The sequence below is a fragment of the Pelodiscus sinensis genome, chromosome 2, assembly GCF_049634645.1.
Source record: "Pelodiscus sinensis isolate JC-2024 chromosome 2, ASM4963464v1, whole genome shotgun sequence".
NCBI classification, from domain to species: Eukaryota; Metazoa; Chordata; order Testudines; family Trionychidae; genus Pelodiscus; species Pelodiscus sinensis.
This window is the reverse complement of record NC_134712.1, coordinates 42,561,637-43,138,352: the sequence shown is the minus strand read 5'-3', so window position 1 is coordinate 43,138,352 and position 576,716 is coordinate 42,561,637. Positions and strand designations below refer to the sequence as shown.

The following is a 576,716-nucleotide window of genomic DNA, read 5'->3' as shown; positions in this document are numbered from 1 at the left end:
TAAGCAGGCCCATCTTACCCTGACAAGCCCTGCTCCCTTAAACCTGGACTTATCAACAAGCTCCCCATGCACCTGGACCCCTATGAAGTCCCACTTCCCCAGCACCTGGACCTCACACTAAGTCCTACCTTCCCCCAACTCCCCCACTGAGCTCAACCAGAGTCCCATTGCCCCTACACCAGAACCCCTGTGCATCCAGATCTCCCCACAATAGCCCTCTGCACAACTTAGCTCATGCTGGGCTGAGCCTGTCCAGCCACACCTGGTACACCTGGCACAGAGGAACAGGGCCTGCCCTTACGCTGTGTTGGGGTCAGGTGCAGCCTCACTACCGAGTTCCTGTACTGGGGGAAGCTAGGGTTTTCAGGTGATCTCCCCAACTCAATGCAGCCAGTGGCCTGTGCTCCCCTCTGCTAAAAATATGGAGATCAGGGGTTTTCTTAATGGCCGTTCTGTCACAGATTTCCAGTATGACATTGGACCTTTCATTTAAGGCTTGGTCTCAAGGGGAGATTTTCGACTGATTTAAAAAAAAAGAAACAGTGGATAAGAAACTTAATTATCCCATGCCTCAGTTTCTCCATCTGAAAAAAAAAGGATAAATAATACCTACCTGCCTCACAGGAGTTTGTGTAAAATTATTGGTTTTAGTTAGGTGTTTTGATATCAGATGGAAAGTGCTGAGAAGTGAAGTTTTGCAAAGCATTTTTTACAATTTCAATTATTTATGCAATAACCACTGCTCCTGGATTACAGGAGAATTTCAGTTTGGCACTTTATGGGATAACTCCTCCTCCTCATTGCATGATGCTGGAGCAATTTGCCAAAAGAGGCAGGGGTAGTGAGAAGAGGGCTCCACCCGGTCTCCCCCATCATCACTTTTCAAAGGGCTAGTCAAAGATGCAGATAGGCCCACCAGCCTTAGGTTGTGTGAGGGCTGGATCATTTGTGGCAGCAGGTACCCTGTGCTGGCCTGCTAAATAGAATTGGACAGAACAATAAATGGCCAGTAGGAATGGATCTCCCTCCACTTGGGCCAGAAGGGCCCTTCAGAGCTTTTCCACAGGTAAGCAATGTCCTGAGCTGAGGCAATTTATTTTACTTGTTCAAATTCTGTGATGATCAGCACAGGGAGATTACTTGGTTGGGGGAGGGCAGTGATCTTGAGTGGTGGAAGCCTGAAGAAAAAGGGATGTGGAAGGAAGAAAGGGGATTGCAGAGGGAGCAAGGACATGGTGGCAAGGAAGTGGGAAGTTATTGGTAGGATAGGTCTCAGCACTTTTCAGTCTCAACTTTTTTAGTGGTTGGGAGATTACCTTGGCCTCATGAGAACAGGGCTGGAGATTTGGTTCCTTCATCCCTGGGGATATTGGGTCTACCAGTCTGATACATAAAGCTGTCACCATCATGCTGCCTCAGTGGGACATTTTACCTTGTTGGTTCTGTGAGTTGAATGGGTGCTGTTGTTCTTAAAGCAGCAGCCAGCCTGTCTTTTACTGGCATGTCCTTTGGCAATTCTTATTCATTGTCTGAGGTGCTTACTGCTGTTGAAACAATCAACATAGGAAGCCTTCAACTTGTTTGTGTGAAGAAGTGAAAATTAGGTGGCAACTTTTCAGTCTGATTCTAGTCATTTTATTCCTATCAGGGGCAAATGTCAGCTAAGGATGAGGCCTGACACCTTGTTTGAGTGTGTGAAGAAAAAACAAAGATGTCTCAATTAGCTTTAAATGGTGCTTGCCATTCTGTGTTCCCCAGGATCAATGAGAGGAGTTTGGTGCATTTGCAAGCTGCCTGCATGTCAGCTATGAGGGTTTATAGTAAACCTGTTACTGACATTTCTTATTCCCAAATTTAGTGCTGTTAATTAGGTACCTTCTACATGTCTAATACATGGTATAAAACCTTCTCCAATTTGTTGAGAAAGAAATTGCAGACAAGTGGAGGGTTTTTTCAAAAATAATTTGCTTGGGTTCAGGGATTTGACTGGATGGGGACAAGCACACAGTGAGCAGAGACACAGGATGCAAAGGGAAGAGAGGAGGGAAGACAGTGGGAAGGGGGTGGGACCTGGGCTGGGAAGGGGGCAGGGCCTAGACTGGGAAGCTACTGCCTCCCCAAATGGAAGCTTTACCAAGGAAAAGCACCCATGCCCCATTTCAGAAATCTCTAATGGCTAATGATGGAAGTGAAAGGGGAACTTTTGCTTAGAGTAGGAAAGATATGGGTGGATTAAAAGGTCTGCCATAGCAGATAGTTCCTTTTTATCTCTAGGCATTCTGCCTATCTAAGCTTCCCTATGTTTGAAGCTGACAGTGATAGTTTGTATTTGATGACCTGTGCTATTAAATAATTACTGCATTTTACATAAGGCAGAGACAGTGATTCCCTGTTCATAGTTTGCAATGAAAGGCTTTGAACTACTGTACATTATTAGTTATATTATACTATTTCCTTCCCCCATGCAGTATTATTCAGATTATTTTAGGGTAAATATTATAAGATGCTTAAATAATAAAATATTTAAGAATACCAAAGTTTAAATAATATACTTAAAGTGATTGTCGGAAATGTCATGCTATTTAAACATCTTAAGCCACAATCTGCAAACATTTATGTGAATGCTTACTTTTACATACAGGACTCTATGTAAATCTTTGCAGGACTGAGACCTTAATTTTTACTGTCTGAACTTTGATGTTATTCAGCCACATCTAAGGAAAATCATTCATGCAGCCATACTTCAGTGGTTATTTTTATAAGCTATAATATCTCTGGAATAATATGTCTATATTATAAATCTATTTATGGATTGTTAGGTGCATAAACTGTTGAACTTGTTTTCTTTAAGTGGGACCACAAAGGGATTTTTCTTTTTAATCGAGTTTCTGTGGTTTGTTGTTGTTGGGTGTATCTGATGATGAATAGGGGTAGGCTGGTTTATCACAATGATGATGTAATGTGAAGCGATATTATCTCTACTGAAAAAGTTCAAAGTCCTTCTATTGCTCTGAATATCTGAGAGAGAATTGGCATAAATGCTAGAGACAGATGAAAGCAAGGAATCCAGGAGTGATGTAGAAATTATGTCAGAATGGGACTAGACTTTTTCCCCAAGGTGATCTTTGCCTCTCTCTGCCACCAGGAGAGCAAAACTACCTCACAACACAGAGAGACGTGTGGGATTTCTCTGGTGTGACTACAGGCCTTGTATGGCTTACAGAATTTTTATCCTGGTGCTTGTCGCAACCCCCCTCTGCTTTATACAATTGGCATAACTGGATGACATTTTATGCAAAACAGGTCAAGCAACGTGTCATTAACTGTATCGCCTATTTTTGTGCATGTTTTCCTTGTATGTGAAGTCAAAAATATCAAGTGGAAACCTGTTTTCTTAGTGTATTCTAGTCAAAGCCATTAGCAATACTTTAGGAACTTGATGGCTCAGTGATCAACTCAATGGCCTGTCAATGGTTTTGTTTTTCCTGTAAGCTCAAATTGTGATTGGTCCTACAAGACATATGGCCAGGCGACCTAATTTTAGAACCCAGTTTTGATCTGGTACTTTTCCACTCAAGGGCTACGTCTACACTGGCATGATTTTCCGGAAAAGCGGCTGATTTTCCGGAATAAGTGGCCAGTGTAGACACAGCCAAGGTGAGAAAAATGTAACCAGAGCACAATTTCAATTTGGGCAAAAGGAATACAAAGGGGGAAGCCAAACAATAGGGCAGTTTCCAGATACCCGGAGACCCTCACTGACCATTTAAGATGCCTTCTGGAAACATCTAAGACTGAACAGGGGGAAGGATTAGACCCAAAAGGAAACTACCTCCTAGCTTGTGAAAGAAAAGATTAGAACTGTTAGGGTAAGAATTTACATGTAACACATTTCTAAATGTATTCAGATTAGTTGGCATCTTTTGTTTATTTTGGCCTAGTAACTCACTTTGATCTATTTTCACTTGCAGTCACTTGAAACCTACCTTTTATACTTAATAAAATATTTTTATCAAGTCCAGTATAAATAATTGTTAGCTGGGGGGGAGCAACCACTGTGCAAATCTCTTCCATTGATAACCTTATGAGCTTTCTCTGTGTAAAACATTTACACTGAGATGGATTTATTTGGAGGTTTGGTCCCTTTTGGGGATTGTGTACCTAGATGCTGCCAATGGCCCTATAGCTAAGCCCCTACTGAGCTGGTTCAGTGTCTGTCGCTCTGCTGAGGGGTGGTAACCCTAATTCTTGCCTTGGCAGGGGGAGACCAGAATTTCTGGCCCAGCAGGCTGGGGGATGGGGAGTCACACAGGGCAGGAATTCGGGTTCAGTGGCTTGATCAGCTGACTGGCTGACAATCCCAAGGGGAACCCTGTGATCCAACTCATCACAATACTAAATCATAAAAAAAGAACAAGAGGAGAGTATAAGAGACGGTGTGTGTGTGTGTGTGTGTGTGTGTGTGTGTGTGTGTGTGTGTGTGTGTGTGTGTGTGTGTGTGTGTGTGTGTGTAAAAAAGTGTTCAGCACCTAATGCTCCAAGACCATGTCTACACTGCAGGCTTCTTGCGCAAGAACTTTTTACACAAGAGTTCTTGCGCAAAAAGCCCTCTCTTCTGACGATGTACTGTAAACTTTCTTGCGTAAGAACAGGCTTGTAGTGTGGACTCTCTGCAAGTTTTTGTGCAAGAACAGCCGTTCTTGTGCAAGAATCCTGCAGTGTTAGCCCAACTGTTAACAGTGGGGGCTGAAAAATCTGAAAATCCAAGCATTTTTGTGTAGTCCCTAAATGGTAGCGCAGCTCTTCTGAAAAATTGGCCCCAATTGTAGGTGCTGAGACCTTCTTACAATCTGCCCCTTAGGATGTATGTTAAACTTTCAAGGTGGCTTTCTGAAATCTTTTAGTTGCAAACAGATTGCACAAAGTCTCACTTTGCAGAGCAGAACAACATCTTGATCATTAGACAGCCCATAAGAAAATGCGTTTATAATTTCCATGTGCCTGTGGGAAGACCATAACAGTCTGGCGTTATGTACACAAACTGGCTTTTTATCTCTGCAGATTCAAATCCTCCCTTTCACACAGGTCATGAATAGGCCTGAGATCCCTACAAATTAGCTAAGTGTGTCAACATCACCTCCCTCCTTTAAGGCGGACTCATAGCCATGCTGAGAGATACCTCTGAAACTAAAGGGCTTGCCTGCATGAGCAAGTTTTTTGCCGATCTCCCCCTTTCCCCCCATTTTTGGTGACAAAACCCAGAAAGTATTCTCATTGCAATGCAACAGAAGTTGTGAAGCACCCAGGTTTAGCGACAAAATCTTCCACCTCCACCAGGGACTTCTCGCTTCCCCTCTGTTTACTGTTGACGGTCATGTAAGATTACTACAGTAGGCTTTCTTTTGAGTTTATTGAAATCTGGGATGTTTCCCACAATGCCAGATTAATCACTTCAGCCAGTGCCACTCTGCAGCCATATAAACAGGTATACAGAAATGCACCCCTCCCACCTGCAAGCCTCAGGAGCTTTAAAATCCATTTCCTGGTGTCTGGCTCATTGTTTTGTGCTCCTCGTAGCATCTTCTCAGGGAAACAGATGGCTATCACTGAAGAGGTTCTCTTATTTGGAACACCCTTCAGCTTTTGGGTTGTATCAATGTGTGGTGTGAATCACAGTTGTGAGGGACCTGTAGGAATTGGGATATGTACAGTCACATTTCTTGAGTCTTTTGTGCAAAGGGTATGAGCAAGATAACCTGCAATGCAGAGCCAAGAGATAAAGGAACTCAGGCATGCCAGAAGGTAACAGCAAATAGAGGGCCTGGTGCTACACCCGAAATACACTGTTTTTATAAAGAACTGGACGTGATCCTGGGTGGGGAGCCCACATCCACAGCCAAGGAGACTGTGGTTACTTCTGAAGACACAGTCAGCAGAAACAGGCCTTAACTCAGAGGCAGAAGTTCTTGCTGAAGAGGTGGAAGCGGCCAAGGAGGAAGGGCTCACTACAGGGTCTACCAGCGTGGCAGACAGCCATAACTTGTTCTCAAGTCCTAAGGCTCATGAGGAGTCTCAGCAGCTGGACATGGAGCATGAAGCAAGGGAAGAGATGCAGGAGGAGTTGCTCTATTGTAGGCAGAAGACAGTGACAGAAGCATGAGGCAGTAAATTGCTGTGTATTGCAGTAGGATGGAGTGGGAGGTAGTGTGGGGAATTGCTCTATTGGGGGTGGGAGAGGGAGTGCTGTGGGGTGACTGGAGGCTGTATGTCTATGAGCTCATTAAGCCCTGCTTGGGTCTGCATTATGTCCAAACAGGGCATTGATGTATGCAGAGATATCAATAGACTCTTGCTGCCATTTTCCCACTGCTGTGGTATGACACGCTTTCAAATCGTTCTTCATACTATGCTTCTGGAACCAAAATGGCACACATTTGAGCTGCATAAGGAGCAGGGTGCCCCACACTTGCATGCAAAGGCAGAGCTCAGGTTTACCTGTTAACCTTCAGCAGGGATATATCAGCCAGAGTAATGGCAGCCTGTGGACAAGTGTAGGATTATTAAAAATTGTTTCATGTACACCTGCTGCACGGGTGCCGCTGATACTTCCTTGTGGTACCATGCCCAAGCATCCATTCCCCCTTGCCCCTCCTTTTAAAACTCACCATGATCAGAGTGTCTGGAGAGTGCTGTGTCTGCTTCTAGCGTAACAAGACAAGTGGCCAGTTTTGTTCAGACACACGTTAGTGTAATGTTTCCATCTTTATCAGGAACTGTACAGTTCCTCTATTGTTAATGGTTGGGGCTGCGGAGATCTATGAAGTCGCAGTTGCAATTTTGAACACTATAAAATCTGTCTTGAGTACAGGTGGCTGGAGATTTCCATAAATTGGTAGAAGATTCTGCCCTTAGTAACCACCAAAAAAACCTTGATTTTTTTTCCCCAAATAGTGCAAATAAACAAACACACTGGCACATTCCTTGCAAAAAAAATTATATCTCCCCCCCCCCCCAAAAAAAAAAAGATTCATGTATTCTCTAGTGTAACTTATTCCAATGTAAGCCATGATCTGCCACAAAATCCAAAAGTTCAAAATCTCTAACCTGGCAGAGATGCATCATCAGTGTCAGAAGGGGAAGAAGAGCTATGTTTCTTTGTGATGTCACATGGACTTATTTCATTTCTTTCTTTGTCTAGTGCTAGTTCCACAGATAAATCATCTAAGAATTGTTTTCCCCATCCAAGCATTGTTTTCCTGGAGACTCCAGAATAATCCTGGAAGGTTGGCAACCCTACTCTGGACTGGAGGAAAGACATAGATTACTCTGACAAACCTAATCACCAACAGGCACGGAACTGGAAAATGGGCTGATATTAATTCTATCAGGGTACAGCTGGAAGCAGTAAGTAGTCCAGAGTTCTTCAGCAGTAATTCAGGTGATCCATGCCTATGCTGTTTAGCAGAGCAGTGTTTTGTCCTTATCCCTATTCAGAAATACCCGAGGCTGCCTTAAGGGAAAGAATAGCAGCATCAGGGAAGGTCTTTCTAGTAAAACATGCCCAAGAGCTAACAGAAGAGGTGGAGCATGTGGAGAACCTTTATAGGACACCTAACTACTCATATCCAAGGCAGATTACTCAATCTGTCATACAAGAAAAGTTTCAGGTGAGCTCCCCTTATCTTCTGTGTTCATTTTGAAAGCAAGCTGCAACATGAGAATTCTTCAGTGATACTCCCTCACCTAAACAAATAAACCTTTGGAATTCCCATCACTAGGAGCCATGGCTGTCTCACATGAAAGGCAATATTAAAACTGAAGGATTTTTGTTAAACCTGGGCTTGTATTTTTTTTTAAAAGGAGGGGGAAGGGTGGGGAATGGGAGAGAAATACCTAAACAGAAACCCAGATTAAAAAGTACAGCTAGTGAACCCTGGAACTGCTATGTAATGTACAGGAAGATAAGAGCTATTCACAAACATAACTAGCCAAGTACAAGAGAGAAGACTACAGTACTGTTTCACAGTCCACAGCAGTAAGAAGGAAGAGCTGGCCTTGACTCCTTCAAGCATGGTGCTCTCAAAGTACTAGCCAAAAGATTCTGATCTCAAGGACATGGGGTCTATTGCACATTGGAAGTAGAATATCTATGGACAAGCCCTTGACACAGAAAAGCTAACTGTCTGGCTGTTTTTTTATACAAGTCATTTAGGGCAAAGCTAGGAGTAACACTCCCATGATCTGAACCGCAGGCATATGCTACATGACTCCCTTCCTCTCGCTATTTATCATATGGCAGATACCATAGGGTATGTCTACACTACCCCGCTAGTTCGAACTAGCGGGGGTAATGTAGTGATCCGCAGTTGCAAATGAAGCCCGGGATTTGAATTTCCCGGGTTTCATTTGCATGAAGCCGGCCGGCACCATTTTTAAATGCCGGCTAGTTCGGACCCCGTGCCGCGCGGCTACACGCGGCACGGACTAGCTAGTTCGGATTAGGCTTCTAATCCGAACTAGCTGTATGCCTCGTTCCACGAGGCGTACCAGCTAGTTCGGATTAGAAGCCTAATCCGAACTAGCTAGTCCGTGCCGCGTGTAGCCGCGCGGCACGGGGTCCGAACTAGCCGGCATTTAAAAATGGCGCCGGCCGGCTTCATGCAAATGAAGTCTGGGCTTCATTTGCAACTGCGGATGACTACATTACCCCTGCTAGTTCAAACTAGCGGGGTAGTGTAGACATACCCCTAGTTACTGCAAACCTCCTACCTTCTGTTACCAAATTCCTTGCTATGTGCTATTCTATAATCTTCACCTGTGTACATTTTCAACTGTAATTCCAAATAATCTCTGAGCAAACTATTAACACTCTTTAATATCTCCCTATATACCCCCAAACCGCACTTTCTCTGAAGAACTACAAATAGATGGATCTAAAAAAAGAACCCCATTTAATCCATTATCTGAGGAATGACTCACTTTAAAGTGAAGAGTGACACTGTCTAATTATAGTGAGCAGGTACAACTCTGGCAACTAAGCTTCATTAGTGCTCTTTAAGGATGTTAAGTATAAACTAATTGACGAATTGAATAGTCAATGCATTTTGCATCGACTATTCCATTAGTTGATAGGGTGCCTCTGCCTTTGAAGTGTAGCAACAACCCTAGGGTGCATGTGGCATTTCAAAGCAGCAGTGCTGCATGGAGCCCAGGGTCAGCAGAGTCCCCTGTTGATCCAAGGCTCCATGCGGTACTGCTGCTTTGAAACGCCACATGCAGTCTAGGGACACCCCAGCTGGCCTCGGGCCACATGCAGCATTTCAAAGCAGCAGCGCCACATGGAGCCCGGGGTCTGGCCCCAGGCTTCAAGCAATACTGATGCTTTTAAGTATCCCCTCTTTTTCTCCCTCCCCCCTTCCTGCCTCTATGTGGAGGAATGACTAGTCAGCTAGTGCTTCACATCCCTAGTGCTCCTGGGATAATTGCAGCCTGTCTTTCTGTACCCTTTAAGTTTTTGTTTCTAGCCTCAAAATGCAAGTTAATGGAATCACTATTCGAATTCATTACCTCAAGGCCCTTCCCCAGTGTACACTTTGGAAACTTAGAGAGCTCACAGAATTCTTCCTTTAGTCCCAATTGTTTCCCCTCCACTAAGCCTGGTTAAAAAAAAGACAGTTGTAAAGAACTGATCAATGCCATACATCAAGTAGTAGGTCTCTGCTCTGAATGCAAATTAGACTCTGGCTCCTAGAAGTATTGTATGCCTTCCTTTTTGGGGGTGGGGGCTTTTTTCCTGAGCTCTGCAAAAAACACTGAAATGCTGAGGACATGATTCAGCTTATCTTACCAAGCAACCCAGAATTAATTGTATTACAGGTAGAGCCAATGCAATAGTTTTGTTATCCTTCACAAAAAGCTCTGGCTTAAGTTCTGGCCTCAACTACCGCTCCATTAACTTCAACAGGCACTGCACGGGAGCAATGAGAGTTGATTTGTTCTTAAATACTCAGTTATAGGCACTGTATGCACGCATCCCAAAGCAATAATTTTCCTAACAGTTGTGCATGGAGTCCATTCATTTATTTTTAAACAAGAACTTAATATCAGTGAATAGAATTCCCTATGCAAAAGTAACACTCTCTCCCTTTAAGGCTATTACAACCTAAGAGACCTATAGTCGTGGACAGTAGTCTGGTGAATGAACAGTTGGGGCACAGAACAGCTTTCTACAGCTCTGCAATAAAGAACATTAATTCTGTACCTCAATTTAAATCCCCAGGAGAAGACACAAACTTATTTTCACTGCAGAGTAGGTGGAATTTCAGGGTTCCTGGATTGTATAAAAGGCAGGGAAATGAAAGGGTTTTTTTGGAATGGAGAATGACCTTCCTGGCATCTACTCAGCCATTCTCTGTCTGGAAGAACAGTTCACAGCTGTTCCACAATCTACCACCACCTGAGCTATGCAAAATAGATCAATGAAGCTAGAAAGCCTCAGGAATTCAGACAACCCAGACATCATCTATATGCATCTGAGTTATCATAGGAACAAGCAAAAACATACATCCTACCTTATCCCATACACTCTTCTGATAAAAACAATCCATCATGCATCACCTAGCTCTTGCCACTGTCTAAGGTATAATCTGTCACGAGGCCATTTGAGTTAAAAATGGTGTAAAAATCTAAATAGTTTAGGTCTCCATTTCATAGGCTCTCTTATTGTAGAAGATAAATCCCAGCAGCTGTAGAATACTACCTCTAATGAGGCAGACAGTAACAGAAACCGCTGTATGCTTGTATCATTTATATTTCACTACTGCACTGTTCCTGTGACATCCAAAAAATTTAATAACCAGCCAGGTGCTTCATTTCATGCTGAGCAAGCATCTATCCTCCCTCTCACAAATTTCAGTCCTAACATTCTTTATACTGTATCACCCTTTCCCTCAATACTTGTGAGAATAATACATTGGGTAAACTTAGAAAGTATCTCAAGAAGAGAGCAATTTATTAAGTAAACTCCCCTGTCCCCAACCTTTTTCCTTTTTAGAAGAAATATTCCTATCTTACAGGAGTCATAATGTAATTAAATTTAGCATCAGTGAAGGGGGAAATATCAGAAAAAAACACAGTAACAATTAACTTTAAAATGGAGAAACCACATAAGAATGAGGATGCTGGTTAAATGGAAATTAGAAAGAGCAATCACAAAGGTAAAATGCCTGCAAGCAGCAAGACTACTTAAAAATAACATACCAGCAGTTCAGACTAAATGTACACCCCGAGTCAAAGTACTACAGTAGGAGAACCAAAAGCATGTCACCATAGCTCATGATAGTAATAAGGGTTGTTTAAGTGGGAAAAAGGGTACTTAAAATAAGTACTAGAACTTCCTGGTATTCCCTGAAAAGATCTGAAAGAATTTACATATCAAATGTACTCCTGAGGAAAGTCCCCAAAATGTAAATTGTCGATAGACTATTTTAAAATTCTGCAAAATTTGTCAAATAAATTTGTCACTTCCCCAGGCCATATACTCAGTGGTAAGGCTGAAACTGACCTTGTCATAGTGCAAGGATTGGGCCTGCCCAAAGATGTGTGTCCCAGGAGAGGGCTACAGGGTGAAGAAATCTGCATGGAACATGAACTCTGCATATGTGCAGTAATGCAAAATTTCCCCATTATTATAGCATGCAACTAAAACCAAAATAGCCTCTATACGAGAGAACTGGAAGATAGCTAATATAATGCTGATTTTTTTTTTAAACAGGCTTCCAAAGAAATCCTGGCAATTAGAGGCCAGTGAACCTAACTTCAACACTGGTCAAAATGGTAGAAACTATAATGAAGAAAAGATTTATCTGACACAAGCATGATTTGTTGGGGAATTCTCAGCATGGCTTTTGTAAAAGGAAACCATTCCTTACCAAGCTGTTAGGATTATCTGAACGTGTTAATGAGCATGAGGTCAAGGCTATGCCAGTTGATACAGTGTATCTGGATTTTCAGGAAGTAGTTGATATGGTCCTTCACCAAGGGCTACTTAGTCTCTTTAAGAGCCAGGGAATAAGAGGAAAGGCTTTTTTTTTTTTTTTTTTTTTTTTTTTAAAGAGAGAGAACTATTTAGCATAGGCAAAAAGACAAGAAAGGGATACTATGATACAAGTCTATAAAATTATGAATGGTGTGAAAAAGTGAATTTGTGTGTTATTTACCTTTTCCCATTACTAAAAATAAAATGAGGGGTCACCCAGTGAAATTAACAGGCAACTGGCTTACTAGACACCAGCATAAGTATTTTTTCACACAACACGCTGCTAACTCATTGCCATGGAATGTTGTGATGGTAAAAAATATAACTGGGTTCTAAAAAGGAACTGGCTAATTTCATGAAGGATAGATCTGTCAGTAGGCATAAGCCACGGTGGTTATGGATGTAAACCCATGCTCAGAGAGACCATCAACTTACAACTATCAATCTTCAAAGGTAAGGCTGCGTGCAATACATATGTGTAAGGGCATTCTTTTCTGCCTCACTTGAACTGGCTGAAATAATTACGTGAAGACTGTATAAAAAGGTTACCATAGTGAAGCTCTTAAATGAAGAAGCCATTGCTAGTAAGCACTTCTTGTAAAGTTACTTATTTTGCTACAGTCTCATTTGCTATTATCCTAGTGCTATTAAACTCAAAGAAAGACTTACATTTCTATTTTTTCAGTTACAATGTAGGTTAATTAATTTCAAAACAAATTAAACTGAGCATTGTAGTCAAACAAATTTATGAAGGTGACAAAATATTTTCAATTGTATTTGTGGTCTTTCATTATCTGAAAGCAACCTAAAATAATTCTTCAAAAAGAAGTTTCTCAAGCTAGATTTTATTTCTGCTCTTGAAATCTCTCTATCAAGTCTCATGGTCTTCCCTATAATTAGCAGATTTCTCAGCTAGATATTTGTGAACTATCATATTTCACAGCTTCACCTTCTGTTAACAAGCATACTCCCAGACAGTGATGTTAAGCAGGGTTTAATTTAAAAAATTAAGTTGACTAAATATCCCTTCCCATTAACTACACATATCTTATATAATAATAAATGCATTGTTTGTTGTTACTACAGACTTTCCAGCAAAAAGAGAACCAAATAGTTTTCCTTTATAGTCACCTCCCAAACTACCCTTTCACAGCAACTTGGGAAATGTAATACATGACAATATTTGTTTAAAGAATTTATTGTATAAAATTATGATTGGCATGAAATAGAAATTGTTCTTTTTAATGCATATTTCCCATTAATCTGTACACAAGTATTACAAGCATTAAGCAAAATGCAATAATTCTAAGAACTAATTTCATACTACAAAAAGTATTCACATAGTGAAGCTATTCTGGTTACAAAATATTAAATAAAAGCACTTCAAAATATGTATTTGGGAAATGTTATTATATGATCAATGCTTGCTTAAATTAAACAAATTAAGACACCTCACACACAAATATACCATTGTCAGTTCAATTCACATGGAGCAAAGTTCAGATCCATTTACTGAGCATTATCCCAGAAGAAAAAACGGTTACTACAGGAATCAATCATTATTTAATGACAAATAACACCATCAAGAAATAATCAAGTTCTCTCATGGTTTTCATACAGAACAGGAATGCAGCTGTTGGGAGGCCAACACATGCGCACACACCCCTCAAGGCATGTACCGACTGTTTTAAAAAAAAAAAAAAAAGAGACATTCCAAACTTCACTGTTTAATTTAGTTAATTCAGCTTCTAAGGGGGTTTACAAAGAATACTTACATATTTAGCATAATTTCACTTGCACTACTGCAAAGTCTGTAGATGTCAAATTATTTAAATATGATACATCCTCACCATAAGGCTGTTAAAAGGTTATCAAATCTCTGCTTCCCAGGTATGGTTAAGGCCCTTGTCTTCTACAGCAAGTGATCTATTTAATCACTTCTAAATCCTGTGCTTGCACATCCTAAGAACAGCCTTACACAAAGGAGGCACTATCATAAGCAATTACATTCTAACTTAAAGATGAGAAATTATTTTTACAGCTCAGAACAAAATAACTACAAAGGTCATTTCTCAAAAGAAAGGTAATAAATCTTGATTTTTATGATGGTTACTTGGCCTCTGAGGCAGCTGAAGAGTGTTTGCGTGTATATCTACAGAACTTAACTCACACAAACATATGTATAAGCACAAAGATACTGTATCTACATACACAAGCACTAACATACTGAGAAACAATCCACTGCTCGCACAAAAGGAGCACTATCCCATAATTCTTCTAGTAAAATTTTGTCTCTTTCAAAATGGATTCTGAGTTCCTGAGTCTCAAAAACATTGCTGTCCTTTTCTGTTAATTGCTCTGAAGGAAAGCCCGTAGTCTGTGTTTCTCCTAAGGATACAATATTTTAAATCTTTTAAAAATTTAAAGAAGTGGGGTGAGGGGGAGTATAACTGGAATTAGCTTGATTTTTAAACATTTTTAAAGGAATAAAGAATCTTCACCATTATATAAAACAAAGGCCACCTTAGTCTAAGATTTCTAATGCTAGTATCCTAACTTTTTTATGGCAGAGAGAAATTGAAGTCCCTATTCTTACTGTATGTATTGTGTGCAATGAAAACAAATCTATCCTTTAAATAAATCTTTAAAAAGTTTTTATAAATAGAATTGCAATGGAACAGCCCTTTTGTTGCCAATGGAGCAAATAACTAGTGAGTTTTCCCTCAGATAGTGCTATATTCACCGTAATCTATTACATCCTCTATAGTTTCCCTTTTACTTTGCATATTACACAGTGTAACTTAAAACGTTATTTAAGAGCACTTCAGTCCCACAACGTAGGGTTTAAGCTTGTCTGAATAAGTACAAGTGGCTCTGCAACATTTCAATGAATTACAAAAATACATTCAACCAAAAGTTTATATAGGGTTCTCTTTTTTAAAAAGTAAGAAATGAAGGGAAAGTCAAATGGTCCCATAATTAACAGAGTAATACACTGTAATTTCTGGAAATATTTTGAAAGCAAAGCACATTCAAAAGTATTGTACATTGAATTGCATACTTTAACTCATCTTTCAGTAATAAAGATCTACCATATATAAATTCAACCTTATAAATAATGCTAAGCAGAAAAATATTTACTTCTGGGCTATCTTTCTCAGTTTTTAAGAGCAAACACAAAACAAAACCTAAAGTGCAGGCTACAGATTATGATGACAAACATAAAGGACAAAAGGTGCAGTAATTTGCATCTACATTTTAAAGTTACTTAGCCATCTATTGTTCCTTGCTAAATATCACCCTCCTTGTGCAAGTTAGGAATTGCTGAGTTGGTTTGTGTCAAAGTACAACCAGCAACTGGTTTTTTAATTTTTTTACACCGGTTATAGTTGTCCATAGACATTTCTAAGTAATAGCGTACATTTACAAAACCTTACATTTTAATACTCATATCACACAATATTGATCCCACCACCGGAAAATGCTATTGTCCTCTTGTTGCAGAATGTTGTTGAAGAAGTGGTGCTTGGCTGGTTGCCTGAAGCAAGGGAAGTTTTCATTTCCATTTCACATGCTACGATAGCTGCATTCAATTCCACTTGCGCTCGGTGAACGACATAAAACATGAGGCCAATGCTTATAACAATCTATGAATAAAACAAACACACTGCAATTGAAAAATATAGCACAAAAAAGCAGGAATTCAAAGCAAATACTTCAGGTGAGCATTAAGATGAATTCTCAGTACACACACTTGTTAATGTTTGGAGGTAAATGCATTCAGAGGAAGATGATCCTAACCGGAGATGGGCAAAGGGCCCTCAACGGGACAGATCAGGCCCACCAACCAAGTAGATCCAGCCTGCGGATGCCCTGCCGCTCCCCCATCCCCAGACCAATTGGGGCGAAGTCTCCTCGCCCTTGCAAGAGCACACGGCAGCTAGAGAAACTTCACACACTCCCCCGCCCACAGACACTGACTAGCCTGGGGACGAGGGAGCTCATGAGGTCTCCTTCCGCTAGGCGCCTACAGCAGAGGTTCCCAAACTTTCTGACACAGGGACCAGTAAATCCATTCATGAGCTTTTGGAGAACAGGTAACATTCATTTGTATATTCATTAAGCAAATGATGAATATTCAAATAAGTTGTTTTTGGTCCTCCCAAAGCCCCCAGTGCCAGCTTTAGCAAAGTTTTTACTATGGCTACCCACAATATTCTTGCCAGCAACTTAAGGGAATATGGATTGGATAAATGGACTGTAAGATGGATAGAAAGCTGGCTAGATCAGGGTTTCCCAAACTTTTTACTTTAGTTGGAACCTGGTTTTTTTCAGTACTGTTTTTTGCAGCCCAAAAATATAAATGCATATAAAAAAATAATTAAAAATGAATAAATTTTCAGTGTTTCACCCGGCTGCATCCTCCACCCAGCCTGGGCCAGGGCTTGGGGGACCTGGCACCGCATGGGCACTCCAGGAGGCAGGAGCAGATTGGGGGTAAGGTATCTGGCTAGGAGGGAGGGTGCAAGGAGGGGTAGGGTTGCCTGGTGTCCAGTTTTGTACTGGAAAGTCCAGTATTAGAGGGTTCTGTCTGGGAAACAAATTGAGAAAATACCAGACATATAAAATGTCTGGTATTTTCTAATTATGTAAGTTTTATCATTATCAGGTGTGTCAGTCCGTAGCTGCGAACTGCCTGGCTGGTAGATGTGCTCACGCTGCGTGAGTGTGTCTACCACCCAGGCAGTTTGCAACTACTCGAGGGAGGGTATGGGGGGTGGAGGCGGCATGGCACAAAATGGAATCCCCAGGGTCGGACTCACTCATGTGCCCGGGTTTGCATGTGCCCAGGTCCGTCCCACTTCCCGCCAGCTGATTCGCCCCTAGCAAACCCCGCTGCCCCTGTCCAGCCCTACTTCCGGCAGCTGGTTCTCCCGTCCTCCTCCTCACAATCTCCCCGTCCAACCCACCCCACCCCACCCCGTCCCGTCCCCTGGCCAGCCCACTGCCCCATCCAGCCCTGCTTCCGGAGGCTGGTTCTCCATTCCTCCTCCTGATCTCCCTCATCCAGCCCACCCCGCCCCGTCCCCTGGCCAGCCCGCTGCCCCCATCCAGCCCTGCTCCTCCTCCCACCCGATCTCCCCCGGGCAGCCCCCTCGCCCCCCCCCCCAGATCTCTGCTGGACAGCCCTGCTGCCCGCCCCACACACACCTCCTCCCAGACCGCCCCACTCCCCTCCCCTCCCAGCAGCCACACTGAGGCCCAGTATCTTTTTCCTGCAGCCTGATACCGGGCTGCGGCCCATATTTTGGGAAACGCTGGCCTAGAGGGAACAACCTGCTGTTTTAAAACAGCTGGTGTTTCTCTATAGGGAGTGGGGGAATAAGAAGGAAAACTTCTCGCACTCCCCCACCCCAGGCCAACTGGGGGGGGGGGGGGGGGGGGGGGGAAGAGTACAAGAAGTCTCATTTCTCCCCCCCCCCCCCCCACTTCCGCCTGAGGTCCTGCCCCTTCCAGGGTGGCCCGGGAAATGTCCAGGGTGGCCCGGGAAGTGGTCCCCTTTTAAAAATTATTGCCCACCCCTGGCCTAACCATTAAGACTTTCCACTTCTAATGTATCAATGGCAGATTAGATGTGACTTCAGGATTGGCAGGTGTTTTAAGTCTAGGTGCATTCTTCTGTATGTTATCACTAACAAAGTTGTGAAGGTGAGTTTTTGTTGTGCATCTCCTGGTAAAGAAATCCCTCTTCCCACCCCCAAAGAAAAGGTACATGTGCAGGTGTGAACCACAGCACTTTCCTTGTAGATATCAACATTAATTACAAATTATTCATTACGTTCTCATGAATGTGAGATTCACAGAACTGTAGAGATAATACTCTACTCATACTGGAGCCAAAAGTAAACAAGCTATTTTCTCTCTTGGCCCTCCACTACACAACACATCCAAAAGCAGCAGAGCATCAAGATGAAACATACCAGGGTTAAGGAAGCCTATATCACCCTAAGCACAAAAAAAATTTACAGCTGCACATGTGTGCGGGGGGAGGGGGGGGGAGAAGAGTCCTCCCCTGAAGAGTCCCCCTCCTCTGAAGTCTCAAAGGAAGATGTGAATCCAAAGATTTAATGGTGAGCATAAAGATCCTAAATAGTGTATCATTTAAAACAACAACGTAAAGGAAAATTACAAGCCCATTACTGCAGTCCAACAGTCTGAATGCTCACACAGGAAGGGTACATCTAACCTACACCCCTTTTTCGATAAAAGGATGTAAATTAGACATACAGAAATTGTAAATGAAGCTAAGATTTGAATTTCCGCGCTTCATTTACATAATGGTGGCTGCAGCTTTTTTCGAAAAGCCGCTTTTCGAAAAAAAAGTGGTCAACATAGGGATCTTTCGACAGAAATGACCGTTTTGAAAGATCCTATAACCCTCAAAAAATGGACCAACACATAGATTTGGAATCTGAGTGCTCCAGGGCTGGAGCAACCACAGGGGAAAAAGTAGTAGGTGTGGCGCACCCACCGGTGTTCATCTATGCTCCTCTGCCCCTCCTCTCACCCCTCTCAAGTACCGGCAGCACTGTACTTACCAATTCCTCCTCATCCCTCCCAGAAACTGCAGAGAGCTATGCACATCCCCTTACTCTTATCTGCACTCCTCACTGCCCCGGGTTTGGACCACAACTGGGGCCAGCTTTGGAACCCCCAGGCTGGCATCGGGAGGCAAGGAGCCAAAACTGCAAGTGGCAGCAGGGCCCCTGGGCACGAGGCCATGCTGGGACACAACCTGGAGGTGCTGAAGCATTCCCCGCACTTCTACTTACCACTCCTACGAAGACCCATTCTTACTCTGTATTCACCTTCCATGATTCAGAAAATTCTCTGCTTCGGCATCAGTCCCAAAGGTGCCAGATTAGAGAGGTTCAACTTGTATATAAAACATGGGAGGTAGTTGTCCCCCTCTATTTGGCATAGATAAGACCTCATCTAGAGTGCTGGGTGATTGTCTGGGCACTATGCTTTAGGGAAGATATGGTCTCTCTCCAATTTCTCCAGAGGAGAGCAACAGAAATGTTTAGAAGGTTTGGAAAACATGATCCATGAGGAAAAAATAACTGGGCATGTTTCATCTTGAGAGAAGATAACCAAAGAGGGGCCTGGTAGCAGTTTTCAGGTATGTTAAGGGCTGTTATAAAGAAAATTGATCAATAGTTCTCAAATGTTCACTGAACGTGGGACAAGAAGCAATGGAGTTAATCTGCAGCAAGGGAGATTTAGGTTAACTATTAGGAAAAGCTTTTAACTATAAGGGTAGTTAAGCTCCAGAACAGCTTTCTTTCCGAGGAAGGCTGTAGAATCCCTATCTTTGTAGTTTTTTAAAAACAATTTGGACAGGCATCTGTCAAGGATGGTCTGGGTTTACTTGATACTGCCTCAGCAAAGGGAAGTAGACTTCTCAAGGTTCGTTTCAGCTCTATATTTCTAGGATTCTATACTTTGTGAGCTCAACCAGAAGTATAGATAGGATGGAGGTCTCTTGTGTATAGGTGGAGATTAGGCAGCGTTAGAAAAGTAAGGTTGGCTTTAAAATCCTCTGATTGTACACCATGAGGAGGGTTAGAATTTTTTAATGTTGATTAAGGGCATTACAATTCTCAATCTTGATTGAATTTGTGTCTGGGAATTTTTTTTCCAACTGAGACTTTAAGTTTATGTTATTCAAAAAACAGCTGTATAGGTTTTGCTTCTTAAAGCCTATATATCTTCAGTGATGTCTTAAGTCAGTGGTGCTCAATCTTTTTTTAATTTGCAACCCCAGGGCCAGGAATTCCCCCCCCCCCCCCCCCCCAACAAAAAGCACCGGGTACATTTTGTTACGGCCCCTTTAATTTAAAGTGCTGGTCTGCTCCCCTGCCACTTCCTCCACCCCGGTGCTGCAACCCCCCAGGAAGACAGCCGACCCATGGGTTGCGCACCGCTGTGTTAAGTTAACAGTAATTCTACCTGCACATAATATTGTATCAGGGAAGCCTCCACTTTGGTTGTCAGGGAAATAAGTCACAAAAACAAAACTACTTTCCAACTGTCAAAACACAGGTTTTCCCCTAACAGGAACCACTTGAAGAGGTTTAGATAAGTCTAGTAGAACTAAATAATCCTAAATAAGCACACTTTAGCTTAGGTGAAACGTCCTCTAAACTAAAAAATGTACCCCCACAGAACCTAAAATGCCCAAATCTAAGGACTTTGAGATTGCATTAAGGACTATCATATATAAAATACTTTTATATCAAGTAGCGGTGGACAAAAAATATAGTAACACTTCACTGCAGAATATGAAAAAGTAATCGGTTTCACATCTCCCAACATTTAGAACTTGTCCAATTAACTTCAAATGTTCCATACAGACAAAACTTCTCTGAGCAAAGGCTACACTTGGAAGTTTTCAGTCAAAAGGCAGCTTTAGTCAGAAACTTAAAAAGGAGATGAGGATTTCAAAATAGAACTTTGAATGTAAGCTGTTTTGCAATCTGAAAAAAGGATTCTGGAAGAAGAAAAGTAATTTCAAAAATATTGCTTCCTACATTCAACATACTACAATCACAGACAAATAGAAACACCAAAAAACAAAACTTATTAAATCTGAGCTGAATATGCTCACTACTTCTGCAGTTCACTTTTTTCATTTAATCTCATCTAAGGCAACAGTAAATTTCACTTTCAGGTTCTGCTGCAGCGGCACAATTTGGGATGTTTTGTTGTGAACACTGCAGGGAAATATTAATTGGCTTGAAAATTGTTTCAAGCTGAGATTTAAACAAACAAAAAGCCCATAATATCATAGAGACTTTGCTTCTCTATTTTAAAAATGTATATGGGTATATAGAGCCTAAAATTGGGGTCACAGCTGATCTAACATAGTCCCTCTATGCAGTCACTTCAGACGCTGGCTTCCTCTAGGTATTAGAGGCAGGGCCTGAGAGAAGAAAGGGGGATGAGCACCCCCATCTGACCCCTTCCTCCCAATACCACACCCCTCCTGCACATCACTCCTTTTCCCAAACCTCTTTTACCCAGTTCCATCCCATCCCTGCTTCTCCCCCTCCAGCTGTTCTGTAACAAGCAGGAGGTGCTGGATAGAGCGGAAAGAGTTGATCAGCAGAATCACTGGAAGATGGAAAACAATGGAGTGGGAGAGCTGACTGCTGATGGGTGCTAAGCTCCCACTATTGTTTTTCCCCATAGCTGCTGCAATCCTGGTACACCCATGGAGTTAGTCCCTATAGCAGTCACTATTTGATATGGGAAGCACTCACCACTGGAACAGAGCTACTTCCAGGATGAAATGTGGCAAATCTTTCTGCCCCAAAGATAAACAATTTGTTCTTAGAAAGCAAATGAATAAGAACTTCCCAAATGGAATTACAAAAGGAATTCCAGGTAGGCAAAAGTAACCACTAATGTTTAAACCGGGTGTGGGCAGCAAAATAAATGTCCATTCAGAAAGTGCTGCAGAATCTTTAACAAAATGATCATCCTCATCTGACAGACAGCACTTCCAGCATAGCACAAAGCTGAGGATGGTTCATTCCCAGCTCAGAAAGCTGCTATTTTCAAACACCACAGAAATGAATCTAGGTCTGGGTCTGAAAAAAAGACCTCACAATGACAAATTTATAGAGCTCAATCTGTTTAGTTTAACAAAAAGATAGACAGCCTAATCATGTCCCTTCTCCAAGTACCATCACAAGAAAAGATACCAAGTTCTACAGGGCTCCTTAATCCAGCGGAGAAAGACAAAGCAAGAACCAATAGCTGGAAGCTAAAGACAAATTCAAATTAGAAAAAAGGCACATATTTAAACACTGAGGATTATTAACTATTGTACAACCACAAAAGTAGCTAAAGCAAATCACATTTAGTATTTCAGAAATGTTCAGAGGTGTTTTTAAGCTATTTACTCAGCTCAAAGTTACTCAGAGCCCAAGTCGCCAAGCAAAGTGCATGACATGAATGAGAGGTGGGTGGTGAACTGAAGCACTCCACTAGTAACCCGTTCCTCCCCCACCCCTTTAGCCACCTCCTCTTCTGATCCCGTACTGCATCCATCCAATTACAGCTGAACCATACCAGCTCCACTATATAGGCAGCCCTGTGAAAGAGGTTGTTGAATGCAGCCCTTAGCAATTTTTATACCACCACCACAGTGTGGAAGAAAAAAGCATTAGCCTATTAACAGAGCTTCATAGGTAAAATGAAAGATGTTCAAATAAAAGTTACTTTTCTCTCATTATTTTTCTAGTTTATTTAACCTATCCTCTTAGACAGATGCCAATACTCTCAAGCTAGCTTCATCAGCAAACCCAAATGGAGCTTGGTGTTCATTCTGTATCTTATTCTTTTTATAGAGAAGTATAATAAAAATTGAACAAGGTATCTGTGGTATGATACGCAAATCTAAAAGCAAAATGCAAACTGCTATTCAACCCCAAATCAATTGACAATATCAGGTGACACGTCAATGCCTATTCTGCTACTAGTATCTGGTATGATCACGGTCAGAAATAAGATACTGAGCTAGATGGACCCTGGTCTGACATGGTGACCATTGTTATGTTCTTACTTCACACTTCTTTTTAAGTAAGAATTACTTCCTAAATGGGGATGTTTCAATAGGCCACCACTACAGCCACATATTTCTATGGCAACATTCAAAAAGAACTGTACACGCTGGAATCGTGCTATACTCTCCTAATATCGAAACGCAGCTCATTCTGGAATGGAGAAGGGCAGATATTCTGGGCTTAAGGGAGGCTCCAAAGCAGAGTGAATGGCTGCTGCCCTAATGGATCACTATGGCAGCAGAGCTCATTAGCACTCCCAACACACTCTCTCACATGTTCCTATATTCCCCTTATATTGAAGGGTGGAGAAGTTGGTGAGGGAGGAAAATCCAACTATGCTGATTGTATGTCAAATACACAAGCAGGAAGGGAAATCCCCACTTGGGAAATCCACTGGCTTTGGGACCCTTTGCACCACCAGAAGCACAAAAGGATTAAATCACAGGAAAGACTCTTGTCCCTTATCACCAACAACATAGCAGTACCTATGATCACATTAGGACACTGGTTCAGTAACAACTCAAAGAAAATTGCCCCACTCACTGAACCAGCTGGATTTTCATAGAATGTCTCCCAGTAGCTGGAGAATGAACAAGATCACAACCCCCCCGCCCCCAAGCAAAAATACAGTAGACTTCCAATAATCTGGAACCTTTGGAACCTAGGTGGTGCCAGATTATCGGATATGACGGACTATAAGGAGGTACTATAAACTGGTTTTTTACACACACACACACACACACACACACACACACACACACACACACACTATAGAGTATATACTGTATATAAAATGTTTTAACCCTTTTTATTGTACATACTGTATACAGTATACTGTAATGTTTTAGTTCTTTTTACCCTTTTTACTCAGTTCAGCTGCTGCCTTGGGACTCGTTTTTTTGCCAAAGCTCACTCACTAGGCTCTTGCCATTTTGATACCAGACTATCGGGAGTGCCGTACAATTGGATGCCGGACTATTGGAGTTTTACTGTATATACAAAAGTTTCCAAATTTAACTACTTTGTCCCCAGAGTCACCCAAACTACAATAAATATAGTGGCTTTACAATTAATGACTGAAAATAATAAATTAAGAATCATTATATAAAACCACTCACCTGTAAAGTAAATACAAAATAGCCACTAACACTTTGTTCAGCAATGACATCTTCCATGGTTCGCAAAGTGGTGCCTAAGTAGGAGTTTAGGAGCTGAGTAGGAAGCAGTCCAACTGAAGAAGCCATTAGATAGTTGGGCAATGATAGATCTGTAATCTAAATAAAATCTAGTGTGAAAAGCAATGTCCCATTTTGATACAATTTTCTCACAACCTGACTGTCTCCCCCAAAATTTAGAATTCATTACATCACAATACTCCGAAAAATGTCTGAGTACAAAAGCTTAAGTAAAAATCAATTCAATAAGGCAACACTTTTAAACTTGCCATTTTAAAATTCTGAATACACTATCCCTTTGTTTTGTATGGTCCACAGAGGTTAGAAGAAAGATCACTGCAATTTATAAGAAACTTATCCTCAGAAAGAAACTTGGATATCAGATAACAAAGCCTTAGAAAACATTAAATGAAATGTAGTGCCGGTCAACCTTCATTTTCATATCATATCAAGTGCAGAACAAATGAAAAAAAGTATAATGTGTTCAACATTTTAATTTAGGAAATAAAATTCAGTTAGAAAGCATGAAGTATAGCTACAATAGTTCTGTAAAGAAAAAAATATGAATAATTGAAAACATCTCTCAGGTTTTTTATATAACATTTTAATTGGCCAAGGCACAAAATATGAATTACTAGAGCTAGCCAAATATTTTTGAAAGTGTTAATAAAAAAACAGGAAAAAGAAAATAGTGTAAATATTCTTTTGAGTTTCCCACTCTTGTTCTCACCTCCAACTTTCTTTTACCGTTTTGGAATAGCTCTTAACTTTTATGGAGACTATTTGTACAGGGGCTAGGTACACAGTACCTGCTAAAAATAATCAAATGGGATAAGGAGAGGCTGACACATACAGAGAAATGTAAAGGATCAGAGTCCAAGAGGGCATGAAATGCATTCATGGAGGCAATGAAAACAGAAAGTAAGAGAAAGTGAGAAAATAAAGTGAATACAGCATCCATTAAACTAAGGGACAAACTAAATCTACAAGCAGATCTGTAGATTATTTTCTTTGGTGATTATGAAAGGCGTAGCTCTGACAGCAATTTTCATTCTCCCCTGACTCCAGAATAAGCACTGACAACAGCACATTCCTAGCCAATGTGATTCTATTCTGACCTGCAGGGACCACTTTTAGGGCTGAGAGAAGAATTCAGCTGCTAAACTCTTTCAGTCATGACCGCTCTGTGGAAGCTGTCAACAGTGATGCCAACGGCAAGTTTGATGCAACACTCTAAGAACTAAAATAAGACCACCAACTCATTTCAAATAAAATCCCTGAAAAGGGTTACCAGAAACTGGGTGCAGGAAAAGTTTTCTTTACACAGACTTCTAATAACTTATGTTCTAAGTACATATACTGCAAAATTTCTGATAAAGTGTTAGGCCTCTCATTACGGTGGTTTAAACTGTTTAGCTAAAAGCGGAGTATACATCATGACTAACAAAAATAGTTCACAAGACCCATTGGGATCTTCAGTTTGTGGAATGGAGATATGTTAAAAGTAGTAAGAAACAAATATTGTAAAAATAGGTCTTAAATATATTGACCAGTCACAATAAATGATACGGTATTGAGATGTTAATAAAAATCAGATTCTAGTAATGATAACATTGACAAATACTAGTCTTGGCAAAAAATCATTGTCAAACATACCTATTGACTTTGGAATGGATCTAGCAATGTGTGCTTAAAGACTGGATTGCTGTGACTATTTGATTCACACACCTGTTGGAAATTTGAAGCAAGCTGTCAGTTGTTTCTAAAGAATTTCTGCAGGCTATCCAACAGAATGCATTACATAAGGGAAAAAAAAACCCAACAACTTCTAAAGTTCCAATTAAGCAGAGTCAGTGCCACTGCATTTCTACAAGAAAATAACTAACAAAGGTCCAAATCTGTAAAAAATCAAAGACAAGGACAAAGACAGAAGCAGAATTAAATTATTTTAAGGGCTGTGCAGTGAAATAAGTGACTATTGTTATGTGAGTGCACCATGAAGAACCAAGTAATTAATTTACCATTTTAGACTAACAGGTTAATTTAATATTGTAGTAACATTATTTTGAAAAGTAAGTCATTTTGCCAAAATGCCAAAGAGCTTTCAGCATTAAATGACTTTTTGGGGGAAGGAAGAGGGAAGATGGAAAATAAAGAAGATTAGGGGTCGATTTTGTTATTCCACTGGAGGAAGATAATTTCTCACTCTTCTCAAATAATTTAGGAAGGCATTTGCAAAATACATACTTGTAAGCTTTGCTTGCTATAAATATGAACATATGCTAGTAGCATGACTAATATCTTTTCTTGTTATGGAAGCTTAATAATGGATGTATGACAAGTACATGAATGATTACGCTAGACCTAATTATTTGACAGATGTTCTCAGAAGTCTACTTAAAAAAATTGTAGAAATCTGGGCCATGGTAGAAGTATGCACAGACCTCCTTAATAATCAAGAGCATGCAATCAGTGCTATTACTGTCTTTGCTGTTTTAAAGCAGATACAAGATTTCCCAAATAGAGCATTGTCAGTAAATCTAATGGAATTGCGAAACAAATCGCCAAGACTCCTGGAGGACTTCTTTCCTTTGTGAATACATAGTAAAGCATTTTACTTGCAGATAAAGTTTGTGTTTCTGATTTGGTCCAGCAATACATTAAGGCGGTGTCTATATTGGCACAATCTTGCGCAAAAGCAGCCGCTTTTGTGCCAAAACTTGCTGCCTGTCTACACTGGCCGCGAGTTCTTGCGCAAGAACACTGACGTTCTAATGTATGAAATCAGTGCTTCTTGCACAAGAACTATGATGCTCCCACTCAGGAATAAGCCCTCTTGTGCAAGAGCTCTTCCAGAAGAGTCCAATGTAGACAGCCAACATGAATTTCTTGCGCAAGAAAGCCCTATGGTTAAAATAGCCATCAGAGCTTTCTTGCGCAAGAGAGCATCTACACTGGCATGGATGCTCTTGCGCAAAAGCACATCTCTTGCACAAAAGCACATGCCAGTGTAGACGTAGCCTAAGAACACAGGAAACAGGAAAGATCATTTATAAGTGAAGACGAAGCAACTAGTAAGGCCAGGTGATATGGGCTGGGCCACCATTTCTTGCAACTTCCATTGACCAGGAATGGTGAAGCACAGCCACTGAGAACTGCAAGCGGCTATGCCTGAAGATGCTCAGTTAAAGTGTCTCGTGGTCTGTCAGCAGCTCACCCTTACAAGCTGTAACCCAAAGTTCGAAAATCCCTGCTCTAAGGTATCGCCAAAGGAAGTTGGTCTTCTCCCTGGTATTACTCTGAATTAAAAAAAAGCTTTAAGAAAGTCAGCAAGAAGGGCGCCTTCTTTGAAAAGTATTCAGGGGAATATTTTTCACTGGGCCTGTTGCTTTCACTGGTACCAATTGAACAGTCTCCTTTTCTTGTCCCAGACTCACTGACTAAAGAAGAACTAAAGGGCCCGTTGAAACACTATTGATACAAATCTGGATGGTTAAACTTCACCAGATCACAAAGAGGGTGCATCATCTCCCTCCCCTCTAGAAGGTATGCTCCAATTTCACTGTGCATAGAAAGGATGGCAACTACCTTTCAGCAACCTTAGAGTAAACTATACGCCTGTTTCTCGAGATCCTTGGCTCACCCTCTGGGAGGAAGATTGCCTTGTCAGTCTTAGATGGTTTATTACAGATGCTAAAATTACCTGGTTAAATTCAGCATCTGGACAGGCAGCTTCTAAAAAAGAAAAGTTATACCAGCTGCCTTCTGAGGGCTGATTGTTCTTCTGGGACTCATCCAGCTCCCCATATTTTTGTGTTGGCAACTGCCATTCAGAGATCCAAAGGGGATCATGCCCACTCTAACTTGTTTACCCATTCTGAAGGAGAGGATAGATTTGCTGGATACAAATATGAGCTCATCTCCTACTCTTGGTATTAGTGTGACAATTTGTCTGGACACTACTGCTTGATGGAGAAAATTGCATTGTTTCTCCAGTCACTGATAGAAAACCAGTTGGCCGGTTCAACCAGTTGAAGTTCAGCTTGTTGCGAAGTACACCTTGAGAGCATCCTCTGCTTCCATATGTCATCTAGAACTGTAACCCATATGTTTACTTTTAAGTGCCTTGCCCAGGTGGTGTCAAAAGAACAGACAAAGTTTTAGAGAAACTGAACTGAAACCAAGTCTGCTGTAAAGTCTTTGCGGGACTTTTCATCCCACTATAGAAAAGGCTTTGGGAACATAAATTTTATCAGAAATAAGCATGATCAGCTTCTACTTCTTATTCTTTAAAGAGGAAACAGTACCAGCAGCAGCCCCTTATTTAGTACCCGCATACACCCAAATCCTGCAGACTGTGAGCAAAAGGCACATCTGCTGCATTGTTTTCTCTGGCAAGAACCTCTTGGCCTCAGGGTTGACAGGATGCGCAAGAACCCCAGACCAGTTTTAAACTTAGACCAGGTCTATACTAGACCCAGAAGGTCAATTTAAGGTAATCAACACCAGCTACATAAATAACGTAGCTGGAGTCAAAATACCTTAAGCCGAGCTTGGCGCTGTCTCCAGAGCGGGAGATCAATGGGAGCAAATGGAAGTCAATGAGAGCCTTATCCTTGTGAATTGAGGAGAACCCTCAGTGTTCAACTTAGCAGGTCCCTACTAGACTCTCTAAATCAAACACCAGAAGATCGATTTCTTGTGTCCCACAGCTTCCATTGGCTTGGAACGGTGTACCGCAGCCACATTTGTTTACCTGAGTGTCTACAAAGTGTCTTGCTGCCAGCCAGCAGCTTTACCCTTACAAGCTGTAATCCAAAGTTTGAAAACCCCTACCTTAGAGTATCCAGTAAGACATTTTCTAGAGTAATCCTCTGGTAAGGGAGGATGAGCTTGATGTTTGAAAGGGTGGGACAGTCAGTCTCCATAATGCTCTTCAAATTATCTGACCCTCTTCCTTGGAGGAGAAGAGCAAGGAAATGCACCAGGCTGGTCATGGTCCAAGTGAAAAGCCAGAAGGGGTAAGACCAGAATCTGAAGGATTCCTGGGGTAGGGAGAAGAGATAAGTGTATCTCCAGCAAGACTACATAGTTAGGGAAACAGACTTAGCCTTGTACAATTTTTTCTTTTACAGAAGACAAGGAGCAACCACCTCCTAAAGACAAAAACTTCAGACCTTCTGTTGCAGGCCCCTAGCTTTCTCAAAGAGTAGCAGAGTGACATTAACAAGACTGCAGGACAATATAGCACTTTAAAGACTAACAAGATGGTTTATTAGATGATGAGCTTTCGTGGGCCAGACCCACTTCCTCAGATCAAATAGTGGAAGAAAGTAGTCACAACCATATATACCAAAGGATAGAATTTAAAAAAATGAACAAATATGAAAAGGACAAATCACATTGCAGAACAGAAGGGGGATGCGGGGGGGTGGGAAGGGGGAGGAAGGAAGGTAAGTGTCTGTGAATTGCTGATATTAAAGGTAGGGAGAGTGGGATGTTTGTGAGTTAATGGTATTACAGGTGATAATTGGGGAAACTGTCTTGGTAATGGGTGAGAAAGTTCAAAGACTTGTTAAGTCCCTGTTGGTAAGAAGTCTTTGAACTTTCTCACCCATTACCAAGACAGTTTCCCCAATTATCACCTGTAATACCATTAACTCACAAACATCCCACTCTCCCTACCTTTAATATCAGCAATTCACAGACACTTACCTTCCTTCCTCCCCCTTCCCACCCCCCCGCATCCCCCTTCTGTTCTGCAATGTGATTTGTCCTTTTCATATTTGTTCATTTTTTTAAATTCTATCCTTTGGTATATATGGTTGTGACTACTTTCTTCCACTATTTGATCTGAGGAAGTGGGTCTGGCCCACGAAAGCTCATCATCTAATAAACCATCTTGTTAGTCTTTAAAGTGCTATATTGTCCTGCATTTTGCTTCAACTACCCCAGACTAACACGGCTACATTTCTATCACTATTAACAAGACTGTGGGTCAGTAGCAGTCATCAATTAAACTAATAGTAATCATGTCAATTTCATGCAGGGACTGCTTAGGAAAGCTATGAATAGCAATACCTGCATGCATTGGCATCGGTCTTGAGGGAAGGGAAAAGAAGGTAGAACAAGTAGCAGTAGAGATGCAACAATTCCCTTCCTCATAAGATATTTTTGAAATGTGCACGAATAGAAGGCAAAAGAGAGTAATCTTTTTCCTTTCCAAAAGGAGATGTGACACAAATTTCAAAAATCAGATTCACAGAACTTCTGCATAATAGGTAGGATATACAAAATTGCTACAAAACAGAAGGAGTATCAGCACCCTACCCTCTGCAGCAGGAAAAAGGTGGCACAGGTTCTCACTTGGACATTACCCCTTATAGAGATGTGAAAGGTTTACCAGTAAGCATCACCCTTAATGGGTGATGCTTACCAATTCCGGTAACTAGAAGAGGCTGGAGCAGCTCCCTGCCTATTGTGTGCAGGGGGGCTGCTCCAGTCCCACAGGGCCTGCCATGGTGCTAGACTGCAGTGGCCCATCTGCCTGTGCCCCATTTAACCAGTTAACCAATTCAACAGGATTTTACATCCCTACCCTTGACTTTGCTTGTGAGATGTCATACCCTCTATCTATTATACCAACTGGTTGGTTAATGTATGGCAACGTTTTCTAAACTGTGAGCATTTAAAAGCTAGGTTATAAAGCATGTGAATACAAATTTGAATATATACCCTATGTTCAGTTTTTATATAAAAGGATCTTCTATGTTATATGGGCCACATTTCTTTCCAAATCCAATTGCTCAACTGGTCCTTGCTCATCTCATACTAAAGTTCCTTTTGAAAAATATCCCCTAAGATAAACAGAAAGCTTTCAGTACACATTCCAAACATATTATGGAGTATTCTAATGAGAAAACTATACTGCAGGTTGAACCTCTAAAATTCGGGATTCTCTGTCCAGTAACATCCATGGTCCGACAGGACCACAAATATTGTTGGACTAGAGAGCCCCAGCTGACCAGGTTCAGAAGCACTGGCTGGGCTGGCGGTGGGGAGCCTAGCCCCAGCGGGGTGGCATGATGGGGAGCAATGGCCAGAGCTGGCAGCAAGGAACACATCCCCAGCTGGGGGCTAGCGCGGTGGGATGCACCGCCTCAGTCGGGGCTGGCTATGGGGAGTTCAGCCCCGCCGTCAGCTGGGCATGCAGCCTGGACCAGCCGTGGAGAGGCGCAGCCCCTGCCGAGGCCGGAGGCAATGGGGCTGGCGCTATGGAAGACGCAACCCTGGCCAGGCCTGCCATGGTAGGCAGCGGAAGGCAGCAGGAAGCACAGCCCCACTCAGAAACAAAGCCTACACCTGGGTAGGGAGCCTTGACCTCCCCATATCTGGCAAACTGCGTTGTTCAGGACCACTCAGGGCCCGAGGGTGCCAGACAAGGGAGGTCCAACCTGTACCAAAGCTTTAAAGAGTGCTTGAAAACAATGCTAGCAATACAATACTTTGCCTAACTCTAAATTTTTTCATACAGTTTCCATTGAAATCCTAGATTGGATCCCATACAAAGAACTTTTGTTTCATGTTGACTTATATATACTATAGCTGCACAAGAGCACTACTATTGTTAAGGCCGCATCATGATATCTGTTTATCAAAGTGCTGTAAAACTGACGTTCTTAATCAGATTTATTTAAAATTTATTGTACATCAGGAGAGCAGGGTTAGTGACTCTAATTTGGAGTCATTCGAGTTAGACATTGTGGCAATGTAAGTCCAGGGGGAAAGGAGTAATTTTTCAAAAGTTTCTAGATATTGGGGAAGGGGATACCCATCAAACTATTGATATGATGCAAGTCAAGATTGTCTCAATCTGTGGAAGATTATTAAAGGTAGTCCATGATATACCTTGTATCTTTGGGGACTCAGACTGAAGAGTATCTAAGAAAATGTTTACACTGCTCATTTGTTAGCACAGAAAAATGATTAGAGGGTTTACATTCAACTACTGTTAAGCACTGTAAAATCTGAACAGTTACTCAGATTGCTTTGAAATACAATGTGCCTCTTGGGAGCACATGGTGGGGTTAGTGATCCAAATCTGGGGTCACGTGACAGAGGAGTTCCCAAGTTACAGCCTCCTCCCCTAGTTTCCATCCACTATGGCTGGAGATTGCTACAATGTAAGAGTTATGGGTGGCAATTTTATTTTGGGAAGGAATATAAACCAAAGTATATAATTAATGGAATTTCATATCCACCATTTTCAGGTTTTTATACGCAGACTCCAGCTCTGCCAGTGCACCTCAACCCTCTCAACTCTGAATACACACAACATGTTGTATATATAAAACTAAACTAAACAAACACCATAATTGTTCTCTCATCTTTCAGTTATAATAATGATTATGTTTAAAAAAAATCAGAAAGAAATGCATTTTTAAAGTGCCCAATTAGTTAAAATGTGATTGACAGCCAGATTTCCTCTATACCCAGCAAACTTTATTCTGAATTACTTTTAAAAGGCAGTACTTTTAAAACTCTACCCTCTGTAAAGAGATTTTTATGTACACTACATTTGTTTGGTATAGCATATAAAACTGAAAATATTCTATGACAACCAACATGTAAAATGAATTTACCAAAATTTCATCAAATGTCTTGAGAATATTTCTTCCTCAAGCAATCTTAGGGGAGGCATGTAAAAGCAGAGGGTTTAAAAGAACAGAATACCAAATCTATGGCTGGAAGAAAGAGATATTCATTGGAGGATTAGTTTTAAAAGAATATTCAACTAATGGTCATATCCCTGTCCAGTTTCCCTCTATTACTGCTTCAATCAACACCTAGTACTGAGAAAAAAAATGTAGTTTCAGTTTGCTTACTATGTGCCAGTCACAGACAAAATATATGTATGGTCAGTTTCATTGTTTTACAGTACCACCTGTGAGACCCAGAGCTATGCCATCCTACTGAAGACGCACTAACACGTCACCTCTAATATCATTAGCTCACAGACATTTACCTCCCCCCCATCCCCCTTCTGTTCTGAAATTTGATTTGTCCTTTTCATACACGTTCATTTTTTTTAATTGTATCCTTTGGTATATATGGCTGTGACAATTTTCTTCCACTATTTGATCTGAGGAAGTGGGTCTGGCGCAGGAAAGCTCATCTCCTAATAAACCATCTTGTTAGTCTTTAAAGTGCTACATAGTCCTGTATTTTGTTTCAGCTACACCAGACTAACACGGCTACATTTCTATCACTATTTAACATGTGAAAGAGCCATCCTGGCAGATCAGTCTGCAGAATTAAGCCCTGATCTTGCAACTCCAATGCATCATCGAGGGCAGACTCTCGCCAAGTGCTTGGATCCATTTGCCTAAGGTAATTCTGTTTGTGAAGGTCTGTCCCACAGCAACAGGTAAAGAGAAGAAACGATGACTGTGAAACTTAAAAAAAGCGGGGAACTCAGGCAACAACCGTGATTTGCGGTGTTCGAGGAGGGGGGGGGGGAAATCAGTGAAACGACTTTGGGTCAGGGCTCACCATTTCCTACACCAGCCCTGATGTGGAACCTCTCCGGGGTGAAACGATCATGGCCCAACTGCAATCGGTGGGAGGCTCACACTGATTTCAGTAGAGACTCCCCACCCACCCACCCACTCTCCCGCCACGGGCCACTCACCGAGAACACAGCGTTTTGGAGCCCGAAGGGGACGGGGGTGAGCCTGGCCAGGGCCACCACTTTGAGGCCGCTTCCTCCCTCCACGACGCGGATAACGGCGCTGAGTTTCTCGCTGCCCTGGATCCGCGCGAGCACCCAGCGGGCCAGCAGCTTCTTGCAGGCCACGTGGGCGATGAAGGTGCCGATGAGGACGCCGAGCACCATCAGCCCCATGCCCAGCACGAAGCCGTACAGGTAGCCAGCGGCCACGTTCAGCAGGATGTAGCCCCAGCCGCAGGGGAAGGAGACCACGATGAAGCCCACGGTGAAGAGCAGCACCCCGGCCACGCTGTCCAGGCTCTCGGCCCAGAGCAGCAGGTCCCGCACGTACTGGCGCGCCAGGGCCAGCGCGGCGAAGCACAGCGCGGCCAGCACACACACGCCCAGGCAGCTCTTGCACCAGCAGGCGCCCAGCAGGCAGCACGAGCAGCGCCACGTCCTGGCCTCGGGCAGCCCGGGCCCCGCGCCGCCCGCCTCGGGCAGCGGGCACAGCAGCAGCTCCGAGTGCGGCAGCTCGTCCGCCTCGCCGCCCGCCCGCGCCAGCCAGCGGCTCAGCTCCGGCCGGGCGCCCTGGGCAGCCGCGCACTTGGCGGCCCGGGCGAGCAGCTGGAGCAGGGCGGCCCCCGAGCTCCACATGCCGCAGGCCCCGGCCGCGCTAGCCCCGCCGCGGGATCGAGCCGCCGCGCTGGGCCGGTCGCCGCTCCCCGAGGCCGCTGGGCAGGGGCGGCCGCGCGCTCATCGCCCCGCCAGGGCCTGGCTCCCGCGGCGGCTGCCGAGGGCGGCGCGTCGGGCTCAGGGGGCGGCTCTGGGCCGGCGGTCCCGGCAGGCGGCGAGTCCTGGGGGGCGGCAGCGGGGCCCCATCGCCCGCCCGGCGCGGCTCCGGAGCGCGCGCAGCCCCCGGCAGTGCAGATGTGGCAACTCCGGCGGCGCCGGGCTGGGCGGGGCGATGCTGCGCGGGGCGGGGGGGGGGGGGGGAGAAGGCGGCGCGGGGCGGCGCCTCCTCCCCAGCGCGGCGGCTCCCTCCTTGCCGCGCGCCCCACCTCACGTGCGGGGTCCGGGTCCCTCCCCGCTGCCGCCTTCGCTGCGTCCCGGCCTGGCCGCCCCTGGCGCTTGCTGGGAGCGCGCCCCACCCTACATTCCGTGGCGTCCACCTTTGGGCTGTGCCACTGGGCCCCGCAGCTGCCGCCCAGCCTTGCCTTTGCTGCCGGGATGGGGGATCTAAAGCCCGATCCTCATGCAGCCCAGGCTTGGGGCTCCCTCCAGCATTGGGGAGCCCCTGTTGTTGCTCCAGCTTCCCACTGTTCCCCCCCCCCCCCCCATACACAAAAATCTCATAGCCTGGGCTACCCTAGGCTCTGGTCTGCGAGGGGGATGTGGGGAGTGGCTGTCTCCTTCGCAGGAAAGGGCCAGGTTAGTGAGGGTTTTTATTTTTTTGCTTCTCATTTTTGTGTGGTCCCCAACTGATTTTTCTGTGGGTCAGCGGCCCCAACCCAAAAAAGGCGCCTCACCCCTGGTTTACAGGACAGACTTTGGACAGGAGGTTGCTGCTACCTAGGGAAAATCAGTAGCCACCAGGCCCTTTCTCTGGCTGTTGGACTGGTTCTTCCTGGATGCAGCTTTGGGTGTAGAGCATTGGAAAACAGGGCTTCTTCCAGGAGAGTTATTCCTCTCCCCACAAGGAATAAGCCCTCTTGCACAAGAGCTCTTCCACAAGAAGGCAGTGTAGACAGGCAACATGAATTTCTTGCGCAAGAAAGCCCTTTGGCTAAAATGGCCATCAGAGCTTTCTTGCGCAAGAGAGGATCCACACTGCCATGGACACTCTTGCGCAAAAGCACCTCTCTTGTGCAAAAGCACATGGCACTGTGGATGCACTCTTGTAGAAGACCTTTTGCCCAAGAACTCTTGTGCAAAACAGTTCTTGCGCAAGAAGCCTGCAGTGTAGACATAGCCCAGGTGTTTCAGATGTGTAACAGTTTGGGCCTTTTAGAAGAAACAGTCACATAGCTTCACCTTACTGGAATCAACAAAACCAAGGTGGTTTTTTTTATAAAACTCCTGGGACAATGTTTAAATAATTTCTGTACTTTGAAACAATGGTGAAAGTAAATCAGTGTGACCCATAAGAGACTGGCTAGCTTGGGCAGAGCTCTGGATGCCACTGGTGTAGTGATAAAAATGGCTTGTGTCACTACACTCTGGGTGGCCTGGCCACAGTGCACCCAGGCTCCAGCTTTTAGGATCCAGTGGCTGTGCAGCATGGTCCCCACCATCTTTGCCAGCCCCAGGGATCCAGTGGCTGGACACCATGGTCCACACTTCCCAGACCAGCCCCAGTCATGGGGAATCCGGTGCCTGGGCAAGGTAGTTATGGCACCGCAGCCTGACCCAGGAATCTGGCAGCTGTTAGTACAATGGTCACACTCCCAGCACTAAGCTCCACCCAGACACATTCACTCCAACCATTCCCCTAAGCCCCCTTCACAACTTCCAACCCCCTGACCTGAGTCAAGAATCCCTCAAAACCCAACCCCTTGCCCTGACTCCTGCACCCTCCCCCCACATCCCCAACCCATATCCTGAGCTCCCCGCATCCACACACACTCTACCCCCTGTCTTGAGCCTCCTGCATTCTATCCCATAGGTACATTTTTATAGGTACCTATCACAATCCTCACAACTCTTTGCCCTGAGGATCCCCCTCACAAGAGGGGGTCAGAACACAGAGTACTTATGCAAAACTGAAGTTACTTTCACCCTTGTTTTGAAACTGACATATTAGAAATGGAATACTCAGTTTATTTGACAAAAACATATTTTAAAACTGAAGTATTGTACTAGATTTGATATATTTAAATACATATTATTAATCATCTAAAAAGAACCTATGAGTAAATTAGGAAAATAATTCAGGCCTTGATCCTCCAAAGACTTAATAGCATGCTTAACGCCACCTATCTGAATAATCACTCATGCACTGATGTGCTGGCAGTAGCACACTTTGATAAATTCAAAAGCAATTACAGTTAACACAGCCAAAAACTTCTAAGGGGTACAGTAGATAATTGAATATTACCTTGCCAAGCATACTTAAACAACTTGTTCCAGGCATTGACATGCTCAGGCAAACAGGCCCATAAACATCCTGGTATTTTCATTGCTATATTTGACTGTTCTTATTTTCTTCTGTTCAGATATTTCTACTTAGTCTGGTTTGAGGAGGTTGGGTTGTTTTTAAAACATTGTCAGTGCCCTTGATGCTCAATTCCATGTATCAACTTCAAGCTTCTCCAGATTCCTTAGAGTTACAGTAAATCTCTCACATACTTCTCTCCAAATGTATTAATATTTATACTTTGAATCTCCAAAATGTTATACAAGCACTATAAATTTGGATTTGTTGTACCTATCAGTCATTTCTAGAAATGTGTATTTTTTTAAATATATAAAATACATTTGAAAGGCTCTTCCCCAGCCATAAAAACAAAAACAGGCACTTCACAAGCCCAATTAGCCTCCACATACTATAAACATACCTGATACATATAAAAATATCCTGGGAAGATTTTCTCAGCTATAAAATACACTCCTTTCCCACTAAGATTTCATAATAATGCCCATTAAAATCAATGAACATACAACTCTTGCAGCGTGCATGTGGAGAACTGAGAAGTAAAGTGAGTTTCAGAGCCAAAGTTTTTCAAATAGACAGGACTTCCATCTATGAGAGTTAGGTGCCTAAATACTTTTGAGGATCTGGGCCATACATCATTTGGAGTGAAATTCACCTTAAACTTTACTCACAAATCGACTGGTAGCTAGAGCAGGGGTAAGTAGTCTGCATGCTACCCTAAGGTGAGTTGCATGTTGTTATCCCTATTTGACTGAAGCATCAAGTAATTTGTCCAAGGCCAGAGAGGGAATCAGTATCAAGGCTGATATTTGAAATCATTTTTTCAGTCAAAGAAACGTTACTGCTTTTAATGAAACTATGATTCTAAAGAATATTTGAGGGAAATGAACAAACTGTTAAAGAAAGATATTTGGGAGCCTCTTAGTTTTTTTAAGAGAAATGTGGATCTCAAGAAAGAGGTGCAGGCTGAGGGATGGCAGGAAATGGTGTGTATTATTAATATACTAATACCCACTGGCTGTGCATCTTTATGAAGATATCAGCCTTCAGTATTATGTATTATGCTTCTGGTATATTTTAGTAGGATCATTAATTTCTACTCTTCAATATCTAAATTAGCAGAATGGGGAAAGGTTTCTATATTTTTTCCTTTCTCTCATTTTGCCTTCCTAGCACTCTTCCTGTAGAGTGGAATGCGTACAGCTCACTTCTGTTCTGTGCTTTGAGCACTTACATCAGTTCCTCCCGTTACAGTCTTTGAACTAACTGATCTATCTCTCTCTCTCTCTCTCTCTCTCTCTCACTCACTCAACAGCTGCTCCTGCTTTATCACTTTGCCATCAGCTAGAAAAACAGGCAAAAATATTTCTCAAGGACCAGTGCAGCTGCAGTTCTAGTCCTGAAACAGTGGATTTGTTAGGTATCTCCCTGGAAAACCAGTGTTTGAATTCAGTGGGGCATCAGATCTCACTTGTCCTTTTATCCTGACCAAGCTCTAAAATTGAAAATAATCAATTTTTGCACAAGATCTGCTTAAGACTAACTTATACCCTGGTACTGATGGCTCAGCTGGTGATTTAATTAATCATCACATGATAGAAAATCATGCGTTAGGAGCTAACATACAATTCTCTCTCAATCTCCCAAAGGAGGTTTAGCATAAACATTATTAGTGACAAATCCTAGGGCGAGGGCTGTTCTGTGAACTCAGCTAAGCTGGAAGTAAGGAAGAAGGAATACAGATTGAAATTGGGAGGAGGGGAATAGCTTCTGCCTACAGCATGAAGGAAAATTGCAGCATGCAATTTCTTGTGGCTTCACTTATTTGAGGATGTCTACACTATAAAATTAGGTCAATTTACTTTTAGCCACTGATTTTACAGAGTTGGAGGTGCATGTCCTGATTAGGCACACAAGGGCAATGGACTGCATCCCCACTACACTGGCTACCTTCAATTCTAATACCAATGCACTGTGGGTAGCCATCCTGCCCATCTGAATGTTGGGTTAGGCTCCCAATACCTGATGGGACAAAAACACCATCACAGGTGGTTTTGGGTACAGGTCTGCAGCCCCTCATGATGCACTTATCTCTTCCCTCCCTCCCTGCTTGAAAACAATAGCAAACAGTTGTTTCACACTCTTTCCCTCCCTTCCCCCTCCCCCCCCCCCCCAGTTATCTGTGCAGATACCATAGTATGGCAAGCATGGACCCCACTCAACTGCACACTCCTATGGCAAGAATTGCAAACACCTTGTGCATTATGCTGCAGTTTGTCCAGAGCCTAGCCAGGAGCCACTAGTGCAAGAAAGAATGTGAGACCACACAAACCGATGTGCAGTAACCCACTGAATGGAGCAACTGGCAGATGCCAGCAACAGATGGGCATGTTGACACACTAGAACACCGATTCTGGTCCAGGGAAACAAACACAGACTGGTGGGACTGCATAGTTATACAGCTATGGGACAATCAGCAGTAGCTGCAAAACTTTTGCATGCACAAGGCTACTTTCATGGAACTTTACAAATTGCTTTCCTCCACCCTGAAATACATACAGCAATACCAAAACAAGACCTGCTCTGACAGCTGAGAAGCGAGTGGTGTTAGCTCTGTGGATGCTTGCAATGCCATACTGCTACCAGTCAGTTGGGAATCAAATCAGAATGGGTAAATCTACAGTGAGGGTTGCTGTGTCCAAGTAGCCAGGGCCATCAATACCCTTCTGCTAGGAAGGATAGTTGCTCTGGGGAACATGCATGACATAGTGGATGGCTTTACCCTGGTGGGGTTCCCTAACTGTCGTGGGGTGATAGATTGAACACTTATCCCTATCTTGGCACCAGACCATTTTGCCAAAGAGTACAGAAACCACAAAGAATACTTCTTAATGGTATTGCAAGCGCTGGGGCGGATCACAGGACCGTTTTACCGACATCAACATGGGATGGTTGGGAAAGATGCACGAGGCATACATCTTTAGAAACTCCTGCCTCTTCTGAAAGCTGCAATATGGAACTTTCTTCCCAGACTAGAAAATTATCACTGGAGACATTGAGAAGCCAATAGTTAGTCTTGAAGACCTAGGCTGTCCCTTGCTCCCATGGTTCATGAAGGCAGCTTGGACAGCAGTAAGAAACAGTTAAGTCATAGACTGAGCAAGTGTAAAATGGTGGTAAAATGTGCCTTTGGCCATTTAAAGAGATGTTGATGCAGTTATTTGACTAGGTTGGACCTCAGTGAAAGCAATATTCCCATTGGTGTTCCTGCTTGCTGTGTGCTGCATCATATCTTTGAAAGTAAGGAGGAAAAGTTCCTGGTGTGGTGGAGAGGATTGAAACAGATTGTGTGCAGAGTAATTATGAGCAGCCAGACAACAGGGCAATAAGAACAGCACATGGACATTGCCCACCAGAGCGGTTTTGAAAACCAGTTTCATGAATAACCAGACAATGATGTAACAGTTATATATCTTGCTCTTACCAAGCTGCTTCCTATTGACTGATCCTCCACCCACAAACACAGCTGGCACAATGAATAAAGATCCTGTTGTCCTGAAATCACACATTTTTATTTAGGAAATACAGAGAGCAGACAGAACTGGTGTTTCAGGTGGTAAGTCTGATAATGGGGGGGGGGGGGGCGAGGGTGTAGGAGCACATGGCTTATTGCAAACCCCCTGTGTAACAATCAAAGTGTGGGAATGACAGACTTATGCAGCTGGAACCATCCCTGGGAGCTGAGTGAAGGGATTTGTCAGGTTACTGGATTTTAAGGGGAGCAGGCAAGATCACTGCTGCACCCATGGGGGGAGGGGAGTGTTTGTCCCACAAGTGTATACAAAGGGGGCCATGTGAGGTGTCAAACAAAAGCTTACTTTCTACTGATTCTGTATATGCTATTTGTGTAATTGTATAATGTCGGTGTGTGGAGTTATATACATGTACTCTGTATGGTTGCTGGAAACTTCTCTGTCTGTGGTTGAGCAATAGGCTAGGAATGCTCAGCCAATGGATATGCTAATGAGCAAGGCTCAAAGGACAATAGATCTCTAAATGCCAGACACACACTTGAAGGAATGCCTGGCCACTGACCATGTGACTCTCCAGCTTGGAAGAGACCAGGGATGGGTATAAAATGACATGTGGCAGCCTCCATTTTGGTCTTCAGCTCAGCTCTTGATCCCAGAGGCAACCTTGAAGGGAATCATGAGCCGGAAAGAACTGTGGACCCATCCTGACATAGGACTTCCTCCTGATTTACACTGATGTCAATGAGTTCAGAATCAGATTGATGATGCTACAAAGTTATTTTTAGCATTTTTATTTGTTCCATAATTGTCTACAAAAATATGTTACTTTAAAATGTATTGAATGTCAGTGTTCCACAGTGGGGAGATGGGACCATGCCGGACGGTCCTAAGCCTTTTGCTTTTCTTAATGTAGCTTTTGTATATTTATGCTACATACAATGTCTAAGTGCTCTCCTTCATGTAAAAAGTTAATGAATTTGGGATATTTTGTGTGTAAGCCCCTTTTGAGGGTGACAGATGAAGCAGTATCAATGTTTCTTTGTACTATCCAGAATTTTCTTATTGCTTCTGTCAACTCATTGGTCTGGCTTCCAGATAATGCAACAGTATTAATATTTCAGGCCTTGAACTGCCATTATAAGTATCACCCTTAATCTTTGTAATGAACTTTCTGTGCTAGGCCTGGGAAACTGCAGCTGTTTGTCTTTTTTTCTACTAGGCCAACAAATGTTTGCCGCCAACTGGTAACATACAAGGAAGTCTCATTATTAGAAATGTTCTCCAGTTTTGCAGGGGCAATTTTGAGCCTGCAAAATTTAAAGTGTTTCTGAAAATGGGGCCTAAAGTGGCTGTGCCTTATAAGAGCTTAACCAAAATATTTTCCTTAGTAGAACATACACTGATTTTTTCAAAGGTCTAATAATTGATTTCTGATAAGGCTTGTGTGTTCCAGATTTGAATTTCTGTGTTCTCTTTAAGTTAATTGTTAGACCCATATAGATATGGAGACAGTGTAAAAAAATAGCGTGAATGTAATGGAGTAATAATAATCACTCAGTAACTCAGACTGAAGATAACTTTTCATTATTAGGCTGATTTTCAGTAACTGAATTCTAAATCAGTGTAATCAGAAGTTTTTTTAAAAGATGTTTTATTTATGTACATAAGTATTTGTATGTTGATCTCTGACTTGGTTATTGATAATGTTTATTGATAAAGTACACGGTGAGTGTATGTTTGCATTCAATTTGTATAATGTGTTATATTCCTATCTATGGTAAGTAGACGGTTTAATTTGGTCAAATATAAACATAATTAAATAAATGTGGATAATCTATTGGTGTAGTCCCCAAGTATAAGAAACTGGTTTCCACTTTGGAACCAAGAAAATTTATTTTTTATATTTGAGTTTTCCCTTATAAGTATGGGATTTTCTCTTTGTTTCTCTGCTCTTTAATTTAATATAGCAATTTCACTGATAGTAATTATCAGCCCTAAGTATTTGTAAACTTACAATTTATTCAGTATGGTCTATAATTTTACATATTAATAGGGCTGTCAAGCGATTAAAATTGCAATTGAATTTTAATTGCATGATTAATTGTGCTTTAAACAATGATAGGATACCATTTATTTAAATATTTTTGATGTTTTCTAAATTTTCAAATATACTCATTTTTATTAGAACACAGAATACAAAATACACTGGACTCACCTGATATTTCTTTATTACAAATACTCGCACTGTAAAAAACAAAATAAACAGTATTTGTCAAATCACCTAATTTAAGTACCATAGTACAATCTCTTTCATGAAAGTTGAACAAAAGTAGAATTGTGTACAAAAATAACTTCATTTAAAGCCTCACACACTGCTTCTGCCCCTAGCACAATCCCATTAGCCGGTTTCTGGCCAATGGGAACTGCCTGTTTGAAGAAGAGGCAATGCATAAAGCACCACTCCCCCCTGCCCTCAGGCTCTTATTCAAATAGCACATGGCTCCTGTAGCCTGGGCAGGGGCAGGGCAGGCTCCTGCCTGAGAAACGTGCTGGGCTGTTGGCCCAAAGTCTCACAGGTAAGTCTCCCAGCCAGAGCCTGCCCTGCCTCTGGCATCTCATCCCCTCTCTCTCTCCTGGCCTCCGTCCACTCCACTCCTACCCCCCTACCACACATAACCCAAACCCTCTACCCCGCTCTTGAACACATACCCCCTCCCAGACCCTGCACTCTCTTCTGCACCCCAGTCCCCTGCCCTAGGTCACAACCCAAATGCCTACACCCCAATCCTGTGCCCTAGGTCACAACTTCCTCCTTCACCCAAGTATCCTGCCAGACCTCACAGGCCCTCCTGCACCTGAATCCCTTTTAGAGCCTACAAGTCTACTCAGTCCTACTTTTTGTTCAGCCAATTGCTGACAAACAGGTTAGGAGATAATGCTGCTTGCTTCTTGTTTACAATGTCTTCTAAAAGTGAGACCTGGCATTCACATGGTACTGTTGTAACCAGTGCTGCAAGATATTTGTGCCAGATGCACTATAGATGTATATGACCCTTCATGCTTCAAACACCACTCCACAGGATAAGTCCATGCTGATGACAGGTTCTGCTCAATAATGATCCAAAGCAGTGAAACTGATGAAAGTTCATTTTCTTCATCTAACTTCATCTAACTCAGATGCCACCAACAGAAGTTTGATTTTTTTTTATTATTTTGGTGATTCAGTTCGGTAGTGTCTACATCAGAGTATTGCTTTTTTAAGAACTCTGAAAGCATGTTCCAAACCTTGTCCTGTTCAGATTTTGTATATCACTTCAGATTCTCAAGCCTTTTGGCAAGTGCTGTGGCTATTTTAGAAACCTCAGATTGGTACCTTCTTTATGTTTTGTCAAATCTGCTGTGAAAGTGTTCTTAAAACTAACATATGCTGGTAATCTTTCAACCCTGCTAATCTCATGAAATATATGGGAGATTTCAGGTACCGCAGAACAGAAAACATAATTCTCCCTCATGGAGTTTAGTCACATACTTAAATTAACACTTTTTTAAAAGAACATTATCAGCATGGAAGTATGTCCTCTGAAATGGTGGCTGGAAGCATTAAGGGGTATATGAATGCTTAACATATCGGCTACAAAAGTGACATGAACACCTGTTCTCACTTTCAGATGACATTGTAAGTAAGAAGCAGGCAGCATTATCTCCCATAAATGTAAACACACTTGTTTGTCTTTGGGATAGGCCTAACAAGACGTAGGACCGAGTGACCTTATAGGCTCTAAAGTTTTACATATTGCATTCAAAAACAAAAACAAAAATCTACATTCGTAAGTTGCACTTTCTTGCTGAGTTTGTACTACAGTACTTACATGAGGTGAACTGAAAGATACTATTTCTTTATCTTTTACATTGCAGATATTTGTAATAAAAACATTAAGCCATCACTGCACATTTTGTATTCTTTGTTGTAACACAAATACATTTGAAAATGTAGAAAAACATCCAAAAATGTAATGACTTTCAATTGATATTTAATTACTTTGTGCAATTAATCATGTCTAATTTTAAAATCATGTTTTGAGTTAATTGCATGAGGTGACTGTGATTAATTGACAATCCTACAGGTGCTCAGAACTGAGAACTTACTTGACCATCTCTTATGTCATGTACATCTTGTACATGATAGGTTGCAGGGCTGATATTAGCAGGTCAAGCTTCTGTACCAGGAATGCAGAGAGATACATACCAGATGTGTGCCCTGTAAAATCCTTTAATGCACTGTCAGGTATGGTCAAGGTTAGCTTAAATAAGAATTGTTACACACAATGCCACCTAGTCACTGAACAATCTAATACAGGGTTAGCATTCCTCACACCCTTCTGTAGCTTATGCAGTCATTTACACTAATGTGAAGTTAATGTAAAATGCTACTGCTGTTGTGAAGTGATCCCCTAGAGGCCCCCTTCATTCTACCCACCAATTCTTTCTCCTGCACAGCTTATGTTTAATAGTCATATAATAGTCTATAACAATCATTGCATCAGAGTGGTTTGGAACTAACTCTGGAGAGGAATACTATTATCTTCAAGTAGTAAAATATGCCGTGCCTATTGAGGCTACAGATATTTTGTTGGATTGCATGTGTGTGCTGTGTCTGCTTCTTTCCAAATTCCAAGCCAGAAAAGACTGTTGTGATCATCTAATCTCATGGTGTCTAACATGCTAGCCACTGGCCACATGTGGCTATTTGATTGGTTGAGTGTGGCTATTTGGCTTGAACAATGTGGCTATTTGGCCGGTTGAGTGTAGCTAGTTTGCTATAGCAGTAGCCACTATAGTGGCTACTACTTGAGAACTAGATACCACAGATTAATCTGTCCTGCCATGGGCAGTGAGCGAAGCTACTGCTTGGGGAGGCAAAGTCCCCAGCCTCTGGTCTAATCCAAGCCCTGCCTTCACTTTGTCCAGGCGCTGCCCCTACCCACTATCTCCCTCTTCTCTTTCCTCCCCCTTCCTGCTCACCCCTTCTAGCCAAATCTCTGTACTCAAATATAGCAAATGACATTTGAAAAACCCCAACTCTTCTACAATTTCTTTCTAAAGAAAATGGAGCATTTTTTCCACTGCGTGCCAGATTGTGAAGACTGGACATGTAGAAGGTACAGTACTTAATTAAAAGCACTAAATTGGAAATAAAAATGTCAGTCACGGGTTTTTTGATATCCCTTAAAGTTTGTCAGAGATGTATTTGCAAAAACTGTAGGAGTAAGGGAAAGTCAGCTGTTTTTCTGATACAACATTAAATATTATGGAATACAGCTCCTCTCTGTTTTATGTTTTCTTAATCAGTATTTCTAACTTGATTTTATATGTTAAAAGTACTCTTAAGCCTTCATAAAGTAATCATTCCAGATTATTACATATTTAATACACAGAAATAAAGACATTATTTTAAATTAATCAGTCAGGAGCAGTGTAGTGTGTTCATAACAATATTTATTGCTTTTTAAAAAGGAACACTAGTTGTGTGATCTCCATAACAATAGACATGCTTATGGAATTTCACTATAAGTTTATGTTAAAAATGCTTTCAAAGATTTTAAGCATAACAAAGGATTTTATATCTTACTAATGTACTGATTTTGGTGGAGGATCCTCTTAAAATTAGTTCATTAAATAATCAGAAGAAGGGTTGAAAGTAACTTAAGTTTCTTGCTGATACAGTCATGTTGTAACCCCCCCCCCCCCCCCCCCAGGGATAGAGGCTAAAGGCAGAGGTTTGGAGTGGAATATGACAATACCTGTAAGAAATTTAAGTGTGGGATGGAGTGTGGGGGGCTCAGGGCAGGGAGCAATGTGCGAGAGAAACAGGAGTCAGGCAGGAGCTTGGGGGTGAGGAGGAGCTTACAACAGGGGCCTCAGAATGGGGGGGACTCAAGGTTGGGAGTATGGGGGGGCTTATGGTGGGGAGAGGCTGGAGCCATGGGGGTGCATGAGTCAAGATTGGAGGATGTTAGGGTTGGGGGCTAGGAGTATGTGGGGGGCTCAGAGCAGAGGGCATGTGGGAGTTGTAGGATTCAGGGCAGAGCGCTCAGGGTTGGGGGCTCAGGCATATGTAGGGGTGAGTGTGGATAGGGGCAAGGGAGCCATTTCAGGAGGCGGAGGACTGTAGTCTCACATACCAGGTCCCTGACGCTTTTCTTTTCCTTTCCTTCCTCTGACTCCCAGGGAGTGAGGCGAAAGTATACAGCCTGCTGCATTCCTCTTGCTCCTGGCTGCTCTGGGGAAAAGTAGAGGAGGAACATAGCATGCTCTGCACTTTCCTCTTGCTCCTTGATAGTCAAAGAAAGAAGAAAAGCAACTAGGACTTAGTATGTATGGCGGCAGCCCCCCTGCCCACCCTCCCAAAATGGCGGCAGCAGGGCCTAAAGTCTGGGAGGTGGTGCAGCAGCTGGCAGGAAGCCCTGGGAGCACACTGCCATCCCATGGAAGCTGAGTGCCCCAGCCAACCATCTTCTTGCTGGAGCACTGCACCAGAATGCACTGGCTTACTTTCACCTCTTGTCACCTCTTGTCAGAAAAAAGGGAAACTCATTTTTCCAGCTATCTGGAAAAAAAGGGTTCTCTTCAACAGGGGGATGAAGAGATAAAGATTACCGCAGGGTGTCAGCCGACGGTCAGGGCAGTGAGTGGTGTGTGTGTGTGTGTGTGTGTGTGTGTGTGTGTGTGTGTGTGTGTGTGTGTTATACACCCGAGACTTCAACTGCTGAGACCAGGGTCCCTTGCAGTGGGCAACCTGGAGGAGGTTGACAGGCACCCCAATAAGTTTACAGGGAGAGCTTATTACACCTCAGATTTTAGCTGCTAGAATCCGTGATTCCTTCGCAGTGGGCAGCCTGGGGGAGGCTGAGAGGTGCCCCAACGGACCTGTCACCTGGGAATGACACAAATCCAAATGCCCAAGCTCTCCCTATACCTGTCCCTTATGACCGGCTGAAGTTCTTTTAAATTGTGCTTGGTTCTGTTACAGCAACTGAAGGAGTCAGGTTAAAACTTAAACAGTTAGGCTATGTCTACACTGGCCCCATAAAAGGGAATAGTCATGCAAAGCAGGTAAGTCAGAATAGGGAAATCCGCGGGGGATTTAAATATCCCCCGCGGATTTAAATAAACATGTCCGCCGCTTTTTTCCGGCTTGGGGAAAAGCCGGAAAAAAGCATCTAGACTGGCGCGATCCTCCGGAATAAAGCCCTTTTCCGGAGGATCTCTTATTTCTACTTTTCCCCAAGCCGGAAAAAAAGCGGCGGACATGTTTATTTAAATCCGCGGGGGATATTTAAATCCCCCGCGGATTTCCCTATTCTGACTTACCTGCTTTGCATGACTATTCCGTTTTATGGGGCCAGTGTCGACGTAGCCTTACAGGTTTATTAAAGAAGCTTATAAATCATATGGTTACAATGGCTATTGCTCTATTTCTTAACTGCTAGAAAAATATAGATCTTAAAAGTGGTTACAAAGAAGATAAAGATAGAAAAATAGAAATAATGGTACCAAGTAACAGCTTAATCTTTTTATGTGTACACTTAAGACAGAGGACCACATCCAGGTACAATTTTTTACCCCCTTCTGTGCCTCTCGACTCCAGCGTGTCAGGCCAGCGCCGGTCCCTCAATTCCTAGGAAAGATGAAAATACGAGGTGGGCGTCCCCATAGAACCTCGGGAGGTCAAACACCTAACCTGACCAGCAGGTAGAGGGTAGATTGACACTCAAAGTGAGTGTGTGCTGGACCCATCTTTATACCCATGGGGTCACGTATTTCTCTTTCTTATCTGTGATGCCAAATAGTGTTGGTCTGCCTTTTGCGAGACCAGTTCTTACAAGGGAGTTGTGAACTTAATTTACACTTGTAAAAGAGATAACTAAATTGGAAGTACTGCGCATTCTTTTCTCAGTGGGAAATTCCTCTCCCAGGGACTGTATGTTCCTATCAACATGGGTGCCAGCCGGGTACTTCTCGCAGCCTTAATTGCTTATTGCCAGCTTATTGCCTTAATCACTCTCTCCTCATATCTATGTTTTCAGCTTCTCAGGATCAGACGAGCCAGCATAGACTATGCTGATTTTATTGCTCCTTCTCTGTCCTGTATGCTTCAGGAACCTCAGAGAGGCAAATAAGATGGATGATATGGGGAGGGGAGGAGGGTCTGTCTGGCTACACAGGGATGGACAGAAAAGACAGGAAAACTTTGGAAGCAAGTTGTTTTAGACAAGGGCAGTCTCTTGAAGAATTTATTTTAAAACTGTGTAACTGAAGATCCCAGCATTTAAGAAGATAAGAATTGGTAAGTTTGGTTAATTATAATTGTTTTCACAAAACACAATAAGCTTTAAACTAGAATACTCTATCTTGTAATAGATGGACTCAGAAGTTTGGCTCAGAGGGTTTGGCTGGAGTCTGCAGAACATGAGTGGAAGTCTCACAATAGAGGAATTTGGTTCTGGTTTAGCTCTAGAAACAGGCAACTGTTTTGTACGGATGATTGAGGACTTATTGTGATACATCTCATTATAGCTTCACACTTTTCAATGTGAGTAGGTGTGAAGCATGGATTTAAGAGAATAAAAGTTATGATGTGCCACATCATCAGAATAAGGCATCAGTTAAGTAACCTTACTGAATGAAAGGGGTAATTATTATCTTGTATCTGATGGTAAAAGAAAGTCCTACAAATTCAAATTTAAACTTACTCCCGCAGATAGATTTTTTTTAATGATTCAACAAGAATTTTAAAAGATCCGTCTTCAAGAGATTGAAACTTCACATAACTCTCAGAAATGTTTCTCTTCAGCTTTCGGTAGGAATTCTTCATAAACATCAAAAGTCTTTTCACCTCAGGATGCCTTGTATTATTTTAGTAAAGAAAAACAAATCAATTATAGTCTTTGTGCCACACAATTTTATCCTAGTCTAATTTAGAACAAGAGCATGCTAATCAGATTTTCTGAGAGGATACCTTAACTCTTGCCCTCAACAAACATTAGCTTTCAACAGCATCTGACAGGCATTTAATATGGATTCAGAATTCTGAAAAGGACTATTTGATCTCCATGAATCTCCCACAGCATTGCACCAGATATTCAGTATGGTCTTTGGAAACAATGACAATACAGCCTTTGAAAGTGATTCTCTTTTCCTAGTATGTGGGAGGGAGGATAGGAAGAGTGCACAGAAAGGAGAATGGCTCATAGATTTTATACATCACTCTTACAAACATTGATTGTAACCAGGTCCTTAGAATGGACTACAATGAGAATGCCACACTCCAGGAGACTAGGGTTGTGAGAGGTTAACCAGTAAGCATCGCCCTTAACCGGATAACAATTGGGAGCCAGCAAAACCACCCCCAACCCCAGCGCAGGGGCTGAGAACTAGCAGCCAACCCAAGTGAGGAGCTGGAAGCAGGAACACCTGGGATCCTGCCTTATCTCTTAACTAAGGATGTTATGTATTGAGTAAATGACTAATAGTGTACTTGGCACTGCATCTCTGCCTCCCCTCCCCTAACTCTGACACTAACCCTGCCCTTCCCCTCTTCCCCATGCAGAGATGGTGCTGGGGGGAACTGGCTTTTAAGCGGGCTTGCCACCAGCTCCTGCTCACCATCCCTTGGTGCCTCTGATATAGATGATAGCAAGAGGAGGGAAATGCAAATCATCAAATTGCAAGTAGCTTAGGCTCATCGGGTTGTTGACCCTTTTACATCGCTACTCTGGGCAGACTTCAAGAAACAGATCAGACAAGACCCAAAACTGGTGATTATTCTATCATTAGATTCATCAAACAAGTCAAAAAGGAACTTGTGTAGCACCACACTGTTTAACAAAAAGCCAATCTCAGTTCCTCTTTAGGCATTCAAGTCTTAGACTCCCATCCAAACAAACAGATCTAATATACGGAAAACCAATTAACTATTTATAGGGGGAGGAGTCTACTAATCCCAAAAGATCAGACACTTACTCCCAGGTCAATATATATCACAGATCTTACCCAAACACCACACTATCAGCCAATCCCTAGTAAACTAACTAAAGAGTAGATTAAGAACAAAAGAATCACATTATAAATTATTAATAGATCAGGTACTGACTGAACATACAAATGATTGCAAAATCCTAATATCAGATTGGTACTGGAATGGAATACATGGCTGGCTTCCAAAAGTCTCTCTGGCAATTCCAAAAAGATTGGAAGATCCTATGTCCAATGTTCAAAAATACTCCTTTTAGTTGTAAATCTACAGTCCAGCGAATTAGAACAGAAATGAGGCAAACTGAAGAGGTCTTCAGTGTCTTTTCTATCCTCTGCGCCATGTGCATAGAAATGTATTGTGCATAAAAAGTTACTGACAGAAATAGAGCCCGAGGTCACAAGTCCACATCACATGCCCTCAAGTATTTTGCTGAATCATAGGGGCAGCCAGTTGTTTCCTTGCTGCCTGAAAGCTCTGCAAGAAGACTCATTGAAGGACTGCTCTCCCTTAATGGCCCATCACCCAAATCATCCATCCACAAATGAATGGTTCAACACCCGGCTGGCTAGACAGGATGTAAAATACCTGCTGGGAATCACCCAAGAATAAAACACCTTTGAGATACAAATCCATAACAAATATTAATCACTTCAGACCCAAAGTTAATACATGCTTATAAAAGGGATGTTCATACCTAGCATATTACAACACTGGCCCAAAACTCAGACTCCGGTGTGAAGAGATTAATTTATTTCTGGAAATACAATAAGCAGTACAATGACTGAGGGGAAGTCACATAAGCATAAATGAGCTGTGAATCTGTGACTTGAGCTACACAATCGTGAAATATGCAACAAACATTGTGTCAACTTCCTGAGTGTTCTATGTATTTATGTGGGCTCAGTGAGGCAGTTACCAGCATTTCCTGCAGGAATTAAAGCCACCGGTGGCAATTAATGTAAGTCCCTTCATTGGTAAACAAGTGTGGAGAAGCCTCACACAACCAGGGCTGGTCCACAACATTTTGGCACCGGAGGCGGGGAGCTCAAATGACCCCTCCCCCCCCCATGTCCCTTCGCTTGGGCCAAAACTTTGAAAGGTCTCAATTCTCTGGGTCCTAGTGGCATCCTCCCCACAGTCTGGCACCTGAGGCGGCCGCCTCAGTTCGCCTCATGGTAAGGCCAGCCCTGCACACAACCACCTCTTGAGGGAAACAGAGTATCCTAGTCCAAATGGTTGAAGGCAGCTACTAGTCCAAGAACTGAGAAGAGGCCAGCTTGTTATAGGGGAGAGATCACTTTCACCCAATGCAAGAACTGACATGAGACTGCAGTGAGAGACCCAGCTGAGCAGCTTTAAGGACTCTGAAACCTCCACAGTCCTGTGTAGAAGGCAGGTATTACCTGGTAAGCATGTGAGTGAGGTGTTGCTTGTTTTAGCTCTTTTCTCATCAATGCTTTTGTTCTGAATAAATATTATGCTTTAACTAATCTGGCTAGTCACTAGTTAACCCCATCATAGCCCCTGAGAGAACACAGCAGGTGCTGAACTAAAGTCATAATTTCTAAGGTAATTGCAGTGAACTGCAGGAACAATTGCAACCTAAATCTACAGCCTGCAGAGACTGGAACATTGCTTCCTGTCCCAAGAAAAGGTGCCGATTAGATTCTTGTGATCTAAATGGGATCACATGAAGGTGTCAGAGGCACAATTCCCTTGGGAGTTGTAAAGGGCAAGAAAGGATCTGTGGAAATGAGTCTAGTACAGAGGCAGAACAGTGCAAATACATAACACTGTGACTCCTTTAAAGACACATATTTTTACTCATTTCTTCTGCAGCCATTGTGTAAAGAGCATTTTTGTTCCAATTTTTCCAACAAATAGCCAGATCTGTTTATCGATGTCCTTGCCATGTGGAAGACTATTTTCTGTAGAAAATGATATGCTAATTGTGATCAGGGAGATACAAAAGGGAGATGAAGCAAATGAGAAAAATATGTTGGGGAGTGGTTTTAGTCTTTTGTAGGAAAATAAATTATAGGATGGGTTAGCCCACTTGACACAAAAATACATAATACATTATCCTCTTCAAATGTATTTACTCTGACCGCCTAAATCTAAATTCTTTCTTGGTTTTTCTCAGGTAAAAAAACCATTCATTTTCAGCCAGAGAGAGTCTACCCAAGTAACAAGTGATACAAGTGTCATGTCTTTCCCCCCACCTCTCAACCCCCCACATTGCTTTACAGCATTGGCTTATGAATATGCATAATTTGAAGTCACTTTAGGCCAAATGCATCATTTGATGTATCATTTTTAAAGTTACAGTCTGCTGAATGTGTATATTCTATTTATAATGCATGTACCATTCTTATATGTGAAGTGTAAATCTGTTGATAATTCTTATTATGCTAATGAAGGCCATTAGTGATATTCTAGAAACATGATGGCTTGGTAATCAAACCAACGATCTGTGAATGGCTTTGTTTTTCCTATGAACTCAAACTGTGATTGGTCCTACAAAGACATTTGACCAGGCCACCTGATGCTGGAACTCATTTTGGATCTGGCACTTTTCCACTCAAAAGTGGCTATGTCTAGACTGCATCCCTCTGCCGACAGAGGGATACAAATCAAGCACTTTGGAAGTGCAAATGAGCCCGGTATTTAAATATCCTGGGCTTCATTTGCATACTCACGTTCCAACACTGTGCTGATCAGGCTCAGTGTCGAAAGTGAAAGTAAAGTGTAGCCGCGGCTCTGCTGACAGCGGGGAACTTTTTCAGCAGCTCCTGTACTCCTCAAAAAATGAGGGGTATAGTCTAGGCACAGCTATAGTGAGAAAAGTTTGAACTGAACACAAAGAATTCCCGCCTTCGGCAAAGGGGATATAAAGATGGGAAACCAAACAATAGGGCATTCGCCAGATACCAGGAGACTCTCACTGACAACCTAAGATGCCTTCTGAAAAAAATCTAAGACTGAACAGAGGAAAGATTGGGTCCAAGCTAGGAGGCTGCCTAACTTGTGAAAAAAGATGATTGGAACAACTATTGGGATAAGAATGCTCATATAACAAATTTCTTAAGTGTATTGGGATTAGTTGGTGTGTTTTGTTTATTTTGATTTAGTAACTCAAACTTTTGGTTTGATCTGTCAATTTTCACTTGCATTTACTTAAATCCTACTTAATAAAACACTTTTGTTTATTATCAAACCCAGTGTAAAGAATTGTTATGGGGAGAGGGAAGTCATAGCGGTGCATGTTTCTCTTTCATCGATAGAGAGAGCAAACATTTTATGAGCTTTCTCCATGTAAAACTTTTATATGGAGTAAGATGGATTTATTTGGAGTTTTGGTCCTTTTTGAAAGTTGTGTTCCTGGATGCTCTTGAGGTCCTAAATCTGAATCCTCCCAGAGCTGAGCTGGTTCAGTGTCTGTATTGCTTTGTTGTGGACTGTTACCCCAACTCTGAGCATTGGTTGTGGAAGACCAGAGCTTCTGGGCCAGCAGGACAAGGTGGTGGGGTGCCCCAGAGAGCAAGTAGGTGGGCTCAGTGGCTTGATCAGCATACTGGGTGACAGTCTCAAGGGGACTTCAGTGATCTAATCCATCACAAAAAGACCTCATGATTTGACGCATCATGCATTTACAGTAGTTAATACAAAACAAGAGCAAAACTTCATGGTCAGGCACAGTTGTTACAAGTCTGTCTAATTTTTTTTTCCATCCACATCATGTCCTCTGGTTACAATTAATAGTACAATAAAAAGAAATCAGGGAATCTTGAGAAACATTTAAGAAAGGGAGGTGTGGATCAACCTGCATGGATCTGGTAAAATACAATTAGACATCAGCAATAACCAGTCCATTCGTAGGTCAGATAAGCAGGCCACCCCAGGTGAAGTCTATGGAACTAGTCACATAAAAAAGGCCTACAGAATTGGTCCTTAAGAGTTCTGTCACAGTAAGTACTGACTGGTCAGGAAAATCAGATGCAGGCTTTCAGTGCTTAAAAAATTTACTGATAATTATTTTCCCCAGAAAGTGAGGAAGTAAAGGCTACTTCTCAGATTTTGTTACCAACTAAATGTGATGGCGCGTTGGGGGTCCCCCGTCTCCTGCACCCCGAAATGGCACAAGCAGACTCCACCAGCCAGTAGAATTGAGGGTGGTTTATTGCTCCTCCAGGATACAGCACAGCACAGCTGTGGTTACAGGAACTGGGGCCTAAGAGGCCTCAGTGTCCCCTTTGAGATAGGGGAATCCCAGCCCCCTCCCCAGTTCCTTCTCCCCTGCTTTCCAGCCAGGAACTCACCCACCCTCCTCCAGCCCTGCCCCCCAGCCAGGGCAGCATTCCACCTTCCTTTGTTCCTCTTCATGGGGGTCAGCTGGCCAAACCAGTTGGGAAACCCTCTTTGCATAGTGACTCATCACTTGTCTGCTGGGTGGTGCTACAGACAGCAGCCAGAGAGTTAGCAGGTTACCCCCCACTACGTCACACTAAACATTCTTTTATATACGTGAAAAGTAATTCTGCCTTCCTTGTTAGTGTTTCCTCACGTCCAATAGGGGTTGAAAAATACACACACACACGCATACACTTTTGCTTATATTTTACTATTGTGCCAATAAATGTGAGCCAAACATTTTTCCACAGCTGCTATTGCAACTGTTTTCTCATAGTCTTCCAAAATTATATTGATTTTTTGCAGTGTTTGTAGACAGTTATAGACTCTTAAAAGATTAATTTCCTGGAATGCAAAAACTATCTGACATGGAAGTGGAGAGTAATGACTTGTGGAGAGCTTTGAATGCAAGAGCAGTTTTACAGTGTAGAAATTTGGATTAAAAAAAAAACCCCTTAAAGCTTCCAGTTCTGACAAGCTCATATTCTGCTTAAATCCAGTACTTCAAACATTGTGTAATGTCAGGTCTTTTGCCAACATGACTACTGGGATGCCTCTAATTTTCAGATTATCTTTCCCAATCCAGCTTGCCCAGTAGCTCTCTGCTTTTGTCAAAATCAAGGCCTGGTAAAAAATAGCAAATAGCTGAACATGCACATATCGCTCACATGGAACCGTTCGGTGGTTTCTTGTATTTTATATAATGTCAGAGCCCCTCTTCCAACTGCAAGAATCCCTAGCCACATGTTTCCTTACTTGAACCATCCTTATGACCCTGTGTCATGATAAGAATCCATCAGGCTAAGAATGGAGACATTAATATCACACAAACTTGCTAGAGGTAAGTTATATAAATTACCTCCTGTCATAAGCAACAAGGGCATTTCTTCCACTGTAAGACATCAAAGTCAATTGCTGAATTTGAAACCTCTTGCCTGGCTGAAAGTTGTGCTACTGCCAAACAGTTCGGTCATCTTGGGAAGCCCTTTTGTTAAGTAGCACTCACTGTATGTAATGATTTTCTATTAACAGTCACTGAGTAAATGTGACAGAAGGAAGCTTTCATTGACTGCAGAGTAGATAAGACTGTCCAATAACAGGGGCTACGTCTAGACTACAACCTTCTGTCGGCAGAGGGATGTAAATGAAGCACTTTGAAAGTGCAAATGAAGCCAGGATTTAAATATCCTGCGCTTCATTTGCATAATCACATACTGGCACTCTTTCGAAAAAGCACTATTTCAAAATTGAAACCGCAGTCTAGACAGAAATCCTCATGGGTTTTACAGCATCTTTTGAAAAAGTGCCCTGTTTTCAAAAGAACTGTGTCTAGACTGTGGTTTCAATTTCGAAATAACACTTTTTCGAAAGAGCACCATTACATAATTATGCAAATGAAGTGCAGGAAATCTAAATCTCTGCTTTATTTGCACTTTCAAAGTGCTTCATTTACATCCCTCTGCCGACAGAGAGATGTAGTCTAGACGTAGCCACGGAAAAGCAGAAAAATAATCTTTTTTACATGCTCTCCAGACTCAAAAATCCTGTTGTTCAAAACAATACCATACTATGTTTCTCATTACCATTTCTTTTTAAAATGTTATATTGATCTAGGTAGAGGTTGAATGAAATAATGACAGTGATATTGGGAGTGATGGAGCTGTGCAGACCCTTGAAAGCTCAGAGAAGGAGCTTAAAATGTATGCCTTAGGAAAGGGGAAGCCAATGATTGGTTAGGTCTAAATGAGGATGACAAGGTGACAGCATCAGAAACTTTTTCTTCTAATGCTAGCTTAACGATGTGATCCCCACTGACACTAATAAGTGCAATGTCATAAAATCCCCAGACGCCACTTGGAAAGCATAATTGTTCACACTAATTATCAGAGTAATCTAATTAGTGATGCCCAGCTGAATTTAAACGCTGTGGTTGTAATCAGAAAGTACTGAAAAAACAGTATCTTCATATTCCACATACACTTGAAGGCAAAGGGTGGGAAGGTATCTCTGGTGCAGATTTGTTTTTTTGCAGACAAAAAGAAGGTTTTATTTGTATTATTAAAGTTCCAGAGATAATAGAAACTGGCCAGTATATGAAAGAATGAGGTGAATTCTATTTTGACACGTGTACTATTAACAAAATGGTCAGCTAAACTGTAAATGGAGATCCTTTAACTGGTGATGATGCAAGAGACTAAAGGCTCACAGCTTGATTTTCAGACCCCAGACAGAGAAGCTGATTCTGATGGCACTTGCAGGGTGCTTTAGTGGAGATTCTCCAAATTTACATCAGCCTAAATGAAGGAGGTCAGGTCCTGAATTTGCAGCATTGGCATTTATGTAGAACCAGCTTCACCTTTGAATTATAACAGCATAAATCTGGAGTAACTTCACTGTAACACTCATATAAAAGTGAGAAGATAAAACTGGCAAAACAACCAATGTGAAAATCACTGTCATTTAGATTCCCATGATGTCAGATTTTTCAAAATAGAACTGCTTTTTCATAAGCTTGGTTAATTAGTACTGAATTTCCTTAGAGAGCTAACTTTACAGGTCAGGTTATACAGGTCAGGTTATTCTGGTCATTTGTCCATGTTTCTGTTGAGCAATGTATGTCAGGAAACATTCTGCAAATAGATTTCAACAGCAGTGGTCTCCTCATTGTAGATACCAGTGTTTTAATTAACTCATTCAATGAAAAAAATCAATGCTAGACATATCTCCGACGCCTGTCACAATACTTTACCTTTTGTTTTGGGGCCATAACTATATGATATAGTTGCTATTCTCCAGTCTCCACAAAAAAACCTCTGGGCCAATTTCTGATCTCCTATTCGCTAGTCGAAACAATATACATTTATTTAGTCTGGGTTTACATCTGTATAAATACAAAAAAAATGTGACCCCTATTTGCCAATCAGGACTCTGATCTAAACTTAAAATTTAAATTGACCACACTATATCACTCAGGAGTGTGAAAAAAAATCACATCCCTGAATGCCATAGTTAAGCCAACCTAACCTTCAGTGTAGACACTCTTGGTCAGAAGGAAGAATTCTCTGCTGAGCTAGCTACCGCCACTCAAGGAAACTGACTACATCAACAAATAAGCCCCCCTCTTCCGTCGCTATAGAAAACATCTTCACTATGCTGCTACAGAAGCATGGTTGCTGTGCTGTAATTATGCCTAGGTCCGCTGAGAGTAAAGGGACAATTGCCCTGGGGCCCAGGATACATCAAGGGCCCAGAACATCCAGCCACTGTCACCACTACTGGGACAGCAGCCAGAGCCCCGGACCCTTTAAATCGCTGCCAGAGCGCTGTCCTGCACACTGTGGGCAGTTCTGAGGGCTGCCTGGGGGAGGCACGGCACTCTCCAGCAGCACTGAGGGCTGCCTGGTCTCAGTCCCACCCCTTCTGTGGTGCAGTACAAGGCTCCCTTCTTGCGCAGGGGCCTGGTGAGACTGGCAGCCCCACTGACTATGTCATTGTAGCACCCATGGGCTGCGTCTAGATTGACATAATTTTCCGGAAATGCTTTTAACGGAAAAGTTTTCCGTTAAAAGCATTTTCGGAACAGAGTGTCTAGATTGGCACAGACACTTTTCCGCAAAAGCACTTTTTGCAGAAAAGTGTCTGTGCCAATCTAGACGCGCTTTTGCACAAAAAAGCCCCGATCGCCATTTTCGCAATCGGTGCTTTTTTGAGGAAAACAAATCTTAGCTGTCTACACTGGCCCTTTTGCGCAAAAGCTTTGCGCAAAAGGGACTTCTGCCTGAACAGGAGCAGAATAGCATTTCCGCAAGAAGCAGTGATTTCTTACAGTAGGAAGTCAGTGCTTTTGCAGAAATTCAAGCGGCCCGTGTAGACAGCTGGCAAGTTTTTCCGGAAAAGCGGCTGATTTTCCGGAAAAACTGGCCAGTCTAGACACAGCCATAGTGTAGACTTGCCCTTAGAATTCATTCTAAAAGTTAAAAGCACGATCATCTACTACTTTCTAACTAGCTGCTAAATTAATTTCCTGTGTCATGATTAAGTATTTAGAGTTGATCAAAACTTGGAATTTACATTCCACAGGAAATTCCAACATTTCAACATTTGTTTATTTCCCAAATTGAAATGAAATCCAAAAAATATTGACATGACCTACAAAACAAAATTCTGAAACAAAATTGTGTTGGGTTGATCCAAATGTTTTGGCTCAACCCAGTGGAACCATTTTGTTCAGATTTTGACTTTTAATTTTATATTTTTTACACATCACATAAAATTAAAAAATGGAAGTGACAAGTTGTTTTGAAACAGAAAACTGAAACATCTCTTTCAGAAAAAATTGAAATGGAGCATTTCAGCCTTATAATTTGTTTTAAATTTTCATTGAAATCAATGCATACAGATTTAGATTTTGACAAAATGCTATTTTTCCAATAAAAAGCATTTTGAATGCACAAAATTTTCCCCTTCCTCTGTATTTTTTTTTAAATTTGCTTTCTTTTGGGTATTATTATTGAGCATTCATCCACTAGAGATATTGTGGCAACAGAACTGCCAATTCTATAATGTAAGGGTTTCCTTACAATTTCCATATGCAATTACAAAATTCCAAGTATATTGTTACCCCTTTCTGACCTGAGTTGTTAGTCGAAGTTTGATGCTGTGTAGGTTGTCCCAGACAGTGTGAGAAGTTGCTAATGAAGTCTAGTTTTTTCTCTGCTTCAATCTTATTTGTTTACAAAGGAATGTAAAAGTCATGCTTCTCTGAAAACAAGAATAAAAACAAAACCACCATCAATAAAAACAAGATAGCGTCTTTACTTACTGCACAGTCCTTTCTAGCCAGCACCAGACATGGGGTACGTCTACACTCCCAGCCAGACCAACAGAGCAGCAATCAATCCAGTGGGGACCAATTTACTGAGTCTAGTACAGATGCAATAGATCGACCACTGATCACATTCATGTCGACTCCCGGCGCTTCTTGTTTCAGTGAAGCACTGAGGAGTTGATAAGAGAGCGTCTCCCATGGACACGTTGCAATGAAGACACTGTGGTAAGTAGATATAAGTACTTTATCTTCAGCTATGTTATTCCTATAGCTGAAGTTTTGTCATTTAAATCGATCTCCCCCTGTAGTGCAGACCACCCACAGAAGCCTCACTCTATGGTAATGCACAACACTTGTCCCAACCCTGTATCTCCCTGGCATGTATGCGTGCACACATACACAAAACAGTTCTATCAGAGTTTTAGTCCCCTGCATTTTAAAGCTTTTGTGTTACATGATTCAGCATCTACTAAACCTTTCCACACGAATGTGATTTTGGATGCTGCTGCCATTGTTGTAGCCTCCTGCATAAAAAGCCTTTTTACATTTTACCTGGCTGAGAGGAGGCAACCACACCTCATCCATAACAATGTTTAGCCCAAACCATGATGATATTATAAGGCTCACCAAACAAGAAACATTATTTAACCAATCAGATCAGTAAGAGCATCATAGTGATAGGGCTCCTCAGTACCAGTTCTAGTTTTCTATCCTTTTGAACACTTCTGGAGAACAGAAGGGTCTGACTTACTTAGTACTCAACTCAGAGATAGGGATGGATTCAGAAAAGAAACCGAATGAAAACTTGGAGTAGGAGCAATGGGTTAGAAAGCAAAGAACACGAGTATCTCAGTTAATAGGAAAAGCTTTTCAAAGTAATGATATTGTAGGGAGCTGTTGAAAAAAATAATTGGTTCCCTTTCAAGTACCGTGGAAATAGATAGAGAGGATGAAGAAGTACTAGTGAAATTCCACAATAGATTTATATCATTCTTTACTAGTGGATTGAGATTTCCTTCAAAGCGAGATCATATTTTTAGAAGACATTAAAAAGCAATAACGAATATAGTCTTGAGCCACATGTGAGGCTGAAACAAAGGGCAGAAGCTAAAGCAAAAGACTTGGGAAACATAAGCTGCCAAAGATATCCAGTGGCAAAAGTATGGCAAGCAACTATGGACAAGTATTGACTCAGATCAAAAGGAGAAGGAAAGCCATCCTAAGAAGTGTCAAGGCAAGAAGCTGGGGGATTGTTTTTCAGTATTTGGAGGCATGTGTTTATCAAACATGAAGGTAGAAATCTAAGGTACAGTTGTATGTTTATATGGCTAGATAGAACAAACATACTCTTTGCAAATAGTACTGTCACATAGGGTATGTCTACACTTGCCCCCTAGTTCGGACTAGGGAGGCAAATGAAGCATACCGAAGTTGCTAATGAAGCGCGGGATTTAAATATCCTGCACTTGATGAGCATATTCGTGGCCGGTTGCCATTTTAAAATGCCCATCGCCCAATTTAACTTGCCGCGTTGCAATGCATGAGGAGTAACAGTTAATTCAAGGGAAGGATTTTGGATCAGACTACCACATCTATACGCGGCAAGTTAAATCAGGTGACAGGCATTTTAAAAATGGTGACCGGCCACGAATATGCTCATCAAGCACAGGATATTTAAATCCCGCGCTTCATTAGCAACTTTGGTATGCTTCATTTGCCTCCCAAGTCCGAACTAGGGGGCAAGTGTAGACATACCCATACATAAAATTCACGCATGTGATGATGAAAGCTTGCTGAATAATAGTGTGACATAAAATGGAGGCCAGAGTATTTAATCCCTGCATGTGGCAGACATGAAATAATTTTTTTGTAACTGAGGGAGAGCACAGTTGTCCCCTGGTATCCTCTATAGCCCTGCTACTTAGGCAATTAAATAAACCAGATAAACCACAGTCTCTCTCATTAAATTTACACTCAGACACAAATACTATGAAGCCTTCTTAGATGGCCAGAACAATTGGGATTTTATCTTTTTCATCTCACATTCATGAAAATGGAAAGAAATTTGCAAATTTTGGGTCCACACACAGACATATTTAATGTTTCTTCTCAAGAGAGGTCAGGAAAAAAATTAAATACATCTTAAAATTGTCTAGGCCACATGCCTCCTGTGATCTCTCTTTCCCTAAAATGCTTCCCCTCCCCCACTCTCTGTGGTTTCTTTAGGTCAGGGGGTCTCAAACTCCCAGCCCACAGGCCAGCCCCCGCTGGAGCTATTGCACAATCTGTCCCAGGACTCCTGGTGGGCCGAGAGGGAAGCAGGCTGTCCATTACTGGCACCAACCCCACCACTTCCTGCCATAATGCCATCCTCTCTTCCCCATGGCATCCTGTCCTCTGAGGTCACTAGAGTTGCCAGATGGTTTCAACAAAAAATACCAGACACACTTGATATTACATCACAATCTACATTACATCTTATGTAGAAAATACTGGACATTTTCTCAATTTATTTCCCAAACAGAAAGCTCAAAACCGGACACCTGGCAACCCCAGAGGTCATGGTTTTGGGGATCACTGCATGGGTGGGCAGTGAACCCAGGCATCAATAAAGTATGGGGAACAACAAATGAGGGGGAGCCCCTTTGAGGGGGAGAGCCTTCAGCTCTTGCCACACATGCACCCACCCATCCCCAGCACTTCAAACAGTACTGGCCAGTTCCACAGAACATAGGCCACACCTTTCTAAGGCATGAAGCAACATTGGCTTTAACAGCAGCCCCAGAGGCCAGGCATGACTCCAGCCTCCAACAAGCCAGTCAGACATGGACCAGTAACAATCTACTATTTCCTTGAGTCACCACTCCTCCCCCTGAAGGAGAGCACCCCTAAGTAGGTGCCATAATATGCCACTCTTGACAAATAGCCATAGGCACAATCTCGCCCTCTGTTCGCAGATAGTGGGAGAGAACAGGGACACAGAATTGTTTGGGAGTCTCACCAAAATAGTGGTAATGCTCTTATTATTTTATTAGGATGACCTAATGGTGTAAGCTGCCTTGGATATGTGGTATCACATTCTCACCTCTGATCCTTGCGGTTATTCTCAGCTTTAGTATGATACTCTCAATGCACCCTTTCACCCTGTCAAGGGCACGGAGCATGGAAGACTGGAAGGGTAAATCTAACTTGTAATTTAGCATGAGCCACTTTCCAGACAGTGTCTTGCTTTTCACCTGTCCTTAGTCAGCCATGAAGGGAGGTTGAGTGGCTCTAGGGGAGAGATGGGGTTCTGGGGGAGTGGAGTGAACAGTGGGGCACGAGGACATCAAAGGGGCTGTAGGAAGATGGGAAGGAGTTGTAGGAATATATGTAATCACAGGCAAGCGAGGACTGTCTTGTTAGAGGGAAGATGGACTGGAGGGAACTGTATCCAGGCTGTCTCAGCACCAGGATACAGGGTTCTGTTCAGGCAACTGCAAAACAAGAACATCAACCATGGGCAGATAAAGGTTAAAGTGAGATGTTTTTTGCCACTGTCACCAGCCAGATTTTAGATAAGATGAAGCCCCTGCTACAGAAGTTCAGATGGCTATGCTTTCAAAATTTTAGGCACACCTGCATGCATACCCTACATGATCACAATGATAGTGGTACAAAATATGCCCTGTGAGTTAGCATATAAAAACTAATGACACACTGGTTATTAATATAATTGTAAAATGTGTGTGTTCACCTTATATGGGAAGTTATGGATTCCCTCTGTATAATATTTAAGACATGTGCAACATGTTTAAGACAAGCAAAATACAGGACTATGTAGCACTTTAAAGACTAACAAGATGGTTTATTAGATGATGAGCTTTTGTGGGCCAGACCCACTTCCTCAGATCAAATAGTGCTACATAGTCCTGTATTTTGCTTCAGCTACACCAGACTAACACGGCTACATTTCTATCACTATGTTTAAGACAAGACAGCCTAGCTTTGGCACATCTACCTAACACATCTGTCCTAGACAAAGGAATGGGGTTTACCTTAATTTATATGCTGGCAGTAAAAAAAAAAAAAAAAAAAAAGCTATTGCACTAAACCAATGTGGGGGGAAGGAGGAGGAAGAGAAGGAAGAAGAGGAGTTCTGCTTCTGCACTGACACACAGAATCAGCATGGCTCCTGAACCCCAGAGAACCCAGGATACTGAGTGCCCAGGAAGCCATCCTGGCTTGTAAGACAAAACTAAAGCAGAAAAAGAAACCATGTGATTTGAGCTCTGCAGTTGATCCTTGACAGGCCAGCCCAGCTGATAAAAAATTGGAGACGGGGAATGAGAGAAACCATCTTGAACAAAGACTGCATCTTGCTAGATTGTTTTAGCCTCTTAGATGCATGTTTTCACTTTTATTTGCATGTAATCGTCTCTACCTTTGTCTTGTTTACTTGGTATTACCAAATCTATGCTCTCATGTTGTTAAACTTGTTTTACTTTTACTGTAAACCAATTCAATGTGCATTTATCCCAGCTCAGTTGATAAAGAGTCAGTACCTCACTGCTTAACAGAGCTGCAAACTTGGGATCTTCTGTGAATGCACTCCCAGAAACATGTCTGAGGAGTTCTAGGGCTAGAGATCACTGACTGTTATCTGCTAGGCAAGGTTGGGGCTGGGAGAGCCTTGAGGAGGTTGCTGAGGAGATAGACTGGTGTGGTAAAGAGCTGACACACAGCTGAATCGCCAGCAAAACTCATTCTTGCTGCAGCAGAGCTTTTACAGTGACAGTGTGCTGCAGCTGTCTATTCAGATGGCTAGTCTAATAAAAACAGGTTAAATCAAAGACTTCTTTACTGCATTATAATGATTACAGATTTTCTTATTCCATGTGTTCTCATTAACGCTTCCTTAGCTTAGCATTACTGGCAATTCATAGCTTGAGGGCCCCAACTAGGCATCACAGTTTGTCATTTATTAAGGATGCCTATGTTAAACACAACATTATCCTCACTGTAGTGAACAAGAACTGCTGCTGTCGTTTCAGGCACACTTTACTGGATAAAGATTAAAAATACTTTAAGTAATTTAAGGTTAAAATATTACAAATGTCAAATGAGTTATTCACACATTTGTTGGTTTATTAGCTTAGTTTTAAAGATGGACTAATAATTTCATAGGAAAATATTTTAAGATTAGTTAAATAAGTTATTCAAATAATAATAGTCAACCAACTCTAGCTAAGAGCCAGAAGAGGGCATATTTGCTGAATAAGTGGCATTTGATCAGAAAAGAGATAGCAAACAATTGCCTAATGCTTTTGTCTAGCCCATTTGCACAGCAGAAATAAAATATAAATTTGAGGTGGAATACTGGTTCTATAGAAGCTATGAATTCAGCTGGAATACTAAAATATGAGTGCACAGCCTGGGGGACACATTATTCGCCAGCACAATACAGCTTGATTTCTGTATCATTTTAGAAGTGATGTTGTACTAGAAAATTTTCAGGATGGGAGAAACAATAGAGCTCCAAGATTAAAGAGAAGAGCAGGGTAAATTTATTCTCCTTGTGAAAGCCCAAACTCAGGGAATCATCTAACATGTTGGGTTTTTTTTTTTGTAATGTTAGAGAATGAATCCCACTGAGTTGCATTAATGATTTGTGAACATGGATCCTAAATGCCACAAAGTATGAATATTTACTCTCCTACAGGAGACCTTTTCTAAAACAGTGTGAGGCAAACTGGTGAGGCCTCTTTGGAAAGCTTGTACCACTTCCCCTGTACCTAGTCTGGAGATTAAGGGAGAGCTTCGGTCCCCAGGCTATCAATGTGATACTTTCCAGGAGTTCTAAATTCAATTATCAGTGTAAAAGTAAATTTAAAGAAGACTGACAAGCCTAGAGGCAAAACATTACAATAGTAAGAGAGATAAAATGGGCAGGCACTCTGATCTAATAGACATCAAACACCTTCAGTTCTCATTGTAGCTCAGGTTTTACTTCCATAACAACGCCTCATTCTGGAACAAAGCTCAGTATCCATGGGCCAGATTCTGATCTCATTTATTCAGGAAGTCAGAGCTTTGGTTCTAATATTGTCCCTTTGAGCCACTCCAATGGTGAGTAGCTCTGCTCTATAATACATGGCCCGCAGCCCGTTTGTTTATGGCCCACGATGCAGTTTGGGTTTATGCGGGGCTCAACACGTGGCCTGCGGGTGGGAGCCAAAACAAAAAGTGTCAATATAATGGGCTTCTGTTGATACACGTTTTAGTAGTTAAATTCCTGGACGGTCATTGCTTATTTAAAGTGGGTGGAAATCAGGTAAATATTGCATTTTATTAATAGCAGTAGAACGGTCTTAATGGGGCCTGTGTGTTGTGAAGTCTTGTCTTAATCATTGTATTCATGCCCATCAGTATATACGCAACCACACTTAAGTTACTGCCCTCAGCATATGTTGTGAGTATCGTTGTGGCCTTCAGGGCTTCCAAAGTTGAGTAGCCCTGGTATAGAGGAACTATAAACAAGCCTTATCCAGGTGACTATGGCTTCTTTAGAGTGAAGCACTAAGGGTATGTCTACAATACATTCCTCTTTTGAAAGAGGAATGCAAATGCAGCCGAGCTAAATTGCAAATGAACTGTGGAAAATTCAAATCTGTGCTTCATTTGCATAATGGCATCCGGGCACTTTTTCGAAATACAGGCAGTCCCCGGGTTACATGGATCCAACTTACATTGGATCCCTACTTACAAACGAGGTGAGGCAACCCTGCACTAGCTGCAGCGCCCCCCCAGCAGACCGCCGAGATGCGCCGCGGTCCCGCCGCCCGTGTCCTCCGCGGCTTTTCTCAGCAGACACCTCAGCTTGAGAATAAAGGACTGAGGGAAGTGAGGTGTGGGAGAATAAAACTGAGCTCTGGAGAAATGTTTGGCTAGAGTTTCCCCTACAACATGTACCAGTTCCGACTTACATACAGATTCAACTTAAGAACAAACCTACAGTCCCTATCTTGTACGTAACCTGGGGACTTCCTGAACCCTATTTCGAAAGAACCCCATCTAGACTGTGGTTGTTATTTTGAGAAAAAACCCTTCTTTCAAAATAACCCTTACTCCTTTAAAAAAAAAAGAGGTTTAAGGGTTCTTTCAAAATAAGGGTTTTTTCCTCAAAATACCCTGTTTCGAAAGAACAAATGTGGTCTAGACGGGGTTCTCTCGAAAAAGCGCCCAGATGCCATTATGGAAATGAAGCATGGGAAGTTCAAATCCGTACTTTATTTGCAGTTTCGCTCAGCTGTATTTGCATTCCTCTATCAAAAGAGGAATGCACTGTAGACATACAAGTGCTTCAGGTCACTCAGGGTACCTCTGCACCTAGCTGTGTCACAGATATGTCTACAGCCGGTCCCCGAGTTGTGAATGGTCAAGTTACGACCATTCGCATTTACCACCAAAGCTCCCATGGAGTGGTCATAAAGGTTGTCCCCGAGTTACGAATGCGACCCGTGCTTATGAACAGCATGGTTGCTAAGTAACTCAATGGGGTCCGAGTTACCAACAGATTGAGTTACGGCCAAGTGTTTGGTCCATAACTCGTTCGTAACTGCACTCTGGCTATCCTTGCTGGGGTATGAGTTTTTTGAAGGATGTCAGCATCAATAAAAGGTGTTTTTGACTCACAAAAGGGCCTACACTGGCCCCAGAAGCTCCAAGGATCACAGGAGTACAAAGGTGTGACATTATTCAGGGTACAGTCAGGATTGTTGAAGAGCTGTGTCCCCATAAATCTCTAGCGTGGGGAGCCTTTCTTTCAGAACTTTTGGTCTGCTCATGCATCTTTCAACATGCAAAATCACTCCTGGTTACAATCGGAGCAGTCATTCATGATTTACATACAGGGAGCCACCTGCAAATTTTTAGTCCAAGACTGTGCTAAAGAAATGTGCATTTAGTAGTGTCAAACAATGCAAGCTCATGTCAAGTCCATCATTTCAAACTGCCAAATGGTGTTTCCCGCACACTTTCATCCAAATACCTTATTGTTTTATTGTGACCAATGTAAATTAAAATCTATTCTTCAATAGTTAATAAAGTGATGGTACATAAAGTCAGGACAGTTTACAAAACAAAATTAGTAAAACACAAACTAATACCTAATTTAACAAGCTAAATGAAGTTAAAAGCACAAGGTTGTGTCTCATCATATGCTCTATAGTAAATTTTGCAAGCTGGGTCTCCTTTGAACCTGGGATCCCTCCCACTTAGTTCAGTTCTTTGAGAGTCATTATCATGAGCAGAGATGAAGGAGAAAAGTGAGGTGAAACATTTTCCTTCTCTTTTCTAACTAAATATATTGGGCTAGAAACATTATTTCTAAGTCATAGTGACAAGCAGTCCATTATGCATGTGAGGCTTGAATCATCCCTATGATGAAAAGTAAGTTTCTTGTTGTAGCCAGACAGAATCCCGCCCCCCCCTTGCCGCTTCCTTCTGACATCCTTGAGAGAGAAAATCCTTGAGAGCGAAACTCTGTCTTCAAAGGCTCCAGGGCCTCCAGAGGTGTTGGAATAATAATAGCCCTGGATGCTAGACAGGAACCAGATAACAGCGGCAATTGGGCCAGCAGGCGGTCGGGGGCCTTGGGGCTACCTTTGGCTGGTACCAGTATTGATACGCCTACACACAACGTCCCAGAAGAGGAATCTGCCGCCCCATCAGAAAAAGGATGTCCGGCCCTAATGATTTAGTTACCTCCACCTCACAGATGCAAATTAAGCTTTGGACCCCCTGTGGGAATGGTCGTCACAAAGACGTTCCAGCTTAATTGGCATTTTACGTGACCACAGGGGTATAAAGTAGGGCCCTGTGCCCCACTAATTGGAGATCCGCCCATATACCTGCTGGTCAGGCGGTCTTGGACCCCCAAGACTTTAGGGATGTCTTAGTCTCGTACTGACTGCTTCCCACTGGGATTGATAGAAAGGCTGGCTTTGCCGGAGTAAAGATCACAGGGGTGAGAATATACCTGCTAGGTGTCTGTTTTTGCACGCATTTAATAAGAGCTCAGAGAACCAAAAGGGTTTCATGGTACCTGTAAGTGACTTTTTATTGTAATTTCTGTCTTGTCCTTTTGTAGTGGCTGTGTCATCTGTAACACAGCAGTAACATTTGACAGCTAAGCTTGCCTTGTAACAATAAAATAGTAACTGTTTAAGCTTTCAACCTGACTCCTCCTGTTGCTGTAACAGAACCAGACACAATTAAAAGAATCATAGCTGATCAGGGGTAAACGCAGTAAGAGCTGAGCATTGAGCCATGCCGCCTCCATGGGGCAGACTCTTGGGGCACCCATCAGCCTCCCTGGCTGCCCACTGCGAAGAGACTTTTTGTCCTAGCAGTCAAAGACTCGGGTGTAACAAGCTCTCTCTGCACCACCTTGGGGGCACCCGTCAGCCTTTCTGGCTGCCCACTGTGAAGGGACCCTGTTCTAGCAGTCAAAGTCTTGGGTGTATCTTTGAGGCGCCCATCAGCCTCCCTGGCTGCCTGCTGCAAAGGGACTCTGTCCTAGCAGTTGAAGACTTGGGTGTGTGATAGGGCTCACAGACCACTCACTATCCCGGCCACCGACTAACACTTGTTTAGACCTTCCCACCGCTGGAGGATAGCTGCTTAGATTTAAACTCTTGCCATTTGTGCTTGTATGTCTGTTTCTGAAAAAAAAAAAACAGGTTTGTGGGTATTACAACATATTTCAGTATCAAACAGTAGAATGTTATAACATATATAGTTTTGCTACACATTTTAAAAGAATGATATTCAGAAGATTGAGTTTTCAAATGACACAAATGAGGCATATTTTGTACAATTTTATCATAACCTTCTAAAAGCGGTAATTATAATAGTGGTGACTGTCACAGAAGTTATTGCATCAGCCACCTTTTCTCTGTGGAAACTGAGGCTACATCTACACTGGCAGCTTCTTGCACAAGAACTATTTTGTGGAAGAGTTTTTGCGCAAAAAAGTCTTCCACAAGAGCACATCTACACGGGCTTGTGCTTTTGCACAAGAGATGTGTTTTTGCACAAGAGCGTTTATGGCAGTGTCGATGCTGTCTTGCGCAAGAAAGCTCTGATGGCCATTTTAGCCATAGGGATTTCTTGCGCAAGAAAATCATGTTGCCTGTCTACACTGTCTTCTTATGGAGGAGCTCTTGTGCAAGAGGGTTTATTCCTCATGGGGAGAGGAATAAGTCTTCCAGAAGAAGCCCTGTTTTCCAACGCTCTACTGTAAATTTACTTGCACAAGAACACATGTGCAGTGTAGACACCCAGCAAGTTTTTTGCACAAGAACAGCTGTTCTTCCACAAGAAGCCACCAGTGTAGAGGTAGCCTGAGCGTTTAAGACATGTGAAGGTTGAGTGAGACTTAAAACTACAGTCTCACAATGAAAGGCTCCCTCCAATTCACTGATCTGCGAAATGGGTACTTGATCAATTCAGTGGAGCAGGCAAGAGTGGCTGGACATGATACCAGGCACATTACTTCCTTGTATGCCATTGGCTGTGAAACTGACGTATCTTGACTGCCTCAGCCCAGTGAACTCATGAGAGTTTTGACTCTCAATTGCTCCAGGTCATGCACTGAGCACAATTCATCAAGGTACAAGAATGAGACCCAGTTCTACACAAGGGTAAATAAGTATACTATACAGAAATTGTTCCTGGTTTACATTGACATAAGCAAGGGATTCAAGTCCTGGGAGTAGCATATGTACTTTCCTCTGCCTACTGACCAGTAAACAAGAGACCAGATGTGGAATATTCGGGCTAAACTTCCAGGCTCAAAGCACTGTTCTCAGAGAAGACTGATTTACAAAATGTATGGCATCCCCTGGGAAAGCTTTGTCAGTTACTCATGCTTTTAAAAGAAAAATGCTTAGCACCAGATGCTGGCTGTCCCTTCTACGCATGTGCAAGGGGAGTAGGAGTCCTTTGGGATTTGACATAAATGTAGCCCTCATGCTGCCCTGAAATCAAAGTTACAGAAACATGTTGATCTAGGGTTTTGATCTAAGCCTGTGTCTAGCTGCAAGGGGTACTCCATTTATGGATTGCTTGAATAATTGCTTTGAGTTGCCATCCAAGTCTGATCTTGTTTGTGGCAGATGGAAATTGAGGGATTGCTCTTTGATGCCCTTAGTTGTTGACAGCATGTTGTTAAACACTGATTAACTCTGAAGCTATAGAACCTTATCAATCTGGCAGACCACAAGAGGGCAGAGTCGTAACAACAATGTACAATTTGTTACACCTCACAGCAAACCAGCACAAAGTTGAATTTACTGTTAAGAAAATACATTGTTGCATGGATGAAGGACAACAAACCATCTACTGTGTTAAGCTCAAGTTCCAGTTAAATAAAAAAGGCCCATTTGGTGTAAGTGCTTTTGTATTAGCCTTAAATTAAGATTTTCTTCTGTTTTGTTTCAAGTGTCTCCAAAGGGACAACAGATAAAATTTTTATCAAGTAATTGAAGCACAAAATTAAGACTTGGGAATTCTGACTCGCTCATTGTGTTCTCTCTGTTACTGGACAATCACTTAGTAAGACCAAATTTGATCTCTGACCACCCAAATATCAGCTGAAGTCAGTCAGGTACTTTAAGGATCTTCAGTAGTTTAGCCTGCAAAGCTGATAAAGGCATTAGCCCCTTACTAAAGAATGGAGGCCTTTGCAAAGAGAGATGATACCATCCTAAATACAAATCTTAATATGATCAACAACACAACCTTCCTGCAACAAAATATTTTTTTCCACTTGTTTTTCTTTGAGTAGGAAAACAATGGGAAGGAGGCAGCTGAAGACTTGCATATATGCAAGTCTTCTTCAAAAGGTCAAATCCTGTCCATTTAAGTAGTAGGTATGCAAGGGTATGTCTACACTACCACCCTAGTTCGAACTAGGGTGGTAATGTAGGCAACCGGAGTTGCAAATGAAGCCCGGGATTTGAATTTCCTGGGCTTCATTTGCATCTCGCCTGGCACCGCCATTTTTAAATGTCCGCTAGTGCGGACTCCGTGCCACACGGCTACACGTGGCACGGAGTCCGCACTAGCGGACATTTAAAAATGGCGGCGCCCGGCGAGATGCAAATGAAGCCCGGGAAATTCAAATCCCGGGCTTCATTTGCAACTCCGGTTGCCTACATTACCACCCTAGTTCGAACTAGGGTGGTAGTGTAGACATACCCCCAGTAAACTGAGCACAGCGACATCCAAAACAAGGGACCCTATACTGCTGTTAGTCATGTACTAGCTTCAACGAGAATTGCATATGAATAGTGGAAGGCATGGTTTGGCCAATACCCAGTGTGCTCCTAAAAGCTAGCCAGCTCCTTCTCTTGTGTTTTTCTGGTAACATACATCATTTTCCCTCCCAAAGGTTCCAGTGTCATTTCATCTTGCAAAATTTCAGTGACCTGCTTTATTGGGAAGATCTTTGAGGTTAATTAATATGTTTCTGCAGAAAGACCTAGAAATGCAACTCCATAAGATCATTTCCAGCCAAAAACATGTCAAAATAAGACCAAAGAGGACCAACTCCAACCATCAGTTGCCAGCTGGCAGAGTAGCTTGCCTCTTTCACAACTAGGCTATGTCTAGACTGGCAAGACCTTGCGCCAGAGATATGCAAATGAAGCTAAGGGTGGAATATCGCCAAGCCTCATTTTCATATCTAATGAGCCGCCATTTTTGCAGAAGAGGCTCTTGCACTAGAAGGAGCTGTCTACACTGCCCCTTCTTGCGCAAGAAAAACCCTCTTGCGCAATGCTGTTATTCCTGAAAATAATCAGCGTAGAGGCATTGTGCAAGAGGGTTTTCTTGTGCAAGAAGGGGCAGTGTAGACAGCTCCTTCTAACGCAAGAGCCTCTTCTGCAAAATGGCGGCTCATTAGATATGCAAATGAGGCTCAGCGATATTCCACGCTTAGCCTTATTTGCATGTTTCTGGTGCAACAACCCGCCAGTGTAGACATAGTCCTAGTGTCTTGCCAGTGCTACAGATCTGTCCTTACCTCAGCCATCAGTGGTCAACAATTCATATAGTTGGTCAGTTTCAGCACGGTAAGTCTCACTGGTACAAATAGGGACGTGCATGTCTCCACTACAGAGTGTGATGGACCCCTCCATGTTTTATGAAATGGACTTATAGACACAAATACGCATAACTTGAAGATACTTGGGACAAATTGCCTCATGTAACCAATCAGTCTTAATGTTTTAATCTGCTGGGTTGATATATCTTATTTTGGTGTGTGTCTTATTCTTGTGTGTAAAGTTAGATATATAGGCTGTGTCTAGACTGGCCAGTTTTTCCGGAAAAGCAGTCGCTTTTCCGGAAAAACTTGCCAGCTGTCTACAGTGGCCACTTGAATTTCTGCAAAAGCACTGACTTCCTACTGTAAGAAATCAGTGCTTCTTGCAGAAATACTATTCTGCTCCCGTTCAGGCAAAAGTCCCTTTTGCGCAAAGCTTTTGCGCAAAAGGGCCAGTGTAGACAGCTCAGATTTGTTTTGCGCAAAAAAGCCCTGATCGCGAAAATGGCCATCCGGGCTTTTTTGCGGAAAAGCGTCCGTGCCAATCTAGACGTTCTGTTCCAAAAATGCTTTTAATGGAAAACTTTTCCATTAAAAGCATTTCTGGAAAAATCATGCCAGTCTAGACGCAACCATAGTGTATGGAATGTTTTTAAATGTGCAAATGAAAGCCATCAAGGGTGTTTACAATGATGGGATGCCTCACTGTCTGGGCAGTCATAGGGTATGTCTACACTACCACCCTAGTTCGAACTAGGGTGGTAATGTAGGCAACCAGAGTTGCAAATGAAGCCCGGGATTTGAATTTCCCAGGCTTCATTTGCATCTCGCTGGGCGTCGCCATTTTTAAATGTCCGCTAGGTAGTCCGGAAGCCTAGTCCGAACTACCTAGTCCGTGCCGCGTGTAGTCGCGTGGCACGGAGTCCGCACTAGTGGACATTTAAAAATGGTGGCACCCGGCGAGATGCAAATGAAGCCCGGGAAATTCAAATCCCGGGCTTCATTTGCAACTCTGGTTGCCTACATTACCACCCTAGTTTGAACTAGGGTGGTAGTGTAGACATACCCATATGTACACAACCCCTTTTGTCCTTTAAGTTTTAGCAGTGGTTGGTCCTAGGAAGTCATGTGACCTTCCTAAGTGGAAGGGTTGCCAGGTGTCCGGTATTGGCTAGGATAGTCTGGTATTTGCAACTTCTGTCCGATTTAAAAAAAAACAACCACACCACAGAAGATACCAGACATGTAAAATGTCCATTATTTTGTGGTTCTCGGATGGAAGGCTGGTTGGGACATTCTTTCTCTGTCCCCTCTGGTGTGGGTGGGAGGAGCGTGAGGATTACCCCCCCCAAGCCAATTTTCCCCCCGCACCATGTTCGGGTTTTTTGTGAAACTATCTGGCAACTCTACTAACTGGTAGGGACTAGCCAGGTAACTTCCCATGTAAACATAGAAATCTATAAAATAATGGGCAGCTTAACAGGGTCTGTGTCTTTGGCTATCGTGACATGCCCAAGGGAAGGAACCAAAGACCCCAGGGAGAGGGAACTTCCTGGTTTGGAGGCTTGGATGAAATAAGAACAGTTTTAGGGTAAGTTTGTACTGAGGTTTTAGTGTTAGAAAATGCTTAGCTAATTCTGTTATCTTAAATCTGTAATCTACTGTGCTCTGCTTGTTCTCACTTTTAACCACTGAAATCCTACTGCTTGTACTTAATACAATCACTTTTATTTACTATCAAGCCCAGCATAAATAATTATTATTTGGAGGAGCAATCACTGTGCACATCCTCTTTTCAGTGTTAAAGGGGGCTTTCCTAAACAATTAATTTGGGGAAGCTGGTCCCCAAACTGCATTTTCCTTGAACTTGAAGAGTTTCAGTGTCCGTACTGCTCCTCAGGTGGGCAGTGATCTCAGCTCTGTGCCTTGGCTGGGGGAGACCAAGGAGTTGGTCTTTGGGGCTTCTCACCACAGAGAGCAGGAAGCCCTCTGTGAGAAGCCCCAAAGAGCAGAAAGGCAAGTAGTAGTGGCTTTGTCAGCACCCTGAGGGGTCAGACCAAGGGGGCTTCTGTGACCTCACCTGGTTACAGGGAGTTATACCAGTTCACTTTAATTTGTGGCTGGCCTCTAAAAACTGAAATCAGGACAGATCTTCAGTCTAGGCAGGAACCAGAAAAAAGGGTACAGTTAATCTGGGTCTGAATTTGCATCAATCAGGACCACTATATGTTCCACTTTTAGTTATAAATATGAGAAGATACAGAGAATGTTTCTCTGGAACAGTGTAAATCCTTTTTTCCAGCGTGTCTGGAATTGCAAAATAGCTCTGAGGATAAATGGCATGCTGTTTGCTCTTCGAGCAAATGAGAACACTTCACTTGTGCAGCCCCTCGCACCTGAGCTTCCATACAAACAAGGCCATTTCTAGTGCCATCTTCAGCCACAGTAAAAACAAAGGGAGGATTTTACTCAGCTGCTTGCTATTTTTATTGAAATTGTATCTGTAACAGCCACATCTTTGTGAAGATGAAGTAAAAATAAAAAGAGCAGTGAAACAAGTTGTACCTGCCTTATCCAGCACCCTTGGGACCTGACCAGTCCCAAACTAGGAAATCTGCCAGACAAGGGAGGACAATGTCGGCCCCTCTGCTGCAGTTAGCTGCAGGGCTCTACTCTTATAGCAGCAGAGAGGCTGGCATTGATCAAGTGTGTATTGATGGAGGAGCTTAGGGGAAGAGGCAGGATGGTGGTGAAACCATGGCCAGAGGCCAGATGTGCGGCCCTGTGGGATCACACTGAGCCTTGCAACAGCTGGGCTGTACTCCTGGTGCCAGCCACAAGGCTCCAGCACTATCCTGACTCTTTCCCCCTCCCCCACCTCTCTCCCTTCCTCCCTGAGCTTGAGCACTGCTGAAAATAGCTCATTTGCAGTCTGAGAGGGTGGGGAGGAGTTGCTGAGTGCAGGGCCTGGCATTTCCCCATGAGTGCACCAATCTGGGAGTAGCCATGGGGATGCTGGACCACAAATGTTATCAGACTATAGAGATTGAACCTGTATTAGGTCAGGCACTAGACACTGTCCTTTACTTTTTCAATCTTACTAGATTGGCTGCATATATTGTTTATAATAAATATAGATTCACAAATCTTCAGCAGATAAAACTGCTTGCTTAGGCATGGTCCACACACAAATAAAGTAATCAGTATAACTCGAAGGGGGTGGTTTTATTTAATTAATTAGTATTCCACCATGGGTGCATTTTGCACTAGTATTTTGTTGTACTTCCTGAACAAAAGTAAGGTTGTCACAGATTTTTAAGCCTGGAAGGGATCATTAGATTATCCAGTCTGACCTGTATAACACAAGCCATTATATTTCACTCACTTACCCTTGTATTCAGCCCAATAGCTTGTGTCTGACCAAAGCACAGCTTCTGGAAAGGTATCCAGAACCACTCTGAAGACTTCAAAAGATAGGGAATCCACTGTTGCCTTGAGTAGATTCCCACGGTTAAGCACTATCACAGTTAAAAAGGTGTGCCTTATATCTAGCTTAAATTTGTCTGCACATTTTTAATGTTGTAACTCCATCAGCACTGGATGGAGAGATTGTAAAGTATGAGCATGGTTAAAGTACTAACATCTTCTAATGTAGACAAGGTCTTTAAATAAAAAACAAAAAAACCACACACACACACACACCACAGCATCTATATTTTCCTCCGTCTGTGCCTAAATCTGTATGGGAAGTCTATATATACCAATGAGAGAATTTACAAATAAAACTTTACAATTACAAGGACATTATCTTAACTATTTTTGACTTTTCTAGATCTTGCTCAATTTAATACAAGCAAACTCCATGTGTGTCTTGTCTTATATTAAGAGAACATGTTATGTACATCTAGCAAATTCTCAGTCCAAAGTAACTTAAAGCACTTTACAAATTATAAATCAAATTCTGCTCTGTGACACTAATGTTAATCTATAGTGGATTGGAGGTCTGTTTTCAAACAATGAAATTGTCATGATCAGAAGGAGTATTGATCACCAGGTGACTAAGGGGTTAACTCAAGTACCTAGCAGAGGCATGGCAGGTGGGTTCAGGCAATCATCCAATAAAAATGCAGGTAGGAATTTCAAACTGGAAAAGAGGGGGCTCTCTCTCTTCCTTGTTTGAGATCAAAGCAGTTTCTCCCAGGTATTGTGGGAGATGCTTTCTCTCTCCAAGAATTAGGGAAAAGTTTAGATAATAAACCCTGATGTGCTGTTTTCCTTGTTTGGGGGGGGGGGGGGTGGAAATGATGGCTGAGCTGGCTAATTGTTTTTCTTTTTCATAACCAAGGATTACAGCCAAGGGACTTTCCCTGAGTGTCAATTGCAATAGTGGTTTTGTCTTGATAATAGAGTTTTATTTTAAATTAACCAGTATTGGTTGATTGTTGTGTCCTTAGGGTTACATGCCTAGTTACCCCCATAGAGTACATTGTCCTCTGAAGATTCCCTCTGTCTGTTTTCCCAACTCTCAGCAAAATAGAGGTTGGGGCGGGGGAGGGAGGGAGAGAGAGAACTTTACCTTAAAGGGGAGATTCCCCAAGTCATCTTTCCCTGGGAAAAGGTTTATTTTTATATTTTCTTGTAATCACTTGGGTGATAGCAGCACAGAACCAGTCTTGTCTTTTCTGGATCTCAGGGGGACTAAGACTAAGTTTATTTCTGGGAATCACAGAGAGAGGTTTTCCAGTGTTTATTCTGCTAGCAGGGCCCCCCCCCCTACACACACACACACACACACCCCTCTTTATTGCAATGGCATTTGGTAAACATCAGTAATTAATACAACAAACTTACTTTGTTTGCACAGTGCTTGGCAAAATAGGGTCCTGGCCATGATGATGAATAATGTAACTTCATATGTACAGTAATATAAATTATAATGACATGGAGTATGTATAAGGTTACATCTTGACAGTGGTAGTAATCTCATTAATTCCAGGAGGGTCATGATTAGTCAATTTTAAAATCAAACAATGCCAGGGTTGTACAACAATCAAGCCTGTGTTGTTCAGCTGTGTTATTGCTTTAGAAGAGCAAAGAGACCCTGTTTTCAGGCCCTCTAAAAAAAATTACCCTCTACATGAAAGTGCCAGTGCTTCTCAGTCTAAAAGGGTTTTGGTTTGCTTTTAGGTAAGCTGGATGACACTTTTTGTTTGTGAGACATTTAGAGAAGCCTGCAAAGGGATGACTCATCCTACCACCCCCTCCGTCACTGAGCAGTGCTATGGAAACACCCAGTGCAAGCAGGGCAGAGGAGGAAGGAATTGTCACTTTCTTGGAAGTGAGAGACCAGGAATGAATACTGAAAGCCCAAACACCAGGTTTGGGGACAGGGGCTTTGCATTTTCTCTGCCATGAATCCAACATGACAGAGCAGATAATGTCAGTTTCTCCCTGAAAGATAAGAATTCTTGGATGAAGCTGTGGAGGTGTAACTTGTCAGGCTGCACCTGAGACCATGCAAAAGAGTACATTTATTTTAACCCCTTTGGGCCTGAATTACTGTAAAAAAACAAACAGACAAACAAACAAAAAAACAACACAAAGGAGGAGAAATCTAGTCGCAACTGATGAAAGGTTCAGAAAAGGCAGGTGAAAGCAGGGGGGTTGTCCCAGGTCCATCACCCAGCTAAGGATGACTCTGTATATGTAAAACATTGGAAGTAATTGTGCCCCTCTATTTGGAATTGGTGAGGCCTCAGCTGGTGGTCTGTATCCAGTGTCACACTGTAAGAAAGATAGGGCAAAATTGGAGAATCCACAGAAAAGCAATAAAAATGATTAAAAAAACCTGCGAGGAAGGGTGAAAAAATTGAGTAAGTTTAGTCTTGAGAAAAGACCAGAACAGTCTTCCAGTATGTTAAGTGCCATGAGCAATTGCTCTTTGTGTCCACTGAAGATAGGTCAAAAAGTAAAGTGCTTAATTTGCAGCAAAGGAACTGATGTTATAAATCCTCCCATTCCCCACTCTTAAGTTGCACAAAAAAAACCCTGATTTGTGCAAATGGAAGTCAACTGCAGGAAAAAAACCCCACTATAAGTTGTTTTGCTATAAGTCAAAGTTTTTTGGACTATAACTTGGACTTATAGCAAGGACAGCCTGTACACAGAGATTGGACTACATAACATCTCAAGGGCCCGCCCACACTACATACCTATTGTAGCAGGGTCAGTCCCACTCCTGGGTCCCAGACCCCTGTTCTGCCCACTATCCCAGTTTAGGGGCTACAGTACAAGTCTCACTAAAGACCTCAGAGGGGGATCAGCATGCCCTGAAGGGACAACAGTTGGCCCCTCCTTCCCCTTCTAGCCTGCCACTCTCCCTTTTCCCTGCCTCCAGGTTGCCCCAGGGTGTAACCAACTGCCCAGCCATCAGCAGCGCTTTGGCCACGGAACCCCTGGGGGATCCTAGCGGGCAGGAGTTCCCATCATTCCCCATCACCCCTGGCAATGGGCCCTCTGGCACTACACTCTTGGCAGTGACAGAGCCTGGCACTGGGGAGATACTAACTTCCCCCACCACAGTCACTGATCCCCCACCCCGTGAGGAGACACCGCATCCTGGTGCCTCTTCCACTGAGGCTTCTGACCCTGCTCCTGCTCCTAACCCCTGCCCGACTCCTGTTCCCTGTTCAACCCCTCTCCCAACCGAATTTCCCACTCCTCTTCCTGCTCCCCCTTCTCCTTGTCTTTTTCGTAATCCCCCATCTCGTCCTCCCCCTACTCCCCTTCCTCCTTTCCCTGATCCCTTCCTGACATCTTTTCCTCCCCTTACACTGTTACTACATTGGCCCCCGGGAGGCGGTTTTTGTTTCTCCCGCTCCCAGCACTTTGATGCTGTTCTCCCTCCACCACTACTCCTGCCGTCATTCCAGTAGGGACTTCAGAGTCCCTGCTTTCCCGCATCAATAAGTTGTGGGGCACGTGGAAGGGTCTGACCCAGGGCCCTGACACCTGATGCGCTGAGGGGCAAGATGCATAACTTCTTGGAGGACATTCGTGCTCCAAGAACAAAGTGGCTCTCACCCTTAAGTGCTGGGGGGATTTCCATCTCATCCCCCAGACCGTAAGGGCTATTTTTGGGGAGGGTAAAGGGACTGGGCGGTAGGGGGCTGCAGCCTATCAGTGGTCCCACAGCTTCCGTGATGCCCTTTTTACATATGGGTATGGTTACGGTTTGCTTTGGGCCCAATGGGGACTTCCAGCACTCCTGCCAGTGAGGACCTCTTGATGCCACTGTTCGTCGTTGCCACTCTGAACATCTGGGGCTGCAGGCTGGGTCTCTGCAGGTGTCAGGTATTCTCCTTCCTTTGGGAGGGGAGGTACTCTGTCATCTTCCTGCAGGATACCCACACTGCTCCGGCTGCCGAAGATAGCTGGCGGCTGGAGTGGGGGGACAAGGTGTACTTCAGCCACCTGTCGGCCAATCAAGCCAGGATGGTGAACCTGTTCTCCCTGAACCTGCAGCCTGAGATGCTGGGGACTGCCGAGGTTGTGCAGGGCCGCCTGATGCACCTCCCGGTCCAGGTGGAGGGGCTTACATTAAACCTCATTAACATCTACGCCCCAACATCTAGCCTGGAGAGGCTTCGCTTCTACCAGTGGGCATCTGCCTCCCTTGGCTCTTTGGATCCTCGTGAGTGCCTGGTCCTGGGTGGGGATTTCAACTGTACCATCAAGGAATGGGACCGCATGGGGACTGAGTGGTGCCCGGCTGCCTCAGACGTCCTCAGGGCGATAACAGACCAGCAGTCCTTGGTGGACATCTGGCATGACCTCCACCCGGGAGAGGATGCAGCATTTACCTTCATCCGGGTGGAGGTCAATGGTCATTTCACTCCTAGTTGGACCGCATGATCTCTCACATCATCCTCTCTTTCGAGCCTATTGCTCCAGCATTCGACCAGCCCCATTCTTGGACAACCACTTGGTGGCTGTGATGGCCTCTCTCTCCTCAGAGGCTGGGGCTGGCGTACTGGCATTTCAACAACAACCTGGTGGAGGATGTGGGCTTTGTAGCATCCTTCCAGGAGTTCTGGCTGGCCTGGAACAGGCGGCAGTGTGCCTTTCCCTTGGCGCAGTGGTGGTGGGATGTGGGGAAGGTGCGCTCGTGGCTCTTCTGCCACAACTAAACCTGGGGGGCCAGCTGGAGGAGAGATGCGGCAACAGAGCAGTTGGAATGGGAGGTTTTAGAGCTAATGATCCACTGGCTCCAGAGATCATGCGTGGGAGGGCACTGGTGCTTAACCAACTAGTCCTGTCCGTGCACTGGCACAGTCTCAGCACCCTGGTCCCAATCCCGGGTTTCCTGGATCAGATCCAGCAACTGATGCTGTGGTTCTTCTGGCCAGGACTGCATTGTGTCTCTGCAGGGGTTCTCCATCTTCCCCTGGAGGAGGGAGGGCTGGGTCTGATGTGTTTGCACACATGGGTCCATGTCCTCCACCTCCAGGCCCTGCAGAGGCTCCTATATGATGCAGGTAGTCCGGCATGGAGCATGCTGGCGCACATTTTCCTTTGCTGCTTCCGAGGGCTCCGATATAACCGGCAGCTCCTTTATTTGAGACGTCTTCTGTGAGACCTCTCCGAGCTGCTGGCCTTCTACCAGGAGCTCCTCCGGGCCTGGAAGCTGCTTGCGGCGACCAGGTCCTTGGGAGCCACCGTGGGGGAGGACCTCCTCGAAGAGCCCCCGCTAAACAATCCTCATCTACGTGTGCAGGCAGCAGAGTCCCCCTTGGTGCATCAGAGGCTGGTCCTGGCAGAAGTCACAAGGAGTGAAGACCTCCTGGACTACGACCAGGGAGACTGGGTGGATCCTTGGGTGCTCGCCCAGCACATGGGGCTTTCCACCCTACACACGCCCCGACGTGTAGTTTAGGAGGTGAAGGATGCTTTGCCGCCCATTGCTCGGGTTATTTCAACAAGGTCCTGCGAGAGGGTGCACCCTGCCCTCCCCTTACCCCTGGCCCTAAGCCCTGCCTACCTCCCTGCTGCCTCCCCCTCATCACCCGAGACGGTTGACACGTTGCAGCCAGTCCCCTTCTGAACTGCACCAAAGAGTCACCTGTACGTGCTCATGCTTCACACGCTCCACTTCCCCACCCTCATGTCCTGCCCATACACCAAGTGGTGGGACCTCCTATCACCAATAGAGGGTGGAGAGCCCCAGTGGGCCAGTCTCTATTCCACCTTGATTCCATGGCCCACCAGGGACATCAGCTGAAGAATCCTGCATGGAGCTGTGAGCATGGGTGTATATTTGGTGCAGTTCACCAACTCTCAACACTTGCCACTTCTGTGGAGAGAGGGAGAACTTGGTGCACGTCTGCCTCGAGTGCGCCAGGTTACAGCCCCTCTTTTGGCTCCTCCAGAACCTCTTGTTGAGGTTCTAGCTGCACTTTTCCCCTCACCTGCTAATCTACGCACACCTCATCCATAGCCCCACAAAGTTGTGGGACCTCCTGGTCAACCTCCTTCTGGCTATCACCAATATGGTAATTTATAAGACCAGGGAGAAGAGATTGGCTGAGGAAGGGGCCTGAGACTGTGGGGCCTATTTCCGTTCCCGCATCCACTCACGTATCCGGGCAGAGTTCCACTGGGCGGCATCTGCTGGCTCTCTCGAGACCTTCAAGGGGCAGTGGGCACTGTCCAGGGTGCTCTGCTCAGTGTCCCCATCCGGTTCCCTTGTTTCAGCCCTTTCACCCTCATACTTGTCCCTGTTTTCTCTTTATTTGTCCCAAGTAATTGGTTTTCTGGGCTCAGTGGACCCTCCTCCATAGGCTGTGGGGAGGTCCTTTAGATGTGGATGGGCTAACACCCGCCCACTTTTCTGACTCCAATAGGCACACTATATTTAATAAAGTATTTGTAATATGGCAGGGTTTTCGGGGGGCACCAATAAGAGGGTCAAATCAGGGGCTATGTCTACACTGCAGAGCTTTCCCAGGATACCTCTGGTATCCTGGGAAAGTTCTGCCATATCCAAGAAACAAATCTGCTTTTTTGGAACAATGTCTGAAAAATCAGATGTGTTCTTTCAGCATCCCTGTATTCCTCTCGGTGAGATGGGCCAAATTTCTGAAAAGCCTCTTTTTAAAAAAAAGTAATTAAAAAAAAATCTTTTTCTGCCTTTATGCTGTAGTGTAGACATAGCCAGGCTGAATTGCTTCAAGACAGGACTACTTATAGTTCAAGTCTGGGAGTCCTCCATTATTAGGCACACCAAACCAGTCAGTCAGAGCAATTCTGTTTGCCATACTGGCCAGCAAGAAGTCACAGAAGCAACCTGCATAGATACTCGAACTTTTCCTGTGCCATAGCTGGTCCCGCTCCTTAAACAGACGAGAGGTTATACAAACTACTCTCACCAAATCTGAGCAGGTTCTCCTTATCCTAAAGGACCAGCCACATGCCCAAGTCAACTTATACTTCAGAGCATACCCAAAAGAGCATGATGTACCAATCCTCTAGAATATAACATTTAAAGGTTTATTAATAAAAGAAAGAATAGGTTGAGAATAACATGTTAGAGGAATCGAATTGCATACACCAATGCAAAGTCCCTGGTGCAGGCTTGTAGCAGTGATGGAATAATTGCTATCTTAAAAGTCTCTGGAATACTCCTATGTTAAAATGAGTCATCAGTCCTTTCAGGCTGAGTTCGTAGCTAAGATGCTCCTGAAGTGTTCAGATGGAATGAAGACAGGACTGAAAACAAACTGAGGGATCTCTAGGGCCCTTGTAATAAGCTCTCTCATAGGCTATGTCTACACTCGCGGCTTCTTGCGCAAGTACAGCCGTTCTTGCGCAAGAATCTGCAGAGCGTCCACACTGCCCACCTGTTCTTGTGCAAGGAAATTTACAGTACAGTGTGGTAAGAGAGGGCTTCTTGTGCAAGCGCTGTGCTCTTTTTTTTATCAGGTGTAAGCCCTCTTGCACAGGAGCTCTTATGCAAGAGGGCAGTGTGGACGCTCGGCAGGGATTTCTTGCACAAGAAAGCCCTATGGCTAAAATGGCAATCAGAGCTTTCTTGCGCAAGAGAATGTCCACACGGCTATGGGTGCTCTTATGCAAAAGCACAGCTTGCACATGGCAGTGTGGACGTTTTCTTGCGCAAGGCTTCTTGCATAAGAACCCTTGCGCATGATGTTCTTGTGCAAGAAGCCGCCAGTGTAGACATAGCCATATAGTGGGACTTCCATTGTTCTCACTGCGTGAAAGTACCTCCCAAAATGGAGTTTGTCATATGAGCAATTCACCTGTCTATGCATTACTCAGTACTTGTTAGATAAGCAGTCATGACTTTCCTGCTGGTCTGAATGTTCACAGCAAAGTTGCTCAAATGTGGACTGGTACCACTAAATGTCCATTGTCAGTCAAATACTCTGATTCAGTGGATTAGGAACCCTTTCGCAATAGGCTGGTGAAGCCTGTTGCTATCTCCCAAGAACACATATTTGAAATGCAAATACAGAGCCAATTCTCATGACTTCAGATGCAAAGATCATACAGGCATATGAGCAGCATAAATAGAATCAGCGAATCATAAGCTTTCGATAAATACCTCACTTGGCCCATTTTGTACAATATTTGGTACAAACACTTAACAGTGATGGCAACAATGTTTTGTATGTTCACATCAGAATCTAATAAGTCCTAAAATCTACTAGCCTGGGCCCTCCTAAGTTTTGGTGTGCAAGGGGAATGTGGTCCATGTCAGTGAGGGTTTTTTTGTTTTGTTTTGTTTTGTCTTTGCTTTTCCCTTCTGCCCCTGATGATTTTTTTCTCTGTGGTTCAGAGGCCCTCCAACCCAAAAAAAGGTTCCCTCCCCCTGCTTTATGTGCTCATCTTGAGCTTCTTTCCACCCTGATATGTGAATTACCACTAAGCAGATTTGCCTTCCCATTTCTGCAGGCAGAACTAGAAAATGAAATTCTAGTCATGAAGGCCTGCTATGGTTGTTCTGACAGTAGAGGTGTCTAGCATATAAAAGCCAAATAGAGTGCAAAATATGAAAAGGTATTCTTTCCAAACACAAACAAACAGAGAAACCAGAGAAAACAACTTCAGACAATTTATAAGCCTCTCTAGAATGTTCAGACGATTTCATGTGTTGTATAAGCTACAATTCCACACAGCTGTACATAATGAAGGTTCACATTCTCTTGATGGGTTGCTGTGACAGTGGCAAACAATTAGGACTTTGTTCCTGTGATTGCATCTCATTTTGTCAATGTTCTGTTCCCAACCTGCATGTAATACTGAGGCAGCTGCTATGGTACTCAGTGAAGTGAACTAAATCAACAGGGAGAAAAAGCAATGAGAGCCCGTTTGCTTTCTGATCTCTGCATCTAACTGTTTTCCTCAAAATTATATTTGCTGTCCTCCTGAATACAGTGAAATGGTAGCCTTCAACAGTGTAATGATTATTTTGACTGCCTGGCTAAAACCATTTAAAAGGTTCAAATCAAAATGAAAGATGAATGAGAAAATATTTTTTAACCAGCTTACAAGAATAAATTGTACCAGAATAAGCCAAGGTCTGTTTATGAGGATGGAATTTCCACAGCTGTTTGAGCTGCTAAATGGGAAACAAGAATAGTATCTGATGCAACTAGTAAGAGGGTAGTTTGCTCCTAAGGTCTAGAAGACTTGGGCCCAGCCAACCCTGATGATTCAGAAGCCACACTTGGGAGTGGGCTGCCACTTTCCCTATAAAAGTCAGCAAGAAGAAGGGACAGGTGAATTCAGCAGGCTAGTCTGTGCTATGCTACAGCAGGCTAGCATTAGCAATGCTACCATACTACTGCAGCAGGGGAAAGTGCTCTGCTAGAAGCATAATGAAACCACCTTTGTGAGAGACAGGCGCTTTGCTGCTGGGAGATGCTCTGCTACTGACATATCACTGTCCACATCACTGCTTAGGTTGGTGTAACATATGTGGCTTATTCACGCCCCTGAGTGGCTATAAATTATACCAAAATAAGTAGTTGAGTATACAAACCTTTCAGAGATCAGTAAGCTGAGTTCTAGAAATTAGGATGGAGGGTGCATCTACACAGCAGGGCTAAACTCGAAATAAGCTAATAAATTGAGCTACGTCAGTTGTGTAGCTTATTTTAAAATAGCTGATTTCGCAATTGGAAGCATCTACACAGCACTTATTTCAAAATAGAGCACTCTTCTTCTGACTTCCCTTACTCATACAATGAGGCTACGTCTATACTGTGCTCTCTTGCGCAAGAGAATATGCAAATGAGGTGAAGTGGTGAATATTGCTGCACCTCATTTGCATACTTAATGAGCCACCATTTTGCGCATGGATCTTTTGTGCAAGAAGGAGCCGTCTACATGGCTCTTTTTTGCGCAAAACCCCCAACTTGCGCAAGAGCCATTCTGCCACTTTTTTTCCAGGAAGAATGGCTCTTGCACAAGAGGGGAGTTTTGTGCAAAAAGGAGCTGTGTAGATGGCTCCTTTTTGCTCAAAACCCTTGCGCAAAAATGGCAGCTCATTAAGTAGGCAAATGAGGTGCAGTGATATTCACTGCTTTGCCTCATTTGCATATTATCTTGCACAAGACAGTGCAGTATAGATGTAGCCTGAGGGTTACAGGAGTCGGAGTAAGAAGTCCTCCAGCTTGACAGCATTTCGACATTATTTCAAAATAACTGCCTGCTGTGTAGATGTGGACTAAGTTGTTTTGAAATAATGTTGCTGTGGAGATATACCCTGAGATTCCAGCCTGGTAAGGAGTGAGAATGGCTTGCCAAAGCAGAAAATTTCCCAGCTGTGAAGGCCATATCATGTTGTGTGCACTTTTGGGTGGGCTTGGTTCTGGAATTTTGATTTTATGTGGAGTTTATTTTGTATTAATAAGACAAGTCCTCAAGGTGAGTTTTTTTGACCAAAGTTTTTTTGCATGTTAACTTGGTCTAAAAACTAGTTTAGTATCCAGACAGAAAACCTGAATTTTCAGGCTTTGAGGTTTAATTGTAAAATAGTGATACTTTCCCAGTGTTGTCAACTTTTGTGATTTTTATCATGAGTTTTGTGATAGTTGGAGTTCTCCTTAAAGCTCCAGCTCTGGGAATCCAGAGATGTCCTAGGATTCTCAGCTTTCATTTTTAAAATACAGCCAGTTCAAAACTCTGGAGTTCATAACTCTGAGGTTCTAGTCTATGTAAATTTCTCATACTAATGACTGGCAAGAAATGCTTGATAATGTGACTCCAGTACAACCTAAAGGCTCATAAACAAGTAGACAAATAAAAAGGAGAAAAGGGCCTAGGTGAAGTTTTATTTGAACAGTCCAAGAGATAAACAGGTTGCCTGTAGTGTGAGCTGAGGTCATGGCATGGTGCACAGGAGACAACTGACTTGTATATGAGTTATTTCATGGAACATATTACAAAGACTGGCTGAGACAATCTGCTAAAAGATGAAGAAATAAATTACATTTCATTAAACTACTGAAATAGCATTGATTTTTTTAAAAAAAATCATTATAAAATGTCTCCAATTTAGATAAAAAAATAAATCAAACTCTTTTCAGAATCACAAACTCAATACTGGATGCATGAAATTGACAGTCCCTTGTCATCATATAGATATTAGATTCTTGAAAGAGTACAGTTTACTCCCATTTCTGAATGTGAAAACTTCTCTCAGATTTACAAAAGTATGTCTTTTATCAGACTCATGGTTTCAATTACCATATGCCTATCATATTCATTAATGTGGGAGAAGATGACTGTAAATGGTTCACACTCCTGTGAGTGCCCCTTTGTGGCTGAGGTCACATCTGCAATTATTGGCCCGGCTATTCTCTGGGAGTGGAGATGTCCCCAAAGGGTGTCAGGTCTGTTGCCTGGGACCAGGCATCTTCTTACACCCTTGCTGCTACTCCTGGAGGTTGGGGGGACCCAATCCTGCCCACTCCTCTTGGTCCTGGCCCAGGGACCCCGTAAGTAGCAGATGTCTGTTAAGCATTTCTAGTGTCTGTTGCTACCTTGCTCTGTGGGCCACTTCCCCAAGATGCTATTGCATTCAGCGCTTTGAGGCCCGGCTCTCCACACACCCTGTCCCAGGTCCTGCAAAGATTGGTAGCCAGTTGTGGCTAGTCTTCAGACTCTGGACCTGTGTCTGAACTAGGGATGTTAAATATTAGTTAACTGAATACTCGATTAAGCTCGTTAATTCTTATTGGTTACTCCACTATTCTATAGTACCTGGGGGTGGGGCCAGCAGCCAGTGCGCTCTAGCCCGACTCCTGAGAAGCTCCCTGCCACTTAGTGCTGCTGGCTCTGTATCAGAGGCAGCAGCGGGGGTGCCAGCCGGGAGCTGGTGCACAAGGGGAGCCAGTTTAAAAAACAGCTCCCTTCATGGACTTTCACCCTGCAGGGAGGCAGCAGCCCCTGTCCAGGGGAGGTCTGAGCTCCCAGATCTGGTGAGAGCCAGGACTGAGCTTCGCTGACTGCCTGCCTAGCTCCTAATATACTTTAAAAGGAGAGCCACAGCAGGGGTAGGTCCTGGACTCATTGCAAACCAGGACTGAGCCGGGCTGCTGGCCAGCCTGCTAAACATTTAATGATGGGGCGGGGGGGGGGGAGAATGTGTGTAGTCTATAGCATTAACCTATAAGCTTTTGCTTATCAGTTAATCGACTATACTACTACATTCCTAGTCTGAACCAGATTTAAAGTTCAGCTCGCACTCAGAGCTGTCTGAAGTGCTACTGTACTCCCAGTCAGAGCCTAGACCTGGCTGGGTCAAGCACCAGTGAGGAACTGACAGGCCCTGGCCTAGAAGCTTCTTTTGTATCAGCTTGCTCAACCCTAATTGGCTGCAGCAGAAGCAGCCAGTCTATCCTGCTTGGAGCACCTTTCTTCTGCTCTTCTCCCTGTCAAAGTGTGGCAAGGCCTTCAGTCCCCAGTACAGGGCATTGGGCCTAGTCCACCCCATCACTGTGACCAACCAGTTCATAAAACTAGACTATTCTGATATGAAATGTTATGTTTATTGCAAATATTAATGGTTTTCTGAATAGGATTATAAAACAACTAGAAGATCTGTGGGTCCTTAACACAATTCATTTTTGATTTTTGGAAAATAAAATGAAAATGTACATGCTTCGTTTAAATCATTGCTCTGGGGTGGTGCTAGAGATCAAGGGTTCAGTATGCAGGCTGCCTTAGAGAAAGAGGAGTACCTCTGCCCGCTTTTACCACAGCAGCATAGGGTCAGGTGAGAAAAACCTCTCCATGGCCACTGCAACTCCATCATACACAGTTGGGGGAGGGACACATGTGTTCCACCTTGGGCAGGTCCAAGTTCATCTGTCCCCATGCTCCCCAACCAGAGGAAGGAATGTAGCAAACTATACACTTTTCCCTTGCTCCCTGATGCTGGGGAACAACCAGCACTGTTCCTGTATGAATTGGGGGGAGGGAGGGAGGAGAGAGGGGGAGCTTCAGCTCCAGTGCCCTCCTTAAGGGAAACCTGTGGGGTGGAAGGCTCAGGGCAGATGCAGTCCTGATCAGGAAAGGGGCCCCTTTCACCTGCCTGGTGATTCTGTCTCTTTTCTGTATGGTTTTATGAGAAGCAATCCTTATTCCAGACACATTCCAGTTTCATGGTGCATCCAAATCCTCACCCTGCTTTCAATTATGATAAGAGGAAGTTCCATACAGAATTTGGTGGTCCTAGCTCTTATTGTTTAGGAGGAGTTATTGAACAAACATTGTGGAGACAAACACTCAGGCTACGTCTGTACTGCTTCCTTCTTGCGCAAAAGCCTATGCAAATGAAGCATGGATTAACATATTGCCATGCTTCATTTGGATAATTAATTAGGGACCATTTTTGTGCAAGAGGCTTTTGCACAAAAAGGGGCTGCGTAGACGTCTCCTTTTTGCGCAAAACCTCCGTCTTGTGCAAGAGCTGTTCTTCCTGAAAAAATGAGGAAGAACGGCTCTTGCACAAGAGGGAGGTTTTGCGCAAAAACGGCCCCTAAGTAATTATGCAAATGAAGTGCAGCAATATGCTAATCCTGACCTCCTGAGGTCTCTTCCAGCCTTATGTTTCTAAGACAAGTTTATTTAATTCCAACAAGACAGTGTTTAAGTGGGTGCAAGTATAAGCATTGAAGTCAGAAATAGTTACAAGCAAAATATGTTCATGGAGGATAGGTCCATCAATGGCTAGAAGCTAAGATGGTGAGAAGTGACTGGTAAAGATGGTTGTCAGGATGCTATGGATTGATCTGCTGCTAGGAGTTCTTTCAGGTCTTAAATACAGCCCATACCACTTCAGGTCTTCACCACCCTGTATTTTTTTATTCCTAAGGAGTTGCTATTTGCATATATTTACAAGCCCAAGCAGCTTTCCCATTTGCTTTCAGAGAAAGGATCAGAATTAGTGGCAGCAGTTGCTTCTCTCAACCTTTTTTTAGGCACTCAGCTTCCCCCCTTTCCAGAGCTTTCTTCCTTCCAACTGCTGGGGTTGCTTCCTCTCCTTTAATTAGCCCCTCAGTTGTAGATCTACTCAGTTGATTGACCTTCCAATTGGGTCTCTATTTACCTGTATTGGTCTGGGGTTGTGTGGCAGGATGCTGAGCCATTCCTCACCCTGTTTGTGCTGTCACAAAGGTTCTTATTACTGTCCCTTATGTCTCGTGAAACGAGGTTTACAGGATCGGTCGACAACAGCTTTCCCTGTCGACCAATCTGCATCTTGACTGCTGGTTCGCGCCGACAATCAGCTGAGCCAGCACAATGTGGCGGCCATTTTTATTTTAATGAAGAGAGGGATATTTAAATCCTTGTTTCATTGACCATGTCGGTATGTCTAATTTATATGCCTGTCGGCAGAGGCATATAGTCTAGACATATCCTTAGGGTGCATCTACAGAGCACCATTACCTCAAAATAAGCTATGCAATTTGCGCTACACAATTTGCTTTAGACAAATTGCATAGCTTATTTTGAGGTAATTTCAAAATAAAACTCTATTTTGACAAGTCCCTTAACCCTAGTGAAATGAAGGTTACAGGGACACCAGAATAGTGCACCTGTTATTTTGAAATCTATTTCAAAATAACGGGCGTGATTAAAGATGAAGAATTACTATTTCGGGATACTTCCAGTATCCCAAAATAGCGCTGCAGTGTAGACGTAGCATTAGAGATTGATATATCTGTTAATCTCATAGTCTATGTCTACACAACTGACATTATTCCGAAATAACATAGTCCGCATCTACACAGCAAGCAGTTATTTTGACATAATGTCAAAATAATGTCAAGCTGAAGGACTTCTTACTGACTCCTGTAACAATCATTGTACAAAGAGTAAAGGAAGTCGGAGAAAGAGTGCTGTACCTCAGACTTCCTGCTGTGTAGACAGTGCCAAAAGTTGAAATAAGCTATTTCTACCTAAGCTACGCAATTGACGTAGCTCAAGTTGCATAGCTTATTTCAGCTTTAGCCCTGCTGTGTAGACGTGCCCTAAGATGCCACAGGACTCCTCATTGTTTTTATGTATTAACAAATTGAATTACACCAAAATGAAGATCTAGATCCTAAAATGACCTTCCAAGTTCAAGTCCCTCTCTCCAAGGAATGATTCATAGTATCATACCATTGTATAAGTTACATATGCACACTGTTGGTGTGGTGGGCCTAAATGTGGCTGGATGTTGTTTGGGTGTCAAAGAAGACGCTAGGATTTCTCACAACTGCTCTGAAAACAAAATATGCTGATTCAGAGTTTTGATTTAACCCCTTCTCTGGGTGTGAAAACTGATGTGTTTAATGGGTTGATCAGGTAATTGATTAAGAATGTTGTGTATGACCAGTGTTATTGCAGTTGCAAATTCAGGGATTGTTTTTTGACATAGATGGTTTTTGGTAGCATGTTATTTAACTTTGCTTAACTATGAACTACTGAAACTTCTGTTATCTAAACATGAGAATATATAATTAAAAACACAACAAAGATTCTAAATAATATGATAAATGAGAATAATATTTGTGAATAAATATTTGAGAATAATAAATAATATTTCTGCCACCCTTCTGCAGGCAAAACTCATGAGACAGGAGCTTTTGATGAAAATTAAAAACATCAGACTATATCTGGTCAAGCAGTAAAAAGAAGATTTCTGAATAATCTTGCTAATCAAATACCTAAATGAAATTTGCTGTAATTTGAGGGGCTGTATTTCGTAAAGCATTGTCATGAATTCTAGCATGAATAAACATACATATAAATTTTGTGCCAGGTATGCATTATTCATTATTTGCCATTCATTATTTGTTAAGCTCAATTCCATATATTATCATCAGAAACTATTCCATGTCACTAAAGTCATGAACTATGCAACACAAATAATGAGTAACAAATAGTGAGACTAAGAAGCATGCAAATAACCTCTATACAAACAATTTGTTCACATTATTCAATGTATACTTACGAAAAATAAATATACATGAGGAATAACAGCATTAGATTGTGTATGATTTACAAGAGGGGAAATTTGTGACATTCTTATAGAATAATTGGATTAATCTCCTTTAGATTAGATATACATACGGCAGTTCATCACACAAATGTGGCACAGGACTGAAAATGTGGCTAGAAATGTTATCAGCCACACATGAACCTTAATCACTTTTCTGCAGATAAAAGTGTGAGGATGAAGAATTAATGTGTTTATCATTCACCGTTATGTAGTACTGTTGGACTTCTGACTCCTCTTTTCATCTACCTTTTTGTTCCTTGTCTCAGACCCTCTAAGTAAATATCTGACTCAGCCTCCAAACACAAAGTAAGAGCACTTTCTCAATCTCCACAGGAAGGCCCATTACAGTCACTTTTACTCTACTGCTTTCAAGATGTTCTTATGGAGATGCTCACAAACAGAATGTACAGTTTGGAGGCAAAGCTGCAAATAAAGAAGATGATGCGAGTTATATAATTTACAAATATGTCACTAAAGCATTATCAAGGCTTCCTGAGCTGTCTGAAATTAGAATTAATATGCATGTAAATTATTATCTAAATATTTAATAGTGACAGCATAAAAAACTTATGTATTACACAATTCAGGAAATACTAAAGACATCCTATGTGAAGCAGTGGCCCCCTCACTGTAGTAGCAAGGCACCTCCGCATTTTTATCCTTTCAGCTCTGCTATGAGGTAGGTAAGTACTGTTATCCTCATTTTACAGCTGAGAACCTGAGCACAGAAGCTAAGTCCAAGACTTTTAAAGATATATTAGTATTACTGCACTCAGTGCTGCAACACCTAACTCATTTAGGAGACCAAGGCTCCTGTTCAAAAGGGATTTAAACAGTCTGGAGCCTAAATCCTTTTGACTGCCAAGGGCATTTTAGATCAGAAGCACCTAAATCTTTTTTTGGAAATGAGACTTAGACATTGCAGTGCTGAGTACAGGAACACATAACGTAATGTGACATGATATGACATTTCCTGGGAAAGAAGAACAGGGTCAAGGGATGGAAACATGACTGGAAATATAATGAATCTTTCCATCCTCCTAATATCACCAGTTAAAGCTCCAAAAAATAAATAGGTTCCATTCCTCATTCCCATTATGCTTGTTGTTCCTATGCATTTCCATAAGGCGATGGAGGATAAAGGTTCCATCCAGTACCTTGTTTTAACTCTTGTGTACCACTCGGGGCCACCCACTTACTAGCCCTCCAGTATTAGTTCTGAAAACCCCAGCCCATATTGCAATAGCTTATGTATCAGGAAAACTCTAGAAGAAACTGATGGGATGCAAAGCTTCATTAATCAAAGAGAAGACTGTTTTTAATGAGGCCTAGAGGATGCTGCACCAGATGTGTAAATCAAGAGATAACCGCTATTGGAAATGTGGTGAGGATAAGTAGGACTCCATACCTCACCTTTGGCTCTGCTGAATAACTGAAGTATTTTGTTATCTTCTGAATGCCAATCCATTCTGCTCCACAGTAGGCTCCCAACCTATTGACTCTATCTGGGTTCTGAAAACAGGATTTGGCCCTCAGTGAATTCCAGGCTGTGCTTTTATACAGTCATTCTAGAGTGTGTTTTTGAGGTCTAAAAAGAAAATGCATAGCTAATCATTGTGGAATGATTTGGATTCATCATTACACTTGAAGCTGTTTAAGTTTCCTTAGCCAAAAGGAAGTCTGTCACCTAAATAACTGCCAATGTTATTTACTGCATTCATAGCACAATCAGTGTCCTATGAAAAGCAATACTAATGGGTTTTCAGTTGGAAGCACAAAATCATTAATTACTACTTGGCCACTTTTCTTTTCCCATCAGTGTGTAGTATGAATGCTTTCACAAAATAGTCTTGTTTCTAGATGGAAGTTTAATGATACAACAAGCAGTAAAGGGAAGAAGAAGTGATTTTAAAATTTTGTTCCCACATAAAAATGCTGATATATTTCATATAGCAGATTACTAATAGCAATTGCATGGCTGAAGTGTGATTCTTATTATAATAAAATAATAAAACTAATTCCTAGCTCTTCTACAACATATTTCATCCATATATCTAACCTTTGTTCCTTGTTTCCTGCCCCCCCCCCCACACACACACTTTTTTCCCCTTCCCTCCTCTCCTTTCTCCTCTATTTATTTTGGGTTTGCACATCCAAAATTCAAAACTCCAGTCATCTGAAGAAGTGGGCTGTGCCCACGAAAGCTCATGATACCAGCTATATGTTTTGTTAGTCTATAAAGTGCTACCGGACCAGTTTTTTTTTTGAAGTTTATCCTATACAAATAGGTTAGAGTCATTGTTCCTCCTGCATAGCTGGGGAAACTAGGGCACAGCAGGAATGTGTTACTAAATGTTTATTTCAATTAACCTATTACAGCATACAATTATTAAAGTTTAAGGGAATCTTCAGTAACAATCTAACCCATTCCATATTATTGGACTGCAAATTTAATTAATTAGTAGAACTGGTTGAAAATCTGAATTTCCATTCTGCCCAAAATGTTGACATTTAGAAATTTGTTTAGTCTGAAATTGGAATGAAAATGTAAAAAAATCATATCCTACAGTTTTGCTAAAGGCCCTGTAGGAGGTCTCCTGGCATTTAATACCTCTTATTAAAGGAGTCAGGGACTGGGTACTTTGATAAAGGCTTCAGTTCTCTAAAATAGTCAATTATCATTGAAGTTAAATGTGTTAAAAACAAACCCAAAGAATCCATCCCTTCTCAATTGCTCAGCTTTCACTCTCTTGGCTCTTGCGCTGTCCCCTTTGTATTGTAATTCTTCAGTCACATGTTCCCCAGTCTCTTAAAATCAAGATTATCAATTAAACAAAAAGCAAAACTTCCAGTATTTCTGTGCACATCATTAAGAAGCAAAAACTAACCAGGTGTTTCCCCCTATTTTCAAATCCTGCCTTCAGTTAGGATAATAGAGCCCTTTCCTCTTTTTAATACCACTCTGTTTACTACTGGGGAGTTATCTCCCCTAAATCACATTTTCTCTTGAAACCAGAAGAGAGAAGAAGAGGAGGAGACACAGGAAGTGTTTTCTGAATGGCCAAAACAAGAACCAAGATGAAGGAGGTTTAAATCAAGGACATCAATATAGTTCTCATGAAACTTTGGACAGGTAATTGCAGCAGAGATAGATAGATGACTCACCTCCTGCTCCTTGCCCCAGAGAAAAAAAAAGTGACAGCAGCTCCCCAGAGAAAATGTGCAGATCTGTGCTCTATTCAGTATGACATGGTGCATGATAATGGTGTTCCGATTCTGCCTGGGACTGACAGAAGTGATGGAAAATTAAGGTACAGCTTTTATTGCACCTTACTTCTTCATTATGTAGGGTCAGAGGAATAGCTCTGTAGCACTGACTCAGTGCAGGCTGAACACTAGATGGAACACTTTTCACCTAGTGTGTGAATATTTACACAACACTTACTCTGCAGAGTTGTGCTCCCTTTGGGTTGGACCAGCCCCTTCCAATCATATTAACATAGGCCTGGTAGATGTCTCTGCATTACTGGGTTGCCTACATTAGCAGGGGACTGGACTCAGTCATAATCCTGTGCAAGTCATAATCCTGGGCTAAAGAGCAGGATGAGGCACCCAGCATGGCATCTTGGCCCAGGCTTTCTAATTGTCCCCTAGGGGAAGGAAGTTGTCAGTCCTATGCATGGTGTAGCTTACTTCCCCCTCCTCAGTGGCTCAATTGCCCTGGACCCTGTGTTGGAGGGGAGAGAACAGAGCCAGGGCCACAACTACCCCTGCTCCTTCCCTAGCCACCTACCTCTTCCTCATTGCCCTGCTCTCTACACAAGGATGCATCAGGCATGACTCAGTCCTTTGCTGTTTCCCCCTGACTTCCACACTCCACTCCCCATTGTTTGCAGCCATATTGTGGCCATGTTGGTTCCAGGATAGGAGAGACAAGGTGGGGGTTGCACCTTGTACTGGGCCAGCTTCTACTGGTGAAAGAGCTTTGGAGCTGAACAAAAGCAGAGCTCTGCTAAGGTCCTGGAAAGCATCTCTTTCACCCACAGATGCTGGTAAATATTAGATAGATATAATAGATATTTCCTCCCCCATCCTGTCCTTCTATCACCCTTATTTGTCCATTTTGCCCACTTACCGAGAATTTTCATGACAAACCTCAATTTTGAGCTAGCAGGGAGCTTTTTAAACGTATTTGTACTGTTCTGTATGGTCCCTCCACTATGACTGGGAGCCCTGGGAGACATTGTGATACACTAGTAAATAATAATCCAACTACGGGGCACCTTTGTAAACTCCCACCCCTAGTCCGATGCTAGAACTTGCATGTCAAGTTTCAGCCTTGTTTCAATTTGTAGAATAAAGGTGGGTAATACTCTAATTCTGCTATGAAGCGTTACCTGCATGACTCCCAATAGCAAAAGTACTCTAGTCACTTGCAAATGTCTTCCAAAGAGCTGGTATTTTAAAATGGAAAGACATGGGATTGTTAACTCTGATATCCCTCTCCTAGAAATCAGCCGGGAATTACTTTTTTATTATCCTAGCTGTTCGAGTTTATTACCTGTTAGTATAAAATAAGATGCCATATTTGTGCAATTTTCATGACACTCCAGGCGAGCTTTCCAAGAAACATTGAACTATCTAGTTAATTCACAAAGCCTCTCAAAAACATACTGAAGAAAATTGAATAAGACTGAGCATAATGATCTTTTAAAACACTCTACACCAGGTAATTTTGTAAAGTAAGTGAATTTGCTAATGGGCTTTGCCAATTGTGCTTGGATGTCGGGGTTAGACAGAGATATGGGGGGTGGGGGAGCTGTCTCCGGCTGTAAAGAAAGAAAATGACGACAGGCATAGAGGTAGCCTGTCCTTGCCCTAAGTGGAAACCCATCAAGGGGACTTGGCAAGATGATTTCCATTCAATTCTCTGGCTTTATATTCGGAGCAACTGGGGACCAGTTTCCATGCTGGTTTTGCCCATGTACGGCACCAGGACGCTTCGCTTTGCACTGGTGATCAATCTCGCCCCAGCTGGTTTCCTTGCCGCCTCAGCCCAGCGCCTTAAGCACAGCAGCTGTGCAAAAGGGACCCTTTGATGCGCTCCCCGCCCATGCAGCGCGCCCGCGGGAGGAGAGGGGGGTTTCAAGGTGTCCATCAGCCGGCGCGGGACCGGGCAGTTCGGCGGCCCCGGCTCGGGCCGGGGAGAAGCTGAGACACCCCTCGCGCCCGGGCGGCTGCGGGAGGATTACCGGGGCGGGCGGGTCCCTGGGAGCCTGCAGGAGCAGCGAACGCGCGGCGCTGTGTGACTCTCTGACCCAGACCCCGGCTCCAGCGCCTGCAGCAAAGGGAGGAGCGCGGGGAGGGGGGCTCTGCCGGAGCCCAGCGCCAGCAGCTTCCAGCGGCGGCTGCAGCATCCTCCAGCCAGCAGCCCAGCACGGCGGCCGCTCCGGCAGCAGGCAGCGGCCATGGAGGGCAGTCAGGGGAGCTCGCCCTCCTCAGCCAACTCCTCCGAGGAGCTCAGCGCCGCGCTGCCGCTGACCAAGGGGATGTCCATCTTCCTCGATGTGAGTAGGGGCAGCGCGGCTCGGCCGGGCACACGCGCTGCTGCCTTGCTTGCCTTCGCGGGCTCGGGCCGGGCCAGCCTGGGTGCGGGCAGAGCTCCGCGCTCTGAGGCGCTGAGTCGCGGGGTGGGGGGTAGTTCTGGGATCCCATTTCTAGCGCATCCTTGTAGCCGGTGTCTGGTCCCCAAAGCCAGCACCAACCTGCTGGGGGAGAGAGACTCTGAACGCCTCCCCCCCTCCCCCGCCTCGCGAAATCAAACCCCGCAGTGGCACCAGACACACACTCCCTCGCACCTTTGGGGTGCCCCGGGATTTGCATGGCTCCAGGCGAGTGGAAAGTTTTGGCGGCGCATGGAAAGGTGTTTTCAGCGAAGAAGGATCTCGGGCAGCTGTTTGGATCCTGCCGAACGCTTGCTCTGGCTTTGGTTGGAAATGCCTCCTAGAGCGATGCGGCATTGAAAGCTCTCCCATCTAGGCACCGCTGAAACTGTCTTTTTAAAGGGGGGAGATGCTCAAAGCCGAAATCCAAAACGTAGCACGATGTTGCTTTGCCTCTAGCGCAGCAAACTCCTTGTATTCTTACAAAATAATAATTTAGAGCATATGCTTCGAGGCTAGGGGCTGGGACCTAGTCTGCTTTTATTTATAGGACCTTCTGTGAAATGTTGAATATCAAAAGTTGTGTTAAAAATTTCTGACGTTTCATATAATATGTATAGATAGCAGCAGTAGATTGTAAACCTGATCTGAATATGAAGAAGCTGCCAGAGTAGAGGCACAGGCATGTTAACTGAATTTACATCTGAACCAAAAATAATGTAACTTTCAGGCATTTACTATCTGCTACTTGTACTTCTTATCTGATCATCAAGAGTGACTGATCCAGCAGTATGAGCAGTATCTCCTGGTAGGTACAGGGTCTTCTCAATTCCCAATAGACTCTGAAGGAAATGAGGGCATCATTTCCATGAGGAGTAACGGTAGTTCGAATTAGGATCTTTAATACGAACTACCTACTCTGTGCCGCGTGTAGCCACAGGCACGGAGTTCGGACTAAGGGGGATTTTAAAATGGCTGTGCCCAGGAACATGCAAATGAAGCCCGGGATATTTAAATCCCGGGCTTCATTTGCAACTCCACTTGCCCTAATTACCCTACCTAGCTCGAACTAACAAGCTAGTGTAGATGTACTCTAGGGGACTATCCTCTTAAGCAATCTCAAATATCCACCAACACATAAGCAGCAGAAGGTTTGGTCCAAAAAGAGCTCCAAAGTGCCTTCTGGCCTCCTCTAGAGCAGTGATTTCCAATCTTTTTGATATTGGAGTCCAGTAAACCCATTCACAAGTTTTTGGAGGACCAGTAACATTTATTTGCATATTAGCATATTCATTAAGCAAATGATAAATATGCAAATAAATTGTTTCTGGTCCTCCTAAAGACCTCCTGATCAGCTGTTTGTCAGCTCAGCACGGCAGCCATGTAAATTTAAATTAAGCGGCGATTATTTAAATTGCCGCTTCATTTTCCTATGCCTGGTAGCCTAATCTACATGCCTCTGACGACAGAGGCATGTAGTCTAGATGTACCCTTTGTCTACGCTGCAGGGTTTTTGTACAAGAAGATTTCTGCGGAAGAGATCTTCTGCAAAAACTCCTTGCGCAAAAGCACATCCACACCTCAAAAGCACATGGCAAAAATTATGTGCTTTTGCACAAGAGAGTGTCCACACTGCATGGACGCTCTTGCAAAGAAAGCTCTGATGGTCATTCACAGAATGGCCATCAGAGCATCTGTGCTTTTTCTGATAGGCTCTTTTTGCACAAGAAACTCCTGTGGAGCATCCACACATGCCTTTTTGCACAAAAGCTGTAGCACAAAAAGGAGTTATTCCTCGTGGGGAGAGAAATAACTCTACCACAAAAGCCCTCTGTCCTGTCAATTTACTGTAATTCTTTTGTGCAAAAACAATCTTGAGGTGTGGACTTTGCCGGGTTTTGTGCAAAAATGGCTTTTTTGTGTGCAAAAATGGCCGTTTTTGTGCAAAAACTTTGTAGTATAGACCTAGTCTAAGCGTCTGCCTTCTAGGGCTTCCAATAATTCAATGCAGTGCTGTTTGAAGTATAATCACTTTCACGTGGTCTGAGACTGGTGCACCAACTGCTGGTCACTTGGATGTCTCTGATACCTGTGTAACCACTACCCAGCGATTTTGAACCTGGGACCTCTGAAGCCTCTACCCTTTGAGCTAAAAGTCAGCTTGCTCTGAGTCCATGCTGGAGAGGTCACTTGTTCTTAACTGTTGCTGTGGTCTCGGTGCCACTGCATGGGACAGTGAACTACACTAGGGTTGTGTCTAGACTACAGGGTTTTTTCGAAAAAAGTGGTCTTTTTTTAAAAAAAAACTTCCCCTGCATCTAGACTGCTGCCACGTTCTTTTGAAAGTAAATCGAAAGAATGTGGCAGTTTTTTTTGATCGCTGAAAACCTCATTTGACAAGGAATAACGCCTTTTTTTGAAAGTGCTCTTTCGAAAAAAGGTATTATTGAACGCGAACTGTGCTTTTTCCAAAGACAGCATTCAGACTGCCTAGGTGTTCTTTTTCAAAAAAGCAGCTCGCTTTTTTGAAAGTACTGGTTGTAGTCTAGATGCTGTCTTTCGAAAGAGGCTTGTATTCTAGACATACCGTAGGCATGTGGGTTACACCTGTGCTAGCTGTACCACCCATACCATACCCATACCATATGGGTGGTACAGCTAGCATAGGTGTATTGTGCATTGGTGGCATTGTGCATTATTGCTCAGGGCACAAATACATTGTGCAGCTTGTTTATCTTGGCTTGTGCCACTTGCTCTGTGCAGGATACATCCCACTTATTTTTCACATTATCCAGTTCCAGTACATTAGCCATGCTTCCCCAGCTCACAGTAGGCAATTTAACGCAGGCACCTTTGCTTAAAGGAGCAGCGTTTCTGCACTTGCCACCAAGGTTTTGTTCCGCTTTGAGGACTACCCGCTATCCTAATCTAATCTACTAGAATCTAACATAGCTAGCCCTAGCAATTAGATCTTAACACTTCTATTTTTTAAACCCACAACTCACTTTCTCTCTCTCTTTCTCTCTCCCCTTCCCACCTTTGGCATTAAAAAAGGAATCAAACCAACCACAAGCGCTCTTGCTGTCTATATAATGGATATTAATTAATAGCTACTCATTCCAATACAATGCACATTCTTACAGACATCACTGTTGCTGGAGTACAAAATAGGAAGCAGGCAAAAGGGAGAAACATTTTCATGTTTGCTCCATGTGAGAACACAGAAGAAAAATGACTACTGATTGCCAAATGAAAAAAAACAACCCACCATGATGGTTAGGACCCAGTGTTGTATTTTAGCCTTTAAAAGAATATTGCAGAATGTAAAACTGTTCTGACAAGGCTCTAGATGGTCTTTTGTCCATCTGCAATTTTGCTTTTCAATATATCTTCTCAAAGTCAAGATCCAAAGACTTTTGCAATTGGGTGTTAGTATTGATTGAGTGAAGTGTTAAAAAAGAAATCAAAGAAGGAGTAGCCCAACTGTGATAGAGATGTAGCCGTGTTAGTCTGGTGTAGCTGAAACAAAATAGAGGACTATGTAGCACTTTAAAGACTAATCATCATCTAATAAACCATCTTGTTAGTCTTTAAAGTGCTACATAGTCCTGTATTTTGTTTTAGCCCAACGGTGTTACTAAAAGTTGAATAGCAAAACCCCCGTTGTTCAGAGTTATTAGAGAATAATTAAAGCCATTAAATTTGGTTCAGAATGAACCTGAATATAGACTTTGAACATCCCAAAGTTCAGATCTGAGTTTATGATCTGAGTTTACGAAGGGAATCTTGTATCTGGATTAGTGTCTATTATTTAAATTATATTCCCCTTGTCAAACAAAATATAGCCAGGCAAAGCAATTATGAGAGAGTTAGAGTGCTTACATTTCAGGGTGCTTGGAGCTTGGGTTTTCAGTTAGTCCAATCTCTAATAAAAACTATAAAGTAATGTTGCTATAAGTGATTTATTTTAACTAATCCTAGCTAGTTTCTTAGCTGCACCATTTTCTGAGACCAATTCTGGCACCAGGGCAGAACAGTCAATGGGTCCCCAGGCATGCACAAACTGTGCCCTCGTGGAACAGTCCACCTGACATTTGTGTGATGCAGCATCTGCATTGGCTGGTGCCCAGCAAACTGCCAGCTGCGCTATTAGTGCCCATTGAGCTGCCAATTATGCCCCTGGGCGCATTCTTCTGGCACAGACAGGGCTTCCACATGGGCCCCAGGAGGGTTGCCAACTGTCTAACTGTACAGACTCAAAGACACTGCATTGCCCTGCCCCTTCCCTGAGGACACATCCCATCCCACTCCTTCTTCAAGGCTCCAGCCCCCCACTCATTCCATCCCTCCTCTCTCTGTCATTCGCGCTCCCTCACCCTCACTCACTTGAGGGTTGAAGTGCAGAGGGTTGGAGTGCAGGGTGCAGGCTCTGGGGGGGGAGTTTGGGTGTAAGTGGGGATGTGGCGTGTGGGCTCTGGGAAGGAGCCTTACTAATCTACTAGAGTTCTTTGAGGGGGTCAACAAGCGTGTGGACAAGGGGGATCCAGTGGATATAGTGTACTTAGATTTCCAAATAGCCTTTGACAAGGTCCCTCACCAAAGGTTCTTAAGTAAAGTTAGTTGTCATGGGATGAGAGGGAAGGGCCTCTCATGGACTGATAACTGGGTAAAGGACAGGAAACAAAGGGAAGGAATAAATGGTCAGAATGGAGAGAGGTGGTGTCCCCCAAGGGTTTGACCTGGGTCCAATCCTATTTAACATATTTATAAATGATCTAGAGAAAGGGGCAAAATTTGCTGATGATTCCAAACTTCTCAAGATCGTTAAGACCAAAGCAGTCTGTGAAGAGCTTCAAATGGATCTCACAAAACTAGGTGATTAGGCAACAAAATGGCAAATGAATTTTAATATTGATAAATGCAAAGTAATGCACATTGGAAAAATAATCCTAACTAAACATACAAAATGATGGGGACTAATTTAGCTATAGCCACTCGAGAGAAATCTTGAAGTCATTGTAGATTGTCCTCTGAAAACATCCACTGAATGTCCAGCAACAATCAAAAAAGCAAACAAAATGTTAGGAATCATTAAAAAAGGGATAGTGAATATCTTATTGCCTCTGTATAAGTCCAGGGTACATGCTACATCTTGAATACTGCATACAGCTGTGGTTGCCTCCTATCAAAAAAGATATATTGGCATTGGGAAAAGGTTCAGAAAAGGCTAACAAAAATGATTAGGGGTTTGAAACAGATGACAGACATATAAAGAGAAATTAAAAAGACTGGGACTATTCAGATTAGAAAAGAGGAAAGGGGGGATATGATGGAGGTCTATAAAATCATGACAGTATGGAGAAAATTAATAAGGAAGGGTAAGTCTGCACTTGCACCCTCTTTCGAGAGAGGGATGCAATGAAGACATTTGAAATTGAAAATGAAGCCAGGATTTAAATATCCCATGCTTCTTTTGCATATTTGCTTTATGGCACTATTTCAAAATAACAGACACTGTTAAGACGTGGTTATTTCAAGAGAAAACCCTTCTCTCGAAATAACCCTTACTTCTCATACAATGAGGTTTACCAGTTATTTTGATAGAAGGGTTTTCTCTCGAAATAACCGCATCTTAACAGCATCTGTTATTTCAAAACAGCGCTATTTTGAAATAGCACCATAACGCAAATATGCAAATGAAGCATGGGATATTTAAATCCTGGCTTCATTTGCAATTTCAAATTTCATTTGCATCCCTCTCTCAAAAGACGGTGCAAGTGTAGACATACTAGAAGTTATTTACTTGTTCCCATAAGAACTAGGGTCACCAAATGAAATTAATAGGTAGCAGATTTAAAACAAACAAAAGGACATTTTTCTTCATGCAGCGCAGTCATCCTGTTACCCAGAGGAGACTGTGAACACCAGGACTTTAACAGGGGTCAAGAAACAACTAGATAAATTCATGGAGGTTAGGTCCATCAATAGTTTTTAGCCAGAATGGGTAGGAATGGTGTCCCTAGGCTCTGTTTGTCAGGGGCTGGAAAGGGGTAACAGGAGAGGGATCATTTGATGATTACCTGTTTCTGTTCGCTCCTGTGGGGCATCTGCCATTGGCCACTGTCGGCAGACAGGATACTGGGCTAGATGGACCTTTGGTCTGATCCAGTATGGCTGTTCTTATGGTCTTATGGATATGTTGGCTGCTTTCAGTAACTGCACAGAGTAAAGGGAGGAAAGAAGCCTGCCTTAGCCCTTCTGTGCTGCCAGTGGCTGTGGCAGCAGCTAGGGAGCTTCATCCCTTTTAAATCACTCTGTCCCTAGGCAGTTGCCCCTTCTCCACTGCTCACTGGCAGGCCTCATTCTAACTGGCTTAAAAACAAACCCCTCGACTTATCCTAAATACTCAGGCTCATTTGGAAAACACTGCCCATTCCATGTGCCTACATATTTCTGTAGGATGTCACAGAAATGGATTCTGATAAATTGAATCTTTCTGCTGCCATGTTGTGGCCCAAGCAATTCAGAGGTACCTCCAGGGGTACTCAGAGCTGTGTCATGTGACTTTGTCTCTGAAGGGGATGAAGGTGATTGTAACCCTCTCTGAGATGAGTGTAATATCAGCTCCTGAGTCAGTCAGTAGTCCTGCCACATTCAATTTTACTCTTCAAACAGGCTCTGTGTCATCACAAGTAATATATCCCTGAAACAATGGTTCTTGCTTGTCTGTGTGTAATGAGTTAACTCCCTGATTGCTTTGGTGCAGCAAAGATCTGCAAACTGTTCATATGTCCAAGTATTACACAGCACACCTCTGGCTGAAGGTCCATATGATCTTGCTATATGACTTTTTTCCACTTCTTGTGAAGAAGTAAGCTGAAATTTGCCCCTCTATGCCTGGGAGTTCTCTTTCCTTGCCTCAGGGTTTTTATAATTATTAAATACTCAGGCTATGTCTACATTGCCCAATCTTGCACAAGAACGTATGCAAATGAGGCGCGGTGATGAATATCATGGTGCCTCATTTGCATACCTAACGAGCCACCATTTTGCGCAGGGGGCTTTTGCACAAGAAGGAGTAGTCTACACTGCTCCTTCTTGTGCAAAAACTCCATCTTGCACAAGAGCTGTTCTGCCTGAAAATAAATGGCAGAACGGCTCTTGCACAAAAGCCCCTTGTGCAAATGGTGGCTCATTATGTATGCAAATAAGACATGGCGATATTCATCTCTGCGCCTCATTTGAATATGTTCTTGTGCAAGACTGGGCAGTGTAAACGTAGTTTCATGTTTCCCATTACCCGAAATCACAATCTAATGCATGCAGAATTCTTATAAAACATTCAACATTTTCCCCTGATTCTTGAATTATTTGGTGAAAACATGCTCTTTCCTAAAACGTGATTCTCTGAGGTATAAAGTATTTATCAGACATAGCCAGAATCTTTTCATAGTCACCTTCATGATTGTATTCACTGAAGTCAAATGATTTAAGGATATGCTCTGCCTGCTTCCCCATAGCATAAATTAAAGATAATATCGATGTATCTCTAGTTTCTCTGGGCAACTTGGTTGCAATGCAAAATCTTGCAAACATGGTTTTCAGTCTGTTCATTCCCAAGTTTTGTCAAAACAGAAGTTCCCTTGGGTACTGACAAGTGGCATGTTGAAGAGATCCTGCAACCTTTGTTGCTGTTTTCCTTCTGTTTATGTTCTTACTTTACTCCTGACACCTTGTCATGTTTTTCTATACCAAATACAGACTGGCTACAGAGTTTGCTTTTACATACCAGATATGTTCACATTTGATCCTTTCATGTTCTGCCAGGTATGCCTGAGCTCTGTTTGTGATAAACTTAAAAAACAACAAATAGTCTGGTAGCACTTTAAAAACTAACAAAACATTTAGATGGTATCATGAGCTTTCGTGGGCACAGCCCACTTCTTCAGATGACCGTAGTGTTCACAGACTAACTCAGCTACCCCTCTGAATCCTCTGTTTGTGAAGTATTTTACACAGTGCCACCTAATGGCTGAAAATATAACACAATTGAACATTCCATTACACCAGTGGTCTCCAATCTTTTAAAGCAGAACACTTTTTGAATTTAAGTGCTATCCAAGACCTACCTCAAATATAAATACCCTTGCCCCACCTCCTGTCCACCACTTCTCTGAGGCTCTGCCCCTGCTCACTCCATCCTTCCTCTTTTGCCCATCCTCACTCACTTTCATCAGGCTGGGGCAGTGCATTGGGGTGCAGGCTCTGGTCTTGGATTAAGGAATCTGGAGTGTGAGAGGGGCTCTGAGCTGCTCTTGGGGCAGGCAGTTGGGATGTAGGAGTAGTTCTAGGTGCAGGTTCTGGGACAGCATTTGGATGAAGGAGTGATCGGGGTTTGGGATGCAAGAGGGGGGTTCATGACTAGGGTAGGGTTTCGGGATGTGGGCTCCAGCTGGGCACAACTGGGGGCTCCTGGTTGGTGGAACAGTGGGGCTAAGGCAGGGCTCACTCCTGCCCTGACTCTGAAGCACTCCCTAAAGCAGGTAGCAAATTCCATCCCAAGTCCTGTTGTACCCCCTCTCTGCTCTGTGGAGAAAGGATAGAGTGGGAGGGGGCACCTTGACATCAGCACCCCTCCTTTCCTTCCCTCCCCTGCCCAGAAAACAGGAGGCTCCACAGGGGGAGAGGCAGCTCCAAGGCAAAGGGCAAGAGATGAGCAGCAGTGGGGGTAGGGGCAGCTGAAATATCAGCACTTCATACCTCTTGGCCAAACCAGTCAGGATCACCTGTCAGAGGCTCTAAGATCTACCCATTGCATTACACAGTCACAGACTGTGTTAGTCTGTGAGGTTATGTCTACATACAGTTTTTATTTCAGGAGAAGGATGCAAATACCATGGCACATTTGCATACTTCCTCCACTTTTTTTTCAGAAAATACTCTTCCAGTATTTACCTATATCTACACGTGGATGAATTTAGAAATAAACCCCTATTTCGAAAGACCCCTATGAACCTCAAGGAATAAGGGGTCTTTCAAAATAGGGATTTATTTCAAAATTCAGCCATGTATAGACACGGGTAAATACCGCAAGAGCGTCTTCCGAAAAAAAAAGCAGAGGAAGTATGCAAATGTGCTGCGGTATTTGCATCCTTCTCCTGAAATAAAAATTGTGTCTAGACATACCGTAAGGGTGTGTCTACACAGCAGGATTTAACTCGAAATAAGCTACGCAAATTGAGCTACATCAATTGCGTAGCTTATTTTGAAATTGGGAGAGTCCACACAGCACTTACTTCGAAATAGAGCACTCTTCCTCCGACTTCCCTTATTCCTCATACAATAAGTGTTACAGGAGTCCGAGTAAGAAGTCCTCCAGCTTGACAGTATTTCAACATTATTTTAAAATAACTGCCTGCTGTGTAGATGTGGACTGAGTTATTTTGAAATAACACTAGTTATTTCGAAATAATGTTTCTGTGTAGATATACCTCAGAACAAAAGGTAGTCCTGTAGCACATTAGAGACTTATATGAGTATAATGAGCTTTTGTGGGCAAAATCCCCTTCTTTAGATGAGATGATCTTGAGCAATATGGTTCCTACACTGATTGCACTGTAACATTCATACCCTGTCCAACTTACACCAAAATGATTAAATTGCTTTTTAATTCATAGCTCTAGTAATTTTGGTGCAAGTCTGCATTCTTTTTAGCTTACCGGTACCAAATCAAGATAAATTGACGTAGAATACTTGTGTTCTGAAATGAGTGTTCACATATAGACTTGAACTGAAATCACAAATTAAAACTGAGTTATTTCAGTGTAAGTTCGCTTGTTCATGAGATTATAACCACTTCAGAGCAAAGATTTTATTTTCCTGTTTCAGGTTTAGATATTTTAATTGCTGTCAAGTGCATTGTATAACTCCAGTGATATATATGTCCAACCTTGTAGATGTGCCCAGCATTTGTCAGTAAAGCTCAGCGTGAGAGAGGAACAAAAACAAACTGGGGGCCCCTCTTGCTACTGCACTGCAAAAATATGATGGCAGAATAAAAAAAAGTAAATGCTCATTAGTTAAAATCTGCAATTTCATACAGTATATACAGAAAATGATTCCTTTCTCTTTTTATTTAGATATTAAGAAGAGCAGACAAAAATGGTAAGACCCGTCATTATGACTTTTTTTCCTCTTCAAAAAAATCTATCAAACCCATGTGTTTTAATGCTTAATAAATCATGGTGCACTGAACATAATCATATGAAAATTGATTTTCATTTGTGCAATAGATGTTACACTGGAAGTCATACACATGGGCTACGTCTACACTGGCATGAATTTCCGAAAATGCTTTTAACGGAAACGTTTTTTCGGAAAAGTGCGTCTAGATTGGCAGGATGCTTTTCCGCAAAAGCACTTTTTGCGGAAAAGCATCCATGGCCAATCTAGACGCGCTTTTCCGCAAAAAAGCCCCGATCGCTATTTTCGCGATCGGGGCTTTTTTGCGGAAAACAGTACTATGCTGTCTACACTGGCCCTTTTGGGCAAAAGTCTTTCGGAAAAAGACTTTTGCCCGAACGGGAGCAGCATAGTTTTTCCGGAAAAGAACTGATGATTTTACATAAGATCGTCAGTGCTTTTCCGGAAATTCAAGTGGCCAATGTAGACAGCTGGCAAGTTTTTCCGGAAAAGCTGCTGATTTTCCGGAAAAACTTTCCAGTCTAGACACAGCCATGATGTTTGATGCATGTGATTTTCTGTTCTGATCTTGTAATTGGATCTGTGTGGGCTAACGCTTGTGCTTAAATGGAATCTCACTGCAGTTGATGAAACTATGGCGCAGGTACAAGGGTCTGTCTTTGTGGATTTTATTGCAGGCCTTGGAATGTAGCAAGTAAAACTGATTGCCTGTTTGAATGCCAACTAATGTTAAAAGGTAATTTACCAATTGTTTGTTTAAATATGCATCCAAAAGCAAAATTTGGCTGAGGCATTTGAGACTAGCATCTTTGTTGATTGGATACATATGCATTACTAACTGTGTTTTACAAATTCCATTTCAATATTACTAATAGCTCCATTGCCACTATTTTAAAATTTATTTTAATATACAATAAATATATTTCCTTGAGTCAAATTTGCTTTCCTCCCACGTTTTTAAGATATTTGTTTGTCTGTTATGTGTCAGAAGGCAGGATAAATGCCCTGAATGCAATTTGTGTGTGTAAATATAATACAAAATCCTCTTGGTACATTAGCATGGACTGATGATTTTCCATTATGTAGAATGAAATACTAGAAGCCCTGACACACACATGCTGTTCCACTGCATTATGAGGAAACCATCACAAGGGAAATTAGATGGTTTGTAAATACAAGTGTAAGTATGTGCAGGCTCAGGCTCTAGTTTTAACCCAAGTTCAACTCCTTGTTCCATCACAGAATTCCTGCATGGTGGGGGGGAGGAATCATAGAATCCTAGGAATGGAAGGGACCCCAAGAGGACATCTAATCAAGTCCCCTGCTTTCAGTAACTTTTAGTATCTCTGCACCTCAGTTTCATATCTGTAAAATGAGGCCAATAGCACTTCCCTACCTCACAGGGGTGTTGTGAGGATACATACATGTGGCAACGGGGACCATATAAGTATCTAAAATAAACAGAAATAAACTGCTGATCCTTTGGAACCCTACCTCACCCAACCCCAATCCACAGTGGAACCAGCTGGTTCTGTGATAGAAACCTCCCCCCTACACACTAGCATCAGAGTAGTATTACCCCCAAACTCATTGTCTGTACTCTGTAAATTGAAACAGGAGGGATGTAATTCCCAGTCAATAACAAACCTGATTAATCCACCATAGTACAACGGTATGTCAGCCTAAAGGCAATTTGTTTCAGAAATTTACAAACATGGACATATCATAGAACAGCCTTAATCTCCCAAGATCAAGGGGAAACTCCTGGGAAACAACATCCTGATTCTAAAGAAATAATTCAACCACTTTAGTTATATTAACTTGAGTACACAAATCTGAAGCTCAAACCATACTTGTGTCAATGTTTGCTCAACCCCTGAATGCCAACATGTGTAATATACTTCAGTTCTTTAGCTGAATAAATGTTTGTCCTGTTTTCATGCCATGTCTACATTTGATCTGGATGGTGTTACTTCCAGCTTGCATACACTTTCTGGAGCTGATGCCATTTCAGCTATTATGCTAAAAACAGCAGTGTAACCATCTGCCTGGACAGCGACTTGCACTAGCTGCCAAACTATGTATTTTCCTGGACTCCTGGCTTTGTATTCAGCCAGCTAGTCTAACATGCTACCCATGGTACCCCAGCTATACAGATATGTTTAGTGTGCCAACTCAGGCAGAGCTAGTGCTGGTACAGCTACATGAGCTGGGACTCACATCTCTAGCTCAAATGTAGTACTATTCTGCAAGTCAGGCCTGGGCAAAATAGAAGCCATTTGATCTGGCCCGTGGATGCTGTGGAGAGCCGAGCTTGCCTCTCCCCATCCACACGCCACTTAGAAACGCGGCTGAAGGGTAGTTTTTCTTTAAAAACTGTGAGTCCAGAGGGGAGGGAGAAAAGCTTTAGGAGCTGCTCCCACCCCCCGCACAATTCCATTGGCTGGAGCTGCCTGTTTCAATAACAGGCAAACATGAAGCACAAGGGGCTCCAGAGCACAAGGCTGTTGCCTATCTGGGGGAAGGGTAAGCAGCAGTGTTCCCTCTAAGCTGCGGGACAGCACAGCTTCACAGGTGATTAATCAGCCCCTCCCAGTCACAGGCTCAGGGTTTGGTGCACAGAGCTGACTCACTGGCGGGGCTGATTAATCACCTGTGAAGCTGTGCTGTGCAGCTTAGAGGGAACACTGGCAGGCAGGTAGGCTGATTCAGGAAGGCTACTGGTTGGTAAGTCTCCTGGCCAGAGCCTGTCTCTGGCACCAGAGTCTCTCCCTTCCCCATCCCTCTGCCCCCACTCCTGCCCCATACTCCACATACCCAAATCCTGTGCCTCCCTCCTGTACCCATATCCCTTCCCAGATCCAGCATCCCAATCTGCTGCCCCAGATCACAGTACCCTTATGCCCTAGCACACAACCCAAATCCCTGCCCTAGGTTACAATCCAACTCCCTCCACCCCAGTCCAGTGCCCCAGGTCACAACTGCCTCCCTTATGCAAACTCCCTCCCTTACCCCAAGCTCCCTTCTGCACCCAACCTCCATCTCAGCCCACACACCTCCTCTTGATATCAGCACTGGGAGATTCATCCTTGAATTGCAGGAGAGCTGCTTCACCATTAAATTAAGTCACAAAGTGCCACACAATTAGCACAGGGCAGTGCCCTGATGCTGCACAGCACTTGCAACCTGATGTGTTTCTACTCTCGCTTCATCTGTCTGCAGCTAAGTATGAAAGGGGCCTCCTTCTCCATGCTGCCCTTTTCCCCTTTAGAATCCTCATATCTTTCACAGAGCAAGGGAAAACTTGCTGGCTTCTGTTTTCTTCTCTTTGGGTGTGAGAGGGTATGGGCCCCACATCAACCGTACAGTGATGTAACTCTCTGGGGGCTGCCTTCTATATAAGGAGAAGAGCACTTCTTTGGCCTGCACCCAGTCTCTTCCTATTTGGGCGATCTCTACAAGCAAAACATACTTTTATCCAGGGGCACTGACAGCCTTGACAGGTGCCTAGGCAAGTTGGGGAGGGGCAGCTCCGTGCTCCAGGAAGGGGTGGGGCCTCAGGCGGAAGGGACAGGGAGAGCCAACCCTCCATGCCACCCAGAGTGCACCATGCCAGCCCCCACCAAATCCTCAGAGCCACCTGGAGCACTCCACATGGCTCTCCAGTGATGATTTAAAGGGCCCAGGGCTCCGGATGTTCCTGCAGTAGCAGCTTCAGCTGCAAAGAGCCATGTGCCCATTTGAATTGTTGGGTTCTGAGGCAATTGGTCCCCTTCCTTCTCCCCAGCAGCAAGCCTGCTTTCAGCCTTTTTAAAAGCCCCCAATCTTTGTCTGTGTACAAACAGTTATGAAAACACAATGCGTAAGATTGAAATTCTCACTAATCTAGTCCACTCCTAAACACAAGGGCTTTGGAGGACCTGAATAATCAGTTATTTGACTCCAGACAAGTTCAGAGCAGAGTGGCACTATAGCTGAACTGTCACAGATGGCACTGAATACCCTGCAAGCTTCCTTCCAGATGGCTATCTTCATTTAACTCCTGTCCTCTCCCATTGTGACCTCTGGCCACAACTGAGAGCAGCTCAGAGGCATAAGGGGTTATCTAGTCTAGTGGACTACATGCATAGCTCTGTACCAAGACACTTTAATTCCCAGTTTTGACACGGACTCTGAGGCCTCAGTAAAGTCACTGACCTCTTGGGCATTAGTTTTCCAATATGTAAAATATCAACCTCCTTGTGTGGTCATCATGATAATAAGTAGTTGTAAATCCCGAATAATATGCTAAAGTTCCCCAGCCATCACACTGAAATCCACAGTGGTTTGCAACCTAGTAGTTCCTCCACTTGCCCCCAGTTTCTTTAGACAATTGACTCTTATTAAACTTGTAGATGTTGGGAATTGTGTATGATCTCCACTATTCTAATGTTGGTATTAGTCTGAAGTAGTAAGATGTTGGTATTAGTCTGAAGATTCTCCTATCTGCTTTTATATGAAATTAATCAGTTATGCCCAAAACCACTTTGCTGCACTCACAATAATGGCCAGGATCTGGTTACATTTCAAGGCTGGGGTCCCAAATTTATATTCACAATCCTACCCCCAAAATTAAGGCAATCTAATAAAAATAAATAGCTGCAATAAAAAGTCTTACAAGAGACCAGTTAAATGTAGATGCGTCTATTTGTTTACAGAGGAACATGACTCTGCATGTGATGAAGAATGACTGCAACTAAATAATTAAAAAACAATAAAAACCAACTGCACAGACCAAAACAAAGGATCAAGAGAACACAGTCTGAATGCCAAATGCCTAGTGGAAAAAGCCTGCAGACACAATATAAAATATTATAATGCCAAGAAAACATACACAGAGACACACAAATACCCCTCACTCTAATCGAACTTACTGTCTGATTTTTAAAAAAAAATGCTGTAAGATCTGGTTTGGTTTTGTTTTTCAAAATATTATCTTTTAGCCAGTAACTTAATTGGAATTTGCTAAAACTTACATTCCGATGGGATTATTTCCACATTGGTATATTTCCATTCCATGGATGATGCATTCCAATTTCAGGAACTCAGTTGTCAGTCAACTTTTTAAATATGCATTAGAAAGACTGTTAAATAATCTTAAAATAAAATCACTATCATCATAACAAAAAATGATTAAAGACTTGGAATGGCTACCATATGAAGAGAGATTAAAAAGACTGGGACTTTTCAGCTTATAAAAGAGAAGACTAAGGGGATATGATAGAGGTCTAATAAAGTCATGATATGACTGGTGTGCACAAACTGAATAAGGAAATTTGATGTACTTGTTCACATAAGAACTAGGGGGTCACCAAATGAAATTAATAGGTAGCAGGTTTAAAACAAAAAAAAGGAAGTATTTCTTCATGCAACACTTGTCCACCTGTGGAACTCCTTGCCAGAAGACATTGTGAAGACCAGGACTTTCACAGGATACAAAAAAGAACTTGATGAATTCATGGAAGACAGATCCATCAATGCTTATTAGCCAGGATGGGTAGAAATAATGTTCCTAGACTCTTTCTGTCAAAGGCTGGGAATGAGTGACAGGAGAGGGATCACTTAATGATCACCTGTTTTGTTTATTCCTTCTTAGGCTACATCTAGAGTGCAAGCTTCTTTCGGAATAAGCTTTTCCAGAAGAGATCTTTCAGAAAAGCTTATTTCAAAATAGCGCGCCCACACACAAAAAGCACAACGAAATAGCGATTTGCTATTTCAAAGGATTGGACGCTATCTCACATTTAACGCTATCCGGAACCAGTTCAGCCAGGGCATTAGATCAGCAGTTGCTTCTGGTTGCTGTTGCCTAAGGCTATCTGAGACATGTGCTTAAAGGGACCCCATTGGACAGCCATTTCTCAGCTTCTTCTGCTTGCTTGCCTACTTCTCTGAAGGACAGCAAAGCATTTGGAGTTCGTGCTCTGGTCACCCTGCCTTTGGACACCACAGCACACTCCTGGCCATGGAGCCGATGCTGCCTCTCAGCATGCGATGGCCCCACACTGCCATGCTGCAGTTTCTGCAGCAGTTTCTGCAGGCTGCCTTCATGGTCCTGCAAGAACTCAACTCTGAGCTCATCATCGAGACCCTCTGCCTGTGTGCGGGAGCAAGGCCCTTGGAGAGAAGGTTCTGGCTGGAAGCTGGACACCAGTCCCAAATGGTGGGACCAGCTGGTTATGGAGCAGTGGGACGACCAGCAGTGGCTCCATAACTTCCATATGAGGAAGGCCACTTTCATGGAGCTGTGTGCCTGCCTCGTCCATGCCCTCTGTCGATGGATCACCTACATGCAACCCGCCATCCCCCCTGGAGAAGCGGTTTGCCATTGCTGTCTGGAAGCTTGCCACCCCAGGCAGTTACCGGTCTGTGGGCAACCAGTTCGGTGTGGGAAAGTCCACCATTGGGGCCCTCCTCATGGAGGTAAGGCACTCTTGAGCTGCAGTCCATGGCAGGGAGGGAGTACTGGAAAGGGGGACCCTAGGGAAAATGGAGGGTTGCGGGTGTGGGGGATGCCCCATCCTCAGGGGGTTCTGCAGTCCCACAGCCTTGCAGGGGGCAGCGGCCTCATAAGGAGTAGCTCCTGGGGTGTGTGTTGGGGGGAGGATTGGGAGATGAGGGACCTCCCAAGGGCTCAGGCACCCCCTTTGATTCTGTTTTGTGTGTCTCCTTCTGCAGGTTGTAAGGGCCATCAACTCCATCCTGCTGTGCAGGGTCATCCGCCTGGGAGACCTAGACCCCATCATGGCTGGATTTGCTGCCCTAGGCTTCCCCACCTGCAGGGGGAAGGGGCATAGATGGAACCCATATCCCCATCCAGGCCCCAGAACATCGAGCCGCCCAGTACACTAATAGGAAGGGCTATTTTTCTATGGTCCTGCAGGCCCTGGTCAACCACCATGGACAGTTTACAGACATTTTTGTCGGGTGGTCGGGGAGGGTGCACAATAGCCACGTGTTTAGAAACTCCAGATTCTACCAGAAGCTGCAGGCTGGCACATTCTTCCCCCCAGTGTGACTTCAGGGTCAGGGACATGCAGATGCCACTGTCGGGGCCAGATTAAAGCAGGGGGCTCGCTGGGCAGCTGCCTGGGGCACCAATCTATGGGGGCACCTGATAGCAGCTGTAAGGGGTGTTGCACACCCAGGGTTGGGGGCCACATGGCACCCCACCCCTTAAAGCTGCCATCAGGTGCCATGCACCCAGGCTTGGGCCACGCACCCGATTGCAGCTGTGCCGCACACAGGGGGGCGGGGCCACGCATGCTCCATGCGCCTGGGGGTGGAGCCACCTATGAATCGTGCGCCTGCTGCCCGAGGCACAGGAATGGCTCGAGCCAGCCCTGGCCACTGTGCATTGTGGGGTACACAGCCTACCCCCTCATGCCATGGCTGATGAAGCCCTACAGCAGCCATGTGGACTTGAGCAGGGACCATTTCAATGCCTACGTGGGCAGGGGCCGCATCCAGGCCAAATGCACCTTCAGCCACTTGAAAGTGAGGTTCAGGTGCCTTCTGACCCGCCTCGATGTGAGGGAGCACAACATTCCCTAGGTGATCTCGGCCTGTTGTGTTCTCCACGACTTTGTGGAGAGCAAGGGAGAGGCCTTCCTACCATGATGAGGAGCAGAGGACAGCCGTGAGGGACAGGCCTTTCAGCAGCTGTGCAGAACTGCCATCCACCAGGCCCATCAGGTGGAGGTGCACATCCGAGAGGCCCTGAGGGAGTTTCTCTGAAGGACCCCAGTAACTTTCCCCAGTATAGGGGCCTCTGCCTTGCCCCTTTCCCACAACATCCTCGCCCTTCCCCTCTTCCCTCCACATTCAATAGAAACAACACTTTGTGTTAAAAAAAAGTTGTATTTTTTATAATAAAAGTAACTGGGAAGAGGGGGGCTGAGAACCTAGATATGGGGAGGCAGGAGAGAGGTGAGAACCTTGGAAGGGGGAGGTGAGGCTCAGAGCTGGGGCTGAGAGTGGTGTGTGGTGCAGCTGGAAGTTCCACCTTGAGTCTGGGGACCTCGGGAGTGGGAGGGGTCCAGGGAGAACAGGGGGATAGGCAGGAGGGCAGCTGGAGCGGGGTCAGGAATGGCAGGGGAACAGGGACAGGAGCAGGAGCTGAGTATACCATAATCTCCCAGAGGCTGGCACACATGTGGCCCTGCAGCACCAGCTTGGTCCACATTTAGGCCTGCCATAGTCTGGGATGATAGACATTCTGGGCCAGGGTCTGCTGCATGTCCTGGAGGATGGTCGTGTGCTCCTGGTCCCTCCAGATCCCTGGGGTCAGGTGTCTGGTTCGCCTGTTGGTGATCACCCCTCAGTCATGGCTAGTCTGGCTGTGGAGGATAGAGAGAGGTACTCAGTCAACCATTCACACAGTGTCCTTGAGGCCTTCCCCTCCACTGTGAGCTTGCCCTCCTCTGTGAGCAACAGTTCTCAGGGCAGAGGATGGTGATGTTCCAGGAGCGAGGCCATGTGTGGTCTGAACAGCGGGCCTTGCCTCACAGGGACCCAGAGGTGCCCAGGGGACCATGCTTTCCGCCTCCCCCATCCAATGGATGGGCAGGCAAGAGAAGTGTCCAGCTACACTGGGATCCCATGGGCAGAAGAGGGGCCTTGAGCAGCCTGGGCTTCCATCGGGGCCGCACACACACCTGCACCTGGCAACGCTGTCTCCGGGAGCGGGTGATGCCTCGAGCATGCAGGTATGCCCATGTGCTATGTGCAGCACTCCTCAGTCTGTGTGAGGGCACGCATGTGCTCTTGCCCCTAGCCTCCTTCCAGCGGTGGCTGGTGGTGGGAAGGCTTCCCCCCCCCCGGGGTTCAGAAATGTATGTGGCCTCCCCAGAGACTGTGAGCAGGAGCCTGAGGCTGCTCTGGGGCTGCCTCCTGGGGCTGTGTGGCACGGATTGGTGCTGCATGTACATGGACTGCAGCGCGAGGGCCAAGCCAAGAAAGCCAAGCAACGATTGCACTCCAGCCTCTCAGCACCCACCACCCTCACCCTATGTGTGTGAAAAACTAAGAGCACTCACCTGATGATCCCTCCCTGGCCTTGGAGTATGCCTGGAAGACATCCAGGCCCTGGGGTACTGGCTCCAGGCTGATGGTGACAGTGCTGGCTGTCTCTTCCTCCTCCTCCAGCTGGTCATCCTCCTCCTCGTGGGCTGAGACCCCTGGGCAGGCAACGACAGGTATCTCTATCCCCGAGTCCACCACCAGGAGTGGGGAACGGGCTGCATTGCCCCTCAGGATGTGGTGGAGCTCATTGAAGCAGGGGCAAGAGTGGTGTTCTGCCCCAGAGCAAAAGCTGCATTCCTTGGCCCTGGCATATCCCTGCCAGAGCTCTTTGACCTAGCTCTGCACCTGCTACAGAGTCCTGGGGTGGTAGCCCCTTGTGGCCAGGGCCTTGGCCATCCGGCCGTAGATGTCAGCGTTCCTGTGTCTGGAGCGGATAGCCTGGAGGTTTACTCTTCACCCCATACCTCTAGGTGGGCCAGGATCTCTGCTCCAGACCAGGATGGTGCACATCTTTTTCTGCCCTTGGCAGGCTTCTGGGAACCCTATGTATGCTCCCTGGGATGGGCAGGAGGGTCTTGGGGGACTTGAGACTGGGCCATGGGTGCCCAGAAGTGTGGAAGTGTCACCTGCGCGAGGTGAGGTGCAGTTCCCAGGGCCAGCTTCCTGCCACAAGCCTTGTCCCAGGTGCCTGCAGCTTTAAGAGCTACCAGGAGACAGGAACTAAAGAGTTGGGATGAGTATGGATGAAGTGGCCAGCAGGGAACCTGCATTATTTCCCGAAGGCCTCTTTTTTCGATAGAATGCCCTCTTCCATGTCCACACATACCTTTTCCAAAACAGCTTTTTTTGGAAAAGGCACTGTACCTTGTAGAGTGAGGTATACTGCCATGTTGTGGGGGCTCCCCCACCCCGCACTGCTCGGCCCTGGTGTCGGGCAGTACGCTCCCAGGCCCGGAGGCCTAGTTCCGCCCAACCGCAGGCCCTGAGGCCTAGTTCAAGTTCAAAGCAGGCCCTGCGTCCTAGTCCAGCACAAACGCAGGCCCTGAGGCCTAGTCCACGCTCTGGGTGGATGGGGTAGGGGGGTCCGGGCCCTCCCTCTCCACCAGGCCCCAACCTAGGGCCCTATTAGGGGTGGGTGGTTCCCACCACTGGCTCAGTGGGGAGTCCTCCCCGAAATGCACCAAGCCCACCGGGGGGTGGGGGGGGTTCCCTGCCCCTTGCCCTGGGTTGCTTCCTATCCCAGCCCCATAGCTGACGGAGACCCCACCTGCAGACACTGGGCTGGCAGCGGCCGTGATGTTGGCAGGTCTGGCATCTGGGGCAGCAGCGAAGGGGTTGTCCACCTCGGCGGGGCAGGTGGCCCTCCGGGGTCGGCGTTGCGAGCAGGCTCAGCTTGGGGCTGGTAGCGGCAACGGCGGCAGTCCCAGCGGCTCTTGCTCCGGTGGCAGGTCTGGCTGTGGCTCTGGAGGTTGGGCAGGAGTTCCTCCCTCCCCGGCGGCCAGCCCTAACTGAGCTGTTTCTCTGGCCTTTATACCCGGCCTGAAGTTGGAGCATGCCCAGCACTGCTGCGGGGGAGGGGCTAGCACAGCCCAGCCGGCCAGCTGGCTTCCTCGTTGGCCAGTGCGGGGCTGGACCGCCCCGTCAAATGCCATCAGAAAAAGCCCTCCATTATTTTGACTTTTTGTCAAAGTAACGCAATTGCAGTGTGTGGATGCAAGTATTGTTTTTCCAGAGTAACGGCTGTTATTCTGTAAAAATACTGCAGTATAGACATACTCTTAGGCACCTGCCATTGGCCACTGTTGGAAGACAGGCTACTGGGCTAAATGGACCTTTGGTCTGACCCAGTATGGCCATTCTTATGTTCTCATATCTTGTTTGATAATTTCATATACTCTCCTGCATTCAGAATTACCTTAAACTTTAGTAGAGTGGGTGAAATCCTGGCTCCAATGAAGTCAGTCACATGGACTGCAAGGACATCTGATTTTACCCTAATTCCAACATAGTGCAAACAATGGTTTATCAAAAGTATACTGCCAAAGGACTCAGATAATTTTAATATAAGGAAAAAATCCAGAGTGATTGATAACTTGCAGCTCCCCCAGGCTCTGATGCTCCCCCAGCTGCTGTTCAACACTATTTCATGATTGACTCATAATGCATACACTAAGTTTTCATTCATAATTCATGTCATGCAATTTACATAGAGTAAATGAGCTTAACAATGGTACAATTCTATCACTGTTATGATCAAATATCTTGTAATAAGTTCCCCTAGATTTCATTCTCCAGAGAGCTGAATTCCATTTCCATGTTTAAAGGGTTTTTTTTTTATTTACAGATCAATTGCATGCAAAACATTGATTTTTACATGAGAAACTTCTGTGGGGCTGTGGCTTGTGCTAAATCATAGTTGTGATGATAGTGATTTACAAGTAAAATGTGTCTGAAGCACTCAGACAAATTCCTAACTTTAACAGTGGGCACTAGATGCACGAATCACTCGGTGACTTCCTATGGCCGATGGAATGCAGGAGGTCAGATCTCGTGATTATAGTGGTCCCATAGGACCTAGATTCTGTTTATATACTGTAAGGCTATGTCTACATTGGCACCCTTTTCCGGAAAAGGGATGCTAATGAGACACTTCGGAATTGCAAATGCCGCGGGGGATTTAAATATCCCCTGCGGCATTTGCATGAACATGGCTGCCGCTTTTTTCCGGCTCGGGGTTTTGCCGGAGAAAAGCGCCAGTCTAGACGGGATCTTGTGGAAAATAAACCCTTTCCCGGAAGATCCCTTATTCCTACTTTCAAGTAGGATCAAGGGATCTTCCGGAAAAGGGTTTATTTTCCGCAAGATCCCGTCTAGACTGGCGCTTTTCTCCGGCAAAACCCCGAGCCGGAAAAAAGCGGCAGCCATGTTCATGCAAATGCCGCAGGGGATATTTAAATCCCCCGCGGCATTTGCAATTCCGAAGTGTCTCATTAGCATCCCTTTTCCGGAAAAGGGTGCCAATGTAGACAGCCTAAAGGCTTGAGGACAGAATAAACCTTATTGTCACACCCTGCCCAGTGAGAAGCCACTCACTGCCCTTGTTGGTCACGTATATTGTGAGGCTAACCCTGGAAGGTTTTGGCAAAGTGGAAGTTGCTGGGATTTCCACTGATGGACATCTTTTAACTGACCTCAGACATCCAGAGGCCAAGATGCAATTCAAGAAATGTACTTTGTAAGAACAGCTAGTGAGGAATATGGCTTATCTCTGAATGAGGGGAAATGAAATATGTATATGTTGACACACTGAACAAAAATAAATTGCAAGCAGACATCATAATTAATGGTCAAGCCCAAGAGGCAGTAGATTCATTGAATTACATATCCAGTAAACAAGGGGGTTTCTTAGAAACAGGAAGAATAGGAATGGATTTTTCAGCTATAGTCTTGCTGGGACTCTTTCTGAAACCTTTTACGCTTGGTTTATCCGGAGCCTCTCATCCCTTCAAGAGTAACACTTCATCCCATTCTTTGAGCTCCAAATTCAATTTGACACCAGCTCATCTTTCAGGTTCCTTTTATTAGTCATGAACCAGCTCTCAGCCTATGCTGGCCAGGCCCAGGATGTTTAGATACAAGGTGATAGTGTAATTCCAAATCACATCACATGCTACTAGCATCCATGCCACTTGAATTTATTTGGTTTAAACATTGTATGGATCACGTAAGGACCAACTGCTTTGCAGACTGTGTGAGGAATTCATCACTTATGTTTTCACCTCATCTATATTTCAAGTTCATCAGTTCAGCTTATTCCCACTTATCTCAAATAGCCTGAAAACACTATCTCCAGTGCACAGTCTGTCACACTTTGTTATTTACAGGTTAACCTTGCACTCAAATCAAGCTATAGGCAATTTTATTCACTTCCTACAAGATGTATGTCTACAAATCTATTCTACAGAAATTTGGAAAAACCACATCATCTCAAAAACATATGAACGTTTCATTGGTGAAAAGCTTAATTTTGTCCATAGCAATTTTTGGATGTAAAACATAGGAAAATTGTGTTGCTATCAGGAAGAAAATTGAAGCTTTTGAGATGTGGTGCTGGCGAAGATTGTTGAGTATCTGCTGGGCAGAAAAGTCGAAGGAATGCTTATAGTAGAAATATTTGTGAAGAGAAACAGATCCTGATATCAGAAAGCAATAGGCACAAACTTACATGCTTTGTTCACATCAGATATAGAGATAGAAATAATCTCAAAGTTATAAAGGAAGGAATAGCAGCTGGACATCATAGTAGAGGACAGTCATTAAAGAGAGGGATATATGATACACAGCAGATGACTGGGAGGTCAGCCGCAGAGCGCTCATGGCTAGGAAAGAAACACAAAGGATTCCAAAAATTCTGCTACAATGAATACATGGATTTTACTTACTTAAAGCCTGAAAATCTATAAATCATTCTACAAGAAAACTATTATTCTAGTAGGGGAGTAGGAGCCAGAGCTTTTGAGTTCTCTTTCCAGCTAAGTCTCTGACATATTGTGTGATCTTGGGTCTGCTTATGCTTGTGAAATGAGCATACTAGTTCTTGATATATCCAGAACTCCACTCTACTAAATAACAGTGCATTTGCCAGGCTGGTTAAGGATCTGTATCTTTTTTATTTCTAGTGCCTTTAATGTAAGACCAAAAATTATTATTCTGTAGCACATTCAGATTCATTACTTGACATCTCCTCTGCATTCTTCATCAATGTATTTTCAGTTGATGTGCTGTCTGCAATTCTTCACACTTCACATTTTTTCTTTCATATCTTTGCATCCCAGCCAGCTTCCCATTGAGTAAAATCAAGAAAAAATAAAAGAGACAAAGAAAATAATTTCAAATCACTGAAGCTGTCCATGCCACATTTGAATCCATGATAATTCTATGCCCAGAATGCCTCTCCAACAAATGAATGAAAAGAGGCAGGCCAATTTAGTACAAACCTCATGCCGAGCTGGGATATGGAAGTGTGTTTTAGCACACACAGTCCCTAATCTGGATGGCCAAGAAGTCATGTTGATTGCCTCTGCAAGGGCAAATTGCATAGCAGACTCAAAGGATGGGTCAGGTCTAATTATGGGCCTGTATTTAAGCTGGATTTCAAGTTACATTCAGTTCCGCCATAAAAGTGAACGTGGTCTGAACTTGACATGGCCAGATTTTCAAAGGTATTTAGATGCCTAAAGATACAGATAAGCATCTAATGGGATTTTCAATAGCACTTAAGCAAATCTCACTGAAATTAGCAGGAGCCTAAATAACTTTGGTTATAAAGCAGAAAGACGTGTTTAGTTAGGATTTTTAAAATTTCATACGCTGTACCATATAGATTAATGCTCTTCAGGGCTACAGACACGTGTCAGTAGTTTCATTCTCTTCCATCTTGTTCTTTAGCCCAATTAACTCATTTAACATTAATTTAGGAACCCCAGCTTTTCAATGAAAGCTTTTAAGATCATTGTGGCAGCTGGCTCACTTTTCTGCATTCATAAGCTGCTGGCTTCCACCCAAGCAAGGCTCCCTATCTTTAGATACCCTGTATGACAGTGAATGCTGCCTCCTTATCCCAGGGGGGGCCTAAAACTGAGAAAGGTTAAGAGCTGCAGCTTAAAGGCTGAGGTGGGTAATTGTTGCTTTGTGCTTTATCCTTTTTCAGTGCTTCATAATCCTCCTTTTTACATTTTTTGAAGTGCTGAGAAACAAAATTTAAAGATGTAAGCCTACATCTACAGCCCCACCCCCATGGAGAGGGGAGAAGACAGGGCTGCGTGCTGAGCACTCCCCAGCCTTCCCAGAGCACCAGGGAGGGAAAGAGAGGCGAGGGGGCACAGCACACCTCCCAGAGCACCACGGAAGGGGAGGAGGTCTCATGGTTCCAGCCTCCCTGGCCAGGAGCATGGAAAGGATGGGTGCTGGGGACAGCAACACTATGCCCCCAGAACACCTACAGTGGGCATTCTGGGGGTAGAGTATGGGCGTGGCTGTGCCTGGTGGTTTGAGAAGGCAAAGCCTTCCCCTGCCTAAGCCACCAGACACCTATGGATGGCGCTTTTCAAAAACTATTTCCCCAATATGCAAATTGAAATGGAATTGCACTGTTCAGATAAGTTTTACTACATTAGGACCATAGAAATATAGTAGTTCTTATATCCTTCACAACACAATTAGTCAGAAATGGTAATGCTAGCCTTACTTACTAGCTACTTCATACTGTATATGTGGGAGCTAACTAGGAGGAGCTCTTACTTTAGGTCAGGGGCTTTCATATATTTTTCTCCATGGTGTGCTGGATAGCAGCCATTATCATAACAAGTTTTCCATCGCCTAGCTTCACATGAGGAAGTTTCAACCCACTACTGAAAATCTGCCTGTAATCAGGTGTACTCATCACGCATTCATGCTCATGTGACCAGGTGCAAAATTGCAGGGGTTTTCCATTTTCTATGACCTCTGGCTGAGAAGCGTATCGTCCAAACCCCTCCTTGGTAAGGTGCAGTCCAAAGTCCTACAGAATCCACATAGCCTCTAGGCCCCACCATTTCCTGACTTCTCCCATTTCTTGTGGCTTCAGTGCCCAGGCTTCAGCCTGAGCCCACACAAGTAAACTACAATTTTATAGCCCGCCAGACCAAGCCTCACCAGCTTGGGCTAGATGGCCAGGGTCTGCTGACCATGGGTGTTTTATTGCAGTGTATAGGTACCTTTTGTCTGACAGGTAACTAACTAATTACCACTCAGATAGAATGAATAGTTCAACTAGCCTTTAACCCTCTCTCAACCCTGAGGGGGTTTCCCATTTCCTTTGTGGAAACTATAGGGATACGTCTACACTAGTAGCTTCTTGCACAAGAACTCTTTTGCAGAAGAGTTCTTGTGCAAAAACTCTTCCACAAGAGAGCGTCTACACTGGCATGTGTTTTTGTGCAAGAGATGTGTTTTTGCGCAAGAGCATCCATGCCACTGTAGACTCTCTCTTCCACAAGAAAGCTTTGATGGCCATTTTCACCATAGGGACTTCTTGCGCAAGAAATTCACGTTGCCTGTCTACACTGCTCTCTTGTGGAAGAGCTCTTGTGCAAGAGGGCTTATTCCTCATGGGGAGAGGAATAACTCTTCTGGAAGAAGCCTTGTTTTACAATGCGCTATTGTAAATTTACTTCTGGAAGAACGCTCATGCAGTGTAGACAGCCAGCAAGTTTTTGTGGAAGAACGGCTGTTCTTCCGCAAGAAGCTGCCAGTGTAGACATACCTTAGTTGTATGAAGTTGTCCCTTGTAGAGAACAGAAATGAGATTGGACTCCCTTGGGATAAGTATTGTTTGAGTATAGTTAGATAGTTTCTGAGCTAAAGTGCTTACTTTCCAAGTGGAGAAGACAAACACAGAGAAGGGGAACTGTTTTGGTTGCTCCCTTCTGCCATGTGATCTTGTGGCAATTCCATACCTTTCTGTGACTTTTGCACATCTCGAGTTCACCATAGCTCCCTTTTACTGAGTACGTACACCTGTCAATATCTCAATTGGAGAAAAACATTTGGATGCACCATAGGCCCCACGCTTAGGTGCATATATTTATGTACTTTAACCACAGGGATTGTCTTGGAGCTCCAGAGAACAATATAGCTCCCCTGCATATGTATATTTATATCCCATATTGGAGCCTCTAACTGATGAAGTAACTTACTGGCAACAGGTCTCCTAGGCTCTAATTTTGGTAGGAACAGTACTTCAAAGGGGCTTTGCAGCATGGAGCAGGGGATCAGCTGGAGCTCCAGATGATCCCGGACTCCATTGCAGCACAAACCCACTGAAATACCACCATAGCATTTCAAAGGGGAGGTGCTGTTCCGACACTTCAAAGGGGCTTTGCAACTGTGGAATTGGGGATCAGCTGGATTCACTGTTAAGTGATTATGCTACAGTCAAAGATGATATTTATAAAGAAAAGCTTGTTCATAGAGCACCTCATTTGATAGTTACACTGGGTATTTAGTGCCAAATGTATTTAGATTTCTCAAGCAGCTGTTTATGGCAGTTGTGTTACAGAAGATTGCATGTCCAAAGCAAAATAGTATGTCACCTTGGTTTCTTCGCTTGTCACTTTTGACATTTTATTTAGACTTTAAGGGTGGTTATCTGCAGCTGTGATCTGTCTCTTCATGTCAGACACACTGAAGAACAAGCCTCCAAATGCTTAGCTGAGACAGAAATTCAATTTGCCCAGTTTTTAATCTGTGCAGAACTTGTGGGGTTGTGAGTTCCATTTAGAAGATGCCGCTGAAGCCCAACTCCCAACACAGGGAAGGGAAGAGTGTGTGCACCCCAGCATCCCTGGAGCAGCAGGGAGGGAAGAAGATGCACAGCCCCAAACCTCACGCCCCCAGGAGTGGTGGGGAGGGAAGAGGCCATATTGCCCGAGCCGACCTAAGCCTCCCTGGAAGCAGAAGGGAGGGATGAGGACCCACAGCCCAAGCTGGTCCAGGCCTCCTCAGCCCCAAGAGCAATGGGGAGGAAGGAGGCCACATGCACGCCCTCCCCCGCCACCAAGGGGAAGGGAAAAGTGCGCATGCTCCAGCATCCCCAGAGCAGTGGGAAGGGAAGAGGATGCACAGCCCCAATCCTCCCACCCCAGGAGCAGTGGGGAGGGAGGAGGCCATGTGGCTCCAGACTTCCCAACCCCAGAACAGTGGAAAGGGAAGCGGCCATGTGGCCTGAGCCAGCCTAAGCCTTCCTGCCCCCAGAAACAGCAGGGAGGGAGGAGGCTACGTGTACGTCTACTGTCGCAGCAGGACTGGTAATGTTAGAAGTGAAAAAAACAAGTTGAGGAGTGCAAAAAAATCCTTTAATACTATTAATGCTACTCCCTGGGAACATGCATTTAAATATGTATTTAACTGCATATTCCTGTACTATTTTTCCAGAAGACCTCTGCCTCATTATAGGAAGTCCCCAAATTATAAACAGGTTGTGTTCCAAAAGTTAATTTGTAAGTTGGTTGTTTGGAACTCAGAATACATTTTCACGTGCACACAATGTTATAAATGCTAGTTAGGTTCCCAGGCAAACCCACAAAAACCTATTTAACCTTAATGTAGCTAAAATACTGTTATATTTCAATGAAAAATAGTATAATTTTTTTAACCTTGAATGCTGGTACTTGAGGAAAGACAGGTTTAATTAGAGGAGGGTGAGAAGGTAGGTGGAGATTCTGAAGGGGATTTCTGAGCATTCCCCAGACACCATCTCCCACCTCCCACAGCCTCACACAGGGTCTGTGTCATCTCCTGCTGCCAGTCCCATACCAAGCTACCCCAGCCCACGTGGGCTGCACCCTCCAGTAAGTGGTGCAAGTGCAGGACAGAGGACTCCAAAGGAGCAGCGAGCAGCTGTCAGTTGGCAACTGAAGAGAAGTGACATTTTCCTCTCACAGCACCACTTCTCTCCAGCTGCTGGCTGTGTTACTGCCCTCTGCTCCTCTCAAATCCTCCGATCAGCTCTTGTGCTGCTCACCACCGCCTGCTCCGCTGAGGCTCCAGATGAGCTTTTGTTTGTATGTGTGGATGTTTGTAAGGCAGATGTTTGTAATTCCAAGTATGCCTGGATTCAGGCCACCCCCACTTCCTTTTCTGCACTTGAGGTGTCATAGGTGAATCAAAACATTGCTAGAAAACAAATAGACAAGTGAACTCAAACTTTCATAAGCACCTCAAAATTTGTGTGACGCTACGTCTACACTGCAGGCTTATTGCGCAAGAACTTTTTGTGGAAGAGATCTTCCGCAAAAAATTCTTGAGCAAGAGCGTGTCCTCTGCCATGTGCTTTTGCGCAAGAGAGCATCCACACTGCACGGATGCTCTTGCACAAGAAAGCTCTGATGGGCCTTCTATGAAAGGGCATCAGAGCACCTGTGCTTTTTTCCAAAAGGGGTTTCCTGCACAAGAAACCCCTGTTGTTTGTCCGCACATGCCTTTTTGTGCTAGAGCTCTTGCACAAAAAGGCGAATTCCTTGTAGAAAGAAGAACAACTCTTGCACAAAAAGCCCTGTCTTCTGATGAACTACTGTACTTTTTCTTGTGCAAAAACACACTTGTAGTGTGGACGCGCCACGAGTTTTTGCGCAAAAACTCTTCAGTGTAGATGTAGCCGGAATGATTTATACAATCTCAGCTTCAAGAATTTTGTTATTACAGCCAATTGGTTCAGGTTGCATAAATTCACAGTGATGTCAATTTTTTCAGCCTACTGAGTCAACCTCACAGTTTCCCCCATAAGAATTCAGAGTATCATAGGTTTCCTTCCTACAAATACCCAGCATGTTCTCTCCCTTCTTTGTTCTCCACAGCATTCACAAGTGCCTCTTGTAAGAGAATGCTATGGCTTACCTATTTATTTCCTTGGCTTTTGTTTATGCCTTGTTAGTGCTCTGATACACAAGGCCAAATTGAGCTTTGATCTGCCAGCAAAAACCTGGAGTAGCTCTATTGATTTGCATGGAGTTGTTATAGAGTTACACTGGTATAATTAATTAGAATATGACCCATTCACTTCTGCTGAAGCATGGCAGGGGAACAGCAGATTTGTTCTTCAATGTCCATAGCTCCCAGCAGAATTCCCATTGACTTCACTTGAGTCAGGATTTTGTCCATAACCATCTCTTTGGGGGAGAGGGTTACATCTACACTTAAGCCAAGACCATATTTGCCCTTCACATCATCTTCTTTGTCTACAGAAACTTATCTAAAGCACTATCCAAGGTTCTAATCTATTCAAGTCACTTAACAGTCTATTGCTCTACTGTACTCCTTTCCAAGTATTCCTTCTCTCAAAGCTTGGACCATTGCCCAAATGACTATTTCTTCACTCAATTAGTTTGATACAGATTAATAGGAAATTTTTTGCCATACTTACTGATACTTGTATCACTTCTATCCTGAGCAGCCCAACACACTAGGCTCTCGCATTTTAAATTTAAGTTTGTAGCTCAGTTGCTGCATCCACTGAGCAATTTCTACATTGATTTACATGTTATATATACAAACCGTCTAAGAAAAGTCAGGTTTATGGTGTTCACTGCTTTTGTACTCTCTACAAGAAAAATTGAGTCAGGTTTGTAAGGCAAGATACTCGCTTTGTCGATATTGAAATTAATCCTGCACATGTGTTTTTCCTAGTCTGTCTCTAACAAGCATTTTTGATTGTACAGCCAACGTTGTGGTATTTCACAGTCTTCAATATTTGAAGGTTTCACTAGGACAGTGTATTACAAATTCCTTTTTTTGAAACTGCCCTTTTTCAAAGAGCATAGAGAAAATAACAGATTGCTATTGTCTCCGGAGAGAGCGACACATCATAAGCTGGATCTATTCTTTAACACAATAGCTTACAATGATTACATATGCAAAACTCATTGAAAAAACTGTAACTTAAATAAAAGCCTAAATGAAATGGGTCTGTAAAAGAAGGTACAATATCCAACTTGCTCCTAAAGCAGTTCATAGGATTTAGTCAAAATCTACCATCTTCCTGGGCTTCTTTCATTAACTTAAATGACAAAACAAACTGAACAGCTTAAATATTCTCCTGAGTTTGTCTATTCCTAGAGATTTTCCTTGAAGGACCCTGTCTTCCCCTCCCATTAATTTTGTCATCTCAGTGAGGCTCAAATAAAAAAGCCTTTGATGCTCATGGGCTTGAGCTGAGTGGACTGTAATGGGTGTGTGTATGCTGCCAATATGACAGAAAGGAATAAATAAGCATCTTTAAAAAAAGTGAGGGAAAAATACCTGTCACAACAGAAACTGTCAGTGCGGCTGAGCACCATTAAGGAAGTAGGCCTTTAGAAAAAAGGCTTGGGCCATGGTAGAGGGCTTTATTCCCAGGGAGATGCACACACTTTTGACTTGGGCCCCAGGTTGAAGAGCATGGCTGGTGAATATTCTAGAATTATTAGGCCAGTTGCTGTTGTGTTCTTTAGAGAAGCAGGGAAATGCTGCTGGGGATAAGACTCTGCAAAGATTAGATATTTTATTTGTATTACAGTAGAACCTAGAATCCCTAAGTGGGATTAATAGATTCAAAAGCCAGAAGAGACACTGTGATTATCTAATCTGACCGCCTGTACAACACATAGGGTTGCCAGGTGTCCGGTTTTGAACTGTACAGTCCAATATTTGAGCTTTCTTTTCGGGAAACAAATTGAGAAAATATAAATGTCCGGTATTTTCTAAATAAGATGTAATGTATATTGTGATGTAACGTCAAGTGTGTCCGGTATTTTTGTTGGAACTATCTGGCAATCCTGACAACATGGGCCATAGAACGTCCCCAAAATAATTCCCAGAGCATCTCTTTTAGAAAAACATCTCAATCTTGATCTAAATATTGTCAGAGATGGTGACTCTGTAAGTTGTTCCAATGGTTAATTATCTAAAAGTTCACATCTGCCCCTTCTTTCTCATCTCTCTCCAGCCACTGGTGATGTACATAGATCAGCACTCAGCCACTGATGAAGTGGTTATAAGCAGGAGGGAATACACAAATCAGTTTATATGCTAATTACATTTTTGTTCTATTGAAGAGTCCACTCAAATCAATTCCATCATTTTTTACTGCAAAAATGTCAGCTACAGAGAACTGAGATTTTTGCATTAACTGGACTAAATCACAAGAAATGAATGTATCTAAAAGACCAGATCCTTCTCGGTTTCAGCATTTTTATTTCAAATATCCAAGGAAATAATTTGCTTACATATTAAGATTTGATCTAATCATCCCACAGTTATTTGTATAAATATGGACTACTAGCGGGAGTTAACCGGCATTGATCAGGAAAGTAGAGGAAAATTTTTTAGAAAAACAGTAGTCTAATATCATTTTTTGAATGGTAGAAAAGTTGCACTGAGTTCTATCGGGATTAAAATATATATAAAAACAGTATAAAACCACCAATTTTACATGTTATCATCAAAAACTTTATTGTAAACTATATTTTTTGTTTAATTATTCTTAACAAATATGTAAAAAAATTTTCCACTTCCAACTCTGGAATGCACAAAGAGAAGTTACTCACCCTGTGAAGTAACGATTGTTCTTCGAGATGTGCCCCGTGGGTGCTCCACTCTAGGTGTCGGGTCCCGTCCCGGCGCCGCAGCTCGGAGACTTTTCATAGCCGTGCTCCCGCCGGCTCGCGCATGCGTGATTCACCAGGATAGCGTTCGCGCCTTTGATCAGCCGCGCGCGAGCCGGCAACCGTCCGTTCCTCTCATCCGCTCATCTGAAAGAGACAACAAGAAGAGAAATTTTCCCGGAGCGGGGAGGAAGGGCGGGTCGTGGAGCACCCACGGGGCACATCTCGAAGAACAATCGTTACTTCACAGGGTGAGTAACTTCTCTTTCTTCTTCGAGTGGCCCCGTGGGTGCTCCACTCTAGGTGACTTCAGAGCAGTACATAGAGCAGAATCACAGCGCTCCGGAACCAAGGCTATTAGCACGGTTTAGTACTGCTGTAGCCACGGAGAAATCTGAAGCAAAGTGTTCTACTATAGCGTAATGTTTTATAAAAGTTTCATATGAAGACCATGTTGCTGCTCTACAAATGTCGCGAAGTGACACTCCACTGAGGAAGGCCGTAGTGGCAGCCACTGCCCTAGTTGAATGAGCTTTAGGGCGAGAGGGGAGAGGCTTCCCTCGCAGCGAATGGCACCTCGATATACATAAGACTATGAGCTTAGAAATGCGCTGAGACGTTAGAGGCTGTCCTTTCGAGTGGCCCGCTATCGCAACCAACAGACGGTCTGTTTTCCTAAAGTCCCGTGTTCTGTCGATGTAGAATGCCAATGCCCTTCTCACGTCTAGAGTATGTAAGAGCGCTGCTTGGGGTGAGGTATGAGGTTTCGGAAAGAAGCACGGTAAGACCACCGGTTCATTTATGTGGAATTCAGAAGACACCTTCGGAATAAAAGCTGGGTGGGTCCTCAAGGTTACTGCTTCTTTCGAGAAAACTGTGTATGGCGGAGAGGCCATGAAGGCTGCTATCTCACTCACTCTGCGAGCCGAGGTGAGGGCTAGGAGAAAAACCAGTTTGAGCGTAAGTAAGTGTAGTGTTACTGTTGCTAAGGGCTCGAAAGGGGGACGAGTCAAAGTCTGTAGGACCAGGTCCAGATTCCATGCGGGGGGGGGAGGTCTCCGCGGGGGATGGAGATTCGAGAGCCCCTTCAGAAATCTCTTCGTAGTGGGGTGAGCAAACAACGAACTATCACCAACCCTATGATGGAATGCATTAATTGCTGCCAGATGCACCCGTAGCGATGCAATTGTCAAACCGTTGTCATGAAGTTGCAAGAGATAGTCCAGTACGCAAGGTAAAGGGGCAGAACGCGAGTCCACTTTATTGTCTGCACACCAGGTTTGGAACTTCGCCCACTTAGCTGTGTAAGCAATACGAGTAGATTGTTTCCGGCTATGCATCAACACTTGCTTGACTCGTTGAGAGCAGGATTGCTCGGAGTCGGTAAACCAGTCAGCATCCACGCAGTGAGGTGTAGGATCTCCGGTCGTGGGTGACTGAGGAATCCGTTGTCCTGGGTCAACAGATTCGGAAGGGACGGTAGAGGATATGGGACTCTCACTGACATCTGGTGAAGCGTTGAGAACCAAGGCTGGCGAGCCCATGCTGGCGCGAGAAGAATTACCCGAGCTTTGTCTACGTTGATCTTTTCGAGAACTCTGGGAATTAACACTACTGGTGGGAAAGCATACAGTAACGACGTCCCCCAATGGAGCAGGAAGGCGTCCCCCAGCGAATGACGTCCTATCCCAGCTCTTGAACAATAATTGGGACATTTCGAATTGAGTTCTGTCGCAAACAGGTCTATCGCTGGAAATCCCCACCGACCGAAGATGTGATTCAGTATGTCCGAGCGAATCTCCCACTCGTGGTCGTGTGGAAAGCGCCTGCTGAGAGAATCCGCTACTACATTGTCGGTACCCGGCAGGTAGGAAGCTGTTAGAACAGTGTTGTTGGTAATACACCAATTCCATAAACGGATGCTCTCCGTGCAAAGAGAACGGGATCGCGCCCCTCCTTGCTTGTTTATATAAAACATAGTCGCCATGTTGTCTGTTAAAATCCTTGTGGTTGTATTTCGAATGCGTGACTGAAAATGCCTGCACGCGTGTCGCACCGCTCTCAATTCTAGCACATTGATGTGCAAAAGCATTTCTCTTGTCGACCACCGTCCCTGGACCGTGAGATTGCCCATGTGGGCTCCCCAGCCTATGAGGGAGGCATCTGTTGTTATTTGTACAGTAGGTTGGGGACGATGAAATGGAACGCCCACGAGGAGATTGGTCGGGTTGACCCACCACTGGAGGGATTCCCGGACATACTGCGGCACCACTAAAGGTCTGTGGATACCGTGTTTCAACGGGATGTAGACCGTGGCTAACCAGTGTTGGAGGCAACGAAAACGTAACCTTGCGTTGGGCACGACGATGGTGGCAGCCGCCATATGCCCCAACAGTTGCAAACAGACACGTGTGGGAATCGTTGGAGCGTGGACCACCGTGTGCACCAATTCCTTGATGATTGTAAAACGTTCCATCGGTAAATACGCGCGAGCCGTGGTTGAATCGAGGCGTGCACCTATGAACATGAGATTCTGGGATGGAACTAGTGTTGACTTCTTTAAATTTACGAGAAGACCCAGGGTAGCAAACTCGTCGGACACTGTCCGAACCATATGACACGTTTCCGTGTAGGTCGTGCCTTTTAGAAGGCAATCGTCCAGGTAGGGAAATATCGTCACCCCTAACCTGCGTAGGTGGGCCGCGACCACTGCTAGCATCTTGGTGAAGACCCTGGGGGCACATGCCAGGCCGAATGGAAGAACCCTGTACTGGTAATGATCGCTCCCCAGTTGGAACCGAAGGAAGCGTCTGTGTGCCACGTGAATCTCTACGTGGAAATAAGCGTCTTGCAAGTCGAGGACTGCAAACCAATCTTTTTCGTTCAACGACGGCAGAATGGTCGATAAAGCTACCATCTTGAAGCGCTGCTTTCGAAGGTGCCGGTTTAGTCTTCGAAGGTCCAGGATGGGCCTCCATCCTCCCGACTTCTTTGGTATGAGGAAATAACGGGAGTAAAAGCCTTTCCCCCAAAACTGCTTGGGAACTCTCTCTATCGCCCCGATGTTGAGCAAACGTTGCACTTCTTGCTCCAATAGATTCTCGTGAGAGGGGTCCCTGAAGAGGGACGGGGAGGGGGGAGTGGTAGGGGGAATAGAGAGAAAAGGAATGGGGAGGCCGGATTGAACTACCTCTAGCACCCATCTGTCTGTGGTGATCGTAGACCAATGGTGGTAAAAAGAGCGTAAACGATGGTGAAAAAGATGGTGCGATTCCGCATTGACTATGGAAGATTGGTTTGTATCCTCGACAAGCAAGTCAAATCTGTTGCTTGGTAGACTGTTGATTGCCCGAACGGTTCTGTTGTGGACGCTTGCGCTGGGGGCGCTGTCTAGGACGCTGGTTGTCAAAGGGCCGTGATTGTTGTCTAGGGAAATTGAAGTCATACCTCCGTTGGTATGGGAAATAACGCCTCCGTTTGAAGGAAGGTGTATACATCCCCAGTGTACGTAAAGTGGTGCGTGAGTCCTTTCCCGAATGGAGGACCTCATCAGTGTTTGCCGCAAAAAGTTTAAGTTTGTCGAAGGGCAAATCCTCAACCTTGCTCTGCCACTCCTTCGGTGCCCCTGCAGACAAAAGCCAAGATGATCTCCTCATGGCTATACCAGTGGCAGCGGCCCGAGCTGCTGTGTCAGCCACATCCATAGCGATCTGGAGCGCAGCGCTACACGATGTGTACCCTTCCTGCACTATCGCTTTCAGGAGTGGCTTCTTGGTGTCTGGGAGATGGTGCAATAAATCCGCTAGTTTGGAGTAATTATCAAAATTATGGTTTGATAGGTGGGCTGAGTAATTCGCAATGCGGAGTAAGAGTGTAGCTGACGAGTACACTTTCCTCCCAAATATATCCAATTTTTTATTGTCCTTGTCTGAAAGGGGATTTCTGTACTGTGGCGCCTTACTCCTACGTTGCGCTGCGTCCACTACTAGTGAATTGGGTTGGGGGTGATTAAATAAAAAGTCCAACCCCTTTGCTGGAACAAAATATTTTCTATCAGCCTTTTTACTTGTAGGTGCAATTGATGTTGGGGTTTGCCATATGTCGTCCGCTACTTCCATAATCGCCTCATCGATTGGTAGGGCTACTTTCGCACGTTGTTGAGGGCGTATATTCTTGAGAAGGCGATGTCTCTTAACAGGCACATCTGCTAATTGGATGTCTTGTGTGTCTGCCACTCGCTTGAAGAGGTCCTGGAAATGTTTCAGATCGTCCGGTGGGGAGATTTCAGCTGGGCAAATTGCTTCATCCGGGGAAGACGATGGGCAGTCCGCGGGGGAAGTTTCCGGTTTAGGGTCCTCCGTTTCTGATAGTTGACCCTCCTCTGGTTCGGATTGGTCTAATTGAATTGTTGAACTTTTAGCTGGAGAAGGTGAGTGTAGTGATTGTGATTTGTGGTGTGAGTAATCCGTTAACGGTGATTGGCAGATGTGAGAAGACCCTCTATGCGATAAAGGTGAACGATGACGGTAGAGGCGTTCGTCATACGATCTATGATATCGGTCACAGCCACGTTCAGAGCGTGACGGAGAGGGGTATCGAGAAGAACGTGCGCTATCATGCTGGATATAATAGACGCGGCAGGGGGAGCGCCTCCCCGATCCGTATCTCGAGAAACGGTAGGGCGATCGGGATCGTGAACGGGATCGATGTGCATCCAAATACACCGCATCCCTATAACCATGTCGACTGTACATCATCCGAGTGGGGGAAAAATAGTCGTGATCGCGACTCCGCCCTCTTGGTGAAGCAGGTGGGGAAAAAGACCCGTGTCTGTGATGGGTCTTTGATAATGATTTGCTATGTGCTGGAGTCTGATCTCTACCCCGAGGTATAGGGGAACCAGTCGCAGATTGAGGTCGGGACGGTGCCGGAGAGGCCAGCTGCTGCTGATCTAACGCCGGTGCCAGCAGGACGCCCGGTGCCGGAGTTGACATAGGTGCCGAGCCTGAGACATTAGCATGTTCTGCCTCAGGTCTCGGTGCCGGGGAAGACGGTGCCGACGTCACCGCTGGAACAGGGGAGACAGGCGCCGATCCTCCGGGCGCCGTTGAAGCCGCTGAAGCCGGTGCCGGGACGCTGGTCAGTTGCGGTGCCGGCGCGCTTGTCAGTTTCAAGGCGCGGGAAACTGAAGCCGCTGCCGGCTTGCTCTTCAATTGCGGCTCCGCTCCCGGTGTTGGTGCTGAAGCCGCTCTGGCTCTAGATGATGAGGGCTCCTTTGTGCCGTTCCCCGGGAGTCGTGTGGACCTCCCGGGGGTCAATTTAGATGCCGCTGCCGGGGTTGAAGCTGTCACAGGGAGGGATCGCGCCCGGGGCGGCTTTGCCGCTTGGGAGTCAGTCGGTCCCGGAGAAGCCACTCTCCGCTTGTGCTGGGAGATTTTTGTGGCTGCTGGAGGGGTAGGATCAGGCTGCAATGCCTTGCCGAACATGAACATGCGGAGCTTCATCTCCCGCTCCCTCCGGGCTCTCGAAGTCAGTTTGCGGCAATGGGTGCACTTGTCGGGGACATGAGTGTCTCCCAGGCACCTAATACAACTATCATGGCCGTCAGCCGTTGGCATGGCTTCTCGGCAGGTCGAACATTTCTTGAACCCAGTTGATCCTGGCATTTTGAGTCAAGTTATGGAAAGATTGACGCTGTAGTTAGTCAATTTCACAGCTGCGCTTAGCCGCAGCGCTTTAGAGTGAAAAACAGTTTTAAGAACCACTTTCTCTTTCTTTTTTTTTTTTTTTTTTTTAAACAAGGGAACAGGTAAAGCAAACAGGAACACAGCTAACCCGAAGAACTCTAACTATTTACAGGTAGACAACTATCTAACAGGAGTAGATAAGAGATCAGGGAGCTCCGACCGCGACCTGAGGCGGTTGAGAGGAACTGACGGTTGCCGGCTCGCGCGCGGCTGATCAAAGGCGCGAACGCTATCCTGGTGAATCACGCATGCGCGAGCCGGCGGGAGCACGGCTATGAAAAGTCTCCGAGCTGCGGCGCCGGGACGGGACCCGACACCTAGAGTGGAGCACCCACGGGGCCACTCGAAGAAGAACATAGAGTTGCCAATGTGAAAAGCAAGATGTCTCCAAATCAATTCCAACTACTTTAAGTGACTGTCCTTGCACTTTGTCAGTATACATTGTTGAAATATAAGTTGACAGTTGATATAACTGAAATGAGGAGGGGGAAGGGAGCCGCGTGCCTACCACCGGAGCCCAAGCCCACCCTCTGCTTCCTTGTCCCTCTGCTGGCCTAAGTGAGTGACTGGCCCCGCTGCTTCTCCCGGGAAGCCGTTTCTCCCCACACTGCGAAGCTCTGTGCAGCCCCAGGGAGAGGCGTCAGCCTCTCCTCTCTTCCCTCCCACAGTACCGTAAAACCTTCTTCTGGATGAAAGGTTATCCCATGCAAAGTTTGGTTGCGGTAGCTCTTATAGTGCCCAAGTTATTAGCGCACAAACTTACAAACATTCTCCTTTATATATTAGATATGCAAAGAAAAATTTCCAAGGGTGTAAAGAAGTGGCACAGCCCCCACTACCTTTATTAGGGAGAAGCAGCATAGTCAAAGTCTGTGTCTAGACTGGCAAGTTCTTCCACAAAAGCTATTGCTTTTGCACAAAAACTTGCCAGCTGTCTACACTGGCCGCTTGATTTTGTGCAAAAGCACTGACGTTCTACTGTCCGAAATCAGTGCTTCTTGCGCAAATGCTTTGACGTTCCCGTTCAGGCAAAAGCCCTTTTCTGGAAATGTTTTTGCACAAGAGGGCCAGTGTAGGCAGCTAAAAACTGTTTTGCGCAAAAAAGCCTCGAAGGCGAAAAAGGCAATCGGGGCTTTCTTGTGCAAAACCGTGACTAGATTGGCACGGATGCTTTTCCGCAAAAAGTGCTTTTGTGGAAAAGCATCTGTGCCAATCTAGACGCTCTTTTCCGCAAATGCTTTTAACGGAAAAACTTTTCCGTTAAAAGCATTTGCAGAAAATCATGCTAGTCTAGACGTAGCCAAAATGTATCTCTGCCTAAGAGTGATTTATGTCATTAGCCTATTGCCTTTCTAGGTCTCTCCCTCACTTTCTGCATGAATAAACAGGCTATCTGTGCAATTTACATGGGATACAAAACAACCTAATTTATTATAAAGTCTCTTAAAACTCCTCAGCAGCAGGAGGTATAGGGCTGCCATATTTGTATCTAGCATTCCAAATGCATTCTGTCGCAAGGTTGGTTCCCTCCTGTGGCTCTGTGTCCATATTGTCCCAGTCTGAGATTTAAAAGAACGTAGCTGTACCATCTAGGGATGTTAAAGTGCAGGGTTTTTGCATTTTTCAACAGTTAAACATTTATATTGGGCGGGGGGAGGGAGAGAGAGAAAGAGGTGGCTCCATGGGAGCCAGTGCCTGGCTCCACCTCCCACCTCCCCACTGCTGCCTTTGACACAGAGAAAAGAATGCATGAAGAGGGGGGCATGCAGCTCCAGCCTGCTCCCCCCCCACACACACACACTGCTGCCTCTGATGCTGTATCAGAGGCAGCAGCACAAGGGAGGGGTGCTTGCATGTAACTGTGAAGGTTAATCTATGAGTCCAGGCTTATTCATTAACTGTTTAAATATGTACACCAGCATTCCCACTAAGGTTTTCCATCCTTAGGTGGTGTCATGGGGATAACCCACCTCCTGGAACCTCCAGGAATTAGCTTGCTTGCCTCCCTCTAGGTCAGTGGTCCCCAACCTTTTTAGGTTGTCCGGCGTCAGGGGGCGTGGCCGTTTGCCTGCCGGGCGCCAAGGGGCGGGGACCGGGGGCGCCCCCCCATCCACATGCCCGGGGGCGGGGCCCCACCTACCGCGCGCCCGGGGGCGGGGTCCCCCCATAGCTGCATGCCCGGGGGCAGGGCCCCCTCTAAGGGCCGCGCGCCCGGGGCCGGCACTCCCCGCCACCCCCTCCCTCCCGCCGAGTCCCGCGCGCCCGAGGCCGGCGCTCCTGCTCCTCCCCCCCCCCCGCCGAGTGCCACGCGCCCGAGGCCGGCGCTCCTGCTCCTCCCCCCCCGCCGAGTGCCGCGCGCCCGGGACCAGCACTCCCCCCGCCGCGCGCCCGGGGCCGGCGCTCCCCCCGCCGCCTCCCGCCGAGCGCCCGGCGTTCCCCCCGCAAGCGCCCATGCGCCATGTGCCCGGGGCCAGGCCAGCCCCGAGCACCTGGCGGGCGCATTGAAATGCGCCCGCGGGCACCGTGTTGGGGACCACTGCTCTAGGTAGTATCTGCCCATGTTCGTCTTGTCACTGCATCCTCTTCAGGACACTGCCTTCTGGCAGTGTCCACTCCAGTCTCTCTGCACCCCCTTCCAGGGGAGGGTGTTGTTTACTCCACTGCACTTTCCAGGGTCCTCCCCTCCCCAGGGGCCCCCAGTTCTTCTCCCAGGAAACACCCAGTTACTCTGCAACCACCTCACCTCAGTGACCCACTGTCAGTCTTTATCTAGCCCCTGCCTCAGGGACAAGCTGCAGTCCATAATGGCCACTCATCACTGGCAAAAGGGTGTGGGCCTGCTGCTCCTGCCTACCGTAACTGCCCCACACAGCCCCAGGCCTTGCTTCAAGCCCTGCAGCCTGGGAACTTGCCTGGCCAGAACCTCTTGTGCTCTGCCTTCCTTCCCCAGCACTGCTTTCGCTCCAACAAGCCTCTGCTTCCCTGACTGTCCAGAGCCACAGTCTATTCTCCCCTCTTCTGCCTTCCTGGAGTCTATTATATAGCCCCCAGCTGGGTCCTCATTAGTGAGGAATGCCTCAGCTGGGGCTTCACTGCAGCCCTTGCTCAGGGCAGGGGTTTTGCCCTTAAAGGGCCAGTGCAGGGCAAACGTCCTGTCACTGGTGGGTTGAATTTTCTTTTGCGTGGGTTGAAATTTCTTATGTGCAACATCAAAATTGAAGTAGTGTGTGGATGTGCACCCACCAGTACATACAAAAACCATAGATACAAATATATATTTTAAATAGTCTATAGGCATGGAAGAAAATATATTAAAAATAGGGATAATTAACAATGAGCAATGCTTATGATTATTTAATATGAAATCAAATAAAAAGAAAATTAACACTACCCTTGGCTGAAGTGGGTTGTGCCCACAAAAGCTCATGATACTATTTATATGTTTTTGTTAGTCTAAGGTGCTACAGGACCATTGTAGGTTTTTTTTAGTTACAGACTAAAATGGCTACCCCACCGAGATCTTAGAGTACATGTATCATCATGTTTCTAACAGACAGATGAATGTTTCAAAGATCTTGAAAATAAGGTTTCATCCTACTAAACAGCTAGCATGACACCTAGTACTTGCTGCTTCTGACTCAGAAGAGACAGAACTCTACCAGATAGCAAAATTCTGGCTTTAATGCTATACAGTTTACCATGTATTAATTAGTAACAGAGAATTTTAAAAAAATCTTTAAGATCAGAGTTTTACATATCTGCAACACTCAAAAAATCTGTTAAAAGGATTTTCTTTCTTACCTTAAGCCATTAATACAGGGGAGACACTCCAAGAATTTAGTAAGTGGTTGATGGCCACATTCTTCCATTATATTAGTGGAAGAGGTGTGGGGTTCTGGGATGGAGGTTGGGTGCAGAAGGGAGCTTGGGGTAAGGGTTTGGGGTGTGGGATCTGGGACGGAGTTTAGTGAAGTAGGGGATTCTGACCTGGAGCAATGGGCTGGGACAAGGAGGGGGGTACAGAGCTTGGGAGGGGGTTGTGACCTGGGGCAGGGCTACAGGAGGGGGTGCATGGATTTGGGCTGTGACAGGTATAGAAGATTGGGGTGCAAGGTCTGAGAAGGGTGTGTGACATGAGGAGAGGTGTAGGAGGGGATGCAGTGTCTGGGAAGCTATATGGGGGCTGGAGCAGGGGTGAAGAAGGTTTGGGTTACATGAGGTAGGAGAACAAAAGGGAGGACAGAGGGTTGGGGGAGGGAGGGAGAAGCTGGGGCGCCAGAAATAGGCTCTGGCTGGGAGACTTTATCTGGCTCCAAGCCAGCAGTCCAGCAGGTTTCTTAGCCAGGGTCCCTGCCTTCCAGCCCCTGTACGTGCTCAGGGGAGCTGCAAGAGCCATGTCTATTGCTCTAAACTGAATGCTGTGAGCCCGGGGGATGAGGGAGTGGGCACTTCACATGCTACCTGTCCTATAAACAGGCAGCTGCTATTGGTCGAAACCAGCAATGGGAGCTACTGGGGGTGGGTGAAGCGTGAGGAGCCTGCCTCCCCTTCCTCCAGGCTCTCAGTGTTCACAAACACACATGTTGCCCTGCACCCGGCTTTCAGGAGTGCCAAATGGGTGCGGGGAAGGCAGGGAGCCGACAGATGCCCTCGTGGCCAGATCTGGCCTGTAGATCAACTTTTGCCCATCCCTGGAGTAGAAGCTGGAGCAAGTTTCTCCATTTATAGCAGGCAGCAGCAGCAGTTGCTGCTGCTTCTGTTCCCACAAGAGGGTGAGTGCCCCACCCTCCCCTTCCCCAGGCAATCAAAGAGGTCTGTCTGTGTGTATCTGCATGCCTTTGACTAAGGGGTCAGCTGCCAGAGACTGCAGCTTGTTTTTCTCTTCTTTTTCAAGCAATTTTGCGGCAAAAGTCTTGGCTTGACAAAGCCCTGGCTGAGTTGATTTAGTTGGGATTGGTCCTGCCTTGGGCATGGGGCTGGACTTGATGACCTCCTGAGGTCTCTTCCAGCTCTATGATTCTATGAAAAGAGCATGGGGTACCCCAGGTGTGAGTTCAAGTGTTCACTACTCTTTTTTTACAGATAAAAAAAACACTTGATGGTGGCAGCAAATTTCCCAAAATCTGTGTATTAAGATTCTAAGGGGAAGTTTTTGTAACAAGTGCCTGTAAAGGCAAGGTTTGGAAGCTGTCTTGTGGACCCCCACCTTCTGCATTTGGAGTGTCAGAGTGGGGAACAGCCTTGACAGAGCCATTGTGGGCAAACTACAGACCATGGGCTGTATGCAGCCCATTGGGTTTCTGTGTGTGGCCCACGAGACATTTTGTTTACTGTTGCTCATATGCAGGGTTGCCTGATTTCACTTGTTTCTGTCCATGCAGTTATTTTCCTATCAGTATTGCTAAAGTGACACACATGTAAGGCAAGAGCACGTGAAGCGAGGTGCGTGCTGACTGCACACAGCATTGACTGAGAACTGTGCACTCCCTGGCTACGTCTAGGCTGGCCCCTTCTTCGGAACAGGCATGCTAATTTCGAACTTTGGAATAGGGAAATCCGCGGGGGATTTAAATATCCCCCGTGGGATTTAAATAAACATGGCCGCTGCTTTTTTTCCGGCTTGGGGAAAAGCCGGAAAAGAGCGTCCAGACTGGCGCGATCCTCCGGAATAAAGCCCTATTCCGGAGGATCTCTTATTCCTACTTGAAAGAGATCCTTGAAAGAGATCCTTGAAAGTAGGAATAAGAGATCCTCCAGAAAAGGGCTTTATTCTGGAGGATCGCGCCAGTCTGGACGCTCTTTTCCGGCTTTTCCCCAAGCCGGAAAAAAAGTGGCGGCCATGTTTATTTAAATCCCGCGGGGGATATTTAAATCCCGCGTGGATTTCCCTATTCCAAAGTTCGAAATTAGCATGCCCCTTCCGAAGAAGGGGCCAGTCTAGATGTAGCCCCTCTGCATTCAACCCAAGCACTGCTATGGTTCAATCAGCACAACCTGCACATTTTTGCTATGTAAGCACAGTTAGCAAAACTACCATCATCTGGGAGATTGTCTTGGTTAAAGCAATCTTGAGGCCCACTGAGATGGAGGATCACTCATGGCCCACTCATTAGCCTAGGTTGCCTATCAGTGCTTTAGAGGCCACCCCTCCTTTGAGAAATCATCCAATGTTCGCAGCTACATAAGATATCCTGAAATATCTTAAGACACTTACAGCAACTTCTCTTACTACTTCTCTTCTTCCCTTATGGACCAACCTGTGCTTCAGGATACAGGCCAACTCCATGCTTCAGATATTTTGGATGAAAAAAGGGTTAACAAAAATTAAAGATACAATACAAGATGGCAGACTGGCATCCTTCAATTACATATATAATAAATATCAGCCACTGCTGTCCCACAGTTCCTTCTTTCAGTGGCTATGTCACCGGTGCACAGGCTCGGTGCTCTGGAACAGCTCTGAATGAAATGCAGAGACCACCCTCTTCAGTGTAATAGCCCCTCAGGGCACTCGGGGCCTGGCTTCAGTGCTTCCTGGACTGAGATCGGAGCTTTCAGCACCCTTCTTCATGCTGTGAGCTCCCCACAGTGAGTGCACCACCTGAGCAGGACACCTGGGAAAATTTTCTTCCCCGCCCCAAAAGACCATGCACCACAACTTCCAGTCAGCAGTGACTCTCAGCCAGCATTGTGAAACAAAAGAGTTTATTTGATATGTTCCCTCCAAGCTGTGCAGCCACACAGCAGCCTATTAAAACACCATGTAGATGCTCCAGGGCTATAATGGGAGAGAGAGGCCTCTGCTAGCAAGCTCCAACCCCAGCCCTGGCACGGACCTGCCAGGCCCAGGAGAGAGGCGCCCTTTCCCCAGCCCCAACCCAGCCCTGGAGCCTCCTGTGGCAGGGAGAAGCCCTCTCCTCACCCAGACTAGGTGCTGCTGATGAGAGAGAGAACTGGGGGGGGAGCCGACTCTCCCCACGATAGCCCTGGAGCAGCCTGCACTCCAAACCTCTATCCCCGGCAGAGCACACATCCAAACCAGAGCCCTCATCCCCACACCCCACAATCCTCTGCCCTAGCCCTGAGCCTCTCATCCCAGCCCTACCCCAGAGCCTGAATCCCTCCCCCCACCAGAATTCTGACTTCCCCATATCCCAACCCTTTGCCCCAGCCCTGACCCCCTTCTCACACTCTGAACTCCTCAGCCCTTCCCCACCACATAAATTTTGTTATGTGCATCAATATAGAGGTTGTGTGTCACACATTACTTCCATATTGGTGCACATAACAAAATTTGTTCCGCACATGTAGCATTTGTAACTAGATATTTGCATGCTCTGGGCAAAAACTTAATTATGCACCCTCTCTCCTTAGGTTAGCATGAGCTTCACTCTACTTTTGCATCTTATTATTTTTTACTTATTGCATCTTTGTGCCTCTGATTATGATGTGTCTGAGGGAAACACCCCACTTGCTCTGCCCTTGTTACGGCCCTCTGCATATGTGTGGGAAAAATTAGAGGGAACAGTGTTTATTAGTCATCTGGAACACAGTGTAGAACAGTTCCAATTAGCATAGAAAGCATGAAGTTACAGCAAAAAAAAAAAACCTTAAAAAAATGATCTTGTAGCATCTTAAAGACTAACAAAAATATATAGCTATATAGTATCATGAGCTTTCGTGGGCACAACCCACTTCCTGGCTCTCCTCCCAACTCCCAAACCAGGAGAAAGACCCACTTACAACAGACCAGTCAGGCAGTTGCTACTCATCCATCCTTCATGTGTTCCCCAGGCAAACCAGCCACCCTGGCTCACACTTCATCACTTTGTTCTCATTGTTAGCTGGCTCCGGCAGGGTGTGTGTGTGTATGTCAGTTGCTAAGTTACTAAATGTCTGCCCATTGTGTAGGTCTGTGGTGTCCATCTGAAACAGTAGTGACTACTGCTATAATGAACTAGCCACACTCAACTGGTCAAATAGCTACATTGTTCAAGACAACTAGCCACACTCAACTGGCCAAACAGCCACATGTGGCTAGTGTGTTGGACACCACGGGCTAGGTCTAGGAAAATGGATGGCAGTCACAACTGCCCCCTTTTCTCACATATATACTCTGTCCCTCTACCTAGGTAAACATGCAGCACATAGGGGAAACTAGGCATGCCCCTACAAAGCATTAAGAAACTTCCCAGTTCATCACAAGCTACACTCAAGAATTCATACAAGGGTAGGGGACAATTGGTCTGTTTCAACTCTCACCTCTAAAGAAAGATGCTAAGAAATATGGAATCAAAAGCTGCTTTGTGGGAATTGCTTTTAGGTCGCTTAATGCTTTGCATTATCCATTTAGTCACAGACAAAAATGGGAAAAGGAACTTATCCTCTGAAATCTCTTTTGAGGTAGGAAGGCTATCTGGCTCAATGGGAAGGATACTGAAAGTTCTTTAGTCTTGTGATTATTCCAGAACAAGCTATAAAAAGGTACTATAGGATCCAGAATACTTGCTCAAGGCTAGACTGACAACACACAGCAAACATAGGAGATGCAAAGAGCTACGTGGCAGCCTTTTATCTTTCTGGAAGGATGTATCACATCACACTGAAGTGACACCAGCTAGTCTAAAAAGTATGCACGCTACAAATTATGCATATCTGAGGTTTTCATCCACAAAATAAATTAGGGTGGAATCCAGATTTGATGGTTGGAAAATATTAGATAGGATGGGTTGACCAGAGATTGAGTCAAGGATGTTGTGTCATGTTAGTTCATGGAATGCTACAATTAAGTCCAAAGTAAAAAGCAGAGGAAACAGACTGCCAAATAATGCAGTAACAGTAGTATAACCAGAGAATTTGTTTCCCCTCGGGATTAATGCAATTCCTAATACCGTTCTTCTAACTATTCTCATGATATGGTAATTTTTCAAATTTCATAAAACACCTCCGACACCTATAATTGACCATCAGTCATCAAAAGGTCAAGGTGCTAGTGGCGGTTTAGTCTTGTCTCAGAGAAGATAGATAATTATGAATGGACATGAGCTGGAAAAACATTTATTACTGTGTATTTTAGTTTGGAAAATGGAATTAACTCATATCCCAGCTGAGATTTTGTTCTAGTCCACACTAGTAAATTAGGTTGATTTAATTACATTGGTTGGGGTGTAAAAATCATCATTAGTTAAGCCGACCTAAATCCCCATACAGCTAGCACTAGGTTGCAGGAAGAATGATGAATTTGCAGTCCTAAATCAGCTGGACATTGCAATGCTGAGTGCAGCAATGTCTAATACCTTTAAAAATGCTGAAAAGAGCTAAATAATAGACTGGTGGGTAACCTTCTCTGGATGGCTTGAAACACTTGTGTTAAATTTTGCAGGGAATATTTAGTAAATACTATGTTACATTATTTGATCAATTCCTTTTCCATGTCTGCAAAGGTTGATCAGCAGATATACTACTGCTATTTATGCATTTAATTTAATACTCATTATGTGGTTTGAACATAATCTGTTACCAAGTTTCCAAATAAATTGAATCTAAATATCTAATCCTGTGGTTCTATTTTTTTTAAATTTCCTGTTCAGCTTAATTAAATTAAAGGAGACAGAAAACTGTATCTCTAGCTAATGATGATTTGATTTCTTGGCTTCAGATGATGGCAAACTGTCTTTTGAGGAATTCAAAGCATACTTTGCTGATGGAGTCCTGAGTGGAGAAGAATTGCACGAGCTTTTTCACACCATTGACACACACAATACTGAGTAAGTATCTGCAGCTTACAAGAAAGAGCTATGTTCTGTATTTGGGAAGAAGTTTAATTCTGGCAAAAAAAAGTTTAATTCTGTTTTTATACAAGAGTTATTTCAGGTAAATTATACTGTGAGGAGCAAAACTTCTCATGAGCTGATCAGTGACACATATTTAAGTGTACACATGTTTAGCCACCTTGAATATTTTAAATAGAAAGGCAGGGTAAAAATATTTAAATAAATAATAATAATAATAATAATAATAATAAAAGTGTCCAAACATGCAGAAATATAGTCTTGCAGAATGGGGTGTTGGCATCAAACACTGTGTATATCCTCCCACAAAGGCACAAACTCTATGGATCAATCCAGGATGACCCCAAAATTGGGCAGCTGTCTATTCCTGTTGTACACAAAAGCACAATTCAGCCAACTCTTAGGATTAGGGCCACTATATATAATAAGGTATGCATTTTTATATTCCATCTTCACCATGGCAAATCACACAGGACCATGGCCTCCTTGCCAACCAGATTAATTTCCAGCTCAGTGGCTTGGTTGTCTATTCAGTTTATGCCCATCACTGGCAATTTTATCATGTCATTTGTGTTTTTATCATGCTCACATGATTACTGGCTCTGTAACAGCATTCCTTGGTACACACACTTTGGAATTCATTGATCTTTCGTTCTAACTCCACTCTTTTTGAGTTATCACAGAGATGGTCTCAAATTTCTTTATAAGGCGAAGAAAAAAGTATATTTACTTTTCCCTGCTCTGAGCTCTCAAAAATGGCTAACAGGATTTTCAGTTTTCAAAAATCTTATTTTTGCACTGAAATAAACACAGAAAGTTTAAGACCAAAACAAGAAAGTTACAGATAAGAAAAATGGGATTACAAATCACCTTGCAACCTTAACGACTATACTTCTGGTACATTCTCCTATGCATCCATGTGGATGGCAGACAGGAAAATGCCAATGTTGTAAAGGTTAAGAAAAAAGAATAATCATACATGACTTACTTTTTGGCTTTCTGACTTAAAATTTCAACCTTTACAATATGTAAACTGTTATTTTAAAATGTAATTGATTCTTGGCCCTTGAACTATGACTCACTGAATCAAAGCATATGTCAGATCCAAATAATCTGTGAACCTCCTTCCTCCCACAATTGCTAAATTTACATTTGATAAGGAAGAAAGGCAACATTTTTTATTGTGATTATGTGAACCTAAGCACTGGAACAATGAATCCATTATCTCTATTAGCATTGTTATATCTTAGTACAGTAAAAATTCTGTTTTCCAGCATATTGGGGGAATAGGGAGTGCCGGCTAATTGAATATTCTGGTTAACTGAGAGTTATACTTTAGCAGTGGAATACCTGTTTTCAGGAATTAAGAATACAATAAAATGAATAAAGTATAAAATAGTATAAGTACTCTCCAATCCAATAATACTGCTACACTGCAGAGAGGGTGATTTCTTGAACACTTGTGTATATACAGGTATTTTTTGTATAGTACGTTACTTTATGACACTACATATCACTATGGGCACTTCATGGTGTTCACCCAGATCATTAAAAATACACTTAGCACCAAATCTATACAGAATATAATGTATTCTTTCTTTAATTATTTAGACAGCACTTCAGGATCTTTCAGTGCCTCAAAGTCATCATTATCAACATCAAATATTATTGTAGATATGGAAAATGTAGGAGACTGGGCTGAATCTGTAATCACCCAATGATACACCTTGGAAGCTGCTATTTTTTAATAAATCCCTGAAATAAGTTTGCTTACTTGTCTTCTGCCTCTTTTCCACAAAAACAGAGTGCAGAATATGCAATTGCATGATATACTGCCCAGCACTTTAGTCCCAGATTTCAGACTGAATATTTGTACTATGATATCAGAAATGCTGGTTAGCTGAGTTTTCTGGTTAACTGAGTGCCGGCTAACAGAGCTTTTACTGTATTTTAAATAAGCTCTCGTCTGTTTTGTAAATCAGTTTTTGTTCCAGTAAAGCCCTTTCCCTCCCAAAGTGTGTTGGGTTGTAATACTTTTAAAAAACATCACTACAGCCCCAATTTCCCTATATATGCTAGCATTAATTTAATTTTATGCACATGCTCAAAATATCCTTGTTTAGGAAAGCACTTTCAGCAAGGGCTTAAGCATTTGGCTGCATTGATGTCGAAGGTATTACATTGTGTTTCTTGCATCTCTCTTTACCAAGTTAATTGAAGATAATGATATTAAAGTAAAATTATTTTATACCCCATCATAACTTTACAGTAGATTATTAGGTTGTATGACTCAAAAATGGTTTTCTTATTATCTGCCTGAATAGTGTAGTCAGAGGGGAGGAAAGGAGAGAATATACTGCACAAACATCAATAATTTGGGAACCCACTTTTAAACATAACATTGATTGTAGGGGAAGAATATAAACATCTGTGAATGTTATACGCCAAATCTTGGTCCAGCTAGTGCAGCAGTACACGGGAGTATGGGACTGCAAGGTGACCCACAAACAAGTACAGGAGGGAAAGCTCTTCAGAGTGACTATGTCTCTACTCTATGCAGGGGGCAGGAGGAAATGGGGAAGGGGTGAAAAGAGAACAGACATTTAGCTCTGTCTCCACAGTGTACGTGGTAACATAGCTGTGTTGGTATCTCAATGAATGTAGGCTACAACAGAAAGAGACCTAGTGCAGGCTACTTCTCCCTGTAACAATGGTGACACCCAGGTTAAAGCACAGCAGCCACTACCCCTAACCTATGACTGGTAGCAATATGTCACAATGTAGCCCTATGATTGGGTTGGCCAATCAATCATGTTATCCTGAAGTACAGTGTGCTGCATTTTTTCTTTACAGTGGCATACATATCACCCATCAGATCTTCTCACACACCATTGCCTGCACTAAACCAACGTGCAAGGCCTCTTTCATGGACACTCATTAGAATCACGCTATCAGCAGTTCCTCAGATATTAATTTCATTTTGTTGGAATTGTAAAAGTTAACGCATTTACTCTAGGCCACCCAAGCACTTCCTTGTCCCAGGCTTCAAACACACTTTTCTGAAAGCATGCTTTTTTGCCATAATAATAGCTCTATGCACCACTGATTCATTAGGCCAGGTTATGCTAGGTTTTCTGGGACCATCTCTATTTCCAGGCTGTTACTAATTCTGAGCTCTCAAATGCAGTCTTAATTTTAATGTAAATGACAAGGAGCCCATGCTTCTATCCACTGGGAGTCTCTGAAATAGTTCTTGGTTACAGTGAGTAACTGCTGGCGCTCATTACAAATGCAAATATTCCTGCTACTGCCTTCTACCATTGCACAGTAATTGTTCTAATAATGGCATCCTTGAGAAATGCTGTCAAAAGATGACAAGAATATCTGTCAGGGTTACAAAATAAGAACTGCCATCAGACGGTAACCGGGCTTCTACACTCATGACTGTCAAGAAGGATGCAGTATGATAACTGCATCACTCACCGTTGACTGAAATGGGCCAGTGGGTAATAATTCTTGAAGATTTATGTTCACATTTTTAGCTGCAATCTGCTGCACAAAAGGAACAAAAACTGTCTGCAAAACCCCAGTGGTGGAGAGCTGGCATAGCTAGCACCTCACTATGTGAGGGATACAGCAGAGCTGGGCAGAGAATCAAGGTAACCAGCTTCCAGCTGCTCCTTTTTGCATTGAGCAGATCATGGATATGGTAGATAATTTGTCCCCCTTTTAATACTCATGAAAGATACCAGATTAACATGCCTGATTATCCAATTCCTGTGTGTGATCACAAGAAGGACCTGGCAAACTTTTCCTCGCTGCCTTTCTAATGTGCCCAAAACTTGCTCCATACTGACAACATATAGGGCCAACCTCTAGGACTACATCAGGCCTCTAACACTGGGCAGGTATTAAAGTGCCCAGATCTAGCCCTCTGATCTTGTGGTCCAATCAATCTGCATTATTCTGGAGTTTAAGTGTACTACACTTATTCAATTCAGTGGCATACAAAAACAACAAGATAATAGGGATGCCGCAAAGACCACAACAAATGTGCAAGTTAATGCTAGTTGTAAGCTTTACTGCATGTAAACTCCAAAACCTCAATAGTTCAACAAAACTTTAAGAAAGGTCTTACTTGGTTTTCCATCAAAATCAGAGAATCCGTCTTGAGTCCCATGCAGCTGCAGATGTCCTGATTTCATATACCAGAGGATTTACAATCACCCAGTAAAGCTAAAAGGAGAAAATACTGAACCCCAGCATCTCTTTTCCTCTCAATGCAATAAGAAATGAGACAGGCTTTATGAAAGCAGAAGCATGGATCATAAACAGTCACTTCAATTTGCTGAATTGGAATTGATGGACAAATACAAAGTTTTCCTTAAAGTTTTGTGGAACTGTTGAAAAGTTGTATGAATATTTAACATTCAACAGCAAATAGACTGGAAAAAAATATAATAAATGAGGTGATGTCACCTTTTAAAAATCAGGTCATTTTGCTTAAACTTTGGTTCAAGCATGAATTTTGCAGCAATATTTTCATCAACTCCCGGAACAGAAATTTATATTTATAATGGTTGTCAATAGGGATTATAAGCATTCAGATGATAAATACCATAAATTTTAGCTCTAACGCGAAGGCTATGTCTGCACTGGCGCAATCTTATGCCAGAAATATGCAAATGAGGCTGTCAGCTGACAGTCAGGGCAGTGTGTGTGTGTGTGTGTTACCGAGAAAAAGGTTTAACGTCCGTGCCTTTACCACTAAGACCGGGGTCCCGTCGTGGAGGGCAGCCAATAGGCTGACAGATGCCCCAGAATTTTATAGGAAGAGCTTATTACATCTCAGATTTCAGCTGCTAGGATACAGGATCCCTTCGCAGCGGGCAGTCTAGGGAAGACCGAGAGGTGCCCCAACGGACCTGTCACCTGGGAGTGACACGATCCAAAACGCCCAAGCTCTTCCTATACCTGTCCCTTATGGCCGGCTGAAGTTCTTTTAAAATTGTGCTTGGTTCTGTTACAGCAATTGAAGGAGTCAGGTTAAAGCTTAAACAGTTACAGGTTTATTAAAGAAGCTTATAAATCATATGGTTACAATGGCTATTGCTCTATTTCTTAACTGCTAGCAAATACAGATCTTATGGTTACATAGGAAAAAGGAAGATAGAAAGTAATGGTACCAAGTGACAGCTTAATCTTTAAAGAGCTCTATTCTATGCATGCACTAAAACAAAAGGACACATACGGGTACAATTTTTACCCCCTTCTGCGTCGCTCGGTTCCAGCGTTTCAGGCCAGGATCGGTCCCTCAATTCCTCAGAAAGACGAAAATACAAGGTGGGCGTCCCCGTGGACCTCAGGAGGTCAAATCACCTAACCCGACCAGCAGGTAGATGGTAGATTGACACACAGAGTGAGTGTGCTACTGGACCCATCTTTATACCCAGGGGGTCACGTATTTCTCTTTCTTATCTGTGATGGCAAATGATGCTGGTCTGTCTTTTGTGACACCAGTTCTTACAAGGGAGTTGTGAACTTAATTTACACTTGTAAGGGAGATAACTAAATTGGAAGTACTGGAGATTCTTTTCTCAGTGAGAGATTCCTCTCCCAGGGACGACTGTGTGTGATCGTATCAACTTAGGTGCCAGCCAGGGCAGTTCTCGTGGCCTCGAGGTCAGCTTATTGCCTTAATCGTTCTTTTTCATAGCTACGTTTTCAGCTTACTCAGGGTCAGAGGAGCCCGCATATCCTGGTCTCGCATCGAAGCTTTCAAGGCTATGCTGATTTTTATTGCTCCTTCTCTGCCCTGTATACAGGCACCTCAGAGGGGCAAGCAAGATTGATGTGACGGGGGGGCCTGTCTGGCTACAGAGGCTAAGCGTGGAATATCGCCAAGCCTCATTTGCATATCTAATGAGCCGCCATTTTGTGGAAGAGGCTCTTGTGCCAGAAGGAGCGTCTATACTGCCCCTTGTTGCTCAAGAAAAACCCTCTTGCGCAATGCCCTTATTCCTGAAAATAATCAGCGTAGCGGCATTGCACAAGAGGGTTTTTCTTGCACAAGAAGGGGCAGTGTAGACAGCTTCTTCTGGCGCAAGAACCTTTTCTGCAAAATGGCGGCTCATTAGATATGCAAATGAGGCGTGGCGATATTCCACGCTTAGCCTCATTTGCATATTACTGGCACAAGATCGTGCCAGTGTAGACATAACCCAAGTGTGGAGGAAAAGACAATTATTCAGAATGATCTGATTTTAAAGTTCAATATTTCATGAGGATAATAAAATACTGTTATATACTATTTTGTGGAAATAGAAGATTTGAAAGCTCATGATATTTTTCACAGTTCTGATACTGTTATAACTTCTTTGAACGGGGTGCAAATAAAACTGACTGGAAAATTTCCTGTTGGAATGATTTTCCAAAGGAAAATGCAATTTCTGCAAAACTGAAATTCTGAAAAAGAAAATTTCAATTGCAGAAAAATTTCAAGTTTCCTCTGGGAAAAATCTAAACAAAATACTTTGCTTTGAGGCAGTTTGAACCAAACTGGAATATTTCATTTTGTTGCCCTGACCCAAATGTTTTGAATCAGTTCAACAAAAAATTAAAATTTTTTTTCTATCAGCACATTGGCCTGTGGGAGTTGTAGTTCAGAACCTAATTCTTTACATTTGGCCAGATCCCAGGAAGACTGTATCTCCCATAATACAACATGGCTTTCCCTCCAAACATGCTGCATGGTGCATTATGAGAATCATGTAACTAAGGGTATGTCTACACTACAATGTTAGTTCGAACTAACGGACGTTAGTTCGAACTAACATTCATAGGCGCTACACTAGCGCTCCGCTAGTTCGAATTTGAATTGAACTAGCGGAGCGCTTAGTTCGAACTAGGAAAACCTCATTTTACGAGGATTAAGCCTAGTTCGAACTTACTAGTTCGAATTAAGGGGTGTGTAGCCTCTTAATTCGAACTAGTGGGAGGCTAGCCCTCCCCAGGTTTCCCTGGTGGCCACTCTGGCCAACACCAGGGAAACTCTATTGCCCACCTCCCGGCCCCGGACCCCTTAAAGGGGCACGGGCTGGCTATGGTGCCCGTGCCAGGTGCAAGCCTGCCAGCACCCAGCCAGCAGACCCTGCACCTGGCACGGCACAGAGCCACCCACCCGATGTCCCCCAGCCCACCTCCTCTTCCCGGGACCAGGCTGGCGGCTCCCGGGAGCTTGCCCGGGACCGCAAGAGGCGGGCACCTTCCTGGGCTAGTGCGGACATCGTGGACCTCGTCCACGATCTCCGCACTAGGCACAGGAAAGTGGCCGGCTAGGGCAGGAGAGCTGCCAGCCTGGCCACCCAGGAGCAGGTGTGCATGATAATCAAGGGGGTCCACTGAGACGCCCGACCCTGAGCCCTGAGCTTACAATGGCCGTACTGGGTCAGACCAAAGGTCCATCTAGCCCAGTAGCCTGTCTGCCAACAGCGGCCAACCCTAGGGACCCTGGAGGGGATGGACCGGAGACAGTGACCAAGCCATTTGTCTCGTGCCATCCCTCTCCAGTCTTCCACAAACTTTGGGCAGGGACACCACTCCTACCCCCTGGCTAAGACTACTCCATGGACCCAACCTCCATGACTTGATCTCACTTCCCTTTCAACTCTGTTCTAGTTCTAGCCTTCACAGCCTCCTGCAGCAAGGAGTTCCACAGGTTAACTATTTGCTTTGTCAAGAACAACTTTCTCTTACTAGTTTCAAGCCTGCTTCCCATTCCTTTCCTTTGGTGTCCTCTAGTCCTTCTTTATGGGAACTCATGAAGAACTTTTATGAATGCACCCTCTCCACCCAACCCCTGCTTTTAGAGACCTCTATCCTGTCCCCGCTCCATCTCCTCTTTTCTAAGCTGAACAGTCCCAGTCTCGGTAGCCTCTCTTCATCTGGGACCTGTTCCCAACCCCTGATCATGTTAGTTGCCCTCCCCTCTCCCAGCCTTTCTCTTCCCCTCTCCCACCTCCTTTTCCCAGTCTCCCCCAGTTTTGTTCAATAAAGACAGAGTCAATGTTGGAAGAAACGTTATCTTTATTTTGTACATCAATAAGAAGGGGGGCTAGGGAAGGGTAAGTGGAAGGAGGTGAGGGAGGAATGGGGTACGAGCCCCCGATGGGGAGGACTGGGCTGGCTCTGCGGGCTTCTGGGGGTGGAAGCTCTCCTGCAGCCCCCCGATTGCCCCCTGTTCCCAGATGGCAGCCTGCGGGAAGTGCAGCCGGGCTGATGGCCGAGTGGTGTGATGTGCCCAGTGTGGGTACTCCGGGCAATCTAAGCCAGGACTGCTTTGCAAGCGGGGCACCCCTTAGAACTGTCTGTCCGGGGTGGGGGTCGGGGCCCTTTAAGCGCAGCCCTCGGCTAGCCTGAGACAGCATCTCCACGCTCTAAGTCCTCCTCTGATGCCCTGCCGGCGCTGCTTCCGGCCATCCTTAAGCCCTGTTCAGGGTCCACTCAATGTGGACTTGGTAGTTCGAATTAGCAAAACGCTAATTCAAACTAGTTTTTAGTTCTAGACGCGTTAGTTCGAATTAACTTTGTAATGTAGACATACCCTAAGAGCATCAGGGAAGATATAGTCATACCAGGCAGTATGTACGGCCCAAAAAGGGTAATGAAACATCAGGGTCCCAAACTACAACTTCCATGGGGCATTGTACTACTATGAGACAGTGCTGTTTAATGTCAGACTGACAAAGTGAAGCATTTCAGGTCAGTTCCATAAACCAAACCAAAATAACATTTCAACTTAAGGACCAGTGAAATGTTTTATTTTGATAACAAAAATGCTGAAACAAAACATTTTGCTGCTTCCAGTTTTAAAAAAGTCTTGAATTTCTGCAAAAATTGTGAAATTTGAATTTCTTGTCCCCATTTGGGGTAACACTGCTGGAACAGGCCAAAATTCCAAATTCTGTTCAGTTTTAGTTTCAGAAAAGATATATATGCTCCTTGTTTTCCTTTTTGTGTTGGCATACTTCGAACGATATAAGCCCAAACATTGGCTCTGTAGGTATTGTTGAGGACTCCACTTTTTACATATACACAGCGACTTTTTATAGGTTTCTTAAGGCTGTTACTAGCAATGTAAATATATTTGGAGCTTTGATGACTAGATTGATGAAGTACTGATTTAGATAACCAGCTGCATAGTCACTGCAATCTTCTAAATCACCCTCTGGTGCAAGAGAGCATTTTGTGTTGTATATTTATAGGTGTATTTGGTTGTCTGAGATTCATTATTCAGAACAATATAATTCTCTGCTGTAACCACATCACACAGAGTGTAATAAATAATTATTCCACTAATACCTCTGCATAAGGGATAACAGTTCCAGAGCTTCTGCCACTATTACAATGAACATAGGCTGTGTCTAGACTGCAGGGTTTTTTTGAAAAAAGTAGTTCGAATTAGGGTTGTAGTGTAGACATACCCAGAGTCAGTTGACCTGGGGTTTGAGACTCTCTGCCACAAGTCTTTTTTATTGCATAAATGTACTCAGAAAACAACCCCACCCATTGTGGCCTACCTGGCTTTTATTTCTCACTCTACTTAGCTGTGCCAATTGTGCTTCTTGGCCCAGTTTATATGGCTCAGACCTCAGGGCCTCCTAGATCATTTGCAGGCTATAGCAATCAGTCTGTCCCTGAAAGGAGTACTATGCTGTTCCCTATACACTTTCACAAGGGATAATGCTTACCTACTTCACATATTATATAACTTAATTGTTTGTAAAATTCTTTGTAATTCATAGAGGAGCCATGGCTCTATCAGGTCCAAACACAACTGTAAGCTCCACAATGCATTTTACATCATAAAGTATCAGTCACAATTACATTGAGGTTCAGATACAAAGTGTACTAAAAAGGAACATAGAAATTGCCTTGTTGGGTCAGACCAACAACCTTATTAGTCTCCAACAGCAGCCCATACTAGATACCTGTTGATTGATCTGGTCCTGATAAAGGTCTCAATCTAGTCTCTAATAAAAACATGAGATGTTTATCCTTTCAACATTATATATATATATATACACACATTTTTATAACTCTGGATATTTGTGTAACCCATATAATGACTCTTTGCATCTTACTACTTACTAATAAAGTGTGAAAACAGTGACTAATTAATTTATATTTTCTTACTTTTTCAGCAACCTTGATACAGAAGAACTCTGTGGTAAGTTCCCTTTTCAAAGACGAGCGTGCAACAAGGTTGCAATAAGTTTATTGCAAATGAACACGTGAATTTAGCTCATTTTTCTCTTTGATAACCCTGAATAAGTATATATGTGAGCCTATTGCCCTTAAAATCTGAAGTAACCACATGCTCACTTCAGATATTTTTACAGCTTTGCCTTATTTTTATTTCTCTTTCCTCAAAATAAAATGTATCTTCACCTTCAGGATATTAAATCACACTACATTTCACTTATTTCTGTGAACAATGAGGCAAATAATTGAATTCAGGCTCTAAGCAATATCAATCTGTTAGTAACTTTTCCTTAGTCTTATGCACTAGTGACTTCACTGACTTGTTTCCTTCTAATCTAAAAAGTTTCACAGAGTATGCCTACACTGCAAGCAGAGATGTGTTTGCAACATGGACATACTAAAGCTATATTTCATCTAGCTAGTTCAGGTACTATGCCAACAGCAGCAAAGTTGTGGCAGCACCAGCTGTACCAACCCACCCAAGACCTTAGATACTTACCTGACAACTAGGCCACACTTAAATCCATGGTGCTATGGCTTCACTGCTATTGATACCAGAGTGAGCTATCTTAAAGCTGATTCAGGTGTGTCTACATGTGCTGCAGTGGAGACATAACCACACCATAATATTTATTATTTCTTATACTTCATGAGGCTCTTGTGTAATCTTGCTTGGACATTTGTTGTGGTCCTTTTACATTTTTTCATTCTTATCCTAAAGATTCTAGATTCTTAATCACTGCCTAAATATTCAGTGAAGATGGTAGATATCTAGGCTTACATTCAAACCACACTTTTGTTTTCAAGTCTCAAACCTCATGGGTACACACTTATTGGGTTGTTTGGGTTTTTTTAATCTTCCTCCTCTGTCACATGTATCAGCGAGATAATAGAGTGTATATTGACTGACTTAAGTGGATTTATTACAGTACAAGTGGGGTCAGAATCAAGCTCTTCATAACCTCTGTTTTACAATACTCTCTCTTTGTAACAGTATTCTTGGGAGCAAAGTATTCTGGCTGATATGCCAAGATATAAAGTGGGTAGCAATCATAAAATATCATATAGCTGACAAATTGTAAAAGAAAGACTGAACAAGGGTGAAAAATCGTACCCCCATACTGTCAGTTGAGGTCTACTATATAGTATACTGAGAGTCAAAGATATTGCTATCATTATTCATCTAATTTATCCATCTCTGCTTATTCTCTGAGGGCACAACTATATTGCAGGGCAAACGTCAAATTAAGATACGTAACTTCAATTGTGTAGCTGAAGTCAAAATAGCGTAATTCACCTTTTGGCGCTGTCTACACAGCAGGAAATGGAAGGACAAATACTCTTCCTTCGACTTCCCTTAATCCTCCTGGAGTCGGAGAAAGAAGTCCTCCATCTCCAAATTATTATGAAATAATGCTTGCTGTGTAGATGCTGCACTTTATTTCAAAATAACATCAGTTATTCCGAAATAAAGCTGTGTAGACATACCCCAAATGACCCCACTCCCTGAATTCATACTGACCATATACTGTACCATTCCTTTCCACCATCCCCAGAATGTTATTTAATATCTACTGAATACCACATCTTTGTTTACAGATTTATGCTTACAATTGTGTGTCTTCTAACACAGGGGTTCTCAAACTGGGGGCTGACACTTCTCAGGAGTCTTGAGATTATTGTGTAGAGGTTGGAGGCTGTCAGAGTAGACACCCAAATCCTATTTTGTCTCCAACAGTTATGACAGTGTTACATATTAAAAAGTATTTGTAATTTATAAAGGAGGGGATGCTGCAATCAGAGGCTTGCTGTGTGTCAGGGATCAGCAATACAAACATTTGAGAACCACTGTTCTAACAGATTCTCTGTATTAGTCTAATCTTTTTATATTGTCTTTCTAATTCTACCCACAGCATGATTTTCTATAACCATGTATCCCTAATACTCTGTATTTATTTCTTTTTATGAGCTTTTTACATTTATGTATAAGCAGCTTTGAAAATCTGCTGACATTTTGTCAGCTATATTTTCCTTCATAACTCCAATAACCCCCGTGTAAAAATCTGCTATTGATAAAATAAAATTCCATTAAAAGTGCATACTTTCCTTTTATCCTTCAACCTATTTACACAGAAAATATGTCAAAGCAAAAAGCATAGCTCTTTTTACTTAAATTTTCTTGTTAATTTAAATAGCAGGTTCATCAACAGATGTATGCTCTGCAGCCATATTGTGTCTTTGTTCATACGAAGCTCTATATGAATCACTATTATCTCAAAAATTACAACAGTTGAAGAATAAAGGCTTAACTGATCAACTCATTTAGGAATGTCTCTCTCTCCAAAAGCTATACATTGTTGAGATACAGGTGGACTCATTCTGATTTCATGCTGATGTCATTATAATTACTTTAATGGAATGGCGCCTGATTTATAATAGTACTGTATAAGTAACACCAGATTCAGGGACAATATATTTAACTTGAGATGCCCAGCCATTTTGTACTTTTGTGAAAATATACCTTCTTCAAGGACTGCATAGGAGAGCTTGTTGATAAATGAAAAAAAAACTAGATTAGCAAAAAATATTATATATATATATATATATATAAATTCTTCAAAATTAACACTTTTACCAAAAAAAAGGTGCCATGATATTTTACTTCTTCCAAAAATTATTATTAAAATGGTTACTAAGTTTTTCCTCTTCACCTCTTGCTCCTCACCACCTGCCCAGATCCTGCACTCCCATCCCTGTCCCACTTGCTGGCAGCCCTGTCCCACACACTGAATCCCTCATATTTGTCCCCACCCCAGAGCCCAGGGGGGTCCACAAAATCCACTAATTCTGGAACTCCAGAAGAATAAATCTGGCCTATGGGAAGCCCTGAACCTCAGGGCTCTTGTCCCTCCCCATCACCACAAGGGGCTGGAGCACCAGAGGAGTGAGGTGTCTCAGTTGGGGGCCACATCTGAGAGGGTTGGGAGGGGTGTTGGAGGTTGTTGTTTTTTGCTTCTGACTTGTGTGGTCCAACTGATTTTTCTGTGGGTCAGTGGCCCCTGACCCAAAAAAGGTTGCCTGCCCGTCTTAAAGACAACATTGAAACCTTTTGGGTTGGACATAAATGAATATTTTACTTTATTTAAAATGAAGTTTGATAAATTAACACGAGAAAGATAAGCGCTTAATCTGTTTAATCATTTAAATTCATATTTCCTTTCTTACTGGTTAAATTAAACTGTTCTCCCTAGCTGCAGCACTAGCAAAATGGCATGGGCATAATTATGTAATTAACGGTAAATTTCCATTAGTAACTGGTGGTATGCGGAAAGGTTTGCATTGAGCCAGGTGGGCCAAAGGCCAAAAACTTTGAGAACCACTGGTCTACACTAAAGTGCAGAGATATTAATTCAACTTTTCAAATTCACACTGCAAGTAACAAAAGATGCTGCAGTTGTCCTAATGGTCTCTCAATTCATAATCCTATTCCCTATTCACTATACAAACGTTAGTTCCTTCAAATGAACATATAGTGTAGCTAAAAGAAAAATACAGTTATGTCAATTACTTTCCTTGGTAAAACAGAACTTTGTGGAAGAATTCTTCAGTTTCATTCAGCACTGAAAGTTGTCTGAGGAAGTACATATTTCCATTATACTCAGAATATGGTCAGCTGTTTGTTACATTTATTTTACTAACTAGGTCTAATATGTAAAAATCAAAGGTCATTACAGTCATGATTTCTTCTTCTAGAGTATTTTTCCCAGCACTTGGGAGAGTATGAAAATATGCTGTCTGCCTTAGAAGATCTAAATGTTTCTATACTTAAGGCCATGGACAAAACAAAGAAAGTAAGTGGAGTGATATTTATCTTCTACACGGTATTTTGAGGTTTTTTTCTTCTGTGATTTGATGTGCTGGGTTTTCATTACATTATGCAAAAAGTATTTGATAACTCTTATTTAATTATTTTCACATTTTCTTGTTTTATTACCAGAGGAGAAACAAGCTTCTTAAAATGGCCAAAATACGAAGCCATTAAAAACAACAAATAGTCATGTGGCACCTTAAAGACTAGTATGAGAAAAGCACTGATAATACAACTTTCAAGAAATAGTTTTTAATATTTCAGGAGCACTATTTACAATATGTCCAGTTGCAGCTCCATAGATTTTTAAAGTCAGAAGAGGTCACACTGATAATCTCATTTGACCTTCTGTGTAACACAGATTAGAGTATTTCCCCCAGTAATTCCTGCAAAGGGCGATAACAGCATCATCTATGCAAGACGAACATGAGGATTTTCATCAGTACCATAAAAACAGAAGATGCCATATTTTGCATCAGGGTTGTCAGAACAACAGCTAGAAAGTTTATATCTTATTGTGCAGAGGTTGACTCTCATCATCTCCTCATGACTGGGCATGGCATCTCTCTCTCCATTAAGATTTGCTGGCCTGCCTCTTCCTGTGACTTGGCTCTTCATCCAGGACACTTCAAAGGCTTTCCATCTCCAGGATAGTCCATAAACAGAAAGCAAGGGGAGTTAACACAAATAAACTGACTTAGTAAGAGAGAAAAACTTAACCAAAAAATAGTCTGGTAGCACTTTAAAAACTAACAAAACATGTAGATGGTATCATGCGTTTTCATAGGCACAGCCCACTTCTTCAGATGAATGGAGTGTTGGATGTCCAGAACCAAGAATAAACAGGGGAGAGGAGAAAAAGAGGCAGGGGGTAGATGAGTTTCAAAGGGAATGCCAAGCCACTCTGTAACAGGAAAGACAACAGATAGGGCTATCTATGTCTAAACTACATCCCTCTTTCGAAGGAGGGATGTAAATTGGGCAGATCGAAAGTGCAAATGAAGTGGGGATTTAAATATCCCACGCTTCATTTGCATAATTGCATCAGTCGTCTATCAGAAAAAGGGTATTTCAAAAGTGAAACTGCCATCTAGATGCGGTTCTTCCAAACCTCTCCCCCTCTTTTTTGAAAGATCCTGTACAGGATCCTGTAAAGGAGTACAAGATCTTTCGAAAAAGGTTTTTCCCCCCAAAAGAACCGTGTCTAGATGGCAGTTTCACTTTCAAAATACCCTTTTTCGAAAGACCACTGTGATGTAATTATGCAAATGTATTGTGGGATATTTAAATCCCTGCTTCATTTGCACATTTGATCTGCCTAATTTACATCCCTCTTTTGAAAGAGGGATGTACTTTAGACATAGCCTGTCTGTTGTTTTTCCTGTTACAGACTGGCTCTACTTTCCCTCTGAAACTTTTCTACCGACTGCCTCTTTCTCCGTTCCCCCTCCCCTACATCCTTCCCCCATTTATTTTTGGTTCTGGACATCTAACACTTCAGTCATCTGAAGAAGTGGACTGTGCCTAAGAAAGCTCATGATACCATCTACATGTTTTGTTAGTCTGGTAGCACTTTAAAGACTATTTGTTGTTGTTTTTTAAAGTTTTTCCCGATAAAGACTAACTTGGCTACCCCTCTGAAGCTTAGTAAGAGAGAGTAAGGAATGTTTCGATCTCTAGGACCTGGCTGTGCCTTACCTCAGGGAGGGACCTTCAAGCAATGGTGGTTGGGGAAGTTTCAGCTTTCCTGAAGGTTTGAAAGTCTATTTTCTTCCCTGGTCTGCTAAGAACTGAGCAAGATTGTTCCCTTGTAAGTCTTCCTCCAGACTATTTGTGTGGCTTGGCGGAGTAGGGCGGGTTAAGCCCCAAGCAGCATTTTAAACACTTGTTGTCCAGAGTGGTGTTTACATACCCCATCACACTTTTATTTGGAGCTTGATCCAGTGAGATGCTGTGAACCTTCAATTCCCAGTGAAGTCAATAGGCACTGGGGGTATGTCTACACTACCACCCTAGTTCAAACTAGGATGGTAATGTAGGCAACTGGAGTTGCAAATGAAGCCCGGGATTTGAATTTCCCAGGCTTCATTTGCATCTCGCCGGGCGCCGCCATTTTTAAATGTCCACTAGTGCGGACTCGGTGCCGCACGGCTACACGCGGCACGGACTAGGTAGTTCGGACTAGGCTTCCTATTCCGAACTACCGTTACTCCTCGTGAAACGAGGATATTGTTAATATATACTCCTCGAGGAGTAACGGTAGTTCGGAATAGGAAGCCTAGTCCGAACTACCTAGCCCGTGCCACGTGTAGCCGTGCGGCACCGAGTCCGTACTAGCGGATATTTAAAAATGGCGGCGCCTGGCGAGATGCAAATGAAGCCCGGGAAATTGAAATCCCGGGCTTCATTTGCAACTCCGGTTGCCTACATTACCACCCTAGTTCGAACTAGGGTGGTAGTGTAGACATACCCTGAGTGTGTTCATATCTTTGTCCTATTGGGTATTAACAATATCTGCCTGAATATAAGACTGCTCGATCAACCACATGTATAGGATAGTACTTTGGGGCAGAACGTGTCTTCTGGTAAATATTGGATGTAAACACAATGCACATTTAGAATTACTTTGGAAGTTAATTACATAGGCGGAGTCTGAGTAGTAGGAATGTTGGGAAGTAAAACCATTACTGACTAGATACAAAATATCCCAGATTTTCCTATTTGTATTACATTTGGCTGCCACAGCAACTCATTTAAAAACATTACAGCTCGCCTAGACATTATCTTGACTTAGATTCATGGTTAATGGTTTTGCTTTCCTCTGGAGATACACTGAACAGCACACTCTGCACAGTACTATATAGTGACAATAGGGCTGTTAAGTGATTTTAAAATCACAATATTTCAATGCTAAAAATGCTATTAAAATAGTGCAATCAGAACTGATTAATGTCATTTACATATTTGTGGATATTTTGTACATTTTCAAAAATATTGATTTCAATTACAACACAGAGTACAAAGTGTACAGTGCTCACTTTATTATTTTTATTAAAAATATTTACATTGTAAAAAATAGATAGTATTTTCAAATCACCTTATACAAGTACAGTACTGGAATGCAATCTCTTTATCCTGAAAGTGTAGCTTACAACTATAGGGTTTTTTTACATTTATTTCCGCTCAAAAAACAAAAACAATGTAAACCTTTTGGAACAAAGTCCATTAGCATTAAGCTAAAAATTTGAAATTCAGTGTTATTTTTTGTTTACTGTTCTTACATTTTTTCTAACTGAAATTGGTAGCATCAGAATAAGCAATATTGGTTGATTCATATTCAGAAATACAATATTCATGATTTTAATGTGCATCAAGCAATCACCATAAAGCTGCTTTGATTTTTTTTTTTTTTGCATTACATTTATTTTCTGACATTTAATAACACTTGACAGGCATCTGCATTAACTAAGTCCATTAAGCCAAATCTTCTCAGCATGTAAAATCCTGTAGACCTCAGTCTAGCAGAACTTCAATATGGAAAGTTTTGTTAACCTCATATCAACAGAGAATATTTCCAATTATACATGTTTTCCTGCACCACTGGGCATCACAGGGTTAGAGCCAGGACCAGATTTTGACCCCTATAATGTAATATCAGTGCAGTTTAATATACAGTAGTACTTTAAATGCACAGAGAGACTTTTGGATTCAAAATATAGCTTGATATCCTCTTAAAACCCGATCCAAAATGAATATAAATCAATCAGATAAAACAAACGTAAGCGTTATAGAGGGCAAAAACACTGTAAAAGCAGTTAAGAGGTTTACAATGATTTAAGACAAGAAATAGCATAAGAGATTATGAATTAGAATATGTTTGAATAGACCATGACTAAGTAGTCAGTGAGGGTATGTCTACACTACAGCGCTAATTCGAACTAACTTAGTTAATTCGAACTAAGCTAATTCGAACTAACACGTCTAGAACTAAAAACTAGTTCGAATTAGCATTTTGCTAATTCGAACTAGCATGTCCACATTAAGTGGACCCTGAACAGGGCTTAAGGATGGCCGGAAGCAGCGCCGGCAGGGCATCAGAGGAGGACTTAGAGCGTGGAGATGCTCTCTCAGGCTAGCCGAGGGCTATGCTTAAAGGGTCCCGACCCCGACCCCGGACAGACAGTTCTCAGGGGTGCCCCGCTTGAAAACCAGTCCTGGCTTGGAGTGCCCGGAGTGCCCATACTGGGCACATCACACCACTCAGCCATCAGCCCGGCTGCACTTGCCGCAGGCTGCCATCTGGGAACAGGGGGCAATTGGGAGGCTGCAGGAGAGCTTCCACCCCCAGAAGCCCACAGAGCCAGCCCAGTCCTCCCCATCGGGGGCTCGTGCCCCATTCCTCCCTCACCTCCTTCCACTTACCCTTCCCTAGCCCCTTTTCTTGATGTACAAAATAAAGGACAATTGTGTTCAAAAATGGAATCTGTCTTTATTGAACAAAACTGGGGGAGACTGGGAAAAGGAGGTGGGAGAGGGGAAGAGAGAGGCTGGGAGAGGGGAGGGCAACTAAAATGATCAGGGGCTGGGAACAGGTCCCATATGAAGAGAGGCTAAAGAGACTGGGACTTCTCAGCTTAGAAAAGAGGAGACGGAGGGGGGACAGGATAGAGGTCTCTAAAAGCAGGAGTTGGGTGGAGAGGGTGCATACAGAAAAGTTCTTCATTAGTTCCCATAAAGAAGGACTAGAGGACACCAAAGGAAAGGACTGGGTAGCAGGCTTCAAACTAGTAACAGAGAGTTCTTCTTCACAAAGCAAAGAGTCAACCTGTGGAACTCCTTGCTGCAGGAGGCTGTGAAGGCTAGAACTAGAACAGAGTTTAAAGGGAAGCGAGATCAAGTCATGGAGGTTGGGTCCATGGAGTGGTATTAGCCAGGGGGTAGGAGTGGTGTCCCTGCCCAAAATTTGTGGAAGGCTGGAGAGGGATGGCACGAGACAAATGGCTTGGTCACTGTCTCCGGTCCATCCCCTCCAGGGTCCCTAGGGTTGGCCGCTGTCGGCAGACAGGCTACTGGGCTAGATGGACCTTTGGTCTGACCCAGTACGGCCATTGTAAGCTCAGGGCTCAGGGTCGGGAGTCTCAGTGGACCACCTTGATTTTCATGCACTCCTGCTCCTGGGTGGCCAGGCTGGCAGCTCTCCTGCCCTAGACGGCCACCTTCCTGTGCCTAGTGCAGAGCTCGTGGACGAGGTCCACGATGTCCGCAGTAGCCCAGGTGGGTGCCCGCCTCTTGCGGTCCCGGGCAAGCTCCCGGGAGCCGCCAGCCTGGTCCCGGGAAGAGGGGGAGGGCTGGGGGGCATCGGGTGGCTGGCTCGAGCCATGCGAGGTGCAGGGTCTGCTGGCTGGGTGCTGGCAGGCTTGCACCTGGCACGGGCACCGTAGCCAGCCCGTGCCCCTTTAAGGGGTCCGGGGCCGGGAGGGGGGCATAGAGTTTCCCTGGTGTTGGCCAGAGTGGCCACCAGGGAAACCTGGGAAGCCTTAGCCTCACACTAGTTCGAATTAAGGGTCTACACAGCCCTTAATTCGAACTAGCTAGTTCGAACTAGGCTTAATCCTCGTAAAATGAGGTTTACCTAGTTCGAACTAAGCGCTCCGCTAGTTCGAATTAAATTCGAACTAGCGGAGCGCTAGTATAGCGCCTATTAAAGTTAGTTCGAACTAACGTCCGTTAGTTCGAACTAACTCTGTAGTGTAGACATACCCTGAAGGACTAAGATGGCCTGTATATGACAAATGTCAAATCACACGCAAGGACACTACTCAAGTACTTAGCCTCTGCACCAAGAAAGAAGTGAGAGATGGCAAAGAAGAGTATGGCATTTACTTGGGAAAATGCAGAAATGTTGGAGACAGGATCACATCCAACTCTCAGCTAAAATATTCAGGTAGCTAAAGTCTAACAAAGGACAAGAACCTGAAAGGCTCTGTCTGATTACTTCTAGAGGGAACACCAAAGAACATTTTTAAAAGCAAGCAAATTTAAAATGGTTTTAGAAGTAGGAAAGTTACTACTGGATAAGGAAGGATTCAATTTCAAGTTGCTTTTGTGAATTTAAATGAATTGTTCTTTCAGTTTGGTCACTTGATTAAGAATGCAAATTTATTAAAACACATGGCAGCATGCTACCTTGCCTACAGACCACTATCTGAATGAACAAAACCCTGTGAAAAAGGACTTGAATATTAATTAGGTGGGTTGAAAAGGTAGCAATCATTGCTCTCAGGTATACAGCTCTTGTCTGTTCCTTCACCCTTGCATTTATTTTAAATATAAATGGCTCACCATTCAAGAAAGATTGCTGTATTTTACCATATTCTGACACAAATGCTAGAATGCATTTAAAATCTGAATAAGGATCAGCAGTTCTCAATTATTAATATCATGCACAGAATGCCACGAACACATGTAACCAAGACCATCACACGTTTCTGATAAATATAAAAAGACAAACTCAGTACTGAAAAATATTCTCTAGTTTTTAAGAGCTTTGGTGGAGACTCAGGAGACCTGGGTTCTATTTCTGGCTCTCCTGATGACTGATCTTGGGCTAGCCACTGTCCATCTCTGCCATTCTTACTGAAAATGAATAGTAGCTTATAATGTGTAGTCCCATTGAAGTACGTGGCACTATTCATGGTGCAAGATACTGTGCAGTTTGTGTGAAGGAGGAGAATCTTACTCTATGCTTTCTTTTCTGAAATAGCCAGCTTCTGTAAAAGTTCATCTGGGGGGAACATAGTGCTCATTTACTGTGTGAATACTAGGTGCTCTATCATTATTCATATCTGAAGGAGAATCACTGAGAAAGAACAAAAAAAAGCACTAGACAATAAAAGGCATGCATATGCAATCAAAGAAAAATTTAATTTTGTTCTCAGAGAATGTGCTTTAAATGCTATAGTCATCTTACTTAAAGCATGCTGGGCCAAAGCCTTATTGTTGCAGCTCTGATCCAGGAGAGAGATACACAGTTGGACAAGGAATAGAAGGAAAGCTTTGAGAATTTATAGGTGGGGTGGATTTGATGTTTGCGACACTTGATATTTGATCATTCCTCTCCTCTGCAAGCATTGATTTAGCTGTGCAACACCACACCGCTTCTCCAAATTTCTGTTTTATTTTTTTTTCTGAAAGGTTTATTGAGAAACAGTCCTATTCCATGTTCATCCTATTTTCTGGAAAGTTACTTGTCAACTGTCTACATATTTGGCAGAAGCAAGAGGGGCCATATAAGGAGTGCCACTTAGATTGTCTGCAGATGAAATCCAAAAAAATTACAGGCAACAATAAAGTATTTTTTTGTTAAATGGGTACTAGCAGGAGAGAGGGAGAAAGACAGCCACTTATGACCTTACACATAATACTTAAAACTGAGACACTTCCAGATAGGATCCAAATGGGTATCAATCTTTCTGGGTTAAGACAAATATTAACGAACACCTCCTCCTCCCACTCCCTGAGAGGTGCTATGATTGTCACAGAGTAGGGCATATAACAGCCATTTGTAAGGGAACAATGAATGAGGTACAATAAAATGTTGAAGAAATCACTCACATGAGAAAAGTGTAAAAGGGACAGAACATAAATGCAGCAATTATAGAGGAAACCACAGTACAACATAAAAGGATGTGCAACAGCAGAATGGGATAAAGAAATAAAAAAAATTAAAAAGATCACATGCTGAGGCTTCCAAAAAGGAACCCAATGCCCAAAATAAGAAAAGTATCCAAATTGAGCGGGTCAGACCCAAGAAAGAGAAAAGACGTTAGGGGCAATAGAACACATGTGTGGTTCAGGGAACAGAATACTACAAGAATAAGAGAGGATGTATTGTTTGCAGGTAAAGAGAAGTTTATAGCATTATTATAGAAATAGTTAGCTGCACTTTGCAGATGGAGGTAACAAAGGATTAAAATAAACAGCAAAAATATCTAAAGACAGACAATCTCTCAGTCTACATTCATGCAATTTTAAATGAAGGCAACAATACACGATCTTCATGATCTTTAGCTGGAATGTGCATATTTTAATAAAGCATGCACAGAAATTTAAGGAATCCATCTCTGAAATGGGAGAAAACCCTAATGTATTGTGTGTGCAAGAAACATGGCTAATAAGTAAACCTGTGTTAAATCTACCAGGACATGATGTACACCTATGAAATCAAGATGCAAGTGAGGGAGTGGCTGTATAGTTACAAAAAAGGGACTCATTTATGTCAAAATGGATGTGCAGAAACTAAATGTTGAATGCTATTGAGATTCTTATTTTAATCCATGTAAAGTAGTTATTTTAAAATTAGAACTAGTTAATATTAAAAATCTACTTATAATTTGCAGAGACTTTAATAGTCATAATGACATACGAGACATAATATAACACAGCTAAATGGTAAATGCATATCACAATTTATTGATATGCATAATCCGGTAATGTTGAATACATAAGTACCTACTATATTTAATGCTGTAGATGGATCCTTTTCTGGTTTGGATTTGGGAAATTCATAGAGAAGAAGGAGACAGAATACAAAAGCTAAAGAAATGTTGAAGACACAGTTCCTACCTGGATTTTTTGAAAAGCTGATTGGAAGCTTTTCAAGATTACATGGGATGAACATTTGTGCAATAATTGTACAAGTGACAAAAGGAGATGTCTAGAACAATGCAATAAAAGGAATTACAGCAATAGCACACTGGCTATCTATAAAACATCACATTTTTCCCAATCTAGAAATCTGGTTTCTCGGTAGACTGAAGATTGCAACTGAGCATTCAAGAAAAGAAATAAGGCACATAAAAAAGAAAAAGAATTTTCATATTGATAAATGCAAAGTAGCGCACATTGAAAAAATAATCCTAAATACACATACAAAATGGGGACCAATTTAGCTATAACCACTCGAAAGAGAGATCTTGGAGTCATTGCGGATATTTCTCTGAAAACATCCACTCAATGTACAGCATCAGTCAAAAAAGTAAATAGAAAGTTAGGAATCATTAAAAAAAAGGGATAGAGAATAAAACAGAGAATATATTTTTGCCTCTATATAAAACAATGGTACACCCACATATTGAATACTGCATACAGATGTGGTTGCCTCATCTCAAAAGAGATATATTGGCACTGGAAAAGGTTCAGAAAAGGGTAACAAAAATGATTAGGGGTTTGCAATGGGTCCTATATGAAGACTGAGACTTCTCAGCTGAGAAAAGAGCAGACTATGGTTTCAAATATGTAAATCTGAAATTTCACAGCGTTGTAACAGTGAGGCTCCCAGATCAAGCAGAAGTCATGGCAAGCGAGGGGGAGAGGGGGAGTTTGCAAAACTACTGTAGTAGGATCACAGAATTGTCATCTTTACTTCTGTACTGCTGCTGATGGTGGTGCTGTCTTCAGAGCTGGACTATCAGCCAACTGCCATGGAGCTTACTGCAGCCAGTGGAGGTTTCTAAAAGTGGGTCTATCCTGGCCCCAGGAGTAGCCCATGCAGGGGAAAAAGAAGGCCCTTCTCTCCTTAGCCAGGCCAGAATAAGCAGCTAGAACCCAGTGCATAGTAGGAGCCGCCAGCTGGGGCTCTTCAGCCCAGTCCATCCCTGGTTCTATGCCCAAACCTCAAGGGCTAAATGGGCCCTGGGCTGGGTATGCGGGATGGAGAGTTGTGACCACAATGCCCCCGACCATGTTGCCTGGGGTGGTCACCCACTCCTAACACCCCCACAAAGTGACATTCCCATCCATACTATGCCACTCGTGTTTCTGTGCTGTTGCTGTTGGCAGCACTGCCTTCAGAGCCGGACACCTGTCCAGAAATTACTGATCTCCAGCCACTCAACTCTGAAGGCAGCATAGAACTAAGGGGGCAATACAACAACCCTCTTATAGCCACATTTAATGGGGGAGACCGGATTTCACAGTCCATGATATGTTTTTCACAGCCAAGAAAGTGATAAGGCTGTACAAATGGCTCAGATAACTACAGTACATTTTTTCAAAGCTGAGTTGGGAGGCAGAGACATCCAATTCTCTGGATGTTTACATATCCTGTAAACACAAATGTTCCATAGCTATTTTGGATTAAAAACCTTGCAGACTTGTACAAAAGGGTATTCTGAACCAAGATAGAAAATGAGTAAAAGGAAACCTATCAATATTTTTTCTCCTTCAAATGGTTTTCAGCAGTTTCTTTTTGCATTTATTTTCTTTCATGTAAATTGTGGAGATTTTCTGCTTCAAAACAAAAAAAAATTGAGGAAACATCTTGAATATTTTAAAGATAGGAGCCAAACAAACACAGGAGGGATTATAAAAGCCAGACATGTATCAGAGGGGTAGCCGTGTTAGTCTGAATCTGCAAAAGCGACGAGGAGTCCTGTGGCACCTTATAGACTAACTGAAGTGTAGGAGCATAAGCTTTCGTGGGCAAAGACCCACTTTGTCAGATGCAGGTAGTGGAAATTTCCAGAGGCAGGAATAAATATGCAGGCCAGGATCAGGCTGGAGATGACGAGGTGGATCCAATCAAGGAGAATGAGGCCCACCTCGTCATCTCCAGCCTGATCCTGGCCTGCATATTTATTCCTGCCTCTGGAAATTTCCACTACCTGCATCTGACGAAGTGGGTCTTTGCCCACGAAAGCTTATGCTCCTACACTTCAGTTAGTCTCTAAGGGTGTGTCTAGACTACATGCCTCCTTCGACGGAGGCATGTAGATTAGCCAGATCGGAAGAGGGAAATGAAGCCGCGATTAAAATAATCGCGGCTTCATTTAAATTTAAATGGCTGCCCCGATCTGCCGATCAGCTGTTTGTCGGCAGATCGGGGCAGTCTGGACGCGACGCGCCGACAAAGAAGCCTTTCTTCATCGGCACAGGTAAACCTGGTTTCACGAGGCTTACCTGTGCCGATGAAGAAAGGCTTCTTTGTCGGCGCATCGCGTCCAGACTGCCCCGATCTGCCGACAAACAGCTGATCGGCAGATCGGGGCAGCCATTTAAATTTAAATGAAGCCGCGATTATTTTAATCACGGCTTCATTTCCCTCTTCCAATCTGGCTAATCTAAATGCCTCCGTCGAAGGAGGCATGTAGTCTAGACACACCCTAAGGTGCCAAAAGCCAGACAGCATCAAAAGATTTGCATATAGACAGTGGTTATTAAGAATAACCTAATTATGTATTTCCCTACACACTGATGGGCTGATAGTCATTATCAACCAGAGTATCTGGATTTGCAAACTGTGTTTCAGTAATAAAAATTTTAGTGATTATATAAATTATGCACCAGCAAATAGAGTGCAGAGAACTTCCTGCATAAGAAATAGTTATACAGTTATATAACTATGCAGTATTCCAGAGCACCAAACTGGTACAGACATTTACATATCAGTAGGAGTTTTTAATTTGGTCAAGTAATTAATTTGCACTTATTGATGTTAGTCTCAACAAATTCCCAAATCCTTTGATTTTCTTTTCAGAGTAATGGCATTCTAAAATTCCATGGTCATCCATTCAGGTTTCTTGTTTTGAAGTGGCTACTATAAAAGCCCAAATGCCCAAACTCATTTGGAAATCAAAAAGGTAGCAATATAAAATAGTTATCACTTGTAAAGGATTAAAATCCTGCTTGGCCTAAAGAATGTGTAAAACGTTGATGGCAAATACATGAAATGCAAGGTAACACACGCAATGGTTAAGATTAATCTAGTGCATGCAGAGAGCAGCAGCTACAGAACACCTTGTCAGCATCTGATTATTATTTTTCATATAGTAAGTCAGTTGATAATAAATATATCACTGAAGCCCAATATGTTCCTTAGGTTAAGTCTACACTGCAGGCTTTTTGTGCAATAACTTTTTGAGGAAGAGATCTGCCATGTGCTTTTACATGAGATGTGTTTTTGCGCAAGAGAGCATCCACACTGGCATGGACACTCTTGCGCAAGAAAGCACTGATGGCCATTCGCGGAACAAGAGCACGTCCACACTTCCATGTGCTTTTTCCGAGAGCTCTTGCGCAAAAAGGCTTATTCCCATAGAAAGAGGAATAACTCTTGCGCCAAAACGATCTACTGTACTTTTTCTTGCGCAAAAATGTGCTTTGTGCTAAAACTGCAGAGCAGACGTAGCCTTAGTTGAATGATATTAATTCTTTCTGTTCACTTCTCTGCTAGAGGATATCCTTTAACAACAGATGAATTGGCTACATTGGAAAAATACGGTAGCTCTATTTAGTATATTCACAAAGATGTAGCAACTCTATAATTTAGTGAGGTATAAAATATTGATTAAAAGTAAAGCTGTTTTTGGATCATGGATGCAAAATACAGTTCCATTAAAGGTTTTTTTAAGGCAACCTTAAAAACCATCATAGAATTCAACATCAGACTTCCCCCTCCCAATATTTATCAGTCTGTCAACCACAAAACATATTTAGACTTTTGTCTTTACTGCAAAAAATTAAAAACGCGTTCTTACATGGAGTGAGCTATCCACTAGGTTAGAGTGCCACCCAGGCAAAACAATTAGAAAAACTCACACAAAGTCTAATTCTGAAAAAGAGCTAATGAGTTTTATCCTAGATAAAAGGAAGTATGATCCTGTGATTAGCAAACTAACTTAAAACAACACTACAGAATTTCTATATGACTTTGGGCAAGTCACAACCTCCTTTTGCTGCAAGGCCCTTCTCCAAAATGGGAATAATAGCGTTCCCCTGCCATAAAGGAGTGATGTGAGAAGAAATACATCAAAGATTGAGAGGCACTGAGATACCAGGATGATTATGGTCACAATCATGTTTAGATATATAAACAGGAAAACATATCAGATGTAAGGTATCTACAACTATATGTACTAACAGAAGTTGTTTATATATAATTTTGATGGATAATATAATTATATTTAAGCATTTTTTAGATTTGTATTAAAGTTTCACAGTTTTGCAAAATCGTGGGAAAACAAGACAGATTAAAAAAGCTAACACTTTTTAAAACACAAACTATCAACATCAAATATCAATATATATAAAGCAAATATCCTTAAAAAAACCTAAGTTCTCAAGTGCCTTTTCTTACTTTGTCAATAATTGAATTTTACAAATTGGCAATGAAAATATTTTTTCATTGGTTTGTGTGTATGGTAAAAGGGACATTTAACAACACTAATAAAAATCAAAGTCTCCCAAGCCTATATATACACAGTCAGTAGGTGTGGTAATGCTATCCTTATTTTATAGCCATTTTCCTTCTCTCCATTCTTTTTTAACACTTCTTGAAAATTCATCCTAATCCTCTTAGTCAAAATTTTTTCAATTTTTTTTATTCTAAGCAAAATCTCCTACAGTTGTTCCATGATTTCATGAATTTTTAATTAAAAAACAGACACATTTCTTCAGCTGCTGCCTACTTTTCATACCAAGCATTTAATATAAATTTTATTGCCAGACTCACACATACCCACGTTACCACGTTCATAGTACTGTAGTCCTGTTGGGGTAGAGGAAGAACCCCGAAGAAAACATTGATATTTCATTTTAAAAGCCCTAATAATTATTTCATTGTTTGGCCAAAACAAAATTAATAATCAGTTTTGGCCTGAAACTTTCAGTGTTCAGGTTTTCCAATTTTTTTAAAAAAGTAAGTTTTCAAGGAAAACAGACAATTTCCATACAAATTTGTTTTTCAAGGGAAGATTCTGAAGGAAAATTTTTGACTTGCTCGAGCTGATAGAGCTAATATATACACTGAGATCAAGAAAAATCAAAATATCATATTAGTGACTTTACATGTCCCTGAGTCCCAATCGAACAGCTGTTACTTTGAGTAAGGTTTCCACCTCCACATGCATATGGTTGGCCATACCCAACTTTCTCCAACTAAAGTAATGTAATCATAAAACAGATTAAGTAAAGAGGGACAGTAAATTCAAGAGAGCCTAATTAAAAGCCTTTTCTTTAGGGCACAGACACCTTGATCCGAACACCTGTAGTCTTTAATCAAACAAATCTCTCATTGATTTAAATAGGAATCTGTAACTATATACAGTAAACTTCCGATAATCCGTCACCTTTAGGTCCCAGGGGGTGCCGGATTATCAGATCTGCCGGACTATCGGAAGGGGGGGGCTATGAGAGGTCTGGGATGGGAGGAGGGATGCCACCCCAGACGCCTCATAGCCCCCCCTTCCGATAGTCCGGCTCTGCCCCAGGCGTCCCTGATTCAGCCGCTGCTGGTCAGTTTCAACAGCGGCTGAATCGGGGACGCCTGCAGCAGAGCAGCTGGAGTGCTGTCGGGTTGGTCTGGTAGCGCGGAGAAACCAACCCGGCAGCGCCCCAGCTGCTCTTGTGGACGCCTGGGGCAGAGCAGCTGGGATGCTGCTGGGTTGGTCCAGTAGCGCCGCTCCTCGGTGCTGTGGGACCAACCTGTCAGCACCCCAGCTGCTCTGCCCCAGGTGTCCCCAAGTCTGCCGCTGCTGATACTGACCAGCAGCTGACTCCAGGAAGCCCGAGGAAGAGTTGCTCTGCCCCGGGCTTCCTGGAGTCAGCCACTGGTCACTTTCAGCAGCGGCTGAATCAGGCCTCCTGGGGCAGAGCAGCTGGGGCGCTGCCGGGTTGGTCCCACAGCGCCGAGGAGCGGCGCTACCGGACCAACCCAGCAACAACCCAGCTGCTCTGCCCCAGGCGTCCACAAGAGCAGCTAGGGCACTGCCGGGTTGGTCCCACAGTGCCGAGGAACAGCGCTACTGGACCAACCCAGCAGCACCCCAGCTGCTCTACCCCAGACGTCCCCAAGCCAGCCACTGCTGATACTGATCAGCAGCTGACTCCAGGAAGCCCAAGGCAGAGCTGCTCTGCTCCGGGCTTCCTGGAGTCAGGCGCTGGTCAGTTTCAACAGCGGCTGAATCCAGATGCCTAGGGCAGAGCAGCTGGGGCGCTGCCGGGTTGGTCTGGTAGCGCCAACCCTTGGCACTGCGAGACAACCCGGCAGCACCCCAGCTGCTCTGTCCCAGGTGTCCCCAAGTCAGCCGCTGCTGAAACTGATCAGGGGCTGATTCCAGGAAGCCCAGGGCAGAGCAGCTCTGCCTCGGGCTTCCTGGAGTCAGCCGCTGGTCAGTTTCAACAGCGGCTGAATCAGGGACAGCTGGGGGGCTGCCGGGTTGGTTCCCGCAGGCCCGAGGGGTAGCGCTATGGAACCAACCCGGCAGCACCCCAGCTGCTCTGCACTAGGCGTCCCGATTCAGCCACTGGTCAGTTTTAGCAGCGGCTGAATCGGGGAACCTGGGGGCAGAGCAGCTCCAATGGTCTGGCTGCCCGGAGCACTTCCGGGTTCCTGATGGTGCCGGACTATCAGGAATACCGGACCATCAGATGCCGGACCATCGGAGTTTTACTGTACTGATTTACTTATCAGCTGTTTGTGGCAAATCCATCTGAAGCTAACAAATGCTGGTGACATTACTAAATGTGTCACCAATTATTCCTCATACAAAGCAAAGATAGCTCTATGACTAAATATCTCATGCATTAGCAATGCAATAACTATTTTTATCTAATAGCATTAGAGCTGGGTCAAATTATGGCACTTTACTGCACAGAGTTTTCTGCTTGTTTTGTATATAATTTAGTTATGATTATGATGACTGTCGCTGAAAGTCAAGTCAGAACACTAAAGAAGAATCTCGAGGGGTGAGATAGTGAACAGAGCAATATGAGCAGGAAAGCACATCTTGTATATATTTGATAGATTTCTCCCGTCATGATGAATAATGAAAACTCATGGGAACTGTTTTGCTCTTTTTGCCTACGTTTTAAAAATGTAGGGTCAAGAGAAGCCAATGCTCAAATTCTGCTGGTGGCAAAAGATTTTTTAACAATCAGAAATTTCAAAACCATATCCCAAATTAAATCAACGATAATGCCTTTTAATATAAAATTGCAAGGAAACAGCTTTCTAGCAGAAAATGAGCTACATAATCCACTCAATCTTCTGTCAATATCTATCTAAAGATATCGTCTCTACAGCTTTGATGTTTTACCTATACGCCTACAAATGCCTCCTAAGAACAATGAATTATAGATACTCCTACTTCTTTGCTGCTTTTTATAACTGCAGGAACAGTTATGTGTCTCTAACCTACCTGGAGAGAAAAAATGATCAGAGCTTTTTATCCCGTATTAATTTTGTAGATACTATTGCAGCAGTCACTTCAGAATTACTAATAAGAATGAGGATATGTCTACACTACAGAGTTTTGACAGAAAAATAGCCATTTTTCTGACAAAACTTGAGGAACGACCACATTGCAATTGCATTCTTCTGCAAGAAAATCAAAAGAACAGAAGGGCTTTTCTGGCACTGGTAATCCTCATTCTACGAGGAAGAGGCCTTTTTGGGAAAGAGCTCTTTTACAAAAAGGCATGTGTGGACAGGGAAGAGAGAGTTCTTTCGGAAGAAGAGGAAAAAGGAAAAGCACAGGTGTCCTGGTGGCCATTCCATCCATAGCAATCATATCTTACATGCGAAAGAGCATCCATTCAGTCTGGACGCTCTCTTTCAAAAAAGCCGATCGCTTTTTTGATGCACTTTTGCAGTGTGGATGCTCTCTTTCAGAAGAAGTTTTTTCAGAAGATCTCTTCCAAAACAAGCTTCTTCCAAAACAAGCCTGTAGTCTAGACGTAGCCTGAAAGAGATAGTGATAGACTCATGGGTTGGGGAGTGCGGGGGGGGGGGGGGGGGGGAAGGGGGGGAGAGTGAAACTTCTTAAGGAGGTTAGCCCCTTCTGGCTGAAGTTCTACCCCTCTGGCCAAGGCCCCACCCCTACTCACTGCTCTCAGGCCTCCATATGGCCCCAACCAAGGCAAGAGAGGTGTGGCTGAGAGCTCAGCCACAGACAGATTCAAATTCTCAGCCTTAGCTGAAATCATAGCAGAGCTCTTGGCTATGGCTGAAGCTCTGATCCCAGAGCTCATCCTCTATTTCCCCCATTCTGCCCCCACTTTGCCTCTTCTCCCCTCCCCAAGGCCTGCTCCTCGCTTATTCCCTTTCTCCCCTCAAATGCAGCTCAGAGTGGAAAAGCTCTGTTCCTCCCCTGCAGCTCTAGGACAACTACGGGGGGAGGATTTTTCTAAGGACCCCAATCCACCACTGCTTCCTCCTTATCCCCAGAAGCTTAGCCTCACCCAGCCTCCATTATATACTGTCCATAGAGACTATATTTGTTCTAAAGGATATTAAAAGAAAGTATGTGAGAATCTTTCAGTCATGGCCCAGGGCAGCATAGCTTACATCGTGTGCTGCTACTGTCAAATGCTGCTGGTCCAGTTGTCTCTGAGCCAAAACTAAACTTGCAGTTGCATTTTGTTAGAAAATGGAATAAATTAGAGTTGAAGAATTTAATTAAAATTTTATGTGGCAGTTAGATCCAATTAGGTACACACTGTGATGTTTTGGAAAATTATGCATCTATTAACACTTTAATTCATAATTGTAACTTATAAATATGATGCTGGTGATACTATATTTCAGACAGACCACAAGACTGAGGGAAGTGAGGTGTGGGAGAATAAAACTGAGCTCTGGAGAAATGTTTGGCTAAAGTTTCCCCTACAATATGTACCTGTTCCGACTTACATACAAATTCAACTTAAGAACAAACCTACAGTCCCTATCTTGTAGGTAGCCCGTAGTGGTGTTTGGTATAAAACCTAGTTCTCGTTCCCCAGCCCATTGCCCTACAATGCTGGGGCCACACTTCCTCTCAAAGAATGGAAAAGAATGGATTCATTTTTTGTCATTCTTGTCTTGTCCTCAGAATGTTAATTCCAACTTTTTAGTGCATGGATGCAAATGGCACAACAAGAGGCCATGATAAAGTACTAGGACAATCTTTGTAACCAGGTTGGAAATGAAGCAAATTTGAAGATTGCAATTCCTCAGATATAAAGGACATCCCCACATCTTGCCTTAAACATTCATTGCTCAAAATCCTTTAAATAGACTGGTACCTTAAAACCCAGGATCTCTAGGCTAGAGAAACTGGAATTCCTCCACTGAATTGAATGAAACTACAATTATTTATAAGCAGAGATGCACATTCATATTATATATATAAATAGCCCAGAGTCTGTGCGTCTGAATTGCTGATGTACATGGCCACACCCCCCTTCCCCTCCCTCCGTGGAGGCTGGGCTGAATGTTGCGTGCTCAGCCGGGCCGCCACAAGGGAGGAGGGGCGGGGAAGTGATGTACATGGCCAGGGGGCGGGGCGGTGTACGTCACCGCCCCCCTTCCCCTCCTGCTGTGGTGTTCAACTGAGCGTTGCGTCCCTCCGCTGGGCCATCGGAGAAGCCAGGAGCGCAAGGGGACATTTGGGCTCCCCCGCGGCAGGAGGGGAAAGGGGGGCAGGGCGGTGACATACATGGCCCCGCCCCCAGCCGTGTCCATCACCGCCCCACCCCACTGCCTCGCCGCAGCCCAGCTGAGCAGGCAGCGCACAGCCGAACGCCACGGAGGAGGGAAGGCGAGGTGGAAGCGGGGCAGAGAGAGACAGAGGGGAGAAAGAGGCAGGAGGAGGAGGAGAAGAGAAAGGGAGAATGAGAGGCAGGAGGTGGAGAAGAGAAAGTAAGACGGAAAGAGAGGCAGGAGGCGGAGGAAAGCTGAGAGTGGGGGGGGCGGAGGCAGTAGGAGGAGAGAGAGAGACGGAGCGAGCGCGCTCAGGAGAGAAGACCTGAAAATCCTGTCTTATGACGGGCTAATTGGCTAGTTTTGTGTGTGTGTACATTCATATATTAATCACACACATAGCATTTTAATCAGTTATTAGCATATCATAAGTATTCAGATGAATATAAAAAGTTCTGAATAAAAATTACTTAGGAATAATATATACAATGTGAACAGAAGCAGAATAATAATCAGGTATTTAGGTCCTGAATGGTAACATTGCAAATATGCTGCTTCTGCCAGCAAATCATAGATTTTTAATTCCTGCTGCCAGAAGCGAAGCTGTTACTGAAAAAATAGGGACAGAAATTGATACAGTAATCCTTGAACAAGATCAAGAGATTTCTATGAAATAATGACAACACAAAGGCCACTTGAGTTCATTTAAAAGAAAATCAAACATTATATCACTACAATATAATTTTTCTGTGGAAAATTCATAGCAGAATCTTGTCACTCTCTACTGGGCTTTCCATGTCTTCAAAGTTCCCTTGCCAACATGCATTATATATAGTCACAGTTCTCTTTTTGGAGAAACAATGATAATTATAAACTTAGTTTTGTTTCAGCCTTTTTTGGTCTTCTTAAGATAACAGTATCCTTCTATAGTAATTTTGTTAGTCTTTAAGGTGCTACTAGACAGTCTGTAACAGGAAAAACTTAAAAACAAACAAACAAAAAAAACCACTCAGCTACCCTTCTGAAGCTATAGTAATTAAGTTATGCAAAATACAGGCCTTCACAAAAATCTACTTCTTTTCCTTGATAATTAAGACTATTAGCTAGGGTGAACAGTACCTGCACTCCCATGTACCCCCTAAGGGTATGTCTACACTGCAAAGTTCATTCAAAATAACAGTCACTATTCTGAATGAACTTCAATAGCATCTATACATGCAAACCGCTATTTCGAATTAAATTCGAAATAGCGGAGCACTTATTTCAAATTTGGTAAACCTCATTCTACGAGGAGTAACGCAAAATTCAAAATAGCTATTTTGAATTAAGTGCTGTGTGGACACTTAATTCAAAATAGGGGGCCTCCAGACCTTCCCTGAGAGCCCTGGTGGCCACTCTGGGCACAACCAGGAAAACTTACTCTCCTCTCCCCCAGCCCCAGAGCCATTAAAGGGGTAGACCCTGGCCACAGTGCCTGTGCCAGCTCCAAGCCTACCAGCCCAGAGCCAGCAATGGCCACTGGGGCCCCTAACCCAGTGGCCCCAAAACATGAGCCAGCAAGCCACTGGCAGCCAGCCCTCCACCGCTTCCCAGGAGCAGTCTGCCAGCCCCCAGGAGTCTGCCAGGGGCTGGAAAAGGCGGGCGCCTTTCTAGTCCAGGGCAGAGATCATGGACCTTATTCAGGTTTGGGGGGGATGCCCCCAATGTCCATGATCTCCACACTAGATGGAGGAATGCAGCCGTCTATGGCAGGATAGCTGCCAGCCTGGCCACCAAAGGTCACATGTGAACCCAGGAGCAGGTTTGCATGAAAATCAAGTTGGTCCGGCGAGACCCCCAACCCTGGGCCCTAAGCTTCCCCTCCCCCTTCTTCCCCTTGCTTCCCCCTTCCAGCTCCCTCCTCCCAGGTTTCCCTCTCCCCCCTCTCCCACCTCCTTTTCCCAGTCTCCCCAGAGGTTGATTCCCCCCCCCCCCGTTTTGTTCAATAAACCCAGTTCCTATTTTTGAATATATGTGTCTTTTGTTTGACATCAGGAAGGGGGGCTAGGGGAGGAGTAAGTGGAAGGACATGAGGGAGGAATGGGGCATAAGCCCCTGGTGGGGAGGACCGGGGTGGCTCTGAGGGCTCCTCAGGGTAGACGCTCTCTCGCAGGGCTTCCTGTATCCTCACAACCCCCCAATGGACCCCCCGGATGGCAGCCTGCAGCAAGCACAGCCGGGGTGATGGCAACGACCCCATGAGATGCACTGATGTGCCCAGGGGCAGCTCCGGCTCCATGTGGCCGAGTGCTGTGGTGTCCCGAGTGTGGGCACTCAGGGCACTCCAAGACAGGACTGCTTTGCTGTCCTTCATCGAGGTAGACAAGCAAACGGGGAATCCTTAGAATTGTCTGTCCGGGGTGGGGGTAGAGTCCCTTTAAGCACAGACTTCAGATAGCCTCAGGCAGCAGCCCCACACACTAAGTCCTAACCTGATGCCCTGCTGGCACCGGTTCCGGCCAGCCTTAACTTCGGTTCAGGGTCCACTCAGCATGGACGTGCTATTTCAAAATAGCAAAACACTATTTTGAAATAGTTTTTGTGTATAGATGAATTATTTTAAATTAGCTTAATTCAAATTAAATATTTTTAATTAAGTTAACTCGAATTAACACTGTAGTGTAGACATACCCTAAGTTATATGTATATCATGTTGACTGACAGCCTTGCATTTTCCATGTATCCCTTTGTCTGTCTGAAGCAATACCTCTGTATTCTTCTACTTATTGTAAGGTTTTTTTGGGTCAGGGACTGTTTTTGTTCTGTTGTTGTATGGTACCTAACACACTGGGGCTCCGGTCCATGACAATGCAAATAAGAAATGTATATAAATGACATTGCAACTATAGCATCACTCCCTCACCAATAAATCCACTCCATCTCTAACTCTGCTGCCTGACCTCTCCAAATTCTGTCCATTCCAACATCTCCAAATTTTGGTACATCTTCCCCAGTTAGTACATTCTTGACTCTCCTGTGAAGGAACTTTCTGTATCACTGGAGGGAACTGAGTCCTAAATTACTGAGATTTAAAGATCAGGAGCAGCCATTCCATAGTGAAAGATATAAACACAACTTTTTTTCTGGTTGCATTGACGGCAGTTGATAAATCTCAGCACCTCACAAGATCAGGTCTGTTTCTTGGATCAGGAAGAAATGGGGAATTAGCCACATTTACTTAAGATCCACTTATTCAACAAAAGCAAACACTGATCTTGTATGTTAACACAGGCATATTTTATTTGTACCAAAATGAACTATTGTACAGTTCACTGTTAACATATTTAAGAAACAGGGCATCTTTCTTGTTCTCTCAAAAAAGCCATCACTGAATCTCATCATTAATTCATGGATGCAATAGACTAATAGTATGTAATGCTTTTCATGCCAACTGATATTGCTTTACTTTATGCATGTTTAATAAAAGGATACAAACCTTCTTTTATTCAGAATGAATATTTTCTATTGAAACCTGGCACAATTGTTTATAATGGAAATATAAGCAATTTTCCGTAGAAAATAACTAATGATGAAACATTATCAATAATTCATTCATTAGTTGATTTAAAATTCCCATGAATGTTTCTTCCTGAATTCTTCGATAATAATACGGATTACTTCTGCAGCACCTTTCCTCCACAGCTCTCTAAAATCCTTTGAAAGGCCTTTTACAGAGAGGACTCCTGAGGCTCAAAGACATCATGAAACTTTCCCATATGCCTATGTGAAGCCAACAGCAGAGCTGGGATTAGAAGACTCTAAATCTAGTCACTGAACCACATTTACTCCCTTCATAAAAGGAGTGGAACATTTAATTCTTTAGATTTTGAGGTATAGAGACCTACTTGAAAGCACACTGAAGTCAAGGGAAAGATTCCTACCAACTTCAGTGAACTTTGGATCAGGTCTTGGAAAAACAAGAATGCTTTTAGATGTTCAGAGTCTGCTAAATGCCAACAGTACAAAATACCGTCTGGTAGCTAGGATTTTAAAAAACCCCAAAGATTCACTGACAAATCATTTCTAAAGGAGTCAAAGAGGAAATAGCAACCAGAAGCAGGAACTGACAAGAATTCTTATTAAGGTTCTTTTGCAGTAGCACCTCAATTGCAATAGCTCGAGTCTACAGAATAGGTTAGAAAATATGGACATATTTTTGAGGATTTAATTCAGCTCAGTGATTAATCAGATTCACTATGCAGAAACAGGAGGCTCTATAGATAGTAAAAATTATAGATCTCTCTGGTGGTTCAGAATTTGGTCGGTTATGAAATAGCTCAAGCATCTAAACCCAAGTAAGGGCTATTCTCTATTAGGTCCACCCACATTTTGTTCAGAGCTTTCAAAGTATATTGATCAAAGATAAATTAAAACAGACTTTAGATTTCTGCTGTAGGCTATAATTTAGTTGTCTATTCTGAATACATTTGCACATGTTGTTCTAATAGGTCAGTGGTCCCCAACGCGGTGCCCGCGGGCGCCATGGTGCCCGCCGGGGCATTTATGTGCGCCCGCTGAAACATCTGGGCTGGCCCCGCCCCCGGCGCACGGCACATGCATAGTACCAGCTCCAGGCACAGGACACATGGGGCGGCCCCTCCCCTGGGCGCGCAGCACATGCTCAGGGCTGGCCCGGGGCGTGTAGGCGCTCCCAACCCCGGCCTCGGGGTACATGTGCGGTGCCGGCCTGGGGCACGTGGCTCATGGGCGGCCCCGGGCGCGCGGCCCATGCGTGGTGCCGGCCCAGGGTGCGTTGCCGGCACGTGCCCCGGGCACGCGGCACATGCGCAGTGCTGACCCCGGGCACATAGCTCATGGGTGGCCCCGCCCCCGGAATCACAGTGTGTGAGCAGCCCTGCCCCCGGATGCCCGGCACGTGAGTGGCTCCACCCCTGGGCGCCCGGCAGCCACGCAACGTTGGGGACCACTGTAATAGGTCATACAATCAAAGTTCATGGAAAGTAAATCACTGTCAGATACAACATCTTTAAACCAACTAGTGTGGTGAATTCAGATAACTTAGGGGGAAGAAGAAATCAGCCTCACTATTACAAAAATAAATTCTGTCACTTTTAAAAGGCTGCCACAGATGTTTCATAAAGGGCTGGTGTCAGCTCTACATACATGCTCCAAAGACACTGCAGGATAACATATCCCATTAACATTTCTCTTATATAATCTTAAAAATAAGAAGATACTTTGACTGGAGAGAGATCTCAGACTTAACAGATAGTAAATATATATAGGAGAATTTGATGATACCAGCCACATAATTAACTGTGATGATTCATAGGTGGTTTAATATCTGAGATTTTAACAATTTACATGTTCCAATAGTGCAAGAACTAGCTGAACTGCCTATCCTGGTGGTGAAGAAAATATTAGACATGCAGTACACTGTATGAGGCATCTTTGTTCACACAGATGTTATATTTGAGAACACAGTGCTTCCAAAGCTACTATCCAACATATGAAATGAATCACCCCTTTCTCATTTTAAAGGTCAGAAAACTATAAAAGATGTTTACAGGCTGATTGCAAACACACATTCATAAAATAAATACATAAAATATCCAGGCAATCCAAAGACAATGCTTAATAGCCAGAGAACACCCCATCCATAATTCACATAAAGACACAGTGTTCAATCCTTGTGGAGGCCATTTAGGGATTTGGGGCAAAAATTCATCAGGGATGTTACTTGGTCCTGCTGCGAAGGCAGGGGACTGGACTTGATGACCTTTCAAGGTCCCTTCCAGTTCTAGGAGATAGGCAATCTCCATTATAAAAAAAAAAAAAAAAAATCTACATAGAGACAATTCATATTAATGGTCAGGATTACAACTACTGGGACAAGGCAGAGGATCTGGTACAGAACTCAATGTAATATTTTACAGGAGTATGCTTTATTGTTACATTACATAACATTACTTTGTTACATTCAAAGATCTCATGTTGGGGAAAAAGTGCACATGTGCTCTCTCTCTTTATATACAGGCAGTCCCCGACTTACGCGGATCCGACTTACATCGGATCCGCACTTACGAACAGGGCTTTCTCGCCCCGGAGCTCACAGGCAGCGGTCAGCCACCTCGAGCTCCAGGGCGAGAAAAGCTGCTCCCAGTGCCCCTGGTCTGCTGGGGACCGTCTCCAGCAAACCAGGGGCACCGGGAGCAAAGCGGTCCGGCGCCAGAGCAAAGCCTCAGAGGCGAGGCACCCCCCCGCTGCCGCTTTGCTCCCTGTGTCCCTAGTCTGCTGGGGGGGGCGCAGCTAGTGTGCCCCCCCCCCCAGCAGACCAGGCTTTTGTTGTGGACGCTGGGGCAGAGCAGCTGGGGTGCTGCCGGTTGGTCCCGCAGCGCCGCTCTGGGCACTACTGGACCAACCCGGCAGCACCCCAACTGCTCTGCCCCAGGCGTCCTGATTCAGCCGCTGCTGGTCAGTTTCAGCAGCGGCTGAATCAGGACTCCTGGGGCAGAGCAGCTGGGGTGCTGCTGGGTTGGTCCAGTAGTGCCGAGGAGCGGTGATATTGGAGCAACCCAGCAGCACCCCAGCTGCTCTGCCCCAGACGTCCCCAAGTCAGCCGTTGCTGAAACTGACCAGCGCTGACTACAGGAAGCCCGAGGCACAGTTGCTCTGCCCCTGGCTTCCTGGAATCAGCTGCTGATCAGTTTCAGCAGCAGCTGACTTGGGGTTCTTAAGTTGAATCTGTATGTAAGTCAGAACTGGCGGTCAGTTTCAGCAGCAGCTGAATCTGGACGCCAGTTCCGACTTACACACAGATTCAACTTAAGAACAAACCTACAGTCCCTATCTTGTACATAACCCAGGGACTGCCTGTATATATAATCCATATTTATGATGTTTTTAACTTTGATAACTTTACTGAAATTCAAGTCTAATGTTATTTTGAGAACATACAAATTATTCTTATGAGTCAAGAGGTTTTATAATGTGTCCTAATGGGACAACTTAAATGCATGAATGGTGATAGAAGGGCCCAGTATGTGAATTATTGCAAATTTTGCTTTGTTTAAAAGGAAGCTTTCTGTTTTAAACACACAGGTATAGTTGATTTCACTAAGATGCTTTTGCTATTAAAATAAACCTCAATACCTGGTGGTGGCATCTTCAAAGTGGAGCAAGAGGCATTACAGCATACTTGCACAGACCTAGCATTATTAACAACCAGCTGAAAGACCAATATACAAGAACATCTTATGATGTGATATTCTGTCAATAATAAATGCATAGGAAGGGAAATATTCATGAGGAGGACAAAGATAAGGGACCCTCTGGATATGAAAGAAATAGAGGACAGCTGAGGGAAGGGGTGGAATGTGAGGGCTATTCAGGCATGCCAGCACCCAGCATCACCATCCCCTAACCTACAGACATGTAGAAAATCACTGGGATTCCCAAAGTCTGAGTTAGACACCTTGGTTCCTTATATAATGATTGGGGAAAGAAAAGTTCCTTGGACTGCAATTCAAAAGGCCAGCATTCTAGGCAGAGAGCTGCCTAAACTAGCCAATGAGAGATGCTAAAGCGATTTCTTTCTTATACCACTGATCTCTGGGAGACAGGAGTATGTACAAAAAGACAGCTCCCTCAGCCTGTTTCTCTCAGCAACAAAGGCTCTATTGGAGTTAGGCACTGACATGGTATTTGCAAGGAGAATGTGCTGCATCCCCCCCCCCCCCTCCCGCCTCATAACTTTAATCCCAATGACTAAGGCACTCACCTGGGATATGGGCAGCCCCTGATTTAAGGCCCCACTAACCAATGAGGATTTGGACAGTTGCCCCCTCTCAAGATAACAGCCCACTGACTAAGCTACTGCAGAGACTGACATGAGACTTCATCAGTCTTTCCAAGGCTATGTCTACACTGTAGAGTTTTTGTGCAAAAATGGTCGGAGTGTCCACACTAAAAGTGCATTTTTGCGCAAGAAAAAGTACAGTAGATTGTCAGAAGACAGGGCTTTTACTCAAGAGTTAGTCCTCTTTCTATGAGCAATAAGCCTTTTTGCGCAAGAGCTCTTGTGTAAAAAGGCATGTGTGGACAGACAACAGAGGTTTCTTGCGTAAAGAAACCCCTATCAGAAAAAGCACAGGTGCTCAGACTGCCTGTCACAGAATGGCAATCAGAGCTTTCTTGTACAACAGCATCCACATCAGTGTGGATGCTCTCTTGTGCAAAAGCACATGGCAGTGTGGATGCGCTCTTGAGCAATAACTTTTTGCGGAAGATCTCTTCCGCAAAAAGGTTCTTGTGCAAGAAGCCTGCAGTGTAGATGTAGCCCCATGAAGCTGTTCCATTGTGGCTAAATATTGAAATTATTGGATGGGATGGAGGAGAGCCAGTGGCTCTGTATCCTGGTTAGTGCATTCAGGGGGGAGACCCAGGATCCAGTTCCCCCTGCTCTAATTATATTTTAAAAAATTATTTAGCCACAGTGTAAAAGCTAAAATAGGAGAGGCAGACAGAATCCTACATCAAAATGCCCTCCCTAGTCTAGGGGTTAGTTTAAATCCCCTCCACTAAGGGACTGCAAAAGAGGCTTGCCCACATCTCAGGTGAGTACTCTAACCACAGAGCTAACAGTTATCAGGCTGTTTGCTCTCACCAGCCATTCTGAGCAAGCTCACTTGTAAGGACCCGATTTGGTAGGTGACCTGAGACCAGACTTATCAGATCAGGCTGCATAGGTGAGTTACGTGGAGGAATGCCTGTCTTCTGGCAGTTCATATATAATGCTAGGGCTTGGCTGTCTGGCACAGGGCTGTAGTGAACATAGACTCATAGACTCCAAGGTCAGAAGGGACCATTATGATCATCTAGTCTGACCCCCTGCACAGTGCAGGCCACAAAATCTCACCCACCCCTCTTAGAATAATCCTCTCACCTATATCTCAGATATTGAAGCCTTCAAATACTTTGAAGACCCCAAGATGCAGAGAATCCTCTAGCTGTGATCTGTACCCCATGCTACAGAGGAAGGCGAAAAACCTCCAGGGCCTCTGCCAAATCTACCCTGGAGGAAAATTCCTTCCCGACCCCAAATATGGCGATCAGCTAAACCCTGAGCATGTGGGCATGCTCCGAAGCAGAAACATAGGCACCTAAGACAGTGGTTTTCAAACTTTTTTTCACCTAACACAGTTGAAGGAAATTGTTGATGTGCCAGTGATCCAACATTATAATATCTTTTTATTAGAGTGCAGGCTCCACTGTGGGGCTGGGGATGAGAGTTTTGGGATGCAGAAGGGGCTCTGGATTGGGTGGGGGGGAGCTGGGACATGGGAGTGGGTTGTAGGCTTACCTCCAGCAGCTCAGCAGCATAGCGGGGTTGTTAAAGCAAGCTTGCTGCTCATCTTGGTACCAGAGACTGTGCTGTGCTCTGGAAGTGGCCAGCAGTAGATCTAGCTCCTCGGCGGAAGCACACAAGCAGCTTTGCATACTACTCTGACCAGCAGGCACCACCCCTCCCAGGCCAATGTGAATGCACAGCCAGTGCTTGGGGTGTCTCCCCTGACTAGGAGTTGGACCTGCTGCTTGCAGTCTGCAGTTGCCAGGACACGCATGAAGCCTGGTTTAGCACCTTCCCATGTCACCCTACGGAAAAGCAATCAGGTGCCTCACATTCCATGACCCAGTATTTTGAAAACCATTAGCCTGAGGAAATTCTAGCCATTTCAGAAGCAGTTTGTGGCCCTGTCAGGTCTCTAAATCAATTTTCAATGAAAAGGTAGAACGACAGTTGTTCAATGTTGCATATACAGGCTCCAGTCCTACAATGAGCTCCACAACGTGGAGACCTCTGGAAGTTAATGAAGTTCCCAAGAGGGGCCCATGAGATACAGCAGAATTGGGGCCATTGGTTTTTAATAAAGTGTGTTTAAATTGGCTGTATGTATTGTTTAACTATTCTTTCTGCTACACCACTAAAGGTTTTGCAAACATAACCAGCCCCTTTGTTTCACCACATGCCTTCTACTTAATGTATTAGGCTAATTCCCAACAATACTATGCATAATTTTTAGGACTATCAGAAAGCCTCTAAATTGGAACAGTTTGTGACTCGTTTCTTACTGAAAGAAACACTGAATCAGCTACAGTCTCTCCAGAACTCCCTAGAGTGTGCCATGGAAACCACAGAGGAACAAACTCGTCAGGAAAGGTAAGCTAAATATTTTCCCCAATTGGGTGTATATCAGGATCCAATATAGTTCTCACAGTATTGTTGTTAGAGGGTATCTTTTTGATGCACTCCTTTAACTAGTGGGCACCGTATTTTTGTACTAGCTCAACCTTCTAAATTGATCTATTCTAAAGGTCCATTATTATCATTACATACTGCCTGTGGTGGGTTTATGCAAATATAGATAGTTGTCTATTCCTGGCATGCATCAAGCTCAGCTGTACTTAGATCTACAACTGTAAAACAATCTAATCTGGCAGGGGAAGGTTGGCTTTTTAACATATACTACAAATGTATACTTTCCCACCAAACACAGATTTTGTTTTCTCTTAGGCCCAATGTACATCAAGGCATATATGTGTGTTTGCAGAATCAGGGTCTCAAGTTTAAGGCACAATCCTATAAATGTTTAGTGGCACAAGCAGTGTTTATTCATGTGAGTAGTTCCACTGAATTCAATGTCACACCACCCATATGCACAAAATTTGCAGGATCAGGTATTTAAAAAAAAAAAAAAGAGTTCAATGTATTTGAAAATAGATTTGGGGGCTGTCTAGCTTTTCCTTTGTTCCACAATCACAGTTCCTGTCTGTGAATCCATTCCTAAGCTGGTCATAAAGTGTTATCTAAAATATTCTTGGTGACCTTTCAACTTGAATAGCAAAGCAAAAAAAAAGTTGCTGGCTTTGCCCCTTAATGCCGCTTTGATGGATAAACACTGTTTCTAATTATTTTTAAATTAGAAATGCCAGGTAGGTCCTTGCTTGCTCTGCTGTTGGACACTGGCATTGCTGATACCTGAATAATAATGTGACAGAGGGGAATTACCTGAACTACAGATCTTCTTCCCAGAGTAATTAAGGGGTCTAGGAATGCTGATTTTCACATAGTCTAACACTAAGAGAAAGGGGGGTAGAGTGCTTTGATATTTCAAATGTAAAAATAAAAGTTTTCTCCTGTTTAAGACCATCTTTATACATAATAAAGGAAAAGTCGAGAGAGCTGGATATTTCCTTTCGCTTCCATATCTTTACATCAAAATATAAGCAATGTGATTTTTATTAACTATTTTCAGTTTGAACTTAGGGCACTCTTTTCTACGGGGGCGAAGGAAAACCACCTGTGCTATTGGTTTGCCCAGTCATTAATGGCACCAAATAAGTTTCCAGTGGGTCTAAGGGGGAGTATTTGGTTACCAACTCCCTTCTTTGTTGATAGTCTGGTGGAGCAATATGGAGCTTTTTGTCTAAGGGTGCATGGCTATTTCAGGATACCAGAGATATCCCAAAATAGCTACCCCATGTCTATGCAAGTCACCTGTTATTTCGAAATATGTTTCCAATAACGGGTGAGCTATTTCACCATCTCAGTAAACCTCATTGCACAAGGGATAAAGGATGGCTCAAAATAGCGTGTTATTTTGAAATGTGCATAGCGCAAATAGCTTATCTTATTTTGAGTTTAGGGTGCTACGTAGACACACCCTAAGACTTGAGCTACAGCTGTTTCTAAATGCCCTATATAAAACCATTGTGCCACTATATATCATAATAAACAACGAGAAGTCCTATGGCACATTATAGACTAACAGATTGCCCACGAAAGCTTATGCTCCAATAAATCTGTTAGTCTATAAGGTGCCACAGGACTTCTCATTGTTTATTCCGATTCAGACTAACATGGCTACCCCTCTAATACTTACTTATATATCATAATGTCACTATATAAATCCATAGTGCACCCACACCTTGAATTGAATGCAATTCTGGTCACCACATCTTCAAAATAATAATAATAAATAATAATAATAATAAAATATTAAAATTGGGAAAGGTACAGAGAAGGGCAACAAACATTATTAACAATATGGAACAACTTCCATCGGTGGAAAGGTTAAAAAGACTGGGACTTTTCAGATTGGAAAAGAGATGACTAAGGGGAATATTATAGAGGGCTATACAATCATAAATGGTATGTAAAAAGTTAGTTTCATTTTGTCCTTTATTTAACTCAAGAAACATTACAACTACTTAACGGTGATTAACTGATAACAGGCAACAAAGAACTACTTAAGCAGTATGTAGCTACACCAGACTAACACGGCTACATTTCTATCACTACTTAAGCAGTGATTGCTTTAGAAGGAGCTGAGGGTTGTTCCAACGACCGTCATGACAGTAAGGAGGAACTGAATGTGGGGAGGACCAGCAGGGGTATGTATCGCCAGTATACTAGCGCCACTCCAGGGGGCTTCCTGCTGGCCTAACAGGTACTGCCGAGGGAAAAATCTCTGACGACGCACGCATGCTGCGCACGCACACCTGTGGAATGCACATGAGCAATCACTCGAAGAAGAAATTTAAATTACTTTGACCCCTGGCTCCAGGTTCCACATTTGGGGTCATATTGCCCTTCTGCTGTCCATGTGCAGAGCCCTGGGCCTCCTAGTGAATAAGAAAAAGTCCACATTAGTTTTTGTTTAGAAAATATAGTTTATAGGGGTGGTACTGGATGCTAAGAACACCAGGACCTCCCTCCCATGAGACAGATTCCAGAATACGGGGGCTTTTATCAGGGATGTCTCTCAGTTCCTGATAGTGATGGCCAAAGCAGGTCTACACCTCTTGGGGGTACATGGCAGTATGTACTTACTTTGTTCAACACACCAGGCTCTACATGAGCTTCCTGAAGATGTGGAAAACATACTGCTTGGGATCCCACTCCAGACTGCCCTCCCATGGTCAAGCTCATATCAGATCTTAGCTGGGGGAGGGGTCCATCTGGGGGGACACCAAGATCTAAGATATGAGATTCCACAGACAAGATGAGCCTGAACATCAATGGCAAAGAGCTCAGAGCAGTACATCTCATCTGTAAGGCAAGTCTTCATGGACAGCATGGCTCTGCGTGTTATGGCAAGGTGAAACCACTGCTCTCTTTTGGGAAGCCTTCACGCTATGGGACTTCTGCATCAAACACAACGTTGATTTAGAGGCTCATTGTCTTCCAGGCATGCTGAACTTCACTGCAGATTGATTGAGAAAGGACTTCTCTTCTCACCATGGGTTGATGCTCCACTCAGAAGTGGCCTACTTCCAGGGTGGACTAGTTTGCTATCAGGCAGAATCACCTCTGCCCCAGATGGGGCCTGGGTACAAGCTCATTCTTGGACACTTTCCTCCTGCCCTGAACAGAGGGCCTGCTTTATGTGTTTCCCCCATTCCCACTCATCAGCAAGGTCCTGCAGAAAATCAAGGATAGGGCCCATATCATCATGATAGATCTGGCATAGGTCCAACAGCATTAGTTTAGGATGCTGTCCAGTCTAGCAGTGATCCCCTTCCCCTCCCCCCCACATTAGCACTGCCATCTGACTAGGCTTCCTGTTGCAGAACCACAGCTGTCTCCTCCATCCCAACCTTGAATCCCTGCACCTCATCATATGGTGCTGTGTGATTGAACCCACAGGAAAAGTCCTGTTTGCAGGGTGTCAAGTATAGGAAGAATGGGAAACCCTTGACCCAGCACAACTACATGGCAAAATGGGCAAGATTTGCATAGAAGGCAGTGGATTGTGGCATCTCTCCAATGGAGGCCCTGATCCAATCAATCCTGGAATACCTGCTTCATCTGAAGGACAAAGGGTTGGCATTTCCTTCACTCAAGATGCATCTAGCCACCATTGCCATATTTCATCCCCCAGTGCAAAGGCACATGGTATTCTCTCAAGAGATGATGGGCAGGTTCCTCAAGGGGCTGGAATCTATTTTTCCATAGGTCAGATCTCTGGTTCTGCTGTGGGTTAACCTAGTCCTATCTAGACTCACAGGCCCCCTGTTTGAACTGCTGGCCACATGCTCCTGGTCACACTTATCCTGGAAGGTTGCCTTCCTCATGGCAATAAAGTGCATTTCAGAGCTTCAAGCCCAGATCTCGAAGCCACTATATATGGTCTTCCAGAACCAGCTCTACCCTCATCCAGCTTTCCTTCTGAAGATTGTGATAGGTTTCCATTTGAACCAGGACATTTTCCTGCCAGTTCTCTGTCCCAAGCCCCACTCCTCTAACCACTCCTCTAATGAGAGGCATTTTCACTCACTGTATGTGCAATGGCCCTGGCTTTCTATCTGGACAGAATTAGACTGTTCCAAAAGTCTGCTCAGCTGTTCACTGCCATGGCCGAATGCATAAGGGGCCAGCCAGTTTCTGTCCAGCAGATCTCTAACTGGATCACTTTGTGTATCCGTGCTTGCTATGACCTGGCTGGCGTTTCCCCACCACAAATTGTGCACACTCACTCGATGAGGGTGCAAGCCTTGTCAGCAGCATTCCTGGCCCAAGTTCCAATCTGTAGGGCGGCTACAAGATCAACCCGGTACATATTCATAGGTCACTTAACCATCATGTCTCAGACTAGAGACAATGCTGGGTTTGGCAGAGCAATCCTGAATCCTTCCCGTTCTGGACTCCTACCCTCCTCCATATGGATACTACTGGACTGGCCATGAGAAAGCAAATGAAGACTAAAAGAACACCTGTTATGCAAGACATGTAGCTCAGGTCCATTTTACAACCTGCCCTTCTTCCCCACTGTTGGGAGTTTCCAGCAAGAATGAACCAGTGTGGGATGGGTGCATTGCCCCTTATACCATGCCAGACTGGTACCTATTTGGGAATGGACACAAGCGATATGTCTCAAAGAATATCTTTTACGGAACATGTAACTCTCTTTTCCCAATAAAGCACCTGTAATTTTTCACCGTCAGAAAACAGGATGCTGGGCTATATGGACCATTGGTGTGACCCAGTATGGTCATTCGTTTGTTCCCTTCTCACAGGTCACTGTGACATGAGATGAAAAGAAATGGAAAATGGCTAAAGAGTTGGTGACAGAAGTCCCAGTCCACATGCATCTTAGAATCATAGAATACTAGGACTGAAAGGGACCTCGAGAGGTCCTCATGGCAGGACCAAATACTGTCTATAGACTATCCCGGATAGAAATTTATCTAACATACTCTTAAATATCTCCACAGATGGAGATTCCACAACTTCCCTGGGCAATTTATTCCAGTGTTTGACTACCCTGACAGTTAGGAACTTTTCCCTAATGTTCAACCTAAGCCTCCCTTGCTGCAGTTTAAGCCCATTGCTTCTTGTTCTATCCCCAGATGCCAAGATGAACAAGTTTTCTCCCTCCTCCTTATGACTCTCTTTTAGATACTTGAAAACAGCTATCATGTCCCCCCTCAACCTTCTCTTTTCTAAACTAAAGAAACCTAATTCTTTCAGCCTTCCCTCATAGGTCAAGTTCTCAAGACCTTTAATCATTCTCGTTGCTCTTCTCTAAACCCTCTCCAATTTCTCCACATCTTTCTTGAAATGCGGTGCCCAGATCTGAACACAGATCAAACTCCAATTGAGGCCTAACCAGCACAGAGTAGAGCAGAAGAATGACTTCTCATGTCTTGCCCACAACGCACGTGTTAATGCAGCCCAGAATCATGTTTGCTTTCTTTGCAACAGCATCATACTGCTACTCATAATCAAGTTGTAGTCCACTGTAGCCCCTAGATCCCTTTCTGCCGTACTCCTTCCTAGAGTACGCTTCCCATTCTGTATGTATGAAACTGATTGTTCCTTCCTAAGTGGAGTACTTTGCATTTGTCTTTATTAAACTTCATCCTATTTACCTCAGACCATTTTTCCAATTTGTCCACGTCATTTTGAATTATGACCCTATCCTCCAGATTAGTCGCAACCCCTCCCAGCTTGGTATCATCTGCAAACTTAATAAGCGTACTTTCTATACCAATATCTAAATCGTTGATGAAGATATTTAACAGAGCCAGTCCCAAAACAGACCCCCTGCGGAATCCCACTTGTTATGTCTTTCCAGCAGGATTGTGAACCATTAATAACTACCCTCCGAGTACGGTTTTCCAGCCAGTTAAGCACCCACCTTATAGTAGCCCCATCTAAGTTGTATTTACCTAGTTTATTGATAAGAATATCATGCGAGACCGTATCAAACGCCTTACTAAAGTCTAGGTATACCACATCCACCACTTCTCCCTTATCCACAAGACTCGTTATCCTATTAAAGAAAGCTATCAGATTGGTTTGACATGATTTGTTCTTTACAAATCCATGCTGGCTGTTCCTTATCACCTTGCCACTTTTCAAGTGTTTACAGATGATTTCCTTAATTACTTGCTCCATCTTTAAAGACTTATGATGTAGCTGTGCAAGAGACAAAGCTTTGGCCTATACACAGCTTTTGAAACAATTCAACTAAAGCGAATTCAGACAAATAGGTATAACCTTCTAGTGTGAACTCTTTACAGTAGTGAACGTTTCATAAATTGGTTTAGCTTAAATTGATTACAGTGACTCCAATATAAAACTCTCCTAAACTGATTTAAGAGCGTTTAATCAGGAGATTGAACTGATTTGATTATCTCTCTCAGGGATGGGGAGGGTTATACTGCTGCCGATAGTGGATAGGAATTGAGTAGTATCCCTTTAGATAGGCTGCAAATCCTCTACTAGTCCTCATTGTCTTCTGTTTTGTAGAAGCCACCAGAGTGCTTCCAGAGCAACACTGTGAGGGCCAGCCTTAAGAGTGGGTGATGTGTGTGACCACTTAGGGCACCATGGCCAGGAGGTGCTACAGTCAGGCATACACAGAAGGGCCGTGGCCACAAGGAGATAAGGGAAGATGATAAAGGAGACGGTGTCCCTTCTCTGCTCTCTTAACAGCATGACACCTGCAGCATTGTTCCCGCTCCACCTGCTGCTGCTCTGCTAGCTGAGTGGCTGCCCATTGTTGGGAAGCAATATATAAAGGGAGCATTTTCCCCTAGCATGAGCAGTATGAATACATAGGCTTTGCATGTAATATATAGTTAGTAAACATACTTACTTGGTCCCCATTGTGCCCATGTGGTTCCTTCCTATTATGTTTGTTGAGTAAAGAGCAAAAGAGACACCACCACCTATTACCATAGTACCTGAGTGCCTTCCATGTAATATCAATAGCAGTAGTGAAGTCCAAGTAGTGAATTTTTTTTTTTTTTTTTTTTATTGCTTGAAAAAGTTGTGACCAGGTCCTTGCTTAGGCCCTTTCCCTGGGATGCCTTCTGGTCCACAAATCACCAGGAGACCCTCTTCTTGGTGCAGTTACCCATGCCTTTATTGTCAGTTTCCCACCACCTTCTATATACAGAGTCTTTACAGGTCAGCAAACCTTTCCTTCACCTTCTGCCTGGGAGCACACACAGCCATACCCTGACCCTTTTCTCCCCTTCTGACCTCCTTCCTCTGCCTTATGTAGCACTCTGGCTAACGAGGCCCACAGCTGTTTCCATTAGCCCATCAGGCCTGGGCTTATTCATCTGTCTACAATCAGCCAGGCTACAGTGGCAGAGCTCTAGCTTAGCCAGCAGTCTGTCACAGAGTGTAGATAAGCCTAAAGTGTCTTTGCCTCTACTATTGCATCTGCCAAGTCACAAACAGTGGAGAGAGATATAGCTCAGTTGAAATGTATTCAGCAAGTGGTTTGGAGAATACTTACAAATAATGAATGTAAATCAGAATTGGTCTGAGAGTAATTCACTAATCTATATGAGATGGCTACATTCCTATCTTACATTATTTGAAACAAACAATTTGACCACCCATCCTCACTACAACCATGGCATTAAATATTTTATTTAAATGAAATACTTCAATACAGCTCTTCTCACTAATGTACCAACTAGGGATATAATAGTGTAGTCGATTAACCGATAAGCAAAAGCTTATCAGTTAATGCTATAAGACTACACACATTTTCCCTCCTCTCCCTACCAGTAAAATTTTTAGCAGGCTGGCCAGCAGCCCAGCTCAGTCCTGGCTTGGAATGGGTCTAGGACAGTGTTTCTCATCCAGTGGTACGAGTACCCTTAGAGGTACTTGAGAGAAGTCTGGTATGTTAACACAACTGAAATTTAGAGAAAAAACTGAATTTGTGTTTTTTTACAGCACTTTATAATTTTTATACTTTTTACACCCAAAAATTTCATCGCCCGCCCAGCTACAATTACGTTATTTAAAAAAATGTGTTGCAACCGTAGAAAAAAATGTTGTATGTCTGAAAATTGCAGGTACGGGGGTACTTAACTTTTTTTTTAAGGGTATTTTATAAAAAAGGTTGAGAAACACTGGTCTAGGTCCTAATCCTGCTGCAGCTCTGCATTTAAAGTGTATTAGGAGTTAGGCAGGCAGGATGGCTCAGTCCCGGCTCGCACCAGGTCTGGGAGCTCAGACCTTGCCTGGACAGGGGCTGCTGCCACGCAGAAGCAGCAGTGCAGGCTGAAAGGCAGCCCGTCCACGAAGGGAGCTGGTTTTTAAACTGGATCACCTTGTGGACCAGCTCCTGTCTGGCACCCCAGCAGCGCTGAGTGGCAGAGGGCTTCTCGGGAGTGGGGCCAGAGCACACTGACTGCTGGCTCCACCCCCAGGTACTATAGAATAGTCAAGTAACTGATAAGAATTCATGAGGTTAATCGACTATTCAATTAATGGATATTTAACATCCCTAGTACCAACCCTCACTCTGTGTTAGTCATTCCTGGTCCTTTCTGCATCCTAAATCCCAGATTAAAATTCTTTCACAATGTTACTTATGTTTTTTAAAAATAAATTTTACCTTCTCAAGTGAACACATTAAAGTTGGATACCTCTTTTGTAACGGACTGCATGACACCAGTGCCTTTATGGGGATCAATTGAAATCACTGGGGCTCAGCTCAAATGCAAGGGTCTGTGTTAGTGGTTCCCAAAGCAAGATCATGACAACAGTACAGACATGCCACAAGTTTTTATATCCCTATGTGATATTTATGAGGTACTACATGTCCATTGTTTCCTTCTTAGTGAATATTGATATGGACACAGCTAACTTCAGCAGTAAAAGCCTAGAAAAATCACTCACTCTCAACAGCATCCTCCCCTCCCCCCCACTTTTAGTCAGCATTCTGACTGCAGAAGGAAGACAGAGGCTTTAGCACATGGATTTACTATTATCTGTTTCTATTTAGACAAGGACCAGCAAAGCCAGAAGTGCTCTCAATTCAATGGCCAGGAAAACGTTCAACTCGAAGATTTCAGAGGAACAACAGCTTATCACCAAACAGTCCTCATTTTAATACAGGTATTGACATTTCAGCTTTTAAACGTGTTTAACACACACACATAAGTAAGGCAGCCATATACTAGTCCTCAAAATATTAAACTGCAAGTACAAATCAACGTAAGTACTTTTATAGAAGAAAGCACTCTTCAATTTAATACAGCAGCCATTAGCTCTAATTGTAGAAGCAGAACAAATAAATAGTCCTGAATTACGCCTGTTTTACCAACATGAAGGGTCATTGTCTTTGTGCTATGGACAGAGAACAGTCTATATTTTGTAGCTAGATTTATAGGTAGTGGTGATGCAAAAGATGGAATAATAATGCAGAGGGAAAAGAAACACCAAGAAACAAGTTTATGTTGCCTGCATTACTCAGAGGGTGATCATATATCATTATTGAGGGCAGCTGGCATGTTTATAAGAGAGAAAGAGGGAGGGGGGAAAATAAGGATATTAGCTTGAGGCAGAGCAGGCGTTTCTTAGGTTGATATGAAGAATTAAAAATGACAATTTTGCCTTAGGAAAAAGAAGCCTTGAAAGCTAAAGAGAAATTTTGGAATGGTCACTAACCCAGAAGGGTGCAAGATAGAAATCCGCAGCCTCAATATAGATCTCAGGGCCATGATATCCATGCAATAGAGACACTGCAAAGCATAACGGCAAGGGATTGACAGAGCCCATTTCTCCCCTCCTGGGTTCTTGGCCTTGCAATTCAACCCATTTGCGTGCAAGTGATGTATCTACCTCCCCCTATGCATTCTCTTGTGGAGCACCTTTTACGGTTCACAAAATTAGTGTAGAGTCCCTAATGTAAAGGCTTTCTGCTGTGTCCTCTATCCAATAAAATTAAATGTTCACATTGTTAGCCCATCTGCCCTGCCATGATTCAATGGATTTTAGGCTTAGATCACTTTTTCAGAATAAGGTGGCATGTAATGATGTTACATTTCCAAATCACAGCATTCAGTTGGAAAATTGTAGTACACCACTTTTAATTGCTGTGCAATTTTAAAGAACGAATAAAGCATTTTCTGCAGACAGCAAGTCTAATGCAATTTGCTAGACAAGCCTCTTCTGTTTCCAGAATTCCTGTTTGGTTAGCACTTTTTCATGGGTTCTTCTTTCTAAGGCAAAATGGACTTTTTCACTATCTTCATAATGACCTAGGAGATTTTGGCACTGCCTCCAGCTATAATTCCTGCTTTTTTCTCCTCCTCCCTTTTACTTCTAACATCAGATATGATATTTAATCTTAGTAGATAATGCATGCATCACAAAACAGTTTCTTAGATTCTCTCTCAATATGCTATAATCCCATTTTTCCTTCTTTGCTGCCCCATAAATATAACTAACTAGAAGATTTACCTAGCATTGCTCAGGTTTTTAACTCATTAATTTTTGTTTTTTGAAAAATAAAATGAAAATGTACATGCTTCTTTTAAATCATTGCCCTTGGGTGGGGCTGGAGATGAGAGGTTCAGTATGCAAGGCTGCATGGGGGGGAGAGAGGATTACCCCAGCGCCCTCTCACTGCAACTGGTTGGGACCAAGTGAAAAGCGCTTCTCCATGGCTGCTGCAGCGGGCACAGTTGGGGGAAGGATGCATGTCCCCTAACTAGGGAACAGAGACAAACAAACAGACATACAGAAAGATAAAGTTAAAAAGACACAGGGAAGTTATATGATCATATGGGAGGAGAGATTGTCCATGTGACAGCAAACGGGAACAAAGATGATCCATAAGACATCATTTTTGTTAAGAATTGGCAACTATTGTGTTACTGAAGAGCTAAACAAAATGAAAGGGCCAAGTCTCCACCTCTCTATGTATGCAAACTTGTGTGTGTTTTATGCTCTTCTTCTTGTCTTCTTTTTTCCCTGTCATTGATTCACTATGGCTGTGTCTAGACTGGCAAGTTTTTCCAGAAAATCAACAGCTTTTCCGGAAAAACTTGCCAGCTGTCTACGCTAGCCGCTTGAATTTCCGCAAAAGCACTGACGATCTCATGTAAGATCGTCAGTGCTTTTCCGGAAATACTATGTTGCTCCCATTTGGGCAAAACTCTTTTTCCGAAAGACTTTTGCGCAAAAGGGCCAGTGTAGACAGCACAGTACTGTTTTCTGCAAAAAAAAAAAAGCCCCGATCACGAAAATGGCGATCGGGGCTTTTTTGCAGAAAAGCGCGTCTAGATTGGCCATGGACGCTTTTCCGCAAAAAGTGCTTTTGCGGAAAAGCATTCTGCCAATCTGGACGCGCTTTTCCGAAAATGCTTTTAACGGAAAAGTTTTCCGTTAAAAGCATTTTCGGAAAATCGTGCCAGTGTAGACGTAGTCCAGAAGTAATGGAAACACTATTGTGGGAAGACTTCAACAAGAAAAAAGGTGCAGCTTGCACTCTGATGTAAACGTAGATTAGTGTTTGGACTCATTTCTCAAGACAAGCAATTCCATACAACGCCCAACAGAGTTTCAAACTACTGGAGTAAACATAGAATTCAGTTTAAAAATAAAAAAAAGTTCTGTAATTTCTATTGTATCCTTTGAAAAATCATGTGTTTTAGGAAATCAAACAATTTTTCCTGTAATTGTCAGTTACACAAAGAAATGTTGACAATCAAATACATACCAGCCTTTTTTTCAAGATGCAAAATAAGTCACAGACTAACAAAACATTCTTAAATATATAACATAAAAATAAATATGTTATAACCCAGCTTTCAGTAACAAGTTATCCTTATTTATGTTTCTCAAAGGTTGGTTAGAGGAAGACAACCAGTGGATGACCCAGATAAACAGACTCCAGAAGCTGATTGACAGGTTGGAAAAGAAGGTGTGTGTTTTGGTTCATCTGCATATTCTCTCTCTCTCTCTCTCTCTCATATATATATCATTTTCAGTAAAGGTTTCTGAAGCAATCCTGAAACCATAAATGCTCTTCCTGCCATGTCACAGTCACACTGCTGTTCTAACAACTAGCTCAATAACTACATGAACTAATGTACATTAAATGCTCCTGTTTTCCTTTCATCTTACTTATTCCTATCAGATGAGTTCATTAAAAAACCCACACATTTCACTGAATATTCACAGATCTTTTTTCCTGCATTGGTATCTGTATCTGCTCTATATGCACATGCTGTATATGTGTAACACATGATGCTTGCATCTGTAAACATGCAAAACCAACTACTCTCTGTTAGTTAAGTTTGGTCTATACATGACATACCTCACCCGAAACCATAAGTGCATGAGAAGTTAAGGCACCTGTGCTTACATTTTCTCCTCCAGCCAAAGTCATACACACACCACACCACTAGAACAATTATGCATCAAAAAGAACACACCACAATCTCACCTAGGATACTTAATAAGGTGCTTTAACTAAGGAAACATGTTGGAGAACACTTTAACCCGCCCGGGCACTCATTAGTGGATCTCAAAGTCAGAGTGTTGTTTCAGGCCAATTCCACAAGCCAAATACAAAGGGAAGGGTTGGAACTTAACTTCATTTATAAGTTTGTTTCTTACCAGAGAGAAATGAATGAAGATATCGGCTGCCTCGCACATTACCTCCAAATCCTAATGACTTTACCAACCAACCAACCAACCAAAGGGCATTTATAGAGGTGCAAATTGTTCTTATCAGTCTCTTGTACCTTAAACAATCCAATTCACTATTTTTTCCTCTTTTTTCCTTTTCCTCCTTCCTCCTCCCTCCCCCATAATCTTGGATCTTGACTTTTGATACTCCAGTCATCTGAAGAAGTGGGTGGTACCCACAAAATCTCATACCACCATCTACATGTTTTGTTAACCTTTAAGGTGCTGCTAGACTATTCGTTGTTTTTTAAGATTTTACTAAGGATGCCAGCTGTCCAGCACTTTCTGGCCCAAAGTCCCCAGCTCCATCTTAAACAGATGAGACTTCACACTGCTTTTGGGCAAAGATATGGAAAATCACACTCACTCTTGCATGGGGAATAACTTTTTATTAATCTTATTTGCATTTATTTTCCATTCTACCAGAATGGGGTCCCAGTGTCCGTTTTCTGTAGTATCCAGGCATGTTCTTCACCTCTTCCTGTTTGAATCTTTCCACTACAGCTGGTCACAGATTCTCTGATGGCAGGGTTTTCTGTCAGAGAATGCCAGTTGGTCAAAATCAAAACATTTTTGTGGAGATAGTTCTATTTTGACAAAGTTTCAGTAGAACCCTGTTTGTCTTTTTGTCAACTTGTCCACCCGGCTCCTGGGCCGTGTACCAGATGAGCTAGTAATGAGTCAGGAACCGGAAACTTTGACTGCTGACTCAGCTAGGGCTCCCAGGGCCCCTTCAGTATATCAGCTGGGCTGATAGGTACCCATTCACCTGGCAGCCCTGAGAGATGACTTCCCAGGCTTGTTGTTCCTTGGCAATTTGTAGTCCAAGCCAGGGACACCAAAACTTCCAGGGCCCATAATTTAAGACTGCTCTGGAGCCAGAGCTGCACTTCTTTTTGCAATACATTTTGAAATATCAAAATCCTCAGCAAAACAAAATCTCCTCTCTCTTTACAGTTGTTCCCATTTCCATCTTGAGTTGTCATATAGTACCACATCATTATCAACCAATACAGAGGGATGAAAGTCACCTATGTGAGAGGGCCAGCACAAATTCTGTGTGTCAGTTCAGTCTATTTTGGAGGCTTTAAGTAGTTCATAGCCCTTATGTTGGCTCTCAGCATGAGTGAATTTCACCTTAGACCAGTCCTGTACTTTCAGATTTATAGAAGGAATCTGCGATTCAAAATTTTAAATTAGCGATTCAAAATTTTCGGGACAAATTTTGTGAGAGCATAGAATTTGGCCTATTTCATTCTACAGCAGGGTGAAGTCTGCAGTAGTACTTTATACTGTGACTTCTTCACTTCATCTCTTTTGCATTGTTCTGGTCTGTGGAGTTTAGTATGAGAAGTATACGGAGGCCACAGGAAGCATAATGAGATGAAGTTTCCTTCATGGTTCTCTATCTAATGTCTCTGTGCTGACAGATGAGCCATTACAAATAATTTTGTCACAAATTTTATGATTTCCTATCCAAATTCTGCATGAGATGCACAATTACACAGCAGTTGATGAGTGAATGTCATTTCACTACTGACTTATTCTGCCACCTGCTGTTGATGGTGCTTCAATGGATATAATGTTTACTTAAACTACACTAGCAGCATTACATCTGCTGTTTGCTTTCAATCGTCAATTATGTTTGCGCTGACAAAACAACTGTTTTCCAAGATTATTCAGTCATTGCCTAATTGTATTCATGTTTGAGAACAGAAAAAAGCAACTTTAACTTTCTGACACACAGACGCATATACAGTGTGTTGCTATTTGACATAATACAGCCTGTCACAATTTGCCAAATTTTGCTTCATATCTTTATTACAAATATTTCTTATTAGTTCTGATGCGTGAATGTAACCCACACACCTATAAGATGTGGTTCACTGTCCCTGGTAGTGGCACTTAGACTACTTAGATTGGGAAATAAGAAAGAGTGAGCTCTAAAGCTTTAGCTGTAGAGGCTCCTATGCTAATCTCCGGAGGTTCCAGGTTTGGTTCAACCTACAGGCAATTATATGAAGAAACTGTCTCTAGTGCTAAAATATCCATATGTCACTGAGTAGGTCTACCCTTCAAACTGGAGATGTAAATTTCGAAGTCATACCCATATTAGCTCTTAGACAAGTAGATATTCAGGGTAGCTAGACCCTGTGCAGCTCACTATCATAATACTACCCTATTTTTAGTGCAGTGATTATATCACAGAGAGCCCAATTATGTTTCTTCAAGCTGAAATTTATACCTCCAGTATGACATGTAGATAAACCCACTGGATTACAAGTATTTCTGATTAATAAAGCATTAGAGGGCCTGGTTATCAATGGGCTAACTTTGTACATGCACAATCAGATGCACAATTGAGGATTTGCATGTCCACATCTAGTAGTATGCATCTGAAGTGCATATGTACATTTGCAACCTCACAAATGCCCCTTATTGAAAAGTCTAATTGCAAGTAAGTAGTCCAATAAATATATAGTTCTGCTTTGTACCTGTTCCTTCTCCAGAAGATGTGTTTAGAAGCTAATTTACAAGCCCTAGAATATATACTGTTCACTACTGCAATCTGGATCCTTGCAACTGCACTGCTGGCTGTTTGGAATATTTCCCAGCTACGAATGTGGGTGGCTGTGAAAGACACTTCAAGGCCTAATTGAGCTTCCTTGCTCCCTTGGGCACATTTAGCAGCTACCCATTAATAGAGAGATTTGCTCCTAATTCTGAATGTGAATAAAATCTACACAGGTTTCTGCTGTGCGATAACAATTTGTTTCTATTAATAGGATTTGAAAGCACACACTCTTTTGGTAGAGAGAGAGAGAGAGAGAGAGAGAGAGAGAGAGAGAGAAAGCACACTAAATTTGATCCAGTCTGTAGCTCTTGCACAGTCATACAATTGGATGAAGATCTGTAAACAACCTATTTGTCAAACTAACAACTAATAAGTAAGCAGAAAGACCTTAGTTCAAACTTCATGCTAAAATCAGCCTATAGTAGAATCTGATTTGGAATGGCCAAGTCTACGACACTCCTCCCTCTCCCTCCCCCTCTCCCTCCCCCCCCCCCCCCGGCCCAAAAAAAAGGCAAATCTAAAGCACTGCTCACAGCTAATCTTTTGTGTTTATATCTGCATTTCCACCATCAACCCTCCTTGATCACAAGGATCTGAAGCTGGAGCCACGGGAAGAGGCGGTTTTGGAAGGAAACACAAAATCTGTAAGTGTTTTTCAAGGCAGTGAATGTATTAAGGTATTTATGGATGAATTTTATATGGTGCATACTGTATCCATCTGCAGCTTGGTTGAAAAGCCTAACTCACTTTTCAGATAGTAAGGATCTATTTTATTGCAGCAGAGCCCAAATGCATAAGAAATAATTCCAAAATCTTTTAGAGGTTTTTCTGGGAGAAAAGGAAGTATCAACAAAAGGGGAGGACATGAGAAAATACCCATTATTTGGAAATACTGAACAAAGATAGCAAACAGTAAAAGCAAAGAAGCTAAGAACATATTCAGAAATGAATTACATGTAGGTTTGCATGCTAACAGAAAATCTTCAAAACAAATCAGTGTTGATACCAAGGTTAAAAATTAAAATCAAATACATATGAAAAGAGACAGGTCATGATGGTACTTAATAGAAGCAAACAAGAAAAACAGTTAGCTTTTGAAATAGTATAAATGCAAGTTGAGCAATGAGACTTTCATACCAATAATAAAGCCAGAAAGGAATCAAAGCCTGGACTAAAGATTCCATTGTGTTGGTTGTTAAGCAAACATCGTTTCTTGAAATACTGAATAAACAAAATAATATATTCAATGACTAAACCAAAATCCAAGTCCCTTAAAATATTAGAATTATCATCATCAAGAATTCAGGAGAAAGTCTGTTGTATTCTCAATTACTCTTCTAGGGTGTATCTAGACTACACGGTTTTTTCGAAAAAAGTAGTCTTTTCGAAAAAAACTTCAACTGCGTTTAGACTGCAGCTGCATTCTTTCGAAAGTAAATCGAAAGAACGTGTCAGTTTTTCCAATCACGGTAAACCTCATTTTACGAGGAATAAAACCTTTTTTCTAAAGTACTTTTTTTTTAAAAAAGGCGCTATTGAATGCAAACTGTGCTTTTTCGAAAGAGAGAGTCTAGACTTTCGAAAAAGCTGCTCGCTTTTTCAAAAAAAATGTGCTTGTAGTCTAGACTCTCTTTTTCAAAAGAATCTCTTTTGAAAGTATCTTTCAAAAAAGTATCTTTCAAAAAAGACTTTTGAAAGAGGCTTGTAGTCTAGACATAGCCCTAGAGTTTTACCTTTCATGAACTTTATTCATTCTGTAAAGGGGACAAACTTTGTGAGTCTGTGTATGTTTTCAATTATTTTCAACAGGTAACTTCAAAAAATTACTATAATACTATGACCACATTATAAATTTTTTGTTTTTCATTTAAGTTCACAAGGACTAAATCAAAAGTGAATCAGAAGCATATATGTTCTTTTTTGTCACCTCTATTTCCTGATTATATGTCTGAGAAAACCAGTACTAGAATATATAAAAAATAGAGTTGTACTCCATAACTTGAATAATTTTTGGTGCAGTTTGCATCTCCCAAAACTGGAATTCTCTAGTCCAGCAACATCCATGGTCCTGGAGCAGAGAACCCCGGTAGCTTATTGGCAGGCGGGCAATCTAAGAGAGGCCACGCTGAAGCAGTAGGATGGGGAAGGGAGCTGGAGCCAACGGCAGCCCCCAGAAGCCCCTCTGGCACCGGGACTGGGTCAGAACAGCCCAGATAGTGCAGGGGCCAGGGCCAGAGCCTTGGGCAGCGCACGGAAGCTGGGCCAGAGCCTGTAGGCTGCCATGGGGTAGAAGCCTGAGCCCTCAGTAGCCCGGGGCAGTAAGACCAGAGCCGGGGCTGGCAGTAGCCCCAGTTACACACGGCAGCATGGGGCCAGAGCCCCAGACAGCCCACAGAAGCAGGGCCAGAGCCCATGGGCTGCTGTGGGCCTGGGACCAGAGCCTGAGCCCCTGACAGTTTGGGGCTGGAGCCTGTGGCAGCCTGTGGCCGTGCGGGCTGCTGGAGCACTGCACGCTGTCTGGCTGGGGCAGCAGCAGAAGGGCCAGCAACCCAGCAGACAGCCCGGCAGGGGCTTGAGGTAGTACCCCGCTTCTCCTCCCCCCACCCAGAGAAGCAGAGTCTGGGGTGGGGGCTGTGACAGGGAACCTTCTCTAGTCTGGCAAGTTCGCTGGTTTGGAACTGGTCAGGTCCCAAGGGTGCTAGATAAGAGATGTCTAACCTGTAATCTTTTGTTTTGGACTTGTGAGCAACTGGAGTCAAAGGGATGTACTAGAGAGCCCATGAACCAAACTGTATCTGAAGACTTAGGTTCAACTTGAACACCTACTTGTGTATTGATTTATCCATAGAAATGTGCTGACTTTTCTTATGAAATAAGCAATTACTGTTTCTTGACATAATCAACAAAACAAACTCATCCAAGCTTTGGACAAGTCACACAAGTTTTCAAAAGTGGCCACCGATTTTGGATGCCTAACTTGAACAATAACCTAGGTGGTGTAAGAATAACACCTATATAATATGTAGATTCAATTACCCTAAGGTTCCAGAGCACTCAAACAGTGGATTGCAAAGCCTGCAGAGGAGTATCGGGGAAGGTTTTTTTGTTTGCTTTGTTTTGAATGATGGAATAATTGATGTTAGTCTTACATTTTATAAAAACTTATATTTACAAAAGCTAAATGTAGGGGCAATTGGAAGTGAGAGTATCCCCTTAAGATTTCCATATACAGTAATCAGTGTTTTCTTAAATTCTGTGCTCTACCTGATTGCTCAGTCTGAATGATGCATTACTTTTTTTTTTCCATGTAATGTAATAAAGTTGGATATACAAGATATTAGGGATGTATAAGGTAAACTAGTTACCTGGTAAACATTAGGCTTACTAGAATGCTTGTGGGGTAATAGGTTAACCAGACTATCAGCCACATTGGGCCATGTGGTGGGAACCCCTTAGTCAGAGCAGCAGTTGCAGCAACCCTGGGCAAGGGCAGGCAAGACCCTGGGCCCAGCCATGCCACAGCAGCCCCAAACCCTGGCAAGAACCCTCCTCCCCCTTCACTGCCCTGCACCCACCAACTTAAACAATATAATTTGAGTTGTTTAACTGGTTAACTATTTTGATTTATATCCCTACTTAATATCATGGATTTCAGGACACTCAACTTGAGAAACCTAAGGCTTGATTTTTAAAGGGGCTAAGCACTTGTCACCCTAATTGAAGCTGATGAGAGCTAAGATGTTCAGCACTTCTGGAACTCAGGCCAAAGAGTTCTCAAACTAGGAACCTGAGTATTTTCTAAGTTTAAAATATTTGGAATTGATAGGAGGTACATGACACTGAATACTGTAATATCTTTATCAGCACATAATGATTGTTCAGCGTCAAATGTCTGTGCTAGAGGAAGAACTAGAAGAATTCCGACTCGCTCTGAAACAATATGTGGAGTCTGCTTCTACTCGGACTGGATGTTTGCAGTAAGTATGATGTTGTTACTAGGATCCTACCAATTCCACAGTCATAGGATTTTAAAAATTGTAAATTACACTACCTCATCTATTTAAATCTGAAATTTCACAATATTGTAGGGATTCTGACCCAAAAAGAAGTTGTGTGGGAGGTGGGGTGGAAGTAGGGGACGTTGAGGTGCTGTGATCTTTACTTCTGCAGTGCTGTTAACAATGGCTCTGCTGCCGAAGTTGAGAAGCTGGAGAGCAGCAAGTGATGTTGGGAGCTCGGCTCTGAAGGCAGAGATGCCACCAACAGCAAAGCGAAAGTAAGTGATCATGGTACGATACTGCCACTCTTATTTCTGAGGTACTGCTGCTGGTACACTGCCGTCCAGGTAACCACCTGTGAAAGCATCCATTGCTCTCCATCCACCCAACTCTGAATTCAGTGCAGAAGTAAGGGTAGCAATGTTGTGACCCCTCCTGAAACTCCTTTTTGGGTTAGGAACCCCAAATGGAGAGAAACTGGTTTCCTCCATGCAATCTGTATAGTATGGGGGTACTTATGAACAGATAGACCATCTTTTCCTCTATTGGGGAACACATGAGGGTAGAGTTGAGACAGGACTATTGGAATAAGAGGGAAAGTTCAAAGCATATCAAATATTCCCAATTTTTAATATGGGGAACACAGCTCAGGCCTCCCTTGGGAAGCCTTCCTCACAGTTTGAGAATTGCTAATTAAAAGGGATGAGATTCCCTCCCTGTGCTCCACTAAAAAGGTAGTAAACAAAGGTTTTCTAAAAACATTTAAGTAGGCTTCAAAGGATTAGATTTTCATTAATAAATGTCAATTCTACTGTATGTACACAAACCAACAAAAAAATTCATTTACAGATAGGAAAAGAAAGAAAAAATACTTATGAGAACTTAAGGTTTGATTTTAAGGATATTTGCTTTGCATCTTTTGAGAGATGATTTTGATTATTTGTTGTTTAAGATAAAGCTTTAACATTTGAACCTCAACTTCTAGTAATCAAATAATTATTCTCTGACCTCCAAATCTCCCACCATTTCTCCACAATTGTGAAAATGTAAATTGAAAAAAAAAGTTAGCACACTGATATTCATTGAAATTTTTAAAAAAATATCGAATTCTACTCTATATCCAATACTTAAAAGATAAAATCATCATTAGCTGAGCAATGCCAGGGATGTTTGCCTCATTTTGTGCAAGCCTGTGAGCTAGTGTTTGAATCATTACCCTCTAGCCTAACAAAATGTAATGGGATACAGGTTGAACCTCTGTAATCCGAGATTCCCTGGTCTGGCAACATCCATGGTCCAGTAGGACCATAGATGTTCCAGGGCCAAAGAGTCCTGGTGGAAGGCTGGTGTCCCTGCAGCTGGGCTGCATGGCACAACCCAGCAGGGCTGCTGGGAGGGGCCAGGAGCATAGCTACCTTTATGATTCACCAATTTTGGAACTGGTCAGCCCCTAGAATATGTAGAAGCAAACTAAGAGCTACTTTCACTTACACTTGGTTGCCTATGGCTGGACCTGTTGTTCTAGTAACAGTGAATAACTACATCTCCTTATTCTTCCATTTTCCCACTCTACCAGGAGCTGTACTATCCCAGCATTGCTCTTCAGAAAGGGGTGTTTCACTGAATTGAACCAACAGGACTTTATTTCCCTTTCCATTAACAAAGCAGTGCAAAGGGCCTGTCGAGTGATTGAAAAAAAATCAGGTCCACTTAGTTTGTTTTGGCATGGGAAATCAAAGAGGAAACTATATCTAGTAAAGTAATAAAATAGGCCAACTTACACTAAAAACATACAGGTCAGATCTCATGTCAAAACAAAGTTTGGAAAAGCAATCTATTTTTTGGAACAGCTTTTTTCAAACCTAGTGAATATGGGCAAAGGGCAATCTCAATTGAGGATTAAAGTTAGTGAAATATTTTCACATTTTCCAACAGAACATTTTTGTGTCAAGTGCCAATTCTATAGAAGGGATATAACTCACCATAACAGACATTGTAAGGAAATTAACTTGAAGGGGAAAAAAAGTGAATTTTTTGTAGTATTTAGGAATAGTTAACTATGACTATCACACAAGGGCCAAGAGATGGAAAACAAACAAAAATGGTGCTTACCACAAACAGAGTCTACAACATACCAAAACATTCTTTAATAACACTGAACTGCACACTGGTCATAAGAAAAATCCTAAGCTGAAAATTTAACTTAAAGAGCACATATAAAAAAAATAAGATTTGTTGTCCCAAGTTAGCAGATATTTGATATGCCAGTGATGCCACCTGCTGGTCACCTGCTGATTCAGTCTAGATGTTTTATTCAACTGTATATAGTTCCTGATCACATCTTCATATTGCATAGTGTTCTATTTTTCCATGAAGCTTTTTGTAAATGCAGCATTACAAATCAAATCAAGACATATATTTGAAGACTAGGTCCTGAGTATGAGCTTTATAGGGTGCACTGAAGCAGATGACACAATGGGAAGGATTGGAGATATGTTCCATGGGACACTTTAGGCCACCATGGATTGATAGATTGGTAGAAGAAATCCTTGGCAGGAATAAGGCAACTGGATGAATAAACCCATGAGTAGATAATGGCATAAGAGGACATGCGGGGTCCCTTGGTGCTATCACAATAGAAATAATGATTAAAAGATATTGTTTTAAAAATACATATGAGCAGAAGACACTGACCATACGTGACACATATGACTTCACGCTTCCAAAGCTCCTCAGGGGTGGGAAATAATTTTTGATGTGGAGGGGGAGGGGGCGCAACACCAAAGTTTTGGAAAATGGTCAAGAGCCACACTTTTCTATGGCATGACTATGTGATCTGGGATGGAGGTTGGGTGCAGAAGTAGGCGTAAGGTCTGAGAGAGGGTATGGGTGAAAGAGGGGGTTGTGACCTCAGACTGGAAATTGGTGTGCAGGGTCCAGGAGAGGATATGAGTGAAGGAGAAGATTCTGGCCTGGGGGAGGGATATAGGATTGAGTGCAGAGTCTGGGAGAGAGTTGTGAGCTGGGGGTAAGGAGGGTGAAGAGGGTCTGGGTGGTGACCTAGGGCAGAAAATTGGGGTGAACGATCCATGAGGGGGTATGGGCCACAGCAGAGTATTCTGGCCTGGGGAGGGGCACAGGAGGAGGTGCAGGGTCTGGGAGGGAGTCGGGTGCAGGAGAGAGTGGGTACCAGAGGCAGGCTGCAGCTGGGAGGTACTTACCTAAGCAGTTCCCGGCCAGCAGCTCTCTCAAGGTTTCTCTGCCTGTCCCCCGCAGGCTGTTCCATACAGCCCTCTGCACTGGGTGGGGGGAGGCTTTGCATGCTACACAGACCCCCAGCAAAAATCAGTAAGCGCCTCTTGGCCCATTTCTAGTCAATAGAAGCTGAGAGATTTTGCCAGGGGCAAGGTGCAACATGCAAAGCCTCCTCTTCCCCCTCCCCCCGCAGCACAGAGAGCCAAAGGGAACAGGCTAGCCATTTTGAGTGGGTGCTGCTCTGTGCCACATGTGAACGCCAGTCAGATTTAAAGGCTAGGTGGGCCATTCAAAGGCTAGGTGCCCACCCCTCATCTATGGCCCAGCCTGCTTTGATGTACTTCTCACCTATGAAAAATGAACCTTTACAATGCGATTCTGCAGTAAAGCAGCATAATTTGAGTGATGATTTTCAGAAGGGACTGATTATTTAGATGCCTTACTTCTTGAGTATCCCACTCTGAGCTATCGTACCCAATAAGCTTGATTTTCTGAGGGTGGATAATCTGCCCTTTCTGATAATAGGACCCTTTTAACCAGTCTCAAATTGGGAACAAAAGTACTGACACATTTAAGTCACTACAAACTGTTGAAAATCTTGCCCTTATTTCACAACTTATTTCACTTGCTCTGTGGTAATTCACCTATGCTGATTTGCTATGCAGTGAAGTTGGACCACGTCTACAATACCGGTAAGATCGAAGCAGCTGGAGTTGATCTTCCAGGGTTCAAATTAGTGGGTCTAGTGAAACCACACTAAATCAAACTGAAAGGCTCTCCTGTCAATGCCAGTAGTCCTGCTTCTGAAGTGTAAAGAAAGGTGATTTTCCACAGTGTGGACAGCACCAACATTTGAGTTAAGATAATTGTTTAGCTTAGCTTAAATCAAAGTAACATAGCTCAAGTCATTTGCAACACAGATGTTTCTAGTGCCCGATATTTGACCCTCAGACTATCCAAGTATACACTTTTTACAGAAATACCTGAGTTTTGTTCAATAACTGTACAGCAGCTTGGAAAAAAATGTTGCTGATTAAAATAATTCTATCCTACAACTTTCAGTGTTTCCATACAGAAGCTTTCAAGTGAATCCCGCTTCATTGTTTATGAGTTCTGGGAGAACACCAGTGCCTGGAATAGGCAAGTAGTGAGATTACCTTTTGTATTTCAGGCTGATGTGAAGGTTAAAAAGGTAACTCCATAAAAGTAGCGGATATAAATATTTTTAATTATTTTATTTACTTTACAATTAAATGTCATTAAGAATGCTTCATAACAGTTTTCCCTACACTATTTGAATATCTATGTAAAAATACTGGAAAGACATCCACTATCTTAATCAGTAAGAGCCTGAGAGTGGTGAGATACAGAGTAAGGAGTCATCAAATAGGGACAGTAGTTGAGTATAGAAGGAAAGTAGTACTGGGCTCATAGGATGATGGCAGAGAACTAGTACACAATGGATTAGAAGTCAAAAGGAGACACACAGACAGTTTGGAGTCCTGATACATAGGTAAGGGCATGAGTAATGTTAAGCATGTGAGTGGCACATGCTTCCCTCCAAAGTATCGTGCCCCTGCCACAGAAGTCTAGTAGGCTTCCAGTCTATTCAGGAGTTTAGAAGATACCATACCTAGGGGATTTTCCACCAGCTGGTTCCAGCCTTCAGGAGACTAAGGATATAGGGAAGTGGGAAGAGGTAGAAATTTCTCTCTGAACTATTCTATAAAATAGATCAGGCCAACCAATCTGAAGGTGGAATCCATTATTTTGGGGGTTTCGGAAGCCTAAAATCTTGTTTATAGACTCCAGCCCAATCAGTTCAGAAAGTTTTTTTTTTTTTAATCTTGTTAACTTCTCATCACACATGTATACAGCCATCTCCAGATGAACTACTGCAAGACATTCCAAAGGAGTAACGTGGACTTCTTGGAAACTCCAGAACTCATGACAACTATGCTAGTACCTGGTAATTATCCAAATTTTTAAAAATTTTACTTGCTTTATTTTGAATACTTCCCATTGACAAGAACATTTCATATGTAGAACTGCAGATTTTGCCCTTATTCAGCCTTCTTTTGTAGTTTTGCCTCTGTTTTGCTTTTTTCTTTAAGCACCAAGTGTTTGTACAGTCATAGAATTGTTAAACACATCAATAATAGGAATACATAGAATACTTTCTCCTATTGGAGAAGTAAGATTATTACAAATTAAGTATTAAGATAACAAATATGGTACAGAAAATATCCAGAATAAAGAGGTTCTCTGTAAATAGTAAAACTGTGTTACTTGGAACTTTAAAAACAAAACAATTGTTTAAAAATACTGAGTAGAAAATGTCTGTTCTCTCAAACAGCTAGATTTCAATTTAATTGCAGCTGCTTATATTACATTGACAAAAAGAGGTCTTAATTTATCACCCAATTGTGCATATTTACTGCAACTTTACTCCAAACTCCATTCTGAAAATTTGAGATGCAGCCTATTCTCATATTACAATTCATTTTATTGGTATTATAGTAACACCTAGTACTAAGTGGTATACATGCACCTTATAAGAGAGACACTTCCTAGGCCAAAGGCTTATAGTATTAGTAGACAAGAACAGAGACAAATGGAGGAAGCATCATCTCCATTTTACAGATAGAGAACTGAGGCCCAGAGAGAATAAGTATGTTGTCCAAGGTCATACAAGAAATCTCTCTGAGCTCAGAACTGACCCCAGACCTCCTACTGTACGATCTAAGTCTACAAGTCCTTATCCAGTGCCTAACCTCTAGACCATTTTTTCTCTCCAGCCGAATAATTGGACCAAATACTGAGGTTCTTACATCAAGCAAACTCCCATAACACAAACTCCTCTGACTTCAACGAGAGTTTGCTTGAGCAAGGAAGGAGTAAACCCTAATGAAGGAACGCAGAATTTCTCAGTAATTTAGTAAAATAATCAACCATTTCCCTCTGCATCATAGTATCACCCTACACGGTGCCAATGGCTGGGGTGTAATTCAGTAAGGGTTGGAGAAAGAAGAAATAGTAGTGTTCCAATCATGGCTGGAAAAAGTATGTTTAGCATCAAACCAAATAAAACGTGTATATCATTTATAAATATCTAAATATAAAGATCAATCTGAAATCGAATTTAAAAATGTGTTTAAAACATGAACTCTGCCTTTTAAGTGGTATTTCAGTCTACAACATTCCTCCTGGTAGATTACTACCATGGCAACTACAGTATTGCTCAATATGAATTCCTTATTCAAAAAATAATAGAGAAAAGTAATATTTAGGATATGCGTAGTTTAATTCTCACAATGTATAAGCTACATTTTCTTTTAGAAATGTTATTTTTCAATAAGTGCAGTAATTGAATCATAAGGATCTCTGTACAAATTTGTATTCAAAGGAATGAAAAGGTTTAAGAGATATCAAAAGTGATGGATGTGAGGCAATCAATATATTTTATGCAACAGTAACATACAATGGAGACTGAGACCAGTTTAAAACTCAGCAAAGACAGAAAAGAACTGCTACTAATAGCTGTAATTTTGTAATTGATGTAACCCAGGAAAGCCCAGCTTAGACACTGTTACTGCTTTTCAGTATGATCCTTTGTAACCCAATTTTCCAGCTGAACTCACCAACAAAGAAATGAATTGATTTCTCCAAGGTCACACACTGAATCTGAGACTCAGACTACAAACCAGGAATTAAATCCTGGAAACCCTCTCTTATGTGAATAATTCAATTTATTTTAAAATGAGTATATGCACCCAAACAAAGATCAAATCACAAAAGTAACAGGTTTGCTTGAGTGAGGTCTAGGATCCTCTTTGCAATAGTAACCAGTGAAGACAGTGATCAGAATCTACTGTCATTTGACAGAGGCATCTTTTGTAGCCTAGACCCATGTCATATGACTGGGTATTAATAGAAGACCAGTGACCAGGTCTGCTTGCTCCACTCTGTATGAGGCTGCCATGAATCGGTACTAGATTTGATGTGTTCTTTCCCTTCACTGGAAAGGGTTGAACTCCCAGTGCAGTTGGAGCACTTTTTCAACAAGATTGACCTGACTTCAGTGCTCATAAAGCAGGAGTCTGGCCTTAGCACTAGCTTAGGAAAGATCAATGCTTAATGATGCCTTCACAATCTTCCACCTCATTGCCCTTACAATTTCAGCTGCCTAAGTGAGGGGATGGATATACAGGCTCATATTTGGACTCAGATGGCCCAAAGGAATCAGCTGATCCCAAATACTTTTTCACTATATAGAAGTGTAGGCAGTGCATCTATAAGGTAAGATCCAATTCTTAGGCTCTTCAGTGGTCCAAGACCACTGATTTTGATTTAAAACAGGGAAAGGAATCTGCAGGAATCACAACTGAGTGTTATCTGAGCAAGGTATTTGTCAAATGAGGCTGCTGTACCTTGCATCCTATTTTAGATCAGAGGAGGAGAAAGGTGGACAGATACCTCAGTCAACTACCCTTGCTTTAAAGGCTGTTGTGAAAAAGTACATCTTTCCCAAGGTCAATCACCAGTTATGGTTACCATCCTTCTTGCAAAAGCCTAACAGTAGAAATGACCACAGCTAGAGGAAAGAGCTGCTATGTTAATGGCATCATACCTTCAGATTGAGCTATGGGACTGGAATTTATTTGGACATGTGTACCAAACCACTGTTGTAGCCCAAAGCATTACAGACAACTAGACTTTCCTGGCCAAAGTTGGGTGAATCTAAGGAAAAGAAGCTCCATTCTCGTCAATAGCCTTCCTTATGACAAATACTGAGAATTTAAAAATCTAGTCTATGAAAGTACAAACAGGCCTGCAGATCAAGGGGGGCAAAGGAGGCGGATGCCCTGGAGCTCAGCAATTCAAAAAGAGGCCCAGGGCTTCACCTCCCGCCTCTCCCGCAGCCCTTGGTCCTTTTAAATCACTGATAGAGTGCTGCACTCAGCCCCACCCATTCCACCCTCAGCCACACTCCTTCTGCAAGTGCAGAGCCAGGGCCCCCCCACTACACTTGCCCACAGAAGCAGTCAGCTCCACTGAGTGAAAACTCTCTCCCCCTTCCTCCACTATTCTATTCAGCTCTTCAGCCAACTTCTCCTGGACTACCACTCTCCTCTGATTAAGCAAGTTTTGTCTTTAAAATGCATGTCTCCAATTATTTTTGGTGAGAACTGAACACAATAAGAACTGTTTAATGCTTTTTTTAGGCTAGGAGAGGAATAGATTATAGATAGTCTATTTAGGGTTCAAAAACAGTTTGGGGGAGAAGGGAGGAAAGAGAGGAATATTGTAAAAAATAGAGTAAGAATTGTTCAAACATTTATTTTTTCCTTTCCAGCTTCCTGGTGGGTCCTGAACAACAACTAGAAGCTATTATTGTGGCTCCAAGTAATGGTAAATGTTATATTTTGTATTCAAACCACATCCATACAGCAGTCGACAGGTGCTACAGCTAATGGAACAGGATGTAACAGTATTTACCATAAGCACGATCTTTTCCATTTTAAAACATGTGAAAACTATGTATGCATTACATTCTCTCCTTGTGACTCTTTTGGTGAAATCTTTTTACAAGCTTATGTATGGGCATCTGTGCCCCTGCTAAACTGCTAGAGATGTGTGTTTGCACGTGCTCAAACCAGACAAATTATTGTACAGAAATGTGTCTTATAGAAATGGTCAGTGCATGTAAGCTTTAAGTACTTTGACGGATTTTATCTTTATGCTAATAAATAGTTACTCCAAGCTTCCATATTGTCCTCTTTTCAAGAAATGGTATGACTAACATTCTTATTTTCATGAGTTTCTAATTTTCTGTTTTAAGTAAAAGGCACCAGCCTATGTGGTGAATTCTGTGCTGGCAGCTCTCCCAGCTAGCACAGCACCTCATACATGTATACATCAAATCATTCAGAAGAGTGAAGGGCTGCTGCCTCCCCCAAACAAGTGACAGAATCATAGAAACAGAGCTACAAGGGATATCAAGAAATCATCACGTCCCAGGTGCTGCTGAGGATGGACAAAGAAAACCTAGACCATTCTTGATGGAGCATTTATCCAATCTTTTCTTAAAAATCTCTAATGTTGGGGGTGGCTGTGAAATCCTTCGAAGACTATTACAGAGGATAATCTTTATATTTGAAAAAAATTCTTAAAATCTAACCTACATGATCCTTGCTGCAGATTAAACCTATTACAGTAAAACTCCGGTGGTCCAGCATCCACTGGTCCGGTACGTCTGATGGTCCAGCACCAACTGCAACCCGGAAGTGCTCCGGCAGCTGCTTCAAGTTGTTAGTCAATTACACTAACTGCAGCTGGATCTGCAGGCGACAGGCTTGCAATTTATCTTTGCTCTATCTATTGCCTCTGGGGGGCGGGACAGGAAGGAGAGAGGGAGGAGAAGGGGACCGAGGTCGGCGGCAGGGGCAGGGGCGCCAAACTCTCCGTCATGTTGCAGGGTGGTGGAGAGGGGGCAAGAGGCAGGCAGCTGCTTCAGGAATTTCTAGTCAATTACACTGCCCCGGGCTGGATTCACAGCCGACAGGCTCTCAGTCTACCTTTCCTCCCTATTGCCTGGGGTAGGGGGTCGGCGGGCAGGGGTGTGCTGAACCCTCCCTCCTCTTGCAGGGAGGCAAAGCCTGCAAGGGACAGAACCAGAGAGTGGGCAAGAGGTAGGCAGCCACGTTCGGGAAGTTCTTGTCAATTTCACTGCCCCAGGCTAGATCCACAGCCGACAGGCTCTCGATCTACCTTTCCTCTCTACTACCTGGAGGAGGGGGGGCAGAGGAAGGTAGGGGTTGATGGGGGAGGGAGCAGGGGTGTGCCAAACCCTCCCTCCTGCTGCAGGGAGGCAAAGCCTGCAAGCGGCAGAACCAGAGAGAGAGGGGAAAGGCAGGCAGCTGTTTCAAGAAGTTCTAATCAATTACACTCCCCCAGAAACAGGCTCACAATCTACTTTCCTCTCTACTGCCTAAGAGGAGGGGGACGGTGGGAACGGGTGGAACGGGTAGATCCGTAGGTGACAGACTGCTGCTGAAACTCACAAGGGAGGGGTTTGGCACATCCCCGCCCCCTCCCCCGCCGACCCCTACCTTCCTCTGCCCCCCCCCTCCTCCAGGCAGTAGAGAGGAAAGGTAGATCAAGAGCCTGTCGGCTGTGGATCTAGCCTGGGGCAGTGAAATTGACTAGAACTTCCCGAACGTGCCTCCCTGCAACAGGAGGGAGGGTTCAACACCCGCCCCCCCCCCCCCCCGCCTACCCACTACCCCCCGCCCCAGGCAGTAGAGGGGAAAGGTAGATTGAGAGTCTGTTGATCCAGCAGCGGCAGTGTAATTGACTAGAACTTCTTGAAGCGGCTGCCTGCCTCTCTCCTCCTCTCTGTTTCCGCAGCTCGCAGGCTTTGCCTTCTTCTAAAATGGTGGAGGGTTCGGCCCTTGCAGCACTGTTCCCCTCCGACGAGACCTGCCCCTGCCAGAGTACCTCCTGATAGTCCGGCATTTTTGATAATCCGGCACCACCTGGGTCCCAAAGGTGCCAGATTATTGGAAGTCTACTGTAATTCTTATCCTATCTTCAGTGGACATGAAAAGCAAATGATCACCACCCTGTATATAACCCTTAATATATGTGAACACTTACCAGGCTCCTTTCCCTCCTGCATCTTTTTTCAAAACTAAATGTCCCATTTTTTTAAACTTTTCTTCATGAGTCAGTTTTTCCAAGACATGTTACCATTTTCCTTTCTTTCTTCTACACTCAGTCTAATTTGTCCACATCTCTCCTAAAGTGAGCCTTCACACCTAGACCCAGTACTAGAGTGGAGGCCCCATCAGTGCTGAGTAGAGCATGACTTTCCCTTGTGTTATATATTCTCTCCTGTAAATATACCCCAGAATGTTATTAGGATTTTTTCCACAACTGCATCACATTGATGACTAGTATTCAATTTGTTATTCACTACAACCTCCAGATCATTTCCAGTAGCACTACCACCTAAGCCAGTTATTCCCCTCCCCATCATGTAGCTGAGCATTTGATTTTTCCTTACTAACTGAATGTGCTACAAAAATCTTTGCTGAAAGGAGCTGATTGCAGGGCTTGCCAGCAGGCACAAGTGCGGGAGGAGCAGGAATTGATCCATGGGGCAGACAGTGGGTGTGAGCACCCACCATTTTTTCCCCTGGGTGCTTTAGCACCATCCAAGGAGTTGGTACCTATGGTACAACCAACAGATCTATTTTGGTCAAAAAATAACTGTTACCATTAAACAGTTCTCATCAAGGACAGTATGCTAAAATAAATCTTGAGAATGAAAGTGCTACTAGCAAAGTTCCAGAAATACAAGACTAAAACCTGCTACCAATACAGACAGCATTAACAGAGATAGTAGTAATATCATTTATACACATAAAAAACAGCACAACAACTTAGAGTACAGTGGGTGGTCTTGGAAATGAATGGCAAAGAAAAGGAACATGAGAATTGGGTTAAGTACAGAGACTGGCTAATACTAAAACCGAACTAGGATCTTGACAATGGCACAGCAACCCAATACTGAAAATAACACGACTGCCCACTTAGAATAACCATTGAGAACTTGTGGGCCTAGCTAATTCTGCCAACAGATGTGTAACTAACCTTGACAGTTAAAGTTGGATATTGAAATACAGTGACTCATTTGAAAATATTTCTTGCTGTATCTAGGGAACAAAAAAAGCAAGTTATATTTAGAAAGTTCAGTCCAATTCAGATAATAGCCAGATTTTACAAGTCAGCTTGGGAAATACAGTCTTATTGAAATGGATTTTGCACCTGCAGTGGGCATAGCCAAGGGAAGGGTGCATGCATATCCCCTAGCTGGGGGACAGAGATAGACACACAGACAAGCGCTCTTAAATATAAAGTAGATAACTGTCCCAGTCCCCATCTCTGGCCCCTTGCTGCTCCTCTGTGGTTATTATATAGAATAACTGTCCCTGCTAGCAGAACCCTGACTTTCCATTTTATGAGAAACTATTGCATTCCAAGCACATCCAAACCTTCATCTTGCTGTAAGTTATGATAAGAGGAAGCTGCATACAAATTTGGTGGTCCTAGCTCTTACCATTTATGAGGAGTCATAGAACAGAATCCTAGGGCTGGAAGAGAGCTCAGGAGGTCATCGAGTCCAGCCCCCTGCCTGAAGCAGGACCAACCTTAACTAAATCATCCCAGGCAGGGCTTTGTCCAGCTAAGCCCTTGAGCAGGAAGGCTGACTCAGATAGTAGAATGAATTTCAAATATCTGTACCATCAAAAACTACAAATTATATTTTTCTATGTCTCATACAAGTACTGTAGTACAATCTCTATCTTGAAAGTTGAATTCACAAATATAGAATTCTGTAAAAAAAACTGACTTCCTAAGGAAACTACAAAACATCGATAACCTCCCCAATAACACCATCCTTGCCACCATGGATGTAGAAGCTCTATATACCAACATCCCACATGAAGACGGATTACAAGCAATTAGAAACACTATCCCAGAGGACACTACTGCCAACCTGATAGCAGACCTATGTAACTTTGTTCTCACCCACAATTATTTCCAGTTTGAGAACAACTTATACCTCCAGATCAGCGGCACAGCCATGGGTACACGCATGGCCCCACAGTATGCTAACATCTTTATGGCTGACCGATAACAACGTTTCCTCAACTCCCGTCCCCTTTCACCCCTTCTCTACCTACGGTACATCGATGACATCTTTATGATCTGGACGCATGGCCAAGAAACACTGGAGATATTCCACAGAGATTTCAACAACCTACACCCCACCATCAACCTCAGCCTGGACCATTCTACACGAGAGATCCACTTCCTGGACACCAGTACAAATCAACAATGGAAAATTACACACCACTCTCTACAGAAAACCCACCGACTCATACAGTTACCTACATGCTTCCAGCTCCCATCCAGAACACACCACACGATCCATCGTCTATAGCCAAGCCCTTCGATACAACCGCATCTGCTCTAATCCCACTAACAGAGACCAGAAGCTTCAGGATCTCTACCAAGCATTTATAAACCTCAACAACCCACCCGGAGAAATAAAAAAGCAAACTGAAAGAGCCAGACGAATACCTAGAAACCATCTACTTCAAGACAGACCCAAGAAAACCAACAATAGAACACCACTTGTCATCACCTACAACCCCCAACTTAAACCTGTCCAACACATTATCAATAAACTACAGCCTATACTGGAACAGGATACCATACTCCAAGAGGCTCCGGGAGACAGACCCATAGTCTCCTATAGACAACCACCTAACCTCAAGATGATTCTTACCAACAACCACAGGACATACCACACTAATACCAACCCTGGTACCTTCCCTTGCAACAAACCCCGTTGCCAGCTTTGTCCACATATTCATTCTGTTGATACCATTATTGGACCTAACCAAGTGAGCTATAAGATCAAGAACACATATTCCTGCGCATCCAGAAATATAATCTATGCTATCATGTGCCGAAAGTGTCCGTCTGCTATGTACATTGGACAAACATCTCAGACACTTCGCCAAAGGATCAATGCCCACAAAACAGATATCAGATAAGATCACAAAGAAAAAACAGTTTCTTGCCATTTTAACCAGAAAGGACACTCTCTCAATGACTTAACCACCTGCATTCTGCTACAAAGACCTTTTACATCTGAACTTGAAAGGGAATCCTCTGAACTGTCATTCATGTTAAAATTCGACACTCGCCAAAAAGGAATGAACAAACACTCAAGCTATCTTACCCATTACCAAGATAGCTTCCCCAATTACCACCTCTAATACCATTAACTCACAAACCATCCCACTCTCCCCACCTCTATCATCAATTCACAGACACTTACCTTCCTTCCTCCCCCCCCCCCCCCCCGCATCCCCCTCCTGTTCTGAAATGTGATTTGTCCTTTTCATATGTGTTCATTTTTTTTAATTGTATCCTTTGGTATATATGGTTGTGACTATTTTCTTCCACTATTTGATCTGAGGAAGTGGGTCTGGCCCACGAAAGCTCATCATCTAATAAACCATCTTGTTAGTCTTTAAAGTGCTACATTGTCCTGCATTTTGTAAAAAAAACTGCATTCAAAAATAAAGACAAACAATGTAAAACTTGAGTTTTTAGGTACACTCAATCCTATTTTTTGTTCAGCCACTCACTCAGACAAACAAGTTTGGTTACAATTTGTAGGAGATAATGCTGCCTGCTTCCTGTTTACAATATCACCTGACAGCTTGAACAGGCATTCACATGGCAATGTTGTAGCTGGAACTGCAAGATATTTATGTGCCACAGGCACTACATATTCATGTCCCTTCATGCTTTAAATACCATTCTAGAGGACACGTGTCTATGCTGACAATGAGTTCTCCTGATAATCCAATGCAGTATGACTGATGCATTTTCATTCTCATTACCTGAGTGAGATGCCACCAGCAGAAGGCTGATTTTCTTTTTTGGTGGTTCAGTTTCTAGAGTTTCTGCATCAGAGTGTTGCTCTTTTAAGACGCCTAAAGGCATGCCCTACATCTCATCCCTGTTAGATTTTGGATGGAACTTCAGATTAAGCGCTGAAGCTATTTTAGAAATCTCACACTGGTACCTTCATTGTCTTTTGACTAATCTGCTGTGAAAGCCTTCTTAAACAAATATATGTGTTGGGCCATCATCCAAGACTGCTATAACATGAAATAAACGGCAGACTCTGGATAAAACAGAGCAGGAGACATAGTTTTCTTACAAAGAATTCAGTCTAAAATGTAATACTTTTTAAAAAAAAAAAGCAGAATAGAAGCACATCCTCTGGAATGGTGGCCAAAGCACAATGAGAGTTTAGCGTATCTGGTAGTAAATATCTTGCAACACTGGCTACAAATGTGTCATGGTCTCACTTTCTCGTCACACTGTAAATAAGAAGCAGGCATCAGTATCTCCTGTCAATGTAAACAAATTTGTTTGTCTTCGTGATTAGCAGAACAAGAAGTAGGACCGTGTAGACTTGTAAGCTCTAAAGTTTTACATTGTTTGTATTTGAGTGCAGTTATACAACAACAAAAATCTACATTTGTATGTTACATGGAAAGATTGAACTTTATTTCTATGAGATGAACTGAAAATACTATTTTATATTTTTACAGTGCACGTATTTTAATAAAAATATAAAATAAGCTCTGTACACTTTGTATTGTATGTAACCGAAATCAATATTAAAATGTAAAACAAAATCCAAAAAACCCAAATTTCAGTTGATATTTTATTGTTTAACAAATGTGATTAATCACAATTCTTGGATTAACTGATTTAATCACATGAATTACTGTGAACTCAATCACCACCACTGGAAATCTTGCATCGCTTACTCTTGCAAGGTTTCATAAAATCTCCCGTTGGAGTAGAGGAAAAACATTTAGACACGTGCTATAATAATTTACATTTGAGAAAGGTGATGTCATTGATGGACAATATCAGAGGGGTAGCCGTGTTAGTCTGAATCTGCAAAAGCGACGAGGAGTCCTGTGGCACCTTATAGACTAACTGAAGTGTAGGAGCATAAGCTTTCGTGGGCAAAGACCCACTTCGTCAGATGCATGTAGTGGAAATTTCCAGAAGCAGGAATAAATATGCAGGCCAGGATCAGGCTGGAGATAACGAGGTGGATCCAATCAAGGAGGATGAGGCCCACTTCTAGCAGCTGATCTAGAGGTGTGAATTCCAAGAGAGCAGAAGCTGCTTTTGTAGTTAGCAAGCCATTCACATTGTAGTTAGCAAGCCATTGATGGACAATGCTTTTGAGTTTAGCCTAGACTGTCTAACACCCGCACTAACAGGGATCTGTAATAAATATATCTCTATCCATTATTGAAGAGAAACAGAATTAGAAGACCTTCATAGTAGGTTAAAACTGGTAATTGCCCATAAAGGGATTATAGTGGACCTATACATTAACATACCTGAGAAAGCAGTAGTAATTCTCACTTTGGAATCTCTTAAGACTTAAATCTTCATTTTCATTAGAAATAAGAGAAACTATGCTACTTTAGGGTATGTCTAGACTACCGCGTTTTGTCGACGGAAGTTTTGTCGACAGATACTGTCGACAAAACTTCCGTCGACAATTTGCGTCCAGACACATGGAGTTCTGTCGACAAAGCAAGCCGCTTTGTCGACAGAACTCCGTAGTCTGGACGCAACGTTACAGGCAATAACACCTTCTGTCGACAGAAGGTGTTATGCCTCGTAAAATGAGGTATACCAGCGTCGACAAAACCGCGGAGTTCTGTCGACGTTATGTCGACAGAACTCCGCGGTAATGTAGACGCTGGTATTGTTTTGTCGACAAAAGTCCACTTTTGTCGACAAAACTAGGTAGTCGACACACACCTTTAGATTACAAACAATACTAAGGACCTTCAAGATGTATTCTGCACAAGCAAACCTAAATAAATTAGATCTGTAAGCAATCTCTTCTTTCCATTTTTTATGTCCATTGTTTGCACTATTGCTCATTGATCCACATAGGCCGATGTTTCTCAAAGTGGTCCACAAAACAACGTTGAAAAACCTGCTAATTGGCTGCTCAGGTGAATTTACTTACCAGCTCTGTGGCCACAGAGCCTTGTGGCTCCCATTGGCAAAGTTTGCCATTTAGGGTAGCCACGGGAAGCCGCAGCCTTCCCCACGTCACAACTGAAAGAATGTTAGTCAGTGATGTGCCACAGCTAAATATATGTTGACCAAAAATGGCTCTATGAAAATAGTCTCCTCTTGAAAGAAAATTCCAGGCATCAGTCTACAGTTAAGTAGCAGGGGGAAAAACTGCAGTAGAAAGGGATCAATGTTTACTTTTTCCAATCCTTTTATTTTAAAAAGATAGATGAATAACAAAAATGTAAATATAAAAAGTATAGGAACTGACTCCTTTTCCAAGGGGTGAGTCACCCGCATTCCACAACAAGGTCCCACACCCCCACTCCAGCCTTTCCCCTGACAGCCTGCTCTCACTCTTCCTCTGTACCAGCCTCTGATTCTCACCCCTTTCCCCCCCCCCTTTTCCACACACCTGCTGCTCTCCACCTTCTTCCAAGTGACTCCCCAAAAGCTGACAAATAGCTGCCTGGTGGCCAGCCCCAGAGCCTGCCAAAGCTGTGGCTTGTGGGTGCTGAATACCATCTACTTTTTTCCCCATGGGTGCTTGAGCCATGGAACACCCATTAGGTCAGTGCCTATGACAGAAACTTGAGAGATCATTTAGAAAAACTAGAGCAGGGAGTCTCAACCTTCATTGTACCATGACTCCTTTCTGAGAACAAAAATTTCTTCTGGCCCCAATAGTGGGGGACTGAAGCCCAAGCCCCACTGTCCCATGTGTTGGGGCCACGCCCAAGCCTCACTGCTTTGGGCAGGGGGACCAAAGCTGAAGTTCAGCTCCAAGCAGGGTCCTGCAATCTGAGTCCCATTGCCCAGAGCTGAAGCCTGCAAAAGCTTTGGCTTTGGCCCTCGCCCTGTGAAATGGGGCTCCAGCTTTAGCTCTAGTGATCCCATTCAGAGAGCATTATGACCCACTTGGGGTCCCAACCCACAATTTGAGAATCGCTGAACTGAGGGACTGGAGTGTTAGATTCCCCTATCCTGGGTAGAAGTCTCCAACACCAACAAATGAAGCCATAAACTTGGCTTAAAGACAAAAAGTACATACATGAAAGTGTAATGGAACTCACTGCTGCTCTACAAGTCTCCTGAACAGAAGCAGACCAGAAACTGGCTGCAGAAGCAGACATTCCATCTGATTAGATAAGCAGTGAAGTTTGAACTCCATTTTCTAGGATACAAAGCCAGCACATTGGGCATTGATTTCAGAAGAAAAATTCCAAGTGGATCTTACAGAGATAGGCATATGAAGCAAGTAAAATAAGGAGAGAGAGAGTTCTGTAAACCTTGAAAAATTAAAAAAACCTCCATATCCCCAGGGACATTCATTATAGTGATAATTTAAAGAAACCGCTACAGTCACCACAGGAAAGTATCCATGTGAAAGCTTTGAGTTCACAAAAAGAGGTGGAACCTCCGATCAGTCTGTCTAGACTACAATACTCATAAGATTAAGCATATTGCTTCAAATCTTGGGGGGGGGGGGGGGGGGGGAGGAGAGGGGAAATCTAGGCATTGATAAGAATCTGGTCTATCTTACATATGTCAAAACCCCAAACAACCACCAACTATACTTTTAGGGAGGGTCTTATGTATTCAATTGTAAAAGAAAGACAAGCAGTTTGTTTGTAAACTGATGGAGACTATTCTTACAGAACACATACTGCTGTACAGTTCTGAGAAACTCAAAGTCACTTAATAGAAGTTCACACCTCTTTACAAGCAAGCTTTACAAACTTTATTCTGTACCGACATTAGCAGGAAATGGATAGGTTTGTTGAAGCGACATGACTCTGAAGTGATATGGGCAAAACTCAGTTCACTAACACAACATCCCACAGAGCCATAAGATTCTAATGCACCTCAGGCAAGGGCTCACAGACAAACATGTCTGGTTGTAGCTTCTCTCACTGTACATTAATAAAGGCAGTACTATCTTGATGACAGGCTGTCTCTATATAGAAAACATCCCTAAAAGTAACCAAATCTCTTCAAGGATAGAAGAGGTATATACAGGTCTTCTTCTACAACTTGAAATTATGATTTCACAAAAACAAAAGCTCTCTGTATAGTACTGCAGGTGGATTTCCCTCTAAGAAAATCTAGATCTATACAATTAAGTGATGTCGAACCATGTCCACAGAAGTCCTGCCCTACTATAGAAGCTCCACTACCAAATGTCACAAAAATCCTCCAAAAAGTCAGTATTAAGAGCTTGGGCTCTGGAATTGATCAGTCTTGTACACAATTACTGTATGTTCTTTGCTGATTGGAAGATGATTGGTACTTGCATCTGTACCACAAATGAAATAATTTCTGGGGACGTTAGCGAGTAGTCTACTATGTATAAGCTTGTCAGGTAGTCGAGTGGAGTACTTGATTACTTACTTCCCCCACCACCATTCTGCCTCTCTAAGAGGCAGTAAGAGGTGGGGGGAAAGGAGCCAGTGCTGGGGGGAGCCTGCTTAAAAGCTGGTTCCCCCTAGCACCATCTCTGCAGTGTCGCCTGCCTCCAGCAGTTCTTACTACATTTAAAATTCAGAGCTGCAACACGGGTGGCTCCCAGAGCCAGGGCTGCTCAGTCCCAGCTCCAGCCCGCTCTGGGAGCTACCCCGGCTGCCACTCTGCAGAGCGGCTCCTTACCGACTGTGTAGTTGATACAATTTGTATTGACTACACAATTAGCGAGAACTTCAATTTAACATCTTAGTCATGTCTAGGTTCTTCAGAAATACCCCACTATACTATTGGATGGTTTCTCAACTATAGTGGCCACAACATTCTCTAGGGAGGATGTGAAAAACTCATTCCTCCTCTGTTGTAGAACAAATTCATTTGGCATCCAGGGAGTTTTCCCAACGCGTGCTCTCAAGGCGGCATGCCCTGATGTCCCAATCACCATTCACTTCTTCCCCAACAGGCACAGAATAGGCTGAATTTATGCAGGAATACTGTATATCAGAGGAGAGCAGGTGTTAATTCATGTATTTAATGCAAATAGAATGCATACTTGCTCTACACTGCAATTAAATAGCATATTAAGGCTCTTAAGGCTATCAGAGCGAAGTATTAAGTTATTATTATTTAAAGATTTTGGATACCTTAACAAAGATGATCTATCCTTATTTGTGCAAGATTTTCTACTTGAATGCCATTCATCAGTTTGAGGTGGCTTTTGGACAAAGTATCTGAGAATACCAAGACAAAGTTTGGTTTCTTAAGCCTTGGACTTAAACGGCTATTGATATGTGCATGCAGATGCAACAGCCATAACAGTCATGGACTTTCCACACAAACATGACCAGTTTGTTGTTTGTAAAATGTTCCTTGCCAAAAAAATGGAAAGAGAAATAACAGTATGAGTAAATAATGACTACAGAAAATATTTGAGATTTTGGGAGCTGATTAATCCCCAAACCACAGCAGTTCATTACATCAAACACTGACTTTTATAAAATGCTGCCAACAGCAAGTAGAGATCAGGTAAAGTATGCCACACCAAACTGAAGATATATTCTGTAGCTATTAAGAAGGAAAGTTAAAGTAATATAGCTAAGAAGCCAGGCACAGTAAAATTTTGACAAGGTTAAGATCTCATCCACTGTTAAGAGGCAACAAAGAAAGTCACAGCTGCAAGCACCATGGAGCACTGTAGTTATTCTGCCATAACAAGATGATAATCCAACTACAGCAGTAATGTTATAACTTCATCACATACCTCTACAAAAAGGTTTTTAAAAGGTTAAACTTTGCTCAATCAACACTGATAGGAGACTACCTGCAATTTACACCAGGGAATGAAAGGCAGTCTTGCAAGTATACACTTACTGATTTTTCAAGTACAATAGGATGATCAGGAAGAAATTCTGGCTTCTTTTGAGAGAGTGAAACACGTGAAAGCTTTAAGAGGAAATCTCTGCTGTATTTAATTCTTTCTGCAAATATAGGATTATGCACAATTACTATAAAGTTATTTGTTAAACAGTAATGTTTGCAAAGCAGCTTAAATTCTGGCATTTCCCAATTTTTCAGTGCTTGACTTTTCTAAGAGTTTTTATATGAAAATGATGCACTTTTTGTGCATGTGCAATATAATCCTATTGTTAAAAAGCAGTTTGGTAAGGACTAGCTGTTTTCAGGTCATTGCTAATGAACTATAAAATATTTCATGCAGAGATCACCAGTTCAAATCCAACATAGCTCAGGAGAGATTGTAATTACTGCTAAAAATGGACGTTTCTGAGTTTCTATAAAAAATGAATGTGGTGGGTCTCTGGAACTGAGTTTACATTACAAACTTCCCTCTTATAATTTGTACTAGCAAACATACTGTATAGAGAAGCCATGGAGACTAATTTCCCTACTAAGGAAAGATAAGATTTCAGGGCAGTATTTGTAGTAAGCTTGCAGATAAACGGAGGATACATTCACCAGGGCAATCAAGCAGATGCCTTAAACAGGCATGAATTTAAGAGATTAATTTATACACAACCTTGCAAACAGGTAAGTGTAATGATTTATCTTACATGGGTATAATACATGCAGATGTAAACACTTGATAGTTATGGTTAAAGCTTGTCTACACTGAGATTTTGTTTTATACTGTTATGGCTACATTTATGTAGCTTCATTGGTACAAACCTTCCACTTATTGGCTAGTCAGCTATTGTACCAATGCAGCTATAGCAATATAGCCATATCGTACAAGCCCTTAAACCCAAAATATGCCTCCCAATGAGAATTTTCCAGCAGTTATGGAAATGTCTACTGACCTTGCCAGTTTTAAGCTTTCCGTACTACTTCTACATCAAAATAGCAAAGTTCCAAAGCCCTGGCTCCTTCAGCTAGCCCAATCCACATACGAGAGGAAAGCATCAGCTTTAAGCAATTACTGATATCTGGAACAAGTATATTTCCATTCTTACCTTGGAAGCAGGTAATTCAAACGATCTACATACATCATTCTGTACCAAAATGTTAAAAATAGTGTACACAGTATTTTAGAAGTCTGCAAAATTTAATTTGTCAAATGTACGTGGAGGCTCCAGCATGACACTGGGGAGCACAGGACACTGGCTGTATGGAGCTGGGAGATCACTGTGCAACTCTCCCCCGGACATGGACTCAAGGGTGAGGCTGAACCTAACCCTGACAAAGCACAAAGCACAGGCCTGCCCAGTAATATCCCAGGGCCCTGTGTCTCAGTGCCAAGTGAAGTAGGTGTGGGCAAGTGAGCTAAGCAAGGCAGGATCCAAGTGTGGAGAGATGTGTGTGTGGGTTGAGTGTGTTCTCTTTGGGCTAATCTGGACATGGGCAGCTCACAGGGGAATCCAGGAATTGGGGGGGGGGGGAGAATTGGAGGGAATCTGGATGTACTGAGGCTTTTGGGGGGGGTTCCAGGGTGCAACAGTAACTGGACTTTGTGGGGAGCAGGGGTCCAGGTGATGGGGGTTGAAGCTCAGCAGGTGGGTCTAGGTGTGTGGGGTCCAGATGCTAAGGAAGTAGGACTCAGTGGAGATGAACATCCAGTTGCAGCTGGTTGGGGCTCGGTGGAGTGGGGAGCTAGGTGTGGGTGGCTCACTGGGAGTAAGACTTAATGGGTGACTCTGCTACAAGGGTGGTCTGCAGGGGAGAAGCTCAGTACAGGGATCCATATCCCTGAAGCTGAAGAGCAACTGGTGCAGAAAGGAGGGAAGAAGGAGTTTGCAGAGTTTCCTGAAGGAGGGTAAGAAATCTGGAGGTGATGCCATCCATAAGAAGAGGAAGTCCCATCGTTCCCATCCCAGTCAGGAGTAACAGCTGACCATGACACAGCATAGGAGCCACCAGCTAGGTTGTCTCAAGCCCCACTTGCAGCCCACAATGATTTATCTCTTCGCCGGCTGCCATGGGCACCCAAAACACACTGATGGAGAGGGTCACATGATTGCTCTTGAGGGTGGGGTTCCCTTTGCTTTCACAGCAAGATATTATTTTTCTGCAGGAAAGCAAGGAAATCTGAGACACACACTTTGTATATTCACAGTACTGCAAAATTCCCCCAAGAGTAAAACAAAGTTTACCTTTCTTGGTTTCAGACTCCTGCCACTCTGGTTGACTAGGGAGCACCGTTTGATTTAAGACCTGCATTCCAGTAGCCTTATACCACTAAAACAAGAAGAGGAAAATATGCAATTTTTTCTGACGTTTCATAAGCATTCCTAAAAATGTATCAAATCCTGGCATTTCCTTCTGACAAACTGAAACGATCAGCTAGAACAGCAAAGTTACACTGGGTAAAAACTGCAGTGATCATCTTCAATAGAGTCAAGTTTGCTTTCATTGTTATGAAGGTCATGGTCAATCCACAGCATTGTATAATTCTGGAAAAGAGATGTTAAGAGGCAGGTATTTGAGTACTCGATAGAATTTGTCAACTACTTGATTAGTCAATAGGCAGCCCAGCTTGTGATGGGTCCGGGACCAATCCCTGCTGCGGCTCTACAATTTGAAACACAGTAAGAGCCTGGGGGCAGGCTTCCCCACTCCTGCTGTGTTTTAAATTGCAGAGCCACAGTGAGGTTTGGTCCTACACCAGGCATGATCCGGGACTGAGCCAGGCTGCCTGCCCTGCCACAAATCAGCCCCTGTGAGCAGGGGGTGTCTGTCTCCCCAGCAGCCAATTTGTGGACAGGGGCTGCTTCACAGCAGCAGATCCCTACCCCATGCCTCCAGAGGCAGCAGCAAGGAGGGGGGGGGGTTGGTGCTGGAGCCGGGGAAAGGGGGGCAAGGGAGGGGGGCAGCAGCAAGCAGGGGGCATGCAAGTAATCAATTTGACTACCCAACAAGCATAGGCTTACCACATAGTCAACTGCTCCCTTACTTCCCTATTCAGGAATTTGTTCCCTTGTCAGTAAGGTAGGATTGTTTTTTCTTTTCCTTTTTTTGGGGGGGGGGGGGGGAGGGAAAGGTTCTTCCCTCTTGAGTATACTCCTGCTAGTTCTTCACAGCAAAACAAAATAATCTTAAAAAAAAAGTGGCTTCTTGTAACCATTGTCCATTTTTTAAACTCAGTCTATCAGTGAAACCTATGTAGACCTCACAAGGATCCAATAAGCACTGTTTGAAGACAGGATTGCACAAGTGAACCTGAGGCAGTGTCAGCTCAGCCAACTTTACCACTATAATTCACAACTCGAACAGCTTCATCATTGCTGCCTAGGGATGTTAAAGACTAGTCGGCTATCCAATAAGCATTTGCTTATCAGATAGTCTTTAGACTAGTCGATTCCCTCCCCCCTTGCTGCCTCTATGAGATAAAGGCAGCAAAGAGGGAGGGGGGGAGAGAAGGGGTACTTAAAAGTAGCAGCACCGCACAGCAAGTATGTGCCACAGAGATCAGTAGAAAGTAGGTATCTCTATATAAATAAGGTCTGCTTGTGAAGCCTTTTCCTACAGTTGATTAACAGATGGCAGTAGATAGGTCATTCAGACCACTGGCTGATAATAGTCAGTCACCCTGACCAGTCATTAACCAGAGTCATGGACTCACCCTACTCTCCATTGTCTCTATGATTCTCTGACGACCAGTGACAAAAAAGGAGAGTGGAAAGGGAAACTGAAGGGAGAGACCTCTCTAAATTCAAAAAAGAGCAGTATTGCCAACCCAAAAAAAATCAAAGTTACGAGAATGGTCTACAAATCCTAAGATATTTTAAAAATAATACATGCTGGATTTTTATTGGCCTTTTTGTTTGAGTATTTAGGGTTCAAGTTTTAAAGCTTTCTGCCTTCACTGTAAGGCCCAGAAGTATAGAGAACTTTTTTAAAATTAAAGCTGAGATTCCTACATAATCAATTGACTCCAGGCCTTTAGAAAAACATCAAATGTTTTGAGACTCATGGTAAAACAATGGAGGAATTCTTGTGAGCCCATGCGTTGCCCACAGTATTTAAAAAAACCACACAACACCACACACCCCCACACACAATATCTTCTCCACTAAACATCCTAATGAGATACTGCAAATGGTAAACTGAATTCAACAGCTCCTGATATGAACAGGTATCAATCTAGTTTTTCATATTTGAGATGAGTTACCAGGAATCATACATGACAATATGAAATCTTTCCACTCTCAAGTCAGCATATTCACAAAGCACCTATAACAGTGGTCCCCAACCTTTATGGGCGCCCGGGGGCGGGGCCACACGCGCCGGGGGTGGGGCCACACTCACGCCGGGCGCCCGGGGGCGGGGCCGCGCGTCCTGGGGCACGCCAGGGCCGGGGCCGCCCGAGCCCCTTGTGCCGTGGGCCCGGGGCTGGCGCCGCCGCCCGAGCTGCGTGCCTGGGGCCGGCACCGGTGCCACGCGCCTGCATGTGCCCCGGGGCTGGGGCCGCCCGAGCGCCGCGCACCAGGCGCCGGTGAGTGTCGCGTGCCTGGGGCCAGCGCCTCCAGTGCGCCGGGGGCGGGGCCAGCCCGGGTTGTCTGCGGGCGCCTACAAATGCCCCGGCGGGCGCCATGGCGCCCATGGGCACCGCGTTGGGGACCATGGACCTATAATTTTCACTATCCAATAAATGCATGGATCAAAGAGAAAGGAGGGAAATTAGTGTAGATAAATGTTCAAATTAAAAAAAATAACCCTGAAGGAATTAGGACTGGGCTCCTACATCTCACATTCTTATAGGACACTTATGACCAGATTTTCAAAGGTGTGTAAAGATCAGATAGATATCTTTGAAGATCTGAGTTGGCAACTGTCTCTTTAAGAGCTTAGATTGCCAGGTCTAATTATGAAACATGACTTTAGTCACTCAAGTGCTTTTGAAAATTTTAACTGGGGGCCTAAAGACACAAAAGGCAGGAGATATGGTATTCCTTTTAAAAATGTATGACATCTATTTTTAATTAAATTTTATATTATTTTTTTCCCCATGGGCAATTGACCCCTCTGGCCACCTCACTACGCCACTGCCCCCCCTCCTGCAGATCTATCATCTTATGCATGTGCAAGATCTGAGAGACCCATCCCATGAATCTGCAGGTTAGCGTCTGTGGCGTCTGCTTCTGGGTGGTGTCTCAATGCTGCTACATTCACCTCCAAAGAGGGGGCTTCCCAAAGCAGGCCCTTGTTGCTGACCCCCAAGGCATCCGCAGGTCCAATCTCCTTTCAATGGGCCTACTTCCCAGGGCTCACTGATCTTGGATCTGGCTTCCATCCCCTCTCCAACCCCCATCAGAACTACTGTGCCCTCCTGGCTTAGGAAAAGAACAAACAGGAGGATTGGAAATTAACCTGTCCAGTCTCACATCCCCTAGGCAAGGAATGAGCCATCTACATTAGGCCCCAGCTGGAGTATCATGTCCAGTTCTGGACGCCACATTTCAAGAAACGTGGAGAAACTGGAGAAAGTCCAGAGAAGATCAAACACAAATGATGAAAGGTCTAGAGAACATGAGATATGAGGCAGGGCTGAAGAAATTGGCCTCGTTTACCTTGTAAAAGAGAAGACCGAAAAGGGACATGAGAGCAGCTTTCAAGTATCTAAAAGAGTATCATAAGGAAGAGGAAGAAAAATTGTTCTGCTTGGCCTCTGAGATTAGGATGAGAAGCAATGGGCTTAAATTGCAGATATTTAAGACCAGGTTAGACAGACACCTGTCAGGGATGAGCTAGGGCAACTCAACTTTGGAAGCCACACTGATACTTACAGAACATGCTGAGGGCCTCAACTTAAGTGTGGTTGCATATTCAAGCAAATATATACAAATAGCTTCTCTCACACTGACAGGCATGAATACAAAGATCAAGGCAAGACTACACAACACACAGGCCCCATTTAAGTCAGTTTTGCTGATATTAATAAAATGCAATATTTACCCGATTTCTATCCAGGTGACAGCACTTTTCATGAGCAATGGACAGTCCAAGAATTTAACTACTAAACATATCAACAGAAGATCGTTACTCTGACTACTTTTTTGTTTCGGCTCCAACTCGCCGGACACGTGTTGATTCCCACATAAACCCAAACTGCACTGCGGGGCACAAACAAACTGGCCGTGGGCAGCATACCAAGTTATTAATAAATATTTTATAAACCTTGACTTTTTCTCTCTGCTGCCATGTCTCCTCTCCTTGCTCCATCATCTCCCCTAGTGCCTGCTGCCCCTCAACTCCTCACCCTCCTCTGCTGTCCTGACTCCTGCCCTTCTCACTGCCCTCAGCCCACCTGCGACCTGTCCCCCTCCACCAGCCCTTCTCTCCCCCCTGTGCCCACTCCTCCAGTAGCCCCACTCTGATCATGTGAGCTATCCCTCTTCTAACACCCCCCTCTATACACCTGCCTTGTCTCTCTCCTCTGGTGCTGGTCCCTCCCCTGCAAGTGTCTGCAGTTCTGCTTCGCCCCCAGAATTCCCTGGCACCCGCACCTTCCCTTAGCCCTGCACCCTACTGGTGCCTCCCCCTTCCCTTACTGTTCTGCCCCCTTTTTCCCCTGATGCCCATCCCCTCACCACTCTGCCCCCATTCCCTCACACCCCTGTGCCCTCACACATGCCTTGCTCCATCCCAGCCTTCCTCATGCCCACCCCTTCTTTCAAGCCTTCTCCCAGCACCTCCCCCTCCAGCCCCCAATGCCCTTCCCTTCTCCACTCCCAGCATAACCCTGTCCCCGCTCCCACTGACACCTCCTTTCCTGCCCTTTTCCTCATTGTCAGTATTTGTCTCATCTCCACCCTGTCTCTTAGTACCTTCCCCTTTCTTTCCCCCCAATCCGCACAAGCCTCTTCCTCTCCCCCCCCCCCCATTTCCCCGCCGTACAAGCCCCTTTCTCTCTCAGGCCTTCCCCCTAGTTTCCCCCTCCCCTACCTTCTGCTGGGCCAGACTCAGAACCGCGTGCGCCGCTGCCTTTTCAGTTTTAAAATCCTGGGCATCACGTGACGTCACGCCCAGGCGTCTCCCAGCTCACCTGCAAACGGCGTGCACAGCATGCGGAGGTAAAGGGGGAGCTGAGCCAAGCCAAGGGAGCCAACTACTGAGTGCAAGGGCACGGGCCCCCTTAGGCACGGGGCCCGATTTGGCTTAAGGCCGGCCTTGCCTAAGAGGATGAGGAGAGAAGGAAAGTGGGGGGTTTTTTCCCCCCTAAAGGGGAGCATAGGAAGTCTTATGTTTAGATCTGAAACCACGATACATGGATTTAAGTTTCTCCTCCTAGCAAGGATCTCTGTAACCAGAATACCAACCACAGAACTTAACCTAAATCTGGGCAACTCCAGCAGCAACATCCTTGGAAGGTATGTGGGATGGATTGCGTCACAGATCTCCCTGAAATGTCACTTGATGGCCTGACTATGCCACTGAGCCTACTTGCCCTCTGGGGCACCCCGCCATCTTGCACAGTATGTCGGAGAAGAAGGAACCTGTGGGATCCCAGAAAGCTCCCCTATATCCCTTACCAGTCATGTAGGAGGCCTTTCTGAGCGTGGCAATGAACAATGTAGGTCCAATGCTGCACCCCCACTTGGACAAATATATCTTAGGGTGCCTGCGGAATGGGAGGCTTGGGGCTGGCCCAATCCTGGATGGAGGGGTGCCCCCAGACAGCTCCTTTCACTTGCCTGGTGATGGTTTCTTTTCTGTACAGTTTTAGGAGATGCAATCCCCACTCCAGGAACATCCCATTTTCCTGGAACAGCCAAACTCTTACCTTGCTTTGAGTTATAAGACGAAACTGCATACCAAATTTGGTGTTCTGGCTCTTACTGTTTCGGACAGGCCTAGGCAAAATATAGCCCATGGGCTGGATGCATCCTGCCCAGCCACTGGGTCTGGCTTGTGGATACTGCAGTGAGCCCTAGGCAGGCTCCCCCACTTGCCTCGCCTCACCCACACACCGCTCAGAAATGCAGCTGTGGGGTGGGGTTTTGTTTTGTTTTTTAAATTAAAAGTCCAGAGAGGAGGGGAAAAATCTTTAGGAGCTGCTCCCACTCCCAGCACAATCCCATTGGCTGGTTTCTGGCCAGAAACCAGCCAATGGGAGCTGTCTGTTTCAATAACCGGCACAAAGCACAAGGGGTTTGCTGCCTGTGCAAGAGCAAAGCTTGACGCAATCTGAGATCCAGTGGGAGAGTGTCTGATGATCATCTCCATCGTATATGATCTTCACTAAGAACTCAGCGTTGAAGACTGCCGTGGTGGAGGAGAGAAAGATGGTTCCAGGGAGAAAGTTGGGGAAGGAGACTGAAGGCTGGGACATGAGTGTATCTTTCGGCAGCCTCTCTTGGTGCTGCAGCGGTGTTGTCTCCCATCGGTGCTGGGGAGTGCGGTGCTGATTCCAATTCTACCGGTGCCGGAAAACGCGTGGTTGCTAGTTTCATGGATGGTGCCAGTGTCAGCACCGCTATTGGTGCCAGTAGTGTCAGCGCCAGCAGGGATGTTGTTGAGGACGGTGCCAAGAGTGTCAGTGCCACTGGCACAGTTGTTTTTGTTGGCGGCTTTCCCAGTGCCAATGGCGCCGGCACTGATCACGCCTTCGGTGCTCAGAGAGATGATTTCCTGGGCTTTACGCCCGGAGGACCCAGAGGTGGCTGTCCCAGACATGCCAGGTGTATCCCACAAGCTCACTCTGCTGATTGGAGCAGCTGGTAGGGACTGAGTTGGGGATGCCCTTATCTTCTTTGAAATGGCAGTCCTGGGAGAAGATGCCCTGAGTTTTTGGATAGAATGTTATGCAGTAGCAGAAGCAGGGACGTCAGAAGGTTGAAGTGCCTTGTCAAACAATCATTTTAAGGCACATTTCTCAATCTCTTTGAGCTCTGGAAGTCAGTTTACAACAGTGGGTGCATTTTTTGTGGCACACGTGCCTCACCCAAGCACCTGATACATGCCGCATGTCCATCTGAAGTCAGCATGGCTTTGCGGCAGATGCTACAAAACCTGACATTCTAGCATAGGTGATTAAATCCTTTGCTCGTCTTCTTATTTATATATATTATATTATCTACATATTTTTTGAGGCAGCTAGGCCACAACAACTAGTTTAAAAAAAAAAACAAGCTTAGAACACGAACCATAACAAGAATAGACTAAAAATCATAATTATTTACAGATACTTTTGAGGAACGCTGTTGAAGAGAAGAGGGAGCTCCCTCCATGACCGAGAGCGGTTGAGAGGAACTGGGCGGGGGCCGGACCTTGCACTGACGAAAGGCACGAGATACTGACTGTGCATGCATGGCCCGGCTGAGCACGGGTATGGCAAGTCTCCGATCTGCGGTGCCAGGACGAGTCCGACACCAGTAGTGGAGCACCCACAGGGAGCACATGAAGAAGAACACATGATGTTGCAAATCTTTTCCATTTCTGAAGGTAAGTCTTGCAGGTGCTCTGCGCCCTACTGTGTAAAGGGACAGTTTGTACTTCCTGTGAGCAGGTCAACTCTAGGTCAAGGACCATCCAGGAGCCACACCTCCAGGTGTAGTCAGTGGAGGTTCAGGTGGCCGCAGTGAGAGCCTGGGTGAAGGAGGAGATCCCCTGATACAAGGTGAGTGGATCGGTGGGGCATGGGACATCGCCACGAGGAAGGGAAACCATGGCTGGCCAGGCCATGCTGCTGCTGTATGTATGAGATGAGCCCTGTCCCTCCTTATCTTGTGAGCTACTCTGTTCAACAGGGATACAGAATAAGTGAGACATCCATGTGATGAGGAAGGCATCTCCCACTGATCTCTTGCCTACTCCCACCCTGGAACAGAATAGGGGGAATCAGCTGTTGGACTGTGTGGCAAACAGGTCCGTGGCAGGGTGACTCCACATGTGGAAGATGTCTGCCAATATGTGCGGGTTCATTTGCCACTCATGTTTGACTGGGAGGGCTCTGCTGAGTGCACCTGCTGTTATATTCAGGGTGCCTGGACGATGCACTGCCATGATAATTGTGTTGTATTTTAGGCACCAGTTCCAAAGTGCTCTGGCTTCTGTGCAAAGTGCTCGAGATCAGGCTTCGCCCTGATGATTTATGTAAAACATTGCTGCGACACTGTCTATGTACAGTCAGACGTGGCTGTTGGCGATGAATGGGAGGAATTTGATGAATGCATTCCTGACTGCACGCAGTTCTAGACGTTTATGTGCAAGTTCTTGTCGGTGCCAGACCACAGGCCCTGGCAGGTATGACGTTGTAAATGGGCATCCCATCCTGTAGGAGATGCATCTGTCATCATGGAGATGGATGGTTCTGGTGGGTGGAAGAGACTCTGGAACAAAGGTTCCATGGGGCCAGGCACCAGCATAAGGATTCCTTTACTATCCATGGAAGGGCTAGGGATTTAAACAGCAGGTGGACATTGGGTTTGTACACCTGTCCCAGACAGCTCTGCAAACATCTCATATGGAGACGGGCATTGCTGACTATGAAGTTGTATGCTACCATGTGTTTTACATCTATTCAAGCATAAATTTTGTGATATGGTGTTCACAGTCATTGCATGAGTGGGAAGTCAGCAGGAATTAGTATTGAAATAGCAGATGCACAGTCAAAACAAAACAAAAAAAAAACCACCAGACACTAAGAGGACAAAGAACATGCACATTTTGCGGATCTCTCTAATCTGGCCCTCAGAATGAACTGAGAACACAATTACACAATAAATACCAGTTTGTCCTAAACAAAGGAGATGTAGCAAAGTTCTTCTAACAAACATTTAGGGTACATGTTTGGAGGAAAGTTTTAATTCATATTCTGTGAGATTTGCTGTGTCAAATGTGTTGAATATATTTCCACATAAAAGGGAACATAAGTGATTGCAGGAATTTTTAGTATGTGTAACGAACATAGTAAAATGGATAGAAAAAAAAATGAGCAAGTGACTGGTTACCTACACATCTAGTCTTTAACAAAACAAGCTCCAAAAGGAAAGTTTCTAATCCAAAACAACTTACAGAGAAGCCAGATCTGCAAGTCCACATTGTCATTTATAGAGATACAAGCACACTAAGACATGGAAGGAGCATATCAGTGAAGAATTTTTCTAGCTCAAACTAAACAAACATTTCCAGGACTGCACTGCTTAGTGTGCAATTCTAGAACAGCTCGAGTGCAAAAAAGTATCTATTTCATTAAAGGATGGATTGACTGATAATTTATGGTATTTCATGATATTCAGTTACAGATTTAGCCATCCAATATATTTTACTGGTGACTTGATTCTAATAATTTAAATGCTTACCCAGCTAACTTCGCTATGTAAACACACTTGAGTGCTGCATGGAAATTCAGTTTGGAAGTTGAAAGTAACTGTTGAGGCTGTTGGAACAAGAGTAAGAATAAGCAAAACCAAAGAACCCATTCAGAAACATATCCTGAGACGTTTGTCACCAGGACTTTACATACCATCTAAGAACAATGATGAAGAAAAATAAATAATTTATGCCATAGTCCAGCATACTCAAAACATACAAGCAGTAATGGGTACTGTACCATTTCTTGCAGGATATTAACAACAATACTTAAGGCTTCTAAAATATGCTGTTACACACTGCTCTTCACAACAGCACTGCTGCATTTACTTCCCAACCCCTATAACAGCTGTAATACTTCTCAATTTCAGCAGTCGCTCACTTTAGCCTTTACAAATGCTTAGTGATAACACTGTGTTTTCATTCTCACATCACAAAATGTGAAGTTTCCCACTAAAATGCAATTTAAAATGGCTATTAAAAATGTTAGATATTGTTTAATTGAATAATCATGTAACCACACCAAATCTTATCAGTTACACAATTGTTCGTTGGTCCTCAGGGGTGGGGCCAGCAGCACTCTGCACTGCTGCCTCTGATACAGAGGCAGAAGCATAGGGTGCAGCAGCTTCTGTCCACGGGGCTGCGCCAGCATCATGCCTGCTCCCCCCCCACTCACTGCTGCCTCTAATACAGAGGCAGCAGCAAGGGGAGAAGGGGCAGCTCTGCAAAGCCAGTGCTCATGGGTAGCCGGCTTTTAAGTTGGTTCCCACCTCCTCCCCACCCCACCCCCCCCGCCTCTGTGGAAGGCCGCTGGGGGAGGGAGAGGGCAGGTGGCTTTGCAGAGCCGGCATGTGCAGAGAGACAGCTTAAGAAAGCCAGCTCCCTACGTGTATTGGTTCCTGCCTCTGACCAAAAAAAAGGAAGAATCTCAGAAGGGGCAGGCAGCACTGTGAGAGCCAATACATACGGGAAGCTCTCTTAAAAGTAGGCTCCCCGCATATACCAACTACCACCTGCCCACTTCACCCTCTGTAATGCTGCCTCTATCAGTACGACACCCTTTTAGACACCTGAAAACTTCTAGCATGTCCCCTCTCAGTCTTTTCCTTTCCAAATTAAACAAGCCCAGTTCTTTCTTCCTTCCCAGGTCATGTTCTCTAGACCTTTAATTATTTTTGTTGCTCTTCTCTGGACCTTCTCCAATTTATCCAAATCTTTTTTGAAATGTGGTGCTCAGAACTGGACACAATACTCCAACTGAGGCCTAATGAGCACAGAAGGATGACTTCTCATTTCTTGCTCACAAAACTTCCATTAATGCATCCCAGAAGCATGTTTGTTTTTTTTTGCAACAGCATCACATTGATGACTCATTTTGCTTGTGGTCCACTATGACCCCTAGATACTTTTCTGCAGTACTCCTTCATAGACAGTCGCTTCCCATTCTGTATGCATGGCATGAATTGTTCCTTCCTGAGTACTTTGCAATTGTCCTTATTAAACTTCATCCTATTTACTTATCTCAAACCATTTCTCTAGTTTGTCCAGATCATTTTGAATTATGACCCTATCCTCCAAAGCACTTGCAACCCCTCTCAGCTTGGTATTATCTGCAAACTTAGTAAGCATTCTCTCTATGCCAATATCTAAATCATTGATGAAGATATCGAACAGAACCGGTCCCAAAACAGACCTCTGCGGAACCCTGCTTGTTATGCCCTTCCAGCAGGGACTGTGAACCATTAATAACTACTCTCTGAGAATGGTTATCCAGCCAGTTATGCACCCACTTTATAGTAGCCCCATCTAAGTTGTATTTGCCTAGTTTATTGATAAGAAGATCGTGTGAAACCGTATCAAATGTCTTACTAAAGTCTAGGTATACCATGTCCACCGCTTCTCCCTTATCTACAAGACTCATTAACCTGTCAAAGAAAGCTATCAGATTGGTTTGACATGATTTGTTCTTTACAACTCCATGCTGGCTGTTACCTATCACCTTATCTTCCAGATGTTTGCAGATTAATTCCTTAATTACTTTTGCTGCATTATCTTTCCTGGTGCAAAAGTTAGACTAACTGGTCTGTTGTTTCCTGGGTTGTTCTTATTTCCCTTTTTATAGATGGGCACTATATTTGCCCTTTTCCAGTTTTCTGGAATCTCTCTGGTCTTCCATGATTTTTCAAAGATCATAGCTAAAGGCTCAGATACCTTCTCTATCAACTCCTTTCTGTAACTGGGAGCAAAAGGGAAAAAATACACAGCTCCTCTGCCCTCCCCAACCAGAGTGAAACTTCACTTTCCTCTCCCTCCTTGACAGTGAGAGGAAGGAGAACAGCAAGCAGAATCCTAGTAGGAATTTTGGTGGGGTAGGGGTTCAGCCATCTCTAAATATTTCTGGGGGTATTGGGGCAGTCTCAGACAAGGGCACGGATGCACCCCCTGCCAGCCTCACACCTGCCTGGCTGCCAGGAGCTGGGCTGGAAGCATGTTGCACTGCCTCCTGCAGCCCAGCCAACTGGATCCTTCTTGCCAGAGAGGCACACCGTAGCTTTTCAGCTTACTTTTACCTATGGCGGGTCTCCTACTTAATTGGCTACGAATGGCCAGTACTTCTCTCTAGCAGCCCCAACAGGCACTACTACTCTGTAGAAAGTTCAAGAACTCTCTCATATGCAGAGGACTAGAACTCTCTCATATCCAGAGGAGCATCCCATAAATACATATGGAAGACACATCCAAGAAAAATTCTTCTAGTTTGGGGTTTTATTACAAACTGAGTTCAGGCCAAGTTCACAAAACTTTGCATGTCTTTCAACAAGACTAGTCCAAACTATAGTTTTCATCTGCATTTACTATGTGTTTTAGGGTCTCATTTGAGAATGTTTTTACAGAACTACAAGTAAAGGCCAAAGGTTTCCAGAAGCTGTAACTGGATGACAGGGGACACATCTCTCAAATCATCCTGTTCTGTTCATTCCCTCTGAAGCATATAGCACCAACTACTATTGAAGACAAGATACTGAGCTACATAGACTACTGGACAACTGAGATGCTAAGTGGTCACTTAAGTATGATAAGGTCATTGCAGAGGACAAAAATTCTTTGCATCAGTCTTCACAGCTGAGGTGGACAAAGATTCCCAACCCTGAAAATTCTGAATCAACTCAAATGTGAAGTCACAGAGTTTACAAACCAGTGTTAGTAATTATCATTTAAATTGGTTTTTGTACCAAATGACTGCAGGACAGATAATCTAACACCAATTTTTTTCTAGAAGAGCTACAGAGGTGATCCCAGCAACTTTCTTAGGGACCGGTGAAAGTGACATCAGTACCAGCCTATCCGGTTAAAACTGTAGTGAAGAACAGAACTGGCAGATACATGAACACCGTACGCGAGGGAAAGTTAACATGTTTTCCTAAAGGAAAATCATGCCTCACCAATCTTCTGACCTCCCCAAAAATTCTAGTAGAATGTGGTCAAGGGAAATCCAGTGTATACTGTATACTTTGATGTCCAGGAAGCTTTGGCAAGGTCTATCACTAAAGGCTCTTAAGCAAAATAAGGTGTCATGGGATAAGAGGGAAGAGCCTCTCATAGGTCAATAACTGATTAAAAGATAGAAAACAAAAATATAGGAATAATCTGTCAGTTTCCAGAATGGAAACAGGTAAATAGTGGCTTCCCCCAGAGGTCTCTAGTATGGCTAGTACTATTCAACTTATTCATAAATGATCTGGACGAAGGAATAAACTATGAGATAGCAAAGTTTTCAAAGGATACAAAACTACTCAATATAGTCAAGTCCAAAGCAGATTATGAAGCGTTACAAAGGGATCTCACAACATTGGATGACTGGGCAACAAATGGAAGATGAAATTCAACCCTGATAAACACAAAGTAATGAATATATTGAAAATATAATCCCAATTATACATATAAGTAGCTGTAATCTTCCTTGAATGATATCTGTGACTCACTTTGACCAGCTCTCTGAAAACATCGACTCATGTGCAGCTACATTTAAAAAAAAAAAAAAAAAGCAGCAAAGAGGATATTGAGCATCCTTTGGAAAGGGGGAAATACAGAAGGCACAATATACTATAATGCCTCTCTATAAATCCACTGTATGCACACATCTAATTCTGCATGGAAATGTACTCAAGATATACTGAAATAAGGTTCAGAAAAGAGCAACAAGAATGATTAGGAACAGCTTCTGTGTGAGGAAAGAGTAATATGACTAGGACTTCTCAGCTTGGAAAAGAGATGAGTAACCGGTGGTCATACAGAAATATGACTGGTGTGGAAAGTGTTATTTACTCCTCATAACACAAGAACTAGGGGCCACCAAATAACATGAGGCAACAGGTTTAAAATTCTGAAAAAGTAAGTATTTCGTCACACAACGTAGTCAACATGTGAGAGACTTTGCCAGATGTAGTGAAGGCCAAAACTATAACTACTGGGCTAGATGCACCTTTGGTCTACAGGCAGTCCCCGGGTTACGTACAAGATAGGGACTGTAGGTTTGTTCTTAAGTTGAATTTGTACGCAAGTCGGAACTGGCGTCCAGATTCAGCCGCTGCTGAAACTGACCAGCAGCTGACTACAGGAAGCCAGAGGCAGAGTTTCTCTGCCCCAGGCTTCCTGGAATCAGCTGCTAATCGGTTTCAACAGTGGCTGAATCTGGATGCCTGGAACAGAGCAGCTGGGGCGCTGCCGGGTAGGTCACCGCAGCGCCACACCTCGGCGCTGCGGGGACCAACCCGGCAGCACCCCAGCTGCTCTGTTCCAGGTGTCCCCAAGTCGATGAGTTTCAGCAGCGGCTGACTTGGGGACACCTGTGGCAGAGCAGCTGGGGTGCTGCCAGGTTGGTCCAGTAGCACCGAGGAGCGGCGCTACGGGACCAACCTGGCAGCGCCCCAGCTGCTCTACCACAGGCGTCCGTGAGAAAAGCCTGGTCTGCTGGGGAGGGGGCGCACTAGCTGCCCCCCCCCAGCAGACCAGGGAGCCGCAGAGCCGCTTTTCTCGCCCCAGAGGACACGGGTGGCAGTACCGTGGCACGTCTGGGCGGCCCTGCCACCCGCGTCCTCGGGGGCAAGAAAAGCCCGGTTCATAAGTACGGATCCAACTTGAGTCGGATCCGCGTAACTCGGGGACTGCCTGTACTCTTTGGACTGACCCAGTTTGGCCATTCTTACATCTGACTCAATATGGCTCTACATTCCTCAGAGCTAGTTTTGAAAACAGGTACCTATTCAAGACATTTAGCCTGTAACCTCAAATGTCCTTTAAAGTGATCTGTAAATCTCTGTTATATGAACCCATTTTAACCATGCTACTCACCATGCTGTGAAGACAGGTGGCGTGCAGGTCTTGCTGGCTGAAGGGATTTACCAATCAGTTTTTTAGTGTCCATTATCTTTAACATTTTGAGGTGCCACACTTAAAAAAAAAAAGAAATCACAAGCATGTAAAACATTCATTTACAGACAGGAGTGCAACATTGCATTTTCAAGGAAATCTTCCTTGGCTTCTTGACTGTACCAACCTGCACTGTAATACAAAAAATGAAGGGCATAGTATACAGTTTAGTAAAAAACGACAGACATCTAGTCAGTTTCAGAATGAATATTCCATAAAGTAATTCTAGGCATAAATCTCAAACTGCCTTTTTAACTACTTCAAACCACAGTTATCTTCAGGCATAAGTAGGTTGTAGCTCATGTCTTATCTATTCACCAAGCTGCATCGTTTTATTGCCCTGGTTTAGCTAAAAGTGCAATATTAACGTATTGAGATTTGTGTCTTTGCCACCACGACAGTTGAATTGGATATCACTGACACACAAACTGCATGGCAGACACGGGAAACTGCCAGAGCCTTGGGTAGGGGCAAGGGTTACCAAGCTCCACTAATGCATTTGAATTCATGGATACACCAGAGGTAACTTCTAAAATTCCCTTCTTTAGCCCAGGGAATCTCATAGCTTGGTAAGATCTTGTGTCCCTTTCTTTTGAAGACACAGAACTATGAAAGTAGTCTTGATGCGGTGTTCACAACTGTACAAAAAACCCTCAGGGGGTAACCATGTTAGTCTGTAACTTTAAAAACAACATGTAGTTCTATGGCACCTTAGAGACAAACAAAAACATATAGAATCACGAGTTTGTGGATAAAACCCACTTCAGATTAATTAGAGTGGAAATAGCAAAAACTAAGATGTGTGTCTTCAGGGGAAATGGGTAAAAGTTCTCACCAAACTATGAGATTCCTTGGGCTAAAGAAGGGAATTTTAGAAATTACCACTGGTGTATCCATGAATTCAAGTGCACTAGAGGAGCTTAGTAAGCCTTGCTCCTACCCAATACTCTGGCAGCTTCCAGCATCTGCCATGCAGTCGTGTGCCAATGCTATCCAGTTCAATCGCCATGGTAGCTATACATTCATCTGATGTGGGTTTTACCTACACAAAATTCATGATTCTAGAGACAAAAATATATAAGGTGCCACAGGACTACTAATTTAAATAAAAACAACAAACCAAAACCTGGATTCCTCAAGGGACTATGGAACCTGAAGAAAGACTGTTCGAGGACAATGGCAAAGGAAAGCAATCGGGTGATTGAAACAGTGTGGGAGAAGGGTGGGACTAAAGCTAGATAGGGAATGGAGGAGGGACTGGAATCACAGAGTCCAAAAGTGTGATCCAAGCCAGACTAGACCATTTACTAAGGACTTGCTCTTATGTGGTAAAATAATCTTTCGGGGGGCAAGGACTATACACACCTTCACCTTTTGCTTCTTGGTTTGAGTTGATAGAAGAACTAGGACCAGAAGACGACCGGCACAGGAGGACAAGGCAGAACAGTAATACTATTTATTTTATTTGACCACGCATAAGTTGTAAGTTACACAGACCAGTTCTCACACACACACACACACACACACACACACACACACACACACACACACAAAAGCACAATCATCCTCTTTGCAGATAACCTTCACAGTCCTTTTTGAAACACACATGTACTGAAGTTCATCTTGAAAGGGTCACTCAACTTGATTTTTCTGAAATCAGTTACTATTTTAAAGTTTGTTTTAGCAATGCAACACCTCAAAACTGTGACCCTGATACACTGTATATTTTAATTCACATCTATTCTTTTAATTCACATCTATTCTGTATTGTTTACAGAACTCCAAGGGACCATCTCAACTTCTCTGGGTTCTGTCCAGTGAAAAACTCCTCTCTACTTCTATCTACTTCAGAGGTGTTCTGGCTAGATAGATTTCTGCATAAGAACTCCTCTGCCAGTCACAGTAATCCTGGTACCCATAAAAGGAGCCTGTTTGTGGGTATGGGTTCATATAACGCATGTGCTCCTCCCAGCCCAGTCCAGGCTCCCAAAAAATGAAACAAGCCAAAGGTTTTCAATGCCCTACCAGTCTGAAGACTTTTCTTTCTTCCCTTCCTCTCCCCACCCCCCCATCCAAATTGTAGTCTTTCAGGCAATTAGTAATATTACTATAGCACTCCTGCCAGTTGCCAATTTGTGAGTGGGAGAGCAGAACCATTTTCAGCTACAATAAGAACCAGGGAATCACACCTTCTAAGATGCCCCCTCTCTCTGTTCAGGTAGTACAGCAAAGGATGCCACCGCCCTCTTTTGGTCAAGGAGATTCCCTTCCTACCCCTTGTGAACCTGTCCAGTTTACCAGTATCTATCACTCTCCTAGTTCCGGTAAAAAGTGTGTGCTACCTCCCACTCCAAGTAAGTATGCCTCGATGATTACTGCATCTTATTTTCAGGGGCAGAATTTCTAGAAAAGGATAAAAGAAAGGGCACCTGCTCCTGCCAGATGCTGCCCCGAACCCAGCCTTTGTATGGACATTGAGGGAAATAGGCACACCTTCAGCCTCAGTATCAAAACAGTACCTCAGCTGTCGCTGAATAAAACATGCATGCAAAATAAGAATGACATCATATTCATGCATGCAAAACACACACCAAAACAGACAGCACTAGAACTGATTAGCTCCCAAATGCTGTCAGGTGTGCAGAGTTAAACTACAGAAAGTATGATTCTTTCGCAGTTTAGTGATCTTAAAACAGTAAGTGAGCTTCAAGATGACTGTGCCCTTTAAATGAAGTCATCAACCACTGCTGAAAATAGTTTAAAATTAACATTTTCCCCTAAATGATTAAATTATTTTCTCCGGTCTGCTTTAACAGGTAGCGAGTAGCATTGGTGACAAAGGTCTTAAAGCAACAAAGCCATTTCCTATTGTAATAAGAGCTGAAGAAGAGCTCTACAGAGCTTAAAAGCTTGTCTCTTTCACCATCAGAAGCTAATGCAATAAAAGATTACCTCACCAAAATTGTCTCTATAGTAAAATCAGCTCTCTCCAGCTAGAAACCAAGTATATGTCTACACTCTTGTTATTCTGAGCATTAGTATTTCACTGATAGTTAAAAGTCTATTACTTCATATAATCAGCAGAGGATTTTTAATGTTGGTTTTATGACTTTTCCATGCCTACTGATATTTAAGGAAGCCCTGAAAAGTTCTACTTGTTTAACTGCCGCAGTTATGAAGACTATATCAACCTATGTGGAGACTCTTATTCCAAAAGAAGGATGACTATTTATAAACTATTTAAGATTAATCTAAACTAAAGAGTCTGAACCAGAAAAGGGCACCATCATTCCAGAAGAGAAGTGTCAACACAAGGAGTTACATCATTATAACCACAGAGCTTTAAATTCACCTCCTACTATATACTGGTCTGACTTGCCATACAGACAAACCTTTTAATCCATCTAGAACCATGGTATTCAACCAGTTCTTAAGAGAAATAACCATATTATTCTAAAATGTAAATAATGTAACATACAAAATAAAGCCAACTAGTCACACTCATGCAGCCAAATAGCCAGATGTGGCTACAGTGCTGGACACCATGGATTCTCGCACATAAAACTAGAGCTTTGTAGGGGAATCTGTGAGAAGACTCAAGCATATTTCCTGAGCTCTAATTGGAAAAATGAAGACGTCAATATCCTTGATTCAATATATAAAATGTAACTGGAGCTGGAATAAACAAAGAACTGAAGCTTCCCAATTTCCCTTCCCTGGCTCTTGTACAGTTCATCACATTTCCTTCATCTACAGGGCATTGAGTCTTCTCGCCTACAGGACCCGTTTCTCAATGTGTTGGTTTGAAAAGCCTTAGACTACAGCTGCCGCCTGTCCGATTTTCCCAGACTGGGCTGGTTTTGTCCCCCTGCCCTTGAGGTCACAACCTCTCCTCCCCCCAAGAGACCGTCTGTGTCTCGGGGGGGGGGGGGAGCCCGCCAAGTCTCCTCGCCCCCTCTACCGATCACGTCCAACCGCCCTGTTTTGCCACAAACTTTCGGCGTCTCTGGCGAGGTCCAGTTCAACCCAGGGGCAAGGCCCGACTACTCCCCTCGGCCCCCTCCGCCTCCCATGGGCGCACCGCCCTCTCACCTCAGCCCGCCCAGCCGCCCCGAGCCGGAGCCGCCGCTGCCCACGCAGCTCCTGGGGAAGCGGACAGCAGCAGCCTGCTGACTTCGCACTGTGTTTGCCTGCGGCCCCGCGTGCGAGGCGAGGGCGACGCCTCCTCGTTAACCGTTCAACTGCTGCGCAGCGAGAACGCCAGGGATCACTGAACGGAAGGGACGTGGGCACCAGGCACCGCCCTCTCCACCAGCCTGCTGCCCCCTTCCCCCGGGCCTCAGGATGGTAGCCCCCGTTTTGCCTCTCCCCTCAGCCTAGCGCCGCCTCTTGCTTTGCCCCTCCCCCCACTGTCAGCCTACTGCCCTCCCCACCCCCCATAGGGTACCAGCGGGTAATATTTAAAAAGCCCCTGCCCTGCCCCCTTTCCCCGAGGCTGCGCCTTGCACCACCTCTCCACCTGAGGTCCTGCTCTTGCCCCCTCTCGGCCCTGCTGCCCCGCCCCTGCACACTGCTCTTCCCCTCTGTCAGGGTGGGGAGCTGCAGCCACCTGATGCAGGTAGGAGGTGGCCCTGGCTAAAAAGGGGCAGGCACAGGTGATGAGTTGCCCCCCCCTTCCCACAGTAACTGGACGGTGGGGGGTCCAGTCATAAGATCAGACCAGGTCCCCTTTTCAACCTGACTTTCCAGTCGAATAGCAGGCACCTGGCCACCCTGTCCCTCTATCAGCTTAGTGTTGTTCCATCTCCCTCATGCCACCCTCCCACTCTGGCCCGGGTCCCACCATCAGCCTACCACCCTCTTTTCTCCCCCTATCAGACTAGTACTATCCCCCACTATCAACTCAGAACTGCTCCTGCTGTCTCCTATAAGCCTGCTGCTCTCCCCCTATCCCCCCTCCCCCCATCCCCACACCTTGGCTACATCTAGACTGGCATGATTTTCTGGAAATGCTTTTAACGGAAAAGTTTTCCGTTAAAAGCATTTTCAGAATAGAGCGGCTAGATTGGCACAGATGCTTTTCCGCAAAAGCACTTTTTGCGGAAAAACGTCCGTGCCAATCTAGACATGCTTTTCCGCAAAAAAGCCCCGATCGCCATTTTTGCGATCGGGGCTTTTTTGCAGAAAACAAATCTGGGCTGTCTACACTGGCCCTTTTGTGCAAAAGTTTTGCGCAAAAGGACTTTTGCCCGAACGGGAGCAGCATAGTATTTCCGCAAGAACACTGACAATCTTACATGAGATCGTCAGTGCTTTTGCGGAAATTCAAGCGGCCAGTGTAGACAGCTGGCAAGTTTTTCCGGAAAAGTGGCTGATTTTCCAGAAAAACTGGCCCGTCTAGACACAACCCTTGTGTTGAATATTGTCTCTCCTGCTCCTGAATTGGAAAACTGTGTGGGAGATTAATGTGCTATGCAATTTAAGGATTAGGCTACCTGGGTTGTGTGCCCCTATCTAGGGGATGCTGTGTCCCAAGCAGCTGCTGAGCCTTCTGCTTGGGGTGGGAGAAGATCAGTGTGTACATTGAGGAAACAGATCCTTCCTCCCAAGCGCTAAGTAGGAGATGCACAATGCAACATCTTCCCTTCTCAGAGTTGGGAAGCCTCTACATATGAAATCATGACATAGACCTAACATAAGATTTGTGTTATAAAATAAAATAAAAAAGGAGTGCAGGGAGCATTTTCATTTCACTACTTACTCTCTGCTCCCTGGGACTCCTAATAGGGCTCCCATAAGGGAATCCCTCTACCCTTCTTGCATCCTGAAGTGAGGAAACTTGGAGATGATCTGTCCTTTCCTTCCCAATTATCACTATCCAAGGCATCAAAGTATGGTTTTATTTGAGAGAGTCCTGTCAGTGCCTGAAGAGTTTAGTGACAGGTTTTGAACAGAAAATAACACATCCAATTCATAAGTACAATAATATAAAACCTAAAAAAGGGAAAACAAATTCAGTGATAATGTGAGCTGAAAACAACATTCACCAGAGGGCATCTATCCACTCATTAAGTGACTGACTATAAATAGTATGGCATTAAAATGTGATGTGTGTTTTTATTTTCTCACATAGGTCACTTCACATAGGCTGTACACTTCAATTCCTCAGGATTGGAGTCAAACAGGAGCAGGTAATTTTCCAATACAAATCAGCTTTGTGAACGGGGGCAGCTAACGGAGTTTTGAGAGGGACTTCTCTAGGTGAAGGAGGAGCAAATACTGGATCCTTGAGATAAGTGGCTGTCGGTAGTGTGTGTTTGTGTTTGGGGGTTACTTGCTAGTTGCCTGAAAGAAACTGTGTGATGAGCTTATGTTTGTTTGTCTGTCTGTCTGGTTGGTTGGGTGGTTGGAGAGTCAAGTGCTGAGCTGTTTGTTTGAATGACCATGTGCTCTGAGCTTCTTAACAAGGATTTGAATTGTAGACCCCTCTGTTCATTGGTCAAGCCTTAGCCAGGGCTAGCAGGAAGGCTAGGGCTTTATTTCAAGGGGGAGTTGGAAGGGGGTGAGGTGCACTTGCCATTTTTTTAAACTTTTCATCTAAACTAACAACAAAACTTCCTGATTTAAATAACAACCCTATCAATAACCTAAGTAGCTGCAGGGAAGAATGCAGGCAGCAGCCGAGTGGGGGCTATCCTGTTTATTGCACTCAATGTAGCATGTATGATTACCTGCCCTGTGGGTAGGTGGCATATGTGTGCATTTTTACAATACATAACAAAAGCCTAATAATCTCCATAATTTCTGGTGTATGCAGTCATCAATTTGCAGAACTGATGGCAGTTCTATCCAAGGAACAGTGTAAAATACTTTCTATAGTACAACATTATTCCTGTTCAATCTTCAGTTTTTTCTAATACACAGACACTTGGAGATAAACTATATTTCTGTTCAAATATTACCCTTTTTTATTGGGCAAACTTATCAAACAGGTATGATTGCTTTGTCATTGTAGTATACATTATTACCATAAACTAACATGAGTGAAGGTATTAATTTGCATGTTCAGGAGCTATGGAGCATTAACCTACAGTGGTACACATGAAAAACAAAACCCTTTACTTTTTAAGATTGAACCATTTTCAGTGTGGACATCTCTCACAATTTTATTAAGAGTATTGTGATATTTGGTATTTTTTGAAGCCGTAGTTCCAATCATTTGATTTGTTGAGATTCTCATGGAATGTTTTTCCTTCTCAAGTAAGTTTATGTTCCTTGTTGTTGTGAAGAAAAACCTGAAAATATGACTCAGGCAATGTTCCCTCTAAGCTGTGCAATAGCATGGCACCACAATTGCTTAATGAGCTCCAGCCAGGGGTTCAGGGCTCTGTGCAGGGGGAAGGGCATTTCTCCCTCAGCTACAGCAGCAGCTCCCTGCTGAGGTCCTCCTCCAGCCAGGCAACTCTGTGCATGGAGTCCTAAGCCCCTGACTGGGCAGGGCTTATTAAGTAGCTACAGGCCATGCTTCTGCACCTCTTACAGCAAACTTTGGATCCAAGTGAGCTGTAAGGGCTCAAAAACCAGATGGTGTATAGAACCCAATTTATATGGCTTTAAAATCATTGGAATTTTAAAATAAATCATATTTGAGTGCTTGAGACATAATTTTTCAAGACTTGAGGTTGACATTGATGAATTGCAAAACCTAAACTGAAAAGTAAATTAAAATCCCAGATTTGTGGACTAGTGACTAATAGACCTCTGCATATCCACAGATATCCACTTCATGTCTGTGGATGCGGATATCTGAAGATAGTGGAACAGATACCTGCACAGAGCTTTCCGCCCATCAGCCCTCCAACAGCTGCCAGGTGGGGGGACGGGAGGTGCCAGGGCAGGCTGCTATACTGCTGGCAGGGAAAGGGCACAAGTTCCATCCTAAATCACCCTGCAGGAGGAGCCAAGTGCTGGCTCTGCCTGACCTTTCTCCTCACACTGCCTGGTGAGCAATGACCCTGTGGAGCTCTGACCCTGGGTACCTGCTGTCCCATACCCCTAGTCCTTACTGTTTCTTACTCCGTCTCCACTTTCATACTGCCTGCCTCTTCTCCCATTCTTGCTCATCTGTGCTCCCTCCCCGCTTCCCTGTCACTCCAGATGGTTTGCTGTGCAGATGCAAGTAAAATCCAGATTTCGGATTAAATTATGAGTTAAGCCTGGCGAATGCGGATCAGATATGGATCCACATTTTTGTATCTGAACAGGGTTCTAGTGACTAGACTCTGGATGGGAATTAAGCAGCAAAATTGTAACTAACCTTTATTTTAAAACTTTTTTGGGGCCTCTCAAATTCATTAGCATTTCCTGCTTCACTGAAGATATCCCAGAACACTTTACAGTAGCATAAGACACCAGAAATTCCACTGCAATCTGTGGTATTTGTGATGTCACTGAGATTGCATCTACAGTGGAATATTGCACCAATGTCACTTAGCAGGTATAAACTACAGAGTAGCAGATCATCCACAGTAGCCATATTGTTTCTCGTAAGTATATGGATGTGTTTATCTTGCAGAACTGAATTCCATCATCCAGTATATCTCCTGTGACTTTCTATCTCCTCCATTTAACAGTTTGAGACCTATTTACCTTACAAACACGGAGTTTTTAAGTCTGGCCCCCATGAGATAAATGGGGGCATTGCCATTGACTTAGTCTGAGGAGGACAGGAATTTACCTCTGATCTGTATTGCTCTTCCTTCTCTGAATTCCTAAGACATTTATAGCCACCAATATTTCATAGCTAAGTGATAGGGTGTAAAAAATTTTTGTTCTACATGAGTTATGTAGTCAGTCTGGTGAGACAGACTGACCTGTCTGTGCTGTAAAGGAAAACAGAGGCTTATTTTTACCTGTCATGTTTATCCCACGATGTTTAACAGGAATCACTTAGTGCTACCAAAATGTGTATCTGGATAGTAGCAGAAGAGGAGCAGAAAAGAGAAGGTATGATAGGCAGTAGCAAGAGAAGTAGTCAGAGAAGACTGGAAAGAGGCTTGAGGGGATAGCATAGAAGCTGGAATGAAAAAGTAACGCATTATAAACATTATATATATCTGAATTCAAGATACAAGTGGCACTGGCAGAAAGTGGTGACATTAATAATCCACTTACTTTCACATATGGACTACGTCTAGACTGGCATGATTTTCCGGAAATGCTTTTAACGGAAAACTTTTCCGTTAAAAACATTTTCGGAAAAGAGCGTCTAGATTGGCACGGACGCTTTTCCACAAAAGCACTTTTTGCGGAAAAGCATCCATGGCCAATCTAGACATGCTTTTCCACAAAAAAGCCCCGATCGCCATTTTCGCAGAAAACAAATCTCAGCTGTCTACACTGGCCCTTTTGCGCAAAAGTTTTGCGAAAAAGGGACTTTTGCCCGAATGGGAGCAGAATAGTATTTCCGCAAGAAGTACTGATTTCTTACAGTAGAAAGTCAGTGCTTTTGTGGAAATTCAAGCGGCCAGTGTAGACAGCTGGCAAGTTTTTCTGGAAAAGCGGCTGATTTTCCGGAAAAACTGGCCAGTCTAGACACAGCCCTCTAGTTTATTTTGTTACCAGAATTCTTTAAATGAATTATTTCTTTATCTATACTGCATAGTTTTATTCAGAATCTACAGCATGTCATTCCTTGCAATGATCAGAAAATAGAACACTTTTCAAGAGTGGTTATTTTTCCTCTATTTAAAGATATCAAAGCCTCAAGAAATGGTTACATTTCATTAAAAATATACACAGGAGATCTTTGCAATTCATAGTCTTGTGTATTCACAAGTGTCCCCCATCCTGGCCTGGGGGCCCATGGCTGGAAGCAATAGGGAACCCACTGCCAGGAGCCGCTGTGAATTCAGGAACCACTTGCAGTTCCCTGTGGCTGCCGGGAGCCATGGTGAGTTCTCTGCAGCTTCTGGGAGCTATGGTGAGTTCCCTATGGCTCCAGGCCCCAGCAGTGAGTTCCCCTTGACTCCTGGCAGCTGTGGTGAGTTTGGGAGCCATGGGGAGCTCACTGCAGGAGGATGTTGACTGCCATGCACTGTATTTAGGAATGGCAATGACCTCTTATAAAATGGTGGCAAAAAGGGAACAGTCACAAGAACTGCAAAATTTATAGTAGTGATTGATGTAGATACCTGTACTGGGAAACATCATTTCCATAAAACCTTTTAGTTGTCTCTCATCATGCATTTTCCTTTTGTTTGAAACATTTCTTAATAAAATATAACCCTTTATTTTTAAACAATTATTAGAAAAACACTCTATGAAACCATTGACTGACAGGCCAGTGGTCATTAGCACATTAACAAGAGTAAAATGTTTTACAAAACAAAAACTAAGTATATGAACTGTGCAAACAATGAAACCAACTCCAAGTCAGAGCCTCTTTCCTGTTGTGTCCCCTGACCCCCTTGCCATTGTTTCCATGTTTATGGAGATCGTGGGGGAAGCGGGGTGGAGGCATCCACAGAGGAGGGGTTCAGCATCAAGAGTTGCATGGGATACATTTCCTCTATCCAGCCACTGCTAAGGCCCAGCTGCATAGGCTACCCAGCAATGGAATTGTGCAAAAAGTTCCTGGTCTGCAGCACATGGTACTGTACTTGGATGGGGAGCCAGGTTCAGGAAAAGCCATTAGCCAAAACATCCACTCCCGGACTTTCTGCTGTGCTTTTTTCCCCTCCCTTTGCAGTATCTCCTATTCCAGTTCCAAGCATTTGCTCTCTTACAGCAACACCAGCCTCAAGTTCTACAGCCTGTGCCTCTCTGCTTGTGTCACCTTTTGACTTGAATAATACCTTCTCTTTTTGGCCCTATCCACAGTGTCAGCCATAAATTCAACGTGAAAGGCTTCCTCTTGCACCATAATGGTACATTGACCAAAGCTTCTACTGTACTTACACATGGGTAAGGTACCTGTAGAGAAGGTTATTGTTTCTAGTAGCTCAATGCACAAGCAGAGAAAAAATCCTTTTAGAATGTCCAGAACCTAAAATGTTACTCAGTAACGCTTAACTTCAATATGTTAAAGGGACACTTCTAGAACACAGGCACTCCCTAGATACAGTCAATTTAACTGCAGTGAAAAGGTAAAAATCACAACTGCTTTTTTTTTTCAAGTTGCACCCCAGTTTGCCTTTGGGAGAGGGTGGTGACTACAGCATGCTACACGAGCCTTCTCTACCATTTTAGGCATTCCAGATTTTGGAGAACTTTGCAGTTCTTGTGGTGCCCAGAGGGCAAAGCGAATCTTATTCCAAGCTGCTGGTGGCAAGACAGGTGTGTAGGTAACCGAAGTATTCAAACTCAGGATGACTGAACGGCACATCTGAGTGGAGTAAGTTGGTCAGCCACTAAAGATGGCCCGGAAAAATATTTCCTCCCCAGATTGTGGTTACCCCTCCAGAGTTCACACAATAGGAAAAAGTTCACAACTTTCAACACCTGATATTAGGTGAAAACTCAAAAGGGAATCAATAGGATGCTATGCCTTGATACCTCCCCACAGCTTGCTAGGACTACATACAACACAGAGAACACCCTTCTGTTCCGGCACATTTCTGGACTACATTCATCACCTCTCCCCCATCTCTATTTTGGACAAATGACTTATCCATGGAGGATATGGACTATATTTCAGTCCTCTTCCCCCTCCCCCCCACACAGAGTTCTTTGTTTTCAGGTGGGTCATTGCACCATTGGCCTGGTTTGGAGCAGCATGTTTACTGGGCAGACAATATAAGTTTTTAATTCTTAAACTGGCATATCCTACCAAAAGTATGAGCTTTTTTGGTAAAATTTCTCATCGAAATGCAGTTTCATTCTTTGTTGTTCCTGGTTTCCATTTTGAATTTTATGTGGCAGGGTGTGGGGATGCCAAGGCTCTGACATGCAATCCACCATAAGCAGATACACATTGTACCAAGAGCTTGTAATAATTTTTGCATTGGTTCATAAATTGGAAATCTCTCCCAGAGTTATATTAATATTACACAAAAATGACTCTAGAAACTTACTAGGCCCTGGAACAATTTTTGCCTGTTCTATTTCTGCTGCTGGCTAATCCTCCAAGAAGGCATCAAATATCTCCTGAGTACAGTCCCAGGATGTGCTACTGCAGTTCCTGTTGCTAAGCCTTCTTGCAAACTAGTTTCAGCACCAGATTACTTCAGAGGCTTCATATGCTGCCTGCTGCTGGTTCCTATCTGTTCCCGTGCTAGATTCTAGGTCAGCCCCTCATCATGCACCACCATTATAAGATGGGTGAACTAGAGTGCCTTGTATTAAAGGAGGATATTGATACAATAGGCATTGTGGAAACTTGGTAGAATGATGACTGTGTCCCGTTGATTGTCCTAGGGTACAAAATATATCAGAAGAACAGAACAGGTCGTGCTGGTGGGGGAGTGGCATTACATGTGAGAGAAAATGTAGAATAAAATGATGTAAAAAATCTTAAATGAGCCAAAATGTTCCATAGACTCTCTATGGATAGTAATTCCATGCTCCAATAATAAGAATATAGCAGTAGGGATATATTATTGACCACCTGATCAGGACAACAATAGTGACTCTGAAATACTAAGAGAGATTAGAGAGGTCATCAAAAATAATAGTGGGGGATTTCAACTTCTTCTTGGACTGAACCGTCAATCAACGGATCTCATCTTCTATGACGCCTTTGATGAGCAACTAAACTAATCCTTGATCGGCACAGCCAATTACAGATGTCACATAAAAAGCCGCCAACTACAGGTGCTGTATGTTCTTTTTGGATCCTCCGCTTTTCCTGCAATGCCTGGATACACTGACTCTCAGAGTAATTAAGAGCCTGTTCAATGGTTTGTTGCCAGGACAGTCTGTCCTGAACTAGAGTTTCCAGGTCATTAGGAGATATGCCGCATGACTTCATATTGGCCTTTAAGATGTCTTTATAGCGCTTATATTGATCACCGATAGAGCGCTTTCCAAGAGCAAGCTGGCTATAGAAGACCATCTTTAGTATCCGTGTATCATCCATCCTCAAACATGACCAATCCAGCAAAACTGTTTGTTCATAACATAGAACTGTTTGTTCTATGACACCATACATAGAACCTCCGTATTAGGAATTTTGTCCCACCGGTTCACATGGGCAATCTTCCTTAGACAACGCATATGGAACTGATCGAGCTTCAAAATATGACGATGATATATTGTCCATGACTCCGAGCCATACAGCAGGACATTCAGGACAACTGCCTGATAAACTGATATCTTGGTATGGAATTTAATACCATGGTCATTCCATAGTTGTTTGGTCAGTTTTCCAAAGGCAGCACTGGCTTTGGCTAGTTGAACATATACATCATGATCCACATTTATGCTAGAGGACAGTACACTTCCCAGGTAGCAGAACTTGTCAACAGCCTCAAGGACTGTACCAGCAGCAGTAATCACTGGTGTGCTGGGCTCTTTCCAGACAGGCTGTCATAACTTCTGTCTTCTTGAGGCTCACTGTGAGTCCAAAATGGTGAGCAGAAGTAGCAAAGTGATCAAAAAGCTCCTGTGCATCCTTCACTGAATGAGCCAGCAATGCACACTCGTCGGCAAACAGAAGGTCATGAATAGTTGTAGTAACCACTTTAGTTCGAGCCTGGAGTCTCCGGAGATTGAAAATACTGCCATCTGTTCGAAACTGAATAGGCATGCCCAACGTGCAGTTCTTAAAAGCAACTAACAGCATCATTGAAAAGTAGACGTTGAACAGGAGAGGAGCAAGGACACATCCTTGCTTTGTACCGTTTGATATTTCAAAAGGTGCTGATGTGTCTCCATTGTCAAGGACGTGACCAAGCATGTCATCATGGAGAGATCGAACAATGTTGATACATTTTTCAGGACAACCAATTCGTCCAAGTATTTTCCAGAGCCCATTTCTGTTGACCATGTCGAATGCCTTGGTAAAATCAATGAAAAATCACATAGCGGTCCTGATGTTGCTCTCTACATTTTTCTTGTATCCGTCTGGCTGTAAATATCATATCGGCAGTGCCTCGACCAGCACAAAATCCGCATTTAATTTTAGAAAGAGGAACTACATGAAAATGAGGTTAGTTAAACAGAAATTAAAAGGTACAATGACAGAAGTAAAATCTTTGCAAGCTGCATGGATACTTTTCGAAGACACCATAATAGAGGCCCAACTTCAATTTATACCCCAAATTAAAAGACACAGTAAGAGAATTTTATAAAGTGCCACCATAAAAGAAGCAGAGACAGATAAAAAAGACATCTTTTAAAAAGTAGAAGTCAAATCCTAGTGAGGAAAATATAAAAGAGCATAAACATTGTCAAATTTTAAATTTGTATATATATTTGTATTTTTTGTTTTGTTTTTGTAAGCCGCGTTGAATATTTTAAATAGAAAGGCAGGGTAAAAATATTTAAATTAAATTAAATAAATAAATAAATAAATTAAAGTGTACAAATATAAGAAAAGCCAAAAATGAGTTTGAAGAACAGCTAGCCAAAAACTCAAAAAGTAATAGCAAATTGCTTTTTAAGAACATCAGAAGCAGGAAGCCTACTAAACAACCAGTTGTGCCCTTGGATGATGGAGATGCTAAAGGAGCACGCAAAGATGATTAAGTCATTGTGGAGAAGCTAAATTAAGTCTTTGCTTCAGTCTTCATGGCTGAGGATATCAAGGGGATTCCCAAACCTGAGCCATTCTTTTTAGGTGACAAATCTGAGGAATTGTTCCAGATTGAGGTGTCATTAGAAGAGGTTTTGGAACAAATTGATAAACTTAACAGTATCAAGTCACTGGGACAAAATGGCATTCACCCAAGAGTTCTGAAAGAAGTTAAATGTGAAATTGTGGAACTATTAATTGTGGTTTGTAACCTATCCTTTAAATAATCTTCTGTACTTAGTGACTGGAATGTGACGCCAATATTTCAAAAGGGCTCTAGAGGTGATTCTGGCAATTACAGACTAGTAAGTCTAATGTCAGTACTGGGCAAATAAATTGAAACTATCGTAAAGAATACAATTGTCGAACACACAGATGAACATAGTTTGTTGAGGAAAAGTCAACATGGTTTCTGTAAAGGGAAAATGGTAAGTTTTCAGATTAGAGACAGGTAACTAGTGGGGTTCCCCAAGGATCTGTCCTGGGACCAATCCTATTCAGCTTATTTATAAATGATCCAGAGAAAGGGATAAACAGTGAGATGGCAAAATTTGCATATGATACCAAACTGCTAAAGATAGTTAAAGTAGACTGTGAAGAGCTTCAAAAAGATTTCACCAAACTAAGTGATTGGACAACTAAATGGTAAATGAAATGTAATGTGAATAAATGTAAAGTAATGCACATTGGAAAATATAATCCCAACTATACATGTAATATGATGGGAACTCATTTAGCTACAACTACTCAAGAGAGAGATCTTGCAGTCATTATGAATAGTTCTCTGAAAACATCCACTCAGTGTACAGCGGCAGTCAAAAAAACAAATAGAATGTTGGGAATCATTGAAAAAGGGATGAACAATGGTCTCCAACCTTCTAAGCTCAATATCACTTTTCCATTTTAAATCAAGCCAGGATCTACTTCAAATCCAAATACCCTTGTCTTACCTCCTTCCCTACCCATTATGCACGGCCCCCACCCTGCTCATTCTGTGGAGATGGGGGTACAGAGGTGGGGAGAAGGGAACACCCTGACATCAGTGGCCCCTCTTTTCTGCCTCCCTGACCCTCAACAGCAAACAGAAGTCCTTGGGGACCAGCTCCAAGGCAGAGGTCAGGAGCAGCAGAGCAGTGGGGAAGGGCAGGTGAAGTACTATAGCTTCAAGCCAAACCAGTCAGGATCACCTGTCACAGGCTCCAAGATCTACCAGTAAATCCTGATCTACTGGTTGGTGACCAGTGCTCTGGGGTATCTGGTATTGGCCACTATCGGCAGACAGGATACTGGGCTAGATGGACCTTCTGTCTGATCCAGTATGGCCATTATGTTATGTTCATTGGCTCCTTGCTCAGCACATTAACCAGTACCAAGTCAAACTCCTCATTAAATGGGCATGATAATGATGATGAGTCTGCAGAGGTGCAGCTCTGGTTCTAGGCTTACTGATAATCATGTAATTTACACCCTGAACATTTCACCTACTCTGCCAGCTTTTTTGCTATTGCTGGTACCCATAGTCACTCTTGGTGCTTTTGCTAAGATTGACTTCTTAGCTGGCCTCACACCAAAGATTCACTAAAATCTGTCTTTGCTCCTGCAGCTATTGTTGGTGGCCATTATAAATGTAGATGAGGGTTCAGTGTAGTGTGCTGTGCTGTGCTGCTGACAGAACAGAATGGAAAGATTAAATGCCAGACAGCAGTGCTTCAACAAGGGATTCTCTCTTTTTCTAGGAATTCTGTAGATGATTCATGCAATAGAGCGGACAAAGAAATAGCCCATGGGATTATGGGATAGTGATGGTGTACTTTCAGAGTCCAAGTCCAAGGAGGGGATGTGTCCACTCTGTAAAAGGATAGAGCTTGAACTCTGGGTCCTGGCAAAAGGTGGGCCCTCAGTTGGATCCTGGGACCCAAATCCATCAGAGCTGTGTGTAAACAAAAGGGGGTTTCTGCTTCAGCCTGAGTCTGACCTCAGTCTTACATTTCAATGAAGACATACCCTAAGGCTGCGTCTAGACTGGCATGATTTTGCACACATACTTTTAACGAATGCTTTTGCACAAAAGCATCCAGTATTGACAGGTGGCAAGTTTTTGCACAAAAGCGGCTGCTTTTGTGCAAAAACTTGCCAGTCTAGACACACCCTAAATGCTTGTGAAAAAACTCCACTAAGCACCTAAATACCTTTGAAAATCTGGCCTTGGTGAATTGCAAGAAATGGGCCATGCTTTGCAGGGTCACATGGCAATAGCTGAAAATAAAGTAAGGACCCAAACCTACAAACTTCCACGCGGTGTGCAGCGGCAGTCAAAAAGGCAAATAGGATGCTAGGAATTATTAGGAAAGTGATAGAAAATAAGACCCAGAATATCTTACTGCCCCTGTATAAAACTATGGTACGCCCACATCTTGATTACTATGTACAGATGTGGTCTCCTCACCTCAAAAAAGATATTTTGGCCTTGGAAAGGGTTCAGAAAAGGGCAACTAAAATGATTAGGGGTTTGGAATGGGTCCCATATGAGGAGAGGTTAAAGCGACTGGGACTTTTCAGTTTAGAAAAGAGGAGACTGAGGGGGGATATGATAGAGGTCTATAAAATTACAAGTGGTGTGGAGAGGGCCGATAAAGAAAAGTTATTTATTAGTTCCCTAAATAGAAGAACTAGAGGACACCAAATGAAATTAATGGTAGCAGGTTTAAAACTAATAAAAGAAAGTTCTTCTTTACACAGCGTGTAGTCAACCTGTGGAACTGCTGGACACACTCTAAACTAGCTGCATCCCATTTGCACCATTTGAATTGGTTTTGGTGATGTCTTTCATATGTTTCATATGTTTGCCAGAGGAGGCTGTGAAGGCTAGGACTATAATAGAGTTTAAAGAGAAGCTAGATAATTTCATGGAGGTTAGGTCCATAAAAGGCTATTAGCCAGGGGATAAAATGGTGTCCTTGGCCTCTGTTTGTCAGAGGCTGGAGAGAGATGGCAGGAGACAAATCGCTTGATCATTGTCTTCGGTCCACCCTCTCTAGGGCACCTGGCGCTAGCCACTGTCGGCAGACAAGATACTGGGCTAGGAGGACCTTTGGTCTGACCCAGTACGGCCGTTCTTATGTACAAGATTCTACACACTTTCTAATCCTACTGTAGTCACAAGAAGCTGAAAACACTCAACACATCACAAATCAGCCCCTTCATGAATAAGATTTCTTTCCAAAGTGTCTCAGCATGCTTTTGTCAGTTTGGCTATTTTTATTGATTTTCTCTTAAAAGACAGAAAAGCCCACTGTTCAAACTGGAAAAAGCATGCCAATAGCATTACATAAGAACAAAATCTGCCTTGGAGAAAAGTTACGTAGTTACCAAATTCTTCCCTCATTTCTATCTGTGAAACTATCTTATTTTTCTTTTTAAAAAAGCTTTAAAATACAGCATGAAAAATATAAACATATGAAAGACATCACCAAAACCAATTCAAATGGTGCAAATGGGATGCAGCTAGTTTAGAGAGTGTCCAGCAGTTCATAGTTAAGGTTAGAGCTGTAAGCTTATTTTCAACAAATCTCTGATTTCTGCTCAATTAATAACCAAACCACCTGAAATGTCACAAAACACACTACCCCAAAAGGGAAAATGTTTCAGAAAAAAAATAGGATTAATCATATAAGTTTCAGAGAATGAAACTTCTCCCCATACCCTTCAACCTTTTATTAATTTGTCCCCTCCCATCCCAAATGTCACATCTAAATCTAAGGTGGAACTATGTAACGTCAGATAGGTACTCAGCCATACAAAAGAGGAAATCAATTATACATGTTTCAAAATAGTCCAAATCCCTCTGTTATTTTCTTCATTCTGAGGTTTATTCTATTGAAGATGAGTTACACAATTGTTTGCTGTCTCCCCCTTCCCCCAGATTTATGCATACTATCAGAATTAGGGTTCTTTTTTGATTGTGGTTCTTTTTTGTTTCTTTAAGAAAGCTTTCATAGTCATTTGATGCAATGTTTTCAGGTCAGTAATGCCAATTATATGCAATTGTACTGTAGAAACAGTAGTTTCCAACATGCACCTAATTGTATTACTTTTGCTCAAAAGATTACGTGACCATAGTCTAGTGAACTTCACAGCATGATGCAACCCTATTATTTTATTTAGCTTATGATGAAGTATTTTGTTTTTAATTCTTTGTTGGTATTTTAATCCATAATTAAAATATCCAGATATTCAAGAAATCAGTAGTATCAGGGGCTTGTTAAACATCTTTTTCCAAAGTATCAGCCCTTTAGCTGAGACATACAACCTCTTCATAGTGTAACCATATGTGGTTTCCTTTTATCCACCAATAACAGCATGTCTAGAGAGTAAGGATGTTAAGTAACAGTTAATTGGCTAGTCGAGTAGTCGATGGAATTTCCATTGACTAGTCAATAGGTACTTCTGCATTCCTCCTTTGAAAAGTACAAGAGCCACTACTGGGGCTCTTGTACATTTCAAAAGAGGAATGTGGAACACCACGTGCAGCCCAGGGTCAGCAGCGGGAAGTCCCACTGACTCTGGGCTGCACATGGCGTGCCAGCTTTGAAATGCACAGGAGTCCCCCACTGACCCCAGGCTCCATGCTGCGCTACCGAGGTGGCAATATTAAGTGACTTGTTATCCAGTCAGCACTGACCAAAATCAGCTTCTTGAACCTATTAAAAGTGGCCTCCTAGGCAAAACAAGGACATCCCCCTTAGGGTACATTTTTATACATAGGTACAAACAAGATACACAGTACTCCTGACGTATCAGGTTCCCACCCTCCAATATTAACATGGATACCACCCATTACCTTGAACATGGGGGTTTGATCAAAATATTGCTATCCATCCTGCTGTTATTTTAGACTCTGTCCTAAACTAGGATCGGTATGTCCATGTTGATACCAACATGTTTCTTAATGAGGCATTCTGTTACCTCTCTGGAATGGCCTATGCCTAGTACCTGTTAAGTTTGTTTCTGTAAAATCAGCCCTGTTCTTGCCAAGTTCTGAGAGCATGGCTTGCCTCTGGCTCACAGCTCAACTTTGCTTTATATTAGCAGAGTCTTGACCACTGTTGTAGGCATCTGGCCTCATACCAGGACTGTGGCTTATGTTTTAGGCTCTCTTTTTACTACAAGGATATATGCAACTTCCATTCATTAAGCAAAGATAATCCACACATTACAGTTGTTTTGAGTTCTGGGTATTTATCTTTCCCCCTTTGAGAAGAGTTGTTAGGGCAGGGGTAGGCAATTTTTAATGGAGGGGGGCACTCCAAGATTTTGGTAAGTGGTCAAGAGCCACAGGAAGGTGGTGCAGGTCTGGGATGGCAGGTGGGGTGTAGAAGGGAACTTGGGATACAGGACTGGAATATAGGAGGGAGCGTGTGGTTTGAAAGGGAATTTGGGTGAAGGAGGAGGTTATGATTTGGAGCAAGAGCTTGGGGAGCATGATCCAGAAGGGGGTATGGGTGCAGGAGAGGATTCTTGCTTGGGGAAGGGATGTAGGAGAGGGTGCAGGGCCTGGGACGGAGTTGTGACCTGGAGGAGATGGAGAGAGGGGATACAGAGGGTTTAGATAGTGATCTGGGGCAGAGAGTTGAGGGGAAAGTGGGAGAGGTGCCAGAGGCAGGCTTTGGCTGAGTGGCGCTATCTAGGCAGCTCCCAGCCAGCAGCTCTGCAGGAAGCTGAGACAGGCTTCCTACCTGTTTGCTGCAGGGGCTGCTCCGTGTGGCTCTGCTCCAGCCGAAGAAGGAGGGGAGTGAGGCTTCATTTGCTGACTCTGCCTTCAGCAAAATTTCTCACGTCCTATTGTCCAGAAGCTGGCCAATGGGCCAAGATATTTTGGAAGGGGGTGGGGAAGCTTTCTCCTTCCTGTACAGTCAGCATAGCAATTAGCAGTCTGCTGTTTAAACTGGCTGCAGCTGCTCTGTAATAAGTGTGCCAGTGAGGCACCCATTCTGGCACATTAGCTGCCTCTTGCCCACCCACGTTAAAGAATGTTCTGAAAGGATACTCTATGGTTTGGGCACCTAGCAGCAGCTGGAGAGCAAAGGGCCTGGTTCATACATTCCTAAATGTCAAGGCCAAAAGGGACTATTATGATAATCTAGTCAGACTTCCTGTATACCACAGAGAACTTATCAAAATTTTCCCTAGAGCAGATATTTTAGAAAAAAATCCAATATTGATTTTAAAATTGCCAGTGATGGTCATCCACCATGACCCTTGTTCCACAGGATCAATCATCCTGTTAACCCTACCTTGTCTGTGAAATTTTAGAGGGATATAAACTTTCATCATTCTTACAAATGGCCAAATAACTATCATAAAAATTGTACAAATGTCTCTGCTCAGAGAAAAGATAAAGCAAGAAGCATATAACTGTATTAAAATGGAGTTAATCTGGTGATAGTGTCTATGAGGAATGGGAGGGATTCTGCTGTTAACTGAATGGCTGGGATGTCCAGAAAACTAAACTGCAGAAGGTGGGAGCCTGTAAAAGTAACAGTGTACAGGGGGAGGAGGATAGTAGTACATGGGCTTAGCATAGGAAAACCCAACAAATCCAAAATTAAAGAAAATAAATAATCTGATTGTGTCTGATTAAACATTCACTATTCTACTCTTTCCGCTCTCCTCTGGTTACACAAAGGATGCAGCAGGAAGATCACTGCTTCCCGTTTAAAAAAAAAAACTTTGTTTTCACTGCTTTCCTGGCTTCTTGCCAATACTTCTTGCTTCTCTTGCACTCTTGAAGACTCTCTGGGACCCCACTGTCTGTAGGTTTAACCCTTATAGGCAATTTAGTTAAATGAATGGCTGGAATGTCCAGAAAACTGTATTACCCTCCCATTCCTGACAGTGTGCAACACTAAAAAACTGTTAAAACATATATTAGGCTTTGGTATTAGCTTTTTTATTCATTCTATCTTTGCATAATCAGATTACCGCTAAATTTCAAATATTAATTCCTTTGGCAGAGGTATAGCTATTGCTAACAATTTTTTTTTACCTGAAAACTTCTCTCACATTGAGAGTCCAAATTATGCCTAAAAACCAGTGTTTCCTCTAAGATTTTCCATTCCTGAGCAGAGTGAGTTTTGTCTTGTGTGCCAACAATAAGGTCATGTGTGCTTGTCCGGATGTGTGCCACTGTGGCACCCACCAGTGGCGCTGCTTCCCAAGAGACTCTCCAAGTTAGCGCCCCCCTGCCGCGCGACACTAAACAAACATACTACTAATTTATTTACTATTTCCCTAAACAAAATGAAAACTAAAACAATGCAGTGATCAGAACTAGATTACAGTTGAGGTTGAATTGATAAATCAATGAATTAACAATAACATGACATCTCCTGGTTAGCAAATGTCTCTAAAGTGGCCCTTTGTTACCCATTTTAACAAAATATGCCCATTGAGTGACAGATATCTGAGTCAGGACATGCCTTGACAAAATATTACTAACACTAAGATGTCGCATACTAAAATACAGATTTAAGTGTATAAGTTAATGTTTATCTTCATTTTAAACTAGAAATGTGTTTCAGTCAGTGGACTGAGCTATCTAATCAAGCACAGGTAAACTGACTTTATAATTTATTGAACTGACTCTACTCTTCTAGGTACATTGGCTAGTCCATAATTAAAATTAGCATCTGAAATGATATATATAAATGCCTGTTCCACCTTTTCCACACTGTTGAATACTCAGCTGTAGTGAGGTAACTGGTTCTGCTGACTCATGTTCCATTTTCCATACAATCTAATGTCACAAAATGATACTAAGAATTTGTTTTGTATGTAACATACGAGTATACTGACGTAATAAATATGCTATCAACTTTTCCCTGATATAAAAATTACATATTTTCTCTCTGGTAGCTACAATAAGCTTTACTCTGGTATAATGCCAATGGCTTCAGTAAAATTACTCCAGATTTAAACTTGTAAAATGAAAATCAGACTTCTTACGATAAAATGGATGTATGTTTTAAAAAAAACATTTGTGTTTTAGGTCTCTGATAAAGTAATGGATCTTTGTAATGCTATTTCTAATGAGATGCAGATAGATGAGATATGGTCTAATGATTTTCTTTCTTTGAAGAAAATCTTTCCCAACATTTTATCCACCAAACAGAGTTTGACTATCATCACTGTTTTTACTAGGAAAACAATGAGGACATGTATAAAAAAGTAAACTTTGGAAAATACGGCACCTTTAGGATCCAGGGGGTACCAGATTATCAGATATGCTGGAGTACCGGAAAGGGGGCTATGAGGAGTCTAGGGTGGGGTAAGGGGTTGGCGGGGAACTGTGCAGCATGCGAGAGGGCGGCGCTGCAGGACCAACCTGGCAGCACCCCAGTTGCTCTGCCCCCGGCTTCCCCAAGTTTCAGCAGCGACTGACTTGGGGAAGCCAGGGGCAGAGCAGCTGGTGTGCTGCCGGGTTGGTCCCGTAGTGCCGCCCCTCACCTGAGCGGTGCTGCAGGAACAAACCTGACAGCGCCTCAGCTGCTCTTCCCCAAGCTTCCCCAAGTCCGCTGCTGCTGAAACTGACCAGAGGCTTACCTTGCTCAATCATCTATAAAGGTTCAAGCTTGTGAGATATTGAGGCTCTCCGCTCACGTTGATTACAGCCAGTCAGGAGAGCCCCAAAGCCATTTTTTCTTACTGCATCTTTTGGTGTAATGCTAATTATTCAAGATCCCACAAAAATTAGAGCACTTTGAACACCCTTTTTATCTGAATGGCTTTAATCAGAAAAGGATAATGCACTGTGATTATAGAGTTTGAAGATAATGGTCATATGCAATGACTTCAAAATAATTACAGAAATAATTTTAAAAGGCGCTTCTCTAGCTTTCCTTTACTTTCTTGTCAGTACTTTAGTTTCTAATTCTGAGTGCATTTTTTTGAAGAAAAAACATTATTACAAAATTTACATTATATTCCAATGTACAGTCTCACCCCCAAACAATACAAAATAAAAACCAAACAAATGCCTTCTAGACCTTGGCTGTGAAGTAAATATATTTAATACAATGTTAGCTAAACCACAAACTCACAAAATGCTAATTGAGGGTTTTCCAGCAGACAGCTAAAGATTATACCTTATATTCAGTTTCACACATCTATTAGGACATGAATCTCCCCATCTCTGGCCCACCAGAGCTTTCCCCAACACCTTGGGAACTCTGGGCTAAATTGAGCCTTAGTATAAAAAGAATATTTCTTATTGAGCAGATTCTCCTATTAGAATGGCCCTATACATTTGTGGGACTTGTGGATTAGTTTGTCTAAGACATTAAAATTACATTTTAAAACAAGAGATGACATCTTTGCCCCATTTAAGTCAATAGCAAAATGCCCAAGATTTTACCCAGAGTGCATAACAATTCTCAAAGTACCTGAAAGAACCATGTAGAAAATTCCTCCCTCCAATCCTTGACATGTGAGGTTCTCAAAGCAGCTTGGAGCAGTAAGCACCCACATCTCAACTAGACGCTTTTGAAAATTTCAATCTATGATCATTACAAAGCTCTGCTAAGAATCTTGTGTTTTACAATGATTTTGCATTAAAATAAATTAATGTATATTATGTCAGTTTCTGAAGCTTCCAGCTATCAACAATCTTAAGTCAGTGACTATGTTTGAATGTTTTTTGTCTAATTGATCATCTTAGTATAAATCTACTATTCACAATACTCTTTATTGTAGTCTTCCCCTGGGCATCCTTTAATGGGCCTTGTTTCAAAGCTCTCAGAGAAGAATGAAAAGATTTCTTGATCCAGTATGCATTTTTTTTCTTACATAGTATTTTATGGAACTAAAATTTAATTTCAGGTGTTTTATATATCACTGTCTCCAGGTTTGAAGCATGAGCATCTAGCAAAGGGAAGTCTCTTTGTTTTATATTCTGTCCCTGACTCTCTTCTTTCCTTTTCTATGGTTTCATTTTTAAATTTAAGTTTCTTCCCTTCTCTTTTCAACCTCTCCTCCCCTTTTCCTCTCTTTCTGTATGTTCCCCATTCTCCAGACCCTCTCTGCCTCTTATTTTCACAACCTTGCCCTGCCCTGCCCCTGCTCACCACAGGGCCTTGGCCCCACCATGCAGCCCCAGTCGGGGCCGCTAGCGGAGCAGCTGCCCATGACACAGCTCCGACCCTGGGGAAGGGATGAAACAAGGGCCATTCCCACATGGTGGCTGCCCTGCTGCTCCTGACATGATGCAGGCGCTCGCCATTCAGCCCCACTCTGGAACAGCCACTGCACAGCTCTTCTGAGGTGATGGGCAGGCCTCAAAATCTTGGTGCATGCAGAAGGAACACTGCTAAGAACTCTAAAATGTGGTTTTCCTCATTTAAGAAAATAAGTGGACACCACTGTAGTGATTAAAACTATAAAGAGAACTGGTGAAAGAGACCCAAACAGATTATACACAGCAATGAAGAACAGTGAAAGAACTTCCAAGACCTGGGGCTCTCACAAAATCCACGTGTAGAATCGGTTTACTTTGCCCTCAAATTATTGTAAGTACATACGTTTAAAAGCAATGAGCAGGCAGAGTATAATATGGTAAATGGAAACTTTCTTACAGGCTCTCTCCAGTCCTAGAGTTTTTACCTACCTGCTTACACTTTCCATATAATATCACTAGCAATAGTGACATCCCTAGCAGCCTTAATAGAATCTCTGGCAATTTTTGCTTTCTGAGGGGAAAACCTCTCCTAAGGGTAGGGTTTTTAAGATTTTATTCATTTACTTTTTTCAGTAGGGTCATAAGATAGAAGTGGGTATCAGTGCTATGCCATTTTCAAGGTAGGAAGACCTTTTAAAGAGGAAAGCTTTGCAACATTCCTAACGGTGGTCAGACTCCAGATTTACCTCGTCTCCTCTGGAAATTTGGTCCATTGTTGGATCTCCTTAACTAGCAATGCTTTATCTCCCACTCTTTTTCCTAACCTTCATGCTCTGTACCTGCCCAGCCGAGCACAGCTATTATGATAAGTCATGTATCAAAATTCAGTCTTTAATATATCTGGGACATGATGTATTAGTTGTTTTAGATACTAGGACCAAGTGCTTAAATTGGCATTAGAAACTACAATAACCAGAGGAAGGGCTAATACTGGCCTGAGGTACTCATAACATCCCATGCTATGGAGAAGGCAAGCAATCATGTTCTATAGCAGGTAGAACCTGTGCATATTTCCTATGAGTTAAAATCCATCCATCATGAGCAACAGTGTACAGGCAGTCCCCGGGTTACGTACAAGATAGGGACTGTAGGTTTGTTCTTAAGTTGAATCTGTATGTAAGTCATGTGGAGACAGGAAAAGGGAATAAGGGAATTTGTGTGCAGCCATCTTGGTCTTGTTAACAAGAGAGCAAGTCAGGCTAAGTCTGTGGCCTGACAACGCGAGATCTGTAATTAGACGCTGCCTTTGCCTCTCGCCTCCATACGGAGATAAGGATAGAATGCTGACTCTGGCAGGGACCTTGAGATAAGGAGCATCTGGGTGGAACTAAATAACTGTTAGCCATTGGTGTTTGTAATGGGAAGGAGACTAATTGTTATTGTTATTATATCTAATAGACAGTATATAAACTGCTTCATAATTGCTTGTATTCGAAGATCTGCCTCGGGGAGGGGGGGGCTTCCCCCCTGTCCGAACCAGTTTTTCCCTTGCTGCAGCTCGTAATAAAACTGCCTCCGGCTACTTGTTGCTTACAAACTCAGAGTGAGGACAATGTTTTCTTCCACAGTCAGAACTGGCATCCAGATTCAGCCGCTGCTGAAACTGACCAGCGGCTGACTACAGGAAGCCCGAGGCAGAGTTGCTCTGCCCCGGGCTTCCTGGAATTAGCCGCTGATCAGTTTCAACAGGCTGAATCTGGACACCAGTTCTTACATACAGATTCAACTTAAGAACCTCAGGCATCCCCAAGTCAGCTGCTGCTGAAACTGATCAGCGGCTGATTCCAGGAAGCTCGGGGCAGAGCAACTCTGCCTCGGGCTTCCTGTAGTCAGCGCTGGTCAGTTTCAGCAGCGGCTGACTTGGGGATGCCTGGGGCAGAGCAGCTGGGTTGCTCCAGTAGCGCCGCTCCTTGCGCTACTGGACCAACCCAGCAGCACCCCAGCTGCTCTGCCCCAGGCATCCTGATTCAGCCGCTGCTGAAACTGACCAGCAGCGGCTGAATCAGGATGCCTGGGGCAGAGCAGCTGGGGTGCTGCCAGGTTGGTCCAGTAGTGCCCAGAGCGGCGCTACGGGACCAACCGGCAGCGCCCCAGCTGCTCTACCACAGGCGTCTGGAGAAAAGCCTGGTCTGCTGGGGGGGGGGGGGGGGGGGGAGACGCACCGCGGTCCCGCCGCCCGGGTCCTCCACGGCTTTGCTCCGCATTTCCCTGGTCTGCCGGTCTCCAGCAGACCAGAGAGACGCGGAGCAGCTTTTCTCGCCCCGGAGGACGCGGGCGGCGGGACTGCGGCGCATCTGGGCGTCCCGCCGCTCCCATCCTTGGGGGCGAGAAAAACCCCACTCGTAACTGCGGATCCGACATAAGTCGGATCCGCGTAACTTGGGGACTGCCTGTAATGGACATAGACTAGCTGTAAACAATTGCTTTTTATAAAAAGGAAGGAAATGGAAAGTCAACGTTCTCTCTGATCTTGTGGCAACATAGATACTTTCCTACAACCAAGTGTCCAGGTTTCCAGAAATATGCCCTTTTTGTCTTAAATACAGACAAATTCAGGACAACATGAAAGGGGAAAAACACCAAATATCCAATTTGGGATAAATATCACAATTAAATACTTTATAACAGTTTTCAATCACTGTAAGGGCTCATCTAGACTACGCTGAGGTTTCGAAAGAGGATCTCACATCTGATCTCACTTTCGATAGAGTAGTCGGGATGTGTTTTTTTCGGCAAGCCCCCTCCTTTTCCAAAAAGCCACGTAAACCTCATTTTTTGAGGAAAGCTGCACTTTCGAAAGTGAGATCAGAAGAAGATATGCAAATTCCCGCAGAATTTGCATATCCTCTTTCGAAATTCAGCATAGTCTAGACATAGCTTAAGAATGTTTAAAAAGCTGAAAGTTGGAAATTTCATGATATCCTGTTCAGAGAAACAGTTCAATCCATTACTAGCAGGGGAAGTGTCACATTTTTCATTTGTGGCCAAAACATATGTGCTCTGTTCATAGAGAGCATTTTCCTGTGAATTGTAAAGATCTTTATCAATACAAGGTAAGGGAGCAATCACATGCTTCCTGTAAAAGGCAACTCCACTGCTCCCATGCTATCAGGTCAGAGTCTTCTAATTAGGAGCCTATGAATCCTTTATATTAAAGGAAAGGACATTAACTTTGAATAATAATCTTTATTAGTTTATTTTAAAAGGTACATTGTAATCCTGAGCTACTGCTTTTATACATTTATCATCAAATACATGTCATTTACAATTTAAATAATACATTTATTGTGCTCCAAATCCTCATCTGAATGTCACTTTGTCCTAATAAGAACATAGATCATTTAAAATAATATACTCATCCCTGGAACATCCACATTAATTTACCCCAACCCCGTTATCTACATACTACTGTCTTCTAAAGAGCTCAGGACATTCCTTCTGAATTTACCAAAAAGCTAGTTTAAAACTGTAGACGGGCAGTGCAAGAACTGGCCCCTCAATCCTTTGTTTATACATCATTAGAAAATGAAATTGGTTTCAGTTTCTGAATTGTCTTGAATGAATCGCCAATGTCAAATTGACCAGTTGTATTTTGACAGAATGATCAGAGTAACAGTTTACTCATTTTCATATTACAGCAGTACCTCCTTTTGCAGTGGCCAGTGCAAAATTCTCCAAATAGGAAAAGTTTACGATGGTCAGAGGAAAGTAAGAGGTAACCCATCATCACCCTATCTTCAGCTAACTGACACCTAAGTATTATAAAACAAGTCATATGAAACACTTCCCTTTGACCCTGTAAAGGAATTCATACAAACAACCAGAGTAAGTTCCATAAATCCAAACATGGCTTTTAGGATTTGCCTGTAAAAAAAGAAACCATTAGTAAATTCCAGGATCTTTGAAAAAAACATTTATCCACGCAGAATTCCAACACTGGATAAACTGAAGTTTCTGTTTCCAACTGGATTACCAAAATATTGCATCTCTCTACCTGAAAATCTGAAAGCATACAGTGTTTACCAATGTTGTCTCTCTAGCAACAGCGTCAGTCTTCAAAAGTACACTCAAATTTCACTTCCTGAATAAGGTCACTATGATCTTAGGTAAAAGTTACAGTAAGCAGTTAAAGCAAAGTGCTTATTGCTTAGATTTTAAAGCAAGCCACTTTAACGCAGTTTTAATGAAAATGTAAGTACAAATGTGATGCTATTGTAGAAACACTTAGAAAACACCTGTTGCTTTTGAGTCCTTACTGACCACCCAAAGAATGGCACAGACTTATCTTAACATAAAAAAAGGAAATGTAAAACTTAATACTGTTTATTGGAATTAAATGCAACAACACTTTTAAGACAGGTGCATGAACATGTAAACAAAGCTTTAGTTTTCAGAGCTTGGGAATCTAGCAGCAAAACAAACTATTTGCATAAAATGTAGTGCAATGAATATTTGTTATTAAAAGATCCCCAGTCTTAAAATTACTTGTAACCGAATGGAATCCTTAAAGGAAAACATTAAAAAATGTCCAACATGTAGCATCCAGAACCACTAGACTTTTTTACGTGCTATAATCTACGCAAAACTGTGCTCTGGATAACTAACTTTTATGGCTCCCCAGTAACAGGCTCGAATAAGGCAGATCAAGCCTAAGAGATAAGCAATAGCCCAAGAAACATATGTTGCATGGAAACGCCTGGCAAAATCTTGCGTACCAACCTAAAAAAAAACAAAAACAAAATATCAGTAATACAACAGTCTGATCAATTTGAGGAGGGGAAAAAGGGTATCTCTAAAAACATATTAAACTTAATAAGCACTGTCAAGGGTCACAATACCATTTTTTAAAATCCCATGAAGATTTTTTTTAAGTGAATAATGCCAATGTTTAAAATCATATCAAAACTCAAAGAAACTGCCTTTAAACTCTATATAGTTTCTTACTTTCAGTCCCTTCACTACAGGCCAGTCCTCTACTACTCATTTAAACATGCAAAAGGCCTGTCACAGAATCTGGCAATTCCACTGTGCATATTAATAGCTTGAGTAATCTCATAAAGACAAAATTCAACTCCTATGCAGGGACTCCTTGTACCCCAGTATGCAGCTGTGGGGAAATCATCACTGTGTGGATGTAATAGTGACTACTACAGAGGTTCCATCACTGGTCTGCAGGTTGGTAACATGGGTACAATGATATGTAGACCCTTTTATATTTCCATCCCCATTCAGAAATGTCTCCCCCACCCCCAACGCATACCATGAAAATGCAGGCGTTTGATTGCTAAGGGGTTCTCCTCAGCCTTAGAAGAAACAGGTTGCATTTGCCCCTAAGTAACTGGAAGATATTTACAGTGAAACTATATAGAAGCATCAACCTATATTAGCAAAACATGGGAGAGTCTTTCCCATTTCATCGGTGACATTAAGAATAGTAGTGTGTCAGCTGTTTGTGTTCACCTCTTGAGAATGGACATTAAATAGGTGGCCAGAGAGAGGAAAAAGATGTTTTTCTTCCCAGGTTTAAGGTTGTTAGGTTAAACCCAGGTAAATATGCAGGAAGGGGTGAGATGCCACAGGAACTGGACACTAGAAATAGAACCCATGTTCATGAGAGGATGCTTTCTAAATGGGAGACAACAAGTTCCTCCTGTGTTGGGGTTGAAATGCAAACGGAAACTCCTTATGGCCCTGGATCTCAGGTGGAAAGGGGAGTTTGGATTATGATTTCTGGCTTAGTTTATAAAATGAACGTTTCCATTTGTGGAGCCAAAATTTGGGCCAAAACGTAATGGGAGATTTTCTGTCCGAAAAGTAATGATGGCTGGTGTCAGAGCTATTCCCCATTCTGGCACTCGGAGTGCAGATGGTGGGGGCTCACAAAGACCTTAAATTTATCTTTGCCTCTAGGCTTACATCACAGATATACTGGCTGTGAGAAATAAACAAAAAAGCTGCCACCACCAAGTGAAATAAAAGGAAAAAAACCCCCTGTCTCCTTGAACCCAGGAAGAAGCACTTGAACTTCCTCTAGAGGGGTTACCCCAAGCTCCTTTACCACAAGAGAGCTTGAAAAAGCAAAGAGAAAACTAACTGCAGTCTCTTGGTATCTGACCACTCGTCTTAGACAGAGACAGAGAGCCCTTGTTCTTTTCCAGGACACAAGAATCAAATTATCACTGTAAAATGATGTTTATTACAAAACAGAAGATATACTTGATACAGCATACTTGATTTCTGGGTGTTTCAGAGCAACTAAGTAAAGCAAATTAAAACACAAAGAAAATCTCTGGGAACATCTCTTAGACTGTGAATGGGAGAGGGGAGGCATGGATTCACACAGAACAGTTCAAATCAAACCACAAAAAGAAAGAAAAATACCGTGATCAAGACTAGATACACGTTTTCCCTTTATTTAGTTACAATCCCTTTCTGGTTCAGTACACTTCCATGCCCTGAATTCTTTGGAGACATGGTAGTCCTGTCTGGGTTTAAATCATCCTGTCTCAACTCCTGACTTAACTTTCTCTCACAAAGAAAACAGGCGATGTAACATATACAATTAAAATTTCAGCACTCTATCTCCATTGGTTCTTCTGGCTCCCTGCCAACAACCTTGCTAGCTACCTGAATTTAACCCCTTAGTCAGTGGGTGCTGGCCCGCACTCCTCCTATCCATCACAGCTGGCAACACTCAGTAAGTGGTGGGGCTATAGTATCAATCTATATCCCTTTATCCCAGTAGATGTGTCAGATTTTCAAGGAGAGAAACTGGAACACTATAACTGGTGTCACAGGAAAGCATTTGAGTGAGAAAAAAGGGAAGTTGGTATGGAAATGGGAACAAAAATGCACCATCTGTATACCAGGAAGAAAACTTGGAAACTTTGTAGAAAACAGCAGCATGAGGGGAAACAGTATTTCTGTGACCATACTACTAATTCTCCCAACACTTCACTATTACCTTTCCAACCTACCCATTCACACACCAGCCAGCCTTATTTTCCCTTACTCTCCAACTCCCTGGTTAAAATTATTCCTTACAATACGAATTACTTTGTAATTGTCTACACTATACTTGTCAATCATCATGTTGCTCAATGACAAAGCTCTCAAATTATATAGGCCCTTTTGTAAATTATACCTTCTTACTAAATGAGTACACCTTCTCTTCACATCCTACATATTACTTTAATAATGTCTGTAGAAAGCACCTCTTGTAAATTGCCATTTGAAAACTCAATTTGCTGGCCAGTATGATCCTGATGTGTGACAACATTGTATGTAAAAGTTGTAATATTTGCCTGTATGATATTATTAACATATCTTTCAAACCTCACAGCCCTGCCCAAACAGAGGGTGACAAACAAGTCCGTCAATGGCTATTAGCCAGGATGGGTAGGAATTGTATCCCTAGCCTCGGTTTCTCTGGAGGAGGGTGACTGAAGAGGGATCACATGAGGATAACCTGTTGTGATTCCTCCCTCTGGGGCATCTGATATTGGCCACTGTCAGCAGACAGAATACTGGCTAGATGGACCTTTGGTCTGACACAGTATGCCCGTTCTTACGTTCTATCCTAAACACAGTAAAGTATGCTCTGCTTACTTTGCATTTAAGCAGTAAACAGAGTAATCAAGCAGGAAGGGAAAGAAAGCAAGTTCAAAAAAGTGATAAAGCCAGTGGGAAACTTCCTTTCACAGAGACTCTGATTCCTAGTGTCCAGCAGGAAATGTTTTTCAAGAGAGGGATTGAAACTATAAAAAGAAGGAACAAATGCACTAAGACCCTCTTTTCCCTGAGCATTTACTTTCAATGCACCTAAAGCAACAAAGGAAGCATCTGTTGGGACAAAACCTGGCCTTCAGGGATTTGGTCAGTAAGAATGCTAAAAGCATGTGGTGAGGAACTTTGTTTAAATCTGATATAGTTAGGTTAGGTATTAGTAAACATCTTATCTTTATTTTTCTTCTTACCATTTCTGATTGGAATGCCCCATTACTTATATTCACTTAAAACCTCTTGCATTTACTACTTTATTGTTTTACCTAATCCAAAGTGTTCAAAGAAAAGTGTCTCGGTTACTATCTGGGGTGGCATATTGCTGTGTGCATACTGATCTCTAAAAAGAAATATCATTTGTACTGTCCAGGAAAAATCTGATATAGTTAGGTTAGGTATTAGTAAACATCTTATCTTTATTTTTCTTCTTACCATTTCTGATTGGAATGCCCCATTACTTATATTCACTTAAAACCTCTTGCATTTACTACTTTATTGTTTTACCTAATCCAAAGTGTTCAAAGAAAAGTGTCTCGGTTACTATCTGGGGTGGCATATTGCTGTGTGCATACTGATCTCTAAAAAGAAATATCATTTGTACTGTCCAGGAAGGGAATGGGCACCACAGGACATACATTTCATGGAGAAAATCTAAGACTGGGAGTGTGACAGAGGTTAGCCTGCAGAATAGTTAAGGCTGAGGAGAACCAGACTGTAATCCAAACATGAGCGGCAAGCTGTAGGTACGTACACTTACTCAGGTTGTGGCTTGCACATTTGTGAAAAGCTCTGGTGAAAGCTACTTCAAGAAGGCATTGTAAGGTACCCAGTGTTGTGGGCAGAACTGCTTATTATTCTGGCTTGTATGCTAGTATGTCCCACTTATTTAGTGACCTGATAGTGGTGTCATGCATAGTGCACCATCATGTATGTTTTATTCTCATCCCTCAGGGACAGGAAGGTTTAGCCTACATGGCTTCCTGGCAGTCTCTTGAAGCAAGATTAATATCATAACTGGAGCTAGTCACAAATTTTCTATTGGAAAATGCTAATCTATAAAACTAAAAAACTTTCTGTTGGTCAATTCGATGAAACAGCTGATGCAAACTAGACCCAAGAAACCTAATTTCCTACCTATGTGGCAAGCTGCTGGGGAGCACAAGGTTCCAAGTTCCTCACCTGGCAGGAAGCCAGGGCAAGACACATTTCTTGTTTCAGACACTAAAATGTCCCCACTGAGGGAATGCCTCCGAGTTTCTGAAACTAAGCATTGTGGCATTTCAGTTCTGCAAAAAATGTTGAGGTTTTTGGCTTTTCATCCCAAATCAACAATATTTTTTTTCCTCTAAATCTCAAAATTTGTCATGGAAATTAAATACTATTTTCCAGCCAGCTCAAATCACTACCTTCAAAAAGCCTACCAGTCTTTTCCAGGATGCATACCAGAGCATAAGTAGGTGATTAGTGAGATGGTGACAGGCAATGCTGAAAGCAGAAATTGAAGAGCTTTTACTTAAACACTGGTAAAAGGAAGAGACCGACAGCAAATTAATATTAAGTACATTACTCACAGTTAGTCCAACTCCAATGAAGATGCATATCATTCCAATGGTAATGTACGCACAGCAGCGTCTTCGAGGGAGTGCACTTCCTACTGAGGAACTATAAATGAAAGATTTGTTAGATTAGATCCAGAAAAAAAAATAACAAGGGGTAGCTGTACAGTATAGATACAGAACCCTACTGGATGATGATTTTGTTTACAGTTAGTCTTTGTGATTTATCAGTTATCCAGTTTTTAAACCATTTCATGTATTCCAGGTTAATTTTATCACTTTAGATTTTTAATTAAAATGTTGCATGGTACCAAGTCACACATCTTACAAAAATGTATTACGTCAACACTATCATCTTTAGCAACCAAACATGTAATCTCACAAAAAAAATCAAGTTAAGTTAGTTTGACAGGATCTACTTTCCATAAACTCATGGTAATTTGAATTAGTTACATCAACCTCTTGTAGTTCACCATTAAGCAAGTCCCATATCAGCTGCTCCATTATCTTGCCTGGAATTGATGACAGACTGACAGGCCTATAATTACCCAGTCACTCCTTTTCCTTTTAAAAAATTGGCACAAAATCAGTATTTTTATAGTCATCTGGAATTTCAAGTGTCCAAAAGACTTTTTTTTTTTTTCCTAAATCAACATTAGTAGTCCAGTCAGTGAGCTCCTCAGCCAGCATTTTTTTAAATCTCGTGGATGCAAACTTATCTGGCCCCGCTGATTTAAAAGTGTCTGACTTTAGTAGCTTCTGTTTAACATCCTCCTAAGATAATAGTGGAACAGAAAAAATGTTACCATATAATTAGACTGCATTATTCATTTTTTCAGAAATAAAGAACAGAAATATTCACTTCTGCCTTTTCTGCATCATTATTGATCATTTTACCACTTCTATTTACTGATGGACCAATACCATTGTCAGAATTCATTTTGTTCTTAATGTACTTGAAAAAAAATGTATCAAACTCACCTCCCCACTTTTGTTCCTTCACTTCCTTTGTCTATTTTCTACAATTCTTAATTTCTGATTTATATTCTTTACTATCATCTTCCCCTTTCTTTTTTTTGTGTGCGCACACCTGCATTTGCCTTCACTTCCCCTCTAAACCAACTTTCTTCTTCAGTTGTGGGATTGTGGCTTTTTGGGCATCTAATAAGGTGTTCTGAAATTATTCCTGATTATAATTCACATTTTTTGTGACTCAAGTCTCTCTCCCAGCTGAATTAGTTTTCAGCTTTGTGAAACTAGCCCAACTAAAGCACCAAGTGAATATATTACTCGTCTGTACATTTTTCTGCTTGCATGTTATATATGTGATCAATTCTTCACACGCATATTCAACAAAAATACAGGTCTTCATTGAGCCTTCTGACTAAATGCCAGCTGTTGGAAAGAAGCACCAAATTTTGAAAACAGAGTTGAGCCTACTTCAGTGTTCATGATGTGGAAAAGGCAGTTTTGCTTTAACCAAACAGTTTACTGGACAATACACTTAAAATAGCGAGTGCACTAACATGGGCATGTGGATTTTCTCCTTTCCTGATTAGGTGACAGTGGATTTGGGGAGCAGAGTGGAGAATTTTATTATTTGCTTTCCTTTAAGACATGAACAGAAAGGCTTCTCTATAAGCACAGGGATTCACCTGGATGAATCAAACAACAGAATCAGCACTTTATTTTGACATGCGTCTGACAAAGTGGGTCTTTGCCCACGAAAGCTTATGCTCCAATACATCTGTTAGTCTATAAGATGCCACAGGACTCCTTGTCAACTTTATTTTGCAGGTTCAATTTCCATTGGTAACTATCAGCGCTTACTACAATAAAAAAATGGGTACATTCAAGTCTTTATTGGAGGTACACTAAGATAAGTGTTTCAAGCTTTCTTTTTGAATTCATGAAGAAACCCAATCTTTAAAGACTTCGGTGTGACTTGGGAGACTAACTTTTTTTACATTTGTTTAGTAAAAGAATCTAGAAATGGCAAAACTAAAATTCATATTCTATTTTCACAGAAATGACAGTCTCTAAACGATCAAAATCCTAAATTTGATATTACCTATAGAAACAATTTCCTGGAATAACTTGTTCAGAGGTTTTCACTGACAGAAGAACTATACAGCTACGTCTAGACTGGCCCCTAATTCCGGAAAAGTCATGCAAAGCAGGTAAGTCAGAATAGGGAAATCTGCGGGGGATTTAAATATCCCCGGCGGGATTTAAATAAACATGGCCGCCGCTTTTTTTCCGGCTTGGAGAAAAGCCGGAAAAAAGCGTCTAGACTGGCGCGATCATCCGGTATAAAGCCCTTTTCCGCAGGATCTCTTATTCCTACTTCAAAGTAGGAATAAGAGATCCTCCGGAAAAGGGGTATTTAAATCCCCCGCGGATTTCCCTATTCCCAAGTTCAAAATTAGCATGACCCTCCCGAAGAAGGGGCCAGTGTAGACGTAGCCTACTTGTATTCTTCCTAAAAGCATAAATCTGTTTTTCTCCCAGTTATGAAACATGGTAATATTTGTCTATGTAAGAGAAGCATTATAATTCTAAAGACCAAAATCACATGTGAATCATGTGAGTTTACACACCCATTTCAATCAGTTTCAACACAATATCTCCAAGGTCATGGGACAAATCATGTTTTTAAATTTACAAATTATTTTTAACAAGCAAAGCAAACAAATCCTGGGGCTATCAGTCATCATCTGGTTTGAAATTTCTGGGGCAGGAACCATGTCTTCAGACCTATAAAATTAAACAAGTTTGACTGAACTCTACTTAGCAAACCACCTTTAATTTGCAATATTACAAGCTGGGGAAAAAGCTAGGCAAGAGTAGACAGACAGAAGCAAGATAGCACTACAGTTTTAAGGCAGAAGCCCTCTTTGTATCAGTGTAAGATGGAGACCTCAGAAGTTTGGATAGCACTTGAACTTTTTGGTGCATTATCCAACATCACCTTATGAGGTCTGCTCTTATTACCTGGCGTTGCTTATAGGGACATTAAATTTCGAGTAATTGACTAATCAAATAATCGATACAATTTCAATTAATCTCTGCCTTTGAAGTGTAGGCTGCTGCTACACCCTAGGGCTGTTGCTATACTAACGTGCTGTGGGGGAGCACGAGGCCAGAGGGGCAGTCCCCTGCTGGCCCTGTGCTCCCCATGGTGTTTCAAAGTGGCACTGCCCTGTGGAGCTCGGGATCATATGAGAACTTCCCCACTGACCTGAGGCTCCATGTGGTGCTGTCACTTTGAAATGCCGCAGGGAGCTCAGTGTCAGGCTCCACGTGGCATTTCAAAGCGGCAGGGCCGCACGCAACCTGGGGTCAGCAGGGGAGTCCCCAGCTGATATTGGGCTCCACATGGTGCTGCCACTTTGAAATGCTGCATGCAGCCTGGGGACACCCCAGCTGGCCCCGGGCTGCATGCAGTTTTTCAAAGAGGCAGCACCATGTGGAGCCCGGGGTCTGGCCCCAGGCTCCATGCAGCACTGCCGCTTTGAAGTACCCCATCCTTCACCCCCCGCTGCCTTTTTCTGATACAGGAAGCGGGCGGGTGGGGAGTGACTAGTCGACTTGACTATCCGATAAGCATTTGCTTATTGGATAGTTGACTGGTCGTTCACATTCCTAGTTGCTTGGGTCCTTGGGGGTGCAGGAGTCAGGGCAGGGGTTGGGAATGAAGGAGGCTCAGGGCAAGGGGCTGGTGGTATGGGGGCGCAGGAGTCACAGTTTGGGGGTGAAAAGGGGCTTAGGACAGCAGGCCTTGCAGGAGCAAAAAAAGACCCTGATTTCAGTTGGAAGACAATCTGTGAAAACAAAATTCTTAACATCCTACCATTCCAATCCCATCACACAGCTCAAAAAGCATAAGTAGGCCAATGATGAGAGCTGAGACAGAGACCATATGGCATTTCCCATGGTTGTCATGGAGGTAATGCACTCCAAATAAAACACTTGGACATGTATCAGTGCAGGAGAACCCAAGGACCATTCCATACTACACAACTTTGCACTGCTTTACCCAAACCAAACTGCTAGCGTGGACAGAGTACACACATAATACTCCTGCCAACAATTTTTGTGTCTGCACATTATGGTATCTCTCTCAGAACTGCAAATACAACTTCCTGGAAAAGATGACAAAGCATGACAGTGAAGGCAAGGTTGGTGACACATATATCATGTTAAAGGCATACAATGTATGTCTATAGATATACACTGGTGATGTTAGGAGTACAAGAGGGAAAGATACAGTGTTCTTTCAGGCAGCTAGTAGCCATGGGAGAGCCAAGAGGGAGAAATGCCCATATCCTTCTGCCACACTCCAGCTTGGTTCCACACAAGTCTTATTGCTCTGTATAATGAAACTGAACTATGAATTAATGTTGGGAGATAAATTCATCAGGGAAATGTTCAAGAGATTTTATTTGTCAGTGGTGGGCAACCTGTGGGCCATCAGGATTTTGTGTGTGGCCCATGAGACATTTTTTTTTACCACTGCCCAAGTTCAAGGATGTCAGAGTCTGCTGGTTTCCATCCGCATCCAATGGAAAAGCTTATTGGATAGTCAACACACTAGTCAACTGCTTACATCCCCCCTGCCACTTGCTGCCTCCATCAGTAATGGGGGGAGAAGTGGGAGTGCTGGGGGAAGCCAGCTTAAAAAACAGTTCCCCAGGAGCCATGGGAGGGGGCAAGAGCGGCATTCCATCTTTGAAATGAACAAGAGTCCCTGTTGGGCTCTTCTACATTTCAAAGTGGAAGCACCACACGGTGGAGTTCCCCACTCGCCCTGGGCTCCATATGGCATTTCAATCTTAAAACCTATTGGGGCTCTTGTACATTTCAAAGGCAGAACACTGCACGGCACTTTCACCTTTGAAAGGAGCAACAGCAAGGTGGGCTCTTGCTACATTTCAAAGCGGAAGCGCCCTTATCGACTAATTGAATAGTCGATGGAAATTCCATCAACTATTCGATTAGTTGATGAATCTAATTTTAACACCCCTAGTTCCTACTGGCATTACTGAAGTGACATGAATGTAAAGCAAGGGCATACAAAGTGAGGTGCATGCTAATTTGCACACCACATTGAGGTTATGTCTACACTGCGAAGCTTTTCCAGGATACCGGACGCATTCTTTCGCCATCCCAGTAATCCTACTTGTATGAGGAAGAAGGAGTGTGCTAAAAGAGGAGATTTTTCTGAAATTTGGCCCTGTGTAGACAGATCAAATTTTGGAAAAGCCTCTCCCCCTTTTTCCCCCCCAAAAAGCAGAAAAGATATGCAAATTGCAGTTTGCAATTTGTGTATCTTTTTTCTGACTTTTCTTTGCAGTCTAGACACAGCCTGATTTAGAGCCATGCACTCCCTTTGCATCCAATCAGAGTGCTGCTATGGTTCGGTTGGCACACTCCACAAATTTTAGGTATGCAAGTGCAGTTAGCAAAACTACCCTATCCTGGGATACTGTCTTGGTTACAGCAATCTTGAGGCCCACTGAGATGAATGCAGCCCATTCACTAGTCTAGGCTCTCCATCGCTGATATTTGTCAATACTGAAAGCTATACAAAGGAATATCCATTAAGAAAAAAAGAAGGGCATGCTTCTTTATTCCTTTAAAATTCAGTGAATATGGAGAATAACTTGGAGGAACAGAAACTAGGGATGTCAATATGTAATTGACTACACAATTAACTGATAAGCCTGGGCTTATTAGTTAATCCTATCAACTACACCAGTGTTTCTTAAACTTTTTAAGACCGAGGAACACCAAACAATATTTTTTTAATGAGGAACACCAAGGATATTTTGTTGAGGAAAAAAAAATTATGTGGAAGGGGGAGTTATTGATCCCCCCGCCCTGCAAAAAAAGGGTTGAGGGAAGTTATTGAGCCAAAAAAGGTTGCCTGCCCCTTTAAGGGTGGCCATTTTGAACTCTGTTGTTCTCTGTGGCACACCAGTATGCTGCAGAACAGAGTTTAAGAAACACTGGACTACACTCACTCCCCCCACCCGTTGCTGCCTCAGCCAGGGGGAAAGAGGATGTGGGAGCTGATATGCACGGGGAGCCAGCTTTTAAGCTGGCCATCCATGTATGCCAACTCCGCCGAGCTGCCTCCCACAGAGACAGCAAGGAGTGGCAGGTGGGAGCTGGCTTAAAAGCTGGTTACCTGCAAGCACCAACTCCCATGGAACTGCCTGCCCCTCCCTGTGCTGCTGCCGCTGGTAGAGAGGCAGTGGTGCGGGGGCAGGTGGGAGTTGGTACACATGGGAAGTGGTTTTCAAGCTGGCTCCCTACACATATCAGCTCCCACGGAGCTGCTTGCACCCCCCACCCCACACACACCACCACCACTGGTGCCTGTTTATCAGCGGCATATGCTCATCAAGTAGTCGAGTAGTGACTCAACTAGTCATTCCCCTCCTTTTCTGTCTCTATCAGAGAGAGGCAGTAAGGGAGGGGGAGCAGGAGCCAGTGTTGGGGGGAGCTAGCTTAAAAGTCGGCTTCCCCCAGCACTTTGCATGAAGCAAAGCACAGCAGGGAAACGGCATGAGCAGGGACTGCAGCAGTCCCCATTCGCACCAGGTCCCAACTGCTGCACCTCTGCCTTTGAAACGTAGCAAGAGCCCCGCAGGTGGCTCTTACTACATTTAAAAGGTAGAGGCACAGCCAGGATAACAAGTGCCTCACCTCCCCCTTATCGACTAATCAAAATTTAACATCCCCAATGTAAACATTTTAATAAAAGATATGGTCTGTCTCTCCTACCTAGGGGTGATCTGCATATATGATAGCATTTTCAATTAAGCACCTGCTAAACCTGGTAGGGTTTAGAAGCCTTTTTTGAAAGATCCTGTAAACCTCAGGCTTCTATTTTCGAAAGAACCGCATCTAGACTGCGGTTTCAATTTCAAAATAGCACTTTTTCGAAAGAGCACCATGATGTGATTATGCAAAGGAAGCGCGGGAAATTAAAATCCTAGCTTCATTTGCACTTTCAAAGTGCCTAATTTACATCCCTCTGCCAAAAGAAGAATGTAGTCTAGATGTACCCGTAGTGTTCCCCACTAGAGGAACAAGAGTTAAACATAAGTATCTGAAGCTGAAAAATGAAGTTCCCACATCTGACGAAGTGGGTCTTTGCTCACGAAAGCTTATGCTCCTACACTTCAGTTATCCTATAAGGTGCAACAGGACTCCTCACCGCTTTTGCAGATTCAGACTAACACGGCTACCCCTCTGATACCTTTGGGTAATGTTATACCCAACAGAAATATACAAGACAACAACAAAGCTAAACCAGTTATTAGACAGCATCATAGGACAAACCAGCAGCTTTCCAGTTAATTAAAAAGTTAATTAAAAATCCAACAAGGCCTCACATGTTTAGCATGTGACTAGAATTCTTTAAACAGGATTCTTGGAAAGCTTTCAAACGGATTGGTTTAAGCTGCTTTACTGCACTTGTATTTATCTGCAAGGAATTTCCAAATGTTCTGAATACAAGAAAAAGTTTCCTCAAGCTGATATCCTGCCATGTGATACAAGCAATTTTAACCTTATATCAAGGTGCCAGGACTGTAGATACATGTTTGACCACTAGCAAGCCATCTACTAATGCAGGGTCAGCAACCTTTTCAAACCACAGAGTCAGGGGCAGATGACTATTTTGCGGAGCCCCAGGCAGCGTAACTCCGCGGGGCCCCCCCTTTGCCACGGTGCATGCGCGGTGGCGCCACGGCGCATGCGCAGGGCTTTTTTAAGTGTGGGGCCCAGGGCGGCCGCCCCGTTCGCCCTGCCCTATATCCACCCCTGCACAGAGTCAAACTACAAAATTGAGAACAAGTGATCAACAAAAAGCCATATAAGGACGCCTGTTTGCATGATTGAAAATATACAACTTAATAGTATTGGTAACTGACATGATGATTAATAATAGTATAAATAAAACACTGTATTAACAGACTTTATTTTATGGGACTTCTGCTGCTATGGATGCAGTTTGTGGGGATGCGGCGTGGGATGTCCAGAAGGTAGGACAGGGCACTGGGGGTGGGAAATAGAGTATGTGGGGGGAGTCTGGGGGCCGGATTACCTTACGTGCACCTAGGCATCAGTGGCTTGACAAGGGGACAGGCCAAAATCGCCACAGTTAGATAGTGGCCTCCTCTCCCACCCATACTGCAGCAGGTGGGGGACTGCCACCAGTCCTTTCTGCAGCCAGATAGGAGCTGAACCATAGGGCCAGGGACGGGATGCTGTGGTCAGATGGGGGCCAGGCCCCAATTGGGGCCACGTTGGCTAGGCTTCATTTTAAATAAAGTAAAATATTATGTCCAACACAAAAGGTTTCAACATTGTCTTTATTTAAGGCAGGGGAGCCACTGACTGACCCGCAGAAAAATCAGTCAGGGAAAAACAAAACAAAAAACCCCACAACCACTCATGTGGCCCCCAACTGAAACACCTCACTCGCCTGGTGCTCCAGCTCCATGGCGGGGGTGGGAGGGGGAACAGGGAGGATTGAGGTTCGAGGCCTCAGGCTAGATTAACTCTTCTGGGGTTCCAGGGTTAGTGAATTCTGTGGGGTCCCCTGGGCTCTGGGATGGGGCCAAAAATGAGGGGGTTAGTGTGCGGGACAGGACTGCCAGTAAGTGGAATAGGGGTGCAAGATCTGGGCGGGAGGTGGAGTGCAGAAGGTGTCTGGACAGGGTGTGGACAGGAGCAAGGGAGGGTGCAGGAGCGTGTTGGGGGTAGGGTATCTAGCCAGGAGGAGGGGGCAGGAGCAAGGGAGGGTGCAGAGTCTGGCCAGGAGGGAGGGTGCAGGAATTGGCAGCGGGTAGGATGTGGGGCCAAGAGGGAGAGTGCAGGAGTGTGCTGGGGGTAGGGTGTCTGGCCAGGGAGAGGTACAGGATCAGGGCGGGGATAGGTGCCTAGCCAGGGAGGGAGGATGCAGGAGCTGCTGGGGTTGGTGTCTGGCATGGGGTTGTGCAGGAGCAAGGGAGAGTGCAGGAGCAGAGTGGGGGTAAGTATCTGGCCAGGAGGAAGGGGTGCAGGAGTGTACTGGGGGTGCAGAGTCTTGGCAGGGCAGTGATTGAGCAGGCTGGAGGTGCAGAGTCTCGGCAGGGTGGTGAGTGAGGGACCTGGGAGTGTGGGGTCTTAGCTTGGTGGGTGGGCTGGGGCACTTACTTGCTCTCTCACTGCTGGCATCCCTGGCAGGCCTTCTGCTGCTCCCACTGGCTAGTTTCAGGAAGTGTGTCCATGCTCTGCTGTTCCCCCAGCCCGGTGAAGGGAAGCAGCAGGGCGTGAAGCCATTTGTGGCTCTGGTTCTTCCCTGCCAGCCATATCCAGCGAGGAGTCTTGGGGCTTTCTCTCCCCCTGCCCTTCCCCCAACAAGAAGCTGGTGCTGGCGTTCCAATTTTGCAGGGGGCCACGAGGCTGGAGCACCAGCACAGGCTCCCTCCTGCAGGGAGATCTAGGTGGGGGCTGAGCTTGAACAGCAAAAGAGCCATATCTGGCTCCCTACTGAGCCGTATCTGGCTCCTGAGCCATAGGTTGCTGACCTGTTTTAATGATTTTTTCACATTCAAACAGACCTGCTCTTTGACACATTACCTGTTCTTGAAAGGAGTGTTTCATCTGGAAGACTCGCCTGACGAATTTTTGAAAAAATAATATTGTGCTAAGAATAAAAGTTAAGGTAAGGTTAACACTAAACCTCAAGGTAAAATGTAGAGAGTTTGGTTTGGTGGTTTTGGAAGACATAGGCTACAGTCTCAAAAAATCTGTGGGACAGCAGGAAATTGAAGCTGGGTCACCCAAGTCCCAGATTAGTACCTTAAATGCCTAGATCATGCTTTTTCTTAGTGTGAAAGTAGTAATGATATGCAGGCTTCTTCCACATGAAAGATAGTGCTGCACTTTACTCAAAACAAACAAAACAAAACTTCTTATAGACAGGCACAAAGAGAGATAATGAAATGTTATATTAACAACATCAAGTATTCAAGAGTCAGGAAATCCTAAAAAGAATTAAACTTTTTTTTTTAAATTAGCTTGACCACATTGTTGATTCTATATACACCCATTAATGACTGCTTACAACAGATGAAAGTTCTTATCAGAAAGGTGAGAATAGAAGTTACTACTTGCATGCGTGCATAATAGGTACTTATATTGTACATTTAGACTGTGGCAGAAACCAACACTTTTAACATTTCCTGAGTTCGATGTTTGATTTTACAAACTTTACACTAAAACAGCCATAGGTGTTTTACCTTTACTTTGCATAACTGTTGGGCTTTTGCTGTTTCTTTTTACTCCCTACCCAATATAACAAGAAGTGGGGGAGAAGAGATGACACTGTAAGTACCTTATGCAACATTATTGGGGAGAAAATACAAAACATTTTTTTTATCCAACTGAAGGGTAACCATCATTCTCATGTTTATAGTATAATATGACTCTCAGAGAAGTGAAGCAACTTGTCTATGGCCACACACGTCTATATCAGCAACAGCAATAAAAATATTGGTTATACAGAGTCACTATACACGGTCCTATCCACTCAGTTAAATTAGACGACTATACTGTAATATTTCAAATTACAGAATCAAGTGAACAGTGGCAACTTTATAACACTTTTTAAAAAGTAATTTTAAAATGTTGACTTCATCACTCATATGTTAGTCTCTATTTGCACTCTATGCACAATTTTGGAAGAAATCAGTTCCATTACAATTGTCCCACTACTAAGGATGTTAAATTGCATTTAATCAGCTAATCAGTAACTCGACTAGTTACTTTCATCCCTACTCATTGCTGGTTACAACAGTTCCATGCTGTTGTTTGCCTACAGGTAACTAATTTTATGTCCAAATGTTAACTAGAAAAGATGATGGAAATATCATGGATGTGTCAATGAATGAATCCAGACCATCTGCCATAGGAGCCATGCCTTCAGGTGGCTGGAGAACATGCAAAAAGGCTGACAGAGACCCACCTCCATTGAATGGTATTTAGAGAGGGAAAATGTATGATATTTTACTACAGAGGACATGCAAAGAACAGCCGAGGATAGACAGAGAAGGTGAAGATTTATTCGTGTTCTGTTGTCTAACAGTGCTGGAATGGTTGAGATTCTGTATAGACAAAACCTTAGCAGTGGTTTCATTTTTAGTCTGATCTTCACCTTCAGAATAGTGGAAGAGTCAAAACTGTCTTCCCTAATTTTGCTGGAGTTCTCTATGGAGGTCCAGAAGAAGCAAATTCTCAGTCCTAAAGGGCTCATCCAGACTACACTGAAGTTTCAAAAGAGGATATGCAAATTCCATGGGAATTTGCATATCTTCTTCCGATCTCACTTTCGCAAGTGGAGCTTCGAAAGTGAAAGTAGTCAGGACGCGGTTTTTTCGGCAACCTCCCCCCTGCTTTTTTTCCCCCCCGAAAAGCTGCGTAAACCTCATTTTTTTGGTTTCAAAAGTGAGATCAGAAGAAGAGATTCAAATTCCCACAGAATTTGCATATCCTCTTTTGAAACTTCAGCGTAGTCTAGATGAGCCCTAAGTGAAGGGGCAAGAGTGTTGAATATTTAATCAAAGACCTATTCTTCAGGAGTATAACAAACAGGTTTTATAAGGGGCAAAAACCCACCACTAGGAGTTCTAAGCAGTCAGAATAAAAAGACTTCTTTCTAATCGCATTTCTTCCTTGGTAACGGAGTTCATAATCCTATCAATTCTCAAGGTGTCCAGAAAGAGTTTTCTCAAAAAAAAGAGGGTAGACAAGTACTAGTTTTTTACATTATACAAATCAACACATTTTATTTCCTCAAATATACACACTTCTTCCCCAGACTGAAGCTAAAAAACCAAAACAAAACAAACAGCTTTCAGTCCTTTTTTTTTTTTTAAAAAAAAACACACACTACATTGAAATAAAAAGAAAAAGGCAAAACCCATTTACAACTGTTTGCAGGGTATTTTGAAGGTCCCATTTCTACCACAAAACAGAATAGTGTTGTAACTGCGTCTTCTAACACTGGTGTTTTAAGTTCAGAAAGAATCATAGAATGTTTAAACAAACTTTTACAACACTGTGTTCCCAATATCTTGACATAAAAAGCCAGAACCAACTGTGTTGTGAAGACATTGAATATAAATCCAATGTGACTGCTTGTTCTGTTTCTTTCCATTTATCAAACCTAAATTTGTTTTCATTCTGTTACTGCATGCACTCTCTTAAAAATAATAAAAAGTGTTTACCTTTTATGGGGTGCAATTTATCTTATTAAAATTTATTTTTCCAGGTGCCAACCTGGTCTCCACTGGTATATGCAAGTCACTTGCACAGAGCAAGAAACAAACACCTTCAAAAGTAAGTTTGTGACTTTTAATTTCACCATCCTTTCTGCTTCCGCTATTGGAAGCTATGCTTTTCACCCAAGTCAGATTTTCATATTAGCTCAAGTGACTCAGCAGACAGTCTCACTTATATAATAACTCAGGCAGTTAGGAACTTTTGTCTCTTTAATTTATACCCTAAAATCCCTGTTTTAGGAACTGATCTGTTTTTTTCAGACCTACAAACTCCCTCTCCCTTCTCTGCACCCACCCTCTACCCCAAGTACACAAAGAGGTCCATTAGCCAAACACCACAAAGATACAAAGTTCAAGTTTGTGTCCCCTCAACCCAACAGTAGGAGCTTGCACTTGATTTAAAAAAAAAAAAAAAAAAGTTATGCCACAGTGTTCCATGCTCTGGAATACTTCTCAGTCAAGTCATTTGCAGCTTGCACATTAAAACAGATTCAGTAAAGATCTAGTTATTATTTATTCTGCACTGTAAGTGTGATTGTCCCTTCAAGGGCAAATCACATAAGAGGTCCTTGCTCCAAAAAGATTATACAACAACAAAGAAGAGGGAAGAGAAGCGGAGAATTGAAGCTATAATATTGGGTGGTATATTTGTAAACATCCTGCTGGTTCATTTTTAATAGAAATATTTAAATACAGTAAAACTCCAATAGTCCAGCATCCAATTGTATGGCACTCCTGATAGTCCGGCATCAAAATGGCAATAGCCTAGTGAGTGAGCTTTGGCAAAAAACGAGTCACAAGGCAACAGAGGCAGCAGCTGAACTGAGCGAAAAGGGTAAAAAAGGGTTAAAAAAACTAAAACATCACAGTATACTGTATACAGTATGTACAATAAAAAGGGTTAAGAACACTTTATATACAGTATATAATGTATACAGTATATATATATATATATATATATATATATATATATATATATATATATATATAACGAGCTTATAGTACCTCCTGATAGTCCGGCATATCCGATAATCCGGCACCGGCTAGGTCCCAAAGGTTCCGGATTATCGGAAGTATACTGTATATTGTTCTTGGGGATAATATCAGGAGAGAGAGGACTTGGAGGTCAGCCATGGAATGCTACATGTCAAGTTTTAAAACTATAACCATTAACCATGATTAATGTAGTACAGGTCGCACCTCTGAAAACTGGCACTCTCTGGTCTGGCAACATCTGGACTACAGATGCTTTTGGACGCCTAATGACAGGAGGGCTAGCTGGGGCCAGGAACAACAAGGTTGGCAGCCTAGCTTGGGGCCCCCCAGAGACCGTGGGGCCAGGGCCAAAACCCCACAGCAACCCCCCAGGAGCATGGGGCCTGGGCCACCCGGCAGCCCATGACAAGCAGGGCTGCAGCCTCATGGCAGGAGCCAGAATCTGGGCCACCCAGGGACACATCAGCAACTGGGCAAGCAGTCCAGCCAGTTGATGGGGGAAGGTCAAGGCCTGCGATAGCCATAGCCTGCTGGAAGCAGGTGGTGGGCTTGAGGGTCAGTGGCTGAGGACCTCCCCTGGTCTGGCTAATTCTCTCATTCAGGACCGCTAAGGTCCCAGTGGTGCTGAACCAGGGAGGTCCAATTTGTAGTCAGTTCTGAAAAGAAAGGCTGCATGTAGTTACTGCCAATACACTACAGCAGAGATGGCCAATGGAGGACAATTAATGCAGACTCCAGGGTTCACTGGATTAGACAAATGGGAGAAATACCTGCCACCCATATAGTCATTCACATGCACTGAGACCATGATTTCCAGAAGTGCGTCCCCAAAGTGCGTCATAATGACTTCAATGATTAAGTGTAGGGTGCCAAGCACTTTTGAAACCAGGCTACTTACTTAGTACCTAACTGTGAAAGTCTTAACCTAAATTCTCCACTGCTCTAGGCATCTGCCTATTCTTTCATATGATCTGTACCCAGTGACAGTGGTAATTCCCCTTCCCAATGCAACATATATTACTCCCATTATGGAAATAATATAAATATACCAGGAGAAGACATGATATGACACTAATTAAGATTTACATTCTGGAACTAGGGGTATGTCTACACTTGCACCCTATTTCAAAATAGAGATGCAAATGTAGGCATTTGAAATAGTAAGTGAAGCCAGGATTTAAATATCCCACGCTTCATTAGCATAATCATGTCCGGGCGCCATTTTGAAATCACGCTATTTCAAAATAAAACACCCAGTGTAACTGCTTTATTTCTAGAGAAAACCTCTCTCTCGAAATAACTGTTATTTCTCATACAATGAGGTTTACCAGTTATTTCGAGAGAGGGGTTTTCTCTCGAAATAACGCCGTTAAACAGGCGTTTTATTTTGAAATAGCGTGATTTCAAAATAGCGCCAGGACACAATTATACTAATGAAGCATGGGATATTTAAATTATGGCTTCATTTACTATTTTGAATGCCTACATTTACATCCCTATTTCAAAATAGGGTGCAAGTGTAGACATAAATTAAATACTTTCCAAATCAATAAATATTTTCCTTTCTTCTCCCACCGCTTTTAACTGATAGCAAGGTGGGTTGTGGATTTAAGCAACATCCTAATTAACTGCATGAAATTATAAACTAAAGACATGAAATAAAAATTTGAGCTGTCTTTAATTGTATTAACATCTCTTTCTATCACTAGCAGTCTAATTTCTTCCTCAGACAACGACAATCAAATTAATACAATTGCCATTCAACCTTGTAATAGTTACTAACTTGTAGGGAAAATGGAAGGAAGGTTTTACTGGCACACATCATGCTGTTTAGTCTTGGTATTCTCAGGTGCAGAAAGTAAAATATCTGTATGTCAGTCTGTTCTCCATCAATAATATTTAACATAAGTTTAACTACTTTAAATTAATTTCCAACGTCTCTCCAACAATCTTAGTATTTTTAAGAAACTTACATTTTTTTGCAGTGTGGGCATTTTGCCAAAGTGTTAAATCTCAGTTCCATCCACTGTAAGAGAGAAAAGGAAAAAGTTTTAAAAAAAAACCTCTAGCCTGAGAATATGTTTATTTTACTTCATGTTAAATGTCACTGGGGATCACTGTGAAAACATTTTGCTTCTCATGCTTTAATTGGACTTATTTCTTGCTTTATTCCGTAAATGGGATGCCCTTTTGCCAGCAACAATGTTGCACTCCTTGGATAGGGATATCCATGTTAGATAATTTCCCATGACTTGCCTAACCGCTACGAGCTTGTTTGACGTAGCATGGGCTCTTTTTACAACAGCAGCAAATGCAACGCAATAAAATTAAACAGGTCATTTCTCTCAATTCAGCACCCTCTGATCCAGAACAAGTGTATTTTCCTTTGGAACATCCCTCTGTCCAATACATTATTTACATTGGTTCTAATGAAGCTTTCCCACCCGCATCCCTCATTTTTACCTTTAACTAATTCTTGCTGATCAGCTTTCATATTTTTTCATGCAGTGATCCAGTAAAGGGAAAGAAACAGAACTGATTCATTTTGAGAAGAGAGAAAATGTACTACTCCAGCACTTGACCTAACAGAGACCATTTTTAAAAAAGTTTTATTCTACCAAGGGAAACATACAGTACAGTCAGAATGCTCCACAGAAAAAATAAAAGCTCATTTGTTATGCAGCCCTTACAAAGGTAACAATCTTGATATAGCTGTATCTACAGGCTGGACCTCCCTGGTCTAGCACTCTCATGGCCTGAGCTGTCCCGGACGAGGGGAGGTCAGTGCTTCCCTGCTGGCTGTCCCCACTGCCAGGCTCTTTTCCCAGGCTCCTCTGGCATCCCTGACCCTGGCACTGGTTCCCCTAACACTGGCCCAGCACAACTCCCCACCCTGCCTGCCCACTGCCGCAGGGTCTCCCAGGGTTCCAGTGGGGACTGCTTGGCCACTGCTGGCTCCACTGCTGCAGGGTACTCCCTGTGGGTCCCAGCTGGGGCTACCTGGCACTGCCAGCCCTGCTTCTGCCAGGGGTTCCCCAATCATGAGGTCCAGCTGCCCAGCCACTAAGGCTGGCGTCACTGCTACTGGGGATTCTGGCTGCTCACCTCCACCAGCCCTGCTCCAGCTGTGGGGTTCCCTGGCAGAGTCTCCCCAATTACCCTGTTGCAGCCAGGGGTTCCCCTGCTGGAGCTGAGACTCCCTAGTCACCTGGCCCTGCTAATGCCAGGGGCCTCCCCAGCTGCTGCCTGGCCCTGATAATGCCAGGGATTCCCTGGGTAAGGCGGGGGCTACCCAACTGATGCCCACCCCTTTCTCCCACCTCCTCCAGGGCTCTTTGGTCTTGCAACATCTATTGCCCTGCCGGCTTTTTTTATTTTTCTTGCCAGCCACAAACAGGGGAACAGGGTGGGGAAAGAGATTGGAGGGGCGTCCGGTTGCTGAGTGTGTCGTAGGGTTGCCAGGTGTCCGGTATTTACCAGACAGGAGGTGAAAATACCAGACTGTCCCGGTCAATACTGGACACCTGGCAACCTTATGTAGAACCTGAGTCCCAACAGGCTGGATTCAGTCCTGGTCTCACAAGATCCCTTCCAGTTCTAATATTCTATTATTCTATTCTATGATTCTATGAACATTAATTAATAATCTTATAAAATATTACCTAGAAAGCATATAAATATGTTCTTTCACTAAGAGATTAGAGTGACTGAACATAAATATGGTCAATTTTTGTCCTTTAAAATGTTTAAATTAATCTAATCTACTCCATTTTAAACTGGGGAAAACAAATTTTCAACACAGGTCAGATAAGCACAGGTTGAGCAAATTTTTACTGTAAACCCCCCCAATCACTGCAGTTCTTAGAATAATTTGTTAAGAGCTGAGAATACATACACTATATGAGCCAAAAATAAGGATGGTATCCTACACATATTTATACAAGTGAGTAGTTCCATCAAGCTCAATGGAACCACTCCTGTTTAACCATTTCCTCTATCAGATCCCAAAAGACACAACGGAAAAAACAGAAAACACTGGAAAGCTATAGACAAGAGAAATTATTAACTTTGAAAATTTCAATTATTAATATTTGCACATAAAAGATAGGAATGAGTACTATCCCCTGTTGGTATGTAGGCAATTTCTTAGAAGTTAAAGATACATGGCAAAAAATGTCTCAGCTAATTTTACCAATTTGTAATTAACTACCAAAAGACCCTCCCATTACCAAGTGAAGCAATTTCCAATTACTGCAGACAATCTTTGTGAGAGAATGTATTTGGTATTATCTCACATGAGAAAATACTGACAAACTAGATAAGGAGTTCTACAGCACTTCTTAACTCAGCAATATTGTAGTATCTGTGGCATTAATTATTTTCATCTTAGCTGGCTATAGCTATTTAGGTGGACCTGATTAATTTGCTCCTTGGATTGTCAGAAATTGGCAGTGACAAGGAAGGAGAAACAGATTTGTTTAAGGCTGTGTCTACACTGGGAATTGAACAACAAAAATGTGTTATTCAGACGTGCTAAAAAAAAAACCCTGAAAGACAAAAGTTTTGTTGTGTGAAGTGTCAGTGTGAACTTCACACTGTCAAGCAGGAGTACTCTCCTACTAACAATGAGAACACTGCTCACAGGTGTGGAAATATTTTGTTGGCAAAACAGCCAAAAAATGGCAGCTACACTACCCGGCTTTTAGTGACACAGCTGTATTGCTAAAAGATGTGCAGTTTAGACAGTGCCTAACATCATTAAACAACAGTCTTTGTGATAGATCAAGCCAAAGTACAAACAGACCACTGATGGAATTCCATCAATTAGGCCTTAACAGCATCTGGCATTGGGGCAGAAATCAGGAAAAGAATAGGTTGTAAAGAAGAGCTTCTCAGAGCTCCTACAGGACTGTAGAGGACTCATGGCAGGGTGAAGAATACAACAGACCCGATGATCATTGTGGATAAAATAAGAACACTTGGTACCCCATTTCAATCTTTATCTATTGTGGAAGAGGGGGTTTAAAACAAAAACCTGCACTTTCAATTTATTCAAATACTTGCCTTCCCATCCCCAGTTTCCTTCAGAGACCAGAAATATAAGGGCCAAATATGACCCAGGAAATGCTGTTTCAAGGAGTTTTTCTATGTGAAATCCAAAGTGGAAATGCAAAGATTCTCATAAGGTTTCTAGCTTAATTTTACAGATTGGAAGGCCTGAGGCTTGTTGTCATTAGGGCACACTGTGAAACTTGTCCATTTGCCAAACACTTTCTTCAAAAATGACAACTATGAATGGCCAGTACAATCTTCCCTTAGGAAATACTCTAATGAGAACAACCCTGTTCAGGAAATGGTAAAATTAATGAAGAATGATGCTTCCTTTGCATGAAATAATGTTTTCCTTGACTTTGTATGTATAGCCTACAAGCTACCGTGACGGTGTAAAAATGTTAACAACATTGCCTTTGTGTTTAAAAAAAGTTCTTGCTACTTCATTTTTCATTTTCTCCCCCACATTATCTTTTTCATTTAGCAACTAAAGTGTCATAAAGCCACCTCCTAGTAAACAGGATTAAAGTTTTACATCAGACTGAAAACAAAACCTTAATATCCTAAGCATATGATGAGAACAAAGATCTGTCTGATAGTTCAGCTACTCCATTTCAGCTAGAAATAAGAGAAGAAAACAATATACATTTCTGAATCTTAGTCGAGGTTGTATGAAGTGAAAAACTGCAGAAAAATCATGACTTTTTCAGTCAATGGTGCTCAGAAAAGTACTTCACCTATTGCAAACAGGGTGGATAACAGATTTTTTTTTAAATAAAAAGTAATCAGATTTAATTTGATTTTTTATTTTTTTAAAGTCAGTAAAATACTAAATTTCTCATTTTAAAATAACGATTACAATCAAATCTTATCGTAAACATACTATACCTAAACTTAGTCTCATAAAAATGAATTAATGCCTTTAGTCTGTCCAGCCTAACAACCAGCTCTTGCTTCTTGAAAGTTCTGGACTTTCCATTTCTGTTAGTCTGCTGAGACCCATGCAAAGAGAAACACAGGCTATATAGGATTGTTTTTGTTCTGTGCTTACATAGTGGTGAACCTTGGCCAAACATGGCAGAGTTAGTTAAGAACTGTCTAAAGACAGAAGGATGGCGGCAGCACAGAAAGGAACATTTGAGTGGATTGGAAAGGAAAAAAAGGGAAGACATTATTCAACACACAAACAGCTTCCTATATTCCCCTACACTTTTGCCACTGAAAAACTGTCATGGCTTCTGGGTGTAAGAGACCCTGTTTGGGAATATTTTGTGCAAGAGAGCGTCCAGACTACATGGACGCTCTCTCACAAGAAAACTATGATAGCCATTAACAGAATGGCCATCAGGGCACCTGTGCTTCTTTCAATAGGCTGTTTTTGCGCAAAAAACCCGTTTCCTGTCCACAAACACCTGTGCTCTTGCACAAAAAGGAGCTCTTGCACAAAGAGGAATACCTATACTGCAAAAACCTCTCTGTTCTGTTTATTTACAGTAAATTTTCTTGTACAAAAACACGCTTGAAGTGTGGACGCTCCATGAGTTTTTGCGCAAAAACTCTGCAGTGTAAACATAGTCCATGACAGGAAGTTATTCCTAATGCTAACCTAAACCTCCCTTGCTGCAATTTAAGCCCATTGCTTCTTGTACTAGCATAAGAGGCTAAGGAGAACAATTTTTCGTCCTCTACCTTTTAGATACTTGAAAACAACTATCATGTCCCCTCTCAGTCTTCTCTTTTCTAAATTAAAAACGGCCAATTCTTTCAGTCTTCTCATATAGCTCAAGTTTTCTAGGCCTTTAATCATTTTTGTTTCTCTTCTCTAGACCTTCTCCAATTTTTCACATCTATTTTGAAATATGGTGCCCAGAACTAGACAATACTCCAACTGCGGCCTAATCAGCGTTGAATAGAGTGGAAAAATTACTTCTTGTATCTTGCACACCACACTCCTGTTAATGCATCCCAGAAGCATGTTAGGTTTTTTTTACAAAACTGTCACACTGTTGAATCATATTTAGCTTGTGGTCCACTATGACCTCTGCATCCCTTTCAGAAGTACTCCTTCCTAAACAATCACTTCCCATTCGGTATGTGTGAAACTGACAGTTCCTCCCTAAGTGGAAAACTTTGCATTTGTCCTTATTAAACTTCATCCTATTCACCTTAGACCAGTTTGTCCAGATCATTTTGAATTATGATCCTATCTTTCAAAGCACTTGCAACCCCTCCCAGTTTGGTATCATCTGCAAATTTAATAATCGTACTCTCTGTGCCATCATCTATATCATTGATGAAGATATTGAATAGAACTGGTCCCAAAACAAACCCTTGCGGAACCCCACTTGTTATGCCCTTCAAGCATGATTGTGAACCGTTAATAACTAATCTCTGAGAATGGTTATCCAGCCATTATCCAGCCATGGTTATGTTTATGTAGGACTGTGAAGATATTGTCTAAGGATTATAACAATAACAATACTGTGATTATTTTATAACTGCATAGTTTTGCTTATATAGAAATGGATCCAAAAAGCATTATCTGTGTTACAGAATCAAGTTATGATCATTTACTAGGCTGTACTTTTTTGTATCCTGCCAGTGCTCTTCAAGGATTCCATAAGAGTCACAGAGTTAAAACTATCTATGTAGGCAAAACAACGCATGTTATGAGGTGATCTTGCTAAAATGTGTACCGTAGATGGGCCCTTTACAAGAATTTGATTGTGAAGTTTGGAGATTTTTTTAAAAGCAATATCCTATTATTTAAGAAATACTGTTGTTTCTGTAATAACAAGGAAGCAGTTAGAGTTCAGGTTGTGCATACAAACTGATATATACTAATTTCTAAATGCTTAACCAAGAAACCTTAACACTGGAATTTTTTTTTTTTTTTTTTTGAGGGGGAAAGTGAAGTTGGCATGATTTTTATTTATTTATTAAAAAAATGCAAAAAAACAAGAGTCAATAGGAGGAATGTCTGACAACTTTAACACTGCAAAAAATCCTGCAAATAGCATATGTAAATTCATGGCCTGGCTCCCGGCTCCCCTTAAAGCCTAGAGAACACCTCACAAACTCACATTTAAATTACAACCCTATTTAAGATGTTTAGAGTATACTTCAATTAATCTGTAAAGGTACCCCACAAAAATATAGCAAGGAAGCCCCTTTCTTGCACCCATTACAAGGCAAGATACAGCCCTTATTTCAACCCCTTTACATTTAACTAAAGATATCAATAAGTTTATCTTGATAAGTTGCTCTTACAGACCTTACAAGGCTGAATAAAACCCTTGCTTGAGTAAGTGACATTCGTCAGTTGATTATGAAAATAGTTCAAGTTCACATGCCTGTGTGGGCCATTTTTATGGGGGCATAACTAATGCACTTTGCAACAAATGTCTACAATGCATATTCAAACAATAAGATGCTGAAGAAATCAGAGCTAATTTCCTTCAGAGTAAGTCTATGCATTACATCTTTACAAGGACAATTTCTATAGTAAATTTTCAACATTCAAACCTCAACCATTATGAAAACAGAACTAGTCCTCAAATGGTTGCAAAATGTTTTTACAGTAGGAAACAAATACTTTTCCAAATCCTCCTATTCTAAAACAACCCAAACTTTTTGCTCTAATATTCAAACGAATATATACCTTTGGCCTCAAACTAGAGCTCCAATCATAATAGATTTATATGAGTCTATAGCTTAGAAAGGACTACCAAACTGATAATTATGGAAGTGCTTATGTTTTGCAAAACTGGAGCCCAATCATGGAGAAGGTTATCCAGAAGTGAAAGTTTCAGAAAGTTATGAGCATCTGAAAAGTGAACTATAATAGAAACAATTGTTTAAATTTACCTATTGAAGACTATAACTGCACTGGATTGTACAACAGCTCCTTTAACAATAGTTTTCCCATCAATAATATACTGAATATGGACCTGACCCTTTCCTAGATGGTAAAGACACGGGGGGAGGCAGGAGAAAGGGAGATAATTCTTGAAGAAGCTTAAGAAAATACCCAGATACAAACTACATATCCAAGGGATACCTGTCTTAACAATCAACTCACAAAGTCTTGTGGTTCCATATCAATGCAGTACCAGGATAGGCTTGCCAAAGGAATTCCTTTGATTTGAGTGGTATTGCACTGATGTAACAGATTAGCATTTAGCCCTTCAACTACATCTACATTCGGAACTAGGGTGCTACTGCCATCTAACAAACATAACATGCTGCATAGCCGGGATTGCACAGGCAGCAGTGAAGGCTATATGTCTGAGTACAGGCCCTGGGGGTCAGGATGCATACCTAGGCAACTAGCCCTCAGCTGCTACCCATGCTGCATTGCTATTTTTAGGACATTTGCTTGAGCTAGTGCAGACATCTATCTGTGCTGGGAATCACAATCTAAGTGTACACCAAATTGGACACCATCAGCACTTACCAGGAATGTATTTCCACAGTGTCCACACACCACCCGAGTACCTTCTGGCTGAACTGGCAAGGCAGGCTGAGCTGGCTGCTCTTCTGGAATCAACATCACTGGACCAAGGTTAATGATGCGTCTACTGTGGTAGGAACATCAAACATATATGGCATATCATTAAATTAACAAGGGGAAGGGATAATGGATTTAGGTTGTAAGCTCTGCAAGACCTTACCAGATATTTTGACTCTAAAGTGGAATCTACTTTTTATTATGTGTGTATCAAATTCAGACTTCTCTTATTAATGTTTTACAAACATGTAACAAAGACACCATTTTCTTTAATGAAAGTTTATTATATAAGGATCCATGTAAATTGGAACAGTTTCAAGAATAGAGGCCTAGCCAGCAAATAGTAGCTTGGGGCACTGCCCCTCATGAATAGGTATGTATTGACAGTGCAGAAAACTGGATGAGACGAACAGATGTACAGGCTTATGAACAGAGAGGCTAGAGAAACCCACAGAAGGAATGGGACTCACTCTCTCGGCCTTCCAGCCAACATCCTTCTCCCATTCAAACTCTCCTTACTCTTCAAAATCAGACATCCTTCTCACCCCTTCTCCAAGCAGATTTCATCTTCTCATACAACTCTCTTCCTTTTCCCCACATCCTCCTAGCCAAGACAAGCCAGGCAGCCTCCTTGCCTCTACTGTGTCCACAGTCTCTGCCCCCAAGCCTGCCTTCCTCAGCATCTGAAACCTCTGACTAGATTCCCCACATCCAGACCCTCACTGCCAAGCTTGATCCCCCCCCGCCACACACACATAGTCCCTTCTCCACTGAGTCCCAAGCCCCACCTAGACCTCCTGCACAGTCCCATTACCATTGCACCCAAAACACTGCATCAAGCCCCTATGCATCAAGATCACCTTTCACACCCAGACTGCACCACACAGAACCCTCTCAGCCTATACCTGCATCCTCTCCACACTAAACCGCTGCCGACTGAACCTGCCTGCCCACACCTGATGCACTTAACATGAAGGGGTAGGGCTCTGGAGCAAAGCTTAGTCCCGGGTCATTGTTGGGCTTGGGTGCAGCCTCACTTCTATGCCATGTCCTACAAACAAGCTGCACCTACCTCTGAGCAGTCAGTGGCCTGTACTTCCCCCATAACATGGCTGGAGCAGTCACATTTATTTTACAAATAAAATTAGCAGAATTTTAAAATATTGTGTGCAGAATTTTAAATTTTTTGGCACACAATGCCCTCGGAAGTAGTATATGAAGAAAAAATGCAGTCACAAAGCATCACCTATTCCACATGTCATCTCTCCTCATGCCATACGGCCACAACTCAGGTTGAGCTAGATCCCCTCCATGGGAAAGGTCGGGAACGCTGGCAGGGCATTCTCTGTGAATGGCCCTTTTCTACAGAAGTCACTCCCCCAATCTTGCTCTCCTTCCAGGAGAGCTGCTAAAGAAGTGTATACTATTGAGACTGTTATTTTAACAAAATTAGGAAAACTGGTTTATTTTTTGTCTTTCCTGATTATCTAGTACATTATAATATGTTATGGATTCCCGCTTAGGTTTTATTGGATAAAATCTTCGACTTCACTGGGGCCAGGATTTCACTTATTGCACTAAAGTATATAATGGCATTTGGTGTGTCCAGGCACATCCCTGTTATTTATTTTAGAATTCCAAAGATTAGCATTAACTAGGGATGTAATAGTATAGTCGATTAACCGATAAGCAAAAGCTTATAGGTTAATGCTATAGACTACACACATTCCTCTCCCACCTCACCCCCAATTGCCAGTAAATCTTTTAGCAGGCTGGCCAGCAACCTGGCTTAGTCCTGTCTTGAAACGGGTCCGTGACCTACCCCTGCTGCAGCTCTGCATTTAAGTGTATTAGAGCCAGGCAGGCAGGCAGCCTGGCTCGATTCTGGCTTGCGATAGGTCCAGGAGCTCAGACCCACCCTAGACAGGGGCAGCTGCCATCCCGTGCTGCTGCCTCGGTATCAGAGGCAACAATACAGGATGACAGGCAGCTGGTCCGTGAGGGGAGCTGGTTTTTAAACTGGCTCCTCTTACAGACCAGCTCCCACCTGGCACCCTGCACTGCTGCCTCTGATTCAAAGGCAGCAGTGCAGAGTGGCAGGGGGCTCCTCGGGAGTGAGGCGAGAGTGCACTGGTTGCCAGCCCCGTACCGAGGGACTACAGAATAGTTGACTAACCGATACAAATACTTGAGGTTACTCGACTATTCAATTAACCGATATTTAACATCCCTAGCATAAACCTCAGGTCAGCTTACGTTAACTACTTTCTCTAAACAAAGAGCAGATACAGGCAGTCCCCGGGTTACGTACAAGATAGGGACTGTAGGTTTGTTCTTAAGTTGAATCTGTATGTAAGTCGGAACTGGCATCCAGATTCAGCCGCTGCTGAAACTGACCAGCACTGACTACAGGAAGCCTGAGGCAGAGTTGCTCTGCCCAGGGCTTCCTGGAATCAGCCGCTGATCAGTTTCAACAGGCTGAATCTGGACGCCAGTTCTTACATACAGATTCAACTTAAGAACCCCAGGCATCCCCAAGTCAGCTGCTGCTGAAACTGATCAGCGGCTGATTCCAGGAACCCCTGGGCAGAGCAACTCTGCCTCGGGCTCCCTGTAGTCAGCGCTGGTCAGTTTCAGCAGTGGCTGACTTGGGGACGCCTGGGGCAGAGCAGCTTGGGTACTGCTGGGTTGGTCCAGTAGCGCCGCTCCTTGGCGCTACTGGACCAACCCAGCAGCACCCAAGCTGCTCTGCCCCAGGCGTCCCCAAGTCAGCCGCTGCTGAAACTGACCAGCAGTGGCTGAATCAGGACACCTGGGGCAGAGCAGCTGGGGTGCTGCCGGGTTGGTCCAGTAGCGCCCAGAGCGGCGCTACGGAACCAACCGGCAGTGCCCCAGCTGCTGTACCACAGGCGTCGGAGCAAAGCCGCGGAGCATGGGGGCAGCGGGAAAGCCCAGACGCGCCAGGAGACCAGGGAGACGGGGAGCAAAGCGGAGCAAAGCCCTGGAGCACACCAGCAGCGGGACAGCCGCAGCGCATCTGGGCTGTCCGCTGCCCGCGTGCTCTGCGGCTTTGCTCCGCTTTGCTCCCCGTCTCCCTGGTCTGTTGGTCTCCAGCAGACAAGGGAGACGGGGAGCAAAGCCGCGGAACACGCCAGCAGCGGGACAGCCGCGTCACGTCTGGGCTGTCCCGCTGCCCCCGTGCTCCGCGGCTTTGCTCCCCATCTCCCTGGTCTGGGGAGACATGGAGCAAAGCAGCAGAGCACGCGGGCAGCCCAGACGCGTCGCGGCTGTCCCGCTGCCGGCGTCCTCAGAGACTTTGCTTCCCGTCTCCTTGGTCTGCTGGTCTCCAGCAGACCAGGGAGATGGGCAGCGAACCCCGTTTGTAACTGCGGATCCGACGTAAGTCGGATCTGCGTAACTCGGGGACTGCCTGTATGTTCATTGGCTAAATTATTTTTGAGAAAGGAGGAGGAGGAATTTCTGCAATGAAAGGTTGCAAGAATGTCAAGTTATTCACTGTTACTAAGCAACAGAGTTGCTATAACACAAGTTGTGCTTTTACCACTTTCCCATAGAATTACCATAGAACTGAGCTTGCAAGAAATCATGCACAATACTTCCCAGAACTTTTGTTTCTCCACGGTATTGTATGCTATTCACTTTATGCAGCCCTTATACAACTTACACAATATATTATTTCATATTCAATAGATTAAAAACATTCTTTAAACTTATATCAATAATGTTGGAAAAATAATTATTCTGGCACAAGCAATATAGTTTTCTTTTTTTAATATGTTAACCTAATGAAGCCAATAAATTTAGGTCTACACAGAGTCACGGACAAATAAATATCTGTGTAATGCCAATGAAAGTGGACACATTTTATAAATGACTAAAAATAACATTACAATATTTGTAACATTCACAGCACCTTGGTATCTGTCACTAGGATTCTTTAGGTCTTACCAATTAGGCCTTGGACATCCTATTCGCCGAGATGTATCCTTACAGATAAGCAGACAATTACAGGGACATCTAACATACTTCTTTCCTGAAGGAGGGTTTTTGATTGGCTAGACAAAAATAATAATAATAATAATAATAATAATGATAATAATTTCCATCAGAAACTTGACATAATAGTGAACCATTTTTGGTTTCCTCTCCCACCCCAGGTATACATACAGATTAACTGATGTAATAGGGATCCAAGCTGAGGAAAAGGAAGTATAGTTTATCCCCTTTCTCTCCAGGACAGAACTTGACAGGAAACAGGGCTAAACTTAACAACAAAAAACAATGAAAAACTTAAAAAACAACAAATAGTCTGGTAGCACTTTAAAGATTAACAAAATATGTAGATGGTATCATGAGTTTTCGTGGACACAGCCCACTTCTTCAGATTTTGTTTTTTGTTGTTTTTTAAGTTTTTCCTGTTACAGACTAACTCGGCCACCTCACTGAAGCAAAAAAATCAACAAATAGTCTTGCAGCACCTTAGAGACAAACAAAACATGCAGATGGTATCATGAGCTTTCGTGGGCACAACCCACTTCGTTAGTTATCGGCATCCTAATTTTAGCTTAAAGAGTAGAAAAATGCTTCTGCTTCATGTTTTAGCTGAAGCATAACATTAAATTAAGTCCCAGTTCCACACATATATGTTTGTATGTTTGCATGAATAGGGTTGCCAGGTGTCTGGTATTCACCCAGACAGTCCAGTATTTTTTTTACTCCTGTCCGGTAAAAAAATTCAGAGAATACTGGACACCTGAGATGTCTGGTATTCTCTGAATTTTTCCCCATCCAGGAGGCGAAAATCCCGGGCACCTGGCAACACTCAGAGCTCGGCCTCTTCCCCCCCAAACCTCCTCTGGCCTCGAACACCCTCAGCCCCCCAACCTCAGCCCCCATGCTTACCTGGTTCCCCAAAGCTGCCGGCACAAAATGGCTGCCAGCCAAAAGACCTAGGGGAAACAATGCTTCCCCTGCATCTTAGTGCTCAACTGCTCCCCTGTTCCTATCCCTGCACTCACTCTTAAAGGGGACATGCTGTTTTATTTTATTTTATTAATTAATTTTTTTGGCTTACTTGGAGTCTCTTTTTTTTCTCCTTTTTGCTCAACAACTTTGGTCCCCCCCCCCCTTTTTCCCCTTCAAGAGAATTGTTTCCTTTTTGGCGGGGGGAGGGGGGAAAGTTTAGTATTTTTGTTTCAACCATCTGGCAATCCTATGCATGAATCAGTAAATGTATATTGTTTCAAATTTGTGGCCCTTATATTTGATTTTATAAATAAGGAGGTGGGGGGAGGGGAAGCGACCAGTCTACTATCCTATCCGATAAAAAAAATACAGGTCTTAGCTAGGGATGTTATCTTGGAAGTTCCTGCAATCAGTGGTGATACATGAAGCACATTTTTACTCCTAGAACAACTCCACTCCCTCTTTCTTTTTCAACAAATTAAAAATGTGTTAACACTATATTTCAAGTTCTCTTAATTTTTTCTGTGTAATCCAAAAGATGAAACTAAATGATCACAAAAGCGTGATGCCATCCACAGCCTCCGGAACAACTCCGACATTATAATCAAAGAGGCTGACAAAGGAGGTGCTGTTGTCATCATGAACAGGCCTGACTACCTAAAGGAGGCTGCCAGACAACTCTCCAATACCAAATTCTACAGGCCTCTTTCCTCAGATCCCACTAAGGAATACACTAAGAAACTGCACCATCTGCTCAGGACACTCCCTACACAAGCACAGGAACAAATCGACACACCCTTACAGCCCCGACCAGGGTTGTTCTATCTATTACCCAAGATCCCCAAACCTGGAAATCCCGGACACCCCATCATCTTGGGCATTGGCACTCTCACTGAAGGACTGTCTGGCTATGTGAACTCTCTGCTCAGACCCTACGCCACCAGCACTTCCAGTTACCTCCGTGACACTACGGATTTCCTGAGAAAACTACAATGCATAGGTGATCTTCCAGAAAACACCATCCTAGCCACCATGGATGTAGAGGCTCTCTACACAAACGTCCCACATGCAGATGGAGTACAAGCTGTCAGGAACAGTATCCCTGATGATGCCACAGCACAACTGGTGGCTGAACTCTGTGAATTTATCCTCACACACAACTATTTCAGATTTGGTGACAACATATACCTTCAGACCAGTGGCACTGCTATGGGCACCCGCATGGCCCCACAATACGCCAACATTTTTATGGCTGACCTGGAACAACGCTTCCTCATCTCCTGTCCACTTACACCCCTTCTCTACCTACGCTACATCGATGACATCTTCATCATCTGGACCCATGGGAAGGAGACTCTGGAAGAATTTCACCATGATTTCAACAGCTTCCACCCCACCATCAACCTCAGCATGGACCAATCTACACGGGAGGTCCATTTCCTGGACACCACGATACAAATAAGTGACGATCACATCAATACCACCGTATACCGAAAACCTACCGACCGCTACACTTACCTGCATGCCTCCAGCTTCCATCCTGGGCACACCACACGATCCATTGTTTACAGCCAAGCACTGAGGTACAACCGCATATGCTCCAAACCCTCAGACAGAGACCTACACCTACAAGATCTTCAACAAGCATTCTGTAAACTGCGATACCCACATGAGGAAGTGAGGAGACAGATTGACAGATCCAGACGTGTACCCAGAAGCCTCCTGCTACGGGACAAGCCCAAGAAAGAAACCAACAGAACACCACTGGCCATCACCTATAGTCCCCAGCTAAAACCTCTCCAATGCATCATTAGTGATCTACAACCCATCCTGGACAATGATCCCTCGCTTTCACAGGCCTTGGGAGGTAGGCCGGTCCTTGTCCACAGACAACCCGCCAACCTGAAGCATATTCTCACCAGCAACTACACACCGCACCATAATAACTCGAACTCAGGAACTAATCCTTGCAACAAACCTCGGTGCCAACTCTGCCCACATATAGACACCAGCAACACCATCACAGGACCTAACCAGATCAGCCATACTGTCACTGGTACGTTCTCCTGCACATCTACCAACGTAATATATGCCATCATGTGCCAACAATGCCCCACTGCTATATACATCGGCCAGACTGGACAGTCCCTACGTAAAAGAATCAATGGACACAAATCTGATATTAGGAATGGCAACATACAAAAACCTGTAGGGGAACACTTCAATCTTCCTGGACACACAATTGCAGATCTAAAGGTAGCCATCCTGCAGCAAAAAAACGTCAGGACCAGACTTCAAAAAGAAACTGCTGAGCTACAGTTCATCTTCAAGTTTGACACAATCAACTCTGGATTAAACAAAGACTGTGAATGGCTTGCTAACTACAAAAGCAGCTTCTGCTCTCTTGGAATTCACACCTCCGGATCAGCTGCTAGAAGTGGGCCTCATCCTTCTTGATTGGATCCACCTCGTCATCTCAAGCCTGATCCTGGCCTGCATATTTATACCTGCCTCTGGAAATTTCCACTACATGCATCTGACGAAGTGGGTCTTTGCCCACGAAAGCTTATGCTCCTACACTTCAGTTAGTCTATAAGGTGCCACAGGACTCCTCGCCGCTTTTGCAGATTCAGACTAACACGGCTACCCCTCTGATAAATGATCACAGTTGTTCCTTCCTGATCTATGAAGCTATGAAATATCACTTTCTACCAATGTGTTCACACACTGACATATTTCTAATGGAAAAGTTTTAGTATATGCAGACGCTGGTAATTCACTCTTACAGTTAAGGTTGCTCAACACTTCCCATTACGAGACATTGTTTTCAATTACTCTGCCAAACTTTATTTATTGGAGCTGACATTTTCCATGTCAGGAGACAATCTCAGGCTAAATATTTTTTTAAAAATATGGTTCAGCAAAAATGGTTCAACCATTTCTCAAAACGAGGTTAGGGAAATTTGCAAAGTTAACAACTGCTGAAATAAATTCTTGCAAACATTTTGGCAAGCAGCTGTAGCATCTCCTTTGCTATAGCTTTAGCAAATGGGTTAGGAATTGATAGGAAGATAAGCTTTATGTCAGGGACATGTCTTTTGTTGTTCCCAAGATAAATCAGCCAGTGTTAGCAACACTTAAGCCTTTGACAATCACGGCCAGTGTTCCCCATAAGCTGTGCACTTGTGTGACCACTCAGGAGAGATTCATATGCCGCAGAGCTGATTAGTGGAGGGAGCACAGAGATTTTTTTAATGTCTACTGCTGGTGCACATTTGCACATGCCTTGTTCAAATAAAACACTTATTCTGCACATGGATGAAAAAGGATTAGAGGGAACATTGGTTACAGTTCAAACATGCCTATAGACTTGGTAAGAGTTCAGTAGCTAAATTTTCCAAAGAGTCTATCTGTACTAGGTATGTTCCTGTGCTACTGTGGAATTTCCTTGACATTGTTCCTCCCAGACACTAGGAGCTGCTGTGGCATCAGGCACAATTGCAGACAAGCAGGGTAGGGTAAGAACTGATAGAATGAGACTGGTATTGGATTGGTGAGGAGACAGGGATTGAGACAAGGCAGAGAAAAGGCTGGGACAAAGCAGTGTCGGCAGGTTTGTAACCACTAGAGAATGTGGAATCCGTCTAGGATTCCAGAGTCTCAGCAGTCCTGTGCTGTCATTTAGCTACAGTCTCCATGTGTGGATGAATGGGTTAAATTAAGTATATGGACATGCACCCCCTAAAACGATTATTAATCTGACCTACGGAGGTGGGAGAAAGGATGCCATTTGGAGTAGATCTCCACTGCCCTTCCACTCTTCTCTGCCCTGACGAACCTTTCTAAAGTGTATGGAAGGGATTTCTGTTGAGTTGGGGAATTCCATTTGGCACCAAAAATATCTTGGTTCCTCAATGTAACAGCACATTTGTTCCTTACTGTATAACACTGCTGTCCTGGATATGGGTAACGTAATGAAAGGGATACTTACCATTAATTGCTTTTGCTTTTACAAGTATGCCAAGGGGGCACTATAAATTTCAGGTCCTGAGAAAATGTCTTTTATTTAAAAAAAAAAATAGGGGATGGGGTGGAGTATATGGCACAAAACTTTCTAAGCAATACTTAAAACTGGTCTTTAGGGCATTATTTAACACAACAGCGCATATATTTAGCAAAGCACACATATGTAGTGTAGTGAGTAGATTAGACATCTAAAATAACGGCACCTCAATTTTTTTTCTGCCAGATCTGAAAATCCTGCCATCCATTCCCTGAAAAATATAATCTTCTGAGCCTATCATCTAATGCGATATCATCTCTCCCTAAAACATCAAGGAGATAGCTTCTGCTTTAACTGACTCTCTCTTAACCCCTTGAATTCCCACTTGTGAAAAATAAAACAAAATAAGCTTAGGAACCTGATGACTTTATGGCTTTTGTACATTTTCACTGATAACAGATAACCATGCCCCCTCTGTGTCAATAATCCTTTAATAAATACGCTAGGTGATCAGTAATACCAATGTACTCATGCTACATAACAAGGAGTTGAGACAACATATCAACAACAATAAAAAATATAAAACCCATTTACCGTAGCTTCATTGCAAACTGTGCATTTAACAACATGCTGGTGAAGCTTGCCATCCAAATTGATTAGCGACTGGCATACACGGCAGTTTATTACAGGAACACCACTGGCATCAGGACTGGCAATGGCGGTATATGGAGGGGGGAGTTCTGCTGCAAAGAACAGATGAAACAGTTCAACAACCAAACCATGAGAAGGCTCAGGATCACTCTATAACAGAAAATATTTTCTGTGATCAGAATAACTTAATATTACACAATCAAAGTCATTGGTTAGCATTATTGTTTATCTAGAGTAATCACAATACTGATTACATTTAAAATGTTTCCCCAATATTCTGTATTAATACATTAGTCCTAGCTCTATAAACATACTATAGAACACTGACAATACAGAAGCACCTCTGGAATGCTATATGGCTACGTCTACACTGGCCAGTCTTGCGCAAGAACATATGCAAATGAGGCATGGCAATGAATATCACTACGCCTCATTTGTATACTTATGAATCACCATTTTTGCGCAAGGGGCTTTTTTCAGGCAGAACAGTTCTTGCACAAGAGGGGGGTTTTGTGCAAGAAGGAGCAGTGCAGACTGCTCCCTCTTGCACAAAAGTCCCTTGCGCAAGAGAGCACAATGTAGACATAGCCTATGTGTGTCCAAGCACTTCAGTACCAAAGATATGTGGCCAAATTCCAAAGTGCTTAGAGAGACAAAAACAATGAAAGAGATGGGTGAGAAAAAGACTAACTTATGAAGGGAAATAAGAAAGAAAGAAAGAAAGAAAGAAAGAAAGAAAGAAAGAAAGAAAGAAAGAAAGAAAGAAAGAAAGAAAGAAAGAAAGAAAGAAAGAAAGAAAGAAAGAAAGAAAGAAAGAAAGAAAGAAAGAAAGAAAGAAAGAAAGAAAGAAAGAAAGAAAGAAAGAAAGAAAGAAAACATTAATCATTTGGGTAAGTAGAAAGTAGGCATGTTAAAATGTAGGTAACTGCATGAACGTGTAACCACTGAAAAACTCAATGGTTACAGACATCCACAGCTGGCTCATTGGGAGTGGGGTGCATGCCTGGAGAAAGCTTTTAAGCTGGCTCGTGACTCACACTGGCTGCCTGCCCCCAGGAGGAAGGCTGCAGGAGCTGCTGTGCTCCAGCTCCCACCTGCAGCCTTGCTCTCAGGGTGCTGCCCGCTGCCCGGCACTGCTGCAGCATGATACAGAGGCAGCAGCATGGAGTGGCAGCTGACTCCGTGGGACTGGGGCGAAAGTCTCTATGTAACCATGAACGTTAACTGATAAGCCCAGGCTTATCGGTTAACTGTCTGCACGGTTATGCATTCACATCCCTAGTAGGAAGTCCTGGAAGGAGTTATATTATCTGAAGAGGATGCAATATTGGGGCAGATATATTTAGTGTGGCATACAAAAGAGTAATGCTAGAAGAAATCAGGTGAAATTAAGAAAGGAAATTTTAGCTTACTCCCAAGAATAGCTGCCCTAGAATGAGTGCTAGAGGAGCAGTCCTGCAAGGGCCGGAAGGTTCTGAGAGCCTTCAACTTCTACTAAAGGGAGCGGAGAATACTTGGCACCTTACAGGACTGGACCTTTAAGAATGTGGTTTAGTCCCTTGATGTAAATGTGTGGGAAACAATTCTGCTTTTGGCCTTAGCAGAGGTGGAATAGTTGGCTTCATACATCTTCTTGAAGTAGCAGGTTAGACTGACCAATCTTGGGAATCTCCAGCTTTCGTAAGTCACACACAATTTTTGGGTTTTACAGGAAGGTATTCTGTTGCCTGAGAAAGTTTATTACATAAGCTGCATGTACATTTACAAACAAGAAAAGTTAGTCGTTTAAAAACAACAGCTCAGTATAATGAGGAGACAAAAAAAATCTTCTGCCCTTTCGAATTACCAGATTTCTCTCTCTCTACTTGGGTCTGTAAAAAGCCAGGAAGGAAATAAGGTAGTAGGTCCAAACTGCAGTTTATACCTGTGTTCTTAAATAGGGAACTGCAGTAGACAATAGAAAACACAGTCTAACACATTATAGTTGAGTAAATGACAGTCCAAAATGAAGCAAGATAAAAGCTTGAGTACATTTTAGTCATTTTTATTTCCAGATACCAATTTACACAAAGAGCACTAAATATGTGCATGTGGGAAGAGGTAAAAAATTTGAAGCCCAAAGCCTGAAAATAGCACAAATTAGGAAGCCTGTACAGAAGAGCTCCCCTTTAAGCATGGAGCAAGAGACACTGAATGAACTACATAGTAGCTCAGAGCCCAACTATCATCACGTTTCAAAGACACCAAAGGAGTGGCATCATACTCCTTTAAAAAAAAGCAGAACTGGGAAGAATTAAAGGGCTACTATTAAAGCTGACAGGCCTAACTTTAGTCCTATCAGGTTTGTTTAAGATTGTGGAGACACTCTTAGGGTAGCCAGTACAAAAGTGAGAACCACTAGGCTACAGAGATCCTCTGGGTCTGACATTTACATTTTAATTCACCAAAGAGAGTTGTGATGTTGTATCCCATATTCTTTATGGAAATGTGCTTATGAATATGAATTTGCATAACTGAACAAAGATGACATGAACAAACTACATCTTGTAATATATAATTAGAAAAGTGATAATCTGCTGAATGTGTATATTCTAAGGGGGATCCAGTAGATATAGTATACTTAGATTTTCAGAAAGCCTTTGACAAGGTCCCTCACCAAAGGCTCTTATGTAAATTACATTGCCATGGGATAAGAGGGAAAGTCCTTTCTTGGACTGAGAACTGGTTAAAAGACAGGAAACAAAGGGTAGGAATAAATGGTAAATTTTCAGAATGGAGAGGGGTAACTAGTGGTGTCTCCCAAGGGTCAGTCCTGGGACCAGTCCTTTTCAACTTATTCATAAATGATCTGGAGAAAGGGGTAAACAGCGAGGTGGTAAAGATTGCGGATGATACCAAACTGTTTAGGATAGTCAAGACAGAAGTAGACTGTGAGGGACTCCAAGAAGATCTCACCAAACTGAAGCAAAATGCAGGACAATGTAGCACTTTAAAGACTAACAAGATGGTTTATTAGATGATGAGCTTTCGTGGGCCAGACCCACTTCCTCAGATCAAATAGTGGAAGAAAGTAGTCACAACCATATATACCAAAGGATACAATTAAAAAAATGAACAAATATGAATATGAACATGATTAAAATTAAACCATCTTGTTAGTCTTTAAAGTGCTACATTGTCCTGCATTTTGCTTCAACTACCCCAGACTAACACGGCTACATTTCTATCACTATTCACCAAACTGAGTGATTGGGCAACAAAATGGCAAATGAAATTTAATGTCAATAAGTGTAAAGTAATGCACATCGGGAAAAATAACCCCAACTATATGTACAGTATGATGGGGGCTAATTTGGCTATGACAAATCACGAAAGAGATCTTGGAGTTATCGTGGATAGTTCTCTGAAAACTTCCACGCAGTGTGCAGCGGCGGTCAAAAAGGCAAATATGATGCTAGGAATTATTAAAAAGGGATAGAAAATAAGAAAGAATATCTTACTGCCCCTGTATAAAACTATGGTACGCCCACATCTTGAATACTGTGTACAGATGTGGTCTCCTCACCTCAAAAAAGATATCTTGGCCTTGGAAAGGGTTTAGAAAAGGGCAACTAAAATGATTAGGGGTTTGGAATGGGTTCCCTATGAGGAGAGGTTAAAGCGACTGGGACTTTTCAGTTTAGAAAAGAGGAGACTGAGGGGGGATATGATAGAGGTATATAAAATCATGAGTGGTGTGGAAAGGGCAGATAAAGAAAAGTTATTTATTAGTTCCCATAATAGAAGAACTAGAGGACACCAAATGAAATTAATGGGTAGCAGGTTTAGAACTAATAAAAGAAAGTTCATCTTCACACAACGTGTAGTCAGCCTGTGGAACTCCTTGCCAGAGGAGGCTGTGAAGGCTAGGACTATAATAGAGTTTAAAGAGAAGCTAGATAATTTCATAGAGGTTAGGTTTTTCTTACGTTCTATTTGTGTGCATGTATCATTCCTGTATTTGAAGTTAGACAAGGGAAACCTAGACCTGTTTACTAATCTTGACGTACTAGGTGAGGGCCATTAGCAGTATTCAAGGAACTTAATGGCCTAGTCTTCAGGACCAAGATCTGTGAACAGTCTTGTTTTTCTTGAAAGTCTTCATTATGGGTGGTCTTGTCAAAACATGTGTCCAGGTCATCTGATGCTGGAACCCATTTTACTTAACACAAAGGATTCCTGCCTTTGGCAAAAGGGATACAAAGGGACTACTGCCAGACATTAGGACACCCCTGCTTACCACACAAAATGACTCCTGGAAACATCAAAGACTGAAAAGGGGGAAGAATCAGTCACAAGTTAGGAGGCTTTCCAGCTTGTGAGAAAAAATTATTAGAACTACTGTTAGGGTAAGAAAATGCATGTAACAAGTATTAGGCTTAGCTGGCATGTTTTATTTTGCTCAGTAACTTACTTTGGTCTGTCTGCTACCACTTAAATCCTCCTTTCTATGCTTAATAAAAATCACTTTTGTTTATTAATAAACCCAGTGTAAATAACTTACTAGGGAAGGAGGAGTGAAGAACAGCTGTGCATAGCTCTTTCATTGATAAAGACGACAAACAATTTATAAGCATGCTCTGTATAAAATTTTATGTTGAATAAGACGGATTTATCTGGAGTTCGGGATCCACTAGGGCTGTGCACTTGGGTGCTGTGTCAAGTCCCTTTGCCTGAGCCTTCCCGGAGCTGAGCTGATCTCAGTGTCTATACCTCTCTGTTGTGGCGTGTAACCCTAACTCTGTGCCACCGCTGGAGGAAACCGGAGAGTCTAGGTCAGCAGGACAGGATGATGGGACAGCTAGGTAGGCTCCATGGTATTTAAGCACATCAAATGACAAGTCTCAAGGGGATCTCTGTGACCCAGTCCGTCACAAGGATTATGTAAGATTTCTATTGCAGTCATTATCTTTATGAAATATACATATAGATAATATATAAGGAGATGTCCATTGCAAATTATGTTCTTAGACCATTGTAATTAAAGGCACATCATTCACAGGTAGTGTGCCTTAAGGCAGGTTCCACAAGACAGAAGATGGGAGACATTCATCTCCCTAGTTAGCCATTGTGTATTTGATGTCTTACAAATGGGATTCTATTTGCATACTGAGTAAAATGCTAATGAGGAGAGCATGTGGCCTTCAGAAGCAGAAATTCACAAGAAGAGACGAACATCTGAGGGGCAGGAACTGTAGATAGGTGAGGAGCAAAGAACAAATTCTAGGGGTGCAGAAAAAAGAAAGGGCATCCATCATCAGGAAAGCTGCCTACGTGCTTGGTCCCATGGTAGGAGGATCCCACCTATCCAGGTGGGAAAATGCTGTGCAAGTGTGAGCAGTAACTTATTAGACAAAAGAGCACCCTGTTAGCTAAGTTTCTACAACCCACATTCTGATTTTACATGTTATTCTTTGTTTCTAATATTTCTATTTGCTACCACTTGCACCTCTGTTCTTTGTTGTATCAGCTCCTCTCTAAGCAAATCTGAATGCTGTGTTTTAGGCAAAAGGGTGTAACCAGTAAGCTGCAGTGTAAAGTTCCTTTGGGAAGAGTGTCCCTGCTAATACTCATTGTCCAGTGGTTAGGGGGCCGCACACCATAGCTAAAAGCATGAATGACTCAGGGGTTGGAGAGTGCCTATTAGTCTGCATGAGGGAGAGCAGAGCCCACAGGGGCTGAGAAAGGAGTGTGGATGTTACTTGTGACTGGGAGCAGGCCCCTGGCTCATACAGAAAAGGATTCCTCATGCTAAGGATAGGTGGTAGCAGGATGCCTCACAATCTAAGTCAGTGGTGGCCAACCCACGGCTTGTGAGCCACATGCGGCTCCCGAAGAAAAAAATTGCGGCTCCTGATGGAACCAGGACAGAACCCAGAACTGCTCAGGTCAGCCGCTCTCACGGCTGGGCCACTTTTGAGTTGCATGCGTGCTCAAGGCCCCCCAGCGCATTATGTCATATCCTGCATATGCAGGCCAGGTCGCACTCAGCGTCCCAGCCTGCACGTGCTAGTAGCCGGTCGCTGAGTACAGGCGGCGGCTCCGGAACCTGGGCATACGGTTAGAGAGGGGAGGGGGATTAGTTTAGAGTGGGGGAGGGGGTGGCAGGATGCTTGGCTCTGGAGAAGAGGAGGGAAGGTGAGTGGGGTGTGCATAGCATCCCAGCCAGCACATGCTTAAAGCCAGCCACTCAGCTTACGCGCCCAGTGCCGGTAGAAAGATGGCATGGCGGTAGCAGCAGCTCTGGGTCCCAAGCATAAGGTTGGGGAGAGGGGCAGGGAGGCAAGGTGTCTGGCTCTGGGGAAGGTGAGGGGAGGAGGATTGGGTTAAAGTGGAGGGCGGGGAGGAGGAAATAGAAATCCTAGTACTGCATGCCAGCTCCAACTTCTCAGGAAGCATGCAGCTGTCATGGGGAGCAAAGAAAGAGCATGCGCTTCCTGAGAAGTTGGAGCTGGCATGCAGTCCTGGGATTCCTACACACACACACACACACACATCCTGCACAGGCAGGCAGGCAGGAGGAAGGAAGTCCCCGGCTGAGTGAAAGACCCAGTGTTTCAGGAAGCATGCCAGCTGTTTATGGAGGGGAGGGGAGGGGAGGGGAGGGGAGGAGAAGAGCAGCCCGTGCACTTCCTGAGACCCGGGATCCCCAGGTACCAGCCGAGCTGTGTCTGTCCCCTTGCCCTGGCCATACCTCCCCCCCCCCCACCAGCACCATGTCCCCTGCCCCCACCAGCACCTTGCCACCTGCCCCAGCATCCAGCATCACCCTGCCCCAGCATACACCAGCACCTTGCCTCAGCACTCTGTCCTCTGCCTTCACCAGCACAGTTGGGGCCACATTAGTGAGGCTTGGGGGTTTTTTGGAGGGATTGTTTTTTGCATCTCACTTGTGTGGCACTGACGGACTTTTCTGTGGGTCAGTGACCCCTGACTCAAAACAGGTTCCCCACCCCTCTCATTAATAAAGACAATGCTGAAATATGTTGTGTTTGACATAGTATTTTATTTAAAAATGAAGCCTGGCCAACAAGCCCCCATCCGGGACCAAGCCCCCATCTGGTCGCAGCATCATAACACTCCTGCACCCCCCGGACTCCAAATCTGAGCCTATCATACACTGGAACCTTCTGTCCAGAGCTTCACACACCCCCAAACTCCTGCACCCCCACATCCTCAGTCTTCTGCCACTACACTCCTACACCATCCACACACTGCAAATCTGTCCTGAGCCCATCATACTCCCAGCCTCCCTACCCTGAGCCCCTCATGCACCTCAGCCCAAACTCCTGCACCCTCACAGCCACAAGCTTGCAGCTTGCTCAGTGCCCCAACCCTCCACCTGGACTTGAACACTGTCCAGCCTGGAGCCCCCTCCCTGGAACAGTGTACTGGCACCTACTTTCCCCCGACACGGCTGGGTTTTTTTGCTCATCTTCCTCCCCTCTCCCCCAGTATGTGGCTCTTCGCCACCTGTCAATCGCTATTTTGGCTCTTCATTCCTAATGGGTTGGCCATCCCTGATCTAAGTGCTCTCTAAGCTGTGCAGCCACAGAGCTTCCCTGCACAGGGCTGCAACAGGGAGAGATCACTCTCACCAAGGCCTGATGTTGCCCTTTGCAGGGCAGGTGGGGGAGGGGGAGGAGCCCCTCCTCACTGGCCCCAGTAGGAAGCCACCCAGGTAAGCCCAAGCCCCAACCCCCTACTCCACTTTAAGCTACCCCCTTCCCCCCGCAATCCTAGGCACCCTCCTGTACTCCAAAGCAAAGAGTATAAAGAAAGCCCTTTGTCATTCCTGGGGGATGTGTTCTTAAGATCACTGAGAATGCCAAAATCCGTGAATATTGAGGGCAGGGGTATTCATAACACAATACAACACATTGTCCAAAACATAATGCTAACTAGTGTTTTATTACCTGCTGATTCACAGTCAAACAACTTCAAAACAACAGATTTCCAACCAAACTGAACACACAAAGGTAATGCAGTTAAACAACTTCAACACTAATCACCCAAAACAGTTCATTGAACTCACACTCTGTGAATCTTATTGTTCCTCTGAGATTAGGCGGTTAGCGGTGGTGGATTCACAAAGGGACATTGTGATGGGAAGCAGTATAGAGTTTTTCTTTAAGTCCTTAAAAATATTTTGGTACGGCATCATTGCAGCTTGATTGCAAGTGGCTCTTAATACATTTAAAAAGTAGATGCACAATGGCGAGGACCAGGAGTGAGCCAGGATAATGGATTCCTGACTCGCGCCAGTTCCCCCGCTATGCCTCTACCTCTTTTGCACCCACTGGAGATGGTGCTGGGGGGAACTGGCTTTTAAGTCGGCTCACACCAGTACCTGCTCCTGCTCCCCACTTGCTACCTCTCTCTGCTAGAGGTAGTGAGAGGGGAGGAGGGACTAGTCAAGTTATTACTCGACTACCCGATATGCATATGTTGTTTGCATCCCTCGTTTGTTCCTGTACCTTCAATAAGGTTTCTTTAAAATACTCTCTCCTGGATTCCTTTCCCCTTCATGTTTGCATTACAGAGGATCTTGCTCATCAGTTCCCTAAAGGAGTCAAAGTCTGCTTTTCTGAAGTCCAGGGTCTGTATTTTGAAGCTCTCCTTTCTTCCTTTGGTCAGGATCCTGAAATTGACTCTCTCGTGATCATTGCTTCCTAGCTTGCTACCCACATCTACTTCCCCTACTAATTCCTCCCTGCTTTTGAGCAGCAAGTCAAGCTGCACATGGTTCTTAGTTGGTTCCTTCAGCACTTTGTACCAGGAAGTTGTCCCCAATATTCTCCAAAAACTTCCTGGATTGTCTGTGTACTGCTGTATTGGTCTCCTAACAGACACCTGGGTGATTAAAGTTCCCCATGAGAACCAGGGCCTGTGAGTTGGAAGATTCTGTTAGTTGTCTGAAGAAAGCCTTGTCTACCTCTTCCACCTGATGTGGTGGTCGACAGCAGACACCCACCACAAAATCGCTCCTGTTGCTCCAACCTCTAAACTTAACCCAAAGACTCTCAAATAGGCTTTTCTCTCGCTTTATACTGAGAAATCATACTGCTCTCTTACATACAGGCAGTCCCCGGGTTACATACAAGATAGGGACTATAGGTTTGTTCTTAAGTTGAATTTGTGTGAAGTCGGAACTGGCTCCAGATTCAGCTGCTGCCACTGAAACTGACCAGGGGCTGACTACAGGAAGCCGGAGGCAGAGTTGCTCTGCCCCCAGCTTCCTGGAATCAGCCTGATCAGTTTCAACAGCTGCTGAATCTGGAGCCTGGGACAGAACAGCTGGGGCACTGCCCGGTAGGTTCCCACAGGACCAACCCGGCAGCACCCCAGCTGCTCTACCCGAGGCATCCCGCAACAAAAGCCTGGTCTGCTGGGGGGGGGGGGGGGCGCACTAGCTGCGCCCCCCCCCCCCCCCCAGCAGACCAGGGAGACCCGAGCAAAGCCGCACAGGCAGAGGAACCCCGCTGCCCGTGCGGCTTTGCTCCTATCCCCCTGGTCTGCTGGGGGGGGGGGTTCAGCAAAGCCGCTGGACCCCCCCCAGCAGACCAGGGACACCTGAGCCAAGCTGCCGCCTGGGTGGCTTTGCTCGTAAAGCTGCCCAGGCGGCGGCTTTGCTCGGGTGTCCCTGGTCTGCTGGGGGGGTCCAGCAGCTTTGCTGGACCCCCCCAGCAGACCAGGGAGACCGGGAGAAGCTTTTCTCGCCCCGGAGGACACAGGTGGCGACCCGCCGCCCATGAGCTCCGGGGCGAGAAATGCCCCGTTCGTAAGTGCGGATCCGACATAAGTCGGATCCGCATAAGTCAGGGACTGCCTGTACAGTGCAACTCCTCCACCGTTTCTGAAGGGTTAGCCTGTCTTTTGCTACCTTTCTGAAGCTCGAAGGTGTCCTTTCTGCCTTTTCATCTGCACTGAAAACTTGCTGGGGCACATAATTCTTTTCCGCCATAATTTTAAGAAGATGTGGGGGTAAGCCTGTGCTGCTTCAGGACCAATTCCCACATTAACTTCACATGTAAATTGTATCACTTTTTAAATTTCCCCAATCACCCATTGTGTGTGGTGAATGACACTACACTGTCATAATTTCCCCCTTCACTGCTTGATGCTTGCGCAAATTGCTTCCACATACTCAAAGTCTTTATTTGAATTATAGCACCAATCACAGGTGCTTGTTTCTGTGCTATGTCTTGAATGCAAATTCTTAATGCCTTTTCCATTTTCTCAATCAGGGGATCACTACTCACATGACACCTTTGCACAAGCTGGTGCACTTGTAGCAACACCATCCCTTATGCTTTCCTCCTTTTTGATATAATACATGGTAGACTTGCTAAATGTGAGACATTCCAGCTACGGAGGCCACACTACCACCACTTGCGAGTTTATCCAACAATTCAACTTACTCACTTTAAGTATTCATCTTTTTTCTCTTTTTAACCTCTTGACCACTGTCTCATTCACTTGCTTTCCCCCTCTCCCTCCGCCCCGGTGCCTTAATTAAGGGTGCGTCTTAAGTTTAGCTATTGCAATTTTCTTTCTAGAAGGCACTGAAAAAACATCAGCACACTGCATCATATGCTTGGGCTGGTGCGATGCAATATGCGAAACACAAACAGCAAAACTGCAGATGGTGAGGGCTTCCTGTATAGTGAAAAAACAGATTCCCTACCTGAGTTCGGAATCTGCCAACCATTAATCCTTAATAGAAATGCAGACAGCTTTCAAAGTATATTAATGTAGTACTTCCAGATGGCTTTTTAACAGTCTGAATTTCAGACTAAATATTGGTGGCATTTGTAAGATACAATATTCTGACAGCAGTAAAACAGTTCACATGCATAAGCCTATTAAGCCCAATATCCAGTCATTTCCAGCAAGTCTTGTTTTTACAAGCCATAGATCTTTTTCAGAGCATGTTATGAAATCTGATTTCTGCTCCTGACATTATGGTTTATAGCTACATTATCACTGTTACTTACAACAAAAGAAACAACAGCTACATCAGTTCAGTGATGACAGCAGATTGCTCTGCTATGCAAAGTATTCTAGTACAAGTTAGGAAATAGGTCCCTTTCTCCGCAGGATAGGAATACTGTGGATGGAATAATGTACTGGCTTCCTAAGAAGTGATCTCACAGTACTCTTGAAATTCTTCCTCTGCTCAACATGGATAAAGGCACAACTCATCTATAAAGGGATCTCCAGGTTTCCTCACAGACAGGTGATGTGATTTGAAGCTAACAAAGGGGCATGAATTGGGAGGTCAGGGTAAATGGAGGTAATGAAAAATATGTTGAGAAAAAGAAGTGAATGCTCTATTTTAGTGCCTCTCAAACTACAGTCCACAGCCATCCAGTGGTCCAGAGCCACTGATGAAGATCCACAAAATAAGACAGACAGGTGGTTAGTGACAGGGCAGGGAGATAGTCCAGAAGAAGATTCCCTTCAATGTGTCCTGCAGAATGACAAAGTTAGATTTATTTATTATTTATTGAAAATATTTTTACCCCGCCTCTCTATTTAAATATTCAAGGTGGCTTACAAAATTTTTAAACTATAATATATATAAAAAATTAAAATATGAGACCCAGAAGAATATAAAACCTGCTAAGACATCTTGAGAGGAGGGACAAACACACACTCAACACCAATAATAGCACAAGTAAAACGGGTGGCTTTAGCCTTGCACGGAAACAATGCTAGCATTGGTGCCAGGCAAATATCCCAGGGGAGAGAATTCCACAGCCTGGGAGCAAATGCTGAGATGGCCCTGCTCCACATAGATGTTAATCTTATCTCCCCAAGTGAAGGAACACAGAACAGAGCCTCCCCAGCTGACCTCAATCCGCAGGCAGGCTCATATGGGAGAAGATGGTCCTTCAGATGCCATGGACCCAACCTGTTAAGGTCATAACCAAGACCTTAAATTGGGCCCAGAAACATACTGGAAACCAATGCAGCTTCTGGAGCACTGGCATAATGCGCTCCGTATAACGAGTATTAGTTAAAACTAGACACATTCTGGACCAGCTGAAATTTCCAAAGGCTCTTCAAAGGCAGCCCCACATAAAGCGCATTACAATAATCCAACTGGGATGTAACAAGAGCATGGATCACTGTGGCCAAGTCATGCTTGTTCAGGGAGGGTCACAGCTGGCAGATCAGGCGAATCTGCCCAAAAGCATGCCTGGCCACTGAAGAAATTTGGTTCTCAAATGTTAAAAAAGGGTCCAAGAGGATTCCTAGGCTGTGCACCTGTTTTTTAAGGGGGAGCGTAACCCCATCTAGAACAGGTACCACACTACATTCCTGAACAGATGGCCTCCTGATCCACAAGACCTCATTCTTATCTGGATTCAACTTCAGCTTGTTTGACTTCATCCAGTCCATCACCGCCTCCAGACACCGGTTTAGATCAATCACCGCCACACCTGGTTCTGATGTCACAGGGAAATAGAGTTAGGTGTCATTTGCATATTGATGGCACTGTCCTCCAGAACTCCTTGTGACCTCTCCCAGTGGCTTCATGTAGATCATAGAATCATAGAATACTAAGACGAGAAAGGACCTCGAGAGGTCATCGAGTCCAGTCCCCTGCCCTCATGGCAGGACCAAATACTGTCTACACCATCCCTGATAGACATTTATCTAACCTACTCTTAAATATCTCCAGAGATAGAGATTCCACAACCTCCCTGGGCAATTTAGTCCAGTGTTTAACCACCCTAACAGTTAGAAACTTTTTCCTCATGTCCAACCTAAACCTCCCTTGATGCAGTTTAAGATCCGTGGTCACCAACCCACTGATCGTGATTGACTGGTCGATCGGGAGGGCTCAACCAGTCGATTATGAGGCATTTGGGCCCCCCCATTACCTCCCACCCCCAAGAAGCCCCACTAATGCGACAATGGAGGTAGCACCAGCTCCCTCTGGGGTGGATGGAAGTCCCATAGCCGTGTGCCACTTGCGGGGTTTCAGAAAGTGCGCTGGCTGCTCCCCGTCCCCCAAACAATTGGTGCAGTACCAGAACCCAGGTCTGTGGCATGCTGGGGACTTCCTGTGTGGCGGGGGGGGGGGGGGAGGAGTCATCAGAGGAGGCACGTACCGGGACTTCCTTCCCCTGTAGGGGGGGAAGGGGTAGGAGTTCCAGGAGGAGGCATGCACCAGGGGCTTCCTTCTTCTGTGCAGGGGGCAGAGAGGGGAAATAAGAGTCCTGGGAGGAGGCACACACTGGAGACTTCCTTCCCCTGTGGAGTGGAGAGGCGGTAGTGGAGGGCACCATGTCCCCCACCCCAGCACTCAACAGCACCATGTCCCCTGCCCCCACCAGCACAGAAGAAGGAAGCCCCTGGTGCATGCATCCTCCTGGGACGCCTACCTTTTCCCCCCACATTAGTGAGGCTTGGGGGGTTTTGGAAAAGTTATTTTTTTGCATCTTACTTGTGTAGCCTCAACTGACTTTTCTGTGAGTCAGTGACCACTGACTCAAAACAGGTTCCCCGTCCCTCTCATAAATAAAGGCAGTGCTGAAAATTTTTGTTTGACATAATATTTTATTTAAAAATGAAGCCCGACCAACAAACCCCCAATTGGGGCCAAGCCCTCATCTTGCCGCAGCATTATAACACTCCTTTACTGCCCCCAGATCTCAAATCTTAGTCTATCATACAATGGAACCCCCTCTCCTGAGCCTCTCACATCCCCCAACTCCTGCACCCCCACATCCTCAGTCTTCTGCCACAACACTCCTGCACCAGCCACACACCACAAATCTGTGTCCTGAGCCAATCATCCTCTCAACCTCTCTTCCCTGGGCCCCTCACATACCGCAATCCAAACTCCTGCACCCTCACATCCACAAGCCTGTGGCTTGCTCAGCACCCTGACCTTCCACCTGAGCCCAATACTCCCCAGCCTGGATCCCCATCTCCGAGCCAGCATCCCCTTCTCCACATCCTTCTGCATCCAAATTCCCTCCCAGAGCTTGCACCTCTCACCCCTTCACACACCCAAATCCTTCATTCCAACCCCAGAGCCCACACATCCTGTCTCAACCCAGTGAGGGTACAGCTAGACTACAAGAGTTTTTCCAGGATACCAGAGGTATTCCAGAAAAAAATCTTCCATGTCCAGGGACGCGTTTGTTCTTCTGCTTTTTTTAATGGAAGAGCAAACATGCTCTTTCGGAAACCCCTGTATTCCTTGTTCTACGAAGAATAAGGGGGCTTCCAAAAGAAGGGGATTTTCTGACATTTGGCCAAATATCGGAAAAACCTCTTCCTACAGGAGAACTGGAAAAAAGCGACAGTGTAGCCATATCCTGAGAGTGTATAAGGGCTGGGGATAGCAAGTGATGGAGAGGAGGAGAACAGAGAGGGTGTGGCTTCTAGGAAGGGGTGGGGTCTTGGGAGAAGGATGGGGTAGTTCTTGGCTTGTTCTGACATTTAAAAAGTGATCTTGGGCATAAAAAGGTTGGAGACCATTGATGTAAATGTTAAACAGCATAGAGGACAAGATGTGCTACAGGGTCCTGCAAGTTTCCAACTACCATGGGGTCGAACAGCAGTCCCCTAGCTGCACCTTCTGAAGGCATCCCGACAGGTAAGACAGGAACCACCGCAAAACAGTGCCTCTGATAACCAACTCCACTAGGCTTTCAGAAGGATACCTTGGTCGATGGTATCAAAAGCTGCTGAAAGGTCCAAGAGAATCAACAGGGATGCACTCCCCCTTTCTATCTCCCAGCATAGGTCATCTACCAGGGCGACCAAGGCTGTTTCAGTTCCAAAATCCAGCCTAAAGCCAGACTGAAATGGATCTAAATAATCTGCTGCACAACATCAAACAAACTTACTCCTGCCAGTAAGACATTATAATCTAAATCCTGCCCTGGCCAAAAGAACCACAATGAATCCTCCATCATAAACATGCTGCTGGACTATTTCACTACGGTGCATATTCTGCTGCTCCTCTCAGTAGGAATATGCATGCCTACTATGTGCTCACTGTAGCAGATACACTTGTGGGTTAGCCATTTCCAACTCTCCAACTCAACAAACCAAGTCCTTCCAGGATATGACAATCCCTACCACACTCCTGCATGCTTTTGAGAGATCCCGCCCTGCTGCTTGTGTGAAGAGAAGATACTCCTTACACACTGGTGTTTCCAATGCATCATACTGAGCCCTGAAGATGTGTTATCAGCCACACACTCCTTAATATTTAAAAGGTGATTCTTCCTCTTAGAAAACATAATCAAATATGACATTTAAAGCACTTGAAAAGTGTATCCAGTATCTACTAGCCTGAAAACTAAGCCTCGGTGAAAAATATATGGGCTTCCAGGATTTAACAGAAGCAAAGATTACTCGTGGGGGAATTCTGTGACTTGACTTTCCTCAGAGTAACTGAGGTAGACACACAACTAACTAGGAATCTACAACAACTTAGCCTGTTATATATTTTGAAGAGTTTGTTTGTGGATTTGTTTGTGCAAAATAAAGTCATACTTCCTGATTACCTACAGACACCAAATTTTGCATAAACAATCCTGCCACTTAAATTAGCTGAATGCACTACTGTTTATACCAGAATATGCTTGGTGAAAGGTTTAAATAATTTTTTTTAATTGGAAAAAAGTCATGACTATTCTGATTAGAGTTAATAAAATATGTGCAAACAAAATTAAAATCAAGTAACCTATTCCACTGTCATTTTAGTGCAAAACATTTTTACTGTTACAAATCACAAAATAATTCAAATTAGTTACAGAAAGAGTAATGGAAGCTTAGCGAGTTCCTGATTCAAATTTACAATGTATGGTAATTATTCAATAAAATGAATAATGTTTGAAATTGAAATCCTACAAATTTAAAACTGTTCTTTTACTTCCCTTTTGCAAGCACATTAATAAAAAATTCTATTCTATTGAATTTCTTGAACTTTCCTATAAGTGTAATCTATGCAAAATGACTCTGCCTGGTCAAGGACGGGTCTCATCTGCTAGTATACTGTAAACAAGCACATTTTCACTAATCCTTTATTTTATTTTGCTAGTATGGCTTATGTGCTCTAATGTGTAGGTGACTTTTACAGACCATCTGTCATACATATTTAGCCCAATAAAATGCTTAAGGACCCTATTAACACATGGATTCTGCATCTTTTCTGTGGGATGAGTATTTACAAATTTTCACTATGGCACGCCGGGCTCCTTGCCCCACCGGGCAGCCCTGCTACGCTCCTGGCCCCTTGCCCACCCCGCTATGCTCCTGGTCCTGCCAGGGACCCCTGCTGTGGTGTGCTAGTCTGGCCCCACCAGGCAGCCCCACTGGGTTGTTGCCTGGCTGCTCAGATGCAGCACACTGGGCAGCCCAGCTGCAGGGAGCCCAGCCACCAGCCCTCCACCAGGACTTGTTGGTCCTACATCCATGGTCCTGCCAGATGATGGATGTTACTGGAACAGGGAATCCCCGATTACACATGTTCAACCTGTACATATGAGAATTCAAAATGTCTGAAAACCAATATACTCTAAAGCTAAGGAGGCTATAAATATAAGAAGTGAAGGAAACCCTGCATAATTAGATCCCACAGAAAAAATATCCAATCTTCATAACCTCTGTTTTGAGGCCTGTGTTACTAAATTGTGTAATTAAAAATGCCAGATCATGGTTAATGTTAACCAAGAGCATAGCAGTGCTACATTTTCATACCCAGCTCAGATTCTGTGACAATGTAAAGATTATACAAATGTATATATCTGCTCACCTGTAACATTTGTCCACCTTCTTTAGTACTCCTATCTACAGTGTATTCACACATAAATCACTTTCTGGTTTAGATGTATAAATTGTTTAATCTGTACATGAAAACTGGAGATCTTAATTTGTAACAAAACCAGTAAAATCAGAGACCCATATGCTCCTATTAAAACCAGCCAGAGCAGGATTGGAACTTCATATTTTAAAAGCTTCTAATAAAGCTGAACTAATCTTATTTAGTTTAGACAGTCTGAGCTTTTTCTGACATTTAAGAGGTTAAACTACTTTAAAAAAAATCGATACCAATATGTTTTGTAGATCATAGACTCAAATTATTTTTAATTTTAGCCCTAACTTAATGCCATTCCGATCATCACATCTAAATTACTTTCTTCAGTAAAAATTAACCTCCTTTTACTGAACAGACAACCTTTACAACAGGCCAATTTTCACTGAGTTTAATGCCACAGCATTAATCTGGATCCCACATTCACAAGTCAATGATTTATTGTATCAAACTTGCCTTTTTTGCATGTCTTGCAAAGACATGTGTTAGTCGCTTTATTCAATATAGATGCTAGTGTAGAGAGCGCTGCTCTCTATTAGGGATGTAAAATCCTGTGTAATTAGTTAAATAGTTAAACATTAAAAACTGTCATTTATTCCTTTCCTCCTTCAGCCTATTGTTCACTAAACTATATACATTCCTGCTAGTCTCAAGGCCCAACAACGACCCTTCCCCCTCCTCAAGGCAAGCCACTGCAATCAAGAGCGGCTACCAACAATCAGGCACACACAATCAGACGTGATTTCCTCAGAGCCTAAAAATGCCAGCGCTCTTCCCTCTTAACGCAAATCAAGCAAAAGATAAAGGTGCTGTCAGCTCCAAAAGAAGTTTGTTGTGCACACGTTAGTGAAAAGTAACAGTAACCAGCACCAAAAGGCTAATTAAATATGCACTATCCCACCCAGATACTTTACTCAAAGATCAGTATAATTACTGAGAGCTGACCGGGGGGGTACAAGAATGTCTTGCTCGTGGGTTGTACGAACAGGGAACCCCCAATTCGAGGGGGCGGCTTTCCACGCCGGACTAGACAGCCTGCGTGGTTTGCATTGCTTGTTTTTTTGAGCAACAGCTTCTCAAGGACATGGGAACAATGTGTGCACCAAACACATCCTGCCTCTGCCTAGGCCAAGCAGCAGTTTCGGAGCGAGGCGCGTTAGGGTCTGCACGTTGGACTCGCCGCCGCCGCCGGTAACAATGCACCGAAGGCTACTGCTGCTGCGACAAACGCATCGGGCTGCCCTTGCCACGCTGCCCCCCGCCAGGAAAATACCCCGGTCTCCCCGGCACGCCGAGAAAGCCCTGCAGGGCCAGGCCAAGCTGCGGGACCCACCAGCTCTGCAAGATGCGCCTGCCCAGCCAGCCACCTTCTCGCTCTCCCGGCGCAGGTTGGGAAGGGAGGCTGCGGGCCGGGCAGTGGGCACTTACCTTTGGGGCTGCTCTCTGGCAAATAGGGCGGCGCGGTAGGGGTGACATTGCCGGAGCTGGGCGCGGACAGCAGAGGGGAGCGCTCGTCCACCCCGTCAGCAGCCATGACTATGCGGCAGCAGGGCCGGCTGAACCCGGGGAAGAGCCTTTCCTCGCGCGCCCGGCGTGTGAGCGTGTCACAAGGCACTGGAGCGAGGGGGAGGAGGGGAGCGCGGCCAGCAGCGCGAGAAGCGGGGGGAGGGACTGGGACCTGGAAAGTGGGGGGGGGAGCACAAACTGGCCCTCCCTATGTCACAAGCAATAGGGCGGGGATGGGGAAGGACAGAGCTTCCTCTCTCTGCAGCCCCTGCCGGAGTTGGGGGGGGGGGGATAACTCGTGTTGCAGCTGTTTTTGTTTTCCGGGGCAGTTAATGCGGAGAGGTTCGTGTCCAGGCTTTCCTCACGCAAGGAAATGGGATATGAGCAGGAGAGAGAGCACCACCTGTAGTTGCCTGGGGCACAAATGCAGTAGGGAGGGAAGCCCTGGCACGGTGGGGGTATGTACACCCCCATCCACCCTTGCTTACTACATCTGTCCTCTCAGTATAGTGTCAAGAGTCACTGTCTCTTGCATTGGTCCAGTAAAATATAGCACTTTACCCACATTGTTCCTGCAATATTATAAGTCAGATTTTCATTCCAGAATTGTTTGTGGGCACCATTAGCAGGGAGAGATAAAGAGAGGGGATCATTTTGCTTTTTCATCTGCAAGCTATTAATAAAAGGAGGAAATATAACATTTTCTCTCTTTACTTTCTGCTTTTTTTGCTAGTGGTTTGACCTGGTGTGCCTCCCTCTAGCTCAGACACTCTCAAAGTTTTTATATGATACTTTTCATTGGGGTATCTGTACAAAATTACAGACCAGGAAGACCATGGAAAAATCACTTTATTAAAAATAAAATAGATTAAGACATGTCAGATGTGGTAAACAACAAAAAGCAACGGGTGTTTACCCAAGTTGTAGATGGCCTTACTGTTGCAATTTTTTCAATTGCCTCTTTCAAAACCCTGAGGAGGAGGCAGATGTTTCTCCCCTGCAATTGTAAATACTGCTGTGTTTATAAAGATGACAAATCAGTGACTTTTATTGCCGCTTTATTTATGCATAAGGAAATTCATGCACTTTTTGTCATTTGAGTCTACTGCTCATGTGAGGAGGGTTCTCCTAGTGTCAGTGAACTCTCTGAGGACACAAGGCACCACTTAAAACTCTCTTTGCCTGAAATTCCATTAAGGCACCAGCTGGAAATCCCAGCAGAAGAACTTTCCCTATTGTATTTTCACCCTAAATTGCAAAGAGACATATGCTTGTCACACTGTAATCTAGATACATTACCTATAAATTAGAGATTCCCATGCCCTCCTAATGTATGGCATGCAAGTGATAACATAAGTTATCTAGTTATTCTGGATAATGACATGCTGCAGAGCATTAGGCCAATTGCCAAGTGTCATCAACCATCCCAGAAGTGTGGTTATCTAGGACAACTGCACTTCCTGAAATTGTGTTATTGGGAGAACGTTCCTACATTTATGTAAGAACAGGATAATAAGTCCTGATCCTGAACTGTGAAGTTGGATGCAAATACTATGATTTCATTAGTCAGACTCCTTCCCTCTTACTTTTATTTTATAAGATATATTACTTAGAGCTGGGCAAAAACAACAACAACAAACCACAAACCAAACCCGACAGCAAAAAAACAAGCTGAAAGTTTTCCACTAGAAAATGCTGACTCAAGGAAATAGAAACATTTCACAGGATTTTGTCAAAATTGTAGATGGGGAAGTTATCCAAACATTTTCAGTTAGCTAAGGGTGAAATATTTAGTTTCAATAAGGATGACGTGTTTTGAATCGATCATTTTGATTTGTTAATATGATATGATAGCCAACTCTAAAATGTAATTAAACAATCCAGATATAACAAGATATTTCAACCTTATTATTTCAATAAGATCATTTTGACATTTCCGAAATTAATACTTCAGGATGGAAATTTCAACTAATCATTTTGATTCAGGGTGAAAAATAATTTTGAAATACTGACATTTCCTGCAGAATAGAAATTCTAACTTTTGACCATCTGTAAAGGTGCCTTGTGAGGAATAATACATGATAGGGCACCTGGTTGTTTATTGCATATTGGCCAGGAACCAGTCTGAAGGCCAAGTACTTCCCTCATCCAGCAAGTGCTGTCTTGTCATCTCAAGCCCCTGTGCTCTCTGGAAATGCTATAACTGACTTCGCAGGAGGGAAACTTTAAAGCTAAATAATTCTTGCCAGGACTGTTAAAACTCAAAGGCCCAGATCCTGAAAGGCATTTAGATGCCTAATTCCCATTGGTTGGATGCCTAAATACCTTTGAGGATCTGTGCTAATGTGCTGCTTAACCACAACTCTGGTTGGGGTTGTAAGATGTAATAGGTTTTTAGTATTTGTAGTTGAAATGTACCTCCAGCGCAGTTTCCTACCATGGCCTTGTTGGCAAGTACAGAGTTTTTCAACAAATATGCAGGTATATTCTCTGTTGGATTTTTAGTAAAGGACCCAACATTTCCAGCCACACCCCTATTTTTGCTGTACTGTGAAAGATACAATAGCTAGTAGAAAGATGAATAAAAAGAGAAAAAGATAGGCATGATTAAGTTCACCAGTACCCACTGCTCTGCAGTGACAAGAAATTGATTGTGTGAGACCCATCTACTGCATTGTCCCATGCCTCAGAGGAAGACTTACAAACATGAATATCACTGCCAGTTGCCCAAAGGGAAAAGCTATACCACAATTCAGATGTTAATCTGTTGAACCCTGAGCATATGACCAAGAATTATTGTAGTTAAGCATCTCATTAAACTGACCCATACCTGAGAATGATCGGTGTCTAAATAATTATTAGTTAAGTAAATATAAAAGTAACACACAATCACAGCTCCTTTCAATCATAAAGGATTTGCTATGCAAGAACATCCAGAAAAAAAAATGCAGATTAACTGAGAGATGTAAATTTGACATGGTGTAGTTAATCCACATTAAATTTTTGTGTGGACTCTGTAATTCGGAATTAAAATAGCCTTAATTTGGTTTAGGTGACCCCTGATCTATACTACAGAATTAAGTTGAGAAGCATAGAGCTTAAGTCAATGTAGTTAGGTCGACACAGTTCAAGTGCAGACAATGCATTGCATACATTAAATATTACTGCCTTTCAAAGTCTGTCCCATAATGATCCACACTGAGTCTACACTACCATGGGCTGTCGAATTAATTTACGCAACTTCAGCTACATGAATATTGTAGCTGAAGTTGATGTATTTAGACCCACTATGGAATCATCACCATAGTAAATCAACAGCTGACAATCTCTTGTCAACTCCAGCTATGCTTCTCATTCTGATGGAGTACCAGAGTCAACATGATAGCACTCAGCGGTCCATTAGACACGATAAATTGACCCCCCCCCCTCCAATGGATCAATTGCTGCCCATCAATCCAGGAGGTAGTGAAGACGTGCTCCTAGTAAGGATGAACACCACCAACACAGGTGTGGACATATAAAAGCAGTTTAATTACTACATTAGCTGAAAATCAATGTAACATAGATTGACTTAATTTTGTAGTGTAGACTTGTCCTTCATACACTCCGGAAATGAATTAAACTACAGTCAAAATTAAGACTACTTTAATTTTGAATGAGGGTGACAATTACTAGAATTTCTGTACTCTTAAACAACAAATTGGAGTACTAAGCTAATAATTCCCAGCAAATAATTTGTTTGTTGAATTTTTCCTATTTTTCATTATTTTAAATTAATTTTATGGAAGTAACCACAGGTTTACCACAAGTCCATGCGGATTTACACATTTAGATCTCATTCAGGCAATGGGATCTACTGCAATGCACCCCTATGCCCTTATGGTGTTTTCATTGACTCAGGTAATACATAGTTCCAAATGGTGTCCAGCAAGTTGATCCTATACATTATGAAGTATTGAGAGATTATACAGAAACTACATTCTTTTGAATTAACTAAGTTGCAAGGTCAAGCCTCTCAAGAGATAGAGAGTGCCGTATTTAAGGTTCCTACAAATAGATAATTCAGCTCCCTTATGCACATATATTACAGAACACCCTTTAATTATATTACTGTGCTGGGTTTAGTCACAAAGATCCCATTGAGACTGTCACCTTATGCGCTGATTATACCACTAAGTCTGCCTACCTGCCCTCTGGAGCATCCCATCACTCCAACCTGCTGGGCCAGAAATTCTGGTTTCCCCCAGAGTCGGTAATGAGTTGAGATCACAACCCAGAGCAGAGCGACACAGACACTGAAATCACCTCAGCTCTGGGAAGGGTCAAGCAAAGGGACTTGACACAGCAGCCAGGTGCACAGCCTGCGTTGGACCAAAACCCCAGATAAATCCATCTCATCCATTAACTGGTTAACTTTACACATCTCTATGCGTCATATTTCTAACTTCAAATACAGGAATGATACATGCACACAAATAGAATATGCACATTCTGCAGATTATAATGTTAAAATATTTTACATTAATTATTTTACCTAAAGAATATTTGAGTTAGGCATATTCATATTCAAAAGCATCTTTCCATATAGATTATGGGGGTGCGACATAACAATGATCAAATGCTATTTTTTCCACAAGACCCTTACCTCATTCAGTGCACAGGAAGACCTACCCTAGCATCTGAGCTCACAAGTGAGCCCAAGAAAGCAAGAAACAACTTGATGAGGCTACTAGTGAAGGCTGAAACTCCTCCCTGTAAAACTACCAGCTCTGGAAGCTGAGGAAATAGAATGTGGGTCCAGTGGATTCTTAGCATTTGCTATTCCTGAGGTTTCTCTTTTATATATATTGGGTACTGTTTAGGGTTGCCAGGTGTCCGGTATTCTACCAGACAGTCCAGTTTTTGCACCCTCTGTCAGGTAAAAAAAACTGTGCAATGTCCGGTATTTTCTGTTTTTCTGGCTGGGTGCCAGACAGAAACCTGGCGGGGGCAGGAGGAGTGGCTGGGAGGCGGGCCCACAAGCGGCGCTGGGAGCCTGTGGTAGCATGCAAAAGCCTGGCAGGGGCGGGGGGAGTGGCTGGGAATCCCAGCCACTGCCCTCGCCCGCCTTCTGCACACAACCACAGGCTCCCAGCACCGATTGCAGCCCCACTCCCTGTGGTTGTGTGCAGAAGCCAGGCAGGGGGAGTGGCTGGAGTTCCAGCCACTCCTCCCACCCCCACCCGGCTTCTGCACACAACCAGAGGGAGTCCCAGGCTGGGAGGCAGAGCCTCTGGTTGCGTGCAGAAGTCGGGCGGGGAGAGTGACTGGGAGGTGAGGCACAGTTGGCGCTGGGAGCCCAAAGCTGATTGCGTCTGAGGAGGAGTGACGCCTTGGGGAGGAGAAGCCCTGTCCCTGCTCCTGAGCGCTGTTCAAGCACGTTGTGGCACTGTAGTCTAGGAGAGAAGGCCGCAGGTGCTTTGTAGTTGCATTTAGGTGCCTTTTATGGGCTCTCAGCCAAAACTGACTGGGGTGGAATTTCTGCTTCTTCCCACTGGGACAGTCAAAGACTTGGCTATGGGGGAGTCACCTTCCTACCCATGGTCCCCCCCCCCCCCCCACCCTGCCATTGTGTTGCCCTGGGGTCTGCCTCTCTCTGCTTTGGGTAGCAGGTGGCTGCTTTGCAGAGCAGGTTCTGCTGCCTACCCCTTTGTTCCCAGCTTGGTGGCTCTTGGTAGTAGCCACACAGGATGTGTGTTCAGTGTGGGTGGGTTGTTTTTTTTTTTTTTTTGACAAATTTTTAGCCTGTGTGTTTGGTATTTTTTGGGAGACCATCTGGCAACCCTAGTACTGTTGGGATTCGTTTCCATTGTTAGCTGCAAAGGGAAGTGCATCATGTATTAGAAAGTGATGCATATGTTCAGCTCTCATCAGAGCAAAGGAAAATATACGTGTAAGACTTGTGGTGGAAATGACTGCTATGTGCAGGTAAACTGAAAATCATCCTACTGCACCTTTGAAAATCACACAAGAAAATGGACCAGTTATGTCTTCTGAGAAATTACGTTTGCAAAAGATTGTCCCATGTAACTCCAGGTTTCCACTGCAGGGTAAATATATCTCAAGTAGCAGCTGTATCTCCCCTTTCTGCATCAGAGTCTTTCTGGGTTTTACTGCATGAGCTTTTGCATTGTACAGCTAGGGGTGCAGGCAGGGATTCCTTCAGAAGTATTGACATGGGGCAACGTGAAATATGGTGCATAAAGTTAAAAGGATATTATTAAGTAATTCTTCAATAGTTCTTTATTGATTTTACTTCCCATTTTTTGTGATACCTTTGAGAAGTTGGAAATACAATTACTCAGTGAATTCTCTGCAAATCCATACAGGAATAACTAGTTTTCAGGGGAAGGAGATTCCATAATGGATTTGGGGGGACCTTGAAATTAGCTCAGTTGCTTAATATAATAATATGTCAAAATTCTCTAGCCCCTTATCAATCAAAAACATATTTTGTGCATTGGCATCATGAACAGTTTAACCACTGATGGAATTATAGTTACTTTGTTAATTACAGCTAAAGGACTATCAAAGGAAAGCAAAACATTTGTTTCTGGGACCCGTATTTTTGTTTTATTGGGTTTTCTAGATATTATTGTGGATTTATTAGCTGAATTTAAGGTTCTGATTTTTGACCTGTAAAAGCACACCGTGCACATACCCTGCAGGAAACACACCATCAATATTTTTCACTGACTTTATTATTTTTTATATTACACACAAAGAGGATCTAGCCCATCTTCCCTGATCCTCAACATGCAAAATACTGTACAAACAAATAGTGTGATATACTTCCCCTGAGAGCCTGCAACATAAACAAGACAATCAACGGCTGGATATGGAAACAGATAACTGACTTATTCAAAGTCAGATAAGATCTCACTGGAAGAACCAGGAAGAGAACATAGCCTGACTTGTAGTCTAGTTTCCTGACTACTAGACCAGCTTCCTTCCCAAGACAGTAGAATGAAGACAGAATCTGAGATTACTTCTGTTTAATTTAAATTGTGCAAAGATTTCAAATACTGTCAGAACAGTACTAGAATCTAAGTCGATAGACATTAAAGGGATACTACACATTTTTGCCCTTAACCCAGAAGGAAAGCTAAGGGTTGGATCCTGCATCATTGAAATCCTTGGGAGACTTGCTATCACTTCAGTGGGCATTGGATCAGACCAGTAGTCCCCAACGCGGTGCCCACGGGTGCCATGGCGCCCGCTGGGGCATTTATGTGCGCCCACCTAGTGACCAGGGCCAGCCCGTGCCATTTTTGCACTCTGGGCTCCCTGCGCATGCACGGTGCCACCCTGGGCGTGCAGTGCATGCGCATCCCCGCCCCTGGGCACCTGGCAGCCCCAAAAGGTTGGGGACCACTGGAACAGACAGAAAAGGAAGAAATTAGTAATCTGTGTATCTAAAAATTCTTGAATAATCCCAGTCACAGGAACATATTTTATAGAAGAGCTGATCTGAAGGTCAGTTGACTGCGCAAAAGCTGAACAGTCCTTGGTTTCCAGGGCAGCTGGAAGTGCTGGTGGAGGGAGAATGCAACTCTCCTGTAATTAGTGTGGATTAGGGTAACATGTAGATTTATTTTTTATTCTGAGATTACATTCTGTTTTTCTTGTATGCATGTTTTCTGTTCCTTAGTTATTGACATATATTAATCTCTCCTTTGTTACCTACTTGGAATGCTGCTTATAAATACAGGGGATAAGAGAGGATAAGCCTAATCTAGTTTGTCTTAAGACATGCTATGTTCAAAACAAAGGCACAGCAGAGACGTCAGGGCCCCCCATGTTTTGTTGAAAAACTGTAATACAAATTGAGTAGTGAAAGCGGCACATGTGGTGCAAACAACCTTTCCCAAAATCATAAACTATCGACAGACCTTGTGTGACAGAGTACTCTGAGTTTTATATATAATATTTGAGAAATATATTTTAGTAGGTCATTAGGTCTTTTTAGGTCTTTCTCCTCATGGTATAAGACCTTTATTTTATACAATTAATAGCTATCTAAACCAGGATTCTGACTCTGTTACCAGATTTGCCCATTACTTTGGGGTATGCTTATTTATTAGCATTACTCTTCTGGGGTGGGAGGGTTGATAATTCTATCAATATGCTGCTTATATTACTTGTATTCTCCCTTCTTCCAGTTCCCTCCCAATGGAGCTATCCTGTAGGATCTAGATTCCTCAGTGCTGGGTTCTCTCCACGCTAGAATGAGATGAACAAACACACTGTCACCCACTAACAGAGCATGTCTGAGAGGACTAGTTAATCAACACTCACAAGTTGACTCCTTATAGGTCCCTGAATGTAATAGGCTGAGTTTCACAGCATTGCCAAGCTGTGACTCTCATGTGCCTTTGGACTCAGTGAGCTGTGTTTAAATAGCACTTTAAGCTGCCAACCTCATACGTTCCCAGGTTCAACATTTTTCTATCATAATTTTCACACCACAGCCATTCTGCTATTAATCACTTGATGAACAAACCCCACAGGATTTTTGGGCACCACAAAATCTTTAGCTTAGGTTCAAGGAGAATTGTTGCAAATGAATGGGGAAGCCAAAAACAACACTCCATATAGAGGAAGGAGAGAGACAGAGAAGCAACCAGCTTAACTATGAAAGTTATTTCAAGGTAGTAACCATACAAAGGGAGCCAAAGAAACAAAAGAGTTGCAATATTAAATCTAATTTAAATCTGATTACAAAATTAGGACTAGCAAACCATAACTGATCACGTAAGACAGTCAGGAGACTATACTGAGAGAGAGAGACAGATCTCACCACTCTGTGAAGCTTGAATCAATCGGGGTTCTCAGGTGGAGGTGGTAGTTCGGGGTCCAGAGTGTTGGAGACAGTCAGAGCAGAGCCCCTAGCATGATACGTCAGTAGAAGATGAAGTCCTGATGGAACTGATACAGAAATTTAGATCCAGGCATCAGAAGACTTTACTTGAGCATGGGCAAGGAATTTTGTAGGGAAACAACAATGGTTCAAGAAGGGATATTAGATTTGTTTATGGTAAACAGATGGTTCAAGGGAGCATTCCAAAATTGTTTTGTTTAGGCTAGACAATAGGAACTGCTAGTTCCTGGCTATGGGTCCTGTTACTTCCAGGGAGCTCATAATGCAATTAGGCAGCTTAAGTATTTTGGATACAAATAGAGGTTTTTTTTCTAAAATTGGCCTGATAATTACTGGCCTGGGTGTGTGCAGGTGTGGGTTCATTAGCTTCTGAAGCAGAAATTTTCCCATCAGGCAATGTTTTCCTGCTTTCTATGTACCAGAGTTCAGTGCCTTGTAATCTCTGACCTCCATTCTGTATGCTAATGGCCAGGGCTCGACAAATCACTGAATCTACTCACCCGTGGTGAGTAGATTTCAGCCAGTCACTCCATTCACTGGTGGTGTGCGCATGAGCAATGCGGGTCTTGCACATGCACAGTGTGGGGCAGGCGAGTAGGTTTCACCGCCTTTTGTCAAGCCCTGCTAATGGCGATACCTCCCTGTCCCATCTTTAATGCAAATAAGGCTGGAGTCTTTCCTTAATTCTGTCACCCTTGTCCTGAGGGGCTTAGGCGTGTCTTCCCCTGCCTTTTCATTGCTTTTTGTAAGTCTTCGTTCTGATCAGCTTTGGTTCAAGCAGAGGCTGAAGGAGGGAGGTCTTTCATGAGTCAGACAGACTGGATATTATGCCTGGTTCTCAGCTGGCTCTGTAACGTTGCCCTGGTGTGTATTACAGAATTACTTCAGTTCCATACCCCTGAGTGACATAGTTGTACTGACCTACGTGCCGGAATAGACAGTGCTATGTAGGTGGAAGAGCTTCACTTGCTGACATAGCTGCTGCCTCTTGTGAAGGTGGATTAACTAAACTGACAGGAAAAGCTCTCTCCCATCCACTTAAAGCATCTTCATTAAGAACTAGAACAGTGTAGCTGCATCAGTGCCACATCAGAGGTTGCATCTGAGGCACCAGTGCGGGATGGGGAGGGGCATGGATATAACCATGTAGGTTAACCAATGAACCCAGGCTCATCAGTTAACCATTTACACATTTACATTACCACATCACTAGTAGCATTTGGCCAATGCTTCTATACATCTGTGTTTGGCAATTTATGTAATATATTTTATGCTCTCTAATACTATAGAACTTTTTGTGCTGGTGTTTATATGAAGTGTGCTGTTATAAATTTGAAATGCATTGGATGGTATTCATTTTACTACAGTAATTTATGATGACGGGAATAATCATGAAGAAGACATCTTCATTAACACAAGAATAATCCTTTCCCTACTATTTCAAGCGGAAATATGATTATTGTAAATCTCATTCTTTTCATTATCTTTGCCTTATGGCACATCTGGAATTTATTTTTTAATCTCTCTGCTATTTTAGTTCACTTTATTTTTAGAATAATGAAAGAATTTTCAGTCCCAATCTGAAATTATTCTAATTGGAAATTGTAATCTTGATTGACAAGATATAATGTACAGTTTTTTTCTAGCCTAGCTTAATTTCAGTCAGTGTATTACAAGAACTGCTAAATCCTTCCCTGTTCCCCTACATTCAGAAAGTACTAGTTCCTTTCATAAACATCTCCACCTAATCACATTTCAGGTTCTCAAGACTCCTCTTTTTCTTTGTATTTGAGTTCACAACCTAATGAATATGCATGCTTAGATTCTCTCCTGCTGTAAAAACATTCAATTCATTTAGTAACTTCAATCAAATGTTATACTAGCTGCTTCTGAGAAATCTTTTGCTTTTTCCTTTTCTGTTGTTAGCTAGATGGTTTTTGTTTTTAATCTTTGGACTTTAGACACAGCTTCTACTTTTTGGCATGATAGTTTTCATTTGATCCTTGACTTCCAGTTACATCTTCAGGGTTTTTTTCAACATTACATTGTTATTTTCAGTCCAGCAGTTTGGATGTAAGTTACCCATTTATCATTTAAGCCAGTGTTGGGCCACTGGTGGCCTGTGGGCTGTATGCGGACCATTAGGGTTCTATGTGTGGCCCACAAGATATTTTATTTACTGTTGCCCATGTGCAAGATTGCCATATTTTGCTAGCTTTCATCGGTGTAGGTTTTTTCTTACTTGTATTACTAAAGTGACATCCACAGAAAGCAAGGACGTGAAGTGGGATGCGTGTTGCTTGCCCACAACATTGACTGTGAGAGCCGCGCGCTCCCTCTGCATTCAATCAAAATGCTGCTATGGTTCAATTGGCACAACCCCACAAATTCTAGGTATTCAGGCACAGTTAGCAAAACTACCTTATCCCAGGAGACCATCTTTGTTACAACAATCTTGCAGCCCTCTGAAATGTAGGACCACACATGCAGCTCACTCACTAGTCTAGATTGCCCATCACGGATTTAAACCCACTTGGTCTTTGATCTCAAAAATGTTAGTTCTTAGATTAGAGATTTTCAATAAAATTTCAGGGTGGCTCCTAACTCTTATGAGTAAGGAATGCACCAAAACGGTACTATGAGGGGACTATGAAAAGGAGTGAGTTGCTATCATTTTAATGAGAATTAATACAGAGGTCCCGATAGTTATTTATCATTAAAGATCCCATGATGCTTATCACAAGAATAGCAACATCTTGGTCAAATTCCAGTTTGGATAATTATTCTGCCTACTTACATTTCCCTTGCCATTTCAATCTGAATGTGCATCCTTCACTTTCTGGTTGAAACTGCTGTTTAGTGCAGTGTCTTCATTAAACCATTGTTACGGTTCAAATGAAACAATTCCTTTACAAATAGAGTTGCCAGATGGTTTCAACAAAAATACCGGATACATTTGACATTACATCACAATCTACATTACATCTTATCTAGAAAATACCAGACATTTATATTTTCTCAATTTGTTTCCAGAACAAAAAGCTCAAATACTGGACTGTCTGGTTCAAAACCGGACACCTGGCAACCCTATGTACAAATCTTCGTAAAGTTCTCTGGTTTCTTACGGTGAGAGGCATTACATTAATATGCTGCTTTTTCAATGTAGAGCAAACACTTTATCTGCTGCATGGGGATTTAGAGGTGACCTAGGAAATGACCTAGGAAAACTTATAGTTCAAAAAAAGCATCCAGTTCTACAACTGGGTTTCTGTAGGCTAACCTTTATTCCTACACAAAGCCCCATCCAAGTAAGTGACTGCACAGAACCAATTGAAGGACCAGGCCCTAGGGGACACTAACATCCACAGGGATTAGTGTTGTAAAATTAAATGAAAATCAGACTTAACTTACTGTGTGCTTTGATTTCATGCTAAAATGCAATGATAGAAAAAAACAAATTCCCTACAATTTAGCTTAATGTTTGTCCATAACTAGAGAGACTATAAAAGTGATTTTTTGCCTTTGATATTGTGATTAAACCTAATCAACAGCACAAAAATAATAGGGCCTATTATTCTATCTCTCTCTGTACATAACTCCCCCAGAATATCTCATGCAATACTCCAGATCGGCAATCGGCTACCTAGGCTAGAATATGGACTACATGAGTGACCTTCCTTCATCTCAGTGGGCCAAAAGTTTGTCATAACCAGAATGGTCCCCCAGGATTGGGTAGTTTTGCTAACTGTGTTTGAGTACCTAGAATTTGCCGAGTGTGCCAACTAAACTCTAGGGTTATGTCTACACTGGAGCGAAAATGGCTGCTCTTGCGCAAAACATGCCATCTGTCTACACTGGCTGCACGTTCTTGCGCAAGTAAACTGACGTTGTACTGTAGTAAATCAGGGCTTCTTGCATGAAAACTCTGACGCTCCCTCTCAGGAAGAAGCCCTCTTGTGCAAGAGCTCTTCCAGAAGAAGCCAGTGTAGACAGGCAACATGAATTTCTTGCACAAGAAGCCCCTATGGTGAAAATGGCCATCAGAACTTTCTTGCGCAAGACAGCGTCTACACTGCCATGGATGCTCTTGCACAAAAGCACATGCCAGTGTAGACGCGCTCTTGTGGAAGACTTTTTGCGGAAGAACTCTTCCGCAAAGGAGTTCTTGCGCAAGGAGCTGCCAGTGTAGACATAGCCTAGCAGCACTGGATGCAGAGGGAGCACATAGCTCTTAAAGTCAATGTTGTGTGCAATCAGCACACATCTCACTTCATGAGCCCTGGCTTTACATTCGTGTCACTTTAATAACACAATTAGGAAAAACCTTATGTGGATGGAAACCAGCAGAGTCTGGCAACCCTGCACATGAGCAACAGTAAACAAAATTGTGCTTATCATGTAATAACGTATTGCCTTCTCCCATCTCATCACTGGTAATCTTCTCTACAATTCTGTTATAATCATTCCTTTTACATCATTTTTATTCTAATAGACTTTTGAGAATACTTGAGGTCTATATCCAAATTCACCACATATTTAATCCACTGATTGTAAATGTTGGAGACATGGTGCTTAAATGTGATATTTTTTACTTTGGAGTGCAAGTAATAATCTTCAGACATTTTGTACAGAATATCTGCTCGATCCACTTCCTCACTTTATATGTGATTGTAATGCTAAGCTAATGACCCTATCCTGCAGCAGAATGGAGCCCTGAGTTTTTTGTCCATGTAATTCATATATTTGATCCACTCCACTCCAGTTTCCAACCTCTCCACTGCATGGAAAGCATTCTTATTATATTCCCTAACAATCTTTTCCTGATTATATCTCAGGTCCTCTACTCCTTCCTTAGCTTCCTTGATATTTTTGACACTATTCCGTGATTACATGCTGCATTGCCAGTTCCAAGCATTAAAAAATCATTATCCCAAAAGCATAAAACTAGCTAAAAATAATAGGATTTAGAAAAAATAATTTGGGGGAGGGAAGTTCTTTGACTTCTGGTTTCAAAGCCCTGAACATAGCCTTAAAAATGTAAATAAATGTTCACTGATCATTAGGGTAGAAAGCTTGTCATGCTTTTTTCTAAAGATCACAAGCTGTTCACAGCTTCCTTAGACTTACCCTCAACCACTGACTGGGGTCTGTGGCAGGGGAAAATGGGGAGAAGGTGGGGGGAAAAGGGTAGCTGTGCTGGGTCCCTCCAATTTAAAAGGGTTTGGAGCTCCCAAATGCTGCTACTGCATCCGGAGCCCTAGGCCTTTTAAGTCACCACTAGAATCCTTGTCAGCATGGGATGGGTAAGGTTGCCAGATGGCTTAACAAAAAATACCGAACACTGCCCCTCCCCCCCCCAAAAAAAACACCGGAAAAAAATTCTGTAGAGGAAAAAAAAGGGGGTGAGACCAAAGTTGTTAAGCAAAAGTTGCACCACTCCCTCCAGTTTGGGGCCACACACTAACCCCCAATGCACCTACCCCCTCCCCCTGAGCCAGGCCCCCCTAGCACCCCGCCATCCCAATGCACTCACTTCTGCCTCAGACCCAAACCCCCCAGCAGTATCCCCCATCCCAATGCACTCACCCCTTCCTCAGAGCCAGGCCCCCTGCAACATTCCCCATCCCAGTGCACTCACCCCCCCCCCTCCCGCCCCAGGTCAGGCATCCCCAGCACCAGGAGCTCCCTGCCCCAATCAAATCACCTCCTGCCCCCTGCAGAGCCAGGCTCCAGAGGAACGGGACGGCCGGGTATGTTAATCTTACTTTTAAAGTTGCTGCTCCTGCTGCCTGGCCCGGCTGCCTCGGCTCACAGTGTGTGGGAGGCATCATGTGGCCAGCTCCTGGGTCTCTGCTGGTCACATGGGCCAGAGCAGCGTGCACTCCGCTTCCATCCCAGTCCGGCACCCCCCTAGCGTGGCACCCGACAAGTGCCCCCTCCTGCTCCCCTTCACTACGACTCTGCCACGCTCCTCACTACCCCGCCCCAGCCAGACACGGCAGGGAAAAATTGCCCCCACCAGGCTTCCGTCTGAGGGAAACAGGAAATACCAGCCATTTCACATGTCCGGTATTTCCTGTTTTTTTACCAGACAGAGCCTTCAAATACCGGACTGTCCGGGTGAATACCAGACACCTGGCAATCCTAGGGATGGGCAGCACCGAAGGTCTAGCTGGGAAAATAGCCAGGCCTGGGTTGCCCAAGGGCCTGGCACTCTGTCATCAGCCCTGCCCACAATTAGGCTTTGTGTGCTGTGGTAATACCATATGCATTGATTTGAGGAGACTGATTTCTGAGATCACCCCAGAACTACTGTACTGGTATAGGGGACTATAATTACTACTAGCCAATTAGCCCGTCATAAGACGGGATTTTCAGGTCTCTCCTCCATGTCGGCCTTCTCTCCTGAGCCTCCGGTCTCTCGCTCCAACTCTCTCTCTCTTTCCTCCTCCTCCTACTGCCTCCCTCCCTCTCTTTCTCTTCTCCTCCCCCTCCTGCCTCTCACTCGGGGGACCGCGGAGTCCAAATGGCCATTTGGGTGCCACACTCTCCGTGCTGCATGACGGGTGTGGAGCTCAAATGGTCACTTGCGCCACTTGCTCCCACGCGGCGGCCTGGCTGAGTAGTGCAGTCAGCCGAACGCCACGGCAGGAGGCGAAGGGGGCAGGGGCAGTGACATTCACAGCCAGGGGGCGGAGCCTGGAGCCGCTGTCACGCCGCAAGTCACCGCCCTACCCCCCTTCTCCTCCCACTGTGGCATTCGGCTGACCTCTGTGCTGCTCGGCCGGGCCACCACGGGGGAGCAAGCAGCGCAAGCGACCGTTTAGGCCCCGCACTCCCCATGCAGCACAGGCTGCCCAGAGGAAACAGCCAGCATTTCAGGCAACAGCGCCCCCCAGAAGGAACAGCCAGTATTTCAGCGTTACAGACTCCCAGACATTGGGCTACTATATATATGATGGGATGGGACTAGTCCAGATGTAGAATATGCCATGTGTACCCATTCAAAGTGTTGCTAACTCTCACAGATTTAACAGGGCTTTCACAATAACTGGGGCTCTTAAACCTCCAGTTTCTGAAATCAAGTGGTTATGTGAGAATTTTTTAAAGTACATTTCTAGCTTTTACAGTTGAGAAATGTCACCCAAACGCATAGTCGGCCTTAGGGCAGGGCAAATTGGGCCCATGCCCAGGGCACCACTGCCAAAGGGCGAGGGGCAATGGGGTATGGGTGTTGCTGGGCAAAGGGGGTGGAGGGTACTGGGAAGAGGGGCAGAGTGGCAGGACATGCCGGAAGTGCAGGGTTGGGGACAGAGGTGGCAGAAAAGTGCAGGGGTTGGGATGAAGGGGGTCACTGGGCAGCAGTTAGGGGCAAAGTGGGCACAATGCAGGGGTTAGTAGTAAAAGGAGCACAGGATGGGGGTGCAAGAGTTGGGAAACCCATGGATGCCAGGGGAAATGAGTGATACTATGCCCACAGAGGTCAGGAACACCAAAACCCAAGTTTGCCCAGCAAGGGCATCATATTCCCCAAGACTGGCCCTGCCCAAACATGACAGAATGTAAACTCAGGTGTTCTCTCAAGGCTCAGAAACTAAAAGTCAAAGAAAAAATATTATTATTCTTTCTAAATCCTTGATTTTGTCCAGGAACAATGTCAGTCTAACTTGATCCTTATTACTACCCTTTTAAAATATTGAAACATCATTAGCTTTCTTTCTAGTCCTCATTCAGTGTTTCACATTTGTTAAATATCAATATCAAAGGGCCCAATAGTTCTAAGTTGGACACTACAATATTGAGACACTTTTGAAAATACAATTATGGATCAGAGATAATAGCTGTGTCAGGGAAGAAGCAAGCTAAATCTTTTTATTGGTGTGTTCTCATAACTACAAGCTATGACAAAGTGGGGATTGTGGAGATTTTATTCCCCTGGTTATGTTACATGAGATTTCTACTGTGCTATAGTAACCCTGTGGGTGTGCCTCAGTTTTTCTGGGCACTGCACCAATACCTAGATGATGATGGGAATTTTGGTGTAATAGCCTCCTGCACGTACACAATGGCTGATACTTTCTGTAACCTGAGCCTGGAAGGGGTGTGTGACCTGATGACACCTTTTGCTGGAGAAGCAGAATACAGGCTAGGAAGCGGGGCAGCTGGCAGGACTGGGACAGGCTGCTAAATGTGGGTTAGTCTCGCGGACCTGGGGTACAGGGAGAGGAGTCGGGGGTCTTGGCTCTGGGCCTCCCTCCCCAAGATGGACTGTGCTAACTGCTTCTGGTTACTGTGCTAACAAGTCTATTCCATACTGTATCCTTATCAACTAATAAACCTTCTGTTCTGCTTGCTGGCTGAGTCACATCTGACTATAGATGGGGATGCAAGGCTTGGGAACTCCCCACACCTCGGTGACACAGGCTTTTTACATAGACTTACATATTGACATTGTGCCTTCTTCTATATCACAGGTAAAGCTGCGAGTTTGTCATGGAGATCACAGAAGTCATGGATTCTGTGACTTTGTGGGACCTCAAGGACTTCTTCAGCAGCCAGGTGGCTGGCCTAGGTGCTTCCTGAGCAGCACGGGTAGGCTCTAGGCCAGTGGCACCAGTTGCTGCTGGGGCAGTCTTGGGCTACCGTTCCACCTCCACCCCCTCCCTGCAGTAGCAGGAGTTTGAGTGTGGGAAGGGATTGAGGGCTGGGGGTTGAAGTGAGGACTCTGAGTGGTGCTTACCTTGTGGGGGTTCCCCAGAAGTGGCGACATGTCTCTTCCTCAGCTCCTACTGCCTCACGCTGTTCCCATCTCAGGGGGCCAATGGGACTATGGAGCGGGCACTTGAGGGGAGGGCAGCACACGAAGCTATAAGCAGAAGGAAGGACATGTCACTCTTATGGGGAGCTGAATGGAGGCAGGTAGGGAGCCTGCCAGCTCCACCAACCACCCCCTCAACTCTCCGAGCACCATCTGGGGTCCTAATCTGCTCCCCCTGATCACCTGTGGTACCCCAGGCTTCCCCTCCCCCCAAGATTCAGTCAGAGGTATATAGTACAAGTCATGGACAGGTCACAGGCTGTGAATTTTTGTTTATTGTCCATGGCCACTTCTCCATGACTTTTACTAAAAATACTTAAACGTGACCTTAGTCATGGGTCATTTAGTCTAGATCTTAGTTATCAAGTGGTGGAGGGTATAACCTCAGGAGTTTGTACTTTAATCAAGAGAGCTGACAGCCTCACCAGGCCTGTGGGCAAGATGTTGAGAGGTAGGCTTTGTGCTGTCAGGGTAGGGCAAGGCCTTAGGCAGAAGCGTCGGGGCCAAGGGCAGCCAGCTCTCAGCCCTACCCAGACTGTAGTGTGCCCCCCGCCCCCCAGTTCTCAGAGCTTCCTAGCCCTAGATCATGCTATGTGACACTCTGGGAGTCATTTAAAGGGCCCAGGGCTCTGGCCATTACTGCTGCCACAGTAGCGGCAGCTGGAAACCCCAGGCCCTTTTGAATCACTGGGCCCTGGGACAGTCACCCTCTTTGCCACCCTCCCTGTTGGCGGGTCTGACTTTAAGAGACACTGCTCTAGCTTAGCTGTTATATATGAGCATAGCACCATTGAACTAATATATTTAGCAGAGCTGGATTTACGCCTTATGTGCCCCCAGTGCTTTTTTTGTGACGGTACCACCTGGAACGGCGTACCATCACCTATTTTCCCAGCACACAGAAAAGGAATTGCATTTCCCCCGTGTGTACCAGCACCTGTTTTCCTGTGGCGGCTTGTTTCCTGACAGAAGCCTGCTCGGGACACGAGGCTTTTTTTTTTCCGGCTCCCAGCGTAGCATTTTGGCTCTTACAGGGGCCACGACCACATTTCAGCCCCCAGCGTGGCACTGCTTCTTTTATTTATTTATTTTATGAACAAGCCACCCACACCTTTTTTCTTACAAAAAAGCACTGTGTGCCCCTAAACACAGCATCTTTAATACCACCGCTCCCCGTTCCATGTGGTGCTGCTTGGAGCCCCTTTCTGCCCATCCCATATGGTCCTGTGTCCCTTCAGCATCACTGGACTCCTAACTTGACTCCAAGAAGGCGCTGTGACTACACTCACCACAGGTCCGCTAGATGTTTGCCTCTGTCCGCAGACCAGTCAGCTCAGACTGTTCTTGCACCACAAGACCTCTGGTGGTCAAAAGGGAGAACTGCAGCACATTTTCTGCAGAAAAATAATTCTACCTCCCTCAGCCAAGAATTCTGTACTTGCTGCAAATGCCACCTAAGGAGAGGTAGCATAGCGTGAACAAGCAGTGTGTGGAGCAGATAAGGCCCCCCGCCTTCACGAAAACTCCTCAGCAGGGTGGCTTGCAACTGCCTGGCAGCAAAATAGTCCAAAATATTGCAACACACAACTTCTAAAAAATATGGCAACTAGAAGCTAAAAGTAGCTCAACTGGACTACACAATTGCAAACTTGTCAACCCGTGCCTTTATAACACTGGCGTTCTTAGATATGTGTTTACCAAAATTCCCTCTAGGGTCCACGGCTGCACCTACCTCCTTAGCAGAGTCATGCAACAGCACTCACCTTCTTTGGACATGTAAGGTGTGGTGGGCTTGGTGGGAGAGTGGGGGGGCAGGGCTGGAGGTGCAGCCAGAGCTCTGTGGTGGCTGCCAAGCTGTTCTCAGGGCAGGCCTTGTGGTGGGCAACTGCTGGAGCTGGAGCTGGAGCTGGATCTGGAGCTGGGCTATGGTGCAGCTCCTCCTGGGGCCAGGGCCAGGGCTGGAGCCAGGGCTCCCTGAATCCCTGTTTCCCCCTCACACACTCCTCTTCCCCTTTTACTGCCCTCTACCTCTCAGAGCAGTCCTCTTCATCCCCCTGCTGGTTCCCTCCCACCGCTTCCCCACATGTCACTGCCCCACCCCCAGCACCCTACTTTCTGCAAACCCTGGGCGCTGGGTTCAACAAGGACAAGTGCAAAGTCCTGCACTTGGGACGGGAGAATCCCAAGCATTGTTACAGGCTGGGGACCAACCAGCTAAGTAGTAGTTCTGCAGAAAAGGACCTGGGGATTATAGTGGATGAGAAGCTGGATATGAGTCAACCGTGTGCCCTTGTAGCCAAGAAGGCTAATGGCATATTAGGTTGTATTAAGAGGAGTATTGCCAGCAGATCCAGAGATGTCATTATTCCCCTTTATTCGGCTCTGGTGAGGCCACATCTGGAGTAGTGTGTCCAGTTCTGGGCCCCCCACTACAAAAAGGATGTGGGGTCCAGTGGAGAGGGTCCAGTGGAGGGAAACAAAAATGATTAGGGGGCTGGAGCATATGACCTGTGAGGAGAGACTGAGGGATTTGGGTTTGTTTAGTCTGCAGAAGAGAAAGCGAAGGGGGATTTGATAGCAGCCCTCAAATTCCTGAACGGAGGTTCCAAAGAGGATGGAGAAAGGCCATTCACAGTAGTGACAGATGGCAGAAGAAGGAGCAGTGCTCTCAAGTTACAGTGGGAAAGGTCTAGGTTGGATATTAGGAAAAACTATTTCATTAGGAGGGTGGTTTGACAAAGTCCTGGCTGGATTGATTTTGTTGGGATTGCTCTTGACTTGGGCAAGGGGCTGATCTGGATGACCTCCTGAGGTTTTTTCCAGCTCAGTATTCTATGATTCTAAAATACCATATCACCTGGATCTAAGTCCATGGAACACCCACAAGTTGAATACAGCATGCAGATGTGGATGTCTCCTCTCAATAAATAAATAAATAAAAAGATGGAAAGATTAATAAAAGACTGGGACTCTTTAGCTAAGAAAAGAGATGACTAAACGGGATGTGATAGAAGGCCTATAAAATCATGACTGGTGTGGAGAAAGTAAACAAGGAGCTGCTATTTATGCCTTCTCATAACATAAGAACTAAGGGTCACCAAATTAAATGAATAGGCAATACGTTTAAAAGGAACAAAAGGCAGTATTTCTCCTCATAACACATAGTCAGCCTACATAACTCTTTGCCAGAGGATGCTGTGAAGGCCAAGACTCTAACAGGGCTCAAAAAATAACTAAATAAATTCATGGAGGATAGGTCCAGTAATGACTGATAGACAGAATATCATCCATCAGGGATGATCTAGATGGTGCTTGGTCCTGCACCATGGTGAGGGCAGGGGACTGGACTTGATGATCTCTCAAGGTCCCTTCCAATTCTAGTATTCTATGATCTCAGTATTTGTGCACAAGACAAAACTTACTCCGCTCATGGATAGAAAATCTTAGCGGTAACACTGGTGCTTACTGTGCCTAATTGGAAATCTGGCTCTGATAAATGGGCTCGTTTTACCATGTGAGGATCAGATGCTTTGGCCTAATATTTTTAAAGGTTTCAGTCATTTTGTTTGCATTAAATATTGTAGCTTACCCCGTAAGATTTGTTGATTTAGTATTGCCATGATACTTAAATAAGAAATAACCTTTTCCATTGTACAATCTTTGCCAAAATTGAAAACATTTAAAAAATAACAGTATTATCATAATTCACTGATTGTATTCTGCCCTATGGTGTTATTTCAAATAAGCGTTTTGGTGACAGTACACATTTGAGAAAAAAGCAGCACCAAGGAATTTGTTGCCAAAGTGCACTTATATTCAAATAAATGTTTATAAATAGGGGGCTCCATTCTCTTCAGGACAGAGACAGAGCAATGTGCATGTTAGGGCCTTTATTCCTAAGGACTTTGATCACACAATCACAAAATTGCTCTGGGGTGACACAAAGTGCCATATCCCACCATCTGATTACTGAAGACAGTTGGGCTTTGCCTTCACTAGGAAAAAAGGTACATTCATAAACTGAGTTATCAAACTTGAGTTAATAAACTTGAAAAAAAATCCTAGCAAAGATAAGGCAGTGTGTAACTTTTCACATACATTAGCAGTTTGCCTGCTGATATGTGTGAAAACCGCAAGTTACCCTGACTCCATCGGCTTTTACCTCCAGTCAGTTAACTCAAGTGAAAGATCCATTTGTTTTCCTTAGCGAAGACACCTCCACGGACATGAGTGGACTGAACAAGATTAAAGAATGATGCTGTGGATTGGCCCCTCTCCCATCCCAACACGCTATAAACCTTCACGACGCACCTGTATTTGTTTTTCTGAATAGGCAGAAGATTAAAAGCCAGGGTCCATGCTAGGGGGGTAGCAAATGGGTCAGTCGACTGGGGCTTCACACCAAAAGGGACCCTGTAAAGCTAAGTTGCTTGGGCTTTGGCTTCAGCCCCGAGTAGCAGGGCTCAGGCATTCGGCCCTGGCCCCCAAGGCGCCCTGGGCACAATGCGCTCTGGTTTATTTAGGCAGGCCCCCTGCAGCGTGCTCCAAGGGGCTGGTTTTTTCCTGGCAAACGGACCGGGGGGATTCCCGGCTAGGACACTTCGCAGGGCTGCTAGGGGCGCGGCGGCCAGTGTGTTCTCCCCGCCCGCTGTCAGCAGCCATGCGGGGAGGCTGGGACCTAGCAGACCCGAACAGTCCCACCGCGCTGTCAGTCACACGCAGGCGGCTCGGCGCAGCCTGGAGCCCTGCCCGGCGGCAGGCCCGTAGAGCAGCCCCAAGGCGCCACCGCCCGGCATTCGGCGGCGCTAAGACCGCCCGGGAGCGATGCCTGCCCGTGGCTCTCCCCGGCGCGTGGAGGGAGGACCGGGCGTGCGCGCGCTCCCGGCAGCGTGCGCGCGGCGCGTCTCCCTCTCACGTGAGGTGCCGCCCGGCTCAGGGTCATGGAGGGGCCTGGGCAGGAGGAAGAGGAGGAGGCGGGGGCGGCGGACGCCTTGGAGCTGCTCGTGAGGCGGCAGCGCAGGGAGAAGCGGGAGCTGCAGGGTGAGGCCCGGGGCGGGGCGGGCAGTGGGGAGCGCGTGCTGTGGCCTGGGGAGGGTGGAACCAGGCGCCAGGTCTGTGCGACCCTGCCACAGCGCGGCTGCTAGAGCCAGCGGTGTGTGGAAGCGCCCTCCTCTGGAAAGAGGAGATGGTCCCTCTTTGGTGAATCGTTTTCACAGGCAGGATGAGGGCCCAGGAATTTGTCCCCCAGTCCATATTTCTGTGTGGCCTTTTACTGCATTATGGCCAGCACTGGAGTAGAAGGTACAAAACCTGCCATTGGTGCAGTTATGAGCAATGACATCCAGAAGGCGAGAAGGCCAGAAGCAGAGGTTTCTAATGAGTGGTATGCTGTAACGCTACACAGTATTGCAAGTCAATAGTTACTAGTTTGCATTTAACCATAGAAAACTTCAGAGGTAGGAAATACTAAAAATGTAACAGTTTCAAATTAACATTGTGTTCTAAGCCTTAGTCTCTGTCTTGCAATCAGACCAGTGAACGCGTGTTGACATACGTCTGAGACTTTAAACCAGTGGTGGGCAACCTGCAGCCCATAGGGGTTGTTTGTGCGCCCCGTGACACATTTTATTTGCTGTTCGCATGTGCAGGGTTCCCAGACAACACTGGTTTCCATCCATGTGGTTCAGGGCTACTCAACTAGGGTTGCCAAGTGTCCAGTTTTGAGGCAGACAGTCAAGTATTTGAACTTTCTGTTCGGGCAACAAATTGAGAAAATATAAATGAGAACATAAATGTCCGGTATTTTCTAAATAAGACGTAATGTAGATTGTGATGTAATGTCAAGTGTATCCAGTATTTTTGTTGAAACCATCTGGCAACCCTATACTCAACTTTGGAAGTTCTGGGGGCCACAATGAAACTCACAGCACATGCCGAAGGTGCAATATAAGTGTGGTTGCATATACATGCACATGTGAATACAAATATATGCAAATAGCTTTGTTCACCGTGACGAGCATAAATATAAAAATTAAGGCAAGACTACACAACATGCAGATCCCATTTAAGTCAGTTCTGCTGATATTAATAAAATGCAGTATTTACCCCACTTCCACCCATATGACAGTACTTTAAATGAGCAATGACTGTCCAGGAATTTAACTATTAAAACACATATGAACAGAAAACCAGCATATTGACTGTTTTTTTTGTTTCAGCTCCCAGCCGCATGTTGAGCTCCACGTTAAACCCAAGCTGCACTGCGGGCCGCAAACAAATGGGCTGTGGGCCTCATGTGGCCCATGTGTTGAATAGCTCTGATGTAGTTGTTTTCTCTACTGGTATTACTAAAGTAACATGCACGTAAAGCAAGGGCATATGAAGTGAAGTGCATGCTGATTGCACATGTTAACTGTGAGAACTGTGCACTCCCTCTGTATCCAATCAAAATGTTGCTATGGTTCAATCAGCACATCCCACAATTCCTAGGTACATGAGCACAGTTAGCAAAACTACCGTATCCTGGGAGACCATCTTGGTTATGACAATCTTGTCCAATGAGATGGAGGGCCACACTTGGTCCACTAACTTGTCTACGTTGCCCATAGCTCCTATTAACTGTCTTTGTCCTGATTTCTCATGCATCTGTAACCTTTGCAGCTTATCATGTTGCACTGTGATTCTTTTGCACTTAATTTCTGTTAATGCTTGAAGTAGTGGGTATTGGAATGCAGGGTTTTGATTTAAGCCCATCTGTAGACACCAGTCCTACAAACAAGCACGATTTAAATTCTAATTGCATTCAGTGCGGCTTCTTAGATGTTTAACGTTAAATGATCTGCAGTTTCAGAATTATTGCCAGAATTATCTTAAAAATACTGAGCTAATTTTCATAAGTCTTTGAGTATTACCTTCTTCAATAAAGATTATAAAACAATCCAAATTTTGGTGTGTCCAATTCCAGACATTATGCAAACACTAATTTCAACAGAAATTTTGCTAGCTTTTCAAAATGAACAGTTTGTTGAAGTAAAGTATGGAACACTTAAGTCCCAAATAATTTTTAAAAAGATATGGTTAAGTCCTGTAGTATTTATAAAGTTTACAGGTAGCAAATACTTCAATAGTGATGTATCTAGAATGTTTTCTTGTTTCCCCCATGGTTGATAATCATGTTTCAGAACGTATAGCTGTTTTAAAATGTAGTAATCATACTAGCGTGTCTCATAACCTGTTTAATTGTTATTCTAGTATGTCAAAATCTTTCTTATTTATATGACCCAATTTTAATCATATTTAAACTAATAAATTTAGCATATTCCCTTTATTAGAGATGACCATTTATTATTCTACTTGGTGTTCTACAGCCAAAATTCAAAGTATGAAAAATGCTGTTCCTAAGAATGACAAAAAGAGAAGAAAACAGTTGACTGATGATGTTGCTAAACTGGAGGCAGAAATGGAACAGAAGCACAGGGAAGAACTGAAGCAGCTAAAGGAAACTTTACCTGAGCAGGATAAGGTACCAGTTATGTTTAGCCTTATTTGTAAGATCTTCTGGGCAAATGTAATTTTCACTGAATTGTTAACTGTACATATTTGTAAGGGAGGACAGAATTATTAAAGGGTTTATGCACAGAATAATAGATTTCTGGTCTGAAACCAGCTTTCCCAACCTTTTTAGGATTATGGTAACCATAAAACTTGTGTGGTGCTCAGACACTGAGGGTAATTAATGCTATAGAAAAAAGCATATCCACAAGTTATTTTGAGAGAGTTTTAAGAGTAAAATAATATCAAATTAAGAGTGTTAGCAGTTCATTCTTGTCTGTCTTAGCTTAAAAAAATAGTTTAGCTTAGTGTCGTCACACTAACTATCTAATCTAGTAGTGTCCAGTAGGTTTATTGATGATGCTTTTGTGAGAGGTTCTTCAGTGATTCTTCTGTTGTGTGTCCTGTCAAGAATTTGTTCCTGAACCGAGTACTTCTCTTATGTTTCTTTTTTAAGCACACCTTATTGCTCTACATTTATGATTTACTCCTGGGAGAATTCTGCACCAAAAATTTGAAAATTCTGCACACAAGAAGGTGGCTTCATGCCGCTGGTTTGAATTCCAAAGGAGGGAAATAAAAGCAGTGGGCATGTTTGAATTATCACAGGTCCAGAGATATTAACATAAGCCATTTGGGTTCACTCCTAGAACTGCCCTAAAAGACCTTTTGAATGGAAGGGTCATTGTAATCCAGGTGTGGGCAAGATATACCTGTGGGCCAGATGTGGCCCTCCCACCTCTGCAGCACAGAGCAGCACCATTCAAAGTGCTTATCTGCTCGCTGTAGGGGGGAAGGGTGACTTCGTGCACTGCCCCTGCTGCCAGCAAATTTTCTCAGCTCTTATTGTTTGGAAACCGGCCAGTGGGAGCTCAAAGACATTGATGGGGTCGGGGCAGTGCAGCACAATATCTCAGCTCCCATTGGCTGATTTCCTGCCAATAGGAGCTAAGAGATTTTGCTGGGGGTAGGGAAAGCATGAGATACCTCCCCCTCCCACAGTACAGAACCATATGGAATAGCCAACTGGAGGTTGCTGGCAGGTAGGGAAGCCTGCTTGAGAGTACTGCTGGCTGCATCCCTCATGCCCATGGATATAAAGCAGACATCTGTGGATTTGCAGACCTCTATCAATGTAGTACTGCAAACCCAGTGACTGAACAGGAACTGCTTCTGAATGTAAAGGTCATATATGTATGAGTAAGCTTGTTTGTAATCTTTCTTTCCTTAAATTAAGGAATACAACTAGGGATGTAAGCGATTAGTCAGTTGAGAGGCAGTATCGGAGGCAGCAGTGAGGGATGGAAGCAGGAGCCGGTGCTGGGGGAAGCCTGCATAAAAGCCGGTTCCTTCCAGCACCGTCTCCATGGTGCCATCTCCCTGCAGTGCCACCTCTTCCCACCCACTCTCTCCAGCACTGCTGCCTCTATGAGTCAGGGCCCAGGCTCACTACAGGCAGAGGCTGCTGCCATGAAGCAGCCCCTGGCCATGGCGGCCCTGGGCTGGCCGTGGTCAGAGGCTTCTTTGGCAGCAGTCTCTGTACCCAGGGGATCCCAGTTTCCTGCTGGGACCCCCTATGGACAGGGTCTGCTGGTCCTCATGTGAGCCAGGTGCAGGAGCTGTCCCTGCTGTAGGTCTGCAGTCTAAATGTAGTCAGAGCTGGGCATGTAGGCAGCCCAGTTCCTACTAAATTTAAACTACAGAGGTGCAGCGGGGGTAGGTCCTGGATTCAGTGCAAGTTGGGACTGAGGAAGCCTTTTCTTATTGACTAATCATGTAGTCAATAAACATTTTTATGGATTAGGGGATTACCTGCCTCTTACCATCCTTAAATACAACTAGTAGGTAATTTTTTAGGTTTTATACTAGTTAACTATGCATACTGCTGTAGTAAATTTTCCTTACCATTTCTACCTACCTCTTTCAGTTTCTTATAATTTTCTAAAACTTGAAATATTTGGCTGAAATTTTCTAGGTGAAGTATTTTCTGATTGCAGATTTGAAAAGCTGGAACAAAAACTTGTTCAGCTACTTGTGAGTGTGAGTAGAGTGAAAAAGTCTTGTGATCATTTGTTAGAGAATAGTCCTCATTGACAAGTGACTGTCTTTGAGAATCCCAGTGAAATTGGTTTTGAGTTGCCGAAGTTATGACCCGATGAAAATATTGATGTATGTCAGGTGTATCATTTGTCATCTATGCAATAAAACCAGTAATATACCTCAGATACATTTATATTTTCATCCTCTGAAGAGACAATTTGAACTCTTTCATAGATTTATATCACCCTCCATTAAATATATTAGCATGAACTTTCTGGATACCACAATCAGCTTTAATGATAGAATCCTACAGACAACTGTATACAAGAAACCCATGTATCACCACACCCACTTCTATAGGTCCAGTACCCCCCTCCTAAACACACCAAGAAATTTGTTACCTACAGTCGAGGCACTCAGATATCACAGAATATGCTCTGAAGAGAGTGCTGAATATATTCCTTTGTGTGCTCAAAACTGTCTTTACGAAATAAGGACACTCTACAAAAGAAATTGATTGCATCATGGAATGGGTCACCTTTCAAATACCCTGAAAGAACCTGCTTCAATAGAGAAATAAAATCCCCCTGAGTGCACGCTCTTTCTTGTCACTTACCACACCTCACTGGCACCCATACGGGGTAATCAGACAACTTTAACCCATATTGTTGGGCACTCCTCCTGAAAGAAATGTTTTCTGAGCCCCTTCCTCTGTTCTTCAAAGCTCATCATCAAAAGCAAGCTCCCCACAGAGCAGGACATCCCAACTTAAAGTGTCACCAGACCCTGCCAGAACAGATGCAAAACTCGCCAATGTAGCACCAACAGGTGGAATAGATCTTGGGACCTCTGGAACTTAGTGTATGAGCCTCTGCTGCATGATCTAAAAGCTAGTTGGCTCCAAGCTAAAGCTGTAAAGCAGACTCATTATTCCCTTTGTAAGTGGTCTCAGTGCCACTAAGTAGGACAGAACACTAGAAGGTGTGTGGGTTATACCAGCTTATCTCCATTGCTACAATGGTCAGCAAACTCCCACACCCTCACAACATACCTTTGATGATTCATGCATACTTGCCTATCACATGTAGGCTACGTCTACATTGGCCCCTTTTCCGAAAGGGGCATGCTAATTTTACAGGTCGTAATAGGGAAATCCGCGGGGGATTTAAATATCCCCCGCGGCATTTAAATAAAATTGTCCGCCGCTTTTTTCCGGCTTTTAGAAAAGCCGGAAAAGAGCGTCTACACTGGCCCCGATCCTCCGGAAAAAAGCCCTTTTCCAGAGGATCTCTTATTCCTACTTTCAAATTAGGAATAAGAGATCCTCCAGAAAAGGGCTTTTTTCCGGAGGATCTGGGCCAGTGTAGACGCTCTTTTCCGGCTTTTCTAAAAGCCGGAAAAAAGCGGCGGACATTTTTATTTAAATGCCGCGGGGGATATTTAAATCCCCCGCGGATTTCCCTTTTACGACCTGTAAAATTAGCATGCCCCTTTCGGAAAAGGGGCCAATATAGACGTAGCCGTAGTGTATCTCAGTCTTCAGTAACTACTATGTGGACAGTTGTGCTCTCTGGTGAACTCTTACAGGAAAATGAAAGACAAAAAAAACCCTATCACCTGTGAATGAATACTTTTTTTTCAGAAAGTGATCACTCGATATTTATCAATCTTCATCCTCAAAGCAAACCTGCACAACACTTTAAAAACACAAGCCTGGGAGCTTAAATTTATAACTTTGCTAGACAATAAAAAGCATTATCTCAACGAAGACACTGAATTTATGGCTAATGACAACAATCTATAATCCACTAACCCTCTTTTAGTCCTGTAAATAAATAAATTTACCAGCCATTTCACCTTGGATGGTGCCTTAGAACATATGCTAACTGCTTATGTCAAACTATCTGTTCCAGCTTGTATTTAGCTGTGACACTCTTTATTTTTCCCAGACCTGAGAGAGTGCTCTATGTAGCTTGAAAGCTTGTCTCTTCAACAGAAGTTAGTCCAATAATGTCTCACCTTGTGTCTCTAATATCTTGGGACTAACTGGCCACAATAACACTGCGTGAGTTAATGATAAATTTAGCAATTGTGCAGTAAATGAGAGAGAACCATAGAGATAAGGTAAAGCCTGCCCCTTTTAATATGTACAAGGAATTAGTTCAGTTCAGAGGACCTTTCAAAGTTTGGCAAAAACATTGCAGTTCTATCTAGCCTAATAAGTTCTATTGATGAGATTTTATTTAAGAGTCTTTAGAGATGGTTGGATTGCATAGTTAATAGTCAGAATAGTTGGATGCATAACTTGTAACCCTATCTCCTTGTGACATTTGACAGATTTAATTATGTTGGCTAATTGTCACAAATTCTAAGGATTTGTGATGTTGGCTTTTAAGGTATGCAGTAGGGATGTGAGCGACTAGTTGACTATCCAATAAGCAGAAGCTTATCGTATAGTTGAGTAGTGACTCGACTAGTCACTTCCCACTCTTCTTGCTGCATTTATCAGAGAAAGGCAGCAAGGGGATGGGGAGCAGGAGTCAGTGCTGGGAGGGAGCCAGCTTAAAAGCCAGTTCCCCCCAGCACCGTTTCTGCAGGGGAGACAGAGGCACAGTGGGGAAATGGTGTGAGCGGAGACTGAAGCAGTCTCCATTCACGCTGGTTCCGATTGTTGTACTTCTGCTTTTGAAATGTAGCAAGAGCCTTATGGGCCTCCCATAGCTCTTACTACATTTAAAAGGTAGAAGAGCAGTGGGCAACTGTGGTGCTTCAGTCTTTGAAATGTAGGAAAATCCTGCGGGGCTCTTGCCACATTTCCAGGGCTGAAGTGCTGCAGTGGGAACATGGGGCGAGCAGAAACTGCTTGAGTCCCATCTTGCCCCTTGCTCCCTGCGGTGCTTCAGTTTTTGAAATGTAGCAAGAGCCCCTTATTGATTGAGTAGTCGATAGAAATTCCATTGACTACTCAATTAGCTGATTGATCAAAATTTAACATCCCTAATATGCAGATCAGATAAAAGTCCATGTATGGTTTAAGACAGTCTATTGTTGGAGGTTGTCTTTAATGTAATATTCACTGTACGCATTATACTATTTGGTTCTCAATCAAAATATTCTGTCTTATCATTCCTGGGCAGGGGACTGCCTGAGCCTGCCCTAGTTAACTGTAAGGTTGATGCTTACTGGTTAACTATTCACATCCCTAATTCCAAGGAGCTATCATAATTCCCCATTCTCACTCCATATTAACTAAAATATTTAGATATTTGTTTCTCTTTAGGTTGATTCTGTGGCTGATAATCTTGCAAGTTTTCACCTTGAGGAAAAAGAGCAACAGATTCAGCAGCCTCGAATATCGAAAGCACAGAAAAGGCGGGTAAGACACCAGTTTCAATGTTTTCTTCAGAGAAATGTTTTCATTTTCACACCAGAGAATGCATTTACTAACACTTGGATGGACTCAGCATGTGCTACTTCCATTAAATTTACTTAAATCTCTAAAGAAATGCAGGCAGCTTCCCGGTGGAATCAACTAAGCCTACATACAGCTGAGTAGGAATTATCTGAAAAGAGTTTTTCACCAGAAAACACTAATTCAACAAACATATTGGATTTGACAAACTTTAATTAAACTACAAGTTGGCTTCCTGACAGCTGCTGGGGCCTTCAGTATTCCATGGTTTGTGATGTAAGGGTAGCTCTGTCAAGGACTCCAGCATGTCAGAAGTTCCAGGGCAACTATGCCATGTTAGAGCTGCCAGGGTCCTTGCCTGGGAGTCTGGAAACCCGAAGAGCCATCTGGGCTCCTAGTCTTCATACCATGGAGTAGAAGCCTAGAAACCCTGGCTATAGCCAGGTCATGATTCTGGTCTCTTGTAGGGAACACTGGTCTGTTGCAGGGAACAAAGAGGCCCTGATTGCTCCTATTTGAGCCAGGCTCTCTGGCCTTCTCAGCATTTGGTTCTGAAGTCTGGAAATCCTGGAAAATCCATCTGATTAGGCCTCATTTGGAGTATTGTGTCCAGTTCTGGGCACCACATTTCAAGAAAGATGTGGAGAAATTGGAGAAGGTCCAGAGAAGAGCAGCAAGAATGATGAAAGATCTAGAGAACATGACCTGTGAAAGAAGACCTGAAAGAATTGGGCTTGCTTAGTTTAGAAGAGAGAAGGGGACATGATAGTGGTTTTCAGGTCTCTAAAAGGGTGTCACAAGGAGGAAGGAGAAAAATTGTTTTTCTTGGCCCCCGAGGATAGGACAAGAAGCAATGGGCTTAAACTGTAGCAAGGGAGGTTTAGGTTGGACATTAGGAAAATCTTCCTAACTGTCAGGGTGGTCAAACGCTGGAACAAGTTGCTTAGGAAGGTTGTGGAATCTCCATCTCTGGAGATATTTAAGAGCAGGTTAGACAGACATCTATCAGGTATGGTCTAGATGGTATTGGGTCCTGCAGTGAGGGCAAGGGACTGGATTTGATGACCTCTTGAGGTCCCTTTCAGTTCTAGTGTTCTATGATTCTATGAGTCACAGGAGCCAGTTGGCATGGGAATCTAGAAGCCCAGGGTCCCTGACCCTATGGAGGTCTGCATGGTGGGGCTGATACACCTGCCAGATTAACATAATTCTTGTCAGTTTCAACCTGCTAGAGTTGCAGGGTACATATTCAGTTTCAGAAACACCATGTTTTGATGTTTCTAAAATGAAATTTTTCCCAGGAACCAAAATTCTTCTGTTTTGGTCAACTCTAATTGGTGACATACCTGCATGATTTCACAGCTTTGGGTTGTGTCTCATAAAAGTAAGCCATTGGTGGGTTGCAAGGTGCTTTGTTTACTTGCATGTCTGTAGGCAGGGCCTCTTGCAGTTCCCAGTGGCTGTGGTTCACTGTTACTGGCCAGTGCAAACTGTGGGAAGTGGTATGGACCGAGACACTGCTTCCTGCAGCTTCCATTGGCTGAGAATAGTGAACTGTGGCCACTGGGAGCTGCAAGCTGTCCTGCCTGGGGACGGTCCGGTAGATAAAATGTCTCATGGTCCACCAGTGACTTATCCTGATGAATTGCAGCCCAAAGTTTGAAAACCCCTGCTTTAGGCACTTTTAAATATCACTATTCTTGTGTTGTCGTCTGGGTCTCTTTGGGTGGGCATTACTCTACTTGCTTAATTAGCACTCCTGAGCCCATCTGCATGAGTGGGGAAAATGTAGTGACTTTGTTAAAGAAAGCAATACTGCTTATTGTTGTAACTGTAGTTCTTTGGGGGTGTCACCTCAATGCATTCTCCCTACCTGGAATTCTTCTGTTTTAGGATTCTGGGGAGGAACGTGAGCCACTTGGGATTTTGAGCCTCTTATAATCTCCTGACTTCCTGTGCCGTAAGAGGGTAGTTGCTTGGCAATAGCAGGTATTACTTTCCAGAAGATTGTCAAAGCTCTGTAGCTGTAGGTGAAGGAAGCACCACACTAGTATGAATATGCAGAGCCAACAGTTGGGTAGCTAATATATTATCTCAGCTAGATTTGGCCTGGACACTGAAGTTTATCCATCTTTCTTGTCAAACAAAAAATATTGTGAGATTTTTAAGGACTACAGATAGTCAGCACCTCAGTTTTATAGCTCCTCCAAAAGATAACTGACTTTAGAGTGGTATCTACACTAGCCAAAAATTGCCAGTGCCTCTTTCTGTACTTTTTCTGAAGGTCTTCCATCAAAGTACTAACTTCTGAGCCCATTTAACTTGATCAGATGGTAAAATAAAATAAAAAATCCTGGAAATATCACAAAATTTAAACAAGTCTTGTGGTAAAACAGGCAACATGTCTCCTAGCACAGCTCTGCAAAATTCTTACCTCACTGCAATTTGACTTCATGAACTGGTGTTTCACTATCTCATGGCTTGACAATAAACTTGTAGGCCATAATTTTCAAAATTAGGCACCCAAATAAACAAGTGATTTAGCTGTCTTTGAACTTAGATACAGGCAGACCCCAGGTTACGTCAATCCGACTTAAGTCGGACCCCTAGTTACGAACGGTGGGTGGGGGCACAGCTAGTGCCCCCCGCCCCCGCAGACCAGGGAGACGCGGAGCGGCTTTTCTTGCCGGGAGGACGTGGGCGGTGGGCCCGCCGAGACGCGCCGCGGTCCTGCCGCCCGCGTCCGCCGCGGCTAGAAAAGCCGCTCCGCGTCTCCCTGGTCTGCTGGGGGGGGGGGGGGGGAGGGCGCAGCTAGTGCACCCCCTTCTCCCCCAGCATACCAGGCTTTTCTCGCCGACACCTGGGGTAGAGCATCTGGGGTGCTGCCGGGTTGGTCCCACAGTGCCGAGGTGCGACGCTACTGGATCAACCCAGCAGCACCCCAGTTGCTCTGCCCCAGGTGTCCCCAAGTCAGCCGCTGCTGAAACTGACCAGCGGCTGACTACAGGAAGCCTGAGGCAGAGCTGCTCTGCCCCGGGCTTCCTGGAATCAGCCGCTGATCAGTTTCAGCAGCGGCTGACTTGGGGACACCTGGGACAGAGCAGCTGGGGTGCTGCCGGGTTGGTCCTGCCGCGCCAAGGGTCGGCGCTACCAGACCCACCCAGGAGCACTCCAGCTGCTCTGCCCCAGGCCTGTCTGATTCAGCCGCTGCTGGTCAGTTTCAACAGCGGCTGAATCTGGACGCCTGGGACAGAGCAGCTGGGGCGCTGCCGGATTGGTCCCCGCAGTGCCGCACCTCGGTGCTGCGGGGACCAACCTGGCAGCACCCCAGCTGCTCTACCCCAGGTGTCCCCAAGTCAGCTGCTGCTGAAACTGATCAGCAGCTGATTCCAGGAAGCCCGGGGCAAAGCAGCTCTGCCTCGGGCTTCCTGTAGTAAGCCACTGGTCAGTTTCAGCAGCAGCTGAATTGGGGACACCTGGGGTACAGTATGTATCAGTTCCGACTTACGTACAGATTCAACTTAAGAACAAACCTACAATCCCTATCTTGTATGTAACCCGGGGACTGCCTGTACTTATCTCATGCACCATCCTGGAAAATGTTAGTTTAACTTGCTAATTCTACCGTACAAAAGTTATTCTTTCCTGAAGGATGGATTTCAGTGTACTTATTACCTGAAAAGATACTGACCTTCCTTCGGTGGCACAATGCACAGACATTAATCTGAGCAACAAAACTCTGAATTTCATAGAACTGAACAGGAAACCAATAATTGCACAGACACTTGGGAGCACTTGTAAGCTTGAGCTTTATTTTTCATATAATTTTCATATGAAATCCATTCTTTTTTGTGCTTTCCATCCAAGGAAAAGAAAGCTGCATTGGAGAAAGAAAGAGAAGAAAGAATAGCTGAAGCAGAGATAGAAAATTTAACAGGAGCCAGACATCTTGAAAGTCAGAGGCTTGCCCAGATATTGGCCGTAAGGCAATTGGAGATTAAACAGATCCCATCAGATGGCCACTGCATGTATCGAGCTATTGAAGACCAGCTCAAGAATCAGCAACACTCCTGGACTGTTCCAACCCTCAGAAGTCAAACTGCAGAGTACATGCAAAGTCACATTGATGATTTCCTCCCGTTTCTAACGAACCCCAACACAGGAGACCTGTATAGTCGAGGTAAGAATGAGCTTAATAAATAGTTCTTAAGTGGTTCTTAAAAGTGTCTTTTTACAAATGTTACCACTAGGGTTGTTAAGGACTAGTCGACTATCAGACAAAGGCAGTGAGGACGGGGGGAATAGGAAATACTTTAAAGCGGCAGCACTGCCCAGCTGAGCCAGGGATCAGCTGTGCAGTGCTGCTGTGCATGGAGGCCGGGGTCAGCTGGGGACTCCCCAGCTGATCCTGGGCTCTGCGCATTTCAAATTAGCAGTGCAGCATGGAGCCCGGGGTCAGTGGGGAACGCTGAGTCCTCCACTGATCCTGGCTCCATGCTGTGCTGCTGCTTTGAAATGCACAACAGCCCCCACTGGGGACTTTTGTGCATTTCAAAACTAGCATGCCAGGTGCAGCCCAGAGTCAGTGGGAGTTCCCGCTGGCCCTGGGCTGCACCTGGAGTTCCACATTCCTCCTTTGAAATGTGCAAGAGCCCCAGTGTTGCTCTTCTGCATTCCTCCTTTGAAATGTACAAGTGCCTATGGACTACTCAATTAGCCGCAATTTAACATCCTTAGTTACCAGTAGTTTTGAAGCTTATCAGTATTACAGTTATTGCTGTGTTGTGAACAGTTACCGCACGGTTGTACCTGATCTGTACGCCATGCTTTTGTTTGGTAGCGTGTCTACACATAGGAAGTGTATACTTCGTTCTGGTTATATAACATAATTTATCTCATCTATGATATAAAACAACCCTCTTATACTTTGACCTTGTAGCAACAGTGTGATAAGCCTGTTCTCTGAGTAGGCTGAAACTGTAATGAAGATGGTTTAAATCCTAGAATCATAGAATAATAGGACTGGAAGGGACCTCAACAGGTCATCGAGTCCAGCCCCCTGCCCTCAAGGCAGGACCAAGCTCCACCTACACCATCCCTGACAGATGCCTATCTAACCTGTTCTTAAATATCTCCAGAGAGGGAGATTCCACCACCTCCCTTGGCAATTTATTCCAATATTTGACCACCCTGACAGTTAGGAATTTTTTCCTAATGTCCAATCTAAACCTCCCCTGCTGCACTTTAAGCCCATTACTCCTTGTCCTGTCCTCAGAAACCAAGAGGAACAAATTTTCTCCTTCCTCCTTGTGACACCCTTTTAGATATTTGAAAACCGCTATCATGTCCCCCCCTTAATCTTCTTTTTTCCAAACTAAACAAGCCCAGTTCATGAAGCCTGGCTTCATAGGTCATGTTCTCTAGACCTTTAATCATTCTTGTCGCTCTTCTCTGTACCCTTTCCAATTTCTCCACATCTTTCTTGAAATGTGGCGCCCAGAACTGGACACAGTACTCCAGCTGAGGCCTAACTAGTGCAGAGTAGAGCGGCAGAATGACTTCACGAGTTTTGCTTACAACACACCTGTTGATACAACCTAGAATCATATTTGCTTTTTTTGCAACAGCATCACACTGTTGACTCATATTCAACTTGTGGTCCACTATGACCCCTAGATTCCTTTCTGCCATGCTCCTTCCTAGACAGTCGCTTCCCATCTTGTATGTATGGAACTGATTGTTCCTTCCTAAGTGGAGCTTCCTGCAAGGATCAATGTTGCTAAATCTTGTTTTGGAAAAAAATATACCTTTGATTAAGCCATTTAGGAAACACACATTGTAAACTTGACTTTGACATGAAATGATTTAGCTGGACAATGACTTTCAAGTTATCTATGCCTAAATAGCAAAATAGCTCCCCCTTTAAAGATTTTCAGAGATACTGTTCGTATCCTGTATCTAAAATAGGCATTTCATGGAAGGAAGCCTTTAAGCATGTTTTAATAGCTCAAAAATAACTCTTCAAAAATTAATAAAAGCTTAAACTTCCATGGAACAATGATATAGAAAAGTGTGGTATATGTTGCTGTTCCTGTTAATATGGCAACTAGTGAGTCGAGACAAGTGTTGTTCACATGGTTACCACATGTGCTGTAAAGCTGAATATTAGTACAGTATTGTGGAAGTTACGTAGTCTGCATGCTTGCTTCTTATGATGTGTGCTGCCTAAAAGAGACATTATAGGTACTCCTGTAGTGTTGGTGCCAGATATTAGCAGCACTGTAGCATTTTAGCTAACTCTCTTTTGTCTGAGGCTAGACTTCCTTTCTTAGATTTTAAATTACCTTTTTATTTATTGGTAGGTTTATTTCCTCTGTATCAAAATAGATAAATCTTCAGTTTGCCTTATAAATCTTTACCCATCATAGTCTCTTTGAAATGCACACTGATTTTCTTTAAGTGATGTGAGAGGTAGTTAATCCAAGAAAATGCTTTTTGGTCTTAACAGTGTGTAATTGTCCAGTTTATTATTCATCAAGAATGTATTAAATAGTGATTTTTATGAAGAGGTTTACCAATTTTGTTCTTTTAATATATAAGTGTACAGATCTTACTTGCAACCCCCAATCGTTCTTGCCATTTTACTGAGAGAAAAACAACCCAATAAATTTGGAGGAAAACATAGTAGAACTGCAGATAGTTACAGGACCTGAAAAATATATTTGACATCTATCTTGTATGTGAGCCAAGCCTACAAATTAGATAGAAAAATACTTCCACTGCATGTTGTCTCTGAGCTATAACTCCTGCAGTTAAAAGCTATTGTGTGCCACTTATTAGGTACAATATTTAGTTTGATAAAATTTATTCAAGAAGTGCTTTAAAATATAATTTGCTGTTTCCTGGATTTTATTACTCTACTAAAAGATTTACTTGGTGTCCTTAACTCAGTTTTTGTTTTTCTTCATTGAAATCGTTGCTCTGGGATGGGATTGGGGTTGAGGGTTTCAGTATGCAGTCTCTCCTGGGGAGAGGACTGCTCCAGCCCCCTCTTGCCACAGAAGCTTGGAGTCAGATGAGAAGTGCCTGTCCATGGCCACTGCAGCTCCAGCTGGGGGAAGGATGCATATCCCCTGCCTGAGACAGGTCCAGGTTTTTCTGCTCCCCAACCAGATAGAGGAATGAAGCAAACTGTGCATTTTCCCCTCACTTCCTAGCAAAGGGGAACGGCACCCCTCCCTGCCCTAAAGAGTGCCTGGGAGGTTGGAGGCTCAGGGCTGGGGCAGTCTTGGACATGCAGGGAAGCCCCCTTACCTCTGCCAACCCCTTTCACCTGCCTGCTGATTGTCTCTGTTTTGTATGGTTTTATGCATTGGAGGAGGGAAGCTTCAGAAACCTTTGCCCCTCCTCCCTGCACAACCAAACCCTTACCTTGCCTTAAGTTATGATAAGAGGACGATGCATACCAAATTTGATGGTCCTAGCTTTTACAGTTTATGAGGAATTCTTGAACAGATGGACATGCAGACAGACACACAAACTCTCTGAAATACAGGCAGTCCCCGGGTTACGTACAAGATAGGGACTGTAGGTTTGTTCTTCAGTTGAATTTGTATGTAAGTCGGAACTGGCATCCAGATTCAGCCGCTGCTGAAACTGATCAGCAGCTGATTCCAGGAAGCCCGGGGCAGAGCAACTCTGCCTTGGGCTTCCTGTAGTCAGCCGCTGGTCAGTTTCAGCAGCGGCTGACTTGGGGACGCCTGGGGCAGAGCAGCTCGGGTGCTGCTGGGTTGGTCCAGTAGCGCAGCCGCTCCTCGGCGCTACTGGACCAACCCAGCAGCACCCCAGCTGCTCTGCCCCAGGCATCCTGATTCAGCTGCTGCTGAAACTGATCAGCAGCGGCTGAATCAGGACTCCTGGGGCAGAGCAGCTGGGGTGCTGCTGGGTTGGTCCAGTAGCGCCAAGGAGCGGTGCTGCGGGACCAACTGGCAGCGCCCCAGCTGCTCCGCCCCACCTGCTCTACCACAGGCCCCAGGCTTTGCTCCACATCTCCCTGATCTGCTGGGAGGGGGGCACTAGCTGCGTCCCCCCCCCCCCCACCGCCCAGCAGACAAGGGAGACGCGGAGCAAAGCGGCAGAGGACCTGGGTCCGGACCCGCGGCGCTTCCAGATCAGCGCCGCGGGTCCGGCCTGGGTCCTCTGCCGCTTTGCTCCCCGTCTTCCTGGTCTGCTGGCTCCCCCAGCAGACCAGGGAGACTGGGAGCAGCTTTTCTCGCCCCAGAGGAGGCGGGCGGCGGGACCAGGCGTCCCGCCGCTCCAGTCTTCCGGGGCGAGAAAATCCCTGTTCGTAACTGCGGATCCGACATAAGTCGGATCCGCGTAACTCGGGGACTGCCTGTATATAGTAGAGTTCCTTACACTGTGTTCTACTTTTCCAGCCCCAAATTTTTTTCTCTTATCAATATTTTCAGCCAACTCACATTCAAGAAAGACATTTACTGAGAAGTTTACGCTTTCCTTTTTCTTTTATTCTCCCTGCAGAGGAGTTTGAAAAATACTGCGATGATATAGTCAACACAGCTGCATGGGGTGGTCAGCTGGAAGTAAGTATGGGATTGTTTGTTTTTCATGATGAAACTCTGAAGTGATTTGAAAATTAATGGATTTTTAGAAACAAATTCTTAGGAATGCCATTTTTTCACTTCAAAGAAAGGGCTTTTCTGTAAGAGAAATTTCTGGAGACCTAATTGAGCATAGTTGTAAAGACATATAATACCTACTTTGTAGAGTGTGTTTCATTAGTAGATCTTGAAGCACTTTACAAAGGAAGTGTCATTATTCTCTTTTTTTACCTTTACCTCATACTTTACAATGTGGATTAGTATTTTCTCATAGCATTACCTGTTTGTCTGTATTGCTTACAGCAGCTTACGTCTTTACAACTTGTTTCCAGTCTGATCATTGACAACATGGAGGGAAAGAGTAAAAAATAAGACGGAAAGTTGGTTTTTCTATGTTTAAAGAGGGTCAACATACTTCAGCTTGTTGACTTGTACTGTAGTACAGCAAGCTATTATACCACTAAGTAATTAGAGTGAGATTTATAATTAAAACTGAAATAAACTTTTTAGCACTTAAGCTCTATTTTTGTATATCATTCTGCGTTAGTGTGGAAAATAGACTCGTTGCTGTCTTGAATTCTGCTAGCACAGTGCTACATTACTTTTATCGACAAAGCAAGAGATAATTAATATAAATCTTTCATTTGAATTTAAAAAATAACCACTGGAATTTTGCATAGGTTTTATAAAATCTTGCGTCTATAAAAGTCCCTCAATTTTAAGGCCTAAACTGACCTAATGATCTGTGTGGTACAATGAAAAATACTTAATTTTATTTAATTATACTTCTCAGTATATTGTTTTCTTCTCTTAAAGCTACGGGCTCTGTCACACATTTTGCAAAAACCAATTGAAGTTGTGCAAATGGATTCTCCTCCCATTACTGTTGGTGAAGAATATTCAAGCAAACCATTAATACTTGTGTAAGTAGATATTTTACTCCTATTTTTTTTATTCATTTTTTTTTCATCACGGGAGAATATTCAAGAACTGATGGTGACTGAAATATTTCATCTACTCTTTCTGACTGTTACAGAATAACTGTTACAGTATGTTACAGAATCAGTTGTCTTAAAAATACATGCAAAATAGCCATCAGTAAATCAGGTTAGGAAACAAAAGAAGCTCAGTCACACATCTATCACTGTTTTGTCAGCTGACTACTATTTAACAGCCTTCAGCTGTTCAACAAAAGGTATTTTATTCACAATTATAAAGATAAATGTATTTAATTTATTACTCTATATAAAAGCTCCATTAATGATGTGTGTAGGATTTTGTCATTACCATCAAAACTAAAAAAACCACTCCTTCCCCCATGAAAACATGCAGCCAAACTTCTGACATAGTTTCCATGATAATACATTTTTCTATGCTGTCTTTAACTTTTAATCGAATGTCTTCAAACTATCTGAAAATAGAAAGTAGACATGTTAATGTATGGGTCAATTTTCTAATATTGTTTTTTTTTTTTAAAGGTATATGAGATACGCATATGGATTAGGAGAGCATTATAATTCTGTAAAACCACTAACAGACACTACTACAGAAAATGGTAGCTAGTATAAAAGTCATGGTATGCATGGATAATGGATGCTGCTTGATGTTCTGGGCTCTTCATCTCTGGATCGTTCCCAAGCAGACTAGAAAACAAAAGTAACACAAAGGAACTTTTAAGAGGCACACAATATTTGACTACATATCAAAAGTCACAGTTTAAAACAGTACCTAGATTTTGCTGATTTAGATAATGTTTTAAGATATTATTCTCTAAAATGTTGACTGTGCAAGCTGGAGTAATTTGCATAGTCTGAGTATTTTGGGTTACATAGCATACTGTGCCACCATGAAAAGATTGATAGCATATGCTTCAGGTAGCTTGTGTTTTTTTTCCTGCTTTTGTGCATTTCTACTGAAGAACTGACATGATTTCCAGACTCTTATTAGGTAATTTGAAGTAGACTGTGGTGATGATGGAGATATTATTAAGGCATTTAAATGACAAATAATATTCTAGACTGGAGTGATCATCAATATACTACTTTAATAGTCCCATATTAAATATTTAAACAATAGTAAGGCCCCCTCCTAATACTGTACTTACATCAGAGCTAGATGCAAATCCAGCTGAAAATCTTATCTGACTCAAAAGGTCACACATCTAACTTCTGTTTTTTTATGGATTCTCATTTTAGTTTTTTAAATCAGGTTTTGAAAACTGTCTTGTCTTAGGCATTTCTGCTTATGGCTGTAGATGACAGCAAATGAGTGAGAATTGATAACAGCACTGCTGGTGCACATAGTCCTACCTGTAGAACACAGGGCGTTCAACTTTTTGTTCTTTTGCAGTTTGTTTTTCTTTACAATAGTTGTTTCAAATAAAGACTTAGTAAACTAGTTCATTTATGCTGTTTAAAGTGCTGCCATTCCATCAGATCTGCAGTTTGAAAATCAGTTTACAACATTCAGGTGTGGTCCGTACTTAAAGTTTAGGTCAGTGTACCTATGATATGTAGCAGCGTCAGCACCTGAGCACCCTAGCATTCCCTACCTGATCTTTGGTGAGGATATAACTAGATTGCTAGAAGAATGTTTCCATCAACCGTACTTTCTATCACTTGGAGAGATGGTGTTTCTGCAGTAGTGGAAAAACCCTTTCTCATGTTGTAGGCTATGTCTATGTTATGGAGGTATGTTGGCAAAACTGTGGTGCTGTAGTTATGCCCCATAGACCTTGTAATGTAGACACTGCCTTATACAGCCAGTTGTAAAAACTGTGATGGCTTACCAAAATTAAGTAACTTTAAAGATGACCTGCAAAGAAAATTGGATTGGTGTTGTCTTATTTGTTTCTTTGTGATGTACAAAGAAGACTTAAAACATATAAGGAAAGCCTGCTAATACCAATAAATTATTTTTATATAGACACTTTCAAACTTTTTACAACTGATATTTTTAACTGCTTGAATAAACAAGTTGGGAGAAAAGCAGTTATTAAAGATGCAACAGTGCTGCCCCTGAGCTGAGAGCTTAGAGAGTTTATAGTTCTTATCTAAGACATCTGAGTCCTACTGGAATACCAGAAAACTGGTTGACATTCCTGGTGCTTCTAACATTAAAAAGGAAACCTAATTATGTCTTCTTTATATATCATAAAACAGTAAGACACAAAACCAACTATTTTTCTTCTGTGGGTCACTAAATGAAAGCACTTTGTGATCTTGCTGAAAGAGATATAAATGAGTACTTTACAAATACCATCTTTACTTGAATAGGTAGTCTTCTCCCTGTAAAGAATGTTTGATTATGAATTTCACGGCATGGAGCTTGCCAGGTAAATCAAATGTTAACCTAATTGTTTGGCAGTCTTTATTTGTTTGGTATTTATTGTAACAACTAGTTGAACCCAACTGATGTCTTGATTTCTTTTTTGCTATGCCTGTTACTAGAAATTGATTCATTAGTAAAAGAATTTATATAGAAATAATCTTTAATGCCATAAAGAATTATCATAACACTAAAAACAGTATATAACTGTATTATCTAAAATGGATGTAATAGGCAATGCACATGCTGATTTATGTACCTGAATAATGAACAATTATCAATTAATTGACAGTTTGTCCAGTTTAATATGTTTATAACATTTATGAAGCAAAAGAATATTGAATTCTAGTGAGTAAATGACTTTGCTGGATGGGCCTTGAAAAAAACAGACAAAAAATATGGAAATTTCCACTGCTTTAACCCAGTAGTTTTCAAACTTTTTTTTTTTTCTCGTGACCCTGTTGAAAAAAAATTGTTGATGTCCATGACCTAACATAATTTGACTAAAGGCTCTAGGGTGGGGCTGAGGATGAGAGCTTTGGGGTGTGGGAGGAGGGTCAGGGTTGGGGCAGGAAGAGCTTACCTTGAGTGGCTCCTGATCAGCGGTGCAGCAGGAGTGCAGAGTCATGCTTTCCTGGCACCACAGACCATGCTGCACCCCAGAAGCAGCCAGTAACAGATTCCCAGACAATGGGAGTGTGGAACTAACTCTTGGGGCAGTGTGAAGAGCCTGCCTCCCACTAGGAGCCAGTCCGATTGCTGGCCACTTCTGGGGCACAGCGCAGTCTGCGGTGCCAGGACAGGCAGGCACTGATTACTCTGCAGCAATGAGACCCAGTGCCTGACATTGCGACCCAGTACTGAGTCAGATAGTTTGAAAACCACTGCTTTAAACTGATTGAATTAGATGTTAGAAACTTATTTGTATTTATTGAATTGAATAAGATTTAATTTACCGTTCCACTTAACTTATTTTAGGACAAACTGGTATCATACAATTTCCCTGCAGTACTTCCTGTTCCCCCTCAAACTGGTGAACTTACTGATTTTCATGTTTGTCATGATCTTACAACAAGTGCATCATGTCTTAGTCAACCACCAATTCCATTCAAGAAGACAACTCTCTATTAAAGGATTAGAGATCCCAAAGCTCATATTTTTCTCCAGTTTTTAAATGAATATTATCTCCTAGTGACACTAGTTGCACTTGTCATGACCTTTATCAGTAGCATCCACTCCATCATACTATAGAATTTTCCCATCTTAAGGGAGATATGGCTAGCTAGATCCTACAAAAGCTCCATGTTTCACTTTGTATTTTAACATTTTACTGCAAATTGAAGCATGGCTTACATGATTTCCATTGATGCTTCTAAAATTATAGATCTTCTTTGAAGGTTGTCTTGCTATTCAGTTCACATTTTTAATTTCTCAATTTTATCTAATTATTCTGGTTATGTCACTTGAGGGCCACAAAATATTCCACCACTTTCTGATTGGTGTCTCACCCCTCAAAAAGTAGGAAGTAATCATGTCTAGAACCCTGCGTGTATTTGCAATTTGTATCCATATTAAATCTGTGATCCCCAAAAATGGTCTGCAGATAAAAAGTGGATATCTGTGTATTTGCAGAGCTCTAATCAAGTCCCTTCCTTTCCATGTTTAGCTCAAGTTCATCTGAAGAAATAGCTTTTGTCCATGAAAGCTCATGATACTCGCTCTATATATTTGTGTCTTAAATGCCACAGGATTACTTGTTGTTTATAACTTAGAGAGATAGTTATGCAAGGTGTATTTGTTGATGCCAAAGATTTTTAGATATCATAGTTGCCTTATGTTTTGCTTATGCCAGTGGGAGTGGCAGGGTCGACCAGGCCCAGTGACTAATGGCAGGAGTTGGAGTAGTGCAGAGATGAGGTGGCATAGAGCCTTGCTTGTATGAGGTGGAGACAGTGGGTATAGGTGACTGATAGGTAATATATCAAGGTCATGCCCCATTCTCTCCGGGCTGTGGCTGCAGCAGGGATAAGGGACAATACCATTCATCACAGGACTCTTCAGCAGGGAGGGTTTGGGGATCAGGCAGTGGCTTTGTACCCCATTTCCCCCCAGTCTATGGGTAAAAATTAATGGAGATAGGCAATCTCCTGCAACTGGAAGAGACCTTGAAAGGTCATGGAGTCCAGTCCCCTGCCTTCACAGCAGGACCAAGTACCCTCCCTGACAAATTTTTGCACCAAATCTCTAAATGGCTTCTGCAAGGCTTCTGGGTTTAGCAGGCCAATGCTCAAACCACTGAGCTATCCCTTCCGTGATACATAGTATTGTGGAGGGAGTAATGTGCTTGCTCCTTTCCTGGGATAAGGTGCAGAAGATAGGTGGTGTGACCGGGGACCCACACTGAATTATTCAATTAGGGCAAACTATAAAGAATGGGGCGGGGGATAATCCCCAAATCTAGTGAACATTCCAATAATTAGATTTACCAAACTAGTACAAAACAGCTTCTTGGTTACCCAGAAGCAAAAACGCACTTTTCTTAAAGCAACCTAGATTTGGACTTCCACTCAGACCCCCAAATCAAATAATGATTATTGAAAATCTTATTTATCTACCAATCCCCAAAGATCAAACACATTACCTCCCATGTTAATGAATATCTCACATCTTACTCAAAAATAGGCTTGCTGTCAATTCTTACTAACTAAACTAAAAAAGAAGAGAGCATTGGTTAAAAGGTCAGTATACCTACCAACATGAATCCAATTTTGAGATTACTTTCATAGTAGAGAGGGTGAGCTTTGTAGCTGCATAGAATTCTTTCAAAATTAATCCATAGGTTATGATCCAAGATGATCTAGATGGGACTGGAAATCTCAGTTTTAGGACTCAAAGCTTCTACAGCATGGAGCATCAAGCAGATCTGATAAGAAAAAGGATTAGGATTCAAGACACATTTATATAGTTTCAGGCCTTCTGTTGATAGCAGGGACTCATTAGGTGAACAATAGGCAACCAAGACATTGAAGTAGACCTATTTCCTAAACATCAGTGGTAATTAACTACATTAATATAAGGCAAATGCCTGTTTCCCACCATTCATGTGAGATTTGCTATATGCTTGAGAGACCAATGCAGTGGTATCACTCTACTTAAATGTTAAGATCTCTTTTGGATCTCTGAAATAATAGAATACAGCATGGATGGGAACTGTTTGAATCTTCTTTGAGTGATATTCCCATGGGAGCTCCACTGTTGGTGTTGGGTTGTCTCGGCATCACAGATTGGAGTTTTTCCTAGCAGTAGCTGGTAGGGCTGCGCATGTGCAACAGGTGCCTTGTGCCATTCGTGCCTTTGCACATTGTGCAGTTGCCTGACTCCCCTCAGTTCCTTCGTTACTGCCCTTGGTCACAGATGGAGCTCAAACTCTCTCCCTCTCCTCAGCTGCTTAGAGGTAGAAAACATAGTTATAGTTGGTTAATTTTCCCTGTTCATTACTTAGTTTGTTCTTTAGTTACTCTAAAAAACACATGTTTTTTTCTTCATGTACATAGTTTTAAATGAAACTGAGCGGACAAACAGCATGCAATGGGAATAGGCCTGAACTGCAGCCGCCTTGGATGTTTCATCTCCCCTTTATTTAAAAAAAAAAAAAAAAAAAGAGCCAGCGAAGAGAAAGAAGGAAGATGAACAAAGCTGGCATAGAACAACTCCAGTAGTTAGTCTTTTTGCTACGATGCCAGGTTCCCCAGATTTAAGAAGTGCAACACTTGTTGGGAGCTTATGCTGGCCTCAGATGACCATTCCTTATTCATCCATTGCCTGGGAGAGACCCATGTTCCCCAGAAGTATGTTCTCTGCTGCAGCCTCACAGCCAGAGCGTGCAGAGAAAGGGAGCTGCATCTCTGTAAGCTCTTCTTGGATAAGGCTCTACAGCCTGCAGAATTATTGTTGAATGGACAAGTGGGTGTTGAGTGCCCCCCCCCATTAAAAATTATTGCCTAGCCCTGACTTAAGGCATATGCTCTAAGAAGAAAGCACAGAATATACACCTTAATACCAACAAAACCACCTTCCCCAAACAAGGACACTCCACCAGTGGAGTAGATCACATCATGGAACAGGCCATCCACATGACCCACAAGAACTTATTTCAATACACGTATCCATGGCTGTCACCTACCACCCCACACGGAAGTCATATAGAGTATTATTGACATACAACCTATATCCATGGAGAACCCCATTCTGAAATAAATATTTCCTGCACTCTCCTCTTCTGGCCTTCAGACAATCTCCCAGACTGTCCAGACTCATCATCATCCCACAGACTAGCTGGTCCTTATTATTCAAGAATAATCTTCCAAGCAACAAATTTGAGAGTTTGGTCGAGGGCCTTCACAACCTCTCGTATCCACCAGTGCCTCACAACTATGAGGCAATCTTCCACACTGTGTGCGCCCTTTTTACAAACAATGGGAAGTGACTACTATGGACTGATGGGTCCTCAAGATTGTAAGATGTGGATACACCATCCCCCTCCTCTCTTCCTCCAACCTCCCCACCTCTCTTCAGGAACCCCTCTCATGAAAAACTCCTAAAGCAAGAGGTAGATCATCTGCTGCACATCAGAGCCATAGATGGGGTGCCTGAACAATATCAGGGCAAGGGATTTTATTCCAATTACTTTCTCAAAGAGAAGAGAACAGTTGATTGGAGGTCTTTCTTTTATATTGATTGAACCCGTACCTTCCGCAATTCACAAATTGTTTGTCTCAATTGCTGAATGCTCTCCAGGAATCCCTTGTCTCAACACATTTCCAGAACTATAGTGTCATTCATCACCCACTGCTACTCCTTACAAAGCAGAGTACTTCCTGCTTCCCTGAGGGCTTTCGCCACACTAGCTGTTTCCATATCCACAGCCTTCCTTAGGTGTGTCACTTCATGACATTTGTTGTGCAGCCACATGGTTGTCCAACCCCACTTTTGAGACACTACGCAGTTTTGACACAGATGGATATGGGCTCTTCATATGCTAATGCAGTGCTCTCCACTGCTAAGTGTCAACTCCAAAGCCCATCTACCAGCTAATTGATTACCACTATGTAGTGGACCCAGGGGAACAGCAGTTGAAGAAAAGTAAGTTACCTTGTGCAGTAATGACGGTTCTTTGAGATGTGTGTCATGTGGGTGCTCTATCATCCATCCTTCCTCCCCTCCTCTTCTTCAGTTTAGATCCTGGCCAATCGGCGTGTACTCTGACGGGAGTTGGGCCTCGTGTCTGAAGTGCAAAGGCGCTTATGTGGCCCGACCAGCTATTGCTAGGAAAAACTACGATCAGTGTCAGGACAACCTGACACCAACAGTGGAGCACCCACGGGGGGAAACATCTTGAAGAATTGTCATTACTGCATGAGGTGAGTAACTTCCTTTTTCATTGTTAACCTGTAACAATATTTCTGTAACACACAAAAACACAAACATTACCAATATGTCATTAGTTTAAAGGATGAATTTGGGTCATTTATCCTGCAGGCTGCTTAACCCTTTGTGGCCATCTGTCACAGTAGACCTGTATGATTCTATTCAGAAAACAACGGATAGAGAGCAAACAACTTGTCTCTGCTTCTGCAGGTGTAGTTTCAGCCCTATTCCTATGAAAGCAAGCATATCCTAATGCTGCTGGATGGGGCCTCACCTCTCTCTACTTGCTAGGTGTTCTGTGAAGTACAAGGCATGGGGTGGGGAATAGGGAGACTGAACTGGGGTATTAGTGAAAGAAGGAATGGCATTGGAGGGCAGTGAGGATGTTGGGAACTGAAGAGGGTGAGGTGTGTATTTGGAAATACTGGAGAGGCAGGGTGCTCCCTCAAATTAACTTGAAAACATGGGTCAGTATGGCTTTAAATAACTAGGGTGCCATCTCCACTTCACTCACTGGCTCGCTATATTTCTCCTGTTCACTTGTCATTAAGGTAACTCCATTCAGCCGCAGACCACACAGTCTTACCACTGTAACTCAGCACACCTTCTTTAGCAGCCAGTGGGGCTAGTCCTGCATGCTCACAGCCCATGCCAGCCAGGGTGCAGTGCGCTTGCCGTGGCAGAGCAGCGGCCACTGCCTACTAGCACCAGGCTCTGCTGCTGCTGCCCGAGCTGTACCTTATCTTTGGGGTGGGGGGAGGTTGGGGCTCCCCGCGTGCACCCCAGGCCATGGCATTGTGCTGTGTGTGTTGCTATGGCCACGGGAAGGGTTTCCAGCCCGCAGCGGGTGGGTCAAACAGCTGGAGCAGGACGGCTCGGGACTCCCCGCGCATCCCTCCGCCTCGAGTGCGGCGAGCGGCGGCGGAGCATGCGCAGTAGCGCGCCAGGTAACGGCCAAGCCGCCGCGTAACGTCAGGGCTATGGCAGAGCGGCTGCTGCTGCGGGTGCGGCGGGGCGGCGATGGGACCCGCTCGGTGTCGCTCCGCGGGATGCGGCTGCAGCGCGTCCCCCGGGGCCTGGCGAGCCTCCCGGGGCTGCAGGCCCTGAGCCTGCGCGACAACGAGCTGCGCTGCCTGCCCGAGGAGCTGGGCAGCCTGAGCCGGGTGAGGCCCCGCAGGCAGGCGGCTGCCACCGCCCTGGGACCCGGCGTGCGTGGCCGCTGGGGGCGCGCGTAGCCTCACGTGCGGAGGCGCCGGGCAGCTCCTCGTCGCCCACACAGAGCCTGCCCCGCCGGCTGCGGGCCCCGCCACCTACCGGCCCCTGGGCGCCCTAGACCTAGAGTTTACCGGCCCCGCCTTGGGGATTTAGGGCGGTTTGTGTGATCTGTGTAAGGGATCGGATTTCTCTTCTGGGGAGTCTTGAGAGTGCGAATGTGTCTGTATTCTAAATAAACGGCACTAAGTCCGAGATGGGATTGACGTTCTCTTACCCCCACCCTTCCACACAGCACTGAATTCACCTTAACACTGTTCAGTTAGTTACATCAGTAACTTGATTTCAGCCGTTACTCTCAATTTATATTTGCATAAATAAAAACAGAATCTAGCCCCTGTATCTTGGTGTTATTGGGTTGTGACATATTTTGTTGGCAGTTGAATTCAGTTATTTTATATTAACTGGCTAGAAGAGTAAAATAGAAGTTCTGCACTGATAATTGTCTACTATATGACATTGTTTTATTATATGTATTTTGAATATAGGCATTGATTTTTCTGTAATATACGGAGAATAGAAGGAAAATTTAATAAAGGTATTAATTTGCTGGACATCTATGTTTAAAATAGGATGAGTTTATTTTTTCAGTCTGTCTTTACTAAGGAGGATACAGTGTGTAAGAACATTTATGAACATCTCTTTATAGTTGATGGAATTTAATTTGGGAAACAATGTCTTTGAGGAAATTCCAGAACAGCTGAAACATCTCAGTTCACTGCAAAAGCTTCATTTGTTTGGAAATAAGATTGCTACAATATCATCCACGGTATTTGGTAAGTCAGTGTAAATCAAAACAGACAAGTAATTACAGTGTTTTTAGACTTTAGCTATAATAATGCATTAGCTATTCCATATATTCATACCAAACAGGATTTTTTTGGTAAAGAGTCAATTTTTTCATATGTTTTATAAACTTTTATAAGCATGATGAAACAAATAGAATATGTCAGCGGTTTCCCAACTGCTGGTCCGTGGATCGGTGCCGGGTCACGAACCTCTGGCTGTTGGGCCACGGCAGTTCTGGGAGCTAGGGCTGGGATACACCACCCAGCGCCTCCCCTACTGCTGTGGCTGTTGGGAGAGGCATGTCCTGTCCGCCTCTCAGCTAGTTAGTTCTGGGAAAGGGTAGAGTCTCCTGGATGTGGAAGAGCAGCTCACTGTGCAGTGGGAAGGCCATGCAGAACCTAGCATGACAACCTTGGAGCAGCCCTAACATGGACAACAGTGCTCAGCTGGTGGCTGAGAGGCAGTGCAGGACTAAGTGAGGGGGTGGGGCTAGTGCTTGGGGCTCTGGGGGTGGGAGGCTGTCACTGGGGGCCTCTGGGGGTGGGGCTAGTAATGGGAGGCCTATGGGGGCAGGGCTGGAACTGGAGAGTCCTGGGATGGGGCTAATATTGGGAACTGGGGTTGGGGATTGGGTGGAGTGGGGCTCTGGAAACAGGAGGGTGGCTCTGGGGGGGGGGTCTGGTAGTGGTGAGGTCTAAGGGGCAGAAAGCTGGCCCTGAGGTGTTTGGGTGGGGGGCTGCAACTGGGGGGGGGGACTCGGGTCAGTGGCTTACACTGGGGGGTAGTGGAGAGTGGGGGGCTCTAGGGCTTAGGGTTGGCAGTGGAGGGCCGAGGGGGCTGGGGTGTATCCCAATCCTGGCCTCCAGAGCTGCTGTGAACAGCCAGATTTAGTTGTAGTAGTCGCCTGCCATGTGGCGACTGCTGGAGTTGAAGCCAGCTGTTCATGGCGGCTCTGTGGGCTGGGAATTTTGGTGAACCAGTAACACTTTATTTATGTATTTTCATATTAATTCATTGCATAATGAATATATAAATATGCAAATAGGATGTTACTGGTCCACCCAAAAGTTTGTGAAAATGGTTTGCTGGTCCATCCTATAAAAATGGTTGTGAACCACTGGAATATGTGATAACTAGCAGATGTACCTGGAGTTGCTTGGGTCTTTAACTGAAGGTGGGTTTTGTTCTGTTTTGTCTTTTTTGGAAAATAAATGAAAAATGTACATGCTTCGTTTTGAAAAAATAGTCATTGAAATAAAGAAAAATGAAGGCTGGAGTGAGAGTTCAGGGGTAAGGAGAGGCAGGGGGTAGGTGGCTTAGGGCAGAGGTTTGGGCAGTGTGGGGGGACTCAAATCATAGGATGGTGGCCTCAGGGTAGGGAGAAGGAGGTGAGGGGCTCACAGGAAAGGAGGTGGGGGTGCGGAAGTCAAGGCATTTGGGAGGCGGAGGACTTTGGGCAGGGAGTTCAAGACATGGGGCTGGGCAGTGTGTGCCTGTGTTGGTGAGGGTGATGTTGCATTGGTGGCAGCTTTTCCCAGGGAACCATGGCAGTGTTCCCAGCCACCATTTCTCCCAAGGTGTTGGGGCTGTGCTCCCCAGAGGGTAGCTCCTCTTGGGGAGAAATCCAGGTCTGCACGTTTGTCAGGTGGGGGTTGGGGCTCTGTAGGTTGTCCCCAGCCTCCAGCTGTGTCCCCCTGGCCTGCAGCCTGTCGGGGGGGGGGGGGGGGGGCAACCCCCAACCTGCTGCTTTCTCTCCAGCTTGCAGCTGCTCCAGGGTGGGACCCTCCTTGGGGTGGTGGCCATTCCATTCTGCAGCATGTTGGGAGGCTGGCCCCAGCTTCCAGTTGCCCCCCCCCTGTCCTGCAGCTGGTCTGAGGGGGGTAGTGCTTTGGCTGCAAACCCCATCCTGTAGGTTGTTTGGGAGGGACAATCCGGAGGTGGGGGGGGGGGCAGCTGGCGGCTGGCCAGGCTTGATGGGCTGCCCCTGGCCTTCAGAGCCTCCCTATGGCCTGCAGACTGTCTGGGTGGGGTCCAGGCTCCAGGGGCTGCCTCTAGCCTCCAGCATCCTGCCCCCTGCAAGCTGTCAGGGGAGGGACCAGGATCTGAGGGCTTAACTTCCCTTAAGCTGCCTCTCTCCAGCAGCTCCCTGGGGTCTAGAGGGTGAGTCGTTGAAGCTGGGGAACTGTCCCTGGCCTCCAGTGCTGCCCCCTCCCCTTGCTGCAGGTTGTCTGGGGTGGGGTTGAAGCTCTGGAGGCCACCTCCAGCAGGCCCTCTGTGGCCTGCAGGCTGTCTGAGGACTGCCTCCTCCTCCAGCACCCCCTCAATATCCTGCAGGCTGTCTGGGAATGGGCCAGGCTCTAGGGGCTGCTTTCCACTCCAGTGGCTGCCCTACAGCCTGCATGCTGTCAGGGGGCAGGGTGAGGGGACTCCCAGCTGCTCCCCTTTTTAATGCCGCCCATGGCCTACAGTCTGTTGGGTGTGTGAGACTCTGAGACTTACCCCCCTTCCAACGGCTTCCCTGCACCATGCATGCCGTCCGGAGAGGGGTCAAGCTGTGGGGGCTGCCCCTCCTCCAGTGGGTCCTTTACCCTATGTCCTGTAGGCCTTCTGTGGGGGCCGAGGCTCCTGGGGGCCCAGCTCTGCTTCAGCAGCCTGCAGGTCCTCCATGGTGGGGGCAAGCTCCGGGTTTGGGTTGTGAGGGGATTCTTTACCTCACCTGGTGGCAGGCATGATGGCAGAGCCCCAGCCCTGCTGGCCATTCTCTTTGTGCTGCTGCGGCCCCCAGTGGCCACTCTTAGTATCATGTCCCTCCTCTCTGTGCCCCTCCCTTTTGTGTCCTTCCGCGCTCTGTCCTCTCTCTTTCCATGTTATTGACAACAGTTCCATTCCCGGCACTTCCCATTTTCCAGGCACAGCCAAACCTTGACCTTGGTTAAATTAGGATAAGAGAAAGCTGCATACCAAATTTGATGGTCCTAGCTGTTATGGTTTAGGAGGAGTCCTTGAACAAATGGACTCTCAGATGCACAGTGAGATGAACACTGAAATATAGCTAGCATGATTTTTTGAAAGGGGGGGGCACTTCATGAATTTTGGAAGTGGTTGTGGGCCACCCCGGAAGGGGTGAGGCCTCATGCAGAAGGGGGCTGTTTCCTCTAGGTGCAGCCCACCTCTAGCAAGGAGAGGAGACTTTGCATGCTCCCCCGCCCATAGACCCTGATTGGTCTGGGAGTGGGGGGAGTGCATTAAGTCTCTGCCTCCCTGCCCTTCCCTACCAGGGGTGTGGGGCACCTAGAGAGAACCACCAGCTGTTTTGAACAGCTGGTTGTTCCCTCTAGGTCAGTGGTCACCACCAGTAGATCAGGATCTACTGGTAGATCTTGGAGCCTTTGACAGGTGATCTTAACTGGTTTGGCCAAGAGGCTACAAAGTACAGCACTTCAGCTGCCCTTCCCCGCACTGCTGCACATCTCCTGTCCCCACCTCCCCGGGAGCCTCCTGCTTGTGGTACAGAGAAGGGAAGGGAGAGGAGGGGTGCTGATGTCAGGGTGCCCCCTCTTCCACCCTGTATTCTATCTCCACAGAATAAGGGAGCGGGAGGGCGGCACAACAGGGCTTGGGATGGAAGGAGTTTGCTGGCAGCTTTTGAGAGTGGTGTAGGGCCAGGGCAGACGAGACCCTGCCTTAGCCCCACTGCACCACCACCCAGGAACCATCTGAGGTAAGCAGTGTCCAGCTGGAGCCAGCTCTGAACCCCTGTTCCAGTCATGAACCCCCTCCTGGACCCCAAGAGCCTGTCCTAGCCTTGAGCCTCCTGGACCCAAACTCCTTTGGAGAGCCTGTACTCTAAACCCCCTCCTGCACCCCAACTTCCTGCCCCAGGCTCAGCTTGGAGCCTCTGTACACTCCAAATCCCATAGCCCAAGACCAGAGCCTGTGGCCCAACCCTCTGCCCCTGTCTAGTGAAAGGGAAGGAGAATGGGGGAAGGAGGAAGGGAGGACAGAGTGAGCAGGGGCAAGGCCTCGGGGAAGGAAGTAAGGCAAGGGTATTTGGGTTTGAGATAGATCTTGGATTGCACTTAAATTCAAAAAGTGATCTTGTGCATAGAAAGGTTGGAGACCACTGCTCTAGGTGCTGCTTGCCTCCAGCTGTGGGAGGAGACTTAATGCACTCCCCTGCCCCCAGGTCAATCAGGGCCTGGGGTAGGGGCATGCAAAGTTTCTCACCCCTTCCCCCGCCTCCTCATCCCACCCTGCCAGGGCCATGCGATGGATCTCCAGCCGTTTTGAACAGCTGGTGGTTTCTTCTGATGCCGCACGCCACTGGTGGGGGGTGGAGACTTCGTACACTTCCCCCGTCCCCACGTCTCAATTGACCTGGAGGCAAGGGAGCGGCAGAGAGGCCATGATCTGGATCAAATGCCTTGGTGGGCCAGATTCAGCCCATGGACACTGTCTTGCCCACCCTTGCTATGGATTACTTGACCATTCAGAGTGAAGTGGCCCATTAATAGTTATATAGACCTAAAAGGGGAGTTGCTGGGTTACAGACTGTTGTAGTAAGCAATAAATCCAGTGTCTTTATTAAGATCTTTATTTAGTGTCTAGCAAAGCTTATTTTTTAAAATGTGCAGGTTTCCTTTGAAGACAAGGACTAGCCGGTTAGACAAAATGATGGCTTTGTGAAAGTATTCATGCACAGGTGATAGGGTATTTTTGCCTTTAATAATTTTCCTGCATGAATTCATTTGAGAGCATAATTGCTGTCTGATTTCACCCATGTATTTGTTATCACATGTTGAGATAGATATATGTAGGATGCATGGATCTCAAAATGTATATTGTGGAGGTGTTGATCATTATAGCAGTGAAGATACATTTGTAGGTTTCACATTTGTTTTTCTGACAGGGTCTGATGCAGCTTGGAGTTGATGTGTCCTGGTCTGTGGGATGATGATAGGTCTGGATAGGCTGGGAGGTTGTTTAAAGGCCAGAAGAGGAGAATGCAGGAAAGATTTATTGCCGAATGGGGTTCTCCATTGATATAGGTTGTATGTCAATAAGACTCTATATGACTTCCATGTGGGGTGAAAGGTGACAGCCATGGATACGTGACCAGAGCTTTTATTTCTGTATTGAAATAAGTTCTTGTGGGTCTTGTGGATGGCCTGTTCCATGATGTGATCTACTCCACTGGTGGAGTGTCCTTGTTTGGGGAAGGTGGTTTTGTTGGTGTTAAGGTGTATATTCTGTGCTTTCTTCTTAGAGCATATGCCTTAAGTCAGGGCTACGCAATAATTTTGAATGGGGGGGCACTCCAAAGTGGTCAAGGGCCACACTTCTGTGGAGGGGCAATGGGTCTGGGACGGCGAGTGGGGTATAAAAGGGAGCTTGGGATAGTGCACTCAGGTTCAGGAAGGGTCTGAGAGGGAGTTTGGGTGAAGGAGAAGGTTATGATCTGGGGCAGGGACTTGGGATGCAGGGTCAGGAGGGGTTATGGGTGCAGGAGAGGATTCTGGCCTGGGGGAGGGATGTAGAAGGGGGTGCAGGGTCTGGAAGGGAGTTGTGACCTGGAAGGGGTGGGGAGAGAGGTTACAGAAGGCCTGGGTGGTGGTCTGGGGCAGGTAGTTGGGGTGGAGAGAGGGGCTGGGGTGCCAGAGACAGGTTCTAGGCAGCTCCCAGCCAGCGGCTCTTCAGGAACCTGAGGCAGGCTCCCTGCCTGTCTGCTGAGCGGGCTGCTCCATGTGGCTCTGCTGCAGCATGGGAAGGGAGAAAGTGAGGAGGCTTCATTTGCGGCTGCTGCCTTCAGCAAAATTTCTCAGCTCCTATTGGCCAGAAACTGACCAATGGGGGCTAAAGGTCTTTTCTAGGGGGCGGGGACAGTGTGTGATGCTTTCTCCTCCCTGCCCAGACTGCATAGCAATTAGTAGTCTGCTGTTTAAAGTGGCTGCAGCTGCTGTATAGTGAGGGTGCTAGCATAGAGACTGTGGTCCGGATCAGGAGGCTTGGCATGCCAATGTGGCCCGCTAGCCGCCTCTTGCCAACCCCTGCTGTAGATAATGGATTTTTTGAGTGTGTTTGTCATGGTTCCTGGAATCTGTGAAGGTGCATGAGGTAATCAGTGGGTTTCATGAACATGGTTGTATATGGAGTTCCATTGTTGAAGCTAAGAGACTTTATTGATGGGTGATGTTTGTTGAAATTGTGGTGGAAATCTAAGAGAATTTAAGTTTTGTCCTGAGGATAAAAATACTATCAGTGTATTTTAGGTATATCATTGGTTTCGTGGTGCATTTGTCTAGAAATTGTTCAAGATGGCCAATGAGTCACCAACTTGACTGTGACCCCTATGCATCATTGTACCTATATTGCACCAACAGTCACCCCAGACAAACTAAGAAAACGAATATTTACGGGCAAGCATTGCGATACTTCAGAATATGCGACAAGAATCTTGTGCTTAGCTTGGACATTGTGCATTCCTTTCCAAGACCTGAAGAAGAGCGCTGAGTAACTTGAAAGCTTGTCTCTTTCACCAGTGGAAGCTGATCAAATAAAAAATATTACCTCACCCATTGTCTTAGTAATATTTTTTGTTTTTCACAAACGGTACCAAAATCCCAATAATTTATAGTCCTTCCACATACAAAGCTCCCTTTTTTTCTGCAGCATCTGCACTTTAATTAGGGAAGTCAAACTTTACCTGTCAGCCAATATAGTAATTTGACAGGATATTCACCCATTATAAATGCCTCTATAAGGTACAGAGGGAAAGGTAAACAGAGTAATTGTTAACCTGCCAGCTAGGGTTCTTTACAGTCACTCTCCCTTGGTCTTTAGACTCATAAAGATGAATAGAGAATGTACAGTTTATATTCATTTGGTTAAGGATATATTTCTTAACAGATGGATTAGAAAACCTGATACTTCTCAATCTGAACAACAACAAGCTTAAATATCTTCCTCCAGAAATATACAGGTAAATTGTATTATATAGCCTTGTCTGTGTTGCTTTTATACTGTACCTGTTCTACTCATGTATAGTCCTTGTGGACATTAGATGCAGTATTTGCCTTTGGCTATCATTTTGATAAGCCACTAATTTCAACTCCTGGGAAAGCTTTTACTATGTTTTGTTTATAGATGAGCTTCAAGTATTAAAATCTAGAGTTTCTTTTTGTTTTTTGAGTGCTCATTTCACTTATATGCTCTCATACAGACAGGTTACCTTTTTTATTTTTTTCTTGGAGGGGATGCAATCCCTCATTCTTAGGAATACAATATAAATGTCTCAAAATACTTTTTGGTAAATTTTCTGCGGGTTAGGGTTCTAACTTTGTTCCCAGTCCCACACCCAAATCTTTCAGGTAGTAACTCTACCAGAAACAATTTTGTTAATATTCTCTCTGAACAGTTTGGCTTTTATGTTTTATCTGAACTACAAAATCAGAGCTTTGTACTGTTTCCTGTTACCATATGTATGTCTCATTTCTTGTGCTTTAGCAAATGAAATGAAGTAGTTATATATTGTTTCTAATTTTTATTAATCTTATTTTATACCAAGAACTTTTCAAGAAAGCCTTTAGCATGTAAAATTGTGAATATTTTTGCAAAAATTTAGCTTGAAATTAAAAAGCATAACCTGGATTATGCTATTATTATGATAGTGCCACTCAGGCAAGGTACTGCATAGGAAGACACTGTGGTTTCTTCCCTGGAGGAGATTAAAACAAAAGCCCCCAAGCCCAGACTAAGGGTGGGAGTTTGGGAGGACTGAATTCCAGGCGAAGAGTGGCTACAGGAGAAGAGATGCGCAGGGGACTAGAAGCTTGAACTGGATGTGATGGGGAAGGACAAATGAATGCTTTACTAAAGCAAGATATACTCTAGGAATTATTTTGGGAAGGTTTTCTGGCCTGTGACATAGAAGAGGTACTAGATGAACACAGTGGTCCTTTCTGGCCTGAGAATCTATGACTTTTGGAAGTTGAGGGATTCAAGGAGAGGGGATCATGTAGTCAGATGGGGTAAAGATGATGGTCTAACTACAGGTTGAACTTCTCTAGTTCAACATCCTTGGGACCTGACCAGTACCAAATCAGAGACTTTGTCAAGCCACAGGAGATCGGTATTGTCTTGGAAGCGTTACCAACCCTTCCACTGCTTACTGGACTCTTACAAGTCATTTAGGGTAAATTAGAGCTAAATAACAGCACAGAACACTTAGCACCAGGACTGGTTGCAAACAAACTTTGTGGAACGGTGGGAAACTTGGACACACCCAGGTTAAGTGGACATCCAGCTTACTAAAATCATTCTGGATCATGGATGTTGCCTGACCAGTGTGTGCAGAGAGGCAGGAAAAGATGAAATACAGGCAGTCCCCGACTTACGCGGATCCGACTTATGTCGGATCCGCACTTACGAACAGGGCTTTCTCGCCCCGGAGGTCGAGGTAGCGGATTGCTACCTGCGAGCTCCGGGGCGAGAGAGCTCCATTCGTAAGCTGTTCCGGTGCCCCTGGTCTGCTGGAGACCGTCTCCAGCAGACCAGGGGCACCGGGCGGGTTCCCGCGCTTCTGAGGCTTTGCCAGAGCAAAGCCTCAGAAGCGCAGGAACCCGCCGCTGCTGCGGCTTCAGTCCTGGTGCCTGTGGTCTGCTGGGGATGGTCCCCAGCAGACCACAGGCACCGGGACTGAAGCTGCAGCCACGGCAGGGTCCCGCGCCTCTGAGACTTTGCCAGAGCAAAGCCTCAGAGGCGCGACACCCCGCTGCCGCTGCGGCTCTGCTCCCCGTGTCCCTGGTCTGCTGGGGGGGGGGGGAGGCGCAGCTAGTGTGCCCCCCCCCAGCAGACCAGGCTTTTGTTTTGGACCCTGGGGCAGAGCAGCTGGGGCGCTGCCGATTGGTCCTGCAGTGCCGCTCTGGGCACTACTGGACCAACCCGGCAGCACCCCAGCTGCTCTGCCCCAGGTCCTGATTCAGCCGCTGCTGGTCAGTTTCAGCAGTGGCTGAATCAGGACACCTGGGGCAGAGCAGCTGGGGTGCTGCTGGGTTGGTCCAGTAGCGCCGAGGAGCGGTGCTACTGGAGCAACTCAGCAGCACCCCAGCTGCTCTGCCCCAGGCGTCCCCAAGTCAGACGCTGCTGAAACTGACCAGCGCTGACTACAGGAAGCCCGAGGCAGAGTTGCTCTGCCCCAGGCTTCCTGGAATCAGCCGCTGATCAGTTTCAGCAGCAGCTGACTTGGGGACGCTTGGGGTTCTTAAGTTGAATCTGTATGCAAGTCAGAACTGGTGGTCAGTTTCAGCAGCGGCTGAATCTGGACGCCAGTTCCGACTTACATACAGATTCAACTTAAGAACAAACCTACAGTCCCTATCTTGTACGTAACCCGGGGACTGCCTGTATGTCTTTTGGAGGCAAAAGGTTAATCTTGTAACTAATGGGGAGGATGAATTCTAATGTCAAGTTTTTCTGACCAAGAAGTTCACCTTGTCTATGTTGTAGTTGGGTGAATATATTGTGATTGGAATAACTTCTATTCCAAATTCATTGGAAAAAATTTATCCCACCATAATGAGACAAATTTTTTCCAATGAATTTGGAATAGAAGTTATTCCAATTTTGATGCTATTATTCAATTGTGAAAAAGAAAATGTTCAATATTTTCAACAAGAATGATAGTAAGTTGGAATGAAGAGTACACATTTTACTAACATTTCAGCTACCCAAATATTCTTGTCCTATTAAAACACACCAGGTTTTAGACATACAGGGCCATATTCATTCCTGTAATGCCATTGATTTCAGTGTTGAATTTGTAGAACCTTGCAAATCCACAGATATGTGCTGTATATCTGTGGAGATAGATGTGGATATTGTTCTCTCATTTTTTGCATATACAGATGTGGGATACCAATTTTATTTCTACAACCCTGTAAATTTGTGGATATCTGCTTTATATCCGCATTCGCAGATGTGGATGCAGCTATTCACAGCTCATTTTTGTGATATGGATGTGGATATGGATACAGATTTTGTATCTTTGCAGAGCTCTATGAATTTGACTCAATGTTTTCACATTGAAAAATATTAAGAACCATTTCAGCAGAAAAGCAGCAAATAAATTTAAAACAATTATGATTTCATTCTGATATTCATATCTGATTTTCCTATCCCCAGTTTCTTTGTTTGCTTTTTCTAACCCACACATGTAGTTTGTAATTCATTATTTTTGTTCCTTCAGAAGTCATATGCTCCATGTTATATACTTTAAATGGGAAGAATCTAGTGGCAGACTGTTTTTAAAAAAATAATTGGAAAGAGGGTAAGAGGAAGAAAAATAAGTTCAGGTTATGTGAAGTTCTACACACAAATGACTTAACTAGATATCTTACTCAGCATACTTGAATATAATTGTCATTGATTATGTCTTAATATTTTTTTAATTCTTTCATTGTAATTGCTTGTAAATGACTTTCTCTGCAGCACTTGTGTATACTATTCCATTGAACTTGTTTTGTACTGCAGTTCTAATAGTGCCAAAGTCAACACAACAGTTGAGTGTTTCAGCATCCCATTCAATGTAGAGCTGAGAAAATGTGTTTTATTCCTTTAAAAAAGTTTATTTTGAGTGTGATGCCAGATTGACAGTACCCGAAACTGAAATTCTTTACTTATGGGATAGATTAGTGGTGGGCAACCTGCCGCCTCTTGGTGACATGCGGCTTATCAGAGTAACATGATTGCAGGCTGCGAGACATTTTGCTGACATTGACCATCTGCAGGCACTGCCCCCTGCAGCATCTCTGTTCTCAGCCCATGAGAGCTATGGGAAGCAATGGCCAGCACATCTCTGTCGCCCCTTTGTCTGCAGGTGCCATTTCCTACTGCTTCCATCGGCTGGGAACAGAGAACTGGGAGCCATGGGAGTGATGCCTGTAGATCAGTGGTTCTCAAAGTGCAGTCTCTGGACAACTAGCAGTCTGCAGCCATCTCTCATGTGGTCAGTGGTGGGAACTCACCACCCATCCCTCTTCACCCATGCAATAGGGAGCCTGTGCCACCACTGCATCCTCACGGTTGGTGCGCAGCTGCAAGGCTGCAGTACCAGCACTGGCTGGTAAAAGCAAACTCCCTCTCTCCCCACTCAATGCAAGCTGCTGAGCTACACATGGAGGAGCCACGCCCCCATGGTAAGAGTGTCACATCCCTTAGTTGGTCTCACGGGGCAGGCAGCAGGTTGGGCTGCATGGGGCTTGGCAGAGTGGGCTCTTGTGGTGTGCAAGCGGCTGGCACCTTCCGCCCCCTTCCCTAGAAGCAGGGTGGGTTGTGCAGGGCCTGGTGGGATGGGAGGAGGTGATGCTGGTGATTCTGTGATTGTATAAAAACCCTTATCAGTTATCCACTAGAGTTAGTCCTTAAGTTATCCAGCATAGAGTTCCATTTATATAAAAGTTCAGTATAAAAGTATATAATTAAAAAAATAGAAGTAGCTCGTGTACAGCAGGGTCCCCTCTAAGCTGGGAGGTGGAACAGCTTCACTGGTGATTAATCAGCCCTGTCCAGTTAGAGGCTCAGGGCTCCATGCATAGAGCTGACTGTCTGGGTGGAGCTGATTGATCACCTGTGAAACTGAGAGGGAACACTTATGTACTGAAAATTCCCAGTAAAAGTTTAAATAAATTGCTATTTATTGTGGACAACATACCCTGGCTGATCATTACAATTCTTTATTAATTTTACAGGTTAGAAAATCTTGAAAACATAAATTTAAATAATAATCAGCTAGAAAGTATTCCCAAAGAGCTATGTTCCTTGCAAAAGCTTTCTGAACTCCATCTGTCCCACAATTGTCTCATCACAGTACCTGAAGAGATTAGATACATGACGAATCTCAGAATTCTATGCTTGTCAAGAAACCAAATAGGAGTTCTCCCTGATGTGAGTAATGTTGTATGGATATCTTAAGACAACATGTGAATAACGTCTTTATATAATGGAATTCTACCCTTACATTGAGATATAATGTACTTAATGTGCTTAGTTTTCATTTGTCATGAAGCTTGACAAAAAGATAAAGGATATCTGTCAGTTTAAAATAATCAAAATAAATATGTATTTTTTTGCCTGGCCTTTAATTACAAATTGCTGTATTATGTATGTCAGTAAGTGAGTGATCTTCATCTTAAGTTCCACAGGAATATTGTATACTAGAAGATTTACTCAGCGTTGCCCAGGATTGGGGAAGGGGAGGCAGAGGGCTTCTAACGATGCTCCCTGGACCCAATGCCGGGGGTATGGGCTGGCCAGGCATGGCCACGGTGGGTAGCCCAGTGGTTCTTGGGTGGAGGGGGAGGGCGGGATGTCAGTCCTGCATGAGAAGGCAGCTGTGCTGCTCGGCCCCAGCAGTACTCCTGGGCAGGTGGAGTGCAGCAGTGTGGTATGTGCATCAAGGAGGAGGAAATAAGGTTTTGAACATTTAAAGCTGGTTATCTGATGGAATTTGCTTTGTCTTGTTACAGAGAACACGAGAATTGTATGTGCATTGCTCAGTGTTTGTCTTGCGTTTCTGTATTCACTTTTATCTGTACAAGACAATCAATAAAATGAATTGAAGATGGCTGCCACAAAAGAAAATGTTAAAAGATAGTTGTTAATACCATTGTTTCTTGGCAGCTATTTTCAGCTACTGCTTAAGTTGATACTGAAAATACTTAAAAATAACAACGTAAACAAAAATCATGTGTATTTGTTCCCATCCTATGTTTCAACAGATTCAAGCAATTATCTTAAGAAATGACAATTTAGTTAGATGTTGAGGGCTGGGAACTAACAGTGATTTTGAAAGTCAAGGAGCTCTATTTAATTTTTTTTAATTGGAGAAAGGAGCCTGAGAAATGAGGATTTGAAGGCTGTTCAGGCTCCCTGTGTGGTAAACAGGAAAAGCCTTTATGTGGCGATGATATTGGCATTGTAAATAATTCAGAATGAGGTTTGAGGGAGGACGTGGGTGGAGTGGGGATAAAAGATCCATGGGAATTTTGAATGATAAAGACAGGCATTTTTATAATACCGAAAGAATGGACATATTCTTCCCTGAAATAAATCATTTTAAATTTTCCTCCCATTTCCGTTTTTACCAGGCAACTCAATCTTTCTTTGCCAGTCCTATTGCTTCCTGATGTCTGACACTGCTTTCTCCTCTTATGGGAATTTTAGGTTCACATTCATTGTTGTTCTATTTTTGTTTTTATTATGCTTTTCTCCTCCTTCATCAAGGGGCTTTGCAGATTGAGAAAATTAAGAATTCTAGATGTTGCAGGGAACAAAATTCAGATTTTTCCAATAGCAGTAAGTATTATTTTCTGTATCTTATTCTTTAATATAACATTTCTGCGTCAGATCTGTTGAATGAATTATATGGAAAGTCTGGGTAACTTGAAGGGATTGATACTGTGAGTTTCACCACAAACTGAGTGAAAAGAAAAAAATATGTAGTTGCATATAAACTGAATAAAGTCCAATTGGATCTAATAAAGATAAGTAAAACATAGTAGCTGTTTTAAAGATTCCATGGAGTAACATTAATTTAATTTTAATATTGCTTAATCAAGGAGACAGGAGTTTCAAATAATAGAAATGTGCTTGGGACCTTCCAGTTGCTAAAAAGTTTTAGTTGTCAAAATATGATTAAATATTTCATCACAGTTTGTAATAGTCTGCACAGTATTATGTCAGGAGAAATTTTACATATGATCATGACTATGGTGTTTTGATTTGAATTGTTGGGTGTATTTAGTTTCACACTTGGAAAGGGATATAAAGATTAATCTGTTACTAAAAAGATGCAGGAAAGTCCAAATCTCTCATGGTAGGATTTGTAGCCTGGAATTTGTATTTTTTGTGTATGTCCTTTGTACTCTGAGAATGAAATAATTTCATATACCACTAAACAGTACATATGCTCCTTTTGCTACATTGCAATAGTTTTGGTGTAAGAATCTGTATATGTGTGGTTTTTGTGGCCTTTTTGAGTCATGCTCTTCAGTAGTTTGGCTTCTGATTCTTCTGGCACTAATGAGATTGTGGGGGCTTTGGTTTCAGCTACTCAATTTTTCTAAGTTGCTTTATATTGTTATTGCTGTGTCTGTAAGGGTATGTCCACACTTGCACCCTCTTTCAAGAGAGGGATGCAAATGAGGGATTCGAGAGAGGGATTCCTTATACAATGAGGTTTACCAGTTATTTTGAGAGAAGGGTTTTCTCTCGAAATAACCATTTCTTAACAGCGTCTATTATTTCGAAATAGCACTATTTTGAAAAAGCGCCATAAAGCGAATATGCAAATGAAGCACAGGATATTTAAGTCCTGGCTTCATTTGCTATTTCGAATGCCTTCATTTGCATCCCTCTATCAAAAGAGGGTGCAAGTGTAGACATACTCTAACATACATTATTTGTAATTGGTGATCTGTTTTACAGAGGGTATTGGAGAACATTACCTTCCCACTAGTTGTAAAATTTTCTGCATTGTCTACTGAGCGTTTCTATGTTATATTGAAGTTAATGGAAATAAGGAACTTTTGCAAAAAATAAAACCAAAAAAACTCCCAACCCCATACATTTGATAGTGTTTTTTAAATTGTGTGTAGATGCATTAATAGCAGTAACACCCGACGGCACTACTAAATTACTTTATTCTGCTCAGAGACCCCAAGGTAATTTAGTAGTGCCCTTAGATGATTATCAGAGGACTCATTTACAGCCAGGTATAGTTGCAAAACATCAGGAATGGTCAGTATTTTATATAGGATAAACAAGATAATTTGAATTGATTAATTTTGGGTCTGCAGTATTAATGCTGCAAACTCTTAACATAAATTACTCTGTATTCATGAAGGAAGACCTCCTCATATATTGAATAAGCACTACTAGTTTTGCAACCGAGGTAAAAAATAATTTCACATTTTTCCAAAAATCCAATGCAAAGGTGAAGGAGAAAAAAAGAATGGGAGACTATAATAAATATGGGCCCTACTGTGATTGTAGAATAATTTTGTTTGAGAGTGTAGTAGATTTATTTAGTAGTTCACATTTTGTAACTAGGTGGTGCTTTATGTAAGCATATACATGTTCACTCTGGATGCTTTCCTCAGACTGTACAAAACTCTAATTTGCATCACTATAATGTATAGGGTACAGGGGTACAGGCTATGATATGGGACCAGAGATGAAGGGTGCAAGAGGAGTTTGGGGTTTGGAGGGGTTTTGGGTTTTGAGGGGCTCAAGGCTGGGACACGGGATTGTTGGGTCACAGGCCTAGCTCCAGCAGCTCATGGTCAGTGATGCAGTGGGATGGTAAGGCAGAATTCCTGCCTGTCCTGGCACAGTGGACTGCACTGAATCCTGGAAGTAGCTAGCAGCATCTCCAGCTCCACAGGCTGCCTCTGCCCCAAGCTCTGGCTCCACACACCCATTGGCCAGCTCCTGGTTTGTCACCAGGCATTGCCAAACAAAAATGGGTGGAGCTCGTTTTGGGCTTGTTTTGAAATGGGATTGACTTCATTTTTTGGCTTGTTTTGCCTTTTTATCTTGTGAGAGTTAGCTACTTGCCTCCACCTATGAGCCGGACCTGCTGCTGGCCACTCCAGGACATAGTGTGGTCTGCAGTGCCAGGACAGGTAGGAAGCTGGCCTTAGAATGCCATCATTGGTTACTTGGTCACCACAGGAAGGTGACCCAGTGCCTGACTTTCCAGGAACTAGTGCTGGGTACTAGGTTGTGATCTGTACTTTGAAAAATCACTGCTCTATCTGATTCCGCTGCTGCAAGAATCATTCAGCTACTACAGTATATTTACCCACAACTCTCAGGTAATTTTCAGGACTGCTGTACATTTTGCTGTTTCTGGAGTCTTGAGTCACCAGAGTTGAAGTTTGGCTAAGAACTTCTGAGAAAACAAGGATGGAGCAAATGGAGGGAGAGAATGGAGTAAAATAAGGGTTCAGAGGGTTGTTGATTCAAAATGTAAATGTGATCCTCTTCAATGGAAAATTATTTTAAGGTAAAACGTTTACTGAAAATTAAGTTTAATTAGTAAGAGTCTGAACAGATTTAGTTTTGGTGAGTAGATGCAAAGACTTTTTTAATAGGAGAGAACTAGGTGTGGAAGGTTAGGAGGTGGGAGGTTCAGACTAAAGTATTTAAAGACTAAATTACTTCTGCAACAATGTTAGGCCTCCTAGCCATAACAAGAATGGCTCTCCCTCCCTTACATGGACACAATCTATGTAACTGAACAAGGAATTCTGATAGAGCTTTAGTGTAAACATTGTCAGCAAAATTAATCTTATTACTCTGGAATATATCAAGGCCTTTTTGTTTTCTTTTAACGAAAGTAGTATATATAGGCAGAAATCTTTAGTGTATAAACATTATTTTGTTTAATAATATCCATTTCATAATTTTATGACAAGGTTTTAGAACTCTTTTACAAAGTTCTTTAACCACTGTGGCTATATTTTCAAAAAGAATTGAGAAGAGCTGTGTCCAAGGAAACAATAAGACCATAGTAGGAACCATTGAAGATGTGAGGCTTTATATAACTCGAGTCATGAAGGTTTGCTAGGCACTTTGGGAGCATATATGGTCAGTGTGTGATGGGTTGGCTCACAGATGGGGTTGTCCCCTGGTGTGCTGATCAAGCCATTGATGCTTGCCTTTCTGTCCTCCTGGGCCATAAGCTCTGGTCTGCTCCTGTCAAGGCACAGAGTTGAGGGTAACCACCCACCAGCAGAGCAATTCAGTGAATTGCTGAAGGGCTCAACAATTCACACTGAACCAATTCAGCTTTGGGAGGGCTCAGCTAAAGGGCTCAGCATCCAAGAACACAGAACCCAAAGAGGACCAAAACTCGATATAAATCCATCTTACATGAGAAAATTCCTAAGGTCAGCCCTCTTTAACAATGAAAGAGATATGCACAGTGGTTGCTCCCCCCAGGGAAGAATTATTTAAGTTACTTCTGCAACAGATATAGCCCTCCTAGCCATAACAAGTATTGCTCTTGTATAAAATATAGGACTTACGTGGTCGCAAGTGAAAACAGTCAGTTCAGAGTAACTGATTAAGTTAAAATAAACCAAAAAAAACGCACCAGCTAATTCTAATATACTAAGAAATTTGTTACATGCCAATTCTTACCCTAAATAGTTGATCTTACCTCAGGTAATATATTTTAAGTCAGAGTTGATCTTAACTCTGGCCTGTGTCTACAGCTTTTTCAGATTTTTGTTGTTGTCAGCTTTTTCCATGTGTATCCTCTGAGGGTGGGTGAGGTAGTTTCAAAGACCAGCTGAAGACAAAAACTGATTGCTTTCCATTCTTTAAGTTTAAATAGACATCCCTCCCAGAGCTAGAACCCTTTGTTTAGCATTCCTCATCCCCATGATAAAATATCACCTGCAAGATGGATTCTAGTACCAGGTAGCATGGTCACTAATCGTTCTAGGACTAGTCACAATTTGGGCTTACAGGACAAACAAGATTATTCGCAGGTTGTTGGTTTGAGTACTGAGCCATTATGATCCTAAGTATCCTTAACGGCCGTCGTCAACACATTTGGAATTAAAACCAGAGTCACACTTCATATGTTTTCTAACTTCACATATAAGAATAAAACATGCACAAAAATAGAATATACATATCCATTTTTCAGAAAGCATGGGGGCATGATACAGAGTATCTAGGTTTATTTTAATAGCTGTACAGATGCACAGGTATATAGTTTGTAAAAGAAGTCCTATGGCATCATATATATGAACAGATTTATTGGAGCATAAGCTTTCGTGGGCAGAGACCCACTTTGTCACATGCATCTGATGAAGTGCGTCTTTGCCCTCAAAAGCTTATGCTCCAAATAAATCTGTTAGTCTATGAGGTGCCACAGGACTTCTCGTTGTTTTTGCCCAGACAGACTAACATGACTATCCCTCAGATACTTTGTAGGACAAAGGGAAACTCTGCCTACCCAATGCTCAACCTGTATTGGGCCTGTCCTCCCCTCCTCTCCTCGTCCATGGGATTTCTGTGAAATGTTAATATGGTTCAGGCAGGGTCCAGGGTGGCTGAGGGCGAGACCTGACACCTTGCTTGATGGTGTGAAGAAAGGACAGAGATTTCCCAGTTATTTTTAATTGGTGCTTGCCATTCTGTGTTCCCCAGGATCAATGAGAGGGGTTCTGGGTGTTTGCAAGCCTCCTGCATGTCATCTATGAGGGTATATATAATAAACCCATGACTGACGTTTCTTATTCCCAAATTTAGTGATTTTAATTAGGTACCGTCTGCATGTCTGATATATGGTACAAAGCACACGCTGTATTTTGTTGAGAGAGAAATTGCAGAAAAGTGGAGGGTTTTTTTAAAATAATTTGCTTGGGTTCAGGGATTTGACTGGAAGGGGCCAAGCATGCATTGAGCAGGGACACAGGATGCACAGAGAAGAGAAGAGGGAGACAGTGAAAAGGGGGTGGGGTCGGGGCTTGGGCTGGGAAAGGGGTGGGTTCACCAACCACCCAGGTATGTATGAACTGTTCTTTTTTTCCTCATGCCAAATTTAAATTTGAATGGCTTTAAAATTGCCAAGAAAGACAGAGCTATTTTAGTGTGCTTGTCAGAGTTCTATCCTTGTAATTCAAGAGGGATTCTTATTAAGTCACCTGATGTGAGATCAGTCTTGATGACATCTGGGTTCTGGCATTTTAATTCCAATTCCTCAAAATAAGGTAGTAGAAAAGCTTTGCTTTGCTTTAGTTATAAATATTAACGGAGCAAATGGAAAATTTGTAAAATAGTGTCCAGTGAATGAAATGTTGATGAATACAGCACATTTGGGGAAAATCTTCCCCTTTTCTTGTTACCCATGTTCAGTCCATCTCTATATCATAATACAATGCAAGAGACAAGTCTGTTTTCTGTGAAGTCCCATGGGGCTGCCACACCTTTTGATCTGGCCCACAGTCCACCCCCTTAAGACCCTGAGGCAGGCTCTTTGCTGGCTTGCAGCCCAACAATGTTCAAAAGGGCTGGTGGCTCCTTCTAGGCTCATGGTGTCCAACTAGTTCTGAAGCAGTAGCCACTATAGTAGCTATTGCTGTAGCAAACTAGCCACACTCAACCAACCAAATAGCCACATTGCTCAAGCCAACTAGCCACACTCAACCAGCCAGATAGCCATATGTGGCTAGTGTGTTGGACACCATGGCTCTAGGCACTACGCTGCTCCCGTCCCCAGCCCTATCATCACCTTTACCATTAGCCAGCCAGCATGCAGGGAGCCTGTCTCAAATCCCTGTTGGGCTGCTGACCGGGAGCTGCCTAAGGAAAACCACTCTCAGCCAGAGCCTGCCTCTGGTACCCCAACCCCTTCTATACTCCCAACTCCCTGCCCCAGGTCACAATCCTCTCAGACCCCACTCCCTCTCATGCATCCCAAACTCCTACCCCAAGCTCCCTTCTGCACCTAACCTCTGCTCCAGGCCCCACACCCTCGCCATAGAAAAGTGCAGTCCTTGACCACTTACCATAATCTTGGAGAGGCCCCCCGTCAACAATTATTGCTCACTGCTGCTATAGCTGAAGAGAAACCAGACGGCCTCCTATGTAAGAAAACAAAATTGTAGAAAGTGTCTCTCCCTTCCCCTCCAGTATATGAAATGTTGACCCTTTTCTCGCCTATACATTTATTTGGCTACAAAAGCCCACTAAAATAATTTTTGCCAAGAAGAAAGATTGTTTAACTTTCCTCTGTAGTTGAGGTTTACTTAGTGAGTCATAATTCTCATGCCAGTGTATGTAGTGTTTATAATATAGAATGTTTGTAACATTCCGTACTTCAACTTTTCTAATTCTTTTCTTTATAGAAAGATAAACCCAAAAGGGTATATTGTTCAAAATCTAGTATTTTCATAATATTTTCATGTTTTCATAATTACTCTTCTCTGGTTTTTTGTTTAATAGTCACTGGAATAGAACTCAGTTCTTCTGGTTTATAGGAAATTTCTTCCAAAGTTTCCCTGGCAATGATTATTGATTTTCATGAAATACCTAAACCATTTGTGTACCACTTTAGGTGGCTGAATTTTTAGTATGCCTCCTTTGTTCTGGGATATATACAGATTGTCCCAAACAATTGAGGAAAACTTCTTAAATGCCTATACTTTATATTATTACTCCTGGGGAGGATTCTGAGCACCTGAGAGGGCACATAATTCACATGGCCTCCCTGCCATGCAGAAAAAATATAAAAAAAACTTGCCAGGGGATACAAGTATCTTCCTGGAAAGCCCAGGCAACGTGTCTGTTCCAGCGTGCAATTTGCTTGAGGCACAAGTTGTTAAAGTTACTGTTGATATTTACTTGATCTCTTCCTGGGAGGCAGAAATGTAGCAGCATGACTGTTGTTTCTATTAATATAAGGAGACCCATGGCACCTGAGAGACAGATTTATTAGGGCATAAGTTTTTGTGGGTAAGATATCTAGTTAGGTCATTGGTGTGTAGAATTTTATATAATCTTATTTTTCTTCCTCTTAGTCCTCTTTCCATTTTTTTAAAATGAGAAGAATCTAGTGATAGAATCTTTAAATATTGGGTGATGCTTACTGGTTAAGGTTAACTGACGGGAACTGGAGCAGACCTCCTCCCACCCAGGACGTCTAATAAGTTAACTAATAAAACTTAATGTCTAACCTGTTAATTAATTTAATGGGATTTTACATCCCTACCACTGATTTTATAATTCTTTCAGATAATGCTGTGAAATTGTCCTCGAAGCTATTAACTGAGGGAACAGATTGTTATGTACATTATTCAAGTGTACTTAGTACGTTCCAGCTATGATTCCAGAAAAGTATTTGTTTACCTGTTTTTCTGTTTTATTGGGCAAAATGAATTAGAGACAAGAGCAAATATATAATATTAATAATATTTAATGCTTTTGTTATCTTCTATGCATTTTTCCAGAGCATGGTATATTTCAGAACCAAGAATTAGTTAGGCATAATGTAAAACAAGTGAACATTGAACTTAGGCTACGTCTAGACTACAAGTCTCTTTCGAAAGAGAGCGTCTAGACTGCAACCACTTCTTTCAAAAAAGCAAGCCACTTTTTCAAAAGAGAGCATCCAGGTAGTTTGAATGCTCTCTTTCGAAAAAACCTGTTTGCATTCAAGAATGCCTTTTTTCGAAAGAGCACTTTTGAAAAAAAGACGTTATTTCTTGTAAAATTAGGTTTACCATGGTTAACAAAACATCCACATTTTTTTGATTTAATTTCAAAAGAATGTGGCGGCAGACTAGACCCAGGGGAAGTTTTTTCAAAAAGAGGCCACTTTTTTCGGAAAAACCCTGTAGTCTAGACAAACTCTTAGGGTTTCCATGTTGGTTTAAGCCTATTATTCCACTTAGGCTTTCTTAGACTCCTAGATCACTTCAGCATAATATATATGGGAGTGACTTGTCCAGGCTTATTTCATTTTTAAACTTAACAGCTGTATAAATCATTGCCTTATAAAGATCAGAGACCAAACAATTATCATTACAACAGCAAACTTTTGCTTAGAGAAATTTTATACAGCTCTTTCTATTTAACAGGGAGTAATTTTGTTACAGAGTGAGCATATTTTCACTATTCGTGATATGTCAGTTACATTCAAAGCTAAGGACCTCTCACTACTTCCCTCTTTACCATGAGAGGATATTCCATTTGGGTACTTAAGTTGAATACAGGAGTGTCAGGATTACATGTATATGGATAAAATTATTCCTATTTAACAACAGAGGACAGTTTTTTAAATAATTATTTTAATAATTTTCTCTGTGTTAGATGTTAATGCAGAGATTTTGTAACTATAATGTGACTTAAATAATACTCTAGTCATAAGCTGTCTCTTGTAGAACAAACAGGTCTTTGATTCACATGGTTATACTATTTATTAGCAATAATAATAGAATATGTACTGTACTTAAATCTTGTATGTTTTCCCACCAGTGTTATTTTGCACACAGTCAGATGAGTATATCTCCTGCTTTCATATTTGTTACATTTGTTTTCCTTGTTTAAATAAAAATGGCATTTGAGATGTTTATCTTTTCTGATGTAATTACATTATTTTATTCAAATAGATGGAGGAGCTGATGCTAATGGAACTTTACTGTGAAGATAATCCATTGCTTAAGAAACAGCCTGTTTCTGCCATACAAGAGGAAGAAGTTTGGTCTCTTAAGGTGAGCAAGGAGAGAATTCAAGTAATGCTTTCAAGATTTAAAATAAAAATAAATATTAAATAGTGTTCTTGTTAACCCAACAATGCTCAACAGTTTTTGAATTTCTGTTCAGGTTATTCCTTCATGAGCTGCATAGTTTGGACATATTTTCCTTTGCCTATAGCAGTGGTCCCCAAGTTTCTGGGGCTGCCGGGCGTCTGGGGGCAGGGCCGCTCATGCGCCGTGTCTGGGGCAGGAGCCGCACGTGCGCTGCACGCCCGGGGCATATGAATGGCTTCGGCCGGGCCTGATCACTCGGCAGGTTCACATAAATGTCCCGGCGGGCGCCATGGCGCCCGTGGGCACCACGTTGGGGACCACTGGCTTATAAGATTGTTTGATCATAGCTGATCATGGCCATTATGCTTAAGAATGTAGGAGAGATGGTGGTGGAAACATTGAAGGGAGACCAGAAGAAAGTGGGTATTTATTAATCAATATTCCATTTACATTTTTGTATTGCTATAAAACAAAATTCTGCCCTGCCAAGGGTTACTTCAGTGTTTCTTAGCTTTTTAAGACTGAGGAACACTAAACAATAATTTATTTTTATGGGGAACACCAAAGATTTTTTTTGTTGAGGGGGGGGGAAAAAAAGGTGGTGGTAAAGTTATGGAGAAAGAAAGCGCTGGGGGAAAATTATTGAGCCAAAAGAGAGTCACCTGCCCATTTAAGGGCGGCCATTTTGAATTCTATTGTTCTCCGTGGCACACCTCTGACTGCCTCGCAGCAAACCGGTGTGCCATGGAACACCGTTTAAGAAACGCTGGGTTACGTGATAGCAGCCTGGGAATGCAGTTTAAGGGTTCAGGCTAAATGATTGTAAAGGTTCCTTCTGGCCTTAAAATCTATGACTCTATAAAGGATCAGCTTCCCAGGTTGCCATTATATGATTCTTGGTTACTTACATGCAGGCTACGTACTGAGCTTTAACTTCTACCACAGTGGTGGACAACCTGCAGCCCATTGGACTTCTATGTGTGGCCTGTGAGATGTTTTGTAGCCCATGCAGGGTTGCCAGATTCTGTGGGTTTCCATCTGCTTAGTTTTTTTCCATACCAGTATTACTAAAATGACAAGCATGTAAAACAAGGGCATGTGAAATGAAGTACGTGTTCATTCTACACAACATTGACTGTGAGAACCATGTGTTCCCTCTGCATCCAATCAAAGTGCTGCATTGGTTCAGTCAGCAAACCCTGAAAATTCTAGGTTCACAAGTGCAAAACTACCCTATCACAGGAGACCAAACTACCCTATCAAAACTACCCTATCACAGGAGACCATCTTGATTACAACAATCTTGCAGTCCGCTGAGATGGAGGGCCACTCATGCAGCCCATTCTCTAGCCTAGGTTGCCTATTTCTGCTCTTCCAGGTCTAACTCACTCTGTGATAGTATCAACTTAAAAACAACAAATGGTCTGGTAGCACTTTATAGACTAACAAAACATCTAGATGGTATCATGAGCTTTCGTGGCCACATCCCACTTCTGGTCATCTGAAGAAATGGGCCATGCCCACAAAAGCTTGTGATACCATCTATATGTTTTGTTAGTCTATAAAGTGCTACCAGACCATTTGTTGTTTTTTAAGTTTATCTTGTACAGACTAACTTGGCTGCTCCCTAAAGCCTGTGATAGTATCGTTTATCTTTTTTGTGAGCCTTTTTTTTTTTTTTTTTTTTTTTTTTTAACTATATACTGCTCAAGGATGTTAAATGATAATATTGCACCTGTTAATTCCATCTATTAATCAGTTTCTATCACTCATCTCAGAATATGATTTATGTTAATCATCTCAGGTAAACGTAAGATAAGTACCTAAATTTTATTTCCAAAAGTGACTTGAGCACCATTAATTTTTATTGAAAATGGGAATTAGGTTCCTTAGTTACTTAGGCACTTACGAACATTTTACTGAACCTGGTGAAAGTACTGTAACTCTCAACCTGCACATGAGAGTGACAAAACCTGCAATATGGGAGCCTCTTGTGCTTCCTGGAACCACTATTCATGGTTCCACATATTCATGAATCTCCTGTCCCGGCCAGGAGGGGGAGTAGAAAGGGGCCAGGAGCGGTTTATGGCCCTTACGGTGAGGTACCTGTGACTTCTGGCCTCCCTGCCCTGTGGGAGGTGCAAGTAGCTTGCCGTGGGAGCATGCAGCTACCGCAAATGGCAAGGCTTTCGTGTACACAATTTGGTGGTTCATTTCTGAAGTAGGATGAAACACAATTTTATGTTAATAACATTTTTCAGGAAATCATCCTCCATTTTACTATTACTATTGCAGTTTCACCCATACTAATTGGTATAGATAATCTGTAGGCATTTTTGCCATTGTCATTTCCCCTTCCCACAGCCTTCCCCAGCTGCCATGTGCCAGCAGAAAGATTATAATAGCATTGTAATGATGGCCTTTGCTCAATATGTAATATTTGCATGTATTTTTTGTACATGAGGGTCTTTTGATCTTAATAAGCAAATTTAGGAATATATTTACCAATACAAATATTATTATATAAAGAGAACATTGTAGTGCATTAGTCAAAAGAGGAATTATTCACCTCTTGGAAACTTATGTGAAAATGTTATCTTAAAAGAAACAACTAATGGCAGATATATCAAGAAAAAGCTGGGTTTCTGAGGGGCAGAAGACGGATGACAGCTGTTTTTTGTGGCTTAATGAGCTCTCCTCTGAAACTTGTGATGGGCTGGGAGTTGGGGGAGATTTCAGGAGCAGATTATATTGGCATAAACATATTACTCTGCTTAGGTGTTCAACAGAGAGAATTGCTCTGCCAAAATGATCATTTGGGTTGGTGTTAAAAATTATATTACTCAATAAAGAAATAATTTGTATGTGCACCTGCCAAGTAATCTGGGCCGGCCCAAGCCTTTCTTACAAATTATTTCTTTATTGAGTAATATAATGTTGTTATCTTGATTGTATTAGTAAAGGACAGCAGAACTGTACTTAGAATACCTTGAGTGTTTGTGTGTAACTGCAACCCGCCAGCCACATCTAAATTATACTCTAGCTCTCATGAATTTTGATTATACAATAGGATGACCCCAACACATTCCCAGCCTTTGATTTTCCTCCAGAATTATATGACCTGTGCTGCCCAGCCTTCTTCTTTGTTTCCCTTCCTGCTTGATGACTGTTTATTGCTTAAATCCAAATTAAGCAGAACACACATTCCTTTAAGACAGACCTGTGTGTTAACCTCAGTTTAGAATGTATGTTAATCTTATAATTTCACATACAATATTTCCACATACATTTTATCAGGATGTGATTGGTCAGCAAATTGCAGCATGGTTATTTACAGTCATCAGGTCTTGGAGAAACAATAAATCAACCTAGGTATAATCACGTTTCATTTAAGTACTAAAAAAGTAATTCATTAAGTAAATAAAAGTTCTACTAGCTATTAACAATATAAAATACAGATAATTACATCATAATGGTAGTACTTCAAGACTCAGAATGCCAAGTACCTCAGTGAGTAAACTTTTATATTCCAAATGTAGTAAATGAAGGATCTATTCCCCCATTTGACACTTAGACAATGCTCTCTGTTCAACACAATCATCCTATGAGGTCACAGGAGAAAGGGTTGGAAGGAAGGTGGGACTGCAGGCAGAAGGGAGGCAGAGAGGACCCCTCTTGATCAAGCCTGGGACCCCACAAAATCTTAATACACCATTGCATGTATTAGAAACCCAGCAGATATTACTCTACTGTGTCAAGGAGCTGCACCTATTTGGGCATCCACGAAAGCACTTAAGCATTTGGGACAATAATTGCATCTGGGGCGGGGGGGGGGGAAGGGAGGATCTAGCAATTCAGTGCTTCCTAGAAGTGACATTATGGCACAATAAAGCCCATGTAGTTCCATATCTGCATCTGGGGGGACAAGCTAATTCAATGCATCCTTAAAATCAAATCAGGACACAAGAAAAACTTGCTAAAATGTGGTTTTATACATTTTTTTCAGTACTCCTTAAGTTTGTAGTCCTTGTTGAGGCTAGTTTTATGTCCTGCATGCTGCAACCCCATAGTGTTTCTCAGACCCCAAACTTGGAATCTTTACACTATAGCCAAATGAAAGAATGGTCACTGGTTATCCTGATAGGCTGCTGAATTCATCTTTTCACTTCATGTTAAAATTGTGATGATAATACTCCCTAGGTAAATTATTTTTAAGATATGTAAACTTTTCAGTAGAAACCCATGCTATTTGGGTTAGTGTAATCAGCTACTGTTATTTTTATCAGTAAAGTCAAGGGCCATCTTGTAAGAAGAGGTTACATGGTGATATGTGGAAATAGTGAACTTCTCCTCAATAAATGTTGTAAAAATTATTTTTCTGGACTATTTTGTAGCCCCCATAATTTGTTTTCCTCAAACTTCTGTATTAAAGATTTGTATGTTGAAAATATATAGAAAATCAAAATGTCATGAAAATTGATCTCTGAACAAAATATCCATTTCTTATCTTGAAAAGAGAAACTTTTAGAAGTCTAGCAAGGCCCTTCTTTTGAATGAATTTTAGAATCTTATTTAAACACACAAAATGTAAATGTTCACGTTTTGATGCCAGACTGCAGGTAGTGTGCTCTGGGCCGCGTTAGTTCTAAGTAAACCCCTTGATTCGACCTGGAGCACACTTCCTGGTTCGAATAAGATGGTGATCAGAATAGCATGCGGGTGAGATTATGCTAATGAAGTGTGGGATATTTAAATCCCCGCTTCGTTCGCAATTTCGGTTGGCTACATTTGCATCCTTATCTCGAGATAGGGAGCAAATGTAGACGTACCCTACTACTTTTGTCCCTAAATACAAGCTTGATCGATTTGAAATAAAAAAAATGAACATTCATCTCCTGTTGATGGTTATGTTTTAATTAGAATCATAGAAGCATAGAGCTGGAAGAGACCTCAGAAGGTCATCAAGTCCAGCCCCCTGCTCTAGGCAGGACCAATCCCAACTAAATCAACCCACCCAGGGCTTTGTCAAGCCAAGACTTAAACACCTCTAGGGTATGTCTACACTACCACCCTAGTTCGAACTAGGGTGGTTAATGTAGTCAATCGAAGTTGCAAATGAAGCCCGGGATTTAAATATCCCGGGCTTCATTTGCATCTTGCCGGGCGCCGCCATTTTTAAATCCCCAGTAGTTCGGACTCCGTGCCCGCAGCTACACGAGGCACGGAGTAGGTAGTTCAAATTAGGCTTTCTAATTCGAACTACCGTTACTCCTCGTGGTATAATGGTAGTTTGAATTAGCCTAATTCGAACTACCTACTCCGTGCTGCGTGTAGCCGTGGGCACGGAGTCCGAACTACTGTGGATTTAAAAATGGCGGTGCCCGGCAAGATGCAAATGAAGCCTGGGATATTTAAATCCCGGGCTTCATTTGCAACTTCGATTGACTACATTAACCACCCTAGTTTGAACTAGGGTGGTAGTGTAGACATACCCCTAGGGATGGAGACTCCACTACTTCCCTAAGTAACCCATTCCAGTGCTTCACTACCCTCCTAGTGAAATAGTTTTTCCTAATATGCAACCTGGACCTCTCCCACCTCAACTTGAGACCATTGCTCCTTGTTCTGCCATCCATCATTACTGAGAACAGCCTCTCTCCATCCTCTTTCGAACCTCGCTTCAGGGAGTTGAAGGCTGCTATCAAATCCCCCCTCACTCATCGCTTCTGCAGACTAAACAGACCCAACTCCCTCAGCCTCTCCTCATAGGTCATATGCTCCAACCCCCTAATCATTTTGGTTGCCCTCCGTTGGACCCTCTCCAATGCGTCCACATCCTTTTTGTAGTGGTGGGCCCATAACTGGACACACTACTCCAGATGTGGCCTCACCAGAGCCGAATAAAGGGGAATAATGACATCTCTGGGCCTTCTGGCAATGCTCCTCTTAATACAGCCTAATATGCCATTAGCCTTCTTGGCAACAAGGGCACACTGTTGACTCATATCCAGCTTTTCATCCACTGTAACCCCCAGGTCCTTTTCTGCAGAACTACTACTTAGCTGGTTGGTCCCCAGCCTTTAACAATGCTTGGGATTCTCCCGTCCCAAGTGCAGGACTTTGCACTTGTCCTTGTTGAACCTCATCAGATTTCTTGTGGCCCAATCCTCCAATTTCTCTAAGTCACTCTGGACCCTTTCTCTGCCTTCAAGCGTATCTACCTCTCCCCCTAGCTTAGTGTCATCCACAAACTTGCCGAGGGTGCAATCCATCCCCTCATCTAGGTCGTTAATAAAGATATTGAACAAAACCGGTCCTAGAACCGAACTTTGGGGCTCTCTGCTAGAAACCGACTGCCATCCTGACATCGCGCCCTTGATCACTACACGCTGGGCCCGACCTTCTATCCATCTTTCTATCCATCTTACTGTCCATTTATCCAATCCACATTCCCTTAACTTGCTGGCAAGAATATTGTGGGAGACCATATCAAAAGCCTTGCTAAAGTCAAGGTATATCACATCCACTGACTTTCCCACGTCCACAGAGCCAGTTACCTCATCATAGAAGCTAATCAGATTGGTCAGGCACGACTTTCCCTTTGTGAATCTATGCTGAGTATTCCTAATCACTTTCCTTTCTTCCAAGTGCCTCAAAATGGATTCCTTAAGGATCCCTTCCATGATTTTTCCAGGAACTGAAGTAAGACTGACTGGCCTATAGTTCCCTGGATCGTCCTCCTTCCCTTTTTGAAGATGGGCACTACATTTGCCTTTTCCCAATCATCCGGAATTTCTCCTGATCTTCACAACTTTTCAAAGATAATGGCCAAAGGCTCCTCAATGACATTTGCCAACTCCCTCAGTACCCTCGGATACATTAAGTCCGGACCCATGGATTTGTGTATGTTTAGTTTTTCTAAATAGTTCCTAACCTGTTCTTTACCCACCAAGGGCTGTCCATCTTCATCCCATCTTGCGTCACTTAGCGCATTAGTCCAGGAGCCCACCTTGTCTGTGAATACAGAGGCAAAGAAAGCATTGAGTACTTCAGCTTTCCCCACATCATCTGTCACTAGGTTATCTCCTTCATCCAGTAGGGGCCGCACACCCTCTCTGATCACCTTCTTCTTGTTAACATACCTGTAGAAACCTTTCTTATTATCCTTCACATCCTTAGCCAGTCGCAATTCCATTTGCGCTTTCGCCTTCCTGATAACCCCCCGGCATTCTCGAGCTATACATTTAAACCCCTCCCTGGTCATTTGTCCAAGTTTCCACTTTTTGTAAGCTTCCTTTTTGTGCTTAAGTTCACCAAGGATTTCCCCTGTAAGCCTTCTACCATGTTTGCCTCTCTTGCTACACATTGGGATGGTTTCTTTCTGTGCCTTCAATAAGGCTTTTTTAAAATACTGCCAGCTGTCCTGGACTCCTTTCCCCTTCATGTTAGCATCCCAGGGGATTCTGCCCATCAGATCTCTGAGGGAGTCAAAATCTGTTTTTTTGAAGTCCAGGGTGTGTATTTTACTACTCTTTTCTTCCTTTGGTCAGGATCCTAAAATCTACCATCTCATGATCACTGCTTCCCAGGTTGTCACCCACCTCTACTTCCCCTATTAGTTCCTCCCTGTTTGTGAGCAGAAGGTCAAGCTGCGCATGGCCCCTAGTCAGATCCTTCAGCACTTGTGTCAAGAAGTTATCCCCAACGTTCTCCAAAAACTTCCTCGATTGCTTGTGTACTGCCGTATTGGTTTCCCAACAGATGTCAGGGTGATTAAAGACCCCTACGGGAACCAGGGCCTATGATCTGGAAGCTTCTCTCAGTTGTCCGAAGAAAGCCTAGTCTACCTCATCCACCTGATTCGCTTGCCTATATCAGACACCAACCACAACATCACTGCTGTTGTTTGCTCCTTTAAACTTAACCCATAGACTCTCAACGGGTTTTTCTCCCTCTTTATACTGGAGTTCAGAGCAACATAGTGCTCTCTTACATACAGTGCAACTCCTCCTCCTTTTCTCCCCTGCCTGTTCTTCCTGAACAGTCTATACCCTCCCATGGCAGCGATCAAGTCATGCGAGTCATCCCACCAAGTCTCTGTTATCCCAATTAAATCATATTTCTTGGACTAGGCCAGGGCCTCCAGTTCTTCCTATTTGTTGCCCAGGCTTCTCACATTAGTGTACAAACACCTCAGATAACCAGTTGATTGCCCTATCTTCTCCATTCGAATCAGGGGTCCTCCTTTGTTGCTTGTTCCTCTTTGCATTTCTTCCCGGTATCCGACTTTCCTACTCCCCTCAGGGTTTTGGTCACCGTCCCCTGATGAACCTAGTTTAAAGCCCTCCTCACTAGGTTTGCAAGCCTGCCTGCGAAGATGCTCCTTCCTCTCTTGGTTAGGTGGATCCCATCTCTTCCTAACAATTTTTGAGCCCGGAACAGAGTCCCATGGTTGAAGAAACCAAAGCCCTCTCTGCGACATCACCTGCGCAACCACTCATTTACTTCCTCAGTTCGACGATCCCTGCCTAGTCCTTTCCCTTCAACAGGGAGGATGGACGAGAACACCACTTGCGCTCCGAATTCTTGGATCCTTCTTCCTAGCGCTACATAATCTGCAGTAACCTCTCAAGGTCATTCTTGGCCATATCGTTAGTTCCCACATGGAGAAGCAGGAAGGGGTAGCGATCCGAAGGTTTGGTAAACCTCTCAGTCACATCCAGAATGCGAGCTCCCGGTAAGCAGCACACCTCTTGAGATTCCAGGTCCGGACAGCAGATGGATGGCTCAGTCCCTCTTAGGAGGGAGTCCCTGACCACCACCACCCATCGTTTTCTTTTAGGGGTGGTGGCCGTGGAACCCCCATCCCTAGGCCTACACATCCCATGCCTTCCAGTAGATGGTGTTCCCTTCCAAAGCATTCAGCACTGCAGAGCCTGTGGAGAGAGCCTGAAAGCGATTACTTACCTCTATAGCATTGGGAGATTCCCGTGCTGGCCTTTTTCCCCTTCTAGAAGTTACATGCTGCCAGTTCTCTTCCTGGTCCTGTACTGCCCTCTCCGGCTCCTCCGCCTGCTGTGCTTGAAGGATCAAACGCTGCCTTCTATCAAGGAAGTCTTCATCCTCTCTGATCGAGCATAGGGTCGACACTTGGGCCTCCAGTCCTCCAATTTTTTCTTCCAAAATAGCGACCAGCTTGCACTTAGTGCAGATGAAATCCGTTCTTTCTTCTGGGAGGAAGACAAACATGGCACACTCCGTGCAGGTAACAGCAGACCTATCAACATCCATCGCTGCTGTCTTAGAGAAGGGATTTAAAAAGAAAGGCAAGAGAACCTCACGCCCTTCTCTCTCCCCTTCCCAACTCCCTCTCTAAACTCCCTGTTAGCACTCACCTCCTTCGCAAGCTCCTTGGTCGCTTGCCCACTGCCTTATAAAGCCCTGGAGTGCCTGAAAGTCCCTTTCCCTACCAAGGCTCAGCCAATCAGCAGAGGCTTCTAGAATTCAAACTTTAATTAGAAGCCAACAGTTTCCACCTGCCAATCACAGCATACACTCCATGAAGGAGAGAGGGAGGGGATGTGGAGAGAAAAAAAAAGCCTCACTCACAAACATAGGGGGAAAAAACAAAAGAAAAGAACACACACCAACCCTCATTCACAAACACAAGCTCAGCACGCAGTAAGAAAGCCACAATAACACCACACACTTCCCTCAAGAGTCCTGTATCTGCTTCTCCTTTACCTAGAGAACTCTCTCTCTAAACTCCCTGTTACCCCAGAGTCTCAGTAACAAGCATAATCTTTTGAATTAATTTAGAATTTAGGATAAGGGATCTGATTGATGATGTTAAATGCTCTGGTTACCAGAAGGGAGGCCCTTGACACCGTATCTGATCACCGGTGATTTCTCCCCCCCCACCCCAAAAAAAACACGCTTGGAGTCCAGATTAGAGTTCACTAATATATTGTAGAATTTAATTTGACAAGTGCATGAACAAGAACAAAAAACAACAACCAACAAATCCAACCCCTACCCCAAAACAGAAGAGAAGGAAGACAGAAAGACCCCAATACAGGTAAGGTATTTATACGTTACAACAGACTCTGTATTGCCAATGGTGGTACTGCTGCTTGCAACCTTCTACCTTTGGGCTCAGGCTAGTCCTTAGGGAGGAACCGCAAGTGATCCCTCTCAGTTCTGGGATGATTCTTGTTGGGCCTTCACCACAACGGAGTGTTTCAGGGATGGTGACGATGTTATGGTCCGAGGCGGGTAGAGATCAAACACCTCTGCTTGGTGTATCCCAGATCACCAGTGCTGAGCCTTCACCACAGCATGGTGTGGGAACCCACTGCAGTTGTGAATGATCCCTATGCCCTTTCCCTCTGTGGTGCTGTGCTGCCCTCGCAGACACAGACTGGAACACTGACCACCCACGCCTGGGTGCAGTGCTTTTTTTTTTCCCTTTTAGAACCTTTGGCAGGTAAACTGTAAACTAAACTTGTGTAGGGTGGTGTGCACAATTCCGGGCTGGGTGCAAAGGATCTTGTGTGCCTAGTGCAATTTTGGTACTGGGTGCAGACACTCAAGGTGGGAAAAGTTTAACTGACTTTCCAGAAACTCCATTTTGTTTTCCAAAACTCCATTTTGTTTTTACTTACTGATGGCATCAACCGCTCCTTTAAGTGTGCACGTTACCTACATCCTATTTACAACAATTACATTACATTATAAACAAATCAACATTATAACACCACTCTAACATCCCTGTTAGCACTCACCTGTTCGCTGGTGAGGAGTAACGTGTATGTCAGTGATAGTGGTATGATAAATAAATAAATTAACGTTTATGTTTCTGCAGGTAATTAAAATGTTTCTGATTTTTAAAAGAGCATAATATTTGCCAATTTAGCCAAATAATCTCCTGAAGATAGGCTTCTGCAGTTGTTTATGTAAGGACCAGTATACTTTCAATGCTTAATAAATAATTCTAGAAAGCATCAAGTCGTCAATATATGAAATGTGTGAAAAGAGATGCACTAGGAAATAATTAGGTATTTAAATATGAAGTTAAACCAGACATTTCATCCTGATTTAAATTATACACACACAGCAGCTTTTGCAAGAAACAGAGCAATGTAGTCCAAACTAGAATATCTTTCTAAAACTGGCTTATTTTTGTCCACATGACACTCTTCCTTTCAGAGGGCTATTTTTGACCAAAAAGCCTGTAAGCAACATAAAGTTTCATATAATTGTATTCAGTGAGTAAGCAAAAAAGAATGTCTGACTTAAACAGCAGCTGAGCGTACTTCAGGAATACACATCAGCAAAGCAGAACAGATTTTTTTTTTAACTATGTGCCATCTGGAAAGCAGACCTTAATGTGCACACAGCAGTAGATAGGCTGACTCTTGAAAACCAACAGAGCAGAGCTATGGCACTTTCTAATTCTGTTACAAATGCACATTGTTTAAAAATTCTGTTTTTAGAGAATGGGTTGTTAAGGGAAATCAGGAACAAAGCCAGCAGTTGGGTAAGTATTCTGAAAAGCTAATCTTTTCCCTGTGGGTTCGTTCTCCTTTTTAATATATTAATAATTTTAATGCTAGGTATTTTGCACAGAATAAGATGGCAATCTCTTTGGAAATTTGGGAAAAAATGCCCATATCTGAGAGCAGGACATGAGGATGCTTTAGGGAGGTGTGAATGGAGAGAATGTCTGCAGATATTTCTTGTAATCTACCGAAAGAAATACAGTACCTTCAGTCAGAGTCACAGGCTGAGAAATAATCTTTCTAGATATTTTCTGATATAGAAGAGGCAGAACAAAAGGACAGTTTGTAAAATATAGGACTAATTTTAGATAAGCCTCATTCTCTCTAGAAGTAGAAGCTTGGCTAGAGAATAAAATGTCTGTCTGCATAGTTACTCCTAAGCAGGAAAATGTAAGGCTTAAAAGTCATACCCCAGGGTTATCCCTAAATGGATTTGATTGTGAATTCTCCCCCTTTTCGCATAGGAAAAGGAAATGCTGCCAATTAAGAACCATTTCTGCCCAGCTCCGTACAGCTAGCTTCATATAGGGATCTATGCACATCTATCTTGGTACACATATGGCTTCCTTTATGGTAGTCCCTAGGTACAAATTGATTGTGGTTGGAGTGGGTTTGTTTTTCTGATACAGCAGTTATTTGTGCAAACATCTGTGCAGCCCAGAGTTACCTTTCTTTTGTCCTCATCTGCCATTGGTAGAGCAGAAGCCAATCCTAAAAAGCATTTCCTGGTTTCAGACAGAACGAGGTGATCCTGAGATCTGTGTGTGAGAGGAACAATTCAGGGAAAAATCTTTAAGGTTTTCTTTTTCCCCTCCCTCTAGCCTTAGCCTGTTTGTTTTCTACCTAAAGAGGCAGACTAGTCATTAGAATTAAGAACTTTATAAAGCAGACTACAATTGTTGCCTTCTCATTTCTGAGCTATATTAATGAACCAGAAATTAATTATGAATAGTTGGTCAGTGAACATATCAGTGTCTAAAGATGTATACACAAGCATGAAGGAGTGAAGTCCACATGTCAATGATTGCTTTTTGTCAAGTTGTTTCTGTACCTATCTGTAAAACAATAGCGATTACTACAGAGAGGAAAAAATTCAGTCATGGGGGCAGACTTTCCTTAAAATTGCTATACAGATGGGAGATTAGTAGCAGGTTAAAATGTTGTAGGTGATCCCTGATTGAGAACCTGCGTGCTCCTTTGATCTTCTTTTGGAATAAGTTTTTGCGGAAGAGATCTTCCGGAAAAGCTTATTTCGAAATAGAACATCCACACACACCTTTTTCAGAAAAAGCTTGTTTGGAAAAAGGCTTATTCTTCGTGGAATGAGGTTTTTACTGCCATCAGAAAAAGCTCTCCGTTATTTTGACTTTCTGTTGAAATAATGCAATTGCAGTGTGGATGCCAGTATTGTTTTTCTGGAATAATGGACATCATTCTGGAAAAACAGTGCAGTATAGATGCACCCTAAGAGTATTCACTATTGAAAACTTTGGCAATAATACTGTAATCCCAGATAGGGAGAGGCCTCACATCTGTTTCAAAATGTTAAAATCCTCATTCTGGTCCAGCACTGCTTCTCTTGAGATTGTTTTTGAAACTCTATTGATTTTAATGCTCCATGATCAGACCCTAAATTTCTAGTTTGTTTACCTTAATTTCCTATTATTTTTGTTTAGGGAAGTCTTAAGATAGTTTTAGTCCATTAAGTCCATTTATAAAATAACTATACTTATCCAAAATCCAACTTCCTTAAATGCTAAATCTGAAACAGAGGAAGTGAGGCCATGTATTGTCAGTACAGGCAGTCCCCGGGTTACGTACAAGATAGGGACTGTAGGTTTGTTCTTAAATTGAATCTGTATGTAAGTCGGAACTGGCGTCCAGATTCAGACACTGCTGAAACTGACCGCCAGTTCTGACTTACATACAGAATCAACTTAAGAACCCCAGGCATCCCCAAGTCAGCTGCTGCTGAAACTGATCAGCAGCTGATTCCAGGAAGCCCGGGGCAGAGCAACTCTGCCTGGGGCTTCCTGTAGTCAGCGCTGGTCAGTTTCAGCAGCGTCTGACTTGGGGACGCCTGGGGCAGAGCAGCTGGGGTGCTGCTGGGTTGCTCCAGTAGCGCCGCTCCTCGGTGCTACTGGACCAACCCAGCAGCACCCCATCTGCTCTGCCCCAGGCGTCCTGATTCAGCCGCTGCTGAAACTGACCAGCAGCGGCTGAATCAGGACCTGGGGCAGAGCAGCTGGGGTGCTGCCGGGTTGGTCCAGTAGTGCCCAGAGCGGCGCTGCAGGACCAATCGGCAGCGCCCCAGCTGCTCTGCCCCAGAGTCCAAAACAAAAGCCTGGTCTGCTGGGGGGGGGGGGAGGAGCACACTAGCTGCACCCCCCCCCCAGCAGACCAGGGACACGGGGAGCAAAGCGGCAGCGGGGGGGCGCGGGACCCCCCCGCGGCTGCGGCTTCAGTCCGGGTGCCTGTGGTCTGCTCGGGACCGTCCCCAGCAGACCACAGGCACCCAGACTGAAGCGGCAGCAGCGGCGGTTCCCCGCGCTTCTGAGGCTTTGCTCTGGCAAAGTCTCAGAAGCGCGGGAACCCGCCCGGTGCCCCTGGTCTGCTGGAGACGGTCTCCAGCAGACCAGGGGCACCGGAGCAGCTTACGAACGGGGCTTTCTCGCCCCGACCTCCGGGGCGAGAAAGCCCCGTTCGTAAGTGCGGATCCGACACAAGTCGGATCCGCGTAAGTCGGGGACTGCCTGTATACATTCTCTCTTGATAAGTCTGTTTGCTTGTCAATTATTAGGATTCTAATCCTTGAATTGTACTTCCTCAGCTTAATGGTGGGCGGAACTGATCTTGTATTCCTAAAAGTCATGCTTTTATGAGATGGGGCCCTGAAAGTCATGTATAAATTTCATTCAGTGGCACCAAGAATATTAATAATGAATTAGTAGTTGGAGAATTAACAGTTCTGTAAATTTCTCACATAACTTGATTTTAATGTCTGTCAGTCTTAGAAAAGAAACAAGTATTCTTTATCTTAAAGACACAGCTCTAAAGAGAATGATTTTACAACTGAGGACTAGCCATTTAGATTTTTTTAAGTCCCCATTAATAGCCTCAGAAAACAAATATGCTGTAGTTTAGTCAGACTTCTCTGATATGCTTGTATATGAGTATCTGGAAAGTGCTTTTAGACCAAGCATTATATGAGCAAAGTAACGATTCACAGCCTGCTGTAGTACTACTTGCTGCGCCAGAATCCCCATTGAAATTCATTGAGGCTACGTCTAGACTGGCATGATTTTCTGCAAATGCTTTTAACGGAAAAGTTTTTCCGTTAAAAGCATTTGTGGAAAAGAGTGTCTAGATTGGCACGGACGCTTTTGCGCAAAAGCACTTTTTGCGGAAAAGCGTCTGTGCCAGTCTAGACGTGGTTTTGTGCAAGAAAGCCCCGATCACCATTTTCGCAATTGGGGCTTTTTTGCGCAAAACGGTTCTCAGCTGTCTACACTGGCCCTCTTGCTCAATAGCATTTGCATTAGAGGGCTTTTTCCTGAATGGGAGAGTCACTGTATTTGCGGAAGAACTCTGACAATCTTACATTAGATCATCAGTGTTCTTGCGCAAATTCAAAGCGGCTAGTGTAGACAGCTGGCAAGTTTTTCACAAAAGCAGCCGCTTTTGCGGAAAAACTTGCCAGTCTAGACACAGCCAGAGTGTTCTGCCATCTCGGGGTTGCTGCACTATTTGAACAAAATTTTGGAAGTGTTTTAATCATAAAATCATAGCGCTGGAAGAGATCTCAATAGGTCATCGAGTCCAACTCCTGCCCCACGCAGGACCAACTCCAGCTAAATCATCCCAGCCAGATCTTTGTTAAGCCGGGACTTAAAAACCTCTCAGGATAGAGATTCTACCACCTCCCTAGGTAATCCCTCCACCACCCTCCTAGTAAAATAGGTTTTCCTAATATCCAATCTAGACCTCCCCAACTGCAACTTGAGACCATTGCTCCTTGTTCTGTCATCCGTCACTACTGAGAACAACCTCTCTCCATCCTCTTTGGAACCTCCCTTCAGGTAGCAGAAGGCTACTCTCAAATGCCCCCTCACTCTTCTCTTCTGTAGACTAAATAAACCCAAATCCCCGAGCCTCTCCTCATAAGTCAGCTGCTCCAGCCCTCTAATCATTTTTAAGCATCATGGGTGTCTGGTAGCCTAGGCAGGGGAAGGCTTTGTTTTCCCAAACTGCCAGGCATGGCCCTACCCACACTGCACCCCCAGAATGCCTGCTGAAGATGTTCTGGAGGTGGAGTGTTGCTGCCCCGAGCGCCTGCCCTCCCAGTGCTCTGTGGCTGGGGCTGCGTTGCATGCCCTTCTCCCTCACTCTGGTGCTCTGGGGCTGGAGAGGCTGGGCCAACGGGCACGCCCTCCTTCCTTCCCTGGTGCTCCTGAGTTGTGGAGGCTGGGGCCACAGTGTACCCTCCTTCTTCCGCAGTGCCCCAGGGCTGGTGAGGCTGAGGCAAGCACGTGTCTGCCTGCTGCCCTCCCTTCCCCATCGTAGGAGGGGGGCCGTGTGAATGGCATGCTACTCCACCTCCCCGGGGCTGATGGGGCAGAGGAAGGGGCAGAGCCTCAGCAAAGGGGGTGGGACTGGAAGCTTGCCTCCCCCAGCCCTACCTTCACAACCATCCATGTTAAGCATATAATATAGTCATTACATTGGAATTGAATATTCAGTGATGGATGTAGACAATGGAAAAATATAATAAGTTTAGTGGTGGTGATTCATCCAGGGCAATAGATGTGCATGACAATGTATGGAACAATAAGACTGTCCTTCCTCAGAAAAAAATGTACAATTTAAACTGAAATAAATACGATGCCAAAGGAATTTGGAAGAAGGGGGGAAGGTAGGAAAAGAGAGGACAAAGTTATTGTAAATAAGAGTCAATTTCTTGATGGCTCTGGTGTTTGGTTTTTGTAAATTTTCATTGATGTTTAATATTTTAAAATAGTTTATATAACAATTTTTAAAAAATGTCTTTCATTCTTTCAATGCAAAACTAAGCTGACTGTGCTAATAGAGGTCAAAGGTCATGCATATCAGAACCCAGCATGATGGAGGGTTGAATAGAAAGGACAAGATGAAAAAGGATGGGAGAGAAATGTGAAGACAAGTGCAGGTGGCAGCAAACTGACTTAGCAGCATAGAGTTAATGAACCAAATAGAAATGGCAATGCTGCAGTGCAAATAATTAGAGACTTTCTGGACTGTGAAGTTAATGGGCGTGGCAGTACAGGTAGTTCACCATTGTTCTAACTTGCTGTTTGGTCTTTAAGTATTCATAAATCTTTACAGGGCTAGAATTAGTCATTCAGTTTTAGGTGGTAAAATAGTTTTTATTTTGATGTAATACCACACATTGTGAAAATATTTAAAGAGTTGTATTCTCTCTCTGTTAAATAATTCAGGAAATAGCAGCAAGATTTATTTTCAGTCAGCTAACCAAAGAGGACTCCATTCTGCATATTACTGTAAAACGGAACTCGGAAGCATGCAATATACTTTCCAAAAAACAAGAATGTGCTCAGTGTGGGCAAGGTTTTCTAAACATATGGCTGGAATGTGTACGTTTTGTGAATGTCAGACAGGTAAATAACCCTTTTTTGAATTTCTCCTAAAATTATAGGCCATGTTCTGGCCTGAAGATATGTAATAGCATAAAATCAAGTCAGAACTCCCCCAACAACTATGGACCATCACAAACATTGCTATTTTCTGCTTCAAATGCTAGCAGCATTTCTTTGACCATGCACTTTCTTTAATATAAATACAGACCAACAGGTATACTTATATTTTAAAAACCCTAAACCGAAGAGAGGGAAGAGGTCAAATAAATTGGACCTAGTAACGTTGACCAATACTCTGTCTTTTTTAAACTCTTTGTCTCAGCCAGTTTTCAGTCTGCATCACAGAATTCCCATCCCAACAAATTGGATTATGTTCTTGTAACACATTTTGTGATACAGATACTTTACTGAAATTCTTTAAAACAACCCCCTTGTAGCTAAACTACAGTCACCATAAACCTCTGTGTTTAATGTGCTTCCAACCTTCTCGTAAAGAACTCAGAAAGAAGAGGCGGTAATGTATTCTTTGTCTATTTGGTCCTCGCCTCTCTGTTTAGACTACTTGCAAGAATTCCAACCATGTGATTTCTTTATAAAATATAGATATTTTCTACCGGGACCTGAAGTTAGGCCAACAAACTAATTTCGCTTAGGCCAACACCTTGGCTGTAGTAACAGCTTTTCGTTATTACTCTCTTTGGCTGTAATGAAGTCAGTGACTGAGAAGTAAAAGGCTCTGGATTCCATTAGCAATTCCCTGAGGCAGCTAGCCCTCAGGATATGTATGTGTTCATTCATATCTATATACCTATATCTATATGCACACACACATTTCATTCTTTGTTTTGTTGTTGTTTATCTTACCTTTTCCCTACATCCTCCTAAAGTCACGGGGCTTAGGGAATAAACTACGTTTGTGCTGGGTATTGAACTTTCAACTCTGCATTAAACCATGCGATATAATTAAAAACTGCACTCAAAATACATTGGAATAAATACATCTTCCTCCAAATTAATGTGACTAGGATGATCAGTATTATAAAAAAAAATGCAATTTTGTAACCACAGTTACTTTCAGTAACACAGATAGTTGAGCAGCAGGAAAGCAAACATCACCTTAATTTATATTGTTAATTTTACTGATGATTTACAGCATAACTTGCTTAAGAGCTAAAGTTACTCGTTTGAGTTAGACATAATACACCCAGCAGTTGAAGTTGACAGCTACAATAGATGAAGTCGCAAAACTGTTGTAACGTTTTTGTTTTTTACAGATATGTATTTGTTTATTGCTCTATATCAGTGGTTCCCAACCTTTTCCAGATGGGGACACATTTTGACAATTCAGGAGGACTTGGTGACCCAGGGCAATTCAAAAAAATGTGTGAATGGCTCCTTAAGAGCCACCTGGGGAGACACCTGGCAACCCTTTTGAAATGTAATGGCGACCCATATTTGGGTCCCAACCCATAGGTTGGGAAACCCTGCTCTATATAATTGAGCAAAAAAAAAAAGTCAAATTATATGGAATTACTAATTAATTGTGATCTTGTCATGAATCTGCACATACTAAGAAGTATAACTAAAGTTATTAAAACTAAATATACAGCATTTTATATCATCTGCGTAATTACATTAGGACTTGCTCTTCCTGGTTCAGAAACATTCATAACTAGGCCTTGAAAGTCTTTGGTAACTTCTCTCATACTTGACATCTATTTCTCTTTTTAACTCCATTACCATTTTATTTTTCTAGTTTTCCTGGTCAGATGGTAGTACTCATGGGTCAAGCCCTGTGCAGATACAAAATTTGTATCCACATCTGCATCTGTGTCTGCAAAAATGAGCCGCGGATATCCGTATTGACATCCATGGATGCAGATGTAAGGCAGATAGCTGGAAATTTGCAGGGTTCTAGATATAAAATTTGTATCTGCAGCTGCATCCATATCCACATAAATAAACTGTGGATATAAAGCAGATAGCCACAGATTTGCAAGGCTCTATTCGTAGGTGTGCAAGAGATGGGATTCTGTATTATAACATGAAAATCAGCTTCTGTCACACTGTATATCTTTCTCATGAGAAGTAATTATTCTAAATTGTCTGTTTACAAGATATTTGTTTTTTAATAGGACACTGTCATGTCATTTAGGCCAAAATGAAACCATTTTGTTACATTAACAAATAGGAAGAAAGTGATTTGTGCATTGCCTCGTGCAGAAATGATGTGCAGCTTGTTGATAGATTAAACTCTCTAAGGCAGACTATAGTGAATGAACAGCTCCATATAAGATGGTGATAGAAACTCAGATCTAAACCTTGAAAAAAAATCCACTTGACCTTTTAAAGGGATGTTGGTTGGTATGAATAGCATCTAAATACAAATTTTGAAATGGAACTCTGTGTCTTAATTACATTATATGTATGTAACCATTTGTGAATGCTCTAGGATTTGTACTTAGACCCGATAGTGAAGATATCATTGTTTATGTAAGTATAAATCCTATATAGAAGCAAGCCTGCTAAGTATCATATGTCATCATCTATTTATTCTTTATTTCTGAGTGAGGAATTTCTAAGTGTATGCTCACATTCAAGCTTGCTTGTCATAGCATGCTGTAAAAAATACTCGAGGCTTGACCACATTAACAGTTTTGAAATATTAATTTTGTTAGAGGAGATAAGGCTGGAAGGGTTAAATGACTAGTTTGTAATTTTATGTATTGCACGGGAGAAAGAGAGTTGGTTTCAGAAGGAACTAAATGCTGGGATGAGAGTGTCTGTCTATGGATTGTTCCTGCATGTGATATAGATGGAAACAACAAATCCTGATCATATTATTGTGGAAACAGCTTTGTTAAACATACTGCTTTTATGATTACTTTGCCTGTTTATTGCATTATATATTGCTAGTGAGCCATTGTCTAAAATGTCACATAGCAAGTCACTGGCAGAGTGAAGTATATAGCTAGGTCACCAGATTCAGGTCACCAGATCCAGTCCCTTGCTCAAAACCACTAGAGCATGCTGTCTCTGAACTTGTTGATGGAGTTCAGACCTGGGATTACATGAATGCAGTATTAATTATTTTTATGTAAATGTAATTAAACTATTGAGTTCTATTTGGGTTTTTTAATTCCATTAAGTTTCCAAACAAATTGTTTTACAGTAAAATTACAAGGACCAATTTTTTTTCAATTTATTTGTGATACAGTATCTGAACCTGCAGATTCCTGCATTTGTTTTGAGGAGCTGGCTTACTTTCACACTGTATAGTGTCTGGTTTGAAAATTTGGCCCTACAGATGAATTCAGATAGCACATGTATATAACTCTTAAAAAAAAAACGAATTAAAATTCTGGAGTAAAGAAATAAAACTAATTTAACTCGAGTGTTCATTATGAAAGGAGACTTCAGATTGGTTGGCTTCTTGTACTACTATCCAGATCAGTGTTCACACTATTTCAGGTAATCATTTATTTAAATAATGGCTGCAGGAATGAAAATGACTTGAAAATCTACAAAAAAATTATTAGAATTTTATTCAGCAGCCAATTCAGAGCTGTCAAGTCCATTTTATAAATAACTACACATTTTACCTCGGTTTTTGTGAGATGATAAGTTCAAATTAAGATGCACAATTTCAGCTACATTAATTGCGTAGCTTAAGTTGAAGTATCTTAATTTGAGTTTTGGTGCTGTCCACATTGTGGGAAGTCGAAGGGAGCACACACTCTCTCTTTGACTTCCCTTACTCCTTATAGAAGCAGGACTACTGGCATCAATGGGCATGCCCTCTCTGTTCAAATTAGTGTGTCTTCACTAGACCTGCTAATTCAAACCCGGGAAGATCAGCTGCTACTGCTTCGATCTTCTCTATAGTGTAGACATGGCCTTGGGGTCCCATAAGCTATTGAAGTCTATGAATGTGTTAGCTATGGTCAAGGGCAGTGGGGGGAAAGGTTTAAAATTAAAATGAATATTGCAAATGAAATAACAATGCAAAATTATTTTGAATGTATAAAAGTGAAACTCTTGGACCCTCAATGGTGGTCTAATGGATGGGAAGTATGGCTGGGATTCAGGAAGTTTTGCAACTGACCTGTTGTGTGACTTGGATAAGTTCCTGTGTCTCAGTTTCAAGTCCTGCTTTTGTCTGCCTTGTCTGAGTATGCTTTTCCAAGTGGGCTTTTACTGTGTGGCACAGTGGGGGCACAGTCTCAGGTGGGACATTTATGCAATACCACAATATCAAGAAATAGTACTAGTGCTGTATTTTGCAAGTCATTGAGCTTCAAGAGGTCTGTGGATAACCAGTATAGCTCCATTTCTTAAATACTTGCTTAATTTAGACAAAGTAGAAGAGTCAAAGCTCTCAGTGTCTTAATACCTCATTTTCTTGAGTGTAATGTCTTAATTTTAAGGTGTATTTCAAAAACAAAATGGAAAAAAAAATTAAATTTCCACATCTTCTTCTTCTTGTCTCATTTTCATACTAGATTAAATAAAAAACTGCATCAGCACTTAGTCTTGCTGTCTTTACGCTTACAAAATTCCATTAATGTGCTCAGTGCAGCAGAAGGCACAAAAGATGGCCCTAAGGATATAAGTTTTAATATTCCTCTTCAAACTAAAACTTTAATGTGAGTTTTGCCTGAGAAGGCTTGCAGGATCATGCCCCGTAGGAGAATTATTTTTTCATTACCAAGGTGTTTGGAGAATTGGGAGTTGTTAGTTTAGCATAAGGCAATTTTATTGAGAGTTTAATCAACCACCAGTGTTCTGGTCTGTCTTAATTGTGTAGGTAGTGTAAAATATTTTCTGTTTTTGCAATTTGTACATTGAATTTTATTTTATTTTTTTAAAAGAAAATGAAGATAAGCAGAAATGTGCATCTCTTGCCTATAAGGACATTGCTGTGCTCTTACAAATGTTTTAACCGTCCCGGCCATGGATTCTTTGGAATTTCTGTACCATAAAGCAGGCAAGGAATTCACTCTATACATCAGTCAATTTGGCCTCTTTAGCATTGTATATCCTAACCGGAGAGCTTGCTCTTAGAATTCAGTATTGTGTCTGCACTAAATGTAAAATATAATGAGTCACAAATAAATGATCTCCATATACATAACTATTCTGCACCACTGTGTGATGCTGATGTTTTTTGGCAGACTTAACAACGCTTCTTAAAGTGGATTAATCAAACCAATGACAGTGTTTAAATATGACACAGAGTTTTACATTATAAATTGTAAGCAGCCATTGTACTGCGATTTCTTTGACAGATGTATTATTATGTTCTAATGTGAAATGATTATGAAAATGTGCTTTTCTGAGTATTTATGGCAGATTTTAAGGCTTCAAAGAAATATATGGATGCATGTCAACATTCTATCATTGGCATTTTAAATCCAGTTTTTCAGAAGTTTATAACTTGGCTTTATAACTTGCACACAAGTCTTTGTACAGGAGCAAATATGTATGAGTGCTTTAAAAATTAAAAAGAAAGATGACAGGGTTTTTTTTTTTTTTTTGCATAAAACAATTTTGATTTTAAAGAGGCACTTATGCCTCATGGAAAAATTTCAGAAGACAATTCTGTATAGAAACAATTCTTAGATATTTTAATTTTTAAAAGTTCTTTTCTTCCCTGCTTTTTGATCTCTGGATGTTTTTAGATGGAAATATCTGGATGGAAATCTTCCTCCTCTAAATTTATAATCCTCTGTTAATGTCAGACACGTGTCCCTTGCAACTAATTATAATGTTACATTCAGAGTCCCTTGTTCTGGAATGTGCTTCTGCATGTGCTTAAATGTAAGTGTGAGTAGTTCTATTGATTTCAGTGGGATTGTTCATGTGTTGAAAGTTAAGGATGTGTTTACATACCTTTCTGTATTGGATCCAGAGTTATTTTAGGTGGTAATAATAAGCAGGAATAGCAATGTGTTTAAAGACCAAAGACTTTTTTATACAGCCAGTTTCTAAGAAGTAAAGAACAAATTAACAAATAACAAAAAACATAAACAGAATTTTCTCTAAATAGAGTATTACTGTGATTTTTTTTCCATTTCCATGAGGCATCAGTGGCGCATCAAAAAACATTTGTCAAGAACTTTATCTAAAAGTATAGTGTGCTTGCATTAAATATAATTCATTGCAGACAAACGGTATGTTATGGAGCAAGTATGGTACTGCTGTGTAGATAGTAGTGGGCACAGGATAAATGAAGGAAGATTCACCATGCCCCTCTGAAAGGATGAACAAGGAGAGAGCATTTAGAGTAGACTAGGGAACAAACAGATCTATGCTTATGCAAATTCAATGACAAGGAACCACATATAGGAGGCTTGGAACAGAATCTGCAAAAGGACTCCATCTCCACCATTAATAAGGAGGACACTCTGATAGAATGTGATCAAGTAAGCCGTGAGAGAAAATGAGGAAAGAGACACAAATGGAATACTGAGTGCTGAAATTCTGCTCTTTCACATAGACAGAAGCATCTGCTTTACATTTTTCATACTTGATATGCATACTAAATATGTTCTAAATACACATTTACGCCATAAGTCTTGATTGGCCAATTAAATAACAAATTCCATGAATTAATAACTCTCTGATTAATCTTCCTATTGTGTGTTAATTTCTTTGTGCATCTCTATCTGTGAAATATATTATAAGATGAACAGAACGCTTTCTCAACCTAGAATTTCCTTCCAAGTTATCAGCGAAATGGCAGCTTCAGGAAGCTAAAAATGTGTGTGTGGAAGTTGTATTTATGGCCCTGTGAGACACCAGTGACCTTTATGAAGATCTTGTTTGGCTCAGGGAGGGAATGGCATGGGCATAGTCATGAGGGAACACCGTTTCCCTTTAGAGAGTGTAGGAGTCCATTAGTGGTGTTCATTTGGTGCATTGTGTAATGATGGTGACTGCTCCTGAAGTACATGTTCTGTTTAAATCAGCATGACTAAGACATGCTGTGCTTCTGCTGATGTCCATGATGTGTGGATGTCACGTTCCATGCCACCAGATGAAACAGGAAAATACTTTTGTGCATTTTTGTAAAGATTCATCTGACTATAATAATAGCGGTCATGACAAAGAATATTCCATGGGGATTAATTGAATTTGGAGCTATCTACAACTCTCAATCAGTCCTTGACTCCCGAATACCATTTGCTATTACAATGTCAGTCTCCCCACCATATTTTTCTCTGGAATGTCTGTAGATGTCACAAATCACAAACATCTTGCACAGTAGTGAACTATTGGATCCTTCTCCTATTTACATCCAGTCAAAACTACCTTCTGTTCAGTAGGAGCAAGTTCTTTTTACCCCAAGTCATGAGCCTTCTGGTTCTACCTTAATTTGGGATCTTAAACTGCTATATGGAAGTGAAAACCAGCATGTCTGATATAAACTTATGGGGAGTGTGAGAAATGAAAGTGTATTTCTGATATTTAAGTTCCAAAGAGCATTTTATTTTCTTTGATGTTTTTTCCAGGTGTGTTTCTGCCATGCAGGTCTGATATAGCACAGGAGTTTCAATGACTTTGCTGCCCCTACTATCAGGAATTAATAAAAATGAATGAACCAATATGGGTTACCATTGTTCTTTTCATTGTGCAGTTTATATGGCTAACTAAGGGCATGTCTAGACTATATCCCTCTTTCAAAAGAGGGCTGTAAATTAGATCAAAATTGCAAATGAAGCTGGGATTAGAATTTCCTGTGCTCCATTTTCATAATGTGTGTGTGGAAGTTGTACTTATGTATTTATGAGCGTTCTTTCGAAAAAAGGTATTTCGAAAGTGAAACCTCTATCTAGATGCTGTTCTTTAAAAACAAAACAAAACCAAAAAAAAACCCTTTTTTTGAAAGATCCTGTACTCATTTAGTTTTTAAAGACAGCGGTTTCACTTTCGAAATACCCTTTTTTGATAGAATGTGCGGCCGCCATTATGCAAATGAAGCGCGGGAAATTCAAATCCTGGCTTTATTTGCAATTTCAATCTGTCTAATTTACATCCCTCTTTTGAAAGAGGGATATAGTCTAGACATGCCCTGAGGGTGCCTGTGTGGTGCTACAGTGTGGACCTCAAAAAACCAGGGCTCCTTCATCCAGCAATGGACCACAGATGTTCCTGGACCAGGAAGTCCTGGCTAGGAACCTCAGGGGTAAGAGGGCTGGTGGCTCTGGTAGCATAGCTGGGGCCGCGGCAGCCCCAGTAGCGGGGCTGGGGACACGGCAGGCGCGGCAGCCCAGGTAGCGGCAGCGGGGCGGGGGATGCAGTAGCCCTGATAGTGGGCCAAGGGCCGGGGATGCACAGCTGCAGCTGCAGCTGCTCTGGTAGTAACATCAGGGATGCAGCAGTCCAGGCTGCCAGGGCCATAGCAGCCTGGTTGGGGGGCATCAAAGGCCGGCAGCAGGGAGGGGAAGTGAGCTGTGGGGCCAGTAGCAGGATACCTTTCCTGGTCCAGCAAATTTCCTCATTTGCGACTAGTTAGGTCCTGAGGGTGCCGGACCATAGACGTCCAACTTGTAACCAAGGAAAAAATTGTAAATGCCAAAGTATACTGAATGTCGCCATTTTTATGTCATGTGGCCTCCAGACAAAGGTCATAGGGCCTTTATAGGACTGTTAATAAGACATACTTTCACATGATAAGGAAAGAGACTGAAAAATTTTCAAAGTTAATCTTACAACATTAACCTATAATTCTGAACACAATGTTTATGCATAAATAAAATATTTGATGAGTGGATTTGTACTATATTAGCCAAAGTTGCAGCTTGAACACCCTGAAAACAGCTACTCTGCTTCTGAAAAACTCTTCACATACAATATACAGTCCTTGAAAGCATCAGTGAAGAGAAGCTACAACTATGACAGGCAGGGGCCTGGACACTTGGAAAGATGAACACAGCCTGACAAGGAAGGTGTGGGTGTGAGTGTGAGAAAACTGGGTCTATGGGATGGAGGGAACAGGGGAAGATCCATCCAAAACAGGTAATTGGTTGGAAGGTACAGGGTCTGAAGAAGCAGGAAACACCCAAGTCGATGAGGAAGAATGCCACGCAAATAGGAAGAGGCTCCAGAATAGAAATTTGCTTCTATCAATCAATCAATAAATTGAAGCTGTCATGCTGGTAGGCTCCCTAATTCAAGTTGTTGTATCTGGGATAGGTGGAAAAAGGACTCTGTGCAAGAGGTATATGAAGATATCAGGCATAGAAGGCTCTACTGCCCATGCTCTGACCACGCATGCAGTGTTACTGGTGATATTTTAAAAATACTTGATCTTGTCTGATGTAGAGTTGGTCACTTCAGAATGTCTTTAATACATTTGAAGATAGGTTCCAATTCTAAGAGAATAGAAATATGTTGATCTAGGGTAGATGGTTACATGTCTTGCAGCCATACACGGTATCTTTGGGAACCAGATGCTATTCAGTTCATGTATCACTGTGGGCCAGGGCTTGTTTGTAGCTGTAGTGGAGTGGGTTCTCTCAGTGCCACAAAAAAAAAAAAGAAAAAAAAAAGTGTGGGTTGATTAAAGTGAATCACTTAAGTTGTAAGTGCCTACGGCCTATCCACCCCCCAAGCAGAATTGCATATACTCCAAACTGGGGTTTCCAGAAACCAACAAAGAAAAGGGCTTTTATTATAAAGCAAAAGCTGGATTTAAAGTGACTCAGGGCCTTCTTTCTGATCCAGCAACTGGACTGGACATTCTGTGTTGAGAAGGGGAGGGACAACCCTTGCTCTAGAGTAGGAAAGACATTGACTTTCTAGGGCCCCATTAGATTAATAGGTGGCCCGTGATAAATATTTAGCATGAGTGGACCTCAGTCAGACCCACTGAAATAGCTGTAAAGTGCAAAGGGCCAGCAAACCTAAACCTTTCTTCTTAAAGAAGAGAGATGTGGGTCTCTGCCCCATGAGACAGCTGAGAAATCCAAATCCTCAAAGAACAGGAGAGGGTCAGTTATTGTGACACATATAAGCATTTTTAAAATGACTATTAAAACCATATAATATGTATGTGAGATAATGATGAATTAACCATTTCATTTGCACTGGGCCAAGACTGAGAATCTTGGTTCCTAGCCTGTGTGAGTCTTCTTAACATAATTTCAAACTGCATATTTCAATGTAAGTACATTGAAGTGTACTGTGTACTCTGCCATGGAGGGCAGTGGATTCTAGTGCTCATCTCCTCTAGCCTCCTGGTATGTCCCTTTTAGGCCTTGAAAGGGTCCAAAAGGTATACAGGCAGTCCCCAGGTTACGTACAAGATAGGGACTGTAGGTTTGTTCTTAAGTTGAATTTTTATGTAAGTCGGAACTGGTACATATTGTAGGGAAACTCTAGCCAAACATTTCTCCAGAACTCAGTTTTATTCTCCCACATCTCACTTCCCTCAGTCCTTTATTCTCAAGCTGAGGTGTCTGCTGAGAAAAGCCGCTCTGCGTCTCCCTGGTCTGCTGGGGGGGGGGCACTAGCTTCGTGTCTCCCTGGTCTGCTGGGGGGAAGCAGCTAGTGCGGGGTTGCCTCACCCCGTTTGTAAGTAGGGATCCGATGTAAGTCAGATCCATGTAATCCGGGGACTGCCTGTATAGGGAGATAATAGAGTCCTAGAAATGGATGGGGCTTGAGGAAGGAATCCTGAGACTGTATCTTTAAGGACTCAGCTTTGCAGAGTGGGCAGGGCAAGGCTTCTCTCTCACAGCATCATTTGGGAGGAGTTGGGAGAAGGGGACCAATAGGGCTGCCTGCTTCCTCACAGCAGACCCATACTATCAAGAGACGGCTGGGGCTGGTTGACTGACCCCTCCAGCCTGGAAGACTAATTGGAGAGCTCTGAAGGGAGCTGGCAAAAGTCTGGCAGCTGACGATTTCAAGCAAGAGGCCTAAGACACAAACCTCAACTCGAAGAGGGCTGGGGGGTGGTATTTCTGTCTGGAGCAGGGAGATATCAACTGCTTTAAAGGTGCGAGATAGGGATTACTCGCGCATAGCTCAGCTGCTTCAAAGAAAGACTGGGGATGGCCTTAGAGAAAGTACCTTTATGGTTCATGAAGGAGACGCTGTGAGGAATCACAGTTCCAGGTGTGGATAGCAGTATCCAAAGACCTGGAAGACATCATCAAGCAGGGTGATAATAGGGGTAGCTCAGGGAAGGGGTGCATGGGTGTTAAAAGGCCAAGAACAGTAAGTTGCAGATAGATGCTGGGAGATAGACTTGAAGGCCATTGTTTTCAAATTTTCTCCTTGGAGGCTTTTTGGTTTATTCCTGGAAGGAAATGGACTGAGCAGTGACCTAGCAGGAGGGTTAGGCCAAGTACATTAACAGACTGTTGCAGCACAAGAACAACTAAAAAATGGTGCTAGAGTGAGAGAACTTCTGCAGCTGTGTGCCTGGATGCTAGGAGACCCTCAGAAGGTGAGAGCATAATTATATATAGCTATGTCATTTAATATACTCCTAACTGGAAAATGTGGAGCACCCAAAGTTAAAACCAACCTCCTACACCAACAATTTCCCACCCTTATGAGTCTTCATTTTCAAATGTGTGGAGGAAAAAATACACTTTTCAGTATGTCATGAAGATTGTCTGAATTGAGGTATTTTGAACACGGAAATGCGTGAATTGCAAACTCCAGATCGGATGTTTCTGCTCATCTCATTTGTGGCAGTGAGGCACAGGAGAGAGAGGGTCTTTTAGGCAGAAAGATCCTAAGTTATGCTAAGTACCTACAATGAAAATGTATAAATGTAAAGCTAATATATTGGGCCAATTTAGACACAAAATTGTTGGCAGCAAGCAAGAAACTGATTAGGTTTGTAAAGCATGGTGGATATTTGTATAAACTGTTCTTCCCAAAAGAACAAGCAAGAGGTGAAAGAACATCTCTAAATAGATTTGCTAGGGCTGAAAGCAATGGGAAACAAATGACAGAAATCAGATTTATTTGCAATAAATAGAGAGCAGTACAAGTGTTCAGTGAAAAGCATTCTTTCATAGAGTTTTTCTTTTAGATTACAATTGTACAAAATGCACACACAATTCTGTTCCTAATTAGCATATATAACTATAATAATTAAATGCACAAATAGCCCCTTTCAGATAATTTGTATGTGCTGTCAGCCTGGTTGGCAATAATTTTCTGTACAATAAGGTACGTATTTTACCTGTGCAATTGTACAGCTATTTTGTGTGTAATAAGGTCTTTAATATTTAATAAAAGGGGCATACTTTTGTGTTGAATTATTATACATGAAACATCCTAGGTGTATGTAAATCTTTCCTGATCAGTTACAAAGAAAAATTTCAGTCAAACATATAGGCTGAAATATAAATTATTTTTCCTTTGAAAATATTTAAGATCTAGTGGGACACTGCTACAGAACTCATCAATCTTGTGGTAAATGAAAGGAATGTGAAATAAAGGCTAGTGGCAAAACTTAGACGTGCAAAAGACAGAAGGTTTTTTCAAGGGTGTTTCTGTTAAAAAATGCAGTCTTTTTCAAATTTAGTCCTTTAATAAGCCATCTATATTTTTATTTCAAGATTAAGGATCTAGCGTGCAGACTGTGTGTTCAGAGTTGCAGTACACACATTGGATTGTTTTAATTCCTGTTGCTGAGAAACAACTGGTACAGTAAAAGCAAGATTCCTGATTTCAAAGCACTAGGCAAGTACGCTGTAGGTTTCAATTTGGTTTGGCTTCTTTCTGTAGCAAGGACAGACTTGGAGAAAATAATTTACAAGCAGCGAACTGGTATGGCCTAGTCTAAAATATTTTAAAACTAACAGTTATTTCATATGAGTCTATTTGATAAATCGAGGCTTCATCCGCTTTCTGTAAGTCATAATTTGAGGTTTATGTGGTAAACAAGGGAGGCACTGTCTAGTTGTATTAGATGCATACATTTCATAAGATGCTTTTCTTTTTCCGTAATACAGTTATTTAGAAAGTAGCTTATTCCAATCTGTTTCTGCCCTTCTAGATTTGTTTTTGAGAACCAGTAAATACTGTTGTAGTTCAGGATACATGCAAGGCTTTTTATGTTTTATTATTACTGATTTCTTAATGTCAGCAGTAGCATAGCCTTGTGTACAGTATCTTTGATTTGCATTTTTATGTGCTACTAATTAATTACTGTACCAATTTAGTCTGACAGCAAAAAATATATTCAGGAACAATAATAACATGCAAGACTCGCTGAGCTCATGATGCAAAGTTAGCCTTGGATGCTTTATTTAGTGCATACTGTGCATTCTTCCTTTTGAAAGGCTGATATACTTCTGAAGTGTTCACTTTGCTCTACAAAGTAGATGTCTCAGAAATACAGTTTCAGATACTTGTAATTTATAATGGAAACAAAAGTAAATTAAATGATAATCTACACTGTTTAAATAACACATTCAGTTTAGACATTTTCAGTGACGCTTTTAACAGTTTACAGGTCTGTAGACTATATCTAGGCCTTCTTCTTTGAATACATTTGGCTGGCAGATTGGAACTCTATTGGCTGCAGAAAGTAATCAGGAATCAATGGTACTGTCTGCATTATTACCAACTTAGACTTGTGGCCTCTCTGTCTCCCTTCTCTCCCCCCCCCCTTCGAGTGGCTATGTTAACAGTCATAATTATAAAAATAAGTATCATTATTGTTTATATTACAATAGCTTCCAAGGGCTCAATTTCAGATTAGGGACCCATTATGGAAGCCACTGTCCTGCTGTACAGAAGCAACAGTCTAAATAGACAAGACAATGGGTGGGAGGGAAAAATAGAAAGATAAGTGAAGTTCTTTATCTGCATATGACACAACAGTACAGTGGAAAGGCTGGGAAATAGAACCAAGGTCCTCTGAGGCCCCGTCTACTGCCTTATTCACTAGACCACACTGGTTTTCAATATGGCTAAACTATAGAATGACCTTTCAGCCCTTTCTCTAGAGCAGGAGTTCCCAACGTGGGGTACGTGTTCCCCCAGGGAGTACGAGAAGCTTGTCAAGAGGGTACAGGGAATATTTGGTAAATAACTAGATAATCCTAATTGAAATATTCCAAAAGTAGTAGTAGTCAGTGAAAAAAGTTGTGGATTCTAGAGTCTAGAATTTATTTCCTTTCATATTGAATAGGGGGTACGGGAAGGTTAACTAAAAGCCATGGGCGTATGGTAACCGAAAAATGTTGGGAACTCCTGCTCTAGAGAAACTGCAGTAGTACATAGAAATGAATTGGTTTATAACAATACTGTCCACTGATGTGTTGGAGAGCCAAAATGTGCATGTGAATGGCCACGAGAATTTAGTTACTCCTGAGGGAATTCTGTGCCGCCCCTCCCCCCCAAAAATGTGCACACAATATTTTGAAATTCTGAAAATTGTATTTGTTAGTAAATAAAAGTGGAGGTTCCAACATGGCAGAAGGGAGGACTGGTCATTGGCTACATGGAGGTGGGAGATCACCCTGCAGCACCCCCACATCCAGGACAGGGACTTGGTGGTGAGATTGCATCTGACCGTGACACAGCACAGACCCTTCTGTACTTGATGCACAAACAGTAGGCAGGCAGGCTCAGCTCGGCAGAAGCCAAGAGGTTTTTTTTGAGGGGGTGGAGGGGTGTTAGTGTGAAGGCCTCCAGATATGGGGTAGGAGGGTTCTGTGTAGCACAATCTGAGAGTGGATGGTTTAGAAGGGGATGTATGTGCAGAGGAGCTAGCTGGGGAGGGGGTCTCCGGGTGAATGGGCAATGAGACTCTGCAGGAGGGTCTTGTTGAAGGTGGTTGGGGCTCAGCAGGGTCTGGTTTAGGGGACTTAGTGAGGGGTGGGGGTCCAGATGCTAGGAGAGTGGGGCTTAGTGGGGTGAGGGTTGGACTGGGGTCAGCTGTGAGTGGGAGTTTAATGGGAACTTAATGTAGAAGCCACAGGTGCAGGTGCTGTCGAGGGAACACCGCGTGCCAGGCTCCCGCAGGAGATGCCACATTTAACAAGCAGATGCAAGAAGAAATGATTTTGCCATCACAGTTCAGCACACATTTCGTTTTATACAGAATTAATTTGATTGGTTTCATTTAGTTTTAACTGTCTCTTAAAGTGAATTATCCTCCGTTCACCTCCACCCTGTTTTTAGCATCTCCCCCACCTCCATTAATGTTATGGACAGTGATTAGCTTGGTAGGTCTCCCTCTGCAGCTCATCAGCACTGCTCCAAGAACTAATGTAAGCATTACCTTATTGTTAATATTTTGTCCACTGTTGCCTGGTTGAGCACCAGAGTATCTAAGCAGTGAGCAGAATTATGCTGGAGAATGAGAACAATGGTGTTTTTCTCTTGGGACCACTTCTTTAGCTTGTTTCTCTGTTTTGTTTTTAATTTGTTTTGTAAGCCTCATTCCTAAGAAAGAGGTGTTTCTTACACATTGAACAGTGTTAGATTTTGTCTTTTTGTCTGATATTTATCTAGGTGGTTGGCTGCCATCACCATAATCATGAATTTCCAGACTCCCAAGGCATACTCCCATGTGGCCTGTGACCCCTATCCATTAAGCTGCACTGGAATGTTTAACTGTATTACACAGTTCAGCCTCTGGGAGGCACTGTGTGTAATGCTGGTGATAAACACCTTTGGTGTATATAAGCAAGCTCTGCAGTCAGTCCTTATCTCATACAGGAGCATGGCATGGTGTCAGGAGTAAACTAAGAACCAAAGCAGAAAGAAAACAGCAACACGGGTTCCAAAATCTCATCAACATGCCACTCTTCAATGCCCCAGAGAACTTCAACTTTGATAGACCTTCCAATGGGCAGGCTGGAAACAAGATTTTGCAAGATTTCGCGTTGCAAACAAGTTCCCCACAGAAAATGGAGAGATTCAGGTATCTTCTCTAATTTGTATTCTGCTCTCTTTCCCATAGCATATATTTAAATCCTTTTACTAAAGCCAATCACAAAGGGACTATGAAAGAGTTCTGGCTATAAGAAATGGATTTGTGGATGAGTATTGTTCACCAGAGAATTCAAGAACCGGAGAGGGAGTGGGAATGTTGAGTATTTCATAAAAGCTCTGTAAACCTTGGCTGAAAACTGCTTGTAGGAATGCAAAACATGAAAATATCAGAAGAGGCTGGCTATTGGGTTCACAAATACAAACCTGTCACAGCAGCTACAACTGAAGACAGGTGTATCCTTAGTCACAGCTCTATGGACAGCACAACAATCAGGATCAATTAGTCAAACAACAGAATAAAAGTCAGGAGCAACTTGAAAAACTTGGAAGTAGCTTAGAAGTTTGAAACGGAGTTTTAAAAGTCCTTGTGATAAAACCCCCAAGGCAAGGAGAGAGAGCTCCCAGACTGAGAGGGACAAATTCCAACTGACATGAAGAAGGCTTGAAAAAAGTCACATCCCAAGCGATGATGTGCATCCAAACAGAAGTGCATGGTGTGATACATGCACAAAATATGGACACCCTGCAGTTACTTGCTGCACCAAAGCAGCCAAGGAGTTGATTCAAATTGAGTCAAGTACTTCTTCACACAGTGCATAGTCAACCTGTGGAACTCCTTGCCAGAGGATGTTGTGAAGACCAGGACTTTAACAGGGTTCCAAAAAGAACTAGATAAATTAATGAAGGTTAGGTCCATCAATACTTTAGCCACGATGGGTAGGAATGGTGTCCCTGTTTGTCAGAGGCTGGGAATGGGCGACAGGAGGGATCACTGGATCTGTTCACTCCCTCTGGGGCACCTGGCATTGGCCACTGTAGGAAGACATGATACTGGGCTAGATGGACTTTTGGTCTGACCTAGTGTGGCCGTTCATATGTTCTTATGAGTGCCAGGAAGAGCAGGATTCTTCAAGCAAGAATGCTTTGAGTCTGGGAGTTTAAATTTGGGTCTCTCTATTTTGGTATCTGAATACCTGACATATCACTATTGGGATAAGTAAATGCTGTTATCCATATTTGACAGATGGGAAGCTCAGACTCTCTCCTCCACATCCCTGTGCACTACATAGCTACGTCTACACTGGCATGATTTTCCGGAAATGCTTTTAACGGAAAAGTTTTCCATTAAAAGCATTTTCGGAAAAGCGCGTCTAGATTGGCAGGACACTTTTCCGCAAAAGCACTTTTGAAATAGATTCAAAATAAGATATGCTTAGTGCAAATTGCATATTTTATTTTGATTTTAGAGTGCTGTGTAGATGTACTCTGAGATAACCATGTCCCAGTTTGCTATAAATGTTTTGTATTTTAAGACTGGGTTTGGAATTGCAGTTAAGTGAATAGAAATTCAATGGAGTTTGCAAACCGTATCTGCAATATGTCTTTGTCTATCTTTCTGTGCTGTTGCACTCTGTTCCAACTGCAGCCTTTGTGTATGGGTTGCTTTCAGTGCAAGGTAAATTGTACTACAACACTAATCTGGATATTCCACAAGATCAAATGTTCTCCATCAGCTAGTATCTCACCGGAAGAAGAGGGGTGTGGTTTTCTAGTTACATGAAAATAGAAGGCATTTCTGGATACCATGACAGTATGCATATCCTATAGAATCCATGAGGCATAGTACAACCATAACAATCAACTCTCTGATTACCTCTGTCACTGTGGTTAATGTATCACCTAGCTACATAACATAAGATTCCTGGGCATGTTGCAGTCTGACACCTTGCAGTAAGAGCCGTGGACTGGCTCTGCAGCTGGGATTGTAGGAGAGTTCCTTTACTCCTACAACTTTTTCTCTATGGCAACACCCAGGGCACAGGACAAAACTTAGATGGAGAGCATTTGAATCTTAAGAATAAATTAATCAAAATTGCAAGTCCGAGGCAAAACAGGCAATGGACAGGAATTCAAGATCTCTCATTGGGTATAACAGTCTCTATAAAGAACATAAGAATGGCCGTACTGGGTCAGACCAAAGGTCCATCTAGCCCAGTATCCTGTCTGCCGACAGTGGCTAGCACCAGGTGCCCCAGAGAGGGTGGACTGAAGACAATGACCAAGCGATTTGTCTCCTGCCATCCCTCTCCAGCCTCTGACAAACAGAGGCCAAGGACACCATTTTATCCCCTGGCTAATAGCCTTTTATGGACCTTACCTCTGTGAAATTATCTAGCTTCTCTTTAAACTCTATTATAGTCCTAGCCTTCACAGCCTCCTCTGGCAAGGAGTTCCTCAGGTTGACTACATGCTGTGTGAAGAATAACTTTCTTTTATTAGTTTTAAACCTGCTACCCATTAATTTCATTTGGTGTCCTCTAGTTCTTCTATTTAGGGAACTAATAAATAACTTTTCTTTACTGACCCTCTCCACACCACTCATGATTTTATAGACCTCTATCATATCCCCCCTCAGTCTCCTCTTTTCTAAACTGAAAAGTCCCAGTCGCTTTAACCTCTCCTCATATGGGACCCGTTCCAAACCCCTAATCATTTTAGTTGCCCTTTTCTGAACCCTTTCCAAGGCCAAAATATCTTTTTTGAGGTGAGGAGACCACATCTGTACACAAAATTCAAGATGTGGGTGTACCATAGTTTTATACAGGGGCAGTAAGATATTCTGTGTCTTATTTTCTATCCCTTTCTTAATAATTCCTAGCATCCTATTTGCCTTTTTGACCGCCGCTGCACACTGTGTGGAAGTTTTCAGAGAACTGTCCACGATAACTCCAAGATCTCTTTCCTGATTTGTCGTAGCCAAATTAGCCCCCATCATACTGTACGTATACTTGGGGTTATTTTTCCCGATGTGCATTACTTTACACTTATCCACATTATATTTCATTTGCCATTTTGTTGCCCAATCACTCAGTTTGGTGAGATCTTCTTGGAGTCCCTCACAGTCTGCTTGTGTCTTGACTACCCTAAGCAGTTTGGTATCATCTGCAAATTTTACCACCTCACTGCTTACCCCTTTCTCCAGATCATTTATGAATAAGTTGAACTGGATTGGTCCTAGGACTGACCCTTGGGGACACCACTAGTTACTCCTCTCCATTCTGAAAATTTACCATTTATTCCTACCCTTTGTTTCCTGTCTTTTAACCAGTTCTCAATCCAAGAAAGGACCTTCCCTCTTATCCCATGGCAATGTAATTTACACAAGAGCCTTTAGTGAGGGACCTTGTCAAAGGCTTTCTGAAAATCTAAGTATACTATATCTACTGGATCCCCCTTGTCCTCATGTTTGTTAACCCCTTCAAAGAACTCTAATAGATTAGTAAGACAGGATTTCCCTTTACAGGAACCATGTTGACTTTTGTCCAACAAATTATGTTCTTCTACATGCTTCACAATTTTATTCTTTACTATTGTTTCGACTAATTTGCCCGGTACTGAAGTTAGACTTACCGGTCTGTAGTTGCCCGGATCGCCTCTAGAGCCCTTTTTAAATATTGGTGTCATGTTGGCTACCTTCCAGTCATTAGCTACGGTAGCCGATTTAAAGGATAGGTTACAAACCACAGATAATAGCTCAGCAATTTCCCATTTGAGTTCTTTTAGAACCCTTGGATGAATGCCATCCGGTCCCGGAGATTTGTTAACATTAAGTTTTTCTATTTGTTCCAAAACCTCCTCTAATGACACTTCAATCTGGGACAGTTCCTCAGATTCATCACCCACAAAGGACGGTGCAGATTTGGGAATCTCCCCAACGTCCTCAGCCATGAAGACTGAAGCAAAGAAATCATTTAGTTTCTCCGCAATGGATTTATCATCCTTGATTGCTCCTTTTATAGCTCGATCATCTAGGGGAACCACAGGTTTTTTAGCAGGCTTCCTGCTTCTAATGTACTTAAAAACATTTTGTTATTTCTTTTTGAGTTTTTGGCTAGCTGTTCCTCAAAATCTTTTTTTGCTTTTCTTATTACATTTTTACACATTACATTGATTTGACAGTGTTTATGTTCCTTTCTATTTATCCCACTAGGATTGGACTTCCAATTCTTAAAACATACCTTTTTGTCCCTCACTGCTTCTTTTACATGATGATTAAGCCACGGTGACTCTTTTTTAGGTTTCTTGCTATGTTTTTTAATTTGGGGTATACATTTAAGTTGGGCCTCTATAATGGTGCCTTTAAAAAGTTTCCATGCAGCTTGTAGGGATTTGGCTCTAGTTACTGTGCCTTTTAATTTCTTTTTAACTAACCTCCTCATTTTTGTGTAATTCCCCTTTTTGAAATTAAATGCCAGGGTGCTGAACTGCTTAGGTGTTCTTCCCACCAAAGGAATGTTGAATGTTATTATATTATGGTCACTATTCCCAAGCGGTCCTGTAACAGTTATTTCCTGGACCTGATCCTGCGCTCCACTCAGGACTAAATCGAGAATTGCCTCTCCACTTGTGGGTTCCTGCACCAGCTGCTCCAAGAAGCAGTCATTTAAGCCATTGAGAAATTTTATCTCCGCTTCTCTTCCTGAGGTGACATGTAACCAGTCAATATGGGGGTAATTAAAATCCCCCATTAAAATCCGCAAATCAAAGTGAAGATTCTTCCAGAAAGGTTCGTTTCAGGTCTAACCTCACCAGTAAGAATCCATGGTCACAGAACAGAAAGGGTTTATTTGAAAAATGTGGGAAGTCTTATCACGCCCCCTATGGGAAATGTAGCCTCTCTGATAAACAGAATTATTCCTGGGTCCCAGCAGCTTCACTTCACAGTAATGAAAATCAGTTGTAGGGACTACAAAATATAGAGGGTGGAAAATATAGAGTTGCTGTTAAAATATGTGTTCTGGCTTGCTAAGAGGAGACATACAAATGGAGTTTTCTACTCACACCCATTTTAGGCCTTACTAAATAAGTATTTGGTGAATAGTTGCCAAGAAGTTAACAATGTTTACATTCCTCCTCTTCTATTAGGAGAAACCTAGGACTCTGACCAAATGTGAGCCCATAGCATTTGAGAAGTGTGGGTCTTTGAGACACTCTACACTAAAGGCTGGATAATTTGTTTCTCCTCTTTCCTTGTAGGACCTAGGAGACATGGACTGGGACCCCATTGTACTTAGGCACCATTCAAACACAAAGTCAAAAGATGGTTAGTCCCTGCTCTGAACAGTTTTCAAGCAGAATAAACCAGACAGGGTGGGAAAGAGAGCGAACACACAAGCAAAGTGAATGATACGATGGTGGCAAATGCCCATCATGCTAGTTCCAAGATTTTTTTTTTGTGGGCTCAGGCAAAAGGGAAGGGAGAAGGAACATTGAATGGAAGGCGGACAAGGAGGTCAAGAAAAGGGAGAAAAAGGTGAGGTGTAGGGAAAGAGACTGTGAGAGAAGGAGAAGGCGGGGGCAAACAGCCAATCAGAACAGGGCAGAGAAATTATAGACAAGTCTGTATACATTTCTCCTAATGTCCAGAGGTGCCTGCTTTGGCTGCTTCTGCTCTTTCAGGCCAGCTAGAGTCTCTGGCTGGATCCTCTTTGCAGCTTTCTTCCAAGCCAGCATAGCAGCATGGGAGGAGGACACCCACCAAGGCTTTTAAGGCAGTTCTGTAACTGAAGGTCCAAACGGCACTGCTTTGTTGTATTTTTTTAAAGTAATGGCTATTTTATGGGCCAAATGTAGCCATAGGGAGCTCTAAAAGCTAATCCCCCAGAGTGCACTCTGCAACAGTGAAACTGGATTAGTCAGAGGGCAGGTCCACCTTTGGGCTGCTAGCATTTTCACCTCTGCCTTGCTTCTGATTAATGCTGTATGGGAGAGGGGTGGGTGCAGCTTTACACCAGGGACTGTGTATAGCAGGCACAAGAGGGAATTGCTGCATGATTAGATTTTTCTGACTTTCCTGGTGTTTCAGCACCATCTACTTTTGACTCTACTGCCTTCTCAAAGGCATAAATTAGAGTTTTGGACCAGTGGCAGAGTTCCTGTTACTGTATATGAGATGCTTAGCAATGAATGTGACTGTGATGTTGTTAGTCTCACAGCAGGTCTGCTCTGTGTAGCTGTTTTTAATTCTTCTTGCCTTGCTTAGCAATGAATGCATTTGCGAAATATCAAGTAAGCTTCTTGAACAAGTATCAAATTGAGTTTTTACATACCATGTCACTTAATTTTACAGCTATTACTGCACAGTTTAGAGAACTCTTTTCTGTAGTTTACCAGAGTAGACACTATCCATGTGATCCTATTCACAGAGAGCAATCAACTGTAATGTACCTAACAAAACCACTGGATGTCACTGTTGGTTCATGGACTGTTGTAGCTTTGTGGGTCCCAGGATATTTAGAGACAAGATGGGTTAGGTAATATTCCTTACTGGACCAACTTCTATTGGTGAGAGAGATAGGCTTCCAAGCTTACACAGCACTCTTCTTTGGGGCATGAAGGAGACAACCCAATAAAGAGCTCTTTTTCAGTTTGATAGTGTGTCTCTCTTGCCAGCAGAAGTTGTCCTAATGAAAGAGACTACCTCACCCTCCCTTGTTTAAACAAAAGACAGGACTACCCAACCTTGTCACTGTTGCTTCACACAATTATTTAAAAAATACAACATAATTCACTGAGGAATGTAGAAATCTTGTTTAGAGGTGAACTTAAGCCATATAATCACATCAAGACCTGAACTTTTCCATAGTCTGGATGGTTGGATCTAGGGTTTTGGTGTGGACCCCTCTACAGGTTTCATAAGGTTTTCTCTTGTGATAATACTGACTGACGGATAGCAAATGTACTATCAGCGTCAGATATGTCAGATACTGAAGTATTGTATGGTGAAGGGACTCATATTTTTCAGTGTAACCTTTGCTTTTGGTGGCTTGGGATATAATTAATTTTAGATTATGCTGGGGTCAAATTTAACAATGTATAATATTTTGATCCAGAGGGTTTTTTTCAAGATACATGTTATTAAAAATAGGTTTAATTTATTTTCTTAGATTTGAACAAATAAACAAATATGCTCATTTTGAAACTAGTGGGTTATATATGCTTTCAGAAGATAGATGTACATACAAGAAAGAGAAGACCATGTACTATTTTTGATAGCAGCTATGAACATGTGTAAATAGTTGGAACTTGTTTGTTTAGTTCAATGTTTAGTTCAATATAGTACATGTGATCTATAACATTTTTTCCTGAATTAATTTAAGTTCATTCGGTAAATGTTTAATAATTTTAAAAGACCTCATGTTGTCAGAGCTTTTTGCTGTTCTGCTTTTGAGCATTCTGTTGTAAGCATGCCATTAGGTTGTGTAGTATTCTGTCATATGCTTCATACTGTAATACTGGGCCTGTGCAAACTATTTGGCTTGATCTGGAAAAGTCTCAGAGGATTAGCCATGTTAGTCTGGATCTGCAAAAACAATGAGGAATCCTGTGGCACCTTAGGGCATGCCTATACTAGGAAATTATTTTGAAATAATAACTTCTGAAATATCTATTTCAAAATAAGTTTATTCCCCAAGGAAAGCAGGAGTTATTTCAAAATAACCAGCCCCTTATTTCGGAATAACGGGCTTGGTAGTGTGAATGCTCCACATATTATTTAAAAAAAAGGAGCGTTATTTCACAGTAACTCCTTACTATAGACCAGGGCTTAGAGACTAATAGAATACTCTTTGATCTAGAAGAGTATTTGATCAGCCTTGGCTTGATTTGTCGTCTATTCTCTTAACTGCCTGTGGTTGTTTAAACTTATTTTGTGTCTGCAAACTAGCCTTCAAAGTTTTTTTTTTTTGAATTCTTTACCTTCATTCGTGAATATTGGTGCCACTGTTTGGTGAATGTGGAGCGCAAAATTTCTTCCTGGGAAAAGTTACAATGGGCAAGTCATGTTACTTTCTAGCATGTGACTCTTCATGCCTCTGGTACTAATAAATCTATAATCTCCATACACAGCTGTGTGACTAACCATCAACATATGCCAAACTGTTGACCTTGAATTTTCCTATGAGTTTGCACCCACATTCTACCATGGGTGAATCAAGTGGATTCAAACCCAAATTGTTTCAAAGGACTGCAAAACTGTTTTGAAAAACAAGAGCTTTTTACACAGGCTGATCACTTGAAAGAGGGGCCGTCCAGTGCATAAAATGACCAAAAATGCTTTTTTGTATGGAACACTATGTTACAATAGTATCAGCAGCTTGATTTAAGTCTACAAAAGCAAAGGCACTCAAATAAAAGCCTGCCATTTTGTCCTTCAGTGACCCTAAGAAGTGCATCTCATATACCTATGGACTGTCTTGGGAAAGGCAGAAACCTCACAACTCTGGTTCTTATACTTTAGAAGGTACAGTATGAAAGAAATGTGTGACTTGAGACTGAATAACTAATGGTAGCCTTTTAACATAATTTTGTTTTTGTTTTCTGGTATGTATTTAAGTTAGAACATTATTATATATGATATTATGGTTTTGGAGGAGTTTCAAAAGGCTCCTTATTTATTTGTGATCCAAATATTTCTGCAGTGATTTTTGCTAAATGGCATCTCTAAGTTTTAAATATAGATTTATTTAATCTAAATATCCAGATTCCAGCTCTATAATAGGGCTGACCAGAAAACTTTTTTTTTTTTGGCTGATTTTTATTTTATATGTCAATGACACTGAGGATATGTCTACGCTACAGAGTTTTTTCGGAAAAACTACCATTTTTCCAGAAAAACTTCAGTTACATCCACACTGCAATCACGTTCTTCCGAAAGGAACTCAAAAGAACAGAGGGTTTTTTACGACATTGGTAATCCTCATTCTATGAGGAAGAAGCCTTTTTCCAAAAGAGCTCTTTCGGAAAAGGGCATGTGTAGATGGGGAAGAGGGAGTTCTTTCAAAAGAAGAGGAAAGAGGAAAAAGCACAGGTGCCCTGGTGGCCACTCCATCCATAGTAATCACAGCTGAAATGTGAGATAATGTCCATTCAGCGTGGATGCTATCTTTCGAAAAAGCAGATCGCTTTTTCGATGTGCTTTTGCAGTGTGGATGCTCTCTTTCGGCGGAAGTTTTTCTGGGAGATTTCTTCTGGAAAAGCTTCTTCTGAAAGAAGTCTGTGGTGTAGACATAGCCTGAGATTTTTCCAAATGCAAGGGAGATCTACATTGTCCCTATGATATGTGATAGATCTAGGTTTGAGTCCATACTACAAAACAGACATATGGGGGATTTGAACTTAGGTGTCTCGCCTTTCAGTCTAATTACCAGACTACTGGATATTCTTGGAGGGGAAAAAGGGTGTCAGTTTCTTCTCAGAAATTGAAACCTTTGTGACAGAATTTTCATTATTCTTATTGCCTCTAATAAATACTTTCATGTACCTAGGGTAACTAACAGGGACAGCATGGTTAGGATCAATCCTTATGTAATTCTTTCTCTACTTCTGAAATACAAATCCCTGCAATAAAATCCAGTTTCTGTTAAAATTCTACATTTGCACTGGAACTCAGAATTCTTGTCATACTAATCTATTTTCCCTCTCCTTGACCGTGGGCGTTCTGTCATCCTTGAGCCATCTTTGTTTATTTTCCGGAATTCATTTAAATGTGTGTCTATTGCTGACTAGACACACACATAAACCCTGTTCCATGTTATTGATGATGGACAAAAGTCTCTTCTATGGATAATCATCCAAAAGATCAGACACACACCCAAACTAGCCAAATCTACTGGGTCTGAAAACATGAGACTGGAAAATCTTTAAAAAAAAAAAAAAAAAAAAAGGATTTTTCAAAATGTTTCAGCACTTTGATGTCAAATGGTTAAGGAGCGAGAAGTGTGATCTTGATTTAAATTGGTTCTTCCACTAGAGAGAGTTTATGTGACTGTTTCAAAAAACCCTTGGGCACTGATGTGTTGCAATTATTTCTACATTTAGATATGCATTCAGATTTCAATGTGTGTGCATAGATATATTTCTCACGCACAAATAGTAGGGATTTTTTTGTTTTTTGTGGGGTTTTTTTGCTCAGCTATTGTTAAACTTAGACATACATGTTGAATCTGACATCAAGAATAAGCGAACCACTGAACAACTGGGAATAGGAGGATTTCTGTCTACTTTTTACCTTGTGTAAATAGGGCTAGGTTGTGAATCTCTGATCTGATATTTTAGATGAGTTAGTGAATGTGAAGACCTCAATCCCACCAGTCTTTGGCTATGTCTAGACTGCCCCCTCTTGTGCAAAAAAATTGCAAATGAGGCATAGCATGGAATATCACCATAATGTGCATAATTAATGAGGCTTTTGTGCAAGAGAGGCTCTTCCTGAAAAAAAGAGGAAGAATGGCTCTTGCACAAGACGGATGTTTTGCGCACAAAGTAGCCATGTGGACTGCTACTTTTTTACGCAAAAGCCTCTTGCGCAAAAACAGAGCCTAATTATGCAAATGAGGCATGGTAATATTCCATGCCTCATTTGCATAATTTTTTGTGCAAGAGGGGCAGTCTAGACATAGCCTTTGAGTGTTGCGAGCAGGAAGCACAAAGTGGTTGTGCTCCAGTGCAACTGTGAGTAGATGCTATGTGTGTGTCCAAGAAAGGTTAATCAGAAAATGTCCACTGCGCTGAGCAGAAATAACATTCATTTCCCTTTGCTCACTAATTCCTGTCCTCAGAAAATATACAAAATAAAAAAGGGTCAGGGCAGAGAATAGGCATGTCTGGATGAGTTTTAACAATGATTTTTGCATACAAATGAAGAATTAATTAAACTCTGTCTTTCCTGATCTCACCCTTCCTACTGGCAATAACGTTGAGGCTGTCCAGCATTTTAAGCTCATTAGTACAGAGTTCTTGCTGTCTGCTGTGCCCATTATATTCCCCATATGCTTTTAAATGAAAAATACTCATGTGGACCATTGTAAGATAAAGTCCAAAGTTTGAAAATCTTTTATTTTTTTTAATTTTTTTTATGTGAAGCAGCAGAGGTTTGAGCTTTTGTATATGTATAATTTTACAGCTGACCCTTAAGTGCCCTAGGCTTGTAATTGCTGGTAATATTTTGGTCATGGTACATATCAACACTGTGATAAAAAGCATATCATATAACAACAAATGACATTAAATTAGGCTGCAATTCAAATAAAAACATCCTGTAATACAAAATCTGAACTTCTGTACCCTCTGGTGGTGTAACACAGTCCTTAACAGTGGCAAAAATTAAACACATGACCAACAGAAACAGTGTGAATGTGTGGAATAAATAAGCAAGTATTGTAGTTTTATTTAGAAGATGAATGTGGCAACATTTGGACCTAGTCATGCAAACACTTAAGTATATGCTTAATTTTATGCATGGGAATAATACAGTCTCATCAAGATCATGCTTAAATATTTTTAAGACCTGGGTTTTGGATTCCGGTCTGTAGTTCAGTATTGCCAAGAATATCAAGTGTTCAAAAAGCCCCACAGTAACATGAGACTGATTTAAAAGTAAGGAGGTTTTACAAGATTATAAAATCTGAGTTCCTTTTTTTGCCTTTTGCTTGTTTAAATCTTTAATGATCACTTATTAAAGATTTTCTCCATAGCTATGAGTCCTATTTTTGTTTTAAATTAAGATGGAAATCTTCCCATTATAACATGACTCAAGTAGCTAGTGATTTAAGAAAACACCAAATGCTGCAAGACTTGCAATGAAATCACAAGAGTTGGCAATATTGAATTTTGTACACCTTTGTGTGAGAGCACTGTCTAAATGAAAACTGAAACAGTGGGCCTCATTGTGTATACTCAGAGCTGACTGTTGCTTAATATAGTGCATCTCTGGTTTGCACTACTTTAATACAGACTGTATTTTTTAAGTGGAAATGCCATTATTTTCCTGCTCCAGTGGAGCCGCTGTAATGCACCATGAAACTTATATCACCCCCTTGCTCATCACTGTGGTACCTGTACAGTTGTAATAAGGGATATGAATTTATTGAAAGATAAGAAGGTATTTTATGTACTGTCTCTGTAGAAAGTATATTTGTCAAATAAACTGCCAAGAGCAGCAACAGAAGATAACAGAATGAATAGTTGTAAAAGGGAGCTGTAGACACAAATATGATTGTCATTGTGCAGCTGGAGCTGATTGTTTGCAAGTCTTCCACAGTGCAGCCTATCACCAGTTTAATCTGACCCTTCCGTTTATTTGTAAGAATTGTGTATTTCTTTTCAGCATTAGTTTACAGTGACCAGTAGCTTAATGCTTAACCTTCTCTCTCTGAACGATTGCTTTGATTAAGGTATGGTATCATGTAGCAGCAAACGTAAGACATGAATCCTGAAAAACTCACATAACTTGTTTGGTAACTTAAAGAGTAGTTAGTGCTTAATACATGGTGAATACATGCCTCTGAAATCAGAGAGAAGAGTTTTGTGTTCAGTTCCCTCATGAGAGAGCATAAAGCTTGTTTTTTGTGGTTGTCACGGAGAGACTTGCCTGGCTGGATGCTTCCTGGTTGTATTAGCATAATCCAACCCACACTGAACATACGCCCAGCACTACCTCATTTTACCACTGGCCTGAAGCCAAAAACACAAGCACTACAGTGAATATAAGGGAGAAAATTACAGAGAAGAAAATAAACTAACCTAAGAGTAGACCAAATTTCTAAACAGAAAAGAAAATGTATTACTTAATATGACTAGTTTTCCCCTTTCAGATAGCTATTTACATGGTTAAAAGCAAACATACTTATCAAGTATATAGAATATAATAAGAGAACAGCTGCAGAATCTAAGTGCTTCTGTTCATCTCTTTCTCTAGCTTTGAAACTGAAAACTCTCAGAAGACGATCTGGAGACTGGAATTGAACAGGGTAATTCTGCATTGGTAATTTGTTAAGGAGAAACTTTGGAGGAGGTAAAGCATGGCAGGGGCAAAAAGCAAAAAGAAAAGTGCAGTGTGGAGGAAGATCCATGCTCTTCGCTGTGAAGATATCAAATTGTGGTGTTTAAGAAGGCTGCCTATTTTGAAGTGGGCACCTAGCTACAATTTGAAGGAAAACTTGATTCCTGATACAATCTCTGGTATGATGCTGGCAATTCAACAGGTGCCTCAAGGTATAGTAATATATCTGATTTTTCACATTTTAAATAACTTACGTGAGACAACTGTCATATTTCAGTAGAGTTTTTATTTCTTGCTTCCCAATGTTAGGATGAATGGTGGGGTTAAAAGAAACTAGAAAAAATTGTATATTTTAATTAGACCTAATATAATGGGATGTGTAGGAGAGAGGTTTTTAGACCCCCTCACTTTTTATACAGTGAACATCTTCCCTTGTTTCTCACTAAGGTCTGTGAATAAAGGTTTAATGTTATTATGTACCTGTCACTTTAGACAGTAACACAAAACATATTGCAGTGTATGAGAGAGCAATGACACAGGGATGAATGCTGTTGTAACTTGCCATCACTTCCCACTTTCAAATCAGAAACACAGAGCTACAAAATAAACTTTGTTTCTTAAGAGATGTTGTTTTGTTTTCGAAATAAGCATCAGTATTACACAATTACCTGCAGGAGCCTGGAGAACTTCAGTAAACAAGTAACAAAATATTCTATACATAAAAAAGGCTCTCTGCCATAGCTGTTATCTACTGACAGGATCCTGTGTGCATGGAGAGCTTATTCATTTCAGCGTACATGTTGGTTTAATGAGATGTACTGTATCACATTACCTATTGCATCTCCCTTTCTAGCACTAATATAAACTAGGGGTGGAGCTGGTGTCTATTTTGGCAGCCCTAGGTAAGTAACAGCACTCTGGATGTATCTAGTGATTGTTTCAGGTGAAAAATACAAATTAATGAATGATTCCAGAGAAATGAAGTCTTCTATCTGTTTAACATCATTGTTAAAAGCCATGTTAGTTTCTTTCCTGCCCAAAATGGACTCTGAATCTACTTCTGTGATGCAAATTATAGATGTTTCTATTTCTTTACGGTTTCTCAGAATGACTAGCCTTAACTATCATTCATGCTATTCAATTATAAGCACTTCTTTAATTGAATTATTCTGTAGCTGGAAGCAACTGGTTTGTGTAAGTATTTGTGCTTTTAGGGTAATTAGGAACATCTGCATTGGCATGATTTAACTTTGAGAACCTTAATACTGTAATGTACTGTAAGTTATCTAATTTCACTGGTATAGGCTTATACAATTGTAAATAAAATGCTGCTAATAACAATATGTTACATTACAATACAAATTAGGGAAAATTATACATTGCTCTTAGTTTTATCCACCAATATCTTAAGTACTGTAAAGCTGGTTCCCAAAGGTTATTTGTTTTACAAAAAAAAAACTTTAAAAAGCTCAGGTGGTACTGGAAAAAATGGCGCATTCCAGATTATTCTGTCTCGTGTGTTATGTAATCTAGAAAGAATGTGATACAACTTTAAATTAAGTCTGTTGTTGCTTAAAACCAACAAACAAAAAACCTTCAAACTCTATCCTCCCCAAACCAAACAACCCACAGAATCTGAGAATGAATTATCTTTCTGTTTTGAAATGGTCCATTTTGCTTGAAGCTTGTTTAGAAGTGTAAGAGTGCGTGTGTGCAATATGTTTTCAGATTGTTTGCATGCACTGTTTCCACATTGCATCTCTCATCTGGTACTGAAGCCATATTTTAATGTTAATCAGAGATTAGGAATACAGAAAAAAATAAGAACCAATCCGGTTTGTTGCATAGCATGAATAAGAGAATATAAATCTTGTAAACTTTCTATGTCTGGGGTTCTTTCTCTATAATACAAGAACAAAGAGTTATTTGGTGAAAATGAAAGCAGTAAATTTAAAATGGTTAAAAGCAATTAAATTAATAAACAACTGATTAGTGACCGGTGGAACTCACTGCCACAGGATATTAAGGCTAAAAGCCCAGTGTGATTAAAAAAAAGAGCTATTTATACAGATATTGTGGTCATCCTGCAGTTTTTAAGGACTAGAAGCCATCAAGTTACAGGGCATAACTCAACCACTAGCTTGGTGATGGTTAAGAAAGAACTTCCTCTACCAATTGTATTTTCCATAATTGTTTACAATGGGAATTCTTGCACCTTCCTTGGAATCATCGGGTATGGCCATGTTCAGAGACAGGATACCAGACTAGAAGGAGGACTATTCTCGTCCGGTTTGACTGTTCCTGACTTCCTATGTCTGAACAAAATGTTGAGCCACATGGTCATTCTTTGGGTCACTCTTTGTTGGAGTAGAAGCATAAGAAAGGAAATCATTGCCCTTGCATCATGTATTACAGCTCAAACCACAAAAATAATGCTCTTAGTTATTCTTCCTGAAGTATTTTGAAACCATTTGGACAGAGCTGTAATTCAGTAGCAATTTTTGCTATTGCTGTTGTCTGCTTTATATAACTTAAAGCAAGTAGAGAGATGGAACAACAATAAACAGCTGCAGATAATGTATTTTGTGTGCTCTGGAGGCCATTGTGAAGACAGTAAAATTCCCATCTCCAAGAAGTCTAGAAGCAAAAAGACATTCCTCCTCAAAACAACAATGACAACGAAAAATCCAGCTAATCTTCTGCAGAGCAGTCGTCTTTTGTGTCCTCGGTATATTTGTCGCTTTTTACTTAAGTAGGATTTTAAAAGCTCACAACCAAAATTTTAAATTAACCAATGATTTTTGAGTTTCTCATTTTCTCATTTTTTGGGTGCCCAACTGAACCTCCTTATTAGATGGCTGATATTTAGAGGTCAAGTACCCTGTGCACTTTCCAAAGATCAGGCTTCAATAAAATGTGTAGAGTTGAGCATTTGAAATATGAGGCACAGGACTTATAAGTCACTTCAGAAAACTGTAGATCTAAAATTTTCTTGTAGACAATATTCTACACATTGTGTGTATTTGTATAGGGAATTGGAGGGGTGACATCCAGAACTTAGAAAGAAATTACGCAGAGAAAGTGTTTTCCATCTTAATATTTGGTTTTGTTCACTTTTTCATACTTTGGGGAAGAGATGAGTTTTAGGAGCAACGTTAATTCAGTGGGAACTAGATTGGCAAACTGGGATAGGGAGAGTGTTCCGTGTGTAGAGGTGACATTGAAAAAGGCACTAATAATGTACTGAGGGCTTGTTTCAATGGCTTCATGTCACCTGTTCTCTTGTTCCCTCTGGTAGATGGGGTTCATAAAAGGCAGAGCAAGATCATATGTTCTGGCAGTTCTGGCCCTGTGGAATAGTTCCTAGGATACTGTTACAGCTAGTGTAGGTTCATGCAGCACTGAGGTGATTTACAGCCACCTTTGCCTCCTTGCTGCATCTCAGCCCAGATGAGGATTGAGCTCAAAGTGTCTTAAAATTAACCCTCCCTCCCCGAAACTCAAGCTTTTGTGTGCCCTTCCATACAGCTGTAGAAGTGAATCCAGCAATAAGTCACTAGAAATCTCCCTGCTTGACCCTCACTGTAACAGAGAGAGCAGCAACATCCTGGGCTAGTTGTGGCCTTTTTGTAAAGTAGAGAATGTAGCAGTATTCTGTCCTCAGCATCTCAAGAATGGGGCATGAGATCAGCGTGTGAAAGATGTGGGTGGAGTCCTGTGATGATTCTGACGATGACATTTTGATGCTTGGTTTTCTGAAATCAGGTACTGATTGAAAAATGTACCCAGAATGTAGGCCACACCAGCAAGAAGAAACTTCTTATCGGAGATTTGGAGGCCTAGAGAAAGGCTTCTCTTCTTCTATATCCTGTCTGGGCAAATCAATGTGTTCTTGGCCTTGCTTAGGTTCAGATTCATTCTCAGATTTTCCTGATACAAGTGCAACAACAACAAATATCACCTTTATTGTCAAAGGAAATAAAGATGTGATTGGCTGTCTCATGGTGTTACCCCATCTGCACTCTCTTTCAAAGGTCTCCAGTACGCACCATATAGAACTGGAGATCATCATAATCAACACCTATCCTTAAGGGAATGTATAATTTCTGCAAAGAATTCATCATCTAAGCTTGTTTCTTCAAGTTCTGTTGAAATTAGTTCAATATTCCCAGTCATGCTCAACCAGCCTTCTAGCCAACATAGGCAGTGAGTTATATGGGCCCGTGATGCTCATGTTCCACCAGAATTCAGGAACATAGGCTCAGCTCCACCAATGTTTGGGCTTATATTTTGAGAGTCATGCCATCCATACGATGGACCAGCGCAACTGCCCAATGCGTCAGGAGGACATAAGGTCCAGGGCAGCCTTAAGAGTGTCCAGGGGGCCTGACACTGGCAGCTGTGAGTGACATGCCCCATCCTGCCCTGCTCCACCCCACAGAGCCAGCTGCCAGTGTCACTTGGGGGAGGAGCTGGAAGCCAGAAAGAGGTGTAGGGGTAAGGGTTTGGGGGAAGGGATGGAATGGGGGCAGGGCAGGGATAGAGGAGAGTTGGGGAAAATAGGGGTGAAGCAGGGTTGGAAAGCAGCAGGGAAGAGATGGGGGTTTGAGGGAAGAGGTGAAGTTGGGGTGGGGCCAAGCAAAGTGGGGAAGGAAGGGGCCAGATTGCTCGCTGCTGAAGGATGAGGGATCTGTATAGGACGGAGGGTGTGGGAGCATGCTGGAGGTTGGGAGTCTTGAAGAGGAGTGCCAGGGATGGAGCACCACAGCCAGAGCTGCGCAACCAACGCAGAGCTCCATAGCCACCTGGCTGCACAGCTGGGACCGGAGCTATGTGGCCGGGTTGGAGGGACAGGACTGGAGCTCCACGGCCTGGGCCAGAGCTCCCTGGCTGCCACTGAGGCTGGGGCTGAAGTTCCTTGTCTTCAGGAGCCAGAACACAACCAGGGACAGGGCCAGAGCTCCCTGGCTGGGGCCTGAGGTCCATGGCCACAGCCAGGCTAGAGCTCCCCAGCCGATGGGACCAGGGAGTTCCGCTGGGGCCAGAACTCCCCCACCATGTTGTCTGACCTTCCCCCCCCCCCCCCCCCCCGGGCTCCTGACAGAGTCGCCGGTGCCATTTATACTCTGCTGCCACACCTCCCTCTTCCTGGGCTCTGTAGTCCAGAAACATCTGTGGTCCATGGTGGACCATGGATGTGGCCGGACCAGGGAGTCCTGGTTATGGGAGATACAACCTATACACTTATTTTATTTAAACCATTGTGTGTTTGGATTGAACTGCTTGGAAACCTCCATTTGAGATAACTGTGCTTACCATTTTCTATTAGTGAAATAAGGACTCTCTGAGTTTGTTTTTTCTAGAAGGAAAGAGCTGGACAGTTACATGACATCCATTTCTGGGGACTAGTGTAGGACTGGAAATTTGCTGGTGTCACACTATAATGTAATTTGGGAGTGGCTGGTTAGAAGCACGCCTGTGATTCAGTTGGGAGTGATTTTGCCTGCTAGAAATTGTTTGTGAACAAGGCAAGAGTAGCTGTTCCTGCAGTAAAGCAGTGTAAAAAGCACTGATTCCAGGTTGGAAAACTGAGTGGACACAGCTGTTTGGCAGTCCAGATTGTACCCTCGGGAATGTCACAGTGTTAGCCAAGAAACACATGTAAGTGGGATGCCACTGAATAAGTTAATTTTGCAGAGAGAATGGGAAATATGCTCTAAGCGCAGTTTTGTCCTGCCCATGATGCATCAGTCATCAGCAGTGGCCTAATTCTTTGTCCTCTTGTTCAATCCAGGAGAGATGATCAAAGTCATGATTCTTGCTGAGCCTTCTGGTGCTACTCTTATGATCAACAAAAAATTAATAAAATAAAAAAAATAAAGCTTCAGAAGGGTGAGATTGGACTCTCATTTATAGTAATGATTTTTTTTGTTTTTATTTTTTACTTTTCTTGGGGATATTGGCATACCTCCTTAAACATGGTGATAGCGGGGCTGTGTCCAGACTACATCCCTTTTCTCAAAAAAGGGATGTAAATTACACACTTTGAAATTGCAAATGAAGCTGGGATTTAAATTTCTCATGCTTCATTTGTGTAATGGCAGCCACATTTTTTTTGGAAACGGGGCTTTTCGATAGGAAAATGGCAGTTTAGATGGGGCTCTTTCAAAAATAAAACCCTTTTTCAGAAGATCCTGTGCACCTCAAAAATGAGGTGTACAAGATCTTTCGAAAAAGGGTTTTATTTTTGAAAGAGCCCCGTCTAAACTGCCGTTTTTCTATCCAAGCCCCATTTTGAAAAAAAAATGCAGCCGCCATTATGCAAATGTAGTGCGGGAATTTAAATCCTGGCTTTACTTGCAATTTCGAAGTGTCTAATTTAGAAAAAAGGGATGTAGTCTAGACACAGCCTGAGAGAGTTCCAATGTTCTTCATCTCAAAACCACATAGGATGACCAATAACTCTTAATATTTCTAAACTCAAAAGTTTAAAGTTTAGCAAATGTCTGTTAATATGCATGGCTTACAGCAGTGTTTTGAATGAGCTCCTGTTTTCGGTAAAATTCTGATCAGACTCAGGCCTGAGCTCTTCCCATTTTCATTCTGATTATGGATCATGATATGTAGAGTGGCCAAATAAGATAATTGAGTCCAATCTTGGATGACCATGTAGAAATGCAGCTGAGGTTCACCACCTTCTTTCTCAGACAAATTAGACCTTGCAGGTGCACCTCTGTTCAGCAATAAAACAAATCAACAAAACAAAACCGTGGCAATGAGTCTCACAGCACAGGCCTATTGACTCATGTTGCAGGGCAAAATATTGCAGTGCAGATGTTTGGGCTTGGGCTAGAGCCTAATTATGGGGTTTTGTACCGTGAGTTCCATCCTGAGCCTGAAAGTCTACCCTGCAGTTTTAAGCACCAAAACTTTAATTCCGTGAGCCTAAGTCAGCTGATTCAGGCCAGCTGTGGCCAGGCTGTGTGTCTTTTATTGCAGTGAAGATGTACCTAAGTCTTGCTCCTGAGGTTCTGATAACCATAATCTCCTGCTGGCACCCCTTATATCTTGAAGCACTTCTGCTTAAGCGTGCGCAGGTCGGACCCCTTCCTGCTATCCACTTACTAATACTTTGCACTTTCCATCTGAGGATATCAAAGCTAATAACTGGCAAATTCAGTGATTTTTATAACTGTCAAAGAGAAAAAAATACAACAGAAGATTAATAGAAAACCTGCAATGTCTTATCTCTGACTGCAGTCTTTGTCTGCCAAGATCATGACATTTGACAGGATTTATAAGAAATATTTGTTTTGAGAATGGGTTTGTCCACGTGGTACACTGTTTAACTATGCAGGCACTTAAAAGATGGGTAAATCACTTGTATAGCAGCATGTAGGTGCAATATTTAGAGGACATTCATTTACAAATATTTGTGGGTAGGGGAACATTCCCTGTTACAGTGACAGCAGAAGGATAGATTTTCATGTGCAAATTTACATGCAGTATTATACACTTGTTGATTTTTCTGTGACCTTCTGTGACCATGGAAGGTTGCAGATCAGCTACTTATGCCCAGTTAAAGCATTCATTATAATGTTGACTCTTCTGTGACCTTCTGAGGGCATGGAAGGTTGCAGATCAGCTGTTGTGCCCAGTTAAAGCATTCATACCAAACTGAAAAAGGCTCCTGAGGCATAGTTATCTCCCCTCTTGTATGTGTGCGTGCTGGAAAGTGAAGAATATGCGACTGAAGCCTGATTTAAAGCAGTCTCTCCATCCCTGTCAGCTCTCTACTCGATTCTTCAGAGCCAATAGTGACTTACTGTGACTGGTTCTTTTTTTTATTTTTATTTTTTAAATTAAAGTTAATTCAGCCTAGAGCTGGATTTATTGCTGAACAAATAAAATCCCTCACACTGACTGCCATTAAAAAGGAGCTGTACCTGGTTTCATGCATTCCTGCATTCATGCCCAAGATTTTGGAGGCAGGGTGCCAGCATTAGTTTTTTCAGACCTCTGATGCAGGACCCCCAGCAGTGTTGTTTCAAAGGGAGATCCGTTGCCTAGGTTTTGCAGGCTCTTTCCTTAAGCCTTGACATAAATGTACTCATAATGATTCACTTGATTTAATCAGGTGAAATCATTGTGTTTCAGCATGTGAGAATGGGGTGAGGGGAAGGCTTGTTTTACAGATTCATAGTTACATTATGTGCAGATTATGATAAATAAGCTTCCTTGGAAGCAGAGCTAGAGAAGGCTCCTAGAGAAGAGTATTGTAGCATCCATGCAATTTGCAGCCCACATCAGTACATTCTTATGGAAGAAAATCGCTCACATCTTACGAGTAATGATCTGAGCCCAGAGTTATGAACTGTAACACGGTTATCTATCTATCTATCTATCTATCTATCTATCTATCTATCTATCTATCTATCTATCTATCTATCTATCTATCTATCTATCTATCTATCTATCTATCTATCTATCTATCTATCTATCTAATCTCAGAGATTCACAGTCATACCTCTTCTCAGTGGAAGCCCTGGGGTGTAAAATTCTGAATTCTAGAAAACTAACAAAATATTCAGAGACTTCATGTCAGAGATTGCTCTTGACATTCAGGCCCCCTCTTGTGGTGACAGGGCAACTTTGCCTCAGTTTCCTTCCTTCTTTAGTGGACTTGTTGCTGTTTAGTCTGTTTGGGCTCTTTGTTATGATCTCAGCCATTCAGCTGAGTAACTGGTAGTTTTCTCTCCTCTCAATGGCTTTTGGGCCAATATGTCAGGAGGCCAGTTGCTCAAGGTAAAGGGCTTACAGTCCCTGGCTGCTTTGAGTGTGGCTCACTTGCTCAGGGTTTATCAAAACCTTCTTACTAGGTTTGGAAGGGGAGCCCAGGTTCACCAACTCCTGTGGATTCCAGGCTAGGGACCCTGTATGAAGAAATTGGGACCAATCTTTCCCAACCCCTTCCTGCATCCCTGTCTTGCTTGCTACCATACCTCTCTTGTAGGCTGTTCTTCAGAGTCTCATCCTGTGGTCCTATTCTCCAGACATACAGGTTCCTGGATGGGCTTTTCACCAATCTGTAGCTGACGGCTCCTGCTCTCAGAAGCTCTTCAGCCTTTCTGGCAGCCATACCCTGCCCTTTGCCCTGCAGCCTTTTTATCTCTACTGCTGTTGTAAGGCCACCAAATGGCCCTAGCTGAGAAGGCAGTGAATTTCCCTATTAATGTTTTCATGACTGTGACTAGGTTTGGTCATTATGTCCCAGGACCTCCTTCTCTGACTTCTTTAACTTTGACAATGGGGTCAAAAAAATTGTTAAAAATTTGAATGTCCAGAACGGCCTCACCTACCAGCTATGTCCGTCTGAAACACCTATCTTCCAAAAGAACATCAGAAAATGGTGGCTCATGTCATGCGGCTGGTTCATCACTCTGTTCAGTAACCATGAATAGGTTAGTAACAGAGCTGGTTGGAAAATTCCATGGAAAAATTAAACAGATAAAGATGGAAACACATTTTTTTTCACATTTCCCCTTCCCCATTTTTAATTAGCTCCATATCAAAAACAAAGGGAGAGGTAATTTTAGATGGAATGGATCATGATGCATAAAGACTTGTGTTATTGCAAGAGGGACACAGATGGGAGAACATACAGCAACAACTTTTTTACTGCTTTCCCTAGTGAAAAGGGCACTCCCTAAAGTTCTTGTTTCACATGATGCTGTTTTTGCTAATACCAGTTACAAGCACACTTGACTAATTTTCATCTGAAATACAGGATTGACATGGACCAGAAACTCTTGCAAAATCTAATATGAATAGAAATGCTTGCCATTTTTTTATTTCAATGAAAATCATTGAATGTTGGGAATCAAAAATTTTCCTGTAATGTTTGGAACTCAAACATTAATGTAGGTTTGTGGTAGGATAGGAAAACAGAGTAAAATAGGCCAGACATGATACACTCTAAACGGATCAAGCCAACTTTTACTTTCTTATGTGCAGCAAAAGGCAAATATCAGTCGTAACTGATTCTGATCAATCATAAATTACATTTTAAATACTTTTAAAAACATCTAAGGTGATGAGTATTGAAAAGTAAACTTTTTAAAGAATCTGATTATTAAATGGGTTTTGTTCCTTTAAATTATTGTATAAACTAATTTTGATCTTCTGTTCCAATTTATAAATTTTAATTAACTTACATTCACCTCCTTTGAGATTTATAACAAACAATAGATTGCCACAGAGTGGGCATTGTGACTTAGTTACAATAGAAAAATATTACCATTGTTGTCATAACAATCCATGGTCACATATTCTAGAACCAGAGTCAACAGTTAACTCTGTCAGTATCCAGACCAAAATCCATACTTTGTGCTTTCAAGTCACAGGCTTGTATGCTCATTGCTCAGTGGTATAAAGAAGCAGCCCTGTTGATGGGAGCAAGACAAATGTTGACGAAAAAATGAAGACAGTAGAAAAATAGTGCATATTCAGAATTGTTCTCCAGCATGGCCTAGATCAGCCCAAACCTAATGATCTTCCCAGGATACTGCAAAAGCCATTGATTTGGTAGGATTCATTTTGGGAAGGAGGAAGCTATGATTTAGGCTGAGAAGGATTGCCTGGAGTTTTTCCATTTTTATTTGGACCATTTGAGGTAAATTGTTATATAAAGTTGCTAGCTGGGATAGTTAATTTGCTTGCATATTAGTCATAGTTCTGCTGGGTGAATATCGTACTTCTAATTATTGCTCAGAGCTTTTCTATGTATTATTTTTCATGTTAATATCTAACTACATATTTTTTTTTGGCTTCATAGCCTTAATTTACATGAAAATGCTATATCCAGAATTTAATGATAATCCTTTGTTTCCAGCCATGCTATAAGAGGAAGGAGTTTTTAAAGTTAAAATTGAGAGGTTTGTATTTGGAGGGAAATTCACCTTAGTGCAGAAAAGCCACATTGACCTTATTTCCTCTTGAGCCTGGTTTTAGGGCTTAAGTACAGTTTGAGAGATGTAGAGGGCTTTGTATTTCTCCTTAGCACTGGGCGAATTTCATCCTAATGATGAAATGTTATAAAATCATAGAGTTACAAGGGACAGAAAGTGTCAAAGATGTAGGATTTGTTGTGGCTACTCATCCAAGAGAAAGGACTATCCAGCTTCCTTTGGAAAAGCTCCACTGAAGGAGTTTCCACAACCTCCCTAGGCAGTCTGTTCCCTTGTCCTACTGTTCTTACGGTATGGAAGTTTTTCCTGGGATTTAATCTAAATCTGCTGGGCTGCAGTTTGAACCCATTGTCCTTTGTGGCAAGAGAGGATAACTTCTTCGTCTTTTTTATGGAAACCTATCAAAGTATTGGAAGGCCACAGTCATGTTCTCTTGATCTCCTTTTTCCAAGCTTTGTTTATGTTGATGTAAATATTTTATTGCGAGGGCCCATTTTCAAATGATAACATTTAAAGCATATGTCATTTTGTTGGTCACGTGTACTCAGGCATTTCACATGTCTAAGGGCCAAATTCTGTCACTGGATATGTACGTGCAATTCTCATTTCTTTCAGGACTAATTGTATGTTGCCATATTGAAGAGTGGACTTATTAGTGCTTATCTGTGTGCCCCTGATATGGGATTTGGACATCTCATTAGGGCCTCCGGATTCAAACAAAGGAACAATGTTTGAAATAAAAAAGGACAATCTTTGTGCTCATCAGGTTCCTATCAAGGAAGTTTTCTGTGTGGATTATGAGATGTTTCTAAAAGTCACAGGATTAATTGTAGACCTGAGATACTGATTTCTTTGTTTCTAGGTTAATATTTTTATCTTGTATACCATGATGCCAAAGATATGACATAGTATTTCCATCTGGATACTCATGTGTTCAGAGGCATATATCTGCATGTGGGAAGTTAACTGTAATTCTGACTAATGTGACCCTAATTTGCTTCTTATGGGACACTGCATTACTGTCATGGTTATAATTTCAAACTAGCAGTCAGTAATACTTCTCAAATCAGCAGATTAAGATGCAGGACTCAGCAGCTTTTCTTGTTTACACCCAGATTCATTATGCTATGGCCATCTGCGTTTGCCATCTACCTGCAGTGGTGCCACACACCTTGGTCTGATCAATCATAAATTACATTTTAAATACTTTTAAAAACATCTAAGGTGATGAGTATTGAAAAGTAAACTTTTTAAAGAATCTGATTATTAAATGGGTATTGTTCCTTTAAATTGGTCAATGTAGTGTACCACGTGATGTCTGTCCCGCAGCACAGTGATAGCCAGTGAGCTCCATTTTAAAAGAAACTGTGGCACATAATGCTATCTCCTGATAGTGAGTTAACTAAAGCAAGTCACCACAGTATTTATATATTGTATCTGAACCTATTGTTCGTTCTTTGTTTACTTTGGGATAGCCATTCTTTCTTGAAAACCACATTTCCACTGCCAGTGGGGTTCTCCTTCTTAAATGTAAGGAGGATATGGAGTCTCCATTCATTATTACTTTTCAACGTGAAGAAGTGCAGTAGAATAGTATGTTTACCATCTGCTTCCTGCGTTTTGTCTACTTTTTAACTCAATTAATATATTGTAACAAAGTTGAACCTGAAAAAATAAAACCAGTGAATGAAATCAAAGTGCCCTCTACTCTATTTGTTAATAAAATGCTTTAAACTTTAGTAATACTTTACATCTGATGATTTCATGCTTAAGAAGGATTTATTAAGTTTTATGAAACCCCTCTAATGATACCTATTGCATTGGTGAATAAACTGAAATATGCAGTTTGTCTGAAACCATACAAAATCAGTGGCAGAGCCACGAGTAGAATCCAGGATTCCTGTGTCCTGGTGACCTGTCCTAACCACTGGCTCATTGTTTTCTAGGTAACATAGGACAGGGAAGGGCTCAGCCTTTTTTTTTCTCAGAGGCCCCACTTGATATGCTATAAAAACTCCAGGGCCCAGCAGGAGTATGGGGAATCTCAGGGCAGGGGCCTTTGACTTCTATATGGAAGGACAGGAGAAAGTGGGGCTCAAGTCACTTCTGCGTGGCAGGGTCTAGGGGGGGTGTGCCACAGCCTCCCCTTGACTCACTTCAGCAGGCCATCTAGCCTGTGTGAGTTGTGAGTCAACCAAAATTATACCTTAAAAGTGGGGACTAAGCTCAGAGGCTACGTCTACATTGGCATGATTTTGCGCAAAAGCAATCGCTTTTGTGCAAAAACATGCTGCCTGTCTACACTGACGTTCTAATGTATGAAATCAGTGCTTCTTGCACAAATACTCTGACGCTCCCGCTCAGCGCAACTGTTCTTGCGCAAGAGGACAGTGTAGACAGGCAGCCAAGACATTTTGCGCAAAAGCAGGCTAAACGGAAAAAAGCCCTAGTGGCCGCTTGGACGCTCTGTACCTGCAGGCAGCTCCGGACTTTCTGGTAACCTGAGCCCCCTTAAAGGCAGACGCAGCTTGCAGAGGCCATGAGGCAGAAGCAGCATTGCCACCCAGCTCTGCTGCACGGCTCTACTCCCTGCAACAGCCACCAGACCACCCACGATGGCCACTCCAGAGAGAAAACAACCTGCACCCCCAGCACAGGAGGCCCCAAGGGGCACAAAGCGATGCCCCCCTTCTTGGTCCGCAAGGGAGCTCGAGGCCCTCCTGGGCCAATGACACCCGCTCCCGTTGGTACAACGTGGACATTTTCCGCCGCATGGCCCAGACACACTCTGACCAGAATCATCCAGCCCGGACCCTGAAACAGGTCTGGGCTAAGGTCAAAGAGCTGTGCCTGGGCTATGTCCGGGCCAGTGAGGGCCAGGGGGCAGGAGCCGACACCTGCCCTACTACCAATGGCTCCATGCCATCCTGGGCCAGGCACCACCACCTGCAGGTGCCCCCCCGTCACCAGGCCCAGTGAGGTGGAGGAGGAAGCACAGCTGCCCAGTGGGTCAGAGTACAAGGCGGACCAGGGGAGCACCGGGACCCTCCAGGCGGAGGCCCTCTCCGGCAGCCCCGACGTCTCCCATGCGTCCTCAGAGGCCAGGGAAGGATCCACTGGTGAGTGTTGCACTTTGCACTCACAAGGGTGGGAGGGAGTCAGGCGCCTGGAGGGCGAGGGGGAGAGAGTGTCACTCAGGCTGTGTGAACTGCACTCTGTGTAGCATTAGCAGTAAGCAGCATGTACAACCACGTGAAGCCTGGTGACCGAGCAGCATGTGGCTGCTGCAGGGAGCTCCAGGGCACGCCTGGGACAGTGCTGCTCACACACATCCGGTGGGACCAGAGGGGAAGGGTGGATGCCGACTGGAACCAGCCAGGGCCCACACCTCCTCAAGGGTATAGCACGCAGAACGGCACACTGTCCCATGCCTGGCTGTGAGGCACAGCCAGCTGCTCCTGGGTAAACCGCAGCGTCACAGCCCTGTGAGCGTGGCCCCCACTGAGCCCCTCGCCTGCTCCCGGTGCCCCCGAGGGAAGTCCCTGGGCAACGTGTGTGAGGGCTAGAGGGAGGGGGAGGGGGAAAGCGCTCGGGCCGGCCCTAGGGCCACCTGAGTTTTGCTGCAAGGATGGTACACTCCCCAGTCACGTTTGCCATATGTGCTCCCAGGCACTGTGTGGGGATTCATCTTGCTCCCTGTCAAACACCATTGATTAGCCCAAAGCCTCACAGCCCAAAGCCCACCAACAGGGAGCTCCGCAGGTTAACACAACACAAGCGCCCTTCCACCCCCCAAGGGGCCAGGACACAGACCAGTGGTTCCAATACATGGAGGAGGACCCTACTCCAGGGGTGGTCCTGTATGCAAACATACAGCACGGGGGAAGTGGGGTAACCGAGTGGGCCCAAGCCACACTACTGTGGTGTCACTTGAGCTCAGGCATGGAGGGCATGAGGTGTGGGGACAGTGGTCGGGCTGCCTGACTGACCCATCCTTTCTTCTGTTCTCTGCAGCGGGACCAAGCAGGAGCGGGGGACCCTCCAGCCTTGCGGTAGTGGCAGCACCCCCAGCCGCCCAAGCGCCAGCGAGACCAACTGCTTTGGTGGAATGTTCAGGCCATCAAACGGGTAGAGGCAGCCATCACGTGCCGGATGGAGGCAGACCTGCACTGGCGCCAGGAGGCCTGGGGCCCCTTCCAGGCCTAGTGTGTGCACATGGCGGATGCCATCTCCGCCCTCACCGTGCACATGGGCCATGCCATTCATTGTGGAATGGCATTGTCCCATGCACCTGCCATCCCTCCCATAGCAATGCCCGTGCCCCCTCCTGCTCCTCCCCCTCCTGCTCCCGCAATTCCCTCTCCTGCTCTCGCAATTCCCCCTCCTGCTCCTCCCCCTCCTGCTCCCGCAATTCCCTGTGCTGGCTGCCCCGACGCGGCCTGACCCCCATGTGCAGGTCCACCCCCACAGAAGCAGTCTCTGGGGCCACCCCTCCCAGCAGTAGCTCCTCCCTCCCAGTTAAGAGCCTCCTCCCCCCTCCCACCCTACATTTTTCCCATCCAAAATTGTAAATAGAAAGTTCCAAATGTTATGTTCTGTTCCAAAAAAACCTGTGTTGGTTGTTTATTGGGAGATAAGGGGAGGGGAGGAGGGAAGAGAGATGTCAAGAGAGACAGAGGCGACCCTACTGTGGGCCTGGGAGAACATCTCCGTCAGGGCCTCCCGGATACGCACCCCATCACGGTGCACCTGGCGGATGGCAGCTGTGCGGGGCTGTTGAAAGGCCTGGCCCTCACTTGCCATCCATGCCGGGGGGGAAGGCCTCCCCACTCCGCTCCACAATGTTGTGGAGCGCACAGCATGTGACCACTACCTCGGGGACGTTCGGCTCACCCATCTCCAGACGGGTGAGCAAACAGCCACAGAGTTTGCTTCAGCAAACAGCATAGAGTGCAGGGAGATGGTAGCTAGGGCCAGCCTGTGTGCCAGGGAGGGGGTGGAACAGGGTGTAGGGAGAGGGTAGTTGGGTCTGAGGGCAGGCAGGGGTGTAGCTCAGAATGAAGGGAGAGAGGTATTTGAGATCCTATGCAGGCAAGGGAGTTAGTTGGGGCTGTGTGCAAGGAAGGGATAGCTCAGGGAGTGTGTGTGTGGGGTGTCTCTGGGATCCTGTGCAGGCAGGAGATAGCTCAGGGTACTGGGAAGGGGCTAGCTGGGTCAGTGTGCAGGCAGGGGGTAGCTCAGGACAGAGGGAGGATATAGGGAGAATAATATTAGGGGTTGTGTGCTGGGAAGGCCGTCTTGTGGTCTCTTTTCCGTCTTGTGGTCTCTGTTCCAGCGGCAGGGCAATGTCTTCCCACCTGGGTGCCTCTTACCAGTTTGATCTGTGGGAGCAAAGGGGGCTGGGAGCTGAGGAGCTGCTTTAACTCAGGGCACCAGCAGGAGACATGTGAATGGTGTCATGCCCACTTCATGGCACCAGCCAGAGCCACAGCTCTTCTGCACTGTCTGGCTCTGGATTCCCTTCAACCTGGCTTAGGACCAGGGGGCAGAGATGTGCTGGTGAGGGGAGGTGTGGAGTTGCCCGAGTTGACCGCTGTGCTCTTGCACTGTAGTTTGTGGAGGCAATGCCCTCCATGTCCCCATCTCTGCGGATGGTCACAGAGCTTCTGCCCCAGGGAGAGCTCCTGACTTAGGGATTCAGACCGGTGCTCCCCAGCTGCTGTCTCATGAGGCGCAGCAGAGGCTTGGGCTCTGAATTTCCACTGTGGGGCCCCTCTGGTCCCCTTGAATGGGCTCGTGGACCTCCAGACATAGAAGGAATAAGCAACTACTTCTGCAAACTAAACAGGCATAACAGGACAGAGATTAAAAAGAAAACATGGGGGACTGGATTATGCCTCGGTTGTGCCCCTATGTGAAAATGCACTGCTTGGCAGCAGCTCCCTGAAAGAGGCAGAATTCCTCCAGGAATGCTGGGGATGTGTGGGTCAGAGTGGCCCCTGCTATGCTATTTCTAGACTTCAAAGTGAATTCCATTTGTGTGGGTTAGCTCTGTTGGGCAGTGAGTAGGAGATGGGTTCTAGCTCTTGTTTCCCTGAATGCTGAGCACTAGGATGCCTTGTGCCCTGCTCACACCTTTGTCACATGAACTGGACCAAACACTGTCTGGCCACAGTAGTCACAAGTCTCAGATTCAAACCATTTCTGGAAACAGAAAAACCAAGTAAATGCTTGCAGTGAGATGAGAATCAGGTAAGTCTTATTTATAACTGCATGGTGACAGTGTACTTCCTAGTAGCTAAAGCCTCATTTCCTGCATTAGACCTAAGAGGATACAATTAAAGTAATACTGTGTTTAATCTCATATTGATTACATATTTGCTACTCACAGCTACCAAATGTCCTACAGCAGGAAGGTTCTTAACTTGAGGGTCATTACAATACTCTCCATTAGCCATTATAATTCCCCAATTAATCCTACTTGAACTGAATGATTAAAATTAATTAATGTAAGCAAGTGATTACCTGTTAAAGGGAAACTGCACTAATCTAAGATCCCAAATCATAAGCGACTGTAAGTGCAATTAAAAAACAATAAAGGCCACCACCACTTGACTTTATATATTACAATGTATATTTAAAAACTATTATTTAAATAATAGGCCAAGTTCTGTACTTCCCCTGCAGGAAGGAAATGAGGGAATCACAGACACTGAAAACATTACACAAGAGCTAAATTCTGTAGAGCAGTGTCGAGGTTACCAAACTAGTTGAGAGTTTGCAGTCCAAGCACTGCAGTGTTAACTGTTGTGTTTTTAAATATGATGTTCTATATTTGTAATTGTCTAGTTTGTATGTGCACTCTGTGTTATGATATTGGAACTTAAATATACTATATTTTGCAGCTCACCTTAGACAGAATTTAGGGACCCATTTCACACACATTACTTAGAAAATGGACCCCTGGCTCTAGCCATTCAGTAAAGAGTCCATGGTTCATTTCCTCAAGGTTTATTTACAGATGCAAGTTGTACCACTTTAACTGTAGTGGTTTAGATAAACCAGTACAACTCCTCTTGAGTCAATGAAGTTATACTCATATAGCTAATTCCCAGACAGGAAAGGGGATAATCTATAGCAGCATAAAGCATTTTGATACCAGCATAACTGCATATGCAGTAGGAGGTGTTCCGGTATATTATCTTTATTTAAAAAAAATTATCACCCTAATTGAAATAATTGTGCTGCTAGAACTTTCAAGTGTAGATCAGATTTAGGTAGTCCTCCACTCCATCCTCATGCTCTCCTCTTCTTCCTGCCTGTCCCTTTAGGCAGCACAAGCATTCCGCTCCATCTGTGTCTTCTGGAGATTCTGGTGTGTTTCTTCTCACCTTGTGCCTGCTCTTTTCTATGGATGATGGGTTGCAAATTCTGTCCCGCTGTCCCCAACATGGACATTGGAATTATCAGATGAGGGCAATAATCTATATAGTCCAGCATCTTATTTCTGACAGGCTGTGTCTAGACTGCAGGGTTTTTTCGAAAAAAGTAGCCTTTTTTTCGAAAGAACTTCACCTGCATCTAGACTACAGCCACGTTCTTTCGAAATTAAATTGAAAGAATGCGGCTTTTCTTTCGACGGCGGTACTCCTCATTTCACGAGGAAGAATGCCTTTTTTCGAAAGTGCTCTTTCGAAAAAAGGTTTCTTGAATGCAAACAGGGCTTTTTCGAAAGAGAGCATCCAGACTGCCTGGGTGCTCTCTTTCGAAAAAGCGGCTTGCTTTTTTGAAAGTACTGCTTGCAGTCTAGACGCTATTTTTTGAAAGAGGCTTTTTCAAAAGCATCTTTTGAAAAAGCCTCTTTCGAAAGAGGCTTGCAGTTTAGACATAGCCACAGTGAGTAATCCCAGATGCCTTAGAGTAGGGTGTTGGATGAGGACTCAGGAGGCATGGATTCCATTCCCAGTTCTGCTGCTGGCCTTGGGCAAATCTGTGCCTCCATTTCCCTGTCTGTAAAATGGGGATAATGATACTGCTCTCCTTTGTAAAATGCTTTCAGATCTGTAGATCTATAAGAGCTAGATGTTGTTAATAGATAAGTATGGAAAAATTCACCCACAAAGGAAGATTCCGTCTTAGCTTTTTGTGGATATAATTGTCATTGAAGGCATTTTTCATCTTGCTGTTAAAGCTGTGGACCTCACTGGCCACCAAAACCAAATGCAAAGTAATTTTCTGTCCTGGTGCAAAGTATTGTTTACTAATTCCCATTATCTTTCCCTGTAGGGCTGGCCTTTGCTGTTTTGTCTTCAGTCCATCCAGTGTTTGGCTTATATGGCTCTCTTTTTCCTGTCATCATTTATGCTGTGTTTGGAATGGGACGCCATGTTGCAACTGGTAGGTGTCTGGAAACATTTAGGCTTCCATCCTGTAAGTTGCTGAGCATGTTCTGTGGAATGAGGTACTTCCTCAACAACTGATGATTTCAGTGCAAGTTGAAGGTATTATTTGTCATAGGATCAAACATACTGTGGGGGAGAGAGGGAGGAAAGTGTCTTAAAACAGATCAATCAACTTGCATTTCCATTGTGCCCTTTCGGTACAGCTACATCTTTTTCTGCGTAAGAAAAGTGTTTTCAAGGAAAAAAAAACCTTGTTAAGATTATACTGGACCCATTCCTACCACTATAATTGAATACTGCAGCCATACTTTCTTTATAAATACACTTTATAAATACATATATAGGGGCTTATGCACTTCACTGTACAAATTTGCTTTAAGCTAAAACTTTAGCAGACAGGAGCTCAGCTAAAGAGAGCGGTTTTACTATAAACAGGAAAATATTGGCTGTTCCTAAACTATGGAAAAACCTCATTATTTTTCACATTGCTAAAACAAACCCCAGTACTTCTCTCAAACTCCCCTCCCCCACCAAAAACCCATTCCAAATACTTTAGCAAAATTGGGTTTACTTCTGACAGCTGTGTCTATTGAACTGAAGGGTGTAGATGCCTAACACTCCCACTAAGAGAAGCTAAAGAATCATTAAGTCCCGTAGCTGCCATGCTAGTGGCCTCTCCAGCACTGCTTTGTGCAGAGGAACTGAGGAAATCAATTATATTCATTAGATCAGACCATGAAGACCACTGCTTTGTGGCCTCCCAGTGATCCTTGATGACCAGAGGAAGTATAGGGACAGCCACTTGGTCCCCATGGGAGAGTACAATGAGCCTGATTGCAGGGCAGTCGCCCCTTCTGCAGTCAACAGAAGATGAAATATAAAAGAGGTATCCTGCACATTGGGGGAAAGGGAGTGGCTGTGGGAGCCTTCGGAGTGGGGAGGAGATGGTTCTTGGAAATTTGGAACCATGTGCAACCACACACAAAGCACATCCTGCTGGGCTCACATAGCTCTCCTGCATACATCTCCCCTCTGGCTAATATATTTTCTAAGACGCAAACACTGTCTTTTGAGTAACTACATAGTTTTGAAATTGAAACATGTGCCAAAACCTGTGTTTAGTAATACTGTTAACAGCTCCATAGGAGACATGTGGTCTGCTGGGAAACCAGTATACATTCCAAAATACATAGAATGTGTATCCCAACGTATGTATGTTATATTGTCAAGCCTCCAGAAAATTTACAGCAAAGGGGGCATGAATCCTGTGTTGAGGTCCTTGGGTTTTGTTGCTCTGATGTTGCAAACTAGAAAATCTGCAGAAGCTTATTTTTCAAAAAAGTTGTTTTAATCCATGAACTATTCACATAAATAACACCATTGTTACAGTATGCCTTGTGTTACGCATTCTAATATTAAATTCTGTTTTTGTAAAGCTGTCCTCCACCCACATATTGTTAAGGAAGAAGCTGGAGATTTTCATCTTGGGGGATTTTGATACCCGGGGAGGCATTTTCTGAGCATGGGACAAACACTTTAGCTGGCTGCTGCTTCTAAAGTGATCAGTATGCTCAGTTCACAGGAAAGTAAGAAACTGTTTTTAAAAAATGAAAGTTTAGATTTTGGAAAAAAATTCGGTGGCAGGAGCTAGAGTAAAGGTGGGTTACTTCATAGCCCGGTAGTTCCCGTATTTGCCATATCTTGTTAGTATTTCCCCTTTTCATTAAAAAGTGAAAACGAGGCCAACTGTTTCAAAATAGAGTGTTTACACATTTTTCTATAAACAGCTGATTTTTAAACTAAAGCTCATTAAAGGAATAAAGTAACTCACTCATCTTACACAGCACCCTTAATATGTAGAAAAATATCTAAGTGTAATAAACTCTTGTTATGTAGTATGAAGGTCATGAAATGGACAAAGGGCTGGATTTCAGGACTGACACAGCACCTCAGGCATAACATAGAGCAAATGTCATTCGGGTCAGATTTGTGGCGTATACTCAGGACTCTGTATCCTACAGGTCTGTGGCTTTGGATTTATTATAGAATCCACTTTTTGGACTCCAGATCTTGCCACAGAATCACATTCCAAAATTTAAGGTTTCAGACAGAAGCACTTCTGTCCTTTGTTGTCCGGAAGAAAATATTATAATATAAATGTAAACACAATGTATTTCCCTGTTATTCATTTTAGCAGATGTATGCCACCACTGTACATATTTCATAATCCCAGAGGCCCTGGTGCTAGAAGGTGCTGCAGATTCATTGCTTAAAGTTAAGGATGCTTAATTCTCATCCCAAATAAGGATGCTTTCCTGAATCATGGCTAAACTTTCTACTCCAGCTTCCCAAATGCCAGTACCTCATATAGCCTTTACTCAAAAATGACATCTCCTTCCCCTCTAATAACTTCTGTGAAGCCAGTGGGACTGAGAAAGTAAAGAATGCAGGATTGGGACCTGTTTTAGTCAGACTTTTTGCATGAGAAGTAGAGTGCATCTGTAGCCTGGTCCTGTAAACATTTGCTTGTTTGACTAATTCTTACTCATAAATAGTCCCCCACTCAGGCTGGTATTGTGGTAAAGATTACTCATCTAAGCAATAAATTGCTAGACTTCAACCTTTATCCTGGCTGCTTTATCCTCTATCTGAATGCAGGAGTTTAATGTATTTTGGATACCACAATTAATTATACAGCAGTTAGTGACAGTATCATAAATAGAAATGTTGGTTTCAGGAGGAATTAATATGTGCAAAAACTTTCTTCAAACAGGATGCTGTTCAAAGCTTTCCATGATGGTTTGGTGTATTTTATAAATTGAATTATCTTTCTTTACCTGAATGTCATACAGAATTTCAAAAGTACCTCAACACAGCCTTTGTGTGTACATCACAGGCTTGTGCATTTTTAAGCACCATTATCTATGGGCATACAGAAAAGAGCTTACACATAAAAAAAATTTGTTCTTTGTTTTTTGCTCATATGTCATCTTACGAATGGAAAATTGCACCCACAAATGAAAAAACACACCACTGAGCATGCAACATTTCACATTCATAGAGAGAGGCTTTGTGACTCTAACAAAGTATCAAGCTACTTATTGGTAACTGATATGTGACTTTTCTTTTACAGGAACTTTTGCTTTAACTTCCTTGATATCTGCCAATGCTGTTGAGCGTCTTGTTCCTCCATTAAGCAACAATTTTACTACAAGCAATAATTCAGGAGTCTTGGGTTTATCAGAATTTGAAATGCAGAGGATTGGAGTTGCTGCAGCAGTTTCATTTTTAGGAGGAATTATTCAAGTAGGTAGTCTTACTAGTCAATGAACATTTATAGTAGCTAAGGCTTTATATCTTTTAGCGCTTTGACTTTAGTGATGAAAAATATGCCAGTTTTATTTCATAATAAGTCCTGCTCTTTGAACTTTGGCCAGTTGGCTTTTAAGCAGGGCTCTTCCATTTTTTTGTTTCTTACAAATCTGGCTCTATATTTGTCCAGTGCTTTGGAGTCTGCACAATATGATTTGACTTTTGAAAGAGTTCAAAAAAAATTATTTGTAAAATAAAAGGACATCTTGCTTAAAATAAAGTCGATCCTGTGGCATTTTACATTTATTTTTGCCAGAAATAAGTGATTCCTGCTTTTTTCAGTGATGGCAAAGCCAGGTCTTTTCCCATTTTATGTCAAGACAAACAATCAGTTCTTAATTATGCTTGTTCCATGAAAGGACAAATCCTTCTCCCAATAAAGTAAATGAGAGTTTTGCATATGACTTCATTAGAACCAAGAACAGGAGCTAACAAGTTCATCCCCTGCTATTTTTACTTTTATTTCCATCAGGCAGATATTCACAACAACTTTATTATTTATTTATTTTATTTAATAAATACTTAGCACTCACTGACATAGGAATTGCCATATGTATTCTGCCTTTGACAGTTACCAGTACCAGACTTTTCAGGGTGTGACTGGGCATCTTCCCTGTACTGGCTCATTAAGGGTTAAAACCCAGTCCTGGGAAGGGGCTGGAGCAGTGGATCTGTGGAGGCAGCAGCTGTGGCCAGTATGAGCCAATTACGGCCTAGCTTAGCACTGTATAAATAAAGGCTCTTGGAGGAGTGGAGACAGACACACTCTTGTTCTGGCTGGAGAGCAGGAGGGTACTGGCTGCCAGGGAAGCTGAAGGCTTCCTGTGACAGGGCAGTACTGGGAAGAAGCAGGCAGAGCTGGGGAGCTCAGGCCTGACCTCGCTCCCAGGCTGCAGGACCTCAAACAAGGCCCGAGTGTACTCAGGCTGCAGAGAAGCAGCAAGGGTAGAAAAAGGCAGTAGGTCTGCACCCCCTTGCCAATGATGAGTGGCCGTTTCGGACTGCAGTTTTTCCCTGAGGCAAGGGGCTAGATGAAGACTGACAGTGGGTCACTGAGGCAAGGAGGGCATAGGGGGTTGTGGGTTCCCAAAGGGGGAGGACCCCAGAGTGCAGAAACATAGGGAGACACTAGCCAGAAGGGGGTGCTCCAGCACCAAGAAACTAATTCCCAGAGTGACCACCAGGAGGCATCCCGATGGTGAGTCACACCGCGTTACACAGGGGAAGGTGTAAGTGAGGGCTGCCATTTTGTCTGATACACCCAAGGTTTGTACTGGGGAACAGCACAGCTAAAAGCATGAGCTGCTATAACTTTTATTCATATTTTTTGTGTATTGGCACAGCAGCTCTGTTCTACACATTAGGGCTATGTCCACACTACAGATTTCTTGTGCAAGAACTGTTTTGCACAAAAGGTCTTGTGTAAGAGCGCGTCCACACTGCCATGTGCTTTTGCACAAGAGCATCCATGGTAGTGTGCACGCTCTCTTGCGCAAGAAAGCTCTAATGGTCATTTTAGCCATAGGGGTTTCTTGCGGAAGAGGGCTTATTCCTCATGGGGAGAGGAATAACTCTTGCGTGAGAAGCCCTCTCTTCCGATGCTTTACTGTAAATTTACTTGCGCAAGAGCACATGTACAGTGTAGATGCTATGCAAGTTTTTGAACAAGAACGGCCGTTTTTGCACAAGAAGCCTGCAGTGTAGACGTAGCCTAGGAGTCCTAGTAAGTGACAAGTTAAACATGAATCTACAGTGTGACACTTGCAAAAAAAGCAAACATGATTCTGGGATGCCTTAACAGGAGAGTTGTAATCGAGACATGAGGAGTCATTCTTCTGCTCTACTCTGCGTTGATTCGGCCTCAATTGGAGTATTGTTTCCAGTTCTGGGCACCACATTTCAAGAAAGATGTGGAGAAATTGGAGAAGGTCCAGAGAAGAGCAACACGAATGATCAAATGTCTAGAGAACATGAGCTATGAGGGAAGACTGAAAGAATTGGGCTTCTTTAGTTTAAAAAAGAGAAGACTGAGGGGGGACATGACAGCAGTTTTCAAGTATCTAAAAGGGTATTACAAGGAGGAGGGAGAAAAATTGTTCTCCTTGGCCTTTGAGGATAGAACAAGAAGCAATGGTCTTAAATTGCAGCAAAGGAGGTTTACGTTGGACATTAGGAAAACCTTCCTAACTGTCAGGGTGGTTAAACACTGGAATACATTGCCTAGGGGGTTTGTAAAATCTCTATCACTGGAGATATTTAAGAGCAGGTTAGACAGACACCTGTCAGGAATGATCAGATGGCGCTTGGTCTTGCCATGAGGGCAGAAGATTGGACTGGATGACCTCTAGAGGTCCCTTCCAGTTCTAGGATTCTATGTTTAACCAATTGGTTTCATGTGTATAGTGACGTTTAACATCAAAACATTTGGCATACTGCATGACAATCTCATTTATTTTCTGTTCCAACAAATCATTCAATCCAAAATAAAATGAATAGCATTTTTATATTTATTATTTTAATGATTTAGAGATCAAAATATCATTTACCTTCCCATGTGATTTGTTATTCTTTATCCCAAATCCATTTGAGTTTGATATTTGCTTCTGCAACAGGTTCAATAAAAACCTTCTTTGTGTATATTCCATATTAAAAAGATAAACATGCTTTCTTTTTTATTCTGTTTAGTACATATAATGAAATATTGAATAAAATACTTTTCCCAAATATATTCAAATTTATAGTAGCACCTTTCATCTTCAAATATTAACTTATTAATCTTCTTGTACCCTTTTTTGTGTGAGGAGGAAATATTTCTGCCCCATTTCAAAGATGGAAAACTGGAAATAGAGAGATTATGTTTGAGGTGATTTGGATTCTTTTTTTGACAAGCCATCTTTCTGATGTCAAAAAATGCCAGTTTGTCAAAAACTGAAACTCTTCATGAAATGGGGTCAATTTTGATGAATTTTCTAACTCAAAGAGTGAAGGAAAAAGATTGGAAGTTGCCGAATCACAATTTTTAGTTTTCTAGTTTGAAACAACCTTTGGATTAGAAACTTAAAGTAGGAGGTTAAACAAAGGGTTTTTTTTTAATTGTTTTTGTTTTCTTAAGAGAAAGATCACAATCAAAATGAAAAGTTACAAGAATTATTCTGACAAAACATTTTGACTGACTGGATCCCAAAAACTCTATTCTTTTAGTTTGTCAGTACTTTCAAAAGTTAAAATTTTCATCCAGATTCAATATGGGATAATTTTTAAACTCTTGGAAATATTCACTGATTGGGAATCCTATTTCCCACCCATATCTCATAATGATTTATTTGAAACCATGGAAGGTGTGAAATCTAGATTAGAATGCAAGACTCTGGTTCTCACCTGAGTATTGAGACTGCTAAACAGCAACTCTCTCTTTGAAGTTGAATTGTTTCAAATGAAGTTTTCAATTCATTATTTTAGTTGACAGATGGTTTTGTTGATACTCCCTCTATACTACTTGCATGTGATTTTTGTGTGTGTTGGTTTGTAGTTCTATGCATGAACTCTGAGATATAAATTTAATTTGGCATTCTCTGTAAGAATAAGCAATCTGTTATCAGAATAAGCATTTGTTAGTGGATAAGAAACAGAAAAATTGCTTTGAGGTTTGGATTATGGTTTTTTTTCTTGAAGGAAAAAAAATCTGCATTATTACAATGGAAGTGTTTAAGTCTTTAACATCTAAAATGGTTGGCACTGTTTGAAAATAAGTTTATATTGATGGGCACTTATTTTTTTCCTTATACTTCATAACTCTTAGGATTAACACTGTAACTGGTGTAATCTAGTTCTCAGATTTATTCATAAATCTTGGTATCAGTAGCTGTATTACATTTGCTAATGAGATCTCATAAATTTCTTTTGTTATTTCAATGCTGTTGGTAACGAAGCCTCATAATGGTGGTAATAAAATGGAATATTGTGTTTTAAAACTTGAATCTAGTAAGGGAGATAACTGAACTACCACAGAACCTACAAAATTTAATTAGCAAATAACTTCATTCACTCAATGCAAAACAGGGAAAGGAATTTTTTAAATAATAAAATATGTGACTGCCCTAATTTAAGTTTTCTGTCACCTCTTTTATTCATCTTGGTTAATGCTTTAAGAAAGTTCCTTCCCTGTTTTGCACTGAGTACACAAAAGCTATTTGCTAGTGAAATGTTGTAGGTAAAAGCAACTTTTTTTTGGAAGCTAGCTTGGGAGTGTCCAGCTGGCTAGAAGGGCAGAAGCAGACAAAGCAGGGACTGCTTCACTGGGATCAGGATGGTGGGCTGTGAGAGAGGGGGCAAAGCCAGAGCCATCTCTCTCTCCAGCATTTCACTGGGCTCAGAACTTGTGGGAGAGACACCCTCGTTCTCTATACTGGGGGCTCTAGGAATCAGACCATGCATCCCTACCTCCTTCTCGCTCCCTTCCCTCATCCCCCACCTCTCCTCCCACTGTGTCTGCTTGGATGTAAGCTGCAGAGAGGAACCTGCTAGAATCTCCACTTGGTAAGGGCAGAAGCAGCCAGAGCAAGGGCTCTTGGTTCTTAGAGAACTTTCTGCAGTTTTGACTGGAGCTTTTCTCCTTTTAGTGCTTGCTCGAGGTGATTCCATTCTAGATGTGAACATGCTCATGTGCACGATCGTCAGATTTTTGCTTTAGTGGTATCTGTAGGCAGGCCTGTACATGGCCGGGGCAGGGGCATGGTTTGTGAAGGGGGTGAACGCACCTCTCTGTGATCCCCAAGTTGTCCTCCAGTTGTCCCAGCTTCCCCCTCCCCCATGCTCCTGTCAGCTGGAGGAAAGGCAGGTGCGGCATGCTGCCTGAGTCTCCCTTCTCCATGCTCCAGCCAGCTAGGGGAAGGCAGGCGCAGCACACTGCCCAAGCTTCCCTCCCCCATGCTCCGGATGGCTGGGGGATGGCTGAGGCTGATTTCCCTCCCTTTCCCCAGGGGTGAGGCTGGGCCACTGGGGCAGGAGAGGGGTGGCCACCAGCCACTCCCATGGCTTGGGCCAGGCTGCTGCAGCTGCAGCCACAGGCCAGCCAGATGGGCTGATTCTGCCCCAGCCCTCCTGGGGAGCCAGGGAAGTGGGCTGCCAGTCTGCTTTGAGATTCACTGGTTGACTGCTTGTGATCAACTGGTCAACTGTGATCGACATCTTGGGCACCCTAGATAGATGATATAATTGGACCCTGCCGGGAGTCCCACAGGTGTCAGGAGATTAGCGCTGCTTGGTAGTGGACTGTTGTTCTTTTCATTGCAAAGATGGCTACCAGTTAGGACACCAATAAGAAGCAACAGTAGACGAACTGAGAAACATATGTGTTAGCTTTCCATCGCTGACAGTTTATTTTGTTAAACTTAAAAAACAACAAATGGTCTGGTAGCACTTTATAGACTAACAAAACATGTAGATGGTATCATGAGCTTTCGTAGGCACAGCCCACTTCTTCAGATGACTGGAGTTTTACGTCTGAAGAAGTGGGCTGTGCCCCTGGAAGCTCATGATACCATCTACGGCTACGTCTACACTGGCCCCAAATTCCGGAATAGGGATGCAAAGCAGGTAAGTCAGAATAGGGAAATCCGCGGGGGATTTAAATATCCCCCGCGGATTTAAATAAACATGTCCGCCGCTTTTTTTCCCGGCTTGGAGAAAAGCCGGAAAAAAGCGTCTAGTCTGGCGCGATCCTCCGGAATAAAGCCTACTTTCAGGTAGGAATAAGAGATCCTCCGGAAAAGGGCTTTATTCCGGAGGATCACGCCAGACTAGACGCTTTTTTCCGGCTTTTCTCCAAGCCGGGAGAAAAAGCGGCGGACATGTTTATTTAAATCCGCGGGGGATATTTAAATCCCCCGCGGATTTCCCTATTCTGACTTACCTGCTTTGCATCACTTTTCCGGAATTTGGGGCCAGTGTAGACGTAGCCTACATGTTTTGTTGGTCTGTATAGGATAAACTTAAAAAACAACAAATGGTCTGGTAGCACTTTATAGACTAATTTGGCTACCCCCTGAAATTTATTTTGAAATGGCTGTATACAGGCAATTTCACTGCAACTGGGCCAATTCCTTTTATTAATATTATTCTAGTTTAAATTAGTATTTATTTTTAAATTGGTTTTTAGGCACAACTGGAATATAACTGGAAAATAAGGGACCATTTTAAATTTAAATGAAAATTATTTAAAAATAAAACCCTTAAAAATGGTCCGTTATGTTCCAGTTATGCTGGTTTTTATTCAAAACAAATTTAAATATTACTATGGGGAGAAAAGACCAGCAGGAAATTTATATTTAAAAAACATATATTTAAAAAAATTGTGGTCCTCATTTAAAAAAAAAGCACTCCCCCCACCTCCCCCAAAATTCCTCATGTGGGCGTACTGTAGGGTTGGCTTTGGTGCCCTCTTAAGTGCTGTTCTCATGCATTGATATATTAAGAGCTGACAGGTCTATGTCCTTATCAGTTCATTTTTACTGCCTATGATGGTTGCAGTACTTTCTCTTGCATTGGAAGAGCATTAGCAGTTTTCAACAGTCCCCATTGTTTGTCTCCTTTGTATATAGTTCTTAGGTACAGGTTGTACCCTCCTTAACCAGGACTCTCTTGTCTGGCAACATCTGTGGTCCAGTAGGACAACGGATGTTCCTGGACCACAGAGTCCAGGTATAGGTCTGGCTGTGGGGCAGGAGTGCAGCAAGGGGGCCTGGTGACTCAGCTGGGAGCCCTGTGTGTGTGTCAGTGGGGTAGGTGGCGCAGCAGGGAAATCTGGCCCCAACAGCTAGGCAGTAGCAGGGGGCCAGCAGTGGCCACACAGCTCCAGCCATGGCTGCACAGCTCAGGCCTTGGGGGCAGCTAGGGAGCTCTGGTTTTGGCCAGGAAGCTCTGGCCCCAGCAGTGGACAGTCAGCTCTAGCCCCACTGTGCAGCTCCAGTCCCAGCAACAGTGGGAGCTAGAGAGTTGTGGCCTAGGGAGCGACCAGGCAGCAGCAGGGCAGGCTAGAGCTGGGCGGGAGGGAGAGAGAGAGACCCAGGTCCCTGGCACTGCGCTCTTCTTCTCTGGGGCATGGAATGCTGGAATCGAGGCACCAGTCTGTGTCCTCTTAGTACTAGTGAGCAGCTTCCAGAGATCTTTTTGGCACAGGTCACTATCACCTAGATCAGGGGTTCTTAACCTTTTTACCTTCACACCTCCCCTGAAAGTGAACTTCATATTCACACCCCCCTGGGAGCCATTTTGTGCACAGCCTAGCCCTGCCCCTTCACCTGACAGGAAGCTAAGGGGCGTGGCGAGGACTATAAGAACATGAGGCTCCGGGATTTTGTTATGATAAATGTGATTTAGTGTATTTATTTTCTCTAACCTGCTTAGTTTTTTTCTGTAATATTTCACTAGATTTCAGACTAAATGTTCCCTCCATTATTTTAATTCATAATGTGTTTTAAAAATAGTCATGATAAAATTGAAAAAAACAAAGCCCATGGAAATATGGTTAAAAAAAAAAAAAAGATCAAGTGCCATGCCAGGGAGCTCAGTCGGGGCCCAGCCTCTGAGGGAGACAGAGGCCTACCCAGAGCTCCTGGCTGACGAGGCTGAGACCTGGCCTGGGCTTCCCACAGCCGCCTTCTCCCAGGCCAGCGAAGGCTTCCCTGCCTGGGCCGCCGAGGCCTGGCCAAGCCGGCCAGCAGGGCTACCTTCTGACCTAGAGGAACCCAAGGCTCTACTGGTGCCTGGCGATTCAGAGGACTGGCCTGCCTGAACCCTGGGACCTGGCGAACGAGCTGGACGCTGGACGCAGCCGTCCGAGCTAATTCCCAAGTCCGATGGCTGGTGGCGCTGTGGGGTGAGTGAACCCGTTACAATGCCTAAATGAATAATATGAGCTTTTTACTTTGAACCTTTTCCTAACAAATTTACGTAATATTTGAAGATGAAAGTCGGCAGTACTTGCGTACGGTTATTGTAGTGTGTCGTCACATAGGCCTGATTGTTTCGCACTGCTATTGTAGTGTGCCGATCTCTGGAAGTTAATAAGAAATTAATGTTTATAATTTTAATTCATAATATTAATTACGAAGAAATCTAAACTTTAGAATTTTATCCAGTGAGAAGACAATTGTGATACATTTTCTGGGAGGCACCTCACACCTCCTCTGTATCCCCTTCCCACCTCCCCTGGGGAGGCGCACCTCACTGGTTAAGAACCCCTGACCTAGATGATCTTCCAGGTCTCCATTGCCCTGGTATTTCTCAATAGGCAGGCATTGATTCCTGACCTCTAGGCACTGGTCTCCAGCAAGGGTCAGTCATTAGACATAGACCTCCACAGTCCTGCCTTGGTCATTGGAACGGGAATAGCCTGAGTTGGAACCAGAGTTCAGCCCCTTGCCCAGAAACTGTGACTCGCTGTTGACCTGCGAGCCCAGCATGGCATCCATGGTGGTGGCATGGTAGCAGGGCCAGTGGCTTGCTCAGTAGCCTTGTTGGGACTTTCAGGGCATATCTATGAAGTTCCATACTCCCATCCCTCCTCCATGGCCTCCTTGGACAAATCACCCCCAGCTTCACTGGCACTGGAATCCAAGCATGGGTGGAATCTGACATGGAGGTAGCATAACTGGCTGCAACACCTAGGGAGTTGTCCCCAGAAAGGGAAGGGGAACCTGCCTCTCACCCTGTGATTCACTAATTTTTTTTGTTGCCCTCAAGGTGGGCAAAGCGAGGTCAAGGCATGGGAGCACCTATTTTTCCAGCATTATCCTCAATTGGCTGGGGCCCCATCTGTCCAATGCCTAATTCACCACTGTGCACGGGGTCAGAAGTGGAGGTCCTTTGGGAAAATGGGGGGCAAGGAAAGGATTTTTCTCCCATTATTTCCTAATCTCAAAAGCAAAAGGGGAGCTGAGACTCATCTTAGACTTCTGAACAAGTAACTTAAAAAGCTGAAGTTCTGCACAATTGCTCTGGTTTTCATCATTCCCTCCCTGATCTGGGAAACTGGTATGCCACCATTGACTTGAAAGACTCAGATTTCCATATCTTTCAAGAGCCCAGACAGTTTGTGTTTATGGTACTACTCTTTGGTCTTTTGTCAGGCTGAGAGTGTTTACAAAGTGCATGCTGTCAGTGGTGACTTACCTGAGACGTTAGAATGTTCAAATTTACCCTTGTTCATTATTGTGAGTTTGTGATTGGTCATATGGTGGACCTCGATCCCAGATTTTGCTTTCTTGGGACACTAATTTAGTTTAAGAATTTTGGATTGTTCAGAAATCTGTTTTTGCATGACCAGTCATGCATATAAAATTAAATTTGTATGAATGTTAATAAACAAAGCCAAAAATGGACAAATTGAAATTCATAATTTAATTTGCTGAGTGGTTTATGGAGAATTAGAGAAAGCTACTTGCCAATCAGGGTAAAGAACAAATCCCTTTGAGACTAGAAGAACCTATGCTCCATATGCTCTTAATTATTCCAATGTAAACGACTTCAATTGAGTTACTCTGGAGTAGATGAGACTTGGCTTGCCTGCCTTATTCCATGCTTCCACACAATCTCCAGTAAATATTTCAGGTATGTATTTTTAAAACTTGAATATAATTACTTATCAGTAGGCATTATCAGAGTGGAAACAATGGCCCTATTGATCATGTGAACAAAACTATACAGTCTGTCGTGTAATCATCACTATTTATCTAAAGGATAAGTAAGGCATTTGTTCGAAATGTGTAATGTACTTTATCAGGTTAATATCTTTATGTAGTAGTTTGTGTAATTGTGGGAAAATATATGGCAATATTTTCATTATATAAATATTACATTATATAAATATGCTATATAAACTTATATTTATGTTACACTACAGATTATAAACTCAATTGTTTATAACACAGCATAAATGCAATGTCAGGTTGTCTATTACACCTGTCCTTTTCCTAATAGCTTCAGATTCTGTATTTTAAATAGTTGCAGGTGAGCAATAAGAAGCTTCTAGGTTAAAGGCTCAGCCAAGCAGAACTGTGGGTCATTGGAATTGACCCTCTGAACTACCATGGTCTCTGCAGCCTCCTATTCTCTGGTCTCAATTGCAGAATGTTAAATAAGACAGACACACATACTGCTTCCTTCCCAGAGGTGTTCTCTTGTGACTTTTACCTAGCTTGATTGGCACCTGTGGCAAATAATCTGTAGAGAGAGTTACTGAACATACTTGTTGGTCTCTTGACATTTTAACATAGCAGCACCCTTCCATGACTGGAGAAGTGCTGCCCAAGGATTTTTTAAAATTAATTCTCCCATATTTATGCTCATTACTATGCAGCACAGTTACAATAGCCCCAGAGCTAGAGACTCCCATCTGCTCTGTGCCAGTGGTTGGTGAGTTTAAGGTGTGTGGCAAGCACCTGGCCGTCTGACTGGCTACACAGATGGTTGGATTGTCAAAGGGATTAATGAAGGTACCTGCCAGAAGGGGGATAGGTAATATACTGGGAGTGGCCAAGAGTATGATTTTGGTAGGGGTTGGGTTGATGTACATAGAAGGTTTTTGCAGCTTAGGATCACCAGTGTTTCTGAAAATGTTCTGTGGAATCACACTCAGAAACACATTATCTGGTCACCACGTTTTGTTTTTAATTTACCAGCACCACAGCCACGGAGTCTCGAGGCTCCCATTTGCTCCGTTTCATCTTTTGCAGCCTAGGGGAGCTGTGTGAGAAGTGGTGGCACGGCCCACGCTGCTTCCCGCAGGTCCCCTTGTCTGCAAAGGATGAAACGGAGTCAATGGGAGCTGCAAGGCTCTGTGGCCGCAGCACCAGTAAATTAAAAAAAACCCATGGTGACCAGATAATGTGTTTCTGAGAGTGATTCCACGGAACACTTTCAGAAACACTGGTCTAGACAGTACTGGGTCCTGCTGAGAGATCAGGGGACAGGACTTTATAAGCTCTCAAGGTCCCTTCTATTTCTAGTGTTCTATGATTCTATGGAGGATTCTGGAAAAAACTCTCTTACAAGGAAACTAGAGTACTGCTGCTTTTGTGTCATTTTTTAAAGCAGTCACTAAGTCAATCCAGCATTTACATTTTTGTTTACCGGAAAACTAGAGATGCCAAATACGTAAAAATATATGAAAATGTTGCTTTTGTTACAGTTGCGAGTAAAATCTAATATTACTATAAGTTAAAAAGGAGAAATATACTTTTCTCTAGTTTTTGAGATAATTTTGTGCAGTTGACATGTTATGTATTATTAGTTACGCTATTTTAGATGTTCATTCAGCAAATTAATCCTGTTGTTTGCATCGGTCTTTTTTGCATTGACAGGGAAGAAAATTAATTGAGAAATGCAGGAAACTTTGATTGCAAATACACAAAAATCAGCAAAGGAATGCCAGGCCAGGTGTAGTATCTGAAACTATTTTAAAACTTACTTTAGGGAGTTGATTACATTTCAGGTTAACAGTGTTCTTTCACATAATACTTTTGAAAAGATAGTTTTCATAATATAAAGTTATAGTATTTTGTTTTGTTAATTCAGCCTTTCCCCAAGCTGCCTTCAACCAGCTGTCAATATGTCCATGCACCACAAGGAAAAGCTAATTTGAGAGTCTACCTGAGAATATATAAATATTGATGTTATTAGATACATCTCTCAAAGAGAGGAACACCCAAATAAATCCAGGAACTTTTCAAAACATGTCCTTATGCCTTTCTTCCTTAGAAAGATCTCTGCTCATTGTTTATGCTAATGGACATCAGAAATTTTCCCTGCCATTTATTCTTGGAATTGATCCTTTTTGTTTTCCAACCTTTCTTTTTCTATAGTAGTTTCAGCATAGGATCTCTATCAATGAGAATGTATAGAAACATGTTTACTTTCTTTTTATTGCTATATATGTATATATAGTGATAACGTCATTCGTCTTACCTAGAGAAATTCAGCAGTTAATTTTCGCAATGCGAAACCAAGTCCAAATTTGATTACAAGTCTTCTGCATATAATTGAATTATTAGAATGTCTGCATAAATGTTAAAGTGATTATATTAATAGATCTGCAGTGTTTCACATCTAGCCTAATTTAATTGCGTCTTAGGCCATAGGTTTTCAAAATGGCCCATTTCATGGTGCTTGTGATAGAAACTCTTTGGTCTTGTCTATGTAGGTTGTAAGCTCTTTGGGTCTGGGTCTGTCCTTTTATTCAGTTTCTGTACAGCATCTAACACAATGGGGTCCTGAAGAAGACTAGGGCTCTAAGTGTCATGATAATACAAATAATATTAATTAATAACAATCTGAAAAATTCTGAAGGTTTATGGTGAAAATTTCAGTGAACTTCAGGTGGTGGTAGTGATGGTATAGTTTTCAGTTGTCACTGCATCAGCCAGCTAGTTGGATCAAAGAAGATTGAATAATGGTTTAACCTGGACCGACACAAAGTATGTAGAGCATGCATCAGTCTTCTGCAGACATGGCAACATTCCCCATAATTCAACTCTCACATATCAAATGGCAAAATTTTATGTAATGTTTATGTACTTCTCCCTCCATAGTTGTCCGTGTGGTCTTGTTACCAAGAGCATATTGTTATATAATGTCCATTCTGATTCATTGGAGGGTAAACTATAATGAGTTTTTAAAAAGATTTGTTGCACTTGGATCAGTGGTGGGCAACCTGCAGCCAATTCAGGTTCTGTGTATAGTCCATGACATATTTTGTTTATCGTTGCCCATGCACAGGGATGCCAGATTCTGCTGGTTTTCATCTGTGTTTTTTCCTACTAATATTACAAAAGTGACACATGTTTAAATCAAGGACATGTGAGGTGAGCTGCGTGCTGATAGTACGCAATAATATGAAAGGCATGCGCTCCTTCTGCATCCAATCGAAGTGCTGCTATGGCTCATTTGGCGCACACTGCAAATTCTAGGTACACAAACGCGGTTAGCATAACTACCCTGTCCCAGGATACCTCCTTGGTTACAACAATTTTGCAGCCCACTGAGATGAAGGGGAGCCACTGATGTGATTCACCCACTATCATAGGTTGCCCCTCACTGACTGAGAATGTAAAATGATTTTAAAAACAAACTACAAACAAAAACTTCATTATTGGACAGAGAATATTTTTCTTGTTGAATTTTGAGAATTCTGATAGGCATCAGTGTAAACAGCCAACCAAAATTTCCTGTCTCATTGCAATCTTAATGTTTGTGAAAGAAGGGAATGTGGCTTTTTTTGTTTTAAAGTATTGGTTTACCAAGAGTTGTTTTTGTGTGCATACAAAGACAATAGCACTCTTCTATTCCCTGTGTTCTTTGCAGAAGAATATGCATGCCACTAATTATTACAGTTCTGCAAAACTATGTATAACAACATATATCTAACTTGTAGGATCTTGGGCACAGACTTCTATGGTATAGTGTTTACTATAAATGGTGCCCTAATATCTGTTTGCACTCTTTGGTTGCTCCTGTAATATGAATTATAAATAATCATTAAGAATAGACTATATTCTCCAGCAGATATACTCTGATTTGACGCCAGTGCCATATTCTTTTGCTTCCCCAATTATGTTCTATCAGCATCAGTTCTCAAGGGAATGTTTGACCTTTGGATTTCACTGAGATGGTGCTGGATTTTTAGGCATTTATTCTTTTTGGGGGGAGTTTTCACAACAGAAGTTGATTCATGTAAGGGTTGTTCCACAGGGATTTATTTTATTCATTCTCTACACTTCTGGTTCCTGTTTTGGACTGCAGTCCCCTTCCTAGTAGATGTGGAGTCATTACCTTGATGTGCCCGATGACCTCATCCTGAAAGCTCTTTAATAAGCAATTTGAGTCAGGAGTCATCTTTGTATGCTGGGCCTGTGCAACTCCTAGTATAACCAGGTCTTAGGGTATGTCTAGATTACATCCCTCTTTCGACAGAGGGAAGTAAATTAGGCCCTTCGAAATTGCAAATGAAGCCAGGATTTGAATTTCCCGCTCTACATTTGCATAATCACGTCATGGCGCTCTAAGCCATTTCTAAAGTAAAACCGCAGTCTAGACCCAGTTCTTTCGAAAAGGGAAGACTTTTTGAAAGATTCTGTAAACCTCAAAAAATGATCTTTCAAAAAAGCCTCCCCTTTTCGAAAGACCCATGTCTGGACCACGGTTTTACCTTTGAAATGGCGCTTTTTCGAAAGAGTGCCATGATGTGAATATGCAAATGAAGCACAGGAAATTCAAATCCCGGCTTCATTTGCAATTTTGAAGTGCCTAATTTACATCCCTCTGTCAAAAGAGGGTTGTAATCTAGACACAACCTTATAGTCTATGAATAGGGCTTCTAGGTATTCTAATACAAACATATAATAATAGTAGTAGTAGTAATAATACTCGCCATAAATGTATCCGCAGTTGTTCTTAATAGGGTCCATACTGCATGGCAATGCACTCGATTTTTGTGGCACTGAGTAATTTGCCAGCTATTTAAAGGCAGTAAAGAGAAATAATTTCATCTGAAGATCCTTGCTCTCAGATGGAATAGGAAGAGATCTCACTAGAGTTTTAAAGAGACAAGGTGAGTGAGGTAATATCTTTCATTGGGCCAACTTCTGTTGGTGAGAGAGACAAGCTTCTGAGCGTACTCAGAGTGCTTCTTACAGACTTGAAGAAGAGCTCTGTGTAAGCGCAAAAACTTGCTTCTCATCAACAGAAATTGCTCTAATAAAAGATATTACCTCACTCGCCTTGTCTCACTAATATCCTGGGACCAACATGGCTACAACAACACTGCACACACTAGAGATCTGTCAGGTAAACTAAAAGCAGCCACTCTGGGATGCCTTAGCACAGTGATTACTCATTGTGTATGCAGGTGAAATTTATGGTGAAAAATTAAATTATACTTGTGAGCAAAGAGCAATAACATAGGCAAGTAATTGATTTAGATTTGTCAGTTCTGCGGAACCTGTAAGGAACTCTAGAAGGATGAAATTCAGAGTGGATAAGCAGAAGTTAATACTCACAGAAATTATCATGGAGAGGTAGTTGTGTTAGTCTGATCTTGGTAAAACAAAAAAAGAAGTAATGTAGCACTTTAAATACTAACTAGATAGTTTATTAGGTGATGAGCTTTTGTGGGGCAGACCTGAAGAAGTGGGTCTGCCCCATGAAAGCTCATCATCTAATAAACTATCTTGTTAGACATTATCATAATACTTATAATAACAGACTTAAGAGTTTTCAGGGAGAAAATCAAAGTGTCATTGTATACCCTTCAGTTAAGACATCTGCTGAATCTGCAGGAATGAGAAAACATGTTACTAAGGAGTTAGTGTTTTTTTCAGAGGCACAGAGAGTCCCAGAGAAAATATTAAAGTGTCAGTGTATATACACGGATATCACTTACTTTGAATACTGCATTTGGCTTTGAGCAATCCCTCACACAAATTCCATATTGTACTAGAAACAGTCCAAAGAAAGGCAGTGAAAATTAGTAGAGGCATAGTAGTGGTTACCATACCAATTTTAAAAGACTAGCATTAATTAGATGCAAAAGGAGAGGTCAGAAAGACATCATAACAAAATATAAAGGGGTGGTTAGTTGATCATTTCTTTTTTTAACCTGCGCAGTCATTAAAAAACACATGGACATACACAGTGTAAGGGAAAAAATAAAACAGATAAAAGGGTTTGTTTTTTTGGCTCAATATACAATGCGTGGAACCCCTTGTTGGTAGCAGGATATAATTAAGACAAGTACTTCAATGTAATTCATAAAAGGATTAGATATTACATGATTAATAATAGCATCTTATTGCTAGAAGGAATCACTTAGGCCATCAAATAAATAGTAGTACTATAGTAGGCCATCAAATTATAGAACTATAGTATTCTGTAAATTTTGAGGTGATGACGGTGTATACTTCTGTAGCATCTGGTGTGACAGAAACTGATATGATCAGCATACCGAATTAGCTAGGTCATTGCTCTGTCTCAGTATATCAATTCCTGTGTTTGTATACAAGTTTCTAAAAAGCTTAAAATCATCTTCATAATCAAACAAAGTTGGACCAAATTCTGCTTTTAATTATAGTGGTGAAATTCAATTTATTTCTGTTAGCCGGCAATTATACTAGTATAATTGAAAATAGAATTTGTCCCACTGTCATTTACTTTCTAAATTTAAAATGTCCTGTCTCATTTTGCTTTTATATTAAATGCAACTATTTTCCAAATACATTATTTAAACACAGAAAAGTAGATCGTAAATATTTTTATCACATTTTAATTTTATTGAAATTTTCAACCAGTAACTTATTGATCTGCTCCTGATTAATTAAAAGCACATGTTTTTTGTTTCTCCTTGTGGATATCAAAGGGGAACAAATAGATGTATAGACTTCCAAGTGCCTCTCTAGGGAGAAGACTTGCATGGACACTCTGGTATCTTCGAATCAGCTCTCAATTTCATTTTGTTTGTGCCATTCAGTGCTAAAGGGGTGGAGAACTACCCCATGCAGCAGGAGATTCTCATGGCATAAGAGGAGTCTCTGTTTACAGGTTGAACCTCCCAAATCCAGGACTCTCTGGTCCGGTAACATCTGTGGTCCAGCAGAACCATGATTGTTGCTGAACCAAAGAGCCATGAAGGTGGGAGCAATGCAGGGGCTGGAGAGCCCCGGCTGGGTCAGGAAGCATCTGGAGAGCCATGCCCCAGCCAGGGAACCCCCTGCGTTACCATGGCCAGGTGACCAGGGAATCCTGGTCCAAGCTGGGAAAATGTTGGCGGCCGGGCAGCCCCAGCCAGGAATCCCAGCAAACCCTCAGTGGCACCAGGTAACCTCTGCTGGGGAACTACCATGTTGAAGTGGGGCTGGCAGAGGCAGATGGCTGGAATCCCCAGCAGCAGCAGGGGTGGGGCGGCTGGATGCCCCGGCTGGGGAACCCCCAGCAGCAGCAGGTGGCCCCATTTGGGAACTTTAGGGAACAACCTGGGGCATCAGGATGGGGAGCTGTGCCAGGCCAGTATAAGCAGGGCCAGCAGCAGGATAGGGAGCACCAAGGAGAGGAATCTGGCAGCAGAGCAGCCAGTAAGGAAGCACTGACCTCCCCTGGTCTGGCAAATTCCCTGGTCCAGAACAGCTCAGGTCCCAAGGGCGACAGATCAGAGAGGTCCAGCCTGTAGTATAAAGCTGGTGTAGCTGGTGATAGGTTAGCTGGCATAACTTACTGTAGCCCTCAGTCCATTCAAGCTGAATATCAGTAAAGTAGAATGGTCATTTAGAGCCAAATTTCCCTAGACCTCTACCCCACCATTTGCAAGGCCAAGGGATCTGGCTCTTAGTCATTTGTGATTTTGCATACTGTAATCAAATATTATGTATGAATTTTCTGACTTCATTCTGCCCTGATGAATAGATGATTTTTACATTGTTCACTGTGTTCATATATTTGAACAGGAGAGAATAACAAGTAGAGCCAATATTTAGAGAAGTCATTGTGTGAACATACTTTGACTGACCAAGCTGTTGTAGCTAATCTCATTTTAGAGCTTGGTAAACTAGTGATGTTAGTGAGATAGTAAACTTACAAAAAGATTTAATACATTTCACTTAAGCTATCTTCATGTTTCACAGCCTGCATCTGAAACTACTCCTTTTGATTTGCTAACACAGCCAGCTATCTCATGGATTATTAAAAGGGTATCTCTCATTGCATTAACACTGGGAAACTGCACTTTAATGTAATCACTGTTATATATCTTTGGTTTCTTAGGTAGCAATGTTTGCGCTGCACTTGGGCAGCGCCACGTTCTTGTTGACGGAACCAGTGATAAGCGCGATGACAACAGGAGCAGCTACGCATGTTGTGACTTCACAAGTCAAGTATCTGCTGGGAATGAAAATGCCATATATATCGGGGCCACTGGGATTCTTTTATGTGAGTTCACCAGAAGAGCTATCACATTGATTTGCTAATATTCTGTTTAACAGCTCTAGTTTTTTGGAAGGAGTAAGGACACCGTCATGTGAACCCTTCATGTTAGCAAGCTATCCTATTCAAATGAGTAGGGTTTGTGAATAGAGATTATTTGAGTGAGTAAGAATTAGCAGGATTAGTCTTTAGATCGATCTCTTGTGTTTTCTGGTTAAAAATAATTGCTCAGTTTTTGCAGCTTTGTCAATAGTTCTAATTATTAGATTTAACAAGCACAAATATTTTGTAATTTTTCATTCAACTGATGCTAAACAATACTCAGTTTATAGGGCATTACAGAGAGCATTAATCTTTGTTGAACATATGGTGTAAGGGAACACCACAGATTTTCAGATTTCATTCCAGACATGTTTCTTGTCACTTTCTTGAATACTAGTGAGATGAAAGAAATGTGATGCATTATTTGTGGATGTCCTGTGCAATAGTTACCTTGTATATACTACTGCTATTTTACAATAGGGCATATTCTTATCACAAACAAATATCAAGCTTGCTACTTTATTTTAATCACTGTATCACGCGTGCAGTAAGCTTCACAAAGCTCAGTCCTTTGGAAACTGAAACTCTAAAGGTAAACACAATTGCTTGGCGCCTTACATGGCAAAGTTACACGACCTTACATGAGAAACACAATTATGAGAATACATTCTCTAGAATAATCTACTGTAGAAAAAAGCACCCCTTGTAGGCATGGTGACCTTGTTCTTCTAGCACATTATAAATAATAATGTTGCTCCTTCGTAGGGAGATAGTTTGCATTCATTCAGCTGATGGGCAACTGAAGAATGAGCATGTTTACTATCTGAAACAAGGGCCCTTGACCTTAGAACTGGAACTGGGCAAATTAGCAGATTTTTTTTATTTGCTGGTACTGCCACAAAATGAAAAAGTTGGAAAAAAAAGTTTGTTTCAGGTTGACTTAAAATATTTTTTACATTCATAGTAAATAGAAAAGTTGAGGGAAAATGTATTTTGAATCAAATTACATATTTTATTCTACCAGAAGAAAATCAATTTGAGTGTTTTTTAACATTGCAATTTTTAAAAAATAAAAAATTTCATAGTATCATAGAAGAGATCTCAGGAGGTCATAGAGTCCAACCCCCTGCTAAAAGCAGGAACAGTCCCAACTAAATTATTTCGGGTACGTCTACACTGGGCGGCAACCCCGCATCTTAACAAGACACCCATTACTTTGAAATATTTTTTGCAATCACAGGCATCCCTGTAACCCTCATTCCACGAAGGTTAAGGAATGTCTTGAAATAGTGTTATTTTGAAATTTGCTGTGTAGATGCACCAAACTTCAAAATAAGCTATTTCAAAATACAGCAGAAATAAGATACACAATTTGCATAGCGCAAATTGCATATCTTCTTTCGAGGTTTGGGTGCTGTGTAGATGCACCCTTCTATACTAAAAGTTGTTTTGAATTTGAAAAAACAAAAATTTTCATTCAGGAAAATGTTGAAATCTAGCATGTCTACATTTTCTGAATTTTGAGGGAGGTAATTGAAATAGTTTGAGGTAATTGACATTAATTCAGGAAATATTTGTGTCATTAAATCTGCATTTCTTGATTGAAAAAAGCCCAGGAATTCTCATGTATTTCTATTTAAAACACACACATTTTCTCTAGCCCCTAAAGTAGAACTTATTTGAATAACATTGACCATATTTCTCTGTGTCACTGTTGCTCCTCAATCACTACTTGATCCATATTTGACTCGGGCAAAGAGAGGATTTAAAAGGAGCTCTGTGTGAAAATCTTGAAGCCATGGGAAAATGAGTCTAACGAGCTCCCTGATTGAGGGATTTTGCTATATAGATAGGCTCTTTTGGTAATACTTTGTTAAGGCTACATTTATAAGTAGTTGATAAAGGACTAATAAATTATTAATGCCTATTACTACTATGCATGTAGCAAACATAAATAATACAAGTTCCAAATGGATATAATCACAAGATGTCATAAGTAACCTATTGACTGTAATAAATGATTTACATTTAGAAAGGGTTAATAAATAGTATCTTTAAAGTGTGACTCTTCTAGAGCAGCTATGCCAGTTACATGGAGAGTGTATCTACCTTAAGGAATATTGCCATCTGTTGGAGGTGACTGACTTTAAGTACAGTATCCAAGAGACAATGAGTTGATAGAATATAAGAAATAATAGATGATGTAAAAGCCAAGACACTAATAGGGCTCAAAAAGGACTATATAAGTTCATGGAGGATAGGCCCTTCCATGGCTGTTAGCTAAGATGGGCAGGGATTATCGCTAGCCTCCGTTTCCTAGAAACTGGGAATAGATGACAGGGGATGGATCACTTGATCATTAAGCATTGTATTCATTCCCTTGGAAGCATCTGGCACTGGACACTGTCAGAAGAGAGGGTAATGGGCTGAGGGACCTGTGGTTTGACCAAATATGGCCATTCTCATGCTCTTGGAGATTAGCAGTAATGCAAGGAAATAATTCAATTTTAGACTACGTCTGTACTGCAGGCTTCTTGCGCAAGAAGCTTTTTGTGGAAGAGATCTTCCACAAAAACTTCTTGAGCAAGAGTGCACCCACACTATAAAGGTGCATCGCAAAAATTATGTGCTTTTGTGCAAGAGAACGTCCAGACTGCATGGATGCTCTTGCGCAGGAAAGCTCTGATTGCTATTCACAAAATAGCCACCACAGCATCTGTGCTTTTTTCGATTGGCTCTTTTTGCACAAAACCCCCGTTGCCCATCTACACACACCTTTATGCGCAAGAACTGTTGTGCAAAAAGGAGTTATTCCTCGTAGAAAGAGGAATACCTACACCACAAAAATCCCTCTGTTCGTTTGATTTACTGTAAGTTTACTTGCACAAAAATGCGCTTGAGGTGTTGACGCTCCACGGGTTTTTGCGCAAAAACAGTTGTTTTTGGGCAAAAACCTTGTAGTTTAGATGTAGCCTTAGGGTGCTGATGTTATGATGAAGTAATTAAAATCCTTTGAAGACATTTCCTCCTTATCCCTTACATTTTTGTTTTTCTCTGACATACCCTGTCTTTTCTGTACTACTTTACTCTGCTGAGCTCAAACCCTTCCTTCCTTCACTGTTTGAAAAAACAAAACAAACAAACCATTTTGTAGAAGTTTTTGGAGAAAGTTTCTTTAAAATGATTCTTGTGAAACAAAGAAATGTCTGTTTGTTAGAAGGCATGGTTTTGCTTTAAAGGCACTATAAAAACTAGAGGAATTCCTTGGCCATGTTAGGACATATGGGTTGGTTTGAGAAGGCACCAGTATCTTAGTCAGAAGCACCAGGCAATAAAATTGGCAACATTAGTTGCCATGGTATTGGTTTTATATGAAAACTGCACTAAACAATTATGTACAATTGTGCATATGTGACCAGAAAGTAAAAGGCAAGTTTGGCAACTATTCATTTGGACATTTTCTTTTATTTTCTCTAAAATTCACATTGTATAAATACTGCTGCACAACCTCTCTTTTTTTCATTTGTTCCAATCAAATTTCTCTCCCACTTATTCCAGCATCTTTTCTGACTGAAATAGCCCTCAGGGCTGCAAAGCAGGAACCAAGAATGTTAATGAAGTGGTATAGGAAAGTCAAAAGGAAAACAAAGCAATGAAACATTTTTTTAATGAAAATGAGCTCACAATTAAATATGTGCAAATGAGATTTATATGTGGAGAACAAATTTACTTTGAAGACCAGGGGCCTGTGGGATTTTGGAGATTTATTACATGTTTTTGAGATTTATTACATCTCATTTTCATTGTATACAACTTTTAACATTGCCATTGTGCTATATGGCTCAGAATCTTGCAATGTTATATATATATATAAAAAAACCCTAACAAGACAGATGGGGTGAGTGGGGGAAGTTTGAGGTATGGAAGACAGAGCAGTGGAGTGAGAGAAAGTATGAAATCTGGTTTCTACAAGGAATAACTCAGTGGAAATCTGTCATAAAAATGCCCTACTATTTGAGAACAGTGACAAAATATATTTGCAACTCAGTCATCTTCAGCCTCACCCATACCCCCACAAGTTCTTGAGAAATGCAACACCACAAAATGAAGTATTAAAATCATTCAACTAAGTAAACCTATTTTTCAAAACAAGGGATGGCACCATGCCTGAGTGCTGGAATGCCGAGTTGCAAATTTGCTCCAAAAAACGTAATGAACCCACTCTCACTTTGGCCTTCTAACTTTTAACATGTTCTCTAACTAAATTACTCAGCTTTTTGGCTTAACTCATCTACAGCAGCTGTGAGTAGATATATTCCCAATATGGGTTCCATTTGCTGACCAAACAATGGAAAGAAACACTTTAAAACATTTAATGGGGTCTTTTTGCTCATTAAGTTGTATTGATTAGATTTGTTGTTTTTTAATCTCTTATTTTATTTGTTTTAACATCTGCACCCACTTTTGGACCAAATCTTCATGGTTTTCATTTAACCTTTCTAAAAAAGGCAGAGGAACTCACTAATGTTTCAGAGTACACAGTCTTTCTTTACTATTCACAATTGCTTTATATGCACACTGCATATAGTTAAGTGTTATTACTTTGTAAGACCAGTGCATAATCTTTAAAGAGATTCAGTGGTATTCAAGGTAACTCTCTCAGCAGGCCAGTAATTTTCCAACAACACTGTAGTTGATTTTCACTCTGTATGTGTACTTGTGTGTGAAGGTCGCCCAAAGTTTTCCTTATAGATCTCTGGGAAATTACTGAACTTCAAGAGGAATTTCACTGAATTCCTGAAAAAAAAATGTTTGGGTAGTTAAAGGACATTGAGGTCTCCAGCTTTTTAAACCACAAGATCACTTTTTCAATATAAGAGCAATGTAAGATCTACCTCAAACCCAAATACCCCTGCCCCACTTCCTTCCTGCCCCTTCTCTGAGGCCCCACCCCTGCTCCACCCCTTCTCCAAGGCTTCACCCTGCTCACTCCATCCCCCTTCTTCCCAGAACATCATTCACTTTCACCAGGCTGGGTGGGGGCAGGGAGGTAGGAGTATATATTCTGGTTTTGGGCCAAAGGTTTCAGAGTGTGGGATGGGCTCTGGGCTTAGTCCAGGGTGGGGTTTTGGGATCCAGGAGGGGTTTCAGGGTGCAAGCTCTGAGAATGAGTTTGGGTGCAGGGGGACTCGCATCTGGGGCAGGAGGTTGAGTGCAGGAGGAAGTTCAGGGCTGGAACAGGGGTTCAGGATACAGGCTTTGGCTGGGCACCACTTAACTGAGACAGCTTCCGGGTTCTGGAACAGTGGGGTTAAGGCAGGCTTACTCCTGCCCCTGCACCACTTCTGAAAGCATCTGGTATGTATAGTAATGGTGCCATGTGCCACCCCTCAACTGTAGGCACTGAGCCCACAGCTTATACTGGCCACGGTTCTCTGTTACTGATCAATGGGAGCTGCAGCAGTACTGTCTGCAGGCAAGGACAGCATGTGGAGACCTCCTGCTCTGCCTCTCTGAGGCTGCAGGGACATGTCAGCCACTTCCAGGAGCAACACTTACCATCGGGATAATGACTCCAGCTGCGACAGGTTAGGCATTTTAGAACTCACTACTCAAAGAATTAAATTTAAGGATAAGAGAGAAATGAAAATAATAAAATGCACAGACCAGTCTAAAACCAAAAACAACACACTTTGCAAGTAGTAAAAGAAGTAACAACAACTCCCTCACATATGTGTTGGGTCAGGAGATGAGAGGGAAGGACAGTGTGTGTTTGTGAGAATGACAGACACACACACAGTGTGTGAAAGTGACAGAGATTTGCATTGCCAATCTCCCTCCATCCCCTTCTCTCTGTGTGGAGATAGGGTACAGAAGCAGGGGGAAGGAGGGACACCCTGACATCAGCGCCCTCACTCTTCTTCCTTCCACACCCTGCATAACAAGCAGGAGGCACCCAGGGGGGCAACTCCAAGGCAAAGGGCAGGAGCAGCATGACAGTGTGTGGAGGGCAACTGAAGTGCCAGTGCTTGATAGCTTCCTGGCCAAGCCAGTCAGGATCAACGGTCAGAGGCTACAAGATCTGCTGATAGACCCCATTCTATGGTTGGTGGCCACTGATCTAGACTAAATATACACTGTGTAGTAAAATTATACAGAAAGTGTTTTACACCAACTGAATTTTAACTTTCAGGGATCCTCAGATTTATTTTTTTTGGGGGGGGGGGGGCAAACACAGAAATTCCCAAAATTATTTTTTTTTTAATTTGGACTGCTAAATAATTAATATAATCCACAAAATTACTATGCCTCTTTCTAGTAAATAAATCTGGCATGCAAAAAAGGAAAAGAGAGAGAGGAAGATAGGAAACAATTACTTAAGATTAGGGATGTTAAATTTCAATTAATCAGCTAATCAAGTAGTTGGAATTTCCATCGACTTCTCGATTAGTCAATAAGAGGGCTCTCACTACATTTAAAGGCAGAAGAGCAGAAGGGAAATGCAGTTTCAGTCTTTGAAATGCAGTAAGAGCTCTTGTACATTTCAAAAGCAAAAGTGCAGCAGTCAGAACTGGTGCAAGCGGGGACTGCTTCAGTCTCTGCTTGCACCGTTTCCCCACTGTGCATCTGCCTCTCCTGTCCCCCACAGAGATGGTGCTGGGGGGAGCCAACTTTTTAGATGGCTCTCCCACCACTGGCTACTGCTCCCCCACCTTGCTGCCTCTCTTTGATAGAGGCAGCTGGGGGTGTGGGGAAGCTGTTGGATGAGTCACTGTTCGACTATCCGATAAGTTTATACTTAACACTAGTCACTTACATCCCTACTTATGATAATTTTAATAAGTATCTGATTATCCTTAGTTCATACATTCTGTTAATGATTATATTGACATGAAAAATCACTTTGTACATTGTAATAAAATCCTTAACTTTTGTACACTGAGTACATATATATACTCTCACTCAGTATAGTCATAACCAGTATATGTATATATTTAAATTTGTAATTCCCAATGTGTCTAAAATGTTCATATATATGTTCTGTGGCTTAGATTTCAGTGTGATCACAGACATGTAATATAAAAATGCTCAGTGCTAACTATGAAATATTTTGAGCTTGCTGATTGAATGCATAGTGTAATAAGTTGTTAAATGCCTTAATACTAAGACATATATTACCCATTTTGTAAAGGGCATGCACATAATTTCATGGAAAAATAAGCTGGTGGTTCTGTTACTCTAATGTCATTCCAATGAAATGAATAGACCCAGGCTTCCCAAGGCATGGCTTCAAGTGTGTGAACCTATTCATGGAAGCACTTTAGTATGACCCATCTCCGCCATCTTTGATTCTTTGTATTGCAGATTAAACTAACAATAAGTTTTGGACCATTTTGAACAGTGACTGCCAATAATACTGTATTGAGCAGTAGCTTTGTAACATGGGTAATGAAGTATCGTATATTTTCACTTACAATCTGATCTAAGGCCCGGATCCTGCAAACACTCATTAATTTGTTAAACTTTTAAGTGTGTGAAAAGTATAGCTGCAATCAATGGGTCTAGAGATGAACAGACTAATGTACTAGGCTACTTTGACTTTGGTAAGTAAATAAATCTGTGGATATACCCACACTTGCTTGCATTTTAAGTTCTTAAAAGGGCAGTATTTCCTAAGTGTCGCTGTGGATTTCATTAAACCTTGTCTTTTAACATTTATAAGGCTTAATTTGAAGTTTTCAAAGATCCAAGTTAAGATTTGAAGCTACAATTACAGAGTAGCACAAGTGAGTTGTTTGAAAAGTTGCTATTAGGGTAATTTTTTAAAAAAAGGAAAAACTCATATTTTATGGGAATTAAATGTCAGAATCGCAGCATTCTGTCGTCATCACAACCAGGAAGCAGAACCATTTTTAGTTTGTTGAAACTGAAATTAGGAATAGATCCCATTATGTACAGAATGAATACATGATGGTGTGGGGTGGCATATAGCATAAATGTGTCATTAGCATAAGCTTAGTTTGATCACATTACTAAGTAATGGGAAAGCCAAAGTAAGTTATCCAGGTTATTTCAAATACAGGGCTAGCACATTATCTTCTACATGTACTGTAAACTGCCTCATACATTTTTGGGACAGATGAAATAACAATGACAATAATTTTCTGTATAGAAAATTTTAATGGAAAAAATAGTTTTTAACACTGTTAATATAATTACTTCAGTTCAGAAGCCAGATTCTCTTACAGTGATTCCCGCTGCAAATTTCTCAAACCTTTAAAAATGATCTAAAATAGATTTTTTTATACATCATGTCAGCATTTGAATGTTTTGAGATGTTGTACCTACCTGTGCAAGAAGCAAATCTTTTATCCCATGGGAAACGAAGAATTCTTCATTTGCAATGTTATGAACTCCAGGTTTTGGCCCTTGAGTCTGCCTCTGTGTGGTGTAATTTCAAGGGAGAGAGGTTGGAATTCCAGATTTAAGGAGGAAAGAGGAAACATTTGTCTGGAAAGTTAGTGATTTTTTACTATCGTATTTCTTTGACGCTCAAGGGGCTGGATTGCTAGAGATGGATATAGTGATGTGGTTGAAAGTGCATAATAAATGTAGTTCATCACATAGCTCTGCAGTTGACCACCTAGAACTTGTTCAAACTAATACTGTAAAAGTACGATGTGAGATCCAGTTTTCTAGCTCTATCTAATAATACCTTCTAATCAACTCTAGTACCCTCAGCCCAAAAAAAGCAATAGTATTTGTGTTCTAACACACGGTTGCTTTGTCTTGATAGCTTTATAAGATGTTAATTAAATCAAGCTAGCTAGAGCTATCTAATATTATCTTTAAATCCTAGTCCAGAGTTTCTACCATGCATGTGCAGAATGTGTGTGTGTGTGTGTATGTCTGTACAACAATGTGTAATGTATGTGTGTATTTTTGCAATTAAATCAATATACAAAGAGATTAAAGGTTTATGGTTCTTGGAAATGCTAGGAACACAGATTATTATTGTCATAGAATTTATTTAAAATGTCTGCAGAAATATTTGTTAGAGAAACAGCCATGGACTTCTGGGAGCCTTGTCTACTACTTTAATTGAAGTTCGTCTAGTAAAGATTTAAATTGAGTTGGCACCTATGGATCATCAAATGCTGATGCTTCATTTGGTCATTTGAAATTAGCTTGCAGTTCTTTGATTTCTGAAAATGGGAATCAGTATAGCTCTTCTCTTTTCTTACCAACTTTAGTTTAAATATAGATTTGTATTTTCATAATTTCTTAGTCCAGGATGACTGTGTAGATACTTTGACACAGCTTTTCTAATTGATCCCAACTTCTTGTGGGACACAGAGGCAAAGTCCCATGCTCCTGTAATGAACATTTTTGGGCAGCGGTGCGGTGATAAATTAATATCCAAATCTCAAGTCATTCAGTATAACATCCTTCATGTTGCATCACACAAGGAGACTGTGTGGTTTGAGATGACTTTAAAATCTGAGAGTTTTTTCCAAGCTCTGAGAAGAATTCCCAATGAAATATGCTTGTTGTTGTTCTGGCTGGCATGCCAATATTTTTTCTCCTTCAGAACTATCAATGTTTTTTTTTTCTTTTCAGTTGACATATTTTTCTGTTGTTGTTTTCTGTAATGGAGAACTGAAACATCCCTAAAATCTAACAAAAAACAGAGCTTTTTATCTTGCTCATTAAAAAAATAGCATAGTCCTAGCCAAGAATGGTAGAATAATAGAAATTAGAATAGAAAAGCAGAGTGGTAAACCCTTCAGCCAGGGTAGAATTCTTTCTTGTGATAAATTTTGTGTTGCTTTGTCCAGTCCAGTTTAAAACATCTTTGCTTAATCCCCAATCTGTCAAGAAGTCCTCTTACCATTGTAAGTACGTTTTAAAATGTGTTTATTAATCATCATTATAACAATGTGGAGGTGTCTCTCATTTATTTTAGGGATATGTTAGGTTGACCATAGAACATACACCCTGGCTTTTCAAATATGAGCTTCAATTCTCTTTATTTTATTGTTGCACATTTTATAGCAAGTAAGAGATTATGCTGTGGTCTAGATCTGTAGAGTTTCCAGGGTTCCACTTCTGTATAGGGTATCTGGATTCCTTTTGGAGACTTTTCTTTCAAAGGAAGAGAAAATTCTTTAGCTCTGTTAGTCATCTTAATCTGTTACCTATTGTTATCGTTTTCCTATTTCCCCATAATGAACCAATTCATTTTCTGGATTTTTGAATGCCTTTCTATCAGACATGTTTGTCATTCACTTTGTAATTCAGCTATATATGGGATATGTGTTATATGAAATGGAAATTTTTAAGACAACTGGATTGCTATACAGCCTACGTTTCTTCCATATCCTTTCCTTTTTTTTTCTTCCTTACATCATGTATGTGTCAACAAGTAATGGGGGCTTCTTACTAGATGTGCATTCAAAGTCATTAGCCTTAGACAAATTGTCTTTTCCACACAAACCATCCAGGATTCCAGAGAGCAGTGGAACACATCCCTCCTCTTTACTGCCTTTCTGTATTCAGTTTATTGTTCAGCCTACCTAGCTTTTGAGAAAAATCAGAATTCAGCTGAGGGGGGTGTCCTCATTTTGTTCTTTTTAAGGCTTCAGAAAGAATGTGCATTATATAGGCTCTTGTCATTTTTGTTTCTCTAGCAATTAGGTTGTTACTCTTCACAGGCATTTAGATCTTGACTGCAGATTTTCTTTCTTTCTCTATTTTTCTGGACAGAATCCTGTAGAAGTTATCTCTGTCTTCCCTCAGATCTTCTAACCTCTTCAGTGGATCTGGAAATTCTTTCATCAATTTTTAATTGTAGAGGTGTGTGCCTTGTCTTCTGGATCCTCAGAGTTGGAACAGGTTAGGGCTGCATGTCTCTTTAATTTCGTCCGCTAATCTCAGGATGCAATTAGAGATATTCTGAACATGAGATAATCAGTGATTTCAGCATTAGTGAACCAGAGATCTGGTTCCTTCCATTTCATGGTAGCTTCAATCCAGCATTTGTGGCAGATTTCTGAGAGTGAATGCATGCTTCTGTGACTGGATGGATGCTTTCACAGTCCCAGTGTGTCATTCAGGAAACAAGATAGTCAACATGAAATTATTTGATATGGTAATTGTATTTTTCCTTTAAATACTATTAAAAAGAATGTCAGATTTACTGGTTGTGCCGGAATTAAAGAGAACTTTGATTCCAGTAAACCATATTGCATACATATGTGTACAGACAAGGTTGCAATATTTCATTCGTGATCCTGGGGCAAAAGTGAAAGCCTTACTCAGTTTGTATGCAGTCATTCTGCCACTGAATTCAGTTGGAATTTTGAATGAATACAGACAGAATAAAATCTCAGTAAGGACATCAAAGTTTGCTCTAATATACATCCAAGATAATTTTGCTGTATTTGGTATCTTTCTGTTAGTGTAAATGTACAGTATTGTTTACCTTTACAATAGGATTTAAATATATTCACATATTTCAGAACTGTTCAAACAAGCCTTTTTGTAATAGTAAAACCATGAATTTTTTATCCAAAATGTTGAATGAAATACCAGTATGTGAAATTGCTCAATTCCTAGAGCATTGGTTCAGCTTCTGAGAATAGTTATTTTTCTGTACATCTGAGGGTTTTAGGCTGTGTCCTAGAATTTAACGTTTTGTCATGTATTTAATTCTGTTGTCATCTCTGTTTTGTTTTTTTATCTCTGTAGATTTATGCTTACATATTTGAAAACATCAAATCGGTTCAATTAGAAGCTTTACTTCTGTCTTTGCTAAGCCTGGTGGTGCTCATTCTTGTTAAAGAACTGAATGAAAAATTTAAAAGAAAAATTAAAGTAGTTCTTCCTATTGATTTAATTCTGGTAAGTATGAAATCAAATATCAGACTTCTAGCCTTTTCAAGCTTGCACTTCTTTGTTTAATCTGTGAATGCTCACTATGTTATCCATGGCCACACCTGCCACTTATGAAATGTAGAGCTAATTTGCATGACTGTATGTTAATGTATGAACAGGAAACAGTTTGGATAAATAATTTAAAAAGTCGCATATGTTTTCCATTTATAGAACATTTTTCATATGCTTTCTGTTGCTTACATTAATATAAGAACATGTGGTCTAAAATGTTAATATGAGCAATTAGAAGTATAAAAGCAAAAAATGTAATTGGTATGTTTTTGTTCTGAAAAGGTAAGGGATGAATGTTGGTTAGCTGTAGTTAAACATTGCTTTTTACATTTATTTTTGACAACATCAGCACTGAAACTATCATTTTCTATCATTTCCAATTTTCTTTTCACACTGTGCGTGTTAAATAGAAATTAGCTACAGTGCTGTAGGTACTTTACATTCAGATTTCAAGATCAGGCACCCAGAGTTAGGATTTTGTTTCCACAGAACTTCTTGCACAAAGTAAACAGACTTTGAGAGAACTCTGAAGTGATATTCAGTATACTAGCTTTATACTTCTGTTTTCTTTGGAGTCTCTTAGACAAAAGGAGACACATTCTAAGGAAGAGAAATGCTGAAGCTCAAACATCAGATATTACATAGGTCAATATAGTAAACTACTTTGGGCATTTTTTCATAAAGACCAGGGCCAATTTGCAGTCACGTTAAATTAATTACTATATATTCTGTATGCTGCTGAATTGACTGGAGAGTTTTTGCAGGCTATCTCTGATAAGATTTGGCATCTAAAAGCCTGTAGAATAATTGTGCTTTTACGGAAGATAGGTAATGTGACACCAGTTTTCAAAAAAGTTTGTAGAAGTGATCCTGGCAATTACAGACCAAAAGCTTCAGAAGGGTAGCCGGGTTAGTCTGTAACTGGAAAAGTCTACATACAGAATTGCCAAACACATAGACTGACAATTTGTTGGGGAAAAGTCAACATGGTTTCTGTAAAGGGAAATCATGCCTAACTAAACTACTAGAATTCTTTGAAGAGATCAACAAGCATGTGGACAAGAGCTATCCAGTGGATATCGTGTACTTACATTTCTAGGAAGGCTTTGACAAGGTCCTTCACCAAAGGCTCTTAAGCAAAGTAAGTTGTCATGGGATAAGAGGGAAGGTCCTCTCATGGATTGATAACTGGTTAAAAGACAGTAAACAAAAGGTAGGAATAAATAGTTAGTTTTCAGATTGGAGACAGATAATTAGTGATGTTCCACAGGGCTCTGTTCTGGGACCAGTCCTATTCAAAATGTTGGTTAGCTGTAGTTAAACATTGCTTTTTACATTTATTTTTGACAATATCAGCACTGAAACTATCATTTTGTATCATTTCCAATGATCTGGAGAATGGGGTGAACATTGATGTGGTAAAATTTACAGATGGCACTGAACTGCTCAAGATAGTTAAGTCCAAAGCACACCGAAGAGCTTCGAAAGGATCTCACAAAACTAGGTGACTGAGCAACAGAATGGCAGATGAATTTTAATGTTAAATTAAATGCAAAGAAATGTGTTTTGGAAAACGTAATCCCAACCATACATGTACAATTATGGGGACTTAATTAGTTATTTCTACCTGAGAGAGATTTTGCAGTCATGGTGGTTAGTTCTCTGAAAACATCCACTCAGTGTGCAGCAGCAGTCAACAAAACAAACAATGTTAGGAATAATTTAAAAAGGGCTGGAGAATAAAACAGAGTGTATCTTATTGCCTCTATATTAATACATAGTACGCCCACATATTGAATACTGAGTGCAGATGTGATTGTCTCATATCAAAAAGATATTTTGGCATTGGAAAAAGTTCAGAAAGGGCAACAATTGTTAGGGGTTTGGAATGGCTGCCATATGAAGAGATATTAATAAAATTGGGACTTTTCATCTTAGAAAAGAGGAGACTAAGGGGGATATGATAGAGGTCTATAAAATCATGACTGCGATGGAGAAAGTAAATAAGGAAAAGATGTTTACTTGTTCCCATAACATAAGAACTAGGATCACCAGATTTAAAACAAGCAAAAGGAAGTATTTCTTCACACAATGCAGTCAAGCTGTGGAACTCCTTGCCAGAGGATGTTGTGAAGATCAGGACTTTAACTGGGTTCAAAAAAGAACTAGAGGAATTTGTGGAGAATAGGTCCATCAATGACTATTAGTCAGGATAGGTAGGAATAGTGTCCCTAGTCTCTGTTTGTCAGAAACTACGAATAGGTGACAGGGAAGGGATTGATTGATGATTACTCATTTTGTTTATTCCCTCTGGGGCACATGGCATTGGCCACTGTTGGCGGACAGGATACTGGGCTAGATGGACCTTTGGTCTGACCCAGTATGGCCGTTCTTATGTTGTTTATGCACAAAACTGTCTGATTTCAAACTGTCAGACATGTGATCAGTTTTATTTACTGTTTGTTTCCAGTTACTTGGATTTCCAGTTACATGTATTTCTCCATGTTTGATGTCCGTGGAACCACTCAATTTAATTTGCTTAGCTTCAACAATACAAAGAATATAAAACCATAGAAATGTAGGGTTGGGAAGAACCTTGAGAGGCCATACATTTCCTGTACTGAGGTACCCAGTACCATGTGTACCTAGAACAGCCATGAGGTTAACTTATTCTTAAAAACCTCCAATAATGGGATCTTTACTACCTTGTTTGGTAACCTGTTCCAATACTTAAGTATCCTTATATTAGAAAGCTTATCCTACTAACTAACCTAAATCTCCCTTGCTGCAGGTTAAGCCAATTCATTCTTGTCCTGGCTTCCGTGCACGTGCAGAACAGTTGATCGCTGTCCCCTTTATAATAGCCCTTAACATATTTGGTAACCCTTTTACCAAATCCTGCCTTCTCCTCCCCCAGTTTTCTTTCATCATGATTGCACACGCCCAATTTCTTTAACCTTTCCTTCTGGGTAAGTTTTACTAAGTCTTTTAAACTATTGTTATTGCTCGCTCTCTGGACTCTTTCCGGTTTGTCTCCATTTTTCTTAAAGTGTGGTGCCCAAAATTGGATACAGTTCTATAGTGGAGTCCTCACCAGTGTTGAGCAGAGCAGGACAATTACCTCCTTGTCTTCACTATGGTGCTACATTGGTGCAGTTGCATTGATGAATCTGTGCCAATGTGGGATGTCTGGTGAAGACCCTCTGTGTCAGTGAGAGAGCAGCCACTTCAATGAGCTGTGGAAGTGATGTTGGTGGGAGACCATCTCCCACTAACATAGCGCAATGTAGACACTTAAGTTGCTTGGGAGGAATGTGGAGGGGCTTTTACCCACCCCTGAGTAATGCGACTTATGTTGATGTAAGAGGTAGTATAGACAAGCCCTTAAAAACAATGCTCCTCTTAATTCACCCCAGAATTTTAGCCTTTTACACAGCTACATCACTCTAGAGATGTGTATTCAGTTTGTGATCCACTATAACTTCTAGATCCTTTATAGCAGTACCACTGCCTATCCACTTATTCCCCATTTTTATTCATGTGTTTGTGCTTCATTTTACACTTGTCTTTATTAAATTTCATCTTCATGATTTTAGAGCTATTCTGCAATTTATCAAGGTCAATTTTGAATTTTCATCCTATCTTCCAAAGTGTTAGAAACTCTTCCCAGCTTGGGGTCATGTTCAGATTTTATAAACATGCTCTTCATTCCATTTCTCAAGTCATTAGTGAAAATATTGAATAGTACTGACCTAGGAGTGAACCCTGCAGAACTCCACTTGATACATTCTGCCAGTTTGGCAGTGAATCATTGATAACTACTCTTTGATTATGCTTTTTCACAAGTTGTGCACACACTTTATAGTAGTTTCATCTATACCAGTGGTTCTCTATCAGAGGGGCATATCCTTCAGAGGAACACAGAGGTCTTCCAGTGGATCCATCAACTAATCTACATATTTTTACAACCAGCTACATAAAAAGCACTAGCAAAGTCAGTACAAACTAAAATTTCATACAGATAATGACTTGTTTGTACTGCTTTATATGCTACACAGCAGTGTTTTCAAGTGTGCTATGGGCCCACTTTGGAAAAGCTGCTAGAGTGTTTATTTACCTAAAGGGTCTGTAGCCTTTCCTTGGATCCTCTTGTCTAGAAACAATGGGATCTGTGAGGCTCCATGGCTATGGACCCTTTAGGTCCATATTTCTCAAAGTGGTCCATGGATCCATTCTGAGAAACACTGCTTTAGGTAAAGAAAGTGGCGCGGGCTTGCTAGTGGCTTTTCCAAACCAGCCCTCTTTGAGAAACACTGCTATACATAAATCCTTGCTGGCTATTCCTAATAACCCTGGTATCCTCTAGATCAGTGGTTCTCAAAGTGTGGTCCTCCCAGGTGGTCTGCGGCTCACGCTCATCCCCCAGCTTTCTCTCCCATGCAGCGGGGAGCCCGCATTGCTGCTCAAGCCTCATAGTCATTGGGCTCAGCACTGGCCACTGACACCACTCCCCCTCAGGTCTGCTTCTGGCTGCACAGTTCATGTTGATAAATCCAGAGCGGCTCAGAGGGTGTGTGGGGGGAAGAAAGTCTTGATCTTTCTTGCCAGACCCTGCTCGCTTGCTCTGCCTATTTCTCTCTGAGCTGGGTCTATCAGGGTATGTCTACACTAGCTCGTTAGTTCGAGCTAGGTAGGGCAATTAGGGCAAGCGGAGCTGCAAATGAAGCCCGGGATTTAAATATCCCGGGCTTCATTTGCATGTTCCCGGGCACCACCATTTTTAAATGGCGTGGAATGAGGAGTAACGGTAGTTTGAATTAGGATCTTTAATTCGAACTACCTACTCTGAGCCGCGGGCACGGAGTTCGGACTAAGGGGGATTTAAAAATGCCGGCGCCCGGGAACATGCAAATGAAGCCCGGGATATTTAAATCCCGGACTTCATTTGCAACTCCGCTTGCCCTAATTACCCTACCTAGCTCAAACTAACGAGCTAGTGTAGACGTACCCTGCGAGAAAGTCAGGGCTTTCTTCCCCTCCCCCACTTCTTCCCCACCCTCTGAGCCATTCTGGGTTTATCAACATGGGCTGCACGGCTGGAAGGGGGCCTGCAGGGAGTGGTGCTGGCAGCTGGTGTGGAGCTTGGTGACCGCGAGGACTGAGTGGCAACGCAAACATGCAGCCAACCTGTGTAAGGCGCCGTGTGCCCCAGCTCACTGAGGAGCACTGCGGAAGACCTACCTGATATACCCAAGTGCAGAGGCTAAGAGATAGCTTGGGCAGGCACAGGCAGGGGCCACAGCTACAGGGGACCCTTCACCTGGGGCGATCGCTGCAGTGCAGTGGCAGGTGCTCCTATATCCCCCCTCATGTTCAGCCTAGCCTTCCTGAATTCTGCCCCCCAGGTGCAGTGCAGGGCAGCCTGGAGCAGCTACAGGCCTGGGGGACACAGGACACACGGACAGCCCTGTGTGCATTGGCAGAAATGCCCCCTGCAGCTGGGAGCAGGGGCTGGGGAGGGGAGTGTTGGGCTCAAAGCCAAACTTCTTGGACCAGGAAGCGATAGCCACAGCCCTGTGGAGCCAGGGCAAGGGCAGCAAGATGGGACCCCAGACTACCCTCAGCCCCTGGCTGTTTACCCACAGCCCCCTGCATGCCAGGTAGACTGCTGAGTGTCAAGCTCCTACAGCACCAGTCAGGCTCTGGGGATGAGCTCTGTCCAAGCCCAGCCCCAAAGCTTCGCTTACAGCCCACCACCGCACGTCCAGCCTCCAGCACAGACACCCCTGTGTCCCAAGCCCTCCCAGGCTGGTGGGGAAGCCAGGGGAGTGCTGTTACAAACACCTGACTCCGGGAGTTGGGGCTTCAATCTGTTTAATAATTTAAATTAAACCATTCTCCCTAACTGTAGCACTAGCAAAATGGCTCAGGAGTAATTATGTAATTAACAGTGAGTTTCCATTAGCAACTGGCAGTTCATGGAAAGATTTTCATTGAACCAGATGGTCCACGGGCCAAAAAGTTTGAGAACCATTGCTCTAGAAGCTTACAAACTGATTGTTTAATAAATTGCTCTGGTAAATTTCCAGGTATCAAAGTTAGACTAACTGGTCAATAATTCCCTGGGTCCTCTGCTTCCTCTTTTTAAAGATAGGTATTATGTTTACCCTTTTTCAGTCCTCTGGGACCTCCCCTATCTTCCATGAGTTCTCAATGATAATCACTAATGGTTCTGCGATTACTTCTGGAACTTCCTTCAGTACCCTGGGGTGAATTTCATCAGGCCCTTCTGACTTGAATACATCTTACTTTTATCTAAATATTTTTAAATAGTTCTCTTCCTGTTACAGCTCGTGTTTCCTCCCCCTTGTTAATATTTACTGTGTTTAGCCTCTGGTCACAATTAATTTTTTAGTAAAGGCTGATCTAAAATAATGAGGAGTCCTGTAGCACCTTTGAGACTAACAGATTTATTAGGGTTTGATGTCTGTTATTAGTTCCTCTTCCCCACTAACCTACATTTTCCTTTAGCTTTCTCTTCTTCTTAATGTATTTATAGAACCCCTTCTTATTAGCGTTTATATCCTTTATCAGTGTTATGTCACCAGGCGTATGGAATTGCTGTATTTGGAGCTGGGTGAAACTTTTTTTTCAGACAAAAGGTGTAGGTTTGGATGAACCAAAACATTTTGTTGGCTTCATGTCAATGTTGTCAAAACATCAGTTGGAAAAAACCCTCTAAAACTATTCTGAAAAATGAAACATTTTAGTGTTTCATTTTAAAATGTCTTTTTATTTTTAAAAAATTAAAAATTAAAAAATATTCAAAAAAGCTTGACAACAAAACCTTTTATTTCAGATTGAATGAAACATCCCCAACTGATTTCTTTCTGACTCTTTGGTTTGCCAAAACTTTCATTTTTGTTTCGATTTTTCACAAAGACAAGCAGACAGAAAAGTCAGTTATTCTCATAGCTGTGCCCAGGTGGCTCTCTCTGTAGAAAAACTATTTAACACATAGTCCCTGAGAAAAAGGTAGGCTGCATGTTCACTTTACTATCAAAATGTTAAAGTATTGTTTCTAGAGGGAAGTGACACTTTTTTTTTCTTCATATAGCTCAGTAAGATCCTGTTGAAGTTTGTAAGTGCTTTTCAAAATTAATATGAAAATAGACTCTGTTCCTTTGAATTTTCTGCTATAGTGGATTGGAGAGATAATTAGAATACAGTAGCTCTTAGCTGTGTCCATAATGATGTAGATTGGATAGAATTTAATAGTCTCTTAGCCACACGTATAAGCCCTCTGGGAGATACAAGCTTCATTTGGAAGTTTGAAACACAGCAGCTTGTAATACCAGAGACTTTTGGTGTTAGCAACATCTAAAACTCTAGAATGGTTTAGAAATATTGTTACGACATAGCTGGACCCCATGGACATTGCAAGACCTAACTATTTGTTGAGGGACTATTCTATTGTGGGAATATGCCCCATAACTGGCAGAAAGTAAACAGAAGACAGGGCCTAAGCTGGAAGCAATTTCATGTTTAAGCAGGAAAGGATGAGCTACTATCCAGTTAGAAAAGTATTTGTATAGAATGTTTCAGGAATGATCAGAGACCTAGTCAGCTACTAGTGAAAATACTGTGAGGAAGTGAGTCAGACAGAGGGGAAGTCAGAGGGTATTTGTGGGAATGCACAGGCAATAAGCCACTAGACCTAATCCACCACAGCCTACAGGAGATGCTGTTGTTCAAGGAAAGACACATGCTGATTTGTCAGGGTACAGTGGAATTCTTCAGCCAGTTTGCAACTGATACAAAAAAACAAACAAACATAAAAATAACCTGAAAATGACATGGATGGCTTGAAAAAAATCACAGAAAAAACTCATGCACACAAATCACGTGGAGCAGATCCTCATCCTGGTGTAAATTGTGATCGCTTCACTGGAGTCAATGGAGCTATGACAGTTTACTTCACAGAATAATAGAACTGGAAGGAACCTCCAGATGTCATCAAGTCCAGTCCCCTGCACTCATGGCAGGACCAAGCACCATGTAAGCCAATGACAGATGTATATCTAACCTGCTCTTAAAAATCTCCAATGATGGTGATTCCATAAGTTCCCTAGCACTTTTTTCCAGTGTTTAACTGTCGTGAGAAGTTAGGAAGTTTTTCTGTATGTCCAACCTAAATCCATCTTGCTGCTATTTAAGCCCAATGCTTCTTGGTGAAGAAGAAGAATTTTTCTCCCTCCTTCTTGTAACAAACTTTTAGATACATGAAAGCTGTTATCATGTCTCATCTCAGTCTTTTTTCCCGACTAACAAACCCAGTTCTTTCAATCTTCCCTCATAGATCATGTTTTATATACCTTTAATAATATATGTTGCTCTTCTGTGGACCTTCTCCAGTTTGTTCACATCTTTCCTGAAATGTGGTGACTAAACTGGACACAATACTCCAGTTGAGGCCTAATCAGTGCAGAGTAGAGCAGAAGAATTACTTCTCATGTCTTGCATACAACACTCTTGTTAATACATCCCAGAATGATGATTGCTTTTTTTGCACGAGAGTCAAACTGTTGACTCACATTTAGCTTGTGATCCGCTATTATCTCTAGATGCCTTTCCACAGTACTCCTTCCTAGGTAGTCATTTCTCATTTTGTACGTGTTCAACTAACTGTTCCTAAATGGACTGATTTGCACTTGTCTTTATTGAATATCATCCTGTTTACTTTGGACCATTTCTCCAGTTTGTCCAGATCATTGAGTTATTATCCTATCCTCCAAAGCACGTGTAACACCTCCCAGGTTGATATCATCTGCAAACTTTAAATGCATACTCTTTATGCCACTGTCTAAATCATTGATGAAGATATTGAGCAGAACTGGTCCCAAACCTGAGCCCTGTGAGACCCCACTCAGTATGCCCTTACAGCATGACTGTGAACCATTGATAACTACTCTCTGGGAATGGTTGTCCAACCAGTTATGCACCTACCTTATAGAACTTCTATCTAGCTTGAATTTCCCTACTTTGATAGTGAAAAGGTCATGTAAGACTGTACCAAAGTCTAGCCACATCTACCACTTCCCTCTTATTCACAAGGCTTGTTATCCTGTTAAATACAGGCAGTCCCCGACTTACGCGGATCTGACTTATGTCGGATCCACAGTTACGAACGGGGCTCCCACGGAGGACACGGACTGCAGGACCTCGTGGTCCTGCCACCTGTGTACTCCGGGGCTTTCTCCGCGTCTCCCTGGTCTGCAGACCAGGAAGACGCGGAGCAAAGCTGCGGGGGGGGGGGGCTTGGGCAGTGAGGCAGCCCAGGCGTGCCTGGGCTGGTCCGCTGCAGGCTTCCCCGAGGCTTTGCAAAGATTCAGCGGCTGAATCAGGACGCCTGGGGCAGAGCAGATGGGGTGCTGCTGGGTTGGTCCAGTAGCGCCGAGGAGCGGTGCTACTGGAGCAACCCAGCAGCACCCCAGCTGCTCTGCCCCAGGCGTCCCCAAGTCAGCTTCTGCTGAAACTGACCAGCGCTGACTACAGGAAGCCCAAGGCAGAGTTGCTCTGCCCCGGGCTTCCTGGAATCAGCTGCTGATCAGTTTCAGCAGCAGCTGACTTGGGGACGCTTGGGGTTCTTAAGTTGAATCTGTATGTAAGTCAGAACTGGAGGTCAGTTTCAGCAGCGGCTGAATCTGGATGCCAGTTCCGACTTACATACAGATTCAACTTAAGAACAAACCTACAGTCCCTATCTTGTACGTAACCCGGGGACTGCCTGTAAAGCTATCAGTTTGGTTTAGCATGATTTGTTCTTTAAAAATGTATGCTGGCTGTTACTTATCACCTTTTATCTTCCTGATGTTTGCAAATGGATTCCTTAATTATTTACTCCATTATCTTTCCTGGTACAGAAATTAAGATGACTGGTCTGTAACTTCCAGGGTTGTCCTTTTTTCCTTTTTATAGATGCCCATTATATTTGCCCTTTTGTAGGCAAATATAATAGCTAATGGCTCAGGTATCTGCTTAGTCAGCTCCTTGCATGTTCTAGGTTGCATTTCATCAGACCCTGGTGACTTGAAGGCATCTAACTTGTCTAAGTAATTGTTGACATGTTATTTTCCTATTTTAGCTTCTGAACCAATCTCGTTTTCACTGACATTCACCATGGTAGGCGTCCAACTGCCGTCAACCTTCTTGGTGAAAACTGAAATAAAGAAGTCATTAAGCACCTCTGCCAGTTCCACATTTTCTGTTAATTGTTTTTTCCTCTTTATTGAGTCAAGGTTCTACCCTGTCCTTGGTCTTCCTCTTACTTCTAATGTGTTTGTAGAATGTTTTCATGTCACCCTTTTTATGTCTCTATCTAGTTTGAGGTTGTTTTGTGTTGGGCCTTTCTAATTTTGCCTCTACATACTTATGTTTGTATTCATCCTTTGTAATTTGAATGGAATTTAATTTGAATGTATGCAGGGGATTGATAACTCTGTGAAGATCTCCTTACTGAGTCTCTCTTAGCATCACTGTGCGGAGAGCCTCATGTAGATCACATTCCCACAGAACACTATTTGCTGGCCCTAAGAGGGTGGGAATTATAGCACTGCTTCCTTGCTAGTAGGTGCAAGTAGAACCATGCATGGATTGCCCCCTCTATGTGCAGATTCAAAGGTGGACAATAATATTTGGGTAAGAAAATGTATGGGATATATGATATATTTAATACAAATAATAGTTTACAAAAATGAGATGGAGCCAAGAGGAAAATAATCTAAACACCCACGTATAGAAGGACAGATGAGATGATTGTGATGGTCCCTTCTGATGTTAGTCCATGAGCATGTTGCTGCTTCAAAACACTAGAATTTGTTTAAAAATACTTCAGGATGTATCATTTTGTGCTGCATTTTGTTACTGGATCATTGAACATAGATTGCACATCCATAGCTGATATGGGGGAGCAGTTTCTGTTTGGCAGATATGTATTTAAATATGTACAATCTCCTTTAATCTCCAGTGCCATACATTTTCATGTTCCCTTACAAAAATACTGTCATGTTCTACAATAATTGTCCGACACTTTGCAGATTTACTCCTTTGGACCAATTCTTTAAAACTTTTTAGTATTTGGATTTTAGTGAAGTATGAGATTTTATCAGCATAATCCCTACAGATTCTCGTTCTGTATATTGATTTTCTTAGCTATGCCCTCAGTGATTTGCAGCAACAATGGCATCTTGTGAAACTGACAAGATCTATGTTTTCGCATAATATCCCCATGAATATGAACTTCAGTCTTTCTAAACAGAATATTTAATACTTAAATAAAGGTATTTTGTTAACTAGTATGCAATTTTCAAGATGTTAGGGAGGCATCTTATTTACACAGGCATCTTTCTAGTAGGCAGTTTCAGAGAGGAAGAATGATCCAGTGGGTGGGGGTTTGCCTTGGACTTGAAAGATCTTATTTCAGTTCTCTGCTTGCCATAGACTTCCTGTGTGATCTTGGGCAAGTTACTTAGTCTTGCAATGTTTCAGTTCTCCTTCTGTATAATGGGGATAATAGCACATCCCTACTTCATAGGAGTATCATGAAGATAAATACATTAAAGATTGTGACACACTCAGCCATTGCAGCAATATGAGCACCTAACAAATAGAACATTAACATCATTTCTGTGCTGAATTAAATAGATCATTGCAACATCTGTTGGCTGCTACTGTGCTGATATGGAGAACACCTATGGCCTAGAAGTTGTGGGGCATATTCCAGAAGGGTAAGGTGTTGTTTATTTGCTTATGGTTTTAAAATGTATTTATGTTTAGAGAACAGCCCATGAAAGGGCAAATGAAATGAAAATGAAATGTACTTGCAATGCTCATTTCAGCCCTCAAATATAGCCCCACATCGGAGACGTTTGTTGATACCATCCTGAGCAGATGTTCAGTTGCCTATATAGGGATTGTTTCATTATTTTATAGGACAAGGAACTATGAACCAAATGATGCCTTAAGCTGCTCAATGAATATAAGAAAGGTTGAGTGGTAAAACACTTTCCTGTAGTACAACACAACCCTCCAGGCCCCTTTCTACCAAAATAATTCTCCCACTGGCAAGGTGTTATGGAGAAGCTTGCTATGGCAGATGGTAGGTTAGATAACACCCCTCTTTACATCAGTGTTTCTAGACCTTTTCAGTTTATTTCCTTTTAATTTATAAACTGGAATATTGACTCATTCCCCCCACCCTGATGTAATCTCTTGGTGTCTAATAGGAAAATCCTAAGAAATATTTTTGGAGGGAAAAATGTTACCAAATAATGTATTTTTGAATAGTATTTTAACAAATACAGAAGCAGCAGTGACCTGATTCTAACCCAAGTTAAGTTACTGTAAAGACTCCCACTGAGTGTGGTGGACTTTGGATCAGGTCCCAAAAATGAAAACAGACAACTGCCGCCATCACTCGATATTAAGGATGCACATAGAAGTTTGTTTGACTCCCTGCTGACAATCTTGATACGAGGCATGTAGGCCACAGGCTCCTAAATCAGGTAGGTGTTGCAAGGCTGAGCACAGCAAACTCCAAATTCCTTTAAAAAACTGGGCATTAGTTACTATGGTGATTGAGCACATTATAGATACAGGAAATCTACTTCACTGGGGTCCCTGCTCCCAGAATACTACCTGCTTTTTATGGTCATTGTTAGTTTATAAGATTTAAAAATGGGCTTCAGCAAGTAGACCAATTAGATTTTCAACTACTTCTAGGGGTTTCCCCATCTGACATAGGCCCAGTGCATTCTGGAAAGACGAGGAGACCGTGTGCTAGGAGCTTGCAGCAATAGAAGAAAGATATTGGGATCTGTTGAGAGGTCATACTTCCCCATTTGTGAGCATAGAGTTTGAGTGTAGAAAAGAAACTTGTAATGAAAGCAGGGACATCACCTGACATTAATTAAGGAAAATGCTACAAGTAGGATTCATAATCATAGAACTGCAAGCAGGACAGCCACCCCAGAGTGTGTGTGGCAAACTCTTCGGTTTCATGTTTTTGACTACTACAACAAAATGTTCCTTTTCTGTGCCCCTCTCTGCTCCCTCACCATCCCACACTCACAGTGGTTGTCCTTGGTAAGTGAGGTCCCAAAGTTCAGAGGTGCGCCTGTATAAGTTTGACACAAGGAGTACTAATGTGGTCATGCTTACAGGCTACCACTAACGTATTAATTACTGTATGCTTTAAATGAGGTCTACCCAACATGATTCTCAAAATACTAATGTCTGACAGTACCTTTTTACTCTAGTGCTCTTGAGATTGTTTCCACTGTTGATGCAGTAGAAAAAGAGGCAGCAATGATGTGACATTTAGGGCAAAAAGTCCCTTACAAGACATATGTCTCTGTGAGCGTGTATCCATTGCAATTAAACATAACTTTGGATCAGGATTTACCATGCATGTATCAAATCCAATAAATGGATACATGTCTCTGCCTTTGCAGGATACCGGCACCGAAAGCCCCACCCATGAACATCCTCTCTGAAGTAGTTACTGAAGCTTTTGGAGTAGCATTAGTTGGTTATGTAGCATCACTAGCCCTGGCTCAAGGCTCTGCTAAACAGTTCAGATACTCTGTGGATGATAACCAGGTAAAGCATTTTCTTCTCAGTGCCGGAAGATCATAAACTGACTCTTTTGTTTTGGGAACACACAGTAGTCAGGAGCCTAGCAGGTGACTGAGAATGTCATATGTGATCATGATAGAGATACTAGGAAACATCCACTGCAGTCCAAATGAGCTCTGCAAACTGTCTGTGGAGGCTGCTACTGATTCTAAGGGGACACAAGCTTTGGGAACTATCATGGAATGCTTCATTAAGCACCAGCAGTGGCCAGCTTGGGTGTCAATGTGTTCTTCAGTGTGCTAACATAAGGCAGTTTCTTCCAAGGCAACTTGGTGAGGGAAGAATTCTACATGGGCTGCAGACTGGAAAAACAGAGCAGTAACTGGAATGAGCTAGGAACCTGCACCCCCCGAGACACACCTGATCTTACAAACTGGGCCTTGTGCAAAGCACGAGTTTCAAGAAAAGGCTGATTTTGTATAACAAGTAGGAGCAGTGCTGATTCAGAGAGTGCTGCCAAATCCTCAGCCATGAGATCTCCAGTCCTGAGGGTTCCACTCCTCAAGGGACAGGCTGTAGTGTCAGTGGAATGTTTACTGGTTGTTACTGAACCACTGAATCGAGCATGTGAGCTACTTCATTTTGATTGAGTGCTCTGTGAAGATAGTAACTTCAGCAGTTGATGGGAAATACATGTCCTCAGGGACACATTTTCAACTGGATATTGTCCCATGGGCAGATTGGGAATCTTTCAGCTTTTCATCAAGAGTCCATTAGTCAAAATCAAAATTGTTTGTGAAACAAGGTCAGTTTAGCTGAATTTCCCAACTCCAAAACTTGTTGGGGGGAAAAGTTTCAAAATTCCCTAAATATTCCATTTTAACATTTTCAAATAATTTTTTTTTAATTTCAAACTGCCTTTATCTTTTCATATGTACTGAATAAGATTAAACAAAGAAAAAAAGATCAGAATTAAAACTTTTTGAACGTGTATGTGTGTATATATATGTATATGTATGTGTGTGTGTGTGTGTATGTGTGTCTATATATATATATATTTTGATTGACCCAACATGGGAAAAAAATGTTCTGTTTGCAAACTATTTTGTGATTTTGACTTTTCATCCTGAGTCAGGACTGTAAAAATGTTTGAGCACTCTAAAATATTTATGGGATGGGAAGACTGTTTTCCTCCCACTTCTGTCTGCCTGTGGAACTGAAATACCACTCCTGCATTCCCATTGCAGACCAGCTTGGGGTGGATGAACCATGGCTGAATAGTGACCGGAGAGCCCAGTTTTGCTTGGACCAGCCTATGTCTTTTGTAAACATTCAAATCAGTACATTATTGAGACATGGATATGTCAACTTCTTTGCTCATGTCTTAAAAAATATTCTGCACATAATCTTTCATTAGTTTCTGCTTATGTCACTAAGCCTTGTGTGAAGGAAGGGGATGGCCATAGAGGTGGTAGATGACAGGCATTATAGCAGGAAATGGCAGAAATAAGATAATGCCTCTAGGGCACTTAGGCTTTGTCTCCACTCTGCAGTGGATCAATGCTATAGTAATTGATCCATCAGCAGTTGATTTATCGCAACTGCTTAGATGTGATAAATTGATCGCTGAGCACTCTCCTGTTGACTCTGGTACTCCACAAGGATGAGAAGAGTATCTGGAGTCAATGGGAGAACAGTCCCCCGTGTTCTTATTGCATGGAAGATACCACTACAAGTATGTTGACTTGAGCTATGCTATTTGCGTGGCTGAAGTTGCATAGGGTTGGTGGACGGGGAGGATTTAGTGTAGACCAGGCCTTAGTCTGCAGCTCTTACCATGCTTTTTGTCATAGGTGACTCATGGTAACACTTGAGAAGTGCATTGCCCCCCTATGTTCCCACCAAAAATTTAATTGCTAAGTGGATAGTGCCCCCACATAACTCCCCTTTCCCTCTCTGTGGACTCCTCCACAGTCACCTCTCACCCCTACCTTTAGTGAACACACATGCACAACTGAGCCCTCTAACAGTGTGCTGGTCTGAAGTGGGGGAGGACACATGATCAGGCATCTACACTGGATGAATATGCTACCTATGCCAGTGTCATTAGTAGCCTCAGTGAGTGGGGAGGAGCATAAAGGGTCTCCTTTAGTTCTCACCCTGACTCAGTGCAGATGCTGAAGAACCAAAATCAGACACTGTATTAGAGCACACTGTTCACCTCAGTATGCAGCAGCAGGAGCTTGGTTGACTTCCCCACTCCTATGAGGCTTGTCATGTGTAAGCCTTTGCTCAGAGGTAGTAGCATTTCAGTCATGGATGAGATATAAAGCATGGTAGTAATGAAAGGTACCATATGAATTCAAATTACATTTCTTCCACTTTATTAAGACTTGCCCCCCAAAAGTACAGAGAAATGAGACTTAAGGATAGGCCTGAACATACTTCGGATCTAAGCACCCCCAAACTTTGGGCTGTTCAAAATGTGTCTGGATGTAAATGTGGTTGGAGCCTATCTTTAATAACTAGGAATGCCATTTATTCTCCAACCACAATATATCTCCCTGTTTTACCTTTTAATCTAGCTATAAGCAGATCATTCAAGTTAGTAATGAGTCATAAGAAAGCATAAAGTGCTGGAAGATCTATTACACTGTCTGTTACTGTTTTCCCTAAAAGGTTGTTCTTTATAATTGCTAATATTTACACAGAGAACTCCCATGTTGGCAAGAAATGTTGAAGTGAAAGAACAATAGAGTAAAACAATGTATTCTTTTAAAAAACTTTGCAGGAGCTTTTGGCTCATGGCCTCAGCAATGTGATTCCTTCATTTTTCTTTTGCATACCAAGCGCTGCAGCAATGGGACGTACAGCACTTTTATATAGCACTGGAGCAAAAACACAGGTAACGCATCAGACTTAAAATGGTAAGAAAGCTGAGATTATTGTGTGCTTATCATGTATTATGCTGTTTGTATCCATTTTATTTTCTTGTTCTTCAAATGTAATGTGGAGGAATCAGGCATCAACTTCTGAAACCATTATCAATAACATTATTTCAAACATCATATAAAATCAGTCTGTGAGAGAAGGGTGCCCCTTGTTTTTCCCAGCAACCAAATATGACTTCCCCAATACACAACTTTAGTTTAATATCTCAGGTGGGGGAAGCATGATTCTGCTCTTTTAGCTTGAATATGCTAAAGCCATCCTGAAATGCAAATGGGAGGTGATTTCTTAATATACTTAGATTTTAATTTATTATGAGCTTTCAAGTCTGGCCAAGTGAGAACTCCAGACCTTGTGTTTCTCCTCTGCATGACACACTGCAGAAACTACACTCAAGCCCTTGCATTTTTATTAGCATATTTCACCATCATGACTTAAGAGTCCTCTAGTGGTGAGTGTGGGATTTCACTTTATATAGTGAACTGTTTTACAATTTGATTGGATTCAATGCAACGGATCAGTTTGTGACTAAAATTAATTAAATCCAACTTTTTCAGTTGTTTTATTTTCACTTTATTTTGAAAAACTTGAAAAACAACAAATGGTCTGGTAACACTTTACAGACTAACAAAACAGATAGTTGGTATCATGAGGTTTTGTTGTTTTTTAAGTTGATCCTGTACAGACTAACTTGGCTACCCTTCTGAAGTTTTATTTTGAAAATCAGCCTTGAAAGCCAATCCTAAAAAAGTCATACTGTACCCACTGAAGGTCTGTGTCACGGCGTGTTTGTGTTGTCATCACATGCTTATGTTGTCCGCGATCTATCAAGCCTGTGGCGATGACATGTTCAGCTTCTCCAGGGCAGATGCTAGCAAAACAAAACATAGCAATCCAGATAATCAGAATTAAATCTACATTTACAATAGTATAACTTTTCCATTTGTGTTCATTGTGTTAACTATATTGGACCAAAGTTGTGCTTGACCTTAATTGCAGTTCATGGCCTAAATTAAGTAGAATATTACCCTTGGTGTATGCATGTAGATTATGAACCCTGCAGATCAGATCATATGTTTGTTTTGCACAAGTTGTCATAATATCTAGAGGGTTATTTAGGTCTTTGTATTTCCAAAACACTTTACAAGTATTTGTTGATAACCAAACAGAACCATGTGAGCTAGGTAACTTATACTGAATAATTTAAACAATAAACATCTTTAAAAAGCATTAGGATTATAGGAAAGTTCTGTCAGTATTTACTGAATGTATTTAGTAATGGAGTCTGATGGCATATAGTGCTTCACCATTCTAATGTGCCATCATTCTCCATTATCCATTGTATCCATGCTTCAGAGTCATAGTACACTGTAGAATTATTTTTAGTTCCTGCTTATAAAAATGTTTGTACTGGGTTAGACTAATAGTCCGTGTAGTCCAGCATCCCGTCTTCCAGCTATGGCCAATGCTAGATGTTTCAAAGGGAGAGAACAGAGCAGGTAATCATCAAGTAAGTGATCCATCTACCATAGCTTCTGGCAAACAAGCTAGGGACATTTCAGAGCATGGTTTTGCACCTACCTTCCATTTACTTAATTCGTTTTTTTTTAACCCTCTTATAGTTTAGACCTTCACAACAATGTCTGGCAAAAAGTTCTATACATTGACCATGCATTTTGTGAAGACATACTTTCTTTTGTTTCTTTTAAACCTGCTGTCCATTAATTCCATTTCATGACCCCCTACAACTTGTATTATGAGAAGAGTAAATAATGCTTCTTTGCTTACTCTCTCCATACCAGTCAAATGTATAGCTCCTTATCATCCTAGTTACCTTTTTACCAAGCTGAAAAGTCCCAGTCTTGTTAACTACAAGACTACTATAAGGGGGTGCATAACTGGCTGGATAACCATTCTAAGAGACTAGTCATTAATGGTTCACCATCATGCTGGAAGGGCATAGCAGGTGGGCTTCGGCAGGGCTCAGTTTTTGGACCAGTTCTATTCAAAATCTTCGGCGATTTAGCTATTGGCATAGGGAGCACACTTATTAAAGTTTGCAGATGATACCAAGCTGGGGGAGGAGGTTGCAAGTGTTTTGGATGATAGGGTCAAAATTCAAAATGATCTCGAGAAATGGTTTGAGGTAAATAGAATGAAGTTTAATAAGGACAAATGCAAAGTACTCCACGACCAGGCTTCATTTTTAAAGTAAAGTATTATATCAGACACAAAAGGTTTCAACATTGTCTTTATTTATGGAAGGGTTGGAGAACCGTTTTTATGTCGGGGCCAACAGAAAAATCCCCTGGTGCTCCAGCCCCATGTTGAGCAGAGGCCTCATACCAGATTTACTCTTCTGGAGTTAGTGTAATTTGTGGGCCTCTGTAGGCTCTGCAGTGGGGCCAAAAATGAGGGGTTAAGTGAGTGGGACTGTGCTCCCAGTGAGTGGGGTAGGAATGGGGGTGCAAGATGGGGTGAGAGTATGAGGTCTGGGTGAAAGGTAGGGTGCAGGAGCAGGCTGGGCAGGGTGTTTGGCCAGGAGGGAGGGGGCAGGAACAGGGTAAAGTGCAGGAGTAGGCAGGGGATAGGTGTCTGATCAGAGGGAGGGGGCAGGGTGTCTGTGCAGGGGGGAGGCTGCAGAAGCAGGCTAGGGGTGTGAGGTCTCGGCAGGGGAAGGAGAGCATGGTGGGCACATACTTGTTTTTGTGATGCACACTGCTCCCAAGCACTGGAGGCTTTCCCTGCTGCTTCCATTGGCACAGCGGGAAAAGCCTCCAGAAAGTGTGTCCACCCACTGCTGTTTCCCCAGCTAGAGCAGGGAGGAGGGAGCATCAGTGTGCAGCTGTTTCTGCTCTCTGGGTTTCTGCATTTCTGGCTACCTCAGGGCTTTCCCCTCGCTTCCCCTGCACAGGATACTGGTGCTGGTGCTCTAGTTTTGTAGGGGGCCACAAGGTTGTAGCAACAGTGAAGGCTCCCTGCTGTGGGGAGAGCAAGGGGGGGCTGGGCTCAAGCTTCAAAAGAGCCATATATGGCTCCCTTGTGAGCTATATTTGGCTCGTGAGTCGTAGGATGCCGACCCCTGATCTTGAGTGCCTTGGTCCTGCCGTGAGTCCCTTCCAGTTCTAGTGTTCTGTGATTCTATGATTCTATAGGGAAACTACTTGTTGGCACATCTTTGCACTGGCAAACCCTGCTCCCCTTCCTTCCCCATAGAGTAGGAACAATGAATTGGAGCTTTTCTTCTCTGTGCCAGCGGCATAGCTTTAGACTACCAAGGAACAGCTTCAAATTGCATCAGGATCACAGTTGGCCTTCAAAATTAGATAGCTGGACTTGGCTCCCTGATGCCTTCCCTCTCCTGTGTGACTCAGATCTCAAGCATAGGAGAAAATCTACTCCTGCGTGTCTGTGATTTAGTTCTGGATAACATGCAAACTATGAAAGCATATGGCCAGCACTCAGGATTACTCAGAATAGGCAACGTAAATAGAAAAGAAAACTATTATGATGTGATGTCAGGGGCTAGACTCTGCCTCTCTCTCTAAATACCGAGAAAACAGGGAAGTCCTTGGACAGAATCCAGAACTGATTACAACACACTGGTGTCTAGAGCAGTCCTTGGTACATTGCAAACTGTATGTCTGGCTAGATTGGGGGGGGAAGTTAAATACTCAATCAGTTCCATACCAAACAGTTTTGTGGAGTCACAACCTTCCCAACTCTGAAATTAAACAATATGCACATATATTAACACTATCATGTTTTACTAAAAAGTAGAAATCAGAACATGTCAGTGTTAACCAAAATAGGGAGCTGATAGTATCTAGCCATCAGTGTCCTCCTCAAAGTTCACTTCCTAATTACTCTCTATTCCAGTGTTCCTCAAACTTTTCATGGTCAGGACCTTTCTTACCCCCATTGTTGTCTCCTCCCCAACACTAGGAACCACGGCTGGGAATGGGGCAGTGGTGCCCGAGGAAGAGGGGGGTGCAGAGAGGGGACTGAGTCCACAACTGGGGGTAGATCTGGGGCTGGGAGTGGTGCTGGGAATGGCTAGAGGTGGGGTGGAGCTGTAGTACAGCCTAGGAGCAGAATGGGGGGGGGGTGAGTGGTGCTTCCTCTTCACCACCCATAAGGTCTGTCCCTGTTCTCATTGCTCCCCCCGAATGTTTCTAGGCGTTGCCCGTGGCGGGGTGTGTGCGCATCCCACAGTTTGGGGACTACTGTCTGATTCCACCACCAACTGTGCACCAACAGTGTAGCTGTGCAGTCTCTGTTGTCCCATGGACCTTATTTTATGTGTCCTTCTATCCTTTTCTGTTCTGTTCAGGTTCTTATATCATTTCCTCCCTGTAATGTCTGACCTGCCAGCTAGAGTGCCAATTTCCTGTATGTGGCCATCTCTAAACCAAATGATAGAAGGCCATGACAGACCAAATTCCTTTACCTCTTTTCTTCTTCTGCCTCTTAGAAAAGTGCGCTTCAGCTTGACTTCTCTGTTTCTTGGTCCATATAGGTATGGTTGCAAGCAGGGGCAGAAGAATGTAGTGAACAAGTGTCATGGGCAAGCAGAGATAGAGGGTGTTCTGAATGCATAGAAGTCAGTGAACTTGGTCATACATATATCATGACAGAGATGTAAGGAGCCCTCAAGACCCAATACCAGCCCTATCTGAATCTGTAATGAACTTCAGGTTTTTCAAGAGCCTTTATCTGGTAACTAAAACATAACAGTGCAGGAAGGGAGGACTGGATCCCAGGCTTGATAAAAATTTTGTCAAGTAAAATCAGCATCTGTCTTTCACCTCTTTTTTTTTCCTGACATTTTATTATTGGTTAACTAAGGGCTCATCTAGACTATGCTAGAGTGTCAAAAGAGGATATGCAAATTCCATAGGAATTTGCATATCTTCTTCCAATCTCACTTTCAAAAGCAGAGCTTTCCTCAAAAAATGAAGTTTACGTGACTTTTCAACAAAGGAGGGAGGAGTTTGCCGAAAAAGTAGCATCTAAACTACTTTCACTTTGAAAGCTTTGCTTTCAAAAGTGAGATCAGAAGAAGATATGGAAATTCCTGCAGAATTTGCATATCCTTTTTCGACACTCTAGTGTAGCCTAGATGAGCCCTAATAATGCATCCATAGTTAATTTGATTAAAGACAGATTTTATCAGCGTCATCATAAAGCAAGCAAGGGTATGTTTATCACCAAAACCATTCTGGAAACCCAGAGAGGATATGATTGAGATCTAGAGTTCATTTCAAAGTTTTATTTCTGCTGCTAAACAGGATTATTTTGTTTTGTAATTTTCTACCATATTAACACTGTGTGATAATACATGCATTTGCCTAGATTCATGTTTCCTGCATGAACCATTCACTTTCTGATATTGGGATTATGATTAATTGATGCATCAACCAAAGGTAAAATGCTTCGATGCTAATACTGAAATCCTTGCTGATACCTGATCATACAAGGGAAATGTTTTCTCCTAGTAAATCTTGAGTTCTTCAAATATGACTGTTACATCATTCAATGTAGTGATAAACTATAGCGAAACAACACAAAATGCCGGGCATGTTACCCTTAATACAAGCATAGAGTGGGCATGCATTGCTGCAGATCTTGTGAAATTACTGCACACACATGCACCATTTCAGTAGCTGATTTCACAAGTCATACAGTGGTTTGTGCCTATGTATCTGACATCAGAATCAAGCCCAATGTTGATATCTGATCCAGATATTTAAGCATTTACTAGTTACAGAAAATCCTAAATTTAAAATTTAAATGATCCAGACATGGTTCTAATCCACAGATAATTAGACAGCTAAAATGTTTAGCTCGTCTCCTTTAACTTTGATGTGTACAATGTTTTGTTGTTCTCACCATTTCTGAGAAACCCAGCATATTCAACTGACTTTCAGTTGGTTATAAACAATGAATAATATTATTGTGCTTTCCCTGTTTTTGTTTTCAGGTGGCTTGCCTTATATCTTGTATTTTGATACTTGTGGTAATCTATGCAATAGGACCTGTGCTATACTGGCTGCCCATGGTACAGTACTTGCTTTCATTTTTTAAAAGTTTCATTGCACATTTCTGTACAAGATGTACAGGTCTTTCATAGAAGATGGTTCTCCTTTTGAAATGAGTGCTTAGTTCCCATAAACACCACTATAAGTGCCATAACATAGAGGAGAATACATCTCTGAAAGTCTTAAAATAGCTATAATATCCCTCAGTTTTGTTGTGTCAGGAAATATTTTCTTTTATCTTAATTTTGATCTGTAATCTTGCTAAATATATGGTGCCAGATTCTAGCTCATGTAAATGGGCACCACTGAAGTCAAAGGAGTAGTGCAAGTTAACTGCAGCAGAGAATCTTAACTATGATTTTACTTACCAAATGAATTTGTCGCACACTGGAGCTAGTAGTCAGTGATCTAACCATTATTACAGATAATTATTTTTCTGAGCAAGGAATTATGGATACATATCCTGCAGTGAGATGTGAATAGACCAAATAGTGTGATGCCACATCAAATATTTAGCCATAAACATTGTAAATGTATGTAACCCACACACCTACTGGGTGTGGTTCACTGTCTCATCTAGAAGGAGCTAGACCACTTACAGAGAGAAAGAATATATGGTGCTCTACAGCCTTAGCTGAAGACCAGCTGGTCTTTAGCTCAGGCTTAGAGACTCATGCATAAAGCTCCAGAAGACCTGTTGGTATTATATTAACACCAAATCAGTACTGGAGAAAGGCCAAAGTCACAACAGCTCAGATTCAAACTTTTCCAAAGTTTAAGGGTGCCCACATTGGGGATTTTGGCCTGAAAACGATTAAGGCTAATTACATAATTTTCAGTCTGAGCCACTGAATGAGGTATGCACCATCTGGATCTGTCTTTATCCTCTCTTGGTTTCCTGTGTGTATGTGCATAACTTGTATTTCAAACTTTATCTGTTTTCCTATTTGTGTTTTTTTAACCTCTTGATATTTTCCTTTTTAAATTTAACCCTATCCTATTACCTTTAAACTGAATAATTCTCCTCCTTTCTTACCTCCATATTTTGATTCTATCCCTTCCTATTCCTGTTTTGATTCAGTGCTCCTCCTTCCTGCTCCGAGCCCCATAGATTAAAAAGACTAATGAAAGGTTAGTCTAGTGCCTCTACTTTGCCTGCAAGTCTCTGGATCCTCCACCCCTGGGCCCCTTTGTAGAAGACGGTGAAGAGCGGGACTGCTGCTTAATAGGGCAGGAATCATATCAAAGCTTGGAAATTACTAACTCCTTTTCTCTGGAGAGCAGGGATGTAAAATCCCATTTAATTGGTTAACCAGTTAAACATATTATTCCAGCCCCACTGGTTAACCTTAACCAGTAAACCTCACCCGTTAAGGGGTGAGACTTATAGTTTAACTAGTTAACTATTTACATCCCTCCTGGAGAGCCTCCCGCGTAGCAACAGAATGTGTGCCTGCTACTACTGAAGATAGATGGTATTTCTCTCCAGAAGTTTCTGTCCTCTTCAGTCCAGGGCTATATAGTCTGCTAGAGTGCAGAGAATGGGTCTGGTGCCTGTACTCATGACATTTTTAAAATATTTACCTTGGTATTTCTAGAATTAAGTTATAATATCAAATACTAATTTGGGAGAATGCAAGTTTTACTACCTAGCACTTTACTAATAACTTTTTTTCCTTTTTCTTCTTTTGCAGTGTGTTCTAGCAAGTATCATTGTTGTGGGTCTAAAGGGAATGCTAATGCAGTTCCGTGATTTAAAAAAATATTGGAATGTGGATAAAATAGATTGGGTAAGTGCAATTAAACCAAAGGATGTTTTCCAGACAGTGGCTTAAACACATACTTGCTAAACAAACCTTAATACTGCTTGGGGCTGAGAACTGCTTTGTGCCAGTGCAAGTCAGTTTTTTTAATATTCTGCCAGCTTATTTTCTCAATCACAAAATAGCACCATTTGAAATTTTAGTTGCCTTTATAAGAAACAGGAATGGAATTTTGGCAAATGTTAAGGATACAGCATAATTTAAGACAAAACAATTATGCAGTCAAACCCGGTTAATTAGTGTGGATTTAGAATGTCCAGTTTTGTATGCATACAAATCCCTGGGCTGGTTGGTTAACACAGTTTGCTGATTTGGAAGTGTACAAAAATTCTGGTATTCTACCCTGATACATGGAATGAATACTCTATAGGATACAGAGAAATAAAAGTACAAAATATGTGGAAATATACATTATGTGTTTCTAATGATATTTCATAGAGCTTAGTCAAGAGAAAAATAGTATCATATATGGTAGGTGCTTTACTATAGGCAGAATAAAACAGATTTAGTTTGATTAAAATAAAACACTCCATAGCAACGAATGTGTAATGGAGTAGATTGGTTAAACCAAAAGCAATGCAGATTCTTATCCTAATAGAAGACCGAACAGGATAACTAGCATTTACAGCAAAGGATCCATATCAATATTCAAGGCAAATATGGCTGAGATCCTGTCGAGTGGTAATGATGGTGGGAGTGATTTGTTCAGTGTTGGTTTTATTATCACGTTTCAGGAGGGCCTGGAAATTTGCCTCTTGAGGAAACCATTAAGTATCTTTGCCTGGTGGTGTACCTGCAATTCCTTGCAAGACTCTATATTATAATTACTGGTTTGGACAACTCTTGACATGTTAAAGCCTGTTTGCAGTCTGTATATAATTCTGTTAAGGAGGGTTGATGGTTGCATCCTTCAGTTCAGTTTACGGGAGACCATCTTAGATTCCTTTGGTCTCTTCAGTGAAATAGGATCTCTTCATAGCAGGTGGCATAGCAGGGACACTTCAAAGAGTTGCATTAAAAGTCTAGACTCATAACTTTTAGGGACAGTTAAGCTGGGTGATGATTTTCAGATCTAAAAGAGGAGGAGGAACTCTGGGTCTCATCCACAGATTTATAGTGTAGTCTTCCATAAATTGTGTGCTGCAAGTGGTAAACTTTTGGGTCTGTGTTGTACCACCTATATTCTAGTCTGTCCTTTACACACTTGCTGCTGGTTTCAAGAGATCCCAAATGATATGCATGGTTGACATGGAGACAGGCTGTATTTCTGGACAAATAAATTCATGCTAGTTGGTAAGAAACTATAACTATTACATCAACACATTATTCTAATGAATAGATGGTGTTTTCTACTAGGATATTCTGGAAGCTCAGCTGACTGATACGCCTTCAGAGGCAAACTAGTCTGGTTGATTCTATCTCCACATGGGAAGGCTAGGAATCCTTGATACCTGTTTTAAGATGGAACTGGAGATTTTTAAGAGAAAGTTAGACCAACACCTGTCAGGAGTGGCCTAGATAATACATATGTCCTGTCATGAGTGCAGGGGACTGGACAAGATGACCTCTTGAAGTCCCGTCTAGTCCTACGATTCTGTGAAGCATGGGTCAGACAGGGCTGGAAGCCTGGTTATTACACCCAAGTTTTCTATCACTAATGTTAAGATAAAATCAAGAGGGTATTCAGCTGTATGAATATGCCTGGAATCTACCTTGGAGAATCTCAAGTTTACCAATATAGACATCAGCCAGTTAGATGGCAGTATTGTCAGTATAGGTGTTGAAGTCTCCTAGGAGAATAATGTAGGGGTGCATCTGCACCACAGGGCTTAACTCAAAATAAGCTATGGAAATTGAGCTACATCAATTGCGTAGCTTATTTAGAAATAGCTTATTTCGCAATTGGGAGTGTCTGCACAGCACTTATTTCAAAGTAGATCACTCTTCCTCTGACTTCCTTTACTCCTCGTACAATGAAGTTACAGGAGTTGGAGTAAGAAGTCCTCCATCTTGACAGTATTTTGACACTATTTCAAAATAACTGCCTGCTGTGTAGACGCGGACTAAGTTATTTCAGAATAGCAATAGTTATTACGAACTAGTGTTGCAGTGTAGATGTACCCAAGGTTATTCCAGTGCCAGGCTTGTCAGAAGTTCTGTTAGTGCCTAAAGTAACCAAGAAGGCTTGTGTAATGGACAGTAGAATTCCCACGCTGATTCCATCTCTGGACTCTATCTTGTTGAATATATTAGAACAATAATTTATTTTTGTGATCTGTATCATCATCTCTGCTCAGCCTTTATAATGAAATGATAAAGCATATAATTCAAATGGAATGACTGTCTTCTTTTGTAAATGGGAGTGTTGATCTTAGGGAACAGAACTGTTTGAGGAGACCCAGCAAGACTAGGTAATATGAGAGGCTACAATTAGTGCTGATTTTGGAATGTATTGGATCCCAGCAGCAATTGGCAGTATAATAGACATGAAAACATTCTATTGCCTAGGTTTTTAAGTATTTTGAAGATAGAAACTAAATTAAAAACATTTATAAATTATTAGCAACTGTCCTTTTGGAATGTGGGTGAATAAAGAACATTTCAAAGGGTGAGTATCCTGTAACATAGAAGTCAAGTTTGTTATGCTCATTGGTTTGGTAACTGCAGTGTCTGGAAATAGAACATCAGATGTTATGTCAAATTATGAGCTTGCTGTTTCTCAAACAGGGGAACTAAAGGACGCTGGACAATTATAGGCAGGTCACACTAACTTTGATACCTGGAAAGATACTGTCACAAATTACTAAACGATCAGTTTGTAAGCACGTAGTGTAGGGGTGGGCAATAATTTTTGGTGAGAGGCCACTCCAAGATTTTGTAAAGTGGACGAGGGCTGTTCTTTTCCATGATGTTAATGGAGATGCAGGGTCTGGAATGGAGGTTGGGTGCAGACGGGAGCTTGGGGTAAGGGACTGGGGTACAGGAGGGAGACTGGAGTCTGTGAAGGAGTTGGGATGAAGCAGGCAGTTGTGACGTAGGGCAGGGAACTGGAGTGCAGGGATTTAGGGTATGACCTAGGGTAAGAGGGGATTGTGTTCTGGGGCAGGAGATTGAGGTGCCAGATCTGGGAGGGAGTATGGGTGTAAGAGGGGGACTGAGAGTTTGGGTATGTTGAGATGGGGGAGAGGACAGAGAGTTGGGGCAGGAAAGAGCTGGGGTGCCAGAAGCAGGCTGTGGCCAAGAGACTTACTTGTCAGCTGCCAAACTCGCCTGCCTGCAGCACTTAAAAGGTTTGCCAGCCAGCCAGCCTGCCCGGCCATGTGCTTAGGGTTGCCAGATGGTTTAACTAAAAATACTGAACACCGCCTCCCCCCATAAAAAACCACCAGGAAAAAATTCTGTTGAGGGTGGGGGAAAAAAGGGAGAGATACCAAAGTTGTTGAACCAAAAAAAAAAAAGATCCTGAGAGTTAAGAAAAAAATAGCATGGTCCCTTTAAGAAAAGCCTTTGAAGCTTTTTGCCGGTGGCCATCTTGTTTTCCTGACCGACCCAGAAGACAGCTTCCCTGTGGAACCAGGTAAGCAATGGGTCTGGGGAGAGGGGAGATAGGTGTGGGGGCTGGGCCCGTTTTTTGAGTGTGGTAGGGTTGCCATGTGTCCGGTATTTTCTCCTCCTGGCAGGGAAAAAAAATCAGAAAATACCGGACATTTTTTAGGTGTCTGGTATTTTCTGAATTTTTTTACTGGACAGGAGGCAGAAATACCGGACTGTGTGCGTCAATACTGGACACCTGGTAACCCTACATGTACTTCATGAATCACTGAGCCCAGGAGACAGGGCATGAGTCTTCTTAGCAGCCTGTTGTTCTAACAAGCAGCTCCCATTGTCTGGTTTCTGCCAGAAACCCGCCAGTGGGAATGTGCTGGTGGTGGGGTGGCTCCTAAAACTTCCCACTTCTCCTTCAGTTTCAAAACAGAAACTGGGCTGTGGGGCAAGCTGGGGAGCCTGCCTGGGGCTCCCTGCTGCCTCCATGGGTTGGATCCAGTGGGTTGGAGGGCCGGATTCGGCCCACGGGCTGTATTTTACCCGGGCCTGATCTAGCGGGTAATAGGGTTGTAAGACATAGCCAGCATTGACTTGTCAAAAGCAGATCATGCCAGCTAATTTTCTTCTTTGACAGTATTTGGCCACGGCAAAGCAGGAGACATGGCATATCTTGATTTTTAATAAAGCTTTTGTTACAGTTCCACATGAAATTCTCATAAGTAATCTAGGGAAATATAATCTAGATGAAGTTACTGTAATATAGGTGCAGAAATGATTGAAAGGCTGTACTGAAAGTGTATTTATCAATGGTTTACTGTAACACTGGGAGGACTTATCAAGTGGGGCAGATAGGAGTCAGTCCTGGGTCCAGTACTATTCAATATTTTCATTCATGACTTGGACAATCGGGTGAAACTTTTAACATGTGCACATTACAGCAACATGGGAGAGGTTGTCGGCACTTAGGGGGCATGATTATAATTCAAAACAACGTTGACAAATTGGAGAATCGATCTGAAATCAATAAGTTGAAATTTAATAAAGACAAGTACAAAGTACTTTACTTCTGAAGGAAAAATACATGCCCACCTACAAAATGGGGAATAACTGGCTAGATGTAGAATTTCTAGAAAGGTTTTCAGTAGATCACAAATTGAACATGAATCAACAATGTTTTGCATTTGTCAGAAAGGCTAATATTGTTCTGGTATGAATTAATAAATGTGTCTTGTAGAAGACATGAGAGGTAATTGTCCCTTGGTACTTGGTACTGATGAGGTTTCAGTTGGTATGCTGTGTCCAGTTCTGGGAGTATGGGGACAATGTGGCGAGAGTCCAGAGGAGAGCAAGAAGGATATTAAAAGGTTTTAGAAAACCTGATCTATGAATGAAGGTTAAAAGCTTGTTTCTGTCACCAGCAGAAATGGGTCCAATAAAGGATATTACCAGTGACACATGAGGGAGGGTGTGCATGTGGGATCAAGTGCCCCCCTGATTTCTGCTCTGCTTATGTATTTATTGAGGGAGAGGGTTCTGTCCTTCTCCCACCATGCCTGAACCTAGCACGTTCAGCTCTGTCCCTGACAACTGGTCCTGGGCAGGGAGCAAATGGTCTGGGACCAGCTTCTTCTCATGCCAGCTGAGTGTGACCACTGCTCTATGCTCCCTGCCTAATCCTGGCTGTCAGGGACAGGGGCAGAGCAAGCTAAAGCCCGTACCCGGCATGTTTCCCTCTTGCTTGGCCCCTACCCCTGGTAGCCAGGCTTGAGCGAGGAGCAGAGGGGGTGGGCTGCCATTGCCTCCCCTGCCAGGCTGTCTAACAGGAAGCTGCTGCACTCTACAGAGTAAGTGATCTGGACTGGCCACCTTCAGCTAGCATGAGAAGTGGCTCTGTCCTGCTCCTTGCCAGGGCCCATCTGCCAGGGAGAACAGTTGAATGAGTCAGGGGAAGGCAAAGCGGGAGAGGGGCAACATCTCCCCCTCTTCCCAGTATCTCTGGTGGGGCGGAGAGAGCACAGAGGGCCTGGACTGGATGGATGGCAAGGGGGTTGCTGCGGGAGGCATCGGGAACAGGTTCTCTAGCCTCTGCTCAACCAGAGGTAGGGGTGTTGCCTGCCCCCTGCACAGCTCCTGCGGAGGTGCCCATGAGCTTTGGGGAGAGGCTTAGAGGTGTGTACTTCCTGCTCCTGTGGATCCAGCCCCCCAGCAGTTGATGGGATTGGCTGTCCTGGTTCAGAGAGGTAGAGCTTGAAGTTCCTCCCAGAGGCAATACACGGGTGGGGGTCATGGGTTTTCCTTTACTTTGTATCCTCTCCCCCATATCAGGGAGCACAAATAAACAAGTCCTGAGACTAACATGGCTACAGCAACACTGCATAAAGCAATGGAAAATATCAGATTCTGCGGTGTGAAATGAAAACACCACACCTTGGGGGGGGGGGGGAAAGGAAGCAAAACGTAAGTCACATCCTTCTTGAGCAAATGCAGGAAACAAAACATTCTCACAGCTCTCACCATTTATAACCCTCTGACTGCTACATAGAACTCCAAAGATGCTGAACAGCTCTCCAGATGAATTTCAGGAAAAACTGAGGAACCATTTACTGCACCTCACATACTCTGGAAGATTGAACAAGAAATCTTCTCATGTTCCCACATACTGGAAGGAAATAAATCAGGAAATGTACCTGGAAATCAGGCAAGAAATCCCAGACAATGATTAAAAAACCACCCTGACAACAGCCATTCCACACAGTAACAAAAAGCTGAGCCAACTAAAATTACTCCACAAACCACAGAACACCAACTGCCTGAGGAATTTTGGCACCAGTACGAACTGCATTGATGCTAGATGACACTGGAATATCATCAATTTATCAATACCACACCTAATTGAAACTGAATTATCTATTCTCTCCAAGGAACTGAATGTTTGTGTTACCAGAGCACCTCATTCCATACCAGCATGTGGAAAATTAGAAGACTTTTTCTGCTGGCTCAGCCTCAAAGAATTCTTTCATAACAATTACAATACCACTCACAATTACCATGTTCCCATCAACAGTCATAAGAAAAAATAATATTCTGATTGGACAGCAAAGAACGGATGAAACTATGTTCTTGGTCATTACATTTGCTTCAGGAAGAAAATTGTGAAATTCTTAACCAACATCACATTCACCACAATCCCTCCACCACCAAAAGGACAGCTTTACAGTCCCTGAAATCCAACCACCAGATAGTGATCAAACCAACATTCTTTATCTTAGTTGTAGTGAGACACACACAAGGTTGGAATGGATGAGCCAAAGCAATCATCCTTTCTCATGTCAATCACTCTTTCCAAGGATTATGTTGGCCATGAGTGAGCACTTTGCTTGTCTGGGTAGCACCCAGATTCTTAGAAAAGCAAGTTTATTAATATTCTGCTGGACATTTATGGGCTGTTGCAAGGTTCAACAAAGAAAACAGAGAAACATCAAAGATTTCTTTGGCAAGCCACTTTGAGAGAGATATTAGAGAGATAGACATAAACCTTTATACTTTAAACATCCAACCTTGTGTGTCTCTTACTACAACTAAGATAAAGAATGTCAGTCTGTCAAAGGAGGGTTCTTCATGCATTCCCCAACTTTCCTGAAATCAGATGCCACTTTCATTCCTTCTGCTGTCTTTTAGCCTTCTCTAGCTCTGTAAGCTCTTCAGTGGCAGGAGATTGTGTTGTCAGTTTATTGACTTCCTGTCAAATAAAGAGCCTGGCAAAAAGATTCAGAGAATCCACTGACATCATTAGCAGAGAAAGACATTTAAAGTATCTTAATTATTTATTACCTAGTGTTGCCTTGGTGCCAAAATCCTGAGTCAAGACTGGGCCCCACTGTAATTGGTTTTGTACTAACAGAGAAATAGATAGTGGTCCCCTTCTGAAGATTTTGCAGTCTGTGGACCCAGACAGTCATTGCTGGGGGGAAGGGATAATACTGGATACTAATGTAGCATTAGGACCCAGTATTTAAGAGACCTGCATTATCTAGATAATAAAAATAATTTAGGCTCACAGTGCTTAACAATTTTTGATTTTGTATTTCCAAGCACAGGCTTTGCTTGGATTACCTGGTTTCCCCTCCTCCTCTTTTTCTTTCACCCGTGTCAGCTCTAGAATCTAAAACATTCTCTCCTCGGAGCACGTGCAGGACAGTACCAGTGTGTTTCACTTGCACTGTCCTACCAGTGGATCTTAGTCATGTTATAATGCAACTATTTACCTTAGAATGAGATTCTCTCAATTTCATTTCCATCATATCCCTGCTAATACTTTTATAGATAGCTGAAACCTTGTTCTGTTTCCATTTGTCTAGTAAATGTTTAGATTAATGAGGGTCTCTGACGTCCAGAGCTGAAATAGTAATCTCTGGGTAAAACTACAGGTTGAAAAGTCTTGAATGAACAAATTAAGATCAAGGCCTACAATTTATAAGGGTGTGAGCTACTTGAAACATGTGAAGACTTTTGTAGCTGTCGTAGGTGTGGTGAGATGTTAATGATGTGGTAACATTGGGGCTCAGCAAAAATTTACAAGTTGAAGTGCAAGTGGTTTGGTCTGAAGATCGGGATAGATTAAGCATTGGCGGAATGAGTTTAGTTGGATTCAGTTTGTATTTAAAGTTCAGACTTTCTGGATTTGCATTTTCATGTGTAATAAGAGCAACCTGGTAAACAGGAAAAAAAACCCATTCTCTAAAATGACACGCTGATTAACCGGTTTTGACAATTTTCGTGGTGATAGTCTGTATAAATCCATGCACAATGATTTGTAACATTTAATTTTATGATGGGTCAGTTTTTTGTTTCATCAGTTTTTTGTTTTAAAAAATAAGTTACCTCTTTGCTATTTGATCAAAGGAAGTGTCACCAAAGAAAGACATCAGATTCTTTTGTTGTAGTTTGGAACTTTTAAGAGTTGGAAGAAAAATGTTTTGCTCAGCAACGGATTATAACATTTCACATTGTGTAAAGTGTAGCTGTATAAAATGTGATTTATAATTGACAATTTAGGGCCAAATCCTGAAGTATTTGCTCAGGTAACAACTTCCATTGTTAGATCCAAAGTACTGAATTGCATCTGGCATTTCTGAAATAACTGCTTTGGCATCAGCCATCTTCTAGAAGAGAAATGACATTGTGTGATTATAGTATACACTATTTTCTCTATAAGCTTGAACAGAAATTAATCAAAGATACATTCAGCTCCGGAGAAAAATATATATATCCCTGATTCTGTAAACTCATTTCCATTCTTCTTTCAGACTTTATATAAACTGAATGCCACACTTTGCTCAAATTCCCTCAACTGTACCAATATTCTTTGAGAGCCCCCAGGAGAAAGAGTCAGTGCATTTATTCACTTAATACATACTCTTGTTTTCATTTTAAGTCTGTGGTTTGTATTCCTGGTCTGGAGCTTGCTTCCACTCCCATGTGAGTTTCTGGCATGAATGACAATTAAAATTTTCTGTCAACCACAGAAGTCCATTGGAACATAGCATGGGGACTGTCACATTTAAATGTCGTTGTTTTAGTACACACTACAATTTAAAAAAATCTTGTAAAATGTGTAGTAATCAACTGTCATAGAGCATGTAGTGGCCACTATGACTCTGCTGCCTCCATTTCCCTTTCACTTAGCCCCTTTAAAAAGTCCGCACAGTTGAGATACTCACACCATACCCTTTCTGGGGTCCACTTTATTAAGTTCTGCACAAAGTGTTTTAAACTTGAAACTTGTGAAGTTTTCCTTTGGGGTGGGGCATGCAGTGTTGTGTGTCCCTCCCAGATTTCTGCCAGGGTTTGCCAGCCCCATTCAGTCACATGGTGTGGCTGGACTCCCTCTCTGCACAGCAGCCGCCAGAGCTAGCAATCTGTGACCCATGGGGAGAGGCAGGAGCAACACCTGGGAACTGCACGAAGGGGCTGCTGCTTTCTGGGAGGGGAGATTGAGGATAAGGGAGGGTTGACTCCAGCTATTCCGAAGGCAGCAGAACTCTTAACTTTTCCCCCCCACCCCACTATCAGTAGGTCTGAGTTGTCTCTGATTCTGCCTCAACTCAAGTCCACAATCAGCTCAGAGACCTTTGTGCTGATAAAACATCCAATGCAGTGTATTTATGAGGTTGATTCCCCCACCCATGTAACCATACAGCCTTACTCTTACAGACTTGGGGAGCCTTCAGTTCTTTGAGATGTATGTTTCTATGGATACCCCAGTACCCACCCTCCTCCTCTCTTCTTTGGAGCCAAAAACACATGCTTTGTGGCAGAGAGGGAACTGGGAGTGGTCGGATTACACTGCACTAGATCTATGTCCAGTGCAGAACATGAGAGGAGGAAATGCGCATGAATGGTCCAATGGGCGCAGCTTTTGAAGGTCTCTGATTGCAGGTTCTGGGGGCACTGCCACTCTTACAGGTGGAGCAGCCACAGGGACACGCATCTTGAAGAACCTGTTGCTCCACAGGATGAGTAACATTCTCCTTCTGAGGCAAGCAAGAACAGTCTCTGTCTCCTCCTCCTCTCCTGCATTCCTTTTTGTATCCTCTGCCTAGTAACTTAATTAGCCTTCCAGCTGACCTCCACCACAGTTGGTCACAGCTCTTCTTAACAATTTCTCTCCCTGTTCCTAAGTTGATCATCTGGTCACCCTCATGGGGTCAACTCATTCTCCACTCACAGAAATCATACTTTTTTGGGAGGAGGAGACCCCTTTGGCTCCATCTGAGCCCACAAGTCCTCACACCGTGGGCCCCCTGGAGATTGCTCTTCTTATTTTCCACCTTTGTATCTGGCAAAGGATCAAGGTTGTATCCTTTATCCCTCTGACCACTCAGAAGCTCGGGTTCTCCCAACCCTCCAAACTGTGCCTGGGTTTCTTCTCCTTGGCATGGTATTGCAGGGGACTCCATCAGTCTTCTACTAAGACCTCTGCTAAGGAGTTGGGTCTTCCTTAATTCCTATTCTCCCCCACCCTCAATTGCTGACTTCCAACAAAATCTCTCCAAGATCTCCCGGGGTATCTGAGCCATAGGGCAGTGTCTTATAAATACAGAATGTGTACATGGGAATACCTGCTACCAAATCATCCAGTGAGGCTTTATCAGCTCCCCTTTGAACAAGGGAGAAAGCTGAGGCCATATTCACAAGGCTCCTCTGGAATTTCTTCCTTCACTCAGCAAAACCACAATCCATGTACAGGCAGTACCTTATTGTGTGTCCCTATTGGCCTTGCTAATAGCATGTATCAGAACTCCTTGGGGCTCTTCCTCCTTCCCTTCTAGGCCCCTTCCTGCTGTGAGTTCTACAGTCTTCCTCCCAAGCTCTAGATCCTTCTATGGTCATCCCCCTTTCCTGAGAAAGTCTGCCTCTGTAACTCAGTCAGTTTCACAGCCATATCTGCCATACCTGGTTGATGCTGCCTGATCCATAAGTTCCTGGGGAGGCCTTTAAGGAACTGTCCTGGCACTAGATAATGCATTATTTCCACCTCGCACTGTTTGGGTGTCTGATCTAAACCAGTGGGTAGCCCAGTCCATCAAATCTTGGGTGAATGTGGCTGTAAACCTCCACTCTACCTTGTGGATCAGAACTCTTGGCAGTACTTTTCAGTGGACAGACCTACCTGATCCAGAATGGCTGTGCTCATCACCTAATAATTCCTTGCCTGCTCCTCATTCAGAGCCATATAGGCCATTTGGGCTTTCCCTGACAGCTAGGGAGCTAGCCTTGAGGCCCAGGTTGCCCTATGCCAACTTGCACCCATAGCTATCCAATCTCCAGTGCCCAGGAATGCATCAGGGTCCTCTGCAGAGCTGATCTTATGTAGTCCTAGACCCCTGTCCAGGTGCCATCCCTCACCACAGGGCCCACTGCCTTCCATAGGAACCGATGTTGGCTCATTTCTTTATGAAATCTTTCAGGGCTTTCTGTTGCTCTGACTGTCTGCCAGGTAAGCAAAACCAGGTTGGTGGGATAGTTTGAAATTCTACAGGGTCTTCTGAATTTCTTCTTACTGCTTTACCCACGATTACAGGGTCTCCTTTATTGTCTGAGCTTCCAAACCCTTGTGCTGGCTAAAATCCCATGTGTGGCAGGTCCACTTGTTCCTGCCTCTGCTCAAGGCCACAAACCTTTCAGGGACCATTGTGCTGATAAAACACTAGGTGCAGTTTATTTACAGTGTTGATTCCCACCACCCTTGTGTACCTTTCTCACAGATGTAGGAAGCCTTCATTCCCGGAGGCAAGCAAGGAAGATCAATCTCTCTCTCCCTCTTGACTTCCTCCCTAATGGCATAATTAGCCTTCCAGTTCTCCTTCACCCCACAATTAGGTAGACTTCAGTTCTTCTTAACAAGGTCTGTTCTGTAGTGTTTAATTGGAGCTCCATAACGAGCCTGCTGGCTCCGCTGTTACTGCCCAGCACTTTCTCCTACCCTCCTCCCTGCATATCAGTCCTCTCTTTAAAGTTTATTTCATCCCAGTCCAAAAGTTATCACAGTTCTTCCACGCTGGGGATCTGCCTTCCTGTTCTCTTGGCACTTCTTGCCTGGAGTTTGTCCTTCTCCACAGGCTATCTTTTCTAATCCCTGTTAACTCTTGGGCTTAAAGAAACCTTCTTATTCCCTGCAGATTAAAAAGACTGGGAATTTTCAGCATAGAAAAGAGGAGACTAAGGAGGGATAAGATAGAGGTCTACAAAATGATTGGTATGGAGAAAGTGAATTAGGAAAAGTGATTTACTTGCTCCCATAACATAAGAGTTAGGGATCATCAAATGAAATTAATAGGTAGCAGGTTTAAAACCAACAAAAGGAAGTATTTCTTCACACAATGCACAATCAACCTCTGGAACTCCTTGCCAGAGGATGTTGTGAAGACCAGAACTTTAACAGGGTTCAAAAAAGAACTAGATAAATTCACTAATGCTTATTACCTAGGATGTGTAGGAATGGTGTCCCTACCCTCTGTTTTCAGAGGCTGAAAATGGGTGATGGGGAGGGATCACTTGTTGATTGCCTTTTCTGTCTATTCCCTCTGGGGCATCTGGCATTGGGTACTGTTGGAAGACAGAATATTGTGCCAGATGGACCTTTGGTCTGACCCAATATGGCTGTTCTTATGTACTTAGTACCAATGTAGGATTTTTTTAAAGTATGTTTATACCTGTGAATCTTCAGTATGTTTGTGCTTAATTGGAGGTTATTGAAAGGCCTGGCTGAAAAATTTGGCCTTTACTAAGTGTGACGGACCAGGCCGGGTCTGGGCACAGCTGAGGGCGTCTGCTCAGGGCGAGTTGCTCATATTCGGGGCTCTCTATAGCCCCCAGACTGGAGACCTTCCCAAATAGGCCACAAACCAGTCCCACAGAGCGCTTCAGCTGCCTGCCTAGCCAGTCAGAAGCCTCATGAGCAAAACCTCTCTGACACCCCAGCAATATCCAGGCCCCAGATGGCCCCGGGTCTCAGACACAGGTGCGGGGTTTTAGAACCCAATTTCACTTTCCCTGAACAAGTTCTGTCCAGTTCCAAGACACCAGCCACAGATCCCAGGTCAATTTACACTCTGGATCTTACCTACAAATCATGCTGAGCCAATCCTTTAGAATCTAAAATCTAAAGGTTTATTACTAAAAGAAAGAAAAGCATGAGAGTAAGGTTATTAAAGTATCATATGTTACATGCATTGAATCTCCCAGTTCTCAATGCAGGCTAGCAGCAGAGGTGTTATAACTGCTGGCTTAAAAGTCCTTGGTGTACATCCTAAGTCAGGATGGGTCCACAGCTCTTTCCAGCTCGTTGATCCCTGCAATCCTGCATCTGGGATGCTGAGCTGAGCCCAAAATGGAGGATGCCACATGGCCCCTATATACCTCCTTCCTCGTCTCTTTTTGGCTGCAGCAGGTCACCTGGCCAGTGGCCTATCCCTGTGTTCCCTGTCACCATTGTTGAGGTGTGTCCTTACCCTATAGAGAGCTATTGTTTCATGGAGACTTGCTCATTAGCATGTCCATAGGCTGAGCTTCTTCGCCCACTGCTCAACCACATACGGAGAAATATTCAGTATCCACACAGAATACATGCTTATAACTTCACACACAGACATTATACAATTACATGAATAGCATATATAGAATCAGTATAAGATAAGCTTTCATTTGACACCTTGCACAGCCCCCTTTGCACCAACTTTTGGGGCAACCCTCCGCATGGGTGCAGCAGTGATCTGGCTGTTCCCCTTAAAATCTGGTAACATGACAATAAGTAATGTGATCAATCTCTTGCTCTTAATGAGTAAACTTTGTCAAAAGTTACAAATTACCTTTAATTATTAGGAGCAATCATGTTTATGCATTTTGCTGATTGTTAGAGCAGTTATAGAGTTGGAAAAGTGTTTGCTTATATTTTCTTTCCTACTACACTATGAAATACATTCCCTGGTTTGTACTGCATCTGGCATTGCATAAAGGAGACCAGTTTTTTAAATGTTTGCAGTGGACAAGTGGTCACTAACTTGCCAACTTGGAAAATGAAATTTATTGAGCCTTCACTAAGTTGAATTCAGCCTGAATAACATTGCTACTGTAAAAACAAACAAAAAAACCAATGAATAGTCCTGCAGCACTTTAGAGACTAACACAAAATGTAGTTAGTGTCATGAGCTTTTGTGGGCACAACACACTTCTTCAGCTGAGTGCAGCAAGGGGTCCATAGGTACAAATAAAGAAAAATAGGGAATGGGAAGGGAAAAAGGGGGGGAAAAAACTCTTGTCAATTAGAGTGTCCATGCTAAACGAGGCTAACAGAGAGTGCCGTAAGTGCCCCCCGATACTCAGTTTTTTATGTCACTAGGGTGTTGAATATAGCAGCCCATTCAGTTCATTTCAGCAATATGTGTCATTGTAAGAGCTTCAGAAGTGGATTTCCATGATCACTAAACTTGTTCGTGTCAGATCACATACTATTTCTGAGGGAAAGGTACAATTTTCATGGATAATTCAGTATTCGTCATTTGCCAGTTCATAGATTCCTGACTACTATCTCTAGTTATCATTCTAATATAAGCCTCTTGCTGGGAACCTCTGCTTGCACTTTAAACATATTTATTCAGTTTTATAGTTCTGTGGACAGCTTAAACTAATTGTGTCTTTTGTTTCCTTCCTTGAAGAGCATATGGGTTAGTACCTATGTATTTACAGTATGCTTTGCTGCTAACGTGGGACTATTATATGGAGTTGTCTGCACTATAGTTATAGTGATTTTTCGCTTCCAAAGGTGAGACATCATTTGTTCTTAAAATGTTCTAGAAACAAATCAATGTGACATGTGTTGCTCCACACTAAGTATAGGTGTGCAATTCACTGTGTTAAATAATGAAATCTCATTTTTATAACTAATAAAAAATTGTAGTTATGAAAAGAATCCTGAGCATTTGGTCCAAAGATTGACCACATATCTGAACCAATACTAATAGAAATAAATGGTGTCATTCAGCTGATTTTGAATCGAGTCTCATGTGGTTATCTTGTAATAAGGATGATGAAAGGCATAAGATCCTGAAATGTTAATACAGAACTCAGCAGCATAGAGGGAACATGGTTTTGTATATCAAAATAAGTTAAATACAGCAAAGTGTTAAAAGAGCCACACAGAACAGGGCAATTGACATTTCCAAGTCTTATCCAGTCTCCCCTCTGATTTCTCCTGGTTTCCATGGATTGAGATCACTATTGAAATGTTTGTATTTTGTCTCACAAAGGTATGACAAAAACAGTTTTGCAGATAGCAAGCAAAAGCCATTCAGAATATAATGAACTTTTAAAACCCACATCTCTGTAGAAACTTTAATTTTCCAGGCCAATATTTTTTTCTCTTTCCTCGTGTTCATATTTTGCAGGCAAATGTAGAGTAACTAAGTCCAGTGCTGAGCAGTAAGTCATTCCTTTTTCTTTTCAAGAAGTGGGCCACATATTACGTAACTCTACTGAGGGCTCTGTCTACCATATGAGTTAGAATGGTGAGCTCTTTGTGTACACATGCTTGTGCTAGCTCTTAATGAGCGAGCATGAGTATGGGTAGCAGCAGCAGAGACACAGCTGGGCTGTACTGAGCACAGATGTGTCTGAAACTAGATGAGGGCTACAGTGAATATGTGTACAGGAGCTGGGAAACAAGCCCCTAGCATACAGTGTAGGCATAGGTTACAGGTATAGGTCAGGGAAAGTGTCTCACTCTGTGTTTGTACAGTGACCAGTACAAAAAAAATCCCAAATTCTGATTGAGGTCTTTGGGTGATACAATGATACAAATAATAAATACATTTGCAAGTGCTGAGTTTGTGATTTGCCAGGGGGTGGATGTCCTGCCCGCATTCTGTCCCAGTCCCTGACCCCACTCCACCACTTCCCCCAAAGCTGTGCCCCCACCATGCCTCTTTTGGCCCCCGCTCCACATCTCCCTGCCCCCTTCCCTGAAGATTAACTGGTGCCTCCTCTTACTAGGGTGTCTCAGTTTAAAGAGGAAGTCGTGTGTCCCATCGCCTCACTAACTCCCCCCATGCCCAGCCCAGGGCCACTGCACTCTTCCTGCCTCCTGTTGCTTGTGGGGGTAGGTGCTCTGTCTTCCCATGGCACCTACCCCTCTGGTGCATTCCACAGCTCTGTTTGGTGGGAGGGGGCCACTTCCTCAGTTAGGCTCTCTCAGGCAGCCGCCAGCCCACCACACTGCAGAGCAGTGCCTGAGCACTGGAAGCTGCTGTTCCCATCCCATCTGCTCCTTGCTCCCCCACCCTTTCTACTTCCCGGCAGCTGGGGCACCCTCCTGATGCATTGCCCCACCCCTGCTCTGCCCCTCCCTGCCCTATTCTGCCCTCTCCCCTGTCTCATCCTGCTCCCTTTCCTCCCACTCCCCAATGTGCCTCATGCTTAAAAGCTGATTCACAGTGGGCAGAAGGACACTGTGGGGAGGGAGAGGAAAAGTCTGTCAGGGAGTGCTGAGCCCCCACAATATTTTTCCATGGATAGTCCCTCCCTGGAGCACTCAAGAAGTCAACGCCTATGAATATAGTATCAGAGTTGTAACAGGAGTAGCATTAACATAATTAAAGGTTAATATTACTTTACAAAAGAGTCCCATTTTTCATACTTTAAATTGAAAAATAAAGCTACAGAATTCTGAAAGTAACATACGACAACAACTTTTCAGAATTTAAAGAGGCTACATAATCAACCTAAGCCTATTTAGCTGTCTAGCATTTGTACACTTAAAGGATATATTTTCTCAGTAACTGCCTGTCTTGCAATAGTTTAGAGTTGTATCTCTACTTACCCATAGTCAACATTACTGATGATCTGCTTCACATCTTTTCTCCATGTATTAATTACAGAGCAAGGACAGTGAGTATGAAAAGTATCAAAGAAGTGGAATGTAAATTCAAAACAGAAGGTGATTGTGTAAGTGTACCTTCCTCTGCTCCTCTATCCCTTATTAATCTTCAGCTTTTCATCTCCCATAGATTGTTATAAGACTAAGTACACTCTAAAATTACAATTACATGACTATTTCTAGGATCAAGGGAAATACAGGGCATAGGAATGTTGTGCTTTGGGTCTTTTATGTTTTTTTTTCAGTTGTGTATGCACAATATAAAGGTTATATAAAAATTAAGGGTTATAGTCAACAGTTGTGTTGTCTTTGGTTTCATGGACATAAAATTCAGTGAATTTCAATTTATGGATGTTCATCTTCATGCTTTTGTTGGACTTTGCCTCTCATGGAAGAAGCTGTCTTGAGTCCCATTGGTTTCCAAATAGATACAACCCGTGTCTTTCCTTCCACATGATTTCCTTATTTCTCTACCAGTCTTTGACACCCTTCCCAGCCATTCTTCTGTCCCCTCAGCTCATCCAGAACCTGACTTCTCATAGTGCACCCACACGTGGTGGGGAAAACGAGGCAGGCAACTTGGAGATGGCATAGATCCCTTTAAGACCTTTCAGCCAGGATCACCATGGTCAGGATCCCCTTGAGAAGCAGATGAGATGATCCTACCTTAAGGGACTTGTTTCTGAACTTGCATTTTCATCTGTATTTTACAATCCCAATCACATATTGCAATTCATTTTGCTTATTTCCTTTAAAGTTATGATTACTTGGTATTACCAGGTGACATCAGCGCCCATTGTGTCAGACACTCTACACATGCATAATCAGAAATCCCCTGCTCCGATCAGTCAAAAAGACAGGTTAAAAGGTAGAGGAGAAAGAGAGATTTAATCAAGGGTGCTGGAGCAATTTGTATAGTGTTCATGCCTAGAGCAATTGAACCAAACAATAAAGCCTGTATAAAAAAGTACAGCTAAGCTTCCCCCAGCCAGCAACTGCTGCTCTCCAGCTGCCCAGCTCTGAAGGCAACACCGTCACCTTCAGCAACATAGAAGTAAGGGTAGCAATAGACCCAGCCCCTACAATAATCTTGTGACCCCTGCCCCAACCGTCCTACGACACAATGAAATTTCAGCTTTAAATGCCTGAAGCCATAAGGGAGACCACTTCAAGCCAGATGGTGCAGCAGCATCCCTTGCATTCCCAGTTTCAGCACGTATCAGTAGGGCCCTACCAAATTCACAACCATGAAAAACTCATCATGGACTGTGGAATCTGGTCTTTTGTGTGCGTTTACCCTACACTATACACATTTCACAGGGGAGACTAGCATTTCTCAAATTGGGGATTCTGACCCAAAAGGGAGTTACAGGAGGGTTGCAGTATTGCCACCATAATTTCTGTGTTGCCTTAAGAGGTAGGCAGCCAGAGACCAGCTATTGTTCCAGCTCTGAAGGCAGTGTCCCTTCAGCAACCGCATACAAGTAAGGGTGGCATTGTCATAAAATGCCGTTTTTCTGTGCTGCTGGTGGCAGTGGCTCTATCTTCAGAGCTGAGCTTCCCCCAGCCAGCAACTGCTGCTCTCCAGCTACCCAGCTCTGAAGGTAACACCACTACCTTCAGCAACACAGAAGTAAGGGTAGCAATAGACCCAGCCCCCTACAATAATCTTGTGACCCATGCCCCAACTGTCCTACAACACAATTAAATTTCAGCTTTAAATGCCTGAAACCATAAAGTTTACAATTTTAAAAAATCCTATGACCATGAAAATGACCAAAATGGATTGTGAATTTCATAGGGCCCTACCTATGGGATCAGTGACTTACCCACAATTGGACAGCAAAACAGTGAATGTGTGAGAAACAGAACCCAGCTCTCCTGATTCCTAGTCTAATGCGCTATCTAATAAACCTTTCTGCATCTCAGTGAAGCCTTTCCTTCTGCATCCACATGATATTTCACGTATCTATCCATCCAGTCTTCTTAATAGTGTGGTTAGCAACATGCTTGCCAGTTATTACCTCATTTGTGAACCTCTCCCATGCAAATCATTCTTTTTTGACATCTGCATTACGTCTTGAATCTTGGACTCAAAAGTTGAGAGTTTGCCCAAGAGAATTTACTGTTTGGCACACTGAGACATTTTGAGTGACAAGACCGAAAACAATGGAGAGAGGGGGAGAATTCTAAAACACTAATGAAAAACAATGTTTTGAGGACTATCCCAGTTGCTGATTATTAGATCAAATTTCAACATTAAGAAAAGTTAAATGAAGTTTGTTAGTTATATGACCCAAAATTGGATCCATCTCTTGCCAAATATTTAAAAAAAATCCTTATCTCTCTTCTCCAAGTTCCTGCTTTAGCTCTCTCTTTTCCTAAATCAGCAAGAAAGATCAATGCCTGAGAACATACAATAACAAACTAGCATACATACATGGTGGAAGGAATAAAACTTTAGTAAGGAAGCATATTTCTCAAGAGTTTATTATAGAAAACAAAGAGGAAGAACATTTTCAAGATTAAGTAAACTGCCTTGGGACATGCCTTTTAACTTAATTTAGAACTGCTGGGTTGCAGTTGTTTACAGTGAGTTTTTAAATGTGTTGAATGCTGGAGTTTTCCAGGCTCCCCTTCAAAATGACAACTTTGAGATGAAAAGGATACCTAAACATGAATATATGCAAATGTAATAATCTGTCAAGCTATCAAGGCGCTGTGAATTCATAGGGGTTATCCTGGCAATAAGTGAATAGACACTTCAGTACAGAAAAGATTGAGAGAATGCTACTTTGTGAAGCGTGTCACATCATAGGTGCTATTAAGATCAAACTCTTGCCAAAATGTAGGGGATGTGGATTAATACACACCACAGCTGTGGATGTCCTCAGGAATGTAATGAAAAGGCTGCTTCAAATAGTCTTCTTTCCTTCTTGGGAAGAGTACATAGTAAAGGAGCTCAGTTTTTCTCAGAATGATAAAGATCATATTTTGAAGTGCCTCCAGAATGCAGCTAGAATTAAACCAAATCTGAATGTGTCTCAGTTCCCCTCAACCACACTCTGAGGAAAAGTTTAATCTTGATGGGTTCACCTGGTTGGTAGTTCTTGGACTGGGAGGGATTTCAGCTGTAGTGAAAGGCTAAGGTGTATTATAGTATTGGGCCACTAGATGGTGCTGTGTGTAGTACACCTTATTTAAACTAACCTCAGCCATCCTGGGGAAAGCATTAATTAAAGTCTCTTATAAAGAAACATCACTGGTGTATCTCTCTGAGAGGGATGTTCTGTAGTCAGTTCTTATCTGATATAGAAACCTGACATGCTAGTAGCAGCCCAGCAACCTAGTGAGTACAAGAAATACATGGCATGGTATCATGAGTAAATTAGTACTGAAGAGAACAGAAACAGAAGTAAAGCAGCAACAAAGATTTCTTCAGAAGGAAGAAAAACTTTCAGGAGCAATCTTAACATACCTCTCTTCAATGCCTAAGAAAACTTCAATTTTGCTAAATGTACAGAATTGTCAAATGGAAACAACATTTTGCAAGATTTTCCATTGCAAACAGGCGCCACAAGAAAACTAAAGACACTGAGATATGGTTTTTCATTTATACTGAGAAGCAGGCAGAACAAATCTTTAGACCTTTTATCTTTACTAAGACTATCATAAAGATGATTGTGAGAAGTTTTAACTATGTTTGCATACTTTAAAGCTTAGAGAAGAGTGGCTTATGAAAGAGCATGTTTTCAGCAGATAATTCAGAAAGGAAGGGGCTGAATGTTTTATAAGAGTGCTCCACGTGTTGACTAAAAATTCTAATTTTGGGTCTGCAAAACATAAAAAAGCAGAAACAATTTGATTATTATATTCACCGACAAGACTTTTTCACAGCCGCTAAAGTTGAAGACAGACCTAGTCCTTAGACACAGCTATGCAGATAACAAAACTGTCAGAACTAATCAAACAGCAGAACAAAAATCAGGAGAAACTTGAAAAACCTAAAAAAAAAAAATTAGATCGGTTACATCTGGGCTGGCCAATCCAAAGTGACATCTAGACTGCCCCTTCTTGCACAAAATAAGTGAAAATGAGGCAAAGTGTGGAATATCGCCGTGCCTCTTGCAGGGCTTGACAAATGGTGGCGAAATCTGCTCGCCAGCCCCGCACTGCGCATGTGCAAGACCCGCATTGTGCATGCGCACGCCGCCGGTGAACGTGGTGACCGGCTAAAATCTACTCTCCATGGGTGAGTAGATTCAATGATTTGTCGAGCCCTGCTCATTTGCATAATTAATTAGGCTATGTTTTTGCGCAAGAGGCTTTTGCGCAAGAGCCGTTCTGCCTGAAAATAAGTGGCAGGATGGCTCTTGCGCAAAAATGGAGCCTCATTAATTATGCAAATGAGGTGCGGCGGTATTCCATGCTTTGCCTCATTTGCCTATTTTTTGCACAAGAGGGGGCAGTCTAGACGTAGCGCAAGTGTTTAAGGGACACTATGGAGATATTGTGGGTAAGGTAATATCTTTTAATTGGACCAACTTCTGTTGGTAAGAGGGAGAGAAACTTTTTAGATTACACAGAGCTCTTCTTTAGATCAGGTCAGGTACACTACAGAAATGGTAAGAGACTGCTTTGGAGTATGTGGACAATTATATGAGTCCAGTGGTCTCATGATTAAAAGTGATTGAATTGTAATTCCAAATGAAATCAGAAGAGAAATCCTTAAACTCATCCACGAACAATATCAAGGATTAACTAAATTTCATGATGGGACCCCATTAGTGTGAAGGTTGAGCATCAGCGAGGGCATAAAGAATAAGGTATTTGCATGTGAACATTGCAAAACTAACAGAGAATACATCCTTTCTTGGTCATAGTGAACTGACTTTCCTGGTATATGAAAGTAGTGTCCTTAAAAGACATGGCATGTTGAAGTGTTATTGAGAAACTGACATACATTTTTGCTCGTTTTGGTATTCCTGAACAGCTAGTGATGGAAATCAGTACACAATTCACTGCAGCAGAATTTAAGTAATTCCAAATGAAATATGATTTTGATCATATTGCTAGCAATCCACATTACCGAAAAGTGAATGCAGAGGCTGAGAGAATTGTAGAGGCATCCAAGATAATCCTATGGCAGGAAGACCCATGCCTTGCTCTTCTGACCTACACGTCAACACTGGTAGCAATAAACTAATTAGGTCTAAATTAGCTATTACCACTCGAGAGAGAGATCTTGGAGTAATTGTAGATAGCTATTTGAAAGCATCTACTCCATGTGCAATGGCAATCAAAAGGCAAACAAAATGTTGGGAATTATTAAGAAAGTGAAATATAACAAGAAGAAAATATCTTATTGTCTCTCTATAAATCTATGGTTTGGTATGAATACTGAATGCAAATGTGGTCACCTCATTTAAAAAATCATATATTGGAATTGGAAAAGGTTCAGAAAAGGGCAACAAAAATGATTAGGGGTATGTAATGGCTGCAGTATGTGGAGAGATGAATAAGACTGGGACAGCTTGGAAAAGAGACCAAGGGGAGTTATGATAAAGGTCTAAAAATTCATGACTCATGTGAAGAAAGTACACAAGGAAAAATTATTTACTCTTTCCTTTAACATAAGCACTAGAGCTCACCAAATGAAATTAACGGACAGCAGTTTTAAAACAAACAAAAGGAAGTATTTCTTCACACACTGCACAGTCCACTTTCTCAAGGTGCATTGAGAAGGAGTAAGAGTTATCGTAACTTTGCTTGGCTGAGGCAGGTTTGATACTCAAACCTCGTCGACTACTCAGAGGTTCTCTTCTCTTCATCTTCTCTCAGAAGTCCTATGACAGAGTCCAGGACTGTTGTTCATCCAAACTCCTCCTTCCTGAATCTGAGAGCATGGTTCCTCAGTAGCTCTCAAGCATAACAGACCTACCATACACCCACCTTATATAACAACATGGTTATATTATGCACCATCTTCATTTGCTCCCCAAAATCTCTTTAATCAGGAAATTGAGCTACTAGTTTTCTACCCAAAAAACTCTTGCCTCCAGAGAAGTATCAAGCCTTCATTCTTTGGATTTCAGGAAGGCTTTTGCCATGTATCTGAACAGGACTAATCCACTCCACATCTCTCTTAGATTGTTTGTGTTGCTCGGATGAATGGCCACCTAATTTCCAGACTAACAGTCTAAGGGGGTATCAGGTTGCATCTGGACCTGTTATGAGAATGCAGGCGAGAGAATGTCCCTCCTGGAGTGACAGTAAATTCTACTAGAGCACCATCTATAGCCCTTCTGAAAGATATTCCCATAGCAGAAAGTTGTTGATTTTTCTATCCCTACCTTTGCTGAACACTATGACATCTTACCTGCTTCCAGAGGTGATACTGCCTTTGGTGATACAGTCTTTCAAACTGACCAGGAATTACTCCTCTACACCCTCTTCCTCACTGAGTTACTACTTGGGAGTCTCCTATGATAGGGCACTCATAAGGATGAAGCAGAAGATGTTATAGTAACTTGAGTCCTTCAAGCTGTTTTTTCCCTTGGTGTTTCACCTCCTTCTGAACTGTTAGGCTTTGTAGTCCAGAAAGAACTGACTGGCAGTAGGCCTGTGCCTCCCTATTATGCCCTGTTTGCTGTGTCTGGCCAAAAGCGCATGGGCACTTGCACGTTCTGTGGTGGAGCACCCATGGGGCAAAACATCTTGAAGAACTTTCCTGTAAGGTAAGTAACCTCTCCTTATTTAAGCTAAGCTCAACCTCCCCTGGGAAAACATGAAAGGATCTTTTGGAAGCTCATCTTTGGTGTCTCTCTGAGAAAGAAGCTCTGTAGTTGGCATATCTGAAACAGAGGCCTGATCTTCTAGTAGCAGCCCTGTAACTTATTGCTGCACAAGAAATACAGGGCATTAGCTTCTCAGTCACAGTAGGTTTTGGCTTTTGCAGGCCTCTCTTCCACTTTGTATATTACTTCTGCAGCCAGGATAGGAACCAGGTTAAGTGTTTGAACATCAAGCATTGTACTGGGCTACTATTAAAGCCACCTGTGGGAGTGTTTCTCCATTCAAGAATGCCTTTCCCTGTTTTTTGCTTTCTGAAGCTTTCTTTACTGATGTGTTAGTATTTTTAAATGATCTTTCAGGTTGGCTGTTCAGTTGGCTCTGGTCTGGTAATGAAGTGATATGACTGAAATAATATGACTGAATTCCCATTCCTGGGTAAATTGCACAAACACTCTGCAAGTAAAGTGAACTAGTTGTCTGAAACAACACAATTTGGAATACCATGCCTGCTGAAATGTGAAATGCTTCAAGGCTTAGTCTGTGATGCTGTTTTCTGCAGTAGTGTCTGACAATTTGACTCATTCCCAGAGGTCTGAAAAGTAGTCTACAGGAACTAGAGAGTTTGTGTGGTTTGCAGTGAAGAGGTCCATTGCTATTTTGCTCCAAGGTTTACTGGGAATGTGCTGTGTATTTTCATTGTAGTTTCATGCTTTCCCTCTGCTACTTGGTGGATTTGTGTTAGCTCTGCTTACCTCTGCAATTTCCTGGAAGTTTATCCACTAGCTTTTCACAGCTGTGTCTCTTGCTAGAGTTTTGGAGTAGGCTCTCTGAGCATCCTCCTTCCAGTTCCTGCATCTATTGTTCCAATTACTAACCTAGCACAAGTTAAATCTTTCAAGATTTAGTAATTGCACAAGTCAGCCATTTTGTACAGTCTGGCAATACATTGATCTGTTGTGTCTCCAAATTCTTGGTTACCTTTGTTGAAAACATACCTTTTCGTGGGGTGAAAATATTTTTGGAGCACTTATAGGTTGTTTCCAGGGCCTTCTGGCAGTGCTGTTGGCATGTCCAAATTCTGTGAAAACATGAGGCAGACTTTCTTAATTACTGTGTATAGTGTGGTTGCTTTGTTTTCCTTTTTATCCAGCTCTATTGACATTTTTTCATAACTTCCCCCCCATGATCTAAAAAAATATACAGTTGCTAAACACATTCTATTTCATGTCTATCAACTCAAGACAGAAATATGGTGTTTGCCATGATTACTCTTGTTTCTTTGTTTGTTTTGAAACAAATGAAATGAGAATCTAAGGCTATCTGTAGGAGGCGACTCACTTCTGCCAAAATGTTCTATGTGTGAGAATAAAGACAGAGCACTGTGCAGGCTGTACTCCTTTCTCCACTTCTATAGTGATCTCTCATCAGTTGTTTCCTGAAAGGAGAGTTCTTGCATGTGCAACTGCCACTGGGCAGATTTGAACCTGGGAGCTCTGGAGCTGAGTATAGGTGCCTCTACCCTCTGAACTAAAAGTCAGCTGGCTCACATCCCATGATGTAGAGGTCTCTTGGTCTCAGCTGTTGCTGTGTTCTAGGTACCACTTGCATTGCTGAGTAACCACAATAGGTGTGTGGGTTACACAAGTCCTAGATAGAATCATGCAATAGCAGCCCTATAATGAAGCTTTTTATCATACTATTAGAGATGTGTCTGGGAGGCACAAACAAGCTCATATTATTTTGGGTAACTTGGAGCTGGCTTGTTGCGTTATTCTGCCTAGCACAAGAGTAGTTTAGCTTTATTCCTCTGGTCAAGGGTGATATTGGGAAGATCAGAAATGGCTTCTGCAGTTCACAGATGATTCACCCTTGCTTCAGAGTAGCTCAGCTTTAGCTGCACTAAAAGCTCAGTAATTTTATCTGTTGGGTAGAAAATTTTCAGGTGATCCTCAGGAAATGATCTGACTTGTTTGTGTCTTCACCTTAAAATGCTCTTTTAATTTTACTTATTTCCTCCTCAGTTTCCTGATCACATTTGTAATCTGTTAAAGCACCATGGTAATTCAGAATTTTCTCATGAGATTATTGTTTGGTATTATGTAGGGTTTGTAGAGAAATTTCCTTTATTTAAATCTTGAGGAACTAAGCCTTTTGTTTATTTCATCCCAAAGGAATCTTTACAACAGGTAAAGATAGTTTCAGTGAATAACCCATTAGTATTTCTGAATGCCAAGAAGTTCCATCATGATCTATTAAGGATAATCCAGGATAGTGCAAGCATCCAGCCATGTGATGATATAAACAAGGTAGGTTCTATTGCATGCATTAGTAATTGTGACAATGATGATACCAACTTGCATTTCTCTTGTGCCTTCCTTCTGAAGCTCTCACAATACTTAATTAGATTATACTGTAGCAAATTAGGTTATAACATAAATTAGTTGTTTTCCATGGAATGAAAATCAAGTCTAAGATTCAAGAGATTAAATTTATTTATTTATTCCTTCCTATTATTATTTTTGAAATAATATCTCTGTATTTGTCATTGTGAGACCTAATGCACCAATCCAAAGTCCATGGGATGACTTCCATTAACGTTAGTGAATTTTGGATCAAAATGTAAAGGCCTCCTTTTCGAAAGGAATGATTATCTACCTCTTCAGCTATACTCAATGGCTGCTTCAGGTGCTCAACAGCTCTGGCAACTGAACTCTCAGTTCTCGTCTCTCACTGCTGTAAACCAGAATCAACTCTATTGGAATCAATGGGGATTTGGGTTTGGAAAACTGTTCAGAATCAGGCCCTAAAGTCATAGTTCTGTTTAATTTTCTGCACTGTTGGTATTTTGGGGAGAAATAAATAGAACATTAAAAAAATGACTGTAACTATGGCTCTAGGGAGTGTCATCAGGGGCATCCTGCTATTTCAATTTATGCATTCATACCTATTCCGGAGGGAGAGAGTTCTAATGTAACTTATGCTTTTTCTTTTATTCCTGGGAAGGTTCTGCATAACAATTGTGAGCTCAGAAGGTACCTACATAGAAATAAATTAATTTGATTTGTTTCTGAAATTAGTTTAGAAGTTCCCTGGTACAGGGATTTAGTCCTTTCTCTGTATTAGAAAGAGTTTAACACTGGAATTAATTGAAATGTTTTGCACATTTTTTTTTGTAGAAAATTGGCCTTTTTAAAAATCAAAACTTTTTTCAAAAAGTTACCAACATGGTCGATTATTCTATTGTGAAATTTGCTGTGATATATATATATATATATATATATATATATATATATATATATATATATATTACCAACAGTTTTGTTGATATAAAACTTTTTGAATAAATAAAGTGCATTATTGGTAAATAAAGAATTTAGAGAAAATGGTTTCAGTAAAAATTGAAAAAATTGTGGATAATTTTTTTAAAAAAGGTCTATTTTGAACCATGTGAAATGGAAACAACTTTGAAATGTTGAAAATGTTCAAAAATGTTCCTGTCTTTTGACCAGCTCTGCTTAGCATATTTGGAGGAGTAATTAAAATAATACATCTGGTTGGTCATTGGCTCAAATTCACATTGGTGGTTGGCTCAAAAGGTGAAAGTGAGCTGCATTCGAAAACAGGTTGAGATAATTGGCAATTGCTTGCTTCCTTTATTCTACAGATACAATAGAGACACAACATTGTCACAAAAAGACAATTTTGATATTTACTTCTGAGCTCTTAGTTCTGTTTCTGAATAAGGAATCTGATGAAGAAGGCATGAGACACTATCATTTACCCCCAACTCCATTACTTATATTGTTCATTGCTTTTGTTTCAGTGTGAGCAGAACACGTTGCTCAATCCACTATCCAATGGAAATTGTCATGGTAAGTTTGTCATTTAAGATACCAGCTGAAAATAAGAGAGGCATTCAAGAGGATCGGATGGTTCCAAATTTCTGATTTACTTCTAAATGAATGTTCATGCATTAGACACTCAGCAAGGAAAGCAAAGAATCATAGGAATTTACACCTTGCGAGATTATCAAATCCAACCTCTTGTACTGTCACAGGGCCAAATAAATCTAGACTAGCAGTTCTCAAGGGGTCATGAACTTGTTTTAATGGAGTCTCCAGGACTGGCTTAGACTCGCTGGGACCAAAGCTGAAGCCCAAGCTCCCCTGTCTCGGGATGAAGTTGATGCCCTCAAACTTCAGTCCTGGGAGGAGAAATTCAGGTTATAGGCCCCTGTCTGGGATGGAAACCCTAGGGTTTAAACCCATGTGTTTCACGTTTTGGCCTTTCTACCTAGGGCAGTGGAGCCTGGTGGGTGCTGGCTTCATTCATCCCTCCAGGGATTGCATAGTAATTTTTGTTGTGAGAAAGGTCATGGTGCAATGAATTTTGAGAGATCCTGATCTAGACCACCTTTGGCACGTATTTGTCCAACTTGGTGTTAAGAGTTTCCAATGATGGTGACTCCACAGTCTCCCTTGGGAGACTATATCTGAGCTTATTGACCCTTACAGTTTGGATATTAGCGGAAAAAAATCTCACTTACTGGAAATTAAGCCCTTCTTATCCTCCCTTCAATGGGTATGGAGGACAATTGGTCACCATCCTCTCATAACAGCCCTTAACATATTGGAAGACTGTTACTGGGTTTCCTTCAGTCTTCTCAAAACAAAGCATTCTTTCTCTCTCTCTCTAATCTTTTATCATAGGTCAGGTTTTCTAAACCTTTTTATCTTTATTGTTGCTCTCCTCTGAACTCTTTCCAATTTATCCCACATCTGAAATCTGGTGCTCAGAATTGCACACTGCTCAAGCTGGAGCCTCACCAGAACCAAGCAGAGCAGGACATGTACCTTCTGTGTCTTCCATACAATGCTCCTGTTAATATACCCTGGAATCATACTAACCGTTTTTTTTTTTGCAGCTACAGCATATTGATGACTAGTATTCAGTCCCAGATCCTTGTCCGCAGTTGTCAGGGCTGTTCCCCACTCTGGCACTCCAAGTACCAAAGTGAGGGCCTGCAAAGATCTTAAATACCTCTATAGGCTTTGCCCTCAATATACTCCCCAGAGTCACAGTTGCACTGGCTCTGAGTAAAAAAACCCCAAAGCTGCCACCATCAAGTGATTTCACCCTAAAAAACAAGAGGGAACACTGAACTTCCTTCCCCAGGGGGTGCCCCAAGCTCTTTTGCCCCAAAAGAGCTTGAAAGAAGAAAAGAAACAAGCTGTAGTCTCTGGTAGCTCATATTAGGCAGGCACACCAAGAAACCAGAATGAAATCATCACCTTAAAAAAGTGATTTTTATTAACAAAACAAAAGATATACTTGATTGCTAGGTGTTACAGAGCAACTAAGTAAAATAAATTAAAACCCAGAGAAAATCTCTGGGAACAACTCTTAGGGTATGTCTACACTACAGCACTAATTCGAACTAACTTAATTCGAATTAGTTAATTCGAACTAAGCTAATTTGAACTAGTGCATCTAGACCTAAAAACTAGTTCGAATTAGCGTTTTGCTAATTCAAACTAGCATGTCCACACTGAGTGGACCCTGAACCGGGGTTAAGGATGGCCGGAAGCAGTGCCGGCAGGGCATCAGATTAGGACTTAGAGAGTGGAGCTGCTGTCTCAGGCTAGCCGAGGGCTGTGCTTAAAGGGACCCGACCCCCCACCCTGGACAGACAGTTCTCAGGGGTTCCCCGCTCATTTGTCTAACTCGATGAGGGACAGCAAAGCAGTCCTGACTTGGAGTGCCCTGAGTGCCCACACTCAGCACATCACAGCACTCGGCCATCAGCCCGGCTGCACTTGCCGCATGCTGCCATCCGGGAAGGGGGGTCAATCTGGGGGCTGCAGAAGAGCTTCCACCCCGAGGAGCCCTCAGAGCCACCCCAGTCCTCCCCATCGGGGGCTCGTACCCCATTCCTCCCTCACCTCCTTCTACTTACCCCTCTCTAGCCCCCCTTCCTGATGTACAAAATAAAGGACACTCTCTTTATTGAAAATAGGAACTCTCTTTATTGAACAAAACTCGGGGAGACTGGGAAAAGGAGGTGGGAGGGGGAAGAGAGAGGGTGGGAGAAGGGAAGGCAACTAAAATGATCAGGGGTTTGGAACAGGTCCCATATGAAGAGAGGCTAAAGAGACTGGGACTTCTCAGCTTAGAAAAGAGGAGACTGAGGGGGGATATAATAGAGGTCTATAAAAGCACGAGTGGTGTGGAGAGGGTGCATAAAGAAAAGTTTTTTATTAGTTCCCATAATAGAAGGACTAGAGGACACCAAATGAAATGAATAGGTAGCAGGCTTCAAACTAATAACAGAAAGTTCTTCTTCACAAAGCAAATAGTCAACCTGTGGAACTCATTGCTGCAGGAGGCAGTGAAGGCTACAACTAGAACAGAGTTTAAAGAGAAGTGAGATAAAGTCATGGAGGTTGGGTCTATGGAGTGCTATTAGCCAGAGGGTAGAAATGGTGTCCCTGGCCTCTGTTTGTGGAAGGCTGGAGATGGATGGCACAAGACAAATGGCTTGGTCATTGTCTTGGGTCCATCCCCTCCAGGGTCCCTAGTGTCATTGTCTTCGGTCCATCCACTCCAGGGACCACCTTGATTTTCATGCACACCTGCTCCTGGGTGGCCAGGCTGGCAGCTATTCTGCCCTAGATTGCCACTTTCCTGTGCCTAGTGTGGAGATCGTGGATGAGGTCCACGATGTCTGCACTAGACCATGCGGGCGCCCGCCTTTTGCGGACCTGGGCAGGCTCCCGGGAGCCGCCAGCCTTGTCCCGGGAAGAGGCGGAGGACTGGGTGGCAGCGGGTGGCTGGCTCGAGCCGTGCCAGGTGCAGGGTCTGCTGGCTGGGTGCTGGCAGGCTTGCACCTGTCACGGGCACTGTAGCCAGCCCGTGCCCCTTTAAGGGCTCCGGGCCGGGAGGGGGGCAGAAGAGTTTCCCTGGTGGTGCCCAGAGTGGCCACCAGGGAAAGCTGGGGAGGGCTAGCCTCCCACTAGTTCGAATTAAGTGGCTACACAGCCCTTATTTCGAACTAGTTAATTCGAACTAGGCGTTAGTCCTCGTGGAATGAGGTTTACCTAGTTCGAATTAAGCACTCCGCTAGTTCAAATTAAGTTCGAACTAGCGGTTTGCTAGTGTAGCGCCTATCAAAGTTAATTCAAACTAACGTCTGTTAATTCGAATTAACTTTGTAGTGTAGACATAGCCTTAGGAAGTCAATGAGGAAGAGAAGGCATGGATTCACACAGAGATGTTTAAACCAAACAACTAAAATAAAGAAAAATACTCTGATCATGACCAAATCACATTTTCCCCTTATTTATTCATGATCCCTTCCTGGTTCGGTCCACTTCCATGCCCCAAATTCCTTGGAGGTATGATAGTCCTGCCTGAGTTTAAATCATTCTGTGTCTCTGGACTCCTGGCTTAACTTCCCCACACAAAGAAAGCAGGCAGGGTATCTTATATAAATTTCCGCACTGTATCCCCATTGGTTCTTCTGGTCCCCTGCCAACAACCTTGCTAGCTACCTGAGTTTAACCCCTTAGTCACCGGGTGCTAGCCAGCACTACTCCTATCCATCACAACCATACTGCCAGCTAGCCAGTTATTCCTCATTTTGCAATTGCGCATTTGATTTTTCTTCATAAGTGATGTACTTTGTTACTTGTCTTTATTGAATTCAGACCACTTCTTCTATTTGTCAAGTCATTTTGAATTTTAAACCTCTCCTCCAAAGTGCTTCCAACTCCTTCCAGCTTGTGTCATTTTCAAATTGTATAAGCATGTTCTCTACTCTGTTATGCAAGTAATTAATGAGCTAACATTGCACGAGGACCAACAGTGCCATTTTCCCCACAATACTCTGTCCATCTTCGTTAACTTTATTTTGAGAGCCTCCTTGTAGAGATGAGAATACCCATTTCATTCTACATCCATTTAGTTCTTGGACTCCTTTCTGAGATTGCCAAGAAGGGATCTGGCAGACAGATTTCTTCTTGAGATAGGACTTCTGAGGTGTGATGGCAGTACATATAGTCAGACCTGAGCTAAGTTGGTCAAGCTAGCTGGAATAACAAAGAGAGCACCTGTACTGCTAGTGGCTCCCTGCTATTTTGATTCAAGCTGGCTAGATCAAAGCTAGCCTGGGTATGTCTGTAAGTGCTGCAGTCACCTCTCTGATCCAGTGTATACATATTCAGCAAACCACCCCAGGACAGTGAGTTAAATGATTACTGCTCTGGTCCAGATTTGATCTAGTGGCCTGAATTCCTTCAGCCTCTCAACTGAAATACAAATATTGAATGGACAGCCTTTTCAGATAAAATAAGGAAATAGCATAGTTGTATGCCCTGGTTGTGTAATTAGCTCTGCATCATGTGGGCCCCTGTGTCCACTCAGAGGTCACTGCAGGACTGGAACCTCAGAGTACAAGACTGAAAAGTACAAAAGGACTAAAACTCTATTAAAACTTTATGACTTTTAAAGCCATTTGCAATAAAAGCAAAGAATGTAGATTGAAATTACCAGTGGTACCTTCCCTCAGCATATGGTATACACTAAAGGTTTGTTTTTATGTAAGATTTAAAATGCATACCACACCTCATAAAATGCCAGATGATAGTGCATACATTCATATGGGGTACCCAAAGTTACCTCTTTCAGGCTCGACTTCTTATGGGTGACCTCAAGCATGGAAGGAGTTCATATATTAAGTCTATTGTAAAAAGCTTGTTAGCATTTAGCCTATGGAAGAAAACTTGAATTTGGGCAATTATTTGCCTGTTATTAACTATTAACCCTTATTAACTATGTTTATGATGTTTATATTGTATGAAAATGTTTTATTTGGGGCGACTACGTGCATAGATACAGCCGTAAAGCATAGCACTGTGAGAACTTCTCGTAAAGACTATAAAGTACAGTACTAGTACTTCTCCAAAAGCTCAGTGTGAAGTGCAGCTTTAACTGATTCTTCACAGTGTGTACAGTTTGCCTCCATGCTGACAGCTATCACCAGACCCGCTTAGATGTTCTGCTTAGATCATACTTCAGCCCTGTTGTGAGGATTTAAATGGTGCATAGTCCTCCTTGTGCTCCATCTCTGCACAACAGTGAATTTCATTTGGGAGTTCATTTCAAGTAGGAAAAAAAAAGGAGACTCCCACTTCTGGAAACCAACATATCAGCAGAGTGTCTTGGAGCATTAGAATAAGCACGAACAAGAATCTCAAAGTTATTCAAAGAGATATGTGCCTGGAATGCAGTTGTGGATGTTTGTAATTATATTGCTAACCTTGGGTCTGCATTTTGTTTTTTAAACGCTGAGTATCATGCTGAGAAGAGCCATGGAAAGAAGGCACATTATCACTGCCTCAGTTCCTCCCTCATCCCTTTTTACTTGAGGAGCATTTTGTAGCAGCAGCAAATTGTGACATCGCTGTGCCCACTCAGTTGTGCCAGCTAGTGAACAGGGGAGGGAGTCAAAGCCAATGATCCAGCAATGCCCTGCCTCTCCTTACCCATCCCCTTCCCGGCTACTCTGAAAGGGTACATCTACACTGCATCCCTAGTTCAGACTAGGGATGCAAATGGAGACGACCGAAGTAGTTAATGAAGCGGGGATTTAAATATCCTGCGCTTCATTAACATGATCTCGCCGGTGCGCTAGTTCGAATCACAGCTGATTCGAACCAGGAAGTGTGTGCAAAAAATGAGGAGTAATGTTAGTTCAGGCTAAGGGCTCAAAAAATTAGGAGTAACGTTAGTTCGGGCTAAGGGCTTTAGTCCGAACTAACGCGTCCCGGCGTGCACTTCCTGGTTCGAATCAGCTGTGATTCGAACTAGCGCGCCGGCGAGATCATGTTAATGAAGCGTGGGATATTTAAATCCCCACTTCATTAACTACTTTGGTCATCTCCATTTGCATCCCTAGTCCGAACTAGGGATGCAGTGTAGATGTACCCAAAGGGAGTAAATGTGTGCTCTATGCCCAGTCCTCTATGTGGCTCATATGGGGGATAAGGAAGGCTAAAGGAATTCTTACTTATTCTGACTCCTTCACTCCCCTGTGCTGCTATGCAGCCTCAGTCCCAGTCTAGCTCTAAGTAGTATATGTTGTTTGCCTTCACATATATAAAGTCTGGCGTGTGATTGGTTTAATAAATAAAAATAAACCGTAACTTTTCTTCACATCACACAGCTAAATTCAGTTGTGGCCTAAGCAGCTAAGTGATGCTCCCATAGCAAAGAGGTATTCTTGGCTTTGATAACATTTTGTCTTTTTTGCTTCTATTGTGTATGTATTAAAAGCAATCAAGATTCAACAAAGGTTTGTTGAACTTGATCTTTGAACTGTTAACATTTATTTAAGCAAGGCACTACCCATGCAGAAAATCAGATCTCAAATAGTCTCAAAGAGGTCTCTTCCCATTCCAAATTTCCTGATCTCTCATTTTCTTTCTAAATAAAGGGTATATTTGGAAAACAATGAAGGTGCTGCAGGAAAGACAGCAGTGAAACTGCTTGGCAGTCGTCATAAATCCTCTCTGGGTTTCCATAGCTGTAGCGTCAGGCAGGGGCTTGCTCTTGAAATTCTTTATTTTCTTTGCAATGTATTTATGAATATACAGCTAAATAAGCCAGTAAACCCTGGAGCCACAAGTCCGAAAGCCTGTGGGTCTTAGACTACCCACAGGATGGAATTAGTGCCAATATAAATCCACACTATGCTGGAACTTCTTAAGTCCTCTCATGAATTTTAAATCTCTTTATCTATTCTGTCAGAACTATTTAACTTAACCTGTCTTTATATTCAAACTTCCATCTTTTCTGGAGTGCTAGATATGGAAACTAGTTTTACAGTGAACATTGATCCACAGAATGGCATCAATAAATATTTTGTTTCCCACTTTTCTCCATTACAAAATCCCTAAAATAGTTGGTTCAGTCTGTAATCCAACAAAGCCATTAAACATGTGCTTGGTTCTAAATGTGTGTGTCATCCGTTTGACTCCAATGGGAGCACAAAGGGTAAGTCTATACAGGGCTGACAGCTCCGCAGCAGAGCCATGGCTGGCCTGGCTCAGCTCATTAGGTCCCTGCAAGGGTGTAAGGTCCCAGAACTCAGTGTCTAGTAGAGGCCCAGTTGTCTACAAAGCAATTTTTAGTCCCTCAGACATGAGTCTGTGAGCGCCAATCTGGGCCAGCCACATCTTTTTTTAATCCTGCGTAGCCATACTTAATAAGCCTATACACAAACAATTGCTGAAGGGTTTTGCTGGACTGGGACTTCAATCTCAGACTGATGTTTATTGGTTGATTTGAATATGTACAGCACTATATAACTGCTAATCACAGCGGCCATAAACTATTAAGTGATCCATTCCACCTCCTTGTGAATGTAGACTCATTCCCTGCATCTGTTGATCAGACTCGTTTTGAAATTCATGAGCAGAGGCTTTCTCCATTTCCCCAGGGAGACTATTCTACTATCTAATATTTTCCTTGGAAAGACATTCCCAGATATTCAGCCTAATTTCCCCTTTCTTAATTTCATCCTTTTATCCCAGTGATACTGCTTCACACCAGTTTTTTTCTGTGCACCTGAACTGAGCCCTTCCCTTGCTTGATATTTTCTCACTATATAACATAAAGTTTTGCAACATGGTATTTTCCATTTATTTTCAGAGAAATGTTAATATTCCTTTGGAGGTTTCCATAGGCATTTCACATTTAGCAATATTTCTGTCAAATGTACAGGTGAGCTGTCGTTACAGCCATGCACCAATGAGAGATGTGCTTTAATATTAGACTGCAGTGGTCTGACTTTCTTTGACTATACCGGAGTATCTGTGCTTCTTCAGGTATGTATATACATTTTATATATTCAGAATGGAAGCCAAAGCCATGTTCTCCTCACTCATGCAATTATAACCAATAGGATTACTTGTATGAGGAAGGTGATCTTAGATTTGATCCAGCAAATTCTGTTGGAAGCCCTGCTTAACATGGTAGAGTTCTGGCCCATGAAAGAATGGAGCCCATATGTACATAGCAGATGTGTCAAATTATATTAGTGATCATTCAGCTGTATTCAGTAGATCAGAAATTACTTTCCAAAAGCTAATTCCTGTTGGTGCTGTTGAGATTAAATTCAGTGGAAAATTAGCATGGCACAAACTGGTCCTAAATAATTTTGCTCTTCCATTTGACCTGCCAATTCTTGATCCATCAGGTTCTGGTTGTAATTTCTTAGCTGACCAATTATAATGTGGAATGGATACAGATGACCGTAGGACAGATCCAAGTTAAAGGAAACTTCCAAATGAGAATAAAGCTGCTGACCATAAGTTCTGGAACTAAGGTTATGGGGGTTGCTGCAGCCTCCACTGGCTTGAAGTGTTTTCCATTATCTAGGGTTTGCCGTTTGGTTCAATGATGCCCAGCAGCCCCACTATAAAAATTATTCCAGCAACCCTGAGTGGGAATGAAGGACTCTTCTGTTGTATTTAACTGTGTCATGTTAAACTAGGGAAATTACTGTATCAATAGCTTTACATTGTTAATATTATAGAATGCCTCCCTCTGGTGGCAGCTGTTGGTAACACTTTGAATATATTACAGCATGTTGCTTGTTTTGTTTATACATTATTTTGGGTATCTTATTCTCAGTTAATGCTTCAAACATTTTTGCAAAATCTTTAATGTTGTTGCTCCTTTAGATATATATGGATTTTAAGAACAGAAGTATCAACGTGTTGCTAGCACATTGTAAAGGCAAGTATCAGGCCACACACACATTTTAACTGTAGTTTAAATGTGCACATTATCTTTGTAATGTTTATATGTGTGTCTTATTACAGCTTCCTTGGTGAAAGCATTGCAGTACAGTGGGAATCTAGGATCAGAAAATCCTATCTTCTTTGACTCCATTTCCTCTGCAATTGGTGCCATTGATTTAAACAGGGTGAGTTGTAAAGCAGCCATTGATGAAATCCAGAAAGTTCAAAGGCTTGGTTTGTAAGTTTATGAAAATGTGTTACAGTGAAGAAGTTCCATACATCCAGTAACTCCTCTGGGCACAAACCTACCTTTCTACCAACCCTCCCTTACTCCAAACAACTCGCTTCTATTATTAATGTTTCATGTCCACAGGACTGGTGACTGGTGTTCCAGACTTGGGACTTTAGTTATCTGAGTCTCTCTTCACACCAGTCCCTCCCATTCCTTATGGACTGTGGCAGCTTTTTGTACTAGGTTCCGATGGCTTTATGATCTGAGGCATAATGTAGTTTAGGTAACAGCAAAACAGAGTTGCACAGGCACTACTGTGCCTCAGCTTGAATTTAAAAGGTGGGTGAAGGATGAAAGACTGATGGGAGTGAGGAAACATAGAGAAGGAAGGAGCTTTTGTGAGAGTCTGCAGATGAGAGAACAGACGATTCTTGAAAGGCAGCAGAGACAGCTGTGTAGGGTGGGGAAGGGGAGGAAGGGAGGCTTGGTTCAGGGAAAAGGGTTGAAACTTGAACCAGTTTTTACTCGGTAAAAACCAGTTCTTCCTTGTTAAACAAAGTATAAAGCCTGCTCTCTGTTCAGAATATGAACAGTATAAACCTTTTTCATCGCAAAGCCCTTTTAACTGAGTGTACACTATAAACAGTGTGCTTTCCCACAGCTTGACTCAGGAATACAGAGATGGCAAGAAGCCTATTTAGAGCTGCCTCCAAGAAAGATTAAACTAGTCAGTGGTCTGGGTATTTGTCTGTTGCTATAAACAGGCACATTCTTCTAATTAGGTTAGAAATGCCTCCTGTCTGTCCTCTGCCAACAAAATCCCTCTTTGTTGATTCACCCAGTTAAGGTGCATTGGAGATGCAGTGTGGTGAATTACAGAATGAGAGACATATGTTCAGTTCACTGTGTTTTCTCACCATTGTACACTCAGAACTAGAACCACTTGTAGCGAAGTAGGAGACTTGGGGGACAAAAATGGTGGACCTCTATGTTGCTGATTGGGTCTGTTACTTGTTATTTTTTCTGGTTTTGGATTTAATATGAGTGTTATAAGAACATAAAAACACACACGCTAGGCCAGACCAATGGTCCGTCTACCTCAGTCTTCTGGCATCGGTCAGTGCCACATGCTTCAGAGGGAATGAACAGTCAGTGAGTGATCCATTCCCTGTCAGTAAGTCCCAACTTCTGGCAGTCAGAGCCTTTGGCCAGGGCTGGACAGAGGCATGGGCTAGCCAGGAAGCTGCCCAGAGCGCCAATCGATGGGGGGCGCCTGATGGCAGCTGTAAGCGTCGCGCGGCGTCCCTTACAGCTGTCATCAGGTGCTGCGTGCCCGGCTCCTACAGAGCCGGCCTGCCCGCATCCCCACGGCGCCAGCCAGCAGTGCCCTTCCCCTCCACAGCTGCGGGGCCCTACACAGCCCGGCACGCTCGCCAGCAGCAACAGCTGGGCCAGACTGGGCCATGCTTGCGCTGTGCGCCCTAGGGGCAGGCTCCGGGCTGCGTGCCAGCGGCCATAGCTGGGCCGCGCATGCACCATGCGCCCCAGGGGCGGGACTGCGCACCTTAAGGGGGTGGGCCCGCTCCCCATGGGCGGGCCCACGCATGTGCCATGCGCCCGGGGGGCAGTGCCGCACGCCCGTGCCTGGGGCGCCAGAATACCTCGGGCCAGCTCTGCCTATGGCAAGGGCCTTTAGGCCAGGTCTACACTAGAGGAGAAAATCAATGAAAGATGCACAACTCCAGCTATGTGAATTGCATAGCTGGAGTTGACAAATCTTGAATTAATTTTGTGGGGTGGCCCAACAGTGGGAGGTTGATGGAAGAAACTCTTCCATCAACGTCCTTACTTTTGCAGCAGCAAGGATTACCGGCACCAATAGGGGTGCCCTCAGTGTTCAGGTTAGCAGGTCTTTACTAGACCCACTAAATTGAATGCCTGAAAATCGATCGCTGCAGCATCGATCTTCCCCCAAGTAGAGATGTGATCTGAGCAAATGTTCTTAAGCAGAGTAAGCAGTCACAGGATAAGGGAGAAAGTCCTCTCATGGGTCAGAACTGGTTAAAGATAAGAAACAAAGTGTATGAATAAAAAGTCAGTTTTCACAATGGAGTCCTCCAAGAATCTGTATTGGGCCTGCTGCTGTTCACTATATGCATCGACCTGAAAAAGGATAAGCACTGAGATGGCAGAGTTTGCAGATGATACAAAATTACTTAAAATGGTTAAGTCCAAGCTGGTTAAGAAGAGTTACTGTTACAAAATTCACTGCTGAAAAATGCAAAGTGTAGGTTGGACCTCTCTCATCTCACACCCTGGGGACCTGACTGGTTCTGGATGAGGGATATTTCTGGACCAGAGGAGATCATTTCAGGCCCCCTGCTGCCATCCCTTCCACAACCCCATGGACTTCCTGCTCCCCCCTGCAGCTCAACTGAGCCGCACATGAGCGCCTGGCCCCTCTTCAGCCCAGCTGAGCCATGTGCCAGCTCCTGGCACTTCCACCCCTGAAGCCCAGCTGAGCCGTGCACTGGTTTCTGGCACTCCCCACCCCCCGTCCCTGCAGCCCAGCTGAACTACATGTCAACTCCCTGCTCCCCCCTTTGCAGCCCAATTGAGCCACGCTGGCTCTTGGCTCCCCCCCTTCGCAGCCCAACAGAGTCATACTTCAGCTCCCAGGCCCCCACCACTTTGCAGCGCAACAGGATTCTCTGATCCTGGAATATCTGTGGACATGCCAGACCACGGATGTTGCCTGACCAGAGAATCCCGGACTTTAGTGGTGCAACCTGTAATGTACATTGGAAAACATAATCCCATATCCATACAAAATGATGGGATCTAAATTAGCTTTTAGTATTCAGGAAAGAAGCTCTAGGGAGTCATTGTGGATGGGGTTCTCTGCTTTTTTTGACTGCCATTGCATACAGAACAGAGGTTCACAAACACCATGTTAGTAGCCATTAGAAAAGGGATAAATAATAAGATAGAAAATATCAGAATTCCAGTATGTACTTTCAAACTTTGGTGCTGTGTGCAATTCTGGCTGTCCTAGTTTATGAAAGATGCATTAGAATTGGAAAAAGTACAGAGAAGGGCAAGAAAAAATGATTAGGGGCATGGAGCAGAGAGAGATTAAAAAGACTTAAGATTCTTCCTCTTACAGACTAGATGACTAAGGGAGGATATGGAAAAAGTCTATAAAACCATGACTGGTGTGCAGAAAAGGAATAAGGAAGTATTATTTATCCCTTCACAGAACACAAGAACCAGGGGTAAGCCAGTGAAATGAATAAGCACCAAGTTTAAAACAAATATAAGGAAGTACTTCACACGCTATAGAGCCAACCTTGCCAGGAGATGCTGTGAAGGCCAAAAATATAACTGGGTTAAAAAAAGAATTAGAAAATTTTCTGGAAGGTAGGTCCATCAATAGCTATTAGCCAAGATGGTCAGAGAGTGCAACCTTCCTGCTCTAAGTTAAAATTATAAAGGCAAATGCTTTGTACTTTCATAGCAACATTGATCTCAAGCTCTCCAAATGGTTCAACAGTAATTAAACCTCACAAAAGTCTTTAGTGTTATTTCCATGTGATGTGTAGGGAAACTGAAGCACAGAGAGGTCACTGGACTTGTTCAGAACCACAGAGGCAAGCTGGGAGCAGAGCCCTGGAATCTTGATGTCCAGTGCCCACCTACCTCTAGTGGTTCTGCAAAATGCAAAAGTTTCTGAGGTGCCTTAAAAAGCTTGAGTGGGCCTCCAGAAATGTGTATCCTAGACACACTTCCCAATGTGATCCAGGAATTGATTTCTGTTACCTATTTCCACCACGTCATCTGGGGCTGCTGGTGACCACTCATTTGTCCTTCCTATAAAAGGGATTATCTTCCCAAACTGACTGACTGACATTTGCCCAGATGTTCACTTTTCAGCTCTTCCTTTCTCCCAATCACCTGCTTTCCCTGCATTTGTTAGAATCCCCTAGACCTTCAGTGCTATTTGCTTAGTCAACCATTCCCTTCTCCCCTGGGAGCCAGCTGCACCATGGCCATTAGCATTACTGACACTATTAAAAACAGTGTTTTCCAAATGGATCCTATGAATTTACTACAGTGTTATTTCCCATTTTATATAGAGGAAAATGGTGGCAGCTACTGGTAACTGTTGGCAACTATTACATTTTGTAATATTTCTCACACTTAAGTGTACTTCATGGATCATTTCATGCCTAGGTACTACCCCAAGGTGTGTAAAATCACTGTGTGACATAGTAGAATTCATCACAGTCAGGTATGAATCACAGCAGAGAGAAGAAATAGTATGGAATACAAGAGATAGTTCTTGAGGAAATGGGGCTGGGGTATAGAGTGACAGGAAGGACACATTATGGGCAAGTAGAAATGTTGAAAGGTGTTAGATTAGATTGACCCTCATGCATTAGTTAAGGGATCTTCACCTTCCTTCCTCTACCCATCCTTCTGAGCAAGGAACAGAGCCAGTTAAAAATTGCCCAGACAAGCCCAAGGAATTATCCTGTGCATCATTGGGTTTGGAAAAAGATCAGATCTCATGAGACACAATCCCTCCCTAGGATCTGGCAGAGCATTCCAACTATGCACGCATGCCTGCGCGCACGCACACACTCACATACACACATGCAGTCACTGAATGCTGCTGGCCCATTATACTTAACTTGTGTGAAGAATTTGCAAACCTCAATAGAGAAAGTTCACTTTACTGGAATTAGGTTTCCTGATATATTTCTTGTTCTCAGTACTCCTTGGGAAGGGAGAAGAAGGCAGAGAAGTACTAAGGGGCAGGGTGAGAATGGACATGAGGAAGACACTGCTGGAAATAAAGTAGAGGGAGCTCTTCCTGATGGAGTCCAGTGATGTTCCATTTTAAGCTTGAATCTCTCTGCAGGAGAGAACAGTCTTGCACTGACCGGGAGGTGGAGAGGCAGCCACAATGGTTACCTTCCACAGCAAACTTTTTCATTCTAAAATAGCAAGGCTCTTCTATATATATCTGGTTTCCAGAGGTAACGTCTCACTCTCTATTAATGACACCAGTGGGTTTGTGGCTCATCTGTTGTTTTGTTTATAATGAGGATGAGCTGTATAGATTTGGGATTTATCTCTTTGCAGTGCTTGATGTAGATTTTAAAATTAGGTATTTGCTTTTCTGCTCTTTCATGATGATGATTTGGCCATATGTGATGATAGAGTGAATCTTTCTGTTTCTTCAATTTTAGAATTTCAGCAAACTCAGTGATCACAGTGAAGTGTGAAGTTGACACGACAAAGGATGGATATTTTGATCTGCTAACACACAGACTGACCTATTCCTTTTTATTTTTCCTAACATCTTTTCCCATGAGATCATGTAGGTAGCATTTTGTATGCCAAATATGTTTAATAGACTCAGTAATGTCAAAGGGTTGCCAAAGATTTCTCCTCAGCTACCACTTCTGAGAGAGTGTTTGTGCAATGGATTGTTCTCTTGTGAATATATATATAATATTTTTGTACACAGTTAGTTACACAGTATTAGAAAGCAGACATGGGAATATCGACTTTTTATTACAGTGATTTATATTGTTTTAGCTCATTCTATAGTAACTTAATTTGTAATGCACAACTATAGTTTTGTGCATGGAAGAATAAGATGTTCTGAAATCTTGCAAATGATCTACACAAGCGACTGTTTGCTGTATACACAGCATTCCGTATACAAAACCAAATTTTGTTTTAAATATCTGCTTTAATCCTTTTCTTCTCAAAACCAACCACATGCATAGCAACATCGTATTGCTTAACCCTCTGCATCTAACCCAGTCCTGGATTTCTTGCCCACATAACCCTTGTATACTATTTAATGCCCAGTGGGAAGTATACTGGCTTAAAGTGGAGCCAGTGACTATTACAGCTAGCTATTTTGTTAAAGCAAAGGAGTTCTTTAGCTCAAGTGAAAGAAGAGATTTTTGCTTTTGTTTCTAATGGTCCCAGGTTTGACTCTCGCTGATGTGTGTGGAGTCTGCATATGTATGTGACCTTGGCTCAAAACATAATCTTAGGCCCAAGAATATTACGAGCCTCATTCTCAATTTCTGTAAATCCACTTAGCTCAACTGGCTGTAATGGAACGGCACAAATTTACACCACATGAAGATCCGTCCAACACATGAATCATGGGACAGATTTTCAAAGTGGACCTAAACTGTGCATGTGGGACATATATTTTAGTGTGCAAATGGACAATGGAACATGCAGGTGGGATAATGGTGTAGTCAGCTACCCAACTGTACATGCCAATGTGGATCTTGTAGCTAGAAAAAGATTAATTAACATTTGGTAGGCAGAAATTTTAAAGTTTGTCCTTGTAAATTCTGGGCCAGATTTGCCAGAGTAAATCAGTGTGCTCTGCAGTGGGGTGAAGCAGCCAGAGTGCACAGCTTAATCGGCCCCTTTGTAGAATTGAGCAATTGCCCTAATTTATTATTGATTTTTTGATTAAAAATGAAGTGATTACTAGAGTGCACTCAAGGCTATGTGTTATCTTCTCCTTGCTTTCTAGTGATAAATATTATCATTAAATTAACCCCTAGAAGTATTCCAAAATAAGGCAAGATGACTCGTTGTAGCTAATTTTGAGGCACCGTCAGTGCTTTATTTACACTTTATGTGGTCCATTTGAATCTGACTTGCCATTTAATCAGAACTACTGAAGTCTGTAGATTATCAGTTCCAAATCACAGAGACAACACCTACTGTTTGCTTTTCAGGTGGTTCGTTTAATTGTAATGAACTAGATCAGCAATGGGCAACCTAAGCTCGTAAGGGAGCTGCAGAGTGGGCCTCCTTCATGTCAGTGGGCTGCAATGTTGTCATAACCAAGATGGTTTCTCAGAAAAGAGTAGTTTTGCTAATGGCGCTTGCTTACTGAGAATTTGTGAGGTGCGCCGATTGAGCCATAGCAGCACTTTGATTGGCTGCAGAGGAAGCACATGGCTCTCTGTCGCTGTTGCGTGCAATCACCGCACGTCTCACTTCACATGCGCTTGCTTCACATGTGTGTCACTTCAGTTAAACCGTCAGGAAAAACCTATGCAGGCAGAAACCAGCAGAATCTGGCAATCCCTGCGCCTGGGCAACGGTAAACAAAATATCTTGTGGGCCACACACAGAACCCTGTTGGGTCGCATGTGGCCCTTGGGCTGCAGCTTGCCCACCACTGAATTAGTTGGTGTATATGTATCTGAGTGTTCCTTTACTGGATGGAATCACAGCTTCTCATGGGTATTGGTATCATGTGGGATTTCTTGATCTAGGAAACAACTGCACTAAAATGTGATGGTCAAGTAAGTTACATACCACAGCATGAGCCTACTTAAGAAAGAGAAAGCAAGAGGAAACGGGGGCTATATACCAGTATTTCCCTGCCTCCTTCCAAGCGGTGGATTCCTTCCCCTCCCTTTTTCACCCCGGCTTACGGAGATAGGGAGGGTGAGAGGGGAAGGAAGCAAGACACAGCTTCACTTCTAACAGTCATTAATCGGAGAACGGTAGTGTCAGGCTGCCCTATTTCAATGGAAGGGAATAGGCAAGATCAAAGTCAAGGCAGCCAGTTCCTGGCAGTGGAGTCTGGCTAGACTTTCCCTGCTACACCAACCCCAACCAGTAATCTCCAGCAGATGAGACAAGGGTATGTGTATATCACTGGTTCCTGACTCTCTATATGCCTATGCCAAGGATGGCTTTTCCCACCTATTTGTTCTGTCCCTTCACCTGATTAATAAGGATTTTGAGGAATGGAGGTGTTTAATTCTGTACTTCACAGGATGTAGGGGAATCCTGTAGTTATTTCTCTCACTGCCTTACAGATGGTCAGAAGTTTCTTAGACATAGTTAAGGTTGCATTTCTAAATGGCTTGTGAAGTGTTGATTAATAAATGTTTAAATCATGTTACAGGTGTGAATAGTATGCTCTACAGGTAGTTTTAAGTACATGAATGGAAGGTGTTATAGATGGTTACAAGAAACCTTTTTGCATTGTCTGTTATGCCCTTCCCCCTCCCTCCACCTGTTCCCTGGAGTGCCCCTCTACATTTATAAATAGTTTATAAAGAGTCTTTATAAACTATTTACTCACTGAGTACAGAGTTCATTTTCTGAGAACTTTAAAATAAATTGATTATTGGGCTTAACTTAGAAGACAATTAAAAAAAGAGGGTTATTTAAGAAATTCAGCACTCAGCATCAGACCATTTTTTGTCCTGAAGTAATAGAACAACAAATGTGCTCCAAACTTCCCTTATTGTTAAAACTCACTGAAATCTTCTGCATAAGCTTCATTTGAAAACATTGGGGAGGATTAATGGTCATTTCTTCTTGTTAGACTTCATAATTAAAAGATCCTCTTACATCAGGTGCCCACAAATATTCTACCACAGAGAATTCAACACAGAACTACCCTCTTTCAAAATAGTTTTCATTTCATTATTTTCAGTTGGACTGAGGTAATATCTTGCTGTATGTAGTGTTGTAGCTGTGTTAGTCACAGGATATTAGAGAAACAAGGTGTGTGAGATAATAGCCTTTCATAGACCAATTTCTATTGGTGAGAGAAACCAGCTTTCCAGCTACACAGAACTCTTTCTCAGGTCTGGGAAAGATACCCATAGGTACGTCTACACACTGCAGTTAAGACACCTGCCACCAGGGGCATAGTGAGGGGCAGCGGGGGGGAGGGCAGTTGCTCCCGGGCGTCATGCTAGAGTGAGTGCAGAGAGAATGGTGTGGGCGTGTCTGGGACCGACTGGCCCTGCCACTGCAGCTGCGGCCATGTCAGACCTGCCCATGCCATTCTCCCAGCACTTGCCCTAGCGTTGCACCCGGCGGGAACTGTCCCGTCCCCTCTCCCTTCGCTACACTGCTGCCTGCCACTGGCCCGCATGGGATGATCCAGGTTCATGGGGCTCAGGCTAAGTAGTTGTTTAATGGCAGTGTAGCTTTGTTTGAGCTTGGGCTGCACCCCTGGCTCTGGGACCCTCCTACCTCAGAGGGTCCTTCAGCAATGTTCTCTCTCGTTTCTTCCACCATGGGCAGAATAAATTGTATGTGCCCAGAGTGTCACAGCTAAATACAAGATTTAGCAGACAGTTTTGTGTAAGTAATTTGCACATATTTTAGGGGATCATTCAAAGTGAAGTGGCTCATTAGCATCTCTGTCTCTGTTGGCAGACTACGTCCCTCTGTTTGCAGAAGGATGTAAATGAGGCACTTTGAAAGTGCAAATGAAGCAGGGATTTAAATATCCTGCACTTCGTTTGCATAATTGCGTCATGGTACTCTTTCGAACAAGCGCCATTTTGAAAGTAAAACTGCGGTCTAGACAGGGTTCTTTCAAAAATGGCAGGCTTTTTCAAAAGATCCTGTACTCCTCATTTTTAGACCATGGTTTTACTGCCTAATGGTTCTTGTTCGAAAGAGCGCCATGATGCGATTATGCAAACGAAGTGCGAGATAGTTAAATCCCCGCTTCATTTGCACTTTTGAAGTGCCTCATTTACATCCCTCTGCTGACAGAGGAATGTAGTCTAGACACAGCGTATAAGCCATAGGATATGAAAGGAGCTAGCGGGTTACACATTGTTGTAATATGCCATAAATCCAATGTCTTTATTGAGAGCACGATTTGTAGTGTCTAGCAAAGTTATGAGTTTAAACTTCCAGGCTCATCTTTTGAAAGTGTTGTGCAGGTTTCCCTTGAGGATGAAGACAGATAAGGTCTGATATAGAATGATGGCTTTGTGCAGCATTTGCCCACCAGTGAAAGGGTGTTTTTGTCATTTCTTCGGATAACAACTACGACCCACATTCGGTGGGGGACCTCATCCTGAAGGAAACCCTTTTCTGGGCTGCAATCATCACCTTCCACCCCAATCACTTCTCCAAGTACATCTTCAGAAGCAAGCTGCCCATAGACCAGGACACACAAACTCAAAGTGGCAACAGGTCCTTCCGGAACATCAGATGCAAAACCTGCAGACCTAGCTACACTGCTACGGTGATCAACATCCACATTACACCTTTCAAGATTCATGGTCCCACACATTCATACCACAACATGTGGTGTGCCTCAACCAGTTTACTTAAAAACCCCCCAATAACAATCATGTGGGTGAAAGCAGGCAAAGTACTCTTGAATGAAAATTATACAGGAAAATTATAAAAGACAAAACCACCATATCACATATGGGTGAACACTTTTCGCAAGATGATCACTTAATACCTGACCAATCAGTTCTCAACCTTAAAGGAATCCTGCACAACATAGTCACTTTATTACAGATCATCAGCTTTTCCCTAGGCCACCTGGCAGGATGCTACAGAACTCAGACATAAGTGCTCATGAGCTTCAGTACAAGACTGAAAACTAGCTCCCCCAAGGTTATCCAGCTGATTCAACAGGGTATAGTGGATGAAATTCACCTCTACTCAGAGAGTCAGTACAAAGTCTGTGCACTATTTACTGACTTTTAGTGGCTTATTGGCCTTGTGCTAGCCAACTGCACCTGAATAATTTTGACCTAGTAGAACAAAAGGGACTCAGTTATTGTTTCCGTTAAACCAGGTAGTCGCCTTTCCATACTCCAGTCTTATCTGAACATCCCTGTAACACCCAGGGAACCTGCCACTGTTTAAAGTAATAAGGCTTTTAGACAGGTGAGATCTGGATGAATGAGTTTTTACTTGAGTCTCAGTGAAGACAGGATCCTGGGAGGTGCTGAGTTCCCTCAACTGCCATTCAAAGGCATTTCAAAGGAGCTGGGGTCCATAGGCTAGGGGAAGCATGATTACTGCTAAACAAGTAAAGGGGGCATATAGTACTGAAAGTAATCGGTGCTCTGGGTGCTAAGCACCTTTACAAATTAGGTCACTTATTTAGGTGTCTAAAGATTTAGATGCCCAACATTGCACTCCCAGGTCTCAAAGCAGTAGACCTAGACATCATGTAGCTTATGAAAATTGGTAGTACAGTATTCAGAGTTTTGGTATGTGACACTTTATACAAGGGCATTGACATATATTTGTTTTCAAGAGGAGGTTGGTATTTTCAGAGCTGTTATTTATTTGAACATTCATGATCTCCTTTTTAAGGCATGAATCCCAACCCCCCCATCGTCGGAATTATGACTTTCTCCTCTTAGAATGTGTCCATTGACACTTAACAGGTTTAAACTTCTACTTCTTAAAACATTAGTATCTCCCTCATTCCAAAACAAAGCAGTGAAGGTTAAAAAAAATAGAATTCAAAACCAGTGTTGAGAAACAAACATGGTGACAATTATAAATTAGGCATAAAATATGTAATAAGGGGAAGACGGTTAACATTATATTTATGCTAATTAAACACCCTTAATTTTCATCATATATCTTTCATTTTAAAGGTTATTGGCCCATATTCTATGATTCAATTGTCACAAGATCTGGCTTTAGCTACTCTGCCATAATTTATCTGACAGATCTATATGCTATAAATAAATAATGTAATGAGGAAAGGTATCTTCATTGTTTAATGAAAACCTTAATGTGTCAATAGTGTGTACAGATATTGTTTGACATTTACTGGTTACCAAAATAAATTAATGAATTGGTGAACATAGTGTGTGCCTTGAAAATAATGAACTCCTATGCTGGGAAGGATACTTCCCATTCTCTACAGAAAGTGCTCTCTCATAAATAAATGAATGAGTGCAGTCTGGATTTTTAAATGGTGCTTTTCTTATCATTAAGATGGATTTTTAGTAAATATCACATAATCTGCACATTCCCATATGTTTTACAATACATTTAACTGGGATTATTTTGTTTGTAATTTTTGTATTAGCCTATGCAACAATAAATTTATATGGAAATAAATTCAAACATGGGAATTTATAAGTGGAAGGTGAAAAATGTCCTCATTAGTTCAGTACTTAAAAGGTTTTACACTTTGCATTAAACACTCCATAATGATGTATGATGCTTTCTTTCGCTTCATTATGTATTAAATCTTACTAAGGAAGTAGAAGAGTTGCAGTATATCCAGAGAATCTGCTTTCTCATGGTTTCCAAGGAAACTCACTTGATAGATATTTCTTTCTACTTCCAAATAACCATGCACAGAAATCTTGGGACAAGATTTCAAAATGTGGTGTGTAGTTTATTCATGGACATGGTTTGCATATAGTCATTTGTATGCACCATTTTCTTTGCACTATTGCTTCTGTCTGCAGATGCCACAGACTGTATATGTAGTGTGTATATGCTATAGTGGCTTTCACAGAAAAAATATACCAAATGTGCATGGTATAAGTAGAGGCAAGTTTGAGATCCCTTTGAAAATTTGGCCCCTTCAGGCTAACTGCCTCATTTTCCATGCCCTTCAATTTCTGAAGGCATTTACTTTGAGGCAAAGTGAGTACAACATGCTGCCAAGCTGAGCTGGTGGTATTTTACACTCACTTTGCACAAGGTAAATGACTGCCAAGATATAATTAGTCTCTGCTTTTCTTCCTGTTACTAAAAGCCATTTTTGAGCTATGCTACACTAATAGACTCTGTTCAGCAAAATATAGGGGGGCTGTGGAGCCTAATGTTGATTCAGAAACTCAGATAATAAATTCATCATCATAACTTAGGCTGTACTTAGAGACTCCTCGCAAATGAAAAGACAAACATTTGAATTATACCACAACTTAGCCCCAATTATTCAGATGGCATTACAGCACCCAGTGAATAAAATACTGTCAGCCCTGGAACTCCCTCCCTGATACTGAATGTTGGTCTCTATGGCAGATCTGCTCAGCATGATGTGCAGACGCTATGAAATGTCAGGTTTTGTCTCATTTCTTCTTTAAAAGCTGAGGCACCATGACGGATCCACTCAAGCAATTGAGTCTTGTGTGTCTAGTTTCAACTGAAAAGCTGCTGAAGTGGCTGCTGTACTAATGCTGTCACAAGTGCGCTCTCAGGGACTACTTCTGCAGCTCCTTGGTCTACTTGACGACCTGTCTAAAGATGAAGCTCCCACAGGGTGCAGTCCTGTGTCACAGTTTGAAACAAAGCCAAGTCTTTGGCAATCTGGGACTCTTAAAGGTTCCACCATACTGACTCAAGCTGAGTCACATATCGCCTCACCTGCCCAATAGATCTCTGCCAGTCAATCCTCTTCCCACCGTTATCTCTTACTGACTGATAAAAGTTCTTGAGTGGTTGATAAAATGGGGCAGGGTGAATGAGTTATTCATTAAAGGTTCAGAAAACAGATTTTTATGAAGACTTGAGACCTGATTCTGCGCTCTCAGTGGTTTGTACTAGTCTGACTT

At 42.9% G+C, this 576,716-nt stretch overlaps 6 protein-coding genes and 4 long non-coding RNA genes across 33 annotated transcripts; 4 read left to right on the top strand and 6 right to left on the bottom strand.

Annotated features, from left to right (window-relative positions):
- Positions 1-13,731: 13,731 nt before the first annotated feature.
- On the bottom strand, positions 13,732-34,532 carry TMEM64 (transmembrane protein 64). Of its 2 annotated transcripts, XM_075920418.1 has the most exons (4): positions 33,538-34,532; positions 28,683-28,891; positions 25,503-25,574; positions 23,809-23,945 (listed from the first exon to the last, which is right to left on the bottom strand). In XM_075920418.1, the coding sequence occupies exons 1-3, from the start codon at positions 34,210-34,212 to the stop codon at positions 25,523-25,525; spliced, it is 936 nt and encodes a 311-aa protein (XP_075776533.1). In that variant the 5' UTR covers positions 34,213-34,532; the 3' UTR covers positions 23,809-23,945; positions 25,503-25,522. The 2 variants fall into 2 exon arrangements, with proteins under 2 accessions (XP_075776532.1, XP_075776533.1); XM_075920417.1 differs by lacking the exons at positions 25,503-25,574; positions 28,683-28,891 and adding an exon at positions 13,732-15,684 and having other exon boundaries at positions 23,790-23,945; positions 33,538-34,517.
- A 62,905-nt stretch (positions 34,533-97,437) lies between these two features.
- On the top strand, positions 97,438-217,052 carry NECAB1 (N-terminal EF-hand calcium binding protein 1). 2 transcript variants are annotated; one of them, XM_006127493.4, is made up of 13 exons: positions 97,439-97,752; positions 107,988-108,012; positions 145,698-145,806; positions 156,033-156,058; positions 159,847-159,944; positions 188,504-188,640; positions 197,744-197,856; positions 200,592-200,668; positions 204,604-204,657; positions 207,878-207,990; positions 212,329-212,406; positions 213,144-213,235; positions 216,623-217,049. In XM_006127493.4, exons 1-13 carry the CDS (start codon positions 97,654-97,656, stop codon positions 216,649-216,651), a joined length of 1,050 nt encoding a protein of 349 aa, XP_006127555.1. In that variant the 5' UTR covers positions 97,439-97,653; the 3' UTR covers positions 216,652-217,049. The 2 variants fall into 2 exon arrangements, with proteins under 2 accessions (XP_014431173.1, XP_006127555.1); XM_014575687.3 differs by lacking the exon at positions 212,329-212,406 and having other exon boundaries at positions 97,438-97,752; positions 216,623-217,052.
- On the bottom strand, positions 115,378-118,621 carry LOC142826707 (uncharacterized). The gene is made up of 3 exons (XR_012900914.1): positions 118,382-118,621; positions 117,129-117,269; positions 115,378-116,429 (listed from the first exon to the last, which is right to left on the bottom strand). It is a non-coding gene; the product is annotated as an uncharacterized LOC142826707 (long non-coding RNA).
- LOC112545133 (uncharacterized protein C8orf88) lies at positions 121,767-254,048 on the bottom strand. Of its 9 annotated transcripts, none has more exons than XM_075920413.1 (7): positions 249,733-249,942; positions 245,563-245,661; positions 240,198-240,274; positions 231,048-231,132; positions 228,814-228,920; positions 219,925-219,986; positions 121,767-121,953 (listed from the first exon to the last, which is right to left on the bottom strand). In XM_075920413.1, exons 2-6 carry the CDS (start codon positions 245,645-245,647, stop codon positions 219,933-219,935), a joined length of 408 nt encoding a protein of 135 aa, XP_075776528.1. In that variant the 5' UTR covers positions 245,648-245,661; positions 249,733-249,942; the 3' UTR covers positions 121,767-121,953; positions 219,925-219,932. The 9 variants fall into 9 exon arrangements, with proteins under 9 accessions (XP_075776528.1, XP_075776531.1, XP_075776527.1 ...); XM_075920414.1 differs by lacking the exon at positions 121,767-121,953 and adding an exon at positions 201,806-201,973; XM_075920416.1 differs by lacking the exon at positions 219,925-219,986 and having other exon boundaries at positions 228,810-228,920.
- LOC112545134 (uncharacterized) lies at positions 249,852-312,216 on the top strand. 7 transcript variants are annotated; one of them, XR_012901328.1, is made up of 10 exons: positions 249,852-249,987; positions 251,774-251,831; positions 278,996-279,130; positions 281,971-282,123; positions 287,969-288,000; positions 289,562-289,667; positions 292,275-292,342; positions 295,789-295,974; positions 302,808-302,917; positions 312,078-312,216. It is a non-coding gene; the product is annotated as an uncharacterized LOC112545134 (long non-coding RNA). The 7 variants fall into 7 exon arrangements; XR_012901329.1 differs by lacking the exon at positions 287,969-288,000; XR_012901325.1 differs by lacking the exons at positions 281,971-282,123; positions 287,969-288,000.
- PIP4P2 (phosphatidylinositol-4,5-bisphosphate 4-phosphatase 2) lies at positions 273,783-331,050 on the bottom strand. Of its 2 annotated transcripts, none has more exons than XM_075920407.1 (7): positions 330,799-331,050; positions 312,426-312,571; positions 306,812-306,918; positions 302,789-302,912; positions 295,254-295,306; positions 279,959-280,049; positions 273,783-275,324 (listed from the first exon to the last, which is right to left on the bottom strand). In XM_075920407.1, the coding sequence occupies exons 1-7, from the start codon at positions 330,902-330,904 to the stop codon at positions 275,181-275,183; spliced, it is 771 nt and encodes a 256-aa protein (XP_075776522.1). In that variant the 5' UTR covers positions 330,905-331,050; the 3' UTR covers positions 273,783-275,180. The 2 variants fall into 2 exon arrangements, with proteins under 2 accessions (XP_075776522.1, XP_075776521.1); XM_075920406.1 differs by having other exon boundaries at positions 312,426-312,574; positions 330,799-331,047.
- Positions 331,051-353,514: 22,464 nt separating this feature from the next.
- Positions 353,515-373,854, top strand: OTUD6B (OTU deubiquitinase 6B). The gene is made up of 7 exons (XM_075920405.1): positions 353,515-353,654; positions 355,982-356,136; positions 361,486-361,581; positions 365,485-365,797; positions 370,159-370,220; positions 371,055-371,161; positions 371,717-373,854. The coding sequence occupies exons 1-7, from the start codon at positions 353,555-353,557 to the stop codon at positions 371,799-371,801; spliced, it is 918 nt and encodes a 305-aa protein (XP_075776520.1). The 5' UTR covers positions 353,515-353,554; the 3' UTR covers positions 371,802-373,854.
- Positions 371,158-380,185, bottom strand: LOC142827000 (uncharacterized). Its single transcript, XR_012901321.1, has 3 exons — positions 379,579-380,185; positions 376,318-376,488; positions 371,158-371,649 (listed from the first exon to the last, which is right to left on the bottom strand). It is a non-coding gene; the product is annotated as an uncharacterized LOC142827000 (long non-coding RNA).
- A 17,389-nt stretch (positions 380,186-397,574) lies between these two features.
- Positions 397,575-410,436, bottom strand: LOC142827001 (uncharacterized). Its single transcript, XR_012901322.1, has 3 exons — positions 410,313-410,436; positions 400,637-400,711; positions 397,575-397,808 (listed from the first exon to the last, which is right to left on the bottom strand). It is a non-coding gene; the product is annotated as an uncharacterized LOC142827001 (long non-coding RNA).
- SLC26A7 (solute carrier family 26 member 7) lies at positions 403,238-575,421 on the top strand. Of its 7 annotated transcripts, XM_075920401.1 has the most exons (20): positions 436,310-436,479; positions 444,767-444,852; positions 449,308-449,603; positions 468,645-468,755; positions 471,894-472,070; positions 489,942-490,102; positions 501,890-502,042; positions 513,791-513,873; positions 515,599-515,746; positions 518,514-518,627; positions 524,655-524,732; positions 526,407-526,502; positions 541,298-541,404; positions 543,515-543,581; positions 552,480-552,614; positions 554,132-554,180; positions 562,090-562,193; positions 563,052-563,106; positions 563,193-563,296; positions 568,599-575,421. In XM_075920401.1, exons 3-20 carry the CDS (start codon positions 449,411-449,413, stop codon positions 568,632-568,634), a joined length of 1,971 nt encoding a protein of 656 aa, XP_075776516.1. In that variant the 5' UTR covers positions 436,310-436,479; positions 444,767-444,852; positions 449,308-449,410; the 3' UTR covers positions 568,635-575,421. The 7 variants fall into 7 exon arrangements, with proteins under 7 accessions (XP_075776515.1, XP_075776517.1, XP_075776516.1 ...); XM_075920400.1 differs by lacking the exons at positions 436,310-436,479; positions 444,767-444,852 and adding an exon at positions 403,238-403,339; XM_075920402.1 differs by lacking the exons at positions 436,310-436,479; positions 444,767-444,852 and adding an exon at positions 414,780-414,917.
- Positions 575,422-576,716: the final 1,295 nt, after the last annotated feature.

Excerpts from the sequence above, each read along its gene's own strand:
- TMEM64 (XM_075920417.1), bottom strand. The coding sequence starts at position 34,212 with ATGTGGAGCTCGGGGGCCGCCCTGCTCCAGCTGCTCGCCCGGGCCGCC. Across the intron at positions 23,946-33,537 it reads TCCAAAACGCTGTGTTCTCG|ATTACAGATCTATCATTGCC; the intron begins GTGAGTGGCCCG and ends GATTTTATTTAG. Across the intron at positions 15,685-23,789 it reads ATTTTGTATTTACTTTACAG|ATTGTTATAAGCATTGGCCT; the intron begins GTGAGTGGTTTT and ends TTTTATTCATAG.
- NECAB1 (XM_006127493.4), top strand. The coding sequence starts at position 97,654 with ATGGAGGGCAGTCAGGGGAGCTCGCCCTCCTCAGCCAACTCCTCCGAG. Across the intron at positions 197,857-200,591 it reads CAGTCCTCATTTTAATACAG|GTTGGTTAGAGGAAGACAAC; the intron begins GTATTGACATTT and ends TGTTTCTCAAAG. Across the intron at positions 212,407-213,143 it reads AACACCAGTGCCTGGAATAG|CCATCTCCAGATGAACTACT; the intron begins GCAAGTAGTGAG and ends ACATGTATACAG.
- LOC112545133 (XM_075920409.1), bottom strand. The coding sequence starts at position 245,647 with ATGTTAAAGATAATGGACACTAAAAAACTGATTGGTAAATCCCTTCAG. Across the intron at positions 240,275-245,562 it reads CCACCTGTCTTCACAGCATG|CCTCAACAGTTACTTTCAAC; the intron begins GTGAGTAGCATG and ends TTGTTCCAACAG. Across the intron at positions 231,133-240,197 it reads TACATAGCGAAGTTAGCTGG|TGGTATAAGGCTACTGGAAT; the intron begins GTAAGCATTTAA and ends TTCTTGTTTTAG.
- PIP4P2 (XM_075920406.1), bottom strand. The coding sequence starts at position 330,904 with ATGGCTGCTGACGGGGTGGACGAGCGCTCCCCTCTGCTGTCCGCGCCC. Across the intron at positions 302,913-306,811 it reads GGATGTCCAAGGCCTAATTG|TAGACGCATCATTAACCTTG; the intron begins GTAAGACCTAAA and ends TTCCTACCACAG. Across the intron at positions 275,325-279,958 it reads TCATTGGAGTTGGACTAACT|GTTGGTACGCAAGATTTTGC; the intron begins GTGAGTAATGTA and ends GTTTTTTTTTAG.
- OTUD6B (XM_075920405.1), top strand. The coding sequence starts at position 353,555 with ATGGAGGGGCCTGGGCAGGAGGAAGAGGAGGAGGCGGGGGCGGCGGAC. Across the intron at positions 356,137-361,485 it reads CTTTACCTGAGCAGGATAAG|GTTGATTCTGTGGCTGATAA; the intron begins GTACCAGTTATG and ends GTTTCTCTTTAG. Across the intron at positions 371,162-371,716 it reads AGCAAACCATTAATACTTGT|GTATATGAGATACGCATATG; the intron begins GTAAGTAGATAT and ends TTTTTTTTAAAG.
- SLC26A7 (XM_075920400.1), top strand. The coding sequence starts at position 449,411 with ATGGCAGGGGCAAAAAGCAAAAAGAAAAGTGCAGTGTGGAGGAAGATC. Across the intron at positions 554,181-562,089 it reads ATCCAATGGAAATTGTCATG|GTGAGCTGTCGTTACAGCCA; the intron begins GTAAGTTTGTCA and ends TCAAATGTACAG. Across the intron at positions 563,297-568,598 it reads GTGCCATTGATTTAAACAGG|AATTTCAGCAAACTCAGTGA; the intron begins GTGAGTTGTAAA and ends CTTCAATTTTAG.